The 576,716-nt window shown below is 40.2% G+C and overlaps 6 protein-coding genes across 14 annotated transcripts in view; 4 read left to right on the top strand and 2 right to left on the bottom strand.

Moving 5' to 3' along the window:
• Positions 1 to 72,407, top strand: part of GLIS3 (GLIS family zinc finger 3) — a 158,190-nt gene extending 85,783 nt beyond the window's left edge. Inside the window, exons 4-10 of the mRNA XM_074570675.1 lie at positions 26,769 to 26,930; positions 28,243 to 28,353; positions 45,266 to 45,407; positions 53,371 to 53,533; positions 61,397 to 61,578; positions 70,496 to 70,669; positions 71,872 to 72,407. Coding sequence (XP_074426776.1) covers positions 26,769 to 26,930; positions 28,243 to 28,353; positions 45,266 to 45,407; positions 53,371 to 53,533; positions 61,397 to 61,578; positions 70,496 to 70,669; positions 71,872 to 72,008 — 1,071 coding nt within the window. The 3' untranslated portion in view covers positions 72,009 to 72,407. The remainder of the gene's footprint in view (positions 1 to 26,768; positions 26,931 to 28,242; positions 28,354 to 45,265; positions 45,408 to 53,370; positions 53,534 to 61,396; positions 61,579 to 70,495; positions 70,670 to 71,871) is intronic.
• A 61,034-nt stretch (positions 72,408 to 133,441) lies between these two features.
• On the top strand, positions 133,442 to 274,574 carry RFX3 (regulatory factor X3). Of its 6 annotated transcripts, none has more exons than XM_074569759.1 (17): positions 133,442 to 133,869; positions 200,649 to 200,773; positions 208,172 to 208,269; positions 225,163 to 225,421; positions 237,856 to 237,930; positions 242,636 to 242,817; positions 243,397 to 243,516; positions 253,748 to 253,869; positions 255,100 to 255,212; positions 256,016 to 256,131; positions 256,627 to 256,781; positions 261,153 to 261,250; positions 261,558 to 261,707; positions 263,204 to 263,412; positions 264,421 to 264,574; positions 266,715 to 266,757; positions 267,625 to 274,574. In XM_074569759.1, the coding sequence occupies exons 2-17, from the start codon at positions 200,657 to 200,659 to the stop codon at positions 267,861 to 267,863; spliced, it is 2,250 nt and encodes a 749-aa protein (XP_074425860.1). In that variant the 5' UTR covers positions 133,442 to 133,869; positions 200,649 to 200,656; the 3' UTR covers positions 267,864 to 274,574. The 6 variants fall into 6 exon arrangements, with proteins under 6 accessions (XP_074425860.1, XP_074425863.1, XP_074425864.1 ...); XM_074569760.1 differs by lacking the exon at positions 133,442 to 133,869 and adding an exon at positions 134,003 to 134,295; XM_074569758.1 differs by lacking the exon at positions 133,442 to 133,869 and adding an exon at positions 134,236 to 134,299.
• A 5,432-nt stretch (positions 274,575 to 280,006) lies between these two features.
• On the top strand, positions 280,007 to 349,006 carry LOC141736018 (histone-arginine methyltransferase CARM1-like). The gene is made up of 13 exons (XM_074569625.1): positions 280,007 to 280,382; positions 303,645 to 303,770; positions 317,201 to 317,307; positions 317,514 to 317,618; positions 321,688 to 321,798; positions 330,773 to 330,950; positions 333,350 to 333,440; positions 339,717 to 339,798; positions 341,547 to 341,632; positions 342,993 to 343,082; positions 344,490 to 344,627; positions 346,421 to 346,510; positions 348,882 to 349,006. Exons 1-13 carry the CDS (start codon positions 280,007 to 280,009, stop codon positions 348,889 to 348,891), a joined length of 1,590 nt encoding a protein of 529 aa, XP_074425726.1. The 3' UTR covers positions 348,892 to 349,006.
• An 8,133-nt stretch (positions 349,007 to 357,139) lies between these two features.
• PUM3 (pumilio RNA binding family member 3) lies at positions 357,140 to 386,253 on the top strand. Of its 2 annotated transcripts, none has more exons than XM_074569623.1 (19): positions 357,140 to 357,238; positions 357,629 to 357,729; positions 359,578 to 359,760; positions 361,842 to 361,977; positions 362,728 to 362,803; positions 363,582 to 363,675; positions 363,904 to 363,970; positions 364,522 to 364,696; positions 366,590 to 366,693; positions 367,224 to 367,302; positions 368,326 to 368,424; positions 369,779 to 369,832; positions 371,412 to 371,492; positions 376,924 to 377,066; positions 377,842 to 378,064; positions 379,125 to 379,212; positions 381,164 to 381,254; positions 385,477 to 385,658; positions 385,762 to 386,253. In XM_074569623.1, the coding sequence occupies exons 2-18, from the start codon at positions 357,639 to 357,641 to the stop codon at positions 385,604 to 385,606; spliced, it is 1,914 nt and encodes a 637-aa protein (XP_074425724.1). In that variant the 5' UTR covers positions 357,140 to 357,238; positions 357,629 to 357,638; the 3' UTR covers positions 385,607 to 385,658; positions 385,762 to 386,253. The 2 variants fall into 2 exon arrangements, with proteins under 2 accessions (XP_074425724.1, XP_074425725.1); XM_074569624.1 differs by having other exon boundaries at positions 357,229 to 357,525.
• A 13,631-nt stretch (positions 386,254 to 399,884) lies between these two features.
• KCNV2 (potassium voltage-gated channel modifier subfamily V member 2) lies at positions 399,885 to 406,039 on the bottom strand. Its single transcript, XM_074568863.1, has 2 exons — positions 404,600 to 406,039; positions 399,885 to 400,160 (listed from the first exon to the last, which is right to left on the bottom strand). Exons 1-2 carry the CDS (start codon positions 406,037 to 406,039, stop codon positions 399,885 to 399,887), a joined length of 1,716 nt encoding a protein of 571 aa, XP_074424964.1.
• A 41,988-nt stretch (positions 406,040 to 448,027) lies between these two features.
• Positions 448,028 to 462,688, bottom strand: VLDLR (very low density lipoprotein receptor). Of its 3 annotated transcripts, XM_074569278.1 has the most exons (19): positions 462,374 to 462,678; positions 458,070 to 458,189; positions 457,357 to 457,479; positions 456,340 to 456,462; positions 454,605 to 454,976; positions 454,376 to 454,498; positions 454,168 to 454,290; positions 453,598 to 453,717; positions 453,395 to 453,520; positions 452,847 to 453,018; positions 452,298 to 452,522; positions 452,022 to 452,140; positions 451,503 to 451,642; positions 451,244 to 451,385; positions 450,784 to 450,930; positions 449,767 to 449,856; positions 449,291 to 449,368; positions 449,008 to 449,177; positions 448,028 to 448,675 (listed from the first exon to the last, which is right to left on the bottom strand). In XM_074569278.1, exons 1-19 carry the CDS (start codon positions 462,513 to 462,515, stop codon positions 448,640 to 448,642), a joined length of 2,691 nt encoding a protein of 896 aa, XP_074425379.1. In that variant the 5' UTR covers positions 462,516 to 462,678; the 3' UTR covers positions 448,028 to 448,639. The 3 variants fall into 3 exon arrangements, with proteins under 3 accessions (XP_074425379.1, XP_074425380.1, XP_074425377.1); XM_074569279.1 differs by lacking the exon at positions 449,767 to 449,856 and having other exon boundaries at positions 462,374 to 462,688; XM_074569276.1 differs by lacking the exon at positions 462,374 to 462,678 and having other exon boundaries at positions 458,070 to 458,340.
• Positions 462,689 to 576,716: the final 114,028 nt, after the last annotated feature.

The raw sequence follows: 576,716 nt of genomic DNA, 5'->3' as shown, positions 1-576,716 counted from the left end.
ACACAGGATACTTTGCAGCAACGAACAGGAATGCTGCTGCTTGTTCCTCCCAGCAGTGCCACATAAATCATAGAATCATAGAATCACAGAATGGTTCAGGTTGGAAGGGACATTAAAGATCACCTAGTTCCAACCCCCCTGCACCTGGGGGTGCCCCTGCTAGTGGGGGACACCTCCCACTAGAGCAGGCTGCTCAAAGCCCCATCCAGCCTGGCCTTGAACACCTCCAGGGATGGGGCATCCACAGCTTCTCTGGGCAACCTGTTCCACTGCCTCACCACCCTCACAGTAAAGAATTTCTTCCTAATATCCAATCTAAATTTCCCCTCTTTCAGTTTAAAACCATTACCTCTTGTTCTATCACTACAGGCCCTGATAAAGAGTCCCTCCCCATCCTTCCTGTAGGCCCCCTTCAGATACTGGGAGGCTGCTATAAGGTCTCCCCGGAGCCATCTCTTCTCCAGGCTGAACAATCCCAACTGTCTCAGCCTGTCCTCCTAGCAGAGGTGCTCCAGCCCTCTGATCATCTTTGTGGCCCTCTGCTGGACCCATTCCAACAGGTCCGTGTCCTTCTTGTGCTGAGGACTCCAGAGCCGGATGCAGTACTCCAGGTGGGGTCTCTCCAGAGTGGAGTAGAGGGGTAGAATCACCTCCCTCGACCTGCTGGCCACACTTCTTTTGATGCAGCCCAGGATACGGTTGGCTTTCTGGGCTGCAAGCATGCATTGCTGGCTCATGTTGAGCTTCTCATCAAGCAACACCCCCAAGTCCTTCTCCTCAGGGCTGCTCTCAAGCCATTCTCCACCCAACCTGTATTTGCGCCTGTGACTGCCGTCACCCAGGTGCAGGACCATATACTTCATGAGGTTTGCATAGCCGCACCTCCAGGTGTCCCTTCCCTCCAGCGTGTCTACCATGCCACACAGCTTGGTGTCATCGGCAAACTTGCTGAGGGTGCGCTCAATCCCACTGTCCATGTCTCTGACAAAGATGTTAAAAAGCACTTGCCCTGGTACTGACCCTTGAGGAATCTCTAATGTAGTTAGAGACTTCTCAGTTCACTTTTAAAGAAAAGTGAGTTTTTCTAGAGATAATGTCCAGCCAAATCAGGCTGTAAACTGAGTCAGGTTTTACAAAATTCAACCATCTGTTTATGACCTGAGTATCCACAACCATAGACCTCAGAAGAAGCTTTTTTCAGGAGCAAACTCTTCAAGTGTATCTATGGGGGATAAGTGAGGTAGTGGTGAATAAGAAAAACTGAGAACATTATTTAGAAGGACAAGACTACATTTCTTCCATCATCAGCACTAGCTTGTTAAGATGTAGCCCAGTTTGTCTGCAAAGTGCTGTATTTTTTTCCGTATAGATTCATCCTTAAGGTAGTGATTTTATTAGTTGAAATATACCTGATCAACAGCGCATAACAGCGTTTCCTGTTAGTGGGAGCCCCACTTCAAGTAAATACTCCATTGCCTTCTCATTAGGGAGAGAAAACAATGATTTGCAATCCATCTCTATGGTCTAAATAGCCATAATTAGAAAATTATCCTAAGTCTTTATTATCTCATTTCTTACACAATATAAATGGAGGAAAACAAAATATTTGTAAGTTATTATAGCCCTGTTTTTGAAAAGTTAATGTTGTTGTTTTAATCTTGATTTTCCCGCTGTCTTTTGACATTGAAAAGACTGGAAAAATACACACTTTATTTTGCAAGTAAAGAGGCTGCAGTTAATTTACCCTAGGGAAGGTGAAATTGTTTCAGTAAATTAGATTCTTTTGCTATTATATTCTTGAGGTTTTTTATGTCAGACATATTAAAATCCTGTAAACTGAGATTCCAAGAATTCATTCACCTGCATTCTGCACTCAAGCTTTCCATATATGAAAAAAATTCTGACTTGTTCTTTTAACAATTACAGCAATCTTGTTCCAAATTCTCTGTGAACTTTCTGACCTCCCCACTGATGAAAAAAATGTTTTTCATGATGATGTTTATAATGCTGATTGAGCATAAGCCAATTCTGTCGGCTAGTAATAAAAGAAATACCATTTTTCACTAAATGCATCAGCTGCATCAACAGTAGCTATTAAATAGTTTTCACTAGAATAGCATTCCTTTGAAATGCACTGTCTGTCAAAGGCAGCCCTCGTTAATGGTAAAAGGTGAATCAAAGAAAACCTAGCAATTTCTGTTGAGTATAACAGCAACATTTTTTGTTATTTACACAACGATGAGGACTGAATTCCTAGATAATAAAGATTAACAAAAACCACTTAGTATTATTGTAGACTACATAAGCATTAGTAATCAGTTTTGCAAATCTGCTCTTGACTTGTAGTCAAAGGCGTAAAATGTTATGCTTTCAAACAAACTGTAGAAAAGATTAGGACATACGTTTTCAAAAGACATGTAATTCTAACTGGAGACGATCACAATTATAACATGAGGCCTTCCATTTCATTAAATTATGTAATCTTTACAGCAACAATAGTCTTTTATTACTAATAAATATTTGAAGACTGAACATGGAAAACGTCAACAGTTTTCTTTCTAGTTTTGGAATAGAAATAAGAACTGCTTCTGAAATCACAAAATTCCTGGGAATGCAGCAGTGCTTGCATCTTTTCCCTCTTCCCTAGTGTTTTGTTATCAGCACACTTGTAGTTGCGTGTTTTCTTCATTTCCAAAGAGTAAGCTGTTTGAAGAAAGTTTTATTACTGGCTTCTATGTACCTAAAAATACCAACCTGCCAAAGCAGTCAGGGAGCTCAAGACCTCTTATTTGGTTGTGTTGACCTCAGAATTTTGCATATTATGTTTGACTTCAGCATTGCAATCTGTTGTTTGTAAATTCAGAGGCATGAACGTTTTCAGTTGTGGACACCTCTTAATTACAGAGCTGAGGTAATATTTTTTTTCTTTTTTTCCTGCAGGTACTGTTAAATAACAATAATAAAAAGTCATTTATTAAGGAAGGATGCTTAGCTACGATGTAATCACACATTGGTGGAAATATAACTGACCCTTACATTGGTACAATATTCAATATACAACTGACAGTGCCCTTAGATTATGTCAACCTACTAATACCTTTATAGAGAACACATATACCAAGCTGATTACAATAGTGATGATCAAGTCCAAGTTGTTTCATGGAGAAGAATAACTTGAAGGTAGCAGAAATGTGAAATTATAGATTTTCCTTATAAACTTGAAGTATATCCCACTTAATAAGGAAATACAGTGATAAAAATGGAGGATTTAGAAAGACATGTGCCTTACATTTTTTTCAAATCACATAATTTAGTCTATCATCCAAGTCTCAGGCTATGGTTGATAAAAAAAATCAAAATGATGCCTCAGATGTCAGTCTCTTGAAAACCAGTATGTTTACATTGCATTATCAATTTGGTTCACAGGCATATTTATCTCAGCTGTGATAATCAGTTAATGATTAATGGCCCACTTTAAAAACATTACAGAATACTTTTAATTTTACAAAATTGAGTAAGAAAACAAAATTGCATTGTTCTGATACATGTCCTGCATGTTTTTCATGAGAAACCATGGTTTTGTCTTTCATCACGGATGGATAAAATATCTATGCCAGAAAGCCCTAACTCTGATTTAAATTGTGGTAGCACATTTGTTTCTCTTTCTCCCCTTCTTCTAAGGAACCTCCTTTGGGATCTTGTTTACTTTTTATGTCTGCTCTGAGCTTTAGTGCCCGACCAATAGTTGTGTTTAACCTCTTACTGGAATCCAAAATTATAAAGGTTTCAAGTTGCCTTAACAGCATTCTCCTTTCATTTAAAGTAGAAGAAAACCAAAATTAAAGCTGACTCGATGGCTGCTAAAGAATGCAAGAGGGAGAAGGGCTAGTTGTCAAACACAAAACCTATGGTAAAAGCATAGAATTTCAATAGGTAGTGGCAGTCTGATAAATCTTAGTCATGTTAATCACTAGCAAAACAATTTTAAAATTAACATGGACATTTGTACAATTAAAGTGGAAAATAATGATGAGGTGTGGATACTGTAAGACACAATTGGAAAAACAATAAAAGAATATTAGTAAATTAATTTCCATATATACAGGTTAAAAGTGTATCAGTCTACTTCATCTTTAGGAAGGGAGGAGTACTGGAACAGCGGAGATCAGCGGGCGCTGTGGTTATCGGGCTGAACAGGGAGACTGTGGTCAAACCCTAGCCCTACAGAAGTCACAGGCAGTGCTCCTTCACTGTGGCCTGGATTCTTCCACTGCTGTGTGGAGAAATTATGTTGTAAAACTAGTAAGCAGAAACTAGTAAGCGGAAATAGTCAAGGAACTACTAAATCAGAGTACGTCACTCTTGCTTGTGCTCAAATTTAAATGCTGAAGACCTGCTTTTCAGAACTCAGAGATGCTTGTGCCTGAGGGGTGACAGGTCATAAGTATCTCTGAAAAACTGTCTGGGAGATTTTTCAAGTTGTGTAGTCGACATGGTAAGAGTTGTCTGGTAACTATGCTATGCCATAGCTCATTTCGCTACTTTGAAAATTGGTGATGAAGCTCTTGTTGTCAAGTGCTCACGCACCAGCTAAGTTGTTTGCATACATTATTTGTATAACTCAATATGGAATTGTTTCCTGTGATAGCAAAGCACAGGGCACAACCAAGGCAATTACAAGTCAAAAGTTTAACTGAGCTTTGACACAAAACACTGTTAAATCATGCAGACTTACATACAGGTGAACTGTCACTGTTTACACAGCAGAAACAACACACAAACCTAGAACCATCACTGTCTGTGCCTAGCTAGAGATCCTCTAGATCTCCTGGAGGTGAGGATCCTTGCAGACTGCATTACTGATGCTGGTTTCCAGCCTTGAGTGAAGTGAAGTTTCTCTGCTGATATTTTTTTAAAGAAATTCTACTTTGTATTTGGAAGAGTGAAAGCTTATTAACTTGCACTGGAATCTGAGGATGAATTCTACCGTTTCCCTGGAAGTGACATCAGCAGATTTCTCATCTTCCCTCATTTTCACTCCTTCTCTTTTTTACCGTATGTGGAAAGATAACCTGCCAATGGTTATGCCCGTGGATGAAGCTGTAAATTCACACCCGCCAAAAAGTTGATGAAGAGCTCTTCTGACCATGTCATTTGCTTGAGACAGCTCCACTGAGGTTGTTATCCACTGACAAATTATTGAAAAACATCTCGCTTAAATACTGATGATATAAACCAAACTGCCTGATTTTGCCTGTGGCTGGGGGAACACTGACATCACCACATCCATCAGCAGTCTTGGTGGAGCAATTAGCAAACCATTAGGCAGCACTGAGCAGTTAAAGTTGGAGTCCTCAGGCTGGCAGCTGTACACACCAGCAGCCTTACCTCACTGAATTCATCCATATGTGTCAATCAAGTGAGAACATTTGCATACAAAAATCACTAGGTTAAATTAACTGGCAAAGTATACTTTTGAATCAAAGTTATAGTCTGCTGGTTTGTGCTGGTATGTTTGAAGGTGCAAAACATGTCACAGAATCACAGAATCTTCATGGTTGGAAAGGACCTTTGAGATCATCGAGTCCAACCAAACAACGCACAATCTCTGCCACTAGAGCATGCCCTGAAGTGCCACATCTAGACGTTTCTTAAACACCTCTAGGGATGGTGACTCAACCACCTCCCTGGGCAGGCCGTTCCAGTGCCTGACCACTCTTTCAGTGAAGTAACTCTTCCTAATATCCAATCTAAACCTCCCCTGCCACAGCTTCAGACCATTTCCTCTGGTCCTGTCATTATTCACCTGGGAGAAGAGGCCAACACTCACCTCTCTCCAGCCTCCTTTCAGGTAGTTGTAGAGGGCAAGGAGGTCTCCCCTCAGCCTCCTCTTCTCCAAGCTAAACATGCCCAGCTCCCTCAGCCTCTCCTCATATGACCTGGTCTCCAGACCCCTCACCAGCCTGGGAGCTCTCCTCTGGACACGCTCCAGCACTTCAATGTCCCTCTTGTACAGAGGGGCCCAGAACTGAACACAGTACTCGAGGTGAGGCCTCACCAGTGCCGAGTACAGAGGCACGATCACTTCCCTACTCCTGCTGGCCACGCTATTCCTGAGACAAGCCAGAATGCTGTTGGCCTTCTTGGCCACCTGGGCACACTGCTGGCTCATGTTAATGACCAGGTCCTTTTCTGCCGGGCAGCTTTCCAGCCACTCTGCCCCAAGCCTGTAGCGTTGCTTGGGGTTGTTGTGACCGAAATGCAGGACCCGGCACTTGGCCTTATTAAACCTCATACCGTTGGCCTTGGCCCATCGATCCAGCCTGTCCAGGTCCCTCTGTAGAGCCTTCCCACCCTCAAGCAGATCAACACTCCCACCTAGCTTGGTGTCATCTGCAAACTTACTGAGGGTGCACTCACTCCCCTCATCCAGATCATTGATAAAGATATTGAACAAAACTGGCCCCAAAACTGAGCCCTGAGGGACACCACTGGTGACCGGCCGCCAAGAGGATTTCACCCCATTAATCACAACTCTCTGGGCACGGCCATCCAGCCAGTTTTTAACCCAGCAACGAGTGTCTCTTTAATGACAAATTTTTCACCAAGATCTTTAACCATTTTTCAGTGCGGGTCACAACAAAATGATTTGATAATTCTGAAAAACGCAGATTTTGATATAGTTTTTCTTATATAGCTAGAACTAAGTACAGAATAGCTTTTAAGTACATCTATTTTTTTTTTTTATTCATAGAACAGCACATTGCTGTGGCACATTGTAGTCTCAGATGTATTTTGTAATATGGGAATATTATATAATATTTCTTATGCATTTTTCAGGTTTGATTCTCGGTGTTCCTCACTTGTGTAGGTATTTATATTTCATTAAAATTAATGCAATATGCCACTTCTTTTATAGGTATTTTTTTATCATCGTATTTGCTTTAATTTCTCACTGGTGACATTCTCTGCATAAAAGAGAGTAGCAGTGACTCACAACTCAACTCATGTCTGCATACTGATTGTAAGCTTATTCATTGAGCCCTTTTTTCTAAATCTCTTAGATATGATTCTAACTGGGTACACAACCTATATTTTATTACTTAAAATTGTCTATGTTGTTGTATGGACAGCACAAATATTTAGAAATATTCAGATAAAAGTTTTTTTTTCCCTGAGTACTCATGTATGTCACTTTGAAATCAGCTATTTATAAACCTTTGTGCTAAAGTATGTTGACTACAAGAATGTTCAGATTAAATAGAGATCTGATTTAAACTTGACTAGAAATAATACTTTAAAACCTAAGTCCCAGTGTTTATGTGTAGCTGGACTGCACTGTCTTTCACAACTCTGCATTTTCAGTCAGCTTCGGTCCATTTTGAAATGTGTAAAACATGGATTTCCTGTAGTAGCTGGATCCACATACCACGTAAGGGGATGTATTTCTAGGAATCTGTAGTTTTAATACTGAAAAATGTTCTTTATCCCCATACGAACAGAAAACAAGAATGTTTCTACATTGCAGAATGTTAGTTAGGCAATGGCAAATTGACCTTGAGATTTAACTTGGTAAGCCTAGTTCTGTGACAAATGACTGGTCTGAAAAGCTGCTGTCAATATGCAGTATTTTCATTGCTGCTATCCTCTATGCCTTCAGGAATCATGGGTCTCAGATTTCCGGTTAAAATTGCTATGGTAATCTGAACAACTCTGATTCGTTCCTGTTGGATCCTGGAACAGTTGCGTGTTTTGGGCACGTTAGGGGAGTTAGGAGAAGGTGACTGAGGATTACTGGCATGATGAGGTGACTGATTACTGGCATGTAGGTGGTTTATTGTGCATCTTTGACATGGTGCATCTTTTCCTCTTCTTTCTCTCTGACACCTACTGTCAGTCCCTGACACCTGTTGATGACATAAGGTAAATTGAGCTTAGTATGGTACAAATCTGCATTTAGTGGGTATAGTTCTTTGTTTTACAGAGAATAAAAATTACACCAATTGCTTTCTTTTTCTATTCCTTTCTAGGGAATCCTTAAAAAAATCCACTTTGCAGTTTAAGGAGCTGCTTTCCTGACTTGAAACCTTTGTGGAACAGTTCGTGTGTACTTAGCCACTATTTTGCATTGGACTTTGTCCACTTTAGGCTGCTAGTGGACAATCATAAAAAATTCAGATACTTCAATGATGTAAACTAGGAATACTAGTTTTGGATATTTACTGGACCCATCCAAAAACATGGAGTCTGTAAAATTTTGATGTACTCACATGAGAGCAACAGTTTATCTGGCTGCCTGTGGATGCTGACCATCAAGTAAAACAAAAGGGAAGAAAAATCTTTCCCCTTTCTCTGCGTATACCAACTCTTAATGTCAATGTTGTTCCATGAAATAAAAGCATGAAGAAACAATGCAATTTGTTTTAAATGATGAGTGTGTCCCCAGTAGTTAAGGAATATGAAGGCTGTCATACCCGTTTCTTTCTCTACTCTTACTTCCTTATCCGCTATTCTGGTTGGTTCACCCATGCCTGATTTTAACAACAAAAGATGCTAGTCAAAGAATGTGTGTATTTTTAAAAGCTTTTGTTTGTAATGCTTGGCAAGTTGCAATATTTGGCAGTTCCCCAATTATTCATAACACAATGACCATTGCCATTATTTTTCTGCCAATGAAAGTAATAGCCTTTTTAGCCTTTTTTGTAAGACTCTATCCCAAATATAAATTAAAAACAAGCTCAAAATAATTATGTGTTAGCCTTTTTGAAAGACTCTATCCCAAATATATGTTAGAAACAAGTTCAAAATAATTATGTGGACTTTTAAGCATATTTTTTTACTTGTGGCTACTCTCTATGTCCGGGGGAAGGGATAGAGAAAGCTAGGAACAACTTAAGATTCACATCCAATCTTGGCTTCAGATACAGGGCTTTGTTAATATTGAATTTGCTTTCTTGCTGAAAGGAGGGGGAAAAAACCTTCTTGTCACCGAGATTAAATACTGAATGACATCATTAGGACTCAACAAAATCCTGGGATCCTGTGCAGCACTACTCTCCATTTCTTTCTTCTTTGTCTCTTTTCCACTTCCTTCTTTAGTTTTCCTTTCTTAAATGGGAACAGTGGTGTTCAAAGTCATTACTTTGCTGAAGAACCGTAAGTCACTCAGCCTTGTTTAAATAAGTGTAATTCACATAGCCAAAAAACCCAACAGCAGCCATTGTCTCTTCTGACTGGATCCTGTTTGCTGAGGTATATTGCATCTGCCTGTTTTCATTAAAGAGGTAACTTTCCAAAGGCTTAGAAAAATACTGCTTTACAAAAAGTACAGAGAAAAGATGAGGGCATTTGGAGACTTCTAGGGAGAAAACCGAACACCTCTCGTAGTCACTGTATTTACAGAACTTTTCTTGTACTGAACTTTTCTTGTACTGCAGGGTAGCATACATGTGAAGGTCCTCACACTGCGAAGATTTATTCATGGTATGAGCTTACGGCAGTACAACCCATCTGAATTGAACCAAGTAGGACCTTTCAGATTATTAGGTATAAAGGGCCTTCCAGAATTGGTGCCTTGAATAGTTAGGAATGTGCTGAAACAAAGCGTTCCTCTGAAACTTTTCCCTTATTTTTGCAAGTTTATTCTCCTGTCAGATACCGTATAACAACTGAGGACATGGTGCTAACTCCAGGTTTCCCCAGTAAACTGAATATAATTGCAACAGTGAAGGAAAAATTAAAATCAGGTTACGAATTATTTGCCACCACAACAATTTAGGGATTAACTCCGTTATAAGGTTCCGCACCTTTGGTGAAGCAAATTCTAAGTGTGTGCGGATGTTTCTGGAACAGACTTTACCCCACTGTAGGAAGTGTGGGCTGATACTGAGTACTTTGTGGCTAGTATTACATCAGATGAAGAACCTGCCGCAGGCCTGATTCAGATGTCACTCAGGTGGTCAAGAATACCCAGAGGATTACACAGTAATGATCTGCTGGATTGGGCTCAAAGTGCTTCACTGCCAGCTGCTGCGTCTGAGCAGCTTTCCAAAAATGTAGTCTGAGTCAGCTGGTAACTTCTGTCCCAAAATTTTGTTTCAGAGTAAGTGACTTTCGTTGCCTCTTTTTAATTAAAAACAACCCAAAACTTTATCATCATCATTGCAGGTCACATACTGCTTTCGCGTGTTCTTTCACTTTAGCTGTGTGAGGGTTTTTTCACTTACTCTACAAAATTATTAGTAGTGTTGTTTGGCGACCCCATGTCATTTAGCTGATTCTGTTTCCACCTCTCATGGGGTCAGAAGGCCAGACTGTGGCATACGGTCAGGATGCTTGGTGGGCTCTGATCAGTCATTTACTTTCGTGTAACGCAAAGGCCTGTTTAGTTTGACACTTGTGCTGCTGTCGGAGGCAATGAGGGTCAGCAGTTGTGGTGACAAATTAGTTTTGACAAGCTTAATAACCCCAATGAAGAAAAGTCTGCAGCCTTGATAGCAACTGCAGAATAATTGGTTAGCTCAGCCAAACAGGGAACGTGTTAAAATCCCAAATCCTCTCTGGCAGGCCAATTACGCCATTCAGCAAAAGGGGTGGAAGGTTGCCATCAGCTTCTATAGTGATACAAAAGCATCAATGGGCTGTATTTCAATCAATTCAGTTTTGTTTGGTGGGACATCAGGACACTGAAGGAAACAACTGAGCCTTTCAAACAGTGTTCATACTATAAATTGAAGCAGAAATCAAAGGGAAATCTTCATAAGAGCCCTTTAGACCTTTATGGACAATAGTGGCTTGCAATGCTTCAGGTAAGTGTGTGTGTGTGTATATATATATGTATGTTGAATTAGCTAAATGCAAAAGACTTATTCATGTTTTCCCTAGGTTTTCAGACTGTAGGACAAAGCAACCAAAGTCAAGTAATAAAGTAATGAAAGTAACAGAGTAACAGCTGGCATGCACTTAATGGAGAGTGTTTAATGTTTGATCTATACAGTCTTTGTAAAGAGAGTATAATCACTATAGGGGCGTAGCCTTAACATCAGGATCTCATAACGTATGTTGGGTTTGGAGTTACAGCGTATGCTGTTAATAAACATCAAAAGGTCACTGCGAGCAGGGCTAGCAAAGGTGATTAGATGTGGGGCCTTCTTATGAGCAAACACTAGTGGACACCAAAAAAAATAAGTAGCACCATTTTCTTACCAGCAATATCATCATTACCATCATCCTTCTTCATTGCTGGGCTCTGACTAACTATGAAAATAAAAATAAATAAATGAAACCCTCACTTTTTCTGCAAATGGTCAGTTTTCTAGAGGAAATAAAAGTTTTCAGTGCAGTACAACCAAAACTTCCACTGAGCCCTCCTTGAGTCATCTCTGAGGTCTGAAACTCAGATGATTTTCAAAGATAAATCACGCTGGGTTGAATGCTTTATTGGTACATAGGATGCAAAGGGAAGAACAGAATACAGAGTCACAGATGTTTTTTCACGGTGCTGCTGGTGTGACTACAGTCAGTAAGTGCTCAGTCCAGCAGGATCTGAGATGGCCCAGTCACTTCAGTTTCTTGATTCTTCCACGTCTCTGAAACCATGCCAGTTTTCCCCTCACGCACCATGCCCTCCTTCCCACACACTATAACAGAGAAGTTGTTATCTGAAGATAAGCAGGGATCTGTATGAAGCTATCAATAACAAACGCCTATCAGATTTACCGATCTGCCTTAAAATATAATACAATGCAGATACCAGATTTGCTCACCCTGCATTTGGACATCTCTCCAGCCAGATGTTGACATTTTCAATGGTAGTGTAAACATAAAGTTATTTTGAAACAGAAACTGCAGGTAGATAAAGTGCTGTGTTTTCAACTGGTTTTGTGGTGCATGTCAACATGCATTTTTAGCATTGCCCTTGATTAGAAGGTGGGCATAAATCCAGGCTCAGAGTTAGTTCTCTGTTTCCATTAGCTCATGTAACCTTCATCTGCTGTTCATTTTCATTTAGTCTTTGTGTTGTGCACTTATCTGTATTTTTATCATCTGGCTTTGTCTTAATGGTACAGACCATTAAGATAGAAAATAAAGTTTTTATTGTCAGTTAAAAAAACCAACTACCATGATTTTGGCCAAACATGTGAAAATAACTCTAATATCTGTTGTAGCTTCTCTAAGACATCCTTTCACAGTGGGAAAGGATTCATTTCAAGGACTATTCAATGCTGTAATAATTCACAGTGAATGAGGTAAATGTTAAGCTGCCAAGGGGAAATACATACTAAGAAGCATGCAATGTGCACCAAGGAGAGGACAAAAAAAACCCTTAACTTCATGCACTGGTGCTGTGTTCTAAGGATTGTTATTTACTGAGTCATCTTTTTATTTTTCTTCAGTGAAATTCAAAGCTTCTTATCCTTTGCACAGCTCATCCCCAACTCGTGCCTCTGAATCTGCAGGTATTTTGGATTTTGTTCTTTTTTGGCTGTACCCATGAGCATTAAAATTTAGACACAGTCATTAATCTGTTATTATCAAAAATGTCTTCCATGTATTCCACAAACCATTGTGGTGCCAGACATACCTCATAAATAAATGAAAGTCCCACAACTTACTCATGGAACAAACACTTCACTTGAGGAATGGGCATATGTACTTATCTTTAGTAATATGCCATACTCACCAATCTTCTTTTTCTTCCTGTCCATATTTTATGCATCTCATTCATCTGCCTGGCCCTGCATGCTCTGGACTGTCTTCTCTCATCCTAGCCTTGGATTTATTCCCAAAGTGTTCTGCTTCTGTGAAGTCTGTAAAACCTTCAAGACTTCCCTCAAAAATGACATCTGTTGCATGACAGGAAAAAAGTTATTAGATTCATCAGGGCTTGTGATTATTCTGTTAACACCCTACATTTATTACTGAATTCCTCTATTTATTCTTTCTTGCCCTTGCAGCTTAAGCCCCAGTTTTCATGGTAAGAACCACTTGTGTGTAAGATGTATAACAGATTCATCTACTTACACACTCAGGGGAAAAGTGCATTGCTAGATGTATTGGAGGATCTGTACTATACAGCAGAGAAACTGGTTTATTCCTAAATTCCGTAGTAATTCTCTTTCTACATCACTGCCGTGCCACTTTTCTCAAGAGCCCCAGGGAAAGAAAAGGGTTCAGCACACCTCTGAGCTGTGCCTGACATGAAATAAGGAGGTGCTTGCTTTATTAAACTATGTAGATGTCTTTGTATTTTGAAGATTGGTTGTGAGATGTGAATGTTGTGTGAATGATTTAACTCTATTAGAGAGACGGAGAATAAAAAATAATCAACACCACAGTATCTTTATTAGCGTATTCCTCAACTTTTCCGTATTAAATTTTCCAGAGATGAGCAGCTTCTTTTGGCTTGCCCCAGAGGAACTCTTTTGCATTAATCCCTCGTGGTCCCTTCACCACAGGCCTTTTGTCACAAGGATTTTGTTTGCATAAAGTAGCATCTCAGTAGATGGGACCAAAAGACCCTCTATGTGTGACTTAAATGAGTGCAGCTTCTCAAGGGGATCTACGTAGGTTTTGCGTTACCTTACCTTCTGGTTTTGGGAACTTGAACCTGTTTGCCCAGTCCGTGTGTCAGGAGGAGTAACAACCCTGTAGTGAGTCAGAAAAGACCTGTGGTGGCTATTGCCCTTAAGCACAAGCTGTTGACTGCTGAGCTCTTTAGAAAAAAATATTGTGCCCCAACCACAATTTTACAACTGGTCAGTGTGGTCCAGCTCCATGCCATGCCTGGTCCTTCAGGTGGCGTCCTGTGTGCTCGGACTTTGCTCTGAACCCCTCATCCTTCTCCTGGTCCCCAGACACATTTGGTGATAGAGCTGTGGTCCTGTCTGCTTCCAAACCAAGGTCCAGCCCTAATATTTGTACTCTCAGGTTCTGCACTGCACTGTCATCTCAGGCATGAGCCTTAACTCACTGGTGACAGTCTGAGCGCTGTGACTTCTGCTTGTCCTGACTGCAGGTATGGCCTAACCCAGGCACACAGTCGTATTCTGACCAGGGCTTGCCTGAGATATAGCCCCGACTGCCCTCACAACTGCCCCTCACGATTGCTGCTGATGCCAGACGTTATCTGCTGTGAGGAATGTCTGGAAGAGGCTAGGCTTCCTTGCACGCAGAAATTTGAGTCGCAGGTGATGCAGTGTGAACTCAGCTTGTTGGGACTGGGAGATGAGCTTTGGTGACATTAAATGGGATGTCAGAAAGCTGTAAACCCCAACCATTATCTGAAGATCAGGCTGCTTCCTTACTGCGTCTTTTCGGATGTTAACAGGGAGGAGGAAGGGGAGGAACAACAGCTTTGTTTTCTTTCCTTTTGTATGTATTTGTATGTATTGGTTCTTTGCCCTTGGGTACATTGCACCAAGAGGAGGAAAATAACTTCCAGAGTTTTGTCTTGCTGCCATTTTTATTGGCATGGGATCACAGTAAAAATCTTTCACAGGTTGACATGGCACATACAGGCAAGGTGATTGCAGCTTTTAGCATTCTCTTTTGACTTCTGTTTATTTTTTTTCATTAAATTTTCTTAATTTTCATTTTAAATTCAAAGCACAATCATTAGATTTCAGTTAATTCTACTGCAAAGAAAGAGTAAGTAGTAACCAACCCTTTACCTTTTCCAACCTCTGGCCTCTTCCATTGCCTTTCTCATCCCTAGCTAACTCATACCCATGAGTCAGATCTGTTGGTCGTTTTGAAATTTATTTTCCTTCTGAGGCCACATCTCACTGAACAACTGCATTGCCAGCACCTAAACTCTTGTCACCATCTTCTCACAGTCATGGCTTGCTTGCTTCACATCCATGTGGCCTTCTGACTTGCCCATTTGAATCTGGAGAGCTTGCTCACCAGGTGGGTTTCTGTAAGCTTTCCCAGCTCTCTTTTTAACTCACAGGCTTATACCATGTGGGAGTGTTGTCTGAGTTGTCGTGAATTGTGAGATTTAGTTGCAGATAGTCAAAAGCATGTTTTCAGCTGAACAAATCAAATGAAGCAAAAAAGCTTCTTTCTGCCTTTATTCTTATTACACTTCCCAGCAGGGCGGAAGATTAAAGAATGCATACTCCAGATTCGAAAAGAATTTCTAATTTATGTTCTTTCTCCATAAGATACAGGGGCTTAATCCTTTCTTTAGACTGCTGCTTTTTTTTTTTTTTTTTTTTTTTGTTAAACTAAACAAACAGGACCTAATTGAAAAAGGCTGAGGGTGCTAAGCAGCCAAGAATAGAAAACATGTACTGAGCTGGGAAGTGGGTTTTGAATGTTGCTGGAAATTTGCATATGGTTTACTTGTGGGGTAAGAAGGAGACATCCCCTGGCTGTTTGCTATTGTGATGGACTCCCACTGATTACAATGCAAGCACTTTTGCCTTGTTTTCCACAACTGTTCTTTTCTGCAATCCATCTCTCTTCAGCTGTGAGGTGAATATTCTCCTGTGCTTTGCCATGAAAGGAGAGCTGCCTAAGTAGCTCTGCTCAGAACAGGGGAAAGCTAGGGTTTTAAATGCTGAGTTGTTATTGATTTCCCCTTTAACAGGGAACAAATGGGGAAGAAGGGGTACGGCTACATTGCTAAACAGCTCAAAATGCATTTCACTCTAAACTTTTGATTGCTTAGTTTAATTTACTGATTATAGATGAGAGTGCAGAGGCAAGGTCTTGATATGATTTTTACACTAAATCAGCAGAATCCTACTGGTAGTGCCCTAAAAGAGCTTTTCAGCCAGCAGTATTATGAGTTGAGGCACTATAATTATCATGGATTGTGGCCTGAGGATTAAGAAACTAATTCTACATTCTTTGCATATCCAAAATTCCCACTGACTTCAGTGGAAGTGGTGCATATTCAAGGAATGCAGAATTGTGACCTGGTTATTATGACAGAACTATTATAGCACGGACTGGCAGTAATACAGTGATGTTAAGATTGTTTAAGAATTCCCATTTGCTCTATTTTCATTTGCTTACAATTTTGCTGAATAGCAACTTTTGTGGAGTTTTCTGTTCCATATTTTTCAGTAGCCATACAGATACCAATCTGAACACTTTTATATAAAGCATCAATTAATCTGATTTAAAACTAGTGTGGTTATTTCTCATTTTTTATTTGGAGGAAAACTATTTGGCAAGTGATGTCACACTGGTGTCTGTAAGGATTGTTGCTGCTATTTCTGAGCTAGTATTTTTGAAGCATATTTTATTTATTGGGAAATGCAGCTAAGGGCTAGCAAAAGCAATAAACAGGTTCATGTCAAAATCAGCAAATTGCCTCAGCTGAATTAGGAAGAAAGCAAATCATCTAAACATGATTTTCACACTTGCAGTATAAAACTTCAATTTTTATTTTGCAATAGCGTATTTATTTTGAAAATTGCCAAATTTCAATTGAGTAGTTTTTGAAAGTTATGAAATTCATAAAATGAACATTATAATACGATCTTTTCTTTTTTTATTTTCCAGTTATGTAGTTTTGTGGTATGTGGGGTGGATTTTAAATACTACAGAACGTTCTCTGTATGCCTCAGACCATCCAAGTGAATGTGATACAACTGTAAACCCAAGACAACCACTTGAAATACTAGAAAATGCTGAATATTTACTGATGAACATAGGCATGAGTGTAACTTCTGTATGCTTTACATGACTCCCAATAGTTAGAAATATCACAAGGTAACATGCCCTTGTTTGCTTCTTGTGTAAAATTGTCAGATTAAAATTTCCTACGAAAAATCAATGACATGGCATTATCATGGTAGAGAGTGAGTATTACAAAATGGAGGTAGAAAAAACTAATATGTGTCATGTCTATTCCCCAAGCAGATGGAAATTTGAATTTAATAGTACAGTTAGAGGTTAGCCAAGTAATCCTTATAGTCAAGCATCCAAGTATAGTGGATAGCCATAGCTATAAAGATGCAGAGATTATGCATGAAAAAAAATCTACTAAAAGGCAATGCAAGGAATAAAACTTTGGAATAATTTATTTAAAAGGAGATTTATCTTGGGACCACAACCCCCATAATATTTTGGTCACCATTGCGCATTTATTATAAAATACTATTACTGGCAGAGGTAAGACTTCTCAGCTTAATTATATGTATTCATTCCCACTGCATGACCATATCCATTCCACTGTATGTTTGGCCTCAGGTCCTTTGTGTAGGACAAGAGTAATGTTTTTCCATCTTTTCTCATAAAGACATTGGAGGGATTCATTGATAAAATAACATTCAAAATGTTATTTAAAAGGCAAATGCTAAGTATATTGAAAAAAGAACCTATACATTTCACTTAATTAGACATCTGAAGTTCCTATGCTGGAGTTGGTTACATGCCATTCTTAATTTAAAAAGAGTACTTTTGACAATACAGGTGTAATTTCTTCTGTTTTATGATTCAGCAATCAATCCTTTGGGGGAAAAAATAATGTGTGTGTGAACAGATCATTTTAGAAGAAAGCTCCTTCCTCCAGCCGTCTCCCTTTAACTGTGCAAAAGGACTGTCTTCTATGAAATGAAATATTACAACTGCACAGTGATAGACTTTTCCTTAAAACAGCATTGTGGCTCTGACATTGCAGCTAAATTCCTTTTTCTGTTTCATACATGAAACACCTGAATTATTCAATGAATAAACAGAACTAAACCCTCTAACAAAAGCAGAGGTCTTGCATCCAATGAAAAGGATGTATGTTTTCAAGTTTCCCTCATCCTGAAAAATGAGCTGAAGAAGGTTGGGAAGGCTGTTCTTTGGACTTAATGCTATGATAACATATTTTCTTTAAATATGGAAAAGAATGGATTCTTTTTGTCAAAATGCAGAATTTAAAATGAAAAAAATCCTATTTTTAGCCTTAATTTTTTCATAGACTTGTGTCATGATTCTAATTTTCTTATTATTTATTCACCAGCTAAGGGAGATTGGTTAGTTCACAAATGTGCTTTTATAAATTGTTAATAATGCAGAGAAAAAATTAAAAAGAACTGTTATCCAAGAGGTTTTTCCATCTTTTTTAATATTTCTTGGTTCTGCCAGAGTGTAACAGAAGCAGTCTTTTCTACAGTATTAACTCAGTGGACCATGAATACACCATGATTGAGTGGCTCAAACATCTCATTAACTCAACGAGACACATTCAAAGAACTTTACATCCCTGATGGAAAAACTTGAAATAAATTCCATCATATAAAATTTGCCAGAGATACTGTTGCCTGACAAGGTTTTTGTTGCGTTTTGGAGAATCTAAGACTTTTTGGTTCTTGAAAACAAACAGCATGCTTCTGTGTATCCTTATGAGACAGCTTACTTGGAAAAAGGTACACCTCACACTATTAGAAATTCAAACAGCAGTACAGTTTAATCCTCTGTTATTTTAACAGTAAAATGTTCTGTTTATATAATTAAATTAAAATTATGTTCATGCAAGAATTTACATGTGATTGAGCCAATTTGGTGGGGAAAAAAGAGTGCAACAGGTATGTAAATATTGTATTAAAAATAAGATAGTTTCCTTTTTCAGTATATTGTTTGGGCATTTTTCCAGTGAACCTTGAACTTCTAAATGCAAGTTCAGGTTTGTCCAAGCATATTTTTTTCTTCTAATGATGCCTCTTCCTGTATGCATAGTGCTTTTCTGTCTCAGGCATTTCAAATTGAACAGCACTTTACATAAACAAGCAACTAATTAAATTAGGCCTTATGCTTGTGCTTCAATAAAATCTCTTTAACCAAGCCCTTTAGTTCAGTTTTGGTTTGCCAAATTGGAGCCATTCAAACTTTTTTTTGTCCAGGATAACTTAAGTACATAATTTCTTTGGACTCAAAGTTAGTGTTTATGGACATGTTCTACTGTATTCTAGCATATTTCCTCTAGGCAAATTGCTGCACTCATGAAAGATCAAATGGCGCTCTCACTGCCTATTTTGCTATTGGCAGTGATCTATATGGCTTTTTTCAATAAAAAGAAAAATCTGTAAGAAAAACGGATTTTGGCTGTGTAAATAATACATGGAGTTTACTAAGACAGCCTCTGCCAGATAGCAGCTGGCTTTGTGTACGTATGCTGGGGGTAGAAAGAACTTCATACCCAGGTCTGTAAAAAGCTGTGCTAAAAGTTCTACAGTGTCAGCCATGAGCTATGTACTGTAAGTGTGAGAGTTTACCAATACTCTAGGCTAGAGGATCATCTTAATGCCTTCCTGTCTCTAATCTGAAAGATGGCAATCAAGTGATACATTTTCAAATAACTGTGAGAAGAAATACTTCAGTAGTATTTGTAGAACAGCTTGCATGTTTGAATTTTTCAGTCACAGTTTGCGTGTTTATAGATGGGATGGGATGGGATGGGATGGGATGGGACGGGACAGAATGGAATATTCCTATTTCAGTGTATAAATATTTCTGTTATATTTCTCTTTATAGAAAATGGAATGAATTGTGAATAATCTGTATTTGGACACAGAGTTCGTTGAGGAAGAACCCTCTAGACTTGTTTCTTTCCCATTTGGGCAGTGGTTTCAGAAGTTCCCTTATCTTTTACTCCTTTTTTCCCCCTGTAATAGAGATCAAAATTTAGTCCCTTGTGAAATTCACAAAGAGCAAAATGCTGTAAAACAACATCATCTTCCCAGTGAGAATGTGATGTACACTCTCTCATCTCCATGTTTTAAAGCCCATGGTCTCAATTTATATCATATCTCTGGCATGAGATCCTATAGAGATTTGAACTACAGAAATAAGATGTAGCTACATGTTTGAATTTGTGTTGGAGGGGAAGATAGTGTTTCTGCATACATACCTGCAAGGAAATAACTTTTTTTTTTATGTGATGAAAGGTTATTTAGTTCTTGCAAGTTTACTAGAAGGAAGAAGTATTTAAATCTAGATGACTTTTCTGGGGTTTAGCAATAATAGTAGCTGCTTTAATAGTGAACAATTTTAGAACTGGGTCAACTTTTAGTAGAGAAAACTGCATGAATACAGATGGTGACCTCAGTTACTAGAGGATCAAAGACAACCTTTGAGAAAAGTCAAGGAGGAAGAGAAAGAAAGGAGAAAAACCAGAAGAAGTCAGGAGCCCTGTCTTCCAAAAGGAAGCAATGAAAGAATTCCCAAATTGTTCATTCTTCCTCTAATGGTTTCTGTACCATATGGTTTTTGAATCAGTAGCAGCTGATATGTTCAGTAATAGTTTCTTTTGAAGGGATTTGTCATAATATTTACTTTCTCTACAGCAACAGAAATAGCTTCCAAGGCCGAAATGGCCATACTTACTAAAACTAATGAAAACAAGAGACATTTCCATGGTGAGTGAATCTCTTGACACTGTTATTTCAGAGGATAAATAACATTCAATGTACTGTGCTTCATTTCAGCTGAGGTATTTGTGTCTTTAGGCACGGTGTTACGGTGCGGTGCGGATCTCTAGAATGTGATAAGTATAAGGATCTCTGGAATATAGGAGAAATGATCATGATATGTTCAGTAAGAACACGTAAATTAAAAGCGCCATCTGTAAGGAGAGCTCTCACAATAAAAGAGTAGAGTGTGCGGGGACAGTTCCTTACCTGTTTTCCTACCACCTTTACTGCGATTTAGTGGCATCCTTAATCCACTGTTCCAGTTTGTCCTGTCAGAACCGACACCAGAGTGTTCTCTGTGAATACTGGTCTCCTTGGAAAGGAGATTCAAATTAAATTTTATCGATCAACTCAAGTAATGTGTCTCCATGTGGAAACACTCAGCCAAGCGTGTACAGCGTGACTGATAAAGTGAGATTTTGTTCAAAGAGAATGCCTCTCTTGTGTGTCTGTCTGAAAAAGTAGCCCAATTTGATTTCCCATATGTTGATCAAAGTGTAAATTTGTGTTCTGCATGAATATATCCTTTTTTCCCCCGTTGATTTCACTGAATTTTTCACTTATAGCAGCATATGTAGCTTTTGTTACTTAAAATATACCCAAAGAGATGGATGTATTGGAAAACTGAAATCAGATTAGGATATAGTTTATTAATCTTGTTCTATACACACACACAAACACAAAAAAGCATTACATGCCCCTTAGTCAAAAGCTCTTAAAATATGAGCCTTATGGCCATAAGCACTGACTATTCCCCTAAGTCTTACATCTGACTCATAATATGAACTTTCTTGTACATCTGTTGAGTATAATAAGCCTTTTAGCTTAAAGTAGGAAGTACAAAGAAGATAAATAACAATATTTACTTTAGGTTTTGTCATGGTCTGTAATTATCTTTGCATTTTTTGCATTTATACTTACGCAATACTGGATTGTAAAATTTTAGTGCAATCTACCAGAAATACCTGAAGTGAGGATATGGCAGTGGACCGAACTGCCTTTTTTTAAGAGGAAAAATAGAGAGTATTACCCATTGACTTCAGTAAACTTTAGACAAAATTGTTATTGAATGGTTGGGCAAAAAATCATCTACTATAATCATAGGCAACACATATAAACATAGTCTGTCATTATTTACTGGAGCAAAGAATTCCAAGACATTGTATCATTTCGTAAGTTTAACTATAAAAGCAGAAAATAAATCCCAGCCTTTGCATAGCTTTGAGGAAAATATAGCCTTACATTTTCTGTGCATCCACCAAGGCATTCAGTCACCATGTCACAAAATGTATTCTGTTTAGATAGAAATGGTTGCTCTGTAATGAAGTGCTGCTCTAAATGCTACATTTTTCCCCATTTAAACTCTTTAAGGGTTAAAAGCAAAGCACTTATTTCACATGAAATGAACCTGGGCTTTTAAATCTCAGCTGTGGCATGCAGCCTCCTTGTTGGTGAGCACCTGATGTCAGCAGTTTGAATGATGTCTGACACTAATTATGTGGTGTTCACAAGATTGCCAGGCAGGAGAGGCTGAGGGAATAAAAAGCCATTTAAAAGGTTTTCATATGAGGTCTTAGCCCCAATTTTTTGAAAGCCCTTACATCTCTTGGAGAGCAGCACCCTGCTAATGCTGTTGAGGAAGGGAAATGCTTTTTAAAAGACGATTAATTAATGCTTGAAATGCATCATTCTTGTTAGAAAGCCATATAAAGAACACCTTTTACATCTGTTCGTGTGATAAATCCAAAGCTGGGGAAAGATACTTTGTCCTTGTCATACCGCCTGCCTTGGTGCTGATCTAGAAGAACCTACTTGGTCAGCATATCACAGCATTCAAAAGTAATTGACAGGTAGACATAGGACAGATAGACAGACATAGGAAAGGTAATGTTCAACAAAGTCAAATTTAAAAAAGGAAAAACGGCTCTCTTCCCGTAACATTACAGGGAGACCAGATTGGATAATGAAATGTATTCATTGTAATATCCCATAAATATTTCCCCACACATGGCAAGAGACTAGAGGAATGCTTATCCTTCACACTTAAAAAATAAAAGATGATCCTCCCCCACATACAGTGATGCTGAAAAATATTTGCGGATCACTGTGTAAAACTGATTCAAATTAAAAAAAAAAAAAAGATAATAAAGGTCTAAATGTGAGAGTATCAGAATAAGACAGTAACATTATGTTGTATATTGGAGGAAACATTACTGTAGAATCAAATATTGCTCAGGTGTCAATATTTCTAAGAGTATTTAATTTTATTTCTTTTGGTTTTAGATCCAACATTTCAAAAGTGGGTCTGAGAATGTGTTGTTTATAGTGAGAAAGCAAATTTTATATATATATATAGAGTACATAGTATAGTATATAGTATATATAGTGTGTATCTATATATAGTGTGTGTGTATATATATATATATAGTGTATATAGATATATAAATTATTTGGGAGAAAGTTAAGTAACTAAATAACAGAAAATACCTAGAATCAGAAGTTATCTTTGACATAACTTACCACATTAATATAGCAGAAAAAGACAAAAGAAAATACCCTATTTAGATGCTGAAGCAAAACAAATTCAGATAGGAAAAAGTGAAGATTTTTAATACCAGATAATACTAGGGAATAGTTGGATTAAGAGGAAGCTGGGCTGTCTGTCATTGACTTTTAAAACCAAGACTAGATACTTTTCTGTGAATGGATCAGATCTCAGACTGATGTTGTTTGCCAGAGCAAGGTCTTCAGTCTTCGTTACACTGATGATCAGCTGAGGTAATCAGAGCAGTTCCTTTTACAGTGAAAACTGAGTAATTTCTTAAACACTTGGCCACTGACTATCTGCTACTAACGTTAAAATATTCACACAGGTATTACTAGGCTGTTCCTACAGTGTAAGGGTCTGAATGTGTTCCATAATGAAGGTTGCTGCCTAATTCCAGACAGGGCTCAGAAGTGCATGGTGCAGCCAGCAGGGATTTACATGCTGCACAGATTGTTTTATATAAGTCTATGTAATTATAGTGTAATTTTATGGGATGAACACCATCTCTGTGTATACAAACATGAACAGCACATTCATGAGAACAAGAGTGTTTTAAAGTCATAGCACTGCTTCTGATTTTTATTGACATGTTTCACTGTAAATATATTGTTTCTTGCTTTTGACAATTATCCTCATAAAAAGATAAAGTAAACACGGATATGGATACTCCAATGAATATGTTTTTAAAATAACTCCCAAGGTTAAGAAGTACAGAGAGGAAGTTTTCTTTATGAGCTACTTAGCGGTTTCAGTGTGCATGCAACAGTAAAAATAAAAGCTCAGTAACTATGATTTCTGCATTGTAGTTTAGGAAAACATTACACAATTAATTCCACATAATATTCCAAAAAATCTGTTTTAATCGTGAGTGTGTTTAGGAGTGTTAACAGCTTCAGAATGCCAAATGCATTCCATGTACTTCAGTGACTTATTGTAATGAAGGTGTTACATCCTCCTCTTCTACCACAGTTAATAACTTAGAAACTATGAAGAGTCACATTTCAAAATAAAACTACCATCTACCTGACATTTTTCCCCCATAGTTAATCATGTCTTCGCTGGAATACTTTCACTGAAATCTGGTTATCAGGAAAGAATGTGTGTTCTGCATTGTTGGAAAGAATTTCTTTTCATTCCTTTCATCTTAAACATCAGAGATTCCCAAGGTTTCAAAAAGTCTGTTTTTTAGAGTAAACGTTTATTAACCTCTGTGTAAAGATGGTCTTTCTAATGATACAGGCTTGTAGTTTCTGTGTTTTGCTAGAATGACCTTTTCCACAATACAGAACTATATATAGCCTTGCGAACATGACACACAGTGATTTAGGGCTGCAGAGGGGGGAGGGAGCTTCAGGCTATCTTCCGTGCTTCCAAGTTATGAACAGAACCACAGGAGTCTTCAGAAATAACAATTTTTAAATTTGTAAGATAGCATTCCCCAGTTCTGCTCAGTTAAAATATTTTTGCCCAGTTAAATTCAATGCTAATTTTACAATCATACAAACAACTATTTAGACATGTTTCATTTTGTTTGCATGCTTGAAGATTCAAAGTTTAATAACTTGTGAAATAAACCAGCGGGCCTGCTTTTAGAACTTTTTCACTGTGCTGAGTTTTTACCCTATGAAATTGAAGGTTGCTTGAGATAATACAATTTATTTCATACTTATGTACAGCTTAGTTACTGTCATTAGAATGGATGGCTGTTCTTTTATAAACTCAATAAGAAATAATAACTTGTCTGCCTAAGACGGGCTAATCAGTAGGTTTCTTTGTTATTTTAACAGAGCTGCTCTTGAGTTATTTTGCTTTTCAAAGGCCATTTGTTATATCAGTCTTTTCGCTCTTGTGTTTTTTATTCTTTCTCCATTCTTTAAGTTTTCCTAAAGAAATGTGGTACTTTTATACAGGCAATTGTAATATAAATCTTGTTTCTTTTTTTCTTTTTTATTTATTTATCCTGGAATATTTTCTAATAACAGTTCCCTAAAAGTAAAAAAATTTTTGCACTTGCAACAATGCGATGCTTGCACACTAAACCCTCATAAACATAAAGGCAACACTATATGTAAAAGCATAAACTAATGATTAGTGATCAAAATTGGATAATCTGAAAAGCACTGTGGGTTTGCTTTGGATAAAGGGATGGGATATATAAAAAAAAGCTTCCTGGGTTGAGAAATTTTCTGAAATTTATGTGTGTGAAAGATAAAATTGCATTTAGGATATAGTGGGGATGGTTCATCCCTTTTCTCAAGTTTAATTTCTTAAGGTTAATTTTAATATTGCTATTTTATAAGTGACGTGCATTTTCTCCTGCATACTGTGTTTTCCTGGGCAACATTGAGTCTGTATTTCCCTCTATTGCTAAAACTAAACAGAAGTTGTTAGGGACTGCTGCACAGAAATTCAGCCTCCCCAGTTTTCTTGGGGAGGCTGAAACTTTTTTTTTCTGTATTTTCTCCCTGCACTTTGTTCTTTATAATTGTAACTCTCTCTTGCATTGATCCAAAAAACTGAAGTGCTTAAAATTAGGTGATGAAAATTTTATATCATGTTTTTTCTCTTTTTGAGGGTCTTACAGATTTGACTTTTGATAATTTGATAATTATGATCAGAACTGTGTCAGTGTTTTCCTACCTGTGCTTGTGTAAATATACATGCACTGAATAATATATTATAAAATTTATTTGTGTTATTCTAACATCAATGAAAAATGGCCTGTTTCCTTTCAAGTGAGCAAAATGAGTAGGAAGAGAAATGGTGGAAGATTTTGTGTTAGCATTAGAAATGTTGGACATCTCTATTAATGCATTATTTTTTTTGCAAGTATACAAGAACTGCAAACTAGAATGTTATGTAGCAGATGCTTTAGATGTTGCACAGTGGAACATACAGCAGCTGAAACTATGAGATAAATTGATCTTGATTGATAGAATTAAAAAACCCTGTACTTATAACTAATACTTACAAATATTCAAGTCTAATTGAAATCAAATGTACATAAAAATGCAAGTGTTAAATAGAACTGATGGGTTTTGTTTCCCTTAGGATAAAGTATACTCTGGGAAGATGATAGAAGAAGAACTGTTTTTCTGCTTATATAAACATAGATTTCTCTGCAGATGCAGAATTTTATTAGAAATACTGTGCCACATGATTATTAGTTGCCTGTAAGGATTAAATCCTATTATGATGGGCTCCCATTATTTTTAGTGCCTCATACATTTACTTAGGGCAGAAAGGTAAAGAAATATTTCAAAAATGATTTTACTTTTTCCACCTCCATCGTCATGGCAGAGCAGACTGATACTTCCCTGCATGATCTTGTTGTTGCCTTGTGTGTTGGGCTGGTACTGAGAGATGCCTGTGTTTGGCTCAGTTGCTAATATCCAAGAAGGGTTGCTAGCGCAGGACTTGGAAACCCCACAGTGACCATTTTGCTTTCTGTGTGCTATTGGGAGAATCAGCTGGGGCTGGGCTTCCCAGACAGGCTGAGCGGTGCCACAATCTGATCTGACGGGTCTCTTTGGGTTTCAGTGTCCCATCTGTGAAATGGGAGTAGGACATAGTTTCCTAATTCAGCCATGTGCAGGAAGGGTAAATACATTCTTATGGTGTAAATGGTTCAAGCCCTGCAGCAATACCCACACTGAGGAGCCAGACTTTCCTCAGCTCCGGAGAGGCATCCATCTGTAGCAAGATGGAGGTCTCTGCAAGCCCTTCCACCCTCCTTCTCGGTGTTTGCTGTTGCAGTTTGCTGTGTGTGCTCTCCTTTCAAATCATTTCTTTCTTTTTTCTAGTTTGAGGGTTGCAAGAAAGCCTTTTCCAGACTAGAAAATCTCAAGATTCACTTAAGGAGCCATACGGGTGAAAAGCCGTACCTTTGTCAGCACCCTGGCTGCCAGAAAGCATTCAGCAACTCCAGCGACCGCGCCAAGCACCAGAGGACACACTTGGACACTGTAAGGAAGCAGAAGTCCCATTGCAGTCCCCTGTACATTAGACCGTGTGCTCCTTTCCTCCAGCTTGGTGGCAGCAGGTAGCTCATAACCTTAGAGATGGGAGGGAGAAGTGTCTGATGAGGCTGGTTACGCTGTTTGAGAAGTGACCCAGTAGTGTAAGCATGGATGAAGATGGGCCACACTGCTTGATAAAAAGGCCACAGCTCCATGGGCTTTGCTGCAGGTAGAGGAAGAATGGTTTTGTAAATAGAAAAAAAATCCTGCCAACAAATTGTTGGTTGTGAATTTCAGTCACAGCTGAGATATGTTTAAAAAACTTTTGTTTCATACCAAAAGTTTGTGTTTCGTCAGAGACAAGCAGTTTCTAAAGGGCAGAAGTCCAGAAAGAAAACAAGAACAATGCCATTTGAATTAAATGGCTGTCACAAAATTTAAATTATCCATTTTGAATAGTCAATATTATGGCTGGTAAATTAATAATTTGTACAAGGTGTTTGCAGAAATTCTTTGTGAAACATAAATGGCTAAATTGGAAAATAGCTAATTTCAGCAAACAGTTGAACCTAATGTTCTTTTAATACTCTGTCTTGTGGACCTGCAAGTCTTCAGGGAAAACAGATAGGTTAGAACAGGCAGAAGGAGATATTTGTAGATATTTTTATTTGTTTTGTGAGTTAGATTTGTTGGGGCTCTCTTTTAAGAAAAACTATAAAGGTATTACAGCACTGGTATCTTTCTAATATGACATGCTATTAGAAAATGTGAGCTGAGGGAGTTTGTCTTGTACTTCACAATGAAATGTGTGTATTTGTGTGTATCAAAGTAACTTCAATATTCAATGCTTGCTTTGGTTTTTGCTTGCTCTCTTCGTAACTCTCTTGTAACTAACACTTTTTCTCTTTTTCTGAAGCAGATTCTTCTATAATCCTAACAGTCTGTCTGGGCCTTTACTGCAGTTTCTTTACCTGATTCACTAAAGAATGTAATTTCTGATTAAGTCAAAGATTGCTCTGAGGGTGGAAGAATTGTGAGTATAACTAGCAATATTCATTGCACTGATTACACAAAAAAAAAAAAGGTAACAATCAAAGGTGCCATAATGAAAGCTTTCCTGTGGTTTATCTTCCTTATAAGCCACACTTTCCTCCTCTCCCTTTCTAATGAATTACTGAGCATTCTGCTTGTAGTAACGTGCAACACTTGTGTTCTGCAGTAATGCGGTTTGCAGCATCCCAAGCCTTGAAGGGGATTCTCGTGAGTTAAAGTACTGTGTGATGTAACAGCTGCTTTATCCTTTTTCTTTTTGACTCAGAAACCTTATGCATGTCAGATTCCAGGATGTACTAAACGATACACAGATCCAAGTTCCCTGAGAAAGCACGTGAAAGCCCATTCTTCCAAAGACCAGCAAGTCAGGAAAAAGGTAAGTTTTCTACTGTGTTGACTGGTGTAAAGTTTATGTGGAAAAGTCGGTGTTCTGATATTAGATGTTTCAATGCCTCTTCAAGTACTTGTGCTGATTTCAGACTAGAAAAACCATTAATGGGAAATAATGGGTATGATTCTTACATAGATGATAATTTCATCTTTGACTTAATGAGGCTGCCTGCTTTAATGCTTTTATTTTTTGATGTGATGATTAATCACTAAACATACATAACAAGGAAAATCAGAAATAATTTTTTAAAACAGAAGTTTTTGGGTTTAAAGTTCTGCCACTTGATAAATGCATAGTAATACAAAATCCATTTTACACAGCCAGTCTCACGTGGAAGGATGGATTTTGAGGGTAGATGAACAGTATCTGAGATTAAGCTCTAAATTGTATTTCCATATGCCAGACACTTCCAAATACCAAGAAATTTCACAACGCCAGTTCCCTGTGGATGTCAAGTCCATGAATCAACAGTTTATACGTATAAGGACATCTTTAAAGGGCTGAGTTGTGACCTAAGGGAATGATTATTTTTTTCTGAGCATTTTTCATCATGTCTCCTGTTAATCACTGGCACTATTTCATTAGGTTATTTAGATCATTCAGGAAAAAAATCTAAGCTTTCATTTTAAAGGAAACTGGTTCTGATAAAAGGGGAACATGCATGAACTGGTGTAGGGATAGATAAAACTTCGAGATGTCAGCCCCATGTAAAACGAGTTACGGTTTGAAAATTTTAAAATTAAATGCACAGCCATTCATAGAAAGCAGCAAAAAAATTGTTTTGTACAGTGTTGGAAGTGCTAAGTGTCAGTCTTTAAAGCTGCATTATACAAATTTGAAGAGTGAGTTTTGATGCAATGGTTTGTTGAAGAAGGACATGGCAGCAGAGACCTGCACGTCAGCCTCTGAGGAACTGGCCTGTAGCATTCTTGAGGAATTTCCTTGAAACTCATGAGTGCCCACTCCTGTGTCAGAGACAAAGTCACTGAGAGTTCATTTTCACCTTAATAAGCGGTACTTTGGCTCCCTTGCTCCTGTGCACGCTGCCCACAGGCAGGACTGCCGAAGGAGTGAGCCCTGTCCTGCCTGTCCCAGGAGGGCAACTCAGTCACCCCGACACTGTCTTCTACAAGCATCTAAAGTATATGCTGCAAGACATTGCATTCTGAGAAATTTGTGTGTGATGCCTCAACTAAAACTGGCGTAATGGACCTGAATACAGGTCTTAAACTGTACTGTAGCATTACTGTCATTGAAAGTGAAATAATGTGTTATCTCCCCTCTCTCATTTTGACAGATTGTGGGATTTTCCTTCCCGCATTTCATTCACTATTTGATTTTGCTCATGTTTCATTCCTTCTTTGTGCTGAACAGTTTAAACCTGGACCTTTTTGCTCCTCGCTTCACTCTCTATGGGCACAATCTAGACTTAAAATTGCTTATTTTTTCATCCCTGTTTGATAAGGATTTATTTGTGCTCATTGGTCACCTGAGATACGTTGATATATGGAAGGGGAAATAAGCCAAACCTCCACAAGAAGGAAGGAAAAATTGTGGCATCTATCAAGCCAGATACTTAAAGCATGGATAAAGTTTGCAATGTATAATGTTTACAAGGTACAGCATAGTTACTGGACCTTTGAGAACTTATAATTGCTAACTAACATCATGCTTTGGTATCTGAAATATTTCCTGGCAGTCATAATAATAAAAAGTAAGAAACAATAAAGCTTTTAATGCAGAATTAAGGTTATTTATGACTTTAATTGAAAGTGAAAATTGGCTTAATGTCAAAAAAGTCTTTACAAAAATGTGAATTCATCAAAAATAACCATAAAAATTCCAAGGTGATAAAGGCACAGTGGAGTAATACTTCCAGCCCTAGGGATCTATTCTGTTGAAAAGAATGAAACCCTTTTGTGTCATACTCTGTTAGTCATGGATTCATTTAATATATCCTGCCTGACTGATTTTAATCCTCCTTTTAACCTCCCCCTACACACCAAGTGACATTATTGTGGTGTCTTAAGTTGATGGCTCTCCAAGACTGTACCTGCAAATGTGTCTTTGATGTTGCATAGGCTTAAAATAGCTGCATGAAGTATATTCATAACAGCAGAATCAGCTACTTGCTGTGCTAAACATTACATTGAGTCTTCAGCCCAGATTTTCTCGATCTGTCTTCAAAGATGACCCCCAATCTGAGATGGGGCCAGATTATGCAATCTGATACAGATAAATTTCCATCTCTGAAGTATTTTAAGTAACTTTTGTTGATATGTGTTTATGGCTTACCATGTAAGGCAAAAATGCCTTTTCTGCAAATCTTGTAAGGCAGCCACTGTTCCCCTTCTCCTCCCAACCCCCAGCCTCCGGCCATCCACCAGATACATTTAACTAGGAATCCCTCCAGGTAACGGGATGAATTCCTGTAGACCAAGATCCCGGCACAAATATATTTAATGCAAGCAAGTTAGTGGATAGTACAATAAAATTTCATTTACTTTTCAAAGGAAAGCAGAAGAGTAAAGAGCACCATGCCTGCTTTAATAGTCTTTGCGTAATTTGTAAAATTCTTCATCAACGTGAGGGCAAACATGTACCCAAACATGTTTGCCTGTTTCCCATGCAAACACCTGGGAACAGATGCTGAAAACATGTAGCAAACATTTTAGGTATAGTCTCTACGCATCGTAATATTCAGTCTGTACTTTTAAAATATATTGGTGGGATAAAAAGCAGTGATTCCTATCTTACTTTAAAAATCACTGTGCCTGGATTTCATCTTCCATCGGGGAAGATGGATGGAGCTCCTTCTAAGCGGGGAAGTCAGTGACAGAAAACTAGGCAGCACCTAAAAGGAGAGCATGAGGTGATGCTGAGAGGAATGCTAATGCACAGCATGCCCCTGGACATGTTAAAACCTGTCCTCTTCTCAGTCATGTCCTCCTTTCAACTTTGAAAGGACAACAAACTTCAGAAATTTTTTTTGTAAGTTGAACAGTTCCCGTGTGGTATTTATTACCACAACCTAGAATGGAAGATAAGAGCTGTAGGGGATTCAAAAGGAAATGGATATTTCTGTGGACAGTGAGACAGGGTTAAAAAATAAACATGAGATTTGCAAGGGATATCGGTGCTTCAAGATCGTGCTTCAGGCTAGAAGTCAGCATCTACCTAAATAGATTAGGTAAAAACATGGTTATTCTGTAGTGCTTATTTGCGGTTTCTCACCCTTTCTCCTGAAATGCCAGCCACTAGTGGACACAGTGTACATAACTTAACGCAGTCTGTGTGGATCTTGGGCCTGATCTGGAAGAAGCATCTGCTTCTAAATTGATGCTTTAAAATAACTTTCAGGCTGCATAGCCTTAACTTATGTATTCTCCTGCTTTTTTCCTTCTCTCATTTTATTTTTATAATCCTTTCCTGTTTCAATTTCCTTTCTTACTCAATCTTCCACCTTTGTAGCTTTTTGTCTTTAGGGTATGCACCCCAAACTGAACACCTGTAGGTGGCTGAGGTGCGTATGCTGTGGTAAAACCAGCCTCAGGACTTTCTTCCACCCCAGATACTCCTATATTCTCTCACCTTTCACCCTGTTTCTTTTTTTTCCATCTGCAGAGTTCAACTACATTGTCAATTTAGAAAGCATAGAAAACATACAGGTAAATGCCACTTAAACATTTGACATGCTGTGTATTTGCTAATCTTTATCTAGCTTGGACCTCATGTTAATTTAGGGTCTCATGAACCATTTAGCTTTTCTTTTCATCTCACATCAATAATTACCTAACAACTGATCAGCTTTTTCAATCTTTGTGCATTTTCAAGGCAGACTGGGACCAGAAAGAGAAATGAGTGCTTTTTTTTTCCCTTTTGGGAAACTCTAAAAAGGACAGAAATCCAGTTTTTAGCTGAGTCACTTCCTGAACTAGCAGCTTTCATATGAAGAGGGGCTGTAACAGCCTAAAGTGATTGTTTCACAGAATCAATGGTAAACATGCAGGATTTTTGAAATGAAAGGACAAGGAGGATAAATTCATGAGTTAAAATTGCTATTTGATTTCTTGTTTCAAATACCCAGTAAAAACAATATAATTACTTGGCTTGCTTTGTGGAAGTGCAGTGAATCAGAAGAAAAGGATAGGAAAACAGAAGGATGAATGAGGCAGATACTTGCTTTAGCTAATCTTCATATTATTTATTCTTCTTACAAAACACTAACACTATTTTCTGACTTCATAATATCTGAAAACCATTTGTACACTGATACTTTTTGTTCTGAGTACAGGCTGCCTCTGAAAATTGCCAGCCTATAATATTAGATGCAGCTGTTAATGGTAGAAATATTACCTACGTGAAGTCAGGATGAATCATTATGCTTATAGATCCTATAGCTCTCATCTGTAGAGCAGTTGTAATAAGGAAAGCTCCAGATGAGCGCATTGCTTTGGTACCTTCAACAGGGCCAAGTAATTTTGTTCCTTGAGTCAGCCTGTGGACTAGTCAAAAAATAGGGCACTACTTGACACAAGTAAGCTTATTTTCAGTTGGTTACACTTTGTGTTTTCAGTAAACAGCAAATTTCTTTCATCCATGAACTGATGATACTGTATTTGAAAATATGAATCCATAGCTCCTTTAGTTTCTAAGTCTTTTTATTGAAGTTGTGAAAATGAAATTATGCAACATACCATTAACAAAATACAGAGCCTGCACTGTTACATATCCAGTAATATGAAAAAAGGTGAATACTACCATTTTGCTCTTCATGAAGATCTGTTTGTTGTGCAAGCTAGCACTTAGCCTTTTACAAGTATAAGGACATTATCTTTTTCATACAAGTATACCATGACAAAAAATTGTTATTTCTGCAGGAGTCTTGCTGAAGAAATCTGTATTTGTAAATCTTAAGAAAATATTTAATTCATTTTTAAGTATTACAATACAAGTCTCACTGTGAATGGAACAGACCCTCCACTGGCTTTGTGTAGATCTTGTCATGAACATCTGCAACGTCTACTGCCTTTTTTAAAAGCTTTCTCTTTTAAAAAAATGCATTTCAAACAGATAAGAGATAATAAAAAAAAGATTGCTTTGATTTCATACAGTTGTTTAGCAAGGACAAGATCGGTTTGGTAACATTTACCTTATCATCTGAACAATGCAATGGCTATGCTTTTAGATACAGTTTTAATTTTATCAATAATTATACCAATGAACAACTGTTGTCATGTTCTTTAAGCCAGTGTATCCTGCCAAAAAGAAAAAAATATTTAAAATATTGTTTCCATTTAATTAAACGACAGTGCAATAGATAAGAATCCAACTGGTTAGCTCCATCTTTGTGCAAAAAAGGAAAAAATAATTTGAGCAGTACAGGTAACCAAGACAACTCTTAGTCTGGGCCTTGAACTGAAAGACAATATATACCAAATAATATCATCTTCCAGATGATCATTCTTTGATTCTTTGGCAGTGTTAACAGAGCCCAGACCATGTCATTGATCTTGTTGTGTAAATTAGTTATGGATCAGATACATTGTACAGATAAGCTTTGAGATATGGAATGCTTACCTGGCAATTGCCTCTGAAAGCTGTTTGTCTCCTGGAAACCTGCATCATCTCAGCTCGTTCAGATGGGTCTGGATGAAACCAGGCATGTATTCAGCTGACCTGATAGCTTAACACCTCAGCAGGTGCATAACAGAGTATATGGTCTCTACTGGATTTTTCAATACTATGCTGAGGAGCATAGATCAGCTAAAGCATGCAGTGTTTAGGCTTAACTGTATTTTGCTTCTTATTTATTTATTTGATTTGTACTTAGTCTTATTCTAACACAGCAATTGTACTTGTTCCAGGACAGAATTTTTGTACTGTCTCTACCACAAAGCAAATATCATGGAGGCAGAGCTTTGGGAAAGGCGGTCCAAAGGACATTTCTGAAAGTTGTCTACACCTTGGGGAGGTTTTTTTGGAATTGTAGTGTATATGGTACATCTCCCAAATCACTAAGGAATGAAAAGGGTGGTGAGACCTCAGAAGATAAGGGATATGTGCACAGACTTCCAGCTTGGTTATTTCATCTTCCTTTTTGACACAGCTTGGTCAATTCTAAAACCATGGTTGAACGGTGCTTTTGGGAAGTTGTCAAAACATTCTCCCAATGAAGATGGACTCTTCCAAGATTTGTTCCTTTGAAATCTGTTTGGAAAGAGATCTTTTCAGTTGTTATTGTGAGGAGAAATAAAGGACAGGCAATCAGGGCCTCTCTAATCCTGCTGCTGTTTGTGCATGATTTCTTCCATGTTGCATTTATTGCTTTTTCTAAAACCAATCAGCTAGCGATGGCTAGTTTTCAGAATACTTTTCCTGATTACAATAAAGAAAAAAGGTGCTACACTGCACTCCTGAGATGAAGCAGGCTGTAGGACACCTCAGCCACATGCATTCCTACTTTGGACTGTAGTAGAGTCTAGTAGAGCAGAGCAGTCCACACTAGCTGTGGAGCGTGTTGGAAATAATGAAATAAGGATATGGGTCGTCTGACCAAAGCAGTTCCTGGAATTGCCTTGCAGAGTGGCCTGTGCTGACCTTGACCAGGGTTCCCATCTCAGCTGAGGGAGCTTCACAGAAGCCACCTTGCACAGCTAATAATGATCCTGCAGGTATTGCTCTTCTGCCACTGTGCCACCCCCATATTCGCAAAAAGGCAATATAAAATCTCCACCTTTAGAGACAGATCTCAATAACTGAATTCTTCTGAAGGCTAGTCATTTTATATTCCTTTTCTAACAGTTCATCTCTTAGAGCTCTGTTATGTATAATGTATATAAACCTGTCCACCTTACAATGGAAATGTTAGGAGAAATGGGAAAAAACCAAAGTGCTTAAAGGCATGATATTCCCTTATTGAACAGTATTTCTCTGGAAATAAGACATACAAGTATTTTCATTAACAGGTTAGCATGGAGTTTTCTATCAAGATTTGAGAGATAGTTTACCTTTGTATTTTGTGGGTCGTGTCAGCAAATACATTATTCCTTCAGCAAAATAATACAGAGCTCTGGCTTCTTACAGGGCTGCACGCTTCTTGATTGTTCATTGTTTATATTGTTTTATAGTAGAAGTAGGCTTTTTTGTTCTAAACACATGTTGATTTTCCTGCACAATTGATGAAGCTACCAATTTGTTTAAAGATTTTGGCATAAACAAAATTTTACACCAGCATTTAGATTTAGTGGAGAACGTGAATAGAAAACAATGTCTGGTGACTCTTTTTAGCTAGTATCTTCGGTTTATTTAATTTCGCAACACTTATTTCCAGTTTTTCCTTTCATTTCTCAGTATTTGAACTAGGCTTTTTTGTGACTCAGGAAACAATGCTTACTGTGTTTCTTAGGAAAATAAGTTAACTTTATTTTTTCTCACTCAGAATGTTTAATTGATGTGGAAGGAGGGAGTCAAGGAGGGTTAGAGCATTACATCATTGGTATTTCAGCAGGTTATTGGGGCACTAAGCTAGTTACCAGTGACATTGTCCATTATGTGACTATATTAATCTGGAGAAACTGCTCTGTTTGTGAACACCTGCCTCGGAGACAGCAAGCAGCCAAATCTGACAGTATGAGCCCAGTCTGCTTCTGCGTCTTTCAGGTTTCGCTTGCCCTTGTTCAAACTCTTAGTTCAGATTTCACTGTTAAAACTGCAAAAGGGAGAGAATGGATTGAAAGGGAAGCAAATCTATTTTCTTGCTTTGAGAGCAGTTGAACATAAGGATATTTTCCCTCATTTGTTCTCTATGGAGTCTATTTAAAAGATGTCACTAATGCAAAAAGAAGTGCATTCAGGGGCTAAGGGTCAGTAAGCAGTGCCCATGGCAACGAAGAAACTATTCTGCAGAAAAAATGCAGTGAAGAGTAAGTGTTTTAATCCCCAACTTTAATCCCTTTACTTCCTGTTTTCAAAATGAAATATAAATCAGGCACCATGGCGTGCAGCAATTTTTCCTGAAAGGGATGTTGGCAGAAAGGGATTACGAACGGGCAGCAGTGTTTAAGGAATTTAGTCATACAATTTGTTGGAAAACTTTTGAGACTACGAATGACCAGTTCTTTTGAGTGTGGTCAGTGAGAAACAGGAAAACAGACCCTGAATGCAATGGAGGACTGGCTGTGGCTGACACCCCCCCAGCCCCAGCTGCTGCAGCAGCAGTGATGTGCGCTGTGGTGGGATGCAGGAGTCGTGCCTCACAAGGAAGCTCCATTGTGGACGACATGCTTTGCCACTGGTGCACGTAGAGCTCTGCTCTCCAGGGAAGAAGAAACATCGGAACCCCACTATGTTTTTCATGGTGCGGTGGCAGTTGTTATAACCAGGGGATTGTTCGTTCACTCTGATGTTAACATTTGCTATTTCACATCATGATTCCTCCTTGCACTTGGTTTCTGCCCTGAGCAGGTACTCCTGTGAGCTTCAGCAGCATGATGTGTTGAAAAGTGCATCACAAGGAATAAGTGCCGTCACCCTCGTTGCTTTTACACACATGATAAAAAAAATCCAAATTGTCTCAAAATCTGTAAACAGCTGTCAGCACATGCCCATAGCATTTTGTATTCTTCAGGTTCATTTTTGGTAGCAAACAATATCCTTTTCTGCATTTGTGTGTCTTCACTTCCCTGCCACAGCCTATGCATGAAGGCGGGCTTGAGAGAGCAGGAACCCTTCTTTCTTTAGCAGCCTGGTTGACATAGTGCCTTGGGAGGCAGTCCTGAAGGGCAAAGGGGTCCAGGAAGGCTGTCTATTCTTCAAGAAAGAAATCTTAAAGGGGGAGAAGCAGGCCATTCCTATGTGCTAGAAGATGAACTGGCTGGGAAGAAGACCAGCGTGGCTGAACAGAGAGCTTTGGCTGGAACTTAGACACACACAAGTCTATGGGGCCTGATGGGATCCACTCAAGGGTACTGAGGGAGCTGGTAGAAGTGCTCACGAAGCCACTTTCCATCATTTACCAGCAGTCCTGTCTAACCAGAGAGATCCCACTTGACTACAGGTTAGCAAATGTGACACCCATCCACAAGAAGGGCCGGACAGAGGATGAGGGGAACTACAGGCCTGTCAGTCTGACTTTGGTGTCTGGGAAGGTTATGAAGCAGGTCATCTTGAGTGCCAGCATGTGGCACAGACAGAACAAGTAGGCAACCAGGACCAGTCAGCATGGCTTTATGAAAGGCAGGTCCTGCTTGACTAACCTGATCTCGTTCTACAACAAGATGACCCACTAAGTGGGTGAGGGAAAGGCTGTGGATGTTGTCTAACTAGACTTTAGTAAAGCCGTTGACATGGTTTCCCACAGTGTTCTCCTGGAGAAACCAGCTGCTCATGGCTTGGACAGGCGTACTCCTTGTTGGTTAAAAAACTGGCTGTTTGGCCAGGCCCAAAGAGTGGTGGTGAATGGAGTTAAATCCGGTTGGTGGTGGTCACAAGTGGTGTTCCCAGGGCTTATTACTGGGACCAGTTCTGTCTAATATCTTTATCAATCATTTGGACAAGGGGATTGAATGCACCCTGAGTAAGTTTGCAGATGACACCAAGTTAGGCTGTAGTGTTGATCTGCTTGAGGGTAGGAAGGCTCTACAGAGGGATCTGGATAGGCTGGATTGATGTGCTGAGACCAACGGTTTGAGGTTCAACAAGGCCAAGTGCCGGGTCCTGCACTTGGGTCACAACAACCCCATGCAGCGCTACAGGCTTGGGGAAGAGTGGCTGGAAAGCTGACTGGCGGAAAAGGACCAACACCTGGAGGTGTTGGTCGACAGACGTCTGAATATGAGCCAGCAGTGTGCCCAGGTGGCCAAGAAGGCCAATAGCATCCTGACTTGGTATCAGGAATAGTGTGGCCAGCAGGGCTACAGAAGTGATTGTCCCTTTGTACTCTGCACTAGTGAGGCAACACCTTGAATACTGTGTTTTGGGCCCGTCACTGCAATAAAGACACTGAGGTGCTGGAGCATGTCCAAAGAAGAGCAATGAAACTGGTGAAGGGTCTAGAGCACAAGTCTTATGAGGAGCGGCTGAGAGAGCTGGGGTTGTTTAGCCTGGAGAAAAGGAGGCTGAGGGGAGATCTTATTGCTCTCTATAAGTATGTGAAAGGAGGTTGTAGTAAGGTCTCTTCTCCCAAGTAGCAAGTGACAGGATGAGAGGAAATGGCCTCAAGTTGCATCAGAGGAGGTTTAGCTTGGGTATTAGGAAAAATTTCTTCATTGGACCAGGCTGCCCAGGGAAGTGGTTGAGTCACCATCCCTGGAGTTATTTAAAAGATGCGTAGACATGGCACTTAGACATGGTTTAGTGGTGGGCAGGGCAGTGCTAGGTTAATGGTTGGACTTGCTGACCTTAAAGGCCTTTTCCAACCTAAATGATTCTATGATTCTATAATTCTATGATTCTCATTATGCAGTCACACTTCAGTCTGGGCTTTAAATGTGCTATCCCGTACATGATGCTACTTAAGCATCACCAGTATATGATCACCAGCAAGCAAGATTGAAGCTGTGTAAAGGATGCCTAAGAGGCTGCAGTTAAGTGCCCTGACAGCAGCTCAAACACCCTTCAAGTCTTTAACTGTCCTCATTGAGTGTCCCTGTTCAGGCTGGGACCTCCTGTGAAACCATCGTTGGCATGCAGATTTCACACTGCTGGAGGTGGGTATTGGCAGCTGGCCTGCACTGGCAGGGACTGATTTTGGAGTCCTTAGTACTTCTCCTGAAGCAATGATATACTGGCTTCACTGGCAGTCCTCGTATTAGGAGGGCCTTCATCTGCCCATTTGTTTCCTCCTCGTGCTGAAGAGCTCTGCCCCATCTGCTGACACTGTTATTTCTGAGACTACACTGTAAGCTGAATTAGGACTTTAACAACAAGAAAATACCCAACCTGAAACAGAAATGGGCATTTCTGTTTCAGGTTGGGTTTTTACAAATTCTACAATTTTTACAATTTTTACAAATGGGAGGCTGTAGGAACTCCGAAAATTGTCAGGTCAAGCCCAGCCAGCACTTCACATCACCATCTAGCCAGAAAACACACACACTAAACAGACAACTCACAGACAGTGGATGAAACGCTACAGGGATGTCCAAAGGAATCTTTGCAGGAGTAAAAATCATATGCCTGAAGGCTAATAATCTGGAGCTGTTACTAGAAAGCTGCCAAAGTTCTAGTCTTAGGCTCTAATCAAGGTATTATTTTCAACAGAGGGGTATTTCCTTGTAGGAACTGGTACATGCATGAACTTAAGTTCCAGTGGAGATTAACACAAAGTCAAATATTTAACGTGAAGGCCAGTGTTATATAAAGGGTGATGTAGAGTTTAAAAAATAATGTGAAATCGGAAAATCTTTGTTTCTGTGTACTAATAATTCCTGATGTTATCTACTGATTTTCATGGCGATTTTTGGTCACCTGTGACAGTAAGAAAAAGATAGTTGTGGTAAATGAAGTACCAGGTGGATGAGTTCCATGTTATTCAACTCCTGATGTGAAAATTTGCCAAACAGCTTTATTTTCAAAAGGGAAAGCAAATCATTCTGCAGTACAAGTGGTTTCTTTGTCAGGCTGCATTTATTTGGAAAAGCTGATGTGTAGCAACATCATATACTAGCTATCTCCAAATCAGTCTGTCAGAAAAGAATTATTATTTCCTGCCTTTTGAGTGGCACAGCTCAGCTCCTAGATTGCTGTTCACACAAAAACCAGCTACAAGCCTCTTAGAACTGCAAGAAGAAGAGAATGAAATAGAAAGACTCATAGGTAATATATATATGTGTGTGTGTGCACGTGCGCGTATCTGCATACAGTTGTATGACAAGATGCTTTCCAGTTGTATGAGTAGAATGAGAAAAAAAAATGAAAGCAAAATTTGTGAAAACAAGGAGCATCCTTAGGAGCCTTCTACATTAAAACATATTACTTCCAAGTATGTAGAGCAAAATAATAACAGTTTTCAACAGAAGTATGACCGAACAAGCTCTTTTGTTTATTTCAGAAAATGGCAACTTACAATACATCTCACTCAAACAAACTGTACTTCCCTTCTTTAAAGTGAGATTCTCAGTTTGATTTTTTTATTCAAACTTTCCTTTCAGCTCTGTCCCAGCTGGAGTTTTTCCCCTTTAAATAGTGTTCTAAATCATTTTAATGAGGAGATAACCAAACTATTCCTCATATTAGAATAATACCAATCAAAAGAAAACTCTCTGTTCTATATATAATAAAGGTAGGATTCCTTTCTTGTAGTATTGCTTCAAAATCAGAATTTCTTCTTGACTTGAAATTTGCCAAAGTTAGACGACTGTGTAGGTTCCAGGTCCTTTTCATTAAAATGTGAGAGGCTGAAAAAAACTTTTTTCAGGAGGTGTGTTCTCCTGATTTACGCTAGGTCGCAAAGATGGAAGCCATTTTTGTATTTGAACTCAAATGTTTGTGGTGACACTTTGAGAAGAGCAAAAGTAACTATTTCTTGTACAGAACCTAACATCCCTACTGTGCAGATAGGCTAGTTTAGCTTGATTTTTATTGTGTTTTATTGTGTTTTCAATTCATTTAATTGAAACAGAATGTAAGAGCAGGTGAAAATAGCATGCATGCATATCTGAAAGATGCGGTAGACAATTAGTAGAATAAGGAATGCCATGGCTCTCTGGAAATCCTGCCCAGATGACTCACTGGAAACAAAAGTTATTGAGGAAATCCTTCTGTCTGCATTGTTTGTCTGCCCCGAGATGTCTGTAGCCTCCAGAGGCAAGAACTAGGACACTTAGCAAGTGTAAACTTTCAGCAAGGGTAAACTTCTATTGTTTGTTGTCAAAAAAGTTTAGTACTGTGCAAGACAGCACCGGACCTTGAAGCTGATCTGCGGGAGTAAAGGGATGATCTAGCAAGCAAACCTATAATATGAGTGTATTTTTATATGTAATAAAAACCTATAAAAAACTCTGTCACACAGCATGGCTTCATATTGAACTTGTAATTTTCTAGTGGTCACATCTGTGTGCTGTTAATGTCATGATGCTAACAGGACGTAATTTTACTCTAACTGTACAAGAAAATACTAAGTCCTGGCTACCTCTTCAGAAAAACTAGTACAATATGTAGCTCTATGTGGACAGGTCATGCTTTCCTCTCCCAGTGACTGCTTAACTTACGGACAATAAAAATGAGTGGAAGACTACTGGCTTATTCTCTACTGGACAAATAGCACTTAGTAAACTTAATACACAGACTATGTAAATAGCAGAAATTCCTCTTTAGCTTTACAACGTAAAGAAAAACACGTTTGTAAAGCTATTACAGTTCATGTAAAACAATTCCTCTCAATGAAACATAGCAGAATTTAGTGTTTGTCTTTTTTTCTGTTTTTTTTGGCATGGCAAACACAGATCTCACCTTCACCAAAACAGACTCTAACCAATGTCTGCCTTACATATGGAAATACTCTACAAGGTGTACAGCATATGTGCAGTCCATTAAGCCTGCTTTCACAAAAGCAAGATGTAAAATGCTGTGATTTGATGACATAACTGACATGTTTGAATGACTGGAGGAGTCTGAGCTTTGCTGATTAACTAGAATTAATATGAGTACATATAGGAAGGTTTTGAAGTTACTAAGATCCTATTTTATGTGGGTTGGAAACAAACTAATAATGGTTGAGAAATCCTAAACTACTTCTGTTCTGACTAAGTGTATTCACAAGCACACTTTTCTTATGTTTTCCTTGATGGTGTCTGATTTCTGTTGAACAGGAATAATGCTGAAGAAACTAGCCGGGTTGTACAAAAACATGCAGATCTCAGATAAAACACGCATTGGTTAGAGGAATATAAAGCAAATGATCTTTTCTTTTAAGGAGACATTTTCCCTGAAATTTTGTCATGCATCAAATCAATAGGACCTCTCTGTTCTTGGACTCAGATATATTGAAATTGAAAATTGAAGAATGTAGATTCTTACTCCCTTCTAATTACTTCTGTGTCATTACTACTTCTTGTGTCATTTAATCTTGAGTAATTATTTAATCATACCTAAAGTGCACAGGAGTAAAATTTCCATCCATTGTTCTGAAAGCTGATAAACATTAGTTGATTGTCACAGAAGTAAAACAATGGTAAATCATGACTGACAGTCATTGGTTTTGTGTATTAGAAAAAACTGCCACATTGTGATAATGGGAATGTCTCAGATTTCCAAATACAAAACTTCACAAGTCTACTGTACAACTGAGCTATTAAAATGGAAAATATATTATTTAGAACAAATATTTCATTCATGGAAGTTATAAGTGAGATGAGCAGTTGATTGTTAATTTGCACCTTGGTCAGGCATAAATTTAGGCTACATTACAGCACACGGAAAATTTCTGTGCTCAGCATGGCAAAATTGTCAGTTACTGATTTCATCCTTCAGCAAGGTAACTTTCTAACCTTGTAGTTCTCAAAAATAGATGTCAAGTTTTCAGTCTCAGCGTGTTTGTGCTGGTGCTCAGCTGAGTGATCATGAGGGAAGCAAGGTGTCAGGAGCCAGGATGCTGGGAGATTTGTGCTGGGTTATGATTTATACAGAATTCAAAGAGAATGTCAGCTGTCTTTTACAGCGGGTTGATAAATCTACAGTCTAGGCTGGAAAAGAAATGCATTGTCTTTAGAGCAAAGCAAGCAACAGGCTGCAGCAGTTAAATCCGGTTAATTATTATTTCTCCTGATTTTGTTATAGAAGTCAGATTTTTTCCATATTTATTTTCATATTAGACTCCATAGAAATGTAAAGTCACACAATGCTGATTAATAATGTAAATTGTAAGAATTTGAATCTGGATATATCTGCCATTTAATTTCACATGCACTTAATTTCATGAAAAATCAAAGTTACTAGTGATAGCAGTAAAAACAGAATAATTAGTGGATAATAGCAGACAACCACTGGAAGAAACATTTGTACTTATAATAGATTGTAAATATATGGATAAGAAATGAAAAGCATTTGTCAAGGTATTTCTCCCTTTCTTTTTCCCTTTTTCCCTTTCCACCTTCTTTCTCTGTCGCCTCCCACCATCAATCCCATACAATTCTAGAACAGCAAGTTCTAGAATAACAAATATACCTCACAAAGGTAGTGTACCTTCAGGCTTAATAATGAATCACTATATATTTTAAGAGAAGGAATAATCTGCAGCATGCATAGTCTGTGCATAGGTATCATAGGCTGTGTTGTATCTCTTTATTACAGTCACCCTACCTCAGGTGCTTATGATGCGTAAGACCAACTCTCCACTCAGTTGCAACAGTTCTATACTAATGCACATCTGATCATCAGAAGTCATTTGGATGATTATCAGCATCTTGTGGCACAACAATGGGTCTTTCTACATTTGCATTCAGAATCACTGCCTCTTCTTACTTCATTTCTGAGTACAGGATGGACAGAAATTTCTCATGTTGTTGCTCTTCCTCCCCTTAGGAGTTTGTTAGAGGTGCTAGGTTATGTACTAGTCACTGTTACCTGCTCACCTTTCATGGCATCAGAGAGAAGGCATCTGTGAGATTTGCTTCTTGGGACTCTGACGCATGGATGCAGCAAATCCTGCTGCACTAGGTCAGGTTTCTGTCCATCGTGCTGCATGAACCATCTCTTCATCAGCATGGGTGATAGGACAGGATGTATATCTGCATCTCAGCCACTGCAGTGGCCCACATGCATATGAGCATAGACCCTCCTTTTTCATGCTTTCGAATGAATACACCAGCCTGTGAGTCGAGATGGCCGTAAGGAACAGGCAAATTTTTCTTATATATAACAGTAACATGAGGCAGGGGGGTAGGACAGGCAGCAATCCCAGCAGCCTGCAGCAGCATCCATCTGCCATAAACCTCAGGGTGCAGTTTTGCATTACAGCTAGGACAGCTTTATGTCAGGGTGCTGCAGCAGGCTTTTTTCCTTATCCTTATTTTGGTTTGGGGGTATTTTTTTTTAATTGTATTTTTTCACGGTATTGTATTGTAGCCTCAGGATGAGACTGTGCATCCAATTTCATCCAAAGGAAAACTCTTCTTATGAATTTGTTTATTAATTGTTTGCAGTGTGAATTTTCTGCTGGATCAGCCAGATAAACAGACTTGCTGTTGGTGGATCAGGTACCAGGCAAGTGGCTGTGCATGCAGCTGGGATTAGTCAGTGACAGAGCACTCACTTTCAGATCAGTTCAGCCATAATGTGAAACAAATACAATCCTAGTCACTTTAACAACGTGGTCGCTAGACATCTTTAGACCATATAGAGTGATACCACTTCCATGCTGACCATCTTGAATGATCCCACTCCAGTCTGCTCACTCCCAGTCCCTCGTTTCCACTGCCACAAGCACCTTTGCTTTTCTGGTCCTTCAGTGAGCCAGCTCAGGGCACTAAACCAGGAGGAAAATATTTCCGTTTTTTTGTAGTATCCTTCTGTTGATGTAAGAGATGTCAGACATTTGGTAAGTCTCCATTTTCCATGAATCAGGACGCTCTTCTCTCTTTTGCAGTGCGTGACAAGAGAACACGCCTAAGTCCATCTGTCTAAGGTCCTATTTGTACAAGTAGCCCTCTTCCTGAGTACCGTCTTGTTGAGCATCTGAAGAGTTTCCTTCCTCAGATTTGAAAAATGCCTCCTAAATGGAAGGATGTTAACCAGGATTTAACAGAGAAGAATTCTGCTTGTGCTCCATTTCTTTCTCTAAGCCTTCAATGTTTCTTCATTGTAATTTTTCAGTATCTTAAGGATTTTTGTGATTTATTTCCTTTTTTTTTTTGTCCATATTATAATCATCTCTCCTTTTTTGTCCTATGTGTTTCAGTTGCGATCAAGCTTAGAGCTTGGCCAGGACATCCTGACTGACTGCCTCACAATCCAGCCCCTCCAGCCACCCCCGTCACCGCATGATGCTGCAGATAATACCATGGGACACTCTCCAGGGCCTGCTCACGATATTTACCCAGGTATAGAAAAAGACAGATAAACAGCCTGCCTTATTATTGCTCACTTAAGATTAGGGATGATTTTGCAGAGAAAGATGTACTCTAAAATTGATGTCAATCTCGTGACAAGGATAGAATCTGCAAAGTAATATAAAAAGATAGATTTTGAACAGATTTTTACACAATTTTTGAAGGGAGGCAGGACAAATCATATTTTATCCATGAAAAGACCTACTGCCACAAAGAGCAATATTTTTGCTCTATAGGCATTTGACTTCTGCTAGCAATTCACTTCTACCATTCCTTGTAGACATCTGGAATTCATTACGCTTCATTTAAAATCAAAGGAGTATTTTTCCTCTTCCTTATTCATGGATCATATAGTTTTCCGATAGATCTACATTACTGAACTTAAATGCTGCATTAGGAGTTCTCATATTAAGAGTATAAATACAGCGATAAACACATTTATGCTATAAATGTGATAATCCTAATTTATTGTTTCAGTTAAGTATCTGAGATTTTCATATTAAAATACCTAACTCTGTCATACCTGGATAAATGTACAATTGTTGTTCACATTTCAGCTAAATTTGAAACATTTGTTAAGTTATGAGTGATAATACATCTCAAAGCTCAAGACAATGATGGGCAGGATGTTAACATTTTTTAATGCAGTATTTTAGTAGTTGTAAGACATCTGTTTTTAACTTTCAAGCAGAATGCATTACATCTTTCCGCAGTTCAACTTTTAATTGAGAACGAGAGGTAGGAAGTGGAAGAATTGCAGTGCTGAAAATGGCATTATATGAAGTGGCCACTTCAATAAGTGGTTTTACTCTACTGAGAGGCTTGTAAACCTATCAATTCTATAACATGTCAAGGCTGTAGTGAGCTGCAATCTAGTTGGTGATTATGTCTGTTTCTATGACAAAAATAAGGAAATTTAAAGCTGTGATTGACTGTACCCTAATTTATTAAGTAGTTAGTATTACTTGTATGCTGTTAACTTTTAAATGTCCTATTCTGAGTATAGGCTGAGTGTGGCATCTATTATTTGAAAGCTAAAGGAAATTTCAGATTTTAAAGATCTGGTTTTGGCCAGGGAACCTCTGGCGATGTGGTGTTGGTTACAGTTGCTTATTTTATAGTGTACTTTGAGAGGGAGCTTGATAGTGAGGAATGCTGAGATTTAAAAAATAATTTACTGGCATTACCCAGTGTAATGTGCAAAACGGAGCGATAATACAAGACTCTGCTTTTCCTTTTGCTTTCAAACCCCTAGATAGGATGGAAGCTGGGTGGGGACAGCGTGCCAGATGATTTGAGACCAGGTTTTCAAGAAACTGAGGACATTCTCACAGAGATTTCCACTGGAATCTGTTGAGCCCTCAGCCCTTTCACCAGTCTGTCTTCCAGACTATGATTGAGCATCAAACTCTGGTTGCTGTGTGAATCTAAACCTAGGCTGTTAGCAGCTTGAACAAACTGCTGCCCCATGGCTTGTCAGGATCCTAAGGCAAGTAAAGCCGTTGCCTCCAGCCAGCACTTAGCTGGCAATTGTCTGCAGTCGTGACGTCCCATAGACAGCTTCTGAGACTGTGGCATTACTTTTTGTAATCTCATTCACACCTTGTCTTTCAATACTTGGGGTTTACACCATTAGTAGCTATGGATGTTCTTTGATATAGTAATTTATTTTGGTTTTTTGTTACTTGGCACTGCTTCCTATTGTGCAGTAATATTTATAGTATTACGCAACATACTTTTATCAGCATTAATTTCTCTGTAAGTAATAAACTGCTTTCCCTTACATGTGTTCACAGCCATCTATAACTTGACAAATCTCTCCTAGTTTGCTTGTGTTGTTTCACATCAATTAACTGAGGGTATTATGTTAGGTACAGATGAAACCATGTCACTTCATTTTGACAGCCACCCAATCCAGTTGAAATGAATTGTTTCATTAACTACTCATCAGAGCTGCTACATAATAATATACTATGTGAATAAGTGAGATAACTCCTACAGGGAGGGAATTATTTTATTGAAATAGCAACATGAAAATTATTCATGCCCCAAGGAGAGAAAAGCAAAACATATGAAAGCTTAGTGTCCTGCTTTAGAGAAGCTACCTTTCAACTTCTCTGAAAACAACATTTTTTCTAAACATAAAGAAAAACTTTGAGACTTTTCTGAAAAATAAAATATGTAGTGTTTACTGGGAACTGTTAGAGACAGCATATTAGCTGAAATGTGTCTGTGCTATTTTTCCAGTAGAAACAGGAATAGATTTCCATTCTTCCAATGCTGTCAAATCAAACTTTTCTCACTTGAAGGTTACTTTTCTTATCGTTTATGCACATTTAAAGCAAAGGTAGGTTTTATCCTTTCCTAAGAGATCTACAGAATAAATGTTTGAAAGCAAACTATTAAAAATATGTAAGAGATGGCAAAAGTAGACATTTAGATGTTGATCCATTTCCACTTACCATAGTACAACAATGCCTCTAATGATCACCATTTCTCTGTACTGTGAAAGTACAGAAACTGCAAACGCAGATATATTTAGATGAAATACAATTAAATCTTTTTGATTATGTATCTATTACTTAAGAATAAAGACTGCATAAATGTTTTTTATTGTGGCTTTTATGACTTCATAAAAGAAATCTGAACTGAGTATAATCTTATTAATACAGTGAGGTAACATGACAGGTCCTTTGCTTAAAACTAACACAAAATTACATTTACAGGTCTAAAGTTAACCAAGCATAGAATCATAGAATGGTTTGGGTTGGAAGGGACCTTAAAGATCACCTATTTCCACCCCCCCTGCCCTGGGCAGGGACACCTCCCACTAGACCAGGCTGCTCAAAGCCCCATCCAGCCTGGCCTTGAACACTTCCAGGGATGGGGCATCCACAACTTCTCTGGGCAACCTGTTCCAGTGCCTCACCACACTCAGAGTAAAGAATTTTGTCCTAATATCTAATAGAAATCTACACTTTTGAAGCCATTACCCCTTCTTCTATCACTACATGCCCCTGTAAGTCCCTCTCCAGCTTTCTTGTAGGCCCCCCTTCAGACACTGGAAAGCTAATATAAAGTCTCCCTGGAGCCTTCTCTTCTCCAGGCTGAACAACCCCAGCTCTCTCAGCCTGTCTTCATAGGAGAGGTGCTCCAGCCCTCTGAGCATCTTTGTGGCCTCCTCTTGAGTGGGCAGACTTTGTAAACTCTCCAGTTTTCTAGGTGCCTCCAGTACTTGGATGCCTTCAGTATCTCTGATCTACCTGCAGAACATCTGAAGAAAAATACAGAGACCATCAATGGAGATGGTCTATATGACAGACCCACTCTGGAGACAGGCTTATTATCTGCATAGTGTGATTTTGACTTCTGCTCCACTTCTTAATGCCTGATGGCTTCTTAAGTTCCATGCACACTGGACTGAAGACAAAAAGTCTTCAGATTTACCGATGAGCTGGGCAGGATCAAGGCAACACAGGCAGCATGTTTTACATTTGCTGGGCTTACCACTTACGGCTCAACACAGCAGGACAGTACGCGCCCACATATTCCTGGCCACAGAATCCTGTAGGGAAGTATGGGCTCCCTAGGGGAGGTGAGAGGGAGAATATAAGGAGGTGATGCTCCTAAGTGCAAAGAGCATTTCAGATTTTTCCTTCCATGCACGAGTAAATCCCTTGTTCTCAAGGGCGGCATACATATTGCTTATAGAAATGGAAGGTTAAATATAGGAATTAAAACACTATTAAATAAATAAAAATAAATGAAAATGAATAAATATAAATAAAACACAAATAAAAATAAAAAAAAAGCTACAAAATGGAACATTCACACTATCTTATTCTATATGGAAAGAATTCTCAGCCCCACTCCAAATTCCTGCTGGCAGTAGTAAGAGGAGAGGTATTTTAGCGGCAGAAGTAGATTGACAAGAGTGCTGATTTGACAGTAATAAATCCAAGATAGTAAATTATACCATTGGTGGTAATTTGCAAAGAAGAGGGTGATTCTTCTGCATTTAAAAAATGTTCCATGAAACTACAGGTTTCTGGCTTCATTTAAAAAAAAATATTTTTTTTTAGGCTTTGGATTCTGTAACTTTTTTAATGCTTCTTTTCTGTCTTTTTTTTAAAGGAATCTTATTCAGAAAGAGCTTTTTCTCTTCCAACCACCTAATTTGCTCCTATGCATTATAAGAATGCATGTGAATTTAACTGCTCATAGAGAAACCTTTGCAGAGATGTTCTCGTGGAAAATTCTTATGTGTTGATAAATTGATTTGTGATGAGATTCCAGAAATGAAAGCATGGCTCTTCACTCTCTGTGTGTGTAATCCAGTCCAAGGTTCACATTCAGAATTAACAGGTTATATCCGTGTTGCAAATTGTGGTGTAGGTTGGGTTTTTTAAGTGATACAGATGAACAGCATCAACAATTCTTTGTTTCATTTTGGTTTGGGGGATTTTTTGGGTTTGGATGGGTGGTTTTTTTCAGCATGTCTGAATCTTTAAAAAATTACTGGAAGTGTGTTAGTTATCTTGTGTTGATAGGGAGAAAAGCCTTGTTGTAGGAAGCCTTTTTGTTAAGTAATACGTACACTTAATTCTGCATCTTTCAGTGTGGACCTGCCTAGTGGTGCTATATTGGAGTCAGCGAGCATGCTGGTTGCCACGAACATTTGGTCTGTTTCATACCATTCAAATCAGGTGTTTAACGGGATCAGGCACTGAAAAGACATTCCTTTGTGTAGATATTTCCTGCCAGCACTTTGAGGAAGTAGCTCACATTTAACAGCTAAACCAGTAGAAAAGCTTGCCACACACACAGCTCCCAAGAAAAAGTCGTCAAGTTATCTGGCACTTTCTTAGTGTCCAACGTTTTCTGCCAGTCTCGTAAGAAATGACCTGTCACTGCCTATATTTATTGACTGCCAGTAGACTGCCAGTGGCAGACTATGCTTCCCTTCAACTGGTATTTACAAGATTCAGGTAGTAGCTTGGACCAACACCGTGTCTACACCAGGAAGTTTTAATAGTAGCATTTCCACTGGGAGGCAGCTGCCAGCATTGCAATTTCACTTCATTAGGTGCCCACGGAGGTGCTTTTGTCAGCAACAGTACCCCTATGCATCAAGAAGCAGCACTGACAAAACACGTGTTGCACTGCCTGCGGGTGTTATATTGTCTCCCACACCATCATTCACGGTGCTGCTCTTGGAGGCTTCATTACAAGGCACTGTGGGAGACCAGGTAGGCTCCTCTGTCATGCTGTGATCATGTAGCATACCCCGTGTACAGAAATGTGTTTTTGCAGCTAACATGCATGCTTTTTCTTCCTTAGATACCCTACCTGCCCCTCTAGTCCCTGCCACGGTTCGCTCTTCCTTTACACTGTGCACTGTCTCTTCATCAGAAACAGAAAAAAAATACAGAGAAATTGCTAGGAAACCTAGCCAAAAGGTACTACCGTAGCAGATACTGATATGAGGGTGAATATTGCAGTGGGCTTTAGGTTGCTCCAGTGCAGAGAAAGGACAGATGGTTGCTTGTGCCTGGCTGCAGATAACCTTTTCGAGGGGACAGAGTCACCAGGCCTTGGGCAGTGCTGTAGGAACCTGTGCTACCACTGCAGCCTGAACCAGCTAGAAATGTGCAAGCACAGCTTAGAAAATACGTGCCTGAAATCCTTATCATGGTTGTGGCAGAAGCACAGGTATGACAAGGAAGAACACCTGTTGTTACCTTATGCTGGAAACCCAGTCATAGTCCAGCCTTTTTACTCCTAATCAACCACAGACTCAAAAAAAACCTCATTTTAAACTCAAAGATCACAGTACCGGGAAACTAAGTCGTTGTTTTTTCTTATACATTTTAATGTTTTTCACATAGAAAAATGAAAGTTACCCTATATTTGCAAGTAATAACTTAAATAGTCTCTGTTTTTATTTAGATAATCAGGGTTTTCCTTTGCAATGTACTAATTTGCTAAATATTCTCTCTGATTATTCTGCCAGAATGTGCATTTGGTTGTTTTCCAGTATTTTCTTCCACACTGCATGTAAGCCTAAAATAATAAGTTCAAAAGGTCATTTCTTTGTTTCCCCCCCTGCATTTGTCTTGATGCTACTCTGAGAGACGGGTGCGGAGAGACTGACTTTTGGTGTGCATGAGCAAAGTGGGAAAAAAACAACAAAAGCTGCCTTCCCCTGTCTTAGGGGGGCTTCTTCCTCAGCCCTTTCTTAGTGAGTCACTCTGCTGGCATAGGTGATGTCTCATCTCCCTGTGGGATCTGCATCCTCTGTACCTCTCAAGGTTTGGGAAGCCTTCTACTGTCAGAGGCTTTCTGACACTTTGTTTGTGATTAAGAGGCTCTGGTCCATATAAGAATTAGGAAACGGGAGATGCTAGTGCCAAGGATATACACAGGCATTTTCGTTGGTCCTCCTGGCCACGTGGCAGGGCAGCCTCCACTCCTCCATCTTTGCCTGCGCATGTGTGGCTCATGCCAGCTTTGCCTAAACTTTTACATTACCTCTGCAGCATCTATATTAGGTGTTTTTATTCACAAAGTGATTTCCTGTCTGTCATCTTGCACTCTCTGTCATTTCCACCAGCTGAAAGATTCCAGGACTGCTCTTTAATGAGGCTACAGCATAATTAAACTCCGGAGCCTTTCCTTAACTCTGCCTTAGTCTGGTGAATAGCTAGTATGTCACAAAGGCTGACTTGTGAGGCTAAATAGAGGCTTTCCAGAAATAGGCTGAGGACTTGGGAGATGAGTGGACTTTTTACCCTTTTAATCTTGGGTAGCAACGTTCAAAATTGTGACCTGTGAAATCATTTTCTTGGAGACGATCTATGGTGGGGTTACTCCTAAAGTAGTGTTCTGCTAGGACTGCAGCATCCATGCAGGTGTTTTAGCCTAGAAGGATCTTTTACAAGTGACAATGCCCTTTGGGGAACTAGTTTAAATTCTAGGATTTTGTCAATAAATTTGAATCATTAGCTCCAACATATTCACTAACATAACATAAGTTTTATAGGTAGAATTTTATTCTGTAAACTAGGCTAAACAAAACTTTTTTATAAAGAGACTGGAAGATATGACAGCCAAACAGTGAGAGATCATTTTCATGTCATAGACAACCTATCTAGTTCATTCTCGGGGTTCATAAAATATTTAAGAGCATGTATTTGGCTGCCATTCAACGTTGATATAAGATACCTGACACAGATGTCAATAAAAATAAGTGAGTAGCGGGATTTTTAGAAGGATTTAGTAATCAGTGTCTTAGCTTCTGACTGCCTGATATAAAGAACTTCTGAAAATGAGGTTACAGGATTTGCGGTCAACTATTTAGGAGGATGGAGTCCTGTGTCGCTTTTTGTTTAATCATCAAGAACGTTTCCTTATTTGGAATGTATACAAGAGCAAGCTTATAGAAAATGATGAAACTGTTAATGCTAGTTTTAAATTCCTAGGGAGTCTGGAGACAATAACAGCAATATTTGAGTTTGGGTTGACCTTTTAAGAAATTGGGGATTTTTGCAGCTGAGAGGAAAACGTAGAAAGTATTTCACTATTTATGAAACTGTGCTTTCTGTTCACTAGCTCTAAAAATATATATCTTAGGCACTGTTTGCCACCTCTTCCACAACAGAAAGCTACAGAAAATTTTCAGCCTTATTCAGACAAAATTCCCAAGACAAGGAGCACAGCTATGTCATGGCTCATTTTATGAAGGTGGCATTTGGGAGTAGCAAAGGTTATTTAGGTGTTTTTTTTAATGTGGGTTTTTTTTTTCTTCCCTTCAGACAGAAAATAACACTTGAGAAAAAACAGTCAGTTGCTAAGAATTGGCACTACAGCTTTTGGTGTGGTGTTACCCATTAGTATTTGGTCAGTTAATCTGTCGCCTGCCTGATGAGGGTTATTTCTCTCCTTTTGCTTTCAGCAGCCGTGTTCCCCAGCACACAGACAAGTCGAAGTGGAACAGCAGCTGGGGCAGTGTCCTTGTCCCACCCCAGCAGCCGCCCTTCCCCAGGACGTAACGTACAGGGTAGTCCTCTCCATCCTTCCCCACAGTTACCTCTTCTCTCATCTGCGGACTCAGAGAGGTAAGACCAGCCCCTGCTTTTCCCACACAGAGCCTGGGGCAGGACTGCCTTCAGAGCCACCAGGGTGGGTAGAAACTGAATTGTCACTGTGCAGAAAGTCACTGGTGGCAGCCCCTGGGTAACGGTTGTTCTGGGTATGGGTTTAGGAGCGGAAGGAGAGATGAAAGGGGCTGTTATCCCAGCCTAGGCAGGGACGCTTTCCATGCATCTCCATTACACTTCATCGGGGGTTGTAATGATAGGATGACAGATAACGGTTTCAAACTGAAAGAGGGTAGATTTAGATTGGATATTAGGAAGAAATTCTTTACTGTGAGGGTGGTGAGGTAGTGGAACAGGTTGCCCAGGGAAGCTGAGGATGCCCCATCCCTGGAAGTGTTCAAGGCCAGGCTGGATGGGGCTTTGAGCAGCCTGGTCTAGTGGGAGGTGTCCCTGCTCATGGTAGCGGGGTGGAACTAGATGATCTTTAAGGTCCCTTCCAACCCAAACCATTCTGTGATTCGGGGACTTCCTCCAACCTCCTCTTGATCTCCACCAACGTCCGGACCTAGGAAAGTCATACTGTCTGGGACGCTAAACTTCAGGAGAGCCCAACCATACGTTACAGAATGGAGGCCCTGAGATTCATGTTTCTGTTTGCTTGTGGTAGGAGAGTCATATTCTGTCGATATTCTCTCAATACAAAGCATTTCTGTAGGAACTTGGTATATTTTTTTCTTGGCGTTTTATTAAGACGAATAGATAATTAAAGAATTTTTAGTTCACTGGTTTGAGAGCTTGATTTACAGTCAGGATTTATTTTATGCTGGCTAGGGACAAACTCCTTGACCTTTGCTGGTTCAATGATTTTAGATATTTCAGTGATGTGAAAACAAATTGCTTGAAAGTGGTTTGATTTTCATGTTTATACATTCCTGAACCATTTTCGACAATCTTTCCAATTATTTGTATAGCATATGGTATTATAGATTTCCACTTGGTTCATTGAACCAGAAGTCTACTAGATCACAAGACTGAAGAGGTCTAAGCAAATAGGTTTTCAGTGGAAATGTCAGAAAGAAACACCATCACACAAAATACTGAATTCTTACTATAGGTATATGGATACTTAAACATTATTTTGTTAATCTCCCTGTTTTTCAGTGCTCTAAATGATAAATTTCTGTATTTCATTAATGTATTTCAAAGTGTTTAATTTCCTTGAATGACAAAAATGACAGTAATTTGGAGAGCAAAAAGTATCCAATTATAAACCTGAAAAGAACATTCATTAGATTTCAGTTACTGATAAATGAGCATAATTTCTTTGGAGGAAAGCAGTACTCACTCTGCCTTGTATCAGGAAGATGGAAGAACATGATGGCTCAGGGAACTGACAACAGGTAGAAGTGCTTTTTTGATTTCAGATTGCACATATGAATTCATCTAGTTCTGGAGCCACTGGAAGTTGTTGAGTTTTTGTACACCACTGTGAGATGAAGCTTGCTGTTTCATGATCTTCGGAGCTTATCTAGTGGTTTGATCCTTCCTCCCCACTTCTGGCTACACAGTCCTAACCTTTTTCCTTGGCTCTGTCCCTCTGTACAAACTCTGGGGCTGCCCATGCTCTCTTGCCTGACCCAGAGGCTTTTCTTTCCTCCCCAGTACAGTTTTCTCTCCAGTGCATGAACTGTCCCAACACCTATATCCAACAACTGCCAGAGCACGAGGTGACAGGCAGGGAAAGATCAATGGTTATTACAGGTAAAAATTTCATGATGAAGGACAGTGATCTTCTCATTAGCCCATTTCTGAGGCAGTTATTGGTGTAGGACCATAGCAGACACATTTAGAGTATGACTTAACTCACTCAGTCCCTCAATGCGTTACAGACCTCAGGATTACTATACTATCAGGATACTATACTAGTACTCTACAGAACAATAATAATAAAAAGATAGTGTGATACACTCCTTTCTCATGCGTTAACTGTATAGACTCTCTCTAAAAAGGCTTTAAGTGCTAATTCCCATACGTGGAGCTACTTTGGATTAAAACAGAGGTGCCAGTATCTTCATTTACATAGTGTGACAAACGGCAATTGAAATACAGAAAACAAACAAAGCATTACAGCAGTGTTGGTTTGACTACGGAACATATACTGCAAATTAAGGGAATTGTTTAAAAGAAAAACTAATTCAGAATATGCATCTTAAATCTAATACAGTCCACTCGCCTTGGGACCCTGTGAGTAGGCTGTCATTTACATCACTTCATGGGTGTGATGATAGCTGTGAAAATGTGAACTGAACAAACCAACGCTTAAGTACACAAAGTGCCAGAGACAGCATCTTCAAAAGGTGTGAATCACCCTCTTTCTCCCAGTCTCATCATTGAGAGGACTGCAGGATTTAGGGGTGTGAGAGGGGATTTGTTCCCCGCATGCTGTGTGGCTCCTGACGCGCTGTGTCTGCCTGGGGTCATTCCAGAGCCAGGACTGGCTGACCAGCACTGGCCCCTGCAGTAGCCTGGATTTGTTGGACTGAAGCTGGTCCAAGCTGGCCTGGCTGCTTTGGTGACTCTGGGGGCCAGTCGTGTGCCCCCCACATTTCGGACAGCAGACTCAGGTTTGTGAGTGACAGAAGGAGAAGAAAATAAGCACTTTCCCTACATCCTCAGGTACCATGGTGGGGCAGAGAAATAATTGGAGGGCTTCTTTTACATCTTTCTCCACTTAGGTGATGGGAGGCAGAGTGTGGACCTCATTATGCCTTATTAATGTGAGAAAATGAACCAAACATGGGACACATCTTACACTGCTTTCATTCTGTGTACAAAACTCAATGTACACAGAGTGCAAGTCAGATAGAGAGTTTGGATCCAAGAAGCAACTTCATTTATGAAAGGAGAGAATGTGCATAATGAAAATGCAGATTTACATTTTTTTGTTTGTTCCCGCTCTTTGATACAAACTTTCAGTGCTCCTCATAATGAAATATTGCAACTGGTCAATGATGGTACCAAATGGTAATGGTACCCAAAAGCGTATGTATAAAAAGGACTATGAACTTGGCTTCCTTTTCACTAATTTTTGGAATAAAAGAAGACATGGGCATTCAAGAAAGCAGAATAAACAATCTAATTAAAACCCAGATAAAAAATTTTGGGTTTATATGGCATAGTTAACGTGGAGCTCAGTGCCCCAGAACTGATGGTGCCAAATGCTTGAAATTATTATTTTTTTATTATTTATTGGATTACCCAACATATACATTTTGCTTTTTAAGACTTGCTTTTGTGCAAGAAGTGTCCTGTTAACCGATGTGAGACCAGAACAGAATTTTTCATTTGGACTTGGTGTTACAGATGATTTTTCACCTTTCTCTGAGCCAGAGCTAGTGCTATGTCTCGGAAGCATGATGCATCCTGGCTTGACAGGAATTTCTAGAGACGGTAAAGCTGGAAAGAAGGATTTAGTGCTGAACTGTTCAGTTTAGCATTACTGTAATGCTATAATAAGTTCTGCAACAGTGGTTCTTTTTGCTTATTTTAGTGTCTGGTTATATTCCTTTTATGCTTTTGCTGTAAAATAATAAGTAGCTCCAAGCCAGACTTCCAGAAGCAAAAGCCTCTGAGTAGTTCTAACCAAGGAGTCGAGACATCCAGTCTTCACATATTACAAAGCCCTTTGTATGTGGCATAAAAAGGGCTGTGTCGAAGAAAGTCTTTAGTTAAAGACCTTAACAGTGTGGTTTTGAAATCAGTACAGGAATTTCTTTCCAGGCATGGGACCCTTCAGAGGATTATCTGCTAAGACATTATCACTTTTTTTGTTAGTGAGCAAATGAGACGTATAAGTGACAGACACTAAGAGTGGATGTGGCAGCAAGTCTAAGCCTGAACCTGAGCCATAGAATCATAGAATCACCTAGGTCGGAAAGGACTTTTAAGATCATCAAGTCCAACTGTTAATCTAGCACAGCCAAGCCCACCCCGAAACCATGTCCCTCAGCACCACATCTACTAGTCTTTTAAATACCTCCAGGGATGGCGACTCAACCACGTCCCTGGGCAGCCTGTTCCAATGTTTGACAACCCTTTCAGTGAAGAAATTTTTCCTAATATCCAATCTAAACTTCCTCTGGTGCAACTTGAGGCCATTTCCTCTTGTCCTATCGCTTGTTACTTGGGAGAAAAGACCGACCCCCACCTTGCTACAACCTCCTTTCAGAGCCAATCTAGCAAAGCTTGTGTTTTTTCTCCAGACTCTTTCCACGCTTCTCCTTTTTACAAAGGCACTCTTTTCCTTCCTTTGCATTTGCAAGAAACTCAGTTCCCTAGTACAATACAGCCACAGAAAATGCTGAGAGAGAATTTAAAGTTATATATCTCTGTCTCTGGGGAATCTGTATATTGAGGTGGCCACCGACAGCTTCCTTCCTTAAATTCCACTTTCAATTTCACTGAAATTCTCCTTCTTCTCACCAAAGAGCATGTGGTCCTTGCCAGAGCAACTGTTCTTTCTTCCCACCATCCCTTATTTTGACTAGATGGAGCACTGGTTTGAGCTGCAGTAGCAGTTTCTCTGTTCCTAAAGCTTAACCATGAAAATTATTATTAGTCATGTATTAATGACTGAAAAGAAAGATCTAAAATTAAAGTATACTGGTACATGCAGTCTACTCCGCCGAGACACCACAGGGATAGAAATCTGCTGTGGGATCATTGCTGTGCAGAGTGTGAGCAGAGCTCGACGAGTGCAAATTTGGTGGCTGAACAAAACTATCAACAAAGATTTTTTTGTCTGTTGGCCAAAATATTCGTGTTATGGGAGAAGATTCCCTTCCTTTAAAAAAAATTCGCAACAGAAAAATCATTGCAGAGAAACATATGTTATATCATAGGTTGGTAAAAAATTTGGGGTTTTGTTATTTTGGTCAAATGAGTGCGTTCAGAATTTCAAAATGAGTTTTTCAAAATTGGGCTTGGCAAAAGCTATGCTTTCCTTACAAGTGTTATTAAACCATGTTTATTTGATTGCCATTGATAGCTAGCTGGACTAACAGTGCAATATGTTGGGTTACAGAATACTCTATTACAACAGACTGTTTTCCCCACTGACAGTGTACTGAGGAGCTACAAAGTCACTAGCACACAGCATAAAGTGTGGAGACAAACCAAAATGTGAGATCAAAGCACAATGACAAAAGATGTTTAAAGCAGAGAAGGGAGACATCACCCCAGATTGTGTGGATTTGCCAAGAAGTACAAAGGCAATCAAGAGAGAGCAAGCATAAATTGTTCCTCACTTAACATGGTCTGAAAGTGCAGCACTATACAGGACACCATTGCTGACACCAGCTTGCTACTGGGAGCTTATGATTTTGTCCTCTGTCCAGCCAAAACTTCAACTGTAATAAGATAAAAGCCTGATCTGCTGGCTATGTCAACTGCACAACATGTGGATGTGTTCCCAAACTGTTGCAGCCCAATAAAAAGGATTAGAAGTCCACGGTCTTGGACTGCAATGGCAGTTCTGCTTGTTAGGAAATTTGACAAAAAAAGGGTTTCTCTGCCACCCAGTTCTTGGTATTTTCTCCACCTACAAAAATAACCCCTTCAGTCCTTTGACACCCAGACAATTCAGCACAGCCAGTTCTTTAATCAAGGAGTCTCAAAGCATTTGAGATTATAGGTGAAGAAACACCCTGTATATATCAGACCTACAAACACATAAAAGGTTGCTTCCCCAGCACACCAAAGACTCATTTACAGGTGGCCAACCATGCTGAAATAAACTATATGAATAGTTACAAATACTATATAAATATAGTATTTGTACTACATAAATATAGTATACTATTAGCTTTCCTCTTCCCTTCCTTTTCCACACATTGCTTAGACTGTGCATGTAGTTTACATTTGGGCTAGCTCCAATCACTAAATGCTAGAATAAAATCTTTTTTCCATGTAGCTGCTACCAGTACTGGTCATTAACAATACCCCTATATATGTGCCATTTTAACTAATTTTATCAGAACAGGTAAGCTTTGTTAACTTTGTCATCTATCTTGCTTATTTCCGAATTTAGTCATTCCCCACCAGGACACTTTTTCCTAGCTGCTATTGGAAAGGGAGAGGCTATTCAGTGGCTCCAGAAATGTTCCTGCTTTGATTTTGCATCCAGCAGGCACAGGAAAGGGCATCTTTCTGCAAATCTGGCTGATTCCTGATTACATCAGCTCCAGGGCTTGGCCACAGTTCTTGATGGCAGTTTCCGAGTGGTGACAAGCTGGTCCTGATTGTTTCAGGAACAAAATTAAATTTGCAGTTCCCCCGGTAACGCACTGTGATTTGCTCAGGGACAAATCTGGACTGAGACGGTCCAAGTTTCTCTTTTGTTAGGCAGAAGGGAAGTAAAAGTAGATAACTATAGTCACGCATATGAGTAAGCCAGGAATTCATGAAGTGATTAATAAATCATTATAAAGACCCGTAAAGTCAACTAAAAAGGAGTCCTGTCTGGCTACACAAAGTAGTGCATTATTACTGGGAGGGTTTTTTGGATGTTAAATCAAATATGAAATCTGTAAAACTGTGCTTTTCACTTCGAGTTTTGAAAAGGATTTTCCCCCTGTTGTTGGTTGCTGATTAAAACCATTTTTCAGAGATTAATTTTCACAAATGAATTTTGAAAACACAGAGGATGATATCCTATTATTTTAAAAATAATACTAGTAGTAACAGACTGTCTGTGCATTGCTCTTAATCTCTGTCAGCAAATAACAGTCTTTCTGTGTGAGTGCTATACAAAAGACTAGCTCCAGTCTTTACTCAGGAGACATATAACCAGGTAGTCGTAGCACTTTTTAAAAACCTCTGATATCTTTATTACAATATAGCTACTGATTTATCTTTTTTTAAAAAGTATTCTCTACTGTTATTGTGAAACACATGCTTTATTCTCGTCCTCCCAGGTCTAGTGGGACCTAGACCAGATCTAGGTCTCGTGGGTAGTTTGGTCACTGGGGACATGAACCATAGCTCGTAGAACCTCAGCTTTCCATCTGCAAAAATGACTGTAGCACCTATTTGAGGCACACAATTTTAAGGAAATGTAGACAAAAGTTAAACTTACAAAGTCTGTAAAACCCTCATGTAAAATGCTCGAAGTAGTGTGCATCCTTGTAGTGCCAGTAGTGCCAGAGCTGTGCAAAACATACACTGAAGTAATGAACCTTTGTGGCAGCTGCACCACCGGCTTCAGTCTGAATGGTTCACCTCCTCTGCCAGGCTTCTAAGTTTACACTTTGAGTCCAGATCAACATTTTGATGTGGTCAGACTCTGCCCAACTGGACACGATTTAACACTTGCCTTTATATACATTATATTGACCTGAGATTTTTTATTTTCAAATAGCTCTATGTAACGTACATACATTTCTAGAAACTGAACCTGGACCTGAACATAAAATCTAACTCCTCAGTTTCCAATGACCAGAACTGACTGTTCACTTCCAGTGAGGAAGGACAGCTATTTATTGACAGATACAGCTGGTACAAAGCCTTACAATGAGACAGATGGCAATGCCTCAGAAATCAGGTCTCCTATGAGGTGTCTCCTGCCATTAACGCACCCACAGAAGTTAAAAGGAGTTTTCCATGATAAGGGTGCAATTCAACCTTTTAATTTTACAGTTGTCAAATGTAATGATATGTCTCTATCTGAAAATATATCTTCTCTGTATCTGGGCTGCACACTGTTCTTTTGGAAGTCTGTATCTATGCGAACTGCTAAATGTTATAGTGATCTAAGTAACGTAGAAACAGTCTTTAGCTCTTATCTATTGGGGATTGTACAGTTTTGTGCTTCTGAACTCCTAGGTTTGTTGCTCCGGCCCCTTCTCCTCACCACATCAGCCCCCAGAGAATTTCAGTTCCACATCACATGATGCAGAGACAGACTCCACAACCTCCCCACCTTCATCAGCCTGGAGGAATGCCTCTGAAGACATACCAGCCAGCAGCAAACCCTTCTTTTCAACCAAATAGCCTCCACATCCAAGGTAAGAAGGAATAATCTTCATCACTGATGTTAGTTGTTTGTCATTGCTGCTTGGCTTCAAATTAAGTGCTTCAATGGTATTTTTAAGGCACCTTTCCTTTGGAAAGAGTCTGGGGAATAGCCTTTAGGCCCCTCCCATTAGACTTCCTTAAAATTCTTAGCTTACCTAATTGTTCTTCATCTTACTATGGAGTTACGGGTTTCTCTTCAGACTGATTTTCAGAGCTGTTGTTGAAATAGAACTGCAAATAATTCTGTGATGGCCTCTGCTTGTTATTTTCTAATGTTATCCTTATAATCACTCCTGACTTTCCATATAAAGTATTACCGGCTTTTCAAGAGGTGAAATATTTTTCTTCCTTGCACTTGTGGAGTGATAGAGACCTCTTCTTTTATTAACATGCATGCCTCTTACAGCTGTGTTCCCACTTGCACTATGTAAACAGCTTCTACAAGACTTCTGTCTCCCTCTTTGTTCAATCAAGTACAAGTTTCTGTAGCCAAGAAGAAAACTAACAGCAGCTGACAACAATGTTGGGTTGTTGGGGTTTGTTTTCTAGCTGGTATGGAGTCTGGATGGTAATTACCTTAACATTTCAGAATTGTGTCAACAGCAGTAATGCTGTTCCCTCTCAATGGTTTAAATATATGGTTTGCCATACTTACATACACAAGGTACATAGCACACTGGACTTTCGTGGGCCTTGGGATTCTGCTTTTTGATCAGGCCTCCTGAGAATGATCACTGTAGACATCATAGGAAACATCTTGAGAAAACCAAGGCTTCTTTTATTTTCTTCCACTGATAGAAGCAGTCTCTCTTGGCAAAGGGATGAGACAGGACACTGAGGCATTTCCCAGAGTTCATGAGTGTGAAGGGGAGAAAAGAAGGTGCCAGTCCTATTTTGTTCTTCTTATCGTACTGGACCACACGTGAGCAGGATCTGAGCCAGGAGTTTTTCTTCAAGGAACTGGTAATCCTGTACACAGATTAGTACTAGAAGACTATGAAATTTACCAATGGATGTTATTGTTGACTTTTTCTATTCTCTGATTAAAGTTTCACTAATAATCTAGGGCCAAGAGAGTAGAGGGTGAAATTTACTAATATAGTGGTCATTGTCGTATGACATATGCGAAGACATGCCAGAGCAGGTCCAATAAATTCCTAGCATATGGGCTATGAAGGGATCAGAATAGCCTTCCTATTTCCACAGTACAATATATTTTACTCAGTTCCCTTTTTTGCTGAATATTTGGCAAGAACTCATCTTCCAGAAGGGTGTCCAGACATTAGGGTATGTCTTCCTGTCTGGAACAAAAATTGTCTTTGAATGCATAGATGGCTTTATCACCACCTTCTTCTCATTGCCATGGCAGCTTCAGTAATTGTAGAAGCTGGGATCACAACCAGTTGCTCCAACATTGAACAGTTTCCAAATAATCCTATCCCCCAGAGGCTCACAGATCACCTCGAATTACTTGCTGCTCCACACAGGACTTGCACTGATGCGGCTACCTTCATATCTACTTGGGCATCTTCTCTTTAGGGCAGGCCAGAGTGATGCTACTGTGTTCCCATCTCCCTCTCCTACAGTCCAAAGAGGATTTAAAAGGACAAAAGACAAGGGTCGTTAAAATCATTATAAGAAGGAGGCCCAATAGAGACTCTCATCTGGATGAATGTCACATATGGGCTGAGGCCCGTTCCACATCCAAATTTAAGATAGAGCTTAATACTAACTTCTTAGTGGATCAAAAAATGGACAACCTCAAGGGCTTGGAGCTTAAACCCATACCTGACTTAGTCCCACATTAGCATTACTGTGTTTGCCTCCCTGTCCTAGCAAAACCTATGTTGAAAATAAACATTGCTGACAGGAATTATAGATAGCAACTCAAAGTTGCAATTATAAAGGTCTCTGCACTTAAAACTGGTAGAAAGACAATATGGGCTGATCTTTAATTTATTTTTTTGTTAGTATTGAAAGATATAATACATTTCAATACAGTAGCCATATTTGGGTATTGAATATTCTTTCAAAGATTAAGTAACCTATTGTCACTGTAAGAGGCATTTTGTCAGAATGTACTCCCTCCTTAAGGGACCAGAGCTGTCTCAATCCTATGTGCTACACTGAAAGCTTTGTCTGTCCTGTGTGCCTGAAAGGCTTGCATAAACTTACCCTCTCAAAAGCAAACATTTCAAGAGTTCATGGTCATGTTTTCCCAGCAGCAATATCTTCCTTGGTCACATCATTATAATGTGGAAAAACACCATGGAGTTATAGCACCAGCCTGGACTATTTGGTGTATAAGAAGTGTCTGTGAGAAGCTCTGTTGGTTTCTGTCTCCTGTAGTTCATAACCTGCCTTTTCATGATTTAAAATGCCATAGCTATAGCCACTTAGCTCAGTCCACTACCAAACAGTGGTGACATTTTTGTCTCAATGTGTAGTCTTAAACTTGTCAGCTCCATTTAAATTGGCTGTACTGAGAAAAAAAGAGTTTCATTGCCTGAAAGCTTTTTGAAGAAAACAAGGTCTAAACAGATTCCCTTACTGAAAGCCTGAGCATCTTAAAAGCTCGTGGAGATCTCTGAGCACTGTCCTTTAGAAAGAAATGATGTAGGAGATCTAAGACTGACAAGTTTCTTGTATCTAATAGCTACTGGTATTGTGAAACTGCTTTTTCTTGGAAGAATATTGTCTACAGTTCCTATTTCATTATTTGTTCTTAGTGATTTTCAGCATCAGATACACAGTAATGTCAAAGAGGGCTTTTTATTGCCTTGGTTAATATTAGACTAAATATTCCCTTTCCTTCCTCTTGTGAAATTCACAGTTTCCCTTGCTGCATGGGATGTTTGGAAGCGATGATGTTAGAATACTCACTGAGCTGCAGAAGCGAAGATCTTTTCCTTTCATTAGACTGTAGTATCTTTTATTGGATTACCATAGGCAGTAAATTTGAAACTATCCTGTGCTAGAGACGGAAGTGACGACTTCCCGCCTTGACACTGTTGTATGCCATTGTACTATGTGTTTGTAGACGGAATAGAAGACAGTACAGATCCTGGCAATCTGCAGCAATTAGCCCAGGACCTGTATTGTACTGGTGAGTCTTTTCAGCCAAGAGCAACTACAGGGATGGCAGCAGGGGCACCTGAAGACGCAGGCATCTGCAGCACACAAGCAGCCGCAAGAATAAGGTGTTACTCTGAGACAAGTCAGAAGAGATGCATGAGGTAGGAAAGAAAATAACAGCAACAGAAACTCCTCCTTCACAGTGAGCAAGCTGCTTGTGCTTATAGTATAGAGTGAGGCAAAGCTCCTTTGGGCATGGACATAGCTGACTTGATTTTGGATGCTTCTGATACTGTGAATTTTTTTGCACTAAAAATCTGACTGTCCTTTAAAATTGTGCCTGTAACTCATGTCATATACGTTTGTGAGTTAAGCTGATGACCAGTGCTGGCTGAGTAATGGTAGAAATAAAAAAGTCATGCAAAATATTCACTAAAAAAAAAAAAGTTGCCATTTCTTTAAAAAAATTTTCAGCTGAGATGAGTTAGCTATACTAAGGTATCCATACAGGCAGCTCTACTAGTAACAGTTATCTTTTAAGTAAAAATAATCAGATGTAAAGAAATAGAAACATTTCTAGGTTTTCATATTTGCAAGTTCATCTGGCAGTGCAATACGTGACTCATATCTCTGTTTTACTCTTTCTTTTTCTTTTGTTCTTCACACTCAGATGGTACCAAATAATTACCTGATGTTAGCGTAATTAACCTTGTGGACACTGTAGAAATAGACTGCAGGTGAACACTATTTTGAAGTAGTTCAGGCCAAAGACAGCTGGAATTTTTATGTACCCTAGCAGTAAAGACTACTCACCCATGATGTATATTTCTTAATGGCAGTTATAATGATTTTATTGAGAAAATATTCTCTCTTTGCGGTGCCAGGCAGAGAGCTGACTGAGGAGGAGATAACTGTCCATCAGAAACTTATTACCTCATGGAAATTACAACTGTGGTAGTCATTAATTACGTAACTGCCATGAAATCTTTGTCCACGTCAGTTCAGTGGGATCAGGACTCTGTCACAAACTCATGTGGACCATGATTTCAGCTGTGAATTTGAGATGGGCAGTGTGCCTGGGATTTTCAGATGCTCAGCATCTCTCAGGTTGAGGCTATGTCTGTGATAAAGAGCAAGAGCTTCTCGCTTTCAGAAGAGATTCTTGCTGTATTCAGCTATTTCATCATATATAAAAATATTTCACTTTCCTTAGGAAATAATGCTATCGTGCCAGAAAAATAACTGTTTATTCTGTATCTTGACATCACGGAGCTTGCTTATAGTGTACTGATTCAAAGAAAGGCAATTGACGTACCCTTGTGGGTGGGTGTGTTTTTAGTTTAATAAGAGAGCAACTGGTACACTTCAGTTACAGTCCTGAGAAGAAAGGTTCAGTTGCTGGAACTTCATTAGCCAACCTGTTTGCCTTTTTTATTTTTCCAGTGCTGCATGAAAACACAGAAAACTGATGCTACAGGTAGTTCTCTAACAGATGATCTCAAATGAGGGGCCAGCTACGGTCAGGGTATAGGGCCTGAACTGCATATGGTTTCATGTTATCCTATGTTTAGCAGTAGTGTAGATTATCTTGGGGATGGCACCATGTGAATAAAGGGAAGAGCTCCTGATACCAAGTTAGGAGATTTTGATATATCATGTTTGGGCTCCAGTTCAAAGACCTCTACGTGGTGACCTGATTAACTGGTAGGGGTGGACAAAGACATTCAGAATAGTGCTAAATAATTGAGGGGAAAAGAATGGTGTATGCTCTGTTCTGCTCTTTCCTGTTTATGGCTCTGCATTTTATAAGATGGATATTTATGACACTGAATCATGAAATGAACATGTATCTAGTAAAGTTGAATGAGTTTTCCGTGCTTATTTCCATCTTAAAAAATTATTTGGGAGTTTATCAGTTAATCAAAGTGCCTTGTGCACTTCCCTGGTTCTGTCTGCATTATGTTAATGTACCAATGGGTCAAAGCTTGTAAGACTTTGCTAGACAATATTCTTTTGCTTAAGAAGGGAACGAGCAGACACAGAAGATATGACTCACAATAGCTCAACCCCAAGGTTGAGCTTTTCTAGTTTTCGTGCCAGACTTCAGCTAGCAATAGTCAAAGTTACTGCCAGATTGCTCTGCATCAGGAACAGAATGCTGTGAGAAAGGCACAAATAGAGAATGAGCACAGAGCGATGTGAAAGGACATTTCAGCATGTGTCTTGAAGGGTGTTGCCAGCTGGCTCAGAGCTCAGACCACTGTAGACTGAAATGGTTGTTTCTGGTAACTAGTCTGACTCAACAGTAAACTTGCACGGTATGTCCTGTTGCTGGTTGAGAGAAAAGTTGATTTTAAAAGCTTTTTTAAAGGAGGCAAGAATTGTCAATAGCTATGTAGCTTCTAGGTCAAGTTTTGCACGGCTATTGTTTTTTCTTTCATTTTATTTTTTTATTGTATTACAGTTGATTCTTGAATGTCAGAACTGAACATTTAAGGATTGATTGGTTGTAAATTCCTAACATGCTTTGCAACCTGACTTAGTTTTGTTGCAGTTAAACTTTAAAAGAAAAGAAAGATTGAAACCATCATCTTACAGCTAGGTTGCAAAGTGCCCGCAGCCCCTGCAAAAGACAATGAAATCTATGAGTGTTCAGCCTCTCTAGAGTGAGCACAGAGTCTGCAAATCGTGCCTGCTGTGGAAGAGGAATCATCTTTCTACATTTTATTTTTCTTTCTTTTTTTTTTCATTTTATTCCCCCACCCCTCACTCTCTCCCCCCCCCACCCCCCCCCCCACACACACCCAGCCCACTCCCATTTCTTTCTTTTATATCAAGTCAAAATACTCTTTTTTCATGAAGGTTTTCAGACACAACAGTGACAATTGTTTGGATGTTCTTTCATGTAACTATTTGCCTGATCTAAACTCTTGTTATGTATGTGTAAGTTAGGCATTTATCTCATTATGTGTACACAGAAGTATCTTGCAAGACTACTAAATAAAATGCAAAGGCTATGTTTCACCCATCATTGTTACCTAGCCCTCCCCCAATAAGGTCTCTTCTGAGTTTCTGGGCGCAGGTTCGGACTGTCTTTTCCTGTCCATAGTCCTGGCCTATTCTGATGTTTTAAATATTGAGATTTCTGTTTCAATTCAAGCACATCTTATGCATGCCAACATTTGTATGTTTCCTCCCGGAGACCATAGAAATGAGTCTCAAAGGAAAAATAATTAGAATCATAAAAATCCTACATCATGCATCCTTCCTCCCACTTGGCAGAAAATCAGTTGTGTCACATAAAGTGATACAGCATGTTTTCCACTGCATTCTTCTCCTTTCTCCATCCCTATTATTTATGAAATGCATTATCTGTATGTAAACACTCAGTGCAACTTTAGCAAATAACAGTCCCATGTGCACAATTCCACAGGAAATTTAATGGAAATACACCTAGCTCCTAGCCACAATCCAGAAAAAGTTTGGCCAAGTGCTTTATGTTCATAACATGTTTCTAAACATAGACTATCCCTGTTAAGGGATTTGAGCTTGGAAGGTTTGTTTGCATTGGGGCATGGAACTGCACAAATATAAAATTTTAATTTTTCAAATACTTCTTATTCATAAGTCAAAACTAGATGCCCCATGCAAGGCATTACTAATTACTAGTAATGAACCAATAGGCCAATAGTTACATTCAGATGTCATATTATACCCAAGATATTTAGACACGTGCCTCTCAAATATCGATAGGCTGTGATTCCATGTTTCATGCTTGCCATCAAAGGGTCTTCTCTCCTTATAATCTCCTATCCTCTGGGATAGCTCCTTGATCCTTTCTGACCTGTTAAATGGCACCCAAAGGCCTTCCGTCATGTGCTGCTCACCCAAACATCCCATTACTTTTAGGGAGGGAGATGAGCTTTTAATCCTGTGAACTGATTTGCTTACTGCTCATGGCTTGTTACTGCTCATGGACATTAGTAGATCCCAGGCATGAAATCGGAATGTCTGGTATAAATATGCTTTCCTAACTACACAGTGTGGATGTGTTGAGGCTAATTCCTGAATACGTGAAAAGATGAAGTTGAGCTGGCTGTCCCTGCAGCTACCCAGATTAGGATTCCTTATTCCCTGATAGTACTAAATGCTCTTTAAAATCAAATCTTTGATCACTGAAAATAGCAAGGTTTCCTCCTTTTTTATAATATCCAAAAGACAATAAACAAATGCCTAAGGAGAGGGGAGTCATTCTTGAATTGTAAGGTAGTGTCTGCAGTATGGAGTTTATATACAGAAGATGCATTAAAAGATGTTTTTCAATCCCTCTTTTCCCCTTTTTTTCCTTTTTTTTTCCCTGATATTGATGTTTTAAGGATGTAGGGAAGGTTTTGTTGTTGTTTCCTTGTATTGATCTTTCTACACTAAATGGAAATTCAGCTGGAAGGACTTTGTCATATGGATGTTGGTCAACTAGACTGGCCAGATGGGACAGCCCTGCACGTTAGCTTTTTCTATTGACAGTAATGTCTCTGTAATAAACTTGAGACACAGGAAATTCCTTAAGATGCTTTCTGAGGTAGGGGGTCATTTTTCTCACAGTGTCTTTTTGGTATGACTTACGACAACGTATTGTTCATTAAGAGAATAGTACACCAGCCCTTAGGCAATAAACTGTTTGCGAATAAAATCTTCAGAAACTGTTTTCACTCCTGGTCCTATTTTTGGACAGTCAAGGCCTACAATTTCTATGTAACACCTTGGAGGTAATGCACTTTTTACTTTATGCATGGAAAAAGAGCGGTGAGAATAAGGAGCCCCAGCACTGGCAGAGGGGAACTCGATTCTTTCTTAAAAGAAAAATATGTATATATTGTAATACTGAATTTATAATGGTTTTGTTTCTGATGTATACTTTAAGAACATATTATAGAAAACAGAAATAAATGCATACCACAGTCTTTTACCTATAAAAGCCACCCTTCAGACTCTGAGCAAAATGTCCAAAACTTAGACTTAACAGCAGTTTTTTAAGGAGGAGAAAAGACCTTGCTTCCATGAGAAAAATCTTCAGGCCAACCGACTGCAGAACATGTGTCAGTGCCTCTTAGGCTGCATACACATCCCTATTTTACCAAGAAGTGTGGTTTTGATTATATAAATATATATTTTAGCATGGACTTCAATGTGACTCTACTCAGTGCTTATATGCCTCTCTCAGATATCACTTAAGGAACAAAAAACAACATATAGAATGGAAACACTGGTGGGGTCTTTTATGTCATGTCACACAGTAGTCTCAGTTCTCTTCCATGTGGACTCGTTGCTACCGATGAGCAGGCCCCATGGATCATCAGCCTGCAGCCCTTCTGAGTCTCATATGCATGTCCCCACTATCAGTCAGCTGTCTTGGTGTCAGTGACAGACCTCAGATTTTATTCAGACCTTACTTGGGTGATCTTCCTTTATTCTGAATTAAGCATTTTCTTAGATTTTTCAGGCAGCGGCCCATTGTGAAATCTGGAGAGTACCAGACAGCAGGACTGCAGCGTACAGGGAGAAATTTCCTGAAAAATTTCAGCTTCTAGCAGTCAGTGCCTCTCACAAGTCATGCTGGAGTCAGGATGTCCATGAAGTGGATTGGGTTTGGAATCAGTAGCAACTGGAGAAAGTCTTAGGGAGCTTCATATCAAAGCTGCTTTACTGGTGCAAAATAATTTAAGTCCTGGTGCTACTGCAGTCAAGGTTTTTGTCATTCTCCCAGCCACGGTTCCACATGCTATCCCTTGTGTCTGTCCAGGTGTTTTACTGACGACTTTCTTCTCCTTGTAGGTTTTTATGGGCAGCTTCAGACTTTCTGCCCTCCACATTATGCTGACACTCAGAAGAACATACAATCTTGCAATGTGGTTCCTCCATTTGAAGACTGCCTAGTTCCCACATCAACAGGCCAGGCAGGACTTGGCATTTTCCATCGAACTTTTTCAGCTCATTCTGGTATTACAGGTAAGTGACAGCTGGGGACTTTGTGGGTGGTTGTGTACAGTTTGTGGGCTTTGACAGATCAACTCGAGCTGTGTATGTGACTAGGACCTGTCATGACAGACTTGACTCTTCACAAGGCAGAGATGGTTTTCAGACCTTTGGGGAGCGGTTGGCATTGGGAGACAGTCCCCATGGGTCACAGTAGCATCTGGCCTGTGTGCAGACTGCAGACTGTTGAGGGCTTCTCAAGGTTCTAACCTCTGGGAGTCAGACAGTCACTAGCTCATGTATTTGCTTTGAAGTACAGTCCATGGAGCCCCGTGTGATATTCACACAGCCGCTTCTCTCTGCTGTAAGTATTGTATCAGGGACCTGAGTGATTCAAACCACTGATTTTGCTTTATGCACATTTGATTTTTCTCAGTCTTTAATTTTACTTATTCACATTTCCATAACGAGAACTGCCTGGGTGCATGCTTTTCTGTGCACACGTATCTCAGTCTCTGCCTAGATGAAAAGTTCGTAAGGGTCTTGCAGGCTGCTCTGAAAGGGTGAAAGTTACCCCTCTGCAGAGGATCAGCACAAGACAGTGGGCCTGGTCGTAGGGCCTGAGCACAATTTATGCCCAAGTCTTTTATTGTCCCTCTACACAGGATGACTTCACTTAACATTTATTGTTCTATGAAATCTCTTTTATGTGTTGGTCCTTCAGTAGTGCATTAAAAAGCCGGTGCACCTGTAGCTTCAAAGAGCCATCTCACAGTATGTAAAGAGGTAATCCAAAAGATGGGAGTTTTTCTGCAAACAGCTGCTCTTGTGCTTACTGCTATCGCTTGTAGAAGTTAGTAATTTCTGTGCCAGGGTCTGCTTTACAGCAAAGTTCTACAATATTTTATTGCCTGTTATCATATGTTGGTATGATGAAATTTGATAAGCAAGCATGAAGTTTATTTTTTAAATTATCACAATTTTAGCACCCATTAAATGGGCAAGTGCTAATTGTGATGAAATTTGCTGTACTTCAGACTTGATTCTGACAGAACTGAAATTCCTCCCTTGGTAAGCAGTAAGTTGTGTTATTATTAATTTCATAAATGTGTTGGCTTGTTTGTTTTGTTTGTGTATTTGATTTAAAGTCATTTCCAGTTCTCTGTATAAGTATTAGAACATTATCCATGATATAGTTATCCTAGTTAATTAATTATTCTTGTATTTTTTCCCAGTTTATGACTTTCCATCAGGCTCCACAGGTATCTTTGGTGATTCAGCTCGCAGCATGCCAGAGGATAGCAGTTTCCTACAAGTAAATGCAGTGGATCGTTGTTCTAGCCAGCTTTCTTCTGTCTACACTGAGAGCTAAAGTAGTATAAATCTAGTTACAAGAACTTGATTCCATTTCATCTTGCCCTTTTGATATTTCTCTGCAAAATTTTTCTCTCCATGAAACTGCCACGTATGTATGGGGATATGGGTTGATATACATACATAATGGAGAGGAAAAAAGCAATCACCGAGCGTTCATCAAGCAGTCAACTGAGAAGGAGAATGTTTGGAGAAAGCAAGCTTTGCCAAAACTTCAGCAATTGTTTCGTTTCTTTTCATCTGTGGCACAGCAACTCTACTTTTTTTGTTCTTTCTTCTTTTTAATTTCTCAAAGGGAATTCACAGACTGAATAAGAAAACTGCTTGTTGGCTGTAATCCTTTCAAGCTGAATGGGTGGACTTACTGAAGAACACAGCTTTAGAAAATTCTTTTTTTAAAAAAAAAAAAAAAACAAGGGGAAAAGAACTAAAACCATTTCAAAGGCACACAGCTCTTTGCACAACCTGTTCGCATGTGATGCTTCCAAAGTTAAACACACACCAGCATCAAAAAGGGAGAGAAATTAGACATACATCCTGCCCCTACCCACTGGAGGCATTGGTGCGGCTTCTTTTTGGAGCCAAAGATCATCGGTACTGGATTTCTTACAGGCCTTGGTTTAGCTGTCTTTTCCTTCCCTCCGTATTTCAAGCCATACAACATGGCCATTGCTGTTTTTCCGGTTCTCCTTCTGACCTAGTGCTTTATGCAATGAGTAAGAAGGGTTAAATGCACTACATGAGAAGGTACATGGACTTTGTCTATATTTAGCACAGCTGCTAGATAAGAATAAGTATGTTTTAACTTTTTCTTGATTTTTAATTATATTGTAGAGCTTTATCGCTGTACGTGCTATAGTACTCTGTAGGAAGGTTTAAAATACCCTGTAGGAAAGATTCTTCCTTAAATACCACAGATATCTTTAAAAGCAATCTGTACTGATTCAATTAATTTTTGTTGCCCAAATATTTTTCATTCCCATACCACATTTTCAGGAAAAAGAGCTACTCTTAAGTTTGCTATGTCCCCTCTGATTATTTAGAGTTGTAAAACTGAACTGGTTTGATGGTTTTGATTTTTCTACTCAATGTCAGGCTCTGGTCCTCAAATTTAGTCCAGGATGCAAGCAAATGAGGTTACCCTTCGTGAAAGCTACAGGGGTATAAGTTTAAAACAGTATTTTGCAGTGGAGATGTGTTGTCACTGTGATCCTGTATTCCTTGGGAGCAACCCTTACATTGTGTAAGACTGGGTAAAAACCCAGGTTATTAATCCCTGTTTGTCCATTTTTTGGATTTCATACTGTGTAGTGTGCATCTTAATATGCTCATGACCTGGTTTAATAAGAAGGGCAAAAATCCAAAGTTCGTTCTTACAGGCTAGACCACAACTATGCTTCTGAAATCACTCCTCTAAAAAGATGAATTTAAAAAAATGTTTATACAAGCATTTTCTTATCCTGAGATGCTTTTGAGAGTTGTTGAGTGCAGTTTGAGTCAAATTCATAATTTTATTTGCCATTATGTTGCATAGATGAATTTATGTCCAGATGTTTGTAAACACTGTCAATCTTTTGACATTTATATTCATGAAGTATATTCTTACATACAGGAATATGTGCTTACATACTTGATGGAGAGATTTTCATCCAATAAATACAAAGAATATATAGATAAACCATGCATATAAATGATGTACAATAAGAAGTAATATGGCTTAAATACAGATAATTCTGTACTAAATTCTTTCCCCTTTTATTCTGCTTCTCACATCACAAGTGAATGTGTCGCTCTGCTTCAGCTTGCGATGGTAGGCCTAGTTGTTACTATATGTGGTTTTTGTTGGGATAAATGACATCAGGCCTCCCTACACAGCTACACAGACTCAGGCAAAAAGACAGTCCTTTTGCATTAATGTATGATCTGTCCCAGTGCATTGACAGTGAGTTTTGCTTTTTAATGAAGCTTTAAATTTGTGCTGTCCTAAAGCCCATTCTGTGGTCACTCCACATGCATAACTTGGTTCAGCAGGAGTAATTAGGCATGCTGAACTCTTCAATTTCAAATGTGTAGGACTATGTTTTGTCCCACTGAAATCAACTAGAGCAGGTTCAGGCCCAGTGTGTACATACACATGTATATGTACATATATACTTTTGTATATATAAATCCTTTTCAAGGTTCTTGACTTTTAAATATTTTGAAATATTTTTTCTAGTGTCTGAATGTTCAGACTGTCCAATAGAGAGGCGGCTTATACATCCTGACAGATCATGACCAAAGGGAAAGTGGGAAGACAGAATTCAAAAAGGATATTCATAATTTGGGCATTCATCAGCTACATTTTGAAAAAGACACTTTTGCAAGTCATTCATTCATTCATTCTTTCATATATATGTAAAAAAAATATAATATATATATTTACAACTTTCTATGAGCCTTAATCTTAAAAAGAAGGAGCTAGACTACAGTCAAATCAAGCACATGAGAGTGGGCTACCAGTTTGTAAAAGGGTACGCCTTTGTTTACTTCTGTATCAAAGACAAAGAGGATTCTTCATGATTATTTCATTATTCTCTTTGGAGTCAGACTGACTTTGGGGGATCAGCTTATATCACTGAGGAAAATGTTATAAAAAAGTACCATTTTGTCTCATGAGTTTTGCATATTTAAATAGGGAACTGTGTTTGTCAAATGTTACAATGAAAAATGGTGCTTGTGAAAATACATAGCGTAATGCTAGTTACTGACTTATATGCAAATACTTGTGCCTCAGTGATTTTTGTGTTTTTATTCTACTTGCTGGATTGTTAACTTTCTAAAGGGATCCATATCTAAGAGATGGAGTTATTTTACACTATGGACATTAAACAATATTCTAATGAAATTCTTTACAATCATTCTTTTATGCAATTATCTTGTTTTCAGACTCAAATGGTCTATTTATATCTGCATTAGAAATGGGTCTACACTGGAGTTTAAAATATAGTTTCAAAGCACATGTGTACATGTGTGAGTGTATGCGAGTGCATGTGTGTATTTGGATCTCCCTTTCTGTGTATATATATATGCACATATATATACAGATATCCATAGAGGCATTATGGTTTGCTAATACTGGATGCTGAAGTATCGCAGAGCTAAGGCCATCTGTCACATTGTATTTTGTTTTCAACTTTTTTTGAAGATGTGTGAATGAGTATAAAAATTACATTTTAACTGTTTATTCCCTGTGTAATTTTATAGGAGATTTTTTAAACAGCACTTTGTTGTTTCTGTGAAATTTTGTTGTTGTTTTTGGTTTGGGGTTTTTTTTTTATTTTTAATATTTCCTAGGAACAGATAAAGCAAAAGAAAAAGACCACAATTTAAAATTAGCTGAGTGGGGTTTTATTTGAGGAGAAAATCCCTTTATTATGTACAGAAAGCAGCATGTTGTGTAATATTTTTTACACAAAGCACTTTGCTGAGGAGTGAAAGTGGGAGTATGTTTTTGCTAAACGTTACGGAGTATTCTACATATTTATATGTACTTACATACACACATATGAACTCCATTTGCCATTCTGTATATCTGGCTTATATTTCCTCTAAAGATATATCTGTTGCATACCATGAAAAATAAATTTTCAAAAGAATTAGTTACACTTTTTTCTCTACCAGTATGTATAATTTCATGATTTGTTACAGTTATTTTTCATTTAATCATAAGTTATTTTAGTCCTGTCTCATAAAATTCTTTTTTATGTAAAAGGTAAAATTGAAAGGTGTATGTGCATGGTACAAAATAAAACTGGAAAATTATAATTCAATGACATCACCAATAGAGCGTCTTATTGTGAGATGCCTTTAAAGAAGACTGCTGCAGCCATTGTTCTTCACCATAAAACTACTAGTATTTGTATGGATTAATACAATTAGAAACAGAAATAGGAAAAAAAAATCTCAGTTTTCTTCTAAAAAACACTTGGGTCAGAGTTCTAAGTCTGGATTTAATTATTGTTATAGTGAGGCTAGAGATTTGTAAAGATAAATGAATGCCTCAGTGTGTGTTTACAGCCTGGGTGGAGACACAAATAAAGGAAGAACATTTCATTACATTTTTGTGCTGTGATAATTTTTATTAGTTTGTTTGTTCATGTGGTCCTACAATACAACACATAAAAGGATTTTGCTTTTCTGTATGGTTATTGTTTGTAACTTACTCAAGCAATTAAGAAGTTAGTTCAGAGCATTTCATATAAGGAAAATAGCTCTATTTTTACTGTGCATTAGGCAAAATGCTAACAAAAGATAGAGACAGGAGTTGATGCATGCTAATGTCCATATTGTCCAAAACACTTCCTAAGTAACTAGCATGCTTAGGAAATAAGAGGCTACCATTTACTACACCCATAAATTAGGCTAGAAATCTAAGGACAAAATACAAACTAATAAATTAATTAAGGGCAAAAAAAATCCTGTTACGTATTTGCAGAGAGACCTTTGAAAATAATGGTCTAACCTGATTTTACTGTGAAATTATTAGCAAGGTTGGCTCTGAGTCAGCCATGAGCTAGTAAGCCCAAATTCACTGATTGGTATGCATATGAACTTTACTAAAAATGAACTTTGCCCAGTGCGTTCTTATTTACGTTACATCTTAATTTAATGTAGGAAACTTGCCTCATGGCTTAGCAAATATTGTTAATTAATCTATGAAGAACTGAGAGTTGCTGAATCCAAATGTTTCATAATTCAGTTTTTCTTTTTGATGTAGGTAGAGCCCTTAAAATGAGAAGTATACCAGTTCCGTATGCAATGGGGAGTAACATGGCTTGAAATACCTCAAAGCCAAGTGCTTTTCTCTGGGTGCCTGAGCTAGATCAGTTTTTCATTATGTCCTGCAAACCCTCCTATAGCAAAATAGTGTAGTAAAGAAATTAGGTGACAGCTATATTCTTCCAGAGAACAGAATTTCTGAAAGAAAGTTGCCTGAAGTTCTTATTCTATAAAATGTTGGTGTTTGGTTTTTTCCAATTTCAGGACAAAACCCCATTTTGAAGCATCAGAATTTCTCACAAGATGGAAATTTGGGAGGTGTAGTTGGGGAGGGGGTGGGGGGTTGTTATTCCATTGCTTGTGTGTAGTTATAGGAATTGTTCCACCCACCTGCACCAAAGCCACCATGTATTCCTGAATTTGTACCAACTCTGTCCTAATGGAAAATAGTTCAACAAAGCTCTGTTTGCTGTACAGCTATCTCCTTCAATAAGAGAGGAAGGAAACAAACAGCGTTCTTCCATTCTGAATATGAATCCATTTGTATTTACTGCACCTAATTACAAGATACCTTGTATTTGAATTTAGAGTGACTATGTCTGTATGAAAACACAACTGTCCATTTTTCTAGGTCATGATCCTCAGGAAAATGCTTCTTCATGTTCAGACTTGCTGTTTCCTACCTCGGATCACTTTGTCACCCCAAGTAACATCAAATGCATTTTGAATTACCTGATTTTTAAACTCTGTCTATAAACTACTGTAAATAAGCCTCCTCAAGACGCAGCTTTAAAAAGTTTCTTACATAATGGACAGTCTTAAAGTGGACAACTTCTGCATGGCTGTGTATACTCACTCACTGCAATATATAGCTACAGGAAACAGAATGGTAGAGTTAATACTACAGAACGAAAAATGTTAGCTTTGTAAGATTGCTGTGTCACCTCCCAAAATGTTAATTTATATTTTTCCTCTACCTTCCTTGAAACCATAATGTTCTCATTTAGAAGCTAAGTATGAAAAACCATTCTACCACATCTTCCCATGCCATTTATAGATTTACGACCAAAGTAAATTTACCCAGCAGTCAGTATCATTAATGATTCACAAATGAGATGGGCTAGTTCACTGAACTGTAACAAAGAACGCCTTTCTATGTGTCCAGTTAAAAGGTCCAACATAACATACCCTTGTTATAGCTAGAAAATGCAAACCTCATGCATGGTTGCAAGTAGGTACACAGGATAAAACATTACATCTGGGTAGACAGAAGAAAATATAACCATTTCCTCAATATCACACATTTTTCCCTTCTGACCAAAAATGGACCTGAACCTGCCAATCAGTGGGCATGCTGCGGGATTGGTTACACATGTAAATCATCCCACTTCAGCTATTCCAGGAATGGACACAAGGATGTTCATTAAGCTCATGAAAGCCAGGATGACCTGGCCTCCTCATTCCCTGAAAAGTCTCTGAAAATTCCAGCATACATCTGTTGGAAAAACACAAACGTGCTGCTAGAACTGTGGCTGACATATTTACAATCACAAAAATGAGACTGGCAGCATTATGATTTCACTTGTTAACCCACTGCTTTGCATAGCAGACAGTTGTAATTATGCTGTATCTACTTTTGGTTGGAAGAAGAAAGATACTTTGCTGTAATGGAAGTTAAATTAGTAGTGCCTGAGTGATGATCCTAGGCAAAAGTTAAAGCAGTAATACTGGGCCAGCTTATCCATCAAGGAAGTGGGAATAGTGTTAGGTGGCACCATTATTGCACTAAACCTTTATTCATGATCAATTTGGCTTTTCCCCAATGAGGAGTCAAAACATTTCTGCAAAATGGAGATTTTTTTTACCCTGGAAGCTTAAAGTCTGTGGAAGCTGCATTCTATCATACACATTTTTTTTCAATTCCTCTTTAGAAGTCAAAGAATCCTGGTAAAAGTTGTCTAGTTTCAACGCCAGTTTTCTCTTCTGTGACTTTGTTAAGACAGCCCACAAAAGCATTAAATATGGTAGCAATTTTGTGATGTAGGTATGTATTGAATAGAAACTGTATTAAAATGATTAAACTGATTTTAGGGAACCTGCTGAAATAGAATCTGCACAATACCGGTAATTTCTATCATAATTACTCAAACCAAAGCTGAACCCATATTTACAATAAGGTGAGACTACATAACTGATGGAAATGCTGCTTAAAGGTTGAACCAGAAATAAAACAGTGGCACTCAAATCCACTGTGGTACTCTCACTCGTTGCTACACTTTTCCTGCTGCTTGAAGTTGTGTGTCTCAATTACTCACAAGCCCTATTTCACTGTAGGGACTGGTAGACGCAGAATTGGTGCTGGCAGTTGGGCTTTTCAGCTTGGTAAGTCTTCAAGGAAACAGAGTGCTATATACATTGCTGAGCAAACCTAGTTTGAATAAAGGTGGGCGCTGTTGTTTGGTTTTAGCTGAAAGGGACTTACGTAATAGTGGCTTATGTTGCATTTCCTTTTTACTTTCTTCTTTGATCCCTAACCCCAACAGGACAGTCAATGAGGCTATGCTCAATGGCTCAAAGGACAAAAATAATTGAGTTTGCCAATCCCATTGTTCCTCATTTAACTTTCACATCGCTGTGTGACCTCCAACAGGACATTTAACATACAGGATCAAGTTGGACTGCTTGGTCTGATCAGTTTTTCATGCCTTACTGATGGAGTTGTTACTTTCACTGTATGAAATATGTCTGTATGCAAGGTTACTGTTCAGGTCATCACGCATGATGAAGGCTTTTAGCAAAGAAACAAAGCCAAAGATGCTCGTTGTAATTCTCACCACCTGTACTAGGGAAAAGCTGAAGGAGAAGCCTAGTATCTGGTTTTTGCCCAATGAATACAACGGATTGCATCAAATTAATTCCCGCTGGACAGTCTAATATTTATTATTAATACTGCTGTTTCTTTAACAGCTTTGGGGGACTCTTTTATGCTAAAATCAATACCATGAAAGGAGAGGAAAAAGGCTTTTCCTATAGTATCTTTTCTCTTCTGCTGTTCAGAAAATCTTACTGACAAAGCCCACTAAACATTTTACTCATTTTGGGGATGCACAAATGTGAGTAAGGGTAAATTTACCCCTCTCTGCTTGCAGAAAAAAATAAGTAGGATAACTGATGTTGCTCTAAGCTGTATGTCCTGCCTAAGAATCATACTCAAGTCTAAATTTGAATTGAAGTTTGGGTTTAACCTAAAAGCAAAAAGAAGCCATTGACATGTTCAGATGTTTTTTGCCAATTTGCTCAAAACACACTACAACTAAATCACCTACAGGCAGACAAGGAATTTCTATCCGATTACTTTATACAGTTTAAGGTAATTGTGGAATCGAACTCAGAGTGCTGTTAGAAAACCCGAAACTCAATGAGTAGTGTTACGCTTCTCTTCCCAAGATGCACTGGGAAACAGTGGTCCTGTGAATGGAAAAACTACATCTGCTTGCTTGCTTAGTATGTGAAATGTGGCCTGCTGTGTCATAGGAGGCATCATTGCTCTGGTGAGGATGAAGTGGGTTGTAAACACTTAAGTCTTTAAAGAATCAAAGGGAAAAGGAGAAGATAGACATATAACCTAGTTCTCCACTTGAAAACAGTAACAAACATTTAACCTGCAATGAAAGGGTCCTAATAACTTGGTTTCAATCGCAAACAGAAGTATCATTATAGCAAGCTACCAGTAGCAGGGAACTGATCACAGGTAATTAAAGCTAATTTTAAATGTTGATTCAAGAGGCTCATGAGCATTAATTTCTCAGGAAAAAATGGTGAAGAAATAATAAAAGCAATCATAGTACAGTATACCTATAAACTATATACATACAGAGACACAGGAAGGACATGCAGGAATTCATAAAATCTTTTTTCTTTCAAAGGTCTTGAAGCTCTTTCCTAAAACATGAGGAGAATACATCATTAACCTTAATTTGGAGTGGTAGTTGCCAGTAACATTTATAAGACTATGAATTATATAGTTTCAGTCCAGGTCAAGCCATTGCAAACATCACCAAAACCAGAAACTACTACTTATTGGAAGATGTAGGTTGCTTATAATCTGGAAGACCTTCCAGTGGTGGTTTGTTGCCTTCTAAATTTGTCTTACTCACCTTGATTGTACGCTCACAACACTTGAGAGCCCTATTCTGATTCCACGAAAACCCTTGAGCAGATTGTCCATGGCACTGTACCAGATGCACACATTAATAGCAAGTTGCTGTGGTCATGAAGTGCTAACATTTTGGCACAGCAGTGTTGTACATCCACACTTTCCTGACATAACTGACTGCACAAACTATAGCACAAAGGAGAATTTTGCATTCGCTTGTTCCTGTTCTATTATTCCTCTGTATTCTTTGTCTCAAGTTTTTTCAGCAAGAAGTGATACCACGTAGGCAGTCTTCCTTGGTATTGCTGTAGCAGTTACTGAGTACCCCAAGATTCACTGCCAAGCTCACTCTACACAGAAAGTAGGGAAAAATCTCACCCCAAAGTCGGGAAGAACATTTGTCATCCTCTCTTCCAGTTTTTTGCTGGAGTGGGGGATAATCAAAAAGTCTATAAAAGAGTGACATTGAAATATTAACTTTAATTCAGGCTCCATTTGCACTGAAGTGAATAAGTAGTGATTCTGTTAAAATCTATAGAGAGAGAGCATGTCATGAGCATGAATACCCAATCAGGCCTAGTAAGTGCCACAGTAAAAGCTCATCTAAATTTCATATATTTGGGTTTGAGTGGAAAGGAGAGACAAAATGAGTAATACACTTTTTTGCCTCTCAAGGCTGCTCCCTGCTAGACTATGTGTGGATCTGTAAAATGTTGGAATTAATCCTATAGTCTTACCTCATCCTGCAGGCATTTAACAAAGGCAGTATTCTTGAACGCTGAGTTTCAGCTAATTATCAGAAGTGAGTGAGAGAAAAAGGGGACAAGGAGCACCTGACATGACGCCATGTTAATAATTGACCCAGAGGTCTCAGATAACATAAGCTTTCTGTGCAACAACATTTTGTGAGCTCCTGAAATAGGCTCTTATTTTTCAACAAAGGAGATGAAGCACTTGATGAAAAATGGCAGATAGTTTGTTAGAAGTGTGTCACCTGTTTGTACGTCATTTAACCTCCATAAGTGTGTAAAGTCCTGTTGCCGCAGGGTTGTATTTTACATGCAAGAATCAGAAGGTTCTTTGCTTTGCCAAGTCTCCTTACAGTCTCCAGTAATTAATCCTGGAAATTGTACCTGGGAATTCCAAACACGCATCTTTGCACAGTGACAAAATGTAATGGGGTGTAAGGGCACTCCAGAAACTACATGTTGAAAAAGGATGCCAGACCACACTTCTCCAAGAGGTCACATTCTCAATGAATTCTTTGCATAGCATAAACGTGATGGCCTCTGAAAATACATGCATGCCATAGCTTGGAAAAAAAAAATAAAAATTCAAAGCTCCAGACGTGATTCAGAGCAAAGATGACTCCCATTTGTGAGTCTGCATTTTACTAAGTGAGAATACATTGGAAACACCGATTGCCCAGATTATCTTCTGGACTCGGTGTCTTTATACAAGGTCATCACCATCAAGCAGCTCTAAAAATAACAAAGCCATCTTTTAGGAGCTACTCATGTTGCTACAAGGTTTGAAGCTGGGGAAAATTCAGGGATGTTGGCGAGCATATCAGCTACTCTTCAGTGAAGGTAAATAGGTTCTGTTATGGAATAACATGTTGAAACAGTAAGACCAGTTGGCTAAAAAGCAACCTTGAGGCTTTATCCCCTCCATCTGGCTGCAGCAAGAGGAGAGCACTGAAAAAAGGCACAGAGGGCTCTGCATAGGCTTTGCATTTGCTGAGGAGGGGTCAAGGCCCCATACCTGCCTGTCCCCTTGGGGTCCTGGGTTTCTAGAATATTCTTGGGAATGTCAGGAAAAGTTTCCTCATGCCTTCTTGAACTCCAGCGACTCTTAACTCTGTGTTCTGTTAAACAACTTCAAAAGCATTCACAACAAAGAGAACAAAAGCTCCCTCTGAGCTGATATTGGCCACTGAGTTACTTTAATAGTGTGCTGAAAACAAAAAATGAAATTAGCAACAGGCACGTTTCCAGCAGCAGATCAACTGCAAACATTTGCCTTTTCTACCATTCAAGGGATTTTATTACTTTACATAAAACCAGGAAAAAAGATGTACACATCAACAAAACAGAGAGTAATGCCCCTATTTGTTTCAGAGCAACAGCCCTGGTAACACACATGGCAGTTGCACAAGGCATGCAAAAATATACAAATTCTTAAAAAAAATCCAATCTTATGCCAATCCAAATAACCTTGCTGAGTCATAGGATTCCAATAAACTGTGCCATCGCTCCCGAAACTGTTGATGTGCCTCACCTAATTGGTATGTGATCTTTCTAAATTTGCTGACCCTCTCAGTCCGAAGTACTGCTGCACAATGCTAATTTTGTTTGCTGACTTCCCGTCTTTTTGTTTGATGGTCCTGGTTTTGAGCTAAGTTACCCTCATTTTGAAGTGGTGTCACTCTATCTGTTCCCATGGAATTAATTCTGTGCTTGCACTGGGAAGATATAGACTGCTTGTGTTTAGCAGAAATGTGCTGTGTGCTTTATTGATGTTTGAAAGGTTGCACTGATAAAAAAGATTTGTGAAATTAATATGGTACCTATGTGTACTGATAGACTGAAAGATCAGTTTTCTTTTTCACAGAAATTAAAATAGATTAGAGCAGTAGAAGGAAAAGTACAGTCAAACTTTATGAGATATCTTAAAATGAGCTCACAGGATTTTTTTTCCTTTCCATATTAAGCTGGTACGGATCATGTATGACCCTGCTTAATGAGGGCAGTTATCATCCCACAGAAGTTTCTCTGAAGTCCCTGGAACTAGGTTAACATAGATCAGTATTAGCAGAGTCAGAATCAGGCATTCAGCCTCAGATGGTGACTGTGCTGGAAAGTGTATGCAGACCCACTCCCTTGGAGCACTGACTCTAAGAACTCAAAAGAACATCCTTTCTACTCTAAAAATATTTAGATGAATAAACCACCAGTTTAGATGAATAGACCACCAGTCTTTAGGATGTCAGGTAGCAGTTGTACTTTGCTCTAAGAATGTTCTCTATGATGTTACGGATAGCAAGATAGAGAGGATAAAAAGAAACTCCAAACTATCTGCAAGCAGATGCATAGAAATTTGTCACCAATGTCATGTTCTTTGCTTTCCAAAAGAAAACCTGCCACAGGAACACACGGCAGTGTAAGGTGACCTAAAAGTGAACGAAGTGAGAAATTTATTGCTTAGCAGTCTTAAAAAGTGAGATGAAGTGAGGACAAAATGGGCTCATTTCCACAGTGAAACTGCAGTGAAGTCTGGACTGACGTGATTATTTGTTCCTAAATTCAGCTGAGAAAGAGAGCACATAGCAAAACTGTAGTAATTTAATCTCAGAGACCAAGGCCTCTCTTACTGGTCCTTTTTTTTCATTAGATCCTTAGATAGAGATCCCTTACCTTCTATGTCTTTTCATATATAACACCAACGGAAAACAGCCAGTGAAGCAAGCATCAGAAGAAAGCTTCATGACTCATATACTTCATATCTGACCATTAATCCCATTTTTGTGATCCCAGTATGATAATAATGCTATGTCTAAGTAATTCTCTTGGAAATGCTGAGAGAAACTATTTTCACTGGGCATCTTTCATCTTTGTCTATTATTCATTAACTGCAAACTAAAAGGATTTGAAAATGCAAATGTCAAATCTAATGAGTCCTCGTTGTGCCAAAATCTCTGTAAGAGATTTAGAAAGAGCTGTAGATGCTGATGAATATTCGAATCATGCATCTTGGAGCAGGATTTAACACAATTATTTTTTCTAAGAGCTGTTTAGATTTAATTCCAGGCATATTCTTGTACAGTTTGTACTGTAAAGCAGTGCAAACTGGCTGTATGTATTTGTAGAATGGCTGCAATTGGAAGAGAATGCAAAGATAAAAATCTCTAATATGACAAGTGATTGGAAAATTATAATTTTTTCCTGAAATTTCTGGCTGTTTTGAGTCATGATCAGCTGTAGTAAAACTGGGTCCAGATTTCACAGTTCTTTCATTATACATTCTGACCCCATTCCAAAACTTCCAAGAAATGCTGGATTTTTATTTTATCCTGTTATCTCAAAACAATAAAGCCTATTATTTTTCGTATCTGTTTTAGTTTTTGAACAGTTGCAACTATTCATAAGCGCATTTTTGCAAATGTTGACCAAGCACACAATATATTTTTCTCAGCCATGGAGGACATCATTCAAGTTGCAACAAAAGATTTTTATTTTTCACTGGCAAAAGCCTCAAAGGAATTTCTGAGGTACTTACTACCATTGGTCTGTGAGCATAACTCATGCTGACTAAGCCCCAACACTAAATCCTTCCCTAGACTTGGTCTAGTTTAATAGCAATGGAATTTCCCTAATGATAGTTGCTTTCTACTCTGTTTCCTACACTATTTACAGTTTTTTAATGTTTAGTCATTTAAACCACTTGAATGTAATTACATCAGTTCCCTGTTTTTCTTAAACGATTTTTCTTGGTGCAAAACCCAAATCTTAATTCCCTCCCATACTTACAGTTTCCAACAGAAAAAGAAGACTATTGAAATCACAGAGAGTTTGTGTAATAATGGATCTTTGGATCAAACCTTTATACTTTGCTCTTTCACTTTACTCTTAAACCTTTTAATACCTGCGCTTTGTGATCTGTCCTTATTATATCAGACTGCTCAATTTCCTTGTGAGAAGGGGACAAAAAAATTACTTGGGAAAGCAAAGAAAGAGATTTAAAAAGCAACAAATTCCCCCACTTTTGAGGAAACATCACAAAGACGAAAAAGCCCAAAACAAACTAGAAATTATTAATGCTGAGATTTAAAATCCCTGAATAATTTAGTACTGGAATACATCTAAATGTGAAATAAAAATTCTCTCCCGTCTTTGAATTGTAGAATCTTTTACCTCATACCAGAAGATTACAGTATATCAATGGTTATTCAAGAAGCTATTTACTAATCCACATACTGGCATTTTTGGGTCATAGCTGACTTTACACAAAGAAGAAAAAAATGAGAAAACAATAAAACTTTATCTTTTCATGTAAGACTTAATTATTGATAGTTTTTTCAAAGTGTTTTTCTGGTATGATTTTATGGCTTGCTCTATGGTTAAGATGCCAAAATGCACTGGTACAGATCACAGTTTAATGTGTGAAGAGCTTCAGAAGGAATGCAAGCTGCCTTAAAGCTGTGTAGGCTGGAGGTGTTTCTACCATTTTGTTATAAGTGAAAAATACCTAATTTTTCCTTTAAAAATAAAACAAACCATCAGCTCACTTGGTATAGCTCTGCTCTAATATCATTATAACCACAATAGGCCCAAACAACCTTCCAAACATGCTGCTTTGTTCTAATGGGCTCTTCCTAGAGCACCTCAGAGAGTGGCCCTGAACAACTCTTTCAGAGCGGAATCCGGGGTGGACCTACTTGCTGTCACTGAAACTCTGTGTTTGGCTCGCTTGTCAACCCCAAGTCATCAAGTGGCAGGCAGACACCGCATCTCAAGGTCTGCCCTGGACAATCCGTGAAATAAACAACCCATGGCAGAAAGGTTTTGTCAGGATCCCCGAGTCAAACTTGAATATCAAGCTGCATCAGTATTCAGAATTATTAATTACAATTCTGTATCCTAAAAATATAGTGTTATTAAAATATGGAACAAAACCTTTACTGGATTTGAGGAGTGCCCTGGGTTTCAGGACACTCTCAAAAGAAGGCAGGGCAGATCCAGTGCAATCAGAAACAGATGTTAAAGTGGGGACTTTTCTGGTTGGGTAAACTGGAAGCAGGCAGTGGTGACAGAAAACACAAGTACAACTTCGTCTGGATGGACAAGCAAACAATGTGGCTAGTGCACCCTGATAAAGGTGCCAAGACCTGTTTTTTTCTGTGAATTATAACTCAGTGTGCTGTGTTACTCCTTCCCCTTCCATGAAATAAAACTGGGTGAGAGTTTTCAGACAAGCAGGCAGGCAGCTTCCTCCCACTGAGCAACTTCATCAGCTTGACTCCTGTTTGTAGGCTGGTGACTCCAGCTAAAATATGTTCATCTTTAATCTCATTCTCCATAAGCTCAAGCATATCGAATTTTTCCTCCATTGTATCAATGGGGGAAACTTCTTTTAATTTTTTCTCAACTTTAGTTTTCTCTTCTCTTTGTTCTCTGAATAGAACATCTCCTGGAGGCACAACTTTGTATCAGAGACCAATGAATCGTATTCGTAGGGTGTTAAAGAGGTTACATAAAGTTTTGGCTGTAAAGCTGTAAAATCTTGCTTAGTAAGTTTTTAATGGGCAAGACGCACTATCTACCACAACAGGGAGATCTGGAAAGACCTTAAACAAGAAAGCAACAAACAGAGTTTTAAAGTAATACAAAATGCCCAACGTGAAAAAAACCCAGCACCCTAAAACCCTGTGATCCTTCTATAAAAGAATTTAAACATCCAGAACAAACAAGTGTATTGTCTCAAGTCACAGGGAAGTAAAAATAAAAATAGGAAGTTAAAATCTTGGAAAGTTGAAGGTGAAGCTCAAGATCAAGATTAGGAAAGCGCTGAGAGCTTTTGACAATAAGAACAGGAAAACCACTCATTTTGCCTAAGTATAGTGCCAGGAAAAGTCTTTAAAGCAGAATAAGAGAAGTAGCTGAGGTGAATGGCAGGCTAGATTTTTGACCTTGAGCATCTTCACCCTAGCAATATTAATAACAGAGAGCCCTGAACAGCAAAAATCTCACACCACAGACATTTGGGTTTGAAGCAAGCATTTGACAGCCTTTATCAAATTTCTGAATATCATATCCCTGGAATAATTTGAAATATTATTACATGCTAGGAAAACCAATTAACAATGTCAAGGTTTTACATACAGGTACAGCAAGTACTTTTGAAGTAAAAGCAATGAGCTTCAGTGTAGCGTTTGGTATCAAACTTCCAGTCTCTTGCTTCTCACTTTTTCCATTGGATTTATTATCAAAAACTTGCTTACACAGAGTTAACACAAACAATGCTTGGCATAATAACAGCAAATTAGGAAAGACATTTTGAGTTTCCTGATTAACGGTTTTTTAAAACACAGACTCCATCAGCTTGTAAGCAAATAACAAAGGACCCTGCAGTGCTGCAAACAGCAGAACTAAAAATTGTTTATGAAAAAAACAAATCTAATGGAAACATGAGCAGATTCTAACTGAGGCACTGCTTAAAAGCAAAGAAATACAATTGCCATACCTTAACAGTAAACTATCAGTCAAAGAGGACATTTGGGAGGGAACAAAAGCACAAGCTGGGAAGGGTACCAGCTGCACTGACTATCTTAACTTACAACTTAATGAATAATTTACTAATCTTCAATTCTAAATGCATTTCTGCCTTGGAAGTCAACTCAAGAAGCAGATAGGTGCCTAAATGCTTTTGAAAGCAAATGCCCCAGAAAATTACTTTTAAACACATTATGAATACCCAAGATTTGTCAGAGTTCACCAACATCTTTGTCACAGGCGGACTGATTAACTTCACTCGTAAGAGACTAGTAGTGGAATATTTCTTAACATAAAACAATGATTCAACAAAGTTAGTAGTGAATGCGACAGTGTTTTATGAGATTCGATGTCAGGGTACACTTGATTATTGACTGCATAGAGGCCAGGGTCAGACAAGCTGTCGGGGAGACCCTCCCGTTGAGTCATGAGGTTCAGAAAGGACCCCCTTGCTTTCTAAACTCCTTCTCAGAGAGGAGTCTAGGTGCGGCTGGATCCAATCCTAGTCTCAGACTTGGTCGACGGTTTATGTCTAAAGGATTATATATGTGCAATCAATCCTTTATATCACTTAGCTAGATTTCAAAGTTTAGCATGCTGTTAGTCACTTACCGAGCCTTGAGGAGTAGAACCTTAAGTGAGCGTCACCACTCAAGGGGAGATCCTGGCGTGCAGCCCGCTGCCATGCAGGAGAGCTCAAATGGGCTCTTGGGCTGTCCTCTATTTATAGAGTAAGATAATTGACTTATATTCACAAGGGAACAAAATATCTAGGTCCGCACTCCAGACAGAGTTTTGGCTGTGTTGCCAGCCATCCCCCAAAGTTCAAGTGCAACTAGTAAGAACTGCCGCTAATGGCCATGGCTTGAGCAGGAGCCGGGGGGTGGGGAAAAGGGGGAAAATGGGGAAAAGGTGAGAGCACACCGCTACAACCTTAGATCCAAAGTTATCTGGAAAGGAAGGTAAGGATATACGATGCATGTGAAAATGTGCAGTCACACATTTGTCAGGAATTAGCAGTCAGATGAATGAATTCCGGTACTGTATAGCACTTAATGAGGGGGATTATACGGCACTTCAAGTAAAGGATGTGCAAAAGATCACAGAATGCAGATTTACAGCACTGAAAATCTTCTCACCCTTCCTCTTTCTTTAAAACTCGAGAAGAATCTTTCAAGCCAAAATTATGGACTCTTAATGCATAAAATGAACAGATTTAACAGAAGAAGCAGACACCATAACCCAAGTTGGACAGACGTATCTGTTAAATGATGCAACGCAGCTTTGGTATTGATGGAGACTGACACTACAGTGAACTTGGTAAGCCTGATTCTGCAGCCTGGCATGCACATATAACTGTCTGTAGAAGTTCTTCGGGTATAAAATGAGGCAGGCTAAGATGTGAGCGGAGTGCAGATATACCAATGGCTCGTGGCCTTCTCCCTATCCACAACTTTCGCACCTCAAAGTTGCAAAAAATTAAATTTATAAACAGTAAATTTTCATACCTGAGATGCCAAGGCCTCTTGGCATCAGGGTCTTCAGATATCTAATTGCTGCCTTTATAGAATCATAGAATCATAGAATTGCTGAGGTTGGAAGGGACCTTTAAGATCATCGAGTCCAACCTTTAACCTACCCTGACAAAAGCCACTTCTAAACCATGTCCCTAAGTGCCCCATCTACCCTTTTTTTAAACACCTCCAGGGATGGTGAAGCCACCACCTCCCTGGGCAGCCTATTCCAATGTTTAATAACCCTTTCAGTGAAAAAATGTTTCCTAATATCCAATCTAAACCTCCCCTGACATAACTTGAACCCATTTCCTCTCGTCCTATCACTTGTCACCAGGGAGAAGAGGTCAGCCCCCATCTCTCTACAACCTCCTTTCAGGTAGTTGTAGAGGGCGATAAGGTCTCCCCTCAGCCTCCTCTTCTCCAGGCTAAACAACCCCAGCTCCCTCAGTCGTTCTTCATAAGGTTTGTCCTCCAGACCCCTCACCAGCTTTGTAGCCCTTCTCTGGACACGCTCCAACACCTCAATGTCCCTCTTGTAGCGAGGGGCCCAAAACTGAACGCAGTACTCGAGGTGGGGCCTCACCAGTGCCAAGTACAGGGGGATGATCACTTCCCTAGTCCGGCTCACCACACTATTCCTGATACAGGCTAGGATGCTGTTGGCCTTCTTGGCCACCTGGGCACACTGCTGGCTCGTATTCAGCCGGCTGTCAACCAACACCCCCAGGTCCTTTTCTGCCGGGCTGCTTTCGAGCCACTCTTCCCCAAGCCTGTAGCACTGCATGGGGTTGTTGTGACCCAAGTGCAGGACCCGGCACTTGGCCTTGTTGAACCTCCTACCATTGGTCTCAGCCCATTGGTCCAGCCTGTCCAGATCCCTCTGCAGACCCAACCTACCCTCAAGCAGATCAACAAGCCCGCCCAGCTTAGTGTCATCTGCGAACTTACTGCATTCGATCCCTTCATCCAGATCATTGACAAAGATATTAAAGAGAACCGGCCCCAGCACCGTGCCCTGGGGGACACCACTTGTGACTGGACACCAACTGGATTTAACTCCGTTCACCACCGCTCTTTAGGCCTGGCCAAACAGCCAGTTTTTTACCCAATGAAGCATATACCCATCCAAGCCATGAGCAGCCAGTTTCTCCAGGAGAACGCTGTGGGAAACTGTGTCAAAGGCTTTAGTAAAGTCTAGTTAGACAATATCCACAGCCTTTCCCTCACCCACTTAGCGGGTCATCTTGTCATAGAAGGAGATCAGGTTAGTCAAGCAGGACCTACCTTTCATAAAGCCATGCTGACTGGTCCTGGTTGCCTGCTTGTTTTGTAGATGCCATGTATTGTCTCTCAAGATGATTTGTTCCATAACCTTCCCTGGCACCGACGTCAGACTGACAGGCTTGTAGCTCCACCGATCCTCCTTCCAGCCCTTCTTGTAGATGGGCATCACATTTGCTAATCTCCAGTCAACTGGGACCTCCCCGGTTATCCAGGACAGCTCAAAAATGATGGAAAGTGACTTGGTGAGCACTTTGCCCTCCCTCAGTACCCTTGGGTGGATCCCATCAGGGTCCATAGACTTGTGTGTGTTTAAGTCGTGTAGCAGGTTGCTAACCATTTCTCTTCGGATTATGGGGGCTTCATTCTGCTCCCTGTCCCTGTCTTCCAGCTCAGGCGTCTGGGTACCCTGAGAACAACTGGTCTTACTATTAAAGACAGGCAAAAAAGGCATTAAGTACCTCAGCCTTTTCCTCATCCTCTGTCACTATGTTTCCCCCTGCATCCAATGGAAGACAGAGATTCTCCTTAGCCCTCCTTTTGTTGCTAATGTATTTATAGAAACTTTTCTTTTTTTTTCTTTTTACAGCATCAGACAGATGAACTTATAGTAGGGCTTTGGCCCTTCTAATTTTCTCCCTGCATAACCTCCTGACATTCTTGTAGTCCTCTTGAATTGACTGCCCCTTCTTCCAAAGCTCAGAAACTCTCCTTTTTCCCCTGATTTACAGCCAAAGCTCTCTGTTCAGCCAGGCTGGTCTTCTTCCTTGTCAGCTCATCTTTTGGTACGTGGGTACAGCCTGCCCCTCCACCTTTAAGATTTCCCTCTTGAAAAATATCCAGCTTTCCTGGACCCCTTTGCCATTCAGGACTGCCTCCAAAGGGAACAGGCCAAAGTCTGCCCTCCAGAAGTCCAAAGAAGCAGTTCTGCTGACTCCCCTCCTTACTTCTCCGAGAATTAAAAAATCTTGTCATTTTGTGATCACTATGCCCAACACAGCCTCCAGCCATCACATCAACCACAAGTCCTTCTCTGTTTGCAAACAGAGGTCCAGCAAAGTGCCTTCCCTAGTTGGCTCACTCACCAGCTGTGTCAGGAAGTTATCTTCCACTCTCCAGGAACCTCCTAGACTGTTTCCTCTCTTCTGTATTATATTTCAAGCAGACATCTGGGAAGTTGAAGTCCCCCATGAGAACAAGGGCTAGCAATTGTGAAACTTCTCCCAGCTGTTTATAGAATATTTCATCTGCCTCTTCATCCTGGTTGTGTGGTCTATTACAGTCTCCCACCATATCTGCCTTACTGGTCTCCCCCCTTATTTTTACCCATAAACATAACCCTATTGTTGCCATCATTAAGGTTTAGACAATCAAAACACTCCCTAACATAAAGGGCTACCCCACTCCTCTCCCTCCTTGTCTATCCCTTCTGAAGAGTTTATAGCCATGCATTGCAGCATTCCAGTTTTGCGAGTCATCCCACCATGTTTCCGTGAAGGCAACTATATCATAATTTTCTTGCTGCACAATGACTTCCAGCTCCTCATGTTTGTTGCCCGTGTTGCATGCATTGATGTATATGCACTTCATTTGGGCTATTGGTCCCACTACATTTTTGGAGGGAGAAACCCTAATTCCTACATGACTGTTCTCAGGTGCTTCCATGGTTTCTAACACATCAACAAGCCCTCAGTCTTTGCTGCTGCATGGATCTCCATCCCCCACCTCCACTGAGATGGCAAAACGGAGAACCTTGCTAGCACATTGTCCCTTAAACATGGGCATACCACCCCCAGGCTTATCTTTAGCGAGGCTGGTTTTATCCTTCCTCCCTTCAAATCTAGTTTAAAGCACTTTCAATGAACCCTGTTAACACTCATGAAAACATCCTTTTCCCCCTTTGAGACAGGTGTACCGTCTCTGTCACCAGCAGGCCTGGTGTCACGCAGCCTGACCCATGATCAGAAAAACCAAAATTCTGCCAGTGACACCAGGCTCAGAGCCAGGTATTGATCTGTTGGATCTTCCTGTTTCTTCCCTTATCATTCCCTGCAACTAGAAGGACAGAGAAGAATACTATGTGTGCTCCTGATCCTTTAACCAGTCGTCCCAAGGCCCTGATGTCTCTCTTGGTTGCCCTCAGACTTCTAGTTGCAACTTCATCACTGCCTACCTGAAAAATCAATAATGGATAATAATCTGAGGACTGTACCAGGGTGGGAAGTTCTCTCTTTACATCTTTAACCCACACGTCAGAGAGGCAGCAGACTTCCCTAAGAAGTTTGTCCGGTCTGCATATTGGGCCTTCTGTTCCCATCAGAAGGGAGTCTCCTAGGGCAATGACACATCTTTTTTTTCTTTATGGAAGAAATTTGGACACAGGACATAGGCCAACTATCTTACTCTTTAAATTTTTTTTTTCCTATCAAGCTTCTTGTCATAAAAGGATTTGAAGATTTTAGTGATATATGTAGACAAAAAAACATATAGCTAGATAAGGATAGAAACCTAAAGTGGTGGCAAACATTTCTATGTAATTAATTTATATCCATTTATATGTAATTTATTAATTTATATAATATTAATTTATATTTATTTATTTATGTGTGAATAAGTAATTGCCATGAATGTGTTACAAATAAGAGCACAAAAGTGCAAAAAAGATGATTGTAAGAATTCCCTCTCAGCCAATGATGTAGCTGTCTTAGATGTCTCTTTCTTGAGGCATCTTGCTGGATGTAATGGCAACACTAAGTTTTACTTTTCTGGCTTAGCTATCTGTAAATGTTTCTAGCAGTCAAGTCTCCCCTGAATATTTTTGAACACCGGTCAATTTCAAACAAATGTAACGTAAATACCAATGGTAAAAGTCCTTGCAGATGCACTTAAAATAGGGTAAAGAAGAGAAAACGTATCAGTGCTCCAGTGACCCACTAACAGGATAAAGAATGAACCCAGTTTGTCTCTGGAAATCAAAAATCTACAAAGGAGAGAAAAATTCTCCTTACAGGATGAGTTTTAATATGAGTGCATCTCTTTCAAGATACACGATAATGCAAGCATGAAACAGAAACTTACCTCTCACTGACTCATATAAATCCTGAAGTGCCTGGCAAAGTGAAGTAAACTTTTTAATCATGTCCAAAAGTCTTTGAAGCTGATGGGGAGCACACTTGACCGGATATTTCAGCATCAACAATTTTTGTCCGGGACAATAAGCACTTATAGTGTTTTAGTGACACAAGCCCGTAGATAACATGAGTTATGTTGTACTGCATCTTTTGTTCCCAACAGTATGCAGTTTACCCAATGCTTAAAAAATAGTTACTAGAAGTGCTTCATTAGGAAGATTTCTTCATTGTTGCTGCCTTTGTTAGAGGCTATAACACAGGCAGGTCTGAAAAGTCTGATTTCTCTGCTGTTTAAACAGTCCAGAATTGAGAGGGAAACCAGATTTGTACTTAATGCAAGTTTTTCCATTTTATCCTGTATTTGCTTTTACAAATATCTGCAAGGAACAAACAGCTGTTATTGCTCCTGTGTTTGCTAATAATTTTATTTAAATATCGTACAAGGGAAATTCAAACTCACTAACAGAATAACAATACTGTGTAAAAAAGTGACTCTCAGACTAAGTGCTCAGACTGTCAAATAACCGCTGTGGTCTTAAATATTTGTATATATGTATATATGTAATATCCGAATAGTCTTCAGAGTGCATTGTATAGTTATCGCAGACTGTGCAGTAGGGCTGTAAGAGGAACACGAACATTTCTTAGTCCTGAAGAAAGCTGTGAAATGTCATCATTCAGTTCACCTCAGTAGACAAAGAAAATCCAGACCTTTGATGACCCCTGGTGAATAAACTAAGCACTGCATTGAAATGATAACTGAAGATGTACTTGGAAGAATAGTCCAGTCAATTCTCACTCTAATCGAAAAACAAAGAAAAGTTATTCCCGTAAAAAGCAGAAAGAAAAGGCCAAAGCTCTTTTATGGCATGCCAAAGAAAACAGCTTTTCTGCAGCTGGACTAGCACCAGACCCGAGGGATGTACAAGATATTAAGCTATCTTAAGCAGATCTAAAGGTAGTGAATAACGTTCCTCCATCCCTATTAAAAAAAAGTGGGTCAACTTATCAGAAGAAAATTATCTTACTGTACAAATATCCTATTTCTTTTATGACCCACGGAAGGGGAAGCTTTAAATGGTACATCAATCACAAGGAGCTTTGTGAATCCAGACGCTTCCTGCACCATCAGACATTGCTTAGGGCACTAAGAAGGCTCCCACTGTCCCTGTCCATCCAGGCTCTTTCTGTGTACGCTCTGTGCTAAGCTTGTGATGGGAAGTCCTTCATCAAACAGACTCAGTGACTGTAAATAAGGCTGTGCATTGCTCTGCAGAATAGTTTAGTGAACTGTAGAGTTGCAGAATTATTTATCTCTGAATTTTTCCTTAACTATACCAATTCCTACAATGACTAATATAACACAGAGTATAAACTCCTCTTTGAAAGGACAGCATCATGTAGCTTGTTGCCTCACAAACTGCTCTGCATAGGCTGTAGTAAAGAATGGCATACCCATTTGGAATTTTTTACACTATGAATTAAAAGAAAAATTAACCTAATTTTTTTAAGAAAGAAGGTGAAGTGTGAGAATTAGTTGCATACAGCTGCAATTTTATCATGGAAGTGCATATAAAGTGGAAGATCCAATTTTGATTAACCATTGGGTATCCTTCAGCTGTGAGAGGCAATTCAAAGACAGCCTGTGCTATATATACGTTGTTTGTCATTATTGTCTTGGGCTGTCACTTGAGGTTTTAGATTATAGTTACACGTGATCCAACTCTATGTGTAGAAGTGTTACAAGAAACCTCTGCCAATGTTCCAAAGAACAAATCGATAACATAAAGAAACTTCTTCTCATTATATTTAAGGATTTTTTTTTATAACTTGAGTTGTCTACATCATGTGACTTAAAGCACTGACATACTAGCAGTGGTACTGACATAACTGAAGGGGAAAGTACCTCTTCAGTCAAAACAATAGAACTGCATTATCATCTGGCCAGCGGTTTAGGATACAGATGCATCACTGAGAATATGTTGTCCACATAATTAATTTACATGGATAGGCATTGGGTCACCTGAGGATGACAGCAAAATTAGTGAAGATACAGGTCTTTGCAGTTTTTCTATACCAACAGAAAAAAAGTAAAAGACTTCTAGATACATATACAAGAAAAAGCAAAGGGATCCCAACCAGATCTCATTGCTGGCCTCACCAAAACATCTCACTGCATTTAAATTAAGTAAGCATTGCAGACCAATGCCATGAAATAAAGCCCTAAACACTGGGTAATATTAAACCATAAAAAAATTGTATATTTATTAGGTTTGTATCTGTCCACAAATAAATTTTCTTTCATGCACAAAACACACTGGGACTTGATATTTATACACACAGTTTGACATTTATAAACACCAAGCACTGCTTTCAATTACTCTGAGAAACAATTTGATGCTTCTAGCAACAGGAATTAATATGATCTGATCACTTGATAAGGCAGACATTACTCTGAGTAGATGTTAGGCCTCTCTTACAGCTAGCAAGAGTTTTTCTGTTGTAATTGACAGCAGGTTTATTGAAATAAGCACGTCTAAGATACAAGCTATTTGTATAAGAGTTGTGTAGATCAGTTCGAGTTTTTGTCTTTGTAGCCCACTGTGAAAAGAAAATACTGTTCTCTCATTTTCTTTTAGAGTGTGCTCTACTTGGTGAAAAAAAATTAAAATGTAATATTTCTCTCTGAAACTTCTGGAGAATCAAAAGTGGAAAAAACACTATTTTTGCAAGTGAAAATCTACTTATCTTACCATTGCCATCCTTCAGGGCAGCATAATCTGTGCTGATATTTACAAGGATGTGTAGGTGTAAGAAGTTTTTTGCCTGATCTCACAAACTGAAAGGGATACTGTCAGACTAAACCCCATATTTTTAAAATTCCTTTGTAAAAACTTGCACAGTAAAAATACCTTTTATTTGCAGCACTTTTGCTGGTTCTCTCTCTTATTTTTTCATTCAATTCGAACAACAAATGCAGACCAGGCAGTCTCATTTTTGTGTGTACCCATTTTAACATGCTGTCTCACATGTGGTAATACAATATTGTGGCATTTGAGCTGAAATCTCCTGCAGGGATATGTTTACTTTCAAGACACTCGACTGTTACAAGCTGTTTTTCAAACATTTTAAGATTTCAAATACAAATTATAATTAATCCCCAAATGTTAATGCATTTTTGTTGCATATACCATTGAATATTGTTTAAACTAGCAAAGTGAGAAACAATCTTTTTCACTATTGTGATATATTTCATCCTACTTTATGACCTTGTTTCCCTCATTGCTGATTTCAGTTTCCCCTGTTGATTGTATGGCACTTGTACAGAGTACTTACTTAAAAAAGATAGGAAACTGTTATTGCAAAACTACAAGAATTAGTGGTGTGTCTCAGTAGCTGCTTGTAGTACCCAAAAATATTTCATATTTTTTCCCCCCTTTTTCCTCTTTTTAAAGCTAGCTCCCTCTCATGTATCTGGATTTTTTTTACGTACCACCTAAGTGACAAGAAGTTTTTGACAAGACAGACAACCAATGTAACTTAACAAATTTTGAGATACCATGACAAAGTGATGATAAATTTTTTTATTCAATTGGCAACTGCAACATTCTGCTTGCAGCTCCAGGACAAAATGAAAAGTCATTTGTAAGTCATTCCAAAGTGATCGGTACCTTTGCATGTGCCAAGCAATTTGGTTTCCTATTATGAGGCCACTGCTCATGCAATAAGGCACCTTAATACTCAACTGCAATATTCTTGGAATACAGATAGTAAATGGTCTTGTAGCTCTCTGGGACATTGTTATTATACACCCTCAGGGAGAGAATATCAAATATGTGTTTTCATGTGATGCATGCCAAATTCTAAACGAGGAATTCTATACATTACCTAAATGCTTTTCAGAAATAAACCTCAAAATTTGAAGGTTTTTTTTCTGAAGCAAGAACATCCTAGAGACCTAGAACACTGTTCTAGATAGATGTTTATTATTTAGAAATAGATCTGGGTTCAACCTTAAGCCTGCATAAATCTTTCAGTGTTTATAACAATACTTTAAAAAGGTTTGCTTTTTCCCTGTCAGTAGCTATCATTCAAGTTTGTTTTCATGAAGTTTAAACCTCAAAATATATGGTAGACTGTAAGCCTAGTTCGAGAATTCACTACAGGCTACAGACCGCAGAATGACTCAGGTGCTATAGGTATAATCTAACACTGTCACTGATGTACATTGTATTTAATCATATTAATTTGCATAAATTATAACTGTAAAAGGATCATGCTGTGATAATAGAATGGGAGGATCTGAAGACTGAAGGTACATCTGATGTGTGGGGTTAAACCTATTATTTGAACTAGTGAGAACTTCTGTCCCCTGTCAAAAATCTTCATTAATGAAAAATTAACGTGTTAGCTTTTAGAAAAAAAAACCACAACACAAAAAAACCCAACAAAAACCCCAAAAACAAAACAAAACAAAACAAAACACCTCTGAAAACAACACACACAAACCCAAACTCCAGATTTCAGTTTTGATTTCCCTTTCCTTCTCTCCTTTTTTGTCAAATTTCTTTTTTCACCATTTTTGTTGGAGTTCCCTCATCCTGAGTTTCTATCATAAACCTTTTTATGAAAACTTCTTTAAACCATCCTGATTATTAACTGTCATCAAGCTAGAGTTGTGCTGTGTGCTACCTGGAGTTCTATAATTTTTAACATTGATTTTTTTTTTGCAAAACCAGTGCTTTAATTTTAGTTGAGCTAAGACAAATAATCTGCCGAAATGTATAGTCCCTCAGGAGACATGACACAGGCTGCCTTTATCACAATTTAGGTAGTAGGTTCAAAATGCTTTGTCTCAAGTAGGATTTTATATTTAAATGGTCAACTTGTGGTGCTTTAACCCAAAATGCACCCTTTTTCACAGTGAAGACAGTCTCGCTCATCAAAGATTGCACTACCATGCTTGTATATATGTTACTTATTTTTTTTAATATAAAACATATCAGCTGATAATTTACAGTTATGAGAGGTGACAGACTGTACTCTAAAAGCTGAAATATTTCTGTCTTCATTCGTAACAGCTTTCTTACACAGAGCCCTTCCTGTGTGCATCAGCCCTGACTTGGAAGGCATGATCCTCACTGCAGGACATCTTAACTGTTGTCTGGACTGCTAGCTCTTAGATATGGGACCCAGACCAAAACTCGGTTTTGTTTAGCAAAGAGTTTGGTACAACTGGATTTAAAACAAATCTGTAACACCCAAACTGTAGGTGTTAGATTTAGGAGCAGCAGGTGGCATAATGTATGTGCTGCAACTGACTGAGATCATAGAATCATAAAATCATACAATCATAGAATCATAGAATGTGTTAGGTTGGAAGGGACGTTTAAAGGTCATCTGGTACAACCCCCCTGCAGTAAGCAGGGACATCTTTAACTAGATCAGGTTGCTCAGAGCCTCTTCAAGCCTGGCCTTCAATGTCTCCAGGGATGGGACCTCCACCACCTCTCTGAGCAACCTGTTCCAGTGTCTCACCACCCTCATTGTAAAGAACTTCTTCCCAATGTCTAATCTAATCCTACCCTGCTCTAGTTTAAAACCATTGCCCCTCATCCTGCCACTACATGCCCTTGCAAACAGCCCCTTCCCAGCTTTCTTGAAGGCCCCCTTCAGGTACTGGAAGGCCACTATAAGGTCTCCCCAGAGCCCAGGCTGAACAACCCCAGCTCTCTCAGCCTGTCCTCATAGCATAGGTGCTCCAGCCCTTTGATCACCTTCATGGCCCTCATCTGGACCTGCTCCAACAGGTCCACGTCCTTCTTGATCTTGATCCTTCACATCCCTGCCTTTTTTTTCCAAAACAGCGTAGCGCTCAATGAGTTTCTGTCATCCCATAAAAAAGACCCAATGGCATGTAGGCCATAATCAGCTGTTCTGTTTCAGACAGAAGAAAGAAGCAGAAGTCTAACAAAGACCCTTAAACAGGAGGTCTGGTGTCTAGTGATGTCTGTGTTTTCTGAAGGCCAAATGTGAGGTGGAGGAAGACCCTCAAAGTCAGGAGTAATGTTAAAGAGAGCAATGAAATACTAGTACTATTGCTTAGTTTCACCCTGCAGAAAATATGGCTGGATCCCAATCCCCTCCACCATTTTGCCTATGACAAGAATGAAAAATAAATTCTACATTCTTGTTCCTTTTCCCTCTGGTCTCCCGTGCCGGAAATGTTACTATTTCCCCACCTTATCATACCTTTTAATCTAGATATTCTTACCACTGCCTTATCACTCACATTTATCCAAATCAACTGTTTTAACAATTTTATTTAAATGGCTGGAGAAATGAGCCAACAGGAACCCTGTGCAGTTTAGCAAAGGGAAATGCCAAACCCTGCACTGAGGGAGGAACAACGCCATGCACCAATTTCTGGGCCAACTGGGCAGACAGCAGCTTGGCAGAGAACGCCCTGGGGCTTCTGGAGGACGCCAGGTTGGATATGAGCCAGCAGTGTGCCAATGTGGGAAAAAAATTCAACAGTCTTTTGGCTGTTGACTGTGCTGCTTCCCCTCTCCATCTTGCTGGAATCACCTCAGTCTCACGCTCTTAAGCTCTTCCCCAGACATGCCAGCACCAGCCTTGCACATTTCCACAAGCTCTTCAGCAACATCCTTTTGTAACCTCTGGGCAGCCCCATACACTCTTGCCCCACATCCCACAAGGACTCCCCCAGACCTGCTGGCTGAGACCCCTGGCAGCCTGCAAGGCCCCTGGCAGTGTTTCTGCAGGTGGTCCATCTCAGCTTTGCAGAAAAGCACCTGGAGCTCTTGGGGGACACCAAAATGCAAAACGCACCAAAAGGCCAATGGTCTCCTGGGCTGCATTAGGAGAAGACCTGCCAGGAGGTGGAGGGAGGTGATCTTTGCCCTCTCCTCAGTACTGCTGAGGTCACACCTGGATTGCTATGTCCAGTTCTGGCCTCCCCAGTACAGGACAGACATAGAGTTACTGAAAGGAGCCCAGAGAAAGGCCATGACTGTGGTGAAGGGACTGGAGTATCTCTCCTTTAAGGACAGGCTGAGGGAACCAGCACTGTTTTACCCTGAACAAGAGATGGCTCAAGGGCACCAGACTCTCACCACAGGACCTGACAAGCTGGAATTTAAATGTCAGGCCTTAAATGGGCCACCAGAAAATGGCCACATCCCATGAAGCAGGGGCTTTCCCCCTTTGGAGTGTCTGCCTTCCTTGCTGGACGAAGGTTAGGGTGCACAACACCAGAGACTCCCGTGATGTCACCAAGGGGCATTTGTGATGGCCCCAACCTCACTGCCCTTCCGTAGCTGCAGGCGCTGTCCTGGTGCATTTGGTCCAGATCTCCTGCCAGTGCACACACACAGTGTGCAACCTCCAGCAGGACCGTGGACCTCCGCTTGGAGAGCTGCCTTTGTGCAGGCTGTCCCAGGGCTGCGCACTTGAGAAGGACGCGGGGGCCTCTGAAGGCTCCCAAACAGTTCCTTCGCCTCCCCTGAACACCTCCTGCAGGTACCCTGTGCTAGCTCGGCTCACACTGGCTGTCCATGGGGCAGGGCAGGGGGTGGGGGGTTCTTGCAATGGAGGGTGAACATGCTTGGGGGGAGTCAAAGGGGCCGGCACATGGGGAGGGCAGCCTGTGGGGCTGGCTGGCCACTTTCCAGCCTGCAAGGAGACGCTCTCACCTCCCCTCTCTTACCACTTTCTAGGGCTTTTGTTGCTGTTTCGCTCCTGCCACCAGAAGAACGCAGGTGCTTTGCACATCTCTTGGCAGGACATGGCGTCGGGCACCAAGGGGGCTCTGCAGGGCAGTGGCTCTGCCGCGACGGCCAGCACGAGCCAGCTGCAGCGGGCAGGGCGGCAGGAGGCAGCGGCGGACGGATGGTGCTCCATCTGCCTGGACATCGTGCACCACGCGGCCTACATTGACACCTGCCTCCACACCTTCTGCCTCACCTGCATCCAGCAGTGGGCTGCCTCGAGAGCGGTGTGCCCACTCTGCAGGCAACCTTTCAGCCGCGTCCTGCACACGGTGAGGGTGGACGACGACTACCAGGAATACGTGGTCGGCTCGTCCGCCCGCCGGCAGAGGACGGCGGCCAGGCAGAGGGTGCGCAGAAGGTCCCCGCAGCGGCGCTACAACCTGCGCCCAAGGCCCAACAACGAGCCCAACGCTGGGAGAAGGGGGCCTGTGGGGAGGCACCGAGCAGCTCCAAGGACCTCCAACGCCTCCATCCAGCAGGGGAGCGCCCGGCCAGCCCTGCGGATGGACCCGTCCTCCACTCCAACATACTGGCGCTGAGAGCACGGCTGATGGCGTTCATGGACCTTGCATAGAGATTCAGAGATTTTCAGAGCACGTATCTTTCAAAATCAAAGCACAAACCACAGCAGGCCATGCTTTCTAGTAGGGTCTCAACAGTGTAAGAAAGCAAAAGGGGCAAACACCTTGGAGTATGCCGTGAACTTCTTTAATGTACGTGCTGCAACAGAGCCCCTTTCACTTACAGTCTCCCAGCATCCCCCTTCCGAACACTGGAGCCAGGCTGTCTCCAAGCCCCTTGTCCATCAGCCAGTCTGCCCGTCCTGAAGCAAAGCCAGGTGCCATGGACAGACGCCATGCTGACAGCCCTTTCCCTGCTGCTGCCTCCTGCTGCTGCCTCCATACCCAAAAGGCTCCTGTCATCCTCCAGTCACAGCCCTCCGAGCCTTTTTCCCACACTTCCCTACAACTGCAGCCTGACTCCTCCACCCCAAACCCCATGGCCACGGCTGGGAGGCAGGACGGGTTTGCTCTTCTCTTCCGGGGACAGGCTGCCTGTTTCACAAAAGCCATTGCAGAGGAATGAGAACCATCTGTTGATCTGCATGCCTTGGCTTGGTCTCTGTCAGGACAGTAAAACTCCAAACCCCAAATCACCATGGAGCTACTGGATAGAGTCCAGAGAAGGGCCGTGCACATGATGAAGGGACTGGAGTATCTCTCCTATGAGTAAAGGCTGGTATGTTCAGCCTGGAGAGAAGAAGGCTCAGGGGGATTTCACCACTGCTTATAACTACCAGATGCAGGGGGTGAAGAAGAGGGAGCTGAACTCTTCTCAGCAGTACCCAGTGACAGAATAGGAGGCAACAGGCATGCAGTGTAATGCACAAAATTCCATTTAAGCATAAGACAATTTTTTTTTACTGTGAGGGTGGTCTTAGACTGGGAGACTGTTGAATAAACTGTCTAAACATTTGATCATCTCTAGTCTTCATTATCAGGACAAAAATGGCAAGCAGAAGGTAATCATCTTCCCTCTACCATCTCACCCGGTACACAGTTGTGAAGAGTTACCCTGTCAAAATAAGCCAGGAACAAAGTACTGGGCCCCTTCCACTTCTAACAACAACTTTGATGAAGTTCTCTCTGATTACAGACTACCTATCATAAAATATGATTGAAAAATGCACTAAAACATAGAATGAAGTCAAATTATGGTTCTTGGATGGCATGTTGGCTCTAAGCCAATATTGCTGAACCAATGCATCTAATCCTTTGTGGAAATCAGCACCAGTTCATGTCTTCACTCCTCAGATAAATCTAGAAATTCATCCCTGCAAAAGTACCTTCCAAAGTCAGTTTAATGCTGCTATGTCTTGGCAGAAAAACTATGTATACAACTTAACACAGGAAAGTAATAGAATTACCATTTTGTGCTTTAGGCAAGTTGAAAAATATTTTTGCCTTGAATTCAGGAACTCTTATGCAATAACATAATTAGGTACTATTTTCAAGTTTAAAATAGCCAGTGATCTTCTCTGTATGAAGATTCAAAACTAGTTTCCCTCAAGTGAATTTTGTGAAGCTTCAGAAGAAAACAAATTCGAAAATGCCCAGAATTTGTTTGAAGAGGTATGTTTTTTAAAAATGGCAAAACTCCCCATGTAGTTAAAAGATCAGGAGAAAGCATGAAAGATTAAGTGGCAGATGAGATAATAGACAAGATAATTACACAGCATTAAAGCCTCAGATTTATTTTTAAGACTTTCAAGCTCTATTTAGAAAAGCCCTTTGTTAACTTTTGTGAATCTAAAAAGAATTATCCTCACATATTGAACAATAATGTGACTAATGGTGTTAGAGCTTCATCACTCCCTATTCTAATCAGTCCATACAATAACTGGCCACGGAGCGTTTCTGCAGCAGAAACAGAAGATAACAAGACCAGAGGGGTCGTAGTGCAGCAAAACCTCAATATGCCACAAAAAGAGGTTTGTCGTGCTCTGTGCTCTCAGAGTGGGAAGTGACAAGGGAGTCCTGAATTTTCTCAGTGAGGTAACATGCACAAGGAAGTTAACCACACTTCCCTTCGCAGACTGCTCGCAAGCTACCATTTTGCTGCTGTGGCACAGGAGAGGTGATGCTAATTCAGGGAGAGAGCTGAGGATATGAAAGCCAAGTAGACACTTCTCTGAAATGGAGCTGCACCAGTCTGATACAGGTAAAGAGAAAAGCAAACATAAAATTGTGTTGATGGGTTTGGAGACAGGCAAAGTGCATAGCTTAGCAAAGAGACAAAGAACTGGTTTCTGTATTGGTTTGGTTTTGAGTCTGCAGAGCTGTCTTGAGACTCCCTTGATTTTGTTTCACCTTTCTGAGACAATGAATAATGAAAAAACTGCTGCCTGTTATCCAAGCCATCTGCACACCTTTTGGTGCTATTTCACTACTGCTATTATCACCTCTTTTCAAGAAACTGCTAGGCTTTTCTGCTTAGGAATCCCGTTCTATTATTTGTATTTTTATGGAGAACAATAAGAAAACTATAACTTTCCTGTTGTATTTTTCTTCCCCTTAGATAAAAAAATGTAAATGTATACTTCAACTAGAACTTTAAAAAATTAAAACCAGACATATAGAGATATATTTTAGATATATACTTACATACATATTTATTAGTAGATATAATTATGTATGCGTGTGTATACATTACACAAAGCTAGAATGCTAGTCCTTAACTAACCACAATAGATTGCAAAGTGTGGACAGCAGCACAACACACAAGATGTTCTGTTTCCCTTCTGTTATTTGACGCCTGAAATATTACCAAAATGAAAATATTCATGTTTAATTGCATTTTTAAAACCATGAATGACAAAGGACAATTCTACAGAGGTTTTTGAAAATGTCCCTAATTTTATCACTAAATTTGTAATGAAGATTAGCCTTAGATGTTTACTGAAAGTTCTTCCCGAATATAAGGAAGTATGTGAAAATGTTTATTTGTATGTGTAAGTCACACACAATAAAGGCTGCTACTACTATGGGCAGATTAGAGGAAGGAGCTGAATTCTGGAGGGTGGAGAAGTAAAACATGGCGGGTAAAACTGGAAGGAGCCATAAAAATTAAAATCAATATTTTATGGTTGGTGAAAGAGAGAGAAATTTCCAGGGTGTGTCAGGGCACAGGTAGGTGATTAAACTGCAAGTTAGTAAAAGTGTGTTTGGAGTAGCATGCTGAAGAGATATTAGTGGAAACAAGATTTGCTTTGCTCAGAGAGAAAAGAGCGTTGACATAATTACAGCTGAAAATGGGGACGGCTCTGAGCCCCAGAAGAAGACATTTCCTACCTGTATGGATAGATAAGAAAGGCCTTTACCTCAGATATTATTCTGTATGCAAGAGTTAGTCATAACAAGAATTTGGGGATCTAGACAAAAGACTATGTTGAAGATAGTGCCACATTATAGACCTCAATAGCAGTTGGTATTATAATTTGCTCTACAGTAATTAAAATGGGCATAAAGAAGGGCTTCTCTTCTGAAAGGCTGCAAAAACAGTAGAAAGGAATCAATTAGAATTACCATGGCAACAACCAACAATCTTATGTGCAAAAATGGAAAAAAATAAAACAGGGAAACAAAATAGAAAATCAAATAGGAATTTAAACAATAATAGAGTACACACTTTAGAGTGTGCACACACTTTAGAGTGTGTTTCTATGCCACCTATTTCCAATATCGTTTCGGATTAAACAACTGTTTTCATGTTGTTGATAGTTTAAAGATTCTCAAGAAACTGAGGCCTAGCAAAGTAGGAGTATAAAATAAAACCATAAAATTTTGTGTCTTTTTGTGGAGTGAGAGAAGGCCAGAACAGAAAAAAATGGATTTTTACAAACCTATGCAGACATAATTTTTGCATCCTCATTTTCTTGACATGTCATAAAATAACACATAGGCGTTAAACTTACTTAAGAGTTTTAGTCTCCAATATTTCTCTGCATCAAATTCCCATCAACTTCAGGAATTGTTCAACAGCTAATGATGAAGCAGTGTACTTTCCTGAGCCTTTCCGAAATTGCTAAATCAAGCTGCTGTGGACAATAGACTACTGTCCTCATTTTCACTACAGTCCCTAGCAATGGGTCCACACTCTCTTTTGGAGCAGTATCTTCTTGGGCTCAGTGAACCTACAGCAACTTAAGTTATCTCTCACTGTGACTTAATAATAAGAGAACATAAACCAACAGCAAAATTCAAGTTCTTAACTCTCTTACTAAGACAGAACAGGAAATAGTAACATTGCACAAGAGAGGAAGGGGATAAAGAACTGGAAGAGATATGAGGGGTAGAAACTGAATGAGAAAGAAATGTAAATGCCTTCATTAGATCTGATTTTTCTAAAATTAGTGTGTCTCAGAAAGCATGTGATAACATTCATATCCTTTATTCATGTAACAGGAAATTTTTAGAGATCTGCAGGAGAGTTTTCTATTTTAATCAAAAATTAGTGACACAATTTGGTAAGCATTAGTGAAAAATATTAATAAAACATACAAAAATCCTGTTTTGTTGAGCAGTGGTGCTAGCAGACTTTACACAAATGACTCCTCTGGGGAGGAGTAAATTTTTTTTTACCTCTAGCTCCATGGTTTTGTATCATTTTGCATAATCTGCCTGTCTATCATCATGCTGTTTTCCTTTCTAGCACTTGCATTTAATCCCTTGTTTCTTGACTTGGATGCATTCTGAAATTATTCTGTACATCAGCCTTGCTTCTGTGAAACTGCTTTAAAAAAATGGAAAAAAGCCAATGCTGTTTTATCCCTCTGAAAATGAAGACTTTGGCTCAGTTAATCAATTGAATGCATTTATTGCACAGTGAGAGAACTTAATTAGAGAGGAGTTTCAACATGGTTGCATTTAATCACCTGACAAATAGTGGACAAAATTGTCTTGCCTTTGGGAGCTGCCGCATACATCTCCCAAAGCTTTACACTTACAGCATGTGTACTCTGTGTCCTAGAAAAGAGATGGAATTAGCATTAATTTTATATTGTCATAACACTTCCGACCTTGGACCACAATGAGCTCCTCTTGTGCTGAGCACTCTGTAGTTGCATTCCAGCCCGATGATGAACTAAAGCACAATAAAGCTACTCGGCAAACAAACATCAGCCTTGGTGAATGGGAGCCCTGTGTCTCTGAGGCACAGAAACGGGAGGTCTCTTCCAAACTTTGCTTTCAACAGCAGCACAGTTGGACCATTTGCACCGTAACCTGACAACAGTTGTGATACCCTTCTGGTAAAAGTGCTGGCATGTTTACCTCTTCAGTGTGAAAATTAGCACTTCGTCAACTGCCACTAAAACATTAAATGTAGCTAAAACCGGCAGTGGCAGTGGCCTGGCTCACAGAAGAGCTGTGCATCGCTCCTCATCCTGCAGTGCTACCCCAGTAGGGCTGGGTCCCTATGACCCTGTTACCAGGAGGGTGAGACAGCCAGAAACGGCCCCCCAGATCCTGCCGGCTCACCCAGCATCTGCCTCGCTCTCCCACTGTTGCCATTCTCCTCCTCTCTCCCTCCCCTACAGTGGGAGCAGCCAGGGCTTTGTCATCCCATCCTCGGGATGACAAAGTTCAGCTGTGCTGGTGGTGGTGCTAGTCTTGCTCCAGTTCTGTCAGGTGGCATTCCCTCTGCTCACCAGTTTTATTGCTCTTTATCTCTTCTTTTTCCCCAAACTCTCCTCACCTCTGACTGGCAACACCATTTTCTTTCTCCCTCTGAAAATTCTGCAACTTTCAGTAACTGCAAACTTCAGATATCCCCAGCTAGAGATGTGCTGCTCTGTCATTTCTCAGGTGTTGGCTGAAGGCACTTCTGTAGTAAGATCTCCCACTAGTATGGAAGCTCTCAGGCACCTGCCCTCAATCTATAGGACAGTTTGCAATTTCGATCTTTACGTATAGATTCAGCCTGAGAATTTTGTTTCTGCACGGAACTGGGCATTATCCTAGTGGAAAACACACTCACAGCTCCAAATTCTTTTTAACGGTCTGTCAGGCACTATTGTTTTTCCAGCTAATACTTACATCACCATACTTGGCACTAGGATACTCTCTTGTTTCTGCCATTACAGTTCTTCATCGTAGCAAGCAAAGTTCTAACTCTTGCAAGCTGGGATCAATATGGCACTACTAATTGCCTTTTTTAGCTAAACAGCCATCTACTGGATATTTTATGACCAGTGTAGACTTTACCACTAATGCTGGATAAACTAATTTTCACCTTTGTAAGTGTGAATCAAACTCTGAAAAATAGACTGAATTAATGAAAGGGAGTGCACCAGGAACAAAAATCAACAAGGCAAGCTTGTTCTGACTTAGAAGTTAACTTTTTCAAAGTGAGTTATTTAAGCCACCCTATTCAAAATCCTATGAAATCTGGGGGCATATAGAATTTTGAAAATTAATTTACTTTTTTTTTTTTAAATCAGGTATGTTTGTGTATTTGATATTGATATCAGTATCCCTACCCTCCCCCAGAAAAAGCAGAATAAAGGTTGCATAAGTGCATTTCCTATCCAATCAGGCTGTAGAAATCAGGTCAACCCTACTTACAGCTACATTAGCATTCAGATCAAGCTCAGTTAACTTTCATTCCCACCCAAACATCTTATTACAACAGTCAGTCTAGGCTTTTCACAGCACAACAGATTTTCTCATCCTTTCCACATTTGGCCACTTGAAAGGTGTGCTTTCAGTTCCTCTGACTTGCACTGCAGCAGCCAGAAGCAGTCCTTGTGAGGTCGTGGACCAAGCTTTGCTCAGAAGTTGTGAGTCATCCACATCCAAATCCTGATTCCACCCAAGGAGAGTGTTATTCGCCTCAATGGGGTTGAGCGTACAACAGGTATTGTCTCAAAAAAAAAAAAAACCCTGATGGATCAAATGCAGTAATGTTGCATTGGAAACAAATGTGACAAATTTTGCAGTTTCGGGAAAAATTCTTTGAAAGACACAATATGCTCTAGATTACAAAGATAAGTTTTTGAGCACCTCCAACACGAAAAAATATGACTTGATCAAAAGTCAACATAGAGACTTCTGCTATTTCAGGACACAGCATATTTAAATCAATAGCTCATTTTAAATCTACTAAGGTACTGCTTTTGGTAGATCTCCTACTATCAAAAAGTCACATTTTAAGAAATTGTGAATCTATAGAATGACTGAGAAATCCTGAAATGGAAAATATGCCTTAATGTGGACCTTAAGCTTTAGAGCTTAGTAAGACCTTCTCAGTGTACCTGGGAACACCATTTCCACAGGGAAATGAGATTCGGTGACACTTCTGAGTAATTCCTCCACCTTTAAAGAGCCCACAGACAGAAATGTCAGTAGATGGAGCTGCCTTTCCTGTGGCTGGGAGAAGTTTCTCTGCAGAACGAAGTTGCATTTGCAGGCACTCAATCAGCTCTTCCTGGCCCCTGGCAGATGGTCCTCGAACAAAACATGAACATGCAAGAATGCAGCTTTTACATCATGTTACCTAAGTGCACAAGGCAGGACAAGACAGAACACAGAATTGACAGTGTTTGTCAGCCCAAGCTGTTTGTTTCTTCTTTTTTTTCTTTTTTTCCACCCTGGTCGTGAGGAATGGTATAATTTTAAAGTGATATCCTTAGCTCCAGAGCATCTTGTATGCAACAGTAAAGCACCCTATTATTCATGCTTGGACTGAAGGTGGTGCTAATATAAATATGTCTATTTTCATCATCTTCAGTGCTGAGATACATGAAGTACAGCTTTGCAGATGACAATCAGGCTGACAGTTTTTTCTTTCATTATTGTTCTGGTGAAATAAATATGCAGATCATCTATTTATTACTAAAGAGTACTTCAGCTTTGCCTCTCAACTTGAAATTGTACAGCATATATGAGAGCTGTGATCAATCCATTGTCCTTATTTTAAAAGGGAGATTCATGAATCTGATTAACTGAAAGAATGCATGTGGTATGAAAAAATCTGAGAATCACTCATATAAGGTGAAGAATAATCACAGCAAGAATTTATGACACGTGTCTGAACAGCAGTTTATTTCATGTGAAGAACTTCATGTCTGCTTTATTTCTGAGGCCTTGAATAAGTATATCAAGGGAGCTCCTTTCACTGCCAACTTCAAATTTTACTCTGGCTGAGTGACTACAGCTAAGTATTTTTCAAATGGCAGGCCACACATGGAAACTTTAATATCAAAATGAGTAATTTTGGCTATCAGTAAAGAGCTGATCCTGCCCTGGGAATCATGGATATCACAGTAAAATCAGCTCCTCTGAGTGTTTGCAAGGCACACAGAACATACGTCATCTTCTGATTTTATACATCTCCATATGGCCTTCTCCAGCATCCTAATTTCCAATCTTTTCTCCAATATGCCTAAAAAACTCAGAGAGACTGATTACCACATATATGTCCATCTGATATGCTGTACAAAGTCAGCCCATCAAAATCTTTGAAGATTTTTTATTGTTCCATGGGAAGAGCAAAATGCAAAGTATTTAATTTGTGGCTATGGTGAGCAAAATTATGCACAGGATGGTACTTGATTTCACTATGCTGGTTACATGTGCAGTTCCTTTGGGCACAATTCTTCTGACACCCTTCTCCTTCTATGATTTCTAAAATAACTAAGAAAGTCACTTTTAATGAGGACCTGGCATACACATCCATGTGACAACAGGTGGTGCTTGAAAGCATCTCTGAGCCGTAAGGCGCTGCAGTTTTCAATAGACTGTGGAGGTACAGGGTATATATATCAGAGTGCCATTCAGCCATTCATCTGCTTGAGCTTGGGAAATGTAGTAAGCCACCTTCCATTTGTTTCGCTACAATGAACATTAATGTGCGCACTCCACAGAGGACAGGAAACAGGAGGTGTCTGTGCTGGTCACTGCAGGACAAAACTGACAAACAACAACAGAGAGTGGGAGCTTATAGGTCCTCCACAGGTGCAGCGATGCAGTGCATGACTGCAAGATCTTCAGATATATACCCCCTGTCCCCAAACTCCAGCCTTGTTAAGATCAGAAGGTAGGGACAATAATGAAAACTAGGCAGCTTTGTTATTTTTTCCTGTAGCTACACTCAATGAAAGGAAAACTGATGCTCCTGAGCTACAGTTCCATGTACATTGTCACAGCTACTGAGCACTGGCTTTAGATTGTATTTGCTGTCTCTTTTAATCGTACCACGTTTTGGTTTCTCTTATGAATGCCTCAGAGCCAGGGCACCTGCTTCTTTCAGCCAAGAGTCTCTAGCCAGCACTGGTTTCACCAAACATCAAGAAGATCAGTAGTTATATGGCTGATTGTTCCTTCCAGCCCAGGAGATAAAACTTTATTTTTGTTTTGGTGGATACACCAAGACTTGCACACTTTAGAGGAGTAACTTTTGTTCCACGTTTAACCTTGATCCGACTAGTAGTTACTAGAAGGGTATCAAGAGCCCAAGGTTACTGGTCAAGGCTACTTTTTGAGTCTACACACTTACCACCCACAGTTTGTTTAGCCTGTTATTTAATTTACATGGATGGCCTGTAAGTAATGCATCTTTTCAGTTACAGATGTTGCTTAGCTATTGGTTAAGCGTATTCCTGTGTACTGAGTATCCTGCAGTAATGTTCTTGCAACTATGAATCCAAACATTGGCAGAAATTTAGGCAAAAAACACAGAGCACGTTTTTCTACATCTCTGTTTCTTCTTCTGACAGGAAGAAGCTGGACCTGGCACCACAGCTCACCAGCTGACATAGGATCTTTGGGGACATGGTCCAATCACCTCTGTTATGCTGTCATAAGACAAAGGCACAGGCCTTATTTAAGCTTCTGTCAAATAGCACCTCTATTTTTCAAGACCAATCTCAAAAGAGTAAAATGCGCAGGATGGGATCAGCACTGAGGGAGATTTCAGATAAAGAAATTTTGACTTAACAATTACAAAAACATTTGTTGCAAAGACTAATGTTGTATAAAATAACATTTTCATTCCCATTCAGATTTGTTATTTTTATTTTAACAATTGGAAAAGCAGATGGGGAAATGTGTGGAGCTCTTTATTCATTATTGTTTGATAGCCAAGTCTCCTTTGTAGAACTGCCGCCTTGCCAAAAGCCAATTTTAAATGTGTAAATGAAATGCTTCAGTTTTGTAATGATAAATATCTGAAACAAGGATGATATTCCTTAATACCGTTATTGACTTGCCTTCCATTTGTGAGAATGATAGAAATGTAAGATCAAAATGAGTATACCATCATACTGGAAAATTTCAGTGAAATTTTATGTTGAGATCACATATTTTTGAGCAGCAAGGATAGGCAGAAGGCAATAGTCCCATGAGGTTTCCATTTTAGTTGGCTAGGTTAACTGCATTAATACAGAAGCCTTATTTCTTAATTTATTGTTATCTGTTTACATCCCACTTTATTACAAACACTCTACTGGTAATACTACTTCTTAGGTAAAGTGAACAGAGTTTCAAGCTTTACTGAATGCTCTCCATTGGGGTTTCTTACCTTTTCTTTAACATTGTCATGAGTGGAGGCCATGACATAAAATGGAGAAAAAAAAAAGAGATATGGCAGATAGGAAAAATGATGTTTACTCTTAATGAAAAATCCTTTAGCTTGAAGTCCTAGAAAGCACTGTGTATTCCAACCTTAGCTGTACTTTCCCTTTTTTTTTTCTTTTTACCCCCAATTCATTCATTAACTCATGTCAGGAGTTTACTTTGATCTAATTTACTTAGATCAGTAAATACTGAAAGTATTTACTTTCAGTTTCTAAATCTTAATATCACATGCAAAAGATAGATAAAAATTAGCTTTTCCTCCCCTTGGTGTGAGCATGATCCATGACAGGTTTGAATGATTTCAGTTGGTATGTGTGATGATACAATAATTTTCATGAAGGCCTAAGCAGATTTCATCTAACCCTGTTGCGTAGTTAAGGAACAATTTGCACAAATGACAAAGCTGCTGGTTAATTTCTCAGAATGGTTTTAGACTGTAGGTTGGTACATATACATCCACAAAAATGCTAAGGAAATTCTCTGAAATCCTATTATTATCTACGAATATGTTCTAAGATGGCTTCTTTATTTACTGCACAGTACCTTTGGTAACTTAACAATTAGAAAAGTGTAAAATGTTTCAATATCCTCATTACCACTTTTCAAAGAGGTGAGAATAAAGTATGATAAACAGAAATGACAGAACAGATTTTATCTAAACAGCCAGATTCCAATTAGAGTCAGATTTAACTATTCCTTGTTCCATAGGCTATACTTTAGAAATTATACCTGTCTCAGTATCCTAAATGCACAAGCGACTATCACTTTACCTTTAGGTCCTTCATAACAAAGCTCAGAAGTATTATAATGTTTTACATATGAACCTAATCCACATGAATTTGCTTGGGTTTTAAATATCAATTGTATAAATACCTGCTGAGGATTTTTGCACTTTGTAATACTATCTTCTTTCAGACACGTCTGTGTCTAGTGTGGGTTACTGTAACAAGTGACACTTTCCCATAATGAGTCTTGTTTGGGGATGGTTGCATGAAGCAGCAATAACAGCTCTAATGGTGTGCTGTGCTGTGAACACTTTTGATAACTATGATACTAGACATTTAGAGTAGAGTTGAAGATTACTAGGAATACTTCAAGGATAATTCTAGAATCAATTACAGATGTCCAGCAATGAAAGGAGCTGTATTAGGTATACCTAATGACTGAGACTAAAATACAACCTAATTTGGCTTTTTTGCATGGGAGGGATGGATCTTGCTCTGTTACAAATAAAACAGAAATCCCAAGAGGAGATGAAGGTACTATCTGGCCAAACAAGAAGGTCAGTAAAGGTTAAAGGAGATCTTTCTTCACTTAAATTGGTGAAGCTCCCAGTGACTGTAAAAGGGGAAACATAACCCCTATTTTTAAAAAGGGAAAAAAGGAAAAAAGGAAGACCCAGGGAACTACAGGCCAGTCAGTCTCACCTCTCACCTCTGTGCCCAGCAAGATCATGGAGCAGATCCTCCTGGAATCTCTGCTAAGGCACATGGAAAATAAGGAGGTGATCGGTGACAGCCAACGTGGCTTCGCCAAGGGCAATTCATGCCTGACAAATTTGGTGGCCTTCTACAACAGGGTTACACCATTGGTGGATAAGGGAAGAGCGACTGACTTCTACTTGGACTTGTACAAAGCATTTTATGCTGTCCCATATTACATGCTTGTCTCTAAAATGGAGAGACATGGATTTGATGGGTGGACCACTTGGGGGACAAGGAATTGGTTGGATTGTCACAGTCAGAGAGTAGCTGTAAATATTTTGATGTCCAAGTGGCAACCAGTGATGAGTGGGGTCCCTCAGGGGTCTGTATTGGGAACAGTATTATTTAACATCTTTGCCAGGGACATGGACAGTGGGATTGAGTGCACACTCAGCAAACTTGCAGCTGACACCAAGCTGAGTGGTGTGGTTGATACTCCAGAGGGAAGGGATGCCATCCAGAGGGACCTTGACAGGCTAGAGAGGTGGGACCATGAAAACCTCATGAAGTTCAACAAAACCAAATGTAAGGTCCTGCACCTGCACCTAGGCTGGGGCAATCCCAAACGTGGATACCGGCTGGGCAGAGAATGGATTGAGAGCAGCTCTGAGCAGGAGAATTTAAGGGTATTGGTGGATGAAAAACCGGACATGAACCAGCAATGTGTGCTCACAGCCCAAAAAGCCAACCATGCCCTGGGATGCATCAAAAGAAGCGTGGCCAGCAGGTTGAGGGAAGTGATTTTGCCCCTCTACTCAGCTTCTGTGACAACACACCTAGAATACTGTGTTCAGCTCTGGGGCCTCCAGCATAAGAAAGACATGGACCTGCTCAAGTGGGTCCAGAGAAGGGTCATGAAGATGATCAAATGGCTGGAGCACCTCTCCTATGCAGACAGGCTGAGAGACTTGGGGTTGTTCAGTTTGGCGAAAAGAAGGCTCCAGGAACATGTTGTAGCAGCTTTGCAGTACTTAAGGGGGGCCTTCAAGAAAGCTGGAGAGGAACTCTTTGTCAGGGAGTGTAGTGATAGGATGAGGGATAATAATTTTAAACTGAGACCCCACCTGGAGTACTGTTGGGGTCCTCAGCACAAGAAAGACATGGACCTGTTGGACAGGGTCCAGAGGAGGGCCACGAAGATGATCAGAGGACTGGAGCACCTCTCCTATGAAGACAGACTGAGAGAGTTGTGATTGTTCAGCCTAGAGAAAGGAAAGCTACAGGGAGACCTTGTAGCAGCTTTCCAGTATCTGAAGGGGACCTACAAGAAAGCCGGAGAGGGACTTTTAACAAGGGCATGTAGCGATAGGATAGGGGAAAAGGTTTTAAAATGAAAGAATGTAGATTTATATTAGACGTTAGGAAGAAATTCTTTATTATGAGGGTAGTGAGACACTGGAACAGGTTGCCTAGTGAAGTTGTAGATGCCCCAACCTTGGAACTGTTCAAGGCCAGGCTGGATGGGGCTTTGAGCAGCCTGGTCTAGTGGGAGATGTCCCTGCCCATGGCAGCGGGGTTGGGACTAGATGATCTCTAAAGTCCCTTCCAACCTAAACTATTCCATGATTCTATGATTTTGTAAGTGTGGAAAGAAAATCAATTATTTTTTGGATCAGTCCTGACTAAACATATGTCTAATTTTCATTAAAAAAAAGACTTAATTATACAACTGGAAAGATTTGCAGGCTTAGTTCTGCAGCTGTGATTTGATTTGATTTTATTATATTTCAGTTCTTACTTTAAACACAACAATCATTCTACTGGGTTTAGTTGAACTATTTTTGCTCTTTAAAATATGCATGAATGAGTTTTTGCGGGATTAATGACAGTTTTGCCACGAAGCTCTCCTGCCATGTAAGCTCACCAGGTGTGATGCCAGCTAGCTCACAGGTCTCCATATAAGACTGCAGAGGTCAGGCTCTCTGGTGACAGCTAGAGCTTAATTCAACTAGATTGCCACTCTCCATTTTAATATCAAATTGCAGCCTTTACTCTCAAATACTGAACTGACAATAATTTTAATACTGTGAAAGAAATGAAATCATGTCTCTACTAATTATTTCATTATTAATTTCACATCTGTGGCCAAACAGTTTCCTAGCACAATAAATTCAATATGAACTATAACACAGAAGTAATTGGAAAAGATCAGAGTCGGGCTGCGAGGACTAGCCAAGAGCACCGAGGCTCAAGGCCTCCTGTTTCACAGCCCCCATGAGAAACAGCGGGAGCCCCTTGCAGGAGGGGTTTTGGCTGCCCCTTGGAAGCTTCTCAGCTCTTTCTGTGTACTCAAGGCCAGCGTGGACAGATCATGAAGGCTGTAAATTATAGCTTCATCTGCCCCCTCATCCTTGTTCTCCCAGGCCTCAGCCAGAGTCCCTTGCTATACAAAATGGAAAGACCTATGAGAAACCTCATCGTTCACTTAACTCTGACACGCTGAGTTTTGCCGGTTGTACTAAGGTGTCTTCTACCTTTCTCCACCCTTCTTCACTCCTTCAGATATTTTGTGTCACTATCTCCTCTATTGCAACAGAAGGGGAAATATAAACATGCATAATTTAAAATTTAAGGGAAACAAATATCAACTTAAATTCATGAATCAGAAAGGTAATAAAATGACAGTATTCCCACTGTTACCTGATTTTGCTTTGTCTGCCTTTCCTCCCATCTTTTAGTCATGATTAGGCTTTTTTAGATCTTTGTGCCAAAGGGACTCTTTTAAGTCCTATGAAAGAACTATGGTTGAATCTTACTGCAATAGCAGTAATAATCACTTTAGCAGGTTTTGTTCCATGACTCCAAATATTCATTTTTGGGTAGTTAATGGCATTTAAACTAGTTATGAGTGAACAGCAGGCTCCAAAGCAGCCTATCGGGCCTCGAGTCAGGCTCAGCTGATAAGCCATTCCTTTTACACATTACAGCTGGCAACAGATGACACAAATCAAGTGCTATGGCAACCACTTAATCCTTACTGAGCCCTAGTACGGCTTCCTCCAACTCAAATTTATATAGTGTTTTAGTATGTAGAAAACTCTTTTGTAATTTTTTTCTGTTCTGAACTATTTTAACTATTTCAGTGCTGCCCTTAGGCCTACATGAATGTCCTCATTTGTCTCATCCCTCAGACAATTTACATAATCCTCTTTGAAGAGAAATGGCTAAATGCTTCTTAGTTCCACCTTGGCTTGAATTTAAACTTCGTTTATTATTATTATTATTATTATAATGCACAAGCTTTGCACCTGGACAGGCTCCACCTTTTTGAAGGGCATCCTAGCTCTTTACCTCCATTTGTTCATTTATTTATTTTAACACTGAGGACAAAGCTTGGGGTGTGGATTTTGGGATGTAACAGGAAATGCTCAGCAGTCTCGTTTTTTCCGCCAGAATGTTCATGCATTTAGATTACTCTCTGCAGGGTTGAAGTCAACTGGAGGGATACTTTTTCTAGACATTAGTTTAAAACAGGTGCTTGTTTTCTAATTAAGTCATGTAAGCTAGTGCAGTTCAACTGGAAATTCAGACTGCAAAAAAGCATGCAGGTTATACATGAATTGAACTAAAAATTATCCCAAGTCCAGTCACTGCATTACATCAGCAGCCTTTGAGCTTTAATGTCTTGATATTGTTCTGCTAGCTTAAAAGCAAAGCATTGCTTGCCCTGAGCCAGAGAATTTTCATACACACACTTACGCGTGCTAAATTAGTGCAGAGTTGAATTTGCAGTAAACAGTCATTCTTAGCAGTTAAGTTGATCCTAAGATGCTTGCTACAGGTTTTTGTTTTTAATGAAACGAGGACTGTAATTACCGGTGCTGGCTGTCATTCTGCGCATGGGGGAGGATAGGGGGTATGAGCAGGTCACTGTGAAATGCTGTTAAGAGATAGGCAGTGTGAGGGGCAAAAGAGGTGTTGGAAAATGTACACTGGGAGCCTAAAGTGAGAAGAGGAGCTGAGTAAATGAGATACAGGAGCACAAAGAAGAAAAGACTGCAAAGTTGTCAGAGGCAAGACCAAGTAAAATGCTGCAAGAGACTAATCATGTTTAGGAGGATGGAAAGGCAGCTCCTTTGTCTTGAAAAGACTGGGGATTAAAAGAGTTGTCCTTCAGCAACAAAATGAAATATCTCACATGTATTTAAGACTGTGTTCTGACCTTCAAAAGTTATTTCATTTCAGGGAGCAAGGGGCTCAGGAAGAATATTTGCAAAGGTAAACTGAAGCTGCACAAGCATAGTCTCTTCAAAAATCCTGAAGATTTCAAACCCAGTCTTTTTCAGGGGTGCTGACTAGTTATTTTCACTTGGCTAGGTTGGAAATATTATTTTTTTAAATCAGCACCCATGAATGCCATTATAGGGACAAGTACTGTGTAAGAGATCTTAAAAAGCATTTTCTTATCATTGGTTTCTTTCATTTCACTTTTTCTCTGCAGTTTGTGACATGCTGTTACTCCTGTGAAAGTGGAAATATTACTACTAAATTAATGTTCTGCTATAGCAAACACCTTCTGGCTGGTTAACCTGTTAAGAAAAACATGATGATATCCTGTCATGCTGCTAAATATTTCTTCCTACATTAGCTTTCCAAAGGTAAAAATAGATAAAATTTTTCTAGCGGCATCAGGACTAATGAACTTCAGTTTCCTATGTAGTTTTGCTGAAAGTCTCTTAAACACTCTGCCACTAGTTATTTTCACCTCACAAGTGTGGCATATAATTTTTTTACTCTAACTCCTGTGATTAGGGGCAAACAGGGGGCTGGCCGGCTGCACAACTGACCTGCCAGGCAGCTGGTGCCTCATGGCGGGGGGTGCCCACACAGTTCACAGGAAGATTTAGTTGCCACAGGAGGGATTCACTGTCCCTCCTGAAGGCCAAAACCTGCGCAGCTCTCAGCCTACGCACATTTCACAGTGTTGTGCACTTAAGCCTTTCATCCTGGTAAAGCAACAACATGGACCAGCAGAGCCTTGAGGCCCTTGACTGATTCACACTGCTCACTGTTACTCGTTGGGTATTTGAGAGCAAAATCCTGGGAAGGGGAGGAAAAGCAGCATGAAGATCCCAGTTACTGCAAATCAGAATGTAGAGGCCTGTTGGAGGAGGGAGAAAATATGTCCTAAACAAAGCCTAAAAGCAGACAACAAGAAATAAATTGTCTCATCAGCAGCAGTTCTAATGCTTTTTAATGGTGAGGATCGTGGCAGACAATTTTGTAGCAGGTGTAACTTCAAGGCCAGTAAACGAAGAAAATAAAATATCAAAATTTGTTGCATGTAACAAGTTTTTTATATGCTGTAGCTTGTTATCCATTGCCTCTTTTGGTACATGGTATTTTTTTGTTGTGTATTACCCTTAGTTGCAGGATGCCAATGTTGCATGTTTCTGTTGATGTGAACAGCAAAGACATTATGGTGATTATAAATGATGGGGTTTAGGGGTGTCCCTCTATCCCTAACCCCACCTTTTCTATGTCAATATTTGGCACAATAGATGAGCTAGTGAGGCAGATGTAAGTTTAAAATTAGATTCTGGCATTTGTGGAATTCTAAGCATAATTTCACAAATTTAATATTCTTTCAGCCTGGTTTTTGGAGGGAATGTCAGAAGAATAAGTATTAGAGATAATTCAGTTGTCATGTATATTCATAGACGATTAGGCTTTCTTTGACTTTTAGAATACTCACATATGATTATATGTACTTCTCTGTTTGTCTGCAAACTGAAAGAGCCAGGAGGATGCTTTCAGAAAAATTTAGTTCACATGTTTATGTACTTTCTCAGTAGCTGAGGGAAATAATAATGAGATTCTAGAGCAAAACTTTTGTAAATATATATATTAATTGTTATGTACTTTTTAATAAGGCATCACTTTTTCAATACTAGAATGTTTTCTTTTTACAAGTTCCCACACAATAATGGTTCCTTTATAATTACTTTGCATTTTTTCCCTTCTCACTCTCTTTTTGTTTGTGGAAAGGAGGGCGGGGAGGGGATAAATTCCTTGGAGATCTCAGGATTATTTATCTTCAACCAGCTCCAGTGAAAAATAAATTTTTCCACATTTCCTTTTTTTTTAATTTTAATATATGATGCAAAATCAATGTTATTCTATTGGGTTCTTCCCTCAATATATATTACATTTTCCTTGTCTGGGTTCAAATACATTTAATCAAAAAGTAAAAAGTAATTTATCTGGTATTGGCCATTTTGATTAAGTCTCTAGGCTTCATTCTTAGGAAATCTATGAAGTTATTAGTTTACTTAGCACCATAGTTAATTTCAAAGTATGATCTTCTCACTGTACACCAAATCAAATTCCAGTTTATACTAATAATTAAAGTACAACCCTATCTAAAAAGTGACTACATAATATGGCACCTTTTTTATTAGACAAGGGTTTAGTGTGTACAGACAAGACACAGATGTGGCATGAACCCTGGAGATCCGATAAGAGGTATAAGAGACGGGGAAAAAACTAATTGAGAGAGGAGGGAAAGCTAGCCTTCGTAGGTGCATGTAAGCACCATAGGATTTCCCATCTTTTTACTGAGAGAAGAGCCCAGTAACTGTTGCCCCAAAACAGTAAAGGATTAAAGGGAGAGCTTGAGGTTTTGCAGTGTTTGCTTGTTTTTTATGCTTCAAGTGGAAGCAAATGGCTTGGGGCCAGCTCCGGGTGCATTTAGCCATTGCAGAAGGTAGTGTGCCAGGCATTTACTTTCTCCAGTGCTCCTTGGCTTTCTCTCCTTACTGGCATGTATTTATGTCTTCTTAGGAAACATTTTGACAATGGCAACTAAAGCATGAGTGACTACAGTGGTCGGAAGGCAGAGTCTGAGTAGCATTGAAGAGCTATCAGAAATAATTAAAAGCAGAAGAGGAAAATACCTGTGTGATATCGCAGGCTGAGCAGCTGCATTGTGGATGGTAGCATGCTGCTACTGGGGAAGGCACCGTTCTCTTAGCCCCCTCCACGGCCTCAGTGAGTCTGCCTGGCAGTGCCTGAGAATAAAAAAAAGTGCACTGAAATTTTGAATGCATAATGCTGCAAGTAGCCTGAATGTCCTTTTTCTGTAAGGTGTGTTTGTGTGAGTAAATCTTTACAGATGGTGACTGCAACTTGGCGCACAAGTCCTTTTCTAATCAGTAGCTGTTGGGGGTAGCAAAGGGAGAACAGGGAAGCCAGCTCAGCACTTTCAGGAAGCCTCTCCAGGGGACTCTAATATTGTCTCAAAGTCATTCCAAGATCTGAGAGTGGATTTTCAAATATGAGAAAATTGGAGGCCTTAGATCAGTCCAAAGCAAACTAAGCACAAAACTGCCAAACTTTCTGCACCTGGCTTCCATAGCATGTGAAGCCTTAATAATGGAAAACTACCCTTAAGGACACAGGTGTTTTCTGCCAGCCCTGACTCTACTGTTTCTAAAACATTGAAAAAAATTTTTTTCCCCTGAAAAGTCATGTTGTAACTTCTCTGTGCAGGTTAAGAAGGAAATAATGCATGTCACTTTCTGGTATTTTAAAATACCTATATGTATACCGATTTGTATGCAACTAGCAAGTATCAGTACTATACAGGCATTAAGGAAATGGTAGTGCTGAGCACCAGCTAGTGCCGAAAATGCAGAGAGGATGTAAGGAAGCCTTTTGAGTTATCATAGTTGCAGTTTTCCAAAGGTGTCAGTTTGATGCAACAAGGTACTGGGAACATATATGAGATGTAATCAACACCTATTTTACATCTGGACAAAAAAATACTGCCACAGTATCCAGGCTTAGCACCATCAAATGACAGAGTAGGGAACAAATCAAAAGAAGTAGATTGCTAATGGCTCTTTTAGCCTCCAAAAATGGATGTACACATTCTATTGTGTCTATGTCCGGGAGAAACTGGGGGAAACTCAGTCCTGACCCTTCGCATTTGGCAAGGCTACCAGCCATGAGGTTAGCTGCTGCTTTTGGTAGGCATTGCAACATTTATGTTCCTGTGTGGATCCAGCTGAAAATGTCTTTCCTTACACCACGACTCCCTTTCCATTGCCTGGACAAGAACAACTCACAATTTCAGCCAAATTCCTTCCCTTCTGTCCACAGTGAGACTATGAATGTATTCACTTGTAGAAGTTGAGGACTTTTGGACTGCATGCTAAAACTGCTTCTTGCCTCTCTGCAGCCACTGAACTCAACTTGCAGGTTGTACTCTGTGAATGGGCATAGAGATAACAACAGTGCCTGATCCTTGATATCATGAAGCTCAGAAAGGAACTTTGTGATAAAATTTCTGCTTTTAAGTAGTGCCTTATAAACTTGTGTAACAATTACCCAGTTACAGATGAAGTTAAATATTCTTACCAAGGTGCAGAATAAGAAGATCGAAATTTCTTTATCTTCTGTTGGCTCACTGTGTGATCCTGCAAAAATCTTTACACTTCCTCATGCTGCTGTTCTCCCGTCTTTAAAAACTGTATTTGTTCTCCTTTGGATGATAACTTAGTATTTGAATAGACAGTGAAGTTGGCAGTGAGCAACTTGCACGATCTAGATCTTACTGGTCCCCCTACATCTTGCCAAAAATAAAAGATAAAACATGCTACAGTTACTTGAAATAACTTCTAATTTGTGATACATCCATTTAATCACGGTCATTTTAAGATGCGTTCATCTAAAACCTTATATGAAATTCTGTAGAAGGGATGTCTAAAATCAGAAATTATACCCTTGTTTTTCTTAAAAGTGATGGAAAGTAAGACCACATTCTTATCATATATATTGCATTTAATACCTTATGAAATATGGTCCAAGTACTGAAGTGCAATAGAATTTTGGTGATTCACAAAGACTAAGCCACCAAGAGATTGCCAGTTATTTACTGCTCAAAAGCACCAATAAGCAACAAATACAAGGCCTGAAGCAAGAACTGGTGATCTGAGAGGATGTTAGGATAGCTCACACAACTGGAGTGCTGCAATGGGCAGATGCAGAGTCTGTAGGAAGGAAAGGCTGGGAAGGTGAGGAGGTTATGTGAGGGAGCACTAGGGATGCATGGATCTCTGCCTTGGGATGGATGACAAGGTGGCTGGAAGCTGATGGGTAAGGATTAGTGGGCAGATCCCAATGTTAGGAAGGGTGTTTATGAAGGGTTAGGAGAGCTGACTCTGATGAGGGATGTGGGGAGAAAAAGAAAGCTTTCTACAGGTATATTGGCAGGAAAAAGAAGACTAGGGAAAATGTGAGTCTACTACTGAATGGGTCAGGGATCTAGAAGTAAGGGACATGGGAAAGGCCAAGGTAGTCAATGCCTTCTTCACCTCAGTCCTTAGAGGTAAAGCAATCCTAGTGTGGGAATTATGGGAAAGTGGGAAAGACCAGGGCAAGGAGTACTTATCACCAGTAGAGGAGGATCAGGCTACAGAATATTTAAACAGACTGGATATTCACACATCCAGAAGACCTGACAGGCTGCACCCTTGAGTGCAGAGGGACCTGGCCCATGTCATTGTGAGGACACTCTCAAGTATCCTTGAAAGGTCACTGCAACTGGGAGAGGTTCCTGAAGACTGGGACAAAGCAAATATCATCCCTATCTTCCAAGAAGGGCCTGAAGGAGTATCCAGAAAACCAGAGACTGATCATCCTCACCTCAATTCCAGAGAAAGTGACTGGGAGCAAATAATCCAGGACACCATTTCCAGACATTTTGAGGAAAAGAAGGTGACTGGGAGCAGTCAGCATGCATTTATGAAGGGTAAATCACATGTGATCAACCTGATAACCTTCTATAATGAAATGGCTGGCTTGGTGGATGAGTGGAAAATAGTGACTGTTGTTTACCCCAACTTCAGGAAATGTTTTGACGCTGTCGTCTGTAACATCCCCAGACAAACTGATGAAGCGTGGACTACAAAAATGGAGGTGGATTGAAAACTGGCAGAACTGCCAGGCCCAAAGGATTGTGGTCAATGGCACAAAGTCCAGCTGGTGTGGGGTGGTCACTACTGGTGTGCTACAGGCATTGAGAATGAGTCCAGTACTGTTTAACAATTTCATTAATGGCCTAGAGATGGTGAGACAAGAGAACAACCTTAGCAAATTTGCAGATGATACAAAACTGAGATGAGTGCTACTATTCAGAGGGACCTGGACAGGCTGGAGAAATGGGCCAACAGCAATATCATGACACTCAGGAAAAGAAAATGTCAAGTCCTGCACTTGGGAAGAAATAACTTCCACACCAGCACAGGCTGCGGCCTGACCAGCTGGAAAGCAGCTTTGACAAAAAAGGCCTGGAGGTCCTGGAGGATGAGTAGACTATGCACTAGCAACATGCCTCTGCAGAAAACGCCTGGGCTGCACTAGGAAAAGCATTGCCAGCAAGAGGGGGGATGCCATCCTTCCTCTCTGCTCAGCCCTGGTGAGAGAAACCTGGAGTACTGTGTGCAGTCATGGGCTCTCCAGTGCAAGAGAGACATGGATATACTGGACTAAGTCCAGCAAAGGGCCACAAAGATGATTAAGAGACTGAAGCATCTCTCATACAAGGAAAGGCTGAGAGAGTTGGGAGTCTTTAGCTTGGAGAAGAGAAGGCTCAGGGAGATCTTATCACTGTACATAAAAATCTGACGGTGGAGTAAAGAAAATGGACCCAGACTCCTCTTAGTGGTCCCCAGTGATAGGAGAAACAGCAATGGGCACAAATCCAAATACACGAAATTCCATTTAAACATAGGAGAAATTTTTTTTACTGCGGGGGTGGTTGAACACTGGAACAGGTTGCATAGAAAAGCTGTAGAGATTCCATCCCTGGAAATATTCAAACTTGACTGGACATGGCCCTGAGACACCTGCTGTGTCTGACCTGTTCTGGGCAGTGGTGGGACTGTGTGCTCTCCCGAGGCACCAGGCAGCCTTGATGCTTCTGCAGTTCTGTGGGTGGGACCTCAGTGAGACCTGATGGTAGCACAGTGCAGTCACAGGAACAAGAACTGGCCATGCTGTGCTGCTGCCAATATGGTCTCAGCAAGAAGGAACGGGATATGAAATTTGTATTTAGCAAATATCAGGAGCACATGAAACAGAGACCTGTAGCCTTTCATTTTATACATCATGTGCTTTGAGCAAACTCAGATAGCATTTGGAAGAAAAAAAGGGGGTTAGCCTGAAGAGAGATGAGACCAAAATTTCTTCCTGCCTCTGCCTTCTAAAGGCAGTCTGAGCCATTTTTCTTGACTTTTTGCCTTGAGTTTTGGCCGTTGCCTTTCCTAGTTGCTGTGTCAGGGGACATGGGGCCCAGGTCTCCCCTGTGCTGGCTTGTCTGCTGTGCTGCCACCGCATGCTCCTGCCTGGCATTCCCGTGCCCAGCAGCCCGGTGAGGGGGCTTTGCACACCCAGGATGCCCCTACTTACCCTGGCCCACAGTACCCACATGGCTGGTCCCACACTGACGGGGTCCCTTGCTGAGGAAGCTCATGAGATGCTGTCAGAAGGGAAGGAGTTAACACCCACATTTGCACTTCAGCCCTAGGGTGATGAGACAAGATTGTGGAGCAGGCTGCTGGCAGCACCTGCATTTGCCCTGATTATCAAGCTCTTGGAAATATGACTTCTGCTCTTCCTGTCCCCTCCTGCTTTACATAAGCACCAGGTTTGTCGCAGTCCAGCAGCCCAGGTCCCCCAGTCAACCTGGGACAGCCCTTTTGGGCAGTCACAGCCCACCTTGCTTGACCACTGTTGCTGAGGCAGTGGTCTGCCTCCATTTCACAGCCCTGCAGCCACCACCAATGTGCACAGCCAGCATCTTCACTTGCTTCCCACCCCCACAAACAAACCTGTGCCTGGCTTGCCGGGGTGCAGCTCAGAGCGGGTAAGGAGAAGCAAGGGCTCCCGCAAAGACTGATGTGACCAAAGCCACCCCAATGTCAGGCAGGGTGTTATATCCCAGGTATTTGCAAGGCAGCCCACAAGTCTGTGGTTTGGACACAAAGTAGTCGTGCTCGCTCTGAGTACCATTTAGGATCAGCCTCCAGGAGAGGTATCACAGGACAGCGAAAATGAGCTGAAGAGCCCCACAAAGCCTCAGTCAAGTAAATGGGACTCTGCCTGCATGGAAGGGGCCATGACTTTTGAGTCTTTTCACATGCTTCTAATTTTGGATGCTACCAACAAGAAAAAATAAATCCCCAAATAGCAACAGATTTTAAGCTTTAGTATGTAACAGGTTTTGAGTTTGACAGATTTGATTGTACAAATTAGGAAAGAAATGAAAATACACATAAGAGGCTTGAATAAATGTTTTTTCTAGGCTCACTTCAATGGGGGGAAAAAAGTGTCATGCAAAACACTACATATTTATACCAAAAGCAGGCCACAATGCCCTTCATTGTATACAACAACTCCCACAGAAATTGGTTTTTTCATAATATTCTATGTGTTTGGCTAACTGACTCAATACACAAAGTGTTATATCACAAACAAAGGCTGGTTTTTGCAATGGCAAGCCTACGAAAAGACCCTAGACTTGTCTACACTGGCCCAGCCTAATGATAAAGTATCCCTATTTGACTTCAACAAAGAAGCCAAATCTCTGTAAACAAGTGGATGATTTTGTTCATAACTGTATGCTGAATTTAAATTAAGATCTACTAGGCATATGTTCTTTAGGGTGGATAGTTGCATTAGAGAAGCTATTAGATTTTTAAAATTCTTCTGCAAAATTACCCACTCATGGAGTAGGTAGTACAGTTCTCACAAAGAGTATTGTGTGTTGCAGTCTCAAAAAACATTCATTTACTACTTCAGCTATCTGAACTTTTTCTTCTGGAAAGGGCAGTGCTCACTTGGTCTTCACAGCAGTTACAAAGACCAGCCACAGTCTGGTGAAGGCAAGGACTTGCACTAACACTGCAGGACACCAGAGGGTAGAAAGTGACATCCTTTGTCACTGTCTGGAGTGGATTAATTTAATCAATCAGAACAGATCAAGGGGATAATTCCATCCAATCCACAGACACTTCTGCCATGGTCTTTGAACATAAGGGATAAATTTTAAAACCTCATATGTGTCCAGACAGCTGAACACCTTCTCTGGCGCCTGTACAAAAGCCAGTGCTTAGACGCAGGAACCTCTGGCATTGACACATCTACAAAGGTCATCAATTTGGCACTGCTCCCTGACATTAGAAAGTTGGAGCAAAATTATTTTTGTAGAAATTGTTTAAAAGACTATCCTAGCTATGGTTAAACAACTACAAACCCTGAATTCAGTAATGAAAGGAATTTCTTCCAGGATTAGGGCTGGAGATTTTAGTAATTTTCCAAAAGAAAAGTGGATTCTCAGCGGCTGGTATAATCTCAGGTTTTGCATGGCAACCAAACAAATCTGTATTTGTTTATTTAAGATACAATGTGGCTCAACATATGCCTACTCAGTGTTTTTTACATTTGTTACATCAGATACTGAAGAATGAGGAATTTCTTTTATATTGGATAATTTTTACTTATTACCTAGGTGAAGCTGCTCTAGGAATATATTTCAATATAATTTTAAAAATCATTACTGATACTTCTGTGTATGATACTGGACAAACTCAGTGTAACAAACGGTAAGAGACTTCAAGCTTCTAAATTGACTATGGATATGCCTACTACAGCATTTTAGTTTGTAACAACAGGGCATTGTCAAGGCAAGTACCTTATCACCCCCACTTACCATGCTTTGATTCTCTTCATGATGCAATCTTGATGCATGCAAACTTCACATTCCTTTTCAAGACACCTTTCCAATGCAACCAAACTGGAAGATGTATTCCACAAGTGCATATAATATGTTTCAGTTGCTAATGTGGATGCAAGACCATCAACTCAGTGAGTGGGATGCACCCCCTTCAGTTCCCTAGTGTATAGCAAGCACAGAGGTAGCAGCATGTACAGCTTATGCCACATCCTGGAGTGCTTTAGATGCACATAAAATGCCAGGTGTCACCGGTTTTACTTTTCCTCTTTATGGTCAGCCTTTATGGTCAGTTCTTGCCATCTTGTTCCTTCCTCATCCCTGCAAATGATGGTACTGCCCATGTCTTCTGTTTTGGAATTGTCAACAGGGTGCAACGTGGGAAACAACAGGTAAACAAGGAAAGTGCACTTCTTGTAAAACTGTGTGGACAGAGAGCTCGTAGCCCTGCCAATGATTGCCTCCTCAACCACTGATGAGAGGACCAGCAGCTAGGGTAAAATGTAATTTAAGGAGATGAAGTAATTTCTATGTGGAAAAGATATAAACTTACCTTGATGAGAACCAAGGACTTCCAGAGCAGCACGTCAACACTGTCCACATGACAGAGGGCCCAGGCAACCATGAGATGGGCGCACTACTGAGCCTCTTGCCCAGCAAAGCAGTGTGGCCATCTGTTCCCACCCCCAAGGTCAAACATGCAGGCTGCACTGGTAGCTGAGTCAGTAGAGAAAAAGGAGTCTCAGTTCCTCAACTACCTGGTACAGACTGATAGAGGAATCCTGGTGTTCCTGAATGAACAGCAAGGACATATGGCCAGCAGGTCAAGGGAGGTGATTCTGCCCCTCTACTTCGCTCTAGTGAGATCCCATCTGGAGTACTGAATCCAGCTCTGGAGCCCTCAACAGAGGAAAGACATGGACCTGTTGGAGTGGATCCAGAGGAGGGCCACAAAAACAATCAGAGCGCTGGAGCACCTCTCCTATGAGGAAAGGCTGAGAGAGTTGGGGTTGTTCAGCCTGGGCAAGAGGAGGTTCTGGGAAGACCTTATTATGACCTTCCAATATTCAAAGGGGACTTATAGAAAAGTCAAGGACAGACTTTTTAGTAGGGCCTGTTGTGATAGGACAAGGTGTAACGGTTTTAAACTAAAGGAGGGGAGATTCAAACTAGATATAAGCAAGAAATTTTTATGATGAGGGTGGTGAAACATTGGAACAGGTTGCCCAGAGGTCAGGTTGAATGGGGCTCCGAGCAACCTGATCTTGTTGAAGATGTCCCTGCTCATTGCAGGGGAGGTTGGACTAGATGACCTTTAAAGGTCCCTTCCAACCTAAACTATTCTATGATTCCATGATTCTATGACACTCCAGGATGCTAAATGAAGCAGAAAAGCCAGTATAAAAAAGCACATACTGCTCATGCAAACAGCAAGGGACGGGCTTCATGGTCCAAGTCAGCTTCACCTAACCCTATTAAAAACCAACACCTTAGTAGGCATTTGGGGAATGTGTATCACACATAGCTGGACTACAGGTATGCAGATCACCAAGCAAGAGGGGACATCCACATCATGACAGAGATAGGTAGAAAATACTCAATGGATCAGTGAATGACTTGTTATGGCATTAAGATAGCATAAAGCAAGTGTAAGATTCTTATGTGCACTAGTACTTACCAATTAGGTAAGTAATAAATAACTAATTTACTTAAGCAGAATTGTGTGGTTGTCTCTGTATTTACTACAGTATCCAAAAGAACCATGACAAGCAACCAGACAGTGTAGCCTGCAGATTTGCGCTAAGTTGCCTATCTCTTAACATCAATATGTATACATATCTTTGCTTTCTCCCCCTCATCATGAGCACTCACGAGAATAGAAAAGACAGAAACCAGTGGGACTAGGCTTCAGAGAAAGCAAAAGGGCTTTTTTGTTCATGTAACAGTTGCCAGACAGTTGGGTCTTCTTGACAAAAGACATTGCGAATGCAAAGACATTGCGAATGCAAAGTTTATACATGAGTTTAAGGGAAGACGGGACATATTCTTGGAAAAAGATTCTCTGAAGTTATATGCTGAAAATGGTCACAGGTTGGCCAAGTTAACAAGTGAAATGCACAGATATGCTTGTTCTTGCAGTTCTCTAGGCATTGACTTATAGTAACCAGGCCAGTAAGAATACTGGATTAGATGTACCCATGGCCTGAATCAGTTTGATTGCTCTTACACACTTTACTTTAGTATTTTATATTGTATTTATACTGTTTCATAAGATACATAGATATTGTGTTCTGCACAACATGGCTGATAGGAATGCCTTATGGTATTTTTCAGATATGCTACAAATGACAGACTGTATCTGAAAACCATTTGGAAATGCAAATAACCTATGAAGCAGACTTAACAAAAAATGGGCTATGTTGTATGAGATTACTAGACAGGCTAATTATGACCTTCTAAGAAAGACGGAAACTCTATAAGATTCTGTATTTTGGAAAAGTCCTGGGGATGGCAGCATAATTCTGTTGAAGATCAAAACCTGAAAATGTTACAAATCTAGTATCAGAAAAACAAGCAGTTCATAGGAATAGCCTTTCCTACATTATCATTCTCAACATAAGAAACTGCAGTATAAATTCCTGCATATGAAACCAATTCTTTTTCAGAGGTGTTAAAGTTTTGATTCTGACAACAAAAAGTGATACGTTTCAAAGTACATGAGCAACTTAGTTTAAACACTGTTTAAGTTCACTGGTGAAAAACTTGATTATATTCTGCTTATTCCTTATCCATATTAAGAAGGCATACGATTATTTTGAGATATACGGTATGTTCTGCATCTAAATATAAAATACAAGTCTTGCAATTATCTTGCAATGAGTAACTGCGAAGTTAAAAAAAAAGAGATCATCTCTTCAGAAATCAAGATGAGATGTTCTTTGATAAATTGATAAAATTCTGCGATAAAAATTTGTAGAAATGTATTTGGAACTATTTAAAACAGAACTTCAGTTTCCATTAAGCCCTGACTGATCTAAGTCGGTACCTCTGCAAATTAATTTCATAGATGGAAGCATCAAAACATTGAAGTAATTAAATAATCTCCCTGTAACAAAAGTAGCTACTACCCTTTCTGACACAGCAAGTGATCATGTATTTATAGACTGAAATGCTGGCATACACGAAAATATTCTGGAAATACACTGGCTCAAGGAAAGACGTACAGTGCTACATATATGTATATATTTTCAATTTCTGCCAAGGCCTGAATAAGGTTTGATTTGTTCTTTCCACACAGACAGACACACAAAGTTCCGTGATTTGAGAATGCAAATCGACAGCCCAGTGGTTTTATCCTTCAACTTTATGACATTTACCACAGCTCACCCTGTTCATCTTGCAAAGCAAATATGCATGCAAGTGCCAATTGACACCACAGAAAACACAGTACAGTTATCAAGTAAAAAAAACTTAAGACCAACACTTCCTTTAGCAACAGGGATGAGATGAATATTGCTAAAGCTTTCCCATGGAATTGAGTCACATTGCTTCGGCAATAATTTTCTGGTAAAACTACTTCAACCACCCTTTTTGTCCCTTACATTGTTCACATGAAATTTAAAATTCAATGAAAACACAAATCCTCAAACTTTTCAATGTATTACTCGCTAAATAAAACTACATGAATTTGCTGGATAGATAGAATGAAAGATGCTTATAAAACTATCTTTTACCTTCAAATGAATTGAATGCTTAAATGCATTGCGATCTATTGTTATTAAATTAGATTACTTATGGTTCTGTCTCATCCTAGTGCTCCTGATTGACAAGGCTACTCAAAAGTGAGTGACAGTGAGCTCTTAAAACACCCTTATATGCACTGAGGTTGAAAATCCCAGCAGAGTAGTTACTAGTTTTCCATGTCAGGGAGATTAGGTTCCACAGTGGGAAGTAGTAAGACATATCTCCAGCTATAGAAATGCAGTTTTATTAATTCAAGATTGTTCTGTTATAGACTTAAAACTCCATCAGCTATGGACTTATTTTTTATATACTTACAGATTTTTCAGGGTTTTTTTGTAAGTAGTTGTTACAATTAGGATGGTTACATGGGGCCCTAAGAATCACAGTAAATCTATTCACGTTTTGAAAATGCTTCTGTGCTATGTAGGAGTCATTTCAACCTGTTCATGTAGCGACAGCTGCAGTGGAGTGGTTGTAGGGTATGTGAGGCAAATGTCAGGTGCTTACAGCGACAGGTACGAGAAAGACGTTGAGATTGTTAAACCATGTGTTAGTAACAGAATATTTCAGGATACAGACCAGTACACAGAACAGTCACGAAGGAATTCTGTAGTGTATATAGATTAAAGACAAGCATTACTGGCTACGCAGTCAGCAGCAGCTGTGTACGGACCTGTAGAGATCTTTGCAGGTTAGCGAGGAGCTGCAGATGGGGATGCCCTGGGACTACAGACTGTAGTAGCTACTAGACATGTGGGCATTATATGCAGCTGGAACACCACCTCCACATCACCTGTACCCCAAGTACACCCCTAGCACGAACAGAGACACAGACCGGCAGAACAGCCGGTTTTCACACCCGCCTGTCACCACCGCACCCGCGGCCTCCACGGCCCCACCGCCTGCATAGGGGCCGAGGCCCGTTGGCGCGTCCAGTCCAAGTGGACCCAGGGCGGCCACCGGACACCCCAAGACTTTGACTCGGCCACAGCGAGGCCTTGCACCTCCCCACAGGTGCAGCCCAAGGCGGGCAGCTCCACCGCGGACCCACAGTATTGCGGGCCCGGCCGCCGCCGTCCCTCCCGCCTTAAAATGGCGGCAGCCGGGCAGCTCCCCCACCGCCACTGGCTCCCCGCTGCCATTTTCCGAAGGAAGGAGACGTGGGGGCGGCGGCGGGAGGGGGACACCGCCACCGCCGGGCCTAACTTCCTGCCCGTCCCGGCCGGCGGTGGCTCCCCCCTCCCGCTGCTGGGCGATGCGCGACCCCCGCGGCGGCCAGATTTCTTCCCCCCCCCCCCGCCCCCGGCAACTAACCCTCCTCCCCGCCCGCCGGAAGTGGCGTCAGGCGGCGGCAAGCCCGGCCCAGGCAGCACGGGCGCGGCCACGCCCCTCGCCGCGGGCCCCGCCGCCGCTGTCCGCCGCCACCGCCTCCCGCCGCTCCCGCCTGCGCCCGCCGCCCCGGCGCGGGAGAGGAGTCGGGGCGGTGCCCGGTGTGGCCGAGGGGGCTGTGTCCGCCCCCCTCCTCTCCGCCCCGGCGCCGTCCGTTAGGGCAGGCCCCGCCTCTTCCGGGCCTCTCTGGCTGGGCCGCCGCCTCCTCCTCCCTCGCTCGCTCTCCCTTTTGTGAGTTATAGCAACCGTTGCCTTGTGAATCAAGCGCCATAGTCACCGTAGTCCTGGCGACTGTTACCCATCAACAACAACCGCTCCGCTCCTGCTCCTCCTCCTCCTCCTCCTGCTGCTGCTCCTCACCCCCTTCCTCATCGTCACCCACAACAACAACAACAACAACAACAACCGCCACCTCCAGCAGCAACGACAGCGGGAACGCCACCACAGCCCGCCTCAGCCCAGGTGAATACGCTTGCCGGGCGCACGCCGGCCCTCCCTCCGCTCTCCCTCCCGTAGCCGCTGCCTTCCCCCCCCCCCCTCCCTCCTCCTCCCCCCCCTCCTCCTCCTTCTCCTCCTCTTCTTCCTCGCAGCATCCGGGCCGGGGCTGCTCCCTTGGGCTGCGCGCTGGGTCGCCCTGCTGCCTCCCCCGCTCCGTTCATCTCCACCGTCCTTCCATCTCCCCCCCGCCCCCCCCCGGCCCCGCAGCCCCCGGGCGCACTTCGCGGTTGGGTGGGGAGCGTGTTGCGTAGGGGGGCGGTTGGGATGGGGGTGTCTGTTGGGCGGGGAGGGGGGCCGGCGGCGGAGCGAGGTGCGGAGGGAGAGAGAGACTCGGCGATGGTGGGGACGGCGGCAGGCGTCTGGGACCTCCAGGACAATCGCCTGGGTGCGGTGGGTACGCAGCTTACTCCGTCTCTCCTTTGCACGGGCGGGGGGGGCTCGAGAAATCGGGGAACGAGGCACCGGCCGCGGTCTAAGGTTACTTACTTTAAACCCGAAAAAAATCCCTAGGGGTGGGAGGAAGCATGCAGCCGGAGACGGATCCTGTAGCACACCGAGAGCAGGGGGTGTTTTTACCCTTTCACTTAGAGCGGCCTTGTTCTGATTTGATGCGACGGCTAAATGTTGCACGTTTTTGTGAACTTGCTGTATCTTTTAATGATACTCTCTTGCTGTCGATCATGTCAGTCACTTTTCTGTGCTTTGTGTAGCCATCTATTTTTTTTCTTTTATTCGTAGTTAGTGTTGCTGCATATTTTCGTGCAAGCTGTATTTTCTTTGTATTGTGTTTTTTTGTTTATTCAATACCCCCACCTATTCACAGACTATCAGGTTTTGGGTTTTTTTGTTTGTTTTTTTCTTGTATTCCTTCTGCAGGGGATTATTTTTTAAATTATGCTTTCATACTGCCAGTGTAGTGTGGAACAGTGCATGTGTAGATCTAGTTTATGCACAGTGAGTTATGTTCATGTGGAGAGAATCCATCTCAGTTCCCTTAAACTCTCCATGGTGAAGGAAATTCAAGAAACTGAGTGCAAGTTTGTGTGCTGAGCAGCAAAGAAAGGAGAAAACACGAAGTAGTATTAAAAAAAAAGTCTTTGTCATTTTACTACTGCTGTATTTCAAGAGTATGTTTGGGAAAGAGGGAAGAAGCAGCTTTTTACCTCTCAAGGAGCTGTAGTAGAAATTGTGTTATTAATGAGGATGCCTTGTATTTTTTTTCAATGCAAAATACTTGTTTTCTTCATCCTTTTTGTGATTGATTATGAAGATCTAAAGATTTGTGTTGACAGTGGCATCAAATCATGCTCTACATGCTTTTAAAATTCTTTCGGTTAAAGTGAATTTTTGGCATCTATTATGGCAATGAAATTATCTTTTAACACCTCCATATCCAGTTGCACTCTCCTCTTTGACTTGTCAAATCATGTGTCGTTGTGGCAAGCTTTTTTCTTTTTGAAGCAATGACTTAATAATTTCCTTATTGCTGTATTTAGTAAAATAGTTAGGAAAATATGTGTTCTTGATTTTATTCTAAAACCTGTATTTTAATTGTTTATCCACTCTTTCTGTTTTTATATCTGTAGAACCCCGTGTAAAATGCAGGGTTTCTCATTAAAATTTCAGCAACAATATATTTGTTTGTCTGACATTGAAACTACCAATGAATGTGACGGGCAATTTTTCCAAGCGGCTATCAACTACAAAACGTGCTAAGTGGTTAGTGCATTGTTGATATTAATATTTCTTGAGCTAAGGTGTAGTGGATCTTTTTTTTTTTTAATGTCTATTTCATGGGACAACATGAACCTAGAAAATACATTATTTTGAATAATGACCAAAGGTTGCTATGTTGTCATCTTTTTATGATTTTACTCAATATGAAACCACTGAGTGCTAATTTTCTAGGTCCTGCTATCAAGTAAGTTCTAAAGACATTAAGAATTTTCAGTATGAGTTACCGTACTGTATCAGTTATATGGCACATTTAAATCTTAATGTATTGTTTATTAGTTTTATTGGGGAGTTTATGTAATTCATTGGTTATGAAATCATTCCTGGCATCTACTGTTGCTGAAAAGAGGATATGTCAGTTCTGCACCATGCTGGTTTTGAGTAGCTTTCTTAGAGCCGGACAGAGTACTATGTGGGATGGAGTCCTTCCTGGGCATTGAAATCACTCTGCAGAACACGTATTCGGATCCCTGGTAGCAAAGGAAGGTGCGTGCATCGGCTGTGAAACAAACTTTCTGTTTTAACTCTGTGAGGAGATGTACAGATGTTTCTTAAAAATCAGATTAAAAGTACATATTTTTTTCTAAAAACAAAGACCTTTTTAGTACTATTAGCCACATTTTCTTTAGGCAATGACTGCAATTTGGAAAATAATAGTGCAGCTGCGGTGACCTCTTTTAATATTGTGGACTTCATTGAGAAAAGTATTGACTCCTTATTCTCGCTGAAATACTGTAATGATCACAGATGAGATCTGTATTATGTATTCTGATTCTCTAATGCCTGCAGCTGTCAAAATAGTTGCTGTTTGTGGTGCTAACCAGTGTTTGAAAATGAGGTGGCGTGTGATTTTTATTTTTTTTTTTTTATTCATTGGTTTTCAGGACTTAGAGTGTGTAACTATCTAATTGTGTTTCAGCATATCCTAATGAGCCTATCTGGATCATATGCTCTGTTGTGTTGTTAGTGAGTTAACCTACATTATGCTAGCCTTTCAGTAATGTAGCTTAGGTAAATGAAATGGGAATCAAAGGTACAATGCTGTTAAAGAGTTTAAAGTCAGGGTGCTTTATTTGATAATTAGGTTTGGCTTTGTTAGTGCTATCCCATTTCTTGTTCCTGCCTGATACAGTGGTTTGTTAATCATGAAACTGTCTACAGAAATGAATGTTGCTGTTTCTTTTCATTTACTAAACTTTAAATTGAGAGGGAATGCTGTTACTGTTTTCCTCTCTTCTTATCTTGAAACGTAAGCAAGTGTCCAAAAGGCAATAGTCTTTTATCACTGTGGTTCCTTTTGGTGTTCTAGCTGGTGTTTCTGGCTTTCATGCATTACTATGTCCTCTTATGAAAGGCTTCCTTCCCTCTTAAAATATTCCATATTAGTTGAATTTTTACCTGCAGTCTCCAAAAGCTTACCAGCTGCAGGCATCGTCATGGGGGATACTTAAATAATGAATAGGCTTCTAAAAATATAAGATGTATGACTCTTAAAGTCCTTTTAAAAAATTATTTTCAGTTGAAACGATGTGTTGTGAATGCATCGCAAATACAGACCGAATGAAAAATAAACTTTCAATGGTGCTGTAGCGTCCTTGTATGGAATTCCGTTACAAAATCAAACTCTTTGTCAAATGAGTGTATGAGAATACCAAAAGCGGTACGTTTTAAAATTATGAATGAATCTACTTATTTTTTTACTAAGAAGGAGGGCTGAAAAATTAATGAGGCTTTTAAAATGAATACGCTAATGTTAAAGATTATGTTTTTCTGTTAGCCACAACTTTATTATTTACGTATTTCTAGTAAAGTTGGTTGTCAATCGTAACAACACTTCTCTTTTCTCACACATGCTACGTATACCTGTATTTTGGAAATTTAAAGAGCAGTACATGTACTGATTTGTCCAAATCTAGTTTGTTAAGGACAGATGGCTGATTTAAACAGGTGTCACTTTCATTTCTTGTGCATTGTGTTGAGACTTCCAGAGGTTTACAAAAGCTGACTGAAGCAGGTGGTGATCTGTCCTTTTGTGATTAGCAAAATGTACTTTTGTAAGAAATTATTTTCCCAGTGACTAGGTGGTTTTTAATAATTAACATGTCATATCAGAGTTTGAAGTGTTCCATATAGTACAATCATGTTATTATTTAATTCTTTTCTCGTTGGACTTTAAAAGGAGGTGTGAAATTTATCAGTTTATGACTGTGTGGATAGCTGTAGCCCTACTCATTTTCATTCTTGCAAGACCAAGAGCAGATATATTGCTTCACGTAACATTTTGTTTCACTGAATTACTTTACTTTTTTTTCTTAAAGGATATTTCACTTAAGAATATTTTTTTTAATAAAAATGACCTATCATTAAGAAAACAGTGTTATTTTCAGACTTCTCCCGTCTTTTTTTTCTGGAACTCTTCTGTAGTAGCACACCTGCAGTTTTCATTCTTTTTCTTTTATTATTTTAATAGTTATAATTTTTCTCAATTGGATTTTAATATGAAAGCATGAAATTGAAATTTAATTTCTAATGATTCCTGGGCATTTTTTGTTTCTAAGGGTTCCTTTTTTCCTTTTATTTTTTTTTTAACATTGTCTTTTTTATAACAATGACTGCTGTTTATTCTTAGTTATTTTCTTTCTAGTAGATGCACCAGAGGGTGCTATGCTATTTGAAATACAAAAAGGATAGGAAATCCTAAAAATTCTTTCATTGAAGTACACTGATAGTGTATATGGGATTTAAATAAATCTTGCTGAAAGTTTTCTACTTTTTTCTGTGCATCGCAGTATAGCACACTTAGTATTTTGGTAATATTATGCTAAAAGTCATGGAACAAATTGTCTAGTCTGTATCTGAGTACGTCTATGTGTGTATACACACATACACACACTTAAAATACAGTTTCTGTTCATTGAAAGAGACCAAATAGATATATGTAAATTATGTCTGGATAGCATATAGCTGAAAGAGTTTATACTTAATGAAGTAAATTATTGCTCATCTAAAAAAATAGATGAACTTACCTGATACATGCATGCATTTTGGAGTGATGTTTCTTGTATGTTACATTTTTTGTTTATAAGTCTATATTTCTGTTTTATGTAAATTGTTCATTTATAGCTGAGTTCTTTTTAAAAAAATGTATTGCTGTATATAGATATTTTTCTTTCTCGATGAAACTCTTCCTGGATGAAACTGAGGTTGAAACTTACCTGCTTGCTTGTGAATTGCAAGAGAGACAGGAGCTTTAGTTGATTAGGATAGATACCTTTCTCCATCAATCATTAGTTTCGAGAAAGACACTTCCCCCCCCAACCCCAAAAAAATCCCAATGCTCCCCAAAACAAAAAAACCACCACTGTGAAATTAGTATCCTCTATATATTTGTGAGTACCACTGTGTTTCATTTCAAAAGTTTCTCTATGTGTATATATGAACCCGACAGATTAGAATTTCATTGTTGTAACTTCTTTTAGTTTAATGGTATCTATGTTTTTTCCATACACTGTGAGATTAATTAGGCAATGCTTTTTTGTGCGTGTGGATGGATAATGATGTCTACTTCAGTATAATTTCCCTTTGGAAGCATACGCAAAGGTGCAGACCGGAGCTGGGATAGTACACCTTAAATTGCTTGGTTTTGCACACTATGTTTAGTTGTTTTTCCTGTTCCACTATGGTAGGTCTTTGGTCCCCTAACTTCAGATTTAGTAGCCCAAAATAAAGAGGTGGTGGTTGGACTATATTGTAAGTTGTATTTAATAAAGGAACTTACTGTTTTACAATACAAATTTTAATGATGATTGGAAGTTTAAATTCTAGCAATTCAGACTTCCTCTGTAAATTCTTGGCTTATTTCTAACCTGTCTTGGTTAAATTCTTACATGACATCCATAACAATGCTATGGGAACACCAAAGATTGTGTATTAATAACTAAATTTGAGTGTAATTGTAACATTTGTGACGTGTTCATTCTTTAATGAGAGGAAAAAAATATCTAGCACTATTTTTAAAGGTCATTTTGTCCACCCATGGATCCAGTACATTGAGTATATCTCAGCTTCTTAGACCTCCTCTGAGTAAACAATTTCTTTAATTCTTTCATTTTCTTCTTATTGAAGTCTCATTTCAAATAAGTTTATAAGGTCTTTAAGGCAAGAACCATCTCTTTGGATTTTGTTCAGGCTTTGGATGCTGCCATTACAACTAATGACTCAAAGCTGTGTTTACTGTTTATCTACCAAGTAAATGGGTTCTCTTTTCTGTTTTATTACCTCCTAATAATTAGTCTGTGTTTTCTCTTACATACTGCCTCTGGGATGTTTTCTAAACACTAAAACTCGGTGTAGTTAAATCATGCAACGTTGCAAAGTAGAAATAGAAACAAGCAAACCTGTTAAAAGGTGTGGTGTGTCAGTTTGTAAGTGCCATTGAGTCAGTTTATTCTACTGCAGTTAAGGTGTTCTGTTTTCTTGTCCAATTACTTTTTCTGTGTTGTTAACTACACTTCCCTTACAAAGAATTGAAAAACTGTAGTAGGATTCTGATCCAGAACTACTTACAACACAGTTATTTAGGATTATAGGAAGCTATTCATTATGCTTCTGTGGAGGTAAAATTCGAAAATATGTAAGTGCATTTTTAGCTCCAATGAGTTAGTTCATGTCTGCTGAATTTTCAGGTGATGTATTGTACATTGTTTCTGAAGTACCTGTGGTCTGATTTTTTTCTCCCCCTGCAAATGTACCTAATCCAGGGTGGAAAAGGGAAAGCAGTCTGCCAATGATACTGGATGTTTGTAGGCTATCTGAAGGGTTTACTTGCTAGTGGATTAGGTGACCGGGCTTGTGAATCTGAGCTGATGTCTTTCGGTGTGACCTGTTACGCATTATCCACAGAGCATTTACAGAACTTGCTGTTGGTCTGTGTAGCCTTGTCTAAACAAAATGAGATGCTATTACCTGAGCTTTTTCTTCCTTATCTCTGGGTAGCGTTCTGCACTGTGAACAGCTGAGAGTGCAATTTGACAATGCAAGTCTTAGATCAGTTGAACTAGAAAAAGTAACTAGTATTTACTAAGGAGTACTAAGTCTACTCATTACAGGTAAATGAAAACAAAAATAAGAAAACAATTGTAGTTCTTTTGCCATTTGAAGGAGTGGTGAGGGTCAGGATTTCTGTTTTATGTTAAATGTCTCGTAAATGTGAAGATTCACCTTTAACTGTTGCAGAAAACTTTCAGAATTCTCCATCTAGAGCCCTAACTGCTTTTTTTCCAATAAGATGCGTGCTGATCCTTACCTCTTTGTTGTTCTGTAGCTTGATATAAGCAGGAGAGACAATAGAGTTACAGATTTAGTGACCGAAGAATATTTCCTACTCCACATGTGGAAGCACATGTGGCTGTACACAAAGGATTATATGCTAGAAATACTAGTTAAGTTTTTACATACCATGTTAATTATAGGGTTTCAATGTTAATTGCTTTAGGTCTCTTGGAGAATTTGGAAAGATACAGTAAAGAAAAAAAACAAACTTGCCTTAAAACTACTTGCCTTAATTAAAAACTCATGCTTACTTGTCAAAGTGTTTTTTAGGAAAAGAGTTGTTCTATAATCACCATTTAAAAAATAAATTTACTCAATTTATGATTAAAAAATTAAAATAATTTAATTATCAGATCATACACATTTTATGGTTAGTAAAGTTACAGAAAGTCAATATTTAACTAAGTATCTATAACTCTACAGACCATTACAGCCATTTATAAAATTAACATATGATTTATGAACACTATCTAGATTACTTCTGCAGAAAAGGTCTGGCTGTATTCAAAGTTATATTAGCCTTCGCTAGTGAGAAGCAGTTGAACTACCAGCCTAGTAGCTGACTGATCAAATTAACCCTTAGCCATGAGGTGAAATTGATATTCTCATCTGTTGACCATGTGGTAGCTAAGGTCACGGCAACATGCAGGTTTCTGCTTGGTGTGTAGTTCACTCCTATTTTATTTGTTCCACTCTGTGTTAAATCACTTCAACTGAGTTGCAATTTGCATGAGATGACAAATAACTCTTGCATTCATTTTATTGTTTTCTGTCAGATTTAGTAAATGGAAAAATGTAAAATCCAGTATGTTTTTAACACCTCAGAGTTGATTCTGTGTAATAGTAATAGCAATTCCTGCTGACTTCTAGGAAGGTTATTCTTTGGACTTTCTGAAAGGCATGGAAGTCCTTCTGTGAGCTATACCATCCTTACGGTTTTTTTAGGCAGTGGAACTTGCTTAGCTTTAGAACGGAAGTATATATATATATATATATAAAGAAATATGTCTCCATTCCCTTGTTTTGTGGAAGTCTTTTTGTGCTTTAGGTTTTGAAGTGAGGAAAGTGTCAATGAGCTAAGATGAATGCACAACTCTCCATGGTATCATCTCTTTCCAGGTGCTTTCTGACTGAAGGTTGTCCGGAGTTGCTCTGTTTGTCTCCAGCTCTCTGCAACTCCTTTCTACTACTGTAAGGAGCATAGTGCTGATGGGGTATTTCAGGGAACAATAGTGGGCAGGTAAATTTGTAGAGGTTTTAGTGCACGGGGTCTGTAGTTATGTGGAGGTGAGAGAGGCTTAGGGTTTTCCAAACCTCAAGGTGGTTCACAGAATTAGGGTTTTGTGACTGAAGTACACTTCAGTAGCAAACTTATGTCAAATGAAGGGAACATTTATTTGCAATAGACTGAGAATTAGAAGTGGTCCTACAAAGCAATAGCGTAATTTATCATGCAAGTAGTGACTCTGGTTTATGGAACAGAGCTTCTCCCGGTATTGTAAAGGTTATGTTTGTATGCTGGTTCAGTTGCAGTTATTTGCTGTGGGTGTTTTAATGCTGTTGTTTCGGGTCATCCGGATGGTCAGTAGTCAAACAGTATAACTGTATGAACTTGTGCAGCCTGGGATATTCAGATTTCAGTTACCATCTTATATCAATAGTTGTTTGGGGCAGCAGGTCTTACTAACATTTAAATTTCAGAGACTAAAATTACTGATATGAGCCACTGAGTCAAGTTTCCTGTCTTTAATGGGGCTTGAAAGTGTTCAGTATCTTCACTGTTCTTACTTAAGTGTGTATTTCTCCTGATTGAATTCTGAAGAAACTGTCATTTCTTGACTTGAGGGAAGAGCTAGACACAGAATCATGACTTCAGTGCAGTGAACAACTTTCATGACCTAATGAAGATACATTCTTCATGTGGCCTCGTCACAAGTTGTGTATCACAAACATATTTCAGGCAACTGAGATAAAGGGAAGTTTAGGATTAATTTGCATGTGGAAGTCTGCTTTTTAAGGTTTCCCACTGGTTGATTTCAGGATGACATACTACGTTGTATGGTTGGGACTTGGAACAGCTCAGTTCTGTAAATCTTAGTAGCTCTGACTAGTTTATGTCCTCAGCACAGTCATAAGTTTGGGGTATTCAAAAGTTCTTGTGTCAGCATAGTTGTGGTGTTGGTTATATGTTATCATCCAAGGATGGTTACTCTTCAGATACAGCTGAATTTCTTGAAAGCTCAACATCAACAGGCTCACTGTCTGTAACCTACTGAAATAATGTTAACCTGGAGCCAGCAGTTCACTGAAAATAATTCACTGGAGCCAGCAGTGTACTGAAAATAATGTTTTTAATAAAGTGTAAGATTTTCTTCCTACATTTTATAATATGGGAAGAGGTATAATGTCCAAGGCAGAAAAACAGGTGTATCTGGAAGATAGGAAATTGGAAGTTATGTTTTGGTCATCTATGATAAAGGAAGGTGGTGGTTGTGGTGAAGTCTTGATCAGATATGCTAAAGTACTTGTTCCAAAGTTTGTTTTATAGGAAGGGCAACATAGTAGCGTTTGGCCATTAGAAATGGCTTGAAGATGTAATTGGGTGTTAATAGTGGGGACTGAGATCTTGATTGATAGTATGTTAAATCCTCTAATAAAATTAGCCGTGTTATCTCCATAAACCAAGCTGTCTGGTCACAAATGTAACTTTATTTTATAGGTATGCTTCTGAACTCCCACTAATATATATTTATATTTTGTTTTTTAAATATATGTTTATTCTACATGAAGTACTTCAGTCTTTCATGTACTGTTTCAAAAGCTTTTTACATACTCTAGTTACAGCGTTTAACCTGCTAGTATGGAAATAATTAAGTTTGCCATAAAACCAAAGGAACGGAAGATGCCTAGGGCACTGAGTACTATGTGGGGTCCTGTTTTTTGATTTTTTTTTTTTCCTCAAAGAACGAAAGAAATGTGGCAGATATTTTCATAGGAGTAAGAATCATCTAGCAGGGCATCATTTTTTAACGTAGGTGGTCTAACCTTGTCGAATGGAGTTACTTGTGTTATGGCAATGGGTAAAACTGGTGGTTTTCACATCACTGACTGTTACCATGTCACATTAAGTGTATTTTCTCAAATAGCCTGTTAACTGTCCTTCACAGTGTCAGAAAGTGCATCTTTTCTTGAACAAATGTATAGATATCTGCTATGAACGTGGTATTTTTGTGCTACTTGGTGAAATCTAGTGCAAAAGTGATCACTGAAAAAAAGATTCTCTTTTAAACTACTGCTATGGTATTATACTGGCCAAAAGGGAGAGGAATACCAGTCCTGTGCAGCTGTCTAGGTCTTCACAGAGCCCACGGGCTAGGCACAGAGTGATTGGGAAGCAGTGCTGTGGAGGAGGACCTGGGGTCTCGATGGGCAGTGAGCTGAACATGAGCCAGCAGTGTGCCTTGGTAGTAGGGAAGATTGACAGTGTCCCTTGGGCTATGTGAACAGGGTATAGGCAGGAAATTGAGGAAAATTATTCTCTTACCCTTCTCTGCACTTGTTAGGCAATAGCTATGTCTATGTCTAGTTTTGCTGTCACCGACCCGCCATTATGGGAAAGACATTGGTAAACTGGAGTAAGCTCAGCAGAGGGACACTAAAACAGTCAGGAGCTGGAGCAGATACATCTGCTAGGAGGCACTGAGGGACCCGGGCTTGTTCAGTCTAGAGAAGAGATAGTTTTAGAGGTCCTAACAGCAGCGTTTCCTAATACCTGCAAGGAGGTCATCAAGAAGTTGGAGCCAGGCTTTTCACAGCAATGCGTGGTGGAAGGATGAGAGGCAGTGTTCATAAGTTGAAATGAGAGGTTTAGACTGGAGATAAGGAAAATCATTTCCCCATGAGGGAAATGGGGCCAAGCTAGGTTTTGCCATCTCTGTCCTTGGAAATTTTCAGGCCCTGAGGAGCTGGTCTGATGTCAAGTCTGTGGCTGCTTTGGGAAGGAAGTTGAACTTGAGAGCTCCTGAAATCCCTGGCAGCCTGAGCTATACTATGGTTTTACTTGTGATTCTTGCTCTACAGCAGAAGTTCCTAGACTGTGATCTAGTTTGTCGTCTTTTTCTTGTTGACCAGTTCCATTTCTTAGGACTGCAATTGAATCTTCATCTCCAGAAGTAAAAGAGGAGGGATAGTATCTAGAGCTAAAGTCACAAAACAGTTGTCTTGATATATATGACGAAGACATAATTTGGGTGCCCAAGAGGTATTCTCCCTAACAACAGAGAACTCTTGTGTTCCTTTTTCCTTCAGTGCATTGCTACAGTTACGTTACTTTGGTCCAACTCTGTATTCTTTGGATTTCACAAATTTTGGACTGGACATAGACTGGATTTCATGCATTTACTTATAAAATATTTTACAATGGAATCTTGAGAATTTTCGCAGGAGCCCTGCAGAGGCAAAAATACTATCATTAGAGAAAACTGCAATAGAAGGAAAACAGATTTGTTAGGTGTCTTCAGGAAAAGGCAACTATGAACAAAGGGATTTAAAAAAACAAGAAGGAAAGACCTTGGTTGAATACATGGCAAAACCAAACCCCAGTTGTTGATTTCTGTGGAATTTTATTTGTGTGTATTTTTTAGGGTCTTAATCTGCAGTTCTTAATCCTTTTACTGCAGTGAAAGAGGAAAATAAAGAAAAAGAGGAAAACCAGAAGAATTTTTAAGTGGAAATTATATAAAATTTTAAAATAAATTGCAGAGTTTCCTTGCTTTGTTGAGACCAGTTCAAGGGTGTTGATGAAATTTTCTATATATGACTAACGGCCTGGTGATTTGTAAGAGTTATTCAACAAATTTGATTGCTAGGAATCTGAAGAGGGTTTTTTTGTGATGAGGATATCTAAAATATTCACCTATAACTCATCTGTATTCCTGTTAATTTCAATAAGAACTGGATTGTGTCCAAAAAAGGATTTGGGAAGTGAGGGTGATCACTTCTGAGTGTCTGTAAAGAGGTGTTTGTTTAGAAAAAATGTTTGCTTTATCATATAGCTGCAAATGTAAAATGAATAGCAATGATGGAGGTGAAGAGCAATGGTCTAAGGAATCGTGTATGGCAGTGACTACTATTGGTAGTTTTGGAATCAATGCTTCTATTGATTGAAGTGGTTTTATTTGGGTTTTTTGCATTTGTTTGTTTTGGCTGGGGTTTAATCATTGTGGGGCACAGAGACGCTGAAGTCCACAGCAGAATTAATGTATTCTTACTCTTGTTCAACACTGCTTGAGGGATAAGCAAAGACATAGGGACACATTACTAATTGAGATAAATATAGTCTCGATAATCAAGGCAGTAGTAGAAAGCAATCCCTTTATTTAAATGCAGATGTTTCATTGTTAGCTGAATCGAATTCAATGATTAAGGCATAAGCAAGCAAATACATTATTCAGAATCTGCATTTTGACTTTATTTGTAAGTTGTTAAACTTGCCTCCCTCAAATTTCAGAATTTCAGTATTTCAGTGGAAGAGAGAAGTAAGTGTTTGCAGTGCATTTTTTCTTGGGAAAAAATCCTTTTTCTGGTTGAACTAAATAACTTGAATGCATAGTGAAACTTGAAACGTCCTAAAAGGTCTAACACCATAATATATCAAGTACATCTATTCTACTGTGCTTGTCTTTAAGACTGTCATGTGAAGTAAGGTTACATCTCTGACTTTTGCAAGTCAGTAATTTAAATGAATGCCAAGAAAATTGAAGTGATGTAAATCTTGCTGAGCAAAACAAAGGGCTTCAATAAGAAAAACAAATCGAATAATCTGTAGCATATCTCAAAAGTTAGATAAGTAGTATTCAGTGTTGGTATTTTATGTGTCATAGTTTAGATTTTTTTATGTTCCCATGTTACGCATGAGATAGCTAACGATATCTATTTGATAATGTTATTTTACTGTTTCTTGCCTATTATGATTAACAATGAAATGATATAAGTTACATGGTCTTATGTCTTTATTTTAAAACCTAGAATTCAAATTCAATATCTGCTGTTCATGACATGTACTTTTAATAAATATTGTCACTGAATGTTCTTTATATTTGAATAGTTTTCAGATTCTCTCTATGTGCAGTAGGACAGAGCCTAATAAAAGAGATCTTATTAAACAATAATAAAAATTAGTTAATATTACCTTTCATAAAACCAACTTTTGAAAGTAGTAGCATTTATATTACCCGAGCATCAAGCTTTTTGTAAGATAATATGAAAATTTCTCTTAGGAATGTTCTATAACCTTAGCGGCCAGAAAACAAACAAACAAACATGGGATTTGGATCCAATTGTGGAATTCTTGATATTCCATTTGTATTATAAGTACAAGTGCTGTAAACACAGATTTGTTAGCTATTCACTGTTGTACAGTACTAGCTTGATTAATGACATTGTTTTGGTTTTGCAACCAAGGATGAGGAGAAGGCTGAGATGCTTAATGCCTTCTTTGCCTCCGTCTTCAGTAGTCACACCAGCTATCCCCAGGGTGTTCAGCCTCCTGTGCTGGAAGATAAGGATGGAGAGCAGTACAACCCACCCATAATCCAGGAGGAAGTAGTCAATGATCTGCTTCTGCACCTAGACACACATAAATCCATGGGGCCGGATGGGATTCACCCAAGAGTACTCGGGGAGCTGGTGGGAGAGCTCACCAAGCCTCTCTCCATCATTTATCAACAATCTTGGTCAACAGGGCAGGTACCAGATGACTGGAGGGTGGCTAATATGATGCCCATCTACAAGAAGGGTCGGAAGGAGGATCCGGGGAACTACAGGCCTGTCAGCCTGACCTCGGTACCAGGAAAGATGATGGAGAGGATCGTCTTGAGTGAGCTCTCACGGCAAGTGCAGGGCAGCCACGGAATCAGGGCCAGCCAGCATGGGTTTAGGAAGGGGAAGTCCTGCTTAACCAACCTGATCTCTTTCTATGACCATGTCACCCACCTTCTGGATGCGGGGAAGGCTGTGCACGTTGTCTATCTGGACTTTGGTGAGGCCTTTGACACCATCCCCCACAGCATTCTCCTGGAGAAGCTGGTGAATCATGGCATAGACACGTGTACTCTTCGCTGGGTTAAAAACTGGCTGGATGGCCGTGCCCAGAGAGTTGTGATTAATGGGGTGAAATCCTCTTGGCGGCCGGTCACCAGTGGTGTCCCTCAGGGCTCAGTTTTGGGGCCAGTTTTGTTCAATATCTTTATCAATGATCTGGATGAGGGGAGTGAGTGCACCCTCATTAAGTTTGCAGATGACACCAAGCTAGGTGGGAGTGTTGATCTGCTTGAGGGTGGGAAGGCTCTACAGAGGGACCTGGACAGGCTGGATCGATGGGCCAAGGCCAACGGTATGAGGTTTAATAAGGCCAAGTGCCAGGTCCTGCATTTCGGTCACAACAACCCCAAGCAACGCTACAGGCTTGGGGAAGAGTGGCTGGAAAACTGCCCAGCAGAAAAGGACCTAGTCATTAACATGAGCCAGCAGTGTGCCCAGGTGGCCAAGAAGGCCAACAGCATTCTGGCTTGTCTCAGGAATAGCGTGGCCAGCAGGAGTAGGGAAGTGATGGTGCCTCTGTACTCGGCACTGGTGAGGCCTCACCTCGAGTACTGTGTTCAGTTCTGGGCCCCTCTGTACAAGAGGGACATTGAGGTGCTGGAGCGTGTCCAGAGGAGAGCTCCCAGGCTGGTGAGGGGTCTGGAGACCAGGTCATATGAGGAGAGGCTGAGGGAGCTGGGCATGTTTAGCTTGGAGAAGAGGAGGCTGAGGGGAGACCTCCTTGCCCTCTACAACTACCTGAAAGGAGGCTGTAGAGAGGTGGGTGTTGGCCTCTTCTCCCAGGTGAATAATGACAGGACCAGAGGAAATGGTCTGAAGCTGCAGCAGGGGAGGTTTAGATTGGATATTAGGAAGAGTTACTTTACTGAGAGAGTGGTCAGGCACTGGAACGGCCTGCCCAGGGAGGTGGTTGAGTCACCATCCCTCGAGGTATTTAAGAAACGTCTAGATGTGGCACTTCAGGGCATGCTCTAGTGGCAGAGATTGTAGGGTTTTTTTTGTGTGTGTGTGTATGGTTGGACTTGATGATCTCAAAGGTCCTTTCCATCCATGAAGATTCTATGATTTTTATAATTAATGAATTTCCCTAATAATTTTTTTTAATTTTTTTTTATTTCTATGTGCCTATGTTGTTCAGTATTCATTACTTCATTTGGGTTTTACACTCTATATCTTACTTTTTCTATTTCAGTGGGTTTTCTTTTGAGTGCAGAAAGCCATGCTAGATAATCCTAGCAAATAAGAACCATTATGCACGTTTGTTTTCCACAATTTCGTGTTTTCACATGCTTTCTAGAGTCAGTCTTAGCTAAGAGCTTAGAGAACTGTTTCTCTGAGACAAGTGCAGTGATTATATAAGGAAGATTTAATAATTTTAAATATTGTTTATAAACATACGCCTGTAATCTAAAAACAAACGTTGAAGTGGTTGGTTTTAAGTCACACATGGAAGAAAAAGAAAAATATTGTTATCTATCCAGGAAATATAAACTGAGACTTGTTCAAATCACTATGTTTTAAGATGCTGAGTAGTTAGGTTGGAAAAGCAGAACAAAACGCAGTGTTTGGATCTGAGTGTCTTTTACTGCAAGGTGGACAAAAAGCCATGTGGAAGTTTTTTGGCATGTTTGGCTTATGGAGGTTTTTTGTTTATTTCTGTGTATATGAATTTGTGTATATTTTTACATCAAAAATATTTATCATTTCATGAGACACCAAAATCAAGCTTTATTTTTGAAACATTTATGGTAATAACAATGTCTTGTGAATAAATATGTGCTTGTGAGAGAGAAGATACTGGGAAAAGTCACACGAGGAAGGAAATAATGTTAAAATTAATATCTTAAATGTTGTCCAGTGTGATACTGAATTTCAAGCTTGTTCGGTAAAATAATATTCTTACAGTGACAGTATTTCTTTGTCGTTGCTTCCAACATACATTTTTTTGTATGTTTCTGTAGAATTGCTGTCTCTGTATTTGCTCTTAACTTGAATGTATATTTCTTTTAAAAAAAAAAAAAAGAACATGGTAAACACGGTGAAATATTAGTCGCCTCATACAACTATACTCAGATGGCAAAGGACACGGATACTTTTATCACCAGCTGCCATCTGTCTTTGTTTTTTTTTCATTTTTTTTTTCCAAAGGAGAATGAGATTGATTTCCTTTTGAGCAAACTTCAATACGGTATTAGGAAAACATAATTTAATTTTACAATTACTGTACTTTTTAATGTATGGATACAAAGCAAAGCAGTAGATTTTTAAGGAGATACTTAAAATTCAGGCCATGAGGATGAAAGATATTTTGGGGACATAAAGCAGTATTTTAAAATACAGTAGCTTTTTCTAAATGTGTACCAACTTTGTAATTTCTCTGTGAATACTTGTTTGAAAGTTTTCTTTCTTTTTCTTTCTTTTTTCCTAGACATGAAATTAAAGTATATACTACTCTTTGAATCTTCCTTTATGTCAGCATTTTTTTCTTCCCTTGCAGTTTATGGTTTGATCCTTTTTTTGCTGCCTTATTTATATTATTGTTGATGGCAGTGACACCTGTTTATGTATATTTTGTAATTATAATTATATTTTCACTAATTTTTGGCAATTGTTTTTAGTAACTAAGCTCTGCAGTTCGGTATTCACTGTTGGTTGTGGGTTGTTTTTTTTTTTTGTTCCTTTTGGATGCCTGGCTTGCATGTGGTTTAATATTTAACAGTTTACCTGAGATAGTGGGGTGTGACATGGCTGCTAAGCATCACACATTGCTGACATATATATCCATCTGGGTTATAGGGATGGCCTACAGGTACTGATCTCCGCTTCCAGGAACTGCATGATTCTTTGCCAGCAGCCACTTTGCTTTCTTATTTGCTAATCACTAGCTTTCTCTCAGGGTGCTTTAGCCTGCCTCAAGTTACCGTATGCAAAATTGACACTTAAAAAATATATTCTGAGGAACATTCTTCTAGCCAATTTTATGTAATTGAAAAGAACATGTGGTGAGAAGTTCAGAATCTTTCTTTTACTAGCAACCTGAGAATAGGTAAATCTCCAGACTTTGGTGGGAAAAAAAGTCATATTGAGGAGTTGGAAGCCCTGAGGATATCTTAGAGTAAGATCTTGAGTTATTTGGGGTTTTTGTGGTGCGTTTTTTTAGTTTTGGTTTGGTTTGTTGTTGGTGGTTTTTTTTTTTTTGTGGGTGGTATTTTTCTTGGGTTTTGTTGGGTTTTTTTAATCACTTTGAACTTATAAAAATGTGCCCACTTGACACCTTGACAAGATTTTCTGCAGAGCCTATTGATACCTGCCACCTTTGTAAAATGACAAAGGCAAGCTCCCACACCTGGTAGGGCTGACTGAGGAACTGCTGGTGCTTGCTTGGGTTTTTCAGAATCTGTCCTGGAAAATGTATGTGCAATCCTCCAAGGCAATTAGAGGCTAACTTTTGAAAAAATCATGTGACTAATTACAAGGTATCATCGATTATTATATTGTTTACTGCCATAATTTTCTACATTTCTTTCCACACATAGTTGTTCCTTGGTCAAAATTTTGAGCAGTTCATTCACATTAGTTTTCAAATATTTAAGTAAGCCTAACCTTATTGGTCAGCTTTAAGGTACTAGCTCAGTTTTGCTTAGTTCAGGAAAAAATGAGCTTTAGGATTTGAAATGTTCAAACTGGGTAGTTGTGTTTCAGTTTGGAACTCTTCTATAATGGGATGAGAAGTTATGTGTGTTTAGAGATCCAGGTTTCTTTAAGAGCAGTTCTAGATTCTCCCAATCCTTTATATTCATATAGTCATATACATGTTCATAATCTTTTATATCCCTTATATGTGATAAATTTTAATCTATGTTTTTATATTTGAGTGCATTATCCATACACAGAGGTATAAAGATTTTTTCCTATCATTTACAGTCATCATTTTTGTTTCATATCAGAGTATATTGTTTTAATAACATTATTACGTTGATAACTTAGACTATGACTTTCACTAATAACAAATTCAAGTTTTCAGTGGAACTATAGCAAATTAAAATTAGCTTTCTTTGTTATTGATCATTTATAGAATATACAAGTCTTATTTAAGGCCACCCTTTTATGTTTGGAGATGTGAAAAGAATACTCTCTCCTTTCATATAATTTATTATAATATTGAAAAACTGTTGTAACTTAAATTTTGCCAAAGTTTTTAGTAACAGATACAAATATATTATTTTTACAGCCCCATGTATATACAAAGTAAAAAGAGCATAGTTTTGATTTCTTTGTGGTCACTGTTCCTGTAGCACTTAGTCTTATGTACTCCGAAGTCTGATATTTCTGAATATGAAATTTGTAGCTCTGGTGGTCCTGAAAATTTTAATACTATTGCAAGTGGTAAATGATATGATTGAACAAAATAATGTAGTTTTTATAAATTAAGATATTAAGAATGTATTATGTCTCAGTAAGCATTATAAACAATTTACTGAAATGTATCTAGTCTTGTTTATTTTTAAGTGAAATTTCTCTATATTAGGGGTAATCAAACTTGTGCCGTGAATGTGTCTGCTTTTTTCTTGTGTACATGGCACCAGTTTTACAATCATTCTGAGGGTATGTGGACAGTGTCTTTAAAAGCGTTTTTGCTTCTTTTTAGCTTTAAAGCAGGAAAGGTGAGATTTTCAGAAAGCTGAGAACCCTTAATTTATATGCATTAATTCCAGCTATTCACTACTAGCTTTCATTTGTGTCTCAGCTAATGGCTGTTCCTCTATATATACTTTACATCTCTTCTCCTGATCACTCTCTCAGGTACTTGGCCTTTTACAGTTACTTATCCTGCCTTTGTTCTTTTCTTTGGCTTCCACTTCTCCTTAATGTTGCTTCTGTATTAGCTGTGGGAGTGTTGGGGATACAGGAACAACAGTTTCTCAATCATTGACTTTAGGGCTAAACACCTTAAGAAATTCGTAGGAAAGCAGTTTGGGAGAAAATTATAGCTTCAGCTAGTAGTGTGTTTACTGATCTGAGGGTATGATGTCAGTAGTCTGAATGTGGAAGATGATTATGTGAGCAATTTATGCATTGTTAAACAGTATCTCCAGAGGAATTTGGCAGTTTAGTTGAGTCACAGCTAAAAGCCTGGTATTGCCAGTTTCTGGTAATGAAGTTTCTTGGCTATGCCACATTTAAATTACTATTGGAATTTCTGCATTTACTAAAACTTAGTATTGAAGTAGTTGGATTTTAAGTATCATAAAATATGTATGTATTTAAATACATACAGGCAAATAACTTTTTTTCCCTGTATCTTATTCTCAGCATTGCTGAGAACTTTAATCTTCTGAAACTGCTTATGGGTGAGAGGAACTGTGTATGAAATTTTTAAATTTTTTTTTTAAAGATACAATGAAATGAAAACAGTATAATGGGAAAATCTTCAAAAATGTGAAATGGCTAACAATATACATCCAGCCATCCAAACTAAGTGGCATATATGTGTATTATATAAGAATGAAGCAGCTGTTCTGTATGTATAGATATCTGTATGTTTATATATTTGCAAATACAGTTTATGTGTATGCAGAGTGACAGTGTCTATGTGTATATATCTTTTATTTATGTATAGAGAGAGTATGTAGAACCAAATATAGGCCATCTACGTTAAGTGATTTGACATCTAGAAGAAGCTACTGGAAAAGACTTTCTGCAGGATCCTTACCCCCATGCATTGCTCCTGAAGGCAGAAACCACCTTTCATAGCAGTTCTGTGTGCATTTTCTCTGGTAAAATTGTGGTGGTAGTGAATTATATCCTAAGAATAGGGGTTCTAGAGTTATAGGAGACAACATTAACTTCCTAAATCAGCTTGGTAATGTGTAACTGTCTCCTAGAGCTAATTTGCTACTTACTGAGGGAACATACAGCTTGCACAGCTTCCTTAAATGGCCAGTCCTGCAGTTGAGATATCTTCTACAATAAAGGATAAGAGGAATGCTAGACTAGGCCTTAAGCTCATTTTGGCCAGGTTCTGGTCAAACTTCTTTTATTGAGCTGTCAATGAAGACAACAAGTGTGTCTCATTAGAATTAATAAATCAAGGCCCTGTTCTGTTTTGTGTAAACAAAACATTGATGCCTGCAAGCTTCATTTGCTTCAGTGACATTGAAGGGAATATCATACTTATGAAAGGTCATTTAAGGAAAAAAGGTAGCGGGACATAGCTTTGGATCTCTGCTCTCTTTGTCAAAGTCCTTCCTGTCTCTAATAAATTCTTGAAAAACACAGAAGCACTTAACAAGTTCTATCAAAATGTTGACTGTAAAAACGAGTTCAGAAAATAAATACTTGGTTTTTAGTTGCAAACCAGTATGTAGTTTTACAGCACAACATGTTTAGATTGTTCTAGCTATGCCTCTGTTGATGTTTTCCAAACTGCCTGTCATCTTTGAGGTCATGGCCACTAGGGTAACTTAACATTACAGTGATCTTTTCTTTATAAAATTATAAAAAGTAAATTAGCAATGGTGATCATACTCAGTAAGCCTTTAGGTTTAGGGTTTTGGCTGTAGAGATCGATGGAATGTGTTTGATTCTGATATTTGCATGTGGACTGTAGTAGAGTAGTGGCTGCCAACAGGCTAAATCTCCCAGGTATAAGGGATAAGGCAACTTCTTTGTGGTTTGAGTCTTATCCTAACATAGATGAGAAGTTTGGCTTTGCTTTAGGAAAAGATTCTGCAAGCTTACAAATTCTGGACGAGAAGCAAAGTTCTAGTTAGAAGATTTTGTATTAATGAATGCATTCTGATGATGTTTGCTGTCTTACTCCAGCCCTCTGAGATTTTTTTTTTTTTGTCTTCAGAACAGTCTTCATATTTGCTGTTGTTTTCAAGGTTCCTCTAGAAAATCTCTACCACTGAGTAGTATTAAGCGTTTTGGGAAGGACAAACGCTCACCTTACCTCGTCTGACATCTGGAATCCATTTTATGGTACTGGCTGTTGTGGTTATTGTATAGACAATTAATCTTAGCATTTTCAATATCTTTTAGGACAGTGTGTTTCTTTCTTAGCTTTGTACTCTTAAGGAAACTTTTTTTTTTCCTGTTATGGCTATCCATCTTTTTCAAAAGAGGCATCAGAAAAACAGATACCAATAAATTAATTAGTTAGGCAAGGTAAGCAAAAATGTGTACTATCACTGAAGAAAAGGCAGTTGCAACTCATTTTACACTCCCAGCATCCTGTTGAGTCAGTCAGCAAACACTCACAACCTGTACTAGCATGTTCTAGTATGGATCCATTTAAAAGACCAAGCTGGAGGAAACGTGGCTTTCTTCATTCTGGTGCTGTAGAACAACTTGTTCTTTGGTGCAGGTTGGAACAGTCTCAGATTATTAGAAAGAGTGGAGAAAAGCCATAGTATTCAGCTCTTCTGCATGTCATTTGTTAGCCATTCTCCAGCAGATTTGCAAAAGTATTGTGGAAGGAAATTAATCTGCAGTGATGTATATAGATGTCTAATATGGTTTGCATAGTCTGTAAAGGTGACAAAGCCATGCAAAGGTAGAACTCAGTTTGACTGCAGAGGCCTAGAACCAAATTAGAGGCCTGTTGGACATCTTTTGATGTAGAGAATAAGTACTAAGTACTGCCATAAGTACTGCCATTGCAAAGTTATTTTTAGGGCTTTTTTTAAGTCCCCGCTTTATGATCTGGAGTATGAAACTTCATGTATTGTTCTGTCTAAGTTTACTATAAAATATCTGTGCAGAGCATGTTCTGCAACTCCATTATACTGGCTGTTGAACATTAAACTTCAAAGGGTTTTGAAGTTTACGGATTTTAACTTTCCTAACTTAAATAATGAATTAGAGAAAATATTGCTCTTTACTTTGCCATAGCACACAGTACAGATCAGATATATGGCTTTTGTGTAATTTTTCTGTTTGTTTACATTGTTCAAGTCTGTCATTGTAACTTTTTTTAAGGGTATGCCTGCAGTTGGGGGTTGACTGAGGAAAGTGTTAATCTATTTAAATAAACTGATTTGAGCCATAGGAGGAAGCCTGCGGTGTTTTCAACCGCTTCTCAGCCTGAAAGCGCTGCATAACCCTTTTAGGTTGCCTAGCAACAGGCTCCTAGCAACGGTGATAGATTGAATTTCCAATAGTGACCAGGCCGGATGTAATAATAAAGCAAGAGTACAAACTGTTGTCATGGTTTTCTTTTCATAATAAGACAGTCTGAATTTGGCGAGATTCTGTTCATGAAAGTGGCGAGCCTCCTTGCAAAATTAGGGTACTCTTGAAAAGTCGTGGTACTGAAACCCTTACAAAGCTGTTTAGAATGAGCAACTTTGAAGTCTAGTAGTTTGAGACATAGGCAAAAACAAGGAAACTTGAATGAGTTATCAAGGAAAGAGGGTATTTAATACACAGTTTAAATGGCTTGTAAATGTCTACTTCTTTTATAAATTGATCTGTACTGGAACTTCATAGGTGTTCCTAGCTCTACAGGTAGATTCATATTACGGAAGGAATATGGTCAGTCACACTTGAATTAATGAAGTTGAAAAGAGACTTCTCCGAAGGAGGTTATTCTGTAACTGCCTACTGTTTGGATTTGCAGTGTCTATCTTTGGAGCATGTGGTATCAGCTACTGCTGGAGAGCGGTTGCTAGTCATAGTCAGGCTTTTCTGAGGTTAGTATTTGCTCTGTTATCTTCTCTTGATTCAGCTGTCAGATACTATGTTCTCATATTTTGGAGACCCATGTTGATATAAAAATCCATATACAAAGATCCTGTTTTGTAAGACGCTCAATAAAATAGGTTATTTTAAATCATTAGAATTCTAACATGTAATTTAGAAAAGTTTGGAAATGTCTTGTGATGATACTGTGAAAAGGAATAGTGAATAAAACTGAGTAACTGCCAGACAAGTTTGTTTATTTTATGTCATGCCAATCTGTCAGTATTTCATGTTTTCAAGACCTGTTATGTGTGAAAGGCAGAAATATATGCGCAAGCAGGTGATTTGGGATGAAATACAGAAATTGTCTCACAAAATTGTAATAGATGTAATTCTGAATGATTATGTTTGAGTTTAAATGTTTTGACCTGTCTGAGTTGAAAACTGAAACAGTGGTTGTTGAGTAAAGATCATAGAATCATAGAGTGGTTAGAGTTGGAAGGGACCTTAAAGATCACCTATTTCCAACCCCCCTGCCATGGGCAGGGACACCTCCCACTAGACCCGGTTACTCAAAGCCCCATCCAGCCTGGCCTTGAACACTTCTAGGGATGGGGTATCCACAACTTCTCTGTTGTATATGTTGATATACACTAGGTAAACAGCTATCTTCAGTTCCCGTGTCTGCTTTTGGGAGTGGTGGTTGAAGTATCACTATGGTAAAGGCCAGTTACTTTAAGAGAAAGCCCAAGTTAGTTAATTGTAACCTGTTACGTTCCATTAAGGTGGCACTATTTTTTTTTCTCAATCAGTGAAAGCTATTCTAAAAGTATAAAATTTATGTCTTTAAGTACTAATAAAAGGGGCAACTCTAGGGGATACACAGTGTAGAAGAAGAAAATCGTAACATGTAAACAACTGGATGTTACAGACTTGACTTGGGATGCTTCACTGGGTTCTGCTGTTTCAGTAGATTTAGATCAATAGTGTTCTCTTTTATCACAGGAATTTTAAAAACTGAATTCTGAAAAGGGCTTTCCTTTTACATGGACCTCTTAGGTCTGTCTGTGTACGTAGTATCCTCCAGCTTAACTGTTCATCTCAGAATGTTTTTCCTTCACATCATTTAACACTAGGATCCTCACTGCAAAGAGCTGTTATATGGTATCAGAGAGATATTTTAGGCATAGTCAGTGAAACAAGGTGGTTTAATATGTTTGTATTTAAAAATTATATTAAAATGTGGCATTTATAAATCCAAATCCAGAAAAATATCTTAAAAAGGTAGTTTGACTCACCTGAGCAGTCTGTAGGCAAACTGCTCATATGGTGCTAAGTTTCAGGTATGTGACTTGTGTTAGTTTCAATGTCAGGTAGGTGCTAGTCTGAAAAATATGCTGAATTTGTATGATTCATAATTCAGAGTATCAACTCATGTAATCTCTGGAATTTTAAAAAACTGATTTAGCAATGTGATCTGGTCTATGATATCTGCTCAAAAGCATTTGGACAGCAGTTGTGTAATGCACAACTAATTTTGTGCATTACAGCACTATTTATGTGGCAAAGTAACTACTTCTGCCACAGCTGGAGAGCTAGGAGAGTTTGAAGACTTAGGAAAACTAGAGGTTTATAATTTAGAAAGAGGTTAAAATCCGATAATGAAATTTGAGCTAGTATATAGAAAGCAGAAATTCAAAAAAGCAAGAAAATACCTTTTACAGTATTCAGATTTGTAGATAATACCCTTTAAAAGGTGTTTTTACTAAGAGATGTCTTATATAGTACAGTTGTGACACTTTCAGAGGAGCATCAATCATTTTAACCTTACATTATAAGAAATAGTGTCCAGTATTTATTATGGCAAATACATATTCCCAGATCTTGTAGATTACTTTCAGAATTTCTGTAAGGATCTAACTTACTTTCCAGAACTGCAGTTGTTATCTTTGTCAACTCTCCGTGCCCCTTATCCCTAATAGCTGGATTTCTATTGTTTTGGTGCTTATCTTTATTTCTAGACCAGAAGATGTTGCTTAGGATCGTTACTTCCTAATATTTTTCTTATTGGACAAACCTGAATAACTGCATTTGTAGGTTAATCCTTCCATTGCATCCAGACCTAACCTATTTGGCTGCTTTCTTAATAATTTATTAAAAAAACCCAACACCAACAACCAAACAAAACCAAACCAAGATCCACCTTCCCATTCAGAATAAAAAAGCAGAGGTTAGATAATGTGCTGTGCCAAATATGTTAGTAATGAGTGTTTCATTGCTTCCTATGTTTTCAGTGGAGTTCAAGTGAAAATTGGAACTGAATGGATACTTTGTGTTTCTTCAAACTTTACCATTTTTATAAAAGTGAAATTAAAAATATTAGTATTTAAGACAATAACTAAAAACTGAGAGGTCAGAAAACAATTGTGTGTAGGGTTTTGTGGGACATAACAATGGAAGATCTTGGGGACTGAGGAACAAAAAGGAAGGTAAGCAAAAGAGAAAATAAAATATACTTATTCCTGATTTTATTTATTAATTTTTACATTTAACAATATGTAAGTTTAGGAAATTAATTTAAGTGTTCGGAAATGTAGAAAAATAGGCTGGGAGGAAATAGACCGATGAAGTTCAAAGGACAACAGAAAATAGGAAGTTTGGCAAAAAAAAAATCTGTGTAGTCTGTTTTCCTGTTCATCTGTCGCTTCAACTGAATTTCCATGCAGCTTAATGTGTTGTGACATTACATTATGTACTTACTTCTTATTTCTTTTTTAATCACCTCTGTTGATATGAAACTTTATTTCCAGAATTTTCCATTTCATGTAAACATGTTTTATTCCCATATTGATTTAGTGAAAGAACAGTTGTACTGAAGTTGAAATGATTATTTGTCTTTTTTTATTTCATGTCTGTATATTGAAAAGCATAGCTTGAAATAATTTGCCAGACACCAATTCTGAAACAAACTTTTCATCTCCGTTCTGTTTAACTTCTGTAGCTGTCTTCCTTTTAGAATACACTAACCACGACTAAAATAACAAATGCAAAGAATAATGTTAGGTTATGTAGTGTTAGTGAAATGCTGTATAAAATTACAATGTGTTTAATAATACAAGTGGTTTTTTATGGGTAAAGAAAATTTTAAGTAGTGAACATTTTAAAGCAAAAACCTATGTTGGCATTAAATATACTTGTGTGAATGACTACAAGATGTAATTAATTTTCTGGGACCCAGCTGCTATTTATATGCTACTAGAGCATGTATGATATTCTTCTTGAATGAATTTACCAAGATACAATATTCACTGTGGGATCATATACTGTATTTATGGCACAATTATCTGCCAAGAAGAGTGAAGAACATAAATGAGCTGTTTTTCTGCTTAATTAAATACTTAAGACCCAATTTAATGGGCCTACATCCCATAAACATAGCGTTTAATCAGATATAAGTACAGAATGCTGTTTGTGCATTGAAGCTATATTTGTGTATGTCAGTATCTCTCTTCTTGATATGCCCTTGAAGATTTTAAAGTGATTTGCATGGGAAAGGTAGGTGTAGGAAGCTACAGTGCAGTATTCTTGTGAATCAGCTCTGCTTTTATCTAGAGAAGACAAAGGTGTACAAACGTAATCTTTTCTGATGACCTTTTGAAGATGTATGTGGAATTTTCAAGTTAGTTGATTTATATCTGTTAGTTCAAAAACAATAGATAATGTTTCAGGAAATAGGCAAAACAAAATTAATTCCCTTGTGAATCTGGGACAAGTGCAGAAAGGATGCAGAATTTTCAGAACTCCACTGGACATTTGTGCAACTAGAGAACTATTGAAAAAATTATTTGTGAAATTATTTTAGTTTTGCTTTTTAAACTTCAAGGAAGAAGATTCCATGTGTGTCCATTGTCTTTTAATGAAATGTGAGCATTATGTGAGCACTTATGTTTTCTGTACTATGGGTGAAGCCAGGTCATTGTTAGGTTCAAGTCCAGGACAGTATTTTCTGATTAGAAAAGTAACATATATTTAATTGCAAGAACATGTAAATGTGTTTGTGTGCCTGCTTTCCAATTGTCTGGAAAACAATCTTCTCAATGTTTCTAGCTTCTCAATTGCTAAGAATTTAGACGACATACTTCAAAGACTAATGAAGCCAAAAAGTTCTGTTGGATTATGATATTCATTAAAAAAAAAAAAAAGTATAAGGAATCTTCAACTATCACGTGGGTCAATTTTTAACATCATGTGTTTATAGTACTCACCTTGGAAGAGGATCTGGCAGTTTTGCATGTCACTTGTATTATCTGAAAGAGAAATAGTAATTGCAAGAGAGGCCTCCGAAGGATTTGACTGTGTGCACAAGTAGAAATCAGAATAGAGATGGATAAGAGTTCAAAGGTGTAAGTGAAGATCAACATGTACCCAAAAGTTAGAGGTTTTCTTTTGACTTTCCTTTACGTTGAGGAACCTATGTTCCTCACATACATAACACAACACCTTAAGTGTTGTGAAGTTCAATTGTGAATGGTATTTATTCAGATATTTAAACTCGTTTTGAAAACAGTGTTTGGTGTGTATGTTGTACTGGAAACGAACAAAACCTGAACTGAATTCTTGGTCAAGTTTCTTCTAGGAACCAAAAATTATGCAGTCCATTGTGCAGTGCCTGATTGGATATACTAGCTTCCCTTGTGTGCGTTGCAGTTACAGGCTTCTGTTAGATGCATCATCCCTGTTTAGGCCTTTGGCAATGTAAGTCTAAAGTAGACGAGAGCAACTGCTTTAATTAAGGAGTAGTTGCCATCTTAATTCAATTGTTTCCTTGAGTTTTTGTGCTGAGGAGGGATATTTGTGTTTATGTGCGCATGTGCTTGTTCTTTCCTGCTCTCTGCTCACTTATCATTCAGTGCTTACTCATCATTTCGGCAGTGCTTCCTAATGAACTAGTATATGATCTACTGCTCATACTAAATTATTGTTGTTGGGTTCTCTTCCCTTAAATTCCTGTGGAAAATTCTGAGGTGCCCAAGCTTTACAGATTTTCTTTGGCATTTTCCTCTATTTCTGGCAATTGAGAATCTCTTAGATTTCTTCAGGCTTCAGAGAACGAAAATATTGAAGACATTTGGAAGCAAAATACCAAAGAATACTGTAACAAATAGGAGGATATCTAAGTAATATAGCTAAGTATTTCATATAGCTTCACTTTCTTGAAATCATTCATTGTGTCTCATTTTGTTGATATTTTTATGATGCTTTTTGACAAGTCTGAAAATTCTGGCCATGATTATACAATGTTAAATGTAATTCTCAGGGCAATATAATTTTTGTTGCTACCTATTTTGTATTAGTTTATTGATGAGAAAGCTGTCGTTAAGGAGTTCTCTTTCAGGAATTTTCCAGATATAGGATGTGAATTTCTGTCTCTCAGAATTTGATTTTTGTAGCGTACTGGAACAAAAAGTCCTGTGTTTGTAACTTGGGTAATTTGTAGATCTTTTTAGAAGCCCAGAAATTTCCTGTTACAGTGTTTGAAGGTGCTGACCTATAAGGCAAACTTTATTTTAATTTTCTTTTAGTTAATGATGGGATGTAACTACCAAGCCAAAGCCGCAGTCAGTAAGACAAGGTTATTCATGCCTTGAGAAAATATGCCATTCAATTATTCTATGTGTATCAGAATAGCAGCAATACCACCTTACAGTCATTTACATGGTTAAAAAAAAAATTAAACCTGCAATCATTAGATAAATAATACTGTAATTAATCAAAATGTCAGTAGCTAGGGCTGTTTTTTTCCTTCTCTATAGAAGACACAATTTCTTTTGCGCTTGAAGTTTGCATTGACATGACAAATGTGACATTAAAATCAGTGTAGTTCCTTTGAATAATAAGTTGGCGTGCCAGTGCTCTTATAAAAAGTTATGAACATACGAAGCATCAGCTGCTATTATTTCAAAATAATGTTATTTTATAACTGCAGTAATGCTCAGTAAAAAAAATAGTGCTGTAGTTTCAGACATATAACTTTTAAACAACTTCTGCTTCCTTAAATTGTTTGGCTAAGCTATTGTATCGAAATATTAACATGACAATTGTGCCATGTGTTTGAGTTTGGGTTTTTTTTCCAAATAAGTTACAATGCTATTTCAGCTCTCTTTGTTATTGCTGTTTCTAGTATCTGAAATGAAACCATTATAGTGTTGAAAAAATATCTTTTACCAGGTAATGATGCCCTGAATCTTTAGTGTTTGGTTCCCAAATTTTGCTGTTAGTCACTTCTGGCTGCATACTGCAGTTCTTTCCTGCACTTGTTGCTTTCATTTTGTATTTCTTCATCGGTATGAGAGACAAATGTGTAATAGGTAAAGTGAGTTATTTAGTTTTGAGTTGAATAAGCAAAATATCATCTAAACAGTAGCTGTATAACTAAAGCAATTGTTATGTCACAATCCTACACACCCTACAATGAATTTGATCACAAAGAAACTGCATATCATATAAGAAGTTGCTTTAAACAATGTCTCTAGGGACTACTTAAATATCGAAATGTGTGGAAGAGAGAAAGGGGATGAAATGCCCAGAGAGTAATTGAAGATAAGTTTTGGGCAGATTTGGTGGAAAAGGCCAAGTTACCCAATGCATTCTTCACCTAATCTTCATTGGTAAGACCTGCCTTCAGGAGGTACAGATATGTGAGACCAGTGGGAAAGCCTGGGTCAGGGAAAGCTTCTTCTCTGTGGAGGAGGATCAGGTTATGACCGTTTAAACAAGTAGGACATACACTAGTCCATTGGACCTGGTACAATGCACACAGGAACTCTGAGGGAGCTGGCCAGTGTCATTGGGAGGTCACTCTTGATTATGTTTGAAAGGTCATGGTGATCAGGGGAGGTTCATGAGGACTGGATGAAAGCAAAAGTCTCCCGTCTTCAAGAGGAATATCCAGGGAACTACAGACGAGCATCCTCACCTTAATCACAGTGAAGGTGATAGAGTAAATAATCCTGGAAACAATTTCAAAACTGTAAAAAGGAAAAGAAGGTCACTGGGATGTAATCATATCTGACCAACAAATAGCATTCTACAAGGGGATTGCTGACTTGATGGGTTAGGGGAGAGCAGAGGATATTGTTTGTTCTGACTTCAGCAAGGCTTTTGACACTGTCCCATAACATTCTCATAGGTAAAGCTGGTGGGGTATGGGTTGGATGAGTGGACACAGAGGAGAATTGGAAACTGGCTGAACTGCCAGGCTGACAGGGTTGTGATGAGTGACACAAAGGCCAACTTTAAAGCCAGTCATCAGCAATGGGTCCAATACTCTTACATATCTTCATTAACATCCTAGAGAGGGTGGGGCAGAGCATACGCTCAGCAAGATTTTGGGCAATACAGAAATGGTTGATAGATGAGATGGGTACATTGCTATTAACAGGGACCTTGTCAGACTGGAGAAATGGTCGGACAGGAACGGCGTGAAGTTCAACAAATGCCAAGTCCAGCACCTAGGAAGGAATAAACCTGTGCAGCAGGATGTACTGGGGACTAAATAATTTTTCTTACAACCATCCTGAGTTTTGCAATAAAGTTCCTTGAAGATAATACACATATTGATATTTTCATGAATTATCACTGTGTAGTAATAAGACTGTGATATGCTCTGCAAAATTTGTATTTGTTGTCTTCATCAGTACAGCGCCGGTCATTACCAGTGAAGTCAGTGTTGAATTACTCATCCCAGAGAGACTTCGTGTCTCAAATTAATTCCAAACCAGTATGTTCTTCAGGGATGGAATCTCACATCAGTTTTTTAGCATTTTCATACTTGTTCAGATCTTTTAGCAATGTGGTAATCTGTAATGTTTTTACTAATTTTTTTTAGTGCGTTTCGCCTGGTGAGACAGAAACTCTTGTATTAGTTTCTTGTGGTCTATGTAGTATTTTACTGCCAATAGTTTCGTGTTTATAGATGTAACTATTTCATTGGAGATGATCTGGTGTTCTAATGTGAGGATAATATTGTATTTTTTTGAGAGGTAAGTATCTTTCAGACAGTTTTGAAGATACACACTTTGTGTAAGGAAAGAGTTAAGAGGAAAACATTCCCCCTTCAAATGTTGTCGGTAGGGCTTTCTGCATGTTTTAGACTTGGTTGAATCTTGTCAAGCTGTGGTTCTGGAAGCCTTGGAGGCCTCTTAGAAATATAATAGTCTGGGAGATGTGTAGATATGCATCTTGCCTTTCAGGCTTTTGTCCATAAGCACTGCTTGGTAGATAAAATTCTGGAACAGATGCTGTCCTTGAGTTTCCCAGTGATTTGAGGCTTCATATTGATCCCTCTCAGTAGGAGCACTTTTGAGGCTTCTGAATGAATAAAACACATACAGTGATCTGAAGAAAAAAATTGCTTATTTTACAGCAGTTTCTCCTTGAGGATATGTTGTTTATATCATTCCATAGTCTTACCAGTCTCCAGTACAGTCTTGAAGTATTTTCATTTCAGTTGGCAAAAGGACTGAGGGGGCAGTTAGTTCATTATGTGAAATGCATAAGGGCATTTCCTGCAATCAAAAGGCATAATTTACTCATCAGTTGTACGTAAGTCAATGCTATATTTTGGAGTTTGGCTTTTTGAAGTGTGGGTGTAATGTAATTCTTCCATTTCTACCACTTCTACAGATCTCCTGACAGAGACAGATCTCCTTTCATTGGTGAAAATATTTAGTAACAAAGTATTAATCTTTGGTTATTTTTAGTAGTCTTTTTTGGATACTATTTCCCCTTTAGGTGTTCTCCTGATGGCTTCCACATTGGGTGTGGTGTTGCAGCTAGCAGCTAGCTTAATATATTCTTCCTTTTGTGTACAAGGGAAAAAGAGAATTTCTAGTCAATTTCATTGCTTGTTATGACTGATTCTTGAATGATTCAGGGTCAACAGAATTCTGTGCTTTTTGTTCACCTGCTTCCTGACAGTAAGTTTGAATATGCTAGGTTTGTTGCAGTCCAGACTTCCCTGATGTCTGGACGGTTGAACAGCACAGCGCACCCCATTACCATCCTGTGGGAAAGCATGAGGCATTTGGAAGAAATCTTGGTATAGCCTGAAAACTAGAGAGTGGGGTGGGGGGTGAAGACAAACATGCAATTGCGTAAAAATGTTGAGTGTACCTGGGAAACTGCTGAGCTGGGTGCTAACGTTTCAAATCTGTGTCAAATTCTGAATGTCATCTCTTTGATTAATTTGCTGAGGGACATGGTTTAGTGGTGGTTTTGTCAGTATTAGGTTAATGGTTGGACTCAATGATCTTAAAGATCCTTTCCAGCCTAGACAATTCTATGATGCTATGGCTGCAAAATTACCTTTATAATGTTGAAAACTAGGAAATTTTTTTATAAATGAAAACTATTGTTTTGGAGCATACTCTCTAGTGAATGTAAGACTCCTGCCTAAGTGACTCATTTAGGTATATAATGTGAAACAGCTGCAGTTGGTATGAAATAATAACATTTTGTTTGCATCTTCAGGTTGGTCAGTTCACAAAACATGCAGTGTAAGGATGTGAGTATGTGTTTTCGCTGCATTTTTGATCCACGCTGCTGTTCATGTTCATTTATCACAGAGGCGTAATTGTTTTGTGTATGTTCTCATTAAAAGTAACTACACCTTCTTCCGCATATCTTATTCCATTGTATTAAACTTTTTTTTTTTCCCGATTAAGAGATATCTATCTAGTGTTCACTTTTGCTTAGGACCATGTTTACTTTTCTGGTACCATACTTACTACAGAGAGGTACTGGTATTCTTCACTGTTTCTCTGTTTCATTTTACTCCATGCTATTCTAGCATTGGATAATTGAGCTATTCAGAGTTTCAGAAAATTGAGGTTCATTCTGAATGCAGCATGGTATGATTTAGTCAAAGTGCTTTCAAAGCTGTTTTGCTATTTGGTTCTGATTTATTAAAGCTGCTTTATGATAGTTTAGTCTCTGCTAGTAAAAGACTAATATAAGGAAGTAAACAAAGCAATAGAATTGTCCACAGTGGGTTGGATTTCATGAATATAGTCAGTTAAATAACCAATTTTAAAACCTATTGGGCTAAATCTGGTTAAATGCCAGAGTCAAAGCAGAGCACAGTGATAGTCTAGATAAAAGTAAGTTGTGTAGAACTAGTCCTTGGTTTTCATTTGTGCTGTTTTGATGAAAAAGATCACTGAACTTGTAAACATACTTGAGGCATTGTCACTGCATATCTTACAACATGATCTACTGTTCAGCAATTAGTTTATTCTTCTTGCTTTTAAATTGGAAATATAAGTTCTACAGATTATATAATTCTGTCAGTGTCTTGTATCCATCTGGGGCTATTTGAATTTAAGTGACAAGGAATTGATTTATTGGTCATGAGCATTAACCAGAACCTATTTAAATAGGAAATATCTGTCAGGACTCAATTTTTCCAGTCAACAGTTTCAGTCCTAGAAATCTGAGAATAATTTATTTTGAGCTGTATACTGCCATTTCTTTACTACTGGACCTCAGTGGATCAGAGATGTCAGTGTATGTCCTCTTCTGACTTGTCTGTGAGACAGAGAAATACAGCTCTCTCCATTTCATATATGGGAAGGTTTAGACTCAGGCAGGCAAAGTAACATGCCGAAGACTGTGAAAAGGAATGTGGGAAAGCAGGGTACTGAATTTAAAGATCCCAGCTCTTAGGCAAGGATCTTCACTGCGTGGATCAGGAGTCTCGGGAGAGTTATTTTGGCCTTTCTAGTTTAAAGGCTACATAAAGAATGAAACGTGCTGTCTCCTGGATATATTTAGAATTCCTTGTCTACCCTATATAGCGTTATATAAACCAATAAATGGTTTATGGAGAAAGGTGGTCATTGTTGTGTATATTATTAGAGTCTAAATAAATGGGTTAAAATAATCTAAATCTTTATTAATGATTTAGGTATTTATTTTTATCATATTGCCCAGTGTACCCCTTCTGTAATGACCTTGCAGTTGTCTAAATCGGCAAATCTACTGAAACAGCATAAGAAGCCACCACAGCTTGTCCTAAAATGGAGTCAGTAAGCAGCCAAAATAGTTTCCATGGACTACAACTTCCAGGATTAACTGCAGCTTAGCTACATTGTTAGTGTATTTAGGTCTGTGTAATTTACATGTTCATAATTAAATTTCAGAAGCTAACATTATTAATACAATTTCTAAATTTACCTTTGTGCGTGATGGTAACATAATATGGGAAGAACTGCATTGGTTTATCAGCTTGTCTTCAGTGATACTACTGGAGTTGACCTATTACTATCTTCAGTAACTGAATTTAAGAAATGAGTTTCACGTGTTTAGCCACTTTAGGCTAACATTTAATGTAGTAGTTTTTCTTTATGTCCAGATAACTGAGTTACCAGTGTGATCTAGTGTGAGAGAGATACCTACTCCAAAGCATTTATAATGATATTCAGATAAGAAAAAGGACAGTGAGTATTGGGGTTTTTTTAAATTAATTTCCCATCATATTTCATTCATAGCAAATCTTTCATACTTTAAAGAAATTTCTGCATACTGCTCCAAGGGACAATCCAAGTTAAATATTTGTCATTTGGCTTCAAATTCTGTATGGGTATCAGTCTGTCTCTACCAGTAATTGTGAGAAGCTGGGAAAGAAAAGAGGTGTTTGCTAGATTTCATACAGGCATGCATGTGGAATTAAAAACCACTAGGTGTGTGTAGTATTTCTAACAAGTTCTAGACTTAAAAATAAGAATTGGTGTACCAGCCTACTATCTCTCCACTAGCCTATTATATTTTTGTGCACTTGGTGTTTAAGGTTTCAGGGAGTTTAAAGACTGCTGTTGAGCTTTTTTGCCATAAACTGTTTAGGGATGCTTGCCTCAATAACTGTTTTGCTTTCTTTGTGCTGCTTCTGTAGTTATATCATCTAGATACTATGAGGATAGTGGTGATGGGCATTTTAATTAGGAAATGTTAAGTTCTATGTTATTTTGGGGTGGTTTTTGACTTTGCTTGAGAATGTCTAGACCCCAGTCCTGATTATTTTTTTTAGGCTGAACTGGAATACCATTATACCAATGCGAAACTAAAACTATACAGTGCTCACTGTAATCAAGATTTATTAGAAACCCTAGAGTTTAGCAACCAATGTTTTTATTTTAAGGGTAAGACAGAACACACTTCTGGGAACAGCTGTGCTTACTAGACTGCATGTAGAGATACTACTCTATGTAGAAACTGCACAAGAAGTATTCTTAAATTGTGTGGTTACTATGTTATAATATACTACTGACCTAGTTTTCCACACTATAATGAATGTGTAAGTAAGCCATATGAATAAATTGATACCTTACCTCATTTTTATCCCTAACCATCTTTTTTTGTCTGTCTACTAGATGAAGTTCTACTAAGACTAGGTATTTTTCTTCCAATGTGATTCAGGAATTGTTCTTGTGGGGTTTGTGTGTGGTTTTTTTGGGGGGGTGGGGGGGGTGGGTGGTGCTCGTGCGTGTGTGCATGTGCAGCGCTCTCGCTCTCTCTCTCTCTTCTGCCACCCTGTGGGCCAATTTATTTTATTTCTAGAATGGATTATTCCTCTGTGTCCTGGAAAAGAATAGTTCTGTTTTTTCTTACGTGGATACTGCAGTTTTCAGAGATGAAATTTAACAAAACTCCTCCTAGTATTTTAAATCTTGCACTAATTGTCTTGGGGAGCTGATCAGTTCAATTTCTTTTAATTGCCTCATCTCTGTCCTTTTTTTTTTCCTGAATTTTTATAAGCAGATCAACAAGAATAAAAGATATGATTTCTAATTATTGTTCTTACAATACACACTTCAAGATAGCAGAACAGTTCATTTATAGAGTACAATACGGCAGTACAAGATAGCAGTACAATTTATTTATAATAATAATGTTACTTTTAACTTCTTCCCATAAAGCAAGCCAAGCAGAAGTCTTTGGATAAGGTATACAAGTTTTACCAGAAGAATATGTAGACTTAATACAGGAATGAATTTTGACTTCCTACTGGGAATATTCTGTAGTCATAAAATTCTTAGATACGAAAAAAAATTTTAGAGCGCTTTTAGCATTTGCCTCCCTTTCATCCTGTGTAGAATTAAACATTTTAGTATGTGTTCCTCTTGATTCTCATGAAGACTGAGTGTTTCAGCAGGAATTAATCCAGTCAATTTAAAGAATGTATGTAATTTTAGAAGGTAAAAATGCATGGGTGTTTATTTTCAGCTATCTATTCTGGAATCAAGTTATCGTCCTGCAGAAGCACTGACCTTTTTTTTCAGTATCTGTTCAAGTGGGACTCCTCACTCTATTACATTTGCGTTTGATGCAACTTAACCTGCTTTCTATCTACTGATGTAAACTAATCTACAATATATTAGCCTACAATATATCTAATAATCACCTAGTTATTAATTTTAGATTCCCCCTGATAATCAAGATTTTAATTAACTTTCCCCATTTATGCAAGTCAGAAGTTTTAAGAATTCCTCACATACTTGGGTGTTTAAAATATCTTTGAATTTGATGTCTGTATATGCCATTGGAAGGACAGTTCACGGTAATCCAACTGTGAGGTTTCTGGAGAGTGTTACTGATGAGCTGGCTAAAAAAATGTATCATGAATATTTTAGCACAACGGTGTCAAGCAAAAGACCTTTAGTCAACATTTCTTGGCTGTGGTAAGACACCTGATTGCCAGAAGGGGTCATTTTAAAGCTAGAACTGAGGAAGTCTGCTGTATTTCTCATTCGTGCCATGTTTGCATCTGAGATAATAGGACAGTATCAGTGGCTGGAATTTTGAAGGATTCTGGCTGCATGGAGGATGAAATGTGTTGTCTACTGGATATACTTAGAATTTCCTGTCTACCCTTAAGTCCATGAAATATATAACATTATGTAAATCAATAAAAGATTTATGGAGTAGGTGGTCATTGTTGTTTATATTATTAGAGTCTATAGCTGAAGGGACTCACTTCTGCTGTTAGTTCAGAATTCCGCTGTCTAATAAGATGAATATAATCTCTTTTGTATCAGCCATTAGAGGGCTGAATTCTAAACTTTCTAAGTGTTTTTTGTTCTTCAGCTAACTTAGTAGCAAATGGTGTCAATTTAAGAATGAAGGTTTAAAAGTGGCCAAGTGTTCAGATTTTCAGAAGATTATCTGACAAAGTGGTATGTTCATTTGTTTTGCAGTCCTTGGACAACTTTCTCTATGGATAGTTGACTGACTGTAACAGTGGTTTGTAAAGGGAAGATCTCATTGGAAAATCCAGGTTTTGTACAAGAGAATCAATGAGTTTGTGGAAGCAGAAACATGGGAAGGTGAGGCCAGTTGGTCAGACTTTGAGTACAGCATGGAGATTTGAGAAAGCATGTTTTGATAAGTACATGCTATAGATCAAAGTGCAAAACAATCAAGACATTCAGTGTAAAAGTAGGGAAAGAAAAGTTTGAGAGCTGTTGAGGAATGGATGTGCTCTTACAAAGTATAGTAATTTTATTTTTTTGACAAATATATAGGGGAAAAAAAAATAAGATTACCTGAAAGCTCTAGATGCAGACTTCCGTAGTTTGACCAGTTAGAAAAGTGAGGACAGAGAGTATACTTCTTGTCCTTCTTTCTTCCACCCTTTCCTTTCTCCTCTTTCCTGCTTTTTTTGCTTTCTTATACTTCACTAGATGGGAAATTGTGGTAGAAGGCAGAAAAAGAAGAGAGTTTTGAAAGTTCATGCCTTAAACTATGTTCACAGTTTATTTCATAGTATAACAAGACGTTCATTTCATAGTTAAACAAGACGTTACGTTTCACTTTGAAGTTTGAATTGAAATACAAATTGTAGCATTATCTATTTTTATGAGATACCCAACCTTTCTAGTCTAAAAATTGAACACTGCGACATAAAGTTTAAATTTGCAACCGTGACTCTTTCTGTGATACATAGAGGTTCTTTACAACTGTCAAAATTCTAGATGTGATAATGAAAAAATGAATATTCTCTTTCTATATGACATGCATCTTCAAAATAATATAGGGAATTGTTTATGAAAAATGAAATCCTTATAGAACTTATGTCTGATATGTCTTTGTTCAGTCTTGTGTAGCTAGTACTTATGTTATAATAAAATCCTACTTTCCAGAAAGGGGGGGTGGAAATGGAGTTTAAATGTGAAAAATATTATAGCTTGTCCAAGGCTTACGTTGACTTAAATAGGTCTAGGTCTTCATGGTTGACAGCTGCAGATAATAACCTTTTTCTTCCTTAACAAAGAAAGCAAATGGAGCTGCAAGACATTCATTGTCTTCTTTGTCATCATCATAATAATTTATGTATTTGACTTCTGCAGTTTCTTAAATTGTTTTACTGCTAAGCTGACTACATTACATGCGATGGGAGTGAGAAGTAAAAGCCGCAAAGCATATTTGTGTTGCAGTGGAAGAAATGATTGACAGCTACATTCCTGTCTACAAGAAAAAGCTTGTGTTGCAGAGCCTAAAAAATGTCCTAAATGTATAATCCTTAACACATCAGACTTCAGAAGTTAATTTCGAAAAGTGATTACCACTTTGGTTGCTTTTAGTACGGAAAAAACAATGGTTAAAATATTACTTTGAAAATGAGTTCTTTTTAGAAATTTGTCAGAACTATCAGTAATGGAAATTACAGAGAAAATAATGTGTATTTTATACTCTGGAATAACATTTTACCCCATTTGAAAGAAACCAAATAATAATGTCAAAACTAGTTTAAATATGTACTCTGGAAGGCATAGGGACATAAACCGATACCGTTTTGATATGAAATGATGTAGGACTTGTGGTTTTATTTTGTGAGAGATGGTTAGGATTTACGTGAATGTATTTTTGTAAATTGTAAGTTTAGCTCTAGTATGTGTCAGGTCTAGTTGATGATGAAAGAAGATCCAGAAATAAGGGTGTTAATGTAGAAAGCTGCAGTCTGTTCTCTGTGTTGCTGGTTTTCTGTGTGTTGTCCAGAACAAATTGTTTAGGCCTACGTACCCAAAGGTATTTAGGAGTCTTAATTCCTCTTAGCTAATCCTTAGTTGGAATTTTTAAGTATTAGTTTAATTGTTTGGTTTTGTTCTTTTTTTTCTTTAAAAGTGTTGAAGTGTTTTTAAGTTTGTCAATACACTTGATGTAATTTTGTATTGTGATTTAGTATCTCACATCTGTTGCTTAATTTAGAAGGAAATGGCTAGGATTTAAGAGATACGAGTCTTGGCTCAGCATTTTTTCTTTCTTCAGTACTTATTCCATGGGGTGTTTTTCCAATCAGATTGAAGAGCTTACATTTGAGGAAAATAATATATTGGTACAAAATTGACAGTATCCTAATCAACAAAGAAGAAATGAGACTCAGTTGAGGGCTAAAATTGTTTAGCATATATCAGTCTCCAGAATTTTTTTGGAACTTGAGTATCAGTGTTTTTTTTAATCTTACCTGTTTATTTCACAAAGATTGATCCTTATCATTGTTTGTCAATGTTAGAACATAAATTTTAAAACTCATTCAAAAGCAGATTGATTGTATCTTGGCTTTTAGTCATTCTCAGCCACTATTTATAAACCAGTCCTTGCAGTTTTGTATCACCTGCAAGCTGGCTGAGGTGTGCTCTGTTCCGCCATCAAGGTCATTACCCAGTGTCAATCTTCGTGGGTACCCCAGCTGGACTTTGTGCCACTGATGACAACCCTCCCTTCTTGTTAAAATCCATTCAGAGCTCTTCTTTCAAGATATGTGTACCACCTAATATGTCTTTCAGAACGTTGCAGACTTGAAGACGCACACTTTGTAGTTGTAAGAGGTCATTAGCGGTGCAGGATTCTCTCACGGGCCTTACTGTTGCACCTGTATGCTTATACAAAATACCTGTCACTCACAGGAGATACTTGATGGTGTGTATACCCTGGTTCCGCGACTGGTTCAAAAGGATCGCATGACAGGCATCTCTGTCAAATTCATACAACGTGCGTTAGGCTGATTATGCTAACAAAATCCTTTTAGCTTCCAGTGGCATAAAACAGTATTCTGCAGAACCATTAGGGACTGTAGCATGAGGGGCTTCAAGCAGATTTAGGACTACTTAGTAAAGAAACATGGCAGTTATGATATGATGAATATCTGAAACTTACTTGTAAATTGTAACAAAAGTTTCTGAGCTACAACTCAAAAATTAGTCTCATCTTATCATAAAATCTCTTAAATGCCACAGATTTGTTTATTCATACCAATTCTGAACCTGTCATGCTTTTGATCCAAACAAATTTTCTTTGATCTATGCAACACAATTGTTGAAACAGCTTTATAATCTTCATTGCTCTCTTTTCGCCAATCTCATATTTTAACACTTTTTTCTTTTCCCATAATGATGGCTGTGCTACTGTGTTTCTGATGACAGTGGTACCAAGTTTCAGGTGTTTCACCAAAGTAACTCTGTTTTGGTTTTGGGCAGGAAAGGAGGGGAGGGTCCTAAATCTTTATTTGACACAACAGACAGTAATTATCCAAATCCATTTCCTAATCGGATTAGATGCAATCCTTTCATTAAGTCACTTTCCTTGCTTGTACTCTCATCAGTAGTAGGGTTTTTTTCCCTTTGCTTTTTATTGTTTTATTAATTTATTAGCTAATTTTCTCATTTACTTAAAAATCATGAGTGGAATTACATAAATCTTTCTCAACTTTCCTTTTTTATTTCTTATTTTGAAGCTTTCGCTACATCATGTTGGAGTGAATCACAAATTCAGATGGGATCTAAGCTTTGAGAAGAGCCCAGTCTCAATGAAGTGCTGGTAGTGACTGAACATACTAGAAACTTGAATGGTAGAATCAGCTCTTAGGCTATTATATTTTATTGTGCTTTTGTTCTTCCTCTACAAGCTGGAAGAATCTGAGTAAAATTCAGTTCGTGTTCTCTAGTACATGAGATACACTGCAGAGGGTACAGTTGCTCCTTGACAGCTTCAGAGTCTGTGTTTGTTGTCAGTTATTTACCATCTTCTTCCATTCTCTCAGTCTGCTTTCTGGCTCTAATACAGAAATGCTTCAAATAATGTACTTATCATAAACTAATATGCAACAGAAGTTTTTAATCATTTGATAATCATAAAGATACATTGATTTTCATACAAAAGTTAGACAATAACTCTCAAATATTGAAATGATAAAATGTTAACATATTGTGACTTTGGTGTAATATTTTAACTCCTGAATGTATTCTTATCTGACATTTATTGCAGAGTACAATAACAGTAACTATATAATTTATGATAGCTTACTAAAGGAAGTATACACCTATTTGCTTGAAGTTAGATTCTACTTTTGTATTTTGTATACTACTTGTGTACTTCCTGTTAAAATCACTCACTTCCTCACGATTTATCTCTCTTTTTTTTTTTTTCTCCATGCTTAGATATACCTAGAAACTTGTTAGCGTTTGTTGGAAACTTGCTAAAATAGAAAACAACAAAATTTGTCTAACTGCTTTTTAAACTGTGCAATTTATCTACATACAGTGATCTAACAGAAAGCAAGGAATTTTTTTTTTTTAAAGAATTAAATTTGTCATTTAAGTGCTATTTGTTTCAGTATCTGGAGTCCATAGGAGGTTCTTTTCAGACAGAAAGACAGACTGAAATTCTTATCAAAGATTAATATGCCTGCTAAAAATTACCATACTATTTTACCCCACCCCTCCTTGTTGCCCCTTGGAGCCACCATTTTGTCCTCGCTGTCTCCCCACACATTACAGAGAGTGCCCTGGGACCAGCTGGAGCAGCTGCCCCCAAAGCAGAGTGGAACTGGAGGTTCCCTCCCGATACAGGGTGAGGGCCACCACTTTGCTTCAGCCATCATCTCATGGCAGGAAGCCATCATGTCTGGCCACCTGGTAACCCACATGCTTACGTATTGCCCTGCAGCGGGCTGCCAGTGCTGACAGCATCAAAGGCGTGTGACCTCTGCATCCTCTCTGGTTGGCTGCTTATTTCCTTTGGGCCAGAGAGATCCCAGATATAAATATATATCCATTTATATGTATTATAGATTCACAGTAAATTGGGATATGAAATATTTTACAAAGATGAAAAAATACGTATCTTACTTTGAAGTACCTTATATATAGTCTTATAGAAGTATTATATGCAATATAGGTGTATATATACTTTATACAGTGTAAAGGTATGTAAATTAAATATATATCTCTATATAACAGTGTATGCATAAAATGTGTAAAAATATTTGTTAGAGCTAATGAAATGAATGAATTAAAGTTTAAAAGTGAATGGAAAGTTATTCAATACCAGCATAAAGTAGGTTGGGGCCCCCCACTTCACAAGTCCAGTGAACAAATCTTGATGTGTTTGGGGTGGAGGGAGGTACAAAAAGACGAGGAGCGGAAATTCCATCTCAACATGAAGAAAAACACCTTTACTTTAAGGGTGACAGCACTGGAACAGACTGACCGGAGGGGTTGTGGAGTCTCCTTCTCTGGAGATAGTCAAAACCCACCTGGACGCGTTCCTGGCCAACCTGCCCTAGGTGAACCTGCTTTGGCAGGGGGGTTGGACTAGATGATCTCCGAAGGTCCCTTCCATCCCCTACCATTCTGTGATAGGAGGGCAGGGTGGGGAGAGGGGCATGATCAAGTGGGAACATGCCCAGGGGCTACCGGCCTGTCCTCAGAGATGGCCCACCAAGGGGCCCCACGCATCCCTTGCAATGTGCGAAGAGGAACCCAGTCCTGGAGCCTCACATCTGGCGCCAGACTGACTGCCAGGATGTCCATGCACTGTTAATTACTGGGACAGGTTTGAGGCTTTGCTCTGTGTTGCAAGGTGCAGGCATGACTATCCAGTAGCTCCATGGTGATTTGAGGTTTGGAGTTTTACTGTCCTGACAGAGACCAAGCCAAGGCATGCAGATCAACAGATGGTTCTCATTCCTCTGCAATGGCTTTTGTGAAACAGGCAGCTTGTCCCCAGAAGAGAAGAGCAAACCTGTCCTGCCTCCCAGCCGTGGCCATGGGGTTTGGGGTGGAGGAGTCAGGCTGCAGTTGTAGGGAAGTGTGGGAAAAAGGCTCGGAGGGCTGTGACTGGAGGATGACAGGAGCCTTTTGGGTATGGAGGCAGCAGCAGGAGGCAGCAGCAGGGAAAGGGCTGTCAGCATGGCGTCTGTCCATGGCACCTGGCTTTGCTTCAGGACGGGCAGACTGGCTGATGGACAAGGGGCTTGGAGACAGCCTGGCTCCAGTGTTCGGAAGGGGGATGCTGGGAGACTGTAAGTGAAAGGGGCTCTGTTGCAGCACGTACATTAAAGAAGTTCACGGCATACTCCAAGGTGTTTGCCCCTTTTGCTTTCTTACACTGTTGAGACCCTACTAGAAAGCATGGCCTGCTGTGGTTTGTGCTTTGATTTTGAAAGATACGTGCTCTGAAAATCTCTGAATCTCTATGCAAGGTCCATGAACGCCATCAGCCGTGCTCTCAGCGCCAGTATGTTGGAGTGGAGGACGGGTCCATCCGCAGGGCTGGCCGGGCGCTCCCCTGCTGCCTGCTGGGTGGAGGCGTTGGAGGTCCTTGGAGCCGCTCGGTGCCTCCCCGCAGGCCCCCTTCTCCCAGCGTTGGGCTCGTTGTTGGGCCTTGGGCGCAGGTTGTAGCGCCGCTGTGGGGACCTGCTGCGCACCCTCTGCCTGGCCGCCGTCCTCTGCCGGCGGGCGGACGAGCCGACCACGTATTCCTGGTAGTCGTCGTCCACCCTCACTGTGTGCAGGACGCGGCTGAAAGGTTGCCTGCAGAGTGGGCACACCGCTCTCGAGGCAGCCCACTGCTGGATGCAGGTGAGGCAGAAGGTGTGGAGGCAGGTGTCAATGTAGGCCGCGTGGTGCACGATGTCCAGGCAGATGGAGCACCATCCGTCCGCCGCTGCCTCCTGCCGCCCTGCCCGCTGCAGCTGGCTCGTGCTGGCCGTCGCGGCAGAGCCACTGCCCTGCAGAGCCCCCTTGGTGCCCGACGCCATGTCCTGCCAAGAGATGTGCAAAGCACCTGCGTTCTTCTGGTGGCAGGAGCGAAACAGCAACAAAAGCCCTAGAAAGTGGTAAGAGAGGGGAGGTGAGAGCGTCTCCTTGCAGGCTGGAAAGTGGCCAGCCAGCCCCACAGGCTGCCCTCCCCATGTGCCGGCCCCTTTGACTCCCCCCAAGCATGTTCACCCTCCATTGCAAGAACCCCCCACCCCCTGCCCTGCCCCATGGACAGCCAGTGTGAGCCGAGCTAGCACAGGGTACCTGCAGGAGGTGTTCAGGGGAGGCGAAGGAACTGTTTGGGAGCCTTCAGAGGCCCCCGCGTCCTTCTCAAGTGCGCAGCCCTGGGACAGCCTGCACAAAGGCAGCTCTCCAAGCGGAGGTCCACGGTCCTGCTGGAGGTTGCACACTGTGTGTGTGCACTGGCAGGAGATCTGGACCAAATGCACCAGGACAGCGCCTGCAGCTACGGAAGGGCAGTGAGGTTGGGGCCATCACAAATGCCCCTTGGTGACATCACGGGAGTCTCTGGTGTTGTGCACCCTAACCTTCGTCCAGCAAGGAAGGCAGACACTCCAAAGGGGGAAAGCCCCTGCTTCGTATTGGACATGTTTTGGTGCCCTTTTCAGCGGGTGTTAACCTCAGGTTTGTCAGATCCTGAGTTAAGAGTCTGGTGCCCCTGAGCGCAAGGGCCTAGCAATGCTCAGGACAGTAGTGCAGGTGGGGAACTCTGGTGAACTCCTTGGTGCCAGTGGAGCACCCTGACTTGGCTTCTCCAAGAGCTGTCAGAGAGATGGACTTGCCCCTTGCCTGTGGTGGGAAATTGCCAGAGGTGGAAGGTGACCTCTGGAGGACATCTCTTCCAACTCCCCTGCTCAAACAGGGCTACCTAGAGTCAGTTGCCCAAGTCAATGCCCAGATGGCTTTTGACAATCTCTAAGGATGGAGGTGCCACAAGCTCTGCCAGTGCTTTTTCACCCTCACAGTAAGAAAGTGTTTCCTGATGTTCAGTGAGAACCTCTTGTATTTTAGTCACAGGCTGTAGAATGGGTACGTGCTCCACTGTGGACCTCTGTGGGCTGCAGGGGGACAACCTGCATCACCGTGGTCTTCCACCACAAGCTGCAGGGGAATCTCTTCTGCAGCACCTGCAGCATCTCTTCCTCCTCCTTCTTCACTGACCTTGGTGTCTGCATAGTTGTTTCTCTCATATTTTCTTACTCTCTCTCAGCTGCTGTTGCATACCTTTTTTTACCCTTTCTTGAATATGTTTTCACAGAGGTGCTGACACTTGCCGATTAGCTCAGCTTTGGCCAGCAGTGGGTCTGTCTTGGAGCTGCTGGAAATGGCTGTCTCTGACATGGCAGCTTCTACAGCTTCTGGCATCTTCTTACAGAAACCAGTCTTGTAGCGCCCCCCCCCCACCCTTCCCAAAACCTTGCCATGTAAACCTAATACAGGAGCCCAGAACTGGACACAGCACTCCAAGTATGGCCTCACCAATGCTGCGTAGAGGGCAAGGATCACCTCCCTCAACCTGCTGTCAGTACTTTGTGTAACGCAGTTGAGAATTTTTGTTACAAAATACAATGTATAAGAGAGCTTGCCCTGGAGGTATTTCATAAATTCAGGGTGGAATCTGTGGTACATATGCACATGGATGTCAATAGTTTAAACACGGAAGTGCTTCCTTTGCACACTAAGAGCCCAGGTTATCTGGCATCCAGATCTACCGGTGTTTAGTTTAAATAGTCAGTGTTGTATAGATAGAGATGGTTCTATTTGGAATACCTGGATTATTTTAGAATTTGTTTTAATTTAGTTGGAGGAGACAACTTTTAAAATAACTTTATAAATTATTACTTTTTTTTAGGTTATAGGATAACAAATATATAATGTTCCTGTTTATTTTTTCTATCTTGTAGTTCAGAAACATATTTTTATTATTTCTGCATAGAACTTCATATTGTTTTTTATGTTTTAGTATTCTGTGTAGCAGCTGATTATGATATGTAAAATAGATGCAATTTATTTATATTTTAAAGCATATTTCTGGTCCTACAGCAAAGCTTGAGAGAAAGATTTTAACTGTCGCGTACACCTTGCACTGAGTACTTCAGAGACCTTCTTTCATCTTAGTGTGCTCTATCTGCTTAGGTGATAATTGCATGATAGTTTCTTTGTGTGGACCATCTGTAAATGGATACCATAGAAATGCTGAATTTTCTGTGCTGATACAAGATGTGGCACATTTCAGATACCAAGAGGGAAAATATACAATGGATTTTTTTTTTTCTTTCAAAGTGCAAAACTACTGTATTTTCAAAGGTTTGAGTTAGATAGGAGTAACGTGCAGGTAGTCTTCTGCAGGGTAGAGAACTTTTGCCCAGGAACTTGGGAATCTTGGGAAGGTGTGAGGAGAGATGGGAAGGAAAAGAAGTGAAAAACACTGATTCTTGTGAATATTACAAAACTCCAATAAGGATATTATTGTGGCTTTCTCTTATTCTAGGAGATGCACCATATTTCTCCTAGTAAATAAATTAAGGGAAGAAAATTTCATTGGTATTTTGTTAGTGTATTTTCTTGCAGTGTGTGATAAGTGTGCAGTTCATCCTGGTGCTCTAGATTCATGTAATTTGCACATCATACGGAAATCTCTGTTCTGCCTGAAGTGCTTAAATACAGTAACTGGAAAAGTAGCAAATATGACTGTCTGCTTCTTTGATTAATAAGCAGCCCTGACATTTCAAATGTGAATAAACCACTTAGATTTGGCTTATTTGCAAACATATTAATTGTGAAAATATAACGGATACAACAGGAACCAGACCATGAATCTGTCCATGTTTAAACTCCTGTAGGTATTGTTTCTGAACTTAATTTTATATTTAGTGTCAGTTGAACTACATTTCTTTCTCCTGCCTTCGCAAAACAATTGAGGTAGTTGTGTCATTATCTTGATTCACAAAAATGGAGAATCACTTGGGAACATACTACATTCTGACATTTTAACTGACTGTGATTATTTTAATTATGGTTGCAGAGTTCTGTGGGGTTTTTTGTTTGGTTGTTTTGTTTTGTTTTGTTTTTTCTTGGAATAGAAAAGGGAATTCTGTTTGCTTGACATTATCAAAATCAAAACTGTTTAGTTTTTCACTTGGAAAATCAGATGGAAGACAAAATAAGTATTTGGTATGGGGGCAGTGTTATTTACTTAAGAATAACACAATACAACATGGCAAATCAATGTTGACTCACTTAAGCTGAAAATAAATCTTGCAGTAGCTTGGCACTTTATTCTACTTCGTGGCAGAAACTTGATTCACAATCCACAGAATTAAAGGAAAGTTGCTCTTCACCAGAAGAAAAATAAGCACTTTTCTTGCCATGATGTAGTCAGTGTGCTACCTGTCAACTGATCTCAGATATTAAAATGCAAATATAATAACTGCATTGGCATATATGCTGTGAGCAGTAACACTTCAACAGACTTGTTTAAAACACATAGCTAATTATGTGGGGTCTGACAGTTAGGCAAGTTTTCTTTTGCAGTCAAGGAACTCCCCATATAATGATGGATAGTTTTTGCATGCTTTGTTGAACCTCAGTAGAACTGCCTGTAGTGTTTATCTCTATGTGCTGTATGAGTGAACAGCTGAGAGGGGTTGGGGCTTTCAGCTCTTCATGTTACAGTTGTCCTCCTAAAGTTACAAAATAATCCATATTGATTTATGTTGCAGGTAAAGTACAAACTATTTGCTGGCTATAGGAAAATAAAGTAGTTAGCTCCCTGATACAGAAGTGAAATCAGAGACTTGAAATTTTAGCTCTGTAACAATAAAACTATTTTTTGTACTGAAAGTCCATATGCGTTCATTTATACTGTGCAAGTTCCAAATGTCGGTATCAGGCTGTTTGCTGTCTTTCTGTGTGAAAAAGAAATCAGTGTCGTAGCATTGGTGTCATTTTTGGAAAGTAGGGAAGACACAAAATGAGGGATGAAGCCTTCTTATGGAACAAAAGCTGTGAGAAAAAATGCAGTGGGAATCAAATAGTTGTTTTCAGCAGGGACAACAGGCCCGCTGCTGTAACACTGCAAGTTTCTGAGCGGTGAAAGAACAAATAATTCTCATGTCTCTTTTAGGAGACAGAAAAAAAACATGCTATAATCCAAGCAAGATGAATGAAAATATAGTGGATGGCGAACTTCATTATTATTAAGGCAAAGTGACATGAAATGGGAAGTGGGCTAAGTTATTCCTTACACTTTACCATCTGTTTTTGAACTAGCTCTTATTGGTTTCACCTGTCAGATCATGGAGAAATTTGAGATATCTTTCTGATTTTATCTAAGAGCTTTTAATCTTTTATTTGTGAAGATTATGTACAGATCCAAATTCACTTTTTACTGGAAATTTTCTTGCCTTAGAAACTTAGATCTTTTTCTTCTTATGTGTAGTGTTTCAGACTTAACCTTCCAAACTACTTGCATCATTTTTGTGTCCTGCTATTCTTTTTTGTACAGCCACAGTGCATCAGATGCAGACAATGTTTTTAACTCTTGAAGCCCCGTAGAATCTGGAGCTAAACTGTCAGTAGCTTCTTTTATTTTGATTTTGAGTGCATTCTCTCCTTAACCAATCTTGTCAGCTGCTGCAGCCAGTCAGCGTGTTTTTTCACTTTCCTTATATGGACTTCTTAAATGTAAGTGAAACTAGCTATAAGAAATTAGAACATTCCAGATTTTCTGATAAAATCTCTGTTCTTTTCATGCCTAGACAAAAGCAATGGCTAAGCATCAGAGTGGCTAGTTAAACTGAATATATGTTAATGTATTATTCAGTAGCTACTGATTTATTTGTTTTTTCCCTAAGATGTTAGATGAGTTAAGAAGAGATAAAGGAGTTATGGAAAGAACGTTGTTAGCATTTTTAGGTTGGATTAAGAAATCTAGGCACTCTGCTTAAGCGTCTCTGCCTTTTTTCAATTAAGGTCTAGATTTTCTTAGCAAAACTACTGGAATTAGAGTCACTGTGCTACAGAATAAGCATCATATTCAGCATTTAGAATACATGTCATCTGGAAATTGGTACCTTTTAAGACTGAGTATGTGGTGAATCTATCTCAGAGAAACTCCGGTAACCAGAAAATAATCTTACTTACCACTAAATGTACTTTGATGCACCTTTTCTGAAGTTATAATGGTATGTCATGAAATTTAGGAGGCAAGCAATTTACCTGTGCATCTTTGCTTAAGTAAATTGTATATATGTGGACTTCTTTTCTCAAGGCTGTACAAACCCAGTTTGGTCAACCTGTGCTCTGATATCAAATATGCTTGCCCCCTGACCATCTTGGTGACCCTCAGCTAGACTTAATTGTATTTTATTTTTTTACTGGGGAGTCCAAAACTCAGCAGAGCATTCCAGATGCAGTCTCAAGTGTGGAACTGAGACACTTGCTGGCTGCACCCTTCCGAATACAGTCAAGGCTGCTGTTGGTCTCCTTTGCTGCAAGGATATATCTATCTTTTAAATTCCCGTTTTATTTACAGAGTGCCAGTTGTGTCTAAATACTTAGTTTTTAATGTGTCAACACTTAATACATCTTACAATGAGGTTTTTTAGGGAAATCAGAAAGACTTCAATGTGTATGTTTCAGTGAAGCAAGTTAATGTCATGCATAATTACAACTACCAGCACAAATAAAACATATGAGAATTTTTCTATTATTTTCAGTAGAACAAACAGCACATAATATTCTGAGATTTGTAGGTTTTGAAGTTGACAGAAATAATATATATTCCACTGTCCATCCATTAAATAGTTCCGTCTTTGCAAATTCTTTCGCAATATAATGTAAACCTTTCAAAGTTTTGAATCTTGAGAGACAAATGTTCAACTACAGCAAATGCTCTCAAGCCAGGGACAGTTTTAAGTAGTGTTAAGAAGAGAGAGGGACGCTGTTCATTGATACATAAAGTATATCAGATTATGGCTTAAACACATACAAGCCTCCAATTTCTGGTTGGTTTAGGACCTGAAGTTATTAAAAATATGAATTTTTAAAAAGTCTTCCATTGTAAGTTCATACTTTCGGGTTCCTGACCTTCATGTGAACCATTTGGTCAACTCTTCGTACCAGAAAGTTTTCATACAGCACAGGCAGAGGTGAGCAAGATATGCCAGTGTTCAGCTATGCTGACTGAAGCTCCAAGGCTGACTTAATTACTGTGGTGCCAAGAAGGAGTTTCTGTGCCCTGCCTAGAGTATTCCAGATAATTCACGTCTGAATGTGATAAGTAAAGAAGCTTTGCACGAAGTGATTTCAATTCACAAAACTTTGGCGCATTCTTTACCTCATCTAAGATAATTTCTACTTTATTTCTGGTGCTTTTTATTCTTTGTAGTCAGTTCTTCTAGGCAGAATGCACTTCTACCCTTTGGAATATTTTTTAATTTCAACTATTACATAACTTTAACTTTCTTTTCTTTTTTTCATATGCTCTTTCAACAGAATCATAAGCAAGGGTAAGGGTAAATCGGGATATAAGGGTAAATTAGGACGAAGGTATAAGGTTAAGCAAGGCTTGTTTGGCTGCCGGGTGCAGAATGAGAGAAGATGTACACGAGTATGATGAAGTTGCATCTGGACACAACTAACTATGTGTCCTTGTTCCCTTCCACACTGTCTGCCTGTTGATATCTTAAGTCACGGAATCACAGAATCTTCAGAGTTGGAAGGGACCTCTAGAGATCATCTAGTCCAACTCCCCTGCTAGAGCAGGATTGCCTAAAGCACATCCCTCAGGGCTGCATCCAGGCGGGTCTTGAAAATCTCCAGAGAAGGGGACTCCACAACCTCCCTGGGCAGCCTGTTCCAGTGCTCTGTCACCCTCACTGTAAAGAAGTTTTTCCGTGTATTTGAACGGAACTTCCTATGTTCTAGCTTGTGCCCATTGCCCCTTGTCCTGTCGCTGGGAACCATTGAAAAGAGCCTGGCTCCGTCCTCCTTAAACCCACCCTTTAGATACTTGTAAACATTAATCAGGTCCCCCCTCAACCTTCTCTTCTCCAGGCTAAAGAGTCCCAGCTCTTTCAGCCTTTCCTCATAAGGGAGATGCTCCAGTCCCATAATCATCTTGGTTGCCCTTCGCTGGACTCGCTCCAGTAGTGCCCTGTCCCTCTTGAACTGGGGAGCCCAAAACTGGACACAGTACTCCAGTTGTGGCCTCACCAGTGCAGAGTAGAGGGGGAGAATGACCTCCCTCGACCTACTGGCCACAGTCTTCCCTATGCAGCCCAGGATGCCATTGGCCTTCTTGGCGACAAGGGCACACTGCTGGCTCATGGATAATTTGCTGTCTACTAGGACCCCCAGGTCCTTCTCCTCAGAGCTGCTTCCCAGCATGTCCGCCCCTAACCTATACTGGTGTTTGGCATTCTTCCTTCCCAGGTGCAGGACCTTACACTTGCTTTTGTTGAACCTCATTAGGTTCTTCTCTGCCCAGCTCTCCAGCCTGTCCAGGTCACGCTGGATGGCAGCACGGCCCTCTGGAGTGTCGGCCACCCCTCCCAGCTTGGTATCATCAGCAAACTTGCTGAGGATACACTCTGTCCCCTCATCTAGGTCATTAATGAATATATTGAACAAAATTGGACCAAGTATTGACCCCTGCGGGACACCACCGGTTACACCACAAGTCTGTTTTAGTTACGCTGTAGTTCAGAATTGTCTTGCATTCCCAGTGCTTTCCTCTCCATTTTGCAGTGAGTTGGCACCCTACCAAGCAGATTTCCAGGTGCAGTTGTGGTGTGAATTGTTGGAACTGTTATTGCTGGGTAACTGGGGACTGCTGTGATAGGAATATTGTGAGAGACACTAGCCAAATAGTCAAATTTCAGGCAAGCATTTATTTATGCTCAACTACTAGCCATTTAGTCTGTTAAAAGCAAAGAATCAAGCATTAATCAAATACGTTAGTTAAGTCATATAGTTTTACAGTACCATAAGTCTTACTGTTTGTGCTAACGGCTGTAGTCTTTGACGGCTCTTAGTTTCTGAGGTCAAGATGACTTAAGCTGGTGCGCTCTTTGGCACGGAAAGCTGGAACGAAACTGGGCATTTTTTCTCTTTCCCCAGGCTCCACTGGGTGGCACTGGCATTTAAAAACTTCTCTGTGAGCCAAGACCCACCTGGTTCAAAGGCAGCCTCATAGGTGTTGGCCTGTTCTGGTTTCTTCAGGGAGGTATTACCTATTTGCAGACTGCTTTCCAGTTATCTGTTTCCTTCAAACAGTTGTAGACAGTGCAAGCAAGCAGATATGACAGAATATTGTACTTCCGATTCTAATTAAAACAGTCTTTTTAGATTTCTGGATGTAAAGCAAACAAGATTTTTTCATTTTTCTGTTTTGAAGCAAGCAGTGTTATGTCTCGGAGCAAGAATAAAAGGACAAGTGTTGTGGGTTTGGCGAAATGGGCAACAAATGCCCCTCTCCATGGGCCGGGCCGTGGACTGTACCGGGGCCGGTGCTAGGACCGGTGCGGTGGCTTTCGCCGGGGTGGTGCCGGTGCCGTGGCTTTTGCCGGGGCCTGTGGTGGGGCAGCCGCTGGCGCCCGTGTCGGTACGGCCGGAGCCGCGGCTTTGGCCGGCAGGGGCGGAGGCGTGCATTTCGCCGGAGCCGGCGGGGGGAGCAACCGATGTGGGCCGGGCCGGGCCGGGCCGGGGCCTGTGGGGGGAACGATGCCGCTGGGGCAGGTGTCGGGACCGGTGGCGTTGTTTGTGTGGTGGCTTGGGCAGTCATCTGAGTTGTTTGAGTTTCTGCTGTAGCTATCAGTGTGTGTGTGTGGGGGGGTTGTCTGAATTCCTACTGCAGCTTTCAGTGGCAAGATTGTGTGAATTTCTGCTGTGGCTTTTGGAGGCGGGGCTGTCTGAATCTCTGCTGTGGCTTTTAGTGGTGGGATTGTCTGAATTTCGGCAATCTTTGACTTTGGCCGTGGGGTTTGGGTAGCAACATCAGATGTCACATAATACTCACTCCTGCACCGACACTTATCTATAAACCACCCCTGCAACACGTTCAGGAAAACCGACAACAGAATCACATACGAATGAATGTAACATTCACTCTCTAAACAGATGGAAGGTTTCTCATCCCCTCATTCTGTTATTGTCACTTTGGCGTAATCATCAAAGGGCAAAGTAAACTTTCCCCGGGTAAGACCAAGAGTGTAATTAGTAAAAGAATCCATCCTGAAAGTGTAATTAGTAATAAGACTCCATCACAAGATACCCAAGATATGCAGGTAGAACAGTTATCCAAGCAATTGTTTTATACATCTGAAGGCAAATCCACACCAACATAGCACCCTTAGACCACCGCATCCAAACACAAAGAAATAGGCCATGCAATGTATTCGACCAGTTAAAGCCCATTGCATCAATCAATTTCATACAAAGCTCTCTAAAAACATGATACAAGATTTCACGTAAAAACAACATGATGTGAGCTGTCCATTCTCCCTGAACAAGTTGGAATTCAAACTATTCAGGCAATCTATCAGAGCTCCGTTCGTGCCCCACGTTGGGCACCAATAAATCTGTCATGGTTTTGGCCAAATTGGCCAATGGCCATTGACAAATGCTCCCCCCCAGCCTCTCGTACACCAAGAGGAGGAGGCGAGATAAAGAGATTTAGGAGTTTAGAAGAAACTAAACTACTTTAATGAAGTAGTACTAATAAAATAGAAAGGAAATAATGAAATAGATACAGTATATACAAAACCGTATTAAGTTCCCAGGATGATGCCACAGGCAGGAACTGGGGAAGTCCCAGACTGGACTCAGCGTCGGGTGGGAACTGGATTCCACAGGTGGAGTCAGGAACACATGAATCGGGATCAAAGATGCATGAACAGGCAGGGTCCTCCTCGGACATCAGCCATTGAAGGAAGAGAGTTGACCCTTTGATCCCTCAGCTTTTTATACTGGGCATGGGCTAGATGGGATGGAATACCCCTGTTGGTCAGTTTCGGGTCACCTGTCCTGTCCGCTCCTCCCCGCAGGTGGGATCCCTCTTTCTGTTTCCTTTTCCGTTTCTGACCCTCCAACGGGGCAAATAATGAAATTAGCTGACCTTGGTTGTTATAGCAATAAGTATAAGCAAGAGTCTTTCTGCATACCATTCCTTGGCACAAACTGTAAACATCGGTCTTATCACTCTGAAAACAAACTGTTTTCGACACAACATGCCATTAATTTCAGAGAGTTAGAAGAGGCCTATCTAAGAAATAAAATCACTGAACAGAAAGTTGGTTCTGTTTTACCTCAAACCAGGACAATAAGTTTCACAAATAGCCTTCCCAGTGCAAGGAAGGAAGGTTCCTGTGAAAGATAGATTCAGTCCCTCCATTTTTAGTAGGGTCAAGTAATCGCTAACTCATCTGCTGACCCACATGTCATAGATCCTTCTCTTGCAAAATAACATTGCAGATTGAAGAAGATGTGAGTGGAAGAAGCTGGGGAGATTTTATCCAGTCCGTTCATTGTTTAAGCAGATTACATATAGTTATCCCTACAGTAAGCCTACAGTTATCCCGGTAGTAAGCCTATTTGCATGTTTCCCAGTTCAGTAGGGAGAGGATTTGCATTAGCTTGCTTGTTTTAAGCCACTATTTAAGCCAATATTTTTATTTACTGGTGACAGTGTTATTGCATTCTTGTTGAAATCTCTTTCCTTGATATTTCCATAGCGAAAAGACAATTTTAACTTCTGTATTCGGTAACTGATCAGATTTTTCATAATTCTTCATCTTTTCTGTTATATGTTTTCCAAACCCACACCCTCATATGTTTAGAACATTTTCCTCCAAATAACTTTCAGTGTTTCAACAGTGTTTTTAACTAAGATTCTCAAATTTCTATGTCAGGAAAGTCAGGAAAAGAGTATCATGTTGTAGAAGTAGGAACAGTGGAAAGTAAGTGTCCAAAAGTTGGTATAATACTGTCAGAAGGTGTTTTCTTTAAACACTCCTATTTGACATAGACATATTAGTAAAATTTTCTAGCATTGACTTAGTTTTGTTGGTTGCTACTCACTACAGAAACACTGATTTTATTTTTTTTTTTAAAGAATATAAAATTTCCATTGTACTGTGATGCAGTTCTTCCAGCAAGAATGGCAAAAAAGGAATATAAATTTTCACTTACTTTGAAGGTATTGCATACATAGGGTGCCATCACATAGTGATCCAATTACTGGAGTACATACACTAGGTACTTCCATTAATCGTATGGATTAGGGTTATATTATCAATATCAGTGCTGTCTGCATGAAAATCACGTGAACTATGTGTGAGCCTGTAACACTAACTCCAATGTTTTGAACTGCTTCAACTTCTGAGAAAATTAAGAAGTATTGAGATTTATGCACCCCTCATTAAAAGGACCTAAAGCTGTAGCCATTTGGAATCTAATAATTTTATGATGCATGGACTTTGAAGTAATCTTTATGTAGTTCAGAACAAAGAGAAAGGTGTCTCTCTTCCCTTTTTTGCTCAGATGTGGATTTTTATATAAGAGCTGTTGTTCTCTTACTTGATGTAGCATAGCAGGAACATGATTTTTTTACTTTTAGCTGTTTAGCCTTTCATTCGGTAGATGTTCCTAAACTTAAAGGAAATGTTTTAATATTGCGTCACTTTTATTCTCTTGAAAGCTCTAAAGAGCTGTGCTTAGAGCCCTTTAGGAACTTTTGTTAGTTTTTATCCTTCTAAGCCCTCTTGACTACCCAGTGATTACAAATTCTAGTTTAGCAAATGGTATTGATGGAACTGGAATCTGGTACGGTGAGGTCATTAGTGGGTGACGAGTGTGTTTCTCTGTCTACTGATACCATGCTGATTTCTTTTTTACTTCCCCCCCATCTTTACTCTTAGGGGAGCCCTGGGCTGTCACCTCTCCAGTCATCTGTTTTTTTAATAATGCTGAGATGATAAGTAAAGGAAGAAAGCGCAGAAAACAGCGCAGTCCTTCGGGCAATAATGGAGGCGTGAGGTGTTGCAACTGGTGAGGAAATGGTTAAATGAAGCATTTGGAAGATGTCATAGTGTATTACTGATTTCATATCTTTCAAACATGAGGTGTTAGGTGGCCTTTAGAGGTAATCACAATGTAAGTAATCTGTAATAATAATGGCAATTTATTTAATAACTGTCACAATATATTTGCAGGTTAGTTACAATGTTGGCTAAAGCTGAGCCAACTCTTTTCAGTGGTACCCAGTCACAGGACAAGAGACAAGAAGCTCAAACTGAAACACAGGAGGTTCCCTCTGAACATGAGCAAAAACTTTTTTACTGTAAGAGTGACCGAGGACAGGCACGGGTCGTCCAGAGAGGTTGTGGAGTCCCAATTCTTGGCTATATTCAAAAGCCATCTGGACATGGACATGGTCCTGGGCAGAAAGAAGGCTGTAGGTAGCCCTGCTTGAGCAGGTCCCTTCCAACTCTGGGGCTGTCCTGTGATTCAGTGAAAGTAAGACAGGAAGCATCACAAATGGAAAATTTGTAACATGGAGGCAACACCCAGAGAAGAGAAAGTATTTCCTATAAATAGTGCTCATTCTTTTAGTAAAGTAGATATCCCAAGCTATAATGTTTTGACTTTTTCATTTTATGTTTTTGATCTATTGAGTGATGAAAACAAATACCACCTCCATTTTCACATCAGTTTTTCTCTCTTTGTTTTGTTAGCATCAGGTTCACACTCACTCTTTTGATGAAAGGACTGCAGTGCAATATCGTGTTAGGGGAAAGAAAACAATCCAGAACTCATTTCTGAAGCAAAATCTAAATCTACTTTCAGAACTATATAATTGATGCAGAAGTACAGGTCGTGCTCCTGCTTTCACGTTCTTCCTCAGAAAGCATTGACTATTAAGTGAAGTGCATTGAGTGGTGAATGTCAGTGCTCGAAGTATTACATATATCCTGTTGCCACCCTGCCCTGGACCAACAGTCAAAACCAAGATGAAATTTCATAAAACTGCATTTTGTTGTCAAGTATTTTGAAAGGTGTGAAGAGGTAGCAGTATACATGTTAGACTTTATGATTAATTCTGCTAGTCTCAGTGGTGTAGCAGAGTAAGGTCTTGGCTCAAGCTAGAAATTTTAAGTATCATTCTGCATAGAGGCATTTTTGGGAGATCATGAACGTGCTTATTTCAGCCCATGAAAGTTATGTTAATATATTAAAGATGAGTGCGTCAGTATACAATAAGTACCCAAATACTATTTACGTTAGGTAACACTTGACTAACTGTGACTTAAAAGCTGTCATATACTCAACTTAGCAGTGTAAACATTAACTTAGAAATCACACTAAACTTATAAAAATGTTCTGTAATTTATTTAATTCTTTTATCAAAACTTGTTTCTGGTTAAACACAGCAAAGCACTCATCATCCCAGCAAGGAAGTTCCCATGAACTCTTCATCCTGGTGAAGTTGTTTCCTGGAGACCTTTTCATTTCTAAAAGAAATGAACTATAAAGTCAGATAGCTTCTATCCTTCCATTGCTGCACTCCAGTCATGTGAGCCATCCCACTACATGTCTGTAATCCTGACAAGGTTCTAGCCCTGCAGATGCACACAGGTCTCTCATTCCTCATGTTTATTCACCATGCCGTGTGTGAGCCCTTTGTGCACCTTTGTATGAGCTCTTCAGAGAGGCACCTCAGGATTCTGATTTCCCAGAGAGGTCTGGGTGGTTTGGTCATAAAGATGCCTTGTAGCCACTTCCTTGCTCACATGCAAATGTGTGAGGTGACCCTACTTAAGCCTGATTCAGCATTATGTGCTCCCTTTCCTTCGCATCACCCCAGGCGCATCACCCCAGGCCGTTTTCTTGTCAGTCCTGTCTGCCACTCCTTCACAGGGCTGCTGGTAACTCTTTCCCTCCCCACATTGTTCCTGTTTTAAGTCCCTTCTTACCGGGTCAGCCATCCTGCTGGCAAAGATACCTCTGCCCCACTTAGTGAGGTCGATCCCATGTCTTCTAAGCAGACGTTATCCTCAGAGGGTAAAGAAACCAAAGGCCTGTTGCCAGCATCAGTTCCACAACCAATTGTTGACATGCAGTTTCAGTGCCCTCCTCCTCATACCCTTTCACCCAGAATGAAGGAGAACATCACCTGAGCTTTTCCAGTCATAGAATCTTTGGTGGACAAACTAATGCCTTAGAATAGCGTAAATATAATTCTTTGATGATTTGCTGGTTTTGTTTTTTGTAACTGATGTCCTTGCTAGTCTTGTCACAGCAAAAACTTTTGAGAAGTTTAGTTTTGTTTGTGAATGTAATCTTGTTGCTGATGTGTATTGATGTGTAGGGCTGATTTGTAATACTGATATATTGTCCACCAAGAGCAAACACGATTTTCAAGTTTTTGCAGGTAAAATTAGGACGTAGATTGAAGTGAGAGAGTCATGAAGTAGTCATTCAGCTTAAGCATCCGTCTGCTGTCTGTGATCTGCTGGAAATACGGAATTTCATTATGACACCTGTTGACTAATTCTGTTCTTAGGCACTTAGTAATCTGATTGTCAAGACATTGCTTTTTGATCTTATGAACTTTCTTCGAAGGAGTTACCAAGAGTTACCATTTGCATTGGTCTCTTCCATTGTGTATATCTCCATACTTCCCCCTTCTGTTATTCTGCTATTGTAGGGTTTTGCTACTGGAAATTATTTGTGAATCCAGAGAATCAGCTTACGTACTTTATTCTGTGCCATTCAATTAACTATTATTCCTCCCATAAATCCTTGAAAAGCTGGAAAAAGAGTAATGAAATTCGTGTTGCTAACTGAAAATATTTAGCAACTAGTCCTTATGTCAGCAGAGTCCAACTGCCTACTTTGGTATCCCGAAGAACTGTGGGAGATGAGAAACAATCAAATAGTGTTTAGTAGGAAACTGGTGTACTAACATGAAGACATTAGTATCTAAAAATTATTTATATTATTTTTTTCCCCCCTGTGAATTGGAGGTATAAACTGCTTTTTGCTGTACTGCTTAACACATATAAATGGTCCCTTCGAATTCATAACATCCCTTGTTTGAAGGCAATTATTCATAAAAATTTTGTTTACACAAAAATTGAAAAGGAATGCTTATCTGAAACTCTAGTGTACTATTGAAACTTATTTCAATTTGTACTATTGTTCAGGAAGCAAGCATTCTGTATGACTTGTTGAAACTTAATGTTATGAGTTTTCCTTTATTGTGGAACACATTACGTTGCCAGAAATTCTTAATGAGCATATTGGTGATTCATCATTATAAATAGATTAGATTTTAAGATTAGCCTTTTATTCTGACCGTTAAAAGCCTGCCATTGCTGCGTGTGATTACGAGATCTAGTTCACTTTACCTTCTGTGATATTTTATTTAGCCTTCTAGAGGAGAAGAAATAAATTTCCTGCTGCACTTGAAAGTAAATTACAGGCTTTCATTTTCTGCATTGAATTAAAGCGTGCTACATTATTTGATCTGGACAATAAATCATATGTAGCTGAAGAAAACTTTGCAAACTCTGGTAGCTTAAAAAAATAACTTAGTTCCGGGTGAAGTAGTCCAGGAACAAAATAAACAGTAATCGTTGGTCTGACACATTTTAACACTCTCATTTGATAAGTAATTGATCAAGTTAGATTCTTAAACGATTCAGTCTTGATATTTCAAGTCTAGAAAACAGAAGGATTACAACTGAGAATTTGAGTGTATTAAAAAGTCTTTAGGGAACTTAAAATTGCAACATGAAATTGCACAGAATATACAGGAAAGGGGTAATTTTCAGCATAGTAGCTTTGCCTGAGTTTTGCCAATTAGATTGAAGAAATACTAATCTTGTCACATTCAGCAGCTGGCCTTGGGCAATATCTTTTTCCCACTTGGAGGGGTTAATTAGCCTTCTTTCAGAATGTGGCCTGTTTAGCTTACATTCACATGATGCAACAAGCACTGGCTATTCAAATCAAGACAATTAACAGACGGATGTGTCCAACTGTTTAATTAGCCAGAATAAAAAGGATCTTTGTCAAACATTTATCTGTTGCTTGTGATACACCTGACAGTCCCATTGGGCAAGAATGACGTCTTTTCTGCTGTAATATGCAGTTCTTTACTTACGTGCAGTATCAGTGAAAAATAGAGAGACTTAATTTAGATTATAAAAATGTTTTTATGTAACTACTCAGTGTTGATGCAACATAAAAGAGCTACACTGACTGCCTCACTAACGTGGTGCTAGAAAAACTTCCAGTGGATAGGAAGATGATAAAGGTTGACTGTCAAACATACTGTATGGCATCTACATGGAAAAATCTGTACTCTGTAGTGAGCTACAGTGAAGAATTGCATTTGGGATAGAGACTTAGAGCAGAATAATGGAAGCAACCTAACCACTTTTGAATAAATTGATATTAAGTCATTAGGTTTATTTCTGCTTAGGCAAAAATGATGGCAAAGTTTATATTCCACAACCATGCTTTGGCTATCCTAGTTTACGTACTGATCAGTCAGTCTGTAGAGCAACAGTTAGCCTATCAGATAATTAACAAAAGTATATTACAGTTCTGAGGTAGAGAATTGTAGCATCAAACTGTATGCTTAAATCTCGGGCTGTCACCAAATTGACGGCGTGGAGATAAAATGGACTAAGTCCCCAGAACACTGTAATAAAAAAATATACGTGCTTCACTGTCCTGTGGATGGGACAACATAGTCTGAGGTTTGGTAGGTCAGTGTAGCAGTGCCAGATCTATGGTGGGTAGGCCTAGGCTGGGCCGTGGGGCCCTCTGGGGTCTCTCAAGTTCCCTCTGGGCGTCCTCTCCCACCTAGCCCTGGATTCTCTCTCATGTGTCCCAGTATGTCTCTGGACATTGTCATTGCCCAGTCCTATCAGAACTAGACAGAGAACTGTGTTTGACTATAGTAGCGTTACTCCTCCCTTGCAGCGATTGATATGTTTGTATACTGTAACCACAAAACCAATACTTAGTCAAGTAAAGCTAAGGGCTGCTATAGAATAATGCCTTTTGACTCTTTTCAGCTGTTCACTTTTGCTTCCCATTGGAGCTGCAGTATCTTAAATGATCATTTGTTGGAATTGGTGGCTTAAACTTGCCTGTTTAATTGTGTTCTGAAGCTGAGCGGAAGTGCTTTTATAGCAGAGAGTGATTTAGGAAATTACTCAGTGTTTAGCTTTTTATTTCCACTATTCTGCCAACTTGCCAATGTTTTTGTCTGGGTTACGTATAAGAGTGAGTGCAGGCTTGCTCAGACAAGCTGGCTCCTTTTTTACTTCAATTTTGAAGGAATTTTCCAAGTCTAAAGTAATGGGCTGAGAAAAAAGTACAGGTGATTAATGAGTTAATGTGGAAGTACATGCCGAAGTGAGTAGACATATCCATAGGATTATTCTGATGCTTCTGAAAAATTTAAAATTCTTAATTAAGAACTTTTGTTTTGACAAAACAGCACTGTGTCTACACTACACTTCTTTTTTCCTCTTTATTTTTCAATATTTATGCATAAAACATTGCCCAATTACTTTTATGTATGATTGTGGAAAACAGCAATCACTAAAAGGGATTGTTTTCTAAATAATTCCAATATAAAGAAATTAGTCTTTGATAAGTAATAGTTGGCTTTGCTTTCTAAATAGTAAGAATATTTATTTATTAAAATATCTGCCTTCATTAAGTGAAAGATCATTTACAAATAAGTTAAATGTAGTTTGAAGTTCATAATTTCACTTAAAAGCCAGTTTCATTGCATTTTTTCCTTGAAAAACATTGATCTTTTTACAACTCAGGTTCATTTTTGTTAGCAGTGACTTTGTTCGTGCTGCACAAGGACTGAGTAAAACATGAATGACTCAAATTTAGAAAATTATTCCAGTGTTCCAGTATAAAACTAAAATGCTCAACTCATTGGTATACTATTAAGAATGTTGCCATTGTCTATGTCATTTGTTATGTTTTGCAAACCCCACAAAGTGTTTGGTATCTCGTTGTGCTGTGCCTCTGTTCAAAAGGTGTAATAATGACTGCGATGGTTATTATTTCCATATATATGTTTAGGCATATGGCTAATATAGGCAAATAAAGACATAGGCTTTATATAAAAGCATAAGTTCCCTTTTTTCCTTTGTTTGCAAAAAATAGTTTTCTAAATCTCTGACTCGATTTATTTAAGCTTATACATTTACATTGTGGATCAGTTCGGTTTAGTGCACTTAAGGATGTCTTACATGGCACAATGTCTTGTTAATTTATCTGCAGAAACTTTAAGGTGATTGCATATGGGAAAGTATAGAAAATTTTCTTCCTGGATGTTATTACTTGAAGTTGAATGTTCTCATTAATATTGGGGTTAAGGGAAAAATGATTGATTTTCAGCTAGGGTGGGCTGTTGCTGGAACTGTGGCACTGATTTTAGAGTTAAATAACTTTATTATGGATTTTGTACAGCATTTTCTGTAGGCAAAAAAAGGTATGAAATTTACTGTTCTACAGTAAACATGGAATCACAGAATCATAGAATAGTTTGGGTTGGAAGGGACCTTTAAAGGTCATCTAGTCCAACCGCCCTGCAGGGAGCAGGGACATCTTCAACTAGATCAAGTTGCTGACAGCCCTGTCCGACCTGACCTTGACTGTTTCCAGGGATATGGGGTATTCCATCCCTCTGATCATTCTTGCGGCCCTCCTCTAGACCTGCTCCAATAGGTCCATGTCTTTCCTCTTGTGACGACTCCAGAGTTGGATGCAGCATTCCAGGTGGGGTCTCACCAGAACAGAGTAGAGGGGCAGAATCACCTCTCTCGACCTGCTGACCACGTCTTTTTTGATGCAGCCTGGGATATGGTTAGTCTTCTGGGCTGTGAGTGCGCATTGTTAGCTCATGTTCTGTTTTTCATCCACCGGTACCCCAAAGTCCTTCTCGACAGGGCTGCCCTCCTTTTCTTTATCCCCCAGCCTGTATTGATACTTGAGGTTGCCCCGACGCAGATGCAGGACGCACTTCTTGGCCTTGTTGAACCTTATGAGACTCACAGGGGTCCACTTCGTAAGCCTGTCCAGGTCCTTCTGGATGGCTTCCCGCCCCTCAGGCATGTCAACCCCACAGCTTAGCGTAGTTCATAAACTTGCTGAGGGTGCATTTGATCCCACTGCCACTATCATTGATGAAGATACTAAACTGTACTGGTCCCAATATAAACCCATACCACTAATCACTGGTTTCCATTCAGACATTGAACTGTTGGCCACTACCCTCTGGATGCAACTATCCAGCCAACTGCTCATCCACTGAACAGTCCACCCATCAAATCCATATCTTTCCAGTTTAGAGAGAAGGATGTTGTGGGGGACCACGTCAAAGGCCTTTCAGAAGTCCAGGTAGATGACATCTGTAGCTCTTCCCTTGTCCGCTGTGGTAGTCACTCCATCATAGAAGGCCACGAGGTTGGTCAGGCAAGATTGCCCTTGGTTATTGCCCTTGGTGAAGCTATGCTAGCTGTGTCCTCCCCGTCCTCCCCGTGCCTTAGCATGGCTTCTAGGAGGATCTGTTCCATGATCTTCCCAGGCACAGAGGTGAGGCTGAAAGGTCAGTAGCTCCCAGGGTCCTCCTTTCTAAACTTTTTTAAAATGGGTGCAGTGTTTCCCTTTTTCTAGTCACCAGGGACTCCACCAGACTGACATGACTTTCAAATATCATGGAGAGTGGCTTGGCAACTACATCAGCCAATTTCCTCAGAACCCTGGGAGGCATCTCGTCAGGTCCCATAGACTTACGTATGTTCATTTTTCCTCAAGTGGTCTCAGACCTGATCTTCTCATATGGTGGGAGGGACTTTGCTTCCTAAGTTCCCGTCTTGTGGTCCATCCACTCGAGAGGTGTGGGAAGAGGCTTCGCCAGTGAAGACTGAGGCAAACAGGTTATTGAGTACCTCAGACTTCTCCTTGTCCGTTGTTACCAGTTTGCCAGTTGTCTTTCTTTGACCTTCCCTTTCTGGCTGACACGCCTGTAGAAGCCCTTCTTAGTATTCCTTGTGTCCCTTGCCAAGTTCAGCTCCAGCTGTGCCTTGGCCTTCCTGACCTCATCCCTACACAACAGGGCAGCGTCCCTTTACTCTTCCATGATACCTGTCCCTGCTTCCTCTGCCTGTGCATTTCCTTCTTGCCCTTTAGTTTGACCAGCAGGTCTCAACTCATCCATGCTGGTCTCTTGCCTTCCTCTCCTGATTTCTTACACCTGGGGATTGAGAGCTCTTGCACTCGACAGAAAGTGTCCTTAAAGATCTGCCAGCTCTGTTCTGCTGCCTTGTCCCAGAGGGCAGTTTCCCAGGGTGTCCTGTTGAGTACTCTTTGAAGAGCTGGAAGTTTGCTTTCCTAAAATTCAGGGTCCTGACTTTACCCTTCTCCTGACCCGTGTACCTGAGGACTGTGAGCTCCACCAGTACATGATCACTGCAGTCCAGGCTGCCTCCACTCTTGGCGTCACCGATTAGCTCATTTGCGTTGGTGGCCATCAGGTCCAGTATCACATCCCCTCTGGTAGGGCTGTCTATTACCTGCCTTAAGAAGTTATCCTCCATGCATTCCACGAGTCTCCTGGGTTGCCTACAGCTCACGTGGTACTTTTCCAGCAGATGTTGGTGTGGCTGAATATACAATGGTAAGAGCCTGTGAGCGCGATGTTTTCTGTAGCTGGAGTAAGGCATCTTCGTTAGTTAGGCTCCCCTTGGTCTGGTAGTAGACACCAACCACAAGGCTCCCTTTGTTGCCTCAGTCTCTAGTTATCCATAAGCTTTCAGCCTGCTCATGGCTATTCTTCAGAGGCAGGTCTTCACACCCTATCCATTTCTTGACGTTGAGGGCAAGCCTTCTGTCCTTTCTTCCTCGCCTGTCCCTTCTGAACATAGTGTAGCCATCGATAGTAGCGCTCCAGTCATGGTATTCATCCCACCAACTTTCAGGAATTGTGACTACATCATAGGTTTGTAGCAGCACGGTGGCTTCCAGCTCCTCCATATTTATCCTGTGGACATCTGTTTTCATTGGTAGGATTTTAAACATTTCAATAGTCATCTGTGAAGTTCTATTGCTTTTTTCTTTTGGTTTTGTATCCTGATTTTGGGCAGGCATGCTGGAAAGTAGAGTGTTCAGACAACATGATAACTCTGAGCCTCTCTTGATGAATCTCAAGTATGTTTGATCAACAATTTATCAGTTGTTCTGAATATTTTAGAAGCAGTTAAATATGTCAGATACCATAGGCATGGTCCCATGGAGTTTAACCAATGATGGTCCCAGTTGTCAAGGTCCTACCCCCGTTCCCCATCCCATATTTATGTACCTGTTTCCTGCTTTTCATTGACTACATTTGAATGCAAAGTGAGTCAGAGGTAGTTGGAGGGAGGGACTACAGAAACCCAACTTTAAATCAGTTTAAACTGAGGGTGGGGATTAAAGTCTAGTTCCTTTGCTGTTAGCCATCTGGGTCTGTTCAGTTAAACTAAAAAATCACCTTGATAGGACATTCTAATTATTTGTAGATTTTTTTCATACAAACCTCTTGGTAAGCATAATAATGTGACTTCTTTTTAGTGACATTGGTCCTCAGTTTGCCAAATATTTTGTAGCTAATGTAGATTAATAGAGATTAAGGGCAGTAAAATTTTTAGATCACAGAATATTTGGTTTACAGACTAGTAATTTGTATTTCTTTACTGTAATTCTTAACAGAAGCATGCAGTCTTCTCTTTTGAAGGTACTGGGTGAAGAAGAATGTGCCCCTCTGGTTATTTTCATGAGTTAATCATCCACTGCTTAAAAGAAATAATAAATTTTAAAAAAAATCTAATTCCTGATTATGAATTAATTTTGGTTTGTCACCCAATCAGTAGTATTGTCATTTCTGCTGAGCAAAATTGAGGAATCCTGTAATTCCCAGTCATGTTTCCTATGATGGTGTAAGTCATCCTTGGTTTTCGTTCTGATAAGTTTTCTTTGTAAGGCATTTTCTTTGATACTTGAAGCGTTTCTGTATTCTATCCAAATTTCCATTTTTTTCCTTAAAATGTCAGGGCCACAATCTTAGGCTCTTTTCTACCGCATATGCATTTCTGTTTATTTTTGGTGTCAAAAAGTTTCTTCTTCTCTTATTTTAACTACAGTGGTTGCTTTAATGCTTTCTACTGAAGAAAGTTATTTGAGTTGCTTTTTCACTGTGACTCATTAAATGCTTCTCAGAGTTTGCTTTCCAGATGACAGCCCTTCATTCTGTGGACTGATAGAATTTTGACTTTGAAATTGAATGTATAGAGATTTTAGTGTAATTCAGTAAGCCAGAAAAAAAACAGCTTTGAATGATAACCAGTTATTTACAAGCTGAGAGATTGCTACTAATTTTTCTGAGTTATTTCTAAAGTGACAAGAGTCAGAGAAGCAATACCTGTTTCTGCACATGTAAATAAAGGTATTTTCAATATAAGTAAGATAAAAACCCATTTCTACTAACTCATATGCTAGTAGGGGGAAGAACCTTTTGGCTCATACCAAGATTTGTATTAACTAATTTTAAGATCCAACTAGAGATAAGCAACAAATTAGTGTAGCTTTTTTTTTAATTTTTAAATATTTAATAATTTTTAATTTAATTTTAATAATTAAATTTTTAATATTTAATATTTAAACCTTTTAATTTTACATCTTAATTTTATTCAGATATCACAATGCAGACATCAGAGACTGGTTCGGATACAGGTTCGACTGTGACTTTACAGACATCTGTGGCTGGCCAAGCAGCAGTGCCCACACAGGTCGTACAGCAAGTACCAGTTCAGCAACAGGTATGTGGCTGTTAGTTTTGGGAAGATGAAAAAAAAGTTTCAGGAAGCATAGTTCTTCAAAATGTAGTGAAGAACTTGATTTTGTACAAGGCTGCTAAATGAACTCTTTTGCTCTGCTTTTATCAATTTTATTTTGCTGGAATTAAAATAGCCAGAGAGAAGACAAGCTGTTTTCTGGATTTGTTCCTTAATTAGAGCATCTGACAAGCAGCAGTAGTATACATGCATGATTCTAACTGTAGGTTATTAAAAAATTCATGTAATAGCTCATAGAAATTTTCTTTAATTTATGTTACATTTTTTTCTTTAAATAATGAATATATTTATGATATTATTGACTATATAATTTCTCCTTTCATTTGGACATCCAAGTAAGTGTAATACAAATCTAAAAATGAAAAGCACTGTCCTTTGCATCTCTAGACTTGACTCCCTACAGATCTTTGCACACTATCATTAAAATATTTGTGGTATGACAATAGGTAATTTATGACGTGCATTTGCCAAGGAAGTACGAAGACTTTTGTGTCAGCCAGCACAGCCACACACCTCTGTTAACATGAGACAGTCATTCACCTGTGCAGCACCCACAAGCTTTGGAAGGAGTGGTTGCTGAAGAAAATGGGGAGGGAAAAAAGGAAAAATATGGAGCGGGAAAACAGGGACTGAAATGTGAAAGCCATGACAGTGGTGCGAGACTTTTCTAGAATACACATAAATTATCTGTCCATCTGATGTTGTTTTTAATCAAAAACTGACTTCACACTTTCAGAATCAATAATATGAGAACCAGACATAGTTTATTGAATAGTGTAATTTGTTTCTGTGCCAGTGGCGCACTTTTCCCTAACTTAAATTATTCAGCATTTGTTAAGTTTAGTTCTAGAATTCCAGGTGGTATGTTTTTATATTTGTGTTCCACAGTCTCATGTCTCATATATTTCATTAACTATTTTTTCCTCATGTACAGACTCAGAATCACAGAATGATAGGGGTCGGAAGGGACCTTCGGAGATCATCTAGTCCAACCCCCCTGTCAAAGCAGGGTCACCTAGAGCAGGTTGCACATGAATGTATCCAGGTGGGTTTTGAATGTCTCCAGAGATGGAGACTCCACCACCTCTCTGGGCAGCCTGTTCCAGTGCTCTGCCACCTTCAAAGTAAAGAAGTTTTCCCTCCTGTTCAGATGGAATTTCCTGTGATCCAGCTTGTGTCTGTTAACCCTTGTCCTGTCACCAGGCACCACTGAGAAGAGTTTGACCCCATCCTCTTGACACTGCCCTTTAGATATTTATAGGCATTGATAAGACTGAATTTGTAATGCCTCATAGTTCCACTACTACAGTTGCTACTTATATCTTCATGTATCTTTTAGGATGCAAGCTTGTTTTTAAAAAAAATTGATTCAGAAAAGCATTGAATTTGGACTTACAAAAATTTATTTAAATGCTTGTATTTGTGTATTTGCTCAGAATTCACCACTAGTGAATCAATAATTGTTTTAAATACTTTTTCCTGAGTTCAGCTGTTAAATAGCTCACTCTTTCTTCACTTCAGTGTTTACTAGGATAGAGACTTTTGAGTACTATGTTCAGGTTTTAATTGAAGCCTCCATGATGCCTGAATTTAGCTAACCTTTGTAGGAGATTTTTTCTGGTTAACTTTTTTAAGGTTTGTGAACTGCAAGAATACTTTTCATTATGGAAAAAGATCTAGCTAATTTGTCTGATTTTAGTGTTCTTTCATGATGACAGATATTTAATAGATGTAGTTTATGTGATTTGTTCTTTCTTATTCCTGTTTCAGCTTTTCAGATAGAAGATGGCAATTTGGTAGTGCTTGTTGTTGTTTTAAGCATATTATATATATGATGGTCTAATATTACATACTGAATTTTATCCACGTGAAGTACTGATCAGTGTGAGGAAATGAAGATTGGTAGCCTGTTAGTGGCATATACAATACTTTTTAGTGTTGTAGTTCCAATCATTGGGTTGATTGAACTGTGAGGATAGGATCTTCTATGCATTTCCGTTCTCTCTCTGTCGCATGCAAATGAAGAATGAACAGGGCTTTGGTGTTTATAAACTTCCTTAATGCAAAATTTCTACCTTTCTGAGGACTGCTACGATAGAATTGGCTTCTTATTTCCCCCCATAAATAATGCATTAATCTGTGTCACTAACTGTTTGTATCTTTTCTGAAGTTACTCCAGTTGCCCTTTATTAATTTAATACTCATGTCAAAACCCAGAATCCCAGGACAGGATTGCTTTTTTCTTGCTTGATTATACCTTAATGAGAACAGGAAACTGAATTTTTTTATTACACTACATAAGTATGTAAAACTGTCCCTGATCAACCTTACATACATCTCCTTTAGGACTTCTGCTTCTGAGTATTCCCTTTCATTGAATACTCCATCATTATTTTGGATTATTTTTCCCTGTGGGGGTATTACGTTATCTTTTTATATCCGACTCTTAACACTGACTGTAGGAATCAGTATAATGTTTCAGAAAGGAAAGCTAAGGGATAATCCAGCCAAGGAGGAGGAGTTTCTTAAAAATTTTGCAGGGATTGCAGATGCAACAAGAATGTTGGGAAATCCAATACAGATGGTATCACAGTGATTAAAACAGGGTATGTGTGTGAGATCTGTATAGAGAGAGAGGCTAGATTACAGAAGTGGATGTGTGGTGAGGAGAAGAGTGAAGAATGTGAATGTGTATGCTAGCAGGAAATGTGATGAAGAATGCAGGTGGGATAGGTAATTTCAATTGTAGAGGTTAAAAGAAATATTAAACATCGAAACAATCACTGTGTTTAGGAGATTGTAGGTGTGATTTTCCCTGAGGAATTATCTGTGCATAGGTCGCATTTGCCTGAAGTTAATACTGCCTTTATGTACGTATGATAGGAATGGGCCAATTTGCCTAAAGAAAATGAGGAGAAAGAGTGCTGATTTCATAAAGTCATTGTTTTGATGGCAGAGGGAGGGGTTATTATTTCTTCACATTCAAAGTTACCAATATTAAAGTTGGAGGGCAAGTTTTAGTGTTTTTTGGTTTTTTTTTTGTTTTTTTTTTTGTTTATAAGACACATATTTATAATGTCAGCTGTATCCAAAATATGTGTGAATATTCATATTTGGATTGTATTTTCTTGTGAATATAATTCACTTAAACAATAGGGCACTTCTTGAATTTTGTTAAATTCAAAGATACTGCTGGCATCACACCGAGGAAGGAAGACCATGTGGCCTTCCTCAGAGCCAGGCAGAGGAGCTCGATACGCCTATCATGGTGGGGCTGCTTGAGCTCTTCCCCATCCCAAACTGAGCTTCTCCTCATTGTGGAGCCACGACCATCTGATCTTTGAAGACGCTCAATGCACACATGTCAGCCAGGAGATTTTCCTTCACATCCTTGCAGCTGCTAGTGTGCACAGAGCTGTGAGTGCACAGCAGGTAGGCAGGTATCTCATGGCCACACAAGCCAGATAGATCCACACCATCAGCATTGCTCCACCTCTCCCATCGGCAGGATCCTCTCCAGAAGCGCTTTCAGAGTGTGATAAATTCAGTGTCCTGCTTTCCTATGGAGAGGAGGACAGGTATTGCACCATCTCCCCATTTCTCCAGCAGCCCAGTGGTAGGGTATGCACCAGTATTTGGAGAGCTACTTGTGACGCCCCATCCCTGGAAGTGTTCAAGGCCAGGTTGGATGGGGCTTTGAGCAGCCTGGTCTAGTGGGAGGTGTCCCTGCGCAGGGCAGGGGGGTTGGAACTAGGTGGTCTTTAAGGTCCTTTCCAACCCAAATCATTCTATGATTCTGTAAGTGTCTGTGTATATGCAACAATTTGGCATAAGCTGAAACTTCTATATTATCATGTTTACAGTAATTTATTAGTATTTTTAGTGGATAATGCCATTTTCAATTACTTTGTTTTTTATTAATTTTAAAGCAGTGTATAGTATTTCATTTTTTCCTAGTGGAGTCGTTGTTTCCCATGTTTCCATTCCTATATATATACCATACTTAAATGATATCTCATGCATGCATTAATTTGGAGTTGTTTTCATGGCATCAGTGTTTCATTTATGCTTACAAAATGTATGATATCTTTTTCAAAATGAAACATTTTTGCCCTGAAGAAGAGCAAGTTGAATAAGTGGAAGGGTGGACTAAGAGCCTTTTAGCTGTAGCTGTGTTTGTACTGAAGCATCCTGTCTTTTGAGCAAGCAGTGAAAGAGTAACTTCTGATGTTTTCAGCTGAAACAAATCCCTAGTTTGCATATAGCTAGTAAAATATGGAGCTCGTATCTATTGTCATGCTCCAAAAATAGGAAAAAAAAAAGGTACTGTTAATGAAAACCTGGGCTTCCCCTCTGGTAAAAGTGGCACTGGTGGCAGCTGGTTTCATGCAGCACAGCAGCTGTCACTGTTGAGATGGTATAGAGAGGTATGGTAAGGGAACAGACATGTCCACAGGTAAGCAAAAAGCAATAAGAGTGAGACCAAAAAGGTAGGAGTGTAACTAAATTCCATTTTAATAGCCTGAGGAATTTTCTTAGTCTTTTGTTTCCTCAGATATGGGGATTTTTCATTAATGTATCATTCCTTTTTCAACAGGCATTCTTTAGGACAGTGCAGTAAGCTTCTAAGGATTCAAAATTAGCCCCACTTTGTAGTTTATGTGGAAGCATTGGAGAAATAAAACTAAATATAGTCATATAATCGATTTTATAAAAGTATATCCATGCATCAGAACTTAAGCAAAGCATTTCTTCGTATTCACCATGCACTATGGCCATCATGTTCACAAAGCATTGTATCATTAACTGGAGATGCAGGCTTCTGCTAATCAAAATTGCTCTTAATGCAAAATCACGTTTAGCATATGAAAAACATAATCATGAGCTGACATTAGCCATTATATAAATATGAATGTGCTTAGAATATTACAGCGTGTGCTATTTATATGTTGCTTGCCAAAAGTAATCCAGACTAATGAAGGTACAAAAATTATTTTTATCTCTGAGAACAGAAAACGATACACATCCAAGTAATTTGCATAGGCACTGTGGATAATTATATGTTCTTTTTTAAAAGGAGTTTAAAAATCCTTATATATTTTGCTCTATTGTTCTACTCTTTGCTTTGAACATAAGCACTTCTTATTGGAAATCAAAATTCTCTCTTAAATTTTGGTTTTATGCTTCAATGTAATTTTTTAATTTAGTATGCTCTTGTGCACTTGATTTTTGTTGACAAACTCTCATAGATACAATGTAACTTAGTCCCTCATTTGTTCCTCTGAGGTAGTATAATTAAGAGTATAATTTTTTTCTCCTTCAACTAGTAAGTATAATTACTATACATTTACTATTAATTATAATTAATATACACGTGTATATTGAATAGATTTTGATTCACCTCGTGTTCTGCTGGAACGTTTCAGCTGCTTACTTCTAATCCTATTCCAGTTATTTATTTCAGGCTAGAATCACTGAAGCAAGAGGAATGAAAGATCTGTCTGACTCTACTTAACTCATTATTTCCTATACGAGTCAGTTAATTTTCTGTTTTCCAGCCAGACAATAACAATTATCATCACTAGCTTACCAGTCCACCGCAGGACATGCAATTTTTGAACTTGCATACTGTCAGTTTTTAATAACTATTTCATTAGGTTTTCTATTTTCAGCCCAAATAATTTAATTCTTTATTTTTTTATACAAGGAGGCCATTTCAGTTTAGATCTCTGTTGAACATTCTCTCTGCGATCTCCAATTTCTGGTCTGCCTTAAAAACTAAAGAACATAGCTGATACAGTTCCTTTAACAGCTTAGTAAAGTGTGCAAGGAAAATTATAAATAAAACAGAAGAAATTTATTATTTTTTTAAAATTTCCACAAAGTCTGTATCATAACCAGCAACTTTCAAATATTTTTGTGCTCATAGAGAGTAGATATAGGCATTTCATTTCGTCCTGTTGTTGAAGATTAAAAAGACAATCTGGAGACGCTAGTTTTCATTCTCTGAAAACATTTTTCCCAAAATGAAGTAAAACAGGAAATAAAATTAGTATTGGAAATATCATGTAACAAAGATTTTCAGCATGGCAGAATTTTCATATACAAGGCCACCCTAAAGGCCACTTACTTATTTTAGTTGTCATTGCTTGACAGGAAAAATTTTTACCTCTAACTTTCTCTACCTTAAGGTTGTTATGTACATTGCAATACAATGACTAAGCTTCCTTGGGCACCATAATAGATTTAACGGTAGCAGTACTGAGTTTCAGAGAAGCTGAAACAAAATAACTTTTTTTTTTTAATAAACTGTCTTTTTTATTACTGTATTGGAAAAAGAAACCTAATTCAGTGGCCCTTTTGTGTTGAACTTCATTCTTAAAATTCAAAGGAAAAGCATTTTGATCTACAAAAGTAGATACAATGTTTTAATAGCACTGTAGTGCTGATTTAAAAATTAAGTCACTTTATTGGCATAAACAGTCATGACATTTCTGGTAGTACTGCATATGAGGTTAATAAAGAATTTAAATAAAAATTGGTGAAAATTTGAAATGAATTAAGATTTTAATTTTAACGTTTTTTGCTATTTTGTTTTATGGTAAATTAATTATTTGTTGTTGTTCCAAATGAAATAAACACATTTTGGAATCTTTCAGTTTCGTGTCCAACAACAGGATTACTAGCTTTGATAAAGTCTGTACCACTTTGTCCCTGCAGTATCTTCTCAGTTCTATCGTAAAGGTCTTGCACTGCGCTGAATCTGTTTTTGAAATGGTAGCAGCTTATATCCAAGTATAATGGGAGAATATAATACTTTGTACAGAATGGGAATGTGACCTTCCTCTACAGATAGGAATTTTTTAATATTGTGTTTGTACGTATTGTAGAGTTACGTTTTATTAGTGTGCAGGTTACAGGGAGAAAATCACACTTCCCTTATTAATAGGAAAATAGTGTGTTTTTTAATAGGGAGTAAGCCGTATCCAATGTGTGTGAATAGGGAAGGAAGTGCATTTTGGAAGAGGTAGGATAAGAACATGGAATTCATACTGACAACAGCAAAGCACAGTTACCCTTCGTTTCATCCTTATTATGCTTTCGAGTTAGTTCTGTCTTTGGCACTGAAGGTATGTATGCTCCATGAGTGTGCATCTTCAATGACAGGGCTCCATTTACCAGTCGTAAAGCACCAATATTGTGTAAGAACAGTAACTTTATTTGCTGTTGCAATGACAAACCTAGTACATACATAGTAGTTATGAGAACAGAGATGTCCCATATTGTTTAGAAGCCATTAGGTGCACTCAAGCATCGGTCCTTCTTTACAGTATCCCAAATTTCTGGTGTTCTTATTTTCAGGTACAGCAAGTGCAGACTGTGCAACAGGTGCAGCATGTCTACCCAGCCCAGGTTCAGTATGTGGAGGGAAGTGACACAGTCTACACTAACGGAGCTATGTAAGTTGGCAAATGATTGGAATCTGAAATGTTTACTAAATATACATTTTTAGTTAGATACTACCAATGAGTATATTTTAAGTTGGAAAGAAGGTCTTTTATTGTCAAAACAGTTTTTTGGATGAAAAGCTGAATTCACACTGTTTGGTTTTATTAAGGCAGAATTTTTCTGTAAACAGAATTCTTGTGACTGTTTTAGTTAGACTTACATGAAATTACATATACAGCATAGTATTGTTTGAAAAAGTACCTTTCATTTTATGGGTAAGTTCTGGCCATAGGACAGCCTGTCTAATTTCTATCCTCAGGACAGAAGGCAGGGCCTTATGTCATCCCAGCTGCAATCCTACTGGCAAATGCATACAAAGGTGCAGCAGCTGTAGTTATTATGTAAAGAAAGTAGTAATGTAATTTCATTGCTGTGTTTAATAAAATTAGATAAGTTGGTTTTTTTTTTTTCCAAAGAAAAAAAGGAGGAGAGGCAGAGGAAGAAGAGTAGCATTGTCTCCTTTTGCTGTTGCTTTAGCCTCTTTTCTGCACATTATTGTGCATTTCCTGCTTCCCTCAATATGCTTTTCCATCATTAAGTTTCTTTCTCTGATACACAAGCTTAGAATCATAGAAAGAATAATCTAGGTTTGATGAGACCTCTGGAGGTTACCTAATCTAATCCCTGATTTATTGCTGCACCAGCTTTGAAGTTGTCTCAGACGTTGAAGTAGGATCGTGTTGCTTGGGGAAGGAGCTTCTCTACCTCTTCTTTTCATTTTCCTGCCTTTTGCCATTTTTGCTGTGTTACTGGCTTTACGAAGAAATATGATTTAGAAAGCTACTTTGTTGTCTGCAGGTACTTATTTGGTGGTGGTAATCCAAAAGTGATTCAAAAGTGCAGTATTTTTTTGGTTCAGAGACTTCTGATGATAACACTGGCAGCATTCTTTAGTCAACTCTACTAGCATATTTTGCTTGATTAATTTTTCACATACTGTCTTGTCTGTTTTCTTCTTGCTTGTAAAGCCTAAACAATGTATCTTATATATGCATTAAATTTCGCTATTGTACTGGTTTGGGCTGGGATAGAGTTAATTTTCTTCATAGTACCGGGTCTGATAATATGTTTTGGACACATGTTGCAAACAGTGTTGATAACACAGGGACGTTTTAGTTCTTGCTGAGCAATGTTTATATAGCATCAAGGCCTTTTCAGCTCCTCACGCTGCCCTGCCAGCAAGCAGGCTGGGACAAGAAGCCAGGAGGGCTCGCAGCTGGGACTGCTGACCCCAGCTGACCAAAGGGATATCCCAGACCATCTAATGTTATGCTCAGCAATGAAAGCTGCAGAAGGAGGAAGAGAGAGAGATGTTCGGAGATACGGCATTTGTCTTCCCAAGTAACCATTGCACGTGATAGATCCCTGCTTTCCTGGAGGTGGCTGAACACCTGCCTGCCAATGGGAAGTGATGAATGAATTCCTTGTTTTGATTTGCTTGTGTGTGTGGCTTTTGCTTTACTTACTAAACTATCTTTATCTCAATGTACGAGTTTTCTCACTTCTACCCTTCTGATTCTTCCCCCCATCCCGCCATGGGAGGAGTGAGCTGTGAGGGGCTTAGTTGCCACCTGTGGTGTAGAGCATTTTTTTTCACATCTTGTCCTCTATCGGACCAGCCCAAATGCTACAGCACGAGCTACCTTCCACGGGGCTGATGTGCTAGGCCATCAAACCCACACAGTCCAGTAAACATGGTTGTCCCTTTCCTACGCCCGGCCACAGGCAGGGCCCCTTTATTCCTGGTCAGAATATTCATTACTTTTATTATTGTAACTGCAAAAGCCAAAACTGGTCTTTAACACGTACAGCAAAAAAGGGAGCATGGCAAATATTAAGGCTGTGTTTTCACCCCTGGGGCGGTTGATTCCAGGTGTACTGGATGCCCCTCCAAGTGAAAACAAACTGTGGCTTGCATGCTGCTGCCAAAAGGGTTGAGAAGAGCATGCTAGGGATACCAATTGTAGCATACCACTTGGCTGTCTTTGACTCTGGTTCATACCGGAATTCTAGCATGTCCTGTACAGCAGCATACAGCGGCAGCATGACTTCATTGTGACCACGATAGATAGGCCACTGTTAGCCTCCAAAAGAGGTCATTCTTAAATAGGCTATTATTCAAGTTTCTCTTTTCATTTATCACTTGTCTTAGGTGAGCTGTTGGCACATGCACATTTGGCAGTGTTTGAGGTGTGTGTGACTGTATGACTGCTTGCAGTCCTTGGAAAAAACAGAACCAAGTGTTAATGACTGCTTAGTATGAACCTTCAGGTTTTCATGATCTTATTATTCTGTATCTGAATCCCTTTGTCATTTTCTGCAAAATCAGTCAACGGGATATAAAAGACTTCCTTAACACAGTAAGAAAGCTCTCCTTAGCAGGTAAGCCTCATCCAGATTGTCTTTCCCTCCTATAGAAGAAGAATTTACCCATGTTGTTGTGAATGACAACATTGTGAGCAGCCAATGTGTTGTTCAGTACTTTTAGGAACATGAACCTTTCTAAAGATTATGGGTTTATTCATGGAGAACGGGAAAAATCTGTGTTTCTACTCAAAATTTTTAAAGACTATAGATTGTGAAACACATTTTCCCATATACTTTTATACTCTAGATTAAGAATGGAAAAATGTCATTTATGTTATTGAATACGTGTATTACATGTTATAATGCCATTTATTTGATAGATGAAGGAGAACAGGGCTCTAGGTTGCTGACGGCTAGCTGCCTTCAGAGATAAAGAATTGTTTTTCTCTTTGCTGTTTTTATGATTACGTAAATCCTGTGGTTTAAAAACAAATTATATTTGTTTCTCCTCTTCTTGTTTTACCACTGGATTAGCTTGTTCAGAGCCATATCAATGTGGGAGTGATGTTTTAGAATTTTTGGAAGTGAACAAAAAGCTTACCATATTCCTAGACTGTGTCGAGTTCTGCTGTGACAGAAAACACAGAGGGCAGCCTCTCCTGTGCTAAAATATTTAGGCAAATGTTCAGATTGCAGTTTATCTTTTTATATTCTTTGTACTGAAATCTGTGGAAGATGAGCCTTGTGGATCCTGACAGATTCACACAATCATGTTACAGCCAGTTTGTCCAGTTACTCCCACTCCAGAAATTGTGTTTCACTTTCAGAAAATTGGATTAGGTTTGTAAATGATGAGATTGATTAGAATGATGACTGGTTTGTCTTTTGGGTTGTTTTCCTATGATTATATGTTTGATTTATTTTATGACAATGCTAAATCAAAATCTTAATTCTAACTCAAAATCAGATACAGGATGCTTCCATAATCTATCAAGTGACAGTACTACTCTGGCAACGGAATAAGTCTGCAACCCATAGTTAGGGTGAAGACATTCATTCAGCATACAGGCATCTCTGGAATAAATTGTACAGCATGTCTGATGAAAGAATTATTATTTATTTCAAAATAAAGCCCTTGTAAACTAGCATTGATTTCAGTTCATATATGATAGCAACAAAGGATGCAGTTAGAATATACATGAGGAAAGAGTTACCTGATTCTTTTGATTCTAAAGGTAAGAAGTTTGTCAGGTTTTACAGTCTTTGTCAAGTGTAATTGTTCTATTCTTAGAACACAATTCTTCCCACACGTTTTATATCATGATTTGTCTACGCTTAAAAGTTATTTGGTTTTATTATAATTGGAGACATAATGATAATACAAGGGGTGTAACCTACAACTTGTCACATACATTGTGTAATATGAGAACATTTGAATTATGTTATCTACATTTGTGTCTGGTTAATAACAATTTTGCTTGTCAAGCATGTCACTCTATCTTGAAACAAAAATGCATGGTTGTTGCGATGGCATGTGCAGTCTTACCTGGCAGTTTAGAATAGATAAAGAATATTATGGGCGTAGCTATATTAAGAAGCCAAGTGAGTCCCCTGTACTAGACATGAACTTTCTTCTTACATAAATTGTAATGTATTAATCAAATGTAGCTGTTAGCCTGATGATTCAAATGTGGCAAAGAGGGTTTTAATTGCTGGGATTGTCCAAGAATTGCTATTATTGTTGCGTCCAGACTGCATTCTTCATCAATTTGTTGTTCTACAATTTGTGTGGTTTATATGGGTGTCGTGGTTTAGCCTCAGACGGCAACAAAGAACCACGTGCCGCTCGCTCGCGCCTTCCTAATACAGGAAGAATCGTAAGAAAAGGCAAGACTCTTGGGTTGAGACAAAGGCAGTTTAACAGGACAGCAAAGGGAACAGGCAAACAACAACAACAACACGGATAGGGGAATATACAAACGCGATTACGGAACCGCCGCTCCCCGCCGGAACCGCCGCTCCCCGCCGCTCGCTGGCCGGACCCGGGACGCCCCAGCCCGCTTTTAAGCAGCAACTTCCTGCCCCCTCCCCCGGCAGCTCAGGGTGGGCGTGGCTCACATGGCATGGAATACCAGGAAAAATTAACCCTATCCCCACCGGAACCAGGACATTATCCACCCCTTATTCCATACCATCTATGCCATGCCCAGCAGGTTCCAATGAATTGCCACCACTTTCCCCTGTTATATATATATATATATATATATATATATATATATATATATATATATATATATATATATATATATATATATACACATACATATAATGCCCTTAGTTTATGGGCCATCCCTCCAAAGTGTCCGTTGAGTTCTTTTAATCCACGACTTTGGGCTCCATCTGTTAGAACAGTCTCTCAGGGCAGGTGAGATGCTGGGTGGTGCTGGTCTGTTGCATGCTGTATTTTTTTCGGAGCTTATGACTGGTGCACCTGGTGTGGCTCATGCACGCAGTCCGTGGGCTGAAGATGTAGATCTTGAGGAAACTGCTGGGCGCCAGCTGCTGAGATCAGTTCTTATCCCATCATCCCTGTGCCTTACTTGTAGTACAACTGATAGCAATTATAGCAATGAGGACATACAGTGACAGTGTTACTTAGCAATTAACAGCACACAATCTGATTCATTGGCTATTCTCGCCCAAAATCAGATCCCCATGAGGTACACATCGGACTTCCCCATCCTTCCGCATCACCCACCAAGTGCACCCAGGTCCTTGGGCAAAAGCAATCCCATGGATGGGTTTGCCTTTGCCTGAGGCAGGACTAACCCAGACTGTCTTCCCTAGCGTATTCTTCATGTGCACTACGGGGACTTTATCCCCTTCTACAGTACGTGGAAGTTTTGATTGGGCAGGGCCAGCCCGATTGTTAGATCCCCTGGTGTTAACTAGCCAGGTAGCTTTTGCTAAATGTGTATCCCAGTGTTTGAAAGTCCCACCACCCATTGCTCTCAGTGTAGTTTTTAACAGTCCATTGTATCGTTCTATCTTCCCAGAGGCTGGTGCGTGATAGGGGATGTGATACACCCACTCGATACCATGCTCTTTGGCCCAGGTGTCTATGAGGCTGTTTCGGAAATGAGTCCCGTTGTCCGACTCAATTCTCTCTGGGGTACCATGTTGCCACAGGACTTGCTTTTCAAGGCCCAGGATAGTGTTCCGGGCAGTGGCATGGGGCACAGGGTATGTTTCCAGCCATCCGGTGGTTGCTTCCACCATTGTGAGCACATAGCGCTTGCCTTGACGGGTTTGTGGCAGTGTGATATAATCAGTCTGCCAGGCCTCCCCATATTTGTATTTCAGCCATCGCCCTCCATACCAAAGAGGCTTCAAACGCTTGGCTTGTTTGATCGCAGCGCATGTCTCACATTCATGGATGACCTGTGCAATAGTGTCCATGGTCAAGTCCACCCCTGGGTCACGAGCCCATCTATATGTCGCATCTCTCCCTTGATGGCCTGAGGAGTCATGGGCCCACCGAGCTATGAATAGTTCACCCTTATGTTGCCAGTCCAGATCCACCTGAGCCACTTCAGTCCTAGCGGCCCGATCCACCTGCTGGTTGTTCTGATGTTCCTCCGTGGCCCGATTCTTCGGTACGTGGGCATCTACATGGCGTACTTTCACAACCAGATTCTCTATCCAGGCAGCAATATCTTGCCATAGGTCAGCAGCCCAGATGGGTTTGCCTCTGCGCTGCCAGTTGCCCTGCTTCCACTGCTGTAACCACCCCCACAGAGCATTTGCCACCATCCATGAGTCAGTGTAGAGATAAAGTACTGGCCATTTTTCTCGCTCAGCAATGTCCAAAGCCAGCTGAATAGCCTTCACCTCTGCAAACTGGCTCGATTCACCCTGTCCCTCACTGGCTTCTGCAACCCGTCGTGTAGGACTCCACACAGCAGCCTTCCACTTTCGATGCTTTCCCACAATCTGGCAGGACCCATCAGTGAACAGGGCATATTTCTTCTCATTTTCTGGCAGTTTATTATATGGTGGGGCCTCTTCTGCACGCGTCACCTCCTCCTCTGGTGACATTCCGAAATCCTTGCCTTCTGGCCAGTCCATGATCACTTCCAGAATTCCTGGGCGACTGGGGTTTCCCATTCGAGTTCGCTGCGTGATCAGTGCAATCCACTTACTCCATGTAGCATCGGTTGCATGATGTGTGGTGGGGACCCTTTCTTTGAACATCCAACCCAGCACCGGCAGTCGAGGTGCTAAGAGGAGCTGTGCTTCTGTACCAACTACTTCCGAAGCAGCTCGAACCCCTTCATATGCTGCCAATATCTCTTTTTCTGTTGGAGTGTAGCGGGCTTCGGATCCTCTGTATCCACGACTCCAAAACCCTAGGGGTCGACCTCGAGTCTCCCCTGGTGCTTTCTGCCAGAGGCTCCAGGTAGGGCCGTTCTCCCCGGCTGCAGTGTAGAGCACATTTTTAAATTCTTGTCCTGCCTGGACTGGCCCCAGGGCCACTGCATGGACTACTTCGTGTTTGATTTGTTCAAAAGCTTGTCGTTGCTCAGGACCCCATTTAAAATCATTCTTCTTCCGGGTTACTTGATACAGAGGGCTTGCAATTTGACTGTAATCTGGGATATGCATTCTCCAAAAACCCACAATACCTAAGAAAGCCTGTGTTTTCTTTTTACTAGTTGGTGGAGACATAGCTGCTATTTTGTTGATCACATCCATTGGAATCTGACGGCGTCCATCTTGCCATTTTATTCCTAAAAACTGGATCTCCTGCGCAGGTCCCTTGACCTTACTTCGCTTTATAGCAAAACCAGCGTTCAGAAGGATTTGGACTATTTTACTCCCTTTCTCAAAAACTTCTTCTGCTGTGTTTCCCCATACAATGATGTCATCAATGTACTGCAGATGTTCTGGAGCTTCACCCTGTTCCAGTGCAGTCTGGATCAGTCCATGGCAAATGGTGGGGCTGTGTTTCCACCCCTGGGGCAGTCGATTCCAGGTGTATTGGACACCCCTCCAAGTGAAAGCAAACTGTGGCCTGCACTCTGCTGCCAAAGGGATTGAGAAGAATGCATTTGCTATATCAGTCGTGGCATACCACTTGGCTGCCTTGGACTCCAGTTCGTACTGGAGTTCTAGCATGTCCGGCACGGCAGCACTCAGCGGTGGCGTGACTTCATTCAGACCACGATAGTCTACAGTTAGCCTCCACTCTCCATTAGATTTTCGCACCGGCCATATGGGACTGTTAAAGGGTGAGCGAGTCTTGCTGATCACTCCTTGAACCTCTAGTTGACGAATCAGCTTATGGATGGGAATCAGAGAGTCTCGGTTAGTGTGATATTGGCACCCATGCATCGTTGTGGTAGCAATCGGCACCTGTTGTTCTTCGACCCTCAACAACCCCACAACAGAAGAATCCTCCGAGAGACCAGGCAAGGCAGACAACTGTTTAACTTCCTCTGTCTCCAAAGCAGCTATGCCAAAGGCCCACCGGTACCCTTTTGGGTCCTTCAAATACCCTCTCCTGAGGTAATCTATACCAAGGATGCATGGAGCCTCTGGGCCAGTCACAATGGGATGCTTTTGCCACTCATTCCCAGTTAGGCTCACTTCTGCCTCCAGTACAGTCAACTCTTGGGATCCCCCTGTCACCCCAGAAATACAAATGGGTTCTGCCCCTCTATAGCTTGATGGTATTAAAGTACACTGCGCACCCGTGTCCACTAGAGCCTTATACTCCTGTGGGTCTGATGTGCCAGGCCATCGAATCCACACTGTCCAATAAACCCGGTTGTCCCTTTCCTCCACCTGGCCGGAGGCAGGGCCCCCCTAATACTGGTCATAGTATCCATTACTCACTTCTTGCATAAATGACTTGGAAGTTCCTTCAAGAGGATCAGAAGCAAGATCAGGCCTTCTGCTCTGTCTGGGGAACGGCCCACTGGAAACTGGGGCGGCACTTTTCCTGGAGGGATCCCCTTTTGTGGTTGTCCTTCCTTGCAACTCCTGTACCCGTGTCCGCAGGATCGAAGTAGGTTGTCCATCCCACTTCCTCATGTCCTCTCCGTGGTCCCGCAGGTAGAACCACAGGGTGCCTTGTGGTGTGTACCCTCTGTACTCTCTCTCTTGAGTGGGGAAATGCCTGCTTCTAATAGCTTGAGATGCTGGCCCGTGCAGGTGGGGAGTAGAACATATTCTCTTCAAGTTGCTGGACCTTCCGTGACAGTTTCTCCACAGCTGAGACAAGGGGGGAAGAGAGACTTTCTTCATATCACCGGAGCCGGCCAGCTACCTCATCCACCGTTGGTCCCTCTTCACCTTTCCATTCCATTACTGCCAGGGAGTTGGCATATGACGATGGTGCGCTCCGTACAAACTTCCGCCACATGGGCCTTGTGCATCGCACCTCATCAGGGTCTGTGGGTAAGTCGGCATTGTGCAAGTCATAATAAATCATCTCCCGCACGGCTAATTCTCTCAGGTACTGGATACCTCTTTGCATGGTAGTCCACTTGCTTGGCTGACATACAACGTCTTCACTGAAGGGGTACCTCTCCCTCACGCCTAACAGGAGTCGTTTCCAGAGGCTGAGGGCTTGGGTCTTCTTCCCAATCGCCTTGTCAATGCCGCCTTCCCTAGACAGGGATCCCAGCTGCCTGGCCTCCCTACCCTCTAATTCCAGGCTACTGGCCCCATTATCCCAGCACCGGAGCAGCCAGGTGACAATGTGCTCGCCTGAAAGTCGGCTGAAATCTTTTCGCATATCCCGCAGCTCACTCAAGAATAGGGATCGAGTAATTATCTCTGGTTCTGCCTCTTCCTCCTGCTCTCGTGATGACCCTGGTTCATCATCATCTCTTACTAAGCGAACTGATTTCTTTGTGTACTTCTTCTTCTGTATGGGGGCAACTGATACTGGCACGGGTTGGTTCCCTGGTTCAGTGGCAGTGGCTGCTATGGGGGCTGCAGCAGCCGCAGTGTCCGCCGCAGGGGCTGCCGCAGCCGCAGTGTCCGCCGCAGGGGCTGCCGCAGCCACAGTGTCCGCCGCAGGGGCTGCTGGTCTGGTTTCCATCTCTTCCCCTTGAGGGTGCTGCATAATTCTGAGCAGTGCCTGGTAGATACTGGCCAGGGCCCAGCACAGCGCGGTGAGTTGTGCCTCTCTAGAATAGCCACAGCATTTTCCCTTCAAATATTCTACCACTTTATCAGGGTCCTGTAATTGTTCAGGGGTGAAGTCCCAGACCATTGGAGGTGAGTAGTTCTCTAGGTACCTGCCCATGCTCTCCCACATGCCGTGCCACCCCTGACTATCCAGCCTCGGAGCAGATCTCCGGGTGGTAGTCTTAAATAGTCGCTTAACCCTAAACAAGACCTGGAACGTATTCAGGAGACATAGCACTAGGAACACGCTGGTTTGAGTGTCCCAAGGATATTCAAAATTCTCAAAAGCTGTCATACCTGACCCGAAGGAGAAAAGGGAGGCAAAAGGGCTGGGGAAATTATTAACAAATTCTGAGAGACGGTGTCCAATGTACGGACAGGACAGCAAAACCACATAAACACCCCAAAATAGCCGTCTGAACAGTGATGTTATCATATCATAAACAGATATCGCACAGGACAGCAGAATGATAATCCTCATCCCTCTTCCAGACATGGTAAACAGCATCGCAGGGAGTACATAAGCCATATAGGAATTTATGTAACACAGCCATGAGAACAAACCAAGCAACATGATGACCAGTGACTACTTACCTAATAAAATAAATGCATACAAAAAAAAACCAAAACCGTTTTTTTCCACGTTCTAGTTGGATTCCGTCATTATCTCAACCCTTCGAGCCCCACGTTGGGCGCCAAAAAGGACTGTCGTGGTTTGGCCTCAGACGGCAACAGAGAACCATGTGCCGCTCGCTCGCGCCTTCCTAATACAGGAAGAATCGTAAGAAAAGGCAAGACTCTTGGGTTGGGACAAAGGCAGTTTAACAGAACAGCAAAGGGAACAGGCAAACAACAACAACAACACGGATAGGGGAATATACAAACGCGATTACGGAACCGCCGCTTGGCCGGACCCGGGACGCCCCAGCCCGCTTTTAAGCAGCAACTTCCTGCCCCCTCCCCCGGCAGCTCAGGGTGGGCGTGGCTCACATGGCATGGAATACCAGGAAAAATTAACCCTATCCCCACCGGAACCAGGACAATGGGCAAAACACACTTTGTATGCAAAACCAACAATTTACTATTACTGTAATTGAAATCTTAACTGTCAAATGAAAGAATTCTTATCAATAGAGTTAAAGTTGATATCTTCCTGGTACTACCTAGTATACATCCCTTTTTCTGTGGCAATATGCTTACCCTTTAACTACCCCTCTGCATGCTAAGATTAATGGTTGACAAAGGGTTACAGCAAGATACCACCATCACAGGTGTTATGCCTGGAGAAGTATGATGATTGCTGGGGGGCTCTCTACTCACACTGAGTCCACTTGCAGCTATTTTTAGTATGCTTTCTAGTACAGTCTACACCTTATTCGTTCTTCATTGGTTTCAATTTCCGTATTACATCTGAATTTACTACATACGGTGTGTTTTACATTTGCTGCGTAATTCTTCAATACTGTCATCCCATGCTCATGATCCTCTTTGCTATATTTTTAATCTAGGGTCAGGGATTGTTTATTCTACACAAAACAGCTATTTGATATTACTGTCTGTTAGAGCAATGCATCAGGATTTTAACGATAGCTGTTGTGCCACACAATCGTAGAAAGCTAAGCTAAAATGGAAACAGACTAAGGAACATTTATCTGATCGTTTGACAACTACTGTTTCAGCTAAGATAGAACAAAGCTCTAGGCTAGCACAGGCAAGTCTAGACAAAGGGAGCCTGACGAGCCCAAGCCTTGAGGTCTTGTGGATTTAGTACATACTCTGTGACATATTCCTAATAGTGGCAATACCATATTTCTTGGACTACAGGTCTGCAATACTTCATCAGAATTTTTAGACGTCTGTGACTAAGGTTCCCTTATGTGTCTAATTTACAGGTCCTGAGAATATAAGATTTCTCCTCTGTTTTCATTTACTTCGTTCTCTGGTTTACAGGGTTTCCCTGCAGTTGTGCTTTTATTGCTTTATTTCCACGTGGCAAAAGATCTTGGACTGAGTTTTGAAGATCTCAGTTGTTTTTTACTGATAATGAATGCCTGTCGGTAACATATTTAATTTCTGAATGTGGCAAATAAGGATTTCTTTATATGGAATAATGCAACTCTATTTTGGGTAAATTTTATAAAGCTTTTTCTGGATGATATATTTTAAGTTGTCTGTATAGGTAAAATGTGTATGCATAAAGCAGGTCAACTATTCACTATTACAGAGGAAATTGCTTATTTGAATTTTTGTTCTCTGGTTATAGATGCATTAATTGCCCTTTCATAGTTGTCCTGTTTTGAGCGACATAGGACTAATTTATCTTCTAATGCTTGGAAAAACTGCACTTTTAGGAGACTCTAGTGTTGGAACTCGTGAAAATGTTTACTTTATAGCCATCTAGGCTATGTGGGATTCGAGGTCTCAGTGTTTTTGAGCCTTGCCAGGTGCAGGGATGAGGAGGAGCGAGACCCGGGCTCTTGACCCAGGCTGGACAACAGGATGATTTCATATCACAAACATCACATTCTATATAAATTAGAAGGTTTGCTGTGTAGTCTCTCTCTTCCTTGATGGCGTCAGTTCAGAGAACTTCTTGACCTGCCACTGGACCCCTGAGCCCTTCTCTTCCTCCTGAAGCCGTTGTGCTTGCAGTGTCCGACATTTACTGTCCACTGCTGGGAGTGCACAGCTTCCTACTGGTAGAGTTGGCTGAGTATAATCCTTGTATATTTTGTATTAGTATTGGGATCAATACTGGTTCTTTAGTGTTATTGTTAATTATTTAGTCTTATCCTGTTAAATCTATTTATGTTTCAACCCTCATATTTTTTTGTTTTCCCCTGATTCCCCTTTCCGAGTGGGGAGGGGTCATTGGGTGGTAGAATCATTGCCTAAACGCCAGTAAATTGTTATGGGTTTCTCAAACCATAACAATAGCGCAAGTTTTGATTTTTGGTTTTAGCAATTTCATTTGATAGAGGGGGACTGGTGAAAGGAAAAGATGACTTAGTGTCATATCAGTTCTTCCATCTCAGGCTTGAGGAGGCTTTTGTGGAAGAAGGTTATTGCTTCATTGGGATTTGATCTGTTATTAAAAAGCCCTGAATCAATATTCTCATTACAGGAGTAGATTTCTTTGTGGGGAGGCAGGAGGTTGTATGAGACAGGGTAAGACAGATGATTTAGCCCTCTCCATTATGATGTGACGGCTTTATCATGTTCTGTTGTGTCAGTATTAGTGTATGTGGCACTTCCCCTTCTCCCCATTGCTTATGATAAGAGGCTGCAGCAATGCATTGGCTGAGATAAGGCCTTCCCTCAGTGTTAGGCAAAGAATTCTGTTCTCTGTAGATTCTGTGAAGCTCACTATCATCTTTAGGACCTCAGGATTATACTACAATCTTAAAGGAGTTTGAGGATATTGTTCTGGCATGGAAGACTTTCCTGACTTTCTTGACTTTCTACCATATTGCAATACCATAGCATTATCATGAGCATTAGCTACTCTGCATAAAATAATAGTGTATCTTGAAATATTTATTTTCATCTAGTGCTTTTCATATTTATATCCCAGGAAATAATACCTTAGTTAATTAAGTACCATAAAAGGCTAACTTTCATTATAGAGATGACAGTGAAAATGCCTGCCTGCTAAACTATTTAGGTAATCCATACCAAAACCCACAAGAGTAATTCTGACGTTATTACTTGATGAGGAAGATAATAATTATATGTTACTTGTTTGAGTTGGAATTACAGATAAATATCAAAATTGACACTGAATGGTGTTCTTGTTTGAATTAAGATACTGTTCTTGTACAGCCACTGTGAAGGGATGCTAATATTTCAAGTTACAGTATCCATCTTCAAGTAAAAAAAATAGATTTATGTGCATTTGGCCCAAGACTTGAATTTTCCAAGTTGGTGCTAGTGGTAAGAATTCAGTAGTTAATTATTTATTTTGCAAGACACAGAAGTTACTGGTATATAATTTCAAGTTAAAACCTAATTTAAAACAAACACAAACTGCACTTGAGTTAAGTTGTCTGGACGTCTAACCTGATTTGAGAATTTGTATTTAAAGACACTTTGCATTTCGTAGTTCCTGGAAAAGGAAATAAATCTGTTTGGGTTTTTTTTTTACTAAAACACAGAGTGATGGAATAATTGTTCAATAAGGCAGGTATTTCTAAGACATGAATAAAACCAGTATAAGTCTGTAAGTGATGTTTTCTAGGCAAATATAAATGTGGGAAAAGTAAGTCTGTCTCATCAGCTACTTGCTTAAAGAAAATTTGGGGCCACGATCAGCCAGTGTAAATTACTGAGACTCTATGGGATGGCAGGAACAGTGATTTATAGTAGTCGATAGATCAGATTCTTGACATTTACATAGAAGCAAATAATAGGTGCTGCTGGGAATGATTATGAATGGAATAAATGATTTCCCATGTGTGCGTGTGCAGACTGAAAACTAAGGGAGGACAACAACAAGGCTTACTCTTTCTGTGCTATTGTTTCTGTTTGTCTCCTTTCTTCAAAGTGTCAGGGTCTTTTGAGGAAATGAAAGTGTCTCTAAAAGTTACGCTCAGTAACATTATATTAGCGTCTGTAATATAGCGCAAGACATTGCACTTAATTTGTGTGGTAATGCTGGGGTTTACTGAATTTAGATATTAGTTATTTTCTGGTTTCAAGTGCCAAAAAATATAATTTTGTTAACAACTTTATATCACAACTGCATATGTTTTATTTCTAGCATTATATTTTGCAAATCGTTATAAAATGCATGTAAGCAATAAGGCATGATAGGTGATGTCTTGAACTACTGTACCTTGCAATCCTAGTCTAACTCACGCTGGTCTCATTAATTTCCAGTGTGGGATCCCAACAATGAACACATGCTCTGGGCTTAATTAATCTAAATTGAATTCACACAGTGCCTGACTTTGTGTGACTTGCTGTCGGGGTAAACATCATCTAGTTTGCACAGCCTTCTGGAAACTAGGATTCTGCAGCCTAATTACTTCAACTTCAAACTTACTAGTAACTTTGAACTTTCTAATGAAAGGTGATCTTTATATGCAGCTGCTGAAGAAGAGAAGAGCTAGGAGTGCCTTTACAACCTTTGGAATGGGAAAGAACTGGTTATATGATATATGTCAGATTATTTGAGAAAGCATTGCATGTTTGTGCTACAAGTGCTATGGAGGAGAAGGTGATCCCTTCCTTATTTCAAGTTATCCCTTGTGTGTGGATATAACATCATATTTTCCTCTTTGCTACAGTTTTATGTTGAGGCATCATGTTACAGTATGTAATGACCTTAAAACTTTTGAGTCACTGCTTTCCAAAACACCATCTCATCCGGATACATTTTTAATTTCCAGATGAATTAGTTTGTGTTTTTATTAAGTTAAAAGGCTCTTTGCTAAATTGCAATTACTATTGCATGTAATAATAATGGTTTTATCTCACTTTTAATTGCCCTGTTGATCTCTGTTGCTAAAGGTTTGCTTAATCATCTCCAGTAATCAGGTGTTCTAGAAGAACCTGCTGGTTGTTGGAACAAAGGGAAGAGTGTGTTTATCTTGGAGTGTGACCCATTGGTGTACCCCAATGATTGCTCTTGATCCATTGATACAGAGTACTGTTACAAGCAGATGTAGGTGTTCTGATGCAATCAGTCCTTATTTAGGGACTATACATGATATACAGATCTAAAAAAGGTAAAAGCAAACAAGAATTTCCTTTTCTCTCCCTATTCCACACCAAGCCCATGACTTAATTTTCTTGTGAAATTTTGATCGCTCTCTAGGGTTTGCATTTCTTCAAAGAATTAACCTCTTCAATACCACTTCTGCAAGTCAGATTTGTTCTCCTAACGTCTTTTGGACTGTCTTTTTCCTCTAGCCGCGTCTATTTTTACTGTCAACAATGGCCTTCGTCCTTTTGTTCCTTTCCTTACTGATAGCTGATACTGTTATCAAGTTTTTATTTCTTCTTTTGGGAGAAATTGCGGTGTTCAGACCTGTGACAATAATTTTAATGAACTGTTTCTCCAGAGCTTCCATTCCTGTATTTTCCTAAATTTTCCTCTGCTGCATAGCACTGTTTACATTCTGTAAATTGTGTGATTCTGAGGCAGATGCAACACCAGCTCTGCTAGCGGTTATCTTCCTTATCACAAGATAAACAATATCACAATGTCGCGACAACAACAGCAGTATCACAAGGTATCACAATGATACCTTGGCTTTACAAAACAGATTAATCGGGACTTGCACAATACCTAAACACATACATACGTTGTTACAATGCAACGATCAACTGATTTTAACTCTCCAAAAGAAATCTTAATAGATTAACTGTCTGCTAGAGCATTAGTCCCTAACAGAACTATTTTGCTTTTTTTTCAGTAGATGGCAAGGCATTTATTTTAGATTAAGTTTCTTGCAGCTGATCTTGAGGCTTTTGAAATACTCAAAAAGGAAAATGTTTAAGTAGTTTAAGGAGGGGTGAGAGCAAATACATAGTATGAGGCTTATGAAACATGTAGGATTTTAAAACTAAAGTTTTGAAGTTTCTGAAACATGATAGAAGGTTTCAGTAGGTGAGTAGTTTGTTAGGGTAAACTGGTTAATGAGGCGTGAATGTTTCATAGTTGAAAGTGATTTTAAAAATGTTACTGTTGCATACCTTTAACTTCTTTCATCTTTTTGACCTTTTTACAAGTCACAGTTCTGTTTTGGTTTTATTTCTTAAATGCATTTTTTTTTATCATAACATGAATTCATGCCCAATTTTGAATTCCTGAAATACCAGTGAACTCAGAATTTCAAGCTTCAACTGAGAGCTTTAGTGAATTTAAAAACAATAGTTAACATAGTAAACTTGAACATCGGACTCTCTTGGCTGACATTTGTATGAATTGTTTGCAAATTTGCAACATGCACATTATCCAAAATGTGTAACATCTGACTAAAATTCAAAATTTTATTGTCAGATTAAAAAAAGTTAAACAGATGGAGCTTTATAGATTGCTTTGCAATATGTTAATAATTGGATGAGCTCTTTCTGCCTTGTTTCCTCCATTTCAGGTAAGACTGACAAATTTTTCTGTAAGGTTTGGTGGGTACTTGGTTTAACACCACTGAATTAGTTATGTAGTGCTTTGGGTTGATTAATTGTTATTCTCTGAGGAGGCAGGGATTGTTTGCCAATCTTACTTAATTTGGTTATAGCTATTGTAGATACATCTCTAGATACATAACATTTCCCTCAGCTAAATGAACAATACAAATAATTTCTTTTCCTTTTGTTTTCTTTTCTTGAAGCCGATCAACAACTTATCCTTACACAGAAACCCAGATGTACAGCCAAAACACTGGGGGAAATTATTTTGATACTCAAGGAAGTTCTGCACAGGTGACAACAGTGGTGTCGTCTCATAGCATGGTGGGCACTGGAGGGATTCAGATGGGTGTCACAGGAGGACAACTCATTAGCAGCTCAGGAGGGACCTATCTGATTGGCAATTCAATGGAAAATTCTGGTCATTCAGTGACTCATACAACGCGGGCCTCCCCAGCGACAGTAAGTATTTCAGACTGATGCAAAATCTTTGAGACTAGTTTTTTGATCACTCAGATGTTCTTGCAGACTGACACCATTTTTGTGACAGAATGTATAGCAATATTATGTTGTCAGCACAAGTACTATGTAGTACTTTTTATAAAATAAGAAATATATATGTAAGTAAGATACAGGAGTAAGAATTCTGTGAAAACTTAAACATGAAGGTAGACCTTTCCCTTGACAGCCTGCAAATAATTACATTTCATAGGTTAAATTTTTGCATTCAAGTAATATTAGGGAATGCTTACATAATAGTTTGTCTGAGCTTAATATTTGTCAGGTTGGGAACTAAACCAGCCTCCTTCAACATTTTGTATTTTTTTCTGAAAAAAAACACAGTGTTTTTAAGTATAACTATGTTAGACGTAAATGTTAAATAATGTAAGTTACAGATCTTTAACTTCCCTGCGTTTGTTCTGTTTGTTTGCTCAATATGAGTGTAGGTTTGGTAGCTTATTTCAAAATATTTCAAATTGTTCAGAATACTGAGGTTACTAGCTTTTAAGATTTTTTTCTTACTTATCTGTGGTATGTCTCCAAAGCCTATGCCAGATTAAAAGCTCATTGTGGAAGTGTCTTACAATGCTATGGGAAGATACATACTTTACAATTGTTATAGATAATAATTGTGGGCTCTTAAACACAGAACTTTCCCTTAAGAGCTTACTCAGTCAGCCTTTATTTCAATTAGGAAAATGGGTTTATACCTAGTTTAGCTTTTCTGCATAGCCTCAGTGAATACTTCTGCCTAATTCTTCTGGGTATTCTTGTCTGGATATAAAGATTTGGAAATAACAGGGATGAGAATTGTGAAACATAGAGTAGGAATAGTTGAAAAATACAGTAAAGGAGAGAAAACATAATTTTTAAGGGGGTTGGTATGGATAAATAGAAAATTTTTGTAACAATGTAAAAAATTAGTATTTATTCCAAAAACTGTGTAGCATTATTTTCTGAGAATAAAAATTCAAAAGAGTCATAATTCATGAACAGTATAAATATCAGTAACATAGTAGTAGCTTTCAGATAGCAACAGAGAATTTTATATTTTAATTACAAAAGAAGAAAGAATGTATATTAACATTTGCCTTTATTTTACGTGACTTTAGTAGAAAAACTGTTTCTGAAAAAAGGAACATTCCTCTTCCAGATTAATTTAATTAAAATCAAGACTTTAAATTGACTATTTTCTTTTTTCCTTTAAAGTGCTCTTTCATTTTACTTATTTGGAAGATATTTCATGGAGCTTTTCACCTGACTTTGTGATCACCAAGCACAGGCAAAACAATTAGTTTTCTATAGGCCTAAGTAAGGAATAGGTCTTCTAGATGGAAAGAAATTTGAAAAGTAATGTTTCTTTAGATACTTCAATGGCACTGATATTCCTATGTTTTCTTAGTTGTTTTAAATTGTTTTACAATGAAGTACAAATATTGCCTCTTTCAGAGATCATGCTAATTTTCTCCTTAGTGAAATAAGAACAAACGCATTTTTGTGTTTTGCATGTCATGCTGTAAGTTTTGTTTTATTCACTGACAGCGGAATTCAGTCAGTGGAAATGCTTAACTGAATGTGGAATCAAATGAGGATTAAGTGCATCCAGTAGACGCAAATAAAGAATAGTAGACTTACTTTGAAGTTTTATATCCTAGAATTATTTGAATGATATCAAAACTCCATGCTGTATTTTGCAAAGTAAAAAGCGTTTTGATTTTTTTGCCTCAATTAGAAGTAAAATTTGCCAAAATTTAACAAAATCTAAAGTTCATACCTTCAGTAACGTCTTTCTCTGGCTTCACATGTCAATAAAGCAGCCTGGTTTAGTTGCTCCAAGTAACTTCTATACTGCTGTATCGTCTAGCCTTTAAGAAGAGAAAAAAATACTGCTAGTTAAATGACAATTATTAAATTGCATTATTAACACTAAAATAGTTTCCTTTGTTTTTTAAGGTGCTATTTATTTTGTGTAGTATCGTTCTGTAAGTGTGAGATATTAGAATATATTAGAAGTACATTTCTTGCTAAGAAGTGGGACACAACGTGATTTTAGATTTTATAATTTTAGGCTCTTGGTGTGTATGGTTCAGCTGAAATGTTCAAGAGTCAATTGAAACACAAACATTCAGCTTAAACTGTAATTTTAAAGCACAAAATCTATTTTAATTTTACTAGAGGGCATAATTAAACTATGCAAAGTAGAGCAATGTAATATTTCATTTGGATTGCACCTTAGATAGGTAGAGCTTGTTTCACTTGTGATCCTCATTTAATCTTTACCATCATAACTTTTTTCGTCTTTGTATAGAGAATTTATTGAAGTCATCAAAATAACATGTATCCAGGCTGGTTTGCTAGTATAATACTCAGAAAATATTTCCAAATTTTGAATTAGTTTGGAGATTTTTCATATGGAGACAAAGTATATAGACAAATTATATAGAATTTACTTACTAACATATGTGGTCATAACAAGCTCTCTTTACTTTCGCCATAGAGGTACTAGTTCTGTTTACTTTTTTCACTGATAACTTGTTTTGTTGATCACAAATCACTGATCAAATCATTACCTTCTGCAACAATCAAATTAATTGTATTAGTGATGTTATCTATTTCTGATACATTTAGCTTAAGTTAAAAGAAACAAACAAAACAGTTTCAGGTTAAAAATCTGATGTATAAAAGAAGTCCATTTTATTAACTGTGTCTTAGATGAATTAGATTTTTAAGTTTTATTTACTTTTCACCAGGTATGCTATTTGGTTTATACAGAATTCAATAGAAGAGACTCAGAGGCTTTTTGCTTTAAGTCTGTCTTCACTTTATTTTATTTATGGTTTAATGTACTTCTGAGTTCTGCTTCAGGTTTAATAAAGACCTAATCTTTTGCTTGTAACATTTCATTCATTTTTCTGTCAAACATTCATACAAGAAAGCTGTCCTGCTTAAGCTATAGCAGGCAATAGCAGTGTTTTTGTAGCCAAAATATTAAGAATTATGTACTATGAAAACTATTCCAACATATATACAGTAGTGGTTTATGTTAGTATGCATGAAGAGCATTTGTTAGCATTTTCTGTACTCATTTTATTTCCATTGATTTCATTGCTTCTTCACATTATATCCTTTGCTGGCCTACTTCTCTACCAACTAAAAAGGATCTTTTTCACTAAAACAAAAAGGCATTCAGATTATAAGACCTTCTATATAAAATATTCGGTAGATAAACAGCTTTCCAAAATGACCTTTTGTATGTGAATATGCATGGATTGGTCAAGAATAAATTGTGATTGCATTGAACAAGAAGTGAATTACCCTAGCTGGATGTCTTGTTTAAAATATTGAAAACAATTTCAACAAAATGTTGAAACCTGTATGAAAGAGTTGTCTGTTTGGTTTATTGGCAGCTATCATTAAAGAAGGGGCAGCTATATTTAAGAGACTAACTAGAAAATTAGATTGCTGTGATAATAATGAAATCTAAATTGCCTTCCGATTTTTTTTTTTTTCATACGTAAATGTCTTAAGGACTGTTCTTGTGATAAAACAGGATTATTGGATTGTCTAATCAATCTATTTCCTAATATCATAAGGTTAAAAAATACATATAGTTTCTAGTAATAAGTGTGTTGTTATGCTTGTCAGCCAGTGAGAGGCTCCCATGTATTAGTTTTGTTTTCTAACAAGCTTTATGACAGATCTGCAATTACAGTTGTCATTCATCAGTCATCACCAACCATAGGAGGTCTCCACTCATACTGTTGCAGAAATTTATCCTATTTCATTGCAAATCTAGATGTGCATGAAAATAAAAGCAAAATTAATACGGATGTAATGTATCACCACAAGTTATTATTTCTGGTAGTATGCAAAGTGTGGAAAATTTGCTCTTAACTTGAAAGGAAGGATGGTACCTACCCAAAATATGTCGTAATTAGTGGAGGGAGAAAAACAACAACAAAAGGAAGTAAGAATGACCAGTATAAATTACATATCCCAATAATATAATTTTAGTGGAAGTACTGTAATACTTTTAAGAAGAAAAAGTAACAAATGTTGAAATGGTCCATTAAAGGTGGAGGGGTTATTATTTGGAGAATGGTTTGAGATGAGTTTTTCTTTATTATTTTCTTTCTTGGTAGAGGATTTTTTTCTTCCTCTATTCCCCAACTTTTCTGGTAATTTTTATTTAGGTGGATCCTTCTTAGCATAAAACAAACTATTTCTGATCAAATCAAAGATGCACAGGTTTTTATACTACAAAGGATTGTTTGATCACTTTGTCTGACCTATAGAGGCAAGACACTTATTTATGACTTCTTCCACTGAGCACAGTGACATCTTTTGTGAAAAAAGGCATCCATTTCCAAATACAAGAAGGCAGATAATATTTTTTTTCCTCTTTTAAATGACTCCTAAGAATGGTTAATCACTGCTACTGCTAAAAGACCACTTACGTTGTATGAATTAACTGGAGGGGTGGGAAGTTTAGAGGATATGTGGATCTTGTACCTTTATGAACTTCTGCCTTCAAGACTTTTCCTCCTGCTTTGGATTCTTCTTCAGAGCTGTGGAGCATCATGGCTTCTCCCTCTCTCTTCCAGAGGTTTCAGTCTAGCAATTTGCCCAAAATAATTTAGGTCTTTGTCTGTGCCTCTGAGTGCCTTGCTGCTCCACTGTAATGTCTGGAATTGAGACTGTGCCCTTTTCACAAAACAAGGAATGTGGGGAAAAGGGAGACTGGCACTAGCAAGGTCTGCCACACCTACCCTGTCTGCATTCTGGTTTCACCTGCCTATGCGCCTTGTTTCTCTTCTGATACAGTCTGGCTTCAGCGTTCAGTATTGGCTTTTGTTGTGTTTTCTGCCTAAAAGCCCTGTAGCACCTCATAGGCTGTTTCCAATTTTGGCAATTGAATATTTATCCTGGTATTTGTGTATCAAAAATCGAGATGTAGTCTTGTTGAAAACTCCATTTATTCCAATGTAGCATTCCAATTACTGGTGAAAAAGTAAGAAACACAATGTTTTTTTGTTTTTATCATAACATATTAAAAATAGGTGTCTTTGAATCTGTGGGAAGAATTTCTGTTAATTCCTAATGCATAAGCTGGGTGCAAGATGACTTGCCACTGATGTTCTCATAACAGTCTGATTATCAATGGCATAAAGGCATCACCTTTGTAAAGGACTGGATTTTTTTGTTTCTGATTAAATACACATTTATACTAAAATGGCTACTCTGCCTCTCTCTCTAAGGCTGTCTTGCCATAAATATTTTCAATTTGGTTTTAATAATAATATGAACTAAACTTTCTTTTTAGTTTCTCATTTCTGTTTTCCTGGTGTGAGTAACTCTGATGTGCTTCCATGTGATTTTCAGTGTTAGGTGGAATGTATAAGTTCTAGAAGTCCTTATAATCAGCTAGACAAGGGATTTTTTGTTTTTTTTTTTCCCTTTAAGTGTTTTTAGCAAATATGGAGAAAATGACCTCAAAGAAAAAGTTTAGAATCTGTTTGAAGATGTATATAATAGAGATGAGGTATACAATTAACTGGATAATCCAGGGGGAGAGATGGTGAATTGGTCAGTTTGGCCATGTGTTTGAGAACTTCTAGCAAGGAAGATGAACATGGTCAGCAATGTTTCATTTGAAGATTTGTGAAGGAGAAAGTAATCTGACCTAAAATCCAGACATGTTGTATTTTTCTAGCCTGTGGCTGTTGGGTGTGCTTTTTTACCCCTATGTTGACTCCATATATATTCTTTTGTAATCACTGGAGAACATACTATATTCATTAGTCAGTATGCATACCTTATGTACATGCAGACTAGTGGAGGTGTGCTTTTCAGTGGGTATTTTGACCGGTATCTGTTATGTATATTAAATTTGGATGTTATATTTACAAATTATCCAATTTTAGGGAAAAACCCACACCTTTTTTCTAAGTGCTTAAGGTTTATCAGCATTCTTTTAAGGTCAGCATATGTAAAATACCACACTTATTTTACATCTTTTTGTGGTCTGCTTCCCCATATTTACATTTCTATCATTCCAACAGATTTAAAAAAAAAAGTATCTTTCTTTCTGTATTCCTAGTACTGCTTCATTCTCTTGAACACCATTTCATAGAACCTGTTTACAGGTGCTGCTGCAGCTTTGTCTGTTGCGAGGAATACAAATTGTTTAAATTCAGTTCTTCCAGCTGTGAAGGCTAAACCCAAGTTCTCTTAGTGTGGTCAATACTATTTCATTTTCAGGCTTCTTTTTCCTGGGCAAGCTTCTCTGCTTAACACAACCCTCTAACATAAGTTTCACAAAACAGTACGACATATATGAAATCCTGAAACAGAATTGAAAGCCACCGTAAGTAATGCATGTTTGTGGCATCCTAAAAGAGTGAAAGTGTGACATTTTGAAAAGCCCTGAGTTCATTTATCTTCTAGCTGCAGGTTATTTGTGATGTGTATACGCCTTATTTAGGTAAGTATAATTGTCACCAGTACCCAGGATTTACCTTGCTACACCAAATTAATCTTTCCTGTACACATATGATGAACTAGTAGTTCCTTCATAATGGAGCATGTGATGAAAGCTCCTTTAGAATTTCACTTCCTTTAATCCCTGAAAGGGCAAACCTTTGGAAGTGGATAAAAGGCCTTGTGAATGGAACATGCCTGTGCAGATAGAGACAGGAGCTATCTTTTTTGAATATGATGGAACAATGTATTGAATTTTAAGATGCCACCTAAAGTTGCCTGCTTCGCTGCTGGTGGAGAGCGGTCTGCAGGTGCAAACAGGTAAAGAAAATAAATTGAAGGATATCCAGATTAATCGCAAAACCTCAGGGCTTAAACTTCTGCGGACTGTTTTCTTTATGCCCTGACCATCTCAGAACAACTTACTATAAATACTTTGTGTTAATTAGTTGAATCGTTAGTTAATTAGTGAAATCATGAAAAAGTCTATTGCTTCTTCCTAAGAGGAAGGCAGTTTTTTTCAAAGTGGTTTGGGATAAGTATTTGCTGTGTCTATGCTATACGCATCTGAGACTATTATGCATAATTTGTTTATCTAGTAACATGTTAATGAACACTAAGACATAAACTAGCAAGAACAGTTAGTAACGTCCAAATCAGTAGATCACATAAAGAGTGAACATTATAGGATGCAAGTACTGTGATCAGACTGTCGAATTTTTTAACCCCAGAGAAATACCCTTAATCATTAACAACTGTGTCAGAGTATAAGGCAGTATTTTAGTTGGCAAACAAAGTATATTGAAGGAGAATCATAGTTTTCATAGGCTATCATGCTCTAATTTAGGGTCTGCCTATGTTTATGTTCCTATACAAACTGATTGTCATTCCCACCAGTAGTTTAACATGTTTTAACATATTTTAAACGTGTTTTAAACCAGCGATGTTTAACATGGTTTAGTTGGAGTTGCAATGGGAGTGATAGTGTACATTTCAGTTATTAGTCAGGACATTTTAATAAATAATGGTTTTAGTCTTGTTAAGAGAAGAATAGGAGAAATGTATGACTGCTGACATATTAAAATAAATGAATGTGTAATTCTTGTTGTCATTTAGCATTTCAGATGTATATGTAGTTAGTTGTGCCTGGAATCTCTCACTGCTTATTGCTAAAAAAGCAAGGCTATCGGTCTTTTTTTGTATTCATGCAGAATATAACTTTAAATGTTAAAATTATTTTCCTATTTTTTTCCACAGAATATCATAATAAAACCCACTACATTACCTATGTAATTAATTTCTGTATGTGCTTAAATGCTATTTTGAATAGAGATGAAATTACGTTCAATTTTTCTAGAACCTAAGTAAAAGTCCCTTGTCAAAATGTAGAACTTAAAAGCTTGAAGGAACAGATCCTTCAGATAAACAACTTTTTACTCAGGTAGCTGTTACTCCCTATACACATGGTATTCTGTGTCACAGAGATCATCTTGAAACCTCAAAAGCTTGGAATAAGAGAATAGAATTAACTATTTCAGTTGGAAGGCACCTACAGCAATAAGCTATCCCAGCTGCCTGACCGCTTCAGGGATGACCAAAAGTTAAAGCACATTGTTAAGGGCATTGTCCAAATGCCTCTTAAACACTGACAGGCTTGGGACAGTGTTTGACTACCTTCTCGGTAAAGAAATGCTTCCTAACGTCCAGTCTGAACCTCCCCTGACTGATGTAGCTTTGAACCATTCCCACGTGTCCCATCACTGGATCCCAGGGAGAAGAGCTGGGCACCTCCCTCCCCTCTCCCCCTCCTCAGGAAGCTGCAGAGAGCAATGAGGTCGCCCCTCAGCCTCCTTTTCTCCAAACTAGACAAAGCCTCAGCTGCTCCACATAGGACATGCCTTTCAGCCCTTTCACCAGCTTTGTTGCCCTCCTCTGGACGCATTCAAGGACCTTCACATCCTTCTGAAGTGATGGGGGCCCAGAACGGCACAGAGTACTCCAGGTGAGGCCGCACCAATGCTGAAACGGTGGGACAATCACTTCTCTTGACCATGTTTGATGCACCCCAGGATGCAGTTTGCTCTCTTGGCTGCCAGGACACACTGCTGGTGCCTACTGAGCCTGCTGTCAACCAGCACCCCCAGATCCCCTCTGCAGGGCTGCTCTCCAGCCACTCCTCTCCCAATTCAGACTTGTGCCTGGCATTTCTCTGTCTCAGCTGCAGAATCCGGCATTTCAGCTTGTTCAATTTCATCCCATTAATCATTGCCCAATGCTCCAATCTATCTAGATCCCTCTGCAAGGCCTCTCATCCCTTGAAAGAGTCAACAGCACCTCCCAGCTTGGTATCATCAGCAAACTTGCTAATGGTGCATTAAACTTCTGCATGCAGATCATTTATAAAAATACTGAACAGAACTGGCCTAGAACTGGCCCAGAACTGGCCCCTGAGGAACATCAATAGAGGAAAAGAAGAAGTAGCTGGAAGTTTTTGGAAAGGGCAACATGAACGATTTGGTGTCTAGGAAATCTGTCTTCAAATTAAATGTCTTTTTATGCTCAAAAATAGGTAAGAAGTGATTGTACAGCTTACATAGGAGGAAAGTTTCTGTCATTAAAGAGAGATGTATCTGTCAGATAAAGCCTGAAAGTTCATTTTATCAAAATTTAGATGAGAAAAATGAACAAAATAACTAGTAGTAAGAACAATTTCTCTTGAGAAGCTTGCCTTAGTAGAATATGATGAAGACAGATTTTAAGTATAGATCATGTATCTTTCTGAGTTTGATGAAGTAATTAACATGTTTTAGTGGTGACCAAGACTGCCTGGCTTATGCTATGCAGTAAAAGTGAGCACAGATTCATTGTCTTCAATGGCCATACTGCTGAAATCTAGTTCTAAAAGAAACTCCAGCAACAAAAACCCCCAAAACAATAAAAAAGAGACAGTTGATTTGACTCATTGATTTGACACCGTCCCCCACAGCATTCTCCTGGAGAAGCTGGTGAATCATGGCATAGACAAGTGTACTCTTTGCTGGGTTAAAAACTGGCTGGATGGCTGTGCCCAGAGAGTTGTGATTAATGGGGTGAAATCCTCTTGGTGGCCGGTCACCAGTGGTGTCCCTCAGGGCTCAGTTTTGGGGCCAGTTTTGGTTTTTTATCGATGATCTGGATGAGGGGAGTGAGTGCACCCTCAGTAAGTTTGCAGATGACACCAAGCTAGGTGGGAGTGTTGATCTGCTTGAGGGTGGGAAGGCTCTACAGAGGGACCTGGACAGGCTGGATCAATGGGCCAAGGCCAACGGTATGAGGTTTAATAAGGCCAAGTGCCGGGTCCTGCATTTCGGTCACAACAACCCCAAGCAACGCTACAGGCTTGGGGCAGAGTGGCTGGAAAGCTGCCTGGCAGAAAAGGACCTGGGGGTGCTGGTGGACGGCCAGCTTAACATGAGCCAGCAGTGTGCCCAGGTGGCCAAGAAGGCCAGCAGCATTCTGGCTTGTCTCAGGAATAGCGTGGCCAGCAGGAGCAGGGAAGTGATGGTGCCTCTGTACTCGGCACTGGTGAGGCCTCACCTCGAGTACTGTGTTCACAAGAGGGACATTGAGGTGCTGGAGCGTGTCCAGAGGAGAGCTCCCAGGCTGGTGAGGGGTCTGGAGACCAGGTCATATGAGGAGAGGCTGAGGGAGCTGGGCATGTTTAGCTTGGAGAAGAGGAGGCTGAGGGGAGACCTCCTTGCCCTCTACAACTACCTGAAAGGAGGCTGTAGAGAGGTGGGTGTTGGCCTCTTCTCCCAGGTGAATAATGACAGGACCAGAGGAAATGGTCTGAAGCTGTGGCAGGGGAGGTTTAGGTTAGATATTAGGAAGAGTTACTTTACTGAGAGAGTGGTCAGGCACTGGAACGGCCTGCCCAGGGAGGTGGTTGAGTCACCATCCCTAGAGGTGTTTAAGAAACGTCTAGATGTGGCACTTCAGGGCATGCTCTAGTGGCAGAGATTGTAGGGTTTTTTTTGTGTGTGTGTGTATGGTTGGACTCGATGATCTCAAAGGTCCTTTCCAAGCATGAAGATTCTACGATTCTATGATTGCATAGCACCAAAAAGCATTGAAGCAATATGTCAGCGAGGGATGGGTGTTATCTGTAATGACACTTTTCTTTTTAAGTGCAATTACTACTGCTTTTTAATAGACTGGTTCTCTGAACAAACAAGACCACAAGTTGCAGGAGCAAAATGAGAGTGGTGCAGTAGTGGGAATCAGCAGCAGGAGGTGTAACTTCAGTGCTATAGTGGAAAAAGTAACCCAAGATTCAGAATTAGGATTTAAATGTGTGTATGGTCTTCATTGTTTGATTGTAGCATTATGTTAAGTAGGGAAATTTTATGACTATGTTATATAGTAAGTTGACCTTACTATAATGATGTTTTAGGCTTGTAGTTTTTATCATGCAGCACGCTTTTAAAATTTGATCTTTCCTGTGTGATTGAATACTTGACCTCATAGTATTTTCTACTGAAGCAAGAAGAAATCAGAATATTAAAAAAAAAATTACTGCCATGTAACAGTATCTTTTCTTACATAGAAAATGAGTATTTTTAATATTGTGTTTTTTATGAAAAGGCTTTTATAGCTGATATGAAACAGTTATAAGAGAAACAAGAAGTAATTCCTCACAGTTGTTACCATAAAATACTTGTCATTTGCCCTGTAAAGAAGGGAGAAGTTAATTTTATATTTACAGTAAATTCAAGTATCAACTGTAGTATTTTTCAGTTGGTGCTATATAAAGAATGAATTCAGCCAATATTGATAAATCATGCCACTAAAATTATGGATAGGACTGTGATATTTGAAGTAGGACAGGGAGGGCTCATTTTAAAATGTCTAGATGGAGAATTATAAGTGTTTTTAAAAGTACAAGTGGTGGTTTCCATTGCTTTCATTTTGGCCATTAAATGTAGCTAATTAATTGCATGCCTTTTCTTACTGTGCATCCCATTATCTTTGTCATTTTCATGGTTGTTTTTGCTCTTCTAGCTTCCCAGTTAAATTACATTTAGGTTCTGGTTTGTTGTTTTTTTTTCTCTTTCTTTAATGCTGTTGTTATTGAACTGATCAAAATGTCCATTGATATTAAAAAGGAAAAGAATGGAAATGGATGTGAGAGTATTCATACATTTGCATTTGAAGTAATACTACTTTGTATTTTAGGAGCGCTGTGGTTTCTTTTCCTTTTTAAAGGCAAAATTATTGTGAACAAATCTGCCTTTCCAAAGGCTGGATCCTGCAGTCTGTATAACTCCTGACTTTCCATTTACTTTGGCAGCTGGGGATATTCAAAGGGTGCTGGCAGCAGTAAGGGTGATGTCCTGTCCCAGTGAAGCTAATGGTGGAAAACCTGTTCGATTATTTGTGTTTGGGATTTGATTCTGTGATTCCAGAGAGCTGAAGTTTTGTTTCTAATTCAGATCTTAACTGCAAGCTGTGCATATCTCTTTCTGATATAGTTGGAGGGAAAACATATGGAGGCCTTTCTTAAAATTCTGTTTAGGGATTTTAAAATATTTTTATTTTATTGATGACTTTTTTGTTCCATCAGGGTTATTTTTGTTTGAATGCAGCTCACCAGTAATTTTACTCATTTAATTTCCTGAGCAGGTTGGAAGGTAAAATGGACTTAAAGGCTGTGATCCTGCAATATAAATGCAAGCAAAAATGCCCTTCTGACCTGATTGGGGAGTTTTCTATTCACTGGGACTCTGAAATGAGGCCTTTTAGTAGAAACATATGCCCTAGCCAGAAATAAAGCAGGCATTTCTATTGATCTGTAAGCAATCTGTCAAAACTTCTCTGATCAGGCTTTTTTACTATCTCGTCTTGAGTCCTTTTTTTTTAATGACATCTATTATCAGATTGAAATGGCGATTGAGACACTGCAAAAGTCTGATGGTCTGTCTACTCACAGAAGCTCTCTTCTCAACAGCCATGTAAGTTGTCTCTTCTTCACATACGCTCTCTCTTGCTTGTTCTGCATGCTTAGCCTGCCTCTAAATGTTTGTTTTATTTTATTACTACTTTTTGTTCTTAATCTTCTCATCTTAGTTGCTTGTAATCTTCTACTACATCTCCCATGGCTTTATTTTGTCAGATGAAATGTCTTTATGGTATATTGCAGAGTGTTGCCTGTTTCCTATGCCCTACACCTGTGTTACGATAAGTTAACACATTTTACTGTCTTGAGGATTATAGTGGAAATGTCAAGATAAAGTACAAATAATTCTGAGGCTTCTGAAATTTTAAATGAAGTTGTATACAAAGAAAGGTCTGTGTACCCTATATTAATTTGGGGGCATGTGAAGAGGAAGAGAAGAAACAAACAGCATGCTTAAATGTCTTTAGATTATTTCTAGGTGTTTCTTAATTTATTCTGAATAATTACTAACTTAAGAATCCTAAAGATCCTTATGATGAGCTGGAAAAAAAAAAAGAAAGCATTATCTTAATTTGAAGTACACTAAAATGTCTTATTGGTTTGCCTTTTGCTGTGTTGTTACTCTGCAAATCTTACAGTTAAGAACTTTCCATGCACAAAGCTAAAAGATATTTGTCTAAAAACATGGTCTCCAAATATAGTGATAAATCCATTATCTGTAACTTTAAAATAAAGGAAAAAGGCCCAGAGTTAATTTTAAACTTATTGTATAAATAATATTGTTGCTTTGTAAGTTGCTAGTCTTTCTTGAAATTTTTTTTTTTCTGTTGGTATTTGTTTTTGTATTTTGCATTTTTGCCATGATGATCAGTTTGTATTCATCTTACCTTTTTTTTTTCTTCTCAGCTTTACTAATTATATAAATTCAAATTCCTTTATTGTTTTACTGAAGAAATTTTTAAATTTGGTTTGTGGTCTTAATTTAAGAATATGGTGGTAGAGGCTGTTCCTCAGGAATCGAATTAAAAATCTGTTTTAACAGGTTTGGGTTTAGGTTTTGAATTTTTTCTGTTGTGTATGATTATGTCAAAGTCAAAACTAGAATAGTTTTATGGAAATCTTAAGCAAACTTTTTTTTCTTTAGAAAATACCAGAATTGAATGACAAAAATCATATTACAAAAAGTTGTACAAAATGTTATACAGCAATACACCTTGGATGTTTATGAAATAATTGTTTTGAAGATAAGACAGTATCAAAATGATTATTTAAGTCATAATAGATAGTATTAGATAATATCAGAATTATTATTTAAAAATAATTTTTAAAGGAACAATAACTTTTTTTGGCAAAGTGTCAGAAATTTATGTTAAGACTTGAAGTGTTGGTACGTTGTGTCCTATTATGAAGTCCAGAATCTTGGTATAAAACCAAGAAGAATTACAAGACAAGCTGCTGTGCCCCAGTAAACTATGTTCTACTCATTCCTGGTGCTGTGCACTGTTCACAGTGTGTTCCTAACAATGAGATTTGCATCAACTGTTAAGTGTTATCATGATATTTCTTTCTTGACTGTGAAGGTGTTTTCAAAACTACTCTGATAGGGATATATCTTTGTGGGGAAAAAAAAATAAATCTTCGTGCATATTTTTGTGGCAGTCAGTCTTTCCTAGACTTGGTCATTTTGGACGAAGGTAACGATCTAGATCAAACTTACTGAATGTTTTGCCCATTTTTAAAGCAGTGCTTATTCTCTTTAAACTCAAGTAAGGACAGTATGGAGGAAGTTTAAGTGTCGATTTAGCCTTTGTCTCTTTAAACTGTTCTTGATTTTGACATGTAATGGTTTGGTTTGGCATTTATTAAAATAATTGTGCTTAACAGATTTTAAAACAGAATTCTATATTGTGTGTTTAATTCACTTTGCAGATGATGTATTAATTTGTGGGAAAATACTAGCACTGGGATTGGGACTTTAGCCCTGTGATACCTCCATGAGGTTTTCTGGGATTTTTTTTTCTTTTTTGCTTAAATTCACATGTGCTCATTTTAGGGAGTTTGTCATTTCTCCTCTGTTTTTTTTTCTTTCCTGATTTATTTCTGTGTGAGGTTGACTTAATTAATTGATAGTTGAATGCTTTATAAACATTGCAGATTGATTGGAGTCACAGTCAATTTAACACGTCTAACTCTGGAAACATTTCAAACCTTTACACATCTTACACATACAATATGGTCAGTACTACGAATTAAAAAGGCAGGATTCAAACCTGAATAGCTTAGTTTTAGAATTATATTTCATCTCAGTAGGAAAAAAAAAAAAAGTTGTTCACAATAGTTTTATAATGTTTTGAGATAATTTTGCTTTTAAAATCATATATTAACTACACTTTTTCTTCCAGACAGTAATCTAGCAAGTAATGACTTCAAGCCTTTGCTACTAAGTAACTCCACCCACGAGCAAAAGTTCTTATATTGCATTTATCTTTTGATATGGGTTTTTTTGGTGTTCAATAATGCAAGTTATGATTGAAGTAACATCTGTTAGAAATTCACATAATTAATGAAGTGCACTTGGAGTGATTCATAATAGGTTAGAAGCCATCTTGAGGAAAATATCTTTAATGTTACATACAGAACTTAATTGGAAAGTAATTATTTTTTGTTTGTCAGTCTTTTGGGATTGACAAAGTTTTTCCCCTTGGGGAAAACAGAAATACTACACATTCCTTATCTCTTCTGATTACATTACAGATTTAATAATACATGACAAATGTTATGTAAATGTCTATAATATAAATATAGATGTAATAATAGATTTTAAATAGAGATAAAATGCAACAATTCAAAGATATAATTACCTTTGTTTCTAAGCCCAGACAGGCTTATGTCAGGTTATTAGCAAAACAAGTATAATACATGCAGATAAAAGTTAATGTTTACAATTATACTTTTTCTTCAGCTTTATTTCAAAATGACAGATCGCTATTTAGAAGCACTTGTGAATGTTAAGATTTTAAAAATAATGATATGATAACTGATATAAAGATGATGAACTGTACTTTTTCATTTTGTCTATTTGAAATGCAAAAATGACCTGCATACTTCGCTAAAAATTTTATGTCTTGGAAGCATTTACGTCTTCTGTATATTTTTCTATAGCTTATGTCTAAGAAACACGGAAAAATTATGGGTATGATTTCAATAAAAAGCAAATATGGAAATGGTGTTTTAATGTTCTAGAGTAAATTTTGTAGTAACGTGTTTGTATTGGTGAATTTTCACTGTAACTAAAACACAGCTTTAAATTTAATATATGTTATCACCTGTACTTTAGTACCTAATAGTTTTGTGATAAAGAAAAGGCCAGGACCAAAACATTTTATGGCTATTGCACACTAAAGTTCTTTGCATGATAAGTTATACTGAACATTGATGGAACAGAATTTGTGCACTGCTCTAACAGAAAATAATTCTGCAAAGGAATAAGTAACACATAGACCATGTATATCTTTTATTGTCGCTTAATACTTTGTGTTTTGGTTATACTAGTTACTGCTTTGCTGGACTAAATTAAAAATTATTACACATTTGTGTGAATATCTAGCTCATCAGAGTAAACGCTTGTGGAGGTCTTGAAGTCAGTGTCCTCAGTTTGCATTTTCACTGGATAATCAAATTAAATCCTGAGTTTGGTAAGGTATCTTTAGCCTAGCAAGCTTGAATATTGACACTGTACTGCTTTGGAACAAATACTTAGGAAAACAGAGAACAAAATTCAAACAGAAAATGAAATTTGTGAGTCCTTCAAGCTGTACTTAAAGGACAATTACAGGGAACTGAAACTATGACTGGGGAATGATAAGGAAAATGTTAGCATATCAAAAAACTAAAACAGTGGAATTTAAATGCATCCTCAACCTATATTATTTTTGATCGACTTTGTCATTCTCCTATACTGTTAAATCTAGGGTTATTAAATTGTCCATTTTATTTTTTTATATATTAATGACAGCTAGAGGTGTTTCATGAGTGTGCACTACTTGGGAAGTCCAATGATGTTACATAAAAAGTCTTTTCTTGCATGGGTCTAAAATTACCTACCTTCCACAATTACGTGAAAAGATTAACGCTTTTCCAGGAATCTTGTTCTGTTCCTCCTGGAAGTCAAAGGCAAACAAGCTACAACTGAAGGGCACTGTGCCTGTAATGCTTTATAGATGTACCAGTTATATTTGATGTTTTCTAGGCTGCTTTTTGACTTACATGCAACAGCTTTTTTCTTTTGTGTATCTGAGAGTAAAAAATATCTTGTGGTTTTTAACATTAGGCAAAGAAAAACAGTATAATATTCCAGGTTGACAAGTACATTAACTTAATTGTGTTAACCCAAGGAGTTTGTTTTCTGCAATTTGTGTTAATTACATTCATGATTACTTTATTTCTTTGCAGTACTAACAGTTTGTCTCCAAAGCATAGATACCTTTATCAAGTATTGGTGTGTGGTACTGAATCAAAAATATTGTAAGAAGTGGACACTTATCTGAGGTCACAAGTGCAATGAGTTCTGCTATTTCCTGGTAATTCAGAAGATCCTAAAGCACTATGGTATAGCTAGTATTTAAGGAATCTCTGAAGAAGGAAGTAATTGTTTAATAGACCTGAAGAGTGGTTTCAGAACTGTCATAAGTTAATGTTTTATGGCTAAGATATTTTTTAATATAGTAATAATTTTTTTTTCTATTTTGTATGTGATATAGCTTCAATGGCTTTTAGACAACTATGAAACTGCAGAAGGAGTGAGCCTTCCAAGAAGTACCCTTTACAACCATTACTTACGCCATTGTCAGGAACACAAGTTGGATCCAGTCAATGCCGCCTCCTTTGGAAAACTCATACGGTCAATCTTCATGGGATTACGGACCAGAAGACTTGGAACTAGGTTTGTGTTAATGAAATACTGAACTATAATAGAAAATACAAGTGATAATTATGAGTAAGAAACTTGTCTCCTAGTCAAAAAGTAAGTAAAACCTGTATTTAAATATTACAGTGGTTTTCTGTCAGTTCTGTCTCTTAATGTTAAATGTTTTTATGCTTTTCCAGGTGTTATTATACTTTTACTTCTGTTTTTGACTGTGTGTCTACATTGTGATAAATACACTGCAAATTTTTATCAGTACAAATAAAACATAGCTTGTTGTTTGGAAATTATTAAGAATTGTGTTTCTCTGTAACATAAGTTATGGAGAAACTTATCCACAGATAAGTTGTGTTTATTTGCATTTTATTTCTATTACTCAAGTGGATTACAAGTTAAAATGCTGGATAATACTTGTTTAAGAGAGTAAATTAATTTCCCAAAGGTGTTAAAATGACAGCCATGTAAAACAGGTATGACAGGAGAGTCAGGCCTGATTCATCGGTATTATTTTCCAGTCAGCATAAATTGTAAAGTAAGTGTAATGTGGATGCATAAAACTAGTGTTAGTGTTCTTTTAATTCTTGCTCTTTCATGAAGGGGGAACTCCAAATATCATTACTATGGGATTCGCGTCAAGCCAGACTCTCCTCTTAATCGATTACAAGAGGACATGCAATATATGGCTATGAGACAACAGCCCATGCAGCAGAAACAGAGGTAAAGTGTGAAATGAACACAAGTACTTACTGATATTTCTAGTTCATAAAGCTTTTACTCTTCTTTACATGGAAAAGTTGAAATTCAGTGCAACTTTTGTTCAGCTTCTTTGGTGTGAAAAATAAAAGTTTGCTAGATAGCCAGTTGACATCACTGAAGTTAGGTATCAGTCAACATGAAAGAATAGTTACCTGGAAATTGTCATAAATTTGCAAAAAGTAGTAACAATAAAGGAAGATATGATATGAACAGATTGATCTTAACCATCTTGAGTTCTTATCCCATGAGCTGAAGAAAAGCGGTAAGAGCTTGAATTTCAAATTTTGCTGTTTATTTTCATTACTGCATTATTTTATGTATAAGATGCTTGTAAGAGACCTTATGATTAAGTTCAGCTTGGTGTTTATTTCCTCTTCCCATGAAGAATTAATGTGACCGTAACAGTTTGCCTGTAAGTCGATTTAAGTATTTTCCCTCAGCATCTTGTTCCCGATGAGTCCCGAAAGCTCAGAAGTATTTGAAAGTAGTGGCACAGTGACCACAAAGGGCTATGCTGGTGATGAAAGAATGTGTGAATATGCATACGAAAAACTACCTTGAACAGAAAATTTTAGGAAAAAAATGGAAATCAGTACATTTCTTCAAAATTAATTTTTATTTGGCTGATGTCACTAGCCTCCCATATTACCTTAAAATGAAATGTCTAAGAGGTGTAAATTCATGAAACTCATAGGTGGAACAGCAGCATATCAAGCAAGACATTTTTAGAGCTATTACCCCTAAAAAATCCAATTGAATGAACAGTTTGGTATATTTTACTAAGCATACTTTGTGGCCTTGGACACAACTGGGATATGGAGAAAACAGCTTCAAACTTTAACTTCAAACAGAGGTATTACTTTAATCTGAAGTTATTTTATTGCCTCTTCCAGAAGTAGTTACAGCATTAAATGCATATTCATCGTAAGATATGGGGGACTGGAACTGAGGATGGGGACTGGGATAATGAGGTGCCCCCTACTGTAGGAGAAGATCAGATTCAAGACCAGCTGAGCAACCTGAAGGTGCACAGATCCATGGGACCTCATGAGATGCATCCGCAGGTCCTGAGGGAACTAGCCGATGAAGTTGCTAAGCCACTGTCCATCATACTTGAGAAGTCATGGCACTCTGGTGAAGTTCCTGCTGACTGGAAAAGGGGAAACGTAATCCCCATTTTTGAAGAGGGAAAAGAGGAAGACCTGGGGAACTACTTGCCCGTCAGTCTCACCTCTGTGCCCAGCAAGATCATGGAGCAGAACCTCCTGGGATCTATACTAAAGCACATGTAAAATAAGCAGGTGATTGGTGACTGCCAGCGTGGCTTCACTAAAGGCAAATCATGTCTGACAAATTTGGTGGCCTTCTGACTGACAAATTTGGTGGTCTTGGTGAATTACAGCATTGGTGGATAAGGGAAAATCACCTGACATCATCTACCTGGCCTTGTGCAAAGCATTTGACACTGTCCTGTACGACGTCCTTGTCTCTAAATTGGAGAGACATGGATTTGATGGGTGGACTGCTGTGTAGATAAGAAATTGGCTGGATGGTCACACTAAAAGAGTTGTGGTCCAACGGCTCAATGCCCAAGCAAAGACGAGTGATGAGTGGCGTTCGTCAGGGGTAGGTACGGGGATCAGTGCTGTTTAACATCTTTGTCAACAGCATGGACAGTGGGGATTGAGTGAATCCTCAGCAAGTTTGATGACAACACCAAGCTGTGTGTTGCATTCAACATGCTGGAGGGAAGGGATGCCATCCAGAGGGACCTGGACAGGCTTGAGGAGTGGACCTGTGTGAACCTAATGAAATTCAACAAGGCCAAGTGCAAGGTCCTGCATGTGGGTCCGGGCAGTCCCAAGCCTAAATACAGGTTGGGTGGAGAATGGCTTGAGAGCAGCCCTGAGGAGAAGGACTTGGGGGTGTTGCGTGATGAGAAGCTCAACATGACCCGTCAATGTGCACTCCCAGCCCACAAAGCCAACCAAATCCTGGGCTGCATCAAAAGAAGTGTGGCCAGCAGGTTGAGGGAGGTGATTTCTACCCCTATACACTGCTCTGGTGAGACTCCATCTGGAGTACTGCATCCAGGTCTGGAGTCCTCAGCACAAGAAGGACATGGACCTGTTGAAGTGAGTCCAGTGGAGGGCCACGAAGATGAGCAGAGGGCTCGAGCACGCTTCCTGTGAGGACAGGCTGAGAGAATTGGGGTTCAGCCTGGAGAAGAGAAGGCTCTGGGGAGACCTTATAGTGGCCTTCCAGTATCTGAAGAGGGCCTTACAGGAAAGATGGAGAGGGACTCTTTGTCAGGCAGTATAGCAATAGGATGAGGGGTAACAGTTTTAAACTGAAAGAGGATAGATTTAGACTGTATGTTATGAAGAAATTTTTCACTATCATGGTGGTGAGACACTGGAACAGGTTGCCCAGAGAAGTTGTGGATGCCCCATCCTGGGAATTGTTCAAGACCGGTCTGGATGGGGTTTTGAGTAACTTGGTCTAGTGGGAGGTGTCCCTGCCCATGGCAGGGGGGTTGGAACTCGATCATATTTGAGGTCCCTTCCAACCCAAACCATTCTATGATTCTATGATACATAATCTTAAGTATCTTGTACTGGGCATAACAATGGAAGCATGAAATGTCTCCCAATATGAGCATGTTGGAAATTCTTGTTACAAAACTCATCGCAGGGTTCTATGGTAAGAAAAAGTGATAGACATTTACAAAGTCCTCAAGCAAGTTAATTTTACCCACTCAAGCTCACCCATGCATGCACACACAAGCACACTCCCATTCATACTCAATTCATACAAATCTTAAGCTGTGCTGTGAGAATCTGTAAAGATGTTGATGAAGGATGGGAACTACAAGGCATTGGATAATTATGCTGAGTAGGTAGCTGCTACATGAAAAATACCGTGCTGTAGTAGAAAAGTTGGGTATCTATTATCTTAATTTCAGGCTAGCAGTAAGACAGAGGAGAATAGGAAAAGAAGTGGAAGCCTCTATCACCCATCTGCAATACTGACTGGAGAAAAGACCACCATGTTGTTATATCTTAATAAGAACGAAGTTCTTTGTTATTAAATCCTTAAAAGCAGCTGTCCCAGTATACCTTCCTAGATGAGGCTTTATCTCTTTGCACAGGAACTTGCATTACTTACTTTCCTGTCTTTTAAGACAAAAGACAGGCTGATCACTTTGTACTCCTAAAATCTTGTGATGTCCTGTTAGGTACCCTAGAAATGGAAGCATTGTTCACATAGTACTACTGGTGTACTATTTATACAGTATAAAGTAGTTCTGAGGATCTTTGTTCATCCCTGTCCTGGTTTGAGATAGAACAAAACCAATTTTCTTTTTAGTAATTTTACTTTTCAGTTAAGTCTCTTCTAACTGGATGCATATACTGAAATTAACAGCATGTTCTTCAGACAGTGTCTGCTTCCAGAGTGATGAGGCCTGATGTTTGTATTAATGCCACAGAATGGCATGCAGAGAGGCTCTTGCTTATACTTATTGCTATAACAACCAAGGTCAGCTAACTTCGTTATGTTACCCCGACCCAAGTCAGAGGGTCTGAAGTGGAAGAGCCTAAAGGGGTCCCAGCTGTAGGGAGGAGCGGACAGGACAGGTGACCCAAAACTGACCAATGGGGTATTCCATCCCATCTGCATCATGCGCAGTATAAAAGCTGAGAGATCCAAGGGGTCACCCTCTTTTCTTCAGTGGCCAGCATCAAGGAGGACTCTGTCTGCTCTTGTGCCTCTGATCCCGATCTGTGTGTTCCTGAATCTGTTTTCCATCTGCTGCTGAGTCCAGTCTGTGATTTTTCCCAGTGCCTGCCAGCAACGTGATCACCATCCTGGGAGCACAACATTGGTTTTAAATATGTTTGCATATATTTCATTATTTTCTTATTAATATTACATTTTTTCTTTTTATTGTTCATATTTTGTTAAAGCTGTTTTAGTTTTTTTCCAACCCATAAATTTCTCTCACTTACTCTCCCTTCCTTCCTTCTGGAAAGGAAGACTGACTAATAGAGAGCATCTGTCATTCATTTAGTGTCCAGCCCAACCTAAACCTCGACAATCCCTTAGTTTAGGGTACACAGATCTCAGTAAAATAGGTAGTGTCTTTCCAAAATCCCAGCATCCCAAAGAAATAAAATGCAGAGATCAAGGAGCTAATCAGACTTTGACAGTTGCACAGTGGAATATGTATATTGTCTCTGCTTTGCATACCATCAAACATGCTAGCAATACTGACTAGGATATAGAAATTTTCAGAATGAAGGTGTTTATCTAACAAAATACAGGAAATTTTCATTGAAAAATGGAAACTCATGAGCTGCTGTTACTTTAAGTTATTTATACATAGTTACTAAACCAGAAAACTGCAAAATTTTCTAATTGAAACAGGAATTTTTAAAGCCAAGTGTGATGACTCCAGAACATTTTTTGCCTCATTGCAATATGATGATTATGATAGTCGTTTTAGAAGAAGATTTAACAAATATATTAAATTCTTCCGCAATCTAGCCTGTTTACTTCATTACAGCTAGTGCGCAGCAACCATGAGCTTTGCTCCATTCTCCTCTCTTTGTAGCCTTACTTTTTAATTTTAGAGTAGTCTTTACTAGTACAATGTCAAGCATTATTCCAACTTCTTGAAATAAAAATGTCTATATTTTGCTGGATTAATTTTAATGGAAACTGAGATATGCTTGTGTTTTGTAGCCCTCAGAAGCTAGGGTTGGGGGGAAAAAGGAAATGCTAAATATAAAAATGGCATGGCTTACAACTTTCAGTGCACAATTTAAAAAATGAACTTGTATTTTTGAAATAAGATTTCTTCCACATTTACAGAACATGCTTAGTATCTAATGTCAATGTTTGATATGTCTGTATGTATTTTTATCATAGTTACACTAGTGTAATCAAGAATTTTAGCAGGATATATTAAGAGATAACTAAAGGACTGAAAATTATAATTTGCATGATTAGGGTAATGTGGCTCTTTCTCCAGCTTTATTACTATTTCTCATTTTTGTCCTTTAGATCAGTGGTAAATTGCAGTCAATATGCTTTGTCTGTGTAGTTATAACGATTCTACCACCTCTATCAGACACGTCTAATTGGATAAACGTTTCCTGTCCTTTATGGAAAGACTGTAGAGTGAATGTGTGCTACAGATCACTTTTTCTTCTTTCCTGTTCTTAATTTGAGGGTCGTGCATCTTTTCTATTTGCATAACTTGAGTATCCCAAAGTGCTCTTGTATGTTCCTCTTCAGAGTTTGCTCTGGGCTTGAATTCAAGGGTCTGAGATTTAGCAGACATAAATTTCAGATGGAAGGTAACGCTGTTAGTGGTTTAGCCTTGGTTGTGATCAGCGTGAGCTATAGGAGTACTCTTTCTTTGTTCCAGTAAGAATTAAAAACAAAGCAACTGCAGATCACAGTCCTATCATCCATCTGAGACAGTGGTTTGGGAACTGAAGAAATGCAGTTAACGACTAGTTTTGGCTGGAAGATAATAGCTAACACTGTGCCTTTCAGCTGGACCTGCTGTATGGCTCAGATTTGCAATGGAAGGCTTGGCTTTCCTGTGTCATTCTGCTCCTAGATGTTTTCCAGGGCAGAAAAAAACAGGATTATTTAAATGGCTGTATTATCCATCAGTGCTGGATCAAACACAGGCCTGACTAACAGTGAATGGATATTAGCCAAAGGCTGTTAGGTAAAAATAAAGTACTATTCAACCTATGTATTATGCCAAATATATTTGCATAGTTTTAAAGTGGCACTAAAACTTGCCACTTTAAAGTACAATCTTAGTGTGAAATCTCTTTTCCATAGGCGTTCATTGTCAGACTACTTATGGGAAACGTATCAGAGATACAATTCCTAAAGTTAAGTTCCATTTTTAGCCAGTTTTTATTTAGCTCTTCCTGAGTAGAAGCTTGTGGCTCATAAGCTGTATTATCTTTATTGCTTAGTCTAGGGAAATTGATATGGGTATGCTTGCCTTTTCTTTGGGGCATTCATGGCAATGTATGTTTTAAATTCTGTTTCCAGAAGTAAACCTCCAGATTTCCAAGTTAATTTCAAATATATATTGCAGTTCTTACAGTTATACCTTTTTGCTTTCATTTATGGAAGCTGAACATTCAGCTTTTTTTTTTTTTTTAATGAATACAATAACTATATTGTCATCTGCTGTACATTATAACATTCAGCTAACACATATATTATTGTTCTAACCGGGAATCATTAATCACTGCTTCCTATAGATGTTGTTTACCCTGTGTTTTCATTTTATGTAGAAAATAGTCTGTATTTTTCTACTCTTCTCTTCCCTGTATTCTCATGTTTCCTGGATATACTGTTCAAACATTACTTTAAACCAAGCCATTGTGGGTCCAAAGTGTCAACTACTTAGAGATCTTTTTAAAAGCAGCTTAAAAAGGCTTTTATTTATGGACAACAGAGAAATTATGCATTTTTATAGTGATATTATTTTTGAAGACAGAGAGCATGGTATCATAGCCCAACAAATACTGACATCTGCAAAACTGGGCTACAAGTTCGATAAGACATAATATCGTAAAATGGTAATAAGAGATCTTATATGATAAACTACTAAACAACTTACTAATGGAGCCATTCAGAAAAAAAAAACAGTCTTTTTCTTGAACAAGCGTAGACATTTTCTGTATAATATGGTTATGATACTGAGGTGGTCGTGGCTTAAAAAACTGTGAAGTACTTTTTAGGCTTTGAGATTAGGCATATGTCAACAATGCATATTGGACTGAGGACAGATGTTTTTAAAGCACACACATGAAATCTGCATTCCTTAAATTTCGTTAGTTTTACTATGTTTTATTTCAGATAACCATCCTTTTATTGAAATATAGCCTCCAGATTATTTTTGAAATATAGCCTCCACATAAGCCTCCAGTTCACGATGTATGACAACAGTATACTTGGAAGAGCTTTTATTTTATTCAAACACTAGAAAGCAACTAGTACAAACTTGATCTACACACCAAAACTGTCTGATAGCATCCAAATGCTTCTCAGGTATTTCTTTGTTACTTGCAGGTTTTGCATCTTCAATAATTTTTTAAAGTATTTGAGTTTCTTCCATTTTCCTATAGTTAACAGCTTTAGTACGTGTTGCCTGTGGTGTTGCAAGCTGTTTGGATCAATTTTTGCTTTCTGCTAATTTTAAAAGCTGATTTTTTTCCCCTAGTAGCATCAATGTCAACATTTTATTTGCATATAGTAGTAAAATGCTTTTGCATACTTTACACTTTGTTATGCATAAGGTAACCATTTTGTTACATGATTTGGTACATTAACTTACTTCTCACAGACATCAGTGAACTCCTGGTGATAAATCGTAATAACAGATTTAAAATAAAAATAAAATGGAAGCGAATCCTTAGAGCTTAGTTCTGTTTCTTTCTAGAGCCCCTACGTTTTGTTTTTAGCAAGCCAGAAGGATAGAAACCTTAGTTTTTTAACAAAAAGAGAGAATATTACAAATTGCATAAGAGCATGAGTTGGATTTTTCAGAAAAAAAGTGAATTCTAAGACTTAGAGTAAAATACAAATAGTGGCAGCATCGCAACAGTACAAGCAAACAACAAAATCTGCAGAAAATTTAACTGAAAAAATTATCTCTTTTTTGTCTGACTTGCGACTTAGTCAATCCGTTTTGGGTCCTCATGGTTTTGATAGTTTTCAGCTTGTTTCATTTCCCTACCAAATTTCATATGTGCATTTCAAACCAAGCAGGCATTCCGCTTTCTGCTTTATCTTATTAATGAATATGCGGCTGTTTGCTGCACATGAATTTTAGTCAGGAAGTTACTAATCCGTTCTGCAGTGAGAGAGGAAGTTTCTGTTAATGAAGTTGGCATAGTTGTACTACGGCAGTCAATGAAGTTGTATTCTAAATTAACTGCAAAGTGAGACCAGCATACCATTCAGTGTCATTTTTGAATTACCTGATTCCATGTTCTGGTTTCAGTGTTGTTGTGTTTTTTTATTTTCATAGCTTTGCACAAATTGAGAAAATGTGTGTTGTTAACTAAAGACTCTGCAAACTTTTACTGTGTTTATGCTAACCTATATAAAATTCAAATGGTGTCCTTTCGGGGTCAAGTATAATTCGAAAGCTGTAATATTCACGTAAGGTCAGTTATTGTTTTCTGCTCCCAGTCTAAGGTATAGGTTAATAGTGATTAAAATAGGGAAATAGAGTAAAAGTCTGGATAATTTTAGAAAATACGACTCTTACCAGTTAGGAAATGTTAACTATTTCTTTCATGCACCAAAAATGGCTCAAATATAACTAGGGAATTCAGGAGAGCTGTTTGGTGCCTAAACCACAAAAGGCAGCAGATCTAAAATGGTTAACCACTGTCTGCTTATGTTTCATCTGAAGCTCGTGAAAAATAGTTTTGTTCCTTTTTTTCGCTATTTACTTTCATTTTGTAAGTAATTTTCTAATGCTGTTGAAACTGGTTAACTGCTGTGATGAGTTACCTGTCATAGTGCCAGAATTAAGCATTTTGCCCAGCATATTTTGTATAAAGCACAGTGGAGTAAGTAGGTGGATAATCCTGATTCCTAGCACCAAAGGATTAAGTTGGCTTTTATACTTTAATTAAAACTTTTTTTTACATAACTGAAAACCTCTTAGAGGAGTATTATTTTTATGTCTTCAAACCATTTTGAATCCTATGTCAGGAGCTGAAGGGTCAGTAAAATAATAAATTCTGCAGAAGGTAATGGAACTATCTTAAAGTATAGGTTCAGATTTAGAAATACTTCCAGAAGTTGATCTTCTGCCTGGTATTTGTAATTATAATGTGTAGTGAGAGAGAAGTTAAGAATTCTTCACAGATTAACTGCCTACTGCAGGTAGATTTACCAAGTAATAACAAGCTCATCCAGAAGAGTTCAGTGCTACCATGATACCAGAGATGAAATTTTATTCCTTATTAAAGTTGATTAGAGTTTCACTATCGTCTTCAACAAGTATAGGATTTTACACGGGAGCATTACAGATAGGTGTCTTTTTTCCCAAGCATTGAAATTCGTAAAGTTATAAAACTATTTGTTAATCACGCCAGCAGTCTTTCTGTTGAAGAGTGTACCTCGTGTCTGTCTTCTGCTATTGTATATTTAGATTCATGTCAGGAATGCCTAGAATATTGAATGTATGTTTTTCATGGGAACTTCCTTTTAAAGTAAAATATGAGACAGTGCTGCTTTCTGTTCACTGGAAACAAAATGAAATGTTCCCAACTGATGAAACAGCTTCTCAGAGTAATGCATCAAGAGTGGAATTTCTCATCACATTTCTGAAGTTAGCATGGAGTTTTACAGTCTGCACAACAATTCCAATTTGAGTGGTTGTTAAAATACACCTTCCTTAGCTTCAGGGTTTTTCTTATTTTCTTTTCTAGTGGCTACAATTCTTTTTCAAAAGTGCAAAGCGTCCCAACTTTTTCTCATTGAGACCTGGGAGAGAGTAAATTCTCAGTTGTGTTGGAATTGACAGGCATGATCTTCAGCCTGTCATACTGATTGTCAGGAAAACACTTGACCATCCAAACCAGCATTCCCATTTTATCATTGTGATTTTTGCCCTTTATAAAAGGTTCTGAGAATTGACTTGTGAAGATTCTGTGCTTCCAAGTAGCTTTCTCAGGCGTTCTATGCTTATGAGAGAAATTTGTTGGATTTGAAAAGTCTTCCACTATCCTCAGACAGTAATGTTGTTTTTTCTTAAAGTTAATGAAACGTTATTTTTTAGTTAGATCATTATTGGGAAATCAAGCTATTTTGAATGGGAAAGATTTGATTCCTTTTGGTGTAAATTAGCTGGTCTTATGGTATGTTGTTCCTAAGGTAAATTCCACAAGAAATTGGTAATGGTGATGTAATATCACCTTTAGGAATTCTGTAATGCATTGTTGATGCTCTAGCTTCCCTTAGTAATTGTGTCTTCTGTTATTTACAAAATAAATAGAAATGTGTAAATTCTTTTGCTACTTTTCATCAAAATTTATTTTGAGGTGAAGAAACCAGAGCGAATGTAGATGGTATGATCTTATTTATGAACAAATGAACAGAAAGGATGACTTTGTACTTGATATTTTTGTAGGTATAAGCCTATGCAGAAAGTGGATGGAGTTGCAGATGGCTTCACAGGAAGTGGTCAACAGACAGGCACATCTGTTGAACAAACTGTCATTGCCCAAAGCCAGCATCATCAACAGTTTTTAGGTATAAAAACAGGTTTTATACTGCTGTGTAAATAAGATTAACTTCATCATCACTGTGAACATCAAGTCACGCAAGTGCAGGAGTTGCTTCTAAAGTTATCAAGTCCTCTTTAAAATTCTTACTCACAACACAGCAAAAAGGCAGTTCAGTCATGTGTTCTGTGTTGTGAGGTTTATGTAGTATTTAATATGCATCACAGAAGTATAAAAGGAAAAAAATGCAAATTCTGTATTTGTGTGATACATTTAATATTATATAAATCACAGTGTAGTTGCTGTGCAAAGTCATATTAGATATGCATATTGAAATTCTGGCGATTGAAGCTGTTCCCTGCGTGTGTATTACAGTGCGTTTCATGTTATAAAAGGTGGGTGGGGAGGGTGGCGGCGTTGCATTACTATTGTAGATTAGACATCCAGTGTGCTGTTGTATTAGAAGTGGAAAAAGCCAAGTAATTTGAACTAGAACCCCAAAGTTCCTGTTGAGAAATGTCCTGAGTTGTGGATTCATTGATCCAGCTAAGCATTCTCAGTAATGAAAATAAATGGTAATTTAGTTACTTGTTTATGTAGAAAGAATCTTTGGCTGTGTTGTTGCAGATGATGTAGGCTTATTTGGTTAGGATTTTCAAGCACCAAATTCTTTGGCCTAATTTCGCTTTTATTGAAATCCTTGGAAACATAAGCATAGCATTAAAATGTTTTGAATCTTCCTTCAGTCCAGCGTTTTTCCCCTATATTGGCTATCTCTTGGAAACATTTGTGACAAATTGTAAAAGCACTTATTGGCTCTAATTGAAATTCTAGTAAATTTCAAGTAAAAATGTATATTGAGTCTACTAAGCCCCATCATACCTGATTATGTATAAACTCTTCAGTTGAACAAGAAAAAAACTATTCAAGGATTGATCTTTCATACACTGACATAGATATTTTCCTTCATCATATAATATTCTGAAAACGTGTGTGTTAGCTTTTGTATATAGGTGTAGTATGTACCTGACATCTTTTTGATGTCTTCAAAAATAATTTTATATTTCTTTTTGATTAAAAAAGGCAGGCTGAATTTGTTTACAATTTTAACATACAACAGGAATGAAAGACGTCTCTCTTTGAACATTATGACCGTTTGGAATTTATTTCTTTGTGTCATCCTTACATGTTTTCTTAATCATACTGTAACTAGCACTGTTCACAATAGCCCCCTTTCATTATGTTGTCATGGAAACAGATGCATCTCGAGTACTTCCAGAGTTTGGAGAAGTTGAAATATCTTCTCTACCAGATGGTACTACCTTTGAGGACATCAAATCACTGCAGAGTCTTTATCGAGAGCACTGTGAGGTATTTATTATAAACCGTTTATTTTTTAAAGTTCATGACTTCTAGTGAAGGTCAGTACAAGACAGTAATACCAATTATATTGCAGCCATGTTAGTGATATGTGACTCTCCCCCAGGATATTTTGCTTATTTCATTGGAAAGGACATTAGTAAAAAGATTTTTCTGGACGGTCCCCTTTACAGGGGAAGAAACTAATATATGTGAGACACTGAAAGTGAAATGTAGTTATGCGTATGTTTTCAGAATGTTAAAGAAACTAGACTTCAGATTGTACATGCGTTTAGTACATGTACTAAAATATGCTTCGTTTTAGTCATATTAGAAATGTAAATTATGGTAATTTCTTTTTTTACATTGAAAGCTGTAACTTTTTTCTCATTTTAAAGAAACATTGAGACATTTAGGCCACATCTGATATTGAACAATGTCTTTTAAAATTCTTTTTGAAGGTGCTTTCAAACCTATAATGAATTATGAAAATGAATAAAATGGCAGGTTTCCTTTGTGTTTGCAGAAGCATTAAATATTTTCCTTGGGTGAATTCCTCTGATATGTTTGCATAGGCCATGCTCATTTCTGGAGGCTTCCGTGCGTGTGCACTTGGCCTTAATCAAGTCCCTGTGCACACCAGTTTATAGGGATGGATAATTGATGGATATTAAAGGTATTAAAACCAATATTATTAGAGAAATGTACAGTATGCCTTTGTTCCACTACATGAAAAAAGCTATAGATCTAGTTGGAGTTGAGAGTGGGGGGAAGCTGGATAAAATACCATCTGTACTTGCGTTTTATTTTCTCAGGCAATACTGGATGTGGTTGTGAATCTTCAATTCAGCCTGATAGAAAAATTGTGGCAAACTTTCTGGCGCTATTCTCCCTCTGCTCCACCTGATGGCACTACTATTACTGAACCAAGGTCAGTAAATGTTTCTCTTTGTTTACTGCTTCTCAAGATATTATAATACAAGTGTAAAAAAAAATCCTATTGGTTTTTCCTGCAGAGTAATATCTTTTTTTCATATGCTAATTTTTCAAATTAAATTTATGTTGTCTGGCATTTTTGTATAGTCTGGGTGTATGCCAAAGTGCAATCTTGAAACAATTGTGCCATCCATTTTTTTCTTTGCTTGGACAATTACAGTAAAGGTGTCTTTTCCCAGTATTCTATCCAGTTCTTTTAAGCCAAAAGGATCATTTATAGCTCTGCATAATTTACAAGCTGTAGCAGAGCTGTGGAGGCATTTTTAAAATCCCATTTCCATGCGACACAACGTGTAAAGAGGTTCTGTCGGGTGTGGTTGAGACATCTATGACATCTTAAAAAAAATAATACATTTTAACACCCATTGCAGGTTTTTACCTGCTGAAAATGCATTATCATTTATTCATTTGCTACATTTTTTCACACCAGCAATCTGAGTGAAATTGAAAGTCGACTTCCAAAAGCAAAGCTGATTACTCTGTGCAAGAATGAGTCTATTCTGAAATGGATGTGTAACTGTGACCATGTGATGTACCAGGCTTTGGTGGAGATTCTCATTCCTGACGTCCTTAGACCTATTCCTAGTAAGTCGAACACCTGAAACATTTTGTAAGGACTTTTGTGCATGCATGTGTATGGTGGTGGTGGTCTTGTTACCTCACAGGGCAGCTTTAGGAATGTTTGAAAGTTAGGAAAGTATTGTCTATCATTTATCTTTAATTTCATTGTATAGGAAGTTGTGCTGAGAGTTGATGTATGCTTTGTATTTTAAAAGTAACTGAGGATTTTAGTGCAGTTGGAAGATCCAGTTTTCAAGATACATTTTCATATTTAAGGTACTTCTCTCTGTGTGTTATATTTTGAGATAAAAATGTTTTCCTTTTACCTTGGCTCTAGACTACCTGATAGACTTAGACGTTAAGTCCTGTGGCTCTGAGCCAGCATGCACTAATGTCAGTCAGTCCCTCCACTAAATTCAGCATTTTTTAGTTTAAACATATTAATCTTTGATTAATGTGAAAAAAAAAATGCATAAGATCTTTGCAATTCCATTTTTGGACAGTTAGTCTTTTGTTCCTTATCAGTGGCTGCTGAAATCAATTTTAATGACTGTTAAGGCAGTGAAAAATTAACTCGACATTTCTTAGACCAATTTACTATTCTAATCTAATGTTCTTTGTGTCATACATCCTGCATGAGAGAGTCAGTAACTGTCTGGCCACTCAGCCATTACCAGGAGTACAGCTTTCTTTTCAAAGTTAATTTTACTAGAATCTATCGTTGCTCCAGAAGTGTGTTTTTATGGCTATTTTTGTTAGAAAATGAATTTATCTGAAGAAAGTTGAACTCCTTTACAAAACTTTTATTGTCTCGCATATACTGTGCTAAATATTATAAAGAAAGTGCATTAGCAGCCTGCTATAAACCTCGTTACTCCTATATCTTATATCTTTTCCATGAAAAAACAGTAGTCGCTTTATAAAGTTGGATTTTTATTTTTTTTTTTAATTACGGCCTTAAGTAGTTTTGCAGCCAACAAAGCAATTTTGTCATGCTGTGAACACCTCTTCTGCTATAGTGACTCCAGCAGTAATAAGCACATAAAAATACCTGCAGGTACTGCCTTGCAGAAAAGTTTTATTGACTTTGCTTGTCAGTGAAATAAAATTAGGTTTTATTAAATTATGTATCATACTAAAAAAAATTTTGGAACTGGAGGTGTATAAAATCTGAAGGTCGGCTTTTTACAAAGACAGTTTTACCTTGTGTTTAAGGAAAGAGTAAGTTCTTGGAAGAGATTGACATAATTCATCTTTTAATCTGTGCAGCAGAGTAAAGCAAAAATGTTCTCTCAAATATATGCAATTATTGACAACCATTACTTGTATAAATTATTTTGCATTGGTTTGTATTTGATGTTTTATTTTCCTATCTCATGACAATGCAATAGGTAGGATATTAATTTTTGAGTAATATCACAAAACCACAAGCAAATAGGCAATGATAAAAAACCCCACAAATTTAGTTACAGCACTTAATAGGTTAAATTAGAACTCTCTTCCAAAAGCATATTATTTTATGAATAAAAATGTGGTACAGACATGGTTTTTCATCAAACCTGCTTTTTGCCTTGCTTTTCACTTGCTTCTCCTTCACAGGCTGGCAGTCTCTAGAGAAGTTTTTATATGATACCTTCTTAGCTTGTGGTGTCTTCCTGCCGTGTTTCATAAAATGTAGTGGGCATCACCAGTACAGCATTACAAGAAAACAGGACACAATCATTTACTATCAGTAACTACAGGCATCAGATCCTTTTCATGCTATTTCTTTCTTTTTAGAATTACCAGTCATATTTGAATAATTGATACCTACTGTGTTTGACATTCGTGTTTTTGGGATGATTATCAGACTTCTTGATGCAAACACATCATCTGATCCCAGGACAAATTCATCACAGGAGACTTCTGCCTCTATTTTGTGGACAGTCCAGTGATTTTCTGTTCAGAAGTCCCCCACCAAGCTACCTTTGGAAGACTAATGTACTTTCTTATTTTTATCTTTAGGACAAGCTAACTAAATGGCTTTTTCTAGTCAGCTTTCCTGTAATGATGATCCATACAAGTTCTCTCTTCACTGTTAAATATTTAGAATATTATTAGTTTTTTAACTCCTGCTTTTGAATTAATATATCTCCAGCCATTACAACAGACCAAGAGGAAGGCTTAAAGTTGTGTGTAATGGTTGACTGTGACCGTTGGTGGGTGAAGTAGACAAGTTCATCACTTCCTGTGGGAAAACAGGAGTTTATAGGAAACTTTGGACTCTGTAAAGGAAAGGGGGCTGAAAATGCTTCATCAAAGGCACGTTTATGATTTTTTTTCCTGAATAAATGGGAAGATATTGACAGCAGCTGCTCAAAATAGGGAATTATATTGATTTGGAAAGTGCTTGATGTAAGTGTATGATTTTTTTAAGATTTATCTTTTTTCATGCCTAGATTTTTAGTGTTTTTCTTTTAGAAAAGTCTTACTGTGCTACTCAGCTGTGTGATACATATTACTTGACTAGAAAAAAAAATACCATTGAGGAAAAAAATGCTTTATTTTTAACCTCTACGTTAAATTTGTCAGCTAAAATGTTTAGCACCCACAGAATGAATGAAGAACTGCTGTATATAAAACAGCAAAATTCCTTTTCCTAAGAGAAGCAAAATGCTGTCTATTTGAGTCAGGAATAAAGACCATAATTATCTAATGTCTTCGCAATGGACCAGAGCTATTGTGTTTTAGAATGGACTTTTTTCACCTTCACAAGTGACAGAATGGACAACAAACTTGCCTGTGAGGTAGTTTCTATAGGTGGAGAATTTATGCTCATCATGTGATTCTTTGAAAGGTTTTTCTTCTTATTCTACAGTAGCCAGATTAACTGAAAAGAAGGCTTTGAGGATGTAGGAACTTAAGGTTTTGGTAATGGCTACATGTGTACTTAAGGATGGAGTATGAGAAAAATTCTGTATTTAATATGATATCTCCAAAGCTCATTAGAAATTCATAGTTGTTCTATACAATACTGATACCTGATTATCTACTTTAGCGATTTTATTTCTTCAGAACTTAGAATTCCTTTCATTTGCTCCTCTTTCTTCCTAGTTAAAGGCCTTTCTTAAGGAGATCAGCATTACAGTGATGCATATAATTTTGTAATATGTAGTTGGGTGAAAAAGAGTAATAAGCAAATTAGTGGTGAAAAAGTAGTAATATTTTCCGTAAATGTCTTAAGTATCATTCATGTAGTATTTACATTATTCATTTCACTTTGCATTTTCTTATTCTATAGGTAAGAAAATGTGAGTGAACACATAGTTAATTAGTAAGTGCACAGAAGTAATTTACAAAGCAGCGCAAGTGAGCTAGTTGGTTGGTAGAATTGAAGAAAAAAGCTTGTTTTTCATGTGGAAACCTCAAGGGTCGGGGGGGGGGAGAACCTGTTACCATAGAAGGTTCAGGTAATACAGATACTTTGTAAGATGAAATTGTGTTCAGCTAAGCATCTTAATGTGTGGTCAGTGATAGAAGTTACTGATACGGATTCTACTCCTTGTCACTGCAAATTTGAAGATATGAAAAAGATGTCATGAGGAATGCATTTTTTCTTTTAGTAAATTTACTTTGCTAGTAGAAAGCTTTATTAAAAAAGGGATCATCAATAATTCAAGCAGTAAAAGACATTTCTCAAAGACAAGTTCTATCAGCATTAATTTCTTACTCTGCCAGAGTATTCAGCCTTATAGACAAAATCTTGTTTCTTCTCACACGTAAATAAAATACTTTGAAAATAAATATTATTTCCTCTCTGTAGTTTTTTCCTCTTCACTTTTGTAGTTGCGTTCATTCTCTATTAGTCTTTAGAAACCTGTGGGTTTTTTTCTTTTTGTCTCCTCCTTTTTGCAGCCGTTTGAGTGGATGCTATTATGTTGATGAGCAAGTGATAGGTACGGGAAAGCAAGGTTTCTGCTACTCAGGAGATAGGATTTTCTATTTTCCAGGCACACTTCCTTGGGAAAATACTTCCTGTCCTCCTTCTTTGAAAAATTAAAACATGTATTTTGAGTAATGCAGATTGCTGTAAGAGCTTCTTCAATTTTCCTCTTCGACACAACTGCTGCAATTACTGATGTTCTTTTATAGGAGTGCCTGAAACAATACCACTGGTCACAAACTTCTTGAAAGATTGTTAGATGAGGAAGTCAGAACTGCTTATTAAACAAAAACTAAATTAATTATTGCATAAACTGTGTCTGAATGGGGCATTTTGAACCTAGACTGTACTTTTCTTTTAGAAAGTAAAAGCAACAGACCTGAACGTTGAGTACGTAAGTACTGAGAATGCAAAACATTTCAAGACAGGTACATCGCTTTCTTTTCATTCTGTTTTTATTCTTTAATGCACAGGTGCCTTGACCCAAGCCATTCGCAATTTTGCAAAAAGCCTTGAAGGTTGGCTTTCAAATGCCATGAACAATATTCCACAGAGGATGATACAAACCAAGGTAGACAAAACTGTTGCAGTATTATGCTAGCCATGCCAAATTGAGTGGGCAGTAGCATCTAAAAGCAGTATCTTTTTAACTTTAATGCTAAATTTCATGTTTAGCATCACATATCAAATGATGGGTTAGGAAATAATTTAGTTTTGTCAAAAAATAGTAAGGAAGACATTTGATGTGCTACATGGACATAGTTCATGTACAAGAACTCATTAATAAAGAATATTAAAATGAAGGTAAAGCCTCAATCTGTAGAATTAGTCCACAGATAAAGAGCACAATATTTAGAAATAAATTAATTTCTTCATAGGTTGCCGCTGTAAGTGCCTTTGCCCAGACTCTGCGAAGATACACATCTCTTAATCACCTGGCTCAAGCAGCTCGTGCTGTGCTTCAAAATACTTCTCAAATCAACCAGATGCTCAATGATCTTAACCGTGTTGATTTTGCCAATGTTCAGGTAAAATGTAGTTCTAAATAACAGTCTTTTTTTTAAGTGTTATTTCCTCTATGATTTTGAAGTTTATTGTTAGCTGTCATTATTCTATCAAGGAAGTGAAGTGAGAACATTTTGCTGATTCATATATGCAGTGATTCAGTCCAAACATGACAGCTTACACTTCAGAAAAGAGCTCAGAACCATTATCTGTTTCCATTTACCGTCTTGAAGTGCACATAATCTTCCAACTTCTATGCAAATGTACAGCAAATACATTCTTAGAACGGGCACCATAGTAATAGCATAAATGATACCTTAGAATTAGATCTCAGATAGCAACGTAGCTTTGGAGTGTCTCTAAAAGCTATTAAATGCACAACATTGGTTTTAGTAGAGACTGTTTGATTATTTCAAAGATAATACCAGTAGTATACTTCATCTAAGTGCCTGTGCTTACATTTACAAGATCTCCTGAGTAATTGATTAGATCACTACAGATTAGAACTAGTTTCCAGTTAGCTACAGAATCTAAGTTTATATTTTCACTGGGCTTAATTTCTCCATGTTTCTGCTCCTCTGAGGAGAAGTACTCTTTTCTTTTTGCCCATCAGAGTGAAATGCTCCAGATTACTCATAGCCCTGTTTGTCTCTTTTCCTTGTGAAGAGTGCTTTAATGTACATGTTAATAATCTTAACAGAAGTCGGTTAAGAGTACTTGACCAAAGATACAGTATATTAAGTATTGTAATACGTTAACTTGGATATAGAGTCTGTGAATGAAGTGTTAACTTGGCACATGATAGCTAGAGTTTAAAGACATGGCATGCAGTTAGTGAGTCTTCATTTTTGTCTCTTAGTTTCTGAATTGACCAGCTAGCCTTATTTAAACTTGATAACAATGACAAGATTGCTTATTATTGTAGCAGAATTGTGTTTCTCCCGTTGTGTGCTGTTTATGTTGTACTCTAAGTAATGTGCAATCTATTACTGCTTATAGTCAGCAAACAAAACAACCCTTGTTTACATACAGAGCTTTCTGTTATGATATAACAAATTGTCTTTAAGTCTAACTTCTTCAGAACAAAAGGAACCCTGTACTTGATTTCTTGCTACTTCTTTTCTTACTTAACTGTAGTATTTAACTCCATTTAACTGTTCTTCCTGCTTGCCCTGCCTTTAGTTACAGAAAAAATTGACAAGTCCTGAATATTTCAGTAGAAAAATGATGAATAAGGAAAGTAGAAGCCTTTTTTTGAAAATGAATGTGAGAAACAATAACGTACTGGGGTCATTTTCATGTCTTTATTTGATGTCTGCTTGTATATGTTACGCTTTTCCCACCCATTTGCTTTCAACAAAATTATGATAGATGTAAAAATAAAAACTGCTTCTTACTTTGTCTAGTAAGTGGGTTTTGTCCTTTTCCTCTGTTGAATTGCTTAATCTTTGAGGGAGAATTACATTCTGTGCTTTGGCTTATGTATTGTTAATGCAAGAGTTGCCATGTGCTGTAACAGGAGCAGGCTTCCTGGGTGTGCCAGTGTGATGACAACATGGTTCAGAGACTAGAAACAGATTTCAAGATGACTCTTCAACAGCAGAGCACTCTGGAGCAGTGGGCTGCCTGGCTTGATAATGTAATGATGCAAGCATTAAAACCATATGAAGGAAGACCCAGCTTTCCTAAAGCAGCACGGCAATTTCTGTTAAAGTGGTCTTTCTACAGGTAGTATTTAATAGACTTCTAAAGCATTGTAACTATTCTGTTATTTGCTGAATTGTTCACTGTAGTGAAGTTGACAGATGTAATATCAAACCGTGGCTTGCTAAGTCATGAGAAACATGTAGAGGGGGGTCAGAAAATTATTGTTGTTGACCTTGAACTCAGGGCTACTTGCAAATTGTCAGGGAATTAAATGATCCTTGTTTATTGTTTTAAAGGCCATGTGCAAATGAACGCAGGTGGAATTTTTTCCTGAGTTAGAAACATAACACGAATTTTTTGGGTGGAATAACTACACAATTATGAAGCCACTGTTCTAAATATTATTTATTAAAATGCTGTGATATCTATGTTTATTAGATAAGGAAGACAAAACCTGTTTTTAATGTGTAAAAATAACATGAAGACAAGCATTCCATCTTAGCTGCGTATTGAAACAGTTATCAGAGTAAACCTCTTTCTTTGAAAATTACTGTAGCAACTAGTTGCTGAAGATACCAGAATTTGTCACTATAATATACACACACGAGCCTATCTTTTTGTAATTTTAAGTTTCAAAGTTTTAAAATCATGGCAATTAAAGCCTTTGTACTGAGAAGGTGGACACAACAGAGACTGTTTAAGCATTAGTGTGTTTAAAATCGAGTAGTTTTCATACCATTTCAGCTCTTTATGTTTTCAACAAAGTTTTCTTTCAAGGTAGGTTTTACACATACTCAAGTATTGCTAGTTATGCATATATTAAAAAAAAAAAAAAAAGAAAACAAAACAATCTGGTTATTTCTTATGTAATCTGGTGTCCAACAATACCTTCAGAGAAAGGAGAGAAGCAAATGATTGTTTTTTTGGACAGCTCTTTCCGAAGACACCATAAATCAGACATTTGTGGGTAAACTTACTTTTTACTTTTGAGAATATTGGTTTTGAGGTGAAATGTCTACATGGATAAGTCTTAAAATTACTATGACATATAATACATAAATATTTTTATTTTTTATGATTTTTGAATAGCTCAATGGTGATTCGAGATTTAACCTTGCGCAGTGCTGCTAGCTTTGGCTCTTTTCATCTGATCCGCTTGCTTTACGATGAATACATGTTTTACTTAGTAGAACATCGTGTTGCTCAGGCAACAGGAGAGACACCTATCGCAGTTATGGGAGAGGTAAGATCATATGTAAGAGACTGGATTGATAGATTTAGTGATGAATTTGGGTATGTGTCTTTGCAAAAAAATTTATGTGGAGCTGTTGGATGTTTTGCAATATAACGATAGATTGGGTTACAAATACATACAACAGTTTCAGACTTGTTTATTTGTTCATTGTCAGAGTACTAAAATTACACTGAATTCTAATAACCAATTATATCCAAATGAGCTTGCTGCTTTACAAATCTACATACAGATTAATGTGCACGGTTCGAAAAATGTTGATCAACGTACAACCTTTTCACAGTTTTTGAGAACTGAATATTTTATGTGAAAATTTAAAAAAAAGAACAGTGTAATAGGAAAGCTTTGCTTACATGGATCTGTTTACATGTATTTGCACACATTTTGAATTCCCACACAAATGTTAACACAGGTGAGCTGAGTAGCCCCCGTGACTTGAGAAGGATGGCTTACATGCAGAACTTTGGCTTGTATGGTAGTGCTTACATACATGTAATAAAACCAGCACAGACATACATAGAGGTTTGCAACACAGTTTATTTTCATACATGTGTTTCAAAGCTTATTGGTTTAAAAAACAAGAGTCTCAATTCCTAACTGTTGTCTTTACACTCGCCTATGGCATCTGCAAGGCAAAGTTCATCTCATCTCTCTTTTTTCCAGTAGTTCACCTAATCTTTTATTTTGAGTGAGATGGTGAGGAATGCATGAATTGTCATCAAAGAATTGCACTTCAAAAGTGCTGGAAAACAGATATATTTGAAAATATGCTAGATTAAGTAATGGGACAGATTTGTTACATTTCTACCTCTTGGGAGTCACTGTATCATATTCTATATTACCGATAAATTGCAAGTCATTTTGTGAATTGATTTGGCATCAGGTATCATGCATCCCTCAAGATACACATTGGTAGGCTCATAAAATGCTATAAATAGATGCAGTGCTTTCAAGAGAAATTGGAAATGTCTTAGCTTTATTTGTCAAATGATTTTATATCATGTGGCATGACATGTTTCAGAAAAACTAAATAACAGTGTTTCTGCTTAGTGGCCCACCAATACTACATTTGCTTAATCTCTGCCTTATATTTGCAGTAAGGTACTACACAAGTATACAGCTGCTACATTCTTGTCGCCTTAACATAGACTTAAATGTGGTGTAGGGTCTTCTAAAAAGTTTACGTAGACTGGAGATAGAGGAAGTAAGTAACCCAAAACTTTTGGAGGTGAGAGGGGCATAAAAGAAGTAGTAAATATTCATAAAATGCCTGTCTTTCTATGTTTTTGTGTATTCAATGACTGTGACTGAAATAAAACCGGGAAGTCTAAGACTATAGTCTGACAAACACTGTAAGACAGTATAAACTGTGTTTCATCTGAGAAAAGCATTCTCAATTTTTCTCCCTTCCTCTTCTAGCTTTGGACACAGGTATTGGCAAAATTCTTCTGAAATACACTGGTATCATCATGTATGGTTAGAAATTTATTTATCTAAATAATGTACTCCTTTCATTTGAGATACATTGATGGCATTTTGCTCTGCCAGTTCTTATTTAAGAGACACTTAGAGGATTCAGGGAAAGAAAGGGAAGAAGGTTGTATATCCACCTCGTGAGCAACTTCTTTGAAAATGTCTTTTTTTGATGTAAGTAAATCGGTTACCAGATTGTAAACCCTTTCTCAGCAGTGCCTTTCATCTGCCTTACAGCTAGATTTGAAATGCTCGGACGCACCTTTATTTTTGTTTCAGCACAATTAAAATTGTCTCGGGGAAATTTTAAAAAGAGCTTTTTGTTAAAATATTGGCAGTTCAGAATGGATATCCACCGTAATTTACGGCTTTATACAACACAGAAACAAGTCACTTCAAGCAGCAAAGGCCCTGATGAAGTAATCTTTAAAAAGTCCGTACTTCCCCACGTTAATTTTGAGGGTTTACTTAGTGATAATTGTCTTAATAAGCACAAGACTAGGATAGAATGGAGAATGAACTGCTGTACTATGGATGTGGCTGCAGCCATGATCGCGCGTTTGAATGCTAGCCTCAAACCAGTGGAGCACATCACAGATACTCTTAAGTTCACGTTTGCTTAAGACTGTGTCCAGTTATTTTGTTGTTTATTTTGCAGTTTGGTGATTTAAATGCTGTGTCCCCTGGAAATATGGATAAAGGTAAGCATTTTCATCTCTCCGGGGTATCATTCTGTATAGAACTAATGTGAGCAAAATAAGTCAGTATGCTTTAAAAATACAGTAAAACAGAATTTAGAGCTGTATCACGCTTTAAAGTGCATATACATGTTACATGGATACAATAAGCTATCTGTGTAATATGCAGCATATAATAATGACTAGAATATTGCAGTTTTGTTTTACAATAAGAATATATTGTAAACATTTTTAATGAAAGAAATATTCCAACTTTTACACAGAATTTATTTGTATCTGATAGCACAGAGGGTAACAGCTATGGGGAGAAAGACAGGAGTAACTCACGTATGTTTATCTGTAGTAAATGTTTTGCTGAGTGAAGAAAGCAGAATTGCTTGCAAGTAGTTGTCAGATAACTTGTCAGCGAAGAGTACAGAAAGAAATGAGTTCCTTATAACCTTTGTGCCATATTTTGACATACATTCTTATAATGACTAGTTGAGTGATTTGGTGTGACTTGACCCGAGGTCACTCAACTAGCATAAGAATGTATGTCAAAATTTGGGGTCAGGTCACCCCAAATCTCTTCACCTTAGTTTCCGTATCTGTAACATGAGAGGCGTTTTGCAACATGGAGATTGTTTGTGACAGATTGTTTTTGAGATTGCAATTGTTTTTTCCACATACTGTATCAACAGTGTGTAACGCAAGTGATCAAAGCCGAGAGTCTGTTTACCTATTTAATAATTTGAAATTTCCAGTTTGTCCTTTATCAGATTGCTAGTCTTCCCTATATTTTTTTGTATTTCAACTGTTATTTGCAAAATGTATTAGAATTGTTTTCCCTGTGTGCTAGTTTCATGGTCGTTTGTTTGTTTGTTTGTGCAGATGAGGGCAGCGAAGTCGAAAGTGAAATAGATGAAGAGCTGGATGAAAATGGAGAGCCACAAGCCAAGAGGGAGAAAACCGAGCTAAACCAGGCATTCCAGGTGGGCTGCATGCAGCCAGTGCTTGAGAGTGGAGTACAGCAGAACCTCCTGAACCCAATTCATAATGAGCACATAGTTGCAACTACTCAGACTATCAGACAATGCAGTGCTACTGGAAATACCTATACTGCAGTCTAATATGAAACCTCTCCCCCCCTGCCCCCGACACACACCCCATTACATTAACCCTTTGGGTTTAATATGAAAAAAAATAAAAAATAAAGAGAATAAGTCTGAAGGTCGACTGTTGTCAAATTTTAGCTGTGATGAACATTATTTTATTGGAGTTGTTAAATGGAATGGGTGTATGTATTTTGCCAGATCTGTTTAAAAAAAAAAAAGAGATTTTTTTGTAAACAGAATCATTTTACATTGGCCGCTCAATATGAAGAGTTTTCTTAGTATCAAATGCAAGGAAGATTTTTGCAAAGCTTAATGTTAATGTTTTTGTCCTCTTATAATAATTTAATTTTTTTCATAGTTTTTAAAAAATATTTTAATGTTAATTATTAGTTATGATGATGATTTCATATAGATAGGTTTTTAATTAGATGCACTTCTGTGAAATATCAAAAGAACTATTTTCTTTGATTTACACTGGAGGCATGCTTATTTGACAGCAGATGTATCAAATTTGTTATAAAAGGTGCTTTTCATTGGACAACAAGAAGACACTATTTTGATAAAATTGTGAGCATTCAAGGGGATTTTTTCTAATAATGCTGGAGGGCTGGGAAGATCTAGTTTCTTTCTGTGAGCAAGAAGCGAGTTTAAATGACGGAATTGTAACAGAAGGCGGTAATGTGTACGTCATAAACGTACCTAATTATCTGACCATCATGTAATCAATGCAAGCTTCCTTTAAAATCAACAGTTCCAGATATTATTTGCTTACCAATTCCTCTATTTTGAAGACTACTGATTCTATATGTGGGGCCACTGAACAGATGCTTTTGGCTGTTGAGTGGTACTATAGTTTTTAGAAACTGAAGCTAAAAAAGAAGTGACTTGATTATTATTATTAAGTGTACGTGCTACTTATGCTGAACTGGACATACAGGAAAACATTCCATTTGGATGACTTTCTTCTATTCCAGGTCTTTTCCTACTAGTGGTTCAATCTGCTGCTCTTAGAAAAGATAATTTATAGAATGCAAGGAATGTAGCAACCTGCATCATTTTCCTTTCAAAAATATTTCCTTGTTGCTAAAGTGGATTTAAATTTTTACAAAATTAGATAAGGCAGTGTAACTGGCACACCTCACTTGTACTTATTCCCAATTGTGTAGAATTTGAATAGGTGGCTAGATGGACCATTGCCATTTAAGAATGTACATCAGGGATCATTGTACCTCGGCTATTACATGGTGCCTTAAACAGAACTGAAGCTAAGACTTAGTACTTTTTGTTATTCTTAACTCTTTAATTAATTCAACAAGGTGTGCCTGTCATTTTCAAATTCCCTAAGTAGTAAGGACAGGTTACATAGCCTTCAAAAGAATAAAAGGATTTTTTTATTATTAAATGATTTTAATATCCCACTTAGAATGACAATAAACCTATTTTTTCTTGTTTCTAGCTGGATTTCACTTTATTACAAATAAAATTTGCTTGGGAATTTGGAAAGCAAAACTAGCTTTAATACCAACTTCAAATGTCAAAATAGATTGACCATAGTCCCAAGCATGATTATATATTTTCTAAACCCTTGCCTACTTTTAATTTTAAAAACTAAAAAGAAATAAATGAGCAGGTACATAATGCAGTGCATGTTTTCAATGTCTATATTTTGTGGGGTATCAGCCAGATATTACATTTTAATGGTTAAATAATGACAGTTTATAGAGACCATATTAATTGACATTAAACAACTCAAATTTTTCTTCTTAAACATTTCATTATGCAGACACATGAATTTGCTACACTAAAATAGTGGAACTAAATAAGCAAAAAAGAAAAAACCAAAAAAGTGAAGGAGAGCACAAAAAGATCAACTTTACAGAAAAGACTGTGTAACAGAATTAGGGATTCTTTTATTTTGGTTTATCCAGTGTGTCTGAAAATGACTTGTAAAGTCATACATACCAAATGGGAGAAGAGCATGTAAAATGAACAGCGTATTTATAGCAAAAAAGTTTGTTGCTGCAGTTTACACATGCTCCAAATACAGCTGCACATCAACTAAAATGTCCTAACGTTACTGGTGTACAAAATCAAATTTTAATTCCTTTGCAGAATTAGGAGGTGAACCCATCCTGCTCTTTCTATGTAGGCATAATTCCTACTAATGTCAGTAGATGGCTTTTGCCTCAGTAAAAAGTGAAAGTGAGGTTTATATTCATTATTTCTAAACTCATAGATGCACTGAATCTCATTATATATTTTGTTCTCACATATATCACTCAGTGTGTCCTGATTTTTCCTTGGAAATCAGCACATCTGTACCCTTCACCAAAAATGCTAAAACTAAGCTGTGATAAATATTTACTCCCCTTCATTGTGCATTATAAGATGTTTACAAGTAAAATAAAGTGAAATAATTGAACATTTTTTTCATTTTCAGCTTTTTTTAATACTGTAGTACTTGTTTCAATTTTTGTGTTGACGGACCTATAATGTTTTCTTATTATTGTCCTTTCTTGGTTTAATGTTGGATTTGTTGTTGCTGAGAAAAGAGTACGATTGTAATAGGTAAATCTAGATTGCTTAAAAAGGTGGGACCTGAGTATCTTTCATTATTTAGCTCCCCGCTCCACTCAGTTGTTCACTGTTCACAAAGTGCAAAACAAAACTGAACAAAAATCTGAATACAGAAATGGAATGTATTTAATAGCTTCTAAAAAGAATGAGTTATCAAAACAAATTGGAACTATTCCAAGTTCAGAAAACTGAATGGAGTCTGTATTCTTACGCTTAAATTCTAAAGATTTTACCAGACATTTTAGAAAAAGTATATTACTGTAAACTGCATTGTATACTTACAGGTTTGGGGGTCTTCGGGTTTGTTTTTACATTTACTGAAATTTTAATCAAACACTTAGATAAAACATTTTGCACACTCTTGCTATTTAATAGATGGGGTTTAGTAATCATTAAACTACAGAGATACAAATACCTCAGTCCATATTCTGTAATGTGTAGCATGCGGTTGCACTGCCACACCAGCTCTGAAGTCTATTGCTAGTGCTCTGGAGAGGTGTAGAGCGTATCCACAGGACGGACATAATATGAGAGTTGACATGGTTTATGTGTTTTATCTAGTCTTGACATGGAATCCAAAATAATTATTTCAGAGGCATTTCCCCCATTAGCACAAATAGCACAGTGAGCACTGTGGGGGAATGGATATTGTTGAACTACCTTTTCAAAACACAGGGCCCAATTTTCAAAAGTTTTATTAAAATGTATTGGTACATTTTCATCTTTTTCATGGTAAATCAGTTTTAAAGCTTTTTTTTTTCTGTTTTCAGTTATTATTTCTGTGTTTTGCTCTTGTACTGTAGCATGCTCTAAGCACCTTCTTTAAAAAAAAAAAAAAGTTCCATAAAAATTTGGAAAATAGATTTTAAATTATTTACCTGTAAAGTGATGATTTACAGCATTACTGCCTTTAGTTCAAAAATAAGAAAATAGATAATGTTCTGTCATTCAGGAATGTATAGGTCTATGTACAAATTTAATTTAAAGCGAGGTATTTTTAAATATCTAAACCACTTCTTTTGTTCACCTTGTTTTCCCTAGGAGAAATGATCTGAGATCTTTGTCATTCTCACCAATTGACATCTGCACTGTGTAGAAAAAAATTTATATTGGAGATGCACTGCATTCCAATTTAATTTAGAATTTTTTTACAAAATAAATACAACCATGGATAGCCATAAAAGTGCTGACGAAAAATAGATTTATTAGTAATATAAGCATGATTTGGTACTGATACACAACAATAATTGCGGAGTTTAAAACAGTCATTTGAGACCACAGTATGAATTTCTGAAAATTGGGCCCTTGTCTCTCTAACAGGACATCCTCTTTGTATATGGTTTAAAACAAATCAATAAATGGAATTCTAGTATCTCTGCTAATTTGTTTGGTGATTTAAGACAAACAAACAATAAAAACTGGAATAGAAGCATAAACACACAGTGCTTAGTTCTAGTATTAGAATATTAATTTGATATAATGCCTTGCATTAACCCTTTGAGCATTGTAAGTGACATGATGGAAACAGCTTTTTAGATAATTTAATTAGCCCATTGAGCATATACTTTGAAATAGCTGATAGTGTTGTAGAATTTGTTTTTATTATTTCTAAACAAGATACTTGCATACTACACGGGAATGGTTTTGTTGTAGGAGGCTCAAAAGATGTAGGCAAAATATTCACTGCCATTGATGTGTACTGTCTAATAGAAGAACAGTACTTCAGCTCCCTTGTTTGTTATTCATAATTGCATATATATTGCAAATATATAAAGAAAATCAAACATGTTTCTACAGATATTAAGTTGTCTACTTTAAGATGCCTTTAGAACATAAAGGTTTAGAAAATATATTCAGACTATTCTGAAAATCTCCTGAGGTAGGTTAGTATTGGAATACTCTGGTACAGTAAAAGAGAATCTTTAGGATTAAAAGAAGGCTTAGTGAAGAAGAATAAATTTTGCGGAATACTCGGTATGTTTGCATTGAAATTTTTGGCAGTGGTTTTGATAAACTAGAACAAAAAATGCATGATTATATCGGTATTTCTTTTAAAACTCAGTCACTGCAATAATGACTACCTAAAAGATGAAGGTGTTTCATTCATCTTCATCTACAGGGGTAGAGTTTGGATGGCCCTTATTGAATGTCAGCATTTTAAAAGCAACCTAGAAATTGCACAAGCCTTTTGCCATTTTAAAAAGCCCCTTTGTTCTTACAGATGCTGCTTACAAGAACAAGGGAACAAGTGTGGTAGCAAGTAGAGATTCTTTGAACTTACAGATAGAAACACCACCTTACTAAGTGAGAGTACAATACATTTTCTACTGGTTTCTTGCAATATCAATCAGTCAGCAAACACTAAATACAGCTGTACTTATTTAAGTCCAGCTGAGGGCAAAAAAAAAGGGTCTCATTTTAAGTTATTTAATGGAATTATGTCAGTAGTATAGTGCAAGTAAGTTGTAAACATTTTTAGTCAGTTAATGCAAATTCATGCATAATTAATTAACATAAATGCAATACTCAAAGGGTTTTAATTTAACAACTTTTTTAATTCATAATTTACTGTAAATGCTTCTGAGTTTGCATGCCTTGATCATTGCTGCTAGTGATTTTATGTGCCAGTAGACCTGAGTTTAATTTACCAGTTTAACTAAGAAATAGTAAAAGCCACTTACAAAGTGACTGCCTAGTGTTTGTTTGAAGTAAAATATGCCTTAGTTTGAAAAGGATCATTTTAACTCTTCTTTTATTCTGATTTTTTTTCCTTTTCCTGTTGAAAAAATAAATTGGCATTTTGGGATTGGAAGCCCTGAGTAGTTAAATATTTGGTAAGAATTGTTCTTGTAGATTGCTCATTAAGGCTGAAATTCACTGTAGAAAAGAAGGCCCAGAACGAGTCTATGAGCATCAAATGAGCCTCACTTAAATCTGAATCAGTAAAATGTTTTTTGTATGTTCTTAAGCACTTTCTTGATCATGGTGCAAACATCTTACAGGAGTTTTCAGTTCTGGATTAATTTTACTCTGAAATAATAAATATCTTTGTTAGAGGAATTTAGGCTTCGGAGGAACAACCCCACATGGATTGGTATTTACCACGAAATTTACTCAGTTCAATTCTTTTTGACTCATTGATACCAGCAAGAGCTTTTTATACAAAGAATACTTAAAGGGTTTCCCAAGTGAAGTTTCCTTCAATACAATATTAAAGTGATTGCCTTGTATTTAAACATTAAATATCCATCTTAAAGCAACCCAATTAAGCAATTTAAAATATGCTAGGAAAATATCACTTTGTACCAAAGCAAGTTGCCCATCTCCACTCATCTTCACTGAAAATTTGGATTTACAGTTAATAACCAATGAGGCTGTTAAAGAAACTTTGAGTGCCTTTCAAAAACTTGGAAAATTGTGCCTGAGATGGTAAACTTTAATTAGGTTAATTCTAGAGCTACCAATCAGTAATTTTATCATCACTCAGGGCTTTCTTACCTTCTAGGAAAGTTCCTTTGTTGCATTTATTTTATACTGTATTTTTTTTTAAGTGCCATCATTTAAATTTCACTTAGTAAGTGGCAGATGACATTATTCAGTCCCACAGCACAGAAACATCACAACACTAGGACATATTCAAACTTTTTTTTTCCAGTTGACTGAATATATTATGTAAATGAGGTAAGCAACTTTTTGTAGATTGTATGTGTGAGATAATGTAATGTTCTTTTCCAGTTTTTGGACTACAGTTGAATATACTTTTTAATTATTTAAAGAAGACATCTTTACAGCATAACGTGATGGTTTTTTTGTATAATGTATTTGATTTTGTAAATACGTATTTCCTGATGTGATTTTTGTGAGAAATGCTAAATCTTTTAGTATATCATGTCCTCTCAAAACTGGCAGGAGCTAAATAATAGTTTGTGGGCAATTTGTATTGTGTACTGTACAATAACTGGGGAACTTTTATAATTATAAAAATATATATTAACTTTTAGTGTGTTGTTTAAAAAAATGACTGGAACATACTAAAGACAGTAGGATTTTTCTGAATATTTCAGACTTGAACTCAGGCTAGCTTTCTTGTGTTTTTCAAAACAAAATTGTGTCTTGTCTTTTAAAATCAATAAATTTGTTTTCTTGTTACAAACATATCTGAATTGCTTCAGTTTTTATATAGCCAGATATTTTGGATTGTGGTACTATTGATTTTGAGAGAAAAATTATTTCAATTTATGCCTTTTAAGTAAGACTAAAATTTTTTATTTAGCAGCAACAGAACTAAGAAAGGAGTGTGTCTCTGACTGCAAAAGAAACTCGTATTTTCAAGTGTCAGTTCAACTAAGTAGCTGTCATGTTACCAGTAAATGCAGATAGTAATATGCTTATTAATTTCAATATTACCAATAATTTCCCATTACAGATTTAGCTATCTAACAGCCGTCAGTGAGGGTGCATGCAGACTTTGACCTCCAGGAATTAGTGGTGTCAATTCATTACCAGCAGAATCTACTTCTGCCAGTTTTGCTCTAAATACTCTACAGTATGCTAATGCATTGGATATTTTGGCAGTTTCACAAAACATAGACAAAGGCCTAATCTTATCAGGTCATATATCTTATGGGTCTCTACTACAAGTTGCAGGCACCATTTCATGTAAAGAAATGCAGAATGTTATTTTAACTGGGTAGGACCCACCAAGTAATAGATGCTAGAATATCAAAATGGCCATTGGATTCCAAGATTAAAACAGGTATTTCACACAAAACTATGGTAAAGATAAAAAAGCTGCATCCTAAAGCTTATTTTTCTCAGGAAGTTCAGCTGTAAGTTATGGTCCAGTCATTGCCTATCCTTTAATTTCAAATAAAGACCAAAAGCTTAGTAGAGAACAATACTGGTTTCTGCAATGCATCCTACCAAACACAACTACAAATTTTATTCACGATTGACCAGCCATGCTTATGTTTGTGGAATACTCCTAATTGGTTTGCTAATCAAGATTAAGACTTTATTTCCTAGCTGCTGTCTTGCTAAGGCTCAATAGGTCTCACTCCAGCACACACGCACAAGAAAACAACCTATAGAGGGAAACCTCCCTCTAGAGGGATCTCACACCAACTAACAGTTCATATAACCAACCGGCTGTATTACTCACTTCTTTTCCATGACAGTGTTACCAAGAAGACGCTGCAGAATTCAGCCTCTGCTCCTGCTGATGTTAATTAAAGTCATTTAATTAGTCAACTAATGGAAGTTGATTTCAGCATCCCAAAGTACTTTGATCCAGACCTCAAAGCATGAAGCATAGCTGAAATGTAGGAGAAATGCAGAAATACTGGGTACTGTAAGAAAACACGCATGTAAGAAGGGTTATAAGTGAAGTTTATTTTTATTAATTTTGTAAGGTCATTTCCTGCACAACATTAATGATACCAAATAAGTAAGATACATTCTATATTGAGGTATTTTAAGTGTATTTAATTTGACTTACCTGAAGTGTTTGCTTCAATTATGTAAAATGTCATACAACCTGCAGCAATCCGGTGTGCATCAGTTGTTTATTTCCATATCAAGGTCTATGCCAAAAGCCACCTGAAAGTACAAGCCAGTTATTTTTCCACAAGGGCGTCTGACTAAGGAAGAAACCTTGATCCATTTTTGGCACTGTTAAGAGTATCCTAAAGAGAGTTTTTATTCTGACTTGATGCTGCTGATGTTATTCCAAATTTTGCTAAATCCCATTGTATATGTTCTTCCCCAATACCTGAATTAACCTAACTAGTAGGACTTGTCTGTTCAAAAGATGAAACAACTCCTCCCTGACCACAGTGTGCTGCCGATGACAGTTTATTCTAAGCATTTTTATAAGCAGAACTGTTCTGGTAGGAATCACTATGCATATGGACATTTTCCACTGGCATAGTGCACACAAAATCTGCTGCTGCTTTCATTACCCGAGTTTAGGGCAGATGTAGTGGGTCAGTACTTAATCAGTAACTAGCAGTTAATAAATCAGACATACTTTCAGAGATCTAGCTGGAAGTGGTGTAAAAAACTTGGTGCCTCAAGCTGTTCTCTCTTTGCAGCTGGATGTTACCTTTCCCCACGATGGAGCCACACTAACAGATAGCGTCCTGGCACAATTCTGGTTTGGCCATCTTTGCTCAAACTGCTGCTAAATGCAGCCTGTACTAGTATCTCCAATGCTGGAGACATTTGTTGGTTAGTTAGTCTTGACAACTTGCTGCAGGCACAGGAGTGCTCAGATTCTTTATCTTCTTTCATGAAGTATTACTGGCAGAAGAATATTTGCAATACTTGAGTTGTTAAAGCACAGTGTAAGAGTGCTACTGATAATATTATTGTAAACAGGAATACCCTTTAGTATAAACTTTAGAGGAAGGGTTCATGAACTGGTCCTTTGCAGAAATTGTAATTTGATTTTGTATTGTCTTCCACCAATACTGAAAGATTGCAGAAACAGGTGAGGAAGCTGCTATAACAATGCATTGATTGCAGTTAGTGTCACAAAGAATTGTGTATAAAGCAGCCTTTGTTAGTAGTTGCAATACAGGCATTGAATTTACTGGCCCATGTGAGTGACAAGGTAACTTTTGTTCAGAATGGTTGTGATCACTTTATCCTTTTATTTCCCTGGTATTCAACAGTTTGTGATGCCTAAGAAAAGTATAGACTGCCTTTCTCCCTCCAGTTTCACCCAAGAAAGCCAAGCAGACAAAATCAAAAAGTGCAGTAACAGAGCAAGGAAACGGGACAGCTCCAGCCTGGAAAGCTCGCTTTCACCAACAAAGGGAGGCTTGGAACTAAGGTAGCACACCATGTTCCCCAGGCACTTGATGGATCTTTTCCACTGGCGTCAGGGTCACAGAAGAAAGACTTCTACCTGGGATCCACCAGTGACCAGCAAGTCATTTCAGGCTGATAGCATGACATAGCAAGTAGGAAAGCTGTCACTTTGTTACTGCTCAACTGTTGGAATAATGCTCCCACCTAACTTGTGGATCTCATCTCTGCGTGAAAGAGATGTCCCCAAATGCTGCTTGTTTTAGAGCTCAAACAGAGCTGCCTGATGCTTTCTCTCATGTTTGTTAGGCGCAGCTGTCTCCTTGCTATGAGGTCAAGGCAGAATTCTCTGAAAGGACTTTGAGAGTGTGTAAGTATTAGGTCACAGATGTGACACACAATAGCTTTTGTAACCATACTTATCCTCAAGGCTTTCAAAGGTGCATTTTTTCTTACACAGGAAGGAAACACTAAATTGTTCTGAAGTTACTTTGGCTATATGTGTGAAATACAAAAGTGTTTTGTCCATAAATATGGATAATCATCATCACATAGAAGATGCCATTCCCTTCCAGTGGACTTCTGGTAGAGGGCCCATTTTGTGTGTCTGGAAGCCATGATCCTTCTCTCTGTACACTTTACCTCCATCCACTTATTTTGGCAAATCCAAATCAAATTTATGCTTCTACTACACCAGCTGCCTTACAGATAGACAAGAAAATGACTTGTAGGATGTTTCTGCTGACAAAATTGCCTAAATGCCTACCAGTACCTACTGATCTTACTGCCTATGTTGATAGCGAATGAAAGACAACTGGATTTGAAACCGAGTTGGTAAAAAGCAGCAATAACCATTGCCCAAAGTGGACAGGCCTCATTTGTGGGACACTGTTTACTGCTTATGGATGTGAGAAGTAGTAATGCTGCTGAGGAGTCGGTGGTCGGTGGCATACCTCTACTGAGGTGAGGTCATCCTGTAAAGATACTGCTATGAAAAAGATACTCTTCTGCCTCCTTATACATGTGAAAAAAAAAATTTACTCCTCCAAACTACCCTTGCCACCTTCTTTTTCAGAGCATTGCGAATGATGCTCTCCTGCTTATCCCCTGGCTTCTACTACTCTTGGTCTGGCATTTGCCCTATACAGAATCACAGAATGGTTCAGGTTGGAAGGGACCTTAAAGACCATCTAGTTCCACTCCCCTGCCATGGGCAGGGACACCTTTCACTAGACCAGGCTGCTCAAAGCCCCATCCAGCCTGGCCTTGAACAATTCCCAGGATGGGGCAATCCACAGCTCCCCTGGGCCTGTTCCAGCATCTCATAACCTCACAGTCAAGAATTTCTTCCTGATACCAAATCTAAATCTCCTCTCTTTCAGTTTAAACCATTACCCCTTGTCCTATCACTACACTTTTCCTTGTAAGGCCCTCTTCAGATACTGGAAGACCACTATAAGGTGTCCCCAGAGCCTTCTCTGCTCCAGGCTGAACAACCCCAACTCTCTCAGCCTGTCCTCATAGCAGAGGTGCTCCAGCCCTCTGAGCATCTTTGTCGCCCTCTGCTGGGTCCACTCCAACAGGTCCATTCCTTCTTGTGCTGAGGACTCCAGAGCTGGACGCAGTACTCCAGGTGGGGTCTCATCAGAGCGGAGCAGAGGGGCAGAATCACCTCCCTCGACATGCTGGCCACGCTTCTCCTGATGCAGCCCTGGATGTGGTTGGCTGTTCTCAGAAGTGGTAATTAAATCCAGGCACAGAACTGTGTTATTGCAGTGACAGAACAAACCACCCCAGTCATTAGTGCAAATGCAGGTTCAGCAGCATGTGTGCCACTTCAGTACATCTTCTGGCTCAAGTGGCTCAGAGGAACAAGTGTCTGTGTAGTTAGGAGATCATCTCTTTGTACAAGAAAACAGTCCTTTTAACACAGTCAGTGTGGGTACATTCCCTTCCTTTCCAGCCAGATAGACGGGACAGCCCCAGGCAGCATTTTGAACATTACTGACATACATACCACAATAACATCTGGAAACGGAATGAGCTGAGGCCCGTTTAAACTTCATGCAGTACTTTCAAACTCGTAGCGCTTCTCAAATATTCATTAATTAACCTTCACAGTGTCTCTTTGACACAGAGGCATATAAACAAAAGTAACCGGCGGGGGTTATTTTTCCTTTTATCGCGGGGGAGGCCGACGGGACGGGGCAAGACAAAAAAAAGACCCCGACCAACCACAATATAAAAGCCAAGCAAACAAACAAAACCACCAGGGAAAACTTTTTTAGCAAAATAACGACACCTACTGCTTCATATTACATTTACATCCTTATGCTCTTAGAAAATAAAGCAGAGGGGGAAACACCAGGGAAGGAAAAGCCAAATTATCTGGGGTTTGGTGAACCACCTCCTTACATCGCTGCCACAAACGTCTAGTCCCGAGGCCAACACGGCAGCTGCCCGCAGACACAGCCGTCTCCGGGCCCCGGGCTCTCCGCCAGCCGCCGCGGGCGGTAAGCGCACGGGCCGCCGCTCGCCCGAGACGCCGGCGGCAGGGAAGGGAGGGAAGGAGAGAGGGAGGAAGAGGGTCACGGGGCCGCCGCCTTCCCAGCCCGACGGCGACAGGGCCGGGGACGCCGGAGGGCGCCCGCCGCCCGCCCTGCAGCGGGGCTGCGCCGCGGCCGCTGCCGGCAGGGAGACGACGCTGAGGCCGGGAGGTGTCGCTGCCCGCCGCCCCCCCCCGGCCCCGCGTACCTCAGGCGGGGGTGCAGATGCCGCCGAGGGGGGGGCGCGGTCTGAGGCGTGGAAGCGGTCTGCCGGCGAAGCCTCCCTCCGCGGCCCTGCCCCCGCCGCCGCAGCCTTCCCCCGGGCCGGCGGGAGGAGGAGGCAGCGGCCGCAGTAGCGCCGCCGGAGCCCGGCGTGTCGGGCGGCAGCCGCTGGTGGCGGCTGAGGGGGGCGGCGGCGGCGGGATCATGGCCGCTCGGTCTCCGCGCCCGCAGCAGCTGCTGCGGTGCAGCGTGAAGGTGCTCCTCGCCAGGGAGGAGCTGCCGGCGGGGCTGCAGCTCGCCAGCCCCAGCCAGAAAGCCCTGCAACTGGAGCTGCAGCCGGGAGAGGAGGACGCGGACGTGACTGTGACGGTGACAGACGGTTAAGTACCGAGCCCGGCTGCGCCGCTCCCGGACGTCCCCCTCGGCCTCCCGCTGACGGGGGGGACACCGACTTCGCCTCCCAGAGCAGCCTCCGCTTTCCCCCTCCGCCGGGAAGCAGCTGGCCCTGGAGGGGACCGAGCACTTCTCGTTGAGTGCTCCGTGGCGGGGAGGAGCCCCCCCCGTGGCCCGCCGGGCTGTCAGCGCCGAAAGCAGCCCCGGCGCGGTGCGGTGGGCCGCCGCCACCTTCCCTCAGCGCCGCGGCGGCCAGGTGCTGGTAGCGGCCGGGCTGCGCGCCCCGGTCCGTTAGCGGCCGTTAACGGCCGCGGGGTGCGGGGCGGCCGCTGTGCGGGCCGGGGGCGGCGGGGCCGCGTCTCCGCCGGTGTAGGGGAGGCCGGGGGGCTCGGTAGCGCCAGCCCCGGCCCCGCCCGGGGTGAGTTCGGCTCAGTCGGAAACAGCAGGTGGCTGCTCTAGGTGCTTTCCTCGGGCTCGGCGGGCTCTGGGGTGGACGTGGGGACGAACCGGGAATCAGCTCGGTGTGAGGAGCCGGCTGGCGCTCCAGAGGGGAGTCGGGCAGGCAGCGAGCGGGGACGGGTCTGGTCTGCGCGGCGCTGCGCCGTCTGCAGCTCTCCCCGCTGTCCTTAGCAGCCTGCCAGTGGCAAAGTGCCTCGGACAGGCAGTAGGAAGTTGCTTTATCGGGGAGAGGTACAAACTGGCATGCCAGGGTCGTTTTTCCTCTGTGTTCTGGAGCGTTGCTGATTTGTTAACCATAGCCAGGGATGGTCAGAAGAGGTCTTTGCCCCTTATCTGAAGGACAAGGTCTTGATTTCTTCCTACGGAGTCAAATGGAAGGGACAAAGTAACACAACTGGAACGGGGAGGTGGTAAAGAAGCTGCTCGGTGGTTGGTACGACCAGGACTGCCCTTGTTTTTCTCCTGCTGCCGCCGGCTGGGCAGCAGCGCTAGGAGGGCAGCGGAGCCCCGCACTGCCTCGGGATGCGCTGTGCTGAGGGAGGAATACAGACCGGTCCAGAAGGGCAGCGCTCAGCCCCGAAGCAATCCGCTCTGGCTCTGCTGCTTGTAGGTAGGCTGTCCTAAGATGCACAGGTGATGTCTGCATGCACAAACTTCACCAGCTTTCTCCAGAGCAATCGTTCTTTCGATTTGTGTCTTTACAGGGTAGCAGCAGAGCTGACATTTTAAAATAAAACAAACTTATTGAATCTTGGTGGTGGGAAGACTGGGGGAAAAAAAACCCCAAAACCTAGGAAGTAATTAGAAATGCTCTTAGTGAGGTGGGTGAATATGAGACCAAACCTGAGCAGGTCTAGACACACAATGCCTGTTGTGACTTTGATTTTTTTCAAAACTGAGCTTAGTAACTTCTGAAAGGATTGCTGGACTAGATGGATGATAGTCATGTTTGGTTTTCAGTCAGTAGTGTAAACAAATCCGTTAGTATGCCAGTTGATACTGGATATTTGCTTCTGCCATCAGTCATTTAACATGTCATTTAAGAAAGCATGAGTGACAGAAACTGACCACTAATCACGGTTGAGACGTGCTTGTGTCTTGCATTGTATTAATTTGAAGACTGGTCTGTAGTTACTGTTCTCTCGGTCTTTCATTTCATACATACTCATTCTTGTATGCATATGAAGGAAAGACCTGCTGGAAGCAGAGTGAAATTCAAAGTTATCGGTTGGTTGGGGTTATTTTTTAAGTGTAAGGACTCACATGGGACACAACTGAAAACTTTGAAGACATAGAGGGTATATATATATTATTTTTATGCCAAACAATACTGGAGTGTAGTTTACTAAAGACTTGTTTAGTAAATTTTGGATGAGGGTGCATCAGTGGGCATCAGTGTATTGTTGCTAAGAGAAGGGAACTTGGCAAATCTGTTTTGAGGCGCAAGGTGTCCTCTTTCACCTTTTTCCTTTCTTATGAAGATGTTGAAGCTGTGCCCTATCAGACTCTATGTGCAACACAAATCTTTTTAGTGGTACCTGGGAGTTCAGTAACTTGATACTTGAATACTTTGTGTATTAGGTGAGAGAAAAACTCTGTAAACAGCTAGATGTCATACCATATTATTAGTACTGCTAATGTAGTGTGTTTTTCCAGCATTAATGTCTGGTCATTAGAATGATCTTATTCTTTATGTTGTCTCACCTAGGATGAACAATTTTGCTGTGAAAAGAAAAACTTTTCTTACCAATCTTGAATAGGATTTACCATACTGTGGTGCTTTTTCTTGTTGTTGGTAAGATACAGGTTATTTAAGCAATAAAAGATATTGGCATAATTTGAAGTGTTGACTTCTTTTTGTTTCTCACCATATTTTATATTGAAGTGATGAAAATTACTTTCTTTTCAAACTTTCTAGCTGAATATGTCTCCCAAAGCTATGTATTGGGTATGTTTGGGAAAAATAATTTGGTTGTAGTTACCGTGATTCTTTAAACACATCTTGAAAGGGTTGTTGCTGTTTCATTTCTGACTATTAAAAAAAACCTCAACAACAAAACAAAAACCCAATTCTAGTTTAGGATAACTTCTACTTTCTTCACCAGTAATGGAATATTTGTCAGGAAATATTTTTTTGGAGAGTGAAGCATACACTTTTTACGTGTATTTTGAAGTGATAAAATACCCTTGGTCCAACTGTCTGGTCAAAAATTACTCTGACTGCAGATCTGTGATTAGACTGTCCCTGAGGACCACATTCTTACCCTCATTACAGCATTCAGCTATCACTGCTGTGTTTGGCTGAACCTGTTCTGTTATTGTCTGTAATGTAATAATGGTAATTGAGGATAGAGCTAAGTAAGAATGTAGACCACATTGTATACCATGGTGTATAGTATATAGTATATTGCTGGTACTCAGAGTGATTTTAAAGGCAAATGTGTGAGCGGGTTCTGCTGTTGTTGATTGGCTGCTGGAGTTCACGCTCTTTACTGGCAGTGTCAGTAAGAATTCCACCAGCTCAAGCCTTAATGTTTCCTTTTCACGTGGATGAGCATTGGGCAATACAGTGTCTAAAGTCAAGGAAAATCAATACGACCACCCTGTTGCCCAGAAAGGAACCTTGAAGCAGTAGAATTTATCTATAAGTGGAACAACTGGTTATGATCCCGAGAAATGCAGAAATAAATAAATACAGTATGTTAAAACAAGGAAGAATGAAGGATGTGCTTTATCAGGCAATGGGTCTTTTTCAGCTGTGGGACAGGAGAAGGCAAGAATCTCCAAATGTAGTATTAATCTATGTAGTGCGGGAAGAAACACTGGGCTTTCTAGAATAGAGGTGCCAAAGGCAGCACGTGAGTACACTTCTTAGTGCTGTGCAGTGGGGACAGTGCTGAGCTGGAGCTACAGCCATTTGAGAGAAGTGTCCATCAGGGAGGCAGTGGTTTTGGTGAGCTGTGAACCCAAGGAGAGCTGGAGACTGATGCCTCTTGTGGAGCAAAGGTGCTGTCAATAAGATAGATGGTCACCTGTTCCTACTGATTTTCTGGGACACTTCTTTACCACTGATTTGGAAATGAAAATGTAGTCTATAAAACTACTCTTGAAAGGTAGTCTGCTGCTGCTGAGAGAATGCTGACCTTGTCAAAATATTTTTGAGGGTGCTGAACAGAAGAAGAAATCTTGTTGACTGACATAGTGCATTGCTTTGGGAGGATGGGATATTAAAAATGCAATTTATAGCTGGTTTATGGAATGATCATAGGATTGCAAAAGTTCTATTATAAATGGTGAGAACTACTGGGAAGAAAGAAAAATTGGTGTCCAGGAAGTGTTCCCAGAAGACAAGAGAAAATCCAGGACTGCAAACTGCTTGGATCAAAGGAAGCTTAAGGGCAGATGTCTAAGTGTCATAAGATGCAGATGTCTGAGTGTCATATGATGCAGATGTAGCAGTGCTGGGGCTTCTCCAGTTCTAAGAGACCTTTTGGATTCCCTTTCCTGTGATAACTGGTATGTAAACAGTCGGTGATCTTAAACTGAGGCCAGTGAAGTTCTAATTGAAGGCATCAAAATTTGGCAATGTCTGGAGGTTTCCCCTAGCCACAGCAGCTCTACTGTAATTCTGTTATATTCTTGTTTAGTTTCAGAGCTCTTTAGCTCTCAAAGACCATTAGCTACCATTTCTCTGAAGTATTTTTTCCCCACTTCATCTGACAGCTCTTTAGGCAATCAAAAGAGCTTCCTTGAATACTTTTGAAAACACACTGTAAAATCCATGGAATCTTGTATTAATTTTGGTTCCTTCTGTTGATGTATTACTATACTTTTTTGTCCCTTACAAGTATCAAAGGTAGAAACACAGACTGGATGTTGTAAGCTTCCAAAGAACAAAACACACCCAGGTTCCCTGTTACCTAACAGAAGTAGATAACCTTGTGCTCGGTCATGATGTTTTTAATATGAAACAAGGTTTAGAGCTATTGAAGCTGAGAACAGGAAATTGCCAACCAGCAGCTGCAGCATCTGTATATTTCTGCACTGAAGTGCAACTTCTGTAGAAGCCCATATTGTACCAGCTCTTCACTCATTAAGTTGTTTTGCTTTGTTTATTACGAAAAATAAAATCCCCGATATTTTTTTAGGAAAGGGTTATTGGTTGTACCTCATAGTTTGGAGGGAGAGAAAGAGGAGTATTCTTTTCTGATTAAACAGATATTCTGACAAAATTCGTCAGCAGCCTAGAAAATACATCACTTTTCTCTGTAGTTATATGCAGAATAGACTCAGGCTGCTTAGTAGGCTGCTTTGCAAACTGTCTTTTTATTCAGAAGACCTGGATAGGAGCTAGATGAAACAGTAAGAGTAGTGGGGTTTTTTGGTTTGAACAATGAGGAAGCAATCTTTTTTGAAACTGATTTGGGTCTTTTTCACCCTTACCTTCCATGTTCCGGTATCTGCAATAAGCTTGCTAGCTGTAAATGACATAAAAGTTGTGAGGCTGGCAGATTACTTTCTCTCTATCTATTTACAGTTGAAAGAAGATTAGGAAATCTGTAATAAATCTGTGTTTTGTTCTTTATATATGTTAGGTGAAGCCAAAAAAAAGAAGTAAAGCTTGGGCATTACCTATACAGGAGAAACTACTGGGTAAATGCTATCCTTTTAGATTGATGTTGCAGTGTCTTACGCTATTTTTTTTTTTTAAATACTGTTTAATTATTGCTGATCTGAAAGTATGAGCTTCTATGGATGGCCATGAATTGAAAGAATTAGTACAATAAGTGAAAGCCCAAGCAAAGTCTATTGTATTTTACCACATTTTTACATCATTACTTATATTTGTTCAAGATCCTTCATGTTTTCATTAGGAGTTGATTCTCTGAGTTCCAACTTTTGAACTCAATGAGGAATGATAGCCAATTTTTGACTGAGTTATTAATAATGTTATATTTTTTGTTTAAAGATGTCACCTACTTTTCAAGAGGTAGTTCTGTGCCTCCAGAAGCAGCTGGAAAATTCATATTGACTTCAAATATGCTGATCATGTCCCAGCTGTGGCAGAAGACAAACTGAAGACAAGCTGGATGGGCAGTAGGGAGTATTGACTCTCACAGGATATGGCAGCTGTAGAGAAAGCCTGCTGCTTTTTGTCTTAATAAGTACTGGTATTATAGGCCATATATTTAGCTTTTTTAAATTACGTAAAAGGGAAAGTATGTAGCATTGTTGGACTCAAGGAGAATGTGTTCTATTTGTGCCCCAGAACAAGGGTGTTAATGAAAACTTTACAGCTTGGAAAATTCATCACTGCTAGTTCGGTTCCACCAACTCAGTGGTAAGAAAACATTCAGGGTAGTGAGCTTCAGACACTATTGAGCTGGACTGGATATGAACCATTAACCACAAGAGATAAACTCAACATTCTTTTACTTGGCCCTTGCTTAGCTCCCCCCATGCAGTACCTTGCAATCGAATATATTGCATAATTTTTTTCCTATCCCATACTGAGACCAGTTTTAAATCCGAAAACATTAGGAGATTAAAACAGTAAAATAAATCACTTACTAGCTGAAAAGTATCAGGTTTGGATACAGTGGAAAATGTATTAATAATTCGAATGCTTATGTTTAATATTGTACATTCACATGCATTGCACAGATAGTACTAGCATCAGCAGTCTCAGGGTGCTGGTAGAGGGCAGTCGCTGCCAGTAGTTCTAAACAGCAGAACTGACGTCATTCACGATTTCCTTTTCCGCTATGAAAATCTTTTTCCTAGTGGGGAAAAAAACGTTGCTAGGGGAAGTTTAAGCAGTTAATATTTTATATGCGTATTAGTTAATATTAGTTAACATGTTAGTTAATATATTATATGCGTATTTCATGTAACCTCTGACATGCAGGTGACATAGAGGCTTTTAGTTGTCCTTTTCCACTTCTTTCTGTATCTTTAGGGCATCAAAAAGGATTCCAGGGGGGAGTAAACAAAGCACTTAAAATTTCTCTTTCTTTTTTATTTTATTCTGAGGGGAAATTGCAGGTCAGACAATTCTTGAAGCAGAATAGTTTGTGTGAAGGAATAGTTATGTGGTTGAAGGAAGTATCATGAGATACAGTAATCCTGAAATTTTCTGTTAACCATTTCATATCATAGTACTAAGTATTCCAGTGGCTAGTTGAGTAGATAAATTCTTAAACTTATGTTTCACAAGGGACTTTTTAAATTATATCTCAAGTGCTAGTTTTTTTCTTCCGTGCAGAAATTTTGCAATATGTAAGTAGTCTGCTAATTAATCATGTCCCTTTTTTTACCTTTTTGACAATACAGATATGTAATTATCTATACATACATATGTGTGTTTTATACAGGTAGGTAGATCAATATGTAGAGAGTTAATAAATTAAAAATTGAATCAGGAAGTTCAATAACTAACTCAAATGAAAAAGACTACAGTGTATACTGGATAGCTTGGTTTGGTTTTGGTGGTGTGGTTTACGGGGATGGTTGGTTGGTCTTACTTCTGCTTTCTTGTTTCCTATCTAACTCCTTGTGTCAGATACAACACTGTAACAAGTGTGGTGCTCTGACTATGGATGCAAGTATGGGATTTGAGAGACCTGGGTTCAGTTCCCTATTCTCCCACAAAGTGACTGCATCAATAATACAGCTGATCCTTCTGTAAAATGCGGTGATACCAGTTCTTGACCCATCAACCATATGGTAAAGCTAAATGTTTTAAACTTGTGAGGTGCTTGGAAACTGTGGTGAGACCATCTATGGGTGGACTGAAGTACCTTTATAGTGGCTGGTGCTGGTACTGGAAGCATTATGGTATACTCAGCTCTAAATAGTGTTGCCTAAAATTCCTTTTGCTGAGAAGCCACTGTATATTCAACCACCCCAACGTCTGCTGCATTGGCGAGCTGTAGGCAATCCAGGAGACTCCTGGAATGCATCGAGGATAACTTCTTAAGGCAGGTAATAGACAGCCCTACCAAAGGGGATGTGATACTGGACCTGATGGCCACCAATGCAAGCGAGCTAATCGGTGACGCCAAGAGTGGAGGCAGCCTGGGCTGCAGTGATCATGTACTGGTGGAGCTCACAGTCCTCAGGTACACGGGTCAGGAGAAGGGTAAAGTCAGGACCCTGAATTTTAGGAAAGCAAACTTCCAGCTCTTCAAAGAGTACTCAACAGGACACCCTGGGAAACTGCCCTCTGGGACAAGGCAGCAGAACAGAGCTGGCAGATCTTTAAGGACACTTTCTGTCGAGTGCAAGAGCTCTCGATCCCCAGGTGTAAGAAATCAGGAGAGGAAGGCAAGAGACCAGCATGGATGAGTTGAGACCTGCTGGTCAAACTAAAGGGCAAGAAGGAAATGCACAGGCAGAGGAAGCAGGGACAGGTATCCTGGGAAGAGTATAGGGACGCTGACGGGTTGTGTAGGGATGGGGTCGGGAAGGCCAAGGCACAGCTGGAGCTGAACTTGGCAAGGGACACAAGGAATACTAAGAAGGGCTTCTACAGGCGTGTCAGCCAGAAAGGGAAGGTCAAAGAGAGCGTACTCCCCTGATGAACACAACTGGAAAGCTGGCAACAAAGGATGAGGAGAAGTCTGAGGTACTCAACAACATTTTTGCCTCAGTTTTCACCGGCAAAATCTCTTCCCACACCTCTGGAGTGGGTGGACCACAAGGCAGGGACTCGGGGAGCAAAGTCCCTCCCACTGTATGAGAAGATCAGGTTTGTGACCACCTGAGGAAAAATGAACATACGTAAGTCTATGGGACCTGATGAGATGCCTCCCAGAGTCCTGAGGGAACTGGCTGATATTGCCAAGCCACTCTCCATGATATTTGAAAGTCATGGCAGTCTGGTGGAGTTCCTGGTGACTGGAAAAAGGGAAACATTGCACCCATTTAAAAAAGGGTAGAAAGGAGGACCCTGGGAGCTACCGACCTGTCAGCCTCACCTCTGTGCCTGGGAAGATCATGGAACAGATCCTCCTAGAAGCCATGCTAAGGCACATGGAGGACAGGGAGGTGATTTGAGACAGCCAGCATGGCTTCACCAAGGGCAAGTCCTGCCTGACCAACCTTGTGGCCTTCTATGATGGAGTGACTACCTCAGCGGACAAGGGAAGAGCTACGGATATCATCTATCTATCTGGACTTCTGAAAGGCCTTTGACACGGTCCCCCACAACATCCTTCTCTCTAAACTGGAGAAATATGGATTTGATCAGTGACATGGTTGGTGGACAAGAAATTATCTGGGTGATCACATCCAGAGGGTAGTGGTCAACAGCTCAATGTCTGGATGGAGACCAGTAATGAGTGGTATCCCTCAGGGGTCTCTGTTGGAACCAGTGCTGTTTAATATCATCATCAGTGACAGAGACAGTGGGATTGAGTGGACCCTCAGCAAGTTTGTGGATGACACCAAGCTGAGCTGACACGCCCGAGGGATGGATTACCATCCAGAGGGACCTGGACAGGCTCTAGAAGTAGGCCTGTGTGAAGATCATGAGGTTCAACAAGGTTAAGTGCAAGGTCTACACCTGGGTCAGGGCAATACCCAGTGTCAATACAGGCTGGGGGATGAGGGGATTGAGGGCAGCCCTGCTGAGAAGGACTTGGGGGTACTGGTGTATGAAAAGCCGGACATGAACTGTCAATGTGCACTCGCAGGCCAAAAGGCTGACCGCATCCTGGGCTGCATCAAAAGAAGTGTGGCCAGCAGGTCGAGGGAGGGGATTCTGCCCCTCTGCTCCGCTCTGGTGAGACGCCACCTGGAGTTCTGTGCCCAGTTCTGCAGCCCTTTCCATGAGGAAGGACATGGACCTGTTGGAGCGGGTCCAGAGGAGGGTCACAAAAATGATCAGAGGGCTGCAGCACCTTTCCTCTGAAGACAGGCTGAGTGAGTTGGGGTTGTTCAGCATGAAGAAGGCTCCAGGGAGACCTTACAGCAGCCTTCCAGTACTTAAAGGGGGCTTATAAGAAAGATGGGGAGAGGCCTGTTCTGATAGGACAAAGGGTAATGGTTTTAAACTAAAGGAGGGTAGATTTGGACTATGAAGACGTTTTTTATGATGACGGTAGTGCAACACTGGAGCAGGTTGCCCAGAGAGGTGGTAGAATTACCTAAATTGCATGCAGAGAGAAAACGAGTGGATAGATGCTAAGAGAGTTTTATTTCAAGGCCACTGATACTAGTAGAAAGGTTCTTGTTCACTTCAAGGGACCCTGGATCAGCTCCTGCCTGGCCCTTGTCTCCAACCAAAACAAATTAAAGGGATCAGTGTATTGTAAAGGCAACAAAATTGGCAACTGAAGACTGAGATCGCTGAGATGTTTTTATAACTGGCTGAAGTTGTACTCAGCAATGCATTTAATGCAGTGGACTTACAATTTTGTCTCTTGTACCCCAAAAGCCACTACTATTTTGTTCTCCGTACAACACATGACTGAATTAGTTTTTTAATATACGGAAAAATTTCTATATAGTAGTAGTGTCATAATCCTACTCTCACAGGACACTTGCACATGTTTGTGTTAGCATAGTAAGAATCCTATTCCTAGCTCTGTTGGTTTTACAGTTTTGTCCTGTTCTACTGAATTTTCTGTGGTGTATTTTAATTTATTTAATCTGCAGGGGAAACTGAAGCTGAGTGTAAATATATTTGGACCTTGAGGTAAGCAAATCTAAATGTAAATTATTTTCTCCTTTGAATAATCTTACATGCTATCTATAAATTAATTAAGGTCTTTGCATCTGAAAGTGTAACTTGAAAATCTTGCATCCATTTATGTTTAGCCATATACTTTTGAGTGAGTCAGGCACAAATCCTTATCCTGCAAAAATGTATACTAGTAATTTTGCCTCTCTGATTTATTGCCATTGACTTCAGTTGGCAGTGTTCCTGGAAGTAGCATGGGTGGCATTACGTCTGCATGTGTCCATAGGATCGGGTTCTTTTTATCGAGAAAACAAATTGCAACTGTTTAATAATAGACATCTGGAAAGCAAACCATCTGCATTGAGGTCATGATGGCCTGATCGTTTCAGTGCCAGCTGCTTATATGCCAGCTTCTTCTGGCAGCTAAAGAGTACGGACTAGAGAGAGGCTTTCCATTCATTTCACACTGTCACATGTACGGAATGTTCCAAATATGCCCTGGACCCTACAGTGGCTTCCAAAACTGTAGCAGAACTGCTGTATTAGGAACTTAGTTTTCCTAAAGGTGGGTCTGCTTATTTTATTTCCACAGTAGCATGATATAAAATGACAGCAGGGCAGTGTTGATGCAGACAGAGTGGCAATACGTTCAAACATATGCAGGGAATTCCAAATGGAAAGATGTTCAAATTTTTTTTTGGTCCAAATACAGAATTCTTCAATCTTTATTAGTTACTATGTTCTGGTTTTAATACTTTGGCACTCTGCCATGCACAGCAGCTGTGTGCTTCTGAGTAGAAAGAAGACTTTGTTGTCTGGTTAAATGTTTGGCAAATAATATGTTAAAAATATTTGTGAAGCAAAAAAAAGCATTCCCGAAGTGCGAAAACTACTTCAAATATATCAAGTATAATTAAAATATAATAAAGTAATAAAATAAGATATTTTTGCTATTTTGAAAGCAGCAGCAGGAGATGGCCGAAAATTACAGGCTATGTGGCTAACTATAGGGTACTGAGGTAAGGCAGTAAAGATAGTGATGACTGAAGATTTGTTTTTTCCTCCCTCCCTCTCTCCTTTTCTCTTTTCCTCTCTCCCACCACTGGTCAAAAAGATAAAATACATCTGAGTTGTTGATTAAAATGTAACAAATCTTATAATGTATTGATCAGTGACTACAATTTCTTAATTTTCCTTTTTTTAAATTGTCACTCATAACCAGAAGGCAAGTTTCTTTAGGTATCCATGAATAAGAGATTCTTAATTTTCTCTTCGTCTTTTCTTTCACATTATTAAAATGTGAAGTTTTCAGGAAACAAACTTTATTTTTTAAATTTATATTTGATGATTACCTAGCATTACCTACTAAATATTTAGACATTAGACTCAACATATTAGTTTAGTCCTCAGTGCAAAATGAAAGAAGCTTGTATCTCAAAGTGACACATATTAATTGCTGCTGGCATTTTTTTGCTGTTCTGCACCCACCAATGCTTTAAAAAACACTCCTGCTGCGTATATTGGGATTTTCAATCCAGAGGATATTGTGCTTTTCAATCTATTTTTTGTGTTATAATTTCAATACAAATGGTCAAAAGTCACGTATCACTGCAACTTTTCCTTGCAACTTTCACAGTAGCTTACTTTTTTTAAGTCTTATTTATGTAAAACTACAGTTGAAATGTAATGATGCCCTCATAAAACATGTGGATGTAAAATTAGCAAAAATAAGGTAAATGTATATGGTAATTAGAGAAGAAAGGGAGTTGCAAAGTGAGAATACAAGTGTGGTCTTCTCTTTCTGCAACTCTGGTAACTTTACACCAGGCCCTTCCCTTCCAAGATGTTCTTGTATAAAGAAGGAGATGCGCTGACTCATTAAATGTCAAGCTGAGTAGACACCAACAGCGTGAAATCAATTTACAACTAGCAGTATGAGGTGTTATGAAATGCTGTTCTTGTTTTTCTTAACTCTAAGTCCTTTTAAAAGTGCAAAGAAGTAGCTTCTACATGCCATTGTATCCTTTGTATCGTATCTTACTTGAAAGCCCAGTGCTTTATTGCTGCAGTGTCTCTACGCTGCAGTGATTTACCACAGTAGTCTGAGATTAATACTGGCTGCTTTGAAGTTAATGAAACTGTGCCTGTTTATAGTAGAAAAGAAATTCTTTAATACTTTTAAAGATACCGGTGTGCAATTGAAAAATAAATTTCTCAGACTCAAAACACTTCTAACTTAATATATATAAAAATAAATATTAATTTTTCTAAAGTATCCAATTTCTCTAAAGGTTGCTGTAGTACAATTAAAGTAGATCTCCTGTTCTGTGTTCTGTGCCTCAGATCACACTCCCATGGTGGTTATTTCAGAATATTTGCTTGAGCTCTAACTGCCCTACAAACTGCATCCAAGACAGCCGGGATACCAAGAGGGCAGTTGTCCTAAATCATCACCATTGTGAATCTATGTCACAGAAATTCTTTACACCTTCTGGGTGCCAGTTTTAGTCATGTATGAGGCTTTAAACGGTGCAGTTAATACTTAGAGGAGGTATCACTACTGAGATTACAGGCAGAGGTGGGTGTTTGCATGGGATAGCTTGCGTATCAGAAAAATATTAGAGCCCATGATTCTAAATACTAACCTGTCCTCCTGTCTCAAGTTGTTTTTTTTTTTTTATAAACCGAGTTATGCTTTTGAAACTTGAATGTGTCAGTTACACCAATAATTGGAAGAGGTAACTTGTTCAAGTCTCCTGTTGTTGCAACATGACACTTAATCGTCTTGAGGCTGACCAAATAAATAGGAATACTCATAAAATTGGTACTAATTGTTCTGTACCAGAGTATTCTTTTTGCACTGCTTGCAATCGGTGACTCTTGATCTGCTTGTGATTACATGTTTTATTCGTTAAGCTGCATGACTGCAGATAAAGGCAGAGCTCTGTTTTGAGGTTGACAGACCAGCACCTGACAGGCGCACAGTAAAATCCAGCTATGCCTTCAAAGGTCAGGTTACGTATTAACTCAAGACTGTATTGCCTGCAGATAACTTCCAGACTTGAGTCAGTGTCTTTGGAAGATGTCTTTTGCTGTGTGAGTGTACCAGCTTCAGTTAACTGTTACTGAGGGATGTTTACATTGCACTTAGTTGCGTGGGGCAAACATTCTTTTTTGTGTTTGGTGTTTTAAAGGTTGTCATAAATCAGCTGGAGGAACAGGTGGTGCGGTATAGGTAATTAGTAAGCAGGTGTATTTGAAGCCTGCTGTTGATGGGGCTGTGTTTCTTTAATTTTGTATTTGCATCAATGGGAAAAGACAAGATGATGTTGAAGGACGTGAATTGCTTGGAAACTTATTTTTGGCATTAGCCCTCTCCATGCAGTAGGTGCTGATCTGTTTTCAAAATGTGATACAGGTGTAGGGAACAAAAAAACCAAAAAACCCAAAAAACCAACAACCGAAAGGCATATAGGAGTAGATAACTGTGTCAGGTTGTCTTTGTTCTAAAGCTGATTAGCAGGAATTATTAAATTAATGTAAACATCTTCTTCCTCTTAACCACGAAGGCCAGGAAAATCTTAAAGGAAAAATATTTTGTCATGGGGGACAGGACAAGGAGAACTGGCAGGGGAACAGGAGCAACTGTTAAATCTTACTTTCCCTGAAAGAATTCCTATACTTAGGAAAAGTGAGGCAAATGCCTTTTCTGGTGATTAAATATTTAGTGCTGAATTCTGTAGAAGGTGTCTATGGGTACGTGCAGATATCTGCAAGATAGATTTATTTTTCAAGTAAACAGCCACTGCTTAGACATATTTCCAGCAAGAGGATAAAGGATTTTCATTTCAGTTATCTTGAGCACTGAACCATGAAAGTGAAATTTTGCAGAGCTTTTTCCTTTGTTTCCTTTTAATCTAGGTTCACCCAAGCCCCTCTGTCCCATTTCCAGGCTTTGTCATATTTCTTTTCAGACTCTCAGTCCTAGGGTTTTCTGACAAGAAAAACCTTATCAAGATCTCTTTTGAAGAGGAGCAAAGGAGGAAGACTTTGATACTTCTAAAAAGATTACTGCTAACCCTTTTTTTTTTGTTATTAATATCCTGAATAAGGAAAAGCCTTTAAATAAATTAATCAGTTGTTTTTCTGCCTAGAAATCATTTAGCAAGTAGTGATTTTAGAGGAATATATTTAATCAGATCAGCTTACTACACTAATGGTTTGGCTTGTTTGTTGCTTGTGAAGTAGGTAGGAGATAATGCTATGAAATACACAGTCGATTTTGGTTGTAATGTGTTTTTTTTTTTTCCTCTCCTTTTGCAAGAAACTCATTTGTTACCTAACAGGGTAGCTATTCATTCTAAGCTTGAAAGAATCGAGGCCTCCACATATTAACACACCTGTGCTTAAATTACACAGGATTCAGACTTATACTCCTCATTGAGGTTGCAGCCAGTTCACATGCGTAAAACTGGCAACAGTTTTACACTGTTGTCATCGAAACAGTATCTTAAGACTTTTTGTCTACAGTGATAGTAATGTTAAAGCTCTGAACGAGTGATGTGTTAAGGTAATGTAATGGCTAACTGGGCAAGACTCCAAGGCTTAAATCTCAGAAGAAGAGCAAATTTTTTAGACATTTTGAGTGTGGTTGTTCTTGATATAGATAAACAAGGTAGAACACTTTTTCTCTCTTTTTATTAGAAAAGCAGGTATAGTGCAACACTTTGTATTTTAAACTGCCTGCTGACTAGCCACATTGTGCCACACCACCATGTTACTGCTCTGCAGCCCCTGTGTACAATCATTTAGCAGCAATAGGAGAAGCTATAGAGGGAAGAATTAGTTCCACATGAGTATGTAAGATTATCATATGAATCGTTGTTCCTCTTTCTTCCTAATTGAATGTCCTTTTATTCCTGAGCCTTTACTGCATTTACCCACTATGTTTCATGAATTCAATAAATTAGTTATAAGTCGTATGGAACATTCTTTCAGCTGTTGTAATTTGGTTTAAACAAGCTTATGTCTGAGTCTTGAAGGATTTTTGCCATTGACACAGTAGAAGTCTGAGAAAAAGAAATTCCGTAGTGTGTTTTTTTTTTCCTGATGTGAACCAAATAGCATTTTAAGCTTTTAAGCTTTTAATTTTAAATATAATATTTCAAAGCTCATACAGTAAATACCGTAAGTCACACACAGACAAGGAATTTCTTTCCATGTAGAGGAGAGAAGAAGCTTTGCATAGTTTTGTGAGAAAAGATGATATAATAATGTTGTCTGTCTCTGATTTACCGTATCATTGTTGAGCTTGCTTGGAAATCTGGGTGCCTTGTATTTATCTTCCACCATAAAGTCTAAGCTGATAAAAGGAGAGATGCCTGGGAAGGGGAGGATGGAATGGAGAAAATTCTTGTAATCAGAATCTGACACCTTTTCTTACACCTTTTGCCCTGGTAGACTGTTTTGTCTTTCTGTAAACGAAGTGGGAATAGTCTGAGTGAAAGCATCTCATTCTGGTACCTGGGCTCCTGCAGTTAGCCAATCTCCAAGGCAGAGTTCACACAGCCTCCTTGGTTGGGCTCCCCCTCTGTGTCCGTGATGGGCCTGACCCAGTGGAGGGCAGCATCCCACCTGGTGCTAAGCCACACAGTGGTGCATGATGGCATCGAACGACTTAATACGAAAAAGGCACAGAAATTAAAATGACTGTGTACGTACGAGGAATAAAGCGAGAGGGAAAAGCAAAGAGAAGTCAACCCTCTTAAGGCTGGATGGGAGTAATGGTCTCTGTCCAGGGGATTCCTTGGAGCGCAGTTTAGGATTTGAGAGAGTCCTGTTTATGTTGCATTTAAACCATTTAATTTTGTGTGTCCTTATAAAGAAAAAGACATGCTGTTCTGAAATGCTCAGTTTCCCCTGGAGTTTAACTTAAAGTTCCTATGCTATTCTGTAGATGTCCCAGGAGCTGGGAAGTGAAGGGGTTTCTCCAACAGTTTTGTTTCTTCTGTTTACAATAAAATAATAAACCCTTTTACAAACTAGTTTTTATATAGTGAAGTGTGTCCTAAGTGTATCCTGAAATGTATCCTAATGAGAGGGTGAACATAGGGCCCATGGGGGAAGTAGGCCTAATTTTTTCAGTGGTGTATAGACCTCGGGGGCATGTTCCACGCAAAATGGATATGAAATTGTTCTAAAATTCAGGCTGAGGAAATGGAGGTTATCACAGAGAAACTCTGTCATCTGCGAGTAGAAAAGCAGTGCTATCAACAATGTCCTTGTCCACTTCAGTGCAATTACAACTTGCTAGTCCTGTAAAATCTTCTGTAGATGTTGACTGTTGCAGCCATGCAGTGAGCTGTCATATTCAGTGTGATGCAAAAGCAACAAATTGAAATGGTATTGATTCTGTGTACTGAGTTTGAAGTGTGTTATTTTCTTTTTCCATTTTAACTGAGGGGAAAAAAAAAAAGTATTTCCCTCGCCTTTCAAATACTTCTGCGGGTTATGACATTGGCCGCCATCTTTATTGCCTTGAGTCTTGATACCAAAATACAGAGTCTGGTGCTTTTCTGTCTTTTGTTGTTGTTCTGAAATAACACAGCATTTTGGTGCCTGTCTGTCAAGGTGAAGAAAGAGCTATACAGATCTGTATGTGGCAAATACATTTTTACTGATGCTGTTGTACATAGTTTACGGGCAGGCAGGAGGAAAGAATCCAGCATCTAGGTGTTTGCCCTCTGTTCCCTACAGGTCAGAAAATATGTGGGGACCATCCATAGGAGCTCCAGTGAGCATGTAGAATATTCCAAATTAGCAGGCAATTGATTTCACTATACTTAGTGCTTAGCCATGATAATTGTAATTGTCAGCTGACACGTGGCAGAAGACACAATGAGTGAGGGTACGTTGTATAATTCAAAATATGTTTTCCTAATGCCTAACAGGTTATGTGCTATGGACAGCCGCCGCATCGGTTGTGTTTCCAATATTACATTCGGAAGAAACTAGCACTTTTATTTTTTAGGGGGTGGGTGTGGGTGGTGGAGGGTGATAAGTTTATTTCTTAGCCATACAGTTTTAAGCAACTTACAGTAAGTTGACTGGTTTTCCAGAAGTGTTTTCTGGGTGAGAAAGGATCTCTCACATCTCATGTGTGCAGGACTCATGTTGCATAATATTAGGCAAATGGCTTTGGGGCTTTCTGCAGGAGGGTATTTTGCCATTATTTCAGAAGGTTTAGGGTCCTGAACATACAGACTCAGAATCAGTAAAGCAAGTGAGATTAAAGCAAACTAAAGTAGATCTAGTGTAAATACCTTTCTATTGCAATGAAGTTATGATTTGTTAGGTGTGATTTGGAGTTGGGTTTGATTCAGAGATCTTGTGGTTGAAGTACAGGACTAGCTGACACTGGGTCTATACTTTGTCCTGTTGCAGGATTTCTGTGGGCGCCAGGAAGGTTTCTGTCTGTCTTCATGGCACAACATCACCTGATACAATGAATGCAGAGGAGCACCATGAGACTTAGTTGACACATTATTATAAAGCCTGTTGAGAGGTTCTCTCGGCTATCATCTTTAAATAAAACAAATTATTCCATGAATGGCAGAACTAATGAAACCCGGTTTTCCTTCAACTGATTTACTTTGTTCACATCTATCCTAGTGTCTTCCTCATCCTTTCCCACTGTCACTTCAGAGCTTCCTCCTTCTCTCTGTCCCAGCCCTTTCTGTGATTGTTTGAAGCTACTCCATTGCTATGCATGATTATGAGTCCTCCATCTGCTGCTCATGTACCACCAGCAGTGGTTGACTCTGGACTTGACTTGTTCATGACCTGAGAAGAAAATGTTGCTATTAAGCATGTCTCATCATTTCCTTCAGCAAGAATGGCACACTGGGCCTTCCATGTTTATTCAACCACCCTTTTTATGCAACTTGCGGGAACACCATGGTTTTGGCATGCAGGCCAAATTTTATTATGGTCAGCTGAAGAGTTTAAAAATTAGGAGAAATGGGACTGCCGATCAGCACAGCTGCGTAAACCATGTTTCACCAGAAATGGGACTGTCACAGGGGCCGTCTAGAAAAGCCAGGTGTGAAACTATTTAAGTAAATGCTGCTGTAGTCTTTGAGAAATGCCACATTATCTGAGTTTCATCGTTTTTAAAACCTTTTCCCTGATTATTGGTTAAAGAGAGTATCCATTGGTCAGTAAACTTACGTGAAAGAAGACAATTTCTATGCTTTCCTGTCTGCCCCTTGGGATATTACTGACCTTTCACTCTCTTGTATTCTTGTTTGTGAAGGGATTTCTTGTAAACTTCAATCATTTAGATTTGTTGTGTTCAAACTTTGATGGAGTCACTTCAGGCTATGTCCACTAAATCTGTTTTGCTTAGACAAAAAACTTCGTACAAATTTTTTCTTTACTGTCAGTACCTATCAGATGAAATGTTATTCATATGCTTGTTTTTCTTCTTAGCAGCTATTCCTGATTTTTGTAAAGTCTTTTGTAATGTTCTGTATGAAGAGTGCTGTATGTAGTAGACCATGACACAGTTAGGAGAAGATGTTACAAGGACTTATTTAAAAAAAAAAACAAAACAAAAAAAACAAACCAAAAACCAAGAACCATCTAAAAAAAACCCCAACAAACCAAAAAAAATAACCAAACCAACAAGCAAGTACTGAGGTGTGGTTTGGGGTTTTTTTTATGTGGCTTGTTTTTTTTTTATGAATTGCAATCTTTTAGCTTACCCTCAGCTCTCTCAGAAAATAGTTGTTTGGGTTTTTTTAAAGATAGTGTAGTAGCAGAAGCTCTTTTTGTTGTCCTTGACATCCCTTTCTAGTTTCAAGTCTAGCTGAACTTGGGCTTTCCAAATACCAGCTCTTTATGGACAGATAGATTCATTATTCATGTTTTTGGTTTTTTTGGCAATAAATATGTGAAATGAATGCATGAGATTTCTGTAGAGATTCTGAATTGTATGTGATGGCTGTGGCTATAGAGGTGTCAAGCAACCAGCAAAACTTGAAGTACTTAATACTTCTATGATATGACCTGTTTGGTATGATCTTAGTTCGATCACTGTAACTGTACATTGGGAAATTAAAGTAGAATAAATTTATAATTATAACCCATACAGGTAGTAAGAATTTTATACACACATATCTATATATATACACATACAAGATTTTTTATATGTGTATACACAATAGATACATATTTCTAGAAGGACATAAGTAGAAATAAAACTTAAAGCATTTTAGTATGTCTATCTGCATGTTTAGATCAACTCCAAATTGTTTCGTTTTTTTCTCTAAGTTATTCCCAGTTAATTTATCAAGAAACTTCCCAGTGACACATCTGATGTTCTTCAGCAAACTCTGTATACCTAGATTTCTTTATAGAAGCCAAGCTCACATTGCATGTTTCTGTTCAGACAGGTATCCACGTTTAGGATTCTGTTTAATTTCAGATCAGCCTCATCTCCAGAGGTTACTGATCATTCTCTTAAGCAACAAGCAGCCTTGAGGCTCTGCCCAGATATTTGACTACCTTCCACCTCTTTGGAAGTTCTGCTTTTCCTGTGCTTGGCTGGGTACCATCATTTTTGCCCTGAATTAAGTGTAGCCTGTGAATGACCACCCTACAGTTTGACTATCCAGAGAACAAATTAATACCCACTGTGAAGTGAAGTTTCCCATGCTTTGCAGGCTGGTGTTCAGCTCTCACATGGTGATAATCGGTTTGCTTTGTGATGGCTGGCTGTTAACACAGCTATTGAGCAATACTGTGCTAACTATTGAAGAATTTATTTAGTCTGAAATAGTCACCATAAAGATAACATGTATTTTTTGTTGAGTTCAGAGGAGATTAATCTTCATTCTTCTGATGCAGCAAGCTTTTGAAACTTCTTTTAATGAATACATTTATAACGAGGATTTATCAAGGTCCCGTGAGCAAGTGTGTAATCTTACGTAAAGGTTGGACTGTTTAACAAGTGAAAAAAACCCCTCACTCTAAATTAGGACCTGAATACTAAAAGAGAAGAAGAAAAGATCAACAAGTTTTCATCCTGCTCTGTACAGACTTCTTCCATGTTATGTATTCTGGATGTAAAATGTATTTTTGTTTGAAGATTTTATTATATCTGTGTGGAATGTTATCAGGCAGGACTCGTTCCAACATGATTTTCTGTGCAGTTTCCTGAATATCAATCTCTGTGTTTGGACCTCACATATGAAATGAGGCAGGCATTTATCCTCATTCTTCGTGCAAATTGTCAAATATTTAAAAAACATTCCGGGGCATATATATGTATTTCACAGACCTTGCACAGTCTGGATTAGGCCTGTGACCTGTTCCTACCAATGGCAATATTGTTTTTCACAGGACTGTTGCATACAAAAATGCTTATACAGCTATGCTATATCAATGTGCTTATGTCTGAGTTCAGACCAAGTCCATATCTGTTTATTGTGCTTTTGCTTTAATGTATCGGGTAATAGGCCCTCTGCTTCAGCTACACCACTGTCTCATATTCGCCAATGGGACACCTCAGTAAAGAGCCTGTCTCCATCTTCTCAAAGACATCCACATAGGTGTTAGGTGCCCCCAAAGCCATCTTCAGGCTGAACAAGCAATCCATTTTGGACCCCCAGTAAAAGAAAAAAAAAAAGCATTGATAGAATCATAGACAAGAACCTTAAGGATCATCTAGTTCCAACTCCTTGCCATGGCCAGGGATACCTTCCACTAGACCAGGTTGCTCAAAGACCGATCCAGTCTGGCCTTTGTTACAGATGGAAGCGATGCACTTCACTCCTAGAGAGAAGCAGCAATACGTTTATTGATATAAACCAGAGATTTAACAAAGTTTGATGGTAAATGCGACAGTTTTAACAAGATTCGAGATGACAAGGCACACTTAGTTATTTACTGCACAGAGCACAGGGTCAGACAGAGCTGTCAGGGAGACCCTCCTGTTGAGTCACGAGGTTCAGAAAGGACCCCCTTGCTTTCTAAACTCCTTCTCAGAGAGGAGTCTGGGGCCCTGTCTGCAGGGCTGTTCTCCATCCACTGTATCCATGTTTGGGATTGCACCAACCCAGGTGCAGATCAGTATGGACGAATTGAGACACGGGTAAAAGGAAAATTTCACGTGTGTGCTGAGAGATAGTGTGAGCTAGAAATGGGTTGATTCACTCCTATATTGCTGTATATTGAGAGTATTTTGCTTTTACAACTAGATTGAATGTTTTTGTAGTACTGATTATTCTAAATAGCTGATGCAGTATATATATGTTTTTAAAAGTTCAGGTGGAAGATGGCATTGATGGGTGGAAGAAAAGCTTGCATTTTAGGAAATGTGAAAAGACATGCTTCAGCTGGGACTTCTGGAAGACCAGAAGTCCATGTGCCAACCTCTCTGCAAATCTATGAAGTGCTTTGGCAGGCTGTAGTAAGCCCAGATAGTTAGGGAACTGCAGCACTTGGTGTGCTCTCCATGAAAGAGACAGTGCTGGCAGATGGTAGCAAGCCCAGTTGCCTGCCTTCAGTTTGTTCACAGGCCTAAATTATGGAAGAGGCTACAAATACAAATGACTCTGCAGATGTAGAAGTGGGCCAGCTGAGGTGGACTGTCCCTTTTTTTGACAACATTTTTTGCCTGAATCAATATTGTCTGACATGTGGAACATCATGTAGTGTTTTTTCTGTTCTGTTCACTGCTTTTCATAGCGGATGCTGTGAAGTGTAAGGGTTAAAAAAAAAATGCACTGGATGCCTGTATGGTGTGTGTCTATGTATGCCTTCTTACTCTGGTCCTTTGAATGTTGCTAGCAGAATAACATAGCACAGCAGTGTATAATTGGCTTTCTACTGAGTTTTTAATAATAATTTATTTATTACATCTCTTGCTTTTCAAGATGTATATTTTCTCCCCCTTCATTCTGGCTTTTCTTCATTTTTTTCTCTTGCTCACTTTTCAGTATATTGCAGTGTACTGCTTTTCTCTGTTATTGCCAATTTATGAACTTTTGCTTTTAGTTCTCTTTTTATTTGTGTTTTACCTTAAACCTTTTACATTTTCTAGTTCTGGTGGGGTTTTTTTTGTTTTATCATTTACCTCCAGAAGGATAAAATGTGCGTGGGAGAAGCATAATAAACATTTGTTGTCAGCAAAGTGAACTAAAATACATGAAAGAATGGCTCAGGGATATTAAGTCCTGGAGCTTTCCTGCTTGAGTGATGAAGATACATATATAACCCACGCCCACCCACCCCCCCATCATTTAAAAGCTTTACTTATTGTAGCTCAGCTGCATAGCTGCCATTTGCTTCAAGTTCTCTTTTAGACCTCTTTCAGGTTTGTGAAAGCGGTAACGTGTGTCTTGCTTGATGTGCTCACACGGTTTCCTCCTGACAGCTGCGAGGCTGATGGTGAGACAGCGTGTACTGATGTACTGCACCACGTAAGCCTCTGACACTGGATCCTCCTCCCCAAGGAGCACAGCACACAGGCTTGTCCTCTGCTGCTCCTGTTCCTAGCTCTGAAGTAATTACGTGTTCTTCATTGTGTGAAAAATTGCATTATTTTTTCTCACATGGTAGATTTATTGGTAGTTGTCAGACACGGTGTGGTACGTAGTGTGTGTTTACTAGAAAAAACTAGTTTAGTTCTGGTTGTTAAGTGAATGTAATTGATCCCTGACTCTTTACCCTGACGTTTCATTTGCCAGAGCAGAATCTCTAGAGGTTATCAGGTCATCAACACATAGGATTACAGAAGCAAAAGAAGTAGAAAAAATGTTAATTTAAGACCTCGTAAACCAGGTAAAAATTAATTTAGTCAGCTCTCTCTTTCTTCTGAGGACAGGAGAACTTCAGGAAACTATGGGTGATAAGTGGGATGGAAACTGTAGGTCACTGGAAAATTTGCTTAAGAAATGTGTTAGAGAAAGTGTATTTTCGCCAAGTTGTGTACTTCAGATACATACTTACGTATACTGTTAGTCAGGAGAGACATCTAGTTCTTTATCTGGTTTTATTTTTAACTGCTAAAAGTTTTCTAAAGTATTTTTTTCCCTTCAGCTGATGGAGTCTGTGTGTTTAAATGCTTGGTTAACAGAGACACTGAATACTGTCACGTGGGAAAACAGTCTGTGTTAATTACGCTGGGATACAACAGTGCCTTGCTCCAGTTCAAGTCACAAGCTGGTACGTACATCTTGCATTTGTGAGTATCTTCTCCTTCCTGCCATGCTACTGTATTGGTAAAATTCGCTTTAAAATACATTGTCTTCTACTTGGGTTTCATGTTGGCTATTTAAACATTACATTTTGTTACTACTCTTTGTGCAACTTCATTTGCCTCTAACCCACTCCAGCTGCCTTTTGTGCAGTATGGACCATTCACATAGTGGACATAATATTTTTCTAAAACAAGTGCAGATTAATTTTCTGAAGAAAGCAAATGCAGGTAACACGTCATATGACTTAACTCCATAAACTCTACGAACTGGTAAATGTAATGCTTGGTGTGGGCAGTCTGCTACTTGTTGCTCCCCATTCAGAAATTATCTTGTAGATCTGTTTGTCTGTATAGTTAATTGAGGTAGTTTAACATACACCTGCAGTTCTTAGGATAAATATTTTGTGTGTGGTGATGCTACTACTCTGTTGTAGAAAAATGACTATATTTTAGTAGAATGTTGAGATCTGTATTTTTATACTTCCACCTGTCTTGTATTTTTTGTGAATCCAACAGCTGAGACTTTTTAATATGTGCTGTCCTCGTCTCCTCATATTGGCTTTTGGAAAAGCATTCTTAGTTTTTATGCAAGGAAATTCAGAAGGCTGCCTATTTACTCCAAGTAGTGTACAGCATGGCCACGGCTCATTTTGAAATTGTGTAATTATAGGTAACGTACAGCTTCCTCCTTAGCAATAACCAGGAGTTCTTATATAGCAGCCTACATCAGTAGGCCTGGTGATTTCCAGGGGGCCATTATAGTTATTTACATGTTATACTGTGTGGAAACAGGCACAGAGCAATTAAGTTGGATTTTTGTCAGCTTATTTAAAGACACATACATGTTTCAAAGCATCAAGGGCTGAGAATTTGGATGTCGATGGGTTGGTTTGTGCGATGAATTGCTACTCCTGTATCATGTAGACACAATACATGAACTCTTGAGTCCCACTCTACTAGAAAATAGATTTTCTAGACTAATGTGTTTTTCTCAGTTGGGTGCCAAATCTCAGTGGCCTTTGAAGTCTTACCTGGTTACAGCCTTTCATCTGTATCCATCGAGAAAAGCTATTCACATTTTCTTGTCTTACTAAAACAATATGAATGTAAGCGAAGAATGACTGCGAGTGTCTGTTGGGTTTTATCTGTGTATCTGAGCGTTACAATTCAGTATTGTGTTTCCATTAAGTCATTTCCCTTGAGACTGCAATACAATATTGTCTCTTACTGAGACCCACATCATAACTGAAGCGATAATTAAGATTTAGGTTGTTTAGCAATTTATTAGCTCACTGCTGAGATAATGAATAACTAATAATTAAGGAGTCAGGGAAGTTTTTTCAGTACTTTTTGCTCTGCAGTCTCTACCATGTCGTGCCTATCTAGGAAGGTTCTGATTCCAAAAGGTACTGATAGTTTGGGATCCCAAGGCAAAATAACTTTCTCTTAGTGCTCTTCCCTGCCTTTATAAACAAGTATTTGGAAAAAATTCATCTAATTTCTGTACAGTTTAGTATTCTTCCTGAGAGGAATGCCTTGAAGATTAAGTGGTAAATTCAGTCCTCTCTTTAGCTATATTCCTTGGTGATTTGTGTTTAGTTTCTTTCTATAACCACATATTGGAAATACATAGGAACGGTATAGATAAGTCTCAATTTATTACTTCTGATTGCTTGTTAACATGACAAAATTGAGTGTTTTATGTCCTTTTTCCATCCTTAAAACTCAGGAGAAAATAAATTGAAATGGCCTGTTAGTTCGTGCAACAACTCCTTGATAAAACGACAGGAATAAAATGGATTGGTCACGGTAAAGTCCATTCAGATTAAATGACAAACCTGTGGATATCAAATGGAATGTGCTGGGTGCTGCATTAAACTGAAAGTTACTTATAGGGTATTACTTCTCCATGCCATAGGAATAGCTTGCTGGTACCATCTTCTGTATGTTGAGTATATCAAATAGCATCTAGGCTTGAGAAAGTTGTATGTTTTTACAAAGTCATGGCTATAGAGCAGAAGCTAAGCTGCTGTTGTTTGCTGTGTAGAAGTGTAGGTGTTACTCTCAGTGTTATGTATTTGCAAATGTGTATGTGTGTATAATTAAGAAAAATAGTGCTGTTATTAAAAAATGGACTGACAAATCATTTTTCATACGTTAAAAGTGTTAGTTATGAAAATGCATTGTAAAAGCCTCAGGTTTTTTAAGTCCTCTGTCTTTTAGGAAGGCAGAGCAAGATGCAGAGTGAGGAGTAGGGGGAGAGGGAAAATCATGCCCTGCTTGTGCCCGCACAGAGAATTGCTGTTCTGGTTCCAGCATAGACAGTCATAAATCATGGACTGTATCTTTTATTTCCTGCTGAACATATGTTAAACATCTGAGTAGGATCAAGCAGGCAATAAAAATGAAAGCTAGTAGCCTACAGGCTTTTCTTTTAAAAACAAAGATCATTTATCTGTAACAGACCAACCAACCAGTCTATAACTCATCTGTGGCAGACTTGGTATGTAGCTCTACTCCTTGGTGGAAATGGCCTGCCTAATTTAGCACAGAATTAGTTCATGATCATAGGATGAATTGTTCTTTTGGGGTTGTGGTAGAATGCAGGTTTCTTTCTTCTCTTTTAAACCTCATAACCCTGGTCTCCAGCCACTTTCACAGTGTATCCAGGGCATTGGACATGCCAATAGTTGGTGTCTGTAGATACTGTTTTACTAGCACAACTTACCTTGAAAGTTGTCTGCCAGCTCTAATAGCTGTGCCACGTACATAGAAGCAGGTGAGAGAAAAAAGCATTATTTATAGTTTTGAGTTATTTATAGCATATAGTATTTGTGGATCTCCACATGCAGAACTGAGCTAGAGACATGTGAATGTGTGTGTCTGCAGAGAGAGGGAGAGAGATACGAAATGTATTAAAGACACTCATTGAATTTTATATGTGTAAACGTAAATGCTGTTACTGCAGTATAATTCAAGCAAAGAAACATGGTATGTCTTATGGTGATTTTTTTCCACAAAATTATTATTCCATGTAATGGCATATGGATCTAATGAGCTATGACTCCATTAGCAAGTCACACAGTCTAGAAGGAACAAGTTTGGAGAACAGAACAATTGGTGCTGGGGCCCTGGCATGCAAACTGTACTCTTTGGGAAGGAGGCAAGAATGGAGGGTGTGTTTACTTTGAACTAGATCTAGTCTGGTCATATCGACTAAATGACCATTGACTGTCGAAGTTTATTCCTGGAGTACGTGTTTTGGTTTAATTTCATCCAGAAGGATTCCAGTTAGTGTGTACTGAGACCACTCAGTCATGCAGACCAAAGTGCTCTAAGTGGGGACAACTAATTGATATGCCTCAAGACCCACAGGTTGCAAGGAAGCTGTTCAGCTTTTTAAATCTAAGAATTTGTGTCAAATAATAAATTCTATGAAGTGAAGGACCAAATGACTCTGGTTGCTTGCCAGTTTTTGTTTAATGTAGTGATTATGTTTTACAGAAAAGCAAAAATAGTAGAGTTTGGTTAGCTGAATCTTGTTTTATTTGAGTTAATTTAGAAAGATGTTAAATTCACAAATGTCTTTAATCTTGCAGCTTGAAACTCTTGCAGAGTTTTATTGCGTAAACAATGAGGTGCAAATTGTTGAGAGGAGAACTTACTAAATGCATTGACCTCTGCAATTGACAATGATTGTGAAGTCCAGCATTTGCTAGTCTCAAAAGAGCAGTAGGAGGTTCCACTACCGGAATGACTTAAAAAAACAGGTTTTGAATTCTAGGGCATACTACATGCACAATTGTAATCCCTAACTTCTCATCTCTGGGGCAGAAACTTTGGTTCTGTGTCATATTCCAGTTTACTCCACTGTCACGAAGTGGCTTAAAGCTTCATAAATGCTTTCCCTGAGTTAATTCATTTATGTGGCTGTCCCAAACACTGGGTGGGCTTTGGGAATAGACAGCAATCAGTTTCACCTGTTTGGCTTCAACAGAATTAAGTGCGTATAAGAAAATAATAATATTTTCAAAGAAAATAATTTGGAGCTGGGGACTGTGATGTACAAGAACAAATACGCATGATGTGATTTTGGAGACTGCTGGTCTGTTTGCAAACCTTAACAGAGAAGGCCACCGCTGAGCATGCCTTCTGCTGTGTCTGTATCTGTTAGTCTCTGAGTTCAAACCTCTGGGTTTGCCGTTGTCTCACTCTGTGGTTCTCTGTGCCATTGCTTTTCTTGAGACCGTTAGAGGCAGCCATTCACAAGTTTTGTGGTGTTTTGAGCTGACTCACTGAGTGTGTTCAAGGTGGTGGGATCTAAAGGGAAACTCAAGACCTAATCAATTACAGCGCTATTTTCGGTACCTTTTGTTTCTCCAGGCTTTCCTGGAACTTTTCTGTGGGAATGATTTTAGCATTAGCATTTTAAAGTATTGATTGAGTCTGATTCCTGGGAGGACAAAATAAAGGGGCCTGGAAAAAGGTCAATCGCTTCTCCCTGTTTTTTTAGTAAGTAGTAACATTTTGGTATTTTCATTGGAATTATTCTGGGCTGTTTTCTTGCTAGTTAATATTAGTGTTTGCCTTTCCAGATACGATCTCGATCTGATAATTTTTTTTTCTTTTCTTCTATGGGCAAGTAATTTAGCACAATTTTCCCACCATTTTAGAAAAGATTACTATATGAAGGATTTTCAATTTCTAGATTTTTTTACTTCTGTCTGCTAGATCTGAGTACTGCTAGATCTGCCTGCCTGTAAGTTACAATATTGCAGAATCATTTCTGTGTGAAGGTGGCAATATGCTTGTATTGGGAATTTGTCCAATCATTCAGAGTGTTTAAAAATCCTTTTAGTTCTAATGTCTTGTGTTCTGGTAAGAGTGAAAGAGATTGGGAATGGGTGGGTGGATAATTGTTTAAAATAGACCGTACTTCATTCCAGTGAGGCAAGGTATGCCTTAGAAAATGTTGGCAGTATTTCGAAAATTAAGAGCCACTAATTCAGTGCTACCAGATAGTAGTTTCGTGTGAGCCACATCTGTGGCCACCAGTTCAGAAGAGGCTCTCGCAAAGCACTGCTAGACTTTTTATGTACCAAGACTTTCAGCATTCTGGCTATTTAAAACTAGAAGACACAAGTGAACCACCTGCATCAACCATATCCAACTCAACAATTACACTATACTGAGCCAAATAATCTTGCTTCAGGGAACTGCTGGAGAGGGTACCACAAAGGGGACTGGAGCACCTCTCTTGTGAAGAAAGGCTGAGGGACTTGGGTCTTTCCAGTCTGGAAAAAAGACGGCTGAGGGGGGATCTTATCAACACTTCTAAATATTCAAGGGCGGGTGTCAGGAGGATGGGGCCAGGCTCTTTTCAGTGGTGCCCAGCAGCAGGACAAGAGGTCATGGGCACAAACTTGACCATAGGAAGTTCCACCGAAACATGAGGAGGAACTTCTTTACCCTGAGGGTGGCAAAGCACAGGAACAGGCTGCCCAGGGAGGCGGTGGAGTCTCCATCTCTGGAGACATTCAAAACCCGCCTGGACACCTGGAACCTGCTCTAGGTGACCCTGCTCCGGCATGGGGGTTGGACTAGATGATCTCCAGAGGCCCCTTCCAACCCCTGTCATTCTGTGATTCGGTGATTCGGTGAGTCTGTGATTCTGTGATTCATTAAAGTGTAATTTGTATTCTGAGGAAGCTTGTTTAAACAAAAATCATCCATTCCTTTGAGGAAGAATAAAAGAAAACATCTAATCATTCTTAGTTTAATAGTTCCCAAAGTATAGTTTAACTTCAAAAGTTTTGCAATATCGCAATAATTTGTATAACCTTGATGTAAATTTGACTACAACTTAAAACCGCATTTCTCTCTCTGTTGTCTAATGTAAGCGTAATGACTGTTCTAAAGAAAGTGAAACATTTATATTTAGATACTTTATAATGCCATTTCACAAATCATGACTATTCTTTTGGTAACATTTTTAGTGTGAGATTGACACAGTGGGGGAAGCTTTCGCATCTGCTAGTTCACATTTCTTTGGAGTGTGGTTGCAGCTTGAAATTAAAGGTACTCCTTTAATATTCTTCTTGATGATAACTGACTGTTTTCTCAATTTGGCTTCATTTTTGCTTTATATCAATGTGAATCACTTACCAATGGGTGGAATGTTCTCTTAGAAGAAAATAAATTTTAGTTAGGATGTTTACCTTGGGGGTGATACAGTATTTTGCTTTCTGCTTACCAAAGAAAGCATATATTACTGGTGCTGAAAATATAAAAGGTTTTTTGCTTTGGAAAAAGTATGATTTGGGAAACTTAATAATGAGAGTTGGAACATGTGACCTCCAGTTCCTGATGTGGAATGACACAAGGCTATCAGTCATGTTTTCTGTAAAAACACACAACTGATTGAGTCCCCTGTATGCTGATGAAGTGCTCACTGATCGAATTTCTAAGCATCTAGTTCTCCTGTGCTGACACTTGAAATGATTCACCCACTAGTGTTTTTGGGCCAAAATATTCCCGTTGCACAAATCCAGACTCATAAAAAAAGTTTGAAAGAAGGTTGCAGAAATTCACTTGTGAAGTAGCATTGTTTTAAGTGACCTCGTCTGCGAATTGTGATTTAATATTCAATAATGTTTGCAACAACATGGTCTAGTGCCGATTGAAATATTAGTAAAAGAGTTGTTCGTTTTAATGAACAGAATCCCATTAGTCTAATCTGGTGGTTTTATGGCAATGAAAAGCTATATAAATGGTTGAAAGGTATAACATAAAGAGAAAAATATTTCGGATAAATACTATCAAAGTGGTGTAAACCCAAGGATTTCTGGGACCTTTTTCTTTTGTGTGGTAAATGCTGTCGGAATTTTACTGGGGTACTTGTAATAGGTGCCACTGTAAATTTCTGAAACCTAATACCTACAACTAAATAGAAGCAAAAAGATTTTCTTCCTCATTTGGAGATAATACTCCAGTCTTAGACATCTTGGATGGTAATCTGGCATTGATAAGCTTACTATATTTTTTCTGCGTGTTTCACTTTTTTGCAAAGCAGGCATTTTATTATTTAAGTATTTTGCACTTCTCTTGTTCCAAATGAAGACTGTGTGCCATTTGTTAATACCAGACAGCCTGACCTGTCTGATCATTTGATATAGTCTTGTGATAAGTTATGGACTTACTTTCATTAATTTTTTCAAACGTGGTCAAAATTATGACTGTACACCTCTCATCAATTACAGGCCAAATTTACTGCTTAATGTAGGTACTGCATTTTAATAGTAGCCTGCAGCAGATGATGCAAAATAATGTGGGAGTAGTCTTCTCTATGGCGGTTACACTGATCTCAGATCAGAAAATCTAACAGCTGTTGGTAAAATATATTTATTTAATGATTTATTGTAAGTAGCATTATTTTTGATTTCTGCTTTGTGGAGTTTGTGGATATTTAGTCCCCATTGAGTTTTCTTTCCCTTATTCTGTATATGTTCATTTGCCTTTTTTGCTTTCTCCCCCAACAACCAACCATGTTTATTACTGGAGCCTTTTTTTTTGTTTTGTTTTGTTCCTTCTCCACCCTCTTCCCCTTCGGAGCAGTGAGAGACTCCATCTGTTCTGAGCAGATGGGTGAGGTGCACAATGTTAATAGCTTGTGATTGTGTGTCTGTATCTTCTGCTTTGAGGATAAGCATTTTGTAACGAGAAATCAGTACAGCGGTTCTGCTTATGCAGACTGCGACCATGGGAGTGACAATTTAGCAGGAACGGAGTATGAATGTGCATGTGGGAAGTGCTACAGGGGCTTGGGGCTTCTGCTCTCCCTTTTGGGAAGGGAGTAGTGCAAAAGAGACACCAGAAGCAGGGCTCTTTCGAAGGATGTTCCTGTTATCTTTGATCATAGGAATCAGTTTTAGCTGATTTTTAGGCTGCATACTCATAGTGATCTTCATTCAAATATTTTCCATTATTTTCAGAACAACATCCAGATGAGGCTCCTTGAAAGAGAAACATCTGTGGGTCTTGGGGGTGTTTTGAGTTGGGTGGGGGTTTGAGATAATGAAAGGGTATAGATCAAAAGGCAATAAATGTCTGTTTACCTCTGTCCTCAAGAACATCAGGTCATTCTTGTTGGAGTAGTTATTGGGGGTCTTACAATGCACGGGAAAGAGTAAATTCACTCTAGGAGTTACGATTTAAAGCCTTGATTCATTAATTTGCCACTCTTGGAACGTGGAGTTAACACGTGTAAAGTTTTGAGGTTTTTTTCAACCTGCTAGTGGAACACTTTAGATTGATTTAAATTAAGTGATTGGGGTGGTGGGGGCACACGGATTTGTTTTTCAGTCAGTGAAAACTGTAAGTTATTTCTCTGAAGGCAGCCAAAACCATTCAAGAAGATTCATGGCCATCTTCCCAATTTGCAGTTTTTTCAGACAATAAAGCAAAAGAAAGGGTTTTGAGGGTGAAAGAAGATGGCTCTGCATAGCATAAAGAAGCACTTCATGAAGAAACACTTGTGCCCTCCCTTCCCCCCAAGCACATTAATTTTGGATTTTACAGGACAGATGAATTTTTGTTTAAGTATAACCCCTGATAGCCCAGAAAATTTTATAAGCAAGCAGCACCTTTTTCTTTATAGATGAACCAAACAGGCAAAAACCCTGCATAATTTGTTCAAGGTAACAGAAGGAATCTCTCAGGACTGGATAGAAGACTTTGAAGGGGTCACATTTGAAACACTACACTCAGATTACTAGGCAACACCGTTCAGTAAAAAAGCATTATACTTGAGTTTGCTTTTGAAAAGATGGTAGAAGATCTGAGGAGCCTACCTGATTGTTCCCCGAGATAAGAAAATCAATTCCTTACAGCAGCAAAGGAAAAGATATATAGAGTGCTAGATGCAGAATATAGAGCTGTGGATTAACAAAAAATATTGTTTGGCTGTTCTTGAAAAATATTTTACTGACTTTCAGTTCTGTATGGTTGACTCCTAGTTGCAAAATGAAGAGTTCCAAAGCATGTGATCCACCAGCATTCTAGCCTGTCAGGGAGCCAAACTGGTTTTGGTGTAGATCCTTTTCTGGTTCCCTTACTTTAAATAAAGAAGAAAATCCAGCCTTCATAAAAGCCAAGATCAGTTCTGGGTATATTTCTACATATGACAGATTAAGTTCCCAGATTCTTAGGAAGATGAAAATTAAATTTTATTTCAAGGACCTTGATCAATATGCTGGTAAAGCTATTTTTCGTATCACAAGCAGGATGAGTTATTGGCTAATAAGAAGAGAAGTTCCTATACAGAAAATACAGGAAGGAAACAGCTTAGTGTATTTGCATGCAGTGGAGAGAAGACAGGCTGCTGTAAATTGTTGTTGGATATAGGAAATAGACTTGCTGGATTTAGACAACAGACTCGAGATAAATTCTTTTCTTTCTTCTGTGACAGTCTACAAAGGAAGAAACGTGTCCATGCTAAAGAAAGATAAACCTGTTTCTCTTTTGCATAGTAGGGGGTTCCTTATATGGGAGAATTTCTTAAAGCTTCAATAGGTCTTACTTTTGAATTTATTTCTTGTGTCTGTGTCATGTGCACTGTGTTCGCAATAATTCCATTTTTCTATATTAGATGGTAAAGGTCTATTATTTGGCATTTTGCCCTGAACGTGTATCTGAACTCTTAGACAATATTTGAAACTGGTAGCAATTGTTATGAATGATTCCTAAGCAATTTGCATTCCCTAAGAGATTTCTCTTTAGAATCCTTTGACTGTTTGCATTCAAAAGAAAAACAAAATCCCAAATTCACATCTGCAACAGTAATTCCTTCCTTACAACCTGGTCTTTGGTTTGTAGCTATTTAGCTATAATTTCCCTCAAATAGTAAGTAGAAGCAACTAAAAGATTTTTGGTGAATGTTTTACTTATAAATATCGAGGATAAACTAACATCCACTGAACATATGAAAAAAAGGAGATCAAATTTGTGCTGTAGGTGGACTTTTTGCAGTATATTTATTCAGTCAGTGCAGGATCAGACAAGGCTATGAGGATTTCTCAAAGGTGGAATCATTAAGTTTCATGGTTAAATTGAAAATCAGTGCTCCTGGTTGCTGTTGCTTTTTTTCACTAGAGTGTATTTTTCACTTCCCATCCAACAACAGCAACTAAACGTATATTTCTATTTTTATGCTCAGATGTTTTTTTCTCACAGAATTAGCCACTGATGAAAGCGTAGAACGTGGATTTGGGATTTAAATTTTGTGACAACATTGAGATGTACTAGAACTAATGCTGTTCTTATTTTTATTGCTGAATCTTTGCTGCCATTTAGTAGAGATTTTAATTCTGTATTTTTCTTGAGGTTGATGATTGAAATGGGACACTTTTCTCCTCTATAGTCTGCCAGAGCCTCTTGTGATCTTGCAGGATCTTAGGAAAATGTAAAGGGCATCTGAGGTCCATTATTAAAGATTATGGAGGAACTGTGTCAGCCTCTTGTTCTTTCTATTTTGATGTACCCTTCAACTCAGTGAGTACTAGTTTTGTAATTTGACAGCACTCTGGAGAGCTCTGGCAACAAGCGTATTATGTGTGTATGAAGTACTACTGTATTACAAGGATAGCGTACTTTTTTTCATAAAATCAAAGAATAATTCAGTTGGAAGAGAACTCATATGGTCATCTGGTCAAGCCTCCTTGCAAAGCAGGTTCAGCCCCAGGTTGCTTGGGGCTTTGCACAGTTATGTTTTGAAAACTTCCAAGGATAAAAACTTCTACAGCATAACCTCTCTAGGCAAGCTTTTCCAGTTTTTCTTACGGTGGTGTAGTTTTGAAATCCATTCTCATTCCTGGATGCCAAAGACACCAAAGATGTTCTGAGCTACCAAAAAGTCTCTGCAGAGGTATGAAAACAAAGTGTGAAGAGTGAAGAGAAAAGAAAGGAGTCAAGCATGTCACCAAATCTATGCCATCATGTGTTACCTTCAGACAGGACAAAAAAAAAAAAAAGAGGGAGAAGCTGAAGACAATGGGTGATGGCCTGGAAAAAATCTCTGCTGTCCAGTGTCTGACTTTTTTTCTGGTGTTGTCTCTTCATGCAGAGAAAGAACAGGGGGACTGATCTGTTTTAAGCTGATTTCTGCATCTTCCAGCAGAAAATTGGCATTGTCTGTAATTTGGGCCACTCTTTAGTTGTCATGATCCAGTCACTTACTGTTTCATTCTGACCATCATCCCTGTGTGGGAGTGGCATGTTGGTGGCATTTGTATATTTTCATGGTAATTTACAAATACTTCTGGAGAGAATTAATTATTTTGAGACCCTCATATCACTGCAAATCCAGATGTTGAATGTGACGTTTTCTTCCCACTGGAGCTGACAGGCCAGCAGTAACAAAGTGGGACTTTCTCCCACCTGGAAATTACATGGGAATATTCTGCAGAGTGGCAACAGATCGGCTCTCTATCAGATTTCCTCAGCAGATGAAGGGCATTTGAATAAGCTGGTGAGTTGTGTTTTACAATTTCTGCCACCCGTACAGTCTTCTATTAGGGTAAGGTTAAACTGACCTGTTCGTTCACAGCAAACTAATGCTGTGATGCTTCTTAGAGCTTTTGTTCCAGGCTTTCAACAAAATTATTTCATTGCATGCATTAGACTGATCGTAATTTCAACTGAGAGAAATGGCTTGAACTCTGGACGCTTACAAGTGGACTTTGTTGTGTGGGGTAGCCCAGAGGTTCAACGGGCTGTGCCCTTAATTGATTTGTACTTCCCTGAGGACATATAGCTGCCTGTCACAATTTTGGTGTGACATTCTTAAGATGAAACAATATACAACTGCCCCAAAGGTGGAGCTTTTTCCATCCAGTTTTCCAGTTTTAGTGATTTCTAGCTGTATAAAGACTGGAAATCTTGAATAACACTAATAGCAAATTATGATGCTTTTGCTGAATTACATGCTGTCTTTATTATACACTTTTTCTAATAATTTAGTATTTTCTACAGAGGATGTGTCTGTCAAGACCCTACTCAAAAATACCTTTTAGGCCCATTAAAGATAACTTTGCAGCAACCGTGCTCATGTTGGGTTGTGTAAACATGGATCTTTGTTTTCATTCCCAAACATCCTGAAATTGAGCTTGTCTTCATTTCCAAAGCTAAAGGGAAAGTAATTTGCTATCTTTTATGTCTCTTCCCTTTTGGATATGCCAGCTTTCTGCACTGGAAAAGAATCAGCACAATCAAATGTCTATTTTGAGGATTTCAAAATTTCCTGAAATGATGAGGGAAATTCTCCTTGTTAACTGTACTGAGAAGTTTATTAATAATTAGTTTCTGTTATCTTCAGACCGTTTGTTTCAAAGGCCATTCAAAGTATTGAATTACTGAATTATCTCCAAATGATTAGGGCACTTAGCATTTACTTCTGAGAGCACACTTAGATGCTTCAGGCAGTTGTTGTTTTTATTTGTGAACTGTTGCAGGAGTTTCCTGTCTCTCTGGTTTAGCAGAGAGGGCTGTGGTCTGATTTCTCTGTCTTCTTTTATCTTTGTATGAACAGAAGATGCAAGATTTCCATCCCTGATTTTATTGTTGTCATCTATGCTTCCCCCTGGACTGTTTTTCCTTATAGTGTTTTTTCTCGATACTTTCTCCACTTGCTGGCATGTGCCTTTCTTTTGGACATCAAGGAATTACTTTATGCTTGGGAGGTTGGTTTGATCTTAAGAGATGGAGACAAAAGCCCTTGTGTGAACTGGTTATTTGTTTTTTAGGTCCACATGATTTTTCCGGTTACTTACCTAATGTCAGAAGTGATCTTGTCCACAGAAGCCAAAGGGCTATAACTCTGACCTTGTTAGCTAGACTGCTCCTAAAGGAAGATGCATGCTCCTCAGCCTGGCTTTTTAGGCCAATTAAATTTGAGTGTTTTATTCTAGGTTGTAAACCTCCTCACTCAAATCCATGCATTTCACAATAACGCTAGGTGATTCTCTGTGTGGAGCTTGGGTTAGTGTAGATTAACCTGAAGTAGTAGGTTGAGGCTTATGTTCGGCCATTGCTCTGTTAGACTTCACCATCACAGATACTTGTAGGGTTTAGGTAATGTGAATGGAGACTCCTCGACAACATGTCGCATGCATCCAGGTACTTCTTAAAACCTTTCAATGCTGGCCAGATCTTTGCAGCAGTTCTTGTCTGTTTAATGAAATTTGAAAGTGTTTGCTGTGTATTTATGAACATCATAAGCCAAATGAAGCATTCCTCTCAAATGTGACTGAATGCGTTCTTATCTTGTCATTGGATGTTTATCTTGATTTACTGTCCTTGTGTTTTTTGCTACATTTGTGTCTTTTCTGTTTTTCTTTTCCAGAATACTACACATTTTCAAATGCATTGAAGGGATGCCATAGCCAAAAGAAGGAGAACTCTGTTTTCAGTCAGAGAACAGATGAAGCATCCGCTGCTCAATATTTTCAGGTAATGAAACTTCAGTGCCAATTTGTGAAATTGAAGTTACTGTTGTTTGCTTGACCTTAGTCACCAGGTCAGTTAGAAAGATAGCTTAGGTTTATTCAGAGAGTGGTCAGGACCTTGGTAGTTTAAGTACGAAGTAATTTAAGGTAAGATTGATAGAAGATGGGCTTTATCTTTTTTCTGTTTTTCTTCTCCTCCTTTGCTTTTAGTTTTATGGCTGTCTATCTCAACAGCAGAATATGATGCAGGATTTTGTGAGGACAGCCACTTATCACAGAGCTATCCTACAGAACTACCTAGATTTTACAGACAAGGTAAGCTCTGTTAAGAGTCTTAAATGTTCCAGTATGCTGCTTAAGCTCTAAAATTGAACTTATCTTGTAAAGAAACACTGATCAGACCAGAGCCTTTTCTCACCTGGGACTTTGTGCATGAATATACTATTTCACGTGTGCTTTATATTATTGTTACTGTCAAGCACGTGGATGACAATCCATGATGGTGGTGGTACATTGTTAGGATGAATGGCACTGAACATGGATCCAAACATGGGCTACAAATTCCTCTGCTGTCTTCTGTGGACAATGTGGGAACCTACACATAAATGTTTCTTCACATTTTGCATTGTTAATCATTCCCATTTGGCATCTTGGAGCTCACACACAATATTAGTTTCCTTATCTTAACTGTTGACTGTGTATTTATTATTGTGCCATGTAGTCTTTTGCAAATACCTGAAAAAGTATTCCAGTTTTTGTCTCTTTCATGGAGGTCTACACTGAGTGTTTTTGCACCCCACAGTCATTATGAACTGAGCAAGCACGTAAGTGGCAGCTGTGACTCCATTTGTACAAGGCAAAGATTTGGAAACAATGCAGGAACTTACAACTTCAGATGCCAAACTCATCTCTAAAATATGTACATAGATCTTGAAGACTACTGTAACAAATATAACACAGATTATTACTTTTTTACTTCTTTATCTAGTCCTCTGCTTCTCACATTGTCCAAGCCAGATACTTAAGGAAAAAAAAAAAAAAAAAACAAAAGAAAATTTACACTGGGGAGATCTAGGATAGTCTGCCTCCCAGCCACAGATTAAGTTGTTTTCTAAGTTCATTTTTTTAGGCTCCTTGAAATGCAAAGCATAGGACCAGTACATTTTACAATGTTTTTCTTACTTTTTAAATTTATTTTGCAATTAGTCACAGGACCAGTCCCCATGCACAGTCTTTTCTGATTCCACCCTTAATACAGCACCCTTAATTCCATAATAGAATCACAGGTTATGTGGAACAATATTTCCTTTAGTGAGATTTTTAATTTATCAGCTTTCTAATTCTGTCATTTTGCTCTTATGTTGTGAGACAAAGGAGGATTGAAGTTCTAATTTTCTTTATATCATTCCTCCATTGTATCAAGTTTTGTTGTCTCTTCTTTTGTAGTCGTGCTTCTGAGGTCAGTGTTCTCAGACCTCTCCGTCTTTTTCTGTATGAAGAAATTGTGCATGCCCCGTTATCATTCTTGCCCTCTTTATCAGTGTCACCAGTAATTCTGCAGCACCTGTTTTGAGAAGGATTGGCAGGAGTTATGCATGGTAGAGTAGACAATGCCATACAATTTATTTATGTTGCAGAGTTCTAACTTCCTAGTTATTCTTTACTGTACTTCTCATAAATCTTCACTTTTTTTCCTGGGATTGCATCTGTCCATTGAGTATTGATCTTCACCAAACAATTCATAGTGGTGCTTAGGCTCTTTGTTTTTGTTGCTGTTGATGATGATTCATTTACAACTTGGATGGTACATGTACAGTTCATATTTTCCACACAGTTATATTAGTCACCACTGAGTTGAATTTATCTGTGCATTGTCCAGGTCTACCTTCCCTATCTCTTTCTGCTCTTAAATCGCTGGACATTGTGTCATCTTGCTTTACACTGCTTACCTCTCTTAATAAAATAATAAAAACCAGCAAAAAATATATTAGACCGCATGTGACCTTCTGTAAGCAAATAGGCAGTTTGTAAGCAACAGCCTATCAGGAATGTTTCCTAGGTCTCCAAATGTCAGCTGAGACCATGTAAGCTCCATTTATGATGTTTGAGCAGCAGACTACAAAAAAAAAAAAAAAGGATAGAGAAAATGAAGCTGCAATTATTTTATTTTTTTTACCTTGTTGTAATTTTTTTGTCTTTTCTCCTTTCTCTCATCTTTCTGTGTGCACTTTCTTTTAAAAGGAGCCTGTGACTTCAGCTCACACCAGCACAAATGGCTTTACTACATCACAGAAAAGAGTAGAGTCTTTAATAACATATAAGCAAATACTCAACCAAACATTTCCTTTTAAGTGTGTAGTGTATTTATGGCCAAATGAGGAGAGTTGTAAGTGTGAAATTTATCAGAATTGCTTTAAGATTGTTATGTTTTAACTATTAATTAAATTTAGTAATAAACTCAAGTGTAGCTGATAATTTTTCTTTGCTGTAAACTGTGCTGCTTTAAAAACTACAGTTAACTATTTATTTTCACAGAAAAGAAGCAAATAGGTTCCAGTCGCTGTAATTTCTTTTAGGCCTGAGACAATCCTCCTCTCTATTTTATTCAACAGCGCCAAGAGGGTTTTATTTGCCATTGGCTTCTTGCCAAATAGGATGCTCCTATGTTATAATACAAAAGGCAGGTTTATCTCTGTAGGTAACATATCCATTCCATTTTTGGGCACGCGGTAAGGAATTCAGGTTTTGCATACTCCTTGCCTCTGTAGGAAATCTTGCTGCTGTGCAGTAGTACAGCTTGCTTGCTTTTGCTCTTGGTTTATTTATTTTTCCAATGGTTGGAGGTGCCTTGGCTTCTCTTCAGCGTACCTAGCAGGAAGACTATTACAGGCTGGGTGTTGGTGGCCACCCACCTAGAAAATGATCTCTCTTTTTCCTGATTCTGTTGAGAAATGGCAATTTTCAGAATAAATGTAGCTGAAAAAATTGAACGACCTACATTGCAGTAAAATGCTTTCCCATGAGAACCTGAGAAACCCATTGTGCTGAGACTTATCTGTTGGAAATATGGCAACTATATTTATTCTACATCCAGAAACTATAAGGCAGACAGAGACATTTAATGATGGCAATGAAGAGATAAAAAAGGCAAAAAGGACATAATTATTTTAATACCTCCATTATTGCAAAATTTTTCATTGAATTGCTATTTGTCTTAATGTTTCCTACCTACTCTACATCCCCCTAATATATTTCTTTACCTTTGCTGCCTCCTTCCCTAAATTCTGTAGTGATTTATGATACAAACACTTTTGCCTGTAGTGAAGGGATAGCCGATGATAGTGTATTTATTTTTTTAATTCTAAGCCTTGTTTGTTTTTGATAAAATAGCTGTATGAGAAAGTACAACTGGTTATCTGAGTTGTGCTGGAAAAAATGAATTCTGTACCCTTGATAGGGTTCTTGGTAATAAATTCAAACACTGTCAGAGGTAAGCTACTTTAGAACATGGTGGGAGTGGTGCTTGGATTGACCATTTGTGTCTACTGAAGCTTAAAAGAATAAGAACTCATTCAGAATCTAATGAATCTGAGGCTGGATTCTTCACATTAATAAGTTAATTCTTACCTGCATATACTTCTTTATATTTACTCTTAGAAGGAGTCGCCTTAAAGCTTTCACTAATTTTTTTAGTAAAACTTTGTCTTAGATTTTGAATTGTTATGGAACCAAAAGGGGGATTTCTAAGTGTTTTAGTTGGTTGTATGAAAAAAAGGCTCATAACTACATTTTACAGTCAACATTTTGGCTTGCAAAAAGTGAGCCACCTGACTGATGGAGAAAATGAGGCTTTGGGATTTACGTTTAACTGAGGGCCTTTGAGAGACCACATCAAGCAGTGCAATTAAATGTCTAATACTGACACCAGAAAGCAGAACCAATATTGGAACAAAGCTACGTAGTTTGGTTTTATCCAAGATTTCATGCAGAAGATATGATTCTGTAGTCCTTCGAAGGACTATTACTGACATGTCTTCCCTCCTCCCCAGAGTATTCAGACTACACTTGTTTTTCAAATTTTTCTCCTAAAGAATCTTGGTTAAAAAAATTCTATTGCCTCCAAACCATAACCATGTATTTACACATGACGATAGTCCACAGTCTTTTAAAAATAAGCTATTGCTGCTAAAATAACGATTAAGGGCATGAAAATTTCTCATTAACAAGCCTTTTCACTTTTTCAAGTGAAATTAGTGATATTTTTGCATAATGCCAGGCTTACTAAATGCAGCGTACAGCTATGAAAATTCACATAGTTAAAAGAGGTGTCAGGAAGCGACTTTTTGATTATTTTGTTTCTTTTGGTCTGCCTTTTGTTTTCAAGGTGGTCCTAGATGTTGGCTGCGGATCAGGAATCCTCTCATTTTTTGCAGTGCAGGCTGGAGCTAGAAAAGTCTATGCTGTTGAAGCCAGTTCAATGGCAAAATATGCAGAGGTAAGTGTTTTTCACCTGAGCCAAGTGTTAGAATGGTGTAGAGTGAAAATGTTGAGAGGTCTAGAACTGCGCCTCAAAAAGGCTGAAGGCTTCAGTGTGATTTTTGTAAGAAGCCAGATCTCTAATGGGCAACGGTTTTTGGAAGGTAATTTTTGAATGTGTTCTAAATGCTCTCATGTAATGTAATGTCACAAATAAACCGTATGATTGTTGTTTCTGTGAAAAATGGTCATAACTGTGATTAAACTTTTTTTACTTTCAGAAGGAAAAAAGAATAAACTAGATGTTGTTTTCATGTGCAAAAAACCATTTAGGTGTTTTTTTCCTGAGACTCTTGAACATCTGTGTGATCAGGCAGTTGAGTTAGTCTCCTGCTAAGTGTGATCATTTAGGTCTTTCTTACAAAACTGTTTTCTTAGGGTTTAAAGAGGACATGTCCAAAGAATGCACTTAGTTTTAAAAGATATTTTTCAGGCATTGTTTTTACTAAGCATTCTAATATCATTTAAAAAAAAATAAAAATTAAGCACTCAAAGTGGTATTCATAACTAAATGCCTTAGGAGAAGTTCATGTCCTTAAAAGTGCTAATCCTAAATAGCAGCAACAGCAAAAATCTCTGTGTTTTCCTCTCACAGTCTCTGCTTATTTAGAATCATAGAGTTGTTGAGATTGGAAGGGACCTTTAAGATCATCGAGTCCAACCATTGACCTAACACTGACAAAAAACAGCACTAAACCATATTGCTAAGCACTACATCTACACGTCTTTTAAATACCTCCAGGGACAATTTAGGTGAACATCAGAATGTGTGAGGCGAAGTGTGAGCATTATCATTATAAATTTTGTCAATATTGATCACCTCTAGCTGAGTTTTAGAAATAGTTTTATGTGGAAGAGGGTGAAAAGTGGTGAGGTGGAGGATTTTTCATCCCATACCTAGAAAAAGTTTGCAGTATCTGGATGTTAATTTTTCTTTTTGCTGTACTGGTCTAGAATGTAAATGTCCATGTGCAACATTAGGAGTCCATAGTTCCTCTAAGTCCACACAGTGAGCATTCATCAGTTCAGTGAAAGTTCCTCCTGTATGTCCTGATCCAGCCTTGCTCTTGGTGAAGGCTGGCGAGCACCAATTGTCAACTGTAACATTGTGAAGAAAAAGCATTGCTGTTGGAAATTGAGATAATCTGTTTAGGTCTTAAAGAAGAAAAACGTGGATATTAGACATTTTCATTTCTCTCCAGATAGAAGTAGTTATTAATGTATAAATTATTTGTATTTTTCATTCCAGTTTAAATACGGGATTCAGTAATCTCCCCATACACATTTTGCATTAATTTATGTATTTGGGAAAAATGTTTTCTCATACAATCATTTTCTACTTCTGCCTCATTTGTGTTGCTATTGACAAATGTTTTCTTCTTATGTCTGTGTTAAGTTTGGAATTGGTGATGATGTACTAGCCTGACATGGCATATGTGTACTGAAAGAACATTTCTATTTTCTTATTATGATTTGAATAATTAGAAAGATTCTTTGTAATTAAAGGGATGTGTTTTCTGATGTCTGTCATTTTGTCAGACCTTTCAAAAATAGTAAAAATGTTAATATATGGAAGGTATCTCTCAGCCGGAAGGGTGGAGGGTGGTTCTTATTTCACACAGGATTTTGTAAACAGATAAGATTTTGTACAGTGTCTTTGTTTCACAATAGACAGAAGTTTTATTTATGAAAGCATAACACAAAGAGCAAAAGAGAACTTGCTTTTCCTAATAGTAGTGTACTGTGTAGTAGTGAGTATAATGTGGTTTGTTTTTTTTAAGTTTTCGGTCACAGGTTTGAACTTGACTCCAGTCAGAAGTAAGCAAAATCACTAGTTGTGAAATCGCACATGCTGCATCTGTAGTGTATCAAATATTGTGTATTTTTTAATGCAATGTAAATGTGAGTGATATACCTGGCAACTTACTGGTAGAGAAATAGCATTGATCCATTGGTTTTAGAAATTGAATTGCTTTTCTCTTGGGGTGGATGAAATGCTAAACTGCTTAAAACTATGATTGATAAAGAGAAGTAAAGAACCTTAAGCAGCTGTAGATACTGGCAAATACTGGCTAAAACGTGAGAGTCTTGGTTTGATAATTCATAGATTTTTGGTCATTTCCTTCTCCGTCTACTTCCCAAATGGTACTCAGTATTCATAAGAAATGTAATGGACTTCTATAGTCATAAGTTCTTGTGAAATTACTCGTGAACTGTATTGAGATCATCTAATCTATTAACACATAATATGTTTTAAGAATTTAAGTTTATTGAGTATAAAGATGCTTAGCCTTAGGTACTCTTATTTATCACCTCTTAATATTCGACAGTGGGATTTCATTAGTATGGATTATCAAGTATCTGGATTAAGAGAAGAGCATTACTTTCCATCCATTTCTTCTCTCATTTCTATATGGATTTATTGTATTGTTCATCTGTTTCAGGTCTGTGTGATAATATTGAATGTGAGATTAACGAGTCTTGTTCCTTTTTTTATTTTTTTTCTATTTTAATACAGAATACTTGAAATGAATACAACGAACTACTGAATGAAGGGAAATTATATTTGAACAATGCAAATTAATGGTGTAATACTTCTTACTGAGAGATTTGTTGGGTTTACAGTAAATTCCTCTTCATGGTTGGAGGTTTATTTTGAAAGAATGATATTAAAAATTTAGCACTACAGTTCAGTTACCAGGAGTCAGATGCCTATTTGACGGTGTTGAAAACTGTACTGTTTATAGATGTGCACTAGTATAATGTTTGAAAATTCTGTTGGAGGGAAAATTCGTAGAAGCTGCTGTATTAGGAAACATACTGTTGTTGCTTGGCCACTCATTTATTTTAGGTATTTGCTGGAGAGTATCTCGTGTCTCTATCACTGTGTTATGTGTAGTAGTTGGGTGGCTTTTTGATTGGTTTGCAGTATACTTGCATTTCTGTTTTGTTCCATGGCCTCATTAAGCTGTTCAGAAAAGCTAGACAGATGTGAGCCTCTTTCTTATGGTTGCTATATGTTTGACATAATTCCAGTGAAGCTCATACAGGTTTACATTAGACAAGTTTGATTTGCATTTAAGCTGAAAATGACAACAGAAGATTAATTCCGAATATATATAATTTTAAAATGCAACTCATTATTACAGTCCAAGGAACGTAATATTTATTCCCCTCTCCACTATTTTGCTGTTTCCCTACACTGAAAAGAATAGCATTCAAAGGAATTATGAATTAATAGTAGTGTCACCTATTGTTTAATTTCATGTTAGTCTGGTCTACCTATTGGATATCGTTTTTTCACAAACACAGACAATAGTTTCTGAATGGCACCCTGTCCCCCAGGTGTGTCAGCTGCACCACTCACCTTGGTGTGGTCTGCAAACTTGCTGAGGGTCCACTCAATCCCACTGTCTCTGTCATTGATGATGATATTAAGCAGCACCGGTTGCCTGAGGGACACAACTCATTACTGGTCTCCATCCAGACATTGAGCCGTTGACCACTACCCTCTGGATGTGATCACCCAGATAATTTCTTGTCCACCAACCACGTCACTGATCAAATCCATATTTCTCCAGTTTAGAGAGAAGGATGTTGTGGGGGACCGTGTCAAAGGCCTTTCAGAAGTCCAGATAAACAATATCCATAGCTCTTCCCTTGTCCGCTGAGGTAGTCACTCCATCATAGAAGGCCACGAGGTTGGTCAGGCAGGACTTGCCCTTGGTGAAGCCATGCTGGCTGTCTCAAATCACCTCCCTGTCCTCCATGTGCCTTAGCATGGCTTCTAGGAGGATCTGTTCCATGATCTTCCCAGGCACAGAGGTGAGGCTGACAGGTCGGTAGCTCCCAGGGTCCTCCTTTCTACCCTTTTTAAAATGGGTGCAATGTTTCCCTTTTTCCAGTCACCAGGAACTCCACCAGACTGCCATGACTTTCAAATATCATGGAGAGTGGCTTGGCAACATCAGCCAGTTCCCTCAGGACTCTGGGAGGCATCTCATCAGGTCCCATAGACTTACGTATGTTCATTTTTCCTCAGGTGGTCACAAACCTGATCTTCTCATACAGTGGGAGGGACTTTGCTCCCCGAGTCCCTGCCTTGGGGTCCACCCACTCCAGAGGTGTGGGAAGAGATTTTGCCGGTGAAAACTGAGGCAAAAATGTTGTTGAGTACCTCAGACTTCTCCTCATCCTTTGTTGCCAGCTTTCCAGTTGTGTTCATCAGGGGAGTACGCTCTCTTTGACCTTCCCTTTCTGGCTGACACGCCTGTAGAAGCCCTTCTTAGTACTCCTTGTGTCCCTTGCCAAGTTCAGCTCCAGCTGTGCCTTGGCCTTCCCGACCCCATCCCTACACAACCCGTCAGCGTCCCTATACTCTTCCCAGGATACCTGTCCCTGCTTCCTCTGCCTGTGCATTTCCTTCTTGCCCTTTAGTTTGACCAGCAGGTCTCAACTCATCCATGCTGGTCTCTTGCCTTCCTCTCCTGATTTCTTACACCTGGGGATCGAGAGCTCTTGCACTCGACAGAAAGTGTCCTTAAAGATCTGCCAGCTCTGTTCTGCTGCCTTGTCCCAGAGGGCAGTTTCCCAGGGTGTCCTGTTGAGTACTCTTTGAAGAGCTGGAATTTTGCTTTCCTAAAATTCAGGGTCCTGACTTTACCCTTCTCCTGACCCGTGTACCTGAGGACTGTGAGCTCCACCAGTACATGATCACTGCAGTCCAGGCTGCCTCCACTCTTGGCGTCACCGATTAGCTCATTTGCGTTGGTGGCCATCAGGTCCAGTATCACATCCCCTTTGGTAGGGCTGTCTATTACCTGCCTTAAGAAGTTATCCTCGATGCATTCCAGGAGTCTCCTGGATTGCCTACAGCTCACGTGCTGCTTTTCCAGCAGGTGTCGGGGCGGTTGAAGTGCCCTGGCAGGAGGAGAGCCTGCGAGCATGATGCCTCCTTTAGCTGCAGTAAGAAGGCTTCGTAGCTTTGTATGATCCATGACATCGTTTATTAGGCTTACAGAATGGTTTTGTGACTCTTTTTGTTTCTCTGTTTCATTGGGTGAGAGATCTGCTGTGTCTGGATATAAAACTGGACCTTTCATGAGGAGAGATGTATGTGAGAAGTTTCTGCTTACCTGTGTGTATTAGAGAGATCTGTTTTCATCTGTTTGTTGTCAAACAAACCCTTACTATTTTACAAAAGGCTTTTGAGCATTTAATTTTTGTGAATGCTGCCATGAAGGAAAGGAAAAAATAGCCAGAACACCAACATGGGCACATTTGGTGGCAGGCTGGTGCAGCTCATTTGAAGTGAATGCATATACCAGATAGAAATTTAACTGTTTGTATGTTATTTTAAAGTATCAATTTTATCATCCATCTCACGGCAATCTTGCCCTGCTTTCAAAGTCTTCTGAAATCCCAGAGAATCTCAAGAGAGTGTGGCTGTTGAAAATAACACATTCCTTTCAGTCGCTGACAAAATTATAAGATACTGGGTGGTATTTTCCCCCCGCCCTGGGTTTTTTTTTTCCTTCACTAAAGCCATGAAATATTGAAACTACTTTGCTCCTTTTGTTCATACACAATTTGCTGACCATAACTTGGTGGTTGCAGGATTTTATGAAAAACCGTGTGGGAGGTGAAAACATTGTTAAAACACCCACTCAGATATGCCTCCTCTCCTTTTGCCACAGATTTGCTATTGATTCCCAAAGGCACTGAATTAAAAAACTGTACTGCCATCACCCTTAGCTGCTTGTTCTTCAGTTGCCAATAAGATTTTTTTTTTAAAGACACAAAATTTGCTAATATTTAGAAAAGAAGCTTCCAATTAGATTAGTAAAAACAGCAAGCTGTCAAGATGAAGATATGCGTTGGGGGTATCCGTATAAGAGATGAAGAGTTTGTTTAAGGCATATTTTTTAAATGGCATGCCCAATATTCCTGTCTGAGCACCAAAGTCATATTGCTGATGGCAGAAATAACTTTCTATGTTTAAAACCCTCAAGTCATGAACGTGCTGCAGAGGGTGAATTAACATAATAATCCTGTCAGAAATAAGTTCAGTTCAAACCAGATAGAAATATTTGGGACAAAGAGTTAGTTTATAGATGTTTAGCCTCCTCCATATAGCCTCCTCAAAGTGATTTATTTATTTATTTATTTATACACTCAGTTTTGGACTAATAGTGCCTGGGAGTAGAAGATAACAGTGTTTTATGTGCATTTCATAGAATATGCTTGTGTTCTGTGTCTCTTGCAAATTATTTCTATTACTTATGTAGAATGTTACTCTTGTAGAAAAGAGGTGCATGGAATTTGTGTGAGACTGTAGCTCTCCGATATTTCATGTCAATTAATTGATTTTTGCTTCTGTTCATGTGATAATGAGCCACCAATCAGAGTTCATCAATGCGTGGTAAATTTCAGTTTCAGAAAAGTCATCGTTGTGTTTAAAAAATAATTTTAAAAAGGTAGATGTTTAAAACTTTCAAAACTTGCTTTTAATTGCCACCAATCCAGCTAGCTATGAAGTATTAATTAACTCTAATTAAACAGGTGTAAAAATCACAAAAAAAAATAGCTGCCATAAAACGAGTTATCATCTCCCTGAAATAAATCAACTTCTTGATCTAGTCTGTCTCAGATATGCATGTAAAAATACTTGCTTGAACTGGCATTCCTTGGCTTCCTGACAGTCTCGGAGCACAGACTGAGATTTTTGGCAGATGCAGAATTGCCTTGATTCTTCAGACCACTATCAGAGCGTATGGGTGGGACACTGAGAAGAACTTCGTGTGTATAAGCAGAGGTTTCTGTTCCCGGAGACTCTGTAGCCAAAACCTAGGCTAAATTCCTTTTAAAAATGGACCTTCTACCTGTGTTAAGATTCAGAAGGCCAAAAGCACAGGGAACTTTAGCTTTACCAAGTCATAGCTACACTCTAAAGGGGGTGATTAGTACTGACAGTGTTTTTTAGAGTTTTCTTTGCTTTTGTTGTATCTAAGGGAAGAAAAGCAAATAAACATTGAAGATTTTTTTTAAGTTGTGTAATAATAATAATAATGCAAAATAGCAATGAAAAAACTTTTCTGTTTGTCTCCATCCTAGTATTTACAGTAAAAGTAAAAATTTTCCTAAAACAAGCATCTCCACTGCATGTGATAGAGGTATTGTAATTTTCTGCTGCCCTCTAGCGGACTATGTGAGTTATCTGTCGCTCTGAAATGAGTTAGGATTCTTGCTTTTGCACATCCATGCTGCTGCTGAGCTGTTATTTGACAGCTATTTTTAGATTCAGAATTCTCCTGTGAGAAAAATGGTAATTTCATTTCCAAAATGAAATCACATCATGTGTCTGCTCACATAGTCTGTGTTATAAAGATCTTTTAAACCAAAATCTGTCAACCTGTTCTTAGAAATTGATACAAACACTTCTCAGCAAAAGAAGCAGAAATGTTATTTACCTAATTGATAGCATGTTGGCATACAATTATTTTTGTTTTCTGTAGTGGTTTTATTTATCATATTAGCATGTAGTTTATATTGGTAGGTTATGGCTGAAAATGATTAATCGTATCATTCAAGCTTTAATGCAAATCGTTCACACAGCTTCGGTTAGCTATAAGCAGAAAAGGTGCTACAATTCCACTGGAGAGTATTGAGAAGTTATTTAATAGATAGCATTTCAGTTCATTTGAACGAAGCTAAATAATTCAAATATTTGATATAGGAACATAAAATTATTAGGACTTTATGAAGTATTCTGGTCTCTTCTATACGTTGTTCTGGGTTGAGTTTTTTACTGACTGCTTTAGCATATTCACATTTCAGTGAACTAGCTAATAACATTAGTCCGTCTTTCGTTAGTTAGAATGAGTCATAAGTTTGATCGCTGTTACCTAAGGCCCAGTCTGTTTTGGAAAAGGTTTGCTGAAGTAATTGTGCACTTCTATTGATGTTACAATCATACCAGCGCAAGTACATCTGTGAGTGAGTGTTTTCTGTTACTTACTGGATTGCGTATACTTGTTTTTCCTGGTATTTCTGGACATCAATACAAATCTCCTACTGTGCTGTTGCAAAGGGTGCTTCATTTTACAGAGTCTTCCAGCAGACACCTCAAATTAGTGTGAAATAATTGCTTCTTTATAAGTTTGTGCCAGAATAGCCCAGATTCTACTCCTTATTTAAACATAAGAGGTTTAGATATTTCCCTGTATATCTGAGTACAGCACAGCCAAGTAGGATATGCATAGGTATATGTCTAGATATACAGAGGCTTTGAAAAGGTTGTTCTTTTCCATTATAACTTGCTGGGTTGAATATAAAATTTTAGGTCCATTTCTTCTGTTCATTAAACATTTTGCTCCGAGGTTCACTATGCACATAGAATTGGATAAATCTCCAGTATCCTGGCTCTACGAACTGGCCCATTTAAATGTGTTTATGTGAATATGCGCCATTTACGCTTAGAAATTACTTACTGCCAACTTTTTAGCACTTGAGTTTCTTCATCCTTTTATGACTATGTAACTCCCTCAAGAACAGAATTTTTAAAAATTTGGAGAATTATGAAACCCTTTCTTTGTAATCTTATGTATTGAATTAAAATAGCCATCTTTCCCTGATAGATAGATATTTTTTCTTGTAGATATTGATTACAGTTATCTCTTACAGGGCAACAGTACTTGTACTGTCACCTGCTGATTCCACACAATGCATTTCCTGGAGTTTGCTCCAGTGAGCCTCAGTGTTTAGAAATTCTGATTAGCAGGGGAAAATACGTTACCTTTCTATTTTAGTCTGATTAATAGAACGAGGTAGTTGGTTTACATTATGGGTGGTTTAATGCTAATTAAAGATCTCTGATATAAATTCTGCTAATCAAAGGAGTCAACACTTTCCGTATGCTTTTGTTTTTCCTCCAGCTGTTGGTGAGAAGCAACAACCTTTCTGACAAGATCACAGTTCTGTCTGGAAAAATTGAGGAGATCTCCCTGCCTGAGAGTGTTGATGTGGTAATTTCTGAACCGATGGGTTATATGCTGTTCAATGAAAGGATGTTGGAAAGTTACCTTCATGCCAAAAAATGGTTGAAGTCAAATGGTGAGTGTGTCACCACGGCTCCCCCGCCCCCACATAGCGAAAGAAAGATAAAAAGCTTCTGAAAGAAGAAGAAAAAGAATTATTGGATTGGTAGTCCAGGATTGTCTGGTTTTATACCCTCATTCCATCTCTAACACCAACATCTAGGGGGCCCAAGGGAATTAATATAATGAGGCAGCCGCCATTGCTATTGTGCTGTGCTCTGACTTCTGGCTGTTTCACAGCGCAAGTAGCTTTTGAGTGTGCTGCTGTTGCACTGCTGAGTTCTGCTTGTGTTTTAATCTTAACCTGCTGCTGTATACAATATGATTGCATCTCTGTTGTAACATATCGCAATAGATGATGGCACACTAGCCTCAACTGCCAGACAGTGGAATGTAAATGAGAGCAGAATGGTCAAATAAGGATACGCTTTTTTTTTTTTTTTTTTTTTTGTGGCAAGACTCTAATATATGGTTTTTGGGAAGACTGTGAAGTTCAATTTGTTTTGATTTCCTTTCATGGGACTTCTCCCAAATACCTTATTCTAATGCTTGGATGTTGACTTTTGAGTGACATGTGGGAGATTCACAGCATTCAGTGCTCTGTCTTTCATCCCTCTTGTGTCTGGAGGAGTTTTGAAGGCAATCTTTAAGTTCCATGGCCTTATGGGAATCTTTGAGAGCCAAATCTGGGCATCCAGTTGCTGAATGACAAATCTTTCTACGTGAACTGCTGAAAATGAACTATGAAGTCTCTCTTTAAAAGTCTCCTTTAAAAGAGACCTTTTTCCAGTAGAATTTCTGCAGCATGGAAGTTCTTGAAGCATGGGCTGGATCTGTGTCTCAATGCAGAGAGCTAATGACTTTGATGTTGAGTTGTTTCAAACTTGCAAAGCCCGTTTGGGTACTATTTTCCAACTCATCCACTGATCTTAAGTCTCACGTTTAGATTCTTAGGGGCCAGTTTCAGAGGAGGGCTCCTGTAAACTGATCAGTAGGCAGCTCATTTTCAGTTTTAAATGAGTGAATACTTTTAAAGATACATGCCTAACTTTCTGATTGCTCACTTTTACAGTGGGAATGAATCACCTTATGTGGTCATTATTAAACTTAATGATTGTATGAGAAGTGAGCTGAAATTGTGACATTTTGAGTAAGTTGCTAATATTTAGTAGCAGTTAGGTTTGGAAACTTTCTGTCTGAAATTCTCTGCAAACTTGTTAATGCTCTCCCCACAGCCAGTCTTAAAAAGCATGCCTATTCTGTGAGTGGGTGTTGTTCTTTATTTAAGTTCCTGTGGACTCTGCCTACATGATGTACTTAGAAAAGGAAAGCTGTTTTCTTTTCCCTCCCCTCCTTTACCTGTCCTCCCCTTCAATTTTGCGTTGTGTTTTATACCAGATTAAAAAAGGGTGAAGTATGCTCAAGTGTAGTTCAAAATGACCAGGCTTTGTTTCCTGTTTCCATTGACACACGTACAATAGAATACAAGGGCTTTCATTTAAGCTGCTAGGCAGTCTGATACACTGTCCACAGAAAATAATGGAAGGTAATTCCTCTGATTTCCTGAGCCGTTAGAGTGCAAGATCCTAATGGAAATGGATTCATGCAAACTAGTAGATCAGGATTTCATTCCTTGCTCTGTCACTGATTTGCCACTTCATGCAAATAAAATTCTGTTTCTCAACTTCAACGTCTGTAAAAAAAGAAAAGAAAAAAAAAAGGTGTAGTACCCATTTTTGTATTTGTAAAATTTTCAGTATTTACTCTGACTTGCTATGAGTTTCCTAGATAAAACTCTTAAGAGTGAAGTGAGTATAACTATTCTTCTAAATTTGACCAGAACCATACCTAGCAGTTTAATTCAAGATTAAGTCTGAGCTTTAATGCAACTTGTTCACACAGATGTTATATTTATTAGGTTAGCTATAAGCAAAGAAGGTGCTACAATTCCACTGGAGAGTGTTGAGAAGGTATTTAATAGATAGCATTTCACTTCATTTGAAGGAAGCTAAATAATTCAAATATTTGATATAGGAACATAAAATTATTAGGACTTTATGTATGCTGGGCTGTTCCATAAATTGTTCTGGATTGAGTTTTTTACTAACTGCTTTAGCATATTCACATTTCAGTAACTCATGCATTAATGAAAATAAATGTTAAGATATCTGAAGTGTATGATGGTTGCTACTTCTGAAATGGTGGTTTCTTGCTAGTGAAGACATTTCTGTAGAAACGTCTGGGGACAGTAGAATCATAGAATATCCTAAGTTGGAAGGGACTCAGGAGAATCATCGAGTCCAACTCCTTACTCCACATGGAGCAACCTTAACATTAAAACATGTATTTAAGAGCATTGTCCAAATGCTTCTTGAATACTTGCCTTTCTACTTTATATTCTGTTTTGTTTACTAGGAATGATGTTCCCAACATACAGTGACATTCATTTGGCTCCTTTTTCCGATGAGCAGCTGTACATGGAACACTACTCCAGAGCCAATTTTTGGTAATGGTTATTTATGTCATTTTATTTTTATCCAAGATTCAGTAAAGGTTAAAAATTAAATCAGTTCTTTGATTCAGCGTAGCCTATCTGTCAACATTGGAGGAGAATGCTTTTACGTTTTCCACGTTCACTTCTGCTCTGGCCTACAGTCGTACTGTTTATTATGTAACTCTAAAGGATCTCTCAGGAAGTGATAGAGCTGACTGGGTCTCTCTTTGAAAGAGGAATTGACTCCATGGAGCATCCATCATGAGACGAAGAGTTGACTGTGAATCAGGTGCTAGTGTTTCCTTTGCTACACCAAAGCGTAGTATGCTGTGGATGGTGATCACCGTATTGCCTGAGGTCCCAGGTGCCTGAGCACAGGAAAGATTCCTTGGCAGCCTTTACAGAGAATAAGTATTAATTCCCATGTCCTGAACAATTTCCAATTTGGTAGTTACTTTCTGTCCACCTCAACTTTTCATGCAGCTTTATCTAGCGTAAGTTGTACTGCTTTTGCCTTGGAGTATCATACTGCTACTATCCACTGTTGAGCTGTTGCTGTGCTCTATATAGGAGGGAAAATTTACACCAATATTCTAATGAGGAGAAATTGAGATGATTCCATTTCAGCAAACGGCAGGTTTATTTTTAAACATCTCCAGTCCTTCATGTGATACAGATCTGTTAATTTAGAAATTGGCCATTTAGAGATTATTATTTAAAGGTTTTGGATAAAAGGTACTGTGGAATTCTGGGGTTAACTTATTTTTAAATCTTCTGGAAGATGATAAATGCAGCCTCTTAACAGTTCTTTCAGTTTGCAATGTGGAATGTGAACATGAAGTGGTCTTCATCAAACCTATTGGTTGGTTTCACAGGTTAAAGACAATATTTTCTTCCATGCCTAAGTTACAGTACAACTGCTCCTACTTAGAAGGTTTCTTCTGGCTATCCCTGAAGTAGAGCTGTGACAAAATCTTCCTATTTCTACAGTGATTAAAGGAGTGAGAGAAATTTGAGTGATTTACATGCTGAAACTTTTGTCTGGCAATGTTACTTTATACAGCCAGTTTGTGGTCTTTTGTCTCACTGTGTAGGTTGAGCCAGTTATGAAATGTTTGCGTTGCATATTTATGATCACAAAAACTGCAACAGTATTTTTCTATGCTAAGAGACTGAGAAAAGAAGGTAGAAGTAACTTCTGATGAGTTTTTACATCTCAGCTGTCATTCAGGACCCTCTTCCCAAAGATCCTGTTATTTTTGTTTATATATATGACACATCAATGATACATAAATTACAAGACTGAAGCACAATGTTGTACCACAATGCAGATTTTTCATCACTTAATAAAGAAAATAGATATATACTTAGTAGTTTGAAGCAGAAATATAGCTTTTTTTTCCAGGTCTATACAGGACTGGATGTTAGTGCCACAATGAAAGCATTTAATTTCAGACTGCTTGGGAAGCTTCATTTGTAATAAATGTAAGATCTCTGTGGAATACCTGGGGGGTAGATACAGTGCATGTGTGTGTACATCGATGAACACTGACATATATGGTGATGTTATTGGTGGTGGGAAAAATTCTGCTGCCTTTTCTTGTTTAAGAATTGTACAGTTGAGACTAAATGGTCCAGCTAGATTAGTTTCTTATAGTTTGTTAACATAAATACACCATCTGCATTCAAAACAAAAAAAAAAAAAAGAAAGAGAACTTCACCTGTACCTACCTGTCATGATTTGATTCCAGTTATTCTACATGCCTACATTTAATAAGCTGAATTATCTATCAACTACTGCAAGGCTTCCAGAGAATTGCATAAAGGGGAAAATCAGACGTTTCAAGTCTGCTTTAGTAACTAATTTCTCTTTGCACCGAGTGGTTTTGTCATTGACATTATTATCACAGGCTGTAGTAATACTTTGTAATTATGTTAGTTATCAGGTTGGTATCTAAGTCGCAACATACTGCAGTCTTTCCTCTACCCATCTTTGCAAAAGGATGTCTCCCGTTTTTGACAGATCTTTTTATTACCTACTTTTAATGTTTTCTGGGGTTAGTTTGGTTGAAACATTCTCATGAAATGTCACACAATTACCCTTGATGATACTCCTTGTATATCAGGTTCTGTCTGATATATTCCTAGACAAAATAGTTTGTGTGCTTACAATATAGTTTATTGCTGTCTTGAGATGTCCCCAGAGCAGAGGGCTATAGTATCAGTCCTCCTATCATTCCACATAGTTGTAGTTTTGTATGGGTGCCCAGGACATTGATTGTTCTAGAGAATTAAATACTTCTGAGGTTACTGAGTGCTCTAAGAACCAACAAATCATAGAATCATAGGGTTGGAAGGGACGTCTGGAGATCATCTAGTCCAACCCCCCTGCCAGAGCAGGGTCACCTAGAGCAGGTTGCACAGGATCGCGTCCAGACGGGTTTTGCATGTCTCCAGAGACGGAGACTCCACCGCCTCCCTGGGCAGCCTGTTCCTGTGCTTTGCCACCCTCAAAGTAAAGAAGTTCCTCCTCATGTTTAGGTGGAACTTCCTACGTTCAAGTTTCTGCCCATTACCTCTTGTCCTGTCCCCGGGCACCACTGAAAAGAGCCTGGCCCCATCCTCCTGACACCCACCCTTGAAGTATTTAGAAGTGTTGATAAGGTCCCTGCTCAGCTGTCTTTTTTGCAGACTGGAGACACCCAAATCCCTCAGCCTTTCCTCATAAGAGAGGTGCTCCAGTCCCCTAATCATCTTTGTAGCCCTTTGCTGCACCCTCTCCAGCAGTTCCCTGTCCCTCTTGAACCGGGGAGCCCAGAACTGGACACAGTACTCCAGGTGCGGCCTCACCAGGGCAGAGTAGAGGGGGAGGATGACCTCCCTCCACCAGGAGGCATTGATCTGCTGCCTCCTCCTATTTTCCCCCTCATCGTTCCCCGCAACTGGGGGGATAGAATAGAACACAACTTGTGCTCCTGATCCCTTGACCGGCTGTCCCAAGGTCTTGAAATCTTTCTTCATTGCCCTTGGACTTCTTTTTGTTACCTCGTCGCTGCCTACCTGAAAGAGCAAAAGTGGGTAGTAGTCTGAGGGCCGTACCAGGGAAGGAAGCATCCTCTTCACATCCTTGACCTGTGCCCCAGGGAAGCAGCAGACCTCCCTATGTACTGGGTCCAGCCTGCATATTGGGCCTTCCGCTCCCTTCAGTAGGGAGTCACCTATGACAAGGACCCATCTTTTCTTCTTTACCGCAGAGGTTTTGATGCAGGGAGAGGTCTGACTAGACCTCGCTGATGCCTCCAAGGTAGGAGAACTATTGTGCTCATCATCATCCAGGTTCCTCTGCAGAGCACTGTACCTGTTCCATAATAGCACCTGGAAGATGGGGTAGTCGCCAGGCTGTCTTGAGTGCGGCACCTGTTGCGCCATGCAGGAAATTCCTGCCATTGCCCCCTGTCCTCCAGGTCACCACCTTCAGTTGAGGTGCCAGAGGACAGGGAGTTCTCTGTTGCAGGGGTTCTGTCTGCCTGCTGGGTTTCTGTCGTGGGATGCAGGATTCTACTCCAAGTATCTGTCTCCCTCTCGCATTCCCTGATGCTCCTCAACCTACTTACCTCCTCCCTGAGCTCCATGACTAGTCAGAGGAGATCCTCTACCTGGGCACATCTCCCACAGGCGTGCCCATCACTGCCATCCGACACCGGCACAAGAGCAGGGCACACCCTACAGCCTGGTGTCTGTGTGGCAGCACGTTCCCACAGGAGCTCCGTCGGAGAGGCTGCATCAGACCTGGTGGGTGTGGAGCTCATGGATGCCACGGTCTTCTTGCGAGTAGTTACCATCGCTGCCTGGCCGGGTTGGCAGTCTTTCAGCGCTGTCCTGCGCGAACTGCCGCGCAGACGGCTGTGACTGGACTGGTGTGTCACGCCGTGTTTGGCTGCCCGTTTCTCCAGCCCAGGAAGCCCACCCTTGTCCTGATGCTCCCGGATGGTTCCGCGGGTGACACCCAGGGAACGCCCACCCGCTGCTTGTTTGCTCAATGCCCAGCGACCACGTCGCTGCGCTCCCGAGGGGCTTCTTTTATGAGGGGGGAGGGCGGTCTCACCCCCTGCTCGTTCACACCTGCCGCCGGGGGTGGTGGCTCCGCCCTCGGCTCCTCAGCTGCCTCCGCCCCCCGGAGGTGCCGGCTGCCGGCCCGGGCTAGCCGCTTTTCCTGGCTTTAAAAAGCCTTAAAAACGAGCCCCTAGCCGACCCTTTTTTGACGCGATTCCCTTCCCCGGTGCGGACTGACCTGCACTGGAGCTGGTCTCCTCGGCGAGCGCGTCTCATGTCTTCAACCAAATGTAGGATCCAAGTTTCCCGAGTGAGCGTGCAGTAGTTCTGCTTCTGCACCGCTCTAGGACATTCATGTTCTTATTATTAAAAGTTCTGTCTATCCTGATAAGTCTGGAGCTATAAAAGCCCTATTTCAGACAAAGCACTTTCTCAGGGCTTTCTTGGGCATTTGAAGTAAACCATCAGGAAGTAGTCGGCCACAGCCCGTGATTTGATAAGTGTCAGATTCCAGGCCTCAGGAACAGTTTTCATTCATTGACCAGCTTTGTTACTCAGAACAGAAGATGTGTTTTGTGTGTAATAAATGCTTTCCTATTTAGCTAAATCTATATCCTGGGCCTTAGAGCTTGAATATAGTTTTGGATCCAGTTGGATGATAGTACTTGTGCAAAAGACTGAAAGAAATACCTAAATTTGCAGTTTGAACTTTCATCTGGTAAAGGCACCAGGACTTTAAAACCCATCAAAGTCCTATGCAAAAATCATGCTGTGTGTGTTCTAACATTAAATGCAGCAGATAGTATAGCCTGTTTCTCTACAAAGGAAAGGCTACATGTTTCTCATGCACTTGGAATTATTGTCTTGGATCTGTACAGTAATAACAATTATGAGACTGTGTGAGTATGTTTTGTTTCTCTTCAGGCCTATAGAGTGGCTTACTGTTGAGCTTCAGAGTTGCATATTAATTTGTATTTACTAGTAATGATTCCTAAAAGTGTGCCAATGTACAGTCTACCATAAAAGAGCAGACTGCTCTCTTTGTTGGTGAAAACCTTGCGAAGATAGAAAGATACAAAGCATAAATATGCAGCAAGTGGTTAAAAACAGTGTGTATTTTTTCAGTGTTTCTCATCAGTGATAAATAAACAACTCAATTATACAGTACAGAAAACATATGGAAAAGGGTAAAAGATGACTTGCACTTACTGACGTCAGCTGATTTCCTCTGTTGTGCTTATTTGAATTCTTTCCTTAAGATATCTTCTCAGATACCTTCAAGGCATACAGTCATCTGGGCATCTTCCCTTTATGCAATTAGCATAGAACTCGTAATGCAGAATTTATCAGTATTAAAGGGATATCGCCAGATTGGTTTAGACTAACTCAGGCTAACTAACACTTCGAAAAAAGTTATGATAGTTTAGGAGTTGAAGGATGTTGTAACAATGAGGACAAACACTGAAAGTTTCCCTTAAAAAGGGAAAAGTGCTTCTGAAGACTTGACCAAGGTTTTGTATCTGGATGACACTTCCATCACATGGAGTTGAGCTCCCTTGCTGTTTCCGCTTTCCACCCCCTTTTGTTTATATTATCTGGAAGTAAAGATACCTATTAAACTTTTCAATGACTTGATAAGAGGGTTATACGCAGGAGGAAGATTACTGCAAGCATGTATATTTTCATTTCAAATTTCATACTGGAAATAGTCTGAATACATATTAAATGCACATTTGCATAAATTGGTAAGATAAAAATACTGTTTTTCCCCCCTGTTCAGTTGGTATAGGATGACCTTTATTTTCCTTTTTAATGTCAAGAAAAAGGAACTGACCTGTAGTCTGAACAGACCTGTTGAGATCTGAAAAGACCTCATCACTATTTTGATTTATACAAGGTCCACCCCTAATTCTGGAATAGCTCAAGATTACAAAATACCTTAAGAGTGCCTCAGCCCTTCTCCCTATTCTCTGCTTGTTGCGTGGGTTCTTTCAGAAGCATAGCGTGAAACGTGTTCGTATGTCAGTTAGAGGGGACCTTGTCACCTCAGAGCTGTATAGGATGTCTGTGGGAAAGGTAGAGTTAGCTAAGGAGGGCTGCAATTTGTTCTCTTGGCAGATGAGAGAAAGGGAAAGAGGAGCCACACTTCTCCTGCCATTTGCAGTTATTGTGCCTGGGTCTGGTTGGAACCCAGAAAAAAAAAAATAATTTTTCCCTAAACTTTTTTTGTTTTAGGTACCAAGAATGCTTTTATGGGGTCAACCTGTCCAGTCTGCGCAGTGCAGCTGTGGATGAGTATTTCCGACAACCTATTGTGGTAAGTTTGTATGTCTGGGGGTTATTTTTTGTGGTTTTCCCCCTCCCTATCTCATCCCCTCCACAAAATCCCAGAGGTACAGTAGCCTCCTTGTTTAATAGAGTTCTGTGGCTGTTGAGAGCCAGGAAATAACTCTGCAAACAGAGCTGCTGTCAAAGGTTTACTACTAAATGTAATATTCCTGGTTTTGCTATGAATAACAGATGTCTAGAGATACGCACACATTAGGAAGACACAGCATGTGAGCAACTGTCTACGTAACATGCAGCTACCCTCCCTCAGTGTTTCCAGTCTCTTAAAAAAATGACTTGACCTTGATTTTTCCCTTCCCATCTTTGATTTACAAATTAAAGGAAAAGAGAAAGCAGCCAAACAAACATGTTTCTATATTAGGAAACAACCATTTTTTAGTATGGAAATAGCCTCATTTTATTGCTAACTCGGATCTAGCACCTGCTGTTCTCCTTCTTTCTTTTTAGTAAAAGTCAAGGTGTTACCTAGTTAGAAAGAATGTCGGAGAAATCCTTCTCACCTCTCTGGGGAAAGAACCTAATCAATCCCCACCCGCCACCCCCTGCCCCAGTGTAAAGCTTCAATGTAGGTGCAATGAAAAGATTCGCTCTCAGAAATTTGCCTGCAACGAATCTTGGCCAGCTTTAGGTGAACTGCTTTAAGTAGCGACAGCAGTGTAGCCGCTGTCACATGGAGACCCTAAAACATGTCCAGAAGTCTGGAAAGACCGTCAGATTACTGATGTGACCTTCTGCACTTCACTGCTTTTAGTACTTGAGATGGATATAAGAAAACTCTTCATTTGTCCATTTCATTCAGCCATATCTTTAACTACAGCATGGTCATTCTCAGTGCTGGCTCTTTGGCTTTCAGTTTGAGAATGGAGTAATCTGTAGGACTGTGGTACATACTTGCATCCTGTATGGTGTATGTGTTTGGCTTTGATTTTTCGGTGGAGATTCCTCCTCCCTTGAGGATCAGAAATGCATTGCCTAATAAAAGCCACATTAAATTGTTATTTATTTCTAAAGAATGCCTATCTCCTTGGCTTCCCCTTACACTACAGACAGATTCTAGTTCTTAGATGGATTCACTGCGGGGGATGTGACATAAGCCTTTACGTTAAGAGTTTGCTTTACTTCTGAAAGAATATGGGAGATTCAGATTAGTACATGTGATTAAAAAAAAAGAAAAATGAAGGGAAAAGTTTTCATTTGTGGACTGACCACTCCCAACGTTTTTCAGTAGAGTAACCTGTATTAAGTAATTTTGCTTCCTATACTTCATAATTTAATTTTCAAGTATTTCCGTACTGTTTTAGTTCAGCTTACCCAACTATGCAATGCAGAAAAGCACATTAAAATGTGTGTAGTTTAAAAAAAAAAAACAACCCTCAATAAACCAGCCAAATGCGCCCCCTCCCCCCCCTTTTTTTTTTACAAGTGATCAATTTCTGGACAGATTTTCTTGTTTCTAGGTTGAAATAAGCAGACTTTGATATATATGTAAGCTATAAAATATATTAAATCCTGATAATATTGCAAAATCTAACAGTGTTCTAAGGGATGCTAAAAAAAATAAATATTTAAAATCAGTTTATTCGGGTGAAGGTTGATTTTCATCTTCTTTCCTATTTTTTTTTAACAGAAAACAAGTTTATACCCTGACAAGACAGAATGGTAACACTTGTAACTCCTTTTTTTTTCTTTTTCTTTTTTTTTTTTTTACCTCCATAGGATACTTTTGATGTGAGAATTCTGATGGCACGGACAGTGAAGTACACTGTTAACTTCATGGAAGCTGCTGAGGAAGATTTGCACAGGTCAGCAGACGCCAGCAACCAACTCTTCATCTTTCATTTTTGTACCTGGCTGTTGATCGTTGGTGCTCAGAGGCAGAGGGAACTTTGGTGGTGGACGTGGGGGAGAGAAGGTGGCAGGACGGAACGATCAGTACACCACTCCCAATGGACCAGAGCGTTCATCTGCATGATGATCTGTCTTGTATTAGCAGAGAAGCTTGTTCGTGAGCCTGCAAAGCACGAGAGACAGATCAGTTCACAAGATTTTCCTACTGAAAGGGATAAAAGAGGCTCCGGAGGACATTGCTTACTTCTTAGCATTATATGTTGGGACACATTTAATTCTAGTTACAAGGCAATTTTTGGTTTTATGTGTAGACATCCTAAAAGACCTTGTCAAATGGTGTCATCACAAGCTGCCTTGCTGAACTCTTGTGTATCTCTTTTTTTTAAACATTTTCCAGTCTAACAGGAGTCAGCTGTACTTCATTACTTCCCTCCAGAGCTCCTTCAAATCTTTAGTTGGAAAATCTTATATATAAAACAACCTGCATCCGTTGTGTCCTAGAGTGACAGCAGAGAAGCCTCCTTCTCAGCACGTCTGTGAAATAAAATCTACCATATGGGAGAACTTGAAGGAGTACTTCAAGTCCTTGCAAGACACTGTCATAAGGGGAAAATATCACAGACTGTCTTTGAAGCTCTGAACCCTTGTTGTTTCAACATGACTCACAACTAATTGTATAAGTGACGTGGTCTAGTGAGAGAGAAGAATTGCTCTAAGAGGGGGGAAGCAGCTGGAGAATTGCTTTCCAGTTTCAGTTGGCTAGGGCTGACTTCCTGCAGTGGTTCTCAGAAATAACATGTTCATACCTGAATCCTAGTTCTATGATATGTTTCTGCAAGAGTGGGTGAGATTTGGGTTCAACTACGTAGCCCAGTAATAGTTATTTTGGAAGGGAAAATATTCCAGCCCTTGCCCAAGCAGGTCAGTTTTTCCTTCTGATTCCAGTAGTTGTGTTTATCAAATTTGTAGTAGAACATTTACCTGTTCAAAATAGTATTTAAACTAAATCCACGTCCTTCAATGCAATGGGAAATTTTCCACTGGAAAGACTGAATCCCTATATTTATAACAGTCTCAGTGTTGCATCTCAAATGATGCAGTAACACGTGTGTAGTGGCACATTTGATTCTTCTATCAAATAAGGCACACAAAAACCTTAACACTTAGATCAGTGCCATTAAATATATGGAAAAAATGTGACATAACCTGATGAATAAGAATGGAAATTCATAAATTAGTACAAGGTAGGTTTCTGGTGGAATTTCCAGTACTTTTTGGAAATTACTTTGGCAGTGTATTGTTTTTTTCCTGCAGAGTGGAAATCCCTTTTGTTTTCCAAATGATGCAGTCTGGACTAATCCATGGCCTGGCCTTCTGGTTTGATGTGGCATTTGTAGGATCACTGTAAGTACTTTTTCCTTCTTCCTATGGAATACTAACTACAGGGGGAAAAATTGCTTCTTTCATACAAAGTGTGCCAGAATTAGACCTTTATTTGGTGGTGACCTAGTTTGTAATTGTTGAGGGTCAAAATGCACTGTTCCACACCATACTGATTCTTTGTAATATTATAGACCTTTCTGGTTTACATTTTAAGTAAAGCAGCAGCATTTGAACATAAGCTGGATTTTCTCATTTGGGCTGGTCTTGTTTGTGGGCAAAAAAAGGAGAGCAGGTTGCAAGTTCCAACTAACAAAATGCAAATAGAGAAAATTTGGCTTGGGAAAATTTTCCACTGCAGCACCAGGCATTTATTTCAAAATGGGGACATTCATCTGGTATAGTAAGTAGGCGAAAATTAGATAAATTTGCTCAGGTAGTCAATACATAGATTTCAGCTATCTGTATTTAGCTCTTAGATAAGGTTTGTTGATTTCCCAGTTAAGTTGATCTAGTTTTAGAAGAGGTGATTTTTTTCAATAAATTGTAAAGTGCACTTCTATTTATTTGTGTTGATAAATTCCTTTTATTAGGCTTTGAAGTGAAGATTGTCAAGAATTCAGAATAGTATATCCATTAAAAGAAAACAGGCATATGTGCATTTGTATTTACTTTAACAGCCGATAGTAAAACTTTTTATCTTAAAAAAGGAATCAGAAACTCCACATCAGTTAAAACAGTACAGAAAATTGCAGACTTGCAGGAATTGACTGAAATCCTCCACTGAGAGGGCCTCCATTTTGGAGTAGGCAATTGCTTAATCAGCATCTCTTTCACATTTCTACAACTCCAGAAGTTCTTTGTCTTAGCACTTGAAATCTCAGTGTATTGGGCTTGTGGTATTACCTGTGTTATCTGTTTCTTTGCACCTACAACCCCTTTCAATATAATATTGAAATATCTCTTGCAAGTGAAAATTAGGTACACGACCTTCTTGGGGAGCGTTGTTTGAGGACGAAAGTACCATTGTGAAGAATCGCATTGCCACGTTTGGGACAAACCTTAATTTCTTGTAATTTATTGAAATTGTCTGAGTGGCAAGAGAGGAGAGAAATTAGTATTCTCTGTCCTGGCCGTGTGAAAAGAAGAGAAAATGGGAGTCTGAAGAGTCTGTTTTTTGAATCTCCATAATTGAATTAGGCATAAAGATCTGGTGGGGACAGGCACAGTATAAATAAAGAAAGAAAATGAGGCATAATGTATTGATTTCCCAACATAGGGTAGAATCACTCTCCCAGTTTACTTGAAGACAGTTTAAAGTTCATTGTAAGCAGTTGAGGCCTCACGTACATAAAGGTGTAACAACTTAACATTGTTTCTGAAAGGAGAAGACAGGAAAGAAAGTCTAGATAGTTTTTCTGTTTATTTTAGGGTAACTGTTTGGTTGTCCACTGCACCGACAGAACCTCTCACTCACTGGTATCAAGTACGCTGCCTTCTTCAGACACCCCTCTTTGCTAAAGAGGGGGAAACTCTCTCAGGGAAAGTCTTATTTGTTGCCAATAAGCGGTAAGTGTAAAAGCTTCCCAAGCAGATTTTGTACTGTGGCTGTTCTTGTTAGAGGTACCCAGAAGACACCAGTTAATTTTGGGTATGTTTGTACCCACATTTATTTCTGGTGCTATTACCAATGTATATGGTATCACTGATACAGTTATGTAGTCTCACAAGGTGAACATTGTGAGACTGCTCACCAAAAGGTCTCCACGTTCCACTCCAGTTACCTCTGATGTTCCTTCTCACATACCTTCTCCTTAACCACCTGTCACATCCTGCCGTCCCTCACAGTGGTACTTGCAGCTTTTTTCAGCTTTCCGCTCCACTGGCTTTCAAACACAGCCGTTTTCTCAGGTCACGGCCAGTCATTATACACACCTTGTTCTGATAGTGTAACCTCTGGCCATGTCTTCATCAGCAGCCTGGTTGTCTGCCTGAAGGCCCAACATCCCCTGTCTCTCAGCAAGTCCTGTGCAGAGACAAGGAGAAGCAGGGTTGATCCCAAATCCATTACATTTTTAATTCTGAAAAAAATTCCGTATGGACATGCTCCCCTGTTTAAGAACAGTGCTTTTCACCTGTTGTTTGTCCTTCCACTGAGGCTAGTGGAGATGGCTGCTGTTGGAAGGGCATATGTCCTCACCAGACTTCTCTGCTGTTCCTGCTGTCAGTCCAGTGTTTGGTAACTCCACTCCTATGCTTTGCTTTGAAAACAACCCCCAGGTGACGGGGTCACACAAGTTGCAGCCTGGTTTGCTTATGTTTATGTATAGTTTTAACAGAAAACAAAGCCTCCTCTGTGCAGGAAGGTGAATCTTTTTTTTTTCTTTCTTTTTTTTGTGGGGAGAGGGGAGACATGCTGTCATGTCAGCTGATTGGAGTGACATCAAAGCTGTCAGTAGTGTTTCCAGGGCTCTTTAATTACATCAGCAATGAATACTTGATTTGTGATTTGTCAAATTTCCAGATCTTCTGCTTAGAAACTCTTCACGGAGAAAATAAATAACACAGATCTTGATATGTCTCTTTCAAATGTAAAATGTATTCATATTTTAATATACAAAAGAAACACTATGTGCCATAAAGCATGCACACAGCCACTGCTGTAAATATGTCAGTACATAAGGCATTATCTACAATGGAGCATGGCTGCCTGAGCTAGTGACCTTGCCACACTGAGAATGAGAAAGACTTTAACCATGTGTTAGCACCGAGTCCTGACACAAAGCTCATCTGCTTTTGGGATCAATGTAGCACTTCTGTCTAATTCAGCAGTTGCTGGTCTGTGCAGGAGGACCAGCTTTGGTCAGCTTTGGCATTTTGGTATGCCCTCGGTTGGTCCTCTTTACTTTTCTGTGTAAGCTTTGTTTCTTGCCAAAAGTCCTGTGAAAAATACCCTTCCTGGTGAAATCCAGGATTATGACCACAGCGTACCTAATGCTGTTTGGCCAGTTAGATATTTTTGATCATGAAATAATCATCGGATTGTACTTGCTAATGTTGAATTTTATAGTATTTCTGACAGAGAGGGGGAAAAAGACCTTTCACTACTGAATACTATCAGTGCAAAATTATGTTTTCAGATGCAGACTCTTACTTAAGCATCTTTTAAATGTTACTTCTTTAGAGATGATTAAATAATCACGCCCTTGCACTGATACCACTGACACCACTGCAAATGAATTTCCTTTGATGACTAAGTGGTTATTATTCAGACAGCAACTACACTGGTGTTTTTTTCACTCAGGATGTTACAGGCATTTTAGTTTCATTACCTCTTTTTCATACTTCTCTTTCCAATGCAGGCAAAGTTATGATATTCAGATTGTGGCTATGGTGGACCAGACAGGATTTAAATCTGGTAACATTCTTGATTTAAAGAATCCATTTTTTAGGTAAGAAATGCTTTTGACTAAAATATACCATTGTAGAGTGGTAACAAATTGTATTACAGGAAGCAAAGCACACCTACTTTGGTAGAACAAGTTTCTGACCTCTTACAGTTTATTTTATTTCTACAAGTATGAGGGCATCATTGTTTTGTATTAGCAGTAGTTACTTGCATAAGCCAATATTCTACTTGGTCTGTGTGACAAAAAGCAAAAGAAAAAAGCTTTATTTAAGATCTGCAATGATTTAGTGCTGTGAAAAAATAGTAGACATTTACTTACTTGAACTAATGTATACTTAAAATCTTTTGCTATTTCCCGTTGTGTGGTGTGCACCATTGTGACATATGCCATATTGTGACGATATGCCAAGACGCACTCCGCTAAGTACATAAGTTCATATTACAATTTGACATGAAGGACCTTTCCTCTCTGTACTAAACATGAGGGGAAGAAAAAAAATCTACCTGCTCCAGTCCTTTCCAACCTAGCAGGGACCTTCATTAGCTGTTGCTACAGCACCATATTTTGGGAAAAGCTGTCATTTACTGATCAAAACAAGCAGGAGGAAGGAGCCACGAATTATTCCAAAAGAAAAAAAGATTTTTGAGAAAAACAGTGCGGCTGTGTTCTATTCTCATTTTGATGCTGTATTTGGCATAAAAATAGGCAAATACAGCTGGTGGAATTGATTTTTTTGCAGATATACACATGGAAAATGCTTCTCTCCTTCATTATGTGTTTTCCATTTCCTATTTTTTTGACTCAGACCTATATGACAATTCCACAGTAACCCTATAAAACAAAATATCCATTGTGTCTGATGAAGATTAATTAATTTTCATCTGTACATCAAATGTGTGGCACATCAGTCATTTTCTCTTTAGAGTAGGGCCCCTTTGATTACATTTGTGAAAATGCCTTTGTAATAAAGACTGTTCACGGAAGACTTGACATAACTAAAAGTAAAATCATGCACTGGAAAAGATTAATTTCCTCAGATTTGACCTATGACATGGGCAGTGTCTAGCTTGCTTATGTTTTTGGTTTGGCTGATACCATTTTCAAATCTAAAAGCTTTTTGAGAAGAAGATCATTAGTAAGTTTACCGGTCTTCTAAAATCTCCATATTTAGCACCCATTGCGTGTGAGTGACTTTTCAAAGATAATACAATCTACTAATTCGGAAGCAAAATAAGCTTTTGTTAAGAGTTTTTAACTTACATAAAATGTAGAAATCACTTTCAGACTGCTATCACTCATACGCAAGAACGCGGGGGGGGAAATGATCAAGTTGTGTGTTACATATAGAAGTACTTTTAAGTTATATGGAGCAGTATTCTAGTCTGAGAATTGAATGCAAAAATGCCACTGTGTGATTTCATGGTTGCTAGCCAATTAACCATACCGAGTTCAATACTTTAGACTGCTGTTCCTTCATACATTTATTCTTGGTTGTGAAATCCTGTGACAACACACTAACCTTATTTAACAGGCTTCCCCTATGAGGCTCTGTTAGGGTTTTTTTGTTTATTGATCCTTCTCCATTCTCCCCCTGCCCTCCCATAGCAATTACCAGAATTCTGAAAAAGTTGAAAAAACAAAGGCAAAGAAGACTTCCCAAAAGAAAAATGCTTATTTATAAACATGAGGAAACTTTCAAAGCATTCGTAAGGTTTTTAAAAAATTAAAATATAATCCAGGTTTTAAAGTAGGACATGCAAATTACTGTGCATGATGGGACCTTATACCAACACATACAGCCTAGCGCTCTTCTCTTCACTGCTTCATAGTGTCCCTGATACAAATATTTATCTCTGTACCACAGGTATGGATAGTAGGGAAGAGGAAATTCTAGACATTTTTCACTCATTTAAAACAACACCCTACTAGTTCTATAGCATAAGGTAAAAATAAAAGACTGGACTGGGAAGCCTTTCATTTCTGTGAAGGCAATGGCCCGCGCTGCTGTACATAAGAGCAAAATAAGGCCTCTGCCCTTGTAAAATAACTTACAGTGGATTTGGTAGCATTTTACACTTGCTTGCACAGCTGTAAATCTAGATATAAAGACTTACAATTTAAATTCGAAATCACGCTGCATTTAATAAATCCAGTAACATCATAGGGGACCGATTTCCTAGCTTTATTCCAATGAGACTTATCTGACATACACTGGCTAAGTGTTTTGCTTACAATGCTTTCAATTTCATAATAGTCCTTATTAAATATCAAAAAGCTGTAAAAAGATTTTACTCCAGAGTGAAAGAAAAGCTATATGAAAATTTATTAAGCTTGCTTAGTTCAGCTAGTGCTGTAAGCTATCAAAGAATTGTGTATTTTATTATAACTATTTTATTCTTTCATCCACTTCTAGGTATGCCTAGAACATGCTGTAATATGGCACCTGAAAACAGACGTCAGATTCTCACCGAGCTGAGTGAGACTGAAATGAGTTCAATTCTTAGTAGGCTTACTGGTGCTTGTAAAATCAATTTGCAACTGTACATATCTGTAACCATATGCGAGTCACATGAGAAGGGGATATTGTGGTTCCATCCTATTTTTTTTTTTTTAATTGAAATTTAGCCTGCGCTCACATTTACAGACTTGAATTGCAGCAGATTCAGTTTTATTCCAGGAAGTTCATTTGGTGTAAAACAAGAACTATTTCTCTGTGTTTGTTTTTATTTCTATTTTACAGTAAGCTCACATTGCTTCTCGTCTTGCTTTTAATATTCTTACCAATATTCTAGGTTATTGAACAAAACCTACCTCATGTTTATATATGTAACATATCAAAAGATCTTTGAGCAGTATGTAGTGTCCATGCTTTAAACATTCAGCACTTATTTCAATGTTTGGTGTTAATATTCTAGCTCACCAGGGCAGTGTGTTAAATACTTCTGGTTTCTCTCAGTGGACTCATTAATTTTGTTCATTTTGAGACATGACCCTGAAGTCACCTTGCATATTCTTTGTAGATGTTCTGAGATTTCTCTGTGCCTACAGAAGTGTAACTGGACACATTTGTAAATTACTCCCAGCATAGAGTGATATAAAACTGTAAGATAGGATATGTGTGACACTTTTTCTGTAGCTCTGTGAGAAGTATTGATAGTCCAAGCTATATAAGATGTATTTTTGGCTTGTGTGCCTAGCAAATGAGGAGGACTGTAGAGTTCCAGTACAGATTTTAATGAGATCTCTCTCCAGACAATGTTATCCATAAAGAGCACATACTGACTTCTGTAGAACGTGTTTCTGTCATTCAAAGTATATGCCTTAGGCTGAATTAATGAGCTGGAGTCAAATCAGAAACATAGACATCATTTTCCTACCAAAAATTGTAACTGCAGTGATACCTCTAGCAAGATATAATCAGTCTTTAGCCTTCCACACGCTGTTGGAAGGCTGGTTTGTAGGAAAAGCCCCATGAAAGCGGACCCTTCTCTCAGGATGGTAAATGCTGCATTTGATCAGAAGACCAGCTAAGGACCTCTGCTGGGAGTAATTCAGAAATAGCTGTAGTTTCAGAGGTTTTTTTCTTCAAGTCAACAGACAATTGCGGCTATTTAAAGACAAGTTCTGAGATAATGGAAAGTAGTCCCTAAAATTGTGAAACCTCTAAGAGTAACATGAGCTTCATGGCTGAGGCCATGAAACCACTGAAGTTAGCGTCAGAGAATTATTGCCTTCTTATTTCCAGTAGCATTTAATACAGACTTCTAGTATAAAAATGTAGTTTGCACAATAAAAGACTTTTTTGCTACACAAATATATAATATATATTAAAAAAATAATATTGAATGTGAGCTGCTGCTTCAGAATGATAACAGAAATTATCATTCTAACCTCTACAAGCAGTGTAATGAGATTTCTGATGCAATGTCTGATGGTTGGGTATCTATCCTTCCTAAATTTAATCTGTACAGTGGCTGGTGGTTTTATGCTTATGTGAGAGAAGGAAACAAATCCAGGAATGTCCAAATACCAGGCAGCTGTAGTTCAGAGTTTTCTAGAGTTTGGCAAGTTTTCCTCTGCAATTACGAAAGCAGTACATGGAATCTGAATCTGAATTCAGCTGGGTCTCACATTTCAGTGGAAAACCTCTTCCAAAAAGTATATATCAAAGACTTCTGTTTTCTACAGGCAAAAACTTTACATTGTGAATTTAATGTGGCAACTTCAATTCTTTTTAAGGAAGAAAGGAAATAAAGGGGAGGAAAAACAGCAGCAGCAGACAGCAGTGTCAGGTTGTGTATCTATATTTAATTCTAGAATAAAAGGTGTATGAATCTAATAACTGCACCTTCACTATGTATAGAAAAGATTATTGCCTTATATGCTAACAAGTACAAAGATTATTTCACTGTAATTGCTACTCTGAAGTGATCTGGGTGATCCAGGACTGGTATTTGTATTTCTCTCTACTTCAGGAATTCACTTTATTCCAGATTGCATGCTAAAACTGAAGAGAAGATCGACATTGGCAACTGTACCAGTTGCAGCCTGAAATACGGTCCTGTGACTGTCTTCATTTCTTTATCATTTAACATTTTCCTCTTTCCTGCTTCAAAGCGTTGGTGTTTTTGAAGTATGCAAGAGCCTGCCTTCAAGGACTACAATGTACTGTTTTCACCTCACAGGACTTTCTGGGTATAAATATGAGAATATATTTGTAAAGTATTTTTTGAAACAACATGTCAATGAAAACATTTTATTGATACAAATGACGTTGTTTTGTTTCGATTTTTTATAAAGGCAACAAGGTAAGATTAATGAATGCTAGAGAATGTAGGGAAAGTAAAGCAGAACTGTGGGGATGCTGGAGCAAACAGTGATGATGTAGTTTTACAACGCAGACTCTTGAACAGATTTGACCATATTATGAAATACAGCGTTTCCTCATTTATAGTTGAAGAGGCTATATTAATCCTGTTGAAAAACTACATATTGTCTTGCATCCCACAGACTCAAAAAGCACAATAGGAAAGACACTGAGTATCATATTAAGGAGCTATAAATTTTCATGCTTGGTTGGATCCATGGTCATTTAGAAGGTTCATCTTCAAGAAATTACAGCAGTAAGAAATGCTTTCAGCAGCTTATTTTTCAACAATTGCATATGGTTATTTTCTTTTACCTTCACCCCAGAGAGATGCATTTAAAGTTTTGTAAGCAGTCATATACACATAGTGATTCATGATAAATTGCATTTTCAGTAGTAATGACTTTCATTTTGAATGTCTATCTATGTGAGTTCTCCCATCTGAACTGATGATTAGAATACTCCGTCCTTAGGAATAGTATAGGAATTCAATGTGGTTACTATTATTCTGGTGGTTGCTAAGAGAAGTAGTGATTTACTGCATATTGTGTGCACTAGACCCACAGAAATCTTTGTGATAGTGCTCTTTAAAATACTTATGACAACTATGACATCCAAAAGCAATCTTGATGCATCTGGATCTAAGTGCAGTGAAACACAATGGAATTGGTGTTAATTTGCTTAGCTAAGTTTCTACAATTTATGCTTTTTTTCTCAAGATGCAAAGAAGAAAAAAAAAGGGCGGGCAGGCATTTAGAGGTTGGAGAACAAACCTCCAGACGGTATGCATTTTATTCTTCTTTTAGTCTTGCCTTGTGGTATACAGGTTTTCATTCTTCTCAAATAGATAATACACATATTTACAACTCTACTGATCCAACCTGAGAGATAAAACTACGGCAAGATACACTGTCAAGATGCAGCTGAAGAGTCAGCAGAATGGAGGACAGCAGTTCAACAGGAGACTACAGGCAGAAAAATTAATTTCTTGCTGGAAGCAAAAGGGTATCAAATAGCTGATACGAACTATTCACGTTCAGCTCACCAGGTTTGACCCACACTGATTTTAGTGATATTCAGATGCACATATTTACAGAAGAAAAAGAAACTAACGTAACCTGAAGAAAACCAAAGACAAAGGAGTGGGAATTATAAAAATGTCTTTCTCGAAGTGGCTGCCCCTCTAGAGGTTGGCCAGTTGTCAGGCATGCCATCTTGCAACACTGAACTGGGACTACAGCCTAATTTGCAGCATTGAACTGACACTTCAGCCCGATTTTGCTGTGACTTCAGCGTAATTTACAGGAGGCTTTCGATGTCCCTTAGCTAACTGGTCACTCAGTAATCAGATATCCAGTGGATCATGATTCAGTACTACTGGGAACAAAGCATTGCTCAATAGCACTGGCACTTACGATAATAAATCTTATGTTTAATGGCCTCTGAACAACAGCCAGTGTTCAGTTTTCACTTTGAATCACTGCCTTTCATTTGAATTTGGTCTACAATGAACATTTTTGAGTACCTGTGAAGAAACCCCAAGCAATCTTTAGTCTAACACTTCACTAACTAACACTTCTTTAGTGGTGCAAGGGGAAGCAGAAACTTCTTTTTAGTTTTATGGATGGTTTTCTGTGCAGAGATCCCACAGCTAACACGACAGAGACCCCCAAATATACATTAATCCAGTAACACTCATATAAGTAATAATAAAAGAGGATGGTACCACATAATATGAAACACATTTGAGTTCAGGAAATAGCACATAACTGAACATGGTACTTTCTTTAAAATAAATCATCACCACCCAAAATCCCAACAAAACAAGTCTTCCCGTGCTAATATATGAGATAACCGGTAAGTGCATACTAAGAGCAGCAACATGGATCCAGTTTTGCTAGAATTCAGGTGAAATTTCCAAAGAATATGAAGTGAATAGTGTCTTCCTAAGATCTGTTAAGAATGCAGGGCTTGGTCTGCCAAACCTGTAGATCAAAGAGCACTTATGATCTTTATATGGGAAACAATACAAGAGAAAAAGGCCAGCCTTCACTCACAACATTCACCTATAATGCTGGATTTCACAGTATCTCAGAAGTTCTCTCAGAATGTTAAGAATCTTGTTCTTTGCCACACTGCACCTGCCCTTGAAATAGTGAGCTGAGAAATATGAACAAATGACTCTGCACCTGAGTGTTCTGAGCTAACTTTCGAAAAAGGGAAATATAATTCAGTTATCCTGTGGATGAAACTCTTAGCAGGTGTATTTAACCAGAAATAAACACAAGTGAGCAGTATCAAGATGCAGAGAAAGCCTGGCCTCTTATTTTTCTGAGTAGGTGGCTACATTACATTCACTCTGTCACTTCTACCAGGCCTCTATACTTTGGAAGTCGAGTCCTTTCTCACACAGTCTAAGTGAGGAAATGAAGGAACATAACTGCAAATTAGTTTGTGATTCTCAAGTAACCCAGAGTAACATGCTGTAATTGCTACTAAGAATTCACCATTTCTTTACAATTGCAACTCATCATCTTTTCCAACTTAGATGACTTTTAACAAACATTGCACTGAATTCTAAATCACTCAGAAAGTTAAGAATCGTGACGCAAGAAGCCTGCAGGCAGCTGTAGGCAAAAAAAATAGCGAGTAGGCAGTAGGGGGCAATGAAACACCTGTGGCTCTGCAGCCTCCTTGGGTACGGTGCAGTCCAGGAAATGGACAGTTGCTCATAAAAATGTTATGTGCTGTCACCACCCTTTCCAACTCCCGTGTGGCAATGAGAGTAACTGGCCTCGCCATTGCTTATCACTCAGGAGCGACCAGTTCCAGGCTGTCTTTAGCTCTGGATCTTTGGGGATCCTTTTCGGCAGCAAAACTCAGTTCTGCCTACACATCAGCTGATGGGAAAAAAAAGAAAAAAAAGGATAAGGATTATGTATTTTTTTTTTGTAATTAAAGGGTTAGATATACTTACTCAGAGCTAAGTATACCCAGTGTTGCTGACTAAGTTAATCACCATCTTTCCTGCAGCACCTGAAAAGTGACCCAGAGAAGAGATCTTTTGTGTAATGCAGCTGGAGCAGCAGAGACACAAGTGGCTTTAGCTGTATCTGTAGCTCAGAGGTCTGCATTGTGGTGACAAGAAAGATTAAAAAATAGGTTTTCTATTCTGTAGGAAGTGTAGAGGGAGATAACGAACTGAAAGGCTGTGCAAGAGCGATGCTGTCTCCAAAAAAGATGACCAACTGAAAGGCATGACAACCAACCCATTTACAACTGTCTGCTTCTCCACAATGTAAGGTATGAAGTAATAAGTCTTAGACAGGGTGCATGTAGCTGTCTTCAGCAATGGAGAAAGTACCTTCAGAACCATTCACAAATGACAATGAAATCATATGGAGTTTTACCTGACTCCTGTAGTAGTTACTTGCCCTTGGTAGTACGAGCAGTCAGGTTATGCCTGTGGTTACACTCCCTTTTTCTCACAGGTGTCTTGTTGAAGAAGGTGTGCTGAAGTGAGCAGAGCAGTCCTGACCAAGGCAGTAGACAGCACTCCATTGTTGCAGTCTTCCCTTCAATTGCCTTAATACAAAGTCCAGATCTATAGTGTCACAGAGCCAAAATATTTTTTTAGATGTGAAAATGGTCAGATAAATGTGCTATTAACAAATGCATGAATAAAAAACTGCCTTTTTAATTTTTTTTTTTTTTTAATTCATTGAATTATTTACTACCGACACTACAGGATTCTTGTTTTGGCTGGGACAGGTAAGCAGACATATTGTCACACTTTTGTGAATCTTTACGTAAAATGCGAGACATGCCATTTTTAAACTTCCTCTTATATTTGCCACAGATCTTATTCCTTCAAAGTCTGCTAAGAAATAAAGTGGTATGGCATTCAGCACTACTGAATTCACCATAGCTCTCCTTGAGCTGGAAGCTAGTGCCATAAAAGTGCCCCATGAGGGACTGGTCACAAGTGCAAGTATGCTAGCATTGCTTCTGGTACTACTATAGCAAATATATTCCACAGACAAGTCAGAATGGATGTGGATGCACTGTGTGAAAAAAGAGAAGGCAGTAGACAGTTCATGGTGATCTTATCCAGCCTGTGACTATACAGTGAAACATGCTTCTTACTCTTCCAATTCTTACTGCTTGTTTCTGCTGTCCAAAGAGCATGATCCTTCTTTTTGTTTAAAAAACTTGTCAGAACATTCTCAAGGGTATCCAGAAACATCCTTGGGATACCAAGCTGGAAACCTCATGCTGAAGGAGTAATGCACGATCATGTGAGTAAGAAGAATCTGAATGTAAATTTGGATCTTGAGATGAGGCTTTCACTTGAGAGACAGACTGGTAATACTGAATTTCAACATTACATATCTTGGTCACAAATTAAAAATTCACTTTTGGGAATTTTTATCTTTTAGTTTCTTTAATAATTTTTATCTCCATGGAATTAGAACAGTGTCCAGAAGAGAGATAAAACAGACACAAAAAATAGTGCTGTGCTGATACATGACTCTGAACACGCTTGGGGAATATCTTGGAGATGTGATTAGGTCAAGAACTATCTTCTACAATTACAGCCTGTTTTAAAGTACCTGAAGATCTTTACGGAACCTTTAATTATTTATGAAGAGTAGATACTTGAACCTGTAAGCTGTCTTGACTTTAAATCTCTGTCTGACATTCAAAAATTTCATTGGTTTATTCTCTGGGAAATATTTGTTTTATAGCAATCAAGCTGAACATAGCAATATATTTTCTAATGTGTTAATTGACCGTGGTCTTAATTCTTGAAAAGAAACCACCAAAAAAATGGAAAACGTAATTAGTGTGAAAAACAGACTTAACTCAAATACCTACAGAGGTTCTTCCAAACACTGAAGCAAAAGCATTTGGGCTGTGGGAGGATGCAAACTTGTGCTATTATGCCCCTCGACTTAAGCCAAGCTTCAAAATGCACACTCTTTCTCCCATCCCCTTTAAAACATGCAATTTTCACATAATTTTGACAGGCATGATGTTAACATTTCAAACAGTGGGAAAACTAAATGCCATAATCCTGCCTGTTGTGTTTTGCAAGGCACTGCCAAGTGCTTACCAGGAGACAAATAAAAGAAAACCAGGACCACCATCAGCTGTACTGAAGAAAATGCGCCACTCCACCAAAAAATTTCTCGCTACTCGCTTCTTTAGTCAAATATACTGTGGGTGGTATTACGGAAGTATTTACTATGCTCTAACTTCCTGCCACAGCTACAATCATCACACAAGTGTAATAATCACCATATTTATCGATACAGATCCCTATTCCATTCCGAAGTGATAACTTTATTGAAACAGCTGAAATGTGGAAAAACACTCGACGCTGACGTTTCACGCAACTCGTCAGATCTGCATTGTTTTGCAGTAACGGCTCCACCTGGCGTTCTCCAGCATCACCGCTACTTAATCCATGCCGTGGTACGTTACCTTGTTTTTAAAACTATTTACGCTGGGCACGGGACAGGCCGCGCTCGAGAAGATGGCGGCGGGCCCGCTGGCCTAGCTGCGCGGCGGGCAGAAGGCAACAGACGGGAGCAGGGGGAAAAAGACGGGGCCTTTCCTCACAGCGGCCCTCCGGGGTGAGCCTACACAAACGGGAAGTGCTACAGAGGATCCCGAGGCGAATGGAGGCGACTTCGCCGCGGCACCGCCGCCAACAGCCGCAGCGAGGACGCTGGGGGAAAAGCGTGCCCGTTCCGCCTCCCGCGCGGCGCTTTACGGCAGGCTGTTTCGGCACTGTCGCGCGGCAGCGGCCACGCCGGCCAATGGGGAGCCGCGCCCGCCGGAGGGGGCCGCAAAGCGCGGGCGGGGCGGCACGTGTGAGGCGAGCGGCGGGCTCGGAGGTGCGTGGCGGCGGCGGGTGGGGGGCGTGCGTGAGTGTGTGACTTCCCGCGGAGCACCCCCATCTCCTGGCCCTCCGCGCCCGGCTGCGGTCTCCTGGGCACTGGCCGTGGTCTGGGGATCGCTAGGGAGAGGGGCCGGGGCCGCGGCTTCGGCCGCCCGGGCCCGGTGATCTGCGGTCTCGCTGTGCTGAGCCTCCGTGCCGACCGGCCTGTGGGCGGCCTCTTCTGGTCCCACACGGCCCACCTAGGGGTGGCGACCGCCGCCGAGAAGGGTTTAGCTCCGTCAAGTATGTTAACCTGTGTTCAGGGAAGCGCAGGCGACCTTTTCCTCACATCGTGAGTAGGGGAGCCGTGGTGGTCCAGTAATGCTGTCTCTTGCTCCGTTTGCAGTGTTGCCACAATGGAAGCCAAGGGTAAAAAGAAGTTCGTCGGGAAGAGTGGAAAAGCACCTCGTGGAAAAGTGCCACCTGGAAAAAAGAAATTTAAAAAAGGTAATGGTAAGAGGGCAAAGGCTCCTTAGTAGGAGTTCTGGCTGAGTGATTATTGTTGCGCACAGGCATGCTTGGACTCAATTTTTTATCTTGGTAAGCTTGTGTCGTGAAATTGCTAGCTTGGTAGATGGGTGAAGAGCAGTGGATGCTGTCTATATGAACTACAGTAAGGCTTCTCCCATACCATCCTTGCAGAGGTGCTGATGAATTACGGGGCTGGATGAGCAGATAGTGAGGTAGATTGAAAACTGGATGAATGGCTGGGCCCAGAGAGTGGTAATCAGTGGCACAAAATCTAGTTGGAGGCCAGTAACTAACAGTGTACCCCAAGAGTCAATGCTGGGTGTAGTCCTGTTCAATAGCTTTATTGATGATCTGGATGATGGGGCAGAGCATGCCCTCAGCAAGTTTGCTGATGACACAGGATTGGGAGGAGTGGCTGATACACCGGAGGTTGTGCTCCCCCTCAGAGGGACTTTGACAGGAACCTCATGAAGTTCAACAAGAAGTGCAAAGTGCCGCACTGGGGGCTGGGGGAACAACTCCATCCATGCACTAGTACATGCTGGGGGAAAGCAGCTCTGCAGAAAAGGTCCTGGGGGTCCTGGTGATCACAAAGCTGAACATGAGCCAGCAATGTGCCCTTGTGGCGAAGGCGGCTGTTTGGATCCTGGGCTGCATTAGGGGGAATGTTTCCAACAGTCTGAGACAGGTGATCCTTGCCCTCTCCTCAGCACTGGTGAGGCCCCACCTAGCGTGCTGTGTCCACTTCTGGGCTCCCCAGTACAAGCGAGACATGGACGTACTGGAGAGAGCCCAGCAAAGGGCCGTGAACATGATAAAGGCTCTGGAGCATCTCTCTGATGAGGGAAGGTTGAGGGAGCTGGGACAGTTCAGCCTAGAGAAGAGAACACTGAGGGATACCTCCTTGTCAATATATACAAATACCTGAAGGGAGGGTGCAAAGATAGAGCCAGGCTCTTTTGAGTGACAGAACCAAAGGCAATGGGCACACTATGGTTCCATCAGGAAAGACTTCTTCACTGTGATGGTGACTGAGCCTTGGCACAGTTTGCCCAGGGAGATGTTGGAGCCTCCCACCATAGAGACAGTCAAAAGCCACCTGAACATGATCCTGGGCAACCAGCTTTGGGTGACCCTGCAGGAGCGTTGGACCAGATGACCTGCAGAGGTCCCTTCTAACCTCAGTCATTCTATAATTCTGTCTTGCATTCAAAAGTATGCTGACTGTGTGATCAAGTAACCTGGAAGAAGTGAAGCTGAAATGCTTTAAGTAAATGGCATTGCAAGCCCTTCAGCTCTATTTGATTGACCTAAATTACTCTTTTAATTAAAAATTTAAGTTGGTAAGTTTTTGATTCTAGACTTCGCTTTCCCACATTAAGAAAAAGTTTATTTGAGAATTGAAACTAGGGTGTGTGAAGTGCTGCAGGTTAGGATTCAGAAAATACCTTTCAGCGTTTGTTGTCTTGTGCTTAAAACAGATGATGTCAAAACAGCTCAGACTGTACTGTGAAGAGATGATTTTGATATTAATGACTTGGATGTCAGGGGTGGTAAAATTCTTAATTTAGAATAATCATTTTTATGCCTGGATTGTTATGCTGTTGCCAAGAAAATAATGCCTGGGGAAAACTTCCCTATGGAAAACTAGGACACCCAGGGACTGCAATGAAAACACCGGCTTTGAGAAGCATGTAAGAGTTATTGCCATATGTATAATTGTTATTACAAAGTAGTTTAATTCTTGTTAGAGTAATAATTTGTTATTTTGAAACAACATTAGCTCTAGGATAACATTTTAATTTCTGCTTTGTTGGTTAATAGATTCAGGCCCACCAAAGAAACCTCTTAACAAAGGAGATGAGGAGGGAAAGCCTAAATCCATTTCCAAGAAATTTGTGAAAGGACAATTAAGACCTGGAAGAGCTAGCGTCAAACAATTCAAGAATAAACAGCAATCAGAAAAGCTTGCAAAGAAGAGGAAGCTCCAGGATGGTGAAGAGGGAGGTGAGCAGCTTTTTAAGCCTGGATATCAATGGAAACTATGATATCCAGTTGATATCTAATGGGAACATTGTTCATCTAGGTCTTCCTCTTTCCCCCTGACCTTTCCAAACTGGCCGAATAACTCCAAGTTTACTTCATGTTTAATCTTTGCTGTGGAAAAATTTACTTCACCTGAGGCCAAAGTCATTAGAATTAACAGTTACAAATTTTCTTGGAAGTCAAAAGTAAAGATGCAGTAGGAAATTTAAATAATTGGTATGCCATCATAAAGCTATGATTATTTTAATGACAGTATTAAATGGCTAGCTTGAAACTGGCTGTTTTCACACAAAACTGGAAAATGCAGAGTTTTTCATAGGCAATGTTAGAAATGTTATCCTCCGTTCTAAAAGTATTGGCTAGGAAATTTGGAACACCAAAATTCACAAAACAAAGTTGATTATCCTTTATATTTTTTCTGTAGCCCAGACTATCTAGACACCTCTTTTTGTTTCAAAAAAACCCCAAACAAATAAAAACAACAAAAAAACCCACCCAAAAAACCCCCAACAACCCACCTTCCCCCCCAGAAAACCCAGACACTATCATCAGTGTTACATTTACAGCTTTTTACATTTTACAGCTTACCATAGAATGAACGGTTAGAGTTGGAAGGGACTTTAAAGATCATCGAGTTCCAACCCCCTGCCCTGGGCAGGGACACCTTCCACTAGACCAAGTTGCTGAAAGCCCCATCCAACCTGGCCTTGAACGCTTCCAGGGATGGGGCATCCACAGCCTCCCTGGGCAACCTGGTAATACAGAGAGGCTAAATAAATGTCTGATTTTTATCCCTGTTTAAATAGATTTCTTTTTTAACTTTGTTTCTGGCACATGAGCACGTGATGGTTCCTCCTGCTGTGAAGCAAAACTCTACTGCAACAATTAAACAGCACTGTCAAATGAGAAGTGGAGTCTTATGTAGGGGATTCTGAAGTTCTGCAGAAATATGTTAGTTGTTTGAAGGACAGCAGAAGGTCTTGAGTATTTTATTGTTGCTCTTGTTGCATGTTTGTAGAATGGCTTCACATGGAATATGCACTAGATATCTGGAAACTTAATAGCAACAGAATGTTCATATTAAGCCGCTTTAAAAAAAACAACACAACCACAAACAAACCTTTAAATGTTGTTAATAAGAGTAACTGAAAGCTGCTGTGTATTGCATAGTGTCGCTGCTCTCAAAGCAAAGTGTTACTAGTTTTGCTTGTCACTATTACTTAGAGAGCGACAGAAAAAATCAATAATACGCTTTTGTACAAAGAGAGCATGGTTTTTGGATGGGTAAGACAGTCAAGTGCATGCTGCTAAATACCAACAAGTGGTGCTTTAAGGTCTAAAAATTTGAAGCTGTGTCTTTAATGTTCCATGTAGAAGTGACAATTACCATGACTTGCTTCTGTGAAACCATGTAATGTAAGATGATTGGTTTTTATCAAGGTATGAATAAAACTAAAATGATATACTTGAGGCATTTCCATAACTCTACTAATAGCATTTTCTGTAGAAAGTTACCTTAACCGAGTTTGTTGTGTGGCCATGTATAGCTAATTTGTATAGTAAAATCCCATGCTTAAGGAATTTGACTGAATAAAAATATTCAGCATGTAAAAAGGCTTTAATTTTTTCCTTTCTCTGAGATTTCAGATCTGTATCTTTGAGTTAGGGCTCTTCTTTTGAGAGAGGGAAAAGTTATGTGTGAGTACAGGGTGAACTAAAAAGGGAGAGTTACCTGGGGTGGTCATAGGCTGATAGGTGCATTTTGAGTAAATTCTTAAGCTATTAAGTAGTTTGCAATGCATCCTTTGACAGAGTGTTGAGGAAAAATCGTTGTTTGCCTTGTTCCTCCAGTATTCTAAAAGTGGAAATTACTAGCTTAGCATACTTACTAAATATTTACTGTTTCTTATTAGCTAGCTGGGTAACTGCAGGCAAAGCTCCTGAATTGTTAGCAATTCAAGTCACAGAGCTGCCACAGTTTATACTGATAAAGGATTCCATTGCTCCTCTTTAATTGACTATGTATTTGTTTTTGTCTTCAGGGTCAGATTCTAAGAAGCCAAAGTGGAGTGACTTCAAAAAGAAAAGGAAGGAGTTAAAGCAAACCAGACAGCTTAATGATAAAAGTAATTACGACATAATTGTAAAATCAAAGCAAATATGGGAAACTGTGAGAAGGTAATAATCATTTCTTTTTTCTCTCATTTAGTTGGCTTTTAGTTATAAGTTGCAAGATGACTGTCTTTCTCCTATCTAATTATCTAAAACTGTACTTCCACAGTGAAACTCCATGGGTGAATAACATTACATACAATTCTGTAGATGGTTCAAGCAGATTGTGGTGACCCACAGTGCTAGAAATATCTGGATTGAGCTCACTTGTATTTTAGGCTAAAATTTGTGAGTAAATGCTTAGGGAGCTGTCTTATTTTTTGAATCCTGAAGCACAGACCATGTACTGATTCAGCCAGATCTTGCAGTAGGATCACTGCGTGAGTTTTTGTGGAGGTTTGTATACTGTCACTGGGCAGGTGCGATTGTAGAACTGGGGCCCCGCATCAGAAGGAGGAGTTAATTTTACTTGCTTTAAGTGTCTGTGCTTTGCAGTCTTGGCTGTAAGATTCTTACAGATCTCTGCATCTATAAACAACTCTGGCTGCATGTTTGAGTTTATGTTCTCTTTAATAATATTGTTACTCAGAAAAGAATAATTCTGTGGAAATCTGGTTTGGTTTCTAGGAACTGAAACTGGTTAATTACATCTATAAACAAGTTTAATGAATGATAATGTGAATTTGGATTGGCAGGAGCTAAGTTAATTTTGTACTGTTGTACTGTCTTGTTTCTTAATTTATAGATTTAAGTGAAACACACTACAAAAAAGCTGCTTCCTCAATTCAGATTGTTTTACTATTTTTTTGCTTGTAGAAAGAAATGCAATAAGGAGACCCGAGAAAAGCTAATGAATGAACTACAGAAACTTCTTCATGGAAAAATTAAAAGTGTAAGATAAACTGATGCCAAGTGCATAAATTCACAAAAGCTTCTTTAAAGAATGGTGGAATATAAACGAACTTTTAATAATATAGTCCTAACCTGTTATTCCAAAACCTACAGGGAATTTTTTTAAATTGTTGAGTAAAAAAAGAACGAAAACAGGGTTGAAAGGTTGCATTTGGCACCTGGATTTCAGGACAGTAGTCCTGGGATGCTTTGTCTATCAGCTGGCTATTGTAAGTCTGTCCGTTTTGCCAGGCAGCTTTAGTCCAGTTAAATTCTGTGTTAACTGAAGTTCAAAAACAGCCACTCAGAGTTCTGATGAATTACGGTTATTGCTTTGCAACTTTCTTTTAGAGAAGTTAGTGTCCTGATACTTAACTATGCTGAACAGTCTTGCCACTTAGTTCTTGAAGTGTATAAAATTGCAGTGAAATAAAGTGATTGGTGGTATTCCATGCCGAAGTGAACTGTATTGTCACATGCTGAAATTACGAAGAACGTGAGAGAAAAAAGAGATAGCATTTCATGGTTCTCTTTCAGCATTAAAATGATGATGCATGTCCTTAAGTGTCAACAACAGCGAGTATTGTCTATATTTTGTTCGATAGAGCAATAAAAAAACCTTAAAACTTAATTTGTTATAAACAGGTAACAAATTTTATAATTGGCATTGCATGCTACGTGTGGCATAAAACTATATCAGCAAGCAAGTGCATTAAAATAAATTTGGTGCATAATGCCATTTGAATGGCCTAGGGTAATGAAATGTCTCTGTCCTGTAGCTGGCGTTTGCACATGATTCAACTCGAGTGATCCAGTGCTTTATTCAGTATGGTAATGAGAAGCAAAGGCAAGAGACATTTGAAGAACTGAAAGGTACTTTCTTCCCATTTACATTTTACCTATATGCTCCTCTATTGTTGTTAGGATGCATTAAAACAAGCCATATTGTTTTCTCTTGAATATTTTTAACTTTATTTTTAACTTCAAATGATGCATCTTTCCTAGTGGGCTCTTAAAACTTATTTAAATAATGGTATCTTGTTTTGTAGAGTTCATTTTGTGAAAAATCAAACCAGCTGAATGTTTTTTCCCTTCTTTTAGATAGCCTAGTAGAGTTGAGCAAATCAAAATATTCCAGAAATATTGTGAAGAAGTTTCTTATGTATGGGTGAGTATGAAGTGCATTTGCTTAGCTGTGTTGCATTGTTTTATTTCCAATGTGAATGCTGCTCTTAATCTATAGTGCATGATGAATAAAAGATATGTCTCTGGAATCATGTTTATAGTAGTGATAAGACAGGAGAGTGTCTGGTATTGCTAACGGCAGTTTTCCTTTTGCAAAAAGTAAAGCTAGAACTGTACACATCAAGAACACATGCAAAAAAAAAAAAAGCTCAAATGCGTGCTCAAAGTTGATCTTCGCCTTATGCAAAAAAACTGGCTTTTTGAACTTTTCTCTGCTTAGTGTTTCACGAAGGCATCCTTTATTCTGTAGAATTTATCCACTGGATTCTTTTCTTATCCTCAAAAGGCCTCATGATTTCTCGAGGTTCCTGGCCTTCTCACCATATTTTCATAAATGCTGTAAGGCTGACCAGATTTCCTGGTTTCTGTGCTAAAATTTATCACCTAAATGTGCTTCTGAAAATAAAACTATTGATAGGTCAGCTTGTCCCTAAAGCTTTAACGCTTCCTGTCTTATCTTCCCCTGTGAAACAGGACAAAACCACAAGTTGCAGAAATAATAAAAAGTTTTAAGGGCCATGTGAAAAAAATGCTCCGTCATGCCGAAGCATCTGCTGTAGTGGAATATGCGTATAATGACAAAGCCATTCTGGAGCAGAGGAATATGCTGACAGAAGAACTATATGGGAACACTTTCCAGGTTTACAAGGTGATGTTCAAATACTTTCTAGTCTAAGGTTTTAACATCCAAGGTGTTGTGTCAGTAATACCTTGCTTATCATACCTACTATTTCTTTTGATTAAATTTCTTTCTGTCAGCTGTCCAAATGTAGTCTAGTTTAGCATGTTTAAATGTTACGATTACTTGCACATTTCTATTCTAGATTAAATTTTTGTGATTTTTCAGATTGAACTATGTATAATGTATTATGTTGATGTATGAGCTTGCTCTGCTTATCAAAGACAGTCTAATATATTGTTGCAGTTATCATAGTGTCATAGAGTCTAGCATGAAGCGGTCATCCTAGATGAGATAAGATTTAGGCTTAATTCCCCATTAATGCTCAAGATGTTTTTTGTGTCAGAACTGCCTTATGTCTCATGAGGACTGAGCGTGGGCAGAACGTGCCTGCATCTATATATGGTATGCTATTTAGGCTTAATTTTTGGCTTTGTTTTCTTTTCCCATGGAGACTATAGGACTTGACTCCAAACACTCTTGAAACCATTTAGATGTAGATCCTCATCAGGCACTGGGAATCTTTTTAAAAAATACAACCTCCTTTCTTTTGACTTCTGTTTTTCTTGCTCATTTGGAAAGTTGGTTTCCTTTAGAGGTACAAATAGTTTTATTTGCTGCAAAGTTCAAAACTGTTTTGCGCAATTATTAACTACACTACACAGCACACCTTTACCCATGATTTCTGTTAAAGTTGTATAAGAAATTAACAGCTCACTTCTGAACGGTATTGCTGTTTTTTTTCTTTATGAGTTATTATAAGTGTTAGTAAAGCATTTTGCAACTCTGTAATAGAAACGCATGTTTGCTGTGTTTGTGGGCTGTAATTTGTACTGGGTGTACAACAGCCTCTGAAATCAAATGCAGTGTTAGCTTCCATCATTCTAGCATTCTTGGCATGCATGCTTCAAGTCTTACATTGTGGTGCAAACCTGAGACTCAACAGTATGTGGGTTTATAAGACATTACGGTATAATCCTTAAAGAGACATGGAGTTTCTTGGTGTTACAGGTTGCCCAGAGAGGTGGTGAAAGTTCCATCCCTGGAAGTGTTCAAGGCCAGGCTGGATGGGGCTCTGAGCAACCTGGTCTAGTGGTTGGTGTCCCTGCCCATGGCAGAGGGGTTGGAACTAGATGATCTTTAAGGTCCCTTCCAACCCTAACAATTCTATGATTCTATGATACGAAATGCGTGGTTCACTTTCCCCATCCTGCCACCAACTCTCCACCCCTCTTCCCCACCCAGCAGGGACAGTTAGAAATGCATTTTTTCTAATTTTCTGTCTAGTCAAACTGTTTTTCAAACAACAGATTCTTTTACAAGAGTTACCAGTGTAATTGGTTAGATGAGATACCCGCAAGTGTTTCCATATTTAAGGTATATGGTACATATTCCTCCTCTCTGCTGTTCTTGAACTGGAATTTCTTGGGCCCTGGTTAACTTCTCAGTTCATTGACTTGTTGCTTTGCTACCCCTTGTCATGTGCATACTGTCATGCAGAATTTCTGCTTATCTCAGGAGTCCCTTAACACAGTACCGATGTGGTGTATTTTGCCTTGTATCTTACGGTCTCATGAGGAGCTCACCAGAATTGGCAAAAAGCAGTTCAAACCATTGAAGTAGCTTTTGTTTGCTAATAACGAGTATTCAATTTGTAGAAACTTAACTATACAGCTTTTTGACATAATCAAAGTAGATAAGCGTTTTATTTTTAAAATTGTAAAAACTGTTAGTTTTGCAGGAGATTCATTTTGTTTGTGGTATTGTTCATGAATTTTGATTGAAAAGGGACTAAAGAGTATAATTTTCTATGAGCTCCCAGTACTTACTGGGAATGATTAAACCTCTGTGCATTCATTTCAGACACCAGTTGTCCCAACACTGGATAAAGTGTTAGAAGCTCAGCCTGAAAAGAGAGAGGCCATCTTGGATGAAATGAAACAGATTCTTACACCAATGGCACAAAAGTAAGGACAAAAATTGGTTTAAGGTGTGACTATCATGAACCAGTTTGTTTCTGTCGTACAAACAGACTGTGATATTGATACTCTTTTAAGCTCAGATGACAGCGATATTGATACTCTATTAAACTGTAACATTGCTGTGTTGTGTAGTAAGTAGCTATGGTTTTGTCTGAACTGTCATAGGCAATATTGTATCTTATTTTCGAACTCCACTTGTATAAACTAAAGTGTCCCCTGCCCCAGTCAAATAATTGGTAGAAATCCCAGCGTGGTGTGCTTCCATAACGCATTATTGGATAAGCTTCTCCAGTGGTCTTGAGGAGAAAATATTTTGCTAGGTTTTAGAACTTGTAAGTTGTGGTAGAGTTTTCCACATACTGTAAATGCTAAACATATAATCCAGAATGACTGTGTTTTCTGTGCACCTCACTACCTAACTTTTTCTTTTTTATCTGCAAATGAAATATTGCTAGCTTACATTAAAACCATTACTTGTGTGGGAATTTTGCTTATTTTCTTCTTCCCAAATACAGAGAGGCTGTGATAAAGCACTCACTGGTACATAAAGTATTTTTGGACTTTTTCACTCATGCTCTTCCGAAACAAAGATCCGTAAGTATGTTTTGGGTTTTTTGTCTTCTTTTGCCTTTCAGTGGAAAGCTAGGGGTGGGAAGGTGGACTATTTGTGGCCTATTCTGAGTCCAGATGTTACCTAATGAAAGGTTCCTGTGCGTGGTTTTGTGCTTTGTCAGAGAATGCTTCTGGATTCAGTCTTTTGTGAACTGGGGGACTAAGGGCATATCTCTTCCTCCTTGCCTGGCTTTTTGTACAGACACGGTAGCATATGGATATTGTCTTTGGGGTTTGGAAACCCCTTTTGTAGATCTGTTTCTGCCTGTGCATATCGCTAGTGACACCAACCGTGTTGTGATTGAGCAGTTTCTAAATAAATGGTAAGAAGATTGGAACTTTTGATTAGGCAGCAAGAAGCAGCTAGGGATAGAAAGGGAGACAGGTGGGAGCTTCATGTCAAAGAAATCTATCCAATAATAACAGAAGTAGTGACTATTAACCTGGGAAGGGGGGGTTGGTTTGTTTTTTCTTTTTTGACTGATGGTGTTATTTTGTCACATGGCTTCATAACCTCATTCCTTTCATATGAAGACTAACTTTTGGCTGAATCTTGTCATATCTGATTTATAACGTCACCTGGTGCTTAAATGACCGTTTAGTTCTTGCTTTCTGGCTAATACCTTGTATGTATAAATAAATTGCATCACCTTCAAAGATTTAGTTGTCTTTGTCTGCTCTAATTTCAGTCTCAGTTCTGAGCACCCTTTGAATTGTCTGTAATAGGACAACTGATGAGCTTTGAAACAGGTCTGATTTCATAGGGTGAATATGATGGATATATGAATAGTTTTGAAGGGAGAAAGCTTATGTCATTTACAGTCTGTTGGACTCCTTTTGAGGCCATTTTTCATATGTCAAGGCAATGAGAATGGTTCTGTAGAGCCAGTGATGCTGTCAGTAGTGTGGGCAGACAAAAAATCCTTTCATGCCCTCATCTGCCCACCTTGAGATTTGTCAGGCCTTTTCTTTCACCTTTTTGCTTTATCACGTTTTCTTCCCCAGGAAATGATAGAAGCTATCAGAGAGGCTGTCATCTACCTGGCACACACTCATGATGGAGCCCGAGTAGCAATGCACTGCTTATGGCATGGTACTCCCAAGGTACTCTTTGGTTTCAGTGTACCCAGTCCTCTTTAATAGTAGTCTAGTCTGAGAGCGTGAGTATGATTGCTTGCGTGGGTCCTTCTGCCAGCACACATTTTGATGCAGTTAAGTATTGAGAGCAAGGTTTAAAATTGCCCCACTTTACCTATTGGCAAATATAAGCAGTAGTTTTTTGTGAATCAAATGCTTTCATTATGATTTTTGTAGGGGAAGAATCTCCCTTTTTTTTTTTTTAGCGGGGATCTTGCAGATGAAACATAAAGCTTTTCCATTTTAAGATTATTGGCCGTTCATTCCTCCTTTAGATTTTTTCATGCAGGTGAAATTGGCAGTAGGGAGAGGACAGTAAAAAAGCCATAATGTGGAACAATGTTTGTCTTTGGAATGCCAAGACCTCGAAAATGTTACAGGAACTGTGCTGTAGTTTCTTCTGCAGATACGGTATCCTGAAATGCTTCAGGTGTTAACATATGCCATCATCTCTTTGTAAATATTGTCATACCTCCTATCTTTGTCTGTATTATTAAAAAGAAAAAAGACAACTTATGAAAATAGTCAGCTTGTTACAAAAGACTGCAGAAAAAAATAAGAAGTTGCTGGGATCTGGCGCTAGTAATGTATCTAAAGAAGACTGAGCAGTGATTGCAAGAGCCAAAAGTACAGGCACTGAGGAAACTTTCTGCCAGAAAATCTTGGTAGTAAAGGGGTTTTGCAACAGGCTAGAGTTGTTGCTACTTTGAACTTTCAGGTCCTGTTGAATGTTTCTTTTCAAATTAATAGTTCAAGTACGTTCCTCTTCTCTAAGTAAGGAAGAAGATATTGGTGAACATATGTGGTGGTCTGCTTGTTCTTTTGTTCTGTTTACTAATAGTTGATGTGGTCTCTATCAGTGGTCTCCAATCTCTTGATCACGCAACCCTGAGCATGCTTCCCCAATATGTATATTTATATATAAATTGTGCACATGTTCTACTGTACATTCCTCTCTGTAAGTAATGAAAAAGCTATAGGTGGCATATGTGGTGGTCTGGTTTTTGGTGGGTGGTTTGTTGTTGGTTTTGTTTTTTTTTTTTTCCCCAAGTTTCCCATTTTGGCATCTCCGATTCATGTGCTGGACTTGTAAACATATCACAGAACCTCCCTGGGATTGAGTCTTTCGCAGTTCAGGTTTAAGTCATCACGCTGTTTCCAGGTGTTGACTAATAGTACAAATGTAAGACACTGGCACACAAATATTAGGCTTTAGTAAGCAAATTGAAGGTTATCTTTTTGAAGGCATAAATAACAATTTAGTTATTTGGAATCACTGGCGTTATAGGCTCATTTGGGTTTCTTGTTTCCTTTTGGGTAGGACAGAAAAGTCATTGTGAAAACTATGAAGACATATATTGAAAAAATAGCAACGGTGAGTGTTCATTAACCATTTATATCATAGTCTCTGAAACACAAGTAGTTTGATAGAGGCTAATTTGAATGTGCTCTGGTACTGGGAACAACTGAGATCTTAATAAAACTAGGTTTAAAATAGTGGTGATGTACTAGATAGTATGAAATATATTGAACTTTGTGGAATATTTAGAGACATATTGAGATGCTTCATTGGGGGTACCACATGAAGTACTGTCCTTCTTTAATGTAGTTGAATTAATTAAAAGTCCTAAATTTTTTTCTTCTTTTTTTTTTTCTTTTGAGACCAACATTATATTGCATCTCCATATGGCTTGTTGGTTAATTTTCCTTGGTTGGGAGTAAAATAACATGTATACAGAAGAGGAACAAAAATTAAGATGTTGGGGTTATCATTAGAACGGCCATTTGAATGTGCATGTTTCTTTTAAGATGCTCGATAAATTTTTTTTTTAGTCGGGAAGCTTCAAAATGAATTAACGCTGAAGTGACATACAGTGGAAAAAGCCTGTATTTAATTTTTTTCTGAGTAACATGTATGTTTGGAGACTGCAGCACTGGTAGAGTAACAGTTGCAGCCAGATTACATAGTGCTGGGCAAAACTGCAACTGTGAAGAAAAGCCTTTTAAACTTCTTCCCTTCCTGGTTGCTGTATTGCTCGGTTTACTAATAGTTGATGAGGTCTTAATCAGTGGTCTTCAAGCTTTTTTGATCACACAACCCTGAGTATGCACTTCCAATATATGTATATTTATGTGCATATTCTACTGTGCTAGTATACATTATAAAACAGACAGAAATGGAAATTTTAAAGGGATGAGATAAAGATAACATATTTTTATATGTTTATTAATGGTACAAAAAAATGGTTTCTTCCTGCACCACAGTGGATTGTCTTGTGCATCCCACTTTGGATGTCACTGGTCTAAGTGGTGTTTTTCTCCATAGTTTTCTAGTAACAGAATAAATGAGTTGTTAGATTTTTATAAGACATGTATTATATAGAAATATGAGACAGTGGGTAAATAATAGCTAAAACAACACTGGAGCACTGAAGGTCTGGCTTCACTTTGACGTAGAGTCTCACTGACCTACAAGTGAATTGGGTTGTGCGCTTTTGAGCATGCTAGAGGCTTGCTTTCCAGCAATGCAGTAGAGACTATATGGCTCATCTCAAAAAATAATAGTATGTGATTTATTTCAGTTTTAAGCAAGTCCACCATAGAAATAAAGTCTACATGTAATGTTCCTGCAAGGCAAATCCTATGATTTCAAATGATAATTAAACAGTAGTAGATTAGGTTAATAGCTTGGATGTGATAAAGCATTATATCTGTTTACAACAGGAGATCAATTTAATCTACCTTGGTTTTAATAACATACTTCTCTTAACAAACCTTGCTTTCAGAGGAATCCTACGTTCTGGGCTTCTCTCATTCTATAACAATAGACAGAATTTGCTTGTGGTTTATGTCGTGTCATGTTTGAGACAAACTCTCAGAAATGTTGATTCTAAGTCAATTAGTACATTCATAGAACTTGACTGCATGTGGTTTCTCATGTCTCATCTTTGCAGGGTGAATTTTCTCATCTGGTCTTGCTGGCAGCATTTGATTGCATCGATGACACAAAACTTATGAAACAGTTAATTATATCTGTAAGTAACTGATTTTTTCCTAAAATAATATACTATCGTCAGTGTGTTTGTCAGTGTAGAGGAGGATGAGAGTAGGAATCCATCCACTTTTTTCAAACAATTTAATTCCTTTCCACCTTTTCTGTTTCATCACATTTGTGTATCATGATTATTTTTTTCTTTTCATAGAAGACCTCTACACTTCCGTATGTTATTTTAATTCATTTTTAAGCTAGATTCAGTGCTTGCTGCAAATTACCCTTTCTTTTGTACATGTTCATTCTGGCTAAAGGACGACTGGAATCTGTTTAATGTCAAGGTCTTTGGCCTAGAAGTTTGAGCTCTGCTAGTATTTCAAGAGATTAAATTAGTGGAAAACTTTAGAATGAGGATGTCACCTTATCCCTTTTGCAAGCAAACCTAAAATGTCAAGAATATCCATGCCTAGAATGTCCTTATTGTGCAAATTCATTATTGTAAAAGAGATTGTTTAGCACGTTTAGCTCTTTTATTTCGCAGAAGTAGCATCTCGGAAAGTGATACTTCAGGATAAACTTCAGTAAACGTTCAGGAACATGGCAACAGTCCTGAATGTAGTATACCATGACTTCAAACAAGAAAAGTACTTAGAGACATCCAAGTTTTGGTTGGATGATGAAACCATTAATTCACTTTAACTCTCAAAACTTGACATTTAGTATATTGATAATTAAATGATAACTATTATTCTGGATAAAATCCATGTAATATTCTTACCTTGCTTCCAGAATGGATATAGATAGATGTCTGAAGCATGAGAGCACTCTAGCAGTTTTGCTTCACCTACATGGAATTGCAGAATGAACAATAAGGATAATATGATTTAGTCTGCATCTGCTTCCATTTGGAATGTGCTGTTTCCCCAGCTTTCTTGCAAAAATTGTTTAATAGGGTTTCATAAAGTGTTTATACTTAAGATTATGTTTACATGCAAATTTTATCATTTCTAAGATGTTTTAGTCTGTAAATTACCATGAAGTTACCTTTTCACACTGATAAAAAAAAGACTTCATAGTGCACAATTAATTTTCTTGCAAGCAGGATAATTAATGATGTATAGGTTGTAATGTGCTTATACTGGTACTCATGCTACAGCTTTTTGGGACTGATGGGTTGAGAGGCAATGGCAGGGAGGTAAAGGTGAGGCAAATACCCTGCATGTGGAGGAGTAATATGAGGAGAAAGTGGTTATGATGATTATTGCGTTAAAAAATATGAGCAGTTCTTCCATTTAAGCAACTTTGCATAGCGGGGAATTGGGTTTTCATGCCCTCGCATGGAGATTTGGCTCTAAGTCTGTTTCTCTCAGGGTGTGGAGAGATAAAAGCATCCCAGTGTGATGATGGCTTTTCTTTCTTGGGTGTAGCAGCCGTAATCACAGCTGGGTTTTGTTTCCACAGTCTACTCTGCAAGCTAACAACTTCTGGGCAAGTTCCAAGCAAATAAACCCTGACAGATCAGAGCTGTCTTGGTACAAGATCATTGAGGCATTCCTGTATTATGTTACAAGCACTCTGCTTTCTTGTGGGTTTATTAGTTCAGATACTGAACTGATTAGTTCACATAGGCTTTAGCTGAGCTTCCAAGGTGTCATTTAATTCCTGAATTGGCTGTGTTTTTCCATCATGTGAGATCAAAGATAATGGAGTGTTTACTGTTTGGTCATCCTGTCACATCAATTTGGACAGAAGAGTATAAGGAGGAGTGCCCTTCACATACAGAGTCAGCCCATCTGGGTTTATATGAGATCAGGAACATGGAAAGGATGTCAGGGGTGGGGAAAAAAAAGCATGTAGGATCAAAACCAGCTCTTCAGATGATGAAGCATACTCTGTAAAAGAATCCAACCTTTTAAATTATCCTAAAGAGAGTTAGACTTCTAAAACACGTCATACCGATTATCATTCTGTCCATAGTAAAATTTAGCTTAAGGAATGTAAGGAAAATAATAAGCATTTGGGAGAGGAGAAAAAGCAGTGTCTCTCTCTTTTCTTTTCTTTTTTTTTTTTTTTTTCTTCTTAGTATTATAAAACTGATCACTTACGTGGATTGGCAGAATGGCTGGTAGGTAAGGGAAGGTTTTAAGCTCCTTAAATCCTCTGGGGAAAGTCTTTCCTTCTCATCATATGTTAGCTCCATGGAGTCTTAATCCAGGACCAAATAATATGTATGGTGCTTTATGCCTTCATATGTGATATGAACTATACATTGTGAGCGTGGTGTGTCAGGATTTGGGCAAATTTTAGCAGGAAATCCCTCTGTTTCATGAGGACTCCAAGCAGGCAGTGTTAGGGAGACGTTGCCAACAAGAGACAGCATGCCTGTGGTGTTCAGAGTTTCTCCTACTAGGAGAAAGATGAAAGTGCCAGCTTTCAGTGCTGACACTGAAAGCGACCAAATTCTGTAATTGGTCTAAATCAGTGAGAGAAGTACACTTTTGGAGGATTTAAAAAAAAAAAGTGTTTGTTATCTTTTATACAAAATAGCCGTGTTATAGGTTGGTTTCAAAGTGCAGATTTTTGTTTTTATTTGTACTAAACAAAATACTTTCTTTACCTATTTTAAGTTTTGAAATATTTCAGCAGCTTTGTCATCCATTTAATTGATAAATGAACTTCACGTACATCTGAATCTGAATGTACATGCTGAGAAGACAGAATGTGGTCTTAGGTTTTGGTTTTTTCTCAGAAAAGATTTTTATTTTTTTTCCCATGCCCAGAGTGTGAAGGTTGCAGTAGTAGGTTTTTGTTCATAGTTACAGTGCTACGTTAAACTGATGTTCCTCTCAGTTTACAAAAACTCATTTTCACCTAGGTTTAGGCGATGTTTTGGAAATAAGAATGTTATCGTAACATTTCCTGCCAGCTTCCAACCACCTTTCTCTATTTCTCTTACCCTCAAAGACAACCAACCAAGCTTCATCTTAAGAAAGGGTGACATTGGTTTAAATTGTTCTATTTATCTTTTTATAGATCTTACTGGAAGGACTTTCATGGTGGAAAAAAAGGTTTTTAAGGACTATGGCCTGCGAAATGTGCTGAAAGTGCCCAAAGCTCTGTATAGCCCTTCTTTGCTTTGATAGTCATAAATTTTATATGTATATTAAAAGTTGTCAAGAATGGATTATCATACTGGTCAAGGGTACCCGGATGGTATTCAGGGTTTTCTAGTGGTACTTGGAACTTGCCTAGAAGGCGTGTTGCTGTAGGAAAGGGCATTTGTTGAGAAGCTGACAAAAATTTTGAGTACAAACAAACAGATGGGCTAATATAGGTGCTTCCATCTGAAGATAGCAGCGTGCTTCTATAAGCAAGAAAACTCCCCTCGATATGAATGTGTTTCTTCCTCCGCCATGTTAGTGCACAAGTGTATGAAGCGTCCACTGTGTAGTTTACAAAGTGGTTACTCCTAGCCAACAACTCATAGAATCATAGAATTGCTGAGGTTGGAAGGGACCTTTAAGATCATCAAGTCCAACCTTTACCCTACCCTGACAAGAGCCACTTCTAAACCATGTCCCTAAGTGCCCCATCTACCCTTTTTTTAAACACCTCCAGGGGTGGCGAATCCACCACCTCCCTGGGCAGCCTATTCCAATGTTTAATAACCCTTTCAGTGAAAAAATGTTTCCTAATATCCAATCTAAACCTCCCCTGACATAACTTGAACCCATTTCCTCTCGTCCTATCACTTGTCACCAGGGAGAAGAGGTCAGCCCCCATCTCTCTACAACCTCCTTTCAGGTAGTTGTAGAGGGTGATAAGGTCTCCCCTCAGCCTCCTCTTCTCCAGGCTAAACAACCCCAGCTCCCTCAGTCGTTCTTCATAAGGTTTGTCCTCCAGACCCCTCACCAGCTTTGTAGCCCTTCTCTGGACACGCTCCAACACCTCAATGTCCCTCTTGTATCGAGGGGCCCAAAACTGAACGCAGTACTCGAGGTGGGGCCTCACCAGTGCCGAGTACAGGGGGATGATCACTCCCTAGTCCGGCTCACCACACTATTCCTGATAACAGGCTAGGATGCTGTTGGCCTTCTTGGCCACCTGGGCACACTGCTGGCTCGTATTCAGCCGGCTGTCAACCAACACCCCCAGGTCCTTTTCTGCCGGGCTGCTTTCGAGCCGCTCTGCCCCAATCCTGTAGCGCCGCATGGGGTTGTTGTGACCCAAGTGCAGGACCTGGCACTTGGCCTTGTTGAACCTCCTACCATTGGTCTCAGCCCATTGGTCCAGCCTGTCCAGATCCCTCTGCAGAGCCAACCTACCCTCAAGCAGATCAACACGCCCGCCCAGTTTAGTGTCATCTGCGAACTTACTGAGGGTGCATTCGATCCCTTCATCCAGATCATTGATAAAGATATTAAAGAGAACCGGCCCCAGCACCGAGCCCTGGGGGACCCCACTTGTGACCGGACACCAACTGGATTTAACTCCCTTTACCACCACTCTCTGGGCACGGCCATCCAGCCAGTTTTTTACCCAGCGAAGAGTACACCTGTCCAGGCCATGAGCAGCCAGTTTCTCCAGGAGAATGCTGTGGGAAACAGTGTCAAAAGCTTTGCAAAAATCCAAGTAGATAACATCCACAGCTTTTCCCTCATCCACTAAGTGGGTCACCTTATCGTAGAAGGATATTAGGTTTGATAGGCATGACCTGCCCTTCACAAACCCATGCTGACTGGGCCTGATCACCCTGTTCTCCTGCATGTGCCGTGTAATGGCACTGAGGAGGATCTGTTCCATGACCTTCCCAGGCACCGAGGTCAGACTGACTGGCCCTCTGGGGCCTCAGGGGAATGCCCAGTGTTTTTGATTAAAGCTCAAATAAACCCCAATATAATACTGCCAGCAAAAGTCAGCTTTATTCCATTATGGAAACTTCATTTTTCTTGGTGAATGTTCTGTGATCAGTTTAAGTTTGACTTTTCCTTCCACAGACTGTTGTTGCTGCTCAGGTACTTATGTGCACTCCCTTGAAAGTCAGCATGGTATCAGTGATTTCTGTTAGTTGATGTGGCAGGTGAACCTTTGTCTGTGTGGTCTGCTAAGATTATGACTTTTACTGAGATTATATTTTTACAGTGTGTGACATACCAGAATATGTATTGTATTTTTTACTTGAATGTATCAGTGAAAACAAATCCTGTCCTTTTGTAGTATTTTCTAATCGGTGACATTGATACGTCTGATGAACACATTTTAAGCCTTAATATTTTTTTATTTCTCTCACTTATCCCAACTTTCATTCTGATTACAGGGTTTTTTTAATTTAATTTCACAAGCAGATACAAATCTTATTAATAGTATGTAGTTTTCCTTTCCTAAGCTTTGCATTTGAAAGGTAATCAGTAATTACTGATGTCTCAAAACTATTATTTCATTAATATTTTATTGCTGTTCGTTTACTTTTACAGGAAATAAATGCTTCTTTGCCCAATATAATAAACAACAAATATGGAAAGAAGGTCTTGTTGTACTTGCTAAGTCCAAGAGACCCTGCACATTTTGTTCCAGAAATCATCACACTTCTGCAGCAGGGAGATGGAAATGCCTATAGGTAACTCAGATACGAAGGTTAAGTTGTTTTCCCCTAAGTTCACACAACTTTTCTGTCATGATCCATTTAATTTCATCTTTTCTTCATAATATAACTAAGTAATGTAAATACATATATATAAAATACATGAGTATTATTAGGTATGTTAGTCTTTAATCCTTAATTTTGCATTTTTGGTTTAATGATTGTATATGATGATTGATGACCAGCAATGTATTAGTGATCAGCAGTTTATCCCTTTTGTAAAGGGCAAAAATTGTGATGTGTTCTTTGTTTAAAGAACTCATACATCAAATTTGGCGTAGCAAAAAATTTTTAATATACGTTATTGGTGTTTTGAGTTGCATAAAAGTATATCTCAAAATCTAGCAATAAAAATGGAAATTGCTAATTTAAATTCAGTCTGTGGTATTGACATTAATGCTTATCAGCTTTTGAAGAAGAACAATTTTAGATCATTAGTGAACTGTTTAAGAAATATATCTCTAGTTGAGATAACAATGCATAGAAAATTAGAGGTTAAATTATCATTAACAAAAATCTGAGGTTTACTGGCAGTCAGCTTTAAACACTATACATTTTCTCACTCCACGTGTTCTTAAAAGGTGTGTGCAACGTGTATTTAATTGTATGTGAAAGAGGGAAGGATAATGCTTTATTTTGATCTTCCAGTAGTTTATACCTGTCTCACATAGCGTATATGTTTTGACTTTCATGTTGCTTGATGTGCATACAGAGCAAGTCCTCTGTAGTAATGTGCTGTCTCTTTCTTCAGTAAGAAGAATACTGAACTCCGCCGCCGTGAACTCCTGGAAGCCATTTCCTCACCTTTGCTAGAATATTTGCAAGAACACACCCAAGAAGTAGTGGTAGACAAAGCTACCTTTGTCTTGGTTGCTGACATCTTAAGAACAGCTCTTGGTGACGTCCAGCCTGCACTAGATGCAATTGCTAATTTAGCAGCAGAAGAGCTGGTTCCAGGTGGCCGTGATGGGCAGGTAACGTAAGAGAGGACAAGGTGCTGAGATCTTGCCAAGTGTTTGCTTGTTTTGTATCACCAAATTGAAATCTGCTCAGTTTTTCCTTTACGTAAGGTGCTAATGTACTGACCTGATAGCACTCGTACATTAGACGTGGTCTCTGGTTCCTGACATTTTCCTTTTATAGTTTATTATTGTTGCATCTGGAGTGATGAAGGCTTGAGCCAGCATTTAATTTGAGTTGTAGAGCAAGGTACTTCATGATCTTGAATCTTCAGAACCTCTTTAAACACTTTGTTGGAAGGTAGCTGACAATCATGTTACGCAGACTCTCTTTTAATGTTATTGCTATGCACTCAAGCAGTTATTGAATTTTTATAGTTCATTTGACTGTTTATACTGAGAATGATAGGGTCTCTTAGCTTTCAGGTATGCATATCTCCATGCAGGGAAGGATCTTGGATAATAGCTGTTTGTCTTTACAGTAATAGCTGTTTGTCTTTACATTATGATCTTCTCTTCAAAGTGTGCCTCTCCCCTGTTTTGTTAAGATCAGTCAGATGTGTCTGTAGACGAGAAAACGCAAAATGCTGTGTACACTATATTTAAGATAAATGCCCTCCAGGTTTTCGTAGTTGTGCTGAATTTGGTCTGTCTTTCTCCTTCTTTAAGGTGGGCATTTTACAGCATTTTATGAGAACTACTCATGTTTTCAGTCTGTAGTGAAAGTCTGTGACAATGTGGAAAGTCTGGAAGTTCTTGTAGAGGCAGCTAGACCGAGAGATTCTGCTTAGTAAGCATGAAGTCCTTGGGGAAGGGTGGATGAAACATTGATTGATATGTTTTATATTACTGAAAGGGGAAGGTGGTAAAAAAATAAACTGGTCAGTTAAATAAGTATTTAGACACTAGCATGAAACTTGTTGATATTTGCATAGGTGATGGATGACTAAATGGATCAGTGTGATATGGGCGGAGTGGATAAATCAAGCAGGAATATTTATGGACAGACATGTAACTGCATTTTGAAACATCATCATTAAATAATTTGTGTTTGGTTTGGTTTTTCCCCTTACAGCTTCACATTGCAGAGCATCCAGCAGGCCATCTAGTTTTGAAATGGTTAATAGAGCAAGATGAAAAAATGAGAGAGAGTGGAAAAGAAGGTATGTTGGAAATTCAGCTTTATTTGATCAAATTATGACTTAAGAGTAATCAGTTATCTGACCTAAAATAAGATTGATGCATTTATTTCTTTGAATATACTAACATACGGAAAATTTAACATCTCTAAGATTGTTGTTTCTGTCTTTTTGCTGTTGAGAGCTGTTGTATGAACAGAATCCCAAAGATAATTTTGCTTTTTCTGCAAAACAAGTACTGGTCTGGTTTTTATCTCAGGGGTTTACTCTATACTTTGGACAGGGTTCATTTCTGTGCTTAAAATGTCTTGATAGCTTTGCTAAATTACACAGCAATTTAAAGGTTAATAATAGAAAACGTAAAGTCTTTCTAACAGAAAGACTTGTTTCATTAGTGCTGTAAACTGTAATCTTTACTGTGTTCATTAGTGCTGCTGGGTTAATGCTTTATAACTCTTATTACAATAATTCATGCACAAAAATAGGACATCGTTGCTATTTTATATCCCAGAAGGCAGATATTGGGCACAGATGTTCTCATCTTAATATAGCTTTTCAACTTATTTTATTACATAACCGTAAAGTCTTGTTGTGTGAATCGCCATATCCTAATAGAGATTACTTTTTCTCATACAAAAACCTCAAAAAATGAAAGGAGCTGGGTGGGGGTGGCATAGTATAATCTGGAAGGAACTGCTCTGTGTGTAGGGGGCTTTTTTCTTTTGTAGAAATAATCAGACCTTGTTAAAGTGTGTTCTTTTTTTTTCTTTTTTTCTTTTCTTCTTCTTAGTACATTCAGATATCCATTGTTTCCTTTAAAAATAGGAGTTAGTTTGCCTTTGTTAAATGTTTCTGAAAGGAGGCTGTTTTGCTACCTCTCAAGTGGATGATTAAAAATGTGCAAAGGAGAAGTTTTATATGAGTGTCTTTCAGAGACTAGCTTGAGATGATGATAGGTATCTGCATTTACTTCTGCTAACATTGGGCAGTTCCCATTTTGAACATAAGCTCTTCCCTTTGGTTTCTTTGTTTTCCGCCAAAGAGTGCGCCATTCAGAATTGCTGCTCTGAATTTATGGAATTGTGATTTAAAAACAGCCAAATTGTTATCATATAGGGAGCAAGCTGAATAAAGACTGACGTGTTCTTCAGATGGAATTCTGATTTAAAGTGACAGTGAAAAACAGCTTCAGCGTTTGATTGGATGTTGGAGTTTGTTGGGGTTGGGTGGGTTTTTTGGGGTTGCTTCCTGATAAGTTTGCATAGCATACAAGTTGTAAATGCAGTTTTGCCTGTAGTTTAGTTCCTCAAATTCAGCTGGGGACTAAAGGTCGGCCTAGGTTCTTTCTTTTGCATATGCCATTAGTGTAATGAATCTGCGAACCACCCTAAGCTTTCAAGGTTAATGAAGAAATAGAGTGTGCAGTATCAGAACAGCTGAAATAAATAAGGTTCCTAGTGGTTTTGATGCACCAATAAAGGATTAGCTCTGAAGTTTTAAGTAACTTCATCTGTGCGAATTCTGTTTCTTCAGTTGTAGTCAGATGCTTAAAGGATAGCATTTTTCAGCAGAATTGTGTATGTATTAGTATGTTGCATATAATTATAATCTTGTGTTGGTTCTTAACAAGTTCTTTCTTTGAAATGGACATCTTCTTTAAGACATGAATAGCTTTTGACACCCTTTTAAAAAAATAAACAGCAAGTTTGTCTGTTTTATACTAGTAAGCTGCCACACAGTTCTGCTATTGTCTAATTTTAAGCAATGCTTGGAAGTAGTCAAAGATCTATAAAGGTATTCATTGCATTGAACAGTCAGTTACTTTGTGAGAGCAAAAGTTTGAGAATGTTTGGTGTCTAAAAACAATTAGATTAAATCACAACTGCAGAAGACTTCTAACAGGCTTCTTTATATAAAGATGCTGTCTAATTTTTGTCTTCTTTTCTTCTCCCTACCCCTTTCCCACATTTTACAGTTTGCTTTGGAAGAACATTGTTGGAACGTGTTGGTATTGAGAATATGAAGACCTGGGCAGAAGTAAATCGAGGTGCCATTATTCTTTGTTGGTACGTAAGGCACATAGCTATTTCTGATTGGGTTCCAGTGTTAATTTATTGAACAGCTAAGAGAACATCAGTTGAAATTTCTACTAGTAAAATGCCATTTTTTTTATCAATATGTACTGTCTTTCATGCCACTGGTAAGTCTGTGATGGAACAGGGTACTAGAAGAATTCAAACCAGAGTTTCCATATGTTGTTTCTTGAGCTCACGGTATTGCAATACTGAGAAGTAACTCAATGTTGGAAAATCTTAAGATTAAAAATCAAATTTATTTTTAAAATTGTGACTACCATGTCGTGTTTTACAAGCACAAAATTCTCAAAAGAGCTCTCCACAAATAGCTACATTAAAATAATTAACTCTGAAATATTTGTGACTGGTGGTGGCATACAAGAATCCAGATTTATTTTTTTTTTGGTAACTTACTGCTTTCTGTTGATGCTGTAATTAGGGAGCCCTAAGTATGTCTCAAACTGAAGTAGAAAAGTGTTTGCAATAGGCTATATAAAAGAATAGACTATGAAAAGGCTTATGAGGAGCTGACTGGCTCACAACTTCGAAGCGGTGAACTGTGCAACTAGTGAGATAATAAAAGACCCCACGGGTAAAATTAACATTTAGTTTTTTTCAGATGTGAACAGCTGTGTTAATCATTGCTGTTTTCGCTTTGCGACTACCTGTCAGTGTCAGGTAGAAACCCAAGGTTTTGTCTTCAGCCCCAAGTGTGTGGTCTGTGTTCTGGAACTGCTGGCTTAGCATTGCACTGCTGGCTCCTCATAAAGACTTGCATTGAGCCAAAATCAGCAAACGATTCAAACGGACAACATGACTTTGAAAAATAAAAACTTCTCCCTTTTTTCCGCCCTGCTTCTCCCTGTCCTAAAGTTACTCCTTGCAGATTGCTTTCCATCTCTGCTCTTTTTGACTTCAGAGTGAGGCTACTTTGACATGCAGGTGAATCAAAAGCTGTTTTCACTAGTAGGACTTCTGATCGGAGGTTAAGTCTAACTTTGTTTAGTCATTATCATTCAGAGCACTAGTGAGAAGAATTGGTAGTAGAAGAAAAGTTGCAATCCATTACAAAAACCTGTTTATGCAACATCATAATAGTCATATGGATCTGGCTGTTAAAATTGTTCAGCTGCTAAAATGATAACACTTTTTCTTTGCCTCTCATGACAGGCCTTTAGAATTCAATAAATATATCTAATGCCTTTAAGTTAGCTGATCCTGTGCACAGATGTTCAGTAGAGATTTGTTACAAAGGCTTGTTCATTGACAGCGTATTAATGCTTGGGCTTTTTTCCCCCTGACTCAAAGTTGAGATTCATTTAACGTGTGGTGTTGCTGGTTTACGTACTAAGCTATTTTGATTGCCCAAATAAAGTTGCAAAGTAAATTAGTGGAATGTTTTCCATGCATAACACTTTAATAATGGTTTGGCTGTCACTGTGACACAGTCTCTGAATAGGTTTTGAAGACTTACAGGAAAAAACAGGAAATTAGTAATTGCTTGTTAGCAAAAATGAGCACAGGAGCGTTGTGTTTTATGGAAAAGTCTGTGAAGAATCAGTCTTTCGCTTTCTCTGCTGTTACTGGTGGCATTACAGGGTGGGGCTTTGATAAGTGTGCGTTGTTACCAAGGAAGGGGGCTTGTCTCCCAGATTGTCCATTGAACATTTTTCACGAACACTGAAACTCACCTAATGGGAAAGAGAGATAACAGTATGGGGGACGAGAGTGTGTGTGTTTGTGTTTGACTGAATTCTGTTTTTAGGTTTGGTTGTTTGTTTTTTTAAAAATTTTAATTAAATCTGAATCCTTTGTAGTTTGAACTGCTTTTGATGGCTCTTTAGGCATGACACCCTTTTCTTTAGGCAACTGAGAACACACGGAACATAACCAGCTGCTTTTGTTCCATTTCATGTGACACCTGCTTACCTCACTAACATATAGTAATTAATCTCATCTTTGTTTAACTGCATGCATTCAAGTCAAAAGGTTACCTAAATCATACAGCAATGATGAATCTAATTTAGTCTGGTATAGATGATAATTGCAATATGTTTTTACATAAAATAGTTTAAAAAAAATATTCAGATACTTCTTTTGTCTTAAAGGAGCTCAGATCCCTCAGACAGAGGTAATTTTCAGACAACTCCAGTTCTCCCTGAAGATATGATTGATTTTTGTTTTGTTTGTGGCTCTAGGAAGCCATCTGTCACTTATGTGCAGATCTGAAACTCAGAATTACCCAGTCAGTCCACTTGAAGATTTTTGGCTTTCTAGTAATTTAAGGTTATTTGCCAGTTATGAGCAGTTCATTGCGTGTGCTTGATTTCTTAGTTACCTGCTGTCCTCTGGACCCTCTGCTTTCTTGCCCTACTTGCTTTTAATCTGATTTTTATAAAAAGTCCGGGGCCTCGGTCTGACCTAGTACAAGTGGGAAGATTCCTAAGGTAATGGGAGGGCTCTTTGCAGACATTACAATACAGCTTAGTGTAAATAAAGCGTTGTAAGTACTTGAACGTCATGCATGCTGTTCTATTTACGTTTCTACATCTGACTCCTCCACAGTATTCTTTTTAAATTATCAATGATGTGTTACATCAGAGTAGAAAATGGGTAAAAATATACTTCACCAAATGACCTTCTGATTTCCATATGTCATTTCTGTAACCTGTAAAAGTTATGTTTTATATCCGCAAAATACCTAGGTGCCTGCTTACCAGATCTTAGAAGAACTTCCAGAGCAATAATTAAAAAAACCCAGTCCCAAACCTAAGTTGGTCGTTTGGCTGTATTATCAGACGTTCTGTATTAAAAGTACAGTGTCTTGAAATATCTGTGGATACCAAGAATCTGAAAGCAGTTTCACATGTATAGCTGTTGGCAGATGAAATTCACTTAGAGAAATAAATAAAATGCGTTCCAGAGTGGCTTGCTACTTTGTATGCTCTTTTGTCCCTGGTGGTGAAATGTGTGAATCTCTACATGTTAAACACCAATGTGTTCAACACATCCATTGTCAGTACTCTTGACTTTCCTGCTGTTTTCAGCGGTACATAACTCTCAGAAAAGCTGAAAAAGTATCATTCCTCACCTTTGTTAATTCAGTTTTAAAGAAGGCCTCTTGATTAAATAGTGCTGTCACAGCTAAAAGTGTAACAAAGTTGCTGCTAGAAATAAGTTAGTCATAGTCATAGAAATCTAGGAAAAAAGTAGCTGAAAATAGTGTTGTTGTCAGATGGACATCCCATGCTTTACTGCCTATAGGTTTGCCATCCTGCACAGCGTTTGGAGTCCTAAGGAGACAAAATTTAAATCTCACCTTAAGTTACACTAATCCCTTTTCTGCCTTACTCAGTTCAGGTTGCTATGTCTAATCCTTGTTTAAAAAGTAGGCAAGAAACAGCCTTTAGGTAGCTGTAAATTTGGGAGCCTTTTGGAAGAATCCTAGACTTATAGTATCATGCAGCCCGCTTGGTACCAAGTACATGGGTGTTATAGTTTGCTTCCAGTCTTAGTTTATTTGTATGCCAGTGCAACCTATAATTCTGTTCTGGATTGCACACATTGACTGTTGAAGACATTAAGTTTTTTTGGCAGTCTTCACTCATCATTTTGAAGTAGGAAATTAGGTGTGCCATTACCTCTACTGCTTTTATGTTATAATCCAAGAACATTTTACTACTACCTGAAGGAAGGGGAGAAGGACAATCACTGCCTGGGTTGATCTGGACAGTGCAGAAGCTTTTTCTTTCCTAACAGCGTTTTACAGCTTACGATGAATTTCCGTGTTGCTGGGGAAGGAAAGGTATCTGGGAAAGCTGTCTTATTTTCCAAAAGTATTACCTAAAAAATAACAGAACTGGTAAGGCTCTGTAGTCCTGTGCTAAACAAAGCACAGAAGTACAATAGTGAAAGTACTTGACGTGTCTTAGATGTACTTCACTGCATCCAGTTTTAGGACCCCTATTACAAGAAAGGTATCAGTAACTGGAGCGCGTTTAATGGAGGGTGACCAACATAGTCATGGGCTGGATCCTGTGACCTGGGAGGACATGCTGTGGGATCGGGGCCAGTTCAGCTGGGAGAAGGGATGGCTTTGGGGGCACTCAGCAGCATCCGTGGCACCGGAGTGGGTGGAGGAGACCTGGGCTTCTTTTCCTATGACCTACTTGCTGACTTCTGACATCCTTGTTTTTTTTCCCGTTTCTTGTAGCCTTCTCCGGAGTGCTGATCAAAAAGTAGCAAATACAGTCAAAAAAGGACTGAAAAAGCTTGTCCCAAAGTTGAAGCAGAATAAAAATGTAAAAGGAGTAGAAGCATTACTGGAGAAATTGACTTCCTAGTGTAAATGAAGCTAAAAAGAGAATTTACATCAATGCAGCCAACTGAGAGTTGGTAAGATTTTACACCGTCGTTGTTTTAAGAAGCAGTGTATGCATTTGTAAATTAAATAATTTCTAAAACAACTTTTCTGTTGTACTTATTCTGTTCTGTGCAGTAAATGGTTGTTCTCGGAAACTGAAATATCAAGAAGATTTAAGAGCTATTGGAAGCTTCTGAACGTGTAATCAAGAAGTTAAATCTTTCCTGATAACTTGCACAAAAATGATTTACGTCGTGTTAAAATTTGTATGTATGTTGTCATAGTTACCATAGAAACAGAAGCATCTGTTCTGGAGCTATTCTTATATATTGGGCAAATACACTTGTTCTTAATCCCCTTCCCTCCTGGTTTCCTCAAAAAAACAAAGCAGAAAAACAACTCAAGTCCTGTTCTTACCCTGTGAAGGAGTGATGGAGGCTCTCATCCTTCAGGAACTAACAAGAATAGAATGAAAATAATGTCTAAATTTTTTATCTTTTTTTTTCTGAAGAAGGTCCTGAAGGAGAGACAGCTCTTTCAATGGGCCACAGTTTGGTTTTGTTTTTCTTAAGTCTTCTGAAAAGTATAGACTTTGAGCCCTAATAAACCAGAAGAATTGGATCTGGAGTTGGTTTTTTTTTTTTTTGGTGGCTTCATTTTAATAGGGGAGGAATGAATTTATTTCTGCATGGTATCAAATAAGTGTCCTATTGATTTGTACTGTACCCTATTTTGATCTAGAAAAATCAAGCCAACATTTTATGTTCTAAGCAAAGAAAAAAAACAACAGCTAAAACTTTCCTGGTGGGGCTCACCCAGGTGGTGTTCAATGCCATGCTGATAGACTGATCCAAGCAGAAGATCAAATTAATTAGATCTCGAATGGTAGGAGTTACTCTTTTAGTGTTGCTTAGCCTAATAGGAGGTGGCTCTAGTTTTAATAGCAGATAGTTAGCCATTATTTCTCCTAAGATGCAGCTTCCTCAACATGAAATACAATGCAACTAATAGGAAGTTGCCAGCGATTACGTAAACGGGTTTAAGTTTCTGCATTTTACGTACTTCAAATCAATCTCCTAAATTACCGACTTTATTGTCAGAGGTCATCATGATCCACAACTACTCCAAAGTCCATCGGGAACCGCAGTGTTCAGCACCCATGAAAATGAGATTACCCAGGTTGAGACTGAGACTTGCATGCGTAGCATGAGGTAAAATACTCTGGTTCTCCAGAGGGCATCTGTATGTATACAGCTGCTAGAACTGTTCGCAGAATTACAGAATGATTCGGGTTGGAAGGGACCTTAAAGATCATCTAGATCCAAGCCCCCTGTCCTGGGCAGGGACACCTCCCACTAGACCAGGCTGCTCAAAGCCCCATCCAGCCTGGCCTTGAACACTTCCAGGGAAGGGGCATCCACAGCTTCCCTGGGCAACCTGTGCCCCTGCCTCACTACCCTTACAGTGAAGAATTTTTTCCTGATATCCAATCTAAATCTACCCTCCTTCAGTTTGAAGCCATTACCCCTCATCCTATCACTACACTCCCTGATAAAAGAGTCCCTCCGCATCTCTCCTGTAGGCCCCCTTTAGGTACTGGGAGGCTGCTATGAGGTCTCCTTGGAGCCTTCTCTTCTCCAGGCTGAACAAACCCAAATCTCTCAGCCTGTCCTCATAGCAGAGGTGCTCCCACCCTCTGAGCATCTTTGTGGCCTTCCACTGGACCTGCTCCAACAGGTCCGTGTCCTTGTGGTGAGGACTTCAGAGCTGGACGCAGTACTCCAAGTGGGGTCTCACCAGAGCAAAGTAGAGGGGCAGAATCACCTCCCTAGATCTACTGGCCACTGCATTTTCAGTACGTTTCAGTACATTGTGTAAGTATAAATAATTTATCCAAAGTAATGAAATATCTTGTTTCATCTTAATAAGTAATCTCTTGCTTCTCACTGGTCCTGTTGGGGGGGAATATTTTTAGTATAAAAAAAAAGAAAAGATAGCTGAATAGGCAAATTTAAAAAAAAAAATCATAAACCCAATTGTAATTCATAATTTACTTCAGTTAATTTAGGCAGTACGTGAATGTTCTAGTTGGGAGAAGTGTTTCTAACATTCTTTGTTTCTGTTTGTTGATTTACTGATATTTTGCTGACTGCGCTTCCCTCTAATTCCACCTAGGCTTGTGAGGAGTAGTAAATACTTAAAGGTTAATCCCAATTAGACCTGACTGGCATTGGCATTAAGTGTTCATGCTTGTAAACACATCCTCTCTGTTACTGAAGGTTGCAGCTGATTAGTTTCTGTAACAGGATTTTCTTTTGTGACAATAAAACAGATCATTTTAATTAGCAACAGATAATGAATTTAAACTGTAATGAACTGTTTCTAAAGAATTCTCAGTTACTGCCAAAACCCCCAACCTAAACAAAATATGCAACAGATTTGTGACTGAATAATTAGTGGTAGAGTAAAACAGTGGGGGAAAAAAAAATCTGATACAGGCCTTCTCAATTTTCAGGTTATTGAGGGGAATAAACGAATGCTTAGAATCTGGCACAGACATACTTCCAATCAAGAAAATTAAAGGGGGCAGTGAAAGTAAGTCATAGCTAAAGATAGATATTAATAAACTGAATAGCAAAAATCTATGGAAGAATGTCTGCTTATTTGCATTTTTGAGACTGTCTGTATTATTTATTTTAAATTATGTGTAGTAATTTGGAGTGACTGACTATATTCCTTACCACCATTTGTGAAACGCCGCTCTTGATTTAGTAGACATCAGTTAAGGTTATGCTAAAAAGGCCACTATTTTTCTACCAGGGATAGAATATAAATTTTACTGCCAAGGTATGTCTTTAAGGTCAGTTGAAACCAAATTCTGAAATAGCCCAATAGAAGGAGAGGAAAAGGAGGTTATGGGGGGTACTAAAGACTGTTACAGTGGCTCCAGGTACCTCACAGAGTGGACTCATTTTTCCAACTGAAGAGGCTGGTTGGATGCAGTGCCATTGCCGCCCCGGTCTGCTGTGGGTGTCTCTGTGACTGTGAAGGCTGAGAGAGAAATTGTTTGAAAGACTCTGAAGCAAAAGTATTTTTTTTTTTTTTCAGCATGTCCTTTTGTTTGAAATGTACTTGGCAAGGACTTCTGCCTACTGTAGATATCCAAACTGCTCAAATTATTGCCAGCACCTTAATATAGCTAGCAGTATGGTTTTTTTCATTGCCAAGAAGACAGTGGAAGTGCCTGTGCAGCAAGCGACTGTGTCTGTGCCGCTCACTCAGAACAGAAGCTGTTTCAGGAATTCTGAGGCACTGGTTTTAAAGCCGTTGTCCAGAGGTGAAGTGACTGTCCCCTTTGCCATCCAGAGGCAACACCTCTCTCACTTTACATAGCAGAAGTTGGAGGGTGAACAGCCAGTGTTTAATCATTCTGAATGACAGGACAGTCTAGGATAGAAAAGTTGGTGATGATTATTTTATTTTTGGTTCTTAGATGGTAGAGGATCCATTACCTTGCTAATGGTGTATATTAGTGTCTAATAGTGTATTTCCCAATTCCCATTCCCTAATAGCGTATTTCCCAATTCCCATTCCCTAATAGCGTATACCCTGCATTGGAAATGGGGGTGTACAGATGGATACTATTGCAACTTAAGACCTCTTGGTTTAAGGTACAAAAGGACTGGCTTTCCCTTTTGCTGCTGACAGCAGAAGCTACCAAGAACAAGCAGTGTTTTGCTTTTCCACTGACTCTCCACTAACTTACCTTTTCTTCAAAAGCAGAAAATGTACACAGTGACTCTGAGTCTGTTTCTAAGCACAGAACCGAGGACAAAGTGGGGTGAGCAGAAAATTCAAAATGATTGAAGTAGCTGGAAAAAAAGAGGGGATGGTTTGGTTCAATAATACATATTGCAGGCAGACTGTGTCCCATAAGTTGTGAGATTTTCTTTCTTACTCCTGTCCATCTCTTGTCCAGATGGGTTGTAGACTTATCAGAATGGACACACGGCCATATCCATGTATGCACACCACTTTGTACTTAAGGGTTTCTACATAAATATTCTCACTGTTCCTGTGGTATGTCTAAAAAAACTAAAAATGTTAAAAGTAGGGGGTGTGTTGTTTTTTACATCTTTAAAAAGTGTTCACTGCATTCATCAGGACACCTTTCCTTCTGACTTCTTGGAAGAATTTTGTAGTGTCCATTAGAAAGTTTGCATTATCAAGTTCAAATTGCTGTCAAAACCCATACCTTTTGCCTGACTAGTGCACAGCATTCCTCACAGCTTTGTGAAAAAGCAAAAGTTCATTTACTCTAACCGTATTAGTCTTCCCGCATTTTTCTCCTGTTTTCTGCTTGGGGTTTAAAGCTCTTGTATCGAGCTGCTCCCTTACATGCTTCATTCTGTAAGTGGCACTTTCTTTCACTGTTAACAATTTTTTGTTGTTGCTTAAAGCTGCTTATTTTGTTTTCTGTGTCTTGCTTTGAGACCCTGGACTCCTAGGATAGGTAACCTTTTTCATGGTCTGTTAACGGTAGATACATTGTGCTAACCATCTAGTAAAGAGAAACAGCCATTACCGGGAAGGATTGCTATTTAAGAAATAGGAATCTGTCGCACTGTGTTTCTCACCTCTGATCTCTGTAACTGCAAATTTCAGCAGTGCAAGCTTTCCTTGACATGATTTTTTCTTTTAAGTGTATGCAAAGGCTCTAACCCACTTTGCTGTAACATCCAAAGTAGCAAGTATCATTTACGAGCTGTACTAGAGGGCGGGACTGAGGGAAGGAAAAGCCACTGGTGACTGGAAAGCTGGAAAATGTGCCAGGTAAACTCAGTTATCAGCAGTAATTCTTTACATCTGTCTGATTTAACATTATGTATCTTTGTGATTTTCTCTTGCAATAGTCATGTATTTAAAGGTTTTTTTGGGGGCCATACTAGTTGAAGTGTGTTTAGTCATCTTGTCATCTGCTGTCATGGAAGGTGGTTTTAATTGTTGTGTCTTTATGCTCTTCCAATTAGAAGGTGTCTTACAAGTACACTCAGGCTTTACAAAGCATAAAAGTCTTACAGATTTTCTAATTTGCCCTGTCTTCCCCGCAGCTGCTTCTGCCTGTCGTTTCTGTAGCTTGTTAGTCTGTACTAACTAACTGGAGTGTGTCTACGCGGATTACATCTTTTATTAGAGTAGTGGGACAGTCTCAAAAAGCACATGGGAGGGAGCTGGTAGGAGCTCTGGGTGGATATGAACAGGTGCTAGAAGTATTGAGCTAAGAAGTCATCAGAAGGTTTTTCTGTTTGTAAAATAGATGCAAACAAGATACTTGCGGGGCCAAAAAAAAAAAAAAAAAAACCACCAAAACGGGGCTTTTTGTTTTAAAGATGTACTGATTTATAGGCACTCCTGATAAAACATGTTTGGTGGGAAAAAGTAATAAGGGAATATGAGAATTGGTTCAATGTGTTGCATTGGCTAAAGTTTCTGCTCCCAGTGAGTGGGGAGTGAGAGGAAGATCGGGTGTCACAACACCTGCTATTGAGTCATCCTCACAGTGTGGGGATAGCACCAGTTTTCATGGTGGTCAAAATAATCCTTATGGTTGAAATGCATTCACAGGTTGTTGTGCAAATTGGTGCCACCAGTTTTTCCACTTCAGCATTTTTTTTCTGTTTTTTTTTTTTTTCTCTGTCTGAAGAGATAAAATATTTAGAAGCTGTTTCAAATTCCAAGTCTTTTGACAGTGGTCGGTGAAAAGAACAGGCAGTACCAAAGACATATTTGAGATACGTCTGAATGATTTCTCTTCAAAAGAATTAACAACAGTTGAACTTGCAATTTTATGTGTCAAATTTCCAGGTATTTTTATTAGCCAAGGCCTGGGCACGAGAGAGCTATGGGGTCTGCCTTCCAGAATCAATGCTGCCCACCAGCCTCCCTGCAGCTCCGGTGATCTCCCTTTAAAATGTCCTCATCAATGACAGATGCCAAACACATGTTGTATTTCCTGTTTTACACAGCATCATGCCCAAGTTGGAGGACCTTTGCTTTCACAGATGGTGACTCAGCTTCGCACCTCATTAGTTTGCTGCTTGGTTGTTACAAAGTGCACCTTGGAACCAGCCCTTGAGGTGACGAGGGTTACTGACAGTGCAAATGGAATAAGCACCCTAACAGCGCATCTCGCATCGCCTGTTGTCTTCTGCTTTCAGGTGCACTTCGAGTGTCTGCTGCTGTTTGTGCTTGGTCCTTTAATCTTGGTATGGTGCACTAAGGTGGAAAATTCATGCTTGTGTGCTCTGCTCTCAGGCAGTGTGATGCTGCTCAGACTGCAGTCGCTGCAGTGTGTACGCCTTGCTTCCTAACAAGGAACTGGCATTGTGTCACGTTGCCTGGGAAGCTGTTGTTTTTAACTGGTTTCCCATCTAAGTGGGGTGGTTTTTTTGAAACAAAACAAGATAAGCAATGTAAGTTTCATTAAAGCAAGCTTACTTTTATATTATTTTTTTAACGATAGTAGAAATATCATCATAGAGACTGAAGCCCAAAGCATTTTACCTTTGCAAAGGGAAAGTGTGGTGTAAGCTTTGGACTGACCACTGTTTTACTCAGGATGCTGCCTGAACATGAACAGAAACCATACTTGTACATGAAAGTTTGTTTTCAGACAGGTATGCGAAGTGCCTTAGGATAACGCACTAACGTAGTGAATCTGCATTGGTAATGTTGAGCAGTATCACAGAGAGTGGACCGCATTCGTTCAGAAGGTTAATTTTGTGGTAGGATTTGAATAAAGAGCGGAGGTGGCAGTCTGTGCAGAGAGAAACAGGGAGAAGGCAGGCATACAAGGAAGTGGTCTCCCATGCCATACCAATAAACTAAAGCTGCAAGCAAGCAGGTATTTGCAGACCTCTGAAGGGGAAGGCATTGGGGGAAAAGAGCTTTTTTGCAGCAGGAAAGGTGCCTTTGAAAAGCAACACCAGAGCAAATTGCACTGAGAGGATGCAACTGTAATAGTGGTGTTAGAGCTGTGCAAGGGTAGTGGAGGCATGTGGAAAGAGGTAAAGCAGGAGCAGTGTGCTTTAAACCTTGTGTGTCTTTCTCTCTCCTCCAGCCCAGCAGTTGATCTAATAAATGTGATTGCGAATCCAGCAGCTTGCCCGCTGCAAGATGAGTCAGTGGTGTTTTTCCTTCTGCCTCTGAGCAGAAGATGCTGCATCCCTCGCCTTACGGCGTTTCTGGCATTTGTCAGGCTATTCATTAAGCTGATTCAGTTCACGAACCAGTTGGAGATTTGTGTGTGGCGGTGTTGAATTAATTTCTATTAGTGAGCTGATAGGATTCACTGAACAAAGGGGAACCTGCTTGAACACTGGAGCACGAGCTAAGCAGCAGTGTTGCATGGTAAGGCACCGCAAAGTCCTTAGCCAGGAGCAGACCTTCCTTTTGCAGGGGATCAACGTTTTGGGTTGGCTGACCTGCGTCACCAAACTTGAATTTCAAATTTCTGTATAAAATCGCACCGTTCTCTCTTCAGTGCATGGAGATTTAGAGGAACATTCTTTGTACTGCATTGGAAAAATACTCCCAGAAAATGGGCATTATTTTAAGCCTACCATACCTCAAAGTGGAACGACAATTGGTTGAGGCCTGTGTCTTGATTGCTCGTGTTAAATCCTGTCAATAAAAGCCTGGACAATACTTCCTATTAATCTAAAACAATTAATTCAACCTACAGTTAAGGTAACTTTATGTTGAACTTTCATGTTCCGTGACTAATTTTCTGGTGTTAAAGAGGATATTTTTCTTTGCTTAAACTGTTCCAGAAATATGCAGACTGAGTATTAAACATATCCTGACATCATCCAGGTTGCCTAGAATCCCTTCTCTTTTTTTGTACTGGCTTTTGGGGAACACTTTAGGCATTTGAGCTGTCTTTTAGAAACAAAAGGAATGGGGAAATTCATCTCCAGTCTAACTAACGAGATTAGAGTGACGATTCATCTACTCCATAGGGATGATAATACAGAATTTTGCAGTACAGATTAAATTGTACGCTATTGTAAATGCTCTTGCTGACAGGACTCCAGGCTTTTGGCACGCTGTACCTGAAGAAGGTGCAGCAGAGCCGGCGAACGTAGCAGGCCAGGCGGCAGGCGCTAGGTATTTTTAAGGAAAAGGGGAATCTGGCAGCCTGTAACCTCTGGGCGGCAGCAGTGAACAATTTTCCATGCACGGGACTGTACTTTCCCCAAGGAGTCCCAGCTACCTTCCCCTTTCTTACGGGGCGTTGCGGCCCCGATCACACCGGGACGAGCTATCACAACCAGTGTGTGATTTCCTGAATTCTCCCAAATTTCTGGAACTTGTTGGTTTTGGTTGGGTTTTGTTTGTTTGTTTGTTTCTTTGTTTGCTTTTTTTTTTGTTTTGTTTTGGGTGTGGATTTTTTTCCTCCCTATTTGTTTACTCTAATTAAATGTTTGTCTGTTAAGGTGTTTGGAAGCCAGACCAGCCTGATCCTCAAGACTTGGTTGGAGCAGGCTTGAGGAGTACGGAGTCTCTTTGGTGTCAGCGCGGATGCGGCTTATGCCAGGGCTTGATCGCAAAGACCCCAGCCTTTCTGTTACGGGTGGGCTGTTGTGCTTATCTGCAGCCCATGCCTTCACCTCCGTATGTAGTTTTTGTTAAGAAAAAGGAAAAAAAAAAAAAAAAAAAGAAGTGTAAGTGTCCTACGGAGCAAGGCTGTTCTTATGTGGGTGTTGAAAGGTTCCTGTGCAGAGGGACACTTTCAGTGGCAGTGCTAGCCGGTCTTAGCCATGTAGAGCTACATTAGCTCTGGAGCCAAGGCAGGTTCTGCCTTCTCTTTGCCAGCTGGTAGTAGAAGTGCTTTTCAGGCCATTTCCTCTCCCAGAACGGGCAAAAGAAATTGTGTTGCATGAGGACATGGTGGCCTGAAGAACATTTATTAGTGGTAGCAAAGGACTGGCTTTTAAGTATGGTACTTGTTTATCTGGATGTTAGTAGGAGGGAAATGCTTCTGCCTGTAAATGGAGGGAATCTGCTTCAGAAGTCAGAATGACAGTACGGAGTCATTTTATAGAGTAGAATTAGACTCTCACAAGTTTTATTGAAAAACCTGTATAATCTCTATCTCAGGAGCTACCTGTAGAATGCTTTAATTTTTCTAAGCGTATTTCCATTAAATTACCTAAGTACATAAAAAGCTAGTACCTCTGGCCTTTCCCTTCTTCAATCCAAGATAAAGAGGTGGATTACAGTCAAACGCCATGTAGTTTCTCTACTACTGAATAAAGAAGTTAATAAAGGTTTTGTAAATAGCAGATAAGCATGAATCAAATATTTTTACGTAACAAAACCAGAACGTTCTAAACAGTTGAAGCTATTTTTTAAGCAAGGAGACAATTATCCTTCCTAGGCTTATTGCTAATCATTATTTTTCTCCAAAAACTTTTAAGTATACCTAGTTTATAATCTTTAAAATTATACATATTTAAAGACTGAATATTACTATTTGCCTTAGAAGCCTGGGAATAACACCAGATGCCTATTAATCTGTGGCTTACTGTAGCTACCCCTTTAAATGCTATCTTTCTGAATGAGAAAAGCAAACAGCTGCTGAATTGCGTTGAAAAAGTGATGTTCTTCTAAGACAAGGATTTGTGGAACAGCACATTCTAATTGGAATTCTTTCCACTGTCTCATGCAGGGACAGACTCTAGATTTCTACCAGCCCCACCCCTATTTATTTAGTTTTCTTTTTTCTCTTTTCTCTTTTTTTCTTTTTTCTTTCTTTTTTTTTGTTCTTCTATTTTTCAATAGTTCCTAGGCCTAAAATGAGTGAAAGAAACAACACTTAGTTGTCCTAAAATGAAGCTAGGCCATCCAGCAAAACTGTTTCTTTGTCTACCAGAGACAACGTGTTTGCTAGATAGAACATATTTTACTTCTCCCTCTGGGCCTCATTAATATCTGCAATTAGTTAAAATAGAAGACTTCAGCATGGCCACATTCAGAGACGTTTCTAATTTCTCAGTGGTTTGAGAATCCTCCACCCTGTTTCCCCAAAACCTTAGCTATGCCAAATTAGCATCTTATAAGCCAAGCCTGTCTACTTTAGCATTAATAGTATTGCCCATCTTTGTTGTGATTAAGCATATTTTCCCTTGATGTGGTTATTTTGAAATCTTTCCATTGTCGAAGCCCTGTGGCAGTCAAGCAAGCAAGGCAATCACTGCTCTCCTGCATTATTTTTGGATGTCATCGTGTGTACCGTTTGCCTGTTTCATTTGAGTAATCTAGGAACAGTGACGATGCCACTAGAAGTCCTAGTAGATGTGGCAGAATACATTAGCTGAGAATCCTTCTCAGAAGGAACATTGTGTCAACAAGAAAAAATAGCAAAAGCGCTGCATCCTATTTCAAAAGCAGCTGATACAGGTTTGCACAGCCTTCTGCAGGCTGTCAGAAGTGTGTTCTGTGGAAATAGGAACTCCTCCCTTCCTCTCAGCTGGTTGGAAGTCCTCTTTGTATGGTATGAGCCTTAGGCACGTTCTCTCAGCGGGAGAGGACTTTGTGGGAGGACCTTGCTTATAGCTATCCGCAGAAAATGCTGGTACTGACAGAGCTTTGGACATCTGGGGCAATGTCTGGCTGGTATACTCGTACCTCAACTTTAGGCATACTCTTTCCTATTGAGTTGCACAGTCCTATTGACTGAGTCCTATTGACTTACGCTTGCCACCCCTAAAATAAGACTAGTCAAGCCACAAGGCAAAAAGCTGCATAAAGTAATCCTGAGAAGAAAATGAGCATCCCAGCCCTCAAACACTTAACTTCTAATTTGCTGGAAAATGCATCTCTCTGCTAAGAACCCATTCACCCACTGCATGCCGCAAGGCAGGTGAGCCGGGTATTACAAAACAGAAAACCAGCAACTTTGTGTAGTATTCCACTTAATATTTCATGTGGCAGTTGCCAGCAGTCTGTCCTCCAGACTGCACACTTCTACCACGTACCTTGTGTCAGCTCTAGCATTAGCCAGAGCTCTCTAAATTGAGCTAGGTCACAAATCAATCAAGAATCTAACCCTGCGCTCCCAAACTGTCATATTTATGTGTTGAGTCAGCACACAGAGGATTCAGAAAGGTACCAAAGCTTCCATCAGCGAGATGGTGGGACTTGGATGGTGGACGGATGAGGGGGCAAAGTGCACTGAGAAAGAAGAGTGAGGCAGCTGCTAGGAAAGCTGAGCTGCCCAAGGTGTGATGGCCTTGTTCAGAGCACTCAGGTGGGACCTGGTGGTGCTGGTTACAATGTCACCTTCTCCTTAGGGGACAAAAATTGGTCTTCTCCATGTTGGGAAGCGCTTTGGCTTATGGCCATTAGCCTGTAGGGTGCTCTCAGTAAGAGTTGTGCCATCGTGTGGCTGCAGTGTGCAGGGACTGACTCTGGAGCCCTTCCAGACTAAATCCTTCAACCAAAAATCGCTTGAGCCAGAGGGGAGTGAGTGTTTGTGAAGATTTTGCTGCTTGGTCAGGGTACTTTCATAGCTCTTTATTGAAGCAGGGCCTGTGACCCACACCTTTCCACCCAACCGAGTGCTGCAAACACCAAGCTGTACTGGCTTTCTTTTACTGTCACCTGGTGGGTCATTATTTACTTGGTGCAAAGTGGAACAGCTTCAGCTAAAGGGGTGGGAGAGACCCACTCCAAGCTGTATTTAAATAGTTAGGGCGGTACTATGAGACTTGTGCATTAAAATCTTGTTGGACAGATAAGAAAGCGCTTGCGGAGAACATTCAATTCTGGCTCCTGGTTAAGGGAGAGAACAGTCCTTTTTCTCCTGCTCCTGTTTTGTGTGGAAAGCCTATTCCCTTACATGTCTTGGAGAACATCTACTTGAATGGGTCCTGCATGTGAGGCAAGCGGGTTGGAAAACAAGACTGGTGATTTGTGTCAAGCCTGAGGGGATGAGTAAGCCCAGCCTCAGCAGAGTAGGTGCTGAGGTGGGTGGCATTCTGGGTGGCAAGAAGCTGCTGAACATGCCGTGCAAGGCTGGGCATCTGCATCCCATTTGCATGGTATATGCAAGTACTGATTCTTTCAGACAAGGAAATTAATTTAGGGTGTCCTGTATCTTGGGAAGTTGGGTAATCCCAACATTTAAGTCCTTTTCGTGGTTCTAACCTAAGCTACATGTTGAAAATAAAGCACAGTCGTGTTTTTGCACGCTTATAACATGCCACCTCACTGAAATGCAGTGGGGGTCTATAAGAGAGGTTTCCTGTGTCTTCAGGAAGCTCCTCATCCTGTTGCTGTGCAGAAGTGCCATGGAAATGCGTTATCATCTGTAGAGCCAACGTAAAGCAGCTATTCTTCTCAGTGAGTGCCAGGATTGTGCCTGCTGCATTGTGTGCAGTCCAGAACAGCAAACATCTATCACGTTCAACTCGCAGGGCTCAGCTGTGCCTTAAAGACATGGTGTAGCTTTTAACAGCACTGATCAGCACACAATGTGCTGACTGTCATTCCTAAAGAACAAAATGACAGATGGGCTTATGATACATTTGTCTGGAGGTAGAGAATGAGAAGAGCAAGTTGGTTACTAATTACCTTCTCACTACTGAAAGAAGAAATGTCCCTATGCTTGACACAATTTGCATCAATGTGGCAAAATTAATGAACTTTTTCACCCTCAGCTGTCCCAAGAGTCAGCTTCACACCATTGTCTTCAGTGTGGCTCTGAGATTTGAATGCAGCCATTTGCATTCAGTAGGGCAGCACAGACACAACGTGAGAGTTCAAGAATTTTAAAATGCATCTCTGCCTTCATGTTTTGCAAAAAGAGTGCTGCTGAGTAACAGCCATGGGTCCTATCAGTGACTGTTACCACTGCTTCTTTTTGTGACCCTGTTTTTTTACACTATTTGTGTCTGAGTATCAATAAAATAACTATTCTTTCAGATCTGTTATTCAGGTTACTATTCCAAAATTGGTATGGCTGCTTTTACATAAAAAGAACTCTCCTGATGTGCTGTGAGCCAATACATGAAACTCTGATTCCATTTAATTGTTGTTGTTGTTATTTGTTGTGTAGGTTTTGGGGTGAGTTTCCGATGCATGAGAAAATGCATCCAGCTGTGCAGGAAGGCTCGGTAGTCTTAGGAAGTAAGGTACTACTAGGGCTGAGCTAAGGTGTCAGAAATGTGTCCTTAATTGCTGTGTGTACTAGACAAAGTATTTTTACTTTAAATTATATTTAAAATTCTTTACAGATAAGTACTGATAAGATCCTTTGTATGAAAAGTCTTTATGAGATATTATCCATTACATGTTTAATTTGATTATTTTTTTAAATGCTGCTTTAACACTTAACGCCCCATAGCGGGCCTATTATTATTCTAACAATTCAATAAGTAGATACATTAAATGCTGCAAAATAAATTTAGTTTATCACTTAATCCTATACCTAAAGAAGGTTTTGGTTTGGAAATTTTTCAAAATGGATCAGTGACATTTATCAACTCGGACTCCAGACTTCTTCACTAGTTCTTGGCATAATGACAGATGACTGGGGGGGGTGGGGTGGAGAAATACTAACAGCAGTGTGTTGCTTGCCTAGGTATGAAAATGGGAATCATTTGTAGGGCTGCCTTTGAAAAATATGATTGAAACAGTGAAGCACAGCTATCTTGACAGTGGAAACAGAAGCTGAAAGCTTAAGGAATATAGATGCTGCTAATATTCAGGTAAACACTCTAGGCTGTTTTGCCAGTTTTGAAAGCAGTGCAGTCAGTATATTGGGTATTCTATTTGTTTAATTTTTGAGACTGCCTTGGCAGCAGTGAGGTGGCTGACTCTTAATGGCAACAATTTGTTTTTCTTTGGTTTGATTATGGCGTGTCTTTATTGTGGGTCTAATCAGTAGCAGTGGGTTACATCTTCACATGGGTCTAATTCAGAGCTTCTGCATCGTTAATCTGAAGAATGTCATTCCAGATAGTTGGTGAGCGCTGAAATGCTGCTCACAGCCTAGCAAAGCCAAAAAAAAAAAATTGTTGTACGCTGAACCTTTTTTCTTTTGAAAACAACTCCCTTCAAAACAGGTTTCACTATCTACTGTTGTTACTTTTGGCCTTCTCAGTTTATCTTCAGTTAGCTTGGCTGATCTGTTTTTCTTCTTTCTCCTTGGGCTTCTCTGTTCCCTCCCAATATCCAAAGCACAAACTGTATCAGTGCTGCGATAAAGGGCGGGTTGCACTTTCTCCACAGCATTCAGATATTTTCTTCATGGCTCTCCGTGTGAAGTCCACCTTCCCTCTTTCTTTCTTGAGAGCCGTGTACTCGTAGGCCTTCAGCTTGCTGTAATAGTCTGAGAATTTGTTGTAGAGAATGGAGATGGGCATGCCGTTCAGGATTATTCCAAAAGCAATGCAGAGGAAAGCAAACAGGCGGCCAAGGTGGGTTTCTGGACACATGTCTCCATACCCCACTGTAGAGATGCTGACCTACAGGCAAACAAACATTCACCTTATTAGCTGAGAAGAAACAAACAAACAGATACATTCAGGGATCAGGGACAATCTTAAAGTTAGCATCTTTGCACTTTGCATGGTAAATCTGAAATGCTCTCTGCTGCCTTTTTTTCCTGTACTGACCATTTTATGCAAAAATCCCTAATTACATAAAATCCCTCTCATGCAGTAAAGAAAGACAACAGTGCAGTTTGACAGCTTTCAGGAGGATTTTTAAAAGCTTTGTCCTGCAGATGGAATTTCCAAACAATTTCCACACCAGCCTGTCCAGAAGGTGGGTTTGCTCAGCTGCGGTGAGCGGATAGAGATGGCTCCGTGACCGCGCAAATCCAGTGATAACTGCAGCCCTGCTCCCTCATCGTGTCACTTGGAACAGATGCCCTGTGGCTAAATCCGGTGTGCTTATAAAACCCAGTATTTGGGGGCTTATTCTGAGGGTTGTGTTTTGAGTGTTACCTTTGTTTGTCATATATATTTTACAAACTAATGAAAAACACATGAAAAGCTTCAGCTAACTGTGAAACGTATTTTTATAATGTTTGCACTATAGGAAGAAGTGTCCCAGGACTTTGAAGCTGATTGATAGATAAAATCCCCTTTAATGGTTACGTACATACAAGGAGATGCAGAAAAAACAAAGGTTTTTCTCTGTTGCCTGGAAGTTTCTGCTTGCAGTGTATGCTCGCAACGTATGTATTTATAGTGCTAAATTGTTTGATCTTCCTGCTCAGCTGTATGTCAGAGGTTACAAAAGTAAGGTGTACGTGCGCCTTCAGTAAGGAATATTCCAGCTTGTTTTATCTGACGGGTACACAGATGGGAATTTTTTACTGAATTCCCCTTTGAAGAAGGGTTTGGGGGTTGTTTGAAATGTTTGGGGTTTTGTTTGTTTGTTTGTTTTGTTGGGTTTTTTTGTGGGAGTGATAGTGTTTAGTATATCGCTTTATATGAATCTGTACATTTTGCCATCACATTGTCCACGTAATTTCACAGACTTTTTTCTTCTCCACCATCAACATTTTCTCTTTTTAGCCTATGGGTATACGAAGGAACTGTGTGTTATATGGACCCAGGACTACACCAAGTACTGCAATTTTATCTTTGTAAAATTCTGTTTCATGGATGTTTGCTTATGGGGATGCTACATACGAAAGATGTACTGCCAAACATTCAGCATAAAATAACTCCTAATGTGTATACTTCCACACATCTTGATTGTTTACAGTTTTTACATTTTGTAAATATAATTCATTTTTCTCTGGCAGGTAAAGCTTGCATACTTTTGCCATCTGGCACTTCCTAGTCTGCACAAGGGATCTTTTTCAGCCAATGAATTTTATTTTATTTTTTTCACAGTATCTCAACACATTGTGTGTATCTGTGAAACAGTAATCTAAAACTTTGGCAGAAATAACCACAGGCAGTAGGACTTTCACTGTAATGCCCTTGTGGCTCTAGCACTGAAATAAGTCTTTGGAAGGTCGCAGCAGGCAGCCTGTCATCCTCTAACATGCTAAATAAAATGTTATTTCAAATGAAGAAAGCATTAGGGTACATGAGACAGCACTGGGTAAGCACATTTGTAGGATGCACCTGGTGCTTCCTGCGGAATAAAAAGGATTAGTCACTTGGTTTAATGGAAATTAAGTCACTGGATTTGAATGATAATACAGGATAAATATCTCCAAAAATAAATACTGAGATGAAGGCAAGATGTTTATCTCTACCAGCCAGAACAAAACCATTATCCTGTGGTAAGTTTCTGTTCCACTGGCATAGTCTTCTACATCACCTGTGGCCATTTGGGAGGGATACTTCTCCTGCATGTGAGAGACCACGAATGCTGCTGGATTTTAATGAAATTAGAGCGATCTGGATATCTTAATTTTCACTCTTAAAGAATGAATAGGCTTTAAAAAGAGTTTTTTGCCTTGGAATTGCAATGTGCATGCTACAGCTCCTCTTTTGGAGACACTTGATCAGCTAAAAAGGCCTTTTTCATGTAATCCTAGTCATACAGGTTTCTTAGGAGAATCTAAATTATCATGGTGTCACCAGCTTGCAGAAATGAGCCCTAAAGATTTTGCATATATCCTGCATGTTCACAAAACAAAATATAAGGCTAATGTCCTTATTTTAGCAATGTATGAAGCACGAATTTTTTCATAACCTATGTATATCACTGTGAAGTTGATGTTACACAACCCTTTCCTTTATGCTCTGATTTTTCCCTCCTTCCCGTGCCCCAGCTTAAAAGATATTCAGCACATGTATGTATGCATGTACATATATAAATGCCTACATCTGTCTGTAGGGCCAGGTTTTCTGCGATGCACTGAATCACTATGAACATATGTATGGGAAACTACCACATCTCATCAGCTGTTGCTGAACCAAAAGTCTAGGCTGTGGGCTTCCAGGCATTCTGGCCAGGAGAAGTGACCTTGGATGGGTTGCAGTTGCTGTCTTGTGGGCCCCATACACAGCTTGGTGCATCCAGTGCCTATGCTGGTCAACCAGCATAAGCAGATCTTCTGACTCCTTTCCAGACCATTTGCATGGGCTTCCTTCCCCAGGGAAGCGACTGGGACGTAGCCAGCCCCAGGGGGTCAGAAGTGCTCCTGTGCCTCTTCCATAAACATGGATTATGGAGCCCACCATAAGATGCTGTGAAACGACATGTACATGATGACAGACTGGAACAAGCCTTAGAGTTATGAACAGCCAAGATACGGGCCCTTTGCCTTCTGTCAGCACCTGCAACATCTAGCTACCCTCTGATTTGATAAAGGCTGCTATAGATACACACATCTTCAGCAGCATAACAGAGCTGTTGTTTTCCAGCTCTGAGGGGCTGCAGGCAGCAGCACAGGCAGGGATCAACTTCCCCCTCTCCCCAATGCCCTTGATAAAACCACCCCCTTCCCTACCAAAACACTGTAAAAATTATAATTTTGAAACTGCCATACTTGCACATGAAGATTATCGGGTAAGCATTTGCTTACAGCCTGCAGCTCCCTCTACATTGTCTGCTAGCCTTGATAAACCCAGAAGTGTTTCTTTTGTCCCCACAGCTCACCTTGAAGGATATAACTACCATTTTGATCTCACAATAGTTTGGGAAGTATTGCTTACCCTTCTGTAAGTGAATCTATGTCTTTCCTTGGGTGTTAATGCGATTCAATTCTGGAGTTGAACTGCTTCCCAAACCTTTTAGAGTTGAATTCCAAGCTTGGGATGCTGGAACAGTTCTGCCAGGACGTTGCCAAAGCCAGGAAGCATTTAAGCAAGGTGGAGGACTTTAAACTCTCACACCTCTGTGTTCCCTGCTAAGTCTTCATGCTCCTGAAAGATGTGAACCCAACAGCCTGGAAAATGCTGCCTCAAAAACACCCCTTCACATAACACAGTATAGTACAGGTCAGTGACAGTTCAGACCTCTCAAGGAGACATGCCCAAATGCCTTACAGCGCTAACCCAGTGGCAATCTCTAGAAACGAGGTCATTCTCTCTTCATTTCTGAGGCTTTTCAGCTGAAAGGCAGCCAGTTACCTTCACTCCAAGTGTTTGGGATGGAGCTAAAATCACACTCTTTCTGGTATAGCTTGCAAAAAAAGATTCAAGGTGACATTAACCAGCTCTCAGTACTGACTGATGTGGGATTCAAACCAGTGACCTAGATGTAGAAGGCAGTTTATCCCCTTATCAACCCCTTGAGCCATTCTGCTTCTTTTTTGTATTTATTCCTCTGCAAGTCTGGCATGGTATAAATAACCACCAATGTTTTTTGTGTGCACAGATGTGTGCTTTACATGTGCCACCTAAGGAACAGAACACAATCTCTTGTGTAAAAAAACTTGTGTTGGTCCTAATGCATTTTTAACAACCAAACCTCTGTGAGAGCTTTGGCTTTGCAAATTTGAGTGACCAGCCTATAGCTAATAGTCTTACCATCTTGCAGTTGTATGATGGATCACAGTAGATCTGCAAAAAGAACAAGAATTAAAATCCTGTGTTCACCTGCAACCAGCTAGCCTGATGCAAGCTTTTTTTTTTTTTTTTTTTTTTTTTTTGCACAACACTGGCAATGGGATTAAACGGGGAAATGCTTTTCTTTCCTGTCTCTTTGCCCACTTCTTTAAAAGTGCAAGTGCTGTCTGCATTTGGTCAGATGGGAATTTCAACACTGTCTGCCTGATTAAGCCTTGATTTAAGCTTACAAGAGAGATGAATGAGTGCATGTGTGTGTGTGCGTGAGTGAGTGCATACGTCCTGTAAGCTCAGAATTCAGAGCAGATGTTCACTGATCTGAGCCTGCTGTTTTCAAGACTATCAGCGACTCTAGCAAGGAAGGGGAGGGGAAGGGAGGGAGGGTCTCTGGCTACCCAGCAAGGTGAGATGTGTTTACTTACGGCAGCCCACCACCAAGCATGCGGGATGCTGGTGAAGTTGGTACTGGACACATCATGCTCCACGGTGTAGACCATGGCAGAGAAGGCGAAGATGCCCATGGCAATGAAGAGCAAAAGGCAGCCCACCTGCTGGTAGCACTGGCGCAAGGTAAAGCCAAAGGCACGCAGCCCTGTGGAGTGGCGGGCCAGCTTGAGGATGCGGAAGATGCGCATGAGGCGCATGATGCGAAGCACTTGTCCCACCTTGCCCACGCGTCCCACCTTCTCGATATCGTGCTCATGTTGAGACCCCCGACCTCGGGGCTGGTCATCATCAGCAAAACATTCGAGCAGCAGCTGCAGGTAGAGGGGCAGGATGGCAATGAGGTCTACAGCATTGAGGGCGCTGCTGGCAAAGCGGCGCAGGTCTGGGGTAGAGACCAAGCGCAGCAGGTACTCCAGTGTGAAGAATGCGATGCACAGGGTCTCAATGTGCTCCAAGACAGGCCGGCTCTCCCCGCTCTTCCGGTCTACCTGATGCATCTCGTCCACTGTGTTGAGTGCCAGGGCCACCACGGAGATAAGCACAAAGAAGCTGGAGGCCACTGCCATCACCTTGGCAGTGACAGAGGAGAAGGGCTTCTCCATGAGGTTCCAGAGGCGCCAGCGCTGGGGACCGTAGTAGCGCATATGGTGGAAGAGCTGTTCGTTCTCCTGACCCTCTGCCTGGGAGCGCAGCTCACGCTGGACCTTCAGCTGCTCGCTCAGCTCGTCACGGCGCTCCTCGAAGCAGATGCGGCAACAGCGAGGTGTGTATTTGAGCCGCACACCCCAGTAACTCAGCTCCTCCAGGAAGCTACGAGGACACAGCTCGTCCCGCACCCGCAGCACCCCCGAGGCATAGAAGTTGTACACCAGCTGGAAGACGGCTGGGTCCCGGTCAAAGAAATACTCATCTACGTGGGCAGCGTAGTCATCGCACAGGCCCAGCTGGCAGCGACGGTCAGTGGAGGTAGCCAGGCGTCCCAGGCGGGTCTTGGGATAGATGGCCACTGCCTGGTAGGTGAGGCGGTAGCTTTGGCCACCAACATTGATGTTCAGGATGGATGAAGTGGAAGCTGTGGCTGGCGCTCCAGACAAAAGGGCAGGGGAGCAAGGAATAGATGATGAGAGCTTGTTTTCGCCCTCAAATATGTCTCCGCCTGGCCATTTTCCTTGTTCTTTCTCTTCTTCTTCCTCATCTTCATCGTCCACATAATAGTTGTAATTCCCCTCAGGTCCCAGGAGCAGTAAGGGCTGGGAGTTCAATCGAGCAGTAGCAGAAATGCCGCTCTGCTTGTCTACGTGCCTGCCTTCATTATCCTTTCCCGTGTCGGGCTGTGGGAGGACATTTGGTGCTTCCCTCTCTCTGCCTTTATGTTTTAGGAAAGGAAACTGTCGCTGCATGTTAAACTGGAACATACTATTTTTCCTTACTCTTCTCCCTTCTTTGCATTCACCTGGTCAAGGAATTAACACCAGTCCTTTCCAACACTACAAAGGCTGACAATCCTGTTTTCTTCTCTCTTTATCTCAGTAGTATCATGCACAGCAGCGGGTTTGCGTTTTTCTCCCTGCCAGCCACCACTCCAGTTGTTGTGAAAGCTCCGTGTGGGATATAGACACATGAAGACTGCTGTTGACCGTTTTAATCTTGCTGACAGGGAAGATCTGAGTGCTTAGAGAAGGGGATTTAAGGGCTATTATCCCGTTCCAGCCTCATCTCCCTCAGGCTGTGACGTGAATGATTATGGATCCATAAATCTATGAAAAATCAGTAGTGGAAAAAAACCCCTAAAGTTTTATTGCTAATAAAATCCATACATTTTCCTAATTCAAGTATGTATGGATAAAGGATAATCTCAAAATGAAAATATATGAGGGGCAGAAGGGGGAGAGAAAGGGGGAGAGAGAGAACATTACAGATTTCTTTCATCTACGTGAGTATAGCATGTCTTGGTTTTCCTTAATGAAAATAATTAATAATTGATATGCAGATACTGGGTAGGAATTCACTACAGCAGCTCTTACAATGTTTTCCAATGGTGAGCAAATAGAAGTTGTCCCTTTTTATTCCCAGTTAGAATACCTCCATCTGGTTAAGGGCTGAGGAAAGTCTCAGTCTGTTCCTGAAGCTTTGGCTGTGCTATGGGAGTGCAGGTCTCATGCCCCTCTGGACACAGTGGAAGTGAAGAGCAGGGGTGTGAAGGGGTTTCCAGCATGCTACTTCACTTCAAAGTCTTCATGAGCTGCTGAGAAACAGAATAAAGGCCGCTCTTGTTTCTCTTGCAGGGCATGTTTAACAGCATAAAGCCACACTAGGTACCTAGTAGTACAGGAGAGATGCTTTCTCTTGGTTTTGATGGAGATTTCATCCTCATCTCTGGTTGAGCTGGTGCAAGCATCTTTAGTGACAATGAGCACCCTGAAAGCCAGCTTACTTCCCTTAGTCACTGGGAGCACTTCAGCTGAGCTAGAGCTCCCATAAAGCAGAAGATATACACAGTAAAGGGACGGCTGCTTTGGCATGCTCTTAGTCCCTGAGTTACAGCTTCTTAACTCCAGCTCATTATTCCACCTGTATCCGGTCTGGGGCAGGAAGGGACAAGGCACTAGAAAGCTGCTAGCTTTGGCAAAACCCTCGCTCGTCTGGAAAACCTTCCATCTGTAATCCTGTAGCCTGCCTTCCACTCACAGCTCCCTACCCTTTCACGCAAGCGACCGGGACAGTGTATCCCAGAGCCTCTGCAGCAATGTTTTTCCTTTGTTGTCCTTAAGCTCCTGTTCTTGTGTCATTAATCTCGTGCTCTTGCGCCTGAAAACCCTAATACTGTTGGTTTGGTGGTGTCCTATCTGAAGCAATTGCTGTTGCCATGAGAATCAGCCATACTTTTCCCCCTTTTCCCTACCCCCAATTGTAGCTTTTATATTTATATTTACTAACTCTTGACAAACAGGAAGACATCATAGCTGAGCATTTTGCAATACTTTTGTTCTAAGGCTCCATCACACTGGGTGCATCAGGCTGAACAGTGCAAGGTTTCTTCAGGTCACACTATTTAAGGCCTGCCAATTCATATTTAGCCGCACTTGAAAATGTTTTGCTTCCTGAATTTGTCTCCACTGCCCATTCTCTTTCGTGATGCCAAAAAGGCAAGGCCCCTATTAATAGGGATTGTCAGTGCCTTATTACAGATACCAATCTGCTTTGCCGTTTGCTTTGAACATTAAACAATGCCATGCTGAATCCTTTGTTAGCAACCTTAACGCAAATTAATGTCCAATTTCAAGGCTGTTTCTTTCTCCTAAGCAAACTGATTCAGACATAAGAAAAATAGTAGTCTGCAGTGCCATTGTTTTGCTACCACAAACTCTTGAATGTTTCTTAATCAAGATTCAGGCTAGGCTATAATCATATTCGTCTTGCCATCCTCCACTGTAGCACTTCATTTTGTTTTTATCAGGCTCCCTGTTCTCACTTCTGAGAAGTACCCAGTAAGGCTTATTGCTCACTACTCAAGACATTATTTCTCACACCATACAGCAGTAGCGGGTGCTTCTGTAGGGTGAACTTCATGACTGTCACATGTCAACACCTCATGCACCTGGACTAAGATCTTGGACATCACTACTAAGCAAAGCAAGAAAGACTGCTAGCTTTGCTTCTGCTCAGACTAATAGCTTTGCCCTAGATATTCTTGGGAATGAAGCTCTCAGGCACCTGGTACGCTCTGCTCAAACTTGCCTCTAACTGACAGAATAGGTAAAACAAAATTGCTTTTTTTAATGTTCTTCACTTTGGAATGAAGCTTGGCTCTGAGCTGCTAGACTCTCAGCCTAGATAGATAAGAAAATGAAGTGGGCAGAAAAGACATTCCCCCCCTTTTTTTTTTCCTTAGCTACCTTATTCAGTGTGCTGCTAATCTTTGTAAGTGCCATTAATAGGAATTGCATAACATCTTCTTGTATGGGGAGGAGCAAACTTCAGGCTTCTGAAAGAGCTAGGTAGCAAGGTCCCCTAGGAACCTGCTTTTGAAGGTACTGGGGTCCATGAATGCTGGTCACTTCTTAAGAGCCATCTCTTAAGAGTTCAGGAGCAGGCAATTCCAAAGTGTCAGAAGCCAAGCAAGTGGGGCAGAAGGCTGGCTTGGCTGAGCAGGGATGTTATTCTAGAACTTAGGTGGACAAGGAAAGTGTATGGACACTGGAAGCAAGGACAGGCAACACAGGAGGACAACAGAGATGCTGTTCACCTCTGCAGGGAGAAAATTTGTGTGGCCAAAGCTCAATTAGAGTTCAAGCTGGCCAGCACTGTGAAAGACAAAAAAAAGGGCTTTTTAAAATATGTTAACAGCAAAAGGAGGACCAGAGATAACACTGGTCCATTACTTGATGAGGTCATTCACCTCATAAATAGAGATGTAGGCAAAGCAGAGAAGTTTAATGCCTGCTTTGCCTCTGTCTTCAACACCAATAATGGGCCCTGGGACTCCTACAAACCCTGCATTGGGAGACTCTGGCTGGGGGAATGATAAACTCACAGCCAGCCCTGAACTTGTTGAAGACTTGATGCTCCAGCTGGATGCAGATAACTCTATGGGGCCTGATGGGATTCATTGCAGGGTGCTGAAAGAGTAGGCCAATGTTATTGCGGGACCTCTCTCCATTGTTTTTCAATGGTCTTGGGATTCTGGAGAGGTCCCACCTGAATGGAAGCTGGCAAATGTTGTCCCAATTTTCAAGAAGGGTAAGAAGGAAGACCCTGGTAATTGCAGCCCTGTCAGTCTCAGTTCAGTGCCTGTTAAAATTATGGAGAAGGTTATTCTGGGAGTTACTGAAAAACACTTGAGAGACAATGCAATCAATGGTCATAGCCAGCATGAGTTCACGAGGGGAAGGTCCTGCTTAACCAAATTAATTTTCTTTTATGACTAGGTCACCCATCTAGTTGACCAAGTTTTATTTTAGCAAAGCTTTTGATACTGTCTGTCACAGTATCCTTCTGGACAGAATGTCCAGCACATATCTAGACAAGTCCGCAATACATTGGGTGAGCAATTTGCTGATGGGTCAAACTCAAAGAGTTTTAGTAAATGGGGTTACACAGCAGGGTTCCCCAGGGCTCAATTTTAGGGCAAGTGCTCTTTAATCTTTTTATAAATGATCTGGATGCAGGAATAAAATGTACGTTTGCCGATGATACTAAACTACAAGGAACTTTGTACTCCATTGAGGGCAGAGAGGCCTTACAGAGAAATCTGTAATCACCAACCATATGAAATTTAACAAGAGCAAGTGCAGGATTCTCCACCTGGGATGGGGTAATCCTGATTATATGTAAAAACTGGAGGATGAGAGGCTGGAGAGCAGCCGCATGGAAAGAGATCTGGGGGTTTGGGTTGATGGCAAGTTGAATATGAGTCAAAAGTGTGCCCTGGCAGCCAAAAGGGCCAACCATGTCCTGGGGTTCATCAGGCACAGCGTAGCCGGCTGGTAGAGGGAGGTGATTGTCCCACTCGGCACTGCACTGGTGTGGCCCCACCTCCAGTACTGTGTGCAGTTTTGGGTGTCTCAGCGTAAGAAGGAATTCAAACTCTTAGCGTATGTCCAGAGGAGGGAAACCAAGATGGTGAAAGGCCTCAAGGGTAAAACATACAAGGAGTGGCTGAAGTCAGTTGGTTTGCTTGGCTTGGAGAAAAGAAGGCTGAGGGGCAGTCTCAACTGGCAGTCTACAACTTCCTCAAGGGGGGCAGCAGAGAGGGAGGTGCTGATCTCCTCTCTCTGGTGACCAGCAATAGAATGTGAAGAAATGGAATGAAGCTGCAACAGAAGTTAAGACTGGATGTTAGGAAAAGGTTCTTCACTGAGAGGGTGGCTGGTCACTGGAACAAGCTCCCCAGGGAAGTGGTCACAGCACCAAGCCTGTCAGAGTTCAAGGAGCATTTGGACAGTGCTCTTAGTCATATGGTTTAGTTTTAGGTAGTCCTGTGAGAAGCAGGGAATTGGACTCAATGATCCTTATTGGTCCCTTCCAACTTGAGATAGTCCATGATTCTATGGATAGAAGAAGAAAGGTCAAAAACAGGCAATCAGTAACAGTGGAGAATGCTTTCCAATCAACTAGACAGTGCTCTGGATACTGGCTTCCCGAGAACAGTATTTTCACATGAGAAAACTATAATTAAAATGGAAGAGGATCATGAGAAGATGAGTCTTTGCAAGCCTTCATCTTAAGGAGTGCTGACTTTTCCCAGGATAGGGGACTCTATAACTGCAATGCTTTTTCACTGAGCAAATCAGCTACAGACTTGAGCGTGCTCGCTTTGTCTGGTTAAAAAAAAAAAAAAGAGAATTTTTTAATTAAAATTACTTTAAAGAATTTATATGGCTCTGTAAGGCCTCAGTGGATTAGTTCCTACCTCACTAGAGGAACTGTTCATAGATTAGTAGTTTTTTAAGGTCAGGAAAGGCCTGTAAGATCATCTATTCTGACCTACTTGAACAATGACCCTAGAAATTCACTCAGTAATTCTGACATTGTGCTAAAAACTGTGGCTCAAACTACTTTAACATCTTGGAGAATTGAAATAACATGCTCACCTATCCATAGGGAATTGCACTGAAAAATTACCTGAGGGTTTGTTTCAAAGCGTCCAGCCATGCTCTTTCATTAACCTCTAGTGACCTCTCCAGCTATGTTGACAACGTGGAAAATACTGCTAATGGTGATTATTAATAATGCAATAATTATTAATGTCCTGTGTATCATATTAGGGCACTCAAAAAAGCATAATAGGGCTGAAGGCAGACTGACTGGCTGCAGTGTCTGCTAAAACTGTGAGGGGTGACTCAGGGAGTAGGAAAATTAGGATTCTGTTCTGTCTGCCTCTCCACACGCCAGTTCTTTATAAACAGTGATTGTCAAGAGAAAAAAAAAGAACAAAACCAAACCAACCAAAACAAAAAAAACCCCACCAAACAAAAAACCCCAGCAAATCCTGAGCTAGAGCTTTGCCAAAATACCAGATCTGCTCAGAGCTGAAGCAACCATCACTCTACCCTTTGTCTCCTTGTCTCCACCCAGCTCAGTTAGTTGGACTTATACGCAAGCAGCAGTGAGCAAGAGGATCCTTCCTGTTCTGTCATTTCAGGCATCTTTGCACCCTCCACCCTGGTAGGCTTTCTCAGCCCTGAGTGCCATGCTGCTGCTGGACAAATGCTTCCCTGCTTGTTGCTTTCTCTATTTCTGTATTTTTTTTCTACTTGCCAACCCAGCTGCTGCAGCCACCCAGCGGGTGCTTAGGAAGGGCAGGCTGAGCGGGAAGAGAGGATAATTGAGGGGCGGACTAATAAGCGTCACCCAGCCACTCACGTCTCTTCCAGCTCACATGTTGTGGTGGAGCTCATGAGCCTGTGCAGTTCCCTGCCTCCATGCCTCAGTGTTGCCTTCACCTAAAAGGAAAGAGAATGCAGAGAGAGAGCCAGCTCCAGATGCAGGCAAGAGGCAGAGGGACAAGTCTGTACTATGAAGGCCTTTCCTGACCTTAAAAAACTACTGATCTATGAACGGTTCCTCTAGTGAGGTAGGAACTAATCCACTGAGGCCTTACAGAGCCATATAAATTCTTTAAGGTAATTTTAATTAAAAAATTCTCTCTTTTTTTTTTTTTAACCAGACAAAGCAAGCACGCTCAAGTCTGTAGCTGATTTGCTCAGTGAAAAAGCATTGCAGTTATAGAGTCCCCTATCCTGGGAAAAGTCAGCACTCCTTAAGATGAAGGCTTGCAAAGACTCATCTTCTCATGATCCTCTTCCATTTTAATTATAGTTTTCTCATGTGAAAATACTGTTCTCGGGAAGCCAGTATCCAGAGCACTGTCTAGTTGATTGGAAAGCATTCTCCACTGTTACTGATTGCCTGTTTTTGACCTTTCTTCTTCTATCCATAGAATCATGGACTATCTCAAGTTGGAAGGGACCAATAAGGATCACTGAATCCAAATGAGGACTATGTAGTCCTCTTGCAAAACCTGACTGGGGTTAAGTTGGCAGCTTGGTACCTGAGCAGTTAGGCTGTGTCAACCAGGGCAACAGCAGTGATGTATGTCCAAGGGGTGTACCTGGTGGCGGCAGCAACGTACCTGAGCCCAGGGACCACGGACAAGCTATGTGAGCTACCATTGCTGGCTGTGCATCAATGTGTCCTTGTCAGTATCTCTTTGCACTTCTTCCACTCCATGCTATCTCCTCCCTCTCCCTGTGAACTTCTGCTGATTGTTGTAACTTGTGTCCTTTTATACAGATAAACCCACAGTGTTTACTGTATCTGGTCCCTAGATGCTTTTGCAGGGAAATGTCCCTGTCCTGATGTCCCCTAAAAGCATACTGAGGCAGAATTACCCACAAGGAACACAATGGGACCTAGTCAGCCGAAGTCTGAAGCAGCTTACCCTGGCTCTTAAACCTGCATCATGTGAGGTCCATTAGCATCTCTGTGTGTAGTACCAGCTCTTACTAGGCACTAGGCGTGTTCAAGGTATGATTCCGCTATAAAGCCAAAAACTCTCTCAATTCTGCCCTAAACTGCACATTTGGTACTATCAGAAGACTACAAGGAGTATTGTTATAGAGATGGTGTTAAAGAATAGCAGAATAAAACACAACAAAGAATAGTTAACATAGTTAAAGCAGTTAATAGTTAAAACAGTTAAAGACTAGCAAAATAAATATGAGAGGATTATAACTAGCAGTGGTAGGAAGACCTCAAACCTCTAGGCAGCAAAAAAAAAAGATATTGTTGTGTATTGATGCATGTTCTATTAAATCTTGAGCCCAACCATGTATTGTTTAAGGAGTGTCTTTTGGCTAAGATCTTGCAATGAACTGTAAGAGGGAAAGCCAGAAAATATTGATTCACTATTTTGAAGAAGCCACACTGTAACAAGAAATGAAGTGAGGCATAGGAGGCATGTGGAGGACCAGAGAGTGGAAGCAAGCCCCAGTTATCCCTGTGCGTTAACCCTATACACAATCCAAGGAGTTTAGCCCATGCAGTCCCTGAGAGGCAAAAAGAGACCAAGGTCCAATATCCTGGATTATTTTGTCTTAATTTGGATCTGCGTCAGGCAATTGCTATACAGCAGCCACTACATGAAAGGAAAAAGAGAAGAAGGTCTTCAGAAGAAGGTACGGACATGCAAGCTATCTTTCTTCTGGAATCCCAGCAAGAGGCAAGGCAACCTTTGCATAGGCATGGACAGCAGTAAGAGAGCGGCACTAGTAATCTATGCAGGCAATGGGTCACCTCACACACATATAAAGACACTGAGACAATGAGGAGGGAGGTACCACAGTGAATCAAAGGCTGCCAGTGACAGGACATGTGGGCATGAAGCGCTCTTACACTTAGGAAAAGAAAACAGGAATTGCCTCTGCATACCAGGTATCTCCCAGCCTATGCAAGAGCTAGCTAGTCCCACAGTGGGCAGGACAGAGCTAATAGGGAAAAAAAGGTAGCATAAACATTAAGTAGGATGAAACACTATTGCAGAGAGGCTCCTCAAATAACATTGGGTGTATTTTCTATGAGCTGAATGCACATGAGCTTGAAGGTACAGACACAGCCAAACTTACCAAGGTGTATGAGATCAATAGGCACCAGCTGAGCCATGGAGGCTGGCTGTGCACAAGCTCTGAACTCACAGCAAATGCAAAATAATGCAACTTTCACTTACCCCTCTTGCATTGCAAGATTAAATAAATTCAATGCTTTGTGTTCGCTACATGTTATGGGTATGGACAAAGAGACCACAGCTCTGCCTACGTGTAATGACCCATAAGCCTGAGTCTTAATGTGCCCAACAGTGATACCTGGGGTGTTTAGCAGGCTACATATCCAGAAATGGCTATGTGTCAGGTGGCTCGTGGGAGTAGAAAAACTGTGGGCAAATAGGCATATCTCGCACGTGCTTCAGCAAGTCAATGCATTACAGCAGCAAACATGCATATGAAAGAGAGACACACAAGAAAAGGATGGGACCATATTCCTCTAGCTTAATGAGTTCGTAACCCTTTTTTACAGGTGGGATGCTGAAGAACAAAATGATTTAACCTGGAAACGAGCATCAGAAGAATCAGCCAGCATTTTCTGCATTGCATACTGTTGGGCCTTGCTTACTGTATGCAGTGGCTCATTCATAAACATTAGCAGCTCTTCAGACACAGGCAGCTGGTCCCAGCCCTGCAGTGAACACAAACAAACATTAAAAAGCACACGACAGCAGCAGCAAGAGCAAGTTTTACTTAATGAGTGGGAATGAATATCAGCTGTATGTAGAGAAGCTGGAAATACGCTGGGAGCAGAGACCAAACCATGACAGTAACACATCTCTAAGGGTGTGGGAGGGGTGGCCCTTGCAATTGATAGGCTTTAGTTTTTCTGAGCATTACGCTTTTGTGGCAATAACCACTTTTCTTGCTGACAGAGTTCAGCTGCCAGTTTTGATTTGAGAATTTGTTTTGTACTGCCAAAAGGGAGAAAGTATGAACAAGCTTATACAAAGTGTTTGCACTTCCTCTCACTCCCAGGAATTTACTCTTGTGGGTTTTTTTTTCTTGTTTTGCTGTTTTCTTATGTATGAGAAAGGCACTTTTGACTAGCAGCACAGTGCTTTTTTTTTTTTTAATGTGGAAGGACCCTGCACAAACAATAGTGCCACTACACCTAGGGAAAGCCATCTGAACCTCGATAGTGATAAAATCACAAAGTAGAAGCCATAGATTGAAGTCTATCATGTGGAACAGCAGTCCTTCAGTCCACGCAGCCATTCCTGGACTGCTGAGCAGCGTGGCTTGCATTCCCTTTGCAGACTTCAGGATCCTGCAGTGAGCTGGACACTCACCTGTGCCATGAAATGCAAAAAGCCTCCTGAGTATGTAAACTGTATTGTCCTCATACTGTTCCAGCCAACAATCGCTCCCTTTTCCCTGTTTGCATCCCGTCCCTAGCAAGAATCATCCACCCAGGTCACAAATCTCAACCTGACTTAATTTATGATATTGCCAAAAAAAAAAAAAAAAAAAAAAAGACAAAACAAAGAGGTACATTCAACCTTGGATTCCTTTTTGTGGTATAATGGTGAGTTGTATTGGGCTCAGTTACAGGGCGATCTGACAGATGCACGTGCCATTGCCTCTGGATAGCAGCTCCTCCTGATTTATACATTCTGTCACACACTGGGCTGAGAACTGCTGATTCTTTACGTAGACTTTCTTGAAATGAGCTAGCAACAAGAAAATAAGACAACTTATTGAGGTACATTGTATGCGACAGGGCCACACAGACTTGGAAAGGGCTTAATGCAAGGCATGCATCCAGGAACATTTTTCAAGACCACTGACAGTCTTCTCCAAATTCAGTCCCTTGACAGACACGTCCATTGTAGTAACTTTTTTCTGTAGTTCCTTTTCCTTGTATCCTTTAGTGTGACTGACCCTCCTGATCCTTTCCTATCCCAGCACTCCAAGCGACAGTAAATTAGCACAGCTCACCTGTCTTCTCAACCTTTGCTCGCTGCTTTGCAGCTCAATTACCCTCACATGCAGGTCTCATGCTATGCTACATCCCGAATCTGAAAGAACAGCCCAACATCTGACAGGCCCGTAGGGGATGAAGATGTATCTCCACCACTTCAGTGTCCTCACAGGCATATCCAGCTTCACAGCAGAGCCCGAGCATCAGCTTTGAGGTGGGGACCTGTGTGAAGTGAATTTTCTGACCTCATACTTGTAAGTCCATAACACATAATGGATTTTCTAAGGCTGTGCTGTTGTGAAATTCTGTTTGTTTCATGCATATTCATGTCACACCTCTCCCTGTCTGTTTGGGACTGCAGCAGCATGGCCTCTGCTTTTCTGACATTTATTTCGAGAGCTGGTTCTTGCTTCCTTCTCTGCCCACCTTGTGTCTGCATTGTACTCCCTTGGTCCTGTCTGTCTGCCCGCTCCACAGCAGCAGCTCTTTCTATAAAAACAGTGACAGCAGCACTCTCCAGTTTTGATTCAGCTGTACATATACCTCATGAAGGCTTTCCTATCCATGGCATGGTGGAGGGCTCATGTCTTAGTTTCATTATGAGAGTTTAGTATGCTCTGTCACTCTGACGTTCACGGTGTCCTGCTTTTAGCCTACAAATTGAAATATTTAGCTGCAAAATTGTTGGACTTGCCTTACACACAAGAAAGACTGGTTAAAAATAAACAAGTTACTCCTGGGACTTCTCAGAGGAAATTGCATAACTTTGTGCAGTGGAAAAAAAGATTTCACTCCTTACTAAGATGCTTCATTCAGACCTAATTGTGATTTTAAATTCCAGGAGATATTTTCCAAACACAAACACAGATTTATAATAAACCTTTCTATCTACAAAGTTGCACACTGAAGAACACACCAGTTCAGGGCAAGAGAAAGATTTTGCAGCCTGGATTTTAGCCAGATTTCGTGTGTGCGTGTTTGTACCCACATATATTTATGCATATGTGTGAAGATCTGTCAGCAAGATTGCTATCCTTATCCCAACCATGTTCCATTTGTAAATCACTTTAATACAGTGAGCTTGTCAGGCATTTAATGAATATAGAGTTGAGTGGTTTTAACAGGTCATCTTTTATTCTCCCCACTCTTACCACACCCTGCACAGTTACTGGCTTGATTTACAGGCTAAACTTTTCTAGAGGAGAAGAATTCAGTTTCCAACTCTGTACTCCTCTGCTCAATGCAATGCAATACCCAAAACTTTTTTTTTTTTGGTTTTCTTAGAAATTGTTGTTTGGAGAGTAAACAAGACAGAGCAAAGATTTTTTGTTGATATTGCCTCTGAAGAAATAATATTTCTCTGAAGAAATACCTTTGAAAACCTTCCTTTGATTTTTACTTTGGGCAAAAAAGTAAAAGTTCTTCCCTTCTGCTCCCCTACCCTCAGAGGCTGGCAAGAGAAATAAACACGTAGAGCTGCATGACTGTGGAAGGTTTTTGAACGTGACAGAGTACCAAGTGCCTGTTTAATCTAATCACTACCTTTATCAAATACTATTTAGAAAATCATCATGAAACTTTGATTCTTTTAGAAAATACACTGTGCTCTGCTGTTTTAAAAACAGGTCATTAATCCCTATTTAGCAACTATGAATGCTAATTTTGCTATAATGACAGGTTAATTGCATGATGCTTTATGTTACACTGGAGTGCCATGTGATCCGAGACCTCTGTACACAAATGATTATTTTCAGATTTGCTTAGAAGATGGTATTTAGCAAATATTCTGCAGAAACATAACTTCATTGCTATTGCAGATAACTGTGGATTAGATCACTGAATCAACAGGTGGGGGAACCCCCAAATTTGGTGTCGCTACTTGAGGAGAGTTTCTCCATCTTCTTTTCCTCAAAGGCTGATATTTGTCCTGTTTGTTCTTTGTGCCTGTTTAGAGACAGAAACCTTGATGAGAACCATGCTGCAGTGGTTCCCCTCCACCTCCTCCATGGGCAGCATCCCCAAAGGACTGCTTTTACAGCTACATGCAGAAGTCCATGTGGTGCCTCACTGTCCCAAAACTGACTTCTGCTGAATGATAGTGTCTCAGCCTGCTCCTGTCTTACTTGTCTGTGCTTGGTTTCCTACATGCCTCTGTGCACTGTTTTTGCTCAGTGAGGTGTTGGTATTGCAATGGCATTGCAGCAGTTTCCTTCAGCCTACCATTATGCCTAGTGGTTTCGAAGCACCAAAGTCTCTTTCTCATTCCCATGAGGCAGTGTAGCAATTCAAATGTTACGTTAACATCAAGGTTCAGGAAAGAAATTCAGAGGAGAGAGAAGTGATGCTTGGGACTTTTTGTTCTTCACTGTGATTTTGCTTCTCCTTTGTTTCTACTGAAAACCCATCCATACTGACATCAGGATGGCATAATATCTAAAAGTACAGCTGCTACCTGTGAAACTGGGGTTCTGTGAGAGTTCTTCAGAGCTACCATGTTAGCTTGATGTATTCACTGCTGCTTCACTGCAACTGGGGACTGCAGAAATAAAGGCTCTAGACAGCTTAAAAAGCAGTGTCAGCAGACTTGCAGTCTAGCCTTAGAAGAGTAAAAGATGGTAATGAAAGGTGATTCACTGTAACACCAGTATGATCTGCAGTGACTTCAGGAAGTCAGAAGAAAAAGTCAGGCATAGGTGAGCTTTTGTCTGCTGCAAGTACAAACGAGTGATATGAGTGGCAAGATGTGGTTGCCTGGACTTGATGGGCTCCCTTGCAGCTGAGACTGGGGCTGCTGAAGCTGGAGTTCAGAATGGAAAAGCTGTGTGAGGGTGGCTTAGCACTAAGCTGGAATGACGGAAGGAAGGAAGGAAGGAAGGAAAGAAGGAAGGAAGGAAGGAAGGAAGGAAGGAGGGAGGGAGGGAAGGAAGGAAGGAAGGAAGGAAGGAAGGAAGGAAGGAAGGAAGGAAGGAAGGAAGGAAGGAAGGAAGGAAGGAAGGAAGGAAGGAAGGAAGGGAGGGAGGGAGGGAGGGAGGGAGGGAGGGAGGAAAGAAAAAGCTTCCCAGAACAAGCTGTCATGGTGTGACCTGAGGCAGCAAAAAGGAGAATGCGAAATGCAGCTGGGGAAGTATACAGTTCATTCACAAATGAGGGAGATTTGGGAGAAACAAGCCAGAAATAACTAACTGATATTAGCTAATGTAGGATCTTGGCAGTGTAGCAAACAGTGATTTGCCTAAGTTGTCAGCACCCCTGTTTGAAATTTACTTGAGGAGCTGGAAAGCAAAGAAAAAGTGTAATTATGCTGCGCGTTAAATTTTTTGATGTGGGTTTTGGTGATGCTTACAGGAGCAAGGGGCTGGAGTTAATGGCCAGGAGGTCCCTTCCAGCATGATACTTGGCTTATGATTGTTCAGTCATTTGTGATAGGTCAGGCACTTTCCAGAACATGCATGTGTGATATTTTCCTGCCTCAGAGACCATACGGTCCAATAGACATTGTCATGTCCTGTCGCGTAGTGATTTCCATAATATGTACAAAACAGCTTTCTTTCTCAGTAACTTGCTAAATCCTCTGCTAGGTCAAGTGGGTCCTGAAGGACAGTTTTCTGTCACCATTCTGCTTCAGTAACTCTATTATGTTGTGTCTTACTTCATTAACTGTCCCTCCATCCAACGTCTGGCTTTGTCACCAGCTTAATTCTCCACTGGCTCATCAGTGTAGTTCCTATGTGCGTGTATGGCTCATCACTGCAAAACTTGGCTCTGTGGGGTCAAGGCATTCCGTAATCTGCCAGGCATAATTTAGCTATGAAGAGTGTGGGATGCCAAGCTTTAGGTAATTGTAGAGGGAGCTAAGCGTGAAGGAGAAATGTCAGGGAGCAGTGGCTGCAGATCAGAAGGAGCAGAGGAAGCAGGGAAAGAAGGAGACCTGAGGTAAGCCAACAGCCACCGTTACACAGGTGTATTCATCTTTAATCATTTCATGGGGAGCCAGGCAGGCAGGGCAAGACTGGGAGATCATACCGAATCGCTCTACGACTCAGGAGAGTGATAAAGAGGGTGTTTAAGCAGAGCACTTTTTTCCTTACACTTTCCCTTGTCTGCTGAAAGAGGAAATGATCCATTTTGTGATTCTTTACTACTCTATGGTATAAAGACAACAAGTTGCATGCAGGATTTTAGCTGCTCCTGGGGACAGTATAAGCAAGCATATCACCACAAACACATCAGCATGAATGAAAGCTTTAATATCTTTGAAGTAGAGAAAAAAAACAGGGAAGAAACCTTCTTGGATTGCACTCTTTCCTGTTTGAAAGCAGTAAGGAAACCTAGAAGATGCTCAGACTCTGTGCGCTGGGGGCATAGTAGTGAAAAGCAGCCAGCAGCACACAAATGACAGTTTGCAGCCAAGGGCTACTGATGGACTGAACGCCAAAGAACAGGGAAGATGATGAAGAAACACCAAACCCCGTCCTCACCAAAGAACCCCAGGAAATACAAAAAGCAACGTGCTTCATCCAAAATTAATTAAGGTTGGAGTTTACAGCAAGAGGTGAAGTAAGTAACACATACATGGGAGAAGGCTTACAGTGGGTGTGAAACGGTTGTGATCCCTATGATAAGCAGTAGCCACAGCTCATCAGTTACCTCACATTTGCTGGGACTGTGGTGGAAAGAAAGCTTAATTTTAAAAGGATGTTTAAAGTTGCTCTCTGAACTGTTTTCCTAGTAATTTTTTTTCCTGAACCTTTGCAGAAATGGCTTCCGGAGAGATTATTCTCTGTTCTGGCTCTTCCTCCACCTCTCCCCATTGAGATGAACTAACATGTTTGCACAGAGTCTGCTGGAGGCAGGACAACACATGGTAGTCATGAAGCATCACAGGGCAGCTCTAAACTTGCCACAAACACGGTGGAACAACATGCTCGATTTCAAATAAACTATTTTTCTTAGAATTAGGTCACTGTCTGGCACTGTTGGTTAAGGCTGTGGCAGTTCAGATGTTCCCACTACTTTGCCACATGCTCATCTTCTTGCTCCTGTCTGTCACTGGTGGCCACAATCTCTCCTGAACCCTGTGATGCTCCATTACAAATGGTGAATTGCTTACCTTTGGGGCGACATACATTACACTTTGGCTACCCTGGAGAATAGGAGGGAACCTAGGCATATATTACAGTGTCCTGGCATGCTGTTTTCCTTGTACTCAGAGTTATGACCTGCAGTTTGGTTTATTTTGCTATGAACTACGCTTTAAGCTACATCTTGATCTTAAATTAACCCAGCAGTACATCTCTAGCTCAGGGATTCCTTGCACTTCCTTTTTTTTTTTTTTTTCTGTTTTTTTTTTTTTTTCTCCTCAGGTATAAGCAATTGAATATTCATCCTAGGCTGGCATAAGTCCAGAGAGACTAAACTATAATGATCACAGAGAAGACATTATAGCCAATTTGCTAAGTGAAGCAGCATATGAGGAATACCATTTACTTGACTGCAGCCTAATTTATAAATTAAAGAAATACACGCATAATACATTTAACAACAGATGGCATAAATCAGTCCACTTAAATTAAGTGTCCAAGTTATAAGGCACTAGGGAGGGAGTTTAGAGTGCCAGGGCCTGTGGGGTGAGCAGAGGGGGACCTGCCTCCACAGCTGCACCACCACCACCACCACCATCTCCCTCCATCAGCAACAGTGTGGGACACACAGCCTTCTGCTCCCCAGGGAGCAGCACCATCACAGCTCCAGCCCACACCCTCCCTGCACTGCTTTCAGGTGTCTCTGGGAGGCTGGTGCCAAGTTTGTGTGTCTGTCTCTTCATCCCTGAGTACTCCTCAGGGTGGGCAAGGGTGGCTTTGTCCCTAACCCAGGGTGCAAGGAGAGGACCAGCATCAGGAGCCAGTTTAGCATGGGGGGACGAGCTAAGTAATCTAGGTGCTGTGTTAGGTAGTAATGGAAGGTGGGTTAGAGTGCTCCCTGAGCCTCAGCTGAATTTTAAGCACATAGAGTCCATCCTTGATTGGATTACGGCAAGCTACAGCTGCCTCCTTCCCTTCCCCACCCCCATCAGCTGCAGCAGCAGAAGCCAGTCTTCAGCAAGCTTGATCCTCCGTCCAAATAAACCAATGTAAATCAGTATTATATTGTGCATAATATAAGGGAATGTGGCTTTAGCTCTAACAAGTTACACTGATGGAGAATCTGGGATCATAGAATCTTATGGATGGAAATGACCTTTGAGATCATTGAGTCCAACCATAAACAAACAAAAAAACCCCCTACAATCTGTGCCACTAGAGCACGCCCTGAAGTACCATATCTAGACTTTTCTTCTCTAGGGATGGTGACTCAACCACCTCCCTGGGCAGGCCGTTCCAGTGCCTGACCACTCTTTCAGTAAAGTAATTCTTCCTAATATCTAATCTAAACCTCCCCTGCCACAACTTCAGACCATTTCCTCTGGTCCTGTCATTATTCACCTGGGAGAAGAGGCCAACACTCACCTCTCTACAGCCTCCTTTCAGGTAGTTGTAGAGGGCAAGGAGGTCTCCCCTCAGCCTCCTCTTCTCCAAGCTAAACATGCCCAGCTCCCTCAGCCTCTCCTCATATGACCTGGTCTCCAGACCCCTCACCAGCCTGGGAGCTCTCCTCTGGACACGCTCCAGCACTTCAATGTCCCTCTTGTACAGAGGGGCCCAGAACTGAACACAGTACTCGAGGTGAGGCCTCACCAGTGCCGAGTACAGAGGCATGATCACTTCCCTGCTCCTGCTGGCCACGCTATTCCTGATACAAGCCAGAATGCTGTTGGCCTTCTTGGCCACCTGGGCACACTGCTGGCTCATGTTAATGACCAGGTCCTTTTCTGCCAGGCAGCTTTCCAGCCACTCTGCCCCAAGCCCGTAGCGTTGCTTGGGGTTGTTGTGACCGAAATGCAGGACCTGGTACTTGGCCTTATTAAACCTCATACCGTTGGCCTTGGCCCATCGATCCAGCCTGTCCAGGTCCCTCTGTAGAGCCTTCCCACCCTCAAGCAGATCAACACTCCCACCTAGTTTGGTGTCATCTGCAAACTTACTGAGGGTGCACTCAATCCCCTCATCCAGATCATTGATAAAGATATTGAACAAAACTGGCCCCAAAACTGAGTCCTGAGGGACACCACTGGTGACCGGCCGCCAAGAGGATTTCACCCCATTAATCACAACTCTCTGGGCACGGCCATCCAGCCAGTTTTTAACCCAGCGAAGAGTACACGTGTCTATGCCATGATTCGCCAGTTTCTCCGGGATTGGATGATGGATTTTTTTTAGTTCATTTAAGATGAATTGATCCCTTGATACTCAGACAGTGTAAGACGTGTAGTAATAGATGTTAATAGGCCACTGACAGACAAATCGCTTTTTAGCCTTTTGCCTATGCAAGCTCCCAGTGGAGTTCCACCTTAAAAACCAACTACAACTAAAAAAATCCAGTGGAGGAAGGATTTAAGCATTCAGCATTGCATGTTGTCTCCAGCTTGAGGCGAATACTATGCATTCAGACTGCAGGTGCAACACCCTGGGAGCTGTGGAGGTTACTTGCATGAGCAATGCAAACAGGATCAGCTCATACATGCTGATAATGATGACTGACAAACCAAGAGGTAGTTTTGTGGGTTTTTTTCCTGTTGTTGTGACTGGGCTCCGTGGTGATTGGAGGTATAAATAGGCAGATGGTTTAGATGGATAGAAAAGTTGGCTCTTTATGGCATAAAATGTCAGTTCAGCTGAAGAGTTCTGTACACCTCAGCATAATGCTTGCACAGCACATTTATCTACCCATGAGATCAAAATTTTATTTTTAATGAACCAGACTTGGTCTCTTGAGGAGAAGCACTACCTTGTGGGTTTTAGAGCATTTCCAGTGACAGCTCCCTAGTGTCAGAACCCCAATATATTTTAGGAGGGAAGGAGCTCCTAATAAAAGCCTTGAAAAAGAAAATCTCCCTCAGAGTAGTTTGTAACGCCAAGGTTTGGGGATTTGCTGACAGAACCTCAGCAAAGTGCTAGATAGAAATATTACACTTGTCATTTTTCATCAGCAATGCCCTAAAGGGAAATTCCATTTATCAGGCCTGTTCACAGGAGAGTTTGTGTCCTGTCTAATGAATTGAAAAAATGGATTTGTTTCTGTATTTTAATTTGTTGTGTTAGCTGTAAAGTTAAATTATATTAATTGTTTACTGTGTTTCTGAAAGCTGGAGTACCTTATGTAATTAATCACCGTGGAGTTATTGCTGCTCTCTGTGCGATAAGCGTGATATTTAGTATGTTGATGAGACCAGACACAGTCTTGCTCCCTGCCTTAGTGAATTCAGCGAGATGGTTAAAAACCAAGACCTTGCAGTTTCCCAGCTGCGAGCAGTATGTGAAAACACGAGTGTAAATTTGGCTAGGTAGGAAACAGCCAGCCTCGGACATGACTTGGCATGGCGGAGTTGTGGGGCATGTCTGCGTTTTGGTGAGGTGGCTGAGGAAAGTCTGAGTCAGGTCGCCGGGCACAAGGCTCAGGATGTCCTGGCACACCGAGCTGAGAAATTCAAATTGCTCTGTTGCTAATCCCCTTCTCTCAGCTTCCGTGGAGAAATTCACTTCAGTGCCAGACTCCGCTAAAAGCCCTGCTCACATCTAACCCCAAAACCCTGCTGTCCATCAAGTGCCACTGCAGCTCTGGGTTGTGCTCCCAGTCATCTGGATGGGCTTGACGGGGATGGTCTTGCCCCTGCCCTCAGCTGCTGTCACCCACCCTGTGTTATCCCTGGGGGATAATCTGCCCAGATATAGCCTGCTGCTCTCTTCGTGGAGCAGCTCCTTCCTGCTGTGCGTAGAACTGCATATATGTGTGTGTGTAATGGATGGGGACAGACAGAGCTGAGGCTTCACACATGCCCTGACTGACGGTCTGTGCAGGCCTGAGGTAAATCAGCCTAACATTCCCCAGGCAGTCTAAATTTGGGGCAAGGCAGCTGATGTGCTTTCATGTGGACCATATTGTCCGCATGAAGGAATTCTGCATTTCTTGCTCCTTAGGAGTGGCTAAATCAGCAACTCTTCTCAGCCTGGGGAGGAGACAGCTGAGGAAGTGGGGCAATGACAAGATGGTGCAGGGTGCGATGACAGTAAGTGTGGGATGCTCAGAGGTTTTTCCAGAGTTATGGGCAACAAATGGAACTGCAGAGCTTCTCCTTTGCACAACAGCTTGTGAGACTGTGAAGTCTGTCACCCAAAGATGCTGTGGATGCTAAAATTTTCATGGCTTACAAATGGAACTAGGTGAATTCTTAGAAGAAAACATGAAGAACCGTTAAATAGGAAGACACTGCATTTAGGCGAGAAAGTCCTTGATCTACCAATCAGTAAAGATTGGTTGAGTATTCTGGCAAAGTATCACTATATGGTGTCCTTAAATTCTCCCTAGGCACCCACAGATGGCCACTGCCAGGGACCAGACAGTGGGTTAGATAGATCTCTGATGTGCCCTGGCACAAATGATATTTTCTCCTCGTGTGATGACCTTGTCCATCTGCTATATCTGTTGTCTGTTATCTGCCCATAGACAGGAAGTTATGAGGGCAGAAACAGTCTTGCCGTTCTCTATTTATAAAATCAAGGGGATTTGGGTAAATGTTTGGGGTTCCTAGGTACGCAACAATATAAATAACAATGTTGAGAGAAATTATAAGTAGCTAAGTGTTGCAGCACACGTTCTTCTGTAGGTGGTACTCATGCAATGATACCAGCTCCATTTTCTGCCCTAATGACTTTCAAACGTATAGTATGCTGCAATGCTGTACTCAGCAACAGTGTTGTGTGAAGAGTTATAAAGAGTTTGTTTAAACAGAAAGTGGAGCATATTCTTATGCTAGGGGAACATTTTATAGACTGCACAACTTAAAATTGTCCTAAGGCTGGTAGCCTGCATCTGCTACTGGTTGAGAAATGGGAAGACAAGGGAACACCTCTGCCTTTGCCTTTGCCTTTGCCTTTGCCTGCTAAAGCTGATTTACAGCTGAGGATTACTCCCTGGGTCAGAGGGGATGTTTTACAGGCACGTCTGGAATGAGAACTACAGAATGTAATTGTGAGAATGCAACTTGCCCTTGTTATGGCATTTTTCACTTGTTGCACTGAGAACACAGTCCTCCCAAATGGTTTTAAAACACTTACATGATTAGGTAAAACATCTGCAGGTGTGTAAAACCTAAGCCTTGCAGCAGTCCAGAAAAATGAAGCACAATGTCTTGCATTATCCTAGTGTGCCATCTTGTCAGTTACTATGTGTACCACTGATTCAACAGCCAAGACGAAGTACTCTCGTAGGAGCTGGCTATCATGAGACTCCAGATGGCCCTTCCTCCTTCTTGCAGCACATAACCTAAATATGTAACAACTCATTCACTATCACACTGAGAATCTGTTACTAGAATGACACAACGAAGTGAACTGCTGGAGAAACAAAAGACAGTTTGGGGACTTTTGCATAATGTTCCCTTCTGAATTCCAGGCTTTGGAAAAAAAAAAAAAAGTGTTTTATTTCAGTACGCCTCATGGTGTGAAATAGGCAATTCACAGGAGGATGTGCCTTCATCACTCTACACCTGCAAAATAACAGAGGCCATTGTCCAGGAACGAAATTTGGTCTTGAGCAAAGAGCCAGTTTATCAGCCCGCCATAAAGTCATCTTTATCCACCTAACTCAAATTATGGCTTAAAGAGCAAAATACGCTTCAAATTTTTTGACTGATGTGATATGGGAGAAAAGGCAGAAGATATTTCAAAAAGCAAAACTGAAAAAAATAGAGTGATCAGTGCCTCCCGTCGTGGGGCACGCTTGTCATTTGTGTGCCACAGGGTAAGAGGGAATCAGAAGTGCTTTTGATTTACTGTATTTGATTTTGTTTCTGAGAGTAACAATCTGTTCAGGGACTCAAACTGTGACAGTGGAAGTATGTCTGATTTCAGTTTTGCATTCATGAAGGATTCAGAGAAGAGAACAATACAACACTCACCCTAGCAGTCTAGGGTGTAGTATCCTGCTACAAGTATCTGCTTGGCAAAGAATTGCAAATGCAGTAACTCTTGAGGTAAAACGTTTCCCAGTCATAACTGAAGTCTGCTTAGGCCAAAATGTGAAATTCCTTAATGTAATTTGAAATCAGGAGAGTGAATACTGACAGGGTGTGTAGGGCATAAGATAACCTGAAAAACCTTTATAGCTGCTATAGTGCTTAGCAATATTTGGATAAAACATCAAAAATTAATAATAAACTGAAGAGAATAAGGATTCCAATAAATGTTGATGTATCAGCCAGAGGAGCTCAGCTGACATCTTTTCCTCAACTCTCCTGTCCTCTGAGAAAGGAATCTTTTTGGCTCTGAATAGTGTGCTGGAAAGTCTTTGAATGTGTGTACGTTTTTTTAGCTCCCTTGAGAACTGAATGGATGTGCAGAATTTGACGTTACCAGGTTTTCTTCACTTGCAGCATCCAAGTTTGAATCAGCAGTTCCACAGACGAGAGGTTCGTACAGGAATTACGGCACGCTTTATAGCCCTTTTTCTCTCAGGGCAGCTAAATGACTGTGAGTCGTTCAAACCTGGTTTCTGTGAGTTGTAAAAATATTATGCCATTAGACCTCGTTAATGAACTGCTGAGAGCCACACTCCACAGTAACCAACATCTCTGTTTTCCCAGGAAGTAAATCATCCCTACTCCGTTACGTTTAATGGGCTCAAGCTAATTTACACCAACTGAGGAGAGCATCCAGTAAACTCAGGCTCCCACAGTGTGTGGATTGCTTCATTCATCACAGAATCACAGCTGTCTCCAGCTGGCAGAGAGCACCTATTCAGCTCCTTAACACTGCACAATGAAGCAGAGTAAAGCAGGAAGTGAATAAGAACATGAGGCCCTTGTGGGACTGTACGGTGCATGTATACTTTCTGAACGTCATATGGAGTTTGGCCATGGTGCTTGCAATTCAGCCGCCGCTCTTGGGGATGGGGGAAAACAGATCTGTAGGATCTTAGGTTATACATGTGCAATCGTATACCTAACATAATAGGACAACATAGGTACTGGGTCAGTCCATTTGTGCAGTCTTTGAGATCTGACAGAAGTTTTGCACAGAATAGAGAGATTTTTAGATGCATTATTGCAACTTTTCTGCTAGTTATAAACCTGAAATGAAGAATAATGTTAAAACTCCAGCCGAATGAGGCAGGCATTCCTCGTTGGGCTTTTTGTTCTCTTGTAGCTTTTTCACAGTTTTCTTAGTGGCAACTGCAATTTAGTAATACTCAAAAGATAAATAAGGAGTAATACAAAATTGATATAAATGGCAATAATTTCAACCGAATTCAGGTATTTCTACCTTAGATAGTAAATATCTCTACTTATAGCCCTATAGTGGGACTCCTGCTTTAAAGATCAGCAGTACTATCCTGAAGAAGAAAGCCTTAATGGAATGTAGAGGCCTTTGTATAGACCACTTAACGCCTGTGAAAAAATACAAATACAAACATTGGCCAATGAAAAATTTGCCTTTTTCTTTCATTCGGTGTAAGTTCCAGAAACAAGACCCTAATAGAACTGTCGACACTTTTGTACCCAATGTCACCTTTCCAGGACAGCTGGTACCTGCCGCTTTGCACTTCTGTGGTAAAGGAAGATACTACCTGGATTGTAGGCAGCCTAGGTAGGCAAAAATGAGCAAACTGAGCCTCCTTAGCCATATCGTTGGTATTGGGTTCATAAAATACATGTGAGCTAACCATTGAGAAGTTAGTTAACAGAATGAGTAGTGGTGGAAAGAGCTGTTTTCTTTCTTTCCCTTGGTTTTAAAAGAAAAAAAAAAAAGAAAAAGGTGTCTAATATTGGAAGAGTTTTGAAGGCTGAGGTTTTCGAGCAGAAGAAAAAGGTGAATCCTGAGAACGGGGTGGAGTGGGCATAAGATGTATCCATCTGTGGAGTGTCCTACTATGCAGTTCTTGGGTCAAAGAATGAAGAGGTAGAGCAGTTGCTACCTATGAAATCAAGCTTGTCAAAGGAGGATCCAAAAGAACTTTACAGACAATAGTAGCAGGGGAGACAGAAAATGTATAAGGAATAATGCAATAGAAGTAATCCATTAAGAAAATACAATGTGGCATACAGTGTCTGTGACCTTAGTATATCCCCAGAAAGCTTAACAACAAATCTTATGTTCTTAAGTTTAAGTAACACCAGTAGGCGGCCTGTCCTAAAGGGGCAAATCTGTTCTAAGCTCCAGAGACTTGACCACAAAAGGGAAGAGAGGATCTTGCTGCACCTGCAGGTAGGAGTCTCTGCTTGAACAGCAGATGATTGTGAGACGCATTCTCAAACAAGCACCCACCCGTTAGCTTATTACCAGTTCTGCTCATTAAAATACAGCTGCATCAATCCAAATATGGCAAATGCGTTACGTAATTGTTCTCTGGATTTCTTTGACTTGGAGCCGAAAAATGCTTTTCCAACTTCTGTTTCAGATGCTTCTCTCTATACCATGGCTGCTTTGGTTCCCATTTTCCCTGTTACATTTTGACAAAACATATGCTAGCTTATAATTATTGATTCTTTAAAAATTACCAGAAGTCTGCAAAACTTCAGAGGCACTATAGTCATCATCAAGTTTTTGCTGGGGGAAGGCAGGTTGGGGAAATCCTAACACAGATACTCAGCTCTCCTCCTCTCCCCCTGTTTTGGGAGGAAGACTTTTAGTACTGGGGGAAGTCTTTTAGTACTGCTCAAGGCAGTTGGAATGATGTCTGAAGTTTTAGCTTTGTGGCTCTAAGAGTTGTGATATGCAGTCCAGTTAATAGATCTCATTCTGAGTATGGAGGGCATGGCTGTTATGATATAAAACAAGCATTTTCTTCAAGAGTGTTTTGATTGTATGTTTTGCCTGTCTGTTTATTTATTGCATTACATTCTGTTCCCAGAGGACTGGAAATTCTTTAGAGCAGAATCATTTTTCCTGTTCCTATCTATTATTTAGTACAACACAGCCCTTAATTTTATGGCAGCTCTAGGCTATGTTAAAACATCAATAATATCAAAATAAAGATGCTATTCTTGTATTCACTTTCCCTGCTAATGTACAATAGGTACTATGCTGCCAAGCTGTCCTAACTACCTAATTATTGTTTTCTGCCTTGGAGTGAGACCCTTCAAACTTACAGCCTTCATATGCACCCCAAATAAAATCACACAGTGGCCAAACAGCAACATTAAAGTGACAGGATGTGAATATAGCCAACTAAACACCAATTATTTTTGTCGAGGAGGATTGTAATGATTAATGCTGAATTGGATAGGAAAAGCATCCGTGCCCTGCTATGAAGTGCCAAGGGATATAACTTCATTTTCTATTACCAGGAATTCCAGCGTGATTTCTCAGCTCAGACTGAAATTTCCTCTACTTGCTGTAGGTGTGAAAGTTGAATTCTGGTCCTGGTTACTGGGACAGGAGTTCCCTGCCAGCTTGCCTTCTGCGTGCCTTTCTCAAATGTGAATTTCTCATCTGAGATCTCCCATTCAGGGGCTGTTTAGGCACATTATTGAACCTAATTAAAGCATAAACGGACTGTCAAGACAGGGAAATGAAAGAGTGGAAAAGATGAAACTCTTTTCCAGTTCTCTGTTAGCTGCTAGCAGGAATGGAAATGGCCACCAGCTGCTCAGGGATTAGCCAGTACCCCAAACAGATGGATTTTACAGACCACAAGTTCTGTTTTAGGTTGTATCACTAAAGCAGATCTAGCCTGGACTCATGACATTACACCTAAGTTTTCACGCAGCCACTGGTGCTCAGATTCTCACTGCTGTTTCCACCAGTTTGAACCACAGCAGTTCAACCACCACTCCTGGTCCCCAGCTTGACTGCCCTTGCAGACTGCCACCAGTGTGTGAAGGCACCGGGCCTTTCCTCTCCAAGACTACATGTGCTGGTGATGTGGCACAGATTTCCAATCGTTATTTATCATTATTTTTACACGGCAGCAAAAGGCTGAACTTGCAATGCTACACAAGAAGTCCAATAGATATATAGGTAAGTTGGATGGATTGATTGATTGCTTTTGGCAAGAAAGATAGGAATTGACTTTAGTAGCTATATGGTAAGGAAAGCTGCTCAATAACTTTAAAAATAGATCCATACAAATGCTGTATAGTATTTCTTTGCTTTCTTTGGCAGACACAGGCTGTGACTTTACACTAAGAGTCAACCATAACATTCATTGGGACCCTAGATGGTCTTGCAAGTCATGCATCCATAAAACTATGTTTCAAGATCAGAAGAGTTGTTATTCATCAGCTTTTATAGCATGGTAGCACCTAGAAGAAACTTGGCTAAGGAATGGGGGCTCACTGTGCTTTCTTAATATTCATAAAACTTTAACTGGGGATATATCAACACATTTCAATTCTATATGTAAATAGCTGTAAAACTGTGATCTGCAGAGGAGGATGAACAGTTTAGAGGACTCATTATAAGCTTTGGAAATCTCTGTTCCCTTTTTCTGCTCCAGTTTTTATTATGGGCTATGGTGGAGAAAAAATATTGTTATTGCTAGTATTGTGGTTTGGCCATCACTGTTAGCAGTCTCATTTCTTTTATCTGTGAATGTGCTTCAACACTGCTACATTCACCAGAAGGAGCACTAATGGGCACTCAGAGTGGAGACCCCAAAGATCTGTCTGCTAAATCACGTCATTGGAGCAATGAGATGAAGTTTTCGATGGAAGAAATGACTAGGTTTTACAGATACCACTTGATTTTTTTTACCAGCCTTAAATTCTCTTCTAAGGAAAATGTCTTTTTAGACAAGAAATTATAGCCTGCAGAAAACATCTGCTAGTAAGTTGATTAATTAAAGACTACATTCTCTGAAAGCAACTGTTGTGTCAGTCACACTGGAAATGAGAGAATATGGAAAACATGGCTGAAAGGCTGGGGGTGAGTGGAAGTAATTAATGGTAGTAAAGGTTTCTGAAAGGCCTGGACTTACATGGACAAGCAATGGTTTAGCAATAGGCTGAAAAAGTCAGAGGCTCATGATTCTTAGTAACCTGAGGAAGTTTAATTCATTAAGACGCAAACACCTTGAAAGCTGTCCTGGGTGTACAAACATGTCAGGCTTGATGTAATTTTCCCCAGTCAACCACCTGCTAGACAGAAAGACAGAAGACCAAACAGCCCCTAGGGCAGGTTTATTACTTCCCTGCCCTACAACTTCCTTGGGTTTAATTGAAAGAGCCATGGCAGAGGTTTTAAATCTCTCCACATGCACTGTGCTCTCTCAGGTAACCCCTGGGGACCGCTGGTTTTCCCTGAGCAGCTGTGGGAAACAGAAATGCCTCTGCCAGGTCCCTTGCCTGCAGGTGGAGACAGCATGGAGAGCCCTAAGCCCCGAAGGTGTGCCTGCAGGAGAGTCACCCAGGTGGTGGCATCTCGTGCCTCTGCCTAGTGGTGTGCCAACCTCCGAGCCCTTCACTATGTCGTTGTGACTTTCCAGGGTCATTTTAAAGGAACCTAATGAAGTCACCTGAAATTACACTTGCTGTGTTGAGTCAGTCATGGGAATCTATATTTCATACCTTGTTGGGTGCCACATCACTGAGCATGATGCTAACACAACCAACACTGCCATCACGTTTGTGTCTTTAATGGCATGTTTGATTGGTTGTTCAGGAATTCGTCTTTTTTCACCAGGTATCTTAGTCATTAAAAAATAACAATGCTGTAAGATTTATGGCTCATGAGGTCAATAATAATTGCAGTCAGTGGTTCAGACATTTTCCAGGCTGCCACTGAATACCCAAAACTGAGTTTGTGTATAGCCATACTGTGATGAGCCAGAGATTTACATGTTCTCTCTAACCTTTCCCTTGTGATGGGTTTATTTGCTTCTTTCTGTCTGTAGTGTAATTAGGTGGATTAAATCAGTCTGGACATGTGTATTTCATGTTTAAATCAGGCTTATTTTGATGGAACATATTTATTAGTTTGGCCAGTTCAGCACAGGTTTAAACACAAACAAAATAAGTAACACCAGGGACCACAAATATTTTTGCACCCGTTTAGCTGAACTGGCATGTTTTTGTATGTGGAAACCCATCACATGTACTTCCCCACCCGTCAGGGGACGCCCACTCTGCTCTGTGAGGAGGAGAGCACAACCACAGCCTACCGAGGGATTCAGCTTTGCAGTAATAAAGCAGATCATAGACTTTCTGCTTCAGTGTCCTGTTTGCCATCTTTGAATTATTTGAGCAGGAAACTGCCTGGAGAGGCTGTTTTTTATTCAACTTGTGGCATGGTGCTTGGCCTTAGTCATTACCAGTTACAGGACCCAAAAACTTTCTGTTAAACAAGTAAAAGCTCAGTTTAGTGTCATAACCCCCCTTTCAACTTGTCTAAGACAGACATACAATCACAAGAGAATCGTGCTGGTACAGAACAAGCACTTGGATAAAACAATAGGAACAATGGTCCTATTCTAATTAGGTAAAACAATAATTTAATGCCTTTAAAACATATTTTTTAATTAAAATAGTAGAAAGGGAAATAAGATCGCCTCCTTATTGCTATTACGTGTCAGGGATTCCTATGCCATAGAAACGTAGAAACAAATAATTATTTCAACCACAGGAAAGAAACCTTATATATTAATTTCTATAGAGAGAAAATATTTTTAAGCACATGTTCTATGGTGGAAAAGGAGTTGGAAGTAGTCTAATAAGGATCTATCCTCTGATGCAGAATTAAGCCTACAACATAATACTCAGGTGTAAGAGCTCGTTGTTCAGAGGAATTATTATAGGCTGCCCCCATAGCATAAGATGCAGCCATGAGCCTGGGAAAAGTCATTAACAAGAAAGACAATGGAAATGCTAAACTGGGAACTTATTATCTCCTGATTTTCTTTCCCCTCTTTCTTAAGGAGGAAAAGAGGACATTAACGCAACATAAAAGAACAAATTAAAAAGGGCCCGACTGAGAAAACTTAGCTGGTTTCCAGCTGGTCTAAAAACACTAATTCACTCACTTGTATATTTGACTCCCCTTAAATGGAAAACTCAGCATTACTTCTGAGCATGACATAACCACTCTGTGTGTATATGTGTGTGGACACGGAGACGGCAAGTAATTAACATTTTGGAAACAACATCAAATGTCAATTTCTTGACTTTTTGGCAGCTGGAACATAACGTAGCCTTTTAAGTACATTTTCTTGTATTTAATTTGTTGGATTAACATAACTAAAATGGTGGTCATAGGCCAGAAAAACATTGTGTCTCTGCCTCTATTTCTTTATTGGCTTGCCCTCTGATGATATTATATTTCACTGTCTGCCAGCTGGGTGACCAGCTGCCTGATTGAGCTTTATCATGTCCACCCTCCGTGGTTGACACAACAACGTGTCATAAGCAAAGCATTCATGATGTCAGAGTATCAGCCTCTGGTGGATGGACGGCACACAAAATAAAAGCTGTAAAACAGCTATTTGTCTGTGCAAATTTCCTTGCTCCTACTGGTGGCTTATATTCTTATATTTATTATTTTTCTTCCATTAAATGTTTATAGTCTGTTACACAACAAAAATTAAATCATGTCTTTTCCTTAAACCAATCATATGCTTTTTTGTTTCACGGGACTTGATATTCAGGTATAGGTGTTTTTTTTAAGCCCTGAACTGACATGGTTTTTTCTGCTTACTTAGTTGACATATTCTCAAAATCAGCTCATATCTCACAGTAATACTGGATGGACAATAGTGTGTCTGAAGACACCAGAAGGTAAAATGTTGCTTCCGATGACTATTTTGATTTTCTTTTTTTTTTTTTTTTTTAAAGTAACATGGATAATTTCTACCCAAATATTTAAAACTATGAAGACGTCCTCTTTCGTTCAAGGCAGGTTGAATTTTAAAATGTCACTATTTAAATAAGCCGTATGTGTTTTCTTTGCGTAGTTTCAAGTAAGAGAATCCCTTTGGTGTTTGACACTGTGTGCTAACAGTAGATTGCTCAGCCCGAAAACCAGAGGAAAACTACTTCTGGTTTCTTAAAGGCAGATGGAAATTTCCCCTGAAGCTGAGGGATATTCTAAACTCAGGGCGTGACCTTAAAGCTTCACTGGTTTCTTAAGCTGATATAATTGTGGCAAAGCCCATCAAATCAAGTAGATTAAATCGTTATGCAATAAACATACACTCCAGACCTTTACAGTATCATAGACATTTCCCACTTGTGCAAAGACCGTCTTGTGTCCTGCACAGAGTAGTCAACAAGCTACCTGGCAATTAAGTAAGATGCAAAACTTCTGCTGTAAAATTTAACGGATTCCTCTTAATAATCTCCTCATTACCATTTAGGCTATTCTGATCCTGGAGGCTTCTCTTCTGTAAAATATATCCTACTGAACTTAGTTGACTGTTACTTTTAGGTTATTACTGCGGCTGTAAAGCTCCCACTTTGGGGAAACCAGGGTCCATCCCCAGGCTTCCAGGTTTTCTGCGGATGTTTGAGGAATGGCTGTGCTCCAGACTCCAGGCAAACATAGCACACATGTAGGGTCTCAGACAGGGAAAATCACATTCTTATGTAGTTACGTCAATATACTGGAAATCATATCTAACTCTGAAGTAGGATCCATACGAAAAAATATTGCTAATACATGATATTTCTTTTTGTAATCTTTGACATGTAATTTTCCCCTTTATCCAGAGCAAATAACTTTGCTTTGATTTTGTTGAAAACAGGGCAAACTTTCATGAATATTCAGAAAATTTTTTTTTGTTCCACCTACAGCGTGCACAATGTTGATTGTTATGCCTGTGTACAACCATGCCTTTCCTTTTTCAGTCACATGAAATGAATTTTAATTAATTGTAGCTAGGATGGAAATGACAACAATATGTTAAAATCTGCAGCTTGTTTTACATCAAGCAAGCTATTCTGTTTTGCCTCTTGTACAATCACTTGTCTGTACACAAAGGATAGAAAAAGTTGGTCAGGGTTTAGTGCTGTTTGACTACCATTTGGCATGCCTATTAAATTACTGCATAAGGCAGACAACAATGCAGATTCAAGCCCCGAGTCCTGTGTTAACTTGACGGCATAAAGGGGTCTCCAAGTTTAAAAACAGTTGAACAAAAGAGCCACCACGGAGTGATTAATCTTAATTTGGGTGCTGGAGTGCACAGCTGCTGCAGAGAGGAGGGAGGGAGGGAGACGGTAGGCATCCTCGGGGCTCGCCTGTGCTTGGCACAGATCCCAGATGAGGGGGAAGGAACTGAGCAACGCTACAACCTTTGTGCTGCTCTGCTTCCTCAGGGCTGGCCCGATCTCCCAGCGCCACAGGGTCTGTCCCACAGGAGTATGGCCCAGCGCAGGATTTGTCTGCCCACAGCTGTGCTCTGGTTAAAAGTGCCGCCTCCTGCCACACCGGCCTCCAAATTTGTTCACTTCTCCTGTAAGGCAGACCCGGGGTCCTTTTGCATTCCTGCAGCAAGGCAAAGGGGTAGGGGCTAGGTGAGGAGTGGACTCTCAGCTTTCCTGTGGGTGTTAGTTCTTTGCCACCACAACTTGAATGCTCAGCACTGTTTTCCAAAGTGAAAAAAGCCTTTGACTGCTTTGCTATTGTCATCAATGCAGGGGTCACCTAGCCTCCAGCAGAAGGCTGTCCCTTGCTTCCTACATTACTGATTATCCCAGGCTGCTCATGTTTGCTAATGACCTAAGAAGCCTGTTGAGAAGGCGGAGTAGCACTGGAGAAATAGAAAATGAAAACATCATGAGGACAATATTAACACAGAAGCAAAGCACTTCATTGTGACCGTTTTAAAAATGACCAATTGTGGTGGAAATGTGCCTAGTCTCAGGGAGCAGGCAGTGCATGATTTGAATTAAGATAGGCAGAATGAAAACAATTATGTTCCAAGTCAGGGAGCCATTCACATGTTCAATAGTATAGCTTTAGCAAAGAGCTAACAAATTGCTGATTTTTATTTTTTTTAACGCCACGAGACAGCTCTCTAATAGCAGATTTTATTCAATTGTCCACTTTTAATGCAGCAACAGATGGGTAGGCTGATAGAGTACACCCAGCTTCTATGCCGGTCGGTGTTCTTTGTTCGTAAGACAAAATGATACAGTGATACAAATTGAGCCAGTTAGATTTTTACTCTTTGTCTTTGGAATGAGTAAGCTAATCAGCCCAAGACACTTTCTTTTTTTTTCTCCTTCAACTTACATTGTTGATAAAATCTCCACTACTTTGGGACGAAGATGGTTTAGCATTATAATAATGTAAAGTCACAATCACAACAATGTATCATGATTTTGTTAAATTGAAGAGGAATCTTGATTTTTAAAAATGTTCTTAATGGCATAGTCTTATGAAACTGAAACATCTGAAGGTCAGCAACACTACATCCTTAAGGCCTTTGCTCATACTATTAGCTTGCTGCTTTTGAAAATATGACACTATGGCAATGCCTGACAAATGCAGTAGGCATGTACGTGAGACTTCCAAACAACACAAAGCAAATGCAGATTATTCTTGAACTTCCCATGTAACTTGAACAGATGAACAGATTAGTTGTGGAGATGCTGACTGAGGCTATCAGTTAACAGAAGAGTCTTAAGCATGTAAACATACACTCAAAAGCCTCACCGAGCCAGCTCCTGAAGTACATTTACTTTCATTAAAAGCATTATGTCAGCTGTGCCGAAGAATAACACATTCAGACTCACTTTGGGGGCTGACATCTGTATTTGGGTCCATTACTGTTTTCAAAGAACAATGCCTTATTTTATGGCCCTGCACCAGAAAACCTTACTGACACATTGCTAAAAGAACCTGACATCTTAATGATACGTTGATCAAGACCTGAGTAATGAAGTCTGTTCTAAGTTGCAAACTGTGAGATACATTAAAAAAAAAAAATCTCCAAAATTCTTGAAGGTGTGAGTGATGCAGCCCTGCAGCAGGCTGCCCTGAGGTCACGGCAACTCCATCTCCTGCATCTTCAAAACTTGCCCAGGCAAGGAATACCCTGGGCAAGCTGATTTAGCTTTGAAATGAGCCATGGCCTGAGCAGGAGGCTGTACTAGATGACATCCAAGGATTTTTCTGTGGTTCTCTATTTGACACAATATTTTCTGTTTACTCTTCTTGTTACCTTCAAACTTGCCACTTGCATCTCAGACTAGTGTAGTACATCTTGTAGAATGAACATATACACACTTCATTTATGTGGATGGATTAAACTTCATATATATGTAATTTCTGTTTTCTCTCTCCTTAAGCAAAACATGCGTAATGTAAAATCTTACAACTAACAGTGAAGTAAAAGTCCTTATGGTGCACATCACCTAGATTCCCTACTGAAAAAAAAACCAGCATCAAAACACTGGAGGAACTCATCTCCAGTTTTTGCTAAAATTTGGTTAAATGATGGTATTGGGTGTCTTTCAGTGAAAACTGCTTATACACGTATGCTTGTATATATGAGTGCATATACGTGCATGCACCCATACTCCCCTTGAGCTTTACAGGCTGTAGTTAATGGCCCTGTGACTTGTTACAAGTGGAAAAACTGAGGCATAGGAAAGAGATTTGTCCTAAATGAAACAGGAAACAAATAGCAGAATGAGTGGAATACACTTTCCACTTAATTACCACAAGAGCTATTTAATAGCCTTTCATACGTACCTAATCTGAAGGCAGCTGTGACTCCTTTCGAAGCACGGGACTGTATTGTCTGGTCATACCTCTAAAGGTCCACGAAGATTAAACGATTGAACATGATGGACTGGAACACAGAAACTCTGGAGTGCCAGGGGATCCTGTGACAATACCTCTTTGTAGCTGACTGTGTCAGCTTGTGTGCTTAAGGAGACAAATTGCTGAGTGAGGCATTTTCTTCTGTGCCAGGCTGAGGATTTCTGTGACTTTTACACATTTGTTTCCTCTCTCAAGAACATTGTATAGAGTAAATTGGACTGTTTGTTGGTACGCTTGTCTGTGTCCTTCTTTTAAAAGCAAATGGTAAGTTCCAAGCAGGTCACGCTATAAATTTGTCAAGCTGAAAACAGACACTGATTCATTTTCCTTCCTATTTGTACCAAATAAAAAGCACCAAAATGAATCAAAACATTGGTAATGTATATTCCCTCCCACTGACTGTTTATGGCCTTGTTAATTCTCATCATTTTAGTAGCTGAGCTGTGCCTGGCTGGTCTTCTGGACTTTCGTTCATAGTCAAACTAGAGAAAGGCAATCCTTTCCTCTCCTCTTGTGTACTTAACGCAGCTCATAAAGGATTCCCTGCAAGACAGGTTAATGTGGTAGCTTCATCTTTGCCTTGAAGTGATTTTATGCTCTAGTCTGTAACGTACTGCTCCATTTTTATTATTAATTTCTGAAAATCTTAAATAATATAGGATGTCTTTCTGCCTGCTTATTACTCCTTGTTCCTTTGTTTCAACAGATGGATGAGCCATCGTACACTGCCCTGAGAAGAGGGCTGGAGCCTTTCCATAAGCCCCAGACTCTCTGGCAGGGACTAGTCCTTCAAAGAGTACCCAAGGATGTTGCTGCAGGCCTTATGGAGGCCTTCCAGACTTTTTGTGTGTTTTTTTGGTTGCCCTATCTTTTGCAACATGAGCAATGGGAGTTTTGCATGTCTCACTTATGTTCTTGGATTTATCCATGCAATTGCTTCTGATTGCTATGGATTTGGGTCAGGTTCCTTCCTGTGATCTATGGTGAACACAAAAGAGATTGGAAGTTTATCTAACAGTATGGGATGACAAAAACAAAACCAAGAGGTAGCCTAGACAACTACCTCACAGTGCATTCACCACTCTGTGGTTACTGCCCACAAGAGGCTCCTTGACTCCAGGGAACGCAGGGCTCCCTCTTTGGTTACCCACATAGTACTCCTCAGTCCTACAGACCTTACTGCAGAGCATGAAGAGTCTTCAAAAAAAACCCCTAAAAGCGGAAGTGCAGATAAAGGGGAAGGTGCCACATGTCTAGGTGCCTCAGCGGCACTGGAATATTCTCTACTGATGATTAGCTTACCCATGTCTCCTGAGGCAGAGTGTGAAGCTTCATTTCCTCCCCACAGGGAGAACAGAACAGGCTCACTGAAAAGAATGACTAGACTTACACAAGTTGTGGTTATTTCAATTCATCACTGATCCATTAATGTGACTGTTAAGCTCTAAATGACCAGGCTGGCTGCTTGACTTCCTTCCATTCTGAAATAATTTAAAGGCAGATTCATTTTCTCAGTTGTCCCTGCAGTACCATGTAAAAAAGTGTCACATAGTGTTTGTTAAACTAACTGCTACTGAAGTGTTAGACAACCAGGAGAAGAACAAAATAAATGTCAGGTCTAATTATTAATGCTGATTTATTTCACAGCCATTTGCAGAGGCCATAGTCTGAAGTGGATCCTTTTAATTGCTGAATGCTAGATGAAAGTCTTGGGGTAGCTCCTAGTGAAAGTCATGTCAGAGTAAACTATGTTTATACATGGAGCACTAAACAGCCTCCTGCTAGAGGTTCTCGCTGGTCAACAAGGGACCTTCAAGTGGTGTCATATAGCTAGGATCGCCTGTTGCTCATATGTGACCTTTAAATTACAAAGACAGCTAACAAAATGTTAGTCTTCAGCAGTTGGTGGCTATTTGTATCTGGCACACAAGATGGTGAAAAATGGCTTTTTTGGATGTTTTTTCTCTCAAGCAGATGCACTGTATCAAATATTGAAATGCAGTTCTCATGACACCATTTGAATTATGTTCTCTGTAATTAAGCAGCTTTCAGCTTTTCTTTCTCTGCCTTCACTTACATAAATTACACCAGCAGTGGAGGGTGCTGAAGAAGAAAAAGAGCTAGGAGGAGTTAGCTCTTACTCTATGCATAGGTCATTTTACAATCTGTCAACTATCTACCTCTGTCCAAGCAATTGTTAAAAACTCTGTTTCTGAGGCAAGCTAATAGGTATAGTAAAATTTAAAAATTGCCAGGGAACTTTATAATGTGTAGGGATCACAACAAACAACTTATCAAGATAAAGTATGGACACCCCCTCAATTTGCCCTATTATTCAACAAAAAAACGCCGGTGGGGTAGGGGTAGGGGAGTGGGTTAGATGTTGTTTAATTACAGAATAACCAATGTTTCTTCTTGGAAAACCAGAACGACCAAGTTGCTCCTCCATCACTAATTGCACCTGCAATTTTAATTTTTGTACTAAGGCTTTATCAAGTGTCATTATTTGAAAAAGATTCATGAGGTGAACTCCTTTTACCACTAGAGGCACAAGCTGAAAGTTAGAAACGCACAGTATTTGTCACTTGGACAGTGGGAATGCTTTCACCAGGGAGTAAACAAGTTTCAAGCTTCATTTAACTTGCAGACTGCAAGAGCACGAAGCAGAAATAAATACTGAAGTATAAACTTCTTGAGCTACTCATTTCAGCTGTAACTGGAGAAAAATATTGTTATTCATCTTATTCTTTTAATCTTCTGCAGAGATTATACTTACCAGTGACATCACACCAGGCAACATTGCCAACACAGGAGAACAAATCAAGTTCCTTGAGCACCAGGTCTTTTAGACTTTGAGAAGCCATGCTTCTACATTGGTTAAGTTTTCTTTACCTGGCCTGTTAGAGCTGCAAAAATAGGACTGAAGGATCACAAGGGAAACCCTACTGACACAAGAGGACTAGCGCTAACCAACAGAGATAACCAAGAGGTGGAAAAATTCATCACGAACTTAAACTTGCTGCCAACGACCGGAGTGCTCAAATGGCTGGGCCTAGGCCATTTTCTGCAAAGATGGTACGATTTACCGCTGCCTGCCCTCTCCATTTTATGCAGAACAGGAACTCTCATCTACAGGGACAATATTTCTCTCCATTTTGAGAAAAAATTGTGTATTTGTTGTCAAAAGAACAACATTTTGCAAGGCTGATCAATTCCTTTGTTTCCTCAATGGTCAAACAAATCACAGAATCATAGGATCCTGTTCAGACTGGTGGAGACCTGGGGAGGTCTCCAGCCCCAGCCCCTTCCAAGAGCAGGCTCAGCCGTGTGCTCAGAGCTTCACCCAGTCCAGGCTTGAACCCCCCTGAGCTCGAGAGAGAACAGCTTCCCTGGGCCCTGTCCGCACTGCCGGGCTATCTTCATGGGGAAAAGGCTCCTCCTTATCTCCAGACTGAGCCTCTCGTGTTTCAGCTTGTGCCGCTGCCTCACACCCTCCCACCATGCACCACTGTGAAAACTCTGGCTGAGACTCCTCTGTCCCCTTCTGTTGGTGCCAGGGATGTTGCTGGGTGCTTCCAAATCAGTTTCTTCTCCCAGCTGACACAGCCCTGGTCCCACAGCCTCTCCTCCCAGGCCAAGGGCTCCAGCCCAGGACCAACGTGCTGGCTGTTTGCTGAACATGGCCATTTTTATTGACATCCTTCCTCTGTTGGAGACCCAAAACCAGATGCAGTGCCAGATGTAGTGTGATGAGCAATGAGCAGAGGGGACAGTCCCTGCCCTCCTCTGGCTTTCAGGGCCACGTCCAGCTCACATCACCACAGGCACTGCTAGACCTTGTTGCTGCCTGGTTCCAGCCTGCATCCCTGCAGGGCTCTGCCTTCCCAGAGCAAGACTTGGCCTTTGTCCTTGCTGAATTTCATTGGGTCCCTGTCAGCCTCCCTTCCCCCCACCTGTGCAAATCTTCTCAAGGCAACAGCTCTTATTTTGAATGTATTCTGTGTTTCTGCCCCCCACCACTTATTTGGTGTCCTCTACAAACTTGACGACTGTGTCCTCCATGTGCTTCTCAGGGTTCCTGATAAAGACGTTGAACAGAACTCTTCCCAGGATAGACCCTGTGGTACCCCACTTGTTACCCACTCCCATGTAGAGCACAACCCTCAGACCCCAAGTGTCCAACCAGTTTTTACCCATCTAATTGTCCTCCCATGCAGGCTGCAATGTCCCAATTTGGACAGAAGAATAACATAAAAGACAGTTTTGAAAGTCTAAAGGCAAGCTGGTTCGTAGGGCACGATCAACCCTTGGTAACTCTATGCAGACTGTTTCTGACGTGTCCATCAGTGTGTGTGGAGTTGCTTCATACAATCGAATACATCCATCAGATTTTACCTCAGTGATATCAGTACCTCAGCAGGGGAGGATGAGTAGCTAAAGCTCAAATTAAGAACACCAAAACATTTCCTTAACTGCCCCTCACCAAATAAGTTACTTATATTTCTAAGTCCCCATGAGACACAGCCCTAAACACATTTTTGATCCAGGCCTGAGAGAAATGAACAACGCCTTAAAGCACGTACTCTATTGCCGAGTTCTTGAGCTCAAAACTACAACCACAATACATTATGCAACTACCCAATCACAAGCTAACTTTCTTGAATTAGAAAGTCTAAATCTTAACTTAAAGGGACAGGTGAGGTTTTATTTATTTAAGAGCCAAAAAAAAAAAGGAATAAGCAATAAGTTGTCCAAACAAAACCATCACTTCTCATTTGAACACATCCACAAAAGGGATATTATAGCAGGCAGCAGTGCTTCTAGATTGTTATGGCATTTGCTGTATTCAGCGATCAGCCTTTCCAAGAGACCTTTCAACAATAAATACTTTCCACTGGAGGGAAACAACTGTTCTGAATGTTAACTTAATCTTTTCAAGTTGCTATCCAACTATTTGAGCTCTAAAGCTATGCACTGGCAGTACAGTAAAACAGTTCCATTTCCATGTATTTTGAAGTTTGACTCCAAGAAAGCATGTCTACGGAAGATGGGGAGAAAGGACCTAAAAAACTGCTCAGTTTTTCTACAGAGGACATCACGACAGGCAAAAAACATTTCTACTAAATATTTGGTTTTACTGGTCACTTGTGTTGATTTAGTGCTTAGTGTTTCCTATGCTCAAGCAATTCATTATAGACCGTAGAGTGTCTTAGTTAAGTTAACCTTCAGTAGACTCTTCAGGCTGTAGTGCTTGTTTTTTACCATGTGCGATACAAAGCATTTTCCATTGCTTGACAGAGGTGTGTTAAGTGTCCTGACCAGAGCTGTGCAAGGGGGAATTAAGACCATCATCCTTTCCACAGACAGCCTTTATCTTGGATGTTCAACAGCCTATATTGGGCAGCCTAACTGTGATTTCACAGCCTCTCTGTCCCTCCCCTGGTCTAAAGACTTTTTTCATTAGATATGGGCAAATTGTGAAGATTTTTCAGAAGAAAAAAAAAAATTAAAAGCAGCACACCAGGAATGTATTAAGTCAGCTTCTGCACTTCAACACAGCACACCTCTTCAAGCACCTTCTTCCAGTAAGTGACAATACCAAGCATTGTTGTGAGACAGCTCAAGGGAGGAACAGGAGCATGTTTTTTCACAGACGTGCTGTGGCATATCTGAAGTACTGGCAGGCCTTCACTTGCATCCAAGATTATGGAGTGAGGAGTGCGTCTGCAGTTGTAAGCTTTTTCCCTTTATCTGAGGTCTCCCATTCTACTTCTTCCAGCCTAAGTCCTTATCTCTCTCCCTTTTCCTAATCTAGCAAGATAAAAATAGATAAATGGATCTTCACTGTTTCAGCAAAAATCTGAAGGGGCAGGCAGGGAAAGGTACGTCCATTAAAAATGTAAGAAAATAGAAGTTGGGTTGGGAAAACGCACACTGCAGTTACCTGAAGAGGAATGAGGTGCAGAAGGGGAAGAAGTGAATCACATGAGCAACCTCAATTCCCCTTGTGTTCAATTTTCTCTGTTTTTGTTGGCATTGTAGATTTTTTACATTATTGCTCAAAGGCAGATCAAATAGGAGACAAAACATAATGTAGGAGCAGAGGGACAGCATTAAGTGAAATCTGCGTATTTGTAAAGGAGAGAAAAAGACAGTTTCAAAACGAGCTTTGCACTCTTGCTGGCTAGCAGACACCGAACAGAAATTGGCAGTATTTAGAAGCAGAGGGCTTTGCATTCATCTGAGAAACAAAAATTATACTGTTACCTTAAATACTACTTCAATAACCAACTAAAGCCATATTTATATTTCTATTCGCAGAAAAGTTCTTCGAGAGGAATACAAACCCAACTTAACAGTGAAACCTGACCAAACAGGTTATGAATGTGCCATTGCACTGGGAGCCCATGAGACTGCAGCAGAGGAGCTGAGACAAGGATGATCTCTGACAATTCACTTAGTGACCACCAGCACAGCCACCGGCTGCTGCTGCAGGAGTGCTCAGTACAGCTATACGACCTTCATTAAGATGCCAAAAGAGTCACATGACAGAGCAATAAAGCAGAGTCAAACACTTGCAGATGGCAGGCGAAAAAAAAAATTGTTCAAAGATAGTAAGGCATTTGTCTGTGGAAGTTGGATCTGTTTTTACAGAAGGAATCTCTGACTACTCTCCAAGCCCTGCTGTGGAAGTAAACAACGATTTCATAATACAAAAATGAAGAGGGGCAGGGCAAAATAAACCTAGTGAGATTAAGAGCCAAACAACATCTGCAACTAAGTACAAGCCATTTTATATCATCTCCTGCTACTGCCTGGTATTCCCCACTCCTCCTCCCTCCTGCTATTTGAAGGCATAGAAGTTTTACCTGGTAAAGTGTAAAGTCTCCTATAGACTACAGAAACTACTTTTGTGTGGCAAGGTATTATTCTGACAACTTTGTTCAGTACATTAGACTAAAGTCAGAAAACAGGTTCCCAGAGTCCCCAGTTTCTGTGAGAACTAACTCAGGTTCCCAAAATAGATTTAAGTTGCTACTTCAACTGAATGTTAACCTCAGGAAGAGGTGTCTTTATTGTTCTACTCCATATAGTATTTGGTATGATACTGGTGACAGCAATGAACTTCAGCAAAGAATTAGAGCTGTTCATCTGTATGAAAACTAAAAAGGCAAGGGATTTTGCCTCTATTTACCTGCCATGCAAATTCACAACCAACAAGCCGACTGAGAACTATGTTTTAAGGTTTTGTCACATTTTAACACAAATACTTTGTAGTATCTCAGGTTAGGCATTTAACTGAAAAAGTTTAATTCTATCTAATAACTTATAATTCTTACATATTAGACTGATATGAAAGGCACTTTATGCCAGAAAGTACTCAGCAAAACAGATACAGTATTCTTGGCCAGAACATTTTGAGATTTCCTTACATCCTAATCTTTGCAAGACGGTTTAGCCCACATGCATTCCAGATACTGAAATTGTCTGCAGACAGACAGGAGCTGCCAGGGCTAGCTGTCTAGAGGTTTCAACCCCCCAAAGAGTAGTGAGCTTGCTAGAAACAAATTATTTTAAATCCGCAGAAGTTGGCAGCTGTCCTCATCTGTCAAGAATGGAGTCCACAATACAGAAAAGACCATTAAGAGAGCAGACCCCAGCTGTAAGTGCAATGAGAACAGGCATTAGAACCAAGCCCAGGAACTGATCCAAGTTCTGGCTCGATGATTTTTATTGTTACTGTTTTAGAGACACGATGGATTGAGAATGATTTAACAAGTCATCACTAAAGCATAGCTAGGAGATTTTTGCTTCTTTCAAACTATGTCTTAGCCTTGAACCTGCATCCAATCAGAAGTAATTTCTTCTTCACCTTGAAGGGGGAAGGAGCAGTGAAGCAGCAGGCACAACGGTAAAGTAGCACCTCCTGCTACAGTAGTTATGGGGTGCCAACTCAAGGCCAAATTCCTGCAGCATCAGGGGAGAAACCACAATTTTACCCCACAAAAATGATCTGTCATTAAGGAAACTACTAACAGGTAGGGAAGCTACCTTTCACTCAGTTGAAGACTACCAAGTAGTTATGCATAAAGATTAAAAGCTTCTTCTTTCTTTACTCCAAACTTGATCACAGAGCAAAACGCCTGATGACCACGGAACCTGCAAAGTTAATTCTGTCTTAATCCTTCTCTATTGCATGAATGAGCTAAATTTGTACAGTGGATAAGGAACTACTTGGTGCTACTGAAATGAGCACTCAAATAGTATCGTACTAACAGATGAATATCACCTTCCTGGGCCCAGAACCGTTGTACAATTTATTTTTCACTCCCGTGGTCACCCAAGAGAAAGGCCACAGCACTTCAAGTGATCTGTAGTTTAGAGCAATTACAATGAATTGAGTTGCCACAGGGCAGAAGACACTAGCTCACTGATGCTCATTGCAGGGGACATCTCTCATTACACGTGTAGCAGCAGGGGCTTTTTGGCACCAAGACTGCAGGAGCAGGCTGCCATGATTAGCTGCCGAGTCACAGCTCTGCTATTCCTCTATACAGGTGTAGCAGCTACCAAGACCCAACTTGCACTGGCATGGCCATGAAGAGTAACTGCTAACAGACTGACACCACTGTGAGCTTGCGCATAACATCCTTCAGACATGTGTGTAACATCCTGGCAGACAATGCTTTGACCTGTCTCCAACGTAGCATCTCTGTCAATGCCACCTCTTAGGAGCTTGCAGTAGTAGTTGAGTAATTTTTAGCCAGTCAATCCTAACTTAGGAGTCCAGCTGGACTCCTATGAAAGGAGACTCATTCAGTCCAGTACCCTGCAGAGTGTCAGTCTTAAATACAAACCTCAGTCACCTGGCAGATCAGTACTGTCTTAGCAGTCTAGGGGTACTGCTGAAATAACTTAAGAAATACTTAAGCTGGCAGTACTAGTGTAGCCCACTGAAGTTTCCAACTTAGGAGATACTATGTTTTACTTCAGTGCTAGCATAATAATGGAGACCAATACTGTAATTGCTTAATTTTTATTATTTTTCCCCTCTTGAATTAAGGTTTACAGTAGTTTCTTAAAGAGCATTCATATCTGTATACCTCTAAGAGGTAACAGAGAAGATTGTTTCAATCACACATACAAAATTACTTCTGTCTACAAATTTTTGGCAATCATAGTAACCCGTTTTTTCCTATTGCCATTGCCCCAATCATTGAAAAAGACAGTGTACAGTAATTTACATTTGAAGTATTTCAAAGTGCTTGACAGTGATTTTCCAGGAATAATATTTACAAGTGTCCTATACACATATGTACAGCTGTTACAAGTTGTGGCTGGAATATGGCTTTCTATGGAAAGTGCTTTATATTTGGTCAGTGGTGTTACTGACTGACCAATCCAAGGGTTACTGATAAAATGGTAACCACTAAAAGCTGAATTGTTGTGGACAGGTATTTACAGAGTTTGTTGTTAATCTGTATAAAATAGCTATTTACATATGTGTTCCATACATACAGAAAGTATCTTCTTTCTTCCAAGAATGGAGGAAGTCCTTCAGCCACAAACCTGGTTACTATCCCCAAAGAGTGTAAAACACAAGTAAACTGGAAGTGATCGCTGATCCAGTGCTCACAACATATCATCATCTGTGCTTACAACAGATATCTGTACAAAATAAGGACAAGTTAGCTCCAACTGTACTCATAAAGATAAAAAACAATGCATATCATCACTACACAGCAGTTTGAAACAGGGGCTAGTTCTGCAGGCTAGTGGCCATGTTGATTGCCCCATCCCAGGTACAGGACAGTAGTTGCCTACTAGAACTTTAACCCCGATTAAAAGGGCAAGTTCTCAGCTGATTCAGCCCAGTGGTTTGGCTGCAGCTGTCAACAGCAAAGCCCTCTCCTAAACTCAAGTCAGGTATCATTCAGCAGTCTTTATATCTGCTCTGAGGATTAACCTGGAGCCTCAGACATGTCAATAGGTTTACTTACTGCAGGGTAGGTGTGTCCTACTGAAGCACTGTGTCTTCCAATATCAATTGTGAGGTCCTCTTCTGTAGTTTTCAGGTAGACAGGATTATCAAAATTCATGCTCTTCATGTTCTTGTGCTGCCAGTTACGCCACATGAAGTAGCCAGCGACTGCGGCCACCACCAGCAATACTTTAGGGAGAGAAGCAGATTGCAAGTAAGGAGTAGGGTCAAGTCAAGCTCCTGACTACGGGTGGCTTGCCCCACCACAAAGGGTCCCAAAGGCTAGTGAATGTTGTACTTACAGACAGGAAGGACAGTCCAAGCTGCTGATGTTCCTCTAGAGGCAGGTGTTGCAGATGCTGTACCACTGATGTTGAATTCTGCACGAGAATTTGAAGTAGTAAGCTTGCTTACTGATAGGCTGGCAGACTTTGTCAGATGCAAGCACTTTCCAAGCCCAGAAGGTGCTATCACATATTAGCTTCTCAGTAATACACTGCAAGAACTGCCTAACAGGCTTCATCCTGTATTAGTAAAATGCTACTTTTATTGCTTTCTTTCTCTGAGCATTCCTGAGATTTTGTGAAACATACAGGTTCCACACTATTGTAAGTGAACTAACACTTGTTTATGCTGTAGCTGTTGTGCTTGTACTACACACATGACATGGCCTGTGTTCTCTACTTGCATGCAAAGGAGAAAACTTCAAGTAGGCTAGTGGGTCAGTTTGCATTTAATTTCTCTAATGTTTAGCAGTCTGAGTTATTGGGACCAGTACCTCCAGGAACTAGTCCAAGAGTTGGAGATTTTTCTGTTGTGCTGGTATCTTTAGCCTCAGTGTAAGCCACAGTTGTTCCAGTACCTGAAACTAATTATAGATCAAGAACCCAGTTAATCCTGAAGTTCTGCAATAGCTTAGCTATGAAAGCCATGGTAGTGAATGTTTAGCAGATGGCAGAATGATCATGCAGCTTGTTAGCTTTACTGGAAACACTGATATTAGTTATTTCACTAGCACAGCCTCTGTTGAGGGTTTTTGATCAAAAATACTTCCAAAACCAAGCCTAGACAGTTCATCAGGCATGAATTACAGGTATTTAGAGCCATGACAACAGTAAGCTACCCCATCCTTCACATCAGGTTTTCCGAGTGAGATTTTAGTTCCACAAGTTTACTGGTTAGGTACAGTCTTTGATACCTATAGCAACCCTTTAGAGCAGCCAGCTGAGGACAGCGTCCTTGCATACGGTGCTCTAACTGTGGCAGTCAGAATCAACATGCAATATAGTAAGTGGCACCTTGGTGTTTCTAGTTCCACTCCACTGGACAAACAAGTGTGCCATAGAGTCAGTCCTCAGGGTAATTGCAGTAGCATGTTTGTTTGGACCATGAAAGGAGGTCCAAACAAACTTCCTTGGCCAGCAAGATTAGCCTACCAGCTTCTCAACATTGTATTTATACACTGTAGAGTCATGTCAGTTTATACCCCTTGTTTTATAAGAAAGGCAATCAGTATATTTTGTGCGCGTTCTTGCTATCTGCAGAAAGCCATGGAGGTACAGGTCTTGTTGCAAATGATGATGATGCAGACACCAAGCATGGACTTTGAACAGCACCTGCAGACTCTGAGGGTCAGCTTAATACATGCTAGAAGACCACCCCCTCCAAGACTAATTACATCAGATTAACTCATGCAAAGCTCTGAGCCTATACTACCATATTTGCTTCCAACAGATTCAGTACCCCTACTCCTTCCCCATCCACCCTGGAGGAGACTTCAGTCATGTTACCATACCGGCACATCTCAGACCATCCTCCTTCAAGAAGTATCCAACAGGACACGCGCAAGTGTACTTTGGAGAATGTTCATTTATCTGAGGAGCAGGCAGGCACAGGTAGCTACAGCCTCCATTTGCCATGTTCTCTTCACACCAGTTCCTGCCTGTTGGTACAGCAATTGACAGGAGTGAGCCTTCATATTGCAGGGGTACAGCAACATTATTTGCTTAACAATTGCTCTAGTAGAGTTACTTGCCTCTGCACGTTACAGATTTGTACCTGCTCTGCCTAAGAGAGACCAACTGCAACTAGACCTTCTCTCAACCCCAGTGGGGGTGCCTATTTTAGAAGGCACCAAGCACTCTCACTAGAGGTGAAGCAGACAACTATACAGGGGGGTGATACCATTTGCCACCTTGCCACCACCCAAGCAGCTTCTTATGCATTGGCATAACTATAAACTGTGTTAGAGTTACCTGAAGGCTGAACGAGTTCATGATACACAATGATGTCCTGTGCATCATTAAGGTTGTTCACTAGGGTAACCAACTCAGATCCAGTAAATTTGTTGGCACCATAGACTGCCTCATTCTCTCCATCAATCCAGTACACACGGTCCTAGAAGACATAATAATTGCATCCCATTACCTCTGTGTTTCTATCAGCACCATAACTGCTAGCCTCCTACTATCAAGAAGAGGCTCTTTGACAGTTACTAGAGGAAGTCATTCTTACCTCAAATATTGTTAGAGCAAGAGGATGAGGAAGGAACATATGAGACTTCAGCACAATTCTACGGTCCTGGCCATTCAAGTCCACACTTGACAGCATATGTAGTTTGGAATCAAGCCAGTACAGACGGCTTTTTACAAGATCTAGGAGGAAAAAAACCCGAACATATTTACTATCTACATGGAAAAAACCTCCAAAGCCTCCTGCAAAAGGTGAAATACCCACAGGTTCGAGAACAGTTGTAGTGTTGCTCTAGTTTCTTACCACACCAGGATACAGAAGGCTGCTGCAGTGCTGCCTAAGTGGCCTGTGCCTCAACTATAGTATAGAGCAGTGCAAGAAAAATTACCATTTCAGTATCTGAGAAGTGCTATCTGTACCTGTTGCAGTGTCTCCAGGCACACAGGAAATTCCCATTCTCAGAAGCTGAAAATAGTTCTCTGAAGGATGACCTTGGCTTTTGTAGCAAACAAATTGCTAAAGCTCCAGAATACCTCTGGCACAGAGACAAGTTCAACATACCTAGAGCAATTCCATTAGGCCACTGGATTTCTGTTGTCACAAGCTGCTGTCTGTCAAATCCATTCATTCCTGCTTTTTCAATTTTTGCTGGCTCACCCCAGTCTGACCAGTACATAAAGCTGTGAAGCAGAATTTATGTTGTATGATGCACTATAGTACTCCGTAGTATCACTCTTAGTTATGACCAATAACTAACAAAGGCTACCTAAGTCAGTTATCAGGACATGGAGTAGCTGGTAGGTCCGCTCTTTTAAGAGAACTAGGACAAATACTCACCCAGAGAGAGGATCTACAGCAATAGAAGCTGGCTCTCTCAGCTCAGAGAGAAACAAAACCTTTCTTTTTGTGCCATCTAGGCTAGCCACTGAAATGGTCTTTGCAGTTGAGTCAGACCAGTAGATGTTCTTATAAACCCAGTCAACGGCAATTCCAGCAGGGCTGTGTATGTTGTCCAGGATTCTGATGTGTGTTCCAACTTTATCACGGGTATCAATAGAGGCACTGGAAGACAAGAATTGCTTGCTTTCAACCCCTTCCTCCAAATATTACCACCTGGCATGCCTCAGCAAATACTGCACATGTCAGACAACGTAGAAGATGCACTCGTGACTTTCCACAGAGCACCTTTTGTACAATTGTAGCAGCAGTTACTAGGATGTGCAATAAGCATACACATTGCTAGTTGTGGGGACTTGCACCTACTGTACTTTGTCTTTAGGACATCAGAAACCTAGTTCTCATCACTAGAGCCTAGAGAATTACCTTGGGTAAAATGTGAGATGGTTTAGGGGGGCACACGAGGGTTCAGAAGCTGAGTCCATTTACCTGAAGATCGCTTTTTGGCTGAAGTCAGCCCAGTAAAGCTTTTGCTCAGCAATATCAGCATCTAGAGCTACAGTGTTTCTTAGCTGCTCTACTAGCTGAATGTATTCTTTCCTCTCAAGACCGATCTTCCTGATATCCCGGCGGTTGGTGAAAATTAGACACGGTTCTTTCCCTGTGGAAAGAGTGTAAGTGTTACCTGTACTTCTAGACATGCAGTCACATACTGTTATTTTATGGCAAGTTTTAAGAGTCATCATGTTTAGTATTTGCCATTCCACACTTGCTAGTGGATCCTGACAGAGATCTTGGCTGTACCACACCTCATCCTTTCCTCCCTCCGCCCCTTGACAGGGAGGGTCCTCCTGCCCAGGGAGCAGACACAAGAAGTTTTATGTCAGGCAACTTTAAGTACTGTACCATGACATCATTCAAAGTGTTAGGAGTGTTCACACAGCACAACTAGTATCAAAACCAGAATAGCATAAACTGTACATCACTTGCTACCTCATTTTAAAGCAGGGATATAGAAGTCTTATGCCAATACTCACCAACTGCCTTGCACACTCCAGTAGCAAGATCCATCTGATAGCCACGGCTACATTCACATTTGTAGCCCCCTTTCAGGTTGATACAGATTTGACTACAGATACCAGGGTTCTGGCATTCATCGATATCTGTGAAGACAACAATTTAATTTGTTCTTATCTCCAACACCCTCAGAAGGGTCCACGTTAACCTACTTGATACTTGCCTCCACAGGTTCTCCTGTCTATAAGCTCAAACCCAGCTGGACAGTCACATTCATAGCCAATAACGAGATCTCTGCAGATATGAGAGCATCCACCATTGTTCACCAGACATTCATTTATATCTAGAAGAGAAGAATTATCCACTTCTGAGACAGCACACATATTTAATCTTAAAGTCTTAGGGTGCTTTACCAGATACCCAGTCATTTTCTAATGATGCCTGCCACATCTGATAAACCACTCTGGCACTTGAAGGCACATGTGTGAGACCCTCCTCAAATTTACACTATCAGCATGTTACTTGTGTTACAAGTTGGCAGCAACAGATAAAGATTAAGGCTCCTGGAAGTTTCAGAGTTCCTAATGCCTTTGAGTGCCTTCTGCCCATGGAGAAGTCATCCCAACAGCCAGTTTGGCTAGGATAAAACTAGCCTACTGACTAGGATGCTCTTGGTTGTCTGTTTGCCACCAAGGAAGTGCAGATGGGCATTCCAGACTGACATCTGACAGCTCAGAGGCTGTATCCAAGTATGTCTAGTGGTCAGCATTGTGCAATGAGTTTGTTCACTTACTACACTCCTTTAGGGGCTCATCACTCCAGTCCTTGCAGTCTCTCTGCTGGTTACACACTTTATTGATATCTATGCATTCTCCACTTCTGCACTTGAATTTGCCAGGTCCAGAGCACTGAATAACTGAGATAGTGAAGATTATGAAGACAACTAGCAGCTTCAACAGATATTCTGCAAAGACTTTATTCTTGCTTAGTTCCACACTTACCATTGTTACAGCTTGCTTCATCAGTGCCATCCAGACAGTCTCTCACACCATTGCACTGCCTACTCCCATGGACGCAGTTACCATCTTCACATCTGAACTGGTCTGGTCTGCAGGTCCGAGAAGCTGCGGACACAGCCATTACAGACTTAAACTCCTGAGGTCTGATGAAGGAAAGAAAATAAAACAGGAGCCAACCAGCACCTCCTAGAGAATGACCAAGTTAACTTACGGCAGTTGATTTCATCACTTCCATCCTTGCAGTCAGGATCCCCGTCACAGCGCCACTTTTTGTGGATACATTCACCTGAGCCACATTGCACCTCACTGGCAGAGCACTTCACAGGAGGTGCAGGCTGGCGGCCACATTGCTCTAGAGATTCATCTGAATGGTCAGAGCAGTCAGCATCATCATCACACACCCAGCTGATGGGGATGCAAGTGGAGCTCTTGCACTGGAACTCATGAACTCCACAGGTAGGAGGTGCACACTCCAGCTCGTCACTGCCATCGCTGCAGTCATCTTGACCGTTGCAGACAAAGCTCTTGGAAATACATTGCCCGCTGCTGCATGTGAACTCTGCTGGACTACAAGTCACATTGCCTGGAGTAACAGGAGTAAGACAGATTAGCAGATTATCACAAGGTGTCAGACTCTTGTATGAAGGTATTTTGCTTTGCAGGTTCTTCAGCTGTTAGCTTACAGAAGGTCAGCATCCTGTATAAGGCTCTAGGAGAGCCTAACTGACCACCTACAAGACACCTGGGCATCACACAGACTGTCCTCCTTGCCTTTGGATGTTATGAGTGAGAGGTATCAGTTTTAAGTTACTACGTGAAAGTAACCTCCTTCTGAAGCAGCTAGGCTGTTCTGCTTCAGAGTGAGAGCCTTTCAGAAAATAGGCTCAAACCCTGTGAACCAGAGACAGAAGGTAAGAGAATTGCTAACTCTAGAGTACAGACTAAGATTAAGGTAGCCAGATGGTCAGCATGCACTATAGTTTGAAATTGAAGTGTTTTGTGCTGGTCCCCAGGACAGCAGTGGTCCATTTGCCTAGATCACTGGGGATAACAGATCAAGATCTTGCACCAGTTGATCCTGTGGTATTAAGCACATCCACACAATTTATGCCAGTACAAATTATGCTGGTTTAATAGCAATGTAGCTAGCAGCTCAGTATGCCTAGGCTGATAGTTTTATCAGCTTCATTAGAAATGCTGCCCATAGATTTACTTGCAGATTAAGGCTTTTGCTTGCTGAATAAGGCAGCAACTCCACAGGCACATACCAGAAGTCTGCAGATCTGTGTCTCATTAGTCCGTCCAAGTAAGGTGGCTCTGACAGAAGCCAGCCCTGTGGCTTTGGTAACAGCAAATTCATCTCAGGACACCGCAGCCAACTCATATGTATGCAAGTTCATTAGAACAAGCCAGGAATGCTGCACTCTAACAGTGGCAGCTTCACTTGTGTACCAGCCTGAAGTTGCCCCCCAGCACCTGAAACCTAGCTTCCCTAGTCTGCACTTTCAGACAAGCGCACAGAATACTCCAGGATAGGGCTTTAAAGCAGATCAGCTGTGCCCTTGGCTACAAGTCACTACTACGTTTTTAGGAGACCATTTGTTAATGTAAGCAGCAACTAGAGTTACCTGTTGAGAAACTCTGCGGAGAACAAGTTCTGATGGTTTGCCTGACATGTGACTAAACCTATGACTACTGCCAAAATTAGCCAGAGACCAAAGATAGATGTTGTATAGCTTATATTGCTGTAGTTCTTAAGTTAGCAGGACAGAGGAGTGTTAGAGCAAGTCCGCTTTGTTAAGCGGGCTGCAATACAAGATGAATGTAGGTTGAAGGAGATATTGATACTATGAGAAATTTGTCTTCCCAGGTATACTGCACAGCTAGCTCCTTTACAGACAAGTCAATTTCAAATAGAGTTATGCAGCCACTGTTTCTTCCCTTACCACAATTCTCTTCATCTTCTCCACTGTCACAGTCTTTTTCACCATCACATTTCCAGGACACTGGGATACACTGGGTTGACTGAGGACCACAGCTGATTTCATTTACTCGGCATGTTCTCATATCTATTGAAAAAAGTTTAAGTTGAATTTAAGAGTTCTAAAGTTTAAGAGCTACTGATCTTGGGTTTTAGCAGTTGTCCTGAAAGTTGAGACTGAAAGGCTTCAGCTCTGGACAGAGTTGCAGTTAATTAGATGCCAGGATCCATCTAAGTTGATAGCTCCATCATGGAAGAGGTTACACTAGTTTGTAGTGTTCGGTAAAAAAGGATGCTTCCAGCTCCCAATAGATTAGTATTTTAAGAGTATCTGTGTAGCCATAGTTTTGTGATTGCACACCAGTTACACTGTAGAAGATTGAGCTATTAACACATAGTAGTAGGCAGGAGTAACGCCAAAGTGCAGTAGGACTTGGGGCTGAAGTATTCCTCAGTGTGGATCCTAATGACACAAGGAAATGAAGCTTCACAGATCTATATCCCTTGATTAGTTACCACACTTAAGACTGGGGCTGCTAACTGTGAGACCTCCCAGTCAAGCCTCTGCACTTCTGCTTCCCACCTCCCAACATGTAGTCAGTCCTTCAGTTCCTACACTAGCTCTGGTTATCTTCCAAAGTAGTTGTCTTTGAGGACAGTGATCACTTGGTGAACAAACCACAGTAATGGTGAGGCCTGCTGTGTTGTGCTTGGTGCTTCTGACTGTCAGTAAAACCTTGTACTTGCTATCTGTTACCAGGTGCAAATACAGAGTCTCCCCACTCAGTAGTGGGGAGAGTTAGTAGTAAAAAGTCTTGTCAAGACCCCGATGTGGCCAAAACCAAGCTAGCACTTAGGAAGGTGCTCTCCAAGACAATACGTTCATCCTTCTTCTAGGAGGAGAGCCGGGCTGCAAACAGGCAAGAAGTCAAAATGCTACTCTCCGCAGGCTTGCCTGCACCGACAAGCCAGGCTCACTTACGGCACAGTTCAGCACTCTCGTCAGACCCATCCTCACAGTCTGGATCCCCATCACACTGCCATCTGTTAGGGACGCACTGACCACTGACGCACACAAAATCAGATTCAGCACATGTCTTCTTCACTGCAAGGGAGAACGACAGACCAGAGCTTAGCTTGTTGGTTGCAGCTAGAGACAAGCTGCCTTGCCCTAGGAAAGCGAGGCACCATCCTTAGTTCTTGGATGTCTGGTGTCATCTTCCACCAGTCTAATGGCAGCGCTATTTAACACTTCCCAGAGAGTTATACTGTGCATAGAGAAACATTTATCTTCCTATAAGCAGGCACTGAAGGACTGCTATTTGTAAGGGAGACCATGCTTCTAGAATAGCTGCTGCTTTTAACACACTTGGGTTAAAGTAAGGTCTATTGATATTAATATTCAGATTTTGAACTCTGAGTTTATTATCAGGGCATTTGATTTGTCATTACAGAAGCATGGTACTATGTAACCCTAAGGTAACAGTTTAGGTCTGCTTGAGCAGACTGGCAGTTCAAACACACCAGCATTGGATATTGAGTCCATTTCGCCTCTTCTCTAAAGTACCTCTAGTCATCTATCTGAACCTCCATGTCTGCTTAAAGCAAGAGCTGGCAGCTAAAGCTAGGCTTAGCAACTAGCACCGCCAACTAGCAAGTACTACTACAGAGGTATTATTTCTTTTGATTACTTACCACAAGCTTTCTCATCACTGCCATCTGAACAGTCTTCATCACCATCACATTTCCAGAGTAAAGGAATACAGCGTCCATTACTACACTGGAATTGGGATTCCTCACATTTTGCTCTGGCACCTTCAATAGAAAAAGGAACATAAGCTCTGATACTGTTTAGCAATACTTTCTTGCTTTCCCCCCCACTGCTGACCAAGAAGTTACCCAGCTTAATAAACAGTGTAACACCAGCACAAAACCAGACCTGAACTCCAAGTCTTTGTAGTGACATTACTCGATCATTAAAATACAGCCAGAAGCTTTCCTTCAGAGTACAAGTGCAGAGCTTAAGCACTGTGACAGTCCACCTGCCAGAAAACAGGTTCTTCTTCACGAGTTTTCCTTTTCAAGGCAGGGTCAAGTTTGCCAGGCAGAGGAGTGCATGCACACAGTAACTTCTGCTGTCTAGCACCCAGCATTGCATCCTCAAAACTCTTCAAACTTCAAGCAAAGTGAGTTTAGACTTGACTAACATCAAGCTGCATTAGCATTTGAGTACTCTGCTGCCGACACATTACAACAGAATCCCCAAGATGTCTGTAAAGATAGCTTAGATATCTGCTCTGTAGCTGAACAACAAGTTATAATGATTTTAGTTACACTTCAAACAACAGCACACAGAGACATTCCTTAGTATACACAAGAAGAAGTGTGATTACTTATCTGGATCTTGCTCATTAAAGCTAGATCAAGTGTGATGCTAAGAGAGCAAGATAAATTATCACTTCCTTCTGGAATTAAGTCTGTTGTTTCACCACTGTTAACAGTCTTGATTTGTTAGTATGCTTGAGTAAGGTACTGCTTTCTGCATGATGCTTAGAGCTGGAGGGCATTTTCCAGAGTATCTTCAGCTCTGAAACCGTATGACCCCATCCCTCAAGGGAACCTACTTTGTCTTGAAGCTGTGTTATAACTGTCACTAAAAGCAGCAGCCTGCTTCTTCAGCTGCTAAGCCAGAGCTGTTCCATGTAATGCATGTAATGCAGGCAAGCACGTTAGCTCACGCATTGGTATTGGCTGCACATGTCTACAGCATGATGCAAGACTCCTGCTCCTCCTTGGTTTATTGCATCATTTAGTGGCAGTGCATTGTCTTGGCATACCAGGGCTCACAAAGGGCATCAAATTTTAGTGGAACATTACTTGTTATTTTATATCTTCTGTGTACAACACGCAAAATGCAAGACAGTTTCCAAGTGGAAAGAAGCTATTCAGCCATCAAGCACTAGGCAGTGGCAAATCCTGGACAGAGTACAAGCAAGGACAACATGAGCGATTTTACCTGCTGAGTGTTCCACGTAAATTCATGCCAAAAGTAAAGGAATTGAAACAACAGCTTATTGAGCTCTGCTAATGTTTTAGCAGCCTTACTGGTTGAGTAAAACACCAGCTCACTGGTCAGTCAGAGTAAAGCCGTAACAACTTGTTTCATAGGAATTGTGTTCAAAGACTGACAAAAAAGTGAACATCAACTCATGTGCTCTGTATTTCTGTCCCTCCTTTCCTTTTCAGGAAGCTACTACTATTTGGTCAAGAGCTATCAAACAAGTAGCTTGCCCTGTGCTAGGAGGCACACCCCAGCCAGCTTAGAGAGGGTGCAGAAGCCACAGCTATCAGTTTGTTTTAAGCCTGATATCACCTTGTTGTCCAGCAACCTCTAAGAGAGGTAGCCTTCTGCTTGCAAGCCCTGGTCACACGCTATTCCAGTTATTACTGTACTACCACCTAAAATATGCAACAACTGACTCCCGCAAGTTTTGAGATATTCTCATCCAGGCTGTCGGAGTGCAGTCAACCTTTCCCAAAATAGCATACTAGAGATATTAGACTAAGCCTGCCACTCAGGAGATCCCAAAATAACTCCACAGTCCTTAGTTACACTATTTCAAGCTAGAATAACCAGAAAAGGCTTGCTAAGACTGACTAGTACATTGTGACTTACAAACATAACATCACTTTGACCAAATGCTACAGGGAAGCTACACAGAAGGCTAAATGAAACAGTAACTGAGCTTGCAGTTAACAGCTATAACTCTACAAAGACAACCCTTACCAGCAGCCATTCCAATAAAGTATCATCACTGCTGCAGCTGATGCCAAGTGAAATGTCAGAGCTACTACTTTTGTGAACCCACAAACAAGTAAAGAACTGACAGCACCTAACACACACACAGGTGCACAAAGGTAAAGGTCATCATCTGTTGCTACTCCTGAAGATGTCTGTCAAACTCCAAAGGCCGCCTGGAGTGAGCCCCGGTTAAGACTCCAGCCAGTAACTAACTGTGGTCTCCCGTCTCACACCAAGCACAGTTCTTCAATGACAGGTAACCATTTAGTCATGACACTACCAGTCCAATCCACAGCTACTTCAAGCAACAGAGTCAAACCTCCTCAGTTGCAACTTCAGTCCCTAGACAGTTAATGATTTTTCAATCAGATGCTAATTCAAAGCTTCTCTTCATGTGCTACTCATACACTGGAATCACCTGTACACCTTTTCTCCTCCTTGGGACAAGGCTTCAGCGGAAGATGGAGAGAACCAGCAACTTCACAGGCTGTGACTGCTAACACATATTATGTTACTGTTCCCCAGGTAACTACTTAATAGAAGTTAGCTCATAAGCAGCAATGCGCCCAGGGTGAAGGAGCACAGTTACAATGACTACCCAAGTTAAACTAGCTTCCTCCATATCTCTGCTGTCACAGTGTGTCTCGGCCCCTTAAGCGAGTTGTCATATTACTTATCTGTGCAGCCTCAAACATGTGACACTTGTGTACTGTCATCTGACACCAAGTCCCAGAAAAGCTTGCAACACTGATTGGGAAATCTTGGGAGAGCTTATACAGGAACTAGCTTAGACTCCCCCCAGATCCTGGCAATTGCAACTACTAGTAGAAGAGAGCTGGTGGGGCCACAAACTCAAATTGAGGGAAGAATCAGACTGACTTGGTGGGCTAGAGTCACCCTCCACTGCATATCTCTTGTTATGATTTCTGACCACAGTACACTAGTAGTTTCAGTGCCAGCCTGCTTGCTCCTTCATACTACAGCTGTTTAATCATGTCTGTTGTAGGCTGGACATGGGGGTAACCTACACGACTGCAAACTGAGGAGTGACTGGGCAGACATTTCTCCTCTTCCTCCTTGTAGGGGGACTGGAAACAACAATCCCCCGCCTGGGCTCTTCCAGATAGATCCAGTGCCTGAACTACTGCACACAGCTACGACTACAAAGTCCAACTACCTTTAAGAACACTTTGCCAACATAGCCAGTATCTGACACTTTGGGCCACTAGTCAGGAGATTAAAAGCCATACAACAATGCAGACATCAAATGCCCGCCTCCCACCTAGATGGGCAGCCTGGAGCTCAGTTCCTGAAGAAGGAAAGGACTCAGCCAGTTGATTACTAATTCCACTCAAGAGGAAAATATTTTTAATCGACCATCCAACGGGCTTAATGCGCAGGTCCCTCTGCCACGAGGGTGACAGTTTCAGCGCTGGGAGGCAACCCTGGAGCTCGCCAGCAGCAGCGCTACCAGCGAGAGCCCAGCCCGCCAGGGGGGACCCGGCGCTGGCAAGGCTCAACCTTGCCACCAGGTGGAGATCCCTTACGGTGGTAACCGGTGGCCCTGAACTACAGCCGTGCCAGTGCCGCTGGATGCCACAAAGCCGAAGTTGCACAGTAGTTTGACAGCACCTTTCACGCCGCAGGCTTTCCAGGGGCTCCTCTTCCTTCCCCCACGACATCGCCCCAGTTCTCCCCGTCCCCCTCGCTGGCCATGCAGACCCTACCCTCAACACCAGGCAGCGCCCAGGAAAATAAATAAATAAATAATAATTTAAAAAAAAAAAAATCAAACCCTCCCGCCGCACCCGGGTCTCTGCCGGGTGAGGTGCTCCCGGGCGCGGGGGGGTGGGGGCCGGCCGGGCAGGGGCTCTGGCCCACCTTCACCGGCGCCTGGGGCCGCCCGGGGCCCGGCGGGGAAGGCGGCGCCTCCCGCGACGAAAAGGGGGCGGCGGGGCAGACCCCGGCGGCAGCGCCCTGCCGTACCCCCCCAGCCCCCATCCGCGAGAAGCTCGCCCGTTTTCGCGGAGCCCCGCTCCCCCCTGCCCCGGCGCAGCGGAGGCCTGAGAGACCGAAAAAAAAAAAGGAAAAAAAAAGGGAAAAAAAAAATTAAAGGGTGGTGGGTGAAGAAATTATTGCAGGGGGCGGCAGCGCCCCCCAGCCCCCCTCTCCCCGCCCCCCCGGGCCCCACACTCACCATCGGCGGCGGCACACAGGCAGCTGAGGGCGAGCAGCAGCCACAGCGCCCAGCAGCCCGGGACCGCCCGCCGCCCCGCACCGACATCGGGGCCGCCGCCACCCGCGGCACTGGGCTCTCCGCGCCGCCGGTCCGACCGCATCGCCACGCCGGGGACGGAGACAGAGAGGAGGGCGGGCGGGCAGGCGCGGCGGTCGGAGAGGCGAGGAGGAGAGGAGGGAGACGGCGACACGCACGGGGGGAGGGTGTCCCCGCGGCGCTCTTATACCAGCCGCCCGGCCGCCCTGCGCGGCCGCTGGTGACTCACGGCGCCGCGCCGGGCCCCGGTTGGCTCGCCAGCGCCGCCCGCCCCCGCTTCCTCCTCCGCGGCACCTGCGGCCGCCGCGGCGGGCCCGCACACCGGCGGGGTTCGGTTCGGTTCGGCGCGGTTCGGCGCGGCGCGGCGCGGCTGGGTGAGTGGCGCTGCCGCGGTGCGGGGCGGCGCGGTGCGGGGCGGCGGGCAGAGCCCCCCGCGCTGCCCCAGTCCCGGCTCTTCCTTCCGCGGGGCGGGGGGGGGGGGGGGGGGCGGTGCGACCTCGCTGCCAGCCCCCGCGGCCGGTGCGGCGGGTGTGGGGCAGCTCCGGCGGGAGGGGAGGGGGGACGCGGGGGAGAGGGAGGGCGGCGGCTTTGTTTCTCCCACTTTCCCAAAACGGCGATGCCGCCGCGGGGAGGGGGCGTTGCGGGACCCCCCCGTCCCGGCCGGGTGCTGAAATCCGCGTTGCGGGATGGTTTTCTCCAAAGTACCGTTTCCACCGTTCCTTGTCCCCCCCCCGCCACCCCACGGGCACAGGTTCGCCTGCCCTGTGGGGTTTTTTTTTCCTCCCTCCTGTGGCAGAACTTGAAGCAGGCGCAGCTCTTGAGGAAGAAAATCACTACTTCTGCATTCTGTGATCGGGGATCGTAGTTAATTAGTAATTGCGCAAAATGATATGCCAAAGTCGTATAATTGCAAGCTTAACCTTTTATTTTAAGGAGGAGAATTGGTAGTTTTATTCCTCATTTGTAGCGTTTTGAACATCCCAGTTACATCTTGGTGAAATAAAGAGAGAAAAAAAGGGTTGGCAAAATGCAAATTTGGTTTTGTTCACGGCACCCTTAGAATTTGCAATTGAGGTTTAGTAGTTCTCTGCTTTATTTCACGTATTTTCATAGGCTTGCTATTTTATGGTAATATTGTGTGCTGTGCTGTGCTGTTAATATTGTAGTGGAGACATAAACTTCATCAAGGTGCTCCATCCAAAAAATGATGAAAAAGCTGGTTGCTGTTTCTTTCCTTGGAAATGAAGTCTTGAATTATTAGCCTAATATTTTAAATCTTTTCCAGGTGATTCCTTCAATGAAGCGAGTATCTTTGAGACCCCATATTTCCTAAATGTCATAACATATTTCTTTATATGTTATTTGCAGAGTGAAGCCGTTTTTGAATCGCATCCGGTTGTGTTGTGACTCCACTAAAGACAAGTCATACCACTGCATCAATAACTTCAGAGTGGATTATCTCTTGCAGTTCATGTAACGAGCGAGTGTCCAGGTCACCCAAATGGGCAAATAGTTGATGCATCAGAGACTTGTTAAAGAAGTCAAGATTTGATTTCATGTTACTGAAATACATCTGGGAATTATAGTTCTGGTATGTGTGTAAATGTGAAGAGACCGGTTCCCAGTGTTTGCCTTCCTACAGCTCCTCTACCTCGTGGCCTCAGGGGCAGCAGGAGAAAGACTGTGCTTTCCCAGCCTGCCTGATACATGGCATTAGATGCTACAGTATTGTTCTTGCAAACATATGCTACTTCAAGCAAGAAAAATCTATTGCATACAAGGGGATTGACTGGGGTCCTCGGGAAGATGGCTTAGTGTAAGCAGTACTCTGAAAACATTGTTCTCCTTGCAGATCTTCAGCATGACACATTGCCTTCAGTTGGGTTGCTCACTGTTGCACAGTCTGCTGTGCTTTGAGCTGAGCAGCATTTTCACAAATGTCCTGTTATCATTACAGAAATATTTTATAAGCCATACGCTGAGTGCAGCAATATGCAAGAAAACTCCAGTCATGCAGAAATACAGGGCTGGACATAACTTAGTGTATGCTGGTAGTTGATGGTCTTCCTTATTTTTCTATGGAAGATATATATTTACTGGAGGGAGGAAAAACTAGTCTTTGTCCCCTGCACTATTGCTGCTCCATGAGCACCTTTACCTGGCTTTGTGATGGGGAAGCAACTTTCTATCCTGGATGTACCTAGCTCTTTGTGCACCTGAGGGTTTGGACTGCAAAGCAGAACTTGCTGCAAAATAATTTTTGGCATTTTCAACTAAGTTAAAAGGCACGACTGAGTAAGTGCATGAGTCTGATCATCCACAGGCTCTGGTGGAATTTCCAGAAAAGGATCTCATGGAACAAAGATCTTTTCCTTCCTTAGCACCATCCTTACAGGAATTCTTTTTAAGAAAAGGGCAAGTAGCCTACCAGCCCCTACCAGGTGATCTGTGAGATCCAAGGGAGCCGGGAGCCATCTCCAGTGAGGTTTCATGCCTTTGTGTCAGCCATAGTCTTGGAAAGGCTTGCTGTGTGTGGGAACAGGAAGGTGTTTGGGGGGATCTGCGGTGTGTGTAATGAATTTTAGTGTCACTTTGTTCATACACACAAGGATACAAGAATAGATCTATACAGGAGAACTGGAATAAAATTGTGGACTTCTGTTGCAAATATGCACGCTTAGGAGAATAGCAGTCCTACTATGCTAGTGATAGCACAGGAGCGAAGCTTGTAGGAGGGTCTAGGTTTAGGAAGGGTGCTGAATTCTGTAGGGAATGTGAGCTGGCTTTTGTAACTGTGAGTCCTTTTGTCCTCGGGCTGGGAAATGCATTAGCATTTGCTCTATTGCAGACCTCAGTCTGCTTTGGTTTTTGCCTTGTCTGTTTGAGTTGAACTTCTCCAGCTGTCAGGAAGTCAGGAGGCTGCAGACAGAAGGTGGATGAGAAAGTGGGCAAACTCAGGGAGCGGAGAGAGGGAGCGTGAAGGGAGAGCTGGCATTGCCACCTCAGTTAAGCAAGTTCCTGTAGTCAAGAACAATTCTCAAAGGTTGCGCCGCTCCTGTACTGCACTCAGAACTGGTCTAGGTCCCTGTTCTGTTATTATTTGCATTTATATATATTTATAGCAATGTTATTAAATATGCACTGTACATGCATACAAAGTACAGAGTACAGGGCTAATGTTTCCAAATCCACTTAGGCATTGTGCAGGAGTAGTTTCTAACTGACCAGACTGGCTGAGACACCCGAGAAAGGCATTCCTAAACCATGTTTCTAACAGTGGCTTCTTCTATAGTACTGAGCAGACACTCAGATTCAGTAGAGTTTCACCGGATATGAAGGTTTGTTGCAGATTTCTCATTTGTGGTAATAGGACATGCCATCTTCGTGGGGATATTCAGAACACTCTGTGGGTGTGCAAAGAACTGCAAAATGTGAAGTGCTATATGGTATTAAATATTATGCATAATAGTTTTATTACTGCTAATTGTTTTTAGAGGAGTCTCCAATTCTCCATCCTGTTTTCTGACCCATAGCTGGTGAATATTTTTTTGAAGATTTAGTGACATTCCCTTGAAAAGAGCTGGAGAAAATTGCCAAAAAGCTAAGTGATCCAGCTAGGCATTGCTTTTGCCTTACAAAATGACTCAGGTAACAAGAAACGGCATTTTATTACCTTTCCTTTTGGGAATTATGGTGGATATTGGGGCCCCAGAGACTTTCCAACATCAATTCACCTGATAATGCATTTGGACTCATAATAGGTTTGGATCCTTTGGGATAATTAATTTACTCTGTTGGTTATAGAGTGTAAAGTCAATTTACAAGAGAAAATAAAGCACAGCAAGGACCTTCTGGAGTACACCTAATACGAATTCAGTGTGTTTTGTGTTCCTTTCTCTTTTCGCCTTAGAGACCATATAGCCTCCATTACTAAAAGAGTTCCTGAAACACTGGGATTACTAATTCACCCTCAGGTCTTAAATCAATGGGACTTTTGCCTCCAGCTCCTCTGGCGAAGGACATGAAGTGGGGATGTCTACAGTATGCAACCTAATCTAATAAAGAAAAGGAAAGCCTCATGGGTAGAAAAAGCAGCAGCTACATATCATGGGATAGCATCCTGCCTTAGGATCACCTGCAAAAATATTTTCTGCATTGTGTGCTGCCGTCAAAGACATAAGATCATTGCATGCCTGAACTGACAGTAATTGAAGGTGTATTGTGGCTGTATTTTGGAAGTGCAGGGCGAGGATCTGTATGACTGACTTCAGAGGAGTTGCACAGTTTTTTTTGAAGGGCTCCTGTGCAAACTACGTGAACGTTTATGCTGTTCTTAAGAAGTGCTACTCACGCACATATTCTATTCTGCAGCTTTAGGGAAAAAAAGGAGAAACACTAACCCATCAAAACACTTTGCACTAATAAAGCACCTTTCCTGTGTTGTTTTCAGGATACCTAACAAACAGTAAATTAAGACTCATAAAAATGTCCCCCTTAGCCTTCCCATCATCATCACCTGAGTTGTAAAAATGAGGCAGAGAGAACTGATGTCTTGCTGGTGATATTAATACAAGATTTTTACAATTTTTTTTTTTTAGCATTAGTGGTACAAGAAACATGGATAATTTGTCTCTGAAGGAGGTTAGGAAATACTTGTCTCTCTTGGATGTATTCTTCACCATGGAAAAAACATTGGATACAATTCTTGACCTGCCAACATCAACTGGAATTTGCTGCTGGTTTCTCTGTGGACAGGATTTCCACCTCTGTGCTACAAATTAGATAAGTTTCTTTGTATAGTCACTTACCAATGGATTTCCCCTGTTTGTAAGGATCTAGCATGTGTGATATCAGCATGAGCGCATTTTATTTAGTGTTACAGTATTGGAAGACATCACAATAGTTAAAGTCATGCTAGGACCAGAACCTAGAAGTATTTAATTTGTTTTCAAAACCCAAATCCATATTTCATTGGTGGTACTGTGCTGTGCATACAGTGCATAAACTTGCAGATGAGAGAGTGGTAAGTCATGCATTGGAACTGAAACTTCCACTGTGCTTTTTTTTTTTTTTTCAGTAATACATGATAAAACTTCAGTTGAGGTGGAAAAAGGGCTTCCATTTCTGTCGGATGTGGGACAGAATGTGGCTTCAAAATACAGCCTTCCCCATTTTGCAACTGTGTGGCTACTTCCACTTTTTTACGTTTATCTTTAGAAATGAGGTACTCTTTAGAATGTCATGCCCTCATGTGACATCAATTCTATATGCTTAGTAATAAACCAAATAGAAATTATCTTGCTGATACAGCAAGATTTATTTTCAGTATACGTAGGCTGGAGTATATACTGATGAGTTTTTCCTGTGAGAGTTGCAAGTGTTACTACAAAAATTTATAAAAATTCCTCCAGAAGTATGCGTTTGTAAAGTTTTCCAGTGTTTGAAGCTTGCACGTGCATATTGGGAAATCTGACATTTGTGTTCCAAACCCCCTGTACATTAGGTAAAGGAGGATATTAATATTTATGTTCTTCTTTGCAAAGGGTGAAAAATGGTGGAGTGTATTAAAAATAAGCAATACAATTAACTTACATGGGTTAAAACTTCAGATTGTGGTGGTGTGCGTGTAAAGCATAAGAAATAGGATGGGGAACAAAAATAAATGTTACTGGGAAGCTTGGAGTGGGCCATAATGTTCTTGCGTGCTAGCAGAGAAGTTTTTAATCAGATATTGAAATAATGAGGGCGTCACTGCAGATGTGTGAAAAGAAATATTACTTTCCCTTCACATGAACATGTGAGCAGATGATCTGGAACATTTGGGGAATGTTCAGCTTTGGAGGATATATGGAAACTGAATACGGTGTATTAGCCTGAATATATAAATTTCTGAATGTATTCTTTATTTGCAAAAAAGGTAACAAGCGTGGCAGAAAACTGTGCCTTTGTAGAAGGGTAAGCATCAGAGAACCATCCTGGGGGGGTTCTCCCTGCTCTGGGCAGAGAGGCTGTGGTGCTTGGTGGTCAAAACAAGAATAAACTAAGGATGTAGTGAGAGAGCTGCCCTGGGCTCATTGGTTATTTGGAGTAACAGTGGGTTGTGTTTTCCACGTCCCATAGTTGCTGCAAAAATGATCTGTTGTCAGAGTCTGCATTGCCTACTCATATTTTAAAGGCAAATTTCATTTTTCTTCCTTAAGGGTGTTGTAAACTCTTGCCATTTCCATTAACTAGCATGTTTGAGTTTCACAGTCTTTTTGTGGCAGGCAAGTGGTCAAGCTCTTCTCTGGTGCAGGTGGTGTTCTGCAATAGGTAGTAGACAGATTTACAAACTGAGGAAATGCAGTATCACCGCACTTCCTTTAAATTTTACATTACATTGAAACTGATCATTACTGGTGTCTTTGCATTTATATGCAAGATAATATTGTTCTGCATGCTGAAATATTGTTAGATTTTGCTTACAAGGAAATTGCTTCTGGGAAATTAAATGACGCCATGAAATACAGTTTCTGTATCTATTTCAAGAATATAATATAAATGTGTCTGTCTATAGCAATACATAGACTCTAACTTTCATTCTGCTGATTGAAAATGAGCTTTCTTAGGCCTGGGCTATCTTAGGACATACCTGGATAGGAGAGATATAAATATGTTTTATTCTTGCAAGATCAATTATTTCCTTGTTACAGCTGTTTTCAAAAGGAAAAGGATCTTTTCGTAATAATGAGCAGAAGACTGGAAGGGAAGGCTAAGTCTAGTCTAGTCTTGTGCTGTGGAAAGCTGGGTCATAAGTAAACCATAAATTGATTATGCATTGTGTTCCAACCCTTCAGAGGATTTTCTGGTTTTGGAGGGTTTCTTGATTTTTTTTTCTTTTTTTTTGCAATGGACATCTACTGTAAGCCTTATCAAGTGTACCCTGGTGTCTTGTTCCTGGGATACCTAGTTGTCTTCTGATTTCCACACACAATTTATTTCTGTTCATTTTGTTTCTGTTTCTTCTGAGACTGATATTTACTTTCACTGACTGTGCCTGACGTTATTCCCTGTCCTCTCTCAGCCCCCTTTTTTCCAAGCTCAACCAGCCAAACTCTTAGTGGCACTTCACTGGTGATAGACCATCCCTCTAACCATTGCACTTGGGATCATCAGCCCCTCTCACAGCTTGAATCCACCTTTCCTGGGCTTGACTGAACAGAAAGGTAGGTGGTGCTCCAGGGTGCAAAGTCAGGAGATCTCATCCCAGCCTCCTATGCTGATATTAAGCTGTCATTAATACTTTCCTTGCTAGAAATACTTTGACTGACACTCTGTGTGCCCTTTTTCCAGCTGCATCAGATGGTGTTGTGGTCTCTGTTGTAAGTTTCCACCTACCCCAAGTATTTAATCTGAGGTGCAAGATTACCTGTATCATCAAAGGGGAGAGAGGGACATTTCTGCATGGCCATTCACAGACATTTAGGCAATTTCTATTACTTAGTTCAATATGTCACTTGTCTTTTAAGTGTGCTGTCCTGAATTTTGTTAACCGCTTCCTAATTTCCGTGGCTAGACTGTTGGTGATGATATTAAATATGATGATTGGTGCCATGGCTGACCACAGATGAACTCTCTTAGTAACCTCCTTTATCCGAATTTTTTCTTTTCAACATTCTTCCTCTTGTTCCCTTTAAGGTATCTCTTACCCATCTGGCAACTCTTGTACAAATTGTCAGCATTTGCTTCTTAACTAATAGTTTCCTGTGCTGGACTCAGTCAGATGCTTTGCTGAGTCCCATGTGGACCTGGTCTAGATAGTTTGTTGAAAAATTCAGGTGACTTATGGAAAGAAGGACTCAAGTTAGCTGTGCACAGTCTAATTCTGGTAAATCCACATTGTCTTTTCTCCCATTTTCCAAGTACATTGAAGTTTATTGTGTCTTTCTCTTCCACATTTGTCCTAAAACTTTGTATATTATTGGAGTCAGACCAGAGCTCTGACTGGCTGAAAGTTTGAGAAACTTCGCCCCTTTTCTTCCTTAAATACAAACAATATTCATTCTTTTCTCTTATAGCATGTGTCCTGGAATAGAGACTGTCTACTCCACTGCAGGATCTTCGGAGTTTCACCACTATTTAATTTTGATAATTCTTGTTCTGTATCCTTTTTTCCTATAACCATCCTGCCCTTGACTGTGTAGTCACTGCTTCTGTTGAAAACTGAATCAAATACTTAGAGGATCTTTAATCTCAGTATCATATGCAATACATATGCAATGTTAAGACATTTGATGGGCATTTGAAAGAACTCCAAACTCTTGAACTCTCTAGTTCTCTGAACTTTTAAAAATTTGATCTTTCACAGCAGAGAACTTAATTCTGCGTGTCATTTAATTTGATTTAAAGTGAGTCGGACCATGATCATTCAGATCAGATCTTACCAGATCTGATGTGGAAAACTTAATGGAAAACAAACTTAAAACTCAACCCCAGCAGTATGGGTTCAATGGCTTCTTGGTGAAGACAGACCCATCACTCCTGTCTGGAAGTAACCAGAACTGACAGCTATCAGTAGTATTTGTTCTCTGTGTATGGGAAGTTCACACCTTCCGCAATAATACACTGTCCTGACACATCTTTCTCCCTTCTGACACTGTAGAGCTGTGTCCGTCTGTTGCCGTATCTGGTGGTCCATAGCAGACTCCAGCTCTATCCCACTAGAACCCTCCTTTTCCAGACTGATTTTAATCTCTTTTTTTTCCTGAAGTGTATCACACCATTAATATGCAAAACTACTACACTGTCATAACCATTATTTCGTTTTCCCTGAATGCTTTAAAATACAGGCAAGTATCCTTTCAAAGCTGTGTTTTTGTCATGATTGCTATTCTATCATGTCTCTGTTATTCCTTGGAGATCCATTTTATCGTGATCTCTGTAGTTAGCATCAGTCATTTCAACACAGCATAGCGTCTCCTGATACAAGAAGATAAATCTTATTTGCATATAATGAGTGATTTCTTAGGCTTTTCAACTGCAGCTACCTTGTCTGTTTTTTCTTAAGAACATTGCTGTGAAGATACTGAAGAGCAGTTCAGGAGATCTAGGTTCAATTTATGTCTTGGCTTTGTCGAAATTTTTTCAAATGTTCTGGTGCAACTCAGTTTTTCTATGCCTCTTTGCCCAGTAAAATGGAGATAAAAATGTTTCCCTGTCAGAAGGCATTTCCAGGGTGTATACTTATTAATGATTCGCAAGTGCTCAAGTAATTTAGTGGTAAACACTGTGGAAGTAAGAGAAAGTCTATGGCCTGCAATACATAGACTTGAATCTTCAGAATAGCAGTTAATAGATTATCAGATTTTTTAAAAAATGAAAATTTAGAAAAATTTTAAAATATGCCAATAAAAAACGCTAATACTCTATTCACGCCTTTCCTAATACTTATTATTATTGCAGCTTTTGATCTTTTTCCAGGGAAATATGCTCAATTATTTATATTTTAAATTTATATTGATTTATGTAAAAAGGATTCACTGTCACCTAGAATAAAGGTTTTGTTAATAGTTTCTATTATGAGAACCTGCTCAGCTTCAGGCTGATGTTCTCATTGTTATTTATTAATTTAACAAGGATTACTTGCTCTTGTGCTTCTTAGTGCGCGTTTGAAGAAAACTGCAAAATTTTGGACATGCTGAGAATACTCAGAGATTTGCTCCTAGACTTCCAAGTTTAGGATGTGTGATTTGCCATTTGAAGGTGAGGTTGCCTGTGCCTTTTGAATCTACCTTTCACAGTCAGATAAAACACACCCATCTTTTCCCAGGTGACAGAATTAAAATAATGAGACCCTGGTTCACATAGCGGTGCTTTTGCTACATTTGGAATGGTGAATGCAATCGAGTTCCCATAATGTAAAAATTATTTTAAAAATAGAGAAGATACAAAGCCCGTAATGGATGATGATAGAAAAGTAAGACATACTGCAGAAAAAGACACTGAAGGAACCGTATTAAATGGAGGACTCGTGAGATTTGCAGCTACAGACTATAAATAATTGCACAGATAATAGTATAAATGAAAGAAGGGAATTACCCACATCCTCAGAAGAAGGAAAGACAAGGTGCAGTGGCCTGAAGCTGAAACAGGAAAATCTCAAGTCATTAAGAAAGTGTTTCTTACAATAAGAGTAATTGGGCGGTGAATGAGAGGGCAGTGCATCATCACTGCAGATGGGCTACCGAGGCTGCGGGCATTCCTGCAAAGTGGAGCTGGACACATTAGATGACGTAGATGAGCTTCTCCAGCTGCTAGTCATTTCAAGAACTTACAAAAGTCAGTCTCTACATCATCTTCATAAAATCCCACATCCTTCTACAGCTGCCAGTCACATTCTTCCAATGGGATATCAGACCGAAATTCATCTTTGCAGCCAGGATCGTGAGTCCCAGTGGCTTCAGTGAGATGAGGGTAAATCTCATTGCATTTTCCATTGAAAGGAAGTGTGTTTTCTGTTCTGGTTTTCCCAGACTCTCTCTCCGACTGTTGTTTACTCAGCCCTTTGCAAGTAGGTTCTCATTATCATCTTTACTGTCGTGTTCAAGTGCACTGCTTATCCTACGTATAAGTGTCACTGGCGCTGCTGGCAAGTTGCCAAAGGACCCTGTTCAGTTAAGAAAGAGATGAAGTAAAAGGTATGTCTTGTTCTGATATTTCAGCTATAGGCAGCGGGTGAAGCCAGTATGCCACAAAAGTCCAGTATGATCCTATCCTCTTTCCTCTTCCTACGTGTGTCACTCTGTTTGTTGCTACGTTATTGACACCATCTTTTTCTGACCAATTCCAGCAGGTGTATACAGCTATGGGGTTTATCTAAGCTTGACTTGGGTTATTCAGAGGGGAAAAAAATGAGGGTCATGGCCTACTTGTTTTTGGCTTGGATATGGCAGAAGGCCTTGTGGTGTTATAACATTCCAGGGAAAAACACACACACACACACACACACACAAACAAACAAACAAACAAACACTGGAAAATTCCTGTATCCTTTGTAGTCTCATGTTAGAAATTAGAAAAGTATAACAGAACTGGAAGGCCCATCTGCAGAATTGAGGTCAGAGCAAGATTCATCCTTTTGTCAGCAGCTTCTTAGTGGCTATGGGATCTGCTCTTTTTCTTATTTATTTTGCAGGGAGACAGTTTTTTGGTACCTACTGACATGCTGTTCTCTACAGATATCAATAATTCAAGCTTCGCGACAGTTCTGTGAAAGAACTGGTGCAGATGAGCCTGAGGGACAGCCACAGGACAGGTTCAGCAGGAAGGCAATTGCCATGTTAAGCTGTCCTGGTTGTTTACCCACTTCTTGCTGCCTCACTGTGCCATGGAGTCCCTAGCCGTGTTTTATTTGTTTCCACTTCTGAATGCAGTTATTGTCGCAGAAGGTGGTTCTGGACGAGTGATTCCCAGGAGCTGTGCATCTGAGGGAGAAAGTCTTGGGGCTAAAAAAGAAAAGGGCTTTAATGTAAGCACCCAAATCTTCCCAGACACCCTGAGGCTTCTCAAACTGGAGCATCTCTGCGTTTCAGGGACCAAGCCCACGCCCTGGGCAGTGAAGGGAAGAATGGCGAATTTCTCCTGTGCCAGCTGTTGTGACACTTTTTAACTGAGCTCCTATCTAAGCTTTGCCTGATCTGAGTTTCAACCTTTTTAAGGAAATGTTGATATGAGTATTTACTATGTGGTTTCTGGGGTGCTTTTCCCCATTAGTTCAATTTGAATCTAAACTCATCAATAAAGTCAACACTTTTATACATCTATGCTTAATGTCAGGGTCCAGATTCTATATTTGGACTTTAAGCAGAAGCATCTTGCTGCTCACTCTGAAAGTTAAGGAGTTTTATTGTCCAGCTGCAGGCCTTTGGTTCAGCAAATGTGTCTGGTTTTGCTTTCCATCCCTGTTTAACTGTGAGCAGTAACAATTCTCAGAGCAGCATCTTGCCAAAGGCACGCCTGGCAGCTGCCTGGGTATAGCGAGCTGCTGTGGTTCTGCTTTTAGTATGGATATAAGTGAAGCAACAGACTTTCTTCCCAGGCTTCAATTTTGGCCAAGGATATTATGTTATTTATTTTTTTGTTAGCAGCTGGGGAAGTACTTATATGGACACTTTGCTAATTAGTTTCATTCTTATTTTTTAGGAGTTTACTAATATTTCAGTCTATTACTTTAAGAAAAAAGCATTTATAACATCCATGAATTGAAACATTCTGTTGGTGTTGCGAACATATGTTGGCATGTAACTGTATATCTGCCTGTGTAGGGGAAGTATGTAACACTCTGTGTGTGTTGTATGATGTGGACATGGATCATCCCAAGCGAAGAGAAAGCTTCAAAAAAGAAATATTTGTCAAGGTACAGTGTAGCTGCTCTTCAGAAACCTAAAGTATAATGATGTAAATGGGCGGAGAATTGTCTTACTACTATGACAGAGTTAACTCTTATTGTTTCTTATTATTTTATAGCTGTTCTCATCATTGTTAATTATTATTAATCATTAATACTGATGATAGTAGTAAATAAAATCATGAAGTCTTCACCTAATTTTTTTATGGCTTCCAGTGAGACTCTTATAAGACTTGGGGGTGAGCGAAGACTGATGTTAGCATTTGCCTTTGTAAGTTGGCATCTGGCAAAGTGCAGCTGGAGGTAATTAAGGCAGACCTACAGAAAAACTGCTCTAGAAGGGCCCCTCCAGAATCATCTGATCCAGCTCCTGCTTCTAGGGAAGGCCCAGATATTCCCATGTCGCTCTTGACAGGTGTTTGACGTGTTTTTAAAGCCCTTCAACAATGGAGACTCCAGCCCTTTTTCTGCAACAGCAAGACATTGTTGACTCTTCAGTTTGTTACCAACAGTTTTTCTCCTGATATTTAAGATGCATTAAAGTTTATTGGGGGGAAGATAACAGTATGCTAAGGATGTTACATTTGTCTCACGATTCGGACAAGTAAGAGAGGCTGGTGGGTGTATCTTTGCAAATTTAAATTACATAGTTTTATTCTTGGTTAAACAAGCCAGATGCTTATCTAATGTATGAAGAAATTCTCAAGGACACTCAGCAGAGGTGAAAACTTCAGTTACAGCTGTTTTGTGAGGCAGAAGCAGTCCTAGGAGTATGCACAAACTCACCTTATGAATTGATCTGAATGTGACCAGGCAAAAACGTCACACCAGAAGTCAAAGGATCTGAGTCCTTTGCGGATCTGCATGAGTCAAAGGCTCTGAGTGAAAAAAATGCACAGTGCACACACTGCCAACTGCACTCCTTGCACGTAAAAGTCACGGCGGCGGAGGCGGGTGATGAAATTTACCCTCTGCTAGCCAGAGGGCAGAAGGCAGAGAGCGGGATGGCAGCCAGCAGCTTGCTCCTTTTCCCATGTGCCCGAGCAGTGCGGCGGGTCTCCATGCTTGCCCCGCTCCAGCCTCTGAGCCTGCCGACAGGGAACGAGACGGACCCTTCCGAGCTCCTGCCTGTGCCCTGCATCTGTTTCCAAGGCAGAGTTTTCCATGAAACGATACTTTTGCACTTGTGAATTACAGAGCAGTAACAGAATCAAAAGACAGCTACCCCTGTACTAGGGACCTCTGCAAGTTCTATACAATTATCTTCAAGTAGTTGATGCAGGTGGTAGCAGATACTGTCCTGTACTGCAACTCCCCGCTGCACTGGGCACAGTATGCAAACATCTCTCGTCGTTCTCTGTCCCACCTCTTCCAGGTAGTAGCTCCAGCAAGTTCATGTGGGAAGGCAAGATCTCTTGTCATTGAAACGTGAGCATCCCAAATTGTGTGTGCAGGGTCCACATGGTAATACCGCATTCACAGGCAAATTCACTTCTGCGTAAGTCTTCCCTGTTTTCTTTTCCAGTGGTGAGTCTTGCACCTCTGATTTGAAAGGTCAGACTGGGTAGGTTTTTATAGAGTTTGCCTCAGCAGAAAGATGCCTGAGATCATTGTCTTCAGTGTTAATGTGAGAAGGAAATACTTACCCAAGTGCTTGCTCTTTTAAAGTGTATCATTTCTTTACATTCACATTTGTTTGTTAGATGGCTTGACATAAAGGTATAGCATTCTCCTTCCACCTAAATTCCCTGATTTGAATGGTTATCAACAGCAGAATTGCACAGGAATGTACGTGGTAGGAGAACAATAGCTCCATTATGACCTACTAACATTGTAATCTAATTTGAGTTTAAAAAAAGACCAACATATTAACATCCAGCACAGTAGGATAGCTGAATGCATTTTTATAGTACAGAAACAGCGATCTGTGACAGCTTTTAAAGGAATTTGTGTTTCAGTATTATTTAGCTTGCCATTTCTAACCGGTACAGCATTTCAGTTGAATTAATGTTTCACACCTGCACTGCTTAGCCAAGCTTTGTTTTATTTTGATTTCTTGTTGTTGTTCTTTAAATGTTAAAAAGTTTGAAAAGCATGTAATGTTGAGAGCAGCTTGTTAATTAAGGAACAGTTCCCCACTCTTGTGTCTTGAAACACTGAAGACGCAGAAAAGCCTTGATTTACTCGGCCTAGATTAAGGATAACGGTGTATCTGCAGTGATCTGCCGTGGCCTACATCACAAGCTGAGTAGCTCACGGTCTCTCGAGTACTTCCCATCAGGGCAGCGATGCGAGGTGGGATGTTCTGTTACCTCAGCTTTACAGGCTGGGGGATCTCAAGGCACAAGAGATTAAACAACCTTCCCAATGTCATGGTAGGACCTCTGCGACAGAGCAAAGAGCTTGGGTAGCAGCAGCTAAGATCCTTTCTCTCCGAGTAATACAGCTAAAGCCCTATAAAGAGCTGGTGTGCATTCCCATATGGACTAGATTAGCAGTACTGCATATTAAAAACGTGGCCAGAAGCTATTTTTCGCTAAAGCAGTATGCCACACTGGTATAACCAAAGTTACATTAGCATGAATTTCTTACATCAAATGCAGCAAAACTGTGTAAATATGGCAAGAACAATAAAAGTGGCTTATGTGTACATTTAGGCCCAGCTTTTGCCCTCCTTGGGGTTGGTGGGAATCCCTCCATTTATATGGTGGGCTCTTTATTGTTCTCAAATTCCACTCTGTTCCTGTTGAAGACATCTCCTATGGGCATATTGAAGTGAGTTAGGGTAAAGGTAGCCAGGGGGAGTTTAAAGGATCAAGTTTAGGTTGCTTGTTTAACTCCCACTACAAGCACTTATGTTCCTGAGTCACGTAGGCAGTTTAAAACATTCCTTGCTCATTCTAATGAAAATCTGAATACTGGTCCTTGAGACAGATCTCGGTTATATATACAGTGTGGCAGCTGGTACTTGATTCCATTCCCAGAGGGGGAAAATATTGATTGTTTCTTTTTTACTATTGGATTTTGGGTAACTGAGCCGTTTCCTTTACTGCAGGCAAACTGCATTCGGTCATTAACTTCAGTTGCTTAATTAAATAATTTGAAAGTTTCTAATTTCATTGTGCCAGTTGATATGCTTAAATACATTTTTTTTTTGGTGCCAGTAGAGTTTTTCCAGCTATTTAAAGACACATCAATACTGGTACCTTTTAATAGAGTTTTGCTTTCATAGTGTCCAGCTTATGAATCCCACTTCCTAATTCAATTTTAAATAAGCTATTATGAATACTAAGAAGGCTGAAAAATATGTAATGATAAATAATATAGGCAATTTCAAAAATAAAGAAGCAACTGCTTGTGACCAAGAAAATATGAAATTAAATATGTCGTAGCATTGTATATTAAAGCTGGCATCTCTTAACATTAGGTAGGTGTTACACAGTAAAGACACAGAATTATTTCATAATTTAGTCAGAAAAGTATTTGAATTTCTTTTTGAGGTATTAGATGTGTTAGTTGTACACACTCCTCAAACAAAAACACAACATTCATCTAGCATGCAGATATTTGCCAGACACACCTAAGTTGTCAGAATGTACATGCCTGACGTACATGGTGTGCCTATACCCCACTTGAAATACCACATTTTGATTTCTACCTGACTTACACAATAGTGGGCCTGATTCTCCCTCCGCCTCTGTGCTGATATTTAGATTTCTCTTTCCTGCTATAAGTACTCTCTAACATCTAATAACAGCTGTAATTTTCTGCTCTGCACTTTATATAGTCTATTATTCTTATGTATAGACAGAGGATGGTCTTGCACTTCCATTTGGTTTTCTACACTTACTTTGCTTTCTGTTTCCATAACCTTCCGTGTTTTCAGAGGTATTGAGCACGAGGGCACCCAGCTTTGATAACAGTCTTAGAGAGGAGAGAAAAAGAGGTGGGGAGAGAGTGAAAGAGCGGAGTTAACTTCCAATTGTATACATAAAACAGTGCAAGTACCAAAAATACTTGCTTTCCTGTCAATGGTGGTGTGGTAAATAACTGCGTCAGCCCAGCTGAAGTACCCAGTAAGAACTGGCTAAAACCAATAATGGCCAAGTTAGAAAACATATTAGCCTCTATTTATGATGAACTGTGATTGAAGTAATGTGAACTAAAACACTTGTTAACTATGTTATGTGGCCAAAAATACAGGTTTATTGATGGCTTAAAAAGACAAGACTGAACAGGACTTCCATAGTGCATAGGTTTCTTGAACAAGAAACATGGCCAAACTTTAATTTTGTGAGATATAGAAGTTACAAAACTGGAAGACACACAATTGGTGTCTCATATGCCTTGCAAAACCAAGGTAATTACAGGAACATTCCTTAAACCATATGGAAATGGGTTCCTGCAACAAGGGACAGCCAAATTGATCCTACGATTTATTAGGAATAAAAAATGCCAGAAGCTGACTGGATAGCTTGTATAATGCAAAAAGTTTCCATTGGCTCAGAAGGGAAGGTTAAGTGAAATACAGTGCATATATGTGGAAATCTAGAATAGAGGCTCTGCAGATACTCAGATCTTCTGGAGAGAAGCTGTAGCCTTCGGATTGATGATAGTGTGAATATGTCCACATGGGTGGTTGCACTCATGCACAAATTCCCTTTGCGTGTGCATTCAGCTGCCTGGACACAAGCCAGCCCCAGTTCAAAAGCATGTTTGTGAAGCCCAGCCCAGATCGCTCTGTCTCTGAGTACGGCTTATTAGCTTGGGCACAGTGTCACCCTAACAAGGTCACAAGGGTTTTCAGTTTGGAGCTGGCTGGAGGCCCATTAGATTGGTGTGCAGGCAAAGGGAGCTCATATCTGCTTGTCATAGCTCGTATACGTGCATCCCATAAGAGCTTACCAGGGTCCCAGGACTGGATAAGCATCCATTATAACACTGAAGTTAAGAAGGGGGAGTAACACGCTCTGGAGTTCTTTTAAAGAAAATTGCTTTAATTAAGCAAGTTTCTAAAGTACTTGTGCATCGGGTCATTTACATACTTTTTAGGGCCATGAAAAGGAAGGCTAAGGGCCTTTACTTAAGGCAGGTTAACACATACTGAAGGTACTGCTTATGCCAGCCATGTCCAGTGTAGGGCTCACAGGCACACCTGACCTGCAGGACAGTTTTACCCACTTGCAGCTCTCAGGCTGCTGAATCAGCTTCAATCCAGGCTGCTCTGAAAGGGATGGCCCTGTTCCTGCCACTGTGCTTGGCCACTCATCCCCATGGCTTCCCATCACAAGTGTGAGTTTGGAGAACTGGTCTGGTGGACCAACCTGGCTTAAAATCCAGTCATTTCACAGCTGCTAGCTTTCAGCGGAGCAGCTTCCCCCATCCAGCCTGCTGTTTGTCCACGAGTGAGGGCGCCGGCACAAGAGGGCAAGTGACTGTGGGCAGGGAGGAGGGGGCAAGACCACTCCCATCAGCGCAGCACCAGTTTGAATATGCCTGTATAGCTCAGCATCAAACTACTGAGGCCCTCCTGAGGCGCATCACAGCTCAGGTGTTGTGGACACTGCTTCTGAGTCCCACTCTGGCTCATACTGGACCCAGGCACTAATTTGCCACAAATAGGAGTAACTGAAATCTAGGCTTAAGTACCACCACAATGTATCTTGACAATATCTGTATGGTTTTTTTATATAAACACACACACACACACACATATATATATACATGCTTAATTTTGTGAAAAAGACATGTAATTTTTTTTGCCTCATGTTACTTTCCCTGCGCTGAAGTCCTGAAAGCTGTATTAGGCCCACCATAGAAACTGAACCTCAAGTAACATGGTATCAGAGTGTGAAATCTTTTGAATGGGAATGGCCTTGATATTTCCCAGATGTGTTAGCAGGAAAGGTTTTTTCTCAGATCACTTAAAAAAAAAATAAAAAGTGGAGTGTATCAAAGAATCAACTTTTAACATATGACTTTGCAGAAGAGGATGGAAGATAGATTAATGGGAAGTAGCTACACATTTTCCAGCTTTCATGCCTCATCATCAGTGCATTTTCTGATAGCCTTAAACTCTGATGAATACTGATTGGTGGTAGTCAAAGATGAGGAAGTATAAAATAATTTGATTTTGTTTTGAGGGATGGTACGTTCAAACCAGGCAGAGCCTTAATGGCGAACTGCGATTGTGGTATCCTAGTAGCTAGGAAAAAAGTCTGTTCATCAACGTACAATAATCTGCTGAACATACTACGACAGGCATTTTAGGCACAATATATGGTTATTTTCACAGTCACTACTGTGGAACAGCATTTAGTTCTTCAGTAAGAAGTATCCCTTGAGGAGCAGAAGGTGAAGCAAGACTAGAATTCACATAGTTTTAAGTTACACATTTTTCTATAAATAGAGTGCCTATTAAAATGAAAAAATAGAGCACCTATTAAATCTGCCATGGATTTCAGTGGGAACAGAAGTGGGTCATAGGTCTGCATAGAAACTCAGGAAAATAATGAAATTTTATGCATGGTAGTGCCAACAGAATGCCCCAGATTCTCCATCAGGTTTTGTACTGTTCTTTTTCCACATAGATTTGAGTTCCTGCAGTGACTCTTGATCTAATAGTGTTCGTATTTGTAATACGTTTCAGCAAAAAGGCATGATTAGCCTTGTGTTCTGGATATTGACTTGTCTCTGTGGGCAACTTTTTTCAGCTCTTATTATTTATGTCTTACCCACAAGCATAGAAGCTGCATAGTAACCAGCCCTTACTGAGAAGAAGGTTACCTTATATCGCTGCGGCATAGTAAAGGTGGAAAAAGATGCGTTTAAGTCCTGTCAAATTACGTTTACAGCTTTTACATTATCAAGGTCCTTTATGTTGCCAGCGCAGTGTATAAGGGCCATGGAGAGATGGAGGGCTCTACACCTGCATCAGTGGAGGCGGAACAGGATTAGCAGCTGACCACGGTAACCATTGAATAAACAAGAGCCAGATGTTAGGCTGACACACATCACATCCAGGCAACCCGAGAGGGAGCCGGGCTTCCAGCGTTTTCCGTGCGCTACACTCTGGAAGAGGCATTTTTTATCAAGGAAAACTCAATGCCCAAGTTCTGCACAGAGTCCAGTTTTGCCGCTCACTTAGGTGACTTTTTATCATTACACCTGGATCAGTAAATCATCGCTGTTGCAGCCAGAAGCATAGGTTGTTTCTTTTACATACAGCCTAAAAGCCAAATAAAATGGATTAAGGGCCGAAACAATGACATTTTCTCCACTAAGTATGTTCAATTTTGATTAAGACTATTGGAAGTCATGAAAACTTATTATGAAATCTGAAAATATTCTAGCTTCTATATGATTTTTTAAATTTACACAGTCCTGGTGATCACATACAGGTGTGACTGCTGTGGTAGCTTGGTAGAAAAGAGCTATTTATAATTAAAGTAATATATACCTAAAAGTTTAGATACCTAAAGTCCTTACAGAAAAGCTGTTATTTCTGAATTAGTACCTAGGATATAATATTGTAAACATAAAGATGTGAGCATCATTCAAAGGTAGTGTTGCCTTGCAAATATGAGACCATATTGCTTGGCATTCCAGATCAGATTATTGATTCCAGTCATCGTTAGCAGTTATAATCAATATTTTAGTTTTAAAAGACAGCTGCTGTTATCTGCTTCTAACCAGTTGTGCAATAGTAGTACATCAGAGAGCAAATTCCTTCCATGAGTGATTGATCCATTTATGCCAATAAAAGATTTTATTATCCTTGTCTTGCTGCTTGCGTGAACAATTTGAAGTTTTCAGTTTTCTTTTATCTCTTCTGAGTAGCAGAGACGTGCTGACTGAAAGACATTGGTAGGAGAAAAATAAGTTAAATGTAAACCAACCTATCTTGAGTGCTCCTGTTTCATATCTAGATATGAATAGAAACACCTCCTGACAAATGTGTGGGGCCTATTTGGTTATGTCTAATGCCACTGTAAGATTTTTCATCAATATGTGAAATCTCCCACCCAGCTCCTGAGCGTTAGGTTGTATTGAACAGAGGAACCAAGAGCTTAACAGAACACTGACCCTCTCCCCAACCCTTGTAAGCACTCATGAACATGAGAATATAAAATATTTTCTCATTTAGGTTTTTAAGTTCATAATTCTCTTGCGTTTCCTTTGCTGCAGTCAATTTCCTAGTGGTTTTTAATGGCTCAGAAGCTGTGGGTATTTTAGCAAAGTTCATCCTTAGGCCAGTTGTACCGGACATTCCAGCTGGTTTGTCTAACCACAGAAATGTAGTAGACTAGGAAAAAAATGTGGAAAAGTAGTGATGGAAACAAGGGAATGGAAACTCCTTTGGATTTGAAGATGCAATGTGCTACCTGCTTGGCAGTATATATGCTGTTACTTGGTGGCTTAGCTTATTTAAACTCTGAAATGCTTCCATCTCCTGTATCCCATATTTCAATTCTCCTTGTTTTTTCATTTTGCCAAGTTCTGACACGCGTAATCTTGCAGAGTTCGCTGCAATGTAGGTTGTGCCTTTGCCTGCACAGTTTGTTGTTGTTTTCTCGCTGTGCACTGTGTTAGTGAAAATCCTTCTGCCTGCTCTCATAGAGTCCAGGGCTGGTGTAAGGGCTCTGGTAGATGCGAAGTGATGACAATCTCCAAAAAACCCCATGTGTTTCAGAGGAGGGAAAAGTGTTTACCCTCCTGCTTCAGGTTGCCATCAAAAGCCACAAAGAAGCTTCCCAGGATCCCAGGTGTCATCAAAAAAACTTCTCTGTTGTACTGTAGGTTCTAGGATATGTTCTCATGGCAGTCATGTAATTTCTATTGATCTAGGAACATTATCCATGTGTATTGTCACTTCAGTAGTTGGTGACTAGGTGTGCTGTTGTACTGGGTCTGGACGGGATGGAGCTCCTGGCAGCCCATATAGGGCTGTGCTTTGCATTTGTGGCTAGGCAGGGTTGATAAGACACCGATTATAGCGTTCCAGTGTTTTGGCTATTGCTGAGCAGTGCTTGCACAGTGTTGAGGCTTTCTCTCCAAACCACCCCTCCACCCCCAAGGCCAGTAGACTGGGGGTGAGCCAGGACCCAGCAGGGACAGCTGACCCAAACTCACCAAAGCGACATTCTAAACCCTATGACATCATGCTTAGCAATAAAAGCTGAGGGAAAATAGGAGGATGCAGGGACATTCGTCATTATGTCATTTGTCTTCCCAAGCAATCATTACAGGTGTTGAGGCTTTCCAGGAAGTGGCTGGACATCTGCCTGCTGATGGGAAGTAGTGAGTAAATTCCTCTTCTTGCTTTGCTTGCATGCACAGCTATTGTTTTTCTTATTAAACTGCCCTTATCTCAATGCAAGAGCTTTTCCATCTTAATTTTGCTTTCTCTCCTGTTGAGGAGGGGGAGTGAGAGAGAAATAGGGTGGGCATCTGGTGGCCAGCCAAGGTCAGCCCACCACCATTGTCTTGCACAATATTGTATCTTAAGATGGGACCAACCTGACCAATCTCAATGAGCGTATTTGATACACTTAGTTGTACAAGGTTCACATCCTCCTCCTGGTGTAGGTACTTGGGCATTAGGGTAGCTTTTGTTCACTCAGATAATCAGTATAGGACTAGGATTACCTCAATATGAAGCCCATCTGTGTAGAATGCATTTACAAAGAAACACTACGTTTTCAATAGATGGTGGTCTATGATTTGCAAAATAAAAGATTAAGGATTTGACATACATTTGAGATAGTATTATTCTTCAGGCTTTCCATTTTTCTCTTCCACAGATCATGTCTTCACAGTGACTCAAAGGCCCAGGAGCTGTTAACACAGTTGATAATCAGGAGGGTTGCTCACTCTGCTACCAGCAGAGGAGATTATGTCAAGATGAAGCTCAGCTTTAGACTGTATTTCCTGCAAAGGAATAGAAGTAGGGAACTGTGAAAGTCCACATGAGAAGAGTATGGGGAACCATACAGAAGGAAAAATTAATTTGTGGTGAGTGAGAGGGGTTTCTCTCGTTTGTTGCAGGGAGGACAATGTGTGAGAAAGCAAAGTAACATATTAGTGGATGTTATGAATAAATGCAACTCTCCAGACAGCCCATTCTTAAACAGTGCAGTCCTGATTCACTCAACCATATAAAATTATAATTAGTCATGTCCCAAACTCAGCACAGACTTGCTGAATAGGCTGTTTGTATAAGATCCCTGTAGCAGACTTAGGAGTCATAGCATTGGAAATGAATGCTTGTACAAAAAATCAAACAGTTTCTCCCATAAGAATCTGTAGCACAGCTAAAGTCTTGAGGCCAAAACCAGCTGTATGTAGATGCAAGAGTCATATGCTATTTCAAGCTAGAACTCGGCTAATTTTGGCAGGTGAATACGACATGGGTGCACCCTGAACAAAAGCATTGACCAAAAGACGCAGCGCGTAATCTGAGCCTCACAGAAATGAGGGGAAGCCATTTCCGTGTGTTTTACAGGATCATAACTTTATTAATCGCTGTGACTAGCAGAAGCTGGTGGAGCAAGGGTGTGCAATCACTTTGAGATCAGCCTGCAGGGTGTAAGTACACACACAACCGACCTTTGCAGGGTGCCATGGTGGTGTGCAGTCGCTTCTTGTAAAAATGACAGCAAGCAACCTCCTGCTTTACGACGAACAGGTGGTAAGACTTCGTAGCTCAATGTTTGTGAGTCTCCAAATTGGAGCATGAAAACTTCGCCTGTAAAAAGCACGTTTTGGAACTTCTTTCCCAGAGTCTGGTAGGTATCAGAGCTGGATATTTAGATGGAAACAGACTTCTTGCTTAGAAGCATTCTTTGACATTTCTTGAGGAAATTTGTGTTAGGGACATTTGAAAACAAAAGCATTCAAGTGAGTGGCTTAACTATTTTCCTGACTGAATGGGTAATTCAAGCATGCAAAGCCATGCCTGTGTCTACAGTCACAAATCTTCTTGTTCTGCTTTTATAGAGCACCTTACACAGGGAACCATGTGCAGGAGCAGAGCAGATGTGTGTTATGATAATACAAATAGTAAATACAGGAATAATCATCAGCAGATGGGATCCTCACACAGCTTTTGCTGAGGAGGCTGTAGGAACATCACCCCAGTGCAGCAGGACACACAACAAGGGACGAGGGAGCAGTCAGGATTCTTATAATTGAAATTAACTGTATGTTGTTTCAATTAATTGTTCCAATTAGTCTCTCTTTCTTTTCAGTTATGCCTTTCTGTAACAGTGTCATCTGGGATGCTGTGAGAAATTGAAAATGCCCTAATGGTCAGATGCTCATCAGTTAAAGAACTTTCTGTTTCTAATTAGCTCCCTGAGAAGAATTCATTGTAAGAATGAAAAATTTTATAGGTGGAATGAGTGAGGAGTTGTTTTTATTACAAGACTAATTTTCCTTTCAGCGATCACATTCTTTCTGTTGCCAAGAATAATCTTTTAAAAGCCTTAATAGAGACGAAAAGAAGGAAACAGCTGGTTTGTTTCTATCTAGCGGGAGATTCTTGTTCTTGTACAAACAGCGTAACAGCTTTAAATCACTTTTTTAAAAAAAAAAAAAAGACTGAAAAAATGGTCAGTTTCTAGATCTTTTTAAATATTTCTGAGTTCATAATGGTTTGTTTGGGTTTTTTTTTAATGGAAAACTTAAGTCTAAAATGCAGCTTCAGACGTTTTCCTTTTCCCCAATTTTTATTTGCACTGGAAGTTCACACAGTACTGAGAACAGTTGCTAGCAGTTGTTTCCCCTGAGGCTGTAAACGCAAAAAGACAGAAAGCTCTGCCTAAAAGCATGGCTTAACAGATGCTTTCTGCCACAGCCTGTAATCATCTCCAAATCCAGGTGTAAGTATCACACTGTCTGGATATGCAAGATTCAAGGAGAGCTTTTTTTTCAAATTTTTAAGTGCGACACACAGCCTGCACCTTAAACCTGACGTCCAAAGCCTACACATCAAGCAAAGGCCTCCAATTTAAGAGCTTATCCACAAATGGAGCTACTTGTGACTATGTCTAGGGTTAGACAGTGCATAAATATATCTCGTGAATGGATGCACATTCCTACACAAATTTCTGACAGCAGAATTGCCCAAGAAGCTGTGTTTTTTCTTCTGCTTATCCTCCACTAAGAATGCTGAGACAGATCTCCGAAGTTATTTAGTTGTGGTGCTGCTTCAGCGATGGTGATCCATGGGAATTTTGTCACGTAAAAGTGACAAAACTTAGGGAAATGCACCATCTTATATATCAGCTGTATTACGTGGTACGAACAGATGGCACATAACGCCTTCATCAGCTGCTTTCATCTTCATCAAAGACATTTTAGCAACACAACCTAACTCACATCCTTAAGTCTTCCCTTCTCATTTCTGGTCTGTGCCTAAGGGAATAACTTTATATTAATCACCACAGATTTGGTCACTGGATTAATTTCTCTCTTGCTCTCTCTATATAGACATATATGTGTGTATATGTGTATATGTATATATGTACCTATACGCACATACATAAATATGTATATACACATCTAAGTATTTTAACTAAGTTAGAAGACAACTTTCATTGCAGCATTTGCTTATGATTTCCATGTAAAAAATCTGCAGTTAATCAAAATGCTGAATGAAGTTAGGCTCAGAACTTCTCCATCCTAAAACTTCTTTGTCAAAGATTTCTGATACTTTTGGAACCTCTTCACAAAAATAAGTTAAACATCACGTGAAATAGTCCATTTTTGCATCTAACTAAATTAATCATCTTTGCCACAGCATTTAAATGGTCATAAAGTTAAGGTTTTTTGCATGTGTTCGTACTGACAATAAGATCGATTTAATAGCCCCTAACATTGACAGAGCAGGAGCATCAAAATCAGCTTTTTGGTAGATTATCCACTAAGTAAAATATTTTTATAGGTGGCTTTGGATTTTTGACGTAAGTGTTGTTCAAACACTTGTACCTTCTTACTTATTCAGGTGAAAAAAACAGAGCAGAGCATCTTACTTGCAAAAGGCTCAAAAGCTGAAATACAAATTTCCTTCAAGTCTTGTCCTACTGTTGAAGAGATTTACATAACCAATATTGATTTATACAGAAACAAACCCCATCTCCTTTTCTAATGATTTACGCCACTTTCCTGTGTCCTTGGGGGAGCAAGGAGGAAGATTACCTTTGAACAAAGCAGCATTTGGCAAACGATAAATCATGGCTTCTCAAAAGCCAGTCATGCATTTCTCTGTTTACACAGTATTCCTGGAGTGACAGTACAATGGTCCTGTCCATAAGCAGTGTGCAAGTTCACAATAGTCTTAACTCCCGGACCATACATTCCTGCCGCCTCTTTTGTGCTGGCATTAGCAGCTACGTGTCTGTGTTGTGAAAATGAAGCTTTTCTTTTTTTTTGTGAGATAAATGTTCTGCAACATTAGGGAGCATTCCACATTGCTTTGGCTTATACTGGTTGTGAAACCCATCATCAGTTGGGAGGGTAAGAAAAAGAAGTGTTTATCAGTACAGTACTGCTCTCTCTCCATTTCCAACACCTTCTCACTTGATTGAATTGCCAGTGATATGTGTATTTCCTGCTAGCAGTTCTCAGGTGTCCCTTCTCCATGTTCATTCTCTGTTTAATGGCCATTTCTTCCTCCTTTTTCTTACCATGAAAGGACTGGATCAAGTGATGCCACAAGGATCTTCCTTTTTGGGTGATGAGTGAACTGGAGATCCTGGAAGCATCCCCAGGATGAGGGGATGGACTTCTAAGGCTATGCTCCTTACCTGGTGTCTGGGAACACACCAGGTGACCTTTCATGTGGGTCCCTGATGGGACTGTATTCTGAGTGATTGCAGGGTCTGAATCCCCTTCCCTGCAAGGTGTTTTGACAAACTTTACGACTAGTGTCCCAATCTTTGTGTGAGAACTTGCCTTAGATTAAAAAGTTGACTTTTGGCTAAAATCGCCAAATACAGTATGAGATGTTATAAAATGATTTTGTTTGCAGTGAAGCAGGTTGCCTCTATTCTTCTTTTTCCTTAGGATCCTGGGGATCAAATTCTGATCTCAGGTAGTTCATATCCTAGTTTCTCTTATGGAATAGAGAACCCATAAAGAACAGGATGTCTTAGGACCACAAGACTGGACTAATTAGCTAAATGTAGGCCTGCTTCTTGAAGGAGTTTTCTGCAGCTTTTTGTGGAAAAGCTCTTGTCCAAAACAGAGGACACCAGTGAGCACACTCTATCCATACACTGCTGTGGGTATTGTCTCATGCAATTTCAGAAACCTGTTCCTGACAGATTATAAAATTTGGCAAGTGATTGTAATGTACTTCAATAGCTTCTAATATCTGAAAGGGAAGCAGAAGCCAAGATTTAAAAATTGTTATTGAACCCATAGTCTCAAGACATTCGTCATTACAATAAATACGTAATACCATGTCTGATGTTGCCAGTCTCAGCTAAAAAAGGAGAAGAGCTGACTTCACAACCTTTCTTTCTGCAGAACTTTTGGAAAGTCTCTTTCTCTTGGCTCAAACCTTGCCTAGCTCACAGCAACCATTGTTGTTGTTGTTGTTGTTGTTGATACTGACATCATCATCATCATCATCACTTGTAAACAAAACTCCATCATGTAGATGTGCTATTTATGGCTATTTTCTTGAGGGTTTTAAGACAGATGTTATGTGCAGTACGCTGCAGGCTTTGTTTATCTCAAATTGCTATGTCAAATGTTCTTTTTTTTGAGGACTATTAGGGGTGCCAATGGTAGCAAAACAACTATCAAAAGCTACCTCTGTATTTTATAGAAGAGGTAGCTGGACTGGCACTGGAGACTCTCTGACAAACAGTAGTCAAACGTAAGCCTGTAAGGCACTTATGCTAATGGCACACATCACTTCTAGAACTGTAGGAAAATGTGACTTACGCATTAGGTGGTAAAAGATATAGCCTGTGTGTTTCTGAGTGTGGTAAGCTATAAAATTAAGTGTCATCATGCAACTCCATACTGTTCACTCTTGGCTTCTCTGACCAGATCCTGGACTTCCTTGACCTAAGGCAAGAGGAGACTTCACAATTAGGAGAGAAACCATCACTTTTGTACTTAGTTGCTGCTGAACTGTGACCACTGTCTACCCAAATTTCCCTCAAAGAACAGCAGAGGGTTAATAACAGAGTCTAAAACCAGTGTAAAACAAACAGCTTAGGCTTTATTACAACCTTCACCAACTTTTTGAAGTATAGATTACAGAGTTCTTCAGTGTCACTGCATTAAATTAGTTAAACCCAGCACAGATTCCTCAGTGCTAGTATTAGCCATGATTGTAGGGAACTGGCCAGGAACTGATTAAGAAAATACCTTTATCCTCCTCATTTGGCTGTAAAATTTTCATCTTCTCAGATGATGCACTGCAAGCCTTCAGCATTAGGAGCTATAAATTATTAACTTGTGGAAAAATGATTTAAAATGTGTGGTGGAAAAGGACAATGCCAAGGTAGAGCTTAAACAGGCCACTAGTCAGAGGCCATGAGACCTGTGCAGAGCTTTGTTTCTTAGGTGTCTTTTATCCTGCTGTTTATCAAACAGACCCTTTTGGGTCAATTTCTTAGACCTGGCTTCTTTTTTTTGTGCTTCCTTTTGTGATCCAGCTATTTCAAAAGAGTATTACTGGGACAGGAGACCCTCGAACAAGAGTGTACCTGGATGGTACAGAGCTGGCAGATGATACTACTGAAACTGAAAAAGTATTAGGGCTTCTCTTGCCTTTGCCAAGAGCTAAAGACAATTCCACCAGCAGTCTGGGTAGAGAAGGGAGGGAATTTATCCTGCTTTTCCACTGGTACGCCAAGGAAACCACAGCTGCATCTGGGACTTTTCTGCTTAAGTATACCAACAGCTGAGCTACAGAGCAACAGATTAGTGTACTTGAGAGACAATCAGACAGCAAACAAGTTTATTCAAATACTTTGAAAAGACATGCTGTATCCTCAAATCTCTATCTGGGGATTTTTTACTGTGATATACAATCTGTTTTGTGATGGCCAGCCTGCTAAAGCAGTCACAGACAATTATTAGTGCTAGTGTGAGCCAAAATGTAGTTATTCAGTTTCCATTTTGTAAGGTTTACACTACTTAGATAGCTTGTAATATAATTCTGACTGATACGAAAAATTAATTCAGTAATTAGGTACCTCTCTGTAACAAATGGACCTATGGGTATTCCCAAAATATATGGTTCAAATTAGTGATAGTGTCTGCATTTGCTTCATGTACTGGCATTCCTTATCAACCAGAGCATGGCTCACTGACTACATTCTAGAGCTGTTCCTGCTAGGTATCTTCTATGGATACCCAAAAGGTAGCTGAGAATGCTGTTGAGGATGATTGACGAACCTTACCGTTTTGTTACTGGCTTACTTATTTTAGGGACTTTGTGTTCAATTCTCTATCTACAGACCTTAGGGATTTAAGGAGTTTTGGAGACAGCAGTTTTTCTGGGTCTGAGTCAGGCTTCGAGGCCCATATTAATAGGAGATGCTACTCAGTGAATACTTTGGTCTTTAGATATAATTTTTCTTCCTTTAATACTGCAAAAAGAAGTGGTATTTCCAGTGCTTTAAGCATCTAGGATCCTCACCCCACTAATTTATACTGCTGAGATCACCAGCCACTCAAGACCTCCTCAGCCCAAGGATTTAAAGTGGCTGACTGGTGGGGCATCTTTGCTTAACAGTAGTGACAACAGCAGTAACAACTACTTTGTTAAGAAAAATTGCAGCCTGTGTAGAGGGTTTGCACTGTCCGCAGGAAAGATCCTTTCTGATTTCAGTAGCAGAAAGGAATATATACAGAGAGAGTGCCAAAATAAGCAGAAATCTAGGACTGGCCTATTATTAAGATTTTTACTTCTGGAAAGGAAGAGAGGTGGTGTTTACCACTCACTGAAGGGTGTCTCCCTACAGCTGAATGAAGATGCTGTTACAGTGTTGTGCTGGTTTATGTGTGCCAGGTAGTTTAAGATAGCATAGATAAAAAAAGCAAGGCACACCCAGTGGCACGACTCTCCCGTGTGCCAGCAACCCAACCTATTCAGGGAACTGGGCGGTTCATTCTCTTCAAGCTATAGCCCATTAAGTTGCTTGCTAACTGTGTTAAGTAATAGCACTGGTTAGCTGTAAATGTTCTTAATTTCCTTTGGGAATGGGATAACAACATATCTGAGGTTTGAATGTCCTTCTGGAGGGACTACAACTCAGCTATATCTAGCAGGATCTGCTTTGCTTCTAGTTTAGCTAAATTTATTAGGCAGACAGTTTGTCAAAATTAGCTATTGTTTGTTAGGTATTCATGATTGTACAGGACAAGATGTACCTGAAAGTCCACTTCCTCTTTAATTAAACTGAAGGATTAAAATTATTTATCTTAATTATTGATCCTAAACTCCAAAGGATGCGGTGGAAGAAATACTGTCTCCAGTGCATTTCACACTTTGCTTTCCTGTTGCAGCATAGCAACACAATTACCTTCTCATAACACCCTCTAAGGACTTAACCACAATCTCATAACCGCCATCTTCTCGGATCCCCCTCTTTCCCCCAAATCAGCACAACTCCAGTCTTCACAATCCCAGGGCATTGCGCCCATTAATTCAAGCCCGTCCACTGAGGTCCACTACAAAGGCCAAGTAAGACCCTGGGTATAGAAAAAAGATGTGGAAACAGTATCTCCATTTAGTAGCATCTGCTGTTGTCTTACTGCAAGGTTTTTACCTTGCTTCTGAAAGGTGCAATGAACATTCACAGGACAGTTGTCTAAACCAGATGAAATGGGAAAGAAGAGGGAAACCTGAAAAGGCCATAGGTTACATACGTAAATGGGAGTTTCAAAGACAACAGGAGAAAGTACTCAGGTAAATTTAAAAAAAAAAAAAAAAGATATTATGGAAGGTAATACATTCAGGTAGCAAGCACTACAATGTTGGAAGTGCTACCCTAAGTTGTTGCTATGTAAGAGATACCTTCAGCATCAACGACAGCTTGGCACAGTAAGAGATGCTTTGCAACTTAATTTCATCTCAAGCAAAAGATGAGATTTGAAACCAAATTGATTTTCTGGAGTTGGAGAGAGATTCATTTTGTGTTTGGAAGCCATTCACAACACCTTTAAAGACGATGTTCTCAGGTCACATATTAATTCTGCCACATGCCCTTGTAATGCAGAGTTTGATACTTGCAAACAAGAGGATGTCCTCTGGGCACAGTAGCCAAGGGAGACGACTTTCACGGATAAACTCCTGTCTCTGTTATAAACTGCACAGCTGATGGAGATCCTGGAGCTCATTCCAAAGAAACCATCAAATCTATTGCACGGGTGCAACGGCTCAGGACTAGTCATGAGCAGGTCCTGTCAGAAGCCAAGTGCCCTTGCCTTGCAGGTCACAGAACCCATCAGCTGCCACTGGGTTATGAGGGAGAAGAGCTGGGGCCCCATTTCAGACTGCTACGTTCCTACCTGTGGAAATCTGCTCTGGTGTTTCAAAAAGCGAGGTTTTCTTTCTTAAAAAAGTCCTTCTTGTGTCACTAGTGCAAAATAATTCCCTTTCCCACTTCAGAGGTGTCTGCCATTGGGTAGGCAAATCCACACAAACTTTGGAAAAGTCTATGAAATCTCTGAGGATAAGGTGCTGTTCATTTATACAAAATATCCCCAGCACCACCAGAGCAGAGAAGTTTTTTCCAAATTTCTAAAAAATTCCTAAAAACTGTGAGACTCTGCATTTAACTGTATTTTTGTAATGCCTTGTGCTAGACCTGGGTCCTCTCATTTGAGCCTCTCTTGTTTTTAGCTGTAATTTACCTGCATGGAGCTGCATTGCATGAGGAATTCTGTAGGTAGGCAGTGGGCTGAAAACTGGTTTCTTCGGCATATTGTATTGGCGGTTTACAAATTGTTTGGTCCACGCATTAGCTGTATGGAGTACAAGGAGCAAAGGTGTAAGCTATCTTCTGAAAATGACTGGGGTTCAGTGGATAAAACTGAGCAGGCCCTTCATTTACTTGTCACAGCCTGAGAAACAGAAAATTTTGGCACAGCCTGCATAGACCGAATTAGGGTAATCCAGCTCAGAAGTGATCATGCCTGGGTCATTGTGACCATTGCTTATCTGGGGAGAAGGGATGACTCCTGCTCAGCTGGAGGTGATAAACGGCCTTCTTCCAGGCTCGTACAAATAACCCCAGGGCTTAACTCGATGTATTTTGAGAGATGCTCTATGGAGGATAAGGAGAGTCGTTCGGGCTAGTTCTTCAAAGGATTTCTACTCCCTAATCAGCACTAACTCAGCCACACTGGCTCCTCTTGCTATCCGCCTTGGAGGCATGCCCTGAGGGACATCACTGGTGGTGAACAGACTTTTAGTGTTTGCTGGCAGTAGCCATGGGTCCTGTTGAACTTCATTATTGAAAAGCCTGAAGCAATCCTGGCTGTGCTCCCTCTGGGACCCCTCTTTTGGTCTTTGCGCACAAGGACAGTATCTGCCTACATGACAGTTACACTGCTCAAAATCTGGGTTATGTTCCCAGGCAAGCTGTTGGTCATCTGCACAGAGCTGAGAAGATAGTCACAGCCAGCAGCAAATTGATGTTCCCCCGAGGAAAGGAGGGGAACTAAGGCTATTAATGCCTGACTCACTCCTGTTGTGGCTGCTCCAGGGGCTGAGCATCTCTATTCCTACCCTGACACAGCTTGCGGAAAACCACTAGTAAATCCAGTATTACAGGCTGTAAGATAATTTTCCATGCTGTCAAGGGTGTGCGGACTCTCTCCCAGTCCTCTAATGCATCTTCTTCCATAAGTGCTTGTCACTCATCTTTCATCTTTCAGTCCCCCAACAGCTGCTCTCCTTGGTCAGCCTGTGAGGGTCCAGGGGGAATCCTGTGTATATCCAGACCACTGTTATGCTGCTACTGTTGCAATGTGGATTGCGGTCGTTGCTATCAGCCTCTATCGCGGTGTGTTGGTTTTCAGCATGTATTTAATGGACAGCCATTTCCTCTGCTTTGAAAGGCACCATTTTCTGTCCTTAATCAAAGTCCTGGGAATGAAAACAGCAGCTCTGTGATGTACCTCTTCCCCTTTTCCTGTAGAGGGTTTGGAAGCGTAGAGCCAGAGGTGGCTTACCTCATTTCTGGTCAGTAACAGCTTTATTAGCCAGTCTTAGCAGCCGGGCAAAGAAGAGAGTAGTACACACAGGCGTAATCATAGTAATTAAGCTATTTTTGTAACAAAATTGGGTTGCTAAAGGTTTGCACAAAAAAAATGTCATAACCGGTATTGTAAGGGAAATGCCATTTCAATTAAATACGTCAAATCCTTTTAAAAATATTTAATAAACCAGTCAGTGTATTTTGAAGAAACACTGTCTATTCTTCTTGCTGAGAGTGCGGCATTTGTTCATCTGCTAGCTGCAAACAGTCAACTAAAGATATGAAACAAATCTGATGATTTTAACACAGGGTATTGATTTGTGTAGTTCCAGTATGCTTGGAATAGGGGCATTGTTTTATTCTGCAGACAGATGCTTCCTATAGCAAGCAGCAGGAACATCCTAAGTGTGCAGTTTGATTTTCCAGCAGGAAAATCCCTTGGGGTTCTAAAAACAGGTTTTTGCATTTCACAAATATGGAAAAAATAGCAGAGGCCAATTCTCACCTTAAAAGTGATGGGAGGAGGAGAGGAGGAAATTAGACAAAATGTTTTCCCTTTGACGGTATAGTCAGGTGCAAATGTATAATTTAGGTAGTATATTTCCAGTCAAGTTCCACAAAACCTATATGGGATCTCTCTGTACAGAAGATAATGCATGCCACGTAAGAGTTATTACATATACACAGGAAAATGATGTCAGCATAAAACAATCGGAATGACAGATGGGTACACATGACAAACAAACAAACAAACTGTTAGGTTTTTGATATTCTTCCTTTAGTTTCACTTGCTTTATTTTGTAGAGGACATGAGTTATTTTTAATTCTCCATAATATCTAACACAGCAATGCTCCCAGTCAACAGAAGATAATCAATACAAAAGAAACTGTTGTACGGATAATTAAGACATAGAACTGTTAATGCAATACTCTAACATCTGTTAAAGGCTATGGCATTTGTTTTAAGTGTTTTGAATGGCTCTGAGCATGTTCAGTAGGACATATGCGTCAACCCACAGCATGGTCTGGATGGACTCCTGTGGAAATCATTTAAGAGACATTTTGTTTTCTTTAACGGATGATTTTGTAAAGTACACTTTGGTTGGAAGTCTTTGTTAAACATTAGTAAGCACAGCTAAAACCCTAATTCATGACGGTCTTTGCACTTGCTCAATCCTTGAGACAGAGACAGGCATAAATGGGCATTTTCATCATTACAACTCAAGGAATGGGTTGTGTGTCTTTAGTACGGTTGAACAAATGCAGCCTTTGCATGTAGCCAATGTGTTAGTGAGTTACACTACTTTGAAAAGAAAGAAATGTACAAATGCATTGGTTATTTTTATCCCATTCAGAGTCTGATTGCTCTTAATAACACTGAGATTATAAAGGGGGTTTTGGACTGATGATCAAAGCATATGGCATGCTTCCTAAACCGGAAAGGAGGAGCTGGAAAAAAGCCATATGGGACTGGGAAAGATTTGGAAAGATGTAGGAAAAAAAAACTCCTTTCAGAGAGAAAGAAGCTCTGCCAGTTGTTCTTGATGAGGTTGTTTTCTGTTCAGAGTGTTTATGTAAGTGTGTATTTATGCTTGGCAAGGTAGGACATGGCAAACCACAAATAACAAAGCAAGATTCTTTGGGAGCAAAATGCAGTAAAGTATGTGAAGCTGATGATATGCTACTGGATGCCATTTCTTGGACTGAGTGAACTTTCTGCTCTAAATAAGCAGTTTCCTTAGTTCAGTTCTTTTGCATGCTAATTTTTTCATTTTCTTGGGTGACAATATAGTTTCAAAGTGGAATCTTCAGTGATTTTTGAAGTCATTCTTAAAAGACTGATAAGGTAGAATAATTAATTAGTCACAGTGGCTGCTGACATTTTGAGATAAGTCTGGCCTGCTCAACAAGGAAGACATGATGGAGGAACTATAGACTTGGTTAAAGAAACACTTAGGTCTATCAGGGATGAATAGGTCATTTGGTGATTATGTAAATGTTGCTTACAGAAGTTCTGTGTGAAGAGGATGGTATATCAGAGTGATGTTTCTCCCAGAAATCTGGGGTGGGTGGGGGAAGGGGGAAAACAAGGGAGGACGTCAGCTGCATAAAATAAATTACTACTCTTGAAGAACAGTTGAATGACCAAGGATATAAAATGAGTGACCTAAGTTTAGTTGCAGCTACCAAAAAAGATTCTTATTATAGAGTAGACTGACCTGCGTTTCCCCCCTTCTCTAAAGGAAAGGAAAATACAGAGTAAGTCCTAGTGTACTGAGTTTTTGGGGTAATTTTCTCCCTCCCTACTTCCCTGGGAAGTCAAGGAGCTGTCTTTTGAAAAAGCACACTGCAAAGTGCCACAGATCTCCTCAGGCTTTGAAGATACTCTAGCTGCCCTCATGCGGTTCGCCCTGACCTGGTGAGCCAAACAGAATCCCCTATCACTGCACCAGCAGTGCTGCTCCCTGAGCCTCTCTGGGGACGGACAGGGTGCTCTGCCATGAGATAGGGGAGCCTGGGGCATTCATATCTTTTCATGGGGCCTCTCCATGAGGCTGGAGGAAAGCTGCACACCTGCCTTCAGACTCTGTGATCCGCTTCTTTTCCTAGCCACCGTCTTTCTTCCCCCCATAGATATAGGCATCACCTATTTTATCTGGTAAAGCAGGCTACTGCATTGACCAGTTAGCTCCCTAAAGTAATTTATTTTCAGGAAAGCTAAGGCAAATCAGCTAAGGGTGTGAAGAGAAGCATTGAATTAAACCACATTATATTGCTACAGAAGCTCCCAATCAGGTGTCACATTATTATATTGCAGCAGCTTTCTCCTATGCAAAGGAAGGATAATTTACTGTGATCGAAGAACAACTGTACAGGAGTGAATGGGAGCTCTTACTCAGGGTGAAGGGTTAATGATCTTAATTTATACTCTGAATTGATGTACTTCTACCTTCCTCGTGTAGCAAATCCACACTAAATGCAGGTGTCTGGTTGAGACAGAAGTCTCAAGTTGAGACTGGTTGAGTCTTTTGATTCTGGTTGAGTTTTTTGATTATTACTTTCGGTAGTGATATATTTTTAAAAGGCAAACAGGAACTCCTGTGTCACCTGCTTAATTTGTGTTCCTGCCTCGGGCCCTTGACTGCATTTTAGTTGTCACCTTTAGTCCCTGTCCCCACATCAAATCATTCTGCAGGAGTCTGGGAGTAACTCAGTCCTGAGCTGGCACGGGGACCTTTTTGACATGAAAATGCACATTTTGAATGCAAGAGCTCTGTGTGACTTTCTCATCTGGTTCAATTTACTCTTCTGCCTAGCTGCTGTTACATGTCATGTCACAGATTTCCCATTCTCCTGAGTCCAGCCCCAGCAGATTAATGGCACTATGTCAGCGTGCAGATAGCAGGTCTGCAATTGCATCCTTTTTGCATGAGTGTTTATTCTCTGTTTTGGTGACTTGTGCTACCAAACCAGAGGTTTCCTACCTTTTTTTTTTTTTGGTGTGTATCCCCATCTTGTAAGTCTAGAAATTGCATCCACCCGGTCCACATAAGTAAAGACAGCCTGCTGGCAGGAGGATCAGTCTTGCCGTGCAAGGTGTTGGACTTCCCTGGGAAGCATTTAGGCATTCACAGATTGAAAACCCCTGCAGAAAACCCAGTGGCACAGTAAATGCCTCAGGATCTCCTTTAGTGCCTGCTTTATTTGATAAGAGGTTTGTTTACATGGTTTAATATCTTTAATTAGTCTGCATTGTTGCTGAACTGCTGCTGTAGTTTGCATTACAATTGTTCTTTGAGACTGGTAACTGAATACATTTTCTTCAAGTATCTACTACTCTTTATGCTTTGTTTTATGTCCACATTTCACGGGTCCCTGTGCAAAAATATTGGCTTTTGATTGGGCTCAGCAGGTATTCCTGTGACCAGTCTGACCAGCTGTCTTCCTTCTCTTTCTTTTGTGTTCACAGATCAAATTTATCTCACAGAAACAAATGCTGCCAAGTGGTTTATATTAATAATGCATTGAAAGCTGCAGCCACATCTGATGTTTTCTCCTACTCTTGAGGAAAAGGATTATTGTAAACCTTGAATGTTCCTTTCGTTCCTCCGGTCAGAGTGATCTTGAGGGCTCTTAAGGTACTCGAGGAAGGCTTACAGGAATGTAAGTGGGCTTTTCCAAAAGAAAAAAACATCCTACTTTTGCAGTTAGTTCCAAGGACTGTGTCTCCTGCCATGGAGCAATCCTACCCAGATCTAGAAGGTCTGGAATGGCGTGCTACCTAGTGGATTAAAAGTGGATACCACTTTCAGTTAAATTAGCCAGCATTATGCAGGATGTTTCCTCTGATGTCTATTTATTGTTAGTTTTTTTTTTTCCCCCTGGCTCCCTGGCTTAAAGGAGTCAAAAGACAGAGGTTTTTCATCTCATCCCCATAGTGGAGGTTAGCTAGGCTCTAAACATGCTTTGTTGCTCTCTAAATTTCATTCCCCCTTTGAACATCTATGACATTGAGGCAACCAGGTCTAAACTCGTCTACTGGAGTCTAAGGGACCTTGGCACTGATCTGAGTTCCTGCAGTCTGGGACCAGGAGCAAGGTGCCTGTGCTCCCTGTCCCTGCATGGGATGTTGATGAGTAGTGGTGCATACTCAGCTTGGAGCTGCACAGAAATGGCAAATAGGAGATGGTATCCACTGAGTATATGAAATCCCATCCATCTCTGTTGGACTCAGCTTTACCGGATGGCCTAATAACCTGTACAGCAAATGAAGGATCAATGCATTTGTCCAAGGATCTTTTCCCAGCGTCATAACTTTTTTTCATAACACACCGAGTGGCACAGTTAATGGCAACAGGAAATGTTGAGGGTATCTTCTCCCTCACTCATACTAGACCAGACCTGTCAGAGCTCTCTGCTGGCAGCTAGAAGATGTGGCTGTGAACTGGTATCGAGAATAATCGTGCTCTTAGCCCTGTGGAAACGCTGTGGTAAGAGGCAATGTGTCTCCAAGTTGCACAATATCTTTTTTCCATTCTCTCTGTCAGCAAATCTGTGCCTAAGCCACCATGGTCAGCCTCAGGGAGTTACTCTGAAAGATTTTGAGCTACTTCCTATTCAACGTGCGTTTCTTAACATGCAATTTTTTTGAACAAGATCTCATTGTACTTTCTGTTTTAGTTTCTGTCTTTTCTTTTGTCGTTCTCTGTTTTCTTCCCTCTCACTGAATTGATAGATGTGATGAATACTAGTATCAGCTGTGCACGTCCTTTCATTTCATTTCCAGCCTATAATGCAGATGTTACACCAGGTGCTGGGTCTCACACGCTTCATGCTAAATCTATCTTTATAGGTCCTCATGAGACAAACGCACTTACATAGGTAATTATCTTGGCTTTGCATTTCTTTTTTTGCAATTTGCAATCCATTTGACGGCACTCACTTCCAATCCTGTGTCTGTATATAGCATTTTGTAATTTCTGACACAGTAAGAATCAAAATCTAAATGAGATCTGTTATGGCCAATGGAAGTCCATCACAGAAGGCAGGAAATGTGCAGGCTGATATTTGTTTTTAATGGCACTAGATGTTTCGGTACACTAACACTTTCACACCTGACATGACAGGCTGACCCTGCGGAAACTGGTAAGGCATTGATAGCAACATCAAAGGAGTGAATGGACCATATGCTGATTTTATAAATCAGACATCAGCATCTCAGAAATGTCTACATCTGCATTCTGGGGGGACCTGCAAAAGTAAACTGTGCATCCTACAAAAGAGAAAATTGTAACCAGTGACTGAGAGTCAGCAAATTCTTTTGAAGTTCAAATAAATATTTATGTTCAATTGGTTACATTCATGCATTTTGAGCATGATTTGTTGGCTTTTGAAGTAATGGAATACCAACTAAAAAACATTTGAAACTATAGTGGAATTATCTCTTTTCTTGTTTTAATGGCATCTAGCACGACTACAACTCACACATTTTCTAATATATACGTTGATTAAAAACTTCTCTTGAGTCTCTCTACAGATTTAACTGGATCTCAGTAGGAAGGTTTCTGAAACAGTCTGAATGTTCCCCATGCCCTATTCTATCTTTTATAATATATCTCCCTTAGCAATGAGCCTATTTACAATTGTGTGTGTGACTTTTTTGTCTTGTGCTGCATGCACACCCTCAGAGTATGTTACAGAAGGGCAAAGGAAACCTGAGGGTGGCAGGTATAAATGGTGGGTGGGATCCTTGGTCTGGTGACCACATGCTGGCATGATGGAGTAGCAGGAAGAAACCAGCTGATGTGCTGATAGAAGGAGAGATTAGCGGTGAGGCTGGAGCTTCTGCAGGGAGAGTAACAGATATAAGTAAAAAAGATGGGGAAAAAAAGGAGATTGCGAGCAGCCGAATGTCTATAGGGATTAGCTTGGGGGGTAGAACATTGAATGGGAAGGAAGAGAGTAAGTTAGGAGACTCTAGAATGCTCAGAGAAAAGGGAATGCTAAGGTTGGGAGGAGATGGTTTGGGAAGAGTGAATGAGTTTTGGCATGGTGGAGAACAGATGAATGTATGTGCTGATGTATTTGCACTGACAAATGAGAGGAGTTCCAGATCTGGAACACCAATCTAGCGTCTAGGAACACCAGCCAAAATCTATTACTGGGGAGTTAAGTAAAAGTACTGTTCTGCCAAGAAGTGTTCTGTTAGTTCCCCACTACATCCCGCTGCTGTGATAAGGAAATGTGATTTTTACACACAATTGTTCAATAGAATATGCATCCTATCGTGACAACACAATTTTTAGTGATCCCAAAACCATTTGCTGGAGGGCAATAAATTTTAAAAGAAAATGCTGTGAATTTCATGGGAAGGTAGAAGAGTGACGGGAAATCATCAAAGTAACTTTTAGTCTGTCATTTTGCTATGCTGCTCAGTGCTTACCATACTCCTCTCTGCAGAGAGGACTCCACAAGGCCAGGGCTCTTCTAAAGTCACTTTGAAGATGTAAGTAAGTGGCTTGTGAACCTTGTGCAAGGTCTTTGCACACAGGTATATCCTAGCCTTAAGGCATAACTTGTGCTGGAATGAAGCATGAATATTAAAGCTGGGTTTTGGCACAAAGGTGTGTTCTGCCTTCTGATCTAAGCGACCAGGGTTGCCAGGAAGCTTGAGTTGCCAGTGATTACTTGTGCAGAGTTTTACCTTTGGCCAGGCCTTTGCTTACTAAGGAGATCATTTCTGTAGCAAAAGAAGGACACTTCACTTCCCAGGGAATTAATACAACCACCAAATTCTACAATCGTGTAGGTTAAGTATCAAGCCAACGAATGTCACTTATGTTCCTGTAAATTAATGGAAAGGGTAGGCTTATCAAATCATCTTCAGGAAAGCAAAGTACAATGAGGAGACTCAGTTTCTTTTTTACACTTATTCTAAAATAGCCAAAAAATGGATGATAAAAATCAGTGCCAAAAATATTGGATAATAAGATGGCATTACTGTCTCTGCTCAAAGATACTCTAAGGCATTCCAGAGGAGATTTCCCATGAAACAGAAAACTGGATCCGATAAGCAAACTCTTGACTATAAAATATATTAAGACTTATCCCTTTCTATAATCCTCCTTTAAAAAAAGGTGGCCACATTAACAGTAACAAAAGAGAAAAAAGAGAGAAAAACAAGACCTTGAAAATGGCCCCGGGTGAAAAATTCAGCTGAGGAAGGAACAGGAACAATTCATGTGTGTTGTGCTATTGCTGTGTGATGTTGCTTTCCTGTTTACACCTGAGGGCAGGTGTAAGTACAGTACCTCATCAAAACACAGGGAAACTACTGAACTCAAATGTGTGAGTAGTGGATGTTGAGATAGCCTAGCACTGAACAGCTTGTCATTTGAAACCATGCTGGGAGATCTTTTGCTATTAAAGCCATGTTACCTGTTAGCAGCTTGGCAGAGAAGGGTAACATTGATTCAGGTGCTTATCATTCTATTTCTCTGTGTTCTAATCTGTAAAAATGGTGTTACAGGGGATGGATGCATTTCTGACACAATTTAGAAAGTTGAACTGGAGCTAGCAAGAGCACACTGTGATCCTTGAGTGCATATTTATTGAGAAAGGTCAATTAAGTCAAATACCCCATTGATTCCTGTACAGAAAGGTTGAGATCAATTTGATCACATGGAACAAGTACTGAAAAATGCATCACCGGCAACTCCCACTGTGCAAGTGCCTTGTCAGATTCTGTAGATGATTGCTGCAAAATGGGCTGAACCTCATTCTCCCTCGTAATAGGTATCCAAAGATATTGGCTGAGTAGGCAATAATGAAAAATATCACTCAAAAGCAAGTTGTTATTATTATTTTTTCCTTTTCAGCAGGCTTGTCAATGTGTAGCAAAGGCATGGAAGAGCTTGCTCTGTTTCAGCGGTGCTGCTGGATCACTTCATCACAGAAACAAACACCCAAATATACTAAACTGGCAACACATAATTCTGTACTGGTATGGCTGGAAAAAACAGAATTTACCTGGACCTAATTCCTAATGTCTTGGCAGGATTCTTGAATTGTTCCAAGCAGTGTAAGGGCGCCTTAATATTAACGGGTAATCCATCCTGGAATACCTGAGAAAGCACAAAGCTTTTTTTCTAAAAAGCGGTTGAATTACATGTTGCTTTTATACATCTTAAATAAACAGACCAATGACGGCTCTACACAACAATTTAAGTTGAAAAAAGGAATAGTTTTTGCAAGTAAAAATGAGAAAATCTTAACTGGACCAGCTGAATTTTCCCTAAGATAATGTGGATTTAAAGAAATATAGCCAAAATGAAACAAATTTCTATGGCAATAACAGCATGGAAACTACTCTGAATATAGGACAGCATGACTGAGTTTTCTTCATAAACTGTGATTTTTGCACATTCTTCTACACAAATATTGTCAACACATCACCATTATGATTACAGTTAGATTAACAGGGTGGATTTTGGATACATGAGGTTATATGCGAAGTCAGCTCTACATGATAACTTTGCAAACAAATTTAACTCTCATATTAAGAAGAATGCATGCAACTTTAAAAGTCTGTGAAGAAAATTCTATCATTTAGAAAAATTAGAAACAAGCTACAGAATCTCCATAGCTTATACTGACACTTTGAATATGCTGCGTGTGCATATGGACAATCAGACAGCTTCCTTTCAGATCTTCCAATAGTTAATTGTCATAGCCTCAAGTTGGATATGCTTCCAGATATCGAGAAGAGGATGACCAATCTGTGTCAATGCCTTTATGCAATATTCATCACTGTTTCTTAGCATTTGTTTTTTGTATCTGCTTCCTCATGCATATACGAGTAAGACTCCATTCCTGGAAGATTTAGTAAGAGCTTGCTAAGCTGCAGAACTTCAACACAGCTACAGAGCTTCTCCTGCATGCCAATGCTAATCGAAGTCTGAGCTTTCGTGTACAATTCTAAGTAGAACAAAATAAGCATCTACTTCAGGCTGCATAAAAACAGTGTTCTTGTGTTGGTGCATTGTAGTAAATACCTAATATGGAGCTTAATTTTCAAATTAAGGTAGAGACATCCAACAGCATGATGGGCCAGCAAGTATCCAATTCCCCATTCAAGTGCCTAGTTATCCTCTGTACCTCAAGGACTATGATTATGACACTTCTGAATTTTTCTATGGCTGTATTTTGAAAGCATAAACCAATACAATTTTATGATGTTGACTTAGTGTATTCAGAGCTTCTTGGGCGCTTTGATGCCTGGAGTAACCGTCATGAGTCATGCAACCGTCTTCACATGTTGCTGGTGAAGCACTCAGAATGGCTTTTGCAGGTCCTTGCACTAATGGAATGGTTCACACCTACTGTATCCACATCCATTTCTATACATGATGTCACTTAAAATAACGTGACTTCATCTATATAGACTTTGAAATCAGAGCTGAGCATTTCAGAGGGAATGCGCAATAATTCTGAAATACTTCAAGTGAAGAAAAATGTTTGAATACAGTAAGAAATAGAGAGAAGTATTGGTAGTCTTAATGTCTTACGCATCCTACAAAAAAACATTTTTTCAATCCTTTGCCACTTTTGTTTGCTTCTCCTTTCTCTCCTTCCTCCCTCCCTCCCTCCACACTTGAACTGTGGGTGAAAACCAGCAAGGTGCATGTGGTCATCCATCTCTGATGAGCAGTGTGCTGGTGCCTCTAACTTGTCTTTAATGGGAGCTAGTGATTAAAGAGATTGAATCTGGAATAACCTCAACATCCAATGGTTCACCTCCAGATTCTATTGACAGTGGTAGAAAGTCATTCCTGATGATGGCTTTTCAGTAGCCAGTGAAAAATAATCAAGTATTGTTAGCCTATTCCTTGTGACTAAATGGCTTGTGAGTAAAACAGCCACCATGGAGATTGAGCCATAGGCAGACTTCAAGGCTTGAGAGTGGAGAACACAAACACTGCATCAATGCTTTGAAGGCTGCTCATTTAGGTCAGGGATGAATTGTGCAGTGAGGAGAATATAGAAGACCTGTCTCTTCTCTTGTTTCAAACACTGCTTTCAGACACTATGTTCAGTTAAAAGGGGAGGGAAAAAAAACCCCACCTTGCTTCAAATATCCTAGCTTACATGTACAGTGAGAAATGGCACAAAAAGGCAAGGAACCGTATAAGCTGGTAATTGCTGCTTCTGTACCTAAAAAACCATAGTAGGATCGTAAGCTATGTTTGTACAGGAACCATAATCATGGTTTGCCGGTATTTACATACCTAAAAATTTATAGTAGAAATAGTCCCTTGAAACAGAATTGTTGTGTCTGTGTGGTTTGTGTATCCCCACCCCAAAGGTGTCCCTGTCTACCTGCAAGAGCTCAGTACGTCTGAAACACTGAGACATACTTGCTAAAATTGGTTCTATCTTGTGCCCAGACCCCTATCACACACTACCAAGACAATCTGTGTTCCCAACCATTTATAGTGAATAGATATAGAAGATTAACTGTTCATCATCCTTATTTACACAGCAGGGAATTAAGGCACAGATTTCACTCAAGCTTAAAAATTTTGCAGAGTGCCAAAACCAGGCTTTCAACATCCTTAAGCAAATAAAAAGTCTTTTTCTTTCCTCGATCACCCAGAAGAACACTGTAATGTTGGTAGCACTACAGAGACAAACCTGTTTGAGTATTGTGATAGAAATATTAAGGCTGACATGAATGGGCATGTGTGGTTCTGGACGCAGCAGCAGGAACGAACAGCAGGCGAAGGGCTATATTAATGGCATGTGTTGGTTGATGGCACCTAGATTAGCACGTCATTGGACCCCAGATGGTATGTGCAGCTTCTCAGGGCACACAGTGTGCGAAGGACAGCATAAAAGAAGGAAGGCTCTACTTCTAGGCTAGAATAAAGATTCAAGCCTTTTAAAGATCATGGCAGAAGGCAGAAAACAGAGTAGGAACCATAAAACAACCAGGTAAATATGAAGGACGGTGAGCAAATCTTAGTGATCTGCAGAGGTGGAATAGGTTGGAGAGACAGGCTATCAGCTTGCAATGGGTACAGAAGGGTAGACCGAAGACTGGCACATGGTTTCCAAACACTGAGGAATCCAGGGTACAGGAGGAGGACTCAATAGCAGGTGTCCCTCATCTTCCATGCCATTTTAAGTTCTTGACAGACTCTGGGGTACTAGCACTTCTGTGCCCGGCTGCTGGGCAAGCCACTCTACTACAACTGTCTTGCTGATGATAAGTAAATGGATATGAGAGAGTAAAATCACTTTTGCTTCAGTGTTATTTAAAAAAAACCCTCACCCTTGCCCCCCTTTAAGGTCTGGCATTGAGGTTTGCTACTTGGCTGCTGCAGTATTGCAACACCATTTCTTGCATGCATGTGAATCTGCATGTAACCTTGCAAACAGTCTGCTTTTGCCAGAGGTCAGGAGTGAAAACCGGTCTTCCTGGCCATAGACCAGTTAGATGACTGCAAGACTTGGCTCCCTGTGTTTTCCAGTGATTCTAGAAAGCCACATGCTGTTTCTGAGCATGAAGCATTTGAAATCCTGTCATCCCTGGAACTCTTGAAGGCAACTGTGGGGGGTGATCTTTGCTACAAAACCACATTGTCTTGTCTGGCAGGTTTATTCCAACGCAATTAACCATTAATTTTAAAAGTTTCATTACAAAAAGGGTTGCCATTAATTCCTCTTTTCATCTCCCTAGATAGTACTTTAAAAGACAAAGCAACTTTTCATCAGCATATTTTGCTCCCTATTTTCAAGACAGTTGCTTGTTCTCTGCTTGGCCTCTTAAATTTTGTGTGTGGAAATACTGTGTTGTAAGAACTGGTCGGTTCTCCAAGGCCAGAACTGGGCTGCTAGAGGGTGGAAGTGCTCTTGCTGTGTTGTCCTACAGACAAACCAAATGCTGCAGTCTTTCCAGGGGAAAGAATAACATTTCTTTGCAGTTGGGCCCGGAGCAATCTTTGCTGTAATAAGCTTTGCCAAGATAATAATAATAATAATAATGTATAGAACGCTATGTCTACAAATATTACTCCAGGGGTGTTTGTGGGAGTCTTCTGTGGTAGGTAAACTGTAGCAGACAAATAGCCATTCCAAGAAACAGCATCTTGTCTGTAAAAGAATTAATAGATAAATGTCTTTTGTTCCCATCTTTACCACCCACTCCCCACACACATACTTTGCATTTATATTGCATCTTTTTATGCTCAGCCTTGTTATTTCAGCTCTGACAAAGGCCCTTGGGTGGGCAAGGAGTTGTATGAACATGCTGAGTTGACCTGCAGGTTCACTGACCCGTGTCATTTATGCAGTAAAGCAGAAAGTCTGTGGAAAAGCAGGTACACACATGCTTTTCCCACGTTCAAACAGGATACTGTTGTGAGTGTGAAAGGATGTATCTTCAGTTCCAGCTTTGAAAGCCTGTGGCTGATTTTGGTCTCACTCACCAGTTTATATGTTTTCTTTTTGGAAGCGGGAGGGAGGTCTCCAAATCACTTTGCAACTGCAGGAAATACTGCCTGGGCTGCTGTAAGGTCTGTCCTGCATGGCTGCCTAATCTAAAGTCAGGTACCCCAACTGAAAAGCCAAATGTGGACCGTTCGTGCTGGTTCAGAGGTTGGTAGGTAAGGGGAGACCATGATCTAGGCCTCTGACTTAGAATACGGTGTTTATCATTACATCCTGTCCCTGATACGCTCTATTCCCTGTGGTTATTTAATCTGCTGGTGATGATTCCGACTTCTGAAAACAGGTATTGCCTTTGCCTCAGTTGAAATGTTGCACAGTGCACAAGGCTTTTCTGCTCAATCTGGCCCTTTAAAAGCCTCTATGCAGAGATAAAAGCTAGTTGTATCAGAGGGATTTGTGTCCTTATCCTCCAGTCCGCAGTGTGCACTTCTGTCAAGGTGCAATTTGTCTAACCTTGTTATGAAAACCTGTGGTGCTTATACGGTCCTGGCCTGGAAAGATTACTGCCAGGAGAAAAGTAGATTCCTTCTCTTGCCCGTCTTTATAACCATCAGGACAATGCTGTATAGTCCTACAATATTTCCACATACTGCTTTATAGGTTGTTTTAGGTGAGGTAATTCTCGGGGGTTTTTGTAGAAGATAGTTTCTGGTACTTTCTTCTGGTGCCCAAGACAAAGCCCTGTAGTTCAAATGGGTTTTATTTCTAGATGCATCAACCACTGTTTTTCAGAACCAGCCAATATTGTTAATGTATTCTCCTTGCTCAGAAACCACACTAAAATTCACTGGAATTAGTTGCTGTGGGTCTTCCCCCCTCTTCTTATTATAGCTTGTCATATTAAATCAGGTTAGCCAAAGTTTTTCAGATCTGTCTTTAGGATTATATGTGTCCACAGGAAGAGAGAAGCTTGCATGCTTTGCTGCAAAGCACGCAAGCGTTTCTTTTTTTTGTTTGTTGTTTTTTTTAAGATAAAAGGAAGACACTATGCTGCATACAAATGCCCTGTTTGTCCTGCAGCACTTCTCTTGCTTTTAAAATAGCATCTTGGTTTCTGAACTCTAAAACCCCCTGCTCTAGGCAAAACCAAGGATTGCTCTTATAGACCTGTCCTCTAGCCAGTCTCCTATGGCAAGAGTCAAAGGACAGTTCACGGTCATTAGTTTGACAGCAAAAAAAAAGAAGTACAAGCAAAAGTCTGCAGAGATTATAAGGTCTCGTCTTTTGCATTGGACTCAACATAGATGTAGTGAAAGGTGGTAAGCTTAAAACCTTCACCTCCATGACCCTAATGCAGTGATTGAGATTTTAAAAGGTTCTGCATTCTCCTTGACATATATTTTCTTGGCTGTATGACAATACATACAATAGTGTACAGGCCTTGAACAAGAAAGATAACGGGAAGGGAAAACTGGAAGGTGATGTCCAAAAACCCTGCAAAAATTAATAATCTTTTATGGAACTATAGTCGCCTCTAAAACCAGTTGTGTTCCTCTGCAATTAAGAGAAATGGCCAGTGATAGCTGCTATATCCATATGTAGCTGCTCAGCAGGACCAGCATAGGGTATTTACCTTTACATACTGTTCTAAAGCATAACCACACAATTTCAAGAGATCTCTTCTGAGAACTGGACTGGAAATAAACCATGAGACTTGTGATCTACTTGATCTGGGAAAGCTACTTGCTTTAACCACAATTTAAATGTTACAGGCTGCACACCTCAGTTAGTCACCTGTTTTGTAAATGTGTCTCTTACAGGGAACTACGACGGTCCAGAGCAATGTGGTTTTCTGAACATGTTGAAAATCATGGCAGATGTACATGTTATCTGCCAGAAGAGTAGACCTTAGTGGTTATATAAACAGCTGAGCTCATAACAATTAATTTAGTCTTGTGTTATATGCACTCCTATCCATTATATATGTCAGTAGCCCATAGTCTTAGGGTACCTATGAGGGGTGACATGATGAACAATTCAGTGGCTTATCTCTTTCTTCTTAAACACTTAACCCCCTGCCACTAAAATAATTGTATCAGGACTCAGTCCTCCATGGACTAACCTCATTTGTGCTGCTTGATAGCTCATGCAACATTGAACATACAGATGATTGCTGGTGACAAGGTTTAGCATCCTGTACCTTTTATATCCAAAGCAGGGATGACTCTCAGGGTGCCAGGCTGAAGAGCAGGCATACTGCAAAGTCTTGAATTAACAAAGTATGGGGTGTGGCAAGAGTCTGGCTTTGATTAAATTATCAATTTTGAAATGTGCCATTCTCATGCAGTGATCTGTAATTGTGAATCAGATCAAGTTAGCTCTGCTAGACTTTGATAGCCACTTTTTTCTTTTTTTCTTTTTCTTTTTTTTTTTTTTTAACACTGAATCAGGAAGACTGCTTTCCCTTTGTTTGCTCTACTGCAAACAACTGGTATCTTAGATGACTGGTTTACGTCTCCAGCTGTGATAAACCTTCCTACAGACCGAGAAGGAGGAGGATGAGCATACTGTTAGCCCTTCCTTGCATCGTACTCTGAGTTGCAGAATGACCTTCACTGCAAGAACACTGGGCAGATCAGCAATGTCAAGTTCACTGCTGGCCAAATAATAGCTGTGGAGGTGGTTACTGACAAGAAGGCTGCAAGTGTTTGAATGAAAGCAGTGAAAAAAATAGGTATTTTTAGTCAGGTGGGCAAATTGCCGTTCTAATTTTCTGGTTTTAGTTGGATTGCCTTTGAAGCATGTAGCCTGTAAATGCACAGATCATGTTTCTATGTGGCCTTTGCTAGTACACCCCGATCCAAAGGCAGGCATTTTCCTAGTGGCTCTTCCTTTCATGGGAAGGAGGTGTCCTGTGGCTACGTACAAGGCTAGGACAACTTGAGTGCCGTGTCAGCTTTGGCACTGTCTGTCTGTGAGTTTTGACAAACTGCTGTGTCTCTGCCTTGCACGCAGAAAGCAGGACATACTTGTCACTCCTTCCACTTTTGTGTTAGACTGCTTCTTGGGACTGTACTGCAGCGGCAGGAACGGTGGGCTAACTCCTGCATACTGCTCCTAGCTCTGCTGTCATCTTCTCACAGAAGGAAACCTGGCGTTACACATCAAATCTAAAACCCGTAATGTTTCTGCTCTTGAAGAGTAGTGTGGGCAATGAAGCCTTTACCTTGCTCTCCTAAAATGTCTCAAGGACATGCTGCTGTTTTATATAAATATATTAAGGCCCAATCATGAAAATGATGTTAAAATTCACACCACAGAATGCATGCCTAGTTTTGGGATGGTCTGTATTCCACCTAGGTTGTTGTATGATGTTTTTCAAGTGCCAATGCATGTAACAAAGCTGATTTTTGTGGACTAAAAGTGTAACTGCTTTCTCTGAAACTTCGTGAGCATTCTGATGAAATCATGTTGAAAAGAAAATATGTGGCACAGACCCTGAGCACTGCTGAGAAGCTGAGCACAGAGTTGAGTCAATGCTCTTTTTTTTACTTTTATTTGCTTCAGGCTTGCAGAAATACTTTTCTTAGTGTATTAAACCCAGAAGGATGCACCCTGCAAATGCAATGCAAAGCAAGACTCATATCCAGATCAGCAACAGCTTTGAAGAGAGCTGTTTGAGGGGAAAGGGGTACGAAGGCCTGAGACAGTGAAAAAAGCAGGAGATATTAGGACATAATTTCATAAGGAACTTTGAACTTGAACTGTGCTCAGAAATGTTAATAATAATCCTGATCATACCTAAACAGTGTGACTCTTCCTTATCAAAACTTCATTACTAGCACTTGTACTATTCCCCATAAGGTGTGAATTCCCATGTTAAGAGACTAATACTTCATAACATACAAACTATAAACAACCAACTTAAATACGTCTACATTTCCTACCCATCTGGGCTTCATTTTACTGTGGCATACACCAATGGCCCAGCTTCAGAGCAAGCTAGAGCAAGTAATGATTGTATCTAAGGTTGTGGCATGACACCTGAAAACTGAGCAAGAAAAGCAGCAGGGTTTTTTATGCTGTTAATTCTCTGACCTGCTTAGGATGGTTTCTCTTGAATTTCTCAGTCTCTGACAAAGATTGTCTCAGATAAGGTATAGTTCAGCTAACCTGAAGTAGGAGGGTGATAATGAGGCAGAAGAAACTCCAATGGGCAGAATGCTTCTGCTCCCTGTGCCCTTGCCACCAGCCTCCTAGGAAAGAGTATTATTGCATAGCTCAAACCTTGAGGATTTCTTCCTTGAATATTAAATCTCCACCTATTAGGATCATATCAGTTTTCATTGTATGGGCCTTACTCGGTTCTTGCTCCTATAGGTGGTTGTGTATTTTCTAAGCATGTATTTAATGATCAGCATGTTATCTAGTTCATAAACTGGACCCTTCCATATTATCTCATGCCAAGAGGTTCAGTAACCATAGATTTACTACATTTAATAATAGAATAGCCTTTCATAACGGAATGATATCTCCTGAGAGATTGCTGTCTTGTTAAGTCCTGTATTTTTTTCTCCTGGAGAATCACTCATCCAAGAACAAGCTAAACTTCTCTTTGTTTTTGACAATGGATGAGATCATTGCCTGATGCTAACACAGACATTAAATAATAGAAATTGCAAATTAGACATGAAAAGCAGCCTGTGGATGCTGTTTAGCATTTTAATGCAATAACTGGTTTCCTAGCAATCAAGATACATTTACTAACAGTTTTTAAATAGCTGAGCATGCTCTTTCTAAAAAAGGTGTTAAAAGCTGAGAAGTTTGAACGCTTTTTTCCCAGATTATATATGAAGAATAACAGGCTTGTTATCGAGATGGAGTGAGCTTGTACCAAGAACTAGTGAACAAAAGCTGAAACTTTGAACTGCCTAGGAACATCTGATATGATAATGAAACTCATACCTAGCAATAAGGTTTCTGGATTGAATCCCTGTATTCTAGAGCCACAGGACTGGATACACCATCAATACACTGTCTCAGTAAAATCTCCTTTACATCTATGACACTTGTACTGTTGAACAGTGAGCCAAGGACTTTTTTTTGTGAAGATCAGCAGTCTCATGACAGAATGAGGCAAATCGCTTGTACCAAGTGGACAGACTCCCTGTAACCTGCCATGCTTCTCGCTAATGCCTGTTAGAGGGAGGAAAGATTCTCTAGAACTTCCTTATATTCAAACGCTAAAGAGAAACAGACTCGACACTGAAAAGTGAAACTAGGCTGAACGACTCCAGCATATAAATCTGACTTGAGTGCTTGGAGATACAGCACCCTGTCCATCAGTGTTGATGTCTGTCTGTACACATTTTGCTGGGACCAGACAACACTGGGCAAAGATGCAGAACTGACCAACGTCAGGCATCGCAGAATAGGGCCTAGAGAAAAGCCACATGCCAACATTCCTGATTTCAGGTTAAAGCACAACCCATGACAGAAGTTAGGAATCTGCATGAGGTGGCTTTGTTACAGATGTTCTCCTTTTGGATGTTCTTGTCTGACAAGCAGTCGCACCGAGTCATGCATTTGGCGTACGTCTTCTGTGTTTCTCAGTGATTTCAACCACACAACTACCTGATGCTTCTAGTACTCTGAAAGAGAGTGTGGTGTCTGAATTAGTGAATTTGGCAGGTGTACAAGCCAGATTTTAAAACAGCTCTGTATTTGGAAACTACATAAGCCACTGAATTGTTTTCAACTCTGTTTATGAAATGGTGTTCAGTGCAATCCTGGCATGGGGAAAAGGAGCTGCTCAGCACCCACCAGTGACTCCCACGGGTCAGGGAGGTTTCCCAGGTGGTATCTAAACCAGTTCACAACAGTCAGGGTGGAAGTACTGCCATCAGTTTAAATGGAAGCAGAGAACATTTCCTTTTAGCAGCATGACTTCAGAAGGCCTTTCTTTTTGTTCTCTGGGATATGGTGTGTTGGAAGGGCTCTTGGTCATGCTAGTTGGCAGATCCTAGCTGACACTTGTGAACAGACGGTGATGAGTATAGTTGTTCCCCTTCCTTCAGTTAAACTCCTTGAAGTCCATGAAGGAAAGATGGGATTTGGTGTTAAACTGTCCTGGACAAAAAGCCTCCAATCAAATGCTTGTTTTACAGTCAGTTGAGGTACTTTGGTTTCCAGCTAAGCACAGGAGAATTTCTGCCTGTGCATCAACTCTGACATTTGAAGTAGTGATTTTAAATCCTCCTCTTTCTGAGAGTTACCAGTCCAATGAAGATGATTCAAAAAATCGCACAACTTTCTGTTGACGTAGGCCAGCAGCAACCTGCTAGCACTCCTGGTGAGTCCTACTTGGAGGACCAATGTTCGATTTTACAACCATACAGTTTATTTTAATAGGAAGCCTTATTGCTACTAGACAAGAAGATATTTCACAGAACACAACTTAAAATATTGGCTTTACATACTTTCTTCCTATTTTCTTGGAGCTCCTAAATGAGCTTGGGTTTTTTGCAGGATTTGGGGCAGAGGGGAGGATTATTGTTTTTCCTTTAATCTGTCTAATGGTTGCCAATAGAAACTGTCCAGCTGACTCCCTCCTGAATTGCAGTAATCATGGCTGAGTTTGCTACATCATTCCCAAGTGGCTTGTTCCCTTAAAACACTATCTTGTACATGAGACCGAACAATGTAGAAAAACAAGTTCATTTAAAGACAAGTTCAAAGAACATGAGGTCATAAGCTTTTCCCTCTTTCTTGTTAAACATCTGCTTGAAATAGCAATGTTTTTTATTTTTTTATGATACTTACATGAGTTAAGTTTAGGTTTAGTACCCCAATGATGCACTGAAGCTTACTGTTACACTTGCAACTAACCCAGCTGACTTGTTACTGAGATTTGCTGTGCAAGAGGAAAGGAGAGAGGTGCTTGTAACATACAGTGCCATGGAAAGAGGAAGGTACTTACGGAAGCTGGGATGTACTCCTGATGTACTTTGAAGCACAATTTCTGAATCCGAAACAAACAGAAAAGTGAGAGGAATATGAAAGGGAAAAGGTACAGCCATGGTCTGGCAGAAGAACTTGGTCACGTTAGTGCAGACATGGACATAACGTGTGTGCCTTGCAGGTACTACTGTTCTTTCAGGCCCTGTGTTACAGGACTTTACATCACGTGTGGGCTAGACCAAATTAGGCACAAATTTTTGTAGAATCACCCTCTCTTTCCCGCCATTCATTTTTGAGTGACAGGGTAAAATGAGGTCAGACAACTTCTAATCCTGGAGAACAGATATTCCCCCAAATATTTTAAGCTGTCAAGAACTGATCTGTCAGATCTTTGAACTGGAAATGCTTCTATAGAGCTCAACTGCTCAGCCCCAAGGTGTCTGTCTAGGCTAAAGCTGCCACTCCACTCCTATCCCAATGTTTTGCCTAATGGCAAGTAAGCCATCATATGAAAGCTACATGAATTCAAGAAGTCCATGAATAGTTCCACAGGAAGAATTGCTGCATTACAGCTGTGCTTCCATACACATTAAATTTGAGATGTAATGAAAGAGTTTTGAGAGCATATTGCCATATTCAGCCAAGTGGAAAACTCATCTTTTAAATACATCTGTCTGTTTGGAATGTAACGGGCTAGTGAAATAATTTCACTGGTTTCAAATATGCATTTTTTGTAGCATCGTAGCCTCAAGGCTGGTGCTTTAGACTATGATGTCAGATGTTGTTTCCACACCAGTCAGGAAGATACTTAATTGAAAATATATTTTATACTCTATGGGTTGTTCAACATGGGACATATCACAGATCAACCCATGTAAAATTAATGGACACAGGAAAAAGGAGTGTAAGGTTTTGCCGGTGTTAAATAAGTCCTTTTGACTTTTCCAGGAGCCTAGTATTAATTGCATACCAGTTTTCCCTTGTTCTAGCTATATCTTTTGCATTTGAAGAGATGCAAGTGAATTCTGTGTATTGTTCAGTGAAATACTGATAAGCCAAGACAATCATTCTAGTTTGATGCACAGAACCAAAGCAATTCACTGTGGTACAATATAGTATTTTATAGGTTTACTTGCACCCTTAAATGGATACAGGTATTCCTGGAGGATTGGGTAGACTGAGTGCTTTGCTTCCCCGCTGTGTCATAGTGTTGGTACTGGTGGTCAGAGTTGGAGTAAGAGGTCTCATCACAGCAGCTGTTCCTCATCATACAGCACCTCTATCACAATTAAGGAGAAAAAGTCCAGAAAAATAAATCTTAGTTTTGTCAGGTTGAATTAAGCCTTGGATAATTAGGGAGGTGACAGCAATTCTACAGCATCTAATGGAGAAATATTACTCACTGTAATCCAGAAGGGTAAAAGCCATTTCTATTTCATGTCTTCAAACTAGATAGCCATATGCTGCAATGCAATCAATGGTCTCCGCATGTGGCAATCCATATTAGTATTTTGTGCTCCTAAAATATGAGGGTGGAGGGGATCCCTCAGTGAATTGCTTCATGCATAAAACAGTATTTTCCTGCAAGGTTGGTATTAGCAGCAGCTCAGCAGAGAGCACAATGCTGAATAATTGGTGTTTGTAAACCAGAGACCGTGTTCCCTACAGCTTTTGTTACTCTGTTAGCTGTGTGGCAGGGAACAGTAGTCTCTTCATGTCTTACAGCCTGCCAAGGCGCTGCTCTGCTCCAAATGTTTTCTTCAACCAACGAAGCAGTAGGCTTTATCCTCTGACTCATGTTGTCAGCTTTGTGCTTGACCATAAGATTTACAGGCTTACAACAGAGCTATGCACCAGTCTTTTGGCATGTAACTCTTTCCAACTGGCACAAACAAGACCAAGAGTTTTTCAAGTGCCAGTTCCACTGAAAGCCAAATAACTAGCACCTTTCCCTCCTCCTTTTTTTTTTTTTTTCTTTTTAACAATAGAAAGGAAAGACAAAGGAAGGAAATTTCACTTTTAATAGAGAACGAGTTTGTTATATGACCAGTGTTGGCTCAGTAAAATATTTCTCAGAAAACTTCCTTATTAAGGTAGAAGGACTATAAAAATTAACATCTTACACTTTGGTTCACTGATATAAGAAAAATGCAGCAATAATTAACATCTTCCTTTGAGCAAGGTGGCAATACAGGTTGAAACACAGTAGTATCCCTTCTGCCAGTAACAGCAAGAGCACTAGTAAATGAATAGTTAAGGACCACGAAGCATCCCCCAAGCTCAAAATACAATCACTGATTAATTTGGTGGAGGATTCATAGTTGTTGTCGTGTGTCTGTTTTAAAGCAGATGTATTTGTTTCTGATCCTGCAGACAGAATTATGTGCTGCTCTGAGTCTACACCACAGAATCACAGAATCACAGAATGGTAGGATTGGAAGGGACCTCTGTAGATCATCAGGTCCCACCCGCCTGCCAGAGCAGGGTCGTCTTAGAGCAGGTTGCACAGAATCGCGTCCAGGCAGGTTCTGAATGTCTCCAGAGACGGAGACTCCACCACCTCTCTGGGCAGCCTGTTCCAGTGCTCTGCCACCCTTAAAGTAAAGAAGTTCCTCCTCATGTTTCGGTGGAACTCCCTATGCTCAAGTTTGTGCCCGTGACCTCTTGTCCTGTCCCCGGGCACCACTGGAAAGAGCACTCTCCAGCAGGTGCAAGAGATTGCAGGCACTGAAGTCTCACGGACTTTGCCCCTTAAAGCTGAGAATTACACATCGGCAAAAGTACAGGAAACTGTTTCCTAAATCTCTTTGTACGCATAGGGAACATCTACCATTTTGTGTAGCAAGGGACACCATATAGAAAGTCAATCTGAAAATCAGAGGACAATCAGCACTTTGAAGAACTGGGCTCGCAGTGAAAGTTTTCTGTGAATGTTTCTTCCCTTAATTCAAGGAGGGCACTAGAGAGGGAGACGGAGGAGCAGGAAATCTGAAAAGAACGTGCTGCACATTTTTTTGTCTTGATATTTTAGAAAACATACTTTTTCAGGTGTTAATACAGATTTCATTGCTTGTAAATCGCTCCTTCATATGGCTTATGATTTTTGTGATATGGCTTATAAATAACTGATGAAGTAGTTCAAGGAAAACCACAAAAATTACTTAAAAGGATGCTGTCAAAATGTATGTTACCTTTAAGGTTTTTTCCTAGCCTTGAATATTTAATGACTTCATTTTCCCTGTTTCTTACTTGAAAAGCTCCACCATGAAGTTAAAGTGTTGATCTTTTTTAAAATAGAGTGCACTGGATTCTCACTTATCTTGGTATGTATGTATTTCTGAGGATTTATGAAATAGCATGCAAAAATTATTGCTGTGATTTTATTAGGTACCATAAAACAAAGCCCACCATGATTGGCAGTTTGACCAGATTGGAAATTATTTAAGTTCCTTGGTTATGTTAACCATAGAGATTTACTTTCCTATTAAAGTATGGGATTGCATTAATTTACCTTGGTCTCTATATAAAAGAAATTGGTGAAAGAAAGCGTCAGTGACACGCGTTCCTGTGCAACCTGCTCTAGGTGACCCTGCTCTGGCAGGGGGGTTGGACTAGGTGATCTCCAGGGGTCCCTTCCAACCCCTACCATTCTGTGATGCTGTGAATATTTGTGAACTATTCAAATCAGTTTTGAAGATGGTCCATATACGATTTGAGTGAGACTTAAAGACTCTGAAAGTATGCCAGTGCTAAAGACAGGTTTGGAAAATGAGAAGACCTGGAGTCTATTTTTGTAGAACTCTGGAAGGGTGCCAATTTCTTTTCTCCATACCATTTTTGATTTGGTGAGTTCAAAGTTGAGAACTCCCAATGTCTTTTCCTAGAGGGAGAGGAGGAATCAATGCTGAGTGGTGATGAGGTACATCTGATACCATGTTTACCTAAGTGAAAAGTGTATGTCCATTCACAATTTTGGACTGTAAGTCATGAAATTGGAGGGGACCATTTTCTTGCTTCCAGCCAGAAGCAGCTTTCAGCCAGCATTCAGTTCAAAACCTCACTTGGCTTTTTTTCAGTCCATGTGTATGATCCAAAGATCCTCAGTCCAACCAGTGCTCTTGTTTATGTATTTATTTGCCATTGCTATTTAGTCTCCAAGGAAATCCTTTAGAATTTTCTTTCACGCATTGTGATGTGTCAGTAGCTTATATTCTAAAGGACCTTGATTTTTATTTTCTTTTAAATAATTGTAATTACACTAAAACTACACCCAAGCTGCTAAGATTTTAAGGCAGACCACAGCAATACTACTCTCTGCTTTACAAAGTGGTGGCATTAAGGACGTTCACTGGGTGATGGATGAGACAGGGAGATGCAGTGAAAGGACATGATCTAGTATTTACAGATAAGTTCTGCTGGATTTGCCTGTTTCCTTGCTCTTGCTGCATGATACAACATAGCACTTACTTTGGTCCTGGAATAAACATAACTTCCTCAAACAGCATTCGATGTGCTGTGAGGTGAGTAGAAAGTGGCAGTTTTCCTACAGCCATGTAGAGTAGATAGATCTTCTCACCGTAGAAAGCAAGGCTGAGATAGTAAGATAAAGGGAAAGTTGTGCTGCGGAGGCACTGAATCCTTATTCATTCAGAGATTGAGATAAGAGCAATTGCTTTCCAATCAGAGGTCTAGCAGTTTTCAGAGACTTATAGCTATACACCTTTTCTCAAAGGTATTTTCACAAACTGTTTTATACGATAATAAGCACTGTACAATACAGCAATAAGGAAAAGTAGAAATAAAGTAAAATTTTATAAAAGTGTAATTCCGAAGTTCCCTGTGAATTTTGGAAAGAGATGAGGTCTATAGAAGAGTTTATTGGCCATCATGATTCGCGAGACAGCATATCCTTATCAATGGTTGAGGACAAATCAAGCAGTAATCATAAATTTCCTGTTTACATTTCTTTCAAAAAAAGCCCCATTGCATTATCAATTTGTCGGCAGCTTTAGGGAATATACCTTAGTGATCGAATTTTGAAATGTGCTCAACCTGGTGGTGACTGGAAGGCAATTGGAAGTTTTAAGATTTCTCATAAAGATGAAAATGAAACAGCTTGCTTAGATCATGTGCCAGCCTCTACAGTAACATTTCAGGGATAATGCGACCAGTCTAGAGCAAGAAGTGTCTTAGGTTCTTCACTGTCATACTTCATCTCCTAGAATAACACAAGTCTCTGGAAAAGTGTACAGTGTACAGTCCAGATTGAGTTGTGTTGAAACAATTCAGGCTGTGATCCAAAACCCATTGAGGTTGACGGAGAGATTCCCATTTGTTTTCAATAGCCTTTGAATCAGAGCCTTAAAGCTGGTGTTTTGCTCTCAGAATTTGCTCAAGCAGACCATGAAACATAAGTATGCATTTCTCAGAAGAGCTGGAGAACACTGAAACTGGTCTTTTCCCTGCAGCTATGTTGAGGATTATGCCTGATTGGCAAAGCTTTCCAGAACGTTTAATCTTCAAATTAATTTGATGGTCCTGCTCAGCACAGGGTAAACACAGCAGCAAAATGTTCTGCAATATTTATTCACATTTTTAAATGGATGGTTGTCAACACTATTTTCTCTCTCTTTGTTTACCTTTTTGATAAATCATTCTAGTGAACAAGTTTGCTCGCTGGAAGGGATTGCTGATACAGCAAACCTTAAATTGGTTGCACTCTACAGTCTATTAGCGGTGAGGTCCATGCCTGCTGTAGTTAAAGGTGCAGCTGCAGTTTGCGTGGTTGTGCGCAGGTTGGTTTTGTGTTGTCAGCTGTGCGGAGTTCTATTTATCCAGCAGATCACAACACGCAGTGTAGCCATTGCAGATTGAGCGGTCTCTGTATCCTATTAAACATGAGGCTGGCACAGCTTTGTCTAGTAGAGTGACTGCCTGGTATAGCTCCCACTATTGGCAGCGCATAGGAAAAATGCATCACTTTAACCTCTACAAGATGCAGGGAATTTATCTCTGATAGAGAAAATCCACCTCAGCAGGTTTTAAATGCAGTGCCTGGTGGCATTATGGAAAGCATGAAGGCAGAGTAGGTGCCCAATTTGTTAATACTCACTCTAATGAGTCCTTAAAATGATTTCAGATGACACAACAGTTGGTATCTACGTTACTTTCAAAGCCGAGACCCTGCCATATCCACCTCTTTCTCACGGGATTTACTTTCTCTAAACAATAAAGTCATGTAATGATAATCCAGAGGAAAACACCAATTGTCTATTGTGAGAGGAAACTAAGGATGAGTTTGTGATTGAGTCTGTGATTTATGATTTAGGTGAAGATTTTAGAGGCCTGGGCTCTTTCTTTTTCATTGCTCTTCTCCCTGACTTCTAAGAAATTTCTCAGTCTCATGACACATTTCTCTACTGTGAAACAGGTAGAATCTCCTGATTTTAGGGAGGAATTAGAAGATTAATTTGCTGCTACCTGCCATGAAATCAGTTGTATTAGATGTTGAAGACGTCAAGCAAGACATTGAAAATGTTGCTAGAATGGGTTTTATTTATACTGCAGCACCATTGTTTATTTTGCAATTGTTAAGACAACACAGAAGAGACACTTGCTGTTTCCAGGTTTATAGACATTTCTGGAAACCTATGGAAAGAGCTATCACTCCCAGTGGATAATTAACAGGTGGCCACAGCCTCCGTGGGAACTTCTGATTGTTGATGCTTGTGGTCTGCAATCGTTTATGGTCAGGAGCTGTTCTGGAAGGTCAGCCCTCCTAGTACGCCAGGCAGAGAAATGGGAAAAAGAAGTGGATTTATTGCACCCACCACACACATTCGTTCAGCTTTAAAACATCATTTTCTGTGAAGGATGTGATTCTGCATCATCCCCATGGGCTGCATGGTAAGGCAGCAAACAGGGTACAGCTGAAGGTATTAACTCTGTCCTCAAGTACGTGTCCAGGATGGCTCATCTACACAGTTGCAAAATGTATGCAAGTGTTAGGTATACATAAATATTTAGTACCTAGAAGTTTGTAAAATTTTCAGTAGTCTTCAAGGCAAGGCACTGTACTTACAAAAGCTGTAAATCAGACAAGCTTGATAAAAGCATGGGTCAGCGCTACTGCTTCTCCAAGACTAGCAGGATGCCTCCAGCAGGGTTTTGCTCCTGGCACGCATGCTGGCCTGGCTCCTCCTTCATGGTGCTGCTGGGCAGATGAGCGCCTGATGCAATTTTAGCTGCATTCTTTAATGCTACCTTTCCATTTAGAGCACAAAGTAAAGTAGGATACTGTGACTGAGATCACTTCCCGTAAAGCCATGCAAACCCCCAGGCCTGAAATCAGGTATTAGGTACTGCATATGAGGTATGTAATAGTTTGTATTATCAAATGTGGTCAGAAAAGATACTAAAAACATTCAAGCACACCATTGGAGGGCTGGGAAGATTTTATTTTTCCTTTTCTTGTTTACAGTTTCCTGATAGCTGTTGCAGGTTCTTCTGAACATATCACTGGAGAATGGAGGAAAAGTGGGAAATTTTCCTTTCCTACCTAATCTGAAGCAGAAATCCTACAGTTTGCATTCTTTTCTTAGAAAGCAAACACTGAGATGCTTCCCTTATTCTAAATTATCTAGCATAGCTGAACACATTTATGTTCTGCTGATGCATTATATCTGCATTATACATTATATCTTCCTATAATAATGCATTATGTGTTCATATAAACCTTTTTCAGTCATGTTAAATAAACTCCCCAAAAACACTGCTAACGCCAGACATTACAGAATACTGCTGGTTGTTCAGATGAAATACTTAGAAGATGTGTTCTGACTTGCATTTTTAAGGCTTTCTGTCTGCTTTACTGCTTGTTGTAAAATTCTAAAAAAGAAAATCTGAAAGGCTATTCTTTTGTTTTGAATAAATATTCTGTCTGTATATTTTGAATAAAAAAAATCTGTTGTCTGTGTAATTCCCAAACATTTAGGATGCTCTCTGCTTTCTGTTCTGTGGGGTATTTAGAGCTTTGTAAATAGACAGTTCATGCTGCTGAATTTATTCTTCCTTGAACAAAATTTTGTTCAGGATGGCACGGCCTGATAGTTCACTAAAAGGACAGGTCCATCTTGCTCTGAAACTGCGAAGTCTTCGAAAGCACCCCTGTGCCAGAGCAGGTCAGCTTGTTCCTGAGAGCTGCTTATGGCAAATAATGTCTCCTGCAATAAGGCTCATGTCTGAATGCTGTGGTTAGTGTTTCATAAAGGGGTTGGGGGAGGGAGTAGGGAAACGCCACTCCTGTGACCCCCACGATATTTTTTTTTCTAATTATTTTTGACAGGCCTCGCTGGTGTCCGCATCCTTCCCATGTGTCGCAGGCTGAAAGCCAGGCTCCCACTGCAGCTGGCCCCCCTCCCTCCACTCAACACCTCCTCGCAGCCCCAGCTGTAAGGGATGCCTTGGTCACCACCACCCCAGCAAAGAGCATCGCCCCCACCGGGGCTCCATTCCGCAGAAATCTGGGGAAGTTTTGCCATTTGCTTCAGCTTGGCTTTTGTTGACGTTTTTAGACGCTTTGGATTTGCTACTGACATGATGTTCCCCGTGGCTTTGTTTTCCTCTGTGTTCAGCTTCCCACTGGCGGCTGCAGTGCCATGTCTGACCTGGTCGCCCCTGGATGTCATCTGCTTCTGGGGAAGTTCGGGCAGCCCCACACCACCCCCACACTGGTAGCACTGGGGGAACTATGGAGCAGACCACCCCTGCTTTTCAGAGGAGTTAAAGAGGTCCTTTGTACTTGGTTACAACCCCACACATCTTTCCAGCTCAGGCAGGCTGGTGTCTCTGTGGAAGCTTTTTCAGGACACCAAGCTTAACCCTGCTCCCAGCGAAGCCAGCAGTGAAACTGGTCATGACTTTGGTATCTTCAGAGCTGGATCTGCTGTAAAGGAGGATGCAGAAGGCAAAGCAGGTTCAAAGTGCACAGCAAACTCCCATAAAGAAGCATCCTCTTTCATAAACTTCCAAGACGATATAACCCCCATATGGATGGAAGGATATGGGTCATAAACCTGTGGGAAGCAATCAGTTCTTCTATGGTAGAAATACTTCAAAAATAAATGATTTCATTACGAAGATTAAATTTATCCCAAGTTTCCAGGAGAAGCAATATTTCATTTTGGCCTTACACATCTAGCCTATGTGGTTTTAAGGGTGTAGCCACATTAATATATGCTGATTAAAAGCTGCCTCCAAGAAGAGATGTGCAGTAATAAGCCTCCTTCCACGCCTTTTCTCAGCCAGTCTGTCTTGGAGTTCTGTGAGCAGCACTGAGCAAAACCAGATGACATATTACACATCTGCCACTCTCCCCGACCCTAGACCAGCAGAAACAGAAAGAGATCAGTTCTTTATATACACACACAGAGTTTTACCTTTATACAAACACAAACATCTCCCCATCTTTGTTTCTAAGCAAAGAGGGATAGACTTATCAGGTAACCCAGCAGATGATGTTTTAGTGTGAATCGCACAGCTCTCTGGGATCACCATGAGAGAGAGAGAGAAAACTCCTTGCTTCCATCACTTCTTTGGCATGTTAAACCAACCTTGTCTGGGATTAATTTGAGTCCTGGCTCTGTCTGTCTTTTGTGTTAACATCCCCAGCAGACCAAGAAATACTTTAATTCAAAAAAAGGTTCAGGCTAGCGGTTCTGGCTGCTTTCATTGGAACAACTTTCATGAAGCAGTTATGGGGCTAGAGGTGGGCCTCTGACTTTCCGAGAGACAGCAGTCTGGTGCCGACCACATGCTGGCTGTTGCAGAACCCATTTATTACCCCCAAATCAACAGCACTGATTCCCGTGTGTGACCAGAAATACACTGGATAGATCAGTGATTACACGACATAGAGGAGTCAAACATCCTGGTCTTCTAGCTGCTGCTGGTTGGCTGCTGATAAAGTGTATTTTTAAACACTAACCTTTTGCTGCAACTCCTTAACAAGAAAAAGCTATCGAAGTTGTCCTTCCTTCTCTTTATTCCTGAAGATGTGAGTGTTAGTAGAGAGATTATTATGCCTACAGCAGACTCTTAAACTCTTTGAAGCCACAATATTTTATTTTTTTAAGGACATTGGGTAGCAACCATTATCTAGAAAAGTTTCTTTTCACCAATGTCTGACCTTGTAATCCATCCCTCCTACAAGTTTTTGTTGTGCTTTGATTATCTCTGTAGCTTTGTTTGGGGGTGAGTGAAAAGGTGGCAGTTCCTCTGCCTTTGACAGTGCACCAAGAGTACCAACTGTACAAGGAAAAAAAATAATTCATGAATTTATATCCTGAACTAGTTTCTGGGTAGATCTACAGGTACTTTGAGACTTCCAGAGGAAAAAGAGAATTTGGGGATTACACTTTAAAAAATCAGTGATAAACTAAAAGAGGTCTGTCTTCAGGTTATTTCTGCTATTGAAATACAAGACAGTGAATAAGTGCTTGTGACACACAAACACACTTGTCTAGAACAACCTGAAACACTACTGGCCAGAAAGCTTATCACTGGTGCTGATGCAGGGTGGTAGTTGGGACAAAACCAGTTCCTGGGTGCTGGCTGATACCGCAGCATCAGTGCACGCTGACTGTGAGATGGGGAAGGCCTAGGGCTGACAAGATATAGTCCAAGTGAAGATACAAAGTCAGTGGGATGAATATAGTGGCACACAGAAATGTAGCCGAGACTGGAAACAATAATTCCCTCTTTACACCCATCAAGTTAATTGCCAATATGCACTAACTCCAAAGACACATCTGAAGGAGGACATGACAACATGCTAAAACCCAGTGAAATTAGGATGTAGAGTGCTGGCAGCTTACATAGTAGGGAGAACTCCTTCATGCCCCCTCATCCTTCAAAAGCACAAAAATTCAAGTGACGTTTTAAAGTCTTCTGCTATGCAGAAGATTTTCCCAACTTTACCAAAGCATTTTGGTTGCTATGGCTGTTAACCCACATCACAGATAGAGAAACAAGTTAGTGCAGTGGGACGAATTATATGTTTTTTGTAGCTGTGCATCTTCTCCTAACTCACCTGACCAGCTGTAATGGCACATGATGACACAGCTTGTGACAAGAAGCCAGACAGATATGCACATATTTCAGGACAGAACCTTTCAGAGAACTGGGTAGTAGCTCACTAAGAGAGGCAAGTCCTGGAGAGTGAAGACTCTTGCAATGAATGCTTGTCCCCTTATCTTCAGCAAAGGGATGTGGGGAATCCGAAGTGAGGTGTGTGCCTTTGCTTTACACGTTGTTGCAACCCTGGGGCAGCTATTTGCAGGTGAGAAGGTCTTGGTGTGTGGTTTAGAAATGTGCGTACAAAGCAACAGCAATAAGCAGCATTCCAAGGACAGCAAATGAAGGAATTGGAGCTCTGCAGTGTTTGCCTGTAGGGTACAGTAACAGGGGCACTGATAGTACTGCCGCAGCTAGAACTCATTCATTCGGTGCCTCATACTGTGTAGATGCATGTTTAAGAGTTAGTTTAGTTTCACAGTCACTCAAAAGTCCTCATTGTGTAGTTCATAAAATTATCTTAAACTGCCATCTCGATACCTCTTATCACATATCCTCTGGGAGACAGGAAAATGGAAGACCCCTTCCAGGACTGCATGGCTGCTTTAATCACATAAAACAAATTTTAAATATTGAGATAATGTCGGTACTGTTTTTTCTTTTCCTTATTCAGACCTCACATTTGTTTTCTAAGGCTATTGAGCAGTGGTAAACAAAATCCAAGCTAACTGCACATTTTCTTTATACAGAACTGTAGACATGAATCATAGAATCATAGAATCATGGGGTTGGAAGGGACCTCTGGAGATCATCTAGTCCAACCCCCCTGCCAGAGCAGGGTCACCTACAGCAGGTTGCACAGGATCGCGTCCAGGTGGGTTTTGAATGTCTCCAGAGATGGAGACTCCGCCACCTCTCTGGGCAGCCTGTTCCAATGCTCTGCCACCCTCAAAGTAAAGCAGTTCCTCCTCACGTTTAGGTGGAACTTCCTATGTTCAAGTTTGTGCCTGTTACCTCTTGTCCTGCCGCTGGGCACCACTGAAAAGAGCCTGGCCCCATCCTCCTGACACCCACCCTTGAAGTATTTAGAAGTGTTGATAAGATCCCCCCTCAGTCGTCTTTTTTCCAGGCTGAAGAAACCAAAATCCCTCAGCCTTTCCTCATAAGAGAGGTGCTCCAGTCCCCTAATCATCTTGGTAGCCCTTTCCCGTACTCTCTCCAGCAGTTCCCTGTCCCTCTTGAACTGGGAAGCCCAGAACTGGACACAGTACTCCAGGTGCGGCCTCACCAAGGCAGAGTAGAGGGGGAGGATGACCTCCCTCCACCTGCTTGCCACACTCTTCTTGATGCACCCCAGGATGCCATTGGCCTTCTTGGCCACAAGGGCACATTGCTGGCTCGTGGTCATCCTGTTGTCCACCAGGACTCCCAGGTCTCTTTCCACAGAGCTGCTCTCCAGCAGATCAGCCCCCAACCTGTACTGGCACATGGGGTTATTCCTCCCCAGGTGCAGCACCCTACACTTGCCCTTATTGAATTTCATAAGGTTCCTCTTTGCCCAGATCTCCAACTTGTCCAGGTCTCTCTGTATGGCGGCACAGCCTTCCGGTGTGTCAGACACCCCCCCAGCTTTGTGTCATCTGCGAGCCTTAATGAGCCTTAATGATGAGCCTTAATTTATGTCTGAAGCAGGATTTCATTTAAGATTTGGGTATTGAAAAGTGAAATGTTTGCCCTCCACAAGGATCAAAACACTGATGTCATCTTGCCAAATATAGACAACCCATAATCAAAGCTGCATAGACTTTATAGCCTACATTGTGCTCATCTGCAAGTTTGAAAGCAAAACACTGTTGTATCAAAACCGAGTTTTTCAGCCCTGAAAAGTTTCAGAGTATTGCATTTTACTTGTGTGAGTGAGCCATGCGTATGCATGGAGCTCTGCCTGGGCACAGGCAAAAAGCCACCTGAGATCTTGTGGATTGGAAGGCAGAATAATGTAGGTAAGATTGCAGCAGGTGTCTGCTACAGAGACCACCTGCTCTGGAGGTACAAATAGATGAGGGACATCTTTAAATAATTGGAAGAAGCCTCACATTCAGACCTCCCGAGAGATTGAACTACCCTGATATCTGCTGGAGGGCAACGCAGTGGTCCAGAAAGTTTCTGAAGTGTGTTGACAATGACTTCTTGACATAGGTGTTTGAGGAGTCAAACAGGAAAGATGCTTTCCTGGACCTCATGTTTACAAACAAGGAAGAACTGGTCAGAGATGTCAATCATAGAGTCATAGAATCATAGAATGTGTTGGGTTGGAAGGGACCTTTAAAGGTCATCTAGTCCAACCCCCCTGCAGTAAGCAGGGACATCTTTAACTAGATCAGATTGCTCAGAGCCTCATCAAGCCTGGCCTTGAATGTCTCCAGGGATGGGGCCTCCACCACCTCTCTGAGCAACCTGTTCCAAGATTGGGGCAGCCTTGGCTACAATGATGATGAGATGGCAGGGATCACGATACTGAGAGACAGTAGCAGAGCAGATAGTAGGATCACAACCCTGGACTTTTGGAGAGCAGACTGTAACCCTTTCAGAGACCTGCTGAGAAAAATCCCATGGCAGACAGCCCCGGAGAGAAGAGGAGTCCAAGAGAGCTGGTGGATTTTCAAGGATCACCTCCTCCAAGCTCAAGAATGGTCCATGTCAGCAAGCAGAAACCAAGCAAAGGGGGCAGGAGGCCTCCATGGATGAGCAAGGAGCTTCTGACTAGACTCAGACATAAAAAGGAGGTGTACAGGAGATGGAAGCAGGGCCATGTCACCCGGGAGGAGAAATATAGGGATGCTGTCTGACCGTGGAAGGATGGGTTCAGGAAAGCCAAAGCCCACCTCAAGTTTAATCTAGCAGAGGATATGAAGATTTCTATAGGGTCATCAGGAGTAAAGGACATCTTTGATAAAATGTGGGCCTGTGACTACATGGAGCAGGGATTTGATGGCAAAGAACACAGTTACTATGTGCCTTTTTTGCCTCAGATTTCAGAAATCCCAAGTCCCTGAGACCAAGGGGCAAGTACAGGGCAATGTAGACTTGTAAATGATCAGATTAGGATGCATTAAACAAATTGGACCTACACAAGTCCATGAGATCTGATGGGATGCACTGAGTGCTCAGGGAGACATCCGATGTAGTGGAGTCTCCACCAGTGGAGGAATGCAAAATCCTGCTGGGCACAGCTTTCAGCAACCTGCTTGAGCTGACCCTGCTTTGAGCAGGGAAGGTGGACTAGCCTTCCTAGACAAAGGACTCTGGACAAAGTCCCTTCCACCTTCAACCATTCTATGATCCTGTAGAGACAGAGTAAACAGTGCTCCAGCTCTTCAGAGCTCCAGCCCTGCCACATCTGGCTTAATAGGAACGAGCATGTTTCTCTCAGGCAGGGCTGCTGAGCTAGGCTTCTTCTGTACCTTTTCCATCATGACTACAGCCAGGGAGGTCTGGTAAAGAAGAAGATAATCAAGAGAATTCAATGAGGTTAAGAAAAATAATTCTCTGGATTTCTGCCGCAGCTTGTGGAAGCAGAGATACATCAAGCTCTTTGTGTATAAACACCTGTGCTTGGGAGTGTAACCCAGCTATTAAATGACAGGAGTGAAGAAGAAACTTCACCACTGGGCAGCTTGTTCCATAATTACCAATTACTGGTGCTTCTGCACTTTCTTTGAAGCACCCTTTGAAGCACATAATTGGGTACTGGCACTTAGTCAGGGAAAGGATTCTTAGATGCTAATCTGCTAATTTATAAAGTGCAGGAAATATCAAATTACCTTTGTTAATTTTAATCCAGGTTTAAAGGCTGACTATTCTATAGGCAAGCCCTTAAGTGTCATCTGAAAAAAAGTATAACTTGAGCTTGTTTCAAATTTGAAAGTGTTTAAGAAGTTTTCCTATGTTTTCTAGTTTTTGTATGAAGCCCCTCACTTCCATTCACTGTCCCTCCCATTTTATTGTTGAATTTACAGAGTTACGTCCAACATGCTTCTGTTGCTCTATCCCCTTACTCTACAGCCTCCTATCTTCTCAGCACCTTTTTTGGGCAGGGATGGAATTGTGAGTTTCTGGGTCTCCTGCAGCACATGGGTTAGATGAGCAGGCTCCTCAGACACTGCCTCACATAACTGCCATGACAGCCAATACCCTGGCTGTTTGAGGTAAAGGCAGAGGGAAATCCATATTTCTTTCCATACAAGTCATGGACGTTAAGTAGTGTATAGCCAGCAATGACAGAGTTAAACAAGATTGTGAAAGCAGGTTTTTCAGAGCCCAGACTCTGTTTGCAGCTTGAAAGCATGCCGTAGCTTTGAGGAGAATTTTTCATTATTGGACAGGATCCAGCGTCTCACCATCTATGTTACAGTTTGCTCAAAGGCAGGCAGATTACGAAGAAATAGCAGCCACATCTGTGGCAGCCACATTTAACCCATCTGCTTTTTATTTTATCAACTGGGAAAGTAAAATCCTAGTCATCACACGAGACTGTTTTATAAGGATTAATGCAAATAGTTCGGCACTGACAAAACATACACATAAATGTTTTTCCTTCTGGATAAGACATTTAAAACTTACATTTCCAGTGGATTTAATTACAGTTAAAAGCTTTCACCATTTATTCCAAGTCACTATAGTGCTCACAGGCTTCATGCAACTAGCTCTGTGTCTCCCTTGCCCAAGTCATTTTTAGAGCAGGATGTTAAAAAACATTACCACACAGTGGTCTTTAATAAAGCACGGGTCTGGATGCCCCCAATTTACCTTTGCTCAGGTCAATGTCGTGACTGCCACCAGATGAAGGTAGGAGGCTGGTGTGGGTGCGGGGAGTGAGAAGGAATAGCAAACAGGAGAAGGAGGGGGACAGAAAAACTGTTCCATAACACATTTTTTCCTGTCACTGAGACCTGTCCTGAGTATCACCAGTAGTCACATCATGCAGTACCGTTTATAAAGCAACCAGGAGCTTCCCTGTCATCTCGTTATGCTATTAGCCTAAGCACACACAACTTCACTTGTCTGGAAGGGAGAAACCTTTCATTTCTGGTTTAGTTGTGCGGGCACTGCCCATTTGTTCCCATGCCAACATTGGTTAATTGATTTCTTCTCCCTCTTTTTTTTTGTTTAGATCTTCTCCTTCTTTCCTGTTGATTTCACTAGAGAAGTTATAACCTCTAACAAAACAAAGGTTTTGCTATACCAAGCAAGTTAAAGTTGTTTATGTCCCTTCTTCCTAATCATTTTGACAATCCTGTCCTATACCTTTTTCAGCTTAGGTATATCTTTCCTAAGCATGGGCAACAAGAAACTTGCACAGCGTGCTGGGGAAATGTTACCAATGCCTTGTATAATGACATTAATATGTTCTTATCTCTACTGGAATTGATTCATGTGTCAGAGTTTTTGATCTCCCCAGGCACAGAGAAGCTGCATCTTTGGTACTAAAGCACAGCGTGTTCAGTTCTTACTTGCTGGGTCCTACATGGAGTACATCTGAAAGCCCTTTCAAAAGGGTGCTAGTGTCACTGTCCCCACTTTACAAAGGCAGTTCAGACGGTGAAATACTTTGCCCAAAGCCATGCAGCAGGCTGATAGCCAAAATTAAGTGAAGACTATGTGTGCCTTGACCAACAAATGCTTTGTCCTCTAGGCCACAGACTGCAAAGAGAGATCAGACAGGCCTTTTTAATCTAAGGGCTAGGAAAAAAAAGGTGTAATATTATAATTGAGGAGGATGGAAGACCTTTCGTATGGATAAAATAGAAAGTGATCCCTGTATGAAATTCTGTTGACATTATATCCATAACACTTTTGAAAAAAACCACAAAAAAAGCCCAAACATGAAACATGCCAGAGCACAGCATTGCGCTGCACTCACGTGGGGTCTTTGATCTGCGGGGTACAGGCTATCTTTGCCAGGTCAGAAATCATTTCCAGCTTGCAAGCAGACAAGTAGTTGTATTACAGACCCAAGTTGCATAGCCCTGACTCTGCGAGACTTATTTTTTTTCCTTTGTCCACCGTGATTAGCAGCAGCTGCTTACATGGCTTTTCTTTGAGTACTCAAATGAGTCTTGGAATATTTTTGTCAAAGTCCCTGGGAGCTGGAAAGTGAGAAGCCTCTGCTTTTGGGACATCTGTCCCAACTCACTGTCCTCCATTAAGTTTCTTAAAATGTTGCTGAACACGTTATCCTCATTAAAGAAACAGAGAACTACTGAGGTTGGGAAGTGTCTCTGGAGATCACCCAGTCCAACCACCTGCTCAGAGCAGGTCAGCCACGGCAGGTTGCCCAGAGCTGTGCTAATTAGCGTTTCAATATCTCTGAGGATGGATACTTCACAACGTCTCTGTGCAACCTGTTCCAGTGTTTGACCACACTCATGGCAAAAAAAGTGTTTTCTCATGTTTTAGTGGAGTTTTGTGTATTTCAATTTGTGCCCATCACTGGATACCACCAAGAAGAGTCTGGCTCCACCCTCTTTAATCCCCAAGCCCCCACCCCGCACCATACATCAGGTATTTATACACATAGTTAAGATCCCCCTGAGCCTTTTCCTCTCCAGGCTGAACACACCCATCACTCTCAGCCTCTCCTCATATTGCAGATGCTTCGGTCCCTTCATCATCTTTGTGTCCTTCACTGCACTCACTCCAGTACGACCATGTCTCTCCTTCACTGGGGAGCTGAGGACTGCAAGCAGAACTCACTTGTGCTTCAAGAGGGCTAAGTAGAGAGGAAAGAGCACCTCCCTCCCCATGTTGGCAATGGTCTAATGCAGCCCAGGATGCCACTGGCATTTATAACACAGGGTATATTTCTGGCACAATGTCAGCCCATTTCTCCTGCCTGTCCAGGTCCCTCTGATTGGCAGCACATCCACCTGGTGTATCAGCCACGCCTCACATTTTTGTATCTTAAGATCATAGAATGGCTTGGGTTGGAAGGGACCTTAAAGATCATCTAGTTCTAACCTCCCTGACACGGGCAGGAACATCTTCCATTGGTGTCCTTCCATGAGACCAGGTTTCTCAAAGCCCCATCCAACCTGGCTTGAACACTTTGAGGAATGGGGCACCCACAGCTTCTCTGGGCAACCCGTTCCAGTGCTGACATGCTGGGGCTGCACTCTGCCCCATCTTCCTTGACATAAATGAAGATGATAAACAGGATTTTTTAGTGTCATTATTGCCATGGAGGGCAACCCTCATGACTGACTAACTGGGCTTTGTGCCACTGATCACAATGCTTTAGGTGTACCCGTTCAGACAGTTTTCAATCCAGCTTACTCTCACATATCTAACCTACACTTCACCAGTTTGTCTATGAGGATGTTATGGGATACAGCATCAGACATCTTGCCAAAGTCCAGAATAACACTATCCGCTGCTCTTTCCATGTCCATTGAGCAAGTCACCTAATTGTAGAAAGCCATTAGGTTGGTCAGGCATGATTTCCCCTCCATAAATCCATGCTGAGTACTCCCAGTCACCTTCTTGTCTGTAAATGGTTTCTAGGATTAATTGCTCCATCACAACATGGACAAACTGTAGATCCACTTTTTCAAAATGTTTCCTAACCTGATTGTCCTCCGCTGAGGGTGAGTCTACATCACTCTGGACTTTATCACTGGTTTTAGGATCTTGGAATACCTGAAGGTGTTGTACCTGTAAAGAGAGAGAGGAGGATGGCATTGAGAAACCCATCCTTCACATCTTTTTTCAGCAAGGGCCCTGTGCTATTTAGCAGTGGGGCCACATTTTCCCTGGTCTTTCTTTTGCTGCTGATGTTCCTGTAGAAACCTAGAAACCTTTCTTGTTGCTGTTCACATCTCTTGCCAGATTAAACTTGAAGTGAGCTTTGGCTTTCCTGAACCCATCCTTCCACGGCCAGACAGCATCCCTATATTTCTCCTCCTGGGTGACGTGGCCCTGCTTCCACCTCCTGTACATCTCCTTTTTATGTCTGAGTCTAGTCAGAAGCTCCTTGCTCATCCATGGAGGCCTCCTGCCCCCTTTGCTTGGTTTCTGCTTGTTGATATGGACCATTCTTGAGCTTGGAGGAGGTGATCCTTGAAGGTCTCCTGGACTCCTCTTCTCTCCGGGGCTGTCTGCCATGGGATTTTTCTCAGCAGGTCTCTGAAAGGGTTACAGTCTGCTCTCCAAAAGTCCAGGGTTGTGATCCTACTATCTGCTCTGCTACCATCTCTCAGGATCCCTACCTCTGCCATCTCATGGTCACTGCAGACAAAGCTGCCACCAATCCTCATGTCCCCAACTAGTTCCTGTGTCTCATCCAACCGAGCACCTCTTGGCTCCTTGATTGCCTATGTCAGGAAGTTGTTGTTTACTCTTGCATTGGAAATGTCTTGAATGTCAGGTCTATTGCTGAAAAAAAAGTAATTGAAGAGAACTTCCTTCTGAAGATAATAGCTTGTAGCTTCATAGATGTAGATTTTTGCTAACTGGGTAAATGCTGGCCTCAATGTGACATACACATCTGTAGTTTTTGCTTACTGCACAAATCAGGAGTATATAGGCTCTAATACAAGGCTGAGGATTGCAGTGACTTATTCCTCAAATGAAATTGGCACAGATGTCAGTTCTTCCACTCCATCAAGCAATGCAATGCCAGGGTAGTTTGTCAGCAAGTTGTCTGTTTTAGGAACAAGACATATATTCTGTTGGACTGTGAATTGCAGAAGAAAGTAAACGCATCTTTGCATTTCTGAAAGATGTTTACTGCACAGATTTGTGAATCTGTACCCAATGACACGGACCTTAAATTTACATTTTTTTCTATATTAATTTGCTGTCTCATTTTACTATATTTAATTTGCTGTTTGCACTAGGTTTACTTGCTTTTTGTGCTAGTAACTCTGCTGTGAGGAACACTTTTATAGTGCCTCCATTAAAGACGTTATTGTACAGTGATGGTCTCTGAAATGGAACTAATTGTTACTCCACTCCCTTCTTAATTTTTAACTTACATTAATAGCTGAAGAGATTTGCTTGGGTTTGGTTTGGGGCTTTTGGGGATAAGCAGGGGGCATGATGTGACTCTTTTGTGTATAAACTAAAATGGAGGGATTCTTCAGAATTTTAGAACATTTTGTCTGCCAATCTGTATTTAGTAAGCAAATTTATCTGGGATAAGGGACAAGGTATTCTTTTTATGTCAGCAATTGAAGAAGCAACATGTGGGATGGGGCATCACCCTTTTACCGTCATTATCTCTGCTCTCTTGACTTACTGAAAGGTTCCCCAGTGCTCTTCCAAGGCCCTGACTGGAGGAGGAAAAGGAGAAAGGAGCATGAGTGCAGACAAGGGGACACAGGAATGCTCTAGTGCATCCCACAAGCCATCAGGAAATCAAAACCTACAGTGCTATTGCTGCAGGCTTAGATGTTGGTCTTCATGCTGCAAAATAGATCCAGCCCTGTGACGCTAGGAACAGCTGCTTAGGGAGCAGTCCTTGCTCGTATGGTCTTCTCACAAAAAAATCTTTCATCCTGTTGGCTGAAACACACTGAATCATGAGGGCTGCAGAGGACAATGCAGCTTTTGCTGCCCAGCAAGCCTTCAAGAAGTATTTTGTTCTCCATTTTCACCAGATTTCCCTGTCTTCTTGCTCCTTTGGCATGTTGTCAGCACTTGCTATAAAGTACAATCAATTCTGTGCCTGTTATTACGCAGGAGGTGAGACTTGCTAAGTTTAAAGAACTGTATAACTGTGAAGTGCTTCTGTATTAACATATGTGAGCAACAAAAGTCCAAAATCTAAACTGTTTTCCAAGCAAGTGATTTCTTTAGCATAGAAAAGCTAATCACAATTGCCATTTTCTCAGCTCTGGTTAAGTCCAGTGTATTCAAACTCGGAGCAAAATGTACGTTCTGATACACCTATTCGACTTGTGCAATAGCTTGACAACTTAAAATATTTTACCAACAGGTTTTAGTTTATTAATAAATTATTTGGTTAATAAGTTAAAAATCTAGAATTAGTGTCTTCACTTCTTTATTTAAATAGATGCTGTAGTGGTTTCACGCAGAAGAAAGCAAGTGGAAAGCAGTGAAACAAGAACAGAGGGAAGGTAAGGATGACCTCTGTGTTAAGTCTTTACTATTCAAGGCTGCTATGGAAATAAAAAAAAATGACACTGTCCCTGGAAAAACCTGGGACAGTAAGGAATGGCTTGTTTATCTGTGTTAACTAGCTGCCTGTTAGCTTCAACACAGTATTGAGGCTGAAGCTGTCAGCTATAGGAAATGCTTCAGAAGTTGGTTGCACACATAAGATCTCATGGGAATATAATTCAGCCACCACCATGCTGAAGCAGGTCAGTCCTCTCCCTATTTATTGTGCTTTCAGCCAACTCTTGGAATACATTACAGAATCTATATGGAGATGCGAAATGCATAGAAATCAAAGCATAGAACCATTTTTTTCTGGACTTCTGGAAATTAAAACTAGCTACAGGTTACAATATATGCAGTCAAGAAACTGATATTGCTTAGCGCTGGCTAGGTGCTGGTTGTGTAATCTGCATTGTTTGTCTCTCCAGGACAGAGTTATCCCATGACAGAGCTAGTAGAATCCCTTATGACTTGATTTCACAGAGCCACAGATTTATCAATGGTGTCAGAGCTGAGGAACAGGGTGCATTTCATACATGCTGTTCTTAACACATTATTCAAGTTCTTTAAGATCCACCCAGGCTTAGCTGCCTTCTCTGACATACTAATTTCTGTAGCCAAGAGCATGACTGAAAACAGCCAGGTAACTGCAGTCGCTACCCTAAATACCTCCCCGTACTCTGACCAGAGCTCTGTCATCAAGCTCTCCTGTCTGGTACCTTCTCCATAGCTATGGGACCCACAGTCATGGAGCATGACAGTGTTTCCAATAAAATATATTTAATCTCTTGCTCTGGGAGATGGATAACTTAAATGCTTCAGTGCAAGTACCCCTGCCTATTGACATTAATATGACCTTAGTGCTGCATTCATTTCTGCAAAAACAGTTTAAAGATCAGGGAAAGCAGCAAGCATGGTTGAACAAGCAGATGAGAACACCTTCACATCAGTTAAAACAGGTACCAGGCAATTTGTAACACAAGGAGAGCAGAATTAGCCCTTCTGTGAGTAAGGACAGGTGTGTCAGTTTCTAGAAGATATTTGTAGATGTGAAGTTTAATAGCTAACAGTTTTTAAAAACAAGGAGTCCTAATACAGTTTTGTTACAAAGTTATGCCCCTGGAGAAGCATCTTATTTTTCTATAAAAGTCAAACAGAAGTATTTCAGTTTTAGTACTTTTTTTGCACTGCGTCCAATTTAAACAATAGACAGAACTGAGAAAGGATTGATAGAGACTAAAAGATAAAGCCCATTTTATGCCAGATTACACTAGTCCATGGAAAGTGGAGTTAGACTTGATGGAGCTGAACTCAAGTTGGACTTCATGATCATTATGTGCCCAGTCCAACTTTAGATATTCTGTGATTCTAAAATCAAGCTAAGTGAAGAAAATTTCATTGTAGAACTATTGCACTCAGGAAATGAAAAACAGTGCAGAGACTGTTTTGCAGAGCTGCTTTCCTTGTTTCATGCTTTAAACAGCTCTGTGCTTGCTTCTAGAGGACTTCTGATCCAAGCCTTTGGAAAAGATTTTCCTTAGAACACGGAATCTCCTCTTGGAGTGCAGTGGAGCTGGAAGACAGCACACAAGAATTTGCGTTTTGGCTTTGCGTTGTCCAGATCTATTTGAAACTGGATGAATAGACTGAAAAAGAATGGAAGTTTCATAACTCTTTGCTTGAACTTTGTACGCAGATAATGTGTGAGATTTTTCAAACTGTTTGGTTCACTTTTCCAAAGTCAGGGATTTTCACCTAGGGATATATCAACTTGAGCAGGTGATCTTATTTATGTCTTGACCAAAGCACTTTTGTGAATTACAGATGTTTGTATGAAATACAGTCAAATGAAGATGCTTTGTGGATTAAAAATTTCTGACCCATTTGTGTGGCCACAGTGCACATCTTGTATTATCTTCCTGAGTAGAGGAGACACCTCTTCTTCCAAAAGGATCTCTACACTTTCTGCCAAGGTCGGCTGAACAGGTTGTGCAAACCAACTTAGGTGGAGCATTTCTGCTGGTTAGTCTTCAATTACAATCTCCAACATGTCAGCCTTTCAGGGGAGAAAGGTACAGTTACGCCATCTTTAAGAAGAGGGAGAGAGACAGATAGATCAATTATGTTTCAGGGTTTTTCCATCCATCTTCCATCAACAGATAATGCAAAAAGCAACAAATATGGGCAGAGTGTACGTAGTCCTAGTACCAAGGTGTTCTTGATCCAAGTAATCCTGCTTCTATTTTTTGACATTCATATTTGTACTCCCAATGAAGTATGAGATCCTTTAATCCTTTTGGTACTAGCATTTTCAGATGTAGTAATAAAAAGTAGATGAAACATTTTAAAGATGAAAGATAGGAGTTCGGATATTTCTATAACATTGCTTGTCTGATCACAAGCACACACTGTATAGCTTCACGTTACCAGCCCATCTTAACAATTTATCCAGATTTTAACAAAGCTTGTCCAGACTTGTTCTTGTCCATCATTATTCCTCCAACTAATTTTCAACATTTAAAAGTCCAGTTTAGTCTTCTTTTTGCTGTGTTACAGATAATCCAGGTAGAGCAGCACTTGTAATGTTTCAGGTTGGATGTCCGCACCAAACTGGGACATGCTGACATTTTCCTACTTTTTCTACGAGACTAAAAGAACTTCAGGATAAAACTACTGTTTTATTTTAGGTGTAACTGAACTATTAGAGGTAACGGAGCCATTACACTTTATCACTATCAAATACATCTGTGAGGTAAATACTGAAATGATACGGTGGTGTCTGTGTGTCATTCTATTCTGAAGAACCACAAACCCATAGCAGCAGGAATTCACATCTCCTGCCAGTCATTTTACATTACAAAAGAGAAGACTAACTCCATATAATTCCAAATTAAGAGACACAGCCAGGAAATAAATTTTAACATTCTTTGATTGAAAATACCCTAAACGTAAAGCCAAATTATCAGCATGTTTTTCTGTTCTGACCCCTTGAAGAGGTGATGGCACAACCTAGGATTTACACTGGTGGAGTTCTGGTGTGGATTTACGCGCTCCCATTAGACATGCTCACCTCCATTTTCAGATTGCTTTCCTAAGTGTGTAAATACTAAAAGCCCTACTTTAGCACTACTGAAACCAGCAACTTGCTTATCCTTATTTCCAGCAACTTGCTTATCCTTATTTATGTTGTAGCATACCCACCAGGTGCGTAAAGCTCGTTACTGCACACTTTAGTACAAAAGCTATCGCAACACACAGTTAGGTTTGTCAGTCATTGTATTAGTTAGTATATTGACATATTGCCTAAGTATCTGGTATGCCTTATGCCTGTAGTATTAAATTAAGCAGAACACTTAGCCCAGTTTGAAACATATTGTTTCTTTGTCTTTACATTTTATGGATATATTCTTCCTTCCTTTTGGCTTTCGCACATGGTCCTTTTCGTCAGCAGACATATGCTGAAATGAGTGAATAAAGTCCCATGCTTTCATTTTAAAAGGCAGTTTTAAGCAGTCCCTAGGGAACCTTCAACTTCTTGAGCTACAGCCACTCATCTTAAGATTATAGAATCATAGACTTATAGAATAGTGATTTAATCACAGAAGAGGGACCTTTAAAGGTCACCTAGTCCAAACCCCGCCCCCCCTGCCATGGCAATGAGCAGGGACATCTTCAACTAGATCAGGTTGCTCAGAGCCCCATCCAACCTGACCTTGAGTGTTTCCAGGGATGGGGCATCTACCACCTCTATGGGCACCTTGTTCCAGTGTTTCAACACCCTTGTTATAAAAAAAATTAAAATTCTTCCTTATATCTAGTCTCAATCTACCCTCTTTTAGTTCAAAACCATTACCCTTTGTCTTGTCACTACATTCCCTGATAAAAATTACCTATCCAGCTTTCTTGTAGGCCCCCTTTAGGTACTGTAAGGCTGCTATAAGGTCTCCCTGGGGCCTTCCCTTCTCCAGGCTGAATAACCCCAACTCTCCCAGGCTTTCCCCATAGGAGAGGTGCTCCAGCCCTCTGATCATTTTTGTGGCCCTCTCCTGGACCCGCTCCAACAGGTCCCTGCCCTTCTTGTGCTGAGGAACATCTGGAACTGGATGCAGTACTCCAGCTGAGGTCTCACCAGAGTGGAGACACCAGAGTGTCTCAAATCACCTCGCTGTCCTCCATGTGCATTAGTATGGCTTCTAGGAGGATCTGTTCCGTGATCTTCCCAGGCACAGAGGTGAGGCTGACAGGTCAGTAGTTCCCAGGGTCCTCCTTTCTACCCTTTTTTAAATGGGTGCAGTGTTTCCCTTTTTGTAGTCACCGGTGACTTCACCTGACTGTCAAGACTTTTGAAATATCATGGAGAGTGGCTTCACAACTACATCAGCCAATTCCCTCAGGACTCTGGAAGGAATCTGGTCAGGTCCCATAGACTTCTGTGTATTCAGGTTCCTTAGGTGGTCTCAAACACGGTCTTCTCTTTCTGTGGGAGGAACTGTGCTACCCGAGTCCCTGCTTTGCAGTCCACCCACTCGAGAGGTGTGGGAAAAGAGGTTGCCAGTGAAGACTGAGGCAAACAGGTTGTTGAGTACCTCAGCCTTCTCCTCATCTGTTGTTACCACCTTGCCAGTTGTGTTCATCGGGGGGAGTACACTTTCTTTGACCTTCCTTTTCTGGCTGACATATCTGTAGAAGTCCTTCTTGTGTCCCTTGCCAAGTTCAGCTCCAGCTCTCTCTTGGCCTTCCTACATCCCTACATACCTACGCAACTGCACAGTGTCCCTATATTCTTCCCAGGATACCTGTCCCTGCTTCCACTGCCTGTGCAAGGTTGGGCAATTGCATTGTGCAACAGAGGCAGAATCAAGGCAGGACGTTGCTGGTATGTTTCTAAGCACATCTTCACCACCATCTGTATTCCTGCAGCAGAAAAAACATCTTTTTCTATCACTACTAACAAATGACGTCCCCTGTCACACCCAACAGCTGTGTGTGCTGTGTCAGCTTTCACAGAATTCACCTGGTAAAACCATCACAGATGAAGCCATCAGGATGATTATCTTAAAATATGTTTTACTATACTCTGATCTTACATCTAATGTCTGATGCATGTTAGTGTCAGACATGCTAGCAAGCTCACTTTAAGATGTGGAACTCAACTTTAAACCTTGCCATTCGAGAAACTGCAGTCTATAGCTGAGAAACCTATTAAAGACGGTAGCACGTGCCCTTGCAATGGCAGTTGCCACTTCTCTCATCACTCTTGGATGCCAGTCCAGTAGTCTGTTCCAAGTTTCCACAAGAGATCCCTTTGCCCTCCTCCACCATTGGATGTCTTCAGGACCCAGCCAAACAAATCCATAGGTGACCTGACAGCTGCTTCAACAAGAAGATTGGACTGAGTGACATCCAGACATATTTCTATGTACTAGCTCCTAGAAGACAACTGTCAGAACATAATGTCATTTTTTGTTAGTTATTGCTTTTCTGAAGCACTGATTGTTTATGTTTTCTATTGCATGGAATAAGAAAAGGCTGCCTGCTCTGACCTCGTGCTATAAAATTGTCCCCTTGAGCAGAACTAGCACATAGCTGCAGTATGTTGGACATGTGTTTAAGCATGTTCTGTTGCAAAACATGAGGAAAGTTATGCTTATCATGAAGACATAAACAAAAAAATATAATGGGCTATTCAGGAAGAACCTGATCAAACCACTGTAACAGGAATTGCATGAAACAAAAGATGACAAATAAGTCATTCCATATAATTATCTGTTCACTGGAGGTTGTTTGCAGCTCAGCACTCCACAGAAGTGCAGAACCACTGGGGAGAGGCAAAAACCACATAATCTGCCTGTGCACAAAAAGGTATGTTCTGCAAAATAAGTTCAGACAATCTTTAAAAATGAATGGTTGAGACTACAGAGAAAGAAGCTATCTGTGATAATTGTATAACATGTGAAGAAGTGGAGGGGAATGACTTTCAGACCAGTACTAATGCAAACAAAGGTCATATAGAGTAGGTGAGAATAGGGTGCCTTGATTACACACTGTAATACTGGGACTCAGAGGACAGCAGGTAATAAGTTCTATCAACTTTGTTTTAAAAGAAAAGTCATCAACTTTAGCAAAAGAGGGAGGTTTTCTTTCAGGCAACTAACATACATTAAAAAAGTGTGGAGAGCAACTGTGTGTGAGTTCTAAATTAGCCTTTATTTGGACGGTCCGTAAGGCCAAATTCTTGTTACTTAGCAGTAGTGTGTCCCCTCGAAAAATAATTTGGTAAAGGTAGGAGGCAGTCTCCAATGTGTTATTCACTGTAGCCTTAATTTAGGTGATCACACGCTTTATTTATTTGATAGATATCTTGTGGTTGCTATAGCTAAGCGCTGAAATGTTTCCCAGATGTCTTAGTGATGACCCTGTGTCAGCAAAGCCTACGTGCTGCAATTTCTCTGAAAGTTATCAGGTCTATGTTGATTATGATTAATTGTTTAACATATGCTGGAATATTTCGCTTTCCTGTTAAATGTTCATCTTTCTACAGAGTTTGTTGTACATTAACCTTTCTGGAGGTAGTGACAAAGTTACTACACAGTCAGTCTTTGTTATCAATAGCTTTCAAAATGAATGGCTGATTGCACTTTAGTAGCAAATTCATGCAAGAAGGTTTTCTCCATCTTTGGTATCTCACTATCTGCAACTGGATAGAGCTGGACAGCAGTGGAAGACCTTTCACATACGTAAATTCAGGTCAAATTTTTCCACAGAACAATCCCTGAAATAATTTTGACAATGTAATAAGAGGATTATCTACCCCAGCAAGCTCCTTTCAGGTTTTTGTGTAGAAATTAGAGGCTCTGGACTTCTTTCTAGGGCCCCCTAACTACTTTGAAAATTACATTAACTGGCAAAGTTATTTAAGATTTCAAAGATACTTAAACCTAGTTTAATTTAATCCTAGTCTGTAGTTATACTTTTGCTCTTTTCAGCTTTGTCCCACATAAAGGTCCAGTCTCGGCGTTTTGGACAAAGTTGTATTCATCTTCACAATAAAATTAATATAGATTGTTTTTCTGCTCTGTGAAAAAAACCTGAGAATAAAGCACTAGACCAGCATAGGGGAAATATGTCCTAGTGAATTTCTTAGAGAGAAACAAGCGTCAACTCCACATTTAAAAACTGTTTTGGTGGTTCTTAGCACTGCCAGTGACACATATCTCTTAGTATAGGCCTGAGTGCCATTTTCAAGATGTCTTTAGCTCTGCAGGGAGAATTTATAACCTGTAAACATGGCCACAGATCTTGGTTTTATTACTGAAATACAGGTATTTTCAGGAGGCATTCGGAAGATCTGAATAAATGCTCAGAAATGTAAACCATGGAATCATCCAAAGGTAACATAATGCACGGAAACTGCTGTACATCATAGATAATTTACACCTGATGAATTAGATGAAGATTATATGACTCTAAGTATTTGATATTATCTAATGGTAGCAGAAAACATATTTCTACGCCATGTCCAAGAAGAAGCAGAACAGTGGTATAAGCTGCTAAAACCTATTTCCTCTAAGTAATACTGAGAAGCAAAGCCACAGAAACTGGAAGGGTCACCCAAAGTGCTTGAGAGTCCTTTCTCGTTATAGTTCCCCCTCCAAAGGCACTGTGGCTGTGTGCACAGGTCTTGACAGTTTCAGCCCCTGCAGCAACTTCTGCAGAGTACTGACCTTTTAACAGTGCTTCTCTGTACTCTTTAATACCTCCACTACTTAAGTGAAGAAGAGTGGGATCTTAGACATAGCTTTATGTGAATTGCTGCTGCTTATTTCAGTGGCACAGACATTTTTTAGCTGAATACTTTCTGCATTCTCTCTCTCTGCAAAAAGAGAGAACATGATATGCTGGTCCTCTTTGTATATGAACCCTAAATATTTGACTTGGTAGCACGTGCGTGATTTACATTGCATGTTACTCTCTGTGAAAGATAGAGACATTCCCTTATTGCCATAGTTTCCAGCTAGAGATCAACTTTAGCCACTCTGCTATAACTTCACTACCTTCAGTAAACATTCCTCCATATCCTCTAACCCTTCCCATACAGTACTGTGGTCTGGGCATTCATTTAAGTCAGATATACAGTGTATGTCTGTCATCACTGACTTAACGACTGGAGTCATAGATACTGTCTTATCTTATCATCATTTTTGGTTAATTGCAAGGAACGGTGAAAAACCTATAACCAGTGAGAACAACTGATGAGAAGGTAATATTGTATTCCATGTTAATGTTCATCATTAAAATAAATAATCTAGTCCTGTCCTGAAGTAAGTAGCTGAATAAACGAGCAGAAAGAAAATAGCATCGGAAGAAGAGCAGTTCCTTCTAGGTTGATTTTACCATGTGTATTCTGCACAGAAAGCACAATTTTTGTTTCCCTGAATGTATTGCATTGCATTTCTAGTCAGAGATTTATGAAGTTAAAAGAAAAAAAAAATTAGCATCTGCTGCTTGTACACATCAACTTCCATATTAATATATTTAAGCCAGGATAATCAGTGGGGGTTTATAACCTATCAACAAGTAACCACTTGAATTATAACAAAGAGTTAATCCTACAAAGGGGGGAAAGGGAAGAGGGAACATATGGGAGGACTCATGGATAGGATAAGGGATTCTAAGACCTTGATTCATTGTTTTGTACACTGTGTCGTAGAGAAAATTTTAGTTGACAACCATTAAAACAGCCTTCCAGAGTGTTCCCTTGCTGAACAACTAGCATGTTTAAGTCAAAGCTCTTAGATCCAAGTAGGTAATCAAGGTGGTAGAGACAGAAGAAAGGAAAGTTTGCAGTTGTGTATCCACGGGACTGGGATGCAAGACTGTTAGGTCCCCTTCCTGATCTCCCCCAGATGCACTGGAAGCCTCCTGCAGGGCAGATGGGATTAGACTGCAGCTCAACTAGACACCTAGTTTAACTCTTCACTGATGGGTGTCCTGTGCATGGTTTTTAATTATCAGGAAGAAAAGAAAAAAATCAAGGAATAAACAGAGGTTTGGTCCCAGTAGGCCACCTACCTGAGAGAAGGGAACGTAGACTGGCAAGTAGTTACAGAGATTACCCCATGGAAGGCCACCTGCAGAGTGCTGTCTTCTATGATGCTGCCCTGCAGTCAGGCAGCCGTGAACTCCTGTGGGTCCTGCCTCTGAAGCACGCAGCCTGTTAGGAGGTTTTGCACTAAGCTATCAAGTATAAAGGATTTGGCCAGAACAGGGCAGACTTCCATTTACCTGTATAGAATCACAAAGGAATATTTAAAAGCCACAAAACACAGACACACTGCTTGGGACATTCATGTGCGTCAGGAGTTTTAAATTATGCTGTTTTTTCCTAAATACTGCCAGAATTGGCTGAGGCCCTAAACAAGTCTAAGAGTACGTGTGTTTCATCTCTTCAGGTGGACTGAGTCAACTCTTTCTCTATTTCATAATGCAGCCAGCAGCTAGATTTCTTGAATAAAAATAACTGAGTTGCTCTAGGTTAACATTTCTGACTCAGTCATTTTTTCCATCTAGTTAACTGAATTCTCAAACTGAATCTGTTTGATTTGAACCCTTCCCTATTTTGGGGGAAAAAAAAAAAGAAAAAGAAACAAACCCACAATTTCCACACAATCAATGTTTCTTTTAGGAGAGGGAATTTGGTCGGCAAACTCCACCTGTTGACCTCCTACCAACTTAGCCTCCAAAAGGGAAACAGTTGCAGCCTTAAGAAATAACATGAGAGGGAGAAGGCATCTGTAAGCCAATCAGCTCTCCCAAGCACTATTGCTAAATTAATTTTCATCCTGGCATATACAAAGCAATGTAGCGCAGTTCCAACTCCTCCCTGGTGTCAAGCTTCTTCCCTTCTGTATGGATGCTCCCATGAAGGCTTCAGTAGGCTTGAGTGAAAGAGAAGGACCTCATTGAGTGATGCTGGTGAGTGCATGTTTTTCTGGGCCCCCTCCTTGTCTCCCCTCTTCCACATGAATGTCATAGACTGATGCTAAGCAGGAAAAAAAGGGAATTTGAAACTCTTGTAAGATTTCAGTAGAACAGTAATACAATAGTAAGTTATTAAGCATACCAATTCCTCCAACATTTCATTTATAGTACGTAAGAGAAAGCAGACAGAGGGAGAGATGAGCAAGACAGTGGAAGATTTTGGCTTCCAGCAAGCGTTTCATGTTTAATTTCCAGGCGTCTATCAACTATATTGAGAAAAACAAACGACTCTTTTTTTCCTGTCTTGCATCAGCTGTCCTTTGTTAGTGCTTTTTCAAACTTTATGAACTCATTGAATTGTTAGCATGCATTAGTGTGACATTTTCAACAAAACATCCTAGTCATCCAAGATCTAAATAGCTTCCTGGGAATTCAGGCTCTGTGTTAAGATACAAGATGCTTTTCTTTATCTGCATCATCAGCAGGAGATGCTATTCCACATGGGGCCCTCCTAACAGAGAAAAAAAGAAGGCAAAAAAATATCCCTGCAGATAGAACAAGCAACATTCAAGTTGATGCTGACATCAATGAGCCAGGAAGGTTTTGTTCTCTGTGAGTGTGTGGCAATTAATTTTTCCTTTACAATCTAGAGATTAGCACAAGTGCCATATACTTCAACCTCATGCACAGTGCTCCAATCTATGAAGCAGATATAACAGATCAAATTGAGGATAACAAATTCCGAGACTGTCTGAATTCTCCTGGACTTGCCTACAGGTATTTTTCCACAACCTTTGAGGTTTTATATCACAGTGTAGTATTTCCATTGTTGGAAGCATGGCTCAGGCTGAGCAGAGCACATCCCAACAAGAGGCGGAGCAGAACACATCCGGACAAGCAAGATGGAGATGCCTTTTCCATCACTGTATGACAGCCTGACAGTACAGGCTGCACTGCTTGTTGGAGACACAGGCAGCATATTCTCAGGGAAACACTGACTTTAGTCACAATACATAGGCTTTGATAGGTAATCTAAGCCATTGCTCTCACAGATTTAGCAAAACACAGGTTTATTCAAGGTGCTTAAAAGGCTTTGTGTTTGTTCAAGTTACAGGTGAACTAGAAAATCAGTGAGAAGCAGACTTCACATCTCCTGCCCAAGGCATAAAAACTAGTCAACTGCAATGGGTACCATTCTTGGAGGAGAGCTAATTGCTTGGTGTTAAAAGGATTTCTCTCCTTTTTCAGGGAGAATCAGTTCCAATCTCTGAGTTAGCCTCATGAGCAGGCTTTGTGCTCCACTCTGCATTGGATTTTTCCATCTTCTGAAGATGGGACAGTTGTCCCTTGGTCCTTCTTGGGACCAAAGAAATGCTAAGTTTATCCATGCTTTAGCAGCCTGTGCCAAGAGCTGGAAACTCCTTGGCTGTTATAATTCATCTGCACAAAGGCAAATCAGACTCCTATACAACACAGCTGCACCAAATTGGCAGGCTGTGTTTTCCCCTCCCCCTCTACTCATAATGCAGATAAGACTGTTCTCAGGCATGGGTCTGGCAAGGCTCATACAAAATCTGCGCACTCTCACTACTGTCAGCTCAGCTTCCACCAACAGCAAGGGAGGTTGGGGCTTCTCTATTTGTAACTGGACACATGCCAAACTGCACACCAAACCAGCAGCACCCCAAAACCATGGGAAGACGTGTTTGTGTCAATGATGAACCTGATGCCAAAGTCTGAGTGGATATTTCTAAATACCTAACTCAGAACTTCCCGTTCAGCCTTTATTATAAAGAGAAAAGCATACACTTTGCATACGAAGTAAATACGCACATGGCCTTTGTTGAAGTAATGGTTAAATTGTACATTTATACATTACAAAACTTCTTGCTCCCTTCAAACTGCAAGAGATGCAAGAACAGCACATGGGGCTCACTATAGCACAGCTGCATTTTCAGGTTATGTTCTTTCTGAACAAATGCTGATTTTCAGACTGATCAGACAAGCTCAACATGAAGATTCGCCGAGATTCCCAAATCCCTGAAAAAATAGTCCCCTTCAGTTCCCAGAGGCAACTTCCCCATGGTGCAAGAGGAAAGGTGTTTCGGTGTGGGAAACCAAGCTGTACTTCAACTGCACGTTGAGTTACTGTCCCAGGGGCAGCAGGATCCTTCCTGCCCTCTGCTGAGGCCTTTGATCACGCTTCACCTCAGTGTTGCAGGTGTAGGTGAAATGCTTTACACAAGCCAGTATCAATTTGCAGGACAACTCGTAATAGGGCCCATTTGAATGACAGCCTCTCTGTTCTGCCTTACAGGGCTGTGACAGAGCTCCTCTTTTGCAGATTCTCTATGGGAACTGGTCATTCATTACAGCCACTGGTGCCATGTCCCCATCCTCCAGGCATGTTGCTAGCTTTTCACACCTTGTTCCAGACTGCTGCAGCAGTCATATTCCATCAATAGTAATAAAGCAGAACCAAGTGGTAGCTTATAAAAGACATGAGGCCATATAAAAATATTAAATTAAACAGACCAAATAGTTAGAAGGAAACTGATAAACATGCACCCAGTTCTCTCTGTGCAAAACCACAGTAGAATGGATTTCTTGCACAGGAGACTTGCTATTTGTCTTCCCTTTCTTCCCAGCATGTGGGATTTCAAGTTAAACAGATTTATCCATGCCCAAATTCACTAGTGTATCCCAAACTGGCTGCTTGACAACTTTGCTGACATTTCAGATTCATAATGTCTTAATCCAGAGTCATTACAGTAACTAGGAGGGAGCCTGAATGTAGGAACAGACCCTTTCCTGGAGAGTTGTGTTTGGGATTTTAATGTAAAAAGGCACCCGTATTGATTGAAAGCTTACCTGGAATGGCAATATGGGTGCAAGTGCTAACCTTGTTTACATGAGCCATTAAAACGCACAGGAGTGTTTGATATTTGCACTCAGACTCAGCTCAGGAAGCCTCAGTTTCTGGATCATTTGTCCAAGGATGTTCGTGATACTATACATAATTTCCCTGAAAATTTGGCTCGTTTTCTAGACAGCTTTGAGACAAAGATTTATAGACAAAGCACTGCACTGAAAATGAGATGGGATTGCACAAGAAGTTCTGGCAAGTTAGAGTAGAAGGAATTGTCTGTTTGATGATCTGTTTGATGATTGTTTGAAGAAAAGTCCAAGAACAAAGCCTCTCATTTCCTGAGTTTCCAATTTCTTAACCTGGAGATTACATATTTTTTGGACTGGAAACACACATGCATACACACAGTCTTGTTAAATAAAAATTCATTATGGAATACGAAAACCTTGTGAGTTAATCCATGACCTCAGTGAACTTGTTCCTACAGAGATGACAGAGCTGTTAATGTTTATACAGAGTGACGTGATTTTCCATACTCAGCCCTGTCTCTCTAGCCTCACATGGATCTACAGGCCACCATTAGTTATTCAACTCCCTTCGCTTTTGGTTTCAAGCCAAGATGAAGCGTCTTGAGGGTTCCTACATTATCTTAACAAAATCTCTTGTTGTTTCAAAGCTTAGTGGTCTGAGGCAAGATGGATGATGAACAGTCATTTAGTCAGTTCAGCATAAACCAGCCTAGTGGAGAACTGTAGGTAACCAGTGCCCATATTTTGAAGCATCTCTTTGTGGTTGTGAGGTTAAGCTGACAAAGGGGCCTGCCTAGGCAGAAAGCGAGGGAGGCATACACAGCAAAAAGGTAGATGTGAGGTTGATGTAATACAAACCTACTCTCTGATTTCTGTCCGAGACAAGAAGTTTGGTATAGTGGCAGCAAAGGGTGAATATCCAGTATTTATGTCAAACCAGTGTTTCCTCCCATGACAGAAAACTGTCTTTCAAAGTGGCAAGAGTAAAGACAGTGGAAAAGCAGAAAAGTTGTAGGAGATGAGATAAATTTGTTATTTGCAAGAAGAAGGAAGGGGTGACCATCAGGGCAACCATGATCAGTGTTTGGTTTTGTTTCAGCTTCATCAGCCTCATACTATCCATTTGTATCACGTCTTTGTGCCCTTCCTGTTGTAGCATTTCAGGTTGAGGCTTTGTTCCAGAAGAAAGCAGATCAGATGGAGGAAAAAGCCCAAACTGTGTAACATCAAATACAGTGTCTCTAATTCCGAGGAAGCATTAGCCAAATAAAGCTTCCAAGGGAGCGCTAAAGGCCAAATAGCTTCTAGCTTGTGGATCAGTTAACTGCTAAAGAAAGAGCAAGAGAAAGAATGGAATTGCTGTAGAGATGGAAACAATAAGATGGTTATGGCCTTTCAGAAATAAAGGCATGTAAGAGAGAGGCACTAAGGGAGCTGCATACAGTACAATTTGTGTTTTAAAAATGGCCTTTCTCCCCATCATCACTGCCTGACCTCCAGCCGTACCCACCACCGATCCCTTCACTGCTACTGGACAAAATGCTGGACAGAAGCCAAGGTGGACACATTTCTTGTTTTGTTATGGAGGATAAATGCCAGCTTAAGTGCTCTACAAGCCAAGAGGAGAACAGCTGCCTGTAGAAGGGGAAGACAAGAGGAGATTGTCTGGGCCATGAGCTCTTCTTTGTACCCCTAGGCAAGAGAGCCCAGGGCAGTGAAATGTGGCAGTAGGGTGGGATTCCCAGCAGGCACCCAGAGGGCAGCACCGCACTTAGAAGCCTTTCTTTGCATGTTCAGCATAAAGGACGTGTCTGGAAAGAAGGGAGCCAGATAGCAGACCTCATCACCTGGCTTCTCCAGAACCCTGCTGCCCACAGCTGCACGGCTCAGAGATGCAGCTCGCAGCCCAGGCACCATCAGAGACCGCGTCGCTGCTCACAATGCCCATGCCGGGGAGATGACTAGCGCTGGTTACTACCTTCACCTCTTCTAGCCGTAGACCACTAAAGCCCTGATCAGCCTGTGATCCAAACCCTAGCATCATCTGAGCCTCTCCCAAGCAGTTCCTCTGCAGCCCCCTGCCCCTTCCTTTCTCCCGCTGCTGATAGCAGGGCACCCACCATCCACAATGGGGTCCCACCCTCCTGCTTAGGAAAATCTGTGGACTCCCTGGACTTCACAGACCTGCATAAGCAGCAGAAGGCTTCACATACCCCCAGGCCTACCGGTTTTAAACACTGTCTTTGCCTTGTCCTTGCTCACCTTCCAGAGGCTCATAATCACTCCACAGCTTCCTCCTGCTGCTCCTACCATCACTCTCCAACAGCACGTGGGTCCTCCAGCCTTTCACAGCTGCTCTTTACACCTCAGAGGGAGTAATTAATTCGACACTCATAGGCACAGCCAAGTTCTCCTTCAGAGGTTCACATCCCCTTGGACCTGACCAGGCAGCTGGAATAGTACAACAGAGATTTAGACTGACTCCTTCCCCCGCGACCGCTCTCTTCCTGGATCCTGGCCCCAGAATCATACGTATTCATGGCCATTAGGGCAGGAAGGATAATTTTTTAAAGCCCAGCTGCTAGAGGAAGCAACAATGGCTGGCTGAAACACCACTGAAAGAGTGAATCTTGACAACATCCCAGAAATTCACCATCTGGGATAAAATTGTAGAATAAGCTCTTGAGGTCTGACATGAGATCATCATGTCAAATCAAGAGATGTTTCCATATCTCTACAGGAGTGCTCAGGGCCTGGATCATAGAAGCAGCCCTCTTTACCAGGCTAAGCTTCACATGAGACGTGACAGGAGATGACTACAGATGGGTTCCCCTCTTGCTTTTGCTTTACGTATAGGTAACTCCACTAGCTTCCTTACTGATACTCCCAAAATGCTTCTGTGTGAAGCAGAAAAAGATTTTTGTATTTTGGCTCTAAAATCTGCTGAAGTTCAGTTGCACAAAACTGTAGCTGGGAAACAAAGATTAAAAGATTAAACTAATAACTGTGGGGATTTATGATTCTCTTAATATGACATACTCATCTGAATTAACTTTTATTGATCAGAAATGGGGGAAATTCTTGTTTGTTATGGGATGACATAAAGCAGATAGACTTGGCTCTTTCCTCTTCCCTTGTTTTTGTATCTAATTTGATTTGGTCCACATGATATGTCTTTCTGATGTAGGAAGCAGGAACTGAAAACACATTTCCCTACTTATTGCATCAGAAGATATTTATTAGTACAAGGTTGTTTCACGGCATTTTGCCAGCCTTCCCCCACAAGAATAGGGGAAGGATCGGTACAATAATATTGGTAGATCCAGATGGTCTCTCATGCCCTTTGATTTTACTCTCAGATGCAACATAGATAAATTCACAAAACTGTCTTACCAGCGTGAACATTGTGTACATGCATCTGCAAACATCTCTGCAAAGCCATCACCAGGGGAGGAAAGTAGGGTCAGAGAAGGCATGAATTACATTGGCATCTATATTACTAAAATCTCATAGTCTAAAGGATGCAAATGACAGCATCATAAAACCCTCCTGAAGTTAAGCTCAAGATATTTGCGTCTGGAGAATTCTCTTCTATTCCATCATGGAGAAAGAGAGTAAATTAGCGAGAGAGAGAAAAATGCATTTGTTTCTGTAGTGCACACTGAGAGGGTGGCTGGAGAGAGAAAATTTTGTTTCCTGACCATAACCTGTACGGGGAGATGTAGTCTGTTATTTTTACTGTGAAACTGGGAAACATTTTCTTTTTAATTGTGTAACTGCCATACTGATGGCTGTTTACCGGATAGTAGAGTAATTGCAGCAAACAGCTGCAATCTGTACAAGAAAATGAGTGTAAGCAAATGATAATTGGTCAGAGGTAAGATGGAAAATAGTAGAAGTGTGTATATACATATATATCTCTTTGCAAAATTTACTTATTTATATGTATACATGCATGTATTTTTGGTATTACATACACACATAAACCCTTACCTGGAGGGGGTTTAATTTGTGCTTTGGAAAGGTTTTTTTGGTTGGGTTTTTTTTTTTTTCTTTTTTGTATCGCTGCTCTCTTCCCATCCTCCCCAGAGAAAAATCAGATACATGCTCAAACAGGATATCAGATGAGTATTCAACTTGGAGTATCACCAGTTAGCTAAGTTAGATAAAGTAAATCACTTACTTACATGCTTAATTTTAAATGAAACTAAAATGTCTCTTTGTCAGTTCAGACTACCCCAAAAGTAACTGGTGATGAAAAACTGTCCAACAGTTTGTTGTGCTACAGCTCAGGTGAGATACGGGAGAAAGCCGGCTGGATTATGCCGCAGTCAGGGAAGACAAGAGAGCTTTATCTTGCGGGCACATTTTTTTGTTTTCTTCAATGTCTTCTTCCCACGAGCTGTCTTCCTGCCAGCATCAGCAGAGAGGCTGGGAGTTTGGAGGAGAGCGGAGAGGTGCTGCTGGGCGGGCAGGGACGAGTGGAGCGGCCTTGAGGACAAGGGGAGGGAAAAGTTGGAAGTACAGTGGGAAAATAAGCAGAGAGAAAGGCACAGGGAGTGCCATGGGGCTGTGTACATGCACGTGCTCAGAAGGGGGGCTATTGCAACGAGAAGATGCCACCAGAGAGGCTGAACAAAGATCAATGATTAAGCTGTGAAAGGGAAAGATTTTTTAAAAGAGCGAAGAAAGAAAAGAGGACAAACGTGGTGGGAAAAGGGAAAATACAGCTTTGAAAATGAGAGCTTGGATAGGAACAAAGTGGAAGGGAAAGGCAGAGACTGCCTAAATGGTATTTTAAACATTAAGTGGCAACATTATATTGTCATGAGCCCCTGTATGTGCCCTTCCCCTTCTCAGCTCAGCTTGTGTCAGACCGTGGGACAGCCTGCAAAATTCACGATTTAGTGAGCAGAAAACTGATATGAATCTTAAACATAGCAAGGGAAAACTGCAGGAGTTTCACCTTGGACATGTATACTAGGAGAGGGAGGGAAATTACCCACTCTGCTGGCATAGCGAGTACCGTTACAATGCCTAACACAACACTCCCTGCAGACTCCTTAAGGAATGCAAAGTTGTTCATTTTAAAGTTTGGAAAGCAAGCTTTATGCTGAAATAGTAATTTCATATACTTAAATCAGAATAATCTGTTGTTTTATTACACAGACAGCCTGAGACTGTGCTCTTCTTTTTTTTTCTCGGGATTTCTAAATTATGTGAATATTCATGGTACCGCTGAACAGTATAATCTAGTCTTCAATATTGATTTGTTTGGTTTTAGACAGAGGGTCAGATTTTTAGGTATTTTACATCCACAGACAGAAGTAACATATTTAAACCCCCAAATATCTCAATAACATCTTTTGAATATGTTTATTGGTTTACTCTTCTTATTTTTCTTGTTCTTATTGTTTCTCTCCTTCTCCTTCTCCTTCTCCTTCTCCTGCTCCTTCTCCTGCTCCTTCTTCTTCTTCTTCTTCTTCTTCTTCTTCTTCTTCTTCTTCTTCTTCTTCCTCTTTTCTTTCTCCTTTTCTTCTTCTTCCTTTAAAATAGTAAGTCCTGTCCAGAATTTCTGAATACATACATTCAGTTAAAGTACCTATACCTATATAAAGTGGATTTCCCCACCAAAAATCATTTTGAGTGATACTACAGGTCAAAACCCATATATCTGACTCACTCAACAATTTTGACCTGAGCCAGGAAACGAAGATAAGACAGATCAAAAGCTACTTTTGTGGGGAAATTAAGAGGGGTCAGCATCTGAACTCCCCTAGAAGAGGTCCCTCTGGCTTTCACAAAAGGGTCACAGAGAAATAATTGTTAGCATTTTCCAACCACATAGCTTGAGTGTGGGAACATATCATTGTTATTTCAAAGCTGGGAAAATCAGGGCACAGAGAGGTCAACATGATTCCATCAAGGACAGATAATGAGTCAGAGGTGGACCAACATAGACTGTTGTTGTTCAGATTTCCAGGCCAGGGTCACAGCTATTGGGTGCACTAACTCCCTTGCTGGTGCCAGATGATAAACATTTCTAATTATTTACCAGTTGTGGAATTTCTATTTGCACTTCTGATAAAAGCCTCCAAAGACCTGAAGCCAGGCTCAGTCATCTCAATACCCAAGTGGAGTTAAGTGTTAGTGAGTTAAAGAGCTGTTTACGCTGAGGCAAGAGTACACAAATGCAGAAACACAGCTCTGTGCCTTTAGGCAGCTTTATGGCAAAACTGTGGTGCCATGGGGGGTAACAGGCTTCCAGTAGAGGCGGCGGTTGTGCTGAAGTGTTAGGAAGGCAGTTGGGAATTTAGATGCTGAAAACAGGACTTAGGCAGAGCTTGGGTCCTTAAATCCTTTGTAAAATTCAGCCCTTGAATCTCCATCTGTACTTTTCTTTCTCTGTAATAAACTTGTGCATTGATATCTTCTGATTTGAATAGCAAGCTAGTGGCAGAAGGTCTAGTCCCACTCACAGACTTCTTGCCTGTCTTGCTCCAGGAATTGCGTCAGAAAGGAGTGTGCTGCATTGGCACCCTATACACCCTCCAGTGCTGTAATAGCAGAGATTTTCCCCTCTGCACAAGATGTGGAGTCGCTGAGGTGGTGGCTGGGCAGGTTGAGAGTTGTAGTTGTGCACTCAATGCAGCCAGTCATCCACTGGAAAAGTTATTTCTATCACTTAAATGTAGCTGCTTCCTGGGTCACTTCTAATCTTTGATATGTTTTTTTTTTTTCTGATTTTAAATTTACAGAGACAGAAATTAGCAAGTACTCAAGGGTCATTGATTTTATGGCGTGGGTAATGAGGCACCATATACACACCTCATCGTGCAAAGAAATATGCTTGCTACACTAATAAGGCTTTGGACACATCTTAGAGGGATACATTTTCTTTTCACATGAGCCAAGTTTAGTAAACTGCAGTTTGTTATGACATAATGTGCACACAATTTTGTGCATTTGACAAACGTGAGCAGAAGGCTCATGTGCCTTCCCCTGTAAATTCGTGCCAGAATGAAAATTTGTGGTTTTAAACGAATGACTAAATAGTATTATCTGTTAATCAATTTGCCCTCATAGTTCCAGTGTCAGGGGGGACTTTGCCTAACCACTCTGTTGGCAGGCTAGTATTTCAGTAGTGTAAAAGTTGCTGGCATTTTGGTGGGAAGTTGAAGGCTCAGAGCTGTATTTTGCATGTGTGTTCGAAGATGACTTTTTGATGGTCACTAGCCCAGAGGTCAGTGCTCAGGCATTCAGGAGCAATAGTGATGCCCATGCACCTCAATCACGGGAAGAAACATATTTTTCCTTGTACTTCAGAACCATAGGAGAAACCCATGAAAGGTGGCTTGTGACATTTTTTTCTAACATAACTGCAAATGCATAGTCCCATCTTTGGTGCTTTTTACGTTTGCTTGTCCGTGTGTCAGCCCTTCTGTGCAGGGCTACTCTGGCGTTTCCTTCAGGGGAAAGTTTCGCAGTTGAACCTGCAACTCCCTGGTCGGCAAACACAGCAGGTGGGTCAGGTTTTCCAGCAGACATGCAGAAGAGCCAGAAAACAGGCAAATAGAAAAACCCACAGGCTTGTAAATCCAGGCCTGACTTTGTTTTCGGACACATTGCAGGTTTTTCACATCGTGTTCTTATCGGTGTTATTGTGGCTTAAACAGGAAGCTGCATACCAGTGGAGAAGGGAGGACCATGTTTATAGGCAAGAGAAGGTTACTCAGCGAGGTGAGGGAGTATCCTTGCTGCTAGCTCCAGTTGTGAAGAATTTTCAGGGAATGACCTTGGAGTTTCTGCCTCTCAGAAACCATGGCAACCAGCATTTGTTCTCATAAAATAATTTCTTGTCTCACAGTGAGTGATTACATGCCGACTCCAAACTCTGAGGTAGAATCTCTCCATAAGGAAGAAAAAAAAACACAAAAGAAGAAGCCATAGCTGATCATTCTAAATCCCTCCTATGTCCTAAATAATGCACTATAGCATGTTTATCTGCTGCCAGCTGAACAACAAGCTGAAGAGTAGCCACTGGATGATTGTCCTTTCCTGCTTCTAGGTTAGCATAATTAAGTCTGAAATAAATACAGACATCTTTGGTGAATGCCTGTTTATTTTCCTAATTAGCGTCTGACAACTTTCAGGAAAAAATGTTCCAAGATTATACTGGGGCTTTTGTTGTGCAGTTTGGGAATCACTCACGCAGTCATTTCCCTGTTCTTAAATGTATTTTAAGGGAGTAAAGACCATTTGCAAGTTATCTCTTCCTCAGATAATCAGTCTCTGCAATTCTGGCTGTAGCACCTTATGTATCCTGTGCTCCGTCAGTGCGAAAACTCCCATCAGCTGGGCATGTGAGGAAAATGTCTCTCATACATCCATACAGCTGAAAAAAAGTCTGCAGGGAAAAAAAATTAATCAAAAAACCTAAAAAAATATTAAAATGGTAAAAGCATGGTAGCAGCTGATCTTGCCCTTACACACCACAACATGCACTACTTGTGGCCCCTCTGTGGTGAAAAAATGTGCAAAAAAGACATGGGCAAGCCTCCACACTTGCTTTAGGGTCACCTCTGAGGTGGCTGGCATTTTATTTCATAGGGAGGCAGGTTGCTGAGGCAATCAACTGTGCTCTACCCATCACAGCGTTATAGCTGCTTCCTTTAATCTGAAAAAAAAGGTTCAGATGCTGAAAATTGCATATTTTAAGCCTGGGTCCTAAGGAAATAAGTCCTAAGGGGGATCCAGCTGTTTCTGCCTGTGAATAATCCCTCTCCGGCAGTAACTTTCACCCTTCTGGCAGAATTCAAACACGTCTGAATGAGGAGATGGAACCTCAAGGACACTGATGCTTTCACAAGCATGCTGAGCACTGGGAGCTGGGTAGGGAACAGACACTGGGTTTTCCCCTTTCCCCTGCTGCCTGTGCTCTGTCCGACGGCCCTGTGCATCCCAGCAGGTCACGAAGTGGTGACGCTAACTTGCTTCCAAGGACACTGTGGCTGTCTCCTCTGGCCCCACAGGGAGCCCCACAAGTTCAAGTCTAGTGTCTTCTCCTGCCCATACAGGAGACCCTGGGGACATGAATCCAACTGTTGTTGCAGTGGCCCTTGACAACCTGTCATTTCACCTGAGCCTATCTCTCCTTGCAGCCTGTGAGCTCCTTGGGAAAGCTAACCCATGAACAGGTTTGCATGGCCACCTGCTGCCTGCTGTCCCACCATCGCATCAGCCCCCACAGCACCGGGTTACAAGGGGGGCTAGGGGAGCCTCCCCTACAAGCCCAGGGAGCTAGGGGGGGCACAGCCACTGAAGGGACAAGCAGGCAGGGTGGTCACTCTGACAGCACCAGGGAGGACCCTCCCCATCCACTTCCTGCCATCAGGTCTCTCCTGGCTCTTCTCTCAGGGCTCAGGTGCCCTCCCTGGAGCCCTGGTCACCCCTTAGGTCCCTCATCACCTGCACACCAGCCAGAATGCAAAGGGAAGATCTATGTGCGCTGTAATATCCCCAAGGCTAATACCATTTGTTGCTTTCCTTTATCAGAGGCAAACCTCTCTACAAAAGACATAATTATGATGCATGGCATTATTAGTGACAATTAAATGTCATACTTGAAAACAGGCAACATAAACTCCTATTTCATTGCAAGACTGCCCTCCTGCTGTGTTGCTACTAACAGTGACTTTCCCTTGCAGCTTTAAATCACCATGCCAGGGCATGCAACTAAGGAAGGACTTGGAGCCCTCATTTTGATGCCAGCACTCCCCACCGGCCCACAAACATGCTCCAAGGAAAATGCAGCAAAGGATTTTAAACATTCATTTTTAAACAATCAGAACCCAGTGTGGTCCTGAGCTCTGACAGACAAAATGACTGGGAAAGGGACAGGTTATGGTGGGACCTGCATGTGCTGGCACTGCTGCCAAAATTGTGGCAGCAGCCTGTGTCCCCCATCAGCTTGTGGCCCCACTGCTGCCAAAATTGTGGCAGCAGAGGGGCCATGAGCTGATGGGGGATTCAGGCTGCTTGAGGAGTCTTGCTGCACCTCCGTGTGGTGGACAAGCGGCCCCGTGCAGAGCTCTGTCATGGGAAAAAAGGAGCTCTTTGGGGATTGCTGTGGCTGCTTTGGGAGCCCCCATGGCCCATCACAGACCCTCCTTTAACAGCAGCTGTGGCTTGGTACAGGGAGCATCACTGCACCAATGTACACACATAGACTCTAGGTATGTTCCATCCCAGCCCCAAAGCCTGGGAGCCCAGAAACAGGGGGGTTTCCCCAGCCCCAGCCAAAGGGCTTTGCAGAGGGGTGCAGTGATGCTGCAGCAAGACCCACAGGAGCCCCGTGTCTAATACATCCCCAGCCCTCCTGGGCCACAAGTAAACAGTGCGCAGACATCTGTGCTGAAAAGAAATGTTTAGCAGACATGTGCATTAGCTGCCAGATTAACTCTGCAGCCTTTTCCAGCCAGTTACTAAGTGGGGACTGAAATCAGAAAGCATTGCATGGGATTAGCCATGCATCTACCATTAAAATCAATCCTCTGCACCGCTTTGAAAATCTCAATTTGCAGTTATCTGCCTCTGGGACACAACAAAAAAAAAAGAGAGGAGAAGAGGAACCGGAGAATGAATCCAGAAACTTTTCAGATATATACCGTGACTCCATGGCATTTATTAATCACAGAATCATAGACTGGTATGGGTTGGAAGGGACCTTTAAAGGTCACCTAGTTCCACCCCCACTGCCCTGGGCAGGGACACCTCCCACTAGACCAGGCTGCTCAAAGCCCCATCCAGCCTGGCCTTGAACATTTCCAGGGATGGGGCATCCACAGCTTCTCTGGGCAACCTGTGCCAGTGTCTCACCACCCTCACAGTACAGAATTTCTTCCTAATATCTAATCTTAATCTACCCTCTTTTAGTTTAAAACCATTACCCCTCATCCTATTGCTACACTCCCTGATAAAGAGTCCCTCCCCGTCCTTCCTGTAGGCCCCCTCTAGGTACTGGAAGGCTGCTATAAAGTCTCCCCGGACTCTTCTTCAGGTGAATAACCCCAACTCTCTCAGCCTGTCCTCACAGGAGAGGTGCTCCAGCCCTCTGATCATCTTCGTGGCCCTCCTCTGGACTTGCTCCAACAGGTCCATGTCCTTTTTGTGCTGAGGGCTCCAGAGCTGGACACAGCACTCCAGGTGGGGTCTCACAAGGTGGGGGAGCAGAGGGCAGAATCACCTCCCTTGACCTGCTGGCCACACTTCTTTTGATGCAGCCCAGGATACAATTGGCTTTCTGGGCTGTGAGCACACATTGACTGGTCACATTGAGCTTCTCATCAACCAGCACCCCCAAGTCCTTCTCCTCAGGGCTGCTCTCAATCATTCTCCACCCAGCCTGTATTCGTGTATGGGATTGCTGCGACCCTGTTGCAGGACCTTGCACTTGGCCTGGTTGAATTTCATGAGGTTTGCATGGGCCCACCTCTCAAGCCTGTCCGGGTCCCTCTGGATGGCATCCCTTCCTTCCAGCATGTTGACCGCAACATGCAGCTTGATGTCATTGGCAAACTTGCTGAGGGTGCACTCAATCCCGCTGTCCATGTCACCACCAAAGATGTTAAACAGCACCAGTCCCAGTACCAAACACTGAGGTATGCCACTCGTCAATGATCTCCACTTGGACATCGAGCTGTTGACCGCAATTCTTTGCGTGCAGCCATCCAGACAGTTGCTTATCCAATGAGTGGTCCATCCATCAAATCCACGTCTTTCCAACTTAGAGACCATGATATCATGTGGGACCGTGTCAAATGCTTTGCATAAGTCCAGGTGAGTGATGTCTGTTGCTCTCCCCTTATTTACCAATGCTGTAACCTTGTCATAGAAGGTCACCAAATTTATCAGGCATGATTTGCCCTTGGTGAAGCCATGTTGGCTGTCACCAGTCACCTCTTTATTTTCCATGTGCCTTAGCAGTGTTTCCAGGAGGATCTGCTCCATGATCTTGCTGGGCACAGAGGTGAGACTGACCGGCCTGTGGTTCCATCAGGGTCTTCCTTTTTTCCCTTTTTGAAAATGGGAGTTATGTTTCCCCTTCTCCAGTCAGCAGAAACCACTGGACTGCCACGGCTTCTCAGATACAATGGATAATAACTTAGCAACTTCATCCACCAGTTGCCTCAGGACCCACGGATGGATCTCATCAGGTCTCATGGACTTGTGCACCTTTAGGTTCCTCAGATGGTCTCAGACCTGATCTTCTCCTACAGTGGGTGGATCTTCATTATCCCAGACCCTGCCTTTGACTTCTGTGACTTGGATGGTGTGGTTAGAACCCTTGCTGGTGAAAACCAAGGCAAAAAAGTCATTCAGTACCTCAGCCTTCTCCATATCCTGGGTGACCAGGTCTTCTGTTTCCTTCCAGAGAGGGCCCACATCTTCCCTAGTCTTTTTATCTCTGACATACTTATGCAAGTCTTGTTGCCCTTGATGTTCCTGGCCAGATTTAATTATACAGGGGCTTTAGCTTGCCTAACTGCGCTCCTGCTTGCTCAGATAGTTCTTCTGTATTCCTCTCAGGGTACCTGCCCTTGCTTCCACCAACTGTAGGTCTCCTTTTTGCTTTTGGATGTGTCCAGGAACTCCTTGTTCATCCATGCAGGCCTTCTGGCTTTTCGCCGCACTTCTTTCTTGGGATACACCGCTCCTGAGCTTGAAGGAGGTGATCCTTGAATACTAACCAGCTTCCTTGGGTGCTGAACCTCGGTCTCACACAGCCTAGGCAAGCACAGCCCTTGATAAGAGAAACTGTTTCACTGGTGATGTGCCTGTTGCCCACCATCCTACATCTGACCCCCTTATGCAAATAGCATTGAGATGTGCAAAAATACATTATTCAACGAAGAAACCAATTCCTCAAATCCCACAGCTCAGGAGAATGACTTTCACAACACTGTTAGTTTATCAGCTATAACAGCAGACAGTGAGAAGCCTGTGAAAGTAAAATGTAGGGGAAGTTACTCTGTGTTTCTAAACATTTTAAAAACAGACATGAAATGAGAAAGCACCGAAATACAGAATGAGAGGGAGCATGGCAGCCACAGCCTAGGGTGTGTGCGGGGGAAGAGGGTGAGAGGGTAGAAATACCGTGGTAAGAGCTGCCTACAAAAACAGTAAGGGCTCAGAGAGCCAGAGCCAGTTTCATTTGCACACTACATTACTAACCACTTGTGCCCAGCAGAGCTTCAAGATGCACAAATGCCTGGAATAATTAGGTCAGCCGTGTCTAGATGCAGAGACAGCGAGATCAGGCTTTGCCGTGCTATAGCTTTCCCCAGGAAACTGTGGCTGTCACAATACCAGAGTTCAGGAGAGGAGTATAAAGTATTTGCATCTGAGGGGGTACAAAAACTACCTTATTGCCAACAAACTGAAGGGGCTGTAAGAGCTGCCTGCACCTCAGCATCCCCCCGCTCCTTGCAGATGGCTTGCATAAGCAGGTCTTTGGCTTCAGAGGCTGGTGTGAACAAGGAGGGGAGGCCCGACATACGCATCCTGTTTAAACATACACTTAATTGTCTATACAGCAGAACACGCAAGTCCACGCAACGCAGTATGTGTTCAAACTGAAGCTCCCACTCAAGGATTTCTGTGGGTAGGGAAGGGTTGTGGGACAGCAGCCTGAATGTTAAGTAGCTTCATCATCTCCACGATGTCAAAACATCACCTTACACTCCAAGAGAATTCTTTGATTAATCTAATTAATGCTATTCGGCCTGCTATGTGAGGCGGGTAGGTGTGCTGGGCCGGAGTTTTTGCTGTCTCCTGGTGGCACAAAGAAGGGAAGGGGGGCTGCTGGTGGCAGAGCAGCAGGAGTGTGGGGACAGGCTCCCTGCATCCCTGTCTGGGAGTCAGTCGCAGTCGCACATGAATCACCGCGGTCTCTCAGGCTTGCAGGGGTCAAGTTCTTCAGCATCAGTGTGAAACATACTGCTAGGGGAAGGCGATAGAGTGTTTTCTGTAGAGATTTCAGAACCTAACAGTGGCAATTTGCTTTACGATCACATCCCCAGGTCTCAGACGGTCCCATCAGTGTCCTTGCACCAGAAAAAGCAAGCAGTAACACCTTCCTGTTGCACTATTCTGTTTCTGTTTTCACAATGTAACAAAGCAACTTCGCTAGCAAGAGCAGAGGAAATTTAATCTGGTTTGGCTTTGTTTTGAATAGGAGGTTTTCAGGTCCCTGTGACAGCAAAGAGAAAGCTTCCCTAGCTGTAAGCACCAGGCCCAGGACAACTAAGTCCTTAAAATTGTCTCCATTCTTATTTTGACTCAAATATTCACTGAAGCAACTCTGTTTCCTTCTTCGGTGTGCATTAGAGGCCACACCAGTTATTTTTCATTTGATTTGAAGTGAAATGCAGAGAGACTTGCTAGTTAGCAGTAGCACAAGACTACAGTACAAGTGGAATTTAGATGACATTTGATAAGAAATATCCACATAGATAAGAAATTTTCCACACAGGCATTGAGAGATTTTTATACCTACACATAAAAGTTGTTCTAGTTTTTGATGCAAATTATTTTGAAGAAACCTTACTGGTTACAGAATTGTGGTCATATCCAAAATAATTAGATTTTTGCCTCAATTGCTGGCCCTCAGAATTTTAGGCATTCTTTACAGATTGCCATAATTTCTTTCTTGCGTATCACAACAGTATCAATAAAGAGCTTAGAGGCAAATACAGGGCCTTATGCTACAAATGGAAATAGATCAATAAAACGTCATAGAAAATAACTCACAAACCAGCAGTTATTGAATAATATTAGTTGATTATCTAAGGTACTTATCCACTTCCTACAATCAGTTTCTCTGTACCTAGTAATTTACGACAAAAACTATTGTATTTTAATATACACTATGCTTGTTGTAGACTCCACAAGATTTGTAGTATAATGAGACCTCCTAGCAGCTTTCAGCTGTAGTAGCAAGGAGCGTTACCATGCCAAGGACACTACATCATATACTGGCCCTGGTTAGCCAGCAAAAATACTACCTTATGAGAGAGTTGTGGTAAAGACGAAATTTTTATATCATAACTCACAACAGAGCACCACCAGCTCAGGAAACAAAACATGACAGCAGTTGACAGAAATATACCGTATTTCTGGACAATAACTGAAGGAGAATATCAGATGGCACCCTGACAGGGACAGGATGACAAACTGGGCTTAACACTGTCAAATGCTGAAAATGAGTTAGAAGTGGTGATTCCAGGATCCGGCTTTTCACTCTCATCTAAAAGGCAGCATATAACCATATGCCTGTGTGTCCCCTGTTCCACTATTGCTTCAGGAAAAAAACCCGCTTCATTTCTTCTTACGGTAATTAGATGTTTCCTGGGGTAAACCCTATGGCCTTCAAAGGCTCCCTACCCTGCTCGCTATCTGGTATTTAAGAAAGACACACAACCTGCAGGGGTAGCAATTCAGCGTTTAGTTTGTTTCTTCAAGTCTTGTACCTGCACTTTGAACACTCCCCCACCCATAACAGTTATCTTTTCCACTAAAATGCCAGTTCTGTTGCTGGAGAGGACGAGCCGGCCCGGGAGCTACCCAAATGCGATGTTCTTTGGTGCCCTCTTTGGGAATGAGAGCCACAAAGCCTTCGGGGACGCTGGGAGCAGAAAGTGCGAGAGGAGGCTGGCCTGAGTGCTCAGCGTGAGAAAGGAGGTTTATCTGCCAGCTTTAGCCGTGCTTTAAATTAGCTGTTTGCACAGTACAGCTTTGGGAACAGTTCTCAGTCCATCCGTACTAGTAAGGGGTTAAACCGCACCACGGGTTGCCCTGAAGAAGTGAATTACCAGGGCTCCGATTGCAAGCTGTACCCACCCCTGGGCTCTCCTGGGGGCTTTCCCCTTTCATGCAGTCCGATCGTGTATTTAAATCTCTCCAGTTAATTAACTGAATACTCGTGCCTGGAAAGGGGACCTCTGAGAGCTCTAAGAGCAACTGGAGACTCTGTTTGCCAAGGGGCGGGGGCTGCCAAGCTTGCATCACTTTAACTTTCCCAGGCAATCTAGCCTAATGGGACTGACAGAAGAGAAGGAGGCCAGGAAAGAAATCCTGGGAACACTCTACACCACTTGGCCTTGATCTGCTCTGCCAAGCACAAGGCATCTGTTTGCGATGCTGTCCGAGGGGTAAGATGGAGCTATGGGGACCAGCTTAAGGCATTTAGGAAAATCACTGTAAAGTCGCCACGTCATTTGCAGCATCTTTCCTCCTGAAGAATCCCTTGGAAAGGGCAGCGTCTCCGAGCCTGCTCCTAGACAGGCATCCAAAAAGCAGTATCTTGTCTTCAAACAAAAATTTCTTTCATGTGTTGGAAGGTAGGACAGGACCTGAGGGTGCACAAATAGTGCATCTCTCTTTGTCATAATAGCAATTAGCACATAAATCATCGCTTGGCTTTTACATGAGCATTTAGCTTCTTAAACAGAATTGATGTGAGAAAAGCAAGGAATTGATCAGTTTGCTTATTTTGGGCTTACAATAAGATGGCCAAAATTGAGAGTGAATTCTTCACAAAAGATGGTAGCAGTTCAGAATTTGTCTGTGGAAGACATCCTGTAAATCAGTCTTTTTACTCAGATTGCAGTACTGAAATGTCTGCACACGAGATGTTCGAAGTTACAACCCACAGCTTATTTAATGTTTTTCGCATTTAATTATTAAGTCCATATCAGTAGAGATTAGCACTGGCTTGCCAGGAAATACACAACAAAAAAAGCATCACACATCACTCGGACAGCAAACTGCTCAGTGAAGCACACGCACCCAAAAGGGGGCGTCTTATCAGTGTGTATAAATACTTGAAGGGAGCAAAGCCATCTGAACGTGGTCCTGGGCAGTCAGCTTCAGGTGGCCCTGCTTGGGGAGGTTGGACCAGATGCCCTCTGGAGGTCACTTCCAGCCTCAGCCTTTCTCTGGCTCTGCGAAAAGCTGTATTGCTTTCAATAAAATTAATCCTATACAAAAAAACAAAAACCCCACACAGCCTGTTACTTGTAAGGACAGCAATGCTTATTCATCTGCAGTGCAGCATATTTCACAGCCTGTATCCTCACCTGGAGAATATTGTGCTAGAACAGTTCTTTGGAAGTCAGTGGTTTTACACCTACTACTCCAGGATCTTTTCAAGTGTTTTCAAACAATGTTATAAAGCATATGTGTGAAATCAAGCCAGAAAGTGGATCTGCATCGTTTTCATAGTGACAAGGTATTATAACCTACCTTCTATTCATACACACACCGCACAGAGTGGCAGGACTGAATGGGAACCTTACTTCATCACCATTTTTTATCTCAGATTTCATGTTCCATGGAAGTCCAGTGCTGCTTCCTTTGAAATCGATGTTTAAATTATCACTAAGTTTAATGAGAGCAGGACTGGACTGCCTGCCTTAATTTGAAAAGCGTGTCTAACACTAAACACCTGAAATGAAGTAAAAACATTGTACAAGTCTTTTCTGTATTCCTGTTGTTATGAGTGTGTGTGGACATAGTCAGGGGAGAATGTTAATGCAACAAGCTGTTAGCACACAATTAATGGGTCCCCATTGTTAGATTAGTGCAAAAGGAAAGGCATAATGCTTATCTGCAATGTACAAGACATGAAGCCTGTGATAATGCTATGTTTTGTTTAACTTTAGTTCTACACAATTATTTTTCTACATGTTAATCATTTTTGTGAAGGACATTGGTGCTATCACCCCTTCTTCCCCTCCCCGCCTCCACACAACAGAAGGGAAAGACTTTGTTTTCAACTGATACGGATGCATCAGCAGACCAGTTTTCTGAAGGCAAAATCACTAGACGCTCACATTGGATATATGCGAACACAAAATGGGGTTTTAATCAACAAGGTTATGCTGCAGAAACAGGGTAAATGAAGAGTCTGATTGACTGGGCAACACTAAGGACTATGGCACAGCTGTGCCAAACTTAAACTGGACTAGTGTGATTTAAAGTCTTGGGTATGCCTTGTTCTGACAAGAGATGAGGCAGTGTGTGCCTGTGAGGCTATTACATTACCAGTATGGCTCAGCGGGGTTCAGCAGAGCTATAGTCTGAGAGTGAATCCAGCCTAATGCTGTCAGATCATATACACTTACTCTGGAATCGTGTTGCTGGAGGTTTCATGCAAAAGGGAATTTACAAGCTCCTTGACATGGGTTTCCTTTTTTCTTGTTTCATGAAGGTGAAAGTAAAGCTGCTGTAATTAGTGCAAAGGTTAACTACCAGAATCAACTATTAAGAAATGATGGGTTCTTTATTTCTTGGTCTCGCCTGATCAAGAATACTTTTTTTTGTTTTCATGAAGGCAATGCTTTCATTAGACACAAATTGCAAGACTCCACGCAGAGCAGCTGAGCAGAACTCTATGGTGTGCATCAAGCAAGAAATCTCTGCGAGTGACCTCGTAGTGCCTTCTGAGCATGAGATCTGCTAAATGCAGGCAACAAAACCCAGCTGCATTACACTATATAGGATGAAATCCCTTTAGACTGACATTTCCCCTACATTAAAAAAAACCCAACCAACCAACCAAACAAACAAAAAAACCAAACCAAAAAACAAGCCCTATAACTAAATACTGTTCTGTGCACCTGATCAACAAAACAAAAGATTCCCATAGGAAACTGTGTCTAAGATGATCATGACTTAAACACAGTGTATGAGATAAATTCCCAGGAAAAGAAGTAGTCTAGGAGACAAAGCTGTAAATAAAGAAACACATTTGGCAATTTTTTTTTTCTTTATTCAGGCCTTTACCCCACTACTTGTATGACACTGTTACAGCCAGAAGTTCATCTAATTCTTATCACAACACTGCATAAGCTACCTGCACTGACTAATCGTTTGTTCTGTTACTACTCTGCTATCTCTTTCTTACACTTACAATAGCCACAGCGGTGTCCCCGCTACAACGCATAATGTTCTAATCCTGGAACACTGTGCTCCAGTTCCCTCCTCGTTAGATTATCATCATCAGAGCAAACAGAGCATCACTCATGTCAGACAGGACAGGGGCTTCTCAAGCAGCCCACACAAAGGAGGTCCTCCCTGGTAGTCTTCTGTTTCTTTAGCTTGTAGCCTGAGAAACACAGCGTATCTTCATTAAAAAAGCCTAGATCATAAAAATTGGTTGTCCTCCATACTGTGTGACAAGGTCGTGCCCTCAGATGTTTACTGAAATTCACTTCTTTTGGAGCTGCGGTACTCTGTCTGCCAAAAGTCTTCTCTACCACTGTCCTGCATAAGAGGAGAGTAAGAACCACATGGCAAAATCCCAGAAAGATTTCCCTGGGTCATCCTGTGAATTTTATCTGTGTCTGTTTTGAAGACTTCAAGCTAATCACAGCAGAAATGGTGTTTTATTGGTGTTCAGTTAAGGCCAAACATGCTGTTACTGCTTGACTAGACAGTGGGTCGGTAAGCATGTAATGGCTAAAGTGTGATCTCAGGACCAGGGTAAAGAAATAGAGAAGTATTTTAGTTTCCTTGTCCTACTTAGGTTGCCTGGATGTGTCACAAAGATAAATGCATTCACCAGAATCTGAATTAACCTACTTCGTTAATTGGACCAAAACCACCTACAAAGACAAAGCACTTCAAGTTATCATTTTTTTTTCCAGTGTCAGGTGTCCTTCATCATGAAAACATAGGTGAGAGAAAGAGGGAGCCACCTGGGAGTTTGGTACGAATGAGGACCATGTTTCTACTGTTTCGCAAAGGCAACATCATGCAAAGGAAAACAACTTCGGAGAACAGCATTGAACAACACATTTCCAGGCAAAGGCTGCTGCTCAGCTGATTCCCCTTTTTCCCGTGCCTTGACTTGGAAAAGCTACGGCTTGGCTTTCCAAAGTGTGAGGCACCTGCTGTGCTCAGAGCATTAGCAGCGTTGGCACCTTTGGTGCTGGTCACCGGAAAGACAGAAATGCCACCGGTTATCTGGGCATCTGTAGGGAAGTCCCATACCTACTGAGATTTGCCAGACATACCTGACCTTTCTGGGCTTTGGCACAGACTAAACTTCTGAAAGGAATTGCAGAAAGTGCCTCTCTGCACTGTTAGGTGTGTATAAAGTTAAAACCTCAGAAATCCACTGGAAATCAAAGGCTGAACTTCAAAATACTTTTTAGATACTTTCTTATATATCTCACCTGATAGTTTATATTTTTTTTCTTCCCACTCAGGCACACTTAGCGTTTTCTATTCCAAGCAAATAATGTAGTTAACCGCATCAATGGTATGGTTTATAAAAAACATTCAGTTTTGCTCAATATAGATCGACAGTAATACAAGAACAAAAGGAGTGACAAACCAATGGGATGTTAAGCGAAGTTTCTTTCCAAGCAGAAAGTCAGTAGCTCAAGAATCAGCAGGAAAAGATACGTGGTTCTGTCCTGAAGAAGTCACTGTAATAAATCTCCCCAGGCAGGATTTCACCCATGACGAGCAAGAGGGATCCATGCAAAGGTAAAATATTAATGGTAAGCCTGGGGAAAGTTCCCTATTTATTTCGCCTTTGTAATAGTAGAACAAAGACAAACTGAAAGGCAGGCATTTCAGATCAATATGAGGAAACAATTGCATGCAGATAAGAAGCCCATATGGAATCCATTGACACAAAATATAAGTGAAACCAGTAATTTAGGAGGATTATGGAAGGACTGAATAACAGATATTGGCAGCATGGCATCCTGCTACAGGAGGTTGGTGAAGATTAATTGCTATCCAAAAAATCATTGTGCCATCACCATGAGAACAATAAACATAATAAAAGACTTCCCCTTTGGGATAAGTAGTTAGTGACAGTCTTTCTTGCAAGTTTTTCTAATACATCTAATACGAGCTTCTGTCAGAAACAGAGACAGAAGCAGGACAGGTCCCACCCACTCTGGCTGTGTGTGGTTAGTTTAGTAGATTTTACTTGTGTATTTGCCTTTCTGTGTTAGGCAGGGACAGGGACCAAAGAGGAGGTGGTCAAAGGTGAGGAACATTTCCTCAACTCTTACAGCAAAAGGCACCTCCATTGCTGAAAACAGTGCAGTCATTAAAGAGATGTCACTTGGTGGCAGTCAGCTCCATTATGATTCTTCCTAAAAATAAAGCAGATTTGCTCGTAGTGGTGGGCGTTTGAAGATGCAGATACTGACAAAACAGCACGTCCTTTATCTTCACATTTTCCTCTTGATGTCTCAGTGATGCTCCCATGTCAAATATTTAAAAGAAAGCCATCTTTTCCCAATCAACATATTTCCTCCTCCAGAAATGCTAATGGAGACTCAGCACCAGAATAAGAAAGAAACACAAAGAGGGCAGCAGCGCTGTACTTTCATCTGCTACAGCAAGCAGCTGTCAGAGGTAGTATAAAAATTACCTAACAGACAGGCATCCAAATTTATGTTAAGTAAACATTTCTTGAATCTATTACATACAGCAGGAACCTAGTTTTAATCTGGTCATTGCTCTGAGTAATTACTTGCCAGTCTTTCTTTCCTGTTGTACAGACATACACCAAGTCAGTCACCTCATTGTGGAAGGCCACCAGGTTGGTCAGGCATGGGTTCCTCTTCATAAGTCCATGCTGACTACTTGCAGTCACCTTCTTGTCCTGCACGATGTCTGGAAAGTTTCCAGGATTACCTGCTCCACCACCTTCCCAGGGATCGTGGTGAGGCTGAGCAGCCGTAGTTCCTTGGATCCTCCTTCCCCTCTTGGAGACAGGAGAGTCACTTGATTCCTTCCAGTCCTCAGGATCTCTCGCCAGCCACATCCCTGTCCTCCGCACCCTTCAAAGGTGGTTGCAAGCAAACCGTAATGACCCAGGCTATCTCCACCAGCACTTGTGGGTGCATTACATCCAGAATTCCAGGGCTGTGGTCCTGCTGTTTGCCCCATTCCATCCACTTAGGATCCTAATCACCATCTCATGGTCCCTGCAGCCAAGCTTGTCCCTGATCTTCACATCCCTGACCAGTTCCTTCTTGTTTGTAAGTATCAGGTCCAGCAGGGCACTTCTGGTCCTTGGCTCCCTGATCGCTTGTGTTGGGAAGATGTTGCTTGTTCTTGCATTGGAAATGTCTTGAACATCAAGTCTGTTGCTGCAAAAACACAGCAGGCAAAGAACACTTCCTCTTGGAGAGAATAGCTTGTTACTTCATAGGCGCAGGCTCATGTCAGTGTCACTGCCATTGTAGAGACACAGCTATGCTGTTCTGAAAAAAGCTCTTGGACCACCTTGTGCCCTCTTCTGCACAAACCGCTGCTCCGTGTTAGCTGCATCTATCACCATCCCATCTCTTCATCAGCTGTAGCATGACATTCAGTCATCCATTTTCCTTAAAAGTCAATCTCTTCATGCTAGTCTTGTAACAATCATGGCAGCTACATTTTTGAACCTCTTTGTCATCCGTATTGCAAACAACAGCTCTAGGATTCATTTAGCTTTACTTTGCCATAGAGATAGTGTAGAGTTCTCTTGAGAGCACATTCCACAATAAACTCAGCTTTTTTATTCATTCTGGTTGGCTGTGGACTAGGTGAACCAATAAATACTGTACAAAAATGCATTACAGACACAGAGTAGTTAGAATAATTAAGGCAGCCTTAAGGCATACGGACTGGACTCTAGGAGACAAGCACCTACAACTTAAAAAAAAAAAAAAAAAAAAAGAATGATTGCTTTAAAAATGAGCTAGCAAAACTGAATAGAAGTTTTAGAATGGACAGGAGGTATGAAGACAAAAGAGAACTTGGTCAGTGCTTCTCTGTGCAAACAGTAATGGCACTGAAGTCTGGAAGTCAATGTCAGGATTTGTGGAAACAGTAATGAAAGGTATACATCAGTTGTCAGAATGTGCATAGAAAACATGACATCTGATCAATCCAACACTCTGACACAGGGGCTAAATCTTACTTTTACTTTTTTCAACTGACCGAAAATACTACTTAAAGATGAAATTTCTTTAACAGGTATCCTTCCTCTAACTTGCATGTCTTTGTCAGCAGAAAAGAGCTGCCACTTCCTGGACACAGAAACCAGAAGCTCAACAGGATGCTGTAGGTTACTGAGCCATCATATGCAATTCTAGTGGGAATGCAACTCCTTATTAAACTGAATTGAATAGGTACGGAAAAGCTGGGTGAAGTGCCAGGAAGGAAGTGTGGGCTGGATACTCCTGCCGTTTCATTCTTTAACTGCTAAAAAGCACTCTTTCAGGCACTGCCAATTCCTCTTTACAGCAAAGAAAGAAAATTGCAAGATCTCTGTGACGAGTGAAAATGCCTAAACATGGAGACATGGCAAAAGCAAGGCTGTCTGATAATTTGCTGCATTAGAGGTATAATTACCTCTTGCAGGACCAACAAGGGGCCTGTACGCAACGGTGCCTTTCAATGGGTCACAGTCTGGTGGTGATGTTTAGCGTATGCTCCAAGGACTTCGCACTAAGCCTGCTTGGCCCCAGGCTGTGATGCTGACCAGAGATGCCAAACTAAATGAGTTAATTCCCAAAGCCACCTCGTGGGAAATTGGGAGAAGAGGTCAGAGCAGGAGAAATGGTAGGCTGAAAGAAAGCATAAGGGGGGAAAAAAGGAGAAAGACACCTGTTTATATTGCCTGATTAAACAACTCAGCTGAACTCTCACAAAAAAGAAAACCAAGCCCTCTGATCAAACTTGGGCAGAAACACATAGTAAAAACTTAAGGCTATTGTGGCTCCTAACAGAAAGAGGTTTGTATGGACTTAATTTATTTTCTTAATCAGTTTATATAAACAGCTCTAAACATAAATATTCAAGAAAGCCAACTTTATACAGGAGAAAACTTACAGACCTCCCAGAAAGGCTTTAGTTGGCACTAAGGGATAAAAACACCACCACAAACAAAGCACTTTATTTCAGTGTCTTACTGCAGCCAGAAAATAAAAAGAAAACAGCAGATCTACTTCTTTCCAGACTCGAGGTCAACTGGAGAGGAAGGAACTTCTTTCAGCCTGAACAGGCTCTTCCGAGACCTGAATGTCAGCTAACTTTATTATGCCAACTAATTAAGACAAAGACAGAATGAAGCTTTGCTCGAGCAGCGGGATCCTACCACAGGATTCAACAGACTATACCGAGTCACATGGGGTGAGAGTCCAGGGCTGGTGGTCACCCACACCCACATGTAGGATGCTGGTCCTGGGCAGGGACATCCTTGGGGATTTTCTCCTCTTACATTTTGTCGAGAATGTAAGCAGAAAAAGCAGAAGCAGAAAAAGGTCTCCTTTCCCTTTCTTGTCTGAGATTTCAGATTCTTGTAGCATTAAAAGATTTAAAAGCTCTGTAGATTACAACGGTCAGCTTTGCTGTGCTATTCCTTGATCAGTGACCAGCTGCAATTCTGGTGGGGAGCGAGTATTTCAGCTTGTTTTGACCTGGAAGTAAGGAAAGAAATCACTTTTTATTTCTTTGAGTTGATATAGTAATGTAGCTTTGAGTGTCTTGACAATGAAGTCGAGGTTTACATTCTGTATGCTATGAGTTAAAAGGAAGAAGTCTGCTCCAATGAGGAGTCATGGTCATCTGAAGTTACTACCTTGATTAAGAATTAAATATATTTCATAGGCTGGCGTTTTCTTTATGATTACTGTTGCTGTCCTGCTGGTGAAAAAGAAGACCACAATGAGAAAAAAAACCCCTTCTTCCGAACCTGAGGACAAACAAAAGAGAGAAGAGAAAGTAACCGGGAACAGCCCAAGACTAACACAAGCTGAAAAGTTTGCAAATAAGAGCCCCTAAATTTGATTTCTAGTCATACACTGACCTTGGGGACTTGTGCACTTCCCGGGTGATTAAGTTTTTGATACTTTTGGCTTTTGCTCTCTGCTAAAGGTTCATTTCCATGGAAACAGACACTGTATTCATGAAAACAAGTAAGTAGGTTCTAAAAACTGAAATTTAAAGAAAACCCATTTATGCAGAAAGGTATTAGTTGAACAACAAACTGCATCTACACTGCATCTTAACGGTTGGATTCTATGATCTTAAAGGTCTTTTCCAAGCTAAATGATTCTATGATTCTACATGGTCCATCTGCCCACAGAGATGTAAAATTTAGTATTGCAGCAATCAGCCTGGCTTTACACATATCTGCCTCCACAGAAGGGTTTCAGAAAGGTTATTCTCAGTTGCTGTTAAGGACATTGTACTACCTCAAAGTGTGACCAGCCAGTGGGGATTTGTTCAGGGAATGCACAACTGCATCTCACTTCACTGCTTCATCAGTAAAAATTACTGGCATTGACTGGTCAGTGCATGAGTTTGCAGGGTAGACCTCTCCAGAAGTTCAGATTATTCCCCCCCCAGCTTCAGTGGTACAGTTTAATTTGTTAAACTCCGTTGTTTTCCTTCACTTTTTTTGCTGGTTTTGTACCAGCAAAATAATTTAGTGGTGACAAAGCATGGAAGGTGAAGACAGAAAAAAAGAGTCTTGAATTCTCCCTTCTGCTACCTGGTGCTGAAATCAAATCACGAACCTTCGCCCGCAGCCAGTGTTCCCTCCAAGCCCTGGGAAGCGGGTGCCACCTTCTTTGCCTCGAGGTAGCTGGGAGCTCAAGCATCGCATGGACCCTCAAACCACTCCACGCTGTGCAAGGATGGTGGCAAGGCAGTGCTGCAAGGTCAGAGCGGGCATGTTGGTTCTGTCACGCAGTGAAGCCTTGCTGGCATCTTCTCAGGTCCTCCAGACAAGGTGAAAGAACATGAGAAATTACTTGTTTTCTATTTGCAAACAAACAAACAAAAAAAGAAAAATAAAAATAATAAAAAAAAAAACACAAAAAAACAAACCCAAATGTTTGGTAAACTGGAAGACCCTGACCTGTCAAAGCCACAGCAAGGGAGATCTCCCCACCTGTCCTGGGAGCTGCTTTTAAGCTGGGCTCTTGCTTTTGGTCCCTGCCTGAGCTGTGTCACCAGTGGGCCCCGCCTGGCCATGGGTCCCACTGAGCTAGGATAACCTGCAGGCTGATGTCCGAGCATGACCTTGGCCATGTCCCCAACCCCATGGCCAAGCCCTGGTCATTGTCATGGGCCTGACCAGCTGCCACCTGCAGCTCCCAGCTCCCCCTTGCCCTGCTCTTTGTTTTCCCTCCCTGACAGTTCTATTCCTGTTTCCTATTCCAAAAACATTGTCTGTCCCAGAGATGTCAAATTATGCCTTAATTTATACCTGTAATATGTTATAGGTGCATTAATTCACAAGGAGAAAAAAATAGTTAAAGAGCCTGAAGTACATGCGAATTAACCAAATGCCTTCCTCATGCAGTAGTCATTGTTTTATGCACCTTTTTTTAGGTTTGCTAAAGTTTTCAGTTGTTGCACCATACCAAAGGCTGGGTTATGTTTCCAACATGCTGAGATAGCATGAAAATACTCCATTGCTACGTATGTGTTTAAAGTCAGGATCACCTCTGTCATAAAACCAAGAAGCTGATGGATTGCTTAAGGAAATATTACTGCAAAGCATATTTTTCCCACTGAAACCCAAGAAAGCTAAGTACTTACATCCCTAAAGGTTTTTTTGTGTGTTTGCTTAAATCAATTTTCTTTGGTAGTGTTAGCATGTTGATAAAATCTAAAGAGTCCCATCAGGCTTGAGATACACCAGTGCTGTACGGAGGTTCTTGGAGAAATTTTTCCTCTTCTTTGGTCTATTGAAGAAATAGGTGCATTCCTTTACCAAGAGGGTGGTCAAACACTGGAACAGGCTTCCTAGAGAGGTGGTCGATGTCCCAACCTGTCAGCGTTTAAGAGGCATTTGGACAATGCCCTTAACAACGTGCTTTAACTTTTGGTCAGCCCTGAACTGGTCAGGCAGTTGGACTAGATGATCATTGTAGGTCCCTTCTAACTGAAACATCATATCATATTGTATTCTATTCTATTCTATTCTGTTCTATTCTATTTTATGAGAGTGGAAAAAGGTGAAACATAAGCAAAACGTTGAAGCTAACAATTGAGAAAAGAGTCTTTTAAACTGTTTTTTAAGCTTGCAATTAAGTGCTTCTAAAGCAAAACGTAAGTATCTTTTCTAGCATCTAGTGATGCCGTCTGTATTTGAGTTTGCATGTCCTCATGCTCACTGTCTTCATGTTTCTGGCAGTTCTGCTATAATTCTTTTGTTTGGTTGGGTTTGTTTATTTTTGTTGGTTTGGTTGGGTTGGGTTGTGTTCGGTTTTTTGTATGTTTCAGGTTTGGGTCTTTTTTTACTCCAGCATGTATACTACAGAGTAAGTCAACTCCACAGCTTCATTTTTCAGTGAAAAACACATCAATCTGTATTGTATCAGAATATCTGGAGTTGAAGCAGAAAAGGATTTCTGGCCTCTTAGGAAAGCATGACACATTGAACCAGCACCATGCTACAACTGCCTTCTGATGCTTTGGGAGGAAAGGAGGTCAATGAGTAGGATCAGTCAAGACTTTGAGGTCTGTAAAAGTTCACAGGAGCCTGAGAAGGGAAATTAAATCATAT

Source organism: Larus michahellis, chromosome Z (genome assembly GCF_964199755.1).
Source record: "Larus michahellis chromosome Z, bLarMic1.1, whole genome shotgun sequence".
Lineage (NCBI taxonomy): Eukaryota > Metazoa > Chordata > Aves > Charadriiformes > Laridae > Larus > Larus michahellis.
This window is presented reverse-complemented; position numbering and strand designations above follow the sequence as displayed.

Bases quoted from the DNA above. Each gene is read 5' to 3' on its own strand.
- VLDLR (XM_074569276.1), bottom strand. From the start codon at position 458,340: ATGTCACTACAAAGACTTGGAGTTCAGGTCTGGTTTTGTGCTGGTGTT. The intron at 453,521-453,597 runs GCAAGTATCAAG...TTGTCTTCACAG, and splicing joins AGACAGGAGAACCTGTGGAG to ATATCGATGAATGCCAGAAC. The intron at 449,857-450,783 runs GTATGGTAACAT...ATCTATAATTAG, and splicing joins GGATGGTCTGAGATGTGCCG to TTTCAGGTACTGGAACAACT.
- PUM3 (XM_074569623.1), top strand. From the start codon at position 357,639: ATGGAAGCCAAGGGTAAAAAGAAGTTCGTCGGGAAGAGTGGAAAAGCA. The intron at 366,694-367,223 runs GTAAGGACAAAA...TCCCAAATACAG, and splicing joins CTTACACCAATGGCACAAAA to AGAGGCTGTGATAAAGCACT. The intron at 367,303-368,325 runs GTAAGTATGTTT...TTTCTTCCCCAG, and splicing joins CTCTTCCGAAACAAAGATCC to GAAATGATAGAAGCTATCAG.
- KCNV2 (XM_074568863.1), bottom strand. From the start codon at position 406,039: ATGTTCCAGTTTAACATGCAGCGACAGTTTCCTTTCCTAAAACATAAA. The intron at 400,161-404,599 runs GTAAGTAAACAC...GTTTGCCTGTAG, and splicing joins ATGCTTGGTGGTGGGCTGCC to GTCAGCATCTCTACAGTGGG.
- LOC141736018 (XM_074569625.1), top strand. From the start codon at position 280,007: ATGCCGCCGAGGGGGGGGCGCGGTCTGAGGCGTGGAAGCGGTCTGCCG. The intron at 280,383-303,644 runs GTTAAGTACCGA...TTTTCCCTTCAG, and splicing joins GACTGTGACGGTGACAGACG to CTGATGGAGTCTGTGTGTTT. The intron at 339,799-341,546 runs GTAAGTTTGTAT...TTACCTCCATAG, and splicing joins ATTTCCGACAACCTATTGTG to GATACTTTTGATGTGAGAAT.
- RFX3 (XM_074569758.1), top strand. From the start codon at position 134,242: ATGGTGGGGACGGCGGCAGGCGTCTGGGACCTCCAGGACAATCGCCTG. The intron at 237,931-242,635 runs GTAAGTTGTCTC...TATGTGATATAG, and splicing joins GCTCTCTTCTCAACAGCCAT to CTTCAATGGCTTTTAGACAA. The intron at 256,132-256,626 runs GTCAGTAAATGT...TTTTCACACCAG, and splicing joins ACTACTATTACTGAACCAAG to CAATCTGAGTGAAATTGAAA.